Consider the following 576,716-nt stretch of genomic DNA (forward strand, 5'->3'; position numbering starts at 1 on the left):
TGATGGTGAGACTAATTTCATTTTTTATGTTTTTAAAACAGGTACATTATACATTATTGTCTGTGTCATGAGTACCAGACACCGGCGGATGGCTTTTACAGCCGCCAGTTGCTTCTCCGCGTGAACAACGTTACCACCCTGACCATTTTATGGGACGATCGCCAAGTACAAGTATGCCCTTACGTGGTACTAACGGCTAGATGCAACATACAGACCGTTGTGGTGGCCTAGTGCCTCGTTGTTGGAACAGCCATGCGATTATCAGTGCGACCGAAGAGCTTATTTTATCGTAAACCAACACCCTGTGTACTGCACACGAACATCGCTTGCCTGGATCGAGAGCAAATAAAAATGCAAATCGCTGATTATTCTCTAAACATTTGATGTCAAATAAATGTACTTCACCAAATTTACAATCTTGCGGTTTGATTTGAAAGTACAGTTTCATATTCCGAATTGTGGCGCGCTGTGTTGTGAGCTGATCTGTGTTGGTTTCCGGGTTCTGTGTGGAGTCGCGTAGAAGACGCCTGGGCGCGTTTGCCTACGCAGCACAGTCACGTCACGGAGAGAGGCGGGGAATATGAATGTTTTAATAAAGTCTGTTTCAGGGGCGGGGGATTTGATTTAGTGCCGCAAAAGCAGGTCAGCCAGGGCGATGCGGAAAGTGATAGGATTATCACAAAATGGCAGCTGATTTCGAGTGCGTTAATGGACGAAAAGTCGGGTAAGGTCCATAGGAAAGTTTTATACGATCTACCGATTTATGCTTAAAAACACATGGCCGAACCGTAGGGACAATAAAAAAAAAGTCCCGGAACTATCCTTTAAGCTTCATTTTTGACTATTGTTTGCTGGGCAACTTTTTCACTGCAGAGGCATTTTCACCACGACTTTTTCACGGACTACATTTTTGTTGGCAACATTTATACCAGATACCAAAAATGTGCATGCATTTAAATAAGCAGAAACGTCTTTCCTCGGTCACAACATAGCAGTTGCGTGCATCAACCAAAAAGTAAATACTGACAAATGTCTCATTACCTAGGACCATTTGCCAGGTAATGCTTCTGTTGGTGTCATCACTTCTGCCGTTTCAACAGAAAATATACATGTGTAATATACCCATAAAGGAAGTAGATGTGGGCTAATATCGGATATGGTTATATCTATCTACTTCCCCTTCTTGTTTTAACTTACAATTATTTCTATTTCATTCAGAATCGAACACTGATTATGTTTAATATCAATATCTGCATTGACTTTAATTCCTGTCCTTTTAAATTGTCTATCATTTCAGTGGTCAACATTGGTTTACAGACTGAAACAGTACATTCCATTGTGCTTCCAGTAATAGTTCAAAGGAGCCGCAGATACACTAAGCTCCAGTGACACTCCAGCATAAGCATGCTAAGACTGGTTGCAGTTTCAGCATTACACTTCCGATAAGTCTCATAGGACAGCCATCTTGGGCATAAAACTGTTTAAATCTTGTTTTTTACAGCTGCGATAGCCTAGATGAAGTATGTTGGTCAATGCTCTTCAACTTTCAAATAGGACCAAGATTATCTCAATTTCTGGTGTCATCGTGCTGGTGCTTTCTAATGTCTGTGTGGTATAGGGCAGCGAGGGCTGTCGATGTCGCCTGCTGCTCCCTTTTGACAGAACAGAAGCTTGGAGCTTGAATTAAGCAATAAGCCCTGAGCGGGGGTGGGGGGCATTACCACTTCAGGTAATCAACCGGGGCCCATAGTTACAGGCCGAGCAAAACGATAATTGAAAAAAATAGCAAAAAGTAAACAAATAAAATGGCCGCCATGGAAATGGGAGAAGGGTCTAGACGTAGTCCCTTCTTCTTTCCATGACAGCCTGTCGCAGATCTGGAGCAGACCCTCTGAGCACAGAAGTTTTCCCAGTGCAACCACTCCCGAAATGGACTGAAAAGAAGGTAAGTGGGGAGGGAGTGCGGGGGGAATTCTGTGAATGGGGGAGAAGAGAGGGTAGAGGGGGACCACACTTACTTCGTTCCCCGGCAGTGGAAGGTGGCAGCCTCCAGACATGAGGGGCTAGGAGGGGGAGGAGTACCCCTTGTAATTCCCCCGTTCCGAGCCTCCTCATTGGCTGGGAGGCTCGGAAAAGTTTAGAAGACTCAAGCCCGACAATGAATGCAAAGTAGCCATTAGATGGAGGTTAAATTCTGAGCCAAAAGGAGTTTACTAGCTCTTTGTAAAATATTTGAAATTCCATTTCTAGAGTTATATTTTGAGACTCTTACAAGAATGAAACTGACCCTTTCGCTCGCTTGTTCATAAATGTGTGGCTGAAATTGAGGGATTGCTGGTAGCAATTCTAGATATTGTGTAGCAAAATTGCAAAATCTTTATTTAGATACGCATGTTGTAGACTAACAGGATATTCTCTTTTGTTCATTAAGAAGAAACATGCAACTGATCTAACATAACTTTTTTTGGCAAGGCATTCTAAGCAGATATTGAGAGAAACGGCCAACCATACAATTATTTCTTGAATCCAATTACAGGTATTCTGTGAAATAAGCTCAGAGGAAACCGAAAACTATACTTCCCCTCAAAACGCAGAAAATGTTTTAAAGTAGGAGAAGAGAAATGAATGTATATAGGAAGATTGTGAACGGAATCCCTGATTGCATGCCAGTAGTTATTCTAATCTACGCATGCTCTACCCCTGCTGAACCCTTTCTAATCGCCACCATTGGAAATTTTATACTGACGCCCAGGTTAAAATTCTGCTTTTGTTACTAGAGTTGGGAAAGGGACTGGGAAAAAGCACAATTTTGTGGCCACAAGCTACTTCCATGGAGATGCTACCGGACTTTTCCTCCCGGTACAAATGTGTGGGCACAACTTTGTCGCACCAGTGCAAATGGTCTGTTATATAGACCAAAATATGAAGTAACATGTCACTATTTTTCAAAGTGTATATACTGCTACACAATTTGAATCAATATTTGCATTGTCATTTGCATCTTAATTGGGCTTTAAATATTTGTCTCCAAGTGGTTTAGTCTCTTTACATTTTGCACGGGTTCATGTTTTGGCAGTTCAATGCCAAGTTGTTCTTTCCACTCTTGATATGATATGATATGATATGGCATTTATAACGCGCCTATACACAAGTGTTTCAAGGCGCGACGAGGCAAGGGAGGGGGAATAAAAGCAGGACAGACAACGATCTTACTAGGCCAGGTGTCATTCAAATCGCGCAAGTGCAGGGAAGGAGGGAGAGGGAAAGTGCGTGGGGGAGGGAAGAGGGGAAAGTGCAGTACAAGGATAATAAAATAAATAAGATAATAAAACGGCCAGCTGGTGGCAAGTGCGGGGTAAGTGCAGACATAAGTGCTGGGAGGGGGACTGTAGGGATGCAGAAAACATTCCAGGGGGTTGCCAGGGAGGCAGTGCAGGTGTGCAGCTGGCAGGGTCTGGGCCCAAGATCAGAAAGTGTGGCCAGGTGACCAGTGCAGTTTCAGCCAGGAATTCAGCAGGGGATAGAGGGAGATAAGGCGGAGGCAAACAGGAAGGTTTTGAGGTGCTTCCGGAACCAGAGATGGTTCTCCTCAAGTTTCAGAGAGGCAGGAAGGCTGTTCCAGAGAGAGGCCCCTGCTGAAGAGAGAGATCTACCACCAACTCGTTGCTTGGAGGAAGCAACTGACCATGAGGGAGTTGGAGGCGGATGAGCGAAGAGTGCGAGAAGGAAGATATTTACAAAGAGAGAGTTGAGGTAATGCGGCCCCAGACCCCAGAAGGCCTTGTGGACAATGCAAAGGGTTTTAAACTTAATCCTCGCATCCTTCGTTCTCCAGCACTTCTCTTTCATTCTTTGCCTTCCCATTGCCCTTTCTCTAATCTGCACCAATTACAGCACAGCCAACCTCTTTGCTATACCTGGCTCTATTGCATCCATCTGGCAAAAAAAACCAATATATGCCTACTTACCACTCCACGTCCTCCCCTTACGCCTTTCCTTCCTCATTTCAATTTTGTCGGCTACCTCCTTCTTTTACCTCTTCATCTGCCTCTCATCTTCTGTGCGTGGTTCAGCCATCCTCAACACTCCATATCCCTTCATTGAGCTCTTTTTATCACCCCTGAGCCCTTCTTCAATGTCTCATTATTCTCCTTTTGGCACATATCCTTCCTTCTACTCTTTACAGTCCTCATTGTTTTCACTATTTAGCCCTTATCCTTCATCTCATTCTCCACCACTAAGACCTCCATCTTCCCATCTTAACACCCCTTAGCCCTTCCCCATACCTCAGCCCTTCTCCAGCCTCCATCACCCTTTTTAACCAAACTTTGCTTCTAATGCTTCTATCTGTCTCCCATCATTCTTTTGTCTTCTAAGCCTTTTCTGTTCTCTCATCTTTCTCAACTCCATCCCATTTCCCGTTCTGCACTACCTCTCCCCTCATTCCCCTCCCTTATTACCTTCCTCTCCTCTTCCCAATAGTGCATTTCAAATCCTTCCTTTATTTTCTCCTGTCTGAGATTATTTTCTCCTTTGTGCTTCTACCTTGACATGACATGATGGGTTATTTATAACGCGCTTAATACCTAGAGGTTTGTAAGCCTGGTGCTCTGTGTTGTCTTGCTTCCAAGGCGAGCATGTTGTCCCTGAGCTACCCTCCAGAGCAACCTACCCTACACTCCCTTTATTCACTTTCTCTTCTTTTCCACTAGCCCAGCTTTTCTCCCTCACCGTCTTCCTCTCTGACCCTCTCCTCCTTTTCCTTCCTTCTACCCTTTCTACTCATACTTTGTCCATGTAATAGATTCCCCCATTTCTATCTGGTTAGTTCAAGCCCCTCCCCTCTCATGAGTCTTTCTTTAGTCTGTCCCCTCCTATCCTCGCCCAAGGCCTTCATCTTCAAGAGGAGTTGGCTTGGCTGTCTCAGCATCTTTTCTGGCAGGTCACCACTAGACTGTGTTCTCCTGTGCCCCACCCGCCCCCCATTCCCTCCTTGTTGGACAACTATTACTGTGCTGCTTCCTACACAAGAGGCTCCAAGTTGGAGGACTGACCAGCTCTAGTACTATTCTCAGTGCAAACTTCAGCTAGACTGTGGACTTGATGTGCATCCCATTATTCCACTGCATAGGCGTAGCAGCAAAATGGGAGTGACAAAAAAGCCAATCATGCAAAGACATTGGGAGACATCTTACATTAAATAGAAAACCAATGAAACTCTGCAGAAACCACAGGCGGATGAAGGTAGATTGCATTCCGTTTTTTCGTCAGTGTCCTCCCAATTGGGCAGGCTTGGGGGAACTGAAGCCAAGAGCGGCCATCTTGTGGTTGTTCAAATTCACATAGTCTTCTTTATAACTGTTTTTTCCATCTGTCCACTGTGCATCAAATGCAGCACTGGTTTCACAGCAACTCCCTTCTTGTGTGTAACTACGAAAAACCTGTTATGCTAGCACTTTCATCCCTTTGACTAATTGTGGCCAGGCCAACAATTTTCTATAGTTTCATAAATAGCTTTGTTCAAAACGAGTACAGCAAATCAATCTTCCACTATGACTTGGTGGGCACAGGTATGCTTTTCAACGCTCAGCTTGGAAGCACATTTTTTGTCTCTTAATAATTATGTCTCATGTTTTCTGCAATCTCTTTATGGATCGTAGAGCCCAAAATATTTTTTTACTCTTTTTTTAAATGATAGAGTGCAATAATGAACACTACTAAAAGGCTTATTGATGTGATTTCAAATGTACCAAGTGTTTTAGAAGAGCCATTGTTTTACTTGGTATGTTGAGGTCCTAAAACTTACATTAAAAAAAATCACATTTCAAAAACTCATTTACTTTTCTTTTGTTTATTTCAAAATATAACTAAATTCACAGAATTTTTTTGAAGTTTGGCATCAAATCGAATGTCCATCTGAAAAAATAAAGTTTCGTGGGCGAACATCGATTTTGTCCTGGATTTTGATCCTTGTGATGATAGAAGTTAGAAATCAGCCTGGATGCTATAAAACACGCATTACGAGTGGATGTGCTTTTGTTTGCCAATCCTTGTGCCGCATCATTTCTTGATGAGTTATGCTTCCAGGTTATCAGGAAGTAGTCCACAGAAGTTGTAAACAGGAGGATGTGTCACTGCTATAAAATGGTTTCCGCAATTGCATCATGTTGTTAAGGCCTGTGAGATAACAAAATACAATCTCAATTACTGTATTAAAGCTTGTGTGTCAAGTTTGCTATTTATGCATATCCACTGTCAGGCAATACCTATTATTGTGCTAGTTCAGTGTACAACTAACGAAGCAAATGATTAGGGTTATTATAAGCATTTTCAAACATAACTCTAATGAATTAATTCCACATGATACTTACTCAGTCCGCATCTTGCGGTGACCTTGGATGCACAACTAACATTCACCTGCAATTTCATTTGGCCACAAAAATCTTAGTACAAAGTTCAGGAATTCTATGTGCAATTCGCAATGATTAGCAAATGCAATTACCCATCGAAAGATATTCTACCCACCCTTTATAGCAAAGATATTTATTGGCACAATAGCAGATGGCTAGCGACTAACATTCCCTAAACAAGTCCTTTATACCCGGAGACAGACAGTTATTTCATAGCACGGCATTGGTGGGTCTGGTCAGGATCTGCAGTTTTCCCAGTCAAAAACCACTGGCAAAATGTAACCCCATGTGGTGAGAAGCGCCTGTACCACTGTAAGAGTTGCTTAATGATGTGACCTAGAAGGACGATCACACATGTTATCAATAAGAATACCCTTATCCATGTCACAATCGCGTCTAATGATTCCAGCCAAAAGATAGCCAGTGCTAAAATTGAGCTTCCGAATGGTCCAGCTATTCTGAAGGGAAATATGCAACCCACCTTTGGGTCTACCTAGGGCCCCCTTCTGGGCAGATGAGTGTATAGCAAGCCACCCTAGGTTCTAACTAGGGCCCCCTTCTGGGCAGTGAAGTATATAGCAATACTTCCACCAAATTCAATAAGCTCCACACATCAGGTCTCCTGGAGAAGCATCAGGGAGAACAAATGAGCAAACTCAATATGAAAGGCCCAAAACAGGTATAACACCTGCATTCGTAGCATCAGTATACTTCAAGTAGTCCTAGCACTTCCATCCTGTCTGGTGCTTGAGTTAGCAGTGCTTGAACCCGCAGAAGAGTCCTCGTTAACTTTGCCATATTTCAGCCTAGGAATGTTAGCAATAAACAATTCTTACCCAACCCACGCTTAAACAAATAATGTTCATGTACCATTACAAAATCTAACAATTCTCTGGTCTGGAAAAACCACATAAAAAGTTGGTGCGATACTGGAAATGCAATGGAGGGACAGGGACTCCATGTCCTTGTCCCGTACTCCCTTATTATGTGTGTTCTGTGTTATTTTCTGCACAGGAGTCCATGTGGGACTCCTGGAAGTGCAGCTCTTCCTCTTTTTGGTTGTAATAAACAGTCTCGTGGGATACCCTTATGGCACCCATGGGTGGGGGTACAACGCTGTACCCCTAGTGTATGATTTTGGGCACCTATGTGTGGTCCACAGAGCAGGGTATGGGCTGGTGGCAGCTCCATGCTGGATTTCACAGGTGCTCTGAGTATCCTCCATTTTGGGATACCCAGGCCCTGCCATAGGAATCAGTGGATTCCTGATAGGAGACAAGATGGCCCCTGTGGCCTCTTGGTTTTTATTACCTCTTACCTTTTTTCCCAAAGTCCTGGGAAGCCCTGACATTGTCCCTTCTCCTGACTGGCTGTTGGGTGGAAGAAGCATATATGGTATTGTGGGGAAGTCCTGGCCAGACTGGCTGGAGCCTTCCCAGTGACTGTATGTTGTGGGGACACCCTTGGGGTGGGACCTGGGTGAATGGAGTGTGTGACCAATATGAACTTCATGTTATGGGTGTCTGGTATCCGTGTGTGTGACACAAAGAAGAAGACAGCCCTGCCCGAAACTGATATGAATGCAGTGTGGTGTGCTGAAAGGCTGGGTGCTTGCCCCAATCCACATTCCTTGTTATGGGTGTCTGGATGGAAGTGAATGAATGAATGCACTGTGAGCCTGATTGGCTGCCTGCCTGCATGAATTCCCTTTGGAATGATTGGCTGCCTGAGCTTGGCTCAGCACCGTGAATGAGAGACAGAACAGTATATCTGGGGACCTCTCACTTACCAGAATTGTTCAGAAGCGGAGGTTGAAACTTGATGCTTAACCTTGGAGCCCAGCCGGAAGAAGAAGGTTTTGCTGCTGCTTGCCGTCAACGAAATCCGAAAGCTGTCCATTCTTCAAGGACTGATCTGATCCAAGAGAAGACCTGGGTAAGAGACCTTTTTCCTGAGCTACGAGGGAACATCGTGCAAAAAGCTAATCTTCACCAAGGCTCTCTGGAAGTCACTCCCGAAAAACTGTTGACTGGAGAAGGGGACCTCCAAGGAATCTGAAGTGAAGCACCCAGACATCGAAGTCCATCGTCGTCGACCAGGGTTCGGAGGACTGCCGTAACTGCTGGAACTCCATTGAGTCGTGTTGCCCAGAAGCGGGGACAGCTTGACGCTGTGCTGCTCAGCGACTGGAGCCGCAACGCTCCACCCTTTGCCTAAGACATTGAAACCAAGGGCTTCCTTGCCATCACCGTTGACCGCTTAGTCCTGCCAGAGAAAGTCGAGGTCGTCGACGAACCAAGGAGAATCCGCCAGTGGGTTTCCCGCCACCCAAAGTCCACAAAGACACAGACCAACGAAGATCTGAAAGCCAGCCATGGTCGAGTCCCGACCGTCAACGCCAACGCCGACACCCGCTGCCGGGCCCATGTACTTCATCAATCTGCTTTGCAGCAACAAACTCCTGTCATCGAGATGCACTGCATGCCTCAACAGGACGTCCACGTCTGATCGTCGATGAGCACTACGAAGGTCGAAGCTGCTCTCTGGATGACAGTGTTCACATTTTATTTGCGGAATCTCAATGCCCTGTGTCTCCTGCTTTAAAGGGGGTTCACCCAGGAGGGATCCGTCGACGAACCGTCGAAGAAACTCTGCTAAACTCAGGTACATTGGGGTAGTAGTAGGCTTTAGCAGGAAACAAGACTATTTTAAACATATATGGACTGTGGACTAGGCTTGTTGAAACACTTTATTTACAGGTTGCCCAGGCAGGGGGATCCTCACACAGAAATGTTTATGGAAGTGGGACAAACTATTCTGCCATTGTTTAACCTAACTTGTCTTCCTTCCTAGGTCTGATGTTGATTCACATTGCTATTTGACTTGTATGTTATTTAAACTGTCAGCAGTTGGTGCATTTTAAAGAAGTCAAGAGTTAACTGTGGTACCACATAGACATTGGGCCTCATTAGGAGTTTGGAGGTAGCCATGCTGTTCTTAGCGGCATGGCTACCGCCATACCGGGTACCGGGTCTGGGTCCCGAGAACAGGGAATTAACGGACCATGACAACTTTAGCGGGCCCGGTAATTCCCATTCTCGGGACCCGGTCCCGGTACATCCCCATTCCCATTTGAGTACCCATACGGCTCAATGGGAATGGGGAGGATGCTAACAACGGACCCGTTAATGACGGGCCCGTGGTTAGCATCCGGGTCTGCTAACGGGTCCCGCTCTGCAGTCTGGTCTGGCCAGGCATCCAGAATGGGACCCGCTGCAGACCTCGTAATGTGGCGGCCCGGAATGAACAGTGCCGGTCCCTTACCGGCACCGTTCATTCCGCGGCCGCCTATCTCCTAATGAGGCCCATTGTACATATTTACCATAGAAGATTTGCCAAAGATCAAAGTTTATTATTGATTGTGTATATACATTGAACCTTATTTATATAAAGAACTGTGTTATCACATAACATAGTTTGTGGACATTCCTTTGTGGGGGCTTGGGGATTACACTGTACTTAAGAACCAGCCCGGATCAGCCCCTGAGAGCTTAAGCCTGGGTGCTCGTCCATTGCTACCAACAATAGGGAACCTTGGCTGGGGTGCTCTGTGCTTCAACTCTGCCATATAGAGGGAAGGACTACAGATGCCCCCTCCAGTCTTTACAGTTGGTAAGGAGGATTCTTCAACCTGATCAACGAGCACAATGTCTTAACTAGTGACAACTCTTAACGGAATGATACTTTGGAGTGTTTGTGGAAAGTTAGCCCGATTAATAAGAGGGCAGCTACCATGAACGCACATACTTGACAATTGTAGCACAGTATGCCATTCAGTGTCCGAGTCTATATTACAATTAGTCAGGGTGCCAACAGACACCAGGGGCCAGGTTACAGAAACTTTGAACTGGTGCAAGTGCAAAGTTTGCACGATATTATCACTAGGGAAAAGTTTGCCCTATTTTTAAAAACACGAATACAAAATGGTATTAGCACTAGGGCAAACTTTGCCAAGGTGCAAACATGCATCAAAAGTTATCATTTTTGCCCTAGGGACATTTTTGCCCTTGTGGTTATAGGATGCCAAACTGCACTTGTCATAGTACAATGGTTTTCTTTTTATTTCCCAGTGTTATTAAAATAGGACAAACTTTGCCCTAGTGTTAATACCGTGCAAACTTGCACTTGCACCAGTGCAACGTTTCTGTAACCTAGCCCCAGGCTGGGACAACACCTGCAAACATTAGGTGCAATATCTATCAGCCGGAGCGGGAACGGAAAAGCGCATCAAAAAAGAGGAAAGCTGAAGGTATGAGGGATAAATAAACATGAACTCTTTGTGAGGGTAATCAAAGGGATAGAAGGTAGAGATGGAGTTTGTGTTAGTTTGCATACCGCTGATGAGTGAAAGGGCTAGCAAATAATGCTCCTGAGAATGAACATATAACCCATGAGGCAGTTTCTAGTATTCTAACGAAGTAATGGAATCAGTCCGTGAGTGGTTGCATGATGGGATTAAATGGTGCTCCAATGTACCTTTGAAATATGAAGGCTTGTTTATGGGTCAGGTGTTATCGTAACCTGCCAGATGGATAATCTGTGACTGACCTGCAGGTTGTCAGAAGTGACAGAGCCAGGAGTGGACTGAGTGCAAGGTGAATGTGGTGGAGCGCGGAGAGGAATGCGGAGTGTGGACCACCACTCAGAGTGCCATACTTGCTCGGCAACATCCTGGGGTCTAGGCAAAATTGAGATGGAATAATGTAGTTTACTATGAAATAAAAGGTTGGGTTCAAAGTGGCCAAAACCTCCAATGTTCCACAAAACTCCACGCTAGTCCCCAGTACAGACCCATAGAATTAGTTGCTTACTGAGGGTGTCTAGTCCGAAGGCATACAAAGAGATAATTCATTTCCACCGTGAGCGAATTAATTAATTAATTAATGCATGGCAGTCTATCTGAGCCATAGATAATAGTCAGGAAAGGACAACACTTGAGCAGGGCACCTGTCCAGTATAAAGCCTTAACAACATTTTGTCAAAATAAACTATTTCAGAATAGGAATACCTGATTCTCTTTGGGATTCTACAAGCATTACTTGTGTAATGATTCTGGAACAAAATAAAGTCAATATATTTATCTTTGGCAATTGTAAAACAAGTCAGATAGGATACTGAGGCTTGGATAGCCACCAAATATTCTTCTCAATGATGGCCATCATCTCTATTAAGTATTTTAAATGTACTGTTGCCATTTACAGTGCCCCACACCATATTTGTAAATTCTCCCAGTTTAGGGCAGTATCTGTGTCAAATCCAACCTGCAACCCCTTCCAAGACCCCATAGTTTGAAATGAAGTTCACGTCTCTGAGAAATGTGCTGCCTTCTTCCTGACAAATGGGTATAACGAGTATGCCCTGAGTCAGCCTTATAGTGGGGAACATTTGATGTCCTAACACAAACCTGCAAATGTGACCACCACACATTTCTGAACCCTCAAACCCTCAAACCCTCAGATCCCAGGATGATCCCAGGGCAGGACTATCCCCCGACCCTTTTCCCACAGGGTTCAAAGAAGCCATGGACAGGTGCTGCAAACTATAATCACTGGGTCTGTTTAGCAAACAGCAAGCAAGTACAATTTTATCGAGCAAAGAATTCTTGCTCAGAGTGCTGCTTGTCTGCTAACAAGTGAGAATGCAAGCCCTACCCACACTATACAGGAGAAGCTCATGATCAAGACTGCAGCAGAAGGGAGAATCCGGACAGCAGATCCCACACCGGCAGATATGAACAGTGTCATGATGGAGTCCGGAAGCTGACAGTAGAAGGCCTCCTGATTCCAACATGGTGAAACACCATTTTGTAAGCTTGCTGTGTGGAGCCGTCACCCCAAACAGATTGCAAATAGTTACATGCAGCGGTTGTGATAGGTCTGAGTCCAACGTATGGGCACACTCAAACACGACCCAGATATAGGTGCTCATAATTCACAAAAAAATGTCCCAATTATGAATCGGGCAGAGCATGGAAACAGGTTAGGGAAAAGAAAGGATGGGGGTGTTCACAGTTGTTGGAGAAAGCAGACGTGAGTGAGAGAGTGACAAGCGGAATAAAGTAGAGGTGGTGTAGAAGGGTTGTGAGTGTAAGAGAGATATAAAGGAGAACGAAGAACAGTTGGAGGAGGACAGAGAATGTGAGGGAGGAGATGAGGATGGAGACCACTGCGAGGATGTAGAGACAGAGAAGGGAGAGAAAAGAGAGTATTTGGAGTAGTAAGATCGAAAATATAGAGGAGCAGAGGAAAGAAAACATGTATAGAGAAGAGAAGTGAAGAAGGTGGAACAGGAAAATAACTGCCTGCAGGAGAACAGAGACTTAAGAAGCTGAGTCGTCAAGAGTAGCTGGGGGGCCAGACCAGAGCAGCTTTGAGAAACTTGTGGACCAACCACACCGCTAACACTGTCCAGAGAGAGACATATGCCAGTCTGGAGAGGAACAACATAGTACAATACCCTGGGGTTCATCTGTGTGTAGGAACCGATGCCTTACCCTGTTAAGGCAACCTACAGATCTGGGATACTTGTGCATGCAGCTGCAAGTCCAGGAGGATCAACAAGGCTTCCAGATGGACTCAAGCAGACCAAGAAAGACACGCTGGCCAAGAAATTATTGTCTGTGAGCACTTGAAATATCCCAGAACCTGTGAGTGACTGTTTGACGTACACAGTCCCAAGACCAGAAGGGGAAACCCCCTGGAACTTTATCACTTGTTATTTTTATTCCGAGATCCATGCCAAGATTTGCACTTAGATTCCCCCTTTAAGTTGACCTCTTGCAGATAACCTGCACATGCGTTTCTTCTTCACCACTGGAACCAAAATGAAGAGACAAGATTTACAGGAAATTGGTTTTGAGGCTTCTGTTGATCCTGCTGCCGTTATACAGTACACATATAATCTTCTGACGCCTCAGTGCATGATGGTGGATTCCATCTTCCTTCAATCTTGGAATAAAGAATCGCTTTTTATTCAAGGCTAAGTCTTGAAGTTTGTGCTTTTTGTGTTTGAATTTGTTTTTTTCCCATCTTAGTTCATTGCTGAATTAGCATTCATATAGTTTGCATAAAGCTGGACAATGAGGTACAATGGTAGCTGAAGTTTGAATTTCATGTTGCTCTTAAATTCTAGCTGCCATTGCGCAATAAAAGGGGAACCTTTAGTACAGCCAAGGACTCAGGAACTAAATATTACTTACAAAAGTTCTGGTTGGATATAATGAAAATAAACTCCTCATGTTTCACTATTAAACACATTTTCTATAAAAAAAAATGAATGGCACTAATTCAGCAATCAAAAATATATTACATTTCTTATTATTTTTGTATAAATCATCAACCAAAGATTATTCATAGTTTATGTTATCATTTTTCAATTACATTAAACATAGGTATTTACCAGTGATTGTTTATTGCAAAATGTATAAAACCTAAAATACAAAAACTTATTTTGGACTTAAATTAGGGAAAAATGTTGCTGGTACCATTCAGGAGAAGGTGTGCAGGATTTATTGAACTCAGGAGCCATTACCTATGTAATGAACAAATTGAAAGCATAAGAGTTAGCACATCAATGGACAATGAAAGAATTACTGAGATGTGTACATTAAATTAAATATTTGCAGGTCTTTAATCCTGCACTGTTAGAACAACAATCATAGATTAAAGAGAAGATCAATGACTAAGAGGCTAGATGAAATAGAAGAGACACACACAGACTATTACCAAGAAGAACTCAATGTTTGTTTGAATAACAATTTGGTGATTGTTATAAGATTTATATGAAAAGAGCATTTTTTTGTATATTTCTCACTATACAAAGATGCCCTGAAGAAGAGCTAAGTGCTTGAAAAACGTGTTGAGTAGGCAAATAGAAAAAGACTATTGGGAATAGAAAACAGATTGTGAAGATAAAGTTAATAAAACAACATTAATTTGGAATAGAAAAAGGAGTTTTTCTTTTTTCTCAGGGATAGAGCGCAGACATTGTGCCAAATGATTTAATGTATTTTGTGTTTTGTGATTTATAGACATATGGAGAAGTGTCTAAAGTTTGGGTGGTTTGTGACACCATCAGAAATGTAAAGGCCCCAGGCAGTATTCTCTTCTCCAAACTGTTCGATTAGTACAAGATGTATATATTTAAGCTATTTGTTCACATATAGAAAAATAGCAGGACAATAAAATACAAATATACATAGGTAATTTACAAACAATCAACATCCAATATATTAATTAATTTAAAAAAAAAAACACAGCAAGCTTGCTCATGTCAATGATCTACATATCTAGACACCTTAACTCTAGATACATACAAAATACCTAGAGAGTAGTGCAGGACATCTATATCAAACTTAATAGTTGCGAAAATCAAGGACTGTCATGGATGGGCAGGATCGTTTCTCAGAAGATGACAGTACTACCCCATAAGCACTGTTTTTTCAGAATCTTCCAATTTAGATATTGAGAGCTACAATAAACAAAGTCCAGTTCAGTTGTATGACTTTTAGTCAAATAGTAAGATGTCTTGGGTACCCAAAAGGGTTCTGCTTGCAACACAGTTTATGGCGGGATTGGCATTACCCAACATAAAAAAATACCTACCAGCTTCTCAGCTCAAGGCAATCCTGGAATGGATGACCAAAGCCTGATGGGAACAAATGGGACACTAGAATATACAAACAAGTACTGGTCTGGACCATCATAAAGTGCCATGGGTTCAAGAATACCTCAGTAAGCAACACTTTCTAGTATTGGGTGTTGGTGAGGGGGCCATAGAAGTGTTCAGTTGTCTTCTTAAAATGGTCTGCTCAGATTGACGGCTAACAAATGAATACTTTGGACATACTCAGGTTGGGGCAACTGTTTAAAGACTGTTTTCTTCTAATATTTGCAGTGCAGCATTTTACCTTAGGGACAGGGAGAGGTTTAACAACATCAAATTGAGACATAGGATAACTGACAGGAGAGTTGCTAAGTTGGGCAGAAGGGAATAATGTATTTCAACAAACTGAAATCCTTCTCTAAGAATTTAATCTCACAACTGTAAAGGGTGATTGGTAGGGATGACATGAAAGAACAGCCTGCTCACATGCATGTTTGGGGGAGAGATCTGTGGACATCTACACATTCTGAACAGTTGGCAGACATTTGGGAGAGGGGTGCCTTGCTGTGTGTGTGTGGTTTAATTAAAATGCACATACCTTGTGTTATAGGTGGTGCATCACTCCTTAGAGGTTGCATAAAATGTTCCCACAAATTAAGTAAGAATGCTAAAAGGGATGTAGACATGACAGGGACACATGCCATATCTGGTGAAACAGCTGCAATATTTAAATATATTGGAAGCATCGCATTTAATGAATTGCCATCTGGAAAGGGAGTGAAATCCCATGTATTTTGATTATTTGTTAAGTAATAACATTATGTAAGTAATTCAATCTCTGAAACAGTAATCTACTGATCAGATTCCCCTTTCATAAGCTGCATGCCAAAAGCATAGTGTGTATCTGTGTCCTGCTGCATCAGTACCCTGATTAGCAGTGCCTGCTCTACCAGTGACACAGAGCAGGTTCAGAGGTCACAGCTGCCCATTTGACAGCTACAGTGACAGCAAAGTTCCTGCATTGCAGGGGCTGGATTAAAAATATGCAAACTTGTACCAAACTAGGATCATCATAAATAGCCCATGATGGTGGTAGGGTAAACTCGAAGAATAAAGATGTGCCTGGGTTAAGGCATGGTGCATGGCAATACTTATGACCATTAAAGCCACATGTGTCAGCTCCTGTGAGCCACGCTCAGCTGTGGAACATGATGTGTATTTGTTCCAGACAAGGCTTACCCTGCCGACCGGCAGGACTTTAGCCTTTGGGGATTGCTTCACTTTGTTCCTTTGTAAGGGCAGGTAACGCCCTTTCACCAAGGATAGCCACTCCACAGGAGGCTGTCCTGGTAACAGGAATCAAAGAGCACACCCATTCACAAAGGGCTGGGCCTCACAATAGGGTCTGCATTTCTAAAGGCCTTTGATTCTGTTGAGAAGGAATGTGGGCGGGGTTAGTGTAGCCAGGGAGACAGCTTTACAGTTTGGGTAAGATTCTGCCATCTTGTTTTTCTCTGCCTCTTTCTTTCCTAACCCCTCCACTTCCTGTAGCACAAGCACTTTGGGTGTGATGTCAAAAGGGCAAAGCCAACTCATTTCAAGAGCAGGGATTGGATCCCTAAGGCAGGCTAGCTTTAGTTTAATTATCTGTGGGCTTTCACCTTTTAACGAAGGGGTCTCATAACACTTCTTTGAATCTTTGAATCATCTTGGACTCATCCTTTGGATTCCAATCCTGAAAGAAGATTTTCTTGGATCCTGCTGGGAGAGCTGTACTTTCCAAAGTCCTTGAGTTGGGAGGTGAAGGTAGGTGTTCCAAGGCAGATGCCAGCTCTGCCAACCAAACCATCCCCAGGGACCATTGGAGGTTAACTCTGCTGATGGACCAAGACCACATCTATGCCAGCCACCCTCTCCCTGGGTCCTCACCATGTTGAAGGACCCCTGAAGGTGTTTGCCACCCTCCCTCATGTTTGGGAGCCTAAGTAAGTATTAATCTTGTCACTTGAGGCCCTGGAGGGGGACTCACAGCACCTGGAAGCCAGAACAGCTGAGATCATTGTTTTCAACATCGACCCACTGCAAGCCGTGATTCGAGCGTGTTCAACACTGAGAAAACTATGAGGACCCTTCCACACTGCCTTCAGTGGTCATTGTCTTTCGAACCACCATGTGCCTGTTTGACTCCGGTGGCCACCATACTGTGCCAGCTAAAGCATATTGTTGCCTCGGCTCGACCCAGTATCTCTTCCTTGCATTGCTTGACTCCCCGTCCGCGGCACCAGCCTCTTCACCGATGCTCCTTTAAGCTGATTGACTCAGCCCTGGTGTCCCCCAAAGTGCAACCACTGAACCCCGCATAGAATCGACTTGCATGCAAATCCCGGTACCAGCTTAACCGCCATCGATTCGCATTCAACGAACTGAACCTGGTCACCACCTGATCCGCAAAGCATAGGTATACGATTTGAAACCACAGCTATCTTCTGTTAGACTCTGACTCGATGCCAGCTTGCTATTGGACCACCATGACTGCCGCATCTTCAATGAAAGAGAACTCACAGTCCACGCTGAGAAGCCTGGTATGATGCTGTCAAACCACCAACACCGTTTCAAATGTATTATTGACTAATATCTGCCCCCTGTTGGATTTATGGGGTCTAGAGAATGGATAGGCCATTTAAATCCCTTTTGCAACCTCACAAACATATCCTTTGAACATTGTGGTCTTTTATTGCCTTTTCTCCCCCTGTCTTATTACTCAGAGTGCACTTATTCTATCTCTGCATATTATGTGATCCTTCTTTGAGGGTGGATTGTAACAGGGGTTTCTAGTGTACATGGTGTGTTTGATTAAAGTGCATACTTTTATGGAACCTTCATTACACATTCCTTTATTTTGGACTGTTATATTCGCTGTTTGGGTTACTACTGAACCACATTTACACCGCTCTTGAGAGTATAGTTTTCCCTCAGCCCACATTGCGATAAAAGGTGAAGGGATATATCGCTTAACTGTGCCTGTTTTATTATTGTGTTGGCTCTTGGTTTGTAGAAGTGTGAGGGTTGAGTGTGCACATTAGACTTTACTCATCCTTGTACTCCTGCAGGAAGAAGTCAATTTGTCACACCCACAATGCGCAAGTAATTAACATATTCATGCCCACTGATCCCATCCTTTTGTGTGCAAGAGATGATCAAGGTTTGTACCAGATGAAGACCTGTATGTGTACATTGATTAAATAAATGCTTGTAGTGGCTATAATTTGAAATACTCCAAAACTGTAAACAGGAAGACACATCTGCAATCAATATTTAGGTGGGCAAAACCTTGGGATATTTATGGAATAGTAAAAATGACAGTGTCTAACAGGGAAAATTACATTTTTAGCACACTGCGGGCACATTCCAGACTTTGTGGATGAGGAGGAGAATGATGTGTGGTGTCTGCTGGGAGGCTTATGGTATTTCTATTTTATGACCCACAGTGGTTTGATGTATATTTCATGTTGGTGCACACTGTTTACCAATGAATCTGGTTTCTCCCTTGCTGCCACTTGTGGTTATCCTCCTTCCTTCTCTTCTATTTCTTTGCTCTTTGGTTATTTTCTGCTTTCTTGACAGGTATATGTGATACATACTTTTATTGCATCTGATTTGGGTATTTTTATCGAACAATGCTTTGGTGGATCACTTGGAGATTGCTGCATTGTACTGTATGTATGATGATGACCTATGAAATTCAATGAAAAGACAGTTCCAACAAGAAATTCGGCCTCAGTACACATGTGGTGATAGTAAATCTGTGGAATTACTGACAAACTCAATTGCTGTTACTGCCACTTGGTCCCCTGGGGTACCCACAGGACTTCATGGGGATGTTTGGTGGATTTACCACTTGCGAAATTACTGTGCAGTAGGTAAATCCTGCACTTTGACTTTCAAATGTATAATTTGTCGAAGCGAGAAAAACTGCAGTAATTCCGTTACTGCCAAAAAAGATGGCTGTAATTGAATGACCTCCACTTTCTTCCTCCACCACCCAGCCTGCAAAGAGGCTCATAGCATTATGTATGCTTAATGAAGCCAATTTATGTACATTTTGGTAATCTCTAAAGCAACCAAAATTCATCCCGATATAGAAGATCATATCGCTATTGACACGACTTTTTCATATGATTCTGTAGTCATTCACTGTATTTGTTTTACTATGAATGATGGGGTGGCAACAGAAGAAACAAATGCAAACATCTGAAGACCTTGAACTCAACACCTTTAGCACCACCATTTCACTGTGGATCAGCAGTTCGTCTAAAAAATCTGCAGCACTGAAAAAGACAACGCGACTTGAAAGATTTGTGAGCAACACCAAAGTGTGAAGATGCTGGCCATGTGGCACAACACGCTACTGAATACAAATCTGCAAGAGTGTGAGACTCAAGAATCAACAAATAAATACAAATAATGAGCAACATTGGTTATGTTTAATACAGTCATTAGGGAGTGATGGGGCCCTCTGTTTAACTGACCATCATAGCCTTCGTTCCCTATAGCAGGGCTATTAACCTTGGTTCTTCAGAGGTTTTGGACAACAAAAGCCATGATCGCTCAACTCTGGCTATGCTTCCCATGGCCAATGAGGGCTGCAATGCTGTCGAGCCATGGGTTGCATGCCCCCTTATACTCATTAGTTCTATTTTGTATACATTTTGAAGTAGATTTCAACTTTGTTGATAGAGCATTACTCTGGAGGACACTGGGAAGTGAGCGTATGGCTGTTGCACTGGTACAAATAAGAAAACATCAATGCATGAGTTCGTTTTGGAATGAATGGGTAAGAATTACTAACTTCATCACTAGCAAAAGAGTGTGCCATGGATGCAACATGGCCACTGGTTATTTTTAAAACTGAAAACCTGGAGCTGATTTCCAAACATCTATGGTTGCAGCGATGCAACAGTGTTTTGCCCTTGAAACTCTGCACATGAAGATGTTGACTTGCAAGCCCTTGATTCGTGAAAGGGACTTGTGATGTATATAAAGGGCTTTGCTCTCAGCTTGTTGTTGAAGATCCCTGATTGTTACTGGCGATCTTAGGGAGTGTTTTCATGCAGGTTTATTTTCTCCCTATGTTGCAATTCTATGTTCCTGGGTATATCTATCCCTGGTAGCTGATTAAATCCACATGAATACATTTCGTTTTGTGTTACCTCATTTCCATTATCTACTCTTCTGTACTTTTCCTTCCATCCTTATAATCAACTATAGAGAAAAAGGGATCTTAGGATAAGTGTTGGATCAGTGAGACTTGCTGATTGGATGTCCCTTTTGGATCAAAACTGCTGAAAGATTACACAAGCTCTGGGCATTAGATCCTTATCACTTTAGCAGTTATATTTTCGATTTTTTGATTAACCTGTGTGGTGTTCAGATCTCATTGGGGGGTACGGATCCATTACCTTTTCTTTCAGCTTTGGGAAGTCCTGAGTTGGTTTAGTGGATGTGAGGTATAACGAGGGCCACCCCTTTCTCCCGAAGTGAAGTGAAGGGGAGGGGCAAACTATGCACTTTTGGTTCCTGACCACTGTATTTGTATTTGTTTGAAGAACAGGGACGTCAGTTTCAATCAGAAATTAGTTACAATAAAACATTTACGGATGGTGGAGGCATTGCTTGTAGAGCAACAACAGAACAAAGATCTGAAAAAGTGTTGGGCCAATTTATGAGGGTGTGAACAAAGTGGGACATAGAAGAGGGATAAAACAAAACAAAACAAAACAAAATCACAAAAAATCAGAAACAGATAGCTTATAAAAATAACATTAACCTAGCGGGGTAAATACTTCAAGCTAAAAAGAACTGTTGTACAAATATGCAAAATTACTTATTATGTGACACTGGAGGGAGCTGTGGATGTTAGGTAGAAAGGATGGGGGAGAAGGTAGGGGGAGCAACCTGTGTAGCAAATAAGTGATGTTTAAGCTGAGCTTTGAAGAAATCCACAATGGGGCTAGCTTAGATTGTGATAGGCAGCGGTGTCCAATGAAGGGGAGGGAACAGGGAGAAAGAGCTTAACAGGGAGCAGGGGGCATGGGCCAGTGAGGCTGAGTGCAAAGGAGGAGGGGAGGGAACAAGATGGTGATAAGACAGGGATGCAGTCAGACACACTGAGGCACAGGACCATTGATAGCTTTGTAGACTGGAGAAGGAACCTGCAAAGGGATCAGTTGTGTGGAGAGCCAACCAGCATTGTGCTACTAGTTAAAAGTAGGGGAGGTTCTGGGTTGGGTGTAGAGACTGAGGGTAGTGAAGTTGAGGACTTTCTCTAGAGAGAGGAAGAAATAGAGAGGCAGTTCAAGGAGTAGGCATGAGCAGTACATGATGTTTCTGGGCATGAGGGTGCGATAAGAGTTCTCAGGAGTAGTAAGTAGGGAATAGATGAATTTTCTGAATATTGAGGTGGTTAACTGGAATAGCAGAGATGGGGATCTGTGAACTGTATTGCAACAAGAGGACACATTTAATCTAACATTGCCTTAGTGGAATTTGACCCAGTAAGTTGGTAGCTGCCTCTCAGTAACTCTCCTCAAAAGAACCTTACTGGAACATGTTATCTTAACACGCTAAAGTTGCAAGCCACTGACAGCATATGAGACAGCAAAATATCAAAGGAATGGAGGAAGGTAATTTCCTAATGAATACACTCTCAGCTCATAAGCATGCTTTGAATATAGCAATGGCTACATCTCCTCAGCCCTGCATTCTAGAAAGGGGCACACCAGGAAACATCTTCTTGAGCCAGTGTGGCATTTTGGAGCAGGTGCATGCAGCCACTCTATGTTACGCTCATACCTCAAGCTCCAGCAATATCCAAGCCAACCTGTTTACTTTCAAATAAACACACAGTTTCTATCTTGTTTTTAGCCTTTTAACATTGAACATCTGCCTGCGGCCAGGGCGCGCACATCATCTTTCCAAAACCCAGCGCTTCTCTTGAATGAAGACACGTGGCCTTTGGAAGTGTGCACATCCCCATGCACCACTCTCTTTGTGACACTGCAATGCCTTTGCCATGGCATTGTAGTATCTTGGCTCCAACCAGACAGCCATGACCACTAAAGTCCACTGACACTCTCCACACATGCTGCTATGTTAGTGCACCTCCAAGCATACAGCAGATGGCAAAATGTTTCTTCGCTGCAAGGCCTTATATTGATCTGTGCCACAGCCCCTTTGTTTGATACACACTCACCTAACTAACTAGGCTGTTGGCCAAATAAATACACACACACACATCTTGCATTTTGGCCAAGATAATGGGCCTCATTACAAGTTCGGAGGTAGCCTGCCAGTAATACAGGCAGGCTACCTCCAAACTTGCGAAAAAATCTGGCACCCGCGAATGGGCAATTACCGGGTCAAGCCGTGTTTGGCGGACCCGGTAATTGCCCATTCACGGGTGCCAGTAATAAGGGACTCCCCATCCCCATTCGGCCCCATAGTGCTGAATGGGAATGGGGAGGGTGCTAGCACCGGTACTGTTAGTAATGGTACCGGTGCTACCATCATGTTCTCCTCGCGGGTGCCGGTACGGCCACCAGGTCAGACCTCGTAGTATGGCGGTACGGTAGCAATGTCATTTAAAGCATGATAAAGCTGACATGAAACTTTCATGCCTATGTGGTACAGACTCCCGCTATCCATTCTTGTTCTCCAGCCAGAATAATTAATAATCACAGGAGGCATTTGGTCACCATAAAATGCCTGCTTTTTACTCTGGCATATACTTGTGTTAATGTATACAGGCCCTCTCTCACCAGAGTCATCCCCCGCCATTATTTTGGCCCCCTGGGACACAGCGTGTCTACTTTAGGTGAGGCAGGGTTTAGGTGTTTGCTGTTGGCGGTAGTGCTCCGTGAAAGAAATAGAGGCAGGCAATTGATGCCTAAAGGGTGTAGGGGAGACCCTTTGCCTTGCTTGGTGCCTCGGCGACAAAGGTTTTTGGGGATAGCCCACACTCTGCTCTGGTTTTCTTTTTCAGTGATACATTATTGATTTATCATTGACAGTCCAATCATCCTGCACTGTGAGGAGTGGGGGGGGGTCTTAAATGGGCACCTAGAACATACCAAATCTCCCTGAGGCCCTATAGTAGTCAATACAGAACATTAAAGCATGTTCTGGAGTTCAAAATTCTTCATGCTTGTATCTTTTTAATCCTGGCTTCAGACTACTTTTAGGGGTTATTCTGAGAAATGCAGTATTCTTCAGTAGAATCCTGTACGCAATGTGGCAAAGTACCCTGCTTTATTCTGGGGACTCCTAGGACAGCATTGGTGCACGCTGGCTTTTGTCCTACCGATAGCCTAGCAGTGAACCGTCAGTAGAGACACTTCAACACATTCTTTGTGAATCTTCATACACAGACAAGTAAGACTTGGAGCATTACCTCCACATCCCTCTTCCTAATCAGTACTTACTTTTGAGATATTAACTTCTATGACAGGAACCTTTTCTTTTAATTCATTTGGGCATCGCATCTTCTCCCTTGGGAGACATAGTTCTTCCACTAGCCCAAAATCCTTTCATTATTTTGTCCTGTGATGTGGAAGGGGCCAGACAAGGCGGCTAGACGGCCATCTCCTCACTGCTGGGTTTTTGAAGAGCGACATTTTTCAGCTCCTGTCTACATATGTCCTGCTAGGTGAGGACATATTCAGGGAAGTAGAAAGAAGGGCCTACCTGAGGGGCTGCAGAGCTAGGCCCTCATGTTGAGGCCATTGAGCATACTCTGTACAGTTCATGGGGAAAAAAGTCTGGTAGCAAGTGCATGCGGCGCCCACCAATGTTAGCACTTACCTGCTGTTGGGTCCCCTACATGCAATTTTAAGGGCCCAAGAGCTGTAGTGGACAAGGAAAGTGTGAAGGCAAGGCAAACTCTACTCCTTCTCATGGAAAAGCAAAGGCTTCCATCTTTACTAATGGCTTCCTATGAAATCCGCCTGGTCTTGATCAGGTGCAAAACCGAGGTGGGGGTTGCACAAGGAATCTATTTGTGTCAGGCCTGCATGAAAATCTCATGCAGGCATAAACATAGTGCTCACACAAGATGCAGAAGGTGAGCATGGCGGAGATCCTATCTCCACTCGGCCCCCTCCCTCACAGCAAAATGGTGCAGCATAGGAAATGGAGGTGTAAATACATTATCCCTTGCATCTACTTCTTCTTTTTTCCCCTCTACGCCCCATTTCAAATGAGGGTGGGAGGAAGCAAAAGAAACTCATGAGGTCCTCCGACCACATATCAAAGAAGAGAGTGGAAAGCATTATTTAGGAGGCAAGAAGAGGAGGAGTGTGGAAGACAAAGAGAAAAGAACGGAAGAGAACTTGTTCCATATCCTCTTCCTTATCATGAAAGGGCACAGATGGCTCATGGAATGAGCTTGATCCTGAGGGAAGATACTGTTAGGGAATTACTGGTTGAAGTACTGTCTCATGCCCCCGAAAGCCTGGGACAACCAAGATGCCCCAGCTCTTCTGGAGAAATCAGAACAAGGCATTTCAAACATACCATCAGATTTGACATTCATGTTTAATTTCAGATGCATGCGAGAGGATGCTGAGATAACTGCAAAGTCATGTTTCTTGTCAAAATTGTACTCAGCTGAATGGAGAAGAGATCACCATTACTTATATCATTCAAATTGATTCTGTTCATTCCTGCCCCACAGGTGGCTCACCCACGGCTTCAGAAGAAGTAACAATGAGCGTTTCTATAGCTAAGAGAGTAGACTCAGTCTTTATGAAACCCTATGTAGGAGCTTACCTCTCCCTTAGAGCCAGTACATATGCCTCCTACACATCACATGGAGTTTCGGGAGATTTCCCCAAAACTACGGAGAGCCTTTTAAAACGGGTCTGACAGTGCGCTCGTCATGTGCATGAAAGACCTGGCCTTTGATGTGTAAGACCATTCTCCGTAGTCATGGGGATGACGCTATCTGGATGCAGGCATATCCATGTCAGAGATTGCAATATTGAAGGAACTAAGAAAGTGGCAGCTATCAAGAGTTCTTTCAAAGGTGCCAAGTTATTTTAGAACCTGCTTGAAGAGAAAGGACACACAGTGCTTAAGAATGATAAGCACACAGACAAATACAGGAAGAAGGTGGAATAACTCTACAGGTATTGCCTGTTGGAACCGAAAGATCCAGCAGTCATATAAAATGAGGTACAGACAAAAGGGCAAGGAAACCTTTGCTGGGATGCATGTTCAAATCACTGCCCCTTCCAAATGATTTAGATTGCGGGTGCTGTAGGGGCGAGGGGGGAACTTTATGGGGGTGGGGGGAGCAACTAACGTTTTGCTTTCTGATAGTGGTATGTAGAATACATTGCTTGCACTCAATATTTATAACGTGGGCTAACACTGCATTTAAGTAGGCCTGGATCCTCACAGGCCATGTTGGAAACACAGAACAACGAGGCCCCATCTCTTGCCTGATTATTGCATTCCGATACCTAGGCATGGTAGGGAACATGCACTTACACCAACATACACATTTATCTAGCTAGATCTTTGAACAATTAGATAGGAATTTGAGCAGCTAGGTGGGAGAAAGGGTGCAGCCCAGCACGAAGGCCATACTCATGGGAGCTGCGGCAGAGGTCTTGAGCTGCCAAAACATGAACTGAGATTTAGGACACTAGCGCCCCACAGAATAATGGTCATTCTCTTTGAACTACCATATGTGCAGGAATAAGACTTTTAAATCCTTCATGAATTGTATTGATTAGTGGGACACCAGGCCACCTCATGGCCGGGGTAACTGATGCAGGGGAGAGCAGAAAGCAACATGGTCCATGATTTGTAGCAGGGAGAGCAAAGGAGGATGCCAAAGCATATAAGACTGCAACAGGGAGGCGTGATTGGGCCACCTGCGTGTCTGGGATGAGAAAAGAGTTGCTTTGTTTGTAAGGTCCAGATTGACCTCGAAGTAATCTGCCGAGTTTATATTGATGACCAGGTGCACATCAAGTGGTTAGGAGTTAAGACAAGATGGTGTCTTTTACAGTTTAACCAATTACCTTGCTGCACTTCGAGGTGAAGAAGCCATTGCCCACGTGTGCAGAGGCTGGTGGAGAAAATGATACAACCAATTGGAGAGGGGCCATATGTGAGTATAAGCATGTAAACAGACGGTAGCCAATGAGAGTGTGGGATGAATACTGTATATTGAATGAGTCATGACGATTTTCATGTTTATAAGCTGCAGTTCACTTTGATGGAGAGAGAGGGCACTGCGGCAGTGGACCTATAATACCCGTCGCCATTTTCCTTTTTGTATACAAAGTAAACCTCTTGTTCTTCTTGAAAAAGGGTGCACCTAGCCTTTTCCCCTAGCAGATTGTTTTTCCTATGTCTGGGAGTTACCCTACGTTCTTGTTGACCCCAACGTGATCCCAGTCTCCCCCGCAAAGGCAGGAAATTCCTGGCCTGCACATCCGACCAGTCCCCCTTTGTGCGCACCTTCGACAGGTTTACAGTAGCCGTGTTATCAGAATTCCTGTATTTTCTTTGGAGCGGGGCGCTGTCCCCGGATTGTGCAGGCTGTTAATGGGACCCTGTGATGGAGGACTTCAGGTGAACACGTAGACATAAGTATCCCTTCTTTAGAGAAAAACAAGTGCAGAGGGGAATATGAGTGTGTGAGTGTGTGAGGTGTGGTGTGGGATGATTGGATAGATAGGTTGCTGTATTTTTCTTAAAAACCTTTTGGGTTTTCCGTTTTATCTCAACAACATACAGGTGTAAGCATTTTTAGGAACATACTTAATCAATGCCTGATACAGCTATTAACTATCATGCAATACTCCTTGCTAACATTCCCTGCGGCCCCTCCCCCTTGCCTTCCCATAAATAGCTACGATACAGCATCCATCTTCTTCCGCCCTACTCTTGGCCATGCCCACCTCTTCATTGCTTTATTTGCACTCTTCTTCTCAGAACTCTAATACTCGTCTTTGCCCGTTCTTGGATTAAACAAAGTTATCGTAAATTCTATCCATTGTAACACATCTTCCCCAGGGTCTTGTTTTTGCCCTTCAATCGCCTGTTTCCATACTGCCATCTCTGCTATTGTCCATTTCTTCAAATCTCTCCACCACCTCTCCACTGGCGAACCCGTCTTTGACTTCCAGTTCCTGGCTATGCAACATTTGCCCAATATATATACTAAATCTTTCAGTTTCCTCAGTGCTTTTCCGTTCTTACCCCTTGGGAAGAGTCCCAGTATGCATGCCTCTGAGGTGTAGATGTCTAATTCTATATCCCCTTCAGACATTTTGTGTGCAATTTACCCTCAGAACTTCCTTATTTATTTGATTTTATTCATTTATTTCTATAGCGCCGAAGCCAGCAGGTATCAGGGCGCATTACATGAAGACAAGGACAACAGAAAAGTGACGGGACATTAGAGTAAGATTACTGGTTCTGAGTAGGTTACATTACATGGACATTAGTATTTATGACGCATTCCCAAAACATGTGCAACATTCCAACATTTGTGGCCTTACATTTGGGACAGCTCTGTCTATCTGCACCTTTGAATCCTGCTATCATTTTCGGTGTTAAATAAGCTCTCTGTGTTACATGCCTTTGTATCAACTGCAATCTCACATTCCTGCATAGCTTCTTATGTTAATTTGTTACCCTCAGCCATTCCTTGTCTTTAAAGGTCTTCCCTAGTTCTGATTCCCATTTCGCCCTCGTTCGCAGTTCCCCTCTTAAGTGGTTGTCAATTAACACATCATATAGCCTCAATACAGTATGCCCACACTCTGAGATATTGATTATTGTTTCCACTTCTTCACAGCCTATCGTGTCCCCTGCTATTGATGGTCATCTTCCTTTAATCATATTCACAATAGAACGGTATAGAAGGTATTGTCCTCCCTGTATCCCTGATAATTCCTGTAGTTCTGGAAAACGTAATAGTGTCCCTTCCCCTCTCAAATCCCCAATAGTGATAATCCTGCATGTCTTCCAGTAAAGTCGCACACTAGCCCTCAGCCCTCTGTTGTCCGTCATTACCGCTGCTAAGAGTATCTGTGGCAATATCGGATCTTTGATTTGAGTTTTTTTCAGGTTCTATGCTACATTTGCATGCCCAGTTTCACTGGGTATGGGTATTCCTGTGGTTCTGGGGGGGTAACCCATAATAGGTCTTTTAGGTGTAGGTGATTTTTCGTTGGCTGTAGGAGTGCAGTGTCTAATGTGGGTTCATCCGCCAGCCAGCCTACCACATACTGCAGCTGGCTTGCAAGGTAATACAGCTCAAAAATTCAGAATGCTCAGCCCTGCCCTTTCATAAGGTCTCTGCAGGGTATTCAGCACCACTCTATGCCTTCCACCTTGCCACAGGAAATTCCTACACTCTTTTTCTAGCCTTGTGAAGAATTGTTTAGTGTACATCAGTTTTATCCATTGCATATACTTTGGCCCGAAGCCTAGCTTCACCATTGTCGCATAGAGCCAATCCCAGTGGACTGAATCAAACGCATTCATTGCGTCTAGCGAGGCCACTGCACAGTGCTCATCTCTATCTTTTGTACTGCTAATGATGTAATGCAACCTCCTGAGGTTCCAGGAAATGTTTCTTCCTGGGACATATCCCGTTTGGTCCGGGGGTATCAACTCTGTTATTATTCTCCTGAGCCTATTCGCCAATAGTGCCGTAAGAATGTTCTTGTCCTGGTTCAATAGGGACAGGGTCCTGCAGGAGCCACAGTCCGTCATCTCTTTGTTAGGCTTACGAAGAGGTATTATCACTGCTTCTCTCATGATTTCTGGGAGCGTCCCCATTTCAAATGCTTCATTATATTCTCTCAGCAGAACTGGCATTAGGCTGTCAGAGTATTCCTTATAGAATTCCCTGGGTAGTCTGTCCATGCCTGGTGCTTTACCTGAGGTTAGTGCTCTAATTACAGCCTTAACCTCCTCTGCCACCAGTGGTTCTTCTAACATCTGCACTTGCTCTATCTCTAGTCGAAGTATGGTTATGAGGTCCAGTGCCTTCTGTAGTTCACTGTTTCGCGCTTCACAGGTACCTACATATAGCACTCTGTAATATTCATAGAATGACCTGTTTACCCCCGTCTGTGTATTGCACGTTACCCTCCTTATTCTGGACTTAGTGTCTTGTCATTTTCCTGCTGTCGCTCTTGCATAGCCATGCTAGCAGTTTGCATGGTTTATCCCCTTCTGCGTGTGTCTTCTCTAAGTGTTTTGCATAGCAAAATATGCCCAGTCTCTCTCATTGTATCAGACAGTCCTGTCTTAATTTGATTTCTTCGCCCAGGTTGTCTTGTCCTGCACTGTTCCCTCTCTCTAACTCCATAAATTTGTGTTTGATTCAGCTTAATTCTGAGGTATTAGCTTTACGTACCTCTCCTGCTTTGGCTATCATTTCTCCTCTGCTCACCACTTTGTATGTCTCCCATAGCGTGCCTACTTCACTGACGCTACCTCATTAATCTTAAACAATTCCTCTGTGTGTTTCTGCAAATGTTCTTTGAACACTGTCTCTAATAGGGCCTCGCTACTAAGTCTCCAAGTTGCTATTGCCGGTATAGGTGCCATTATGACCCCCCTCAGTTCTAACCGGACATGATCTGACAACACTCTTGCTTTGTATTCTGCCTCTTCAAATTCCCTCATGTGTTCCTTCCTAGTAAACATGTAATCTGTACTTGTATAAACTTTGTGCGGAGTGGAGTAGTGTGAGTAATCCGTCACTAACAGGTGGAGTGTCCTCCATATGTCTACAAGGTTGAAGGATTGTAGGAGGGTATTCAAAACCTTTGTAGTTGGTGGATGTCTTCTGTACCTATTATCTGATCTGTCTACTTTGGTATTTAGTGTGCAATTGAAGTCTCCTCCCCACACTAGAACTCCATTTCTGTACGTGCCTAATCTTGCGTATAAGGAACAGAATAAATTTGTAGCATCATGGTTTGGTGCGTAAGTGTTTACTATACATATTTCTCTATTTTCCAGGGTGCCATGGATCAATACCATCCTGCCTTCATCGTCAGTCTTGGTATGTAGAATTTTCAGTGGGACTGTTGGGCTACCCAAATGAGAACCCCCTCGCATAAGCCGAATATGTGGATCCCGCTACCAAAACTCCCCATTTCTGAGCCTGCTTGTCTTGTCTGGTTTTGTTGAGGTGTATCTCCTGTGGGAAGGTGACTCCTATCTTATTCCTGTGTAGGTATGTGATTATTCTGTGTCTCTTCACATACCTATTTAGACCTCGAACGTTCCAGGTCATTACTTTAATACTACCTGCCATTGTATACATACCTAATTGCTCTCTTTTGTTGCCCCCATACTAGCATATCTGTTCTCAGCTTTATGACTCCATGCGTGACAGAACTTATGGATACTGTAGCTGGCTTTTCCTCCAAACTGATTAACAACTCCCCCACCACCCCCTGTGCCCAACTGTCCCTTTCTCAACATTAACCACCCAGCTATGCAGTGCATGCTCAGACCAGCCTGCTTCTGCTCCCTCCCCTCCTAGTCAACTGGCCAGGCGTTTGGTGCCCAACGGGTGGGTACTTATAGTGTACCCTAACTGAATGAGTGGGGAAGTTGGAAGGTCCCTCTGTCTAGCAACCCTCCTCCTCTGAAGACGGTGTCTCTGCTACATACATTGCTGCTCTAAAGCTGCTTTTCAAGGATGGCAACGTTTATGTTTTAGTCTCAGGCTTGGTCTCCTCATCTATTACAATTTAGTTCTTAATGTCAGGCTCTTGAGAATTTGCCCATTCTAATTCATCCGGGCCATCGCCCTCTTCTAATGGTCTTGTCTCGCTGTGCTTGTTCTTTCCCTAAGCACGTGTTGCATGTAATCCCTTTCTGGTGATGGCACTTCATACTGTACATCCAGCCTTGCGCTTATTTGGGTTGTCGAAGAACAGTGCCCGACCATTATGTACTATCTTCAGTCTGGCTGGATATATTAACATGTATTTGAGTCCAGCCTTCCTCAATCTCTCGTTTACTGTAATAAATTGGGGTCTTTGTTTCTACACTTGGAAAGTGTTGTCTGGGTATATTGCTAGTTTGGCCCGAGGCCCTTTGAATAGTTCCCCCTGTTCTCGAGAACACCAGAATATTCTCTCTGTCTTTGTAATTTAATATTTTGGCAATGATGGGTCTGGGAGGTGCACCTGGAGGTGGTTTCCTAACTAGAGATTGGTGTGCATGCTCCACCGTGAATCCTTGTGTGAGATTCCCTGACTCAATTCTTGCAACAGTAGATTTCCAACATAATTTGTGGGGTTGGAACCCTCCATGCCTTCGGGAAGTTCCAGAATCCTAATGTTGATCCTGCGAGCACCCTCCTCTGCGTCATCTGCTCTGTCTTCAAGCAATTTTACTTTTTGCTACAGTATTTTGACATCCGCAGTTGCTTGTGTCACTTCCTTAGTCTTTCATCTTCCCTTCCAGTTGTGTCGGTGCGTTCTGCTAGTGAACACACGTCTTCTCTCAGCAGTCCCAGATCTGCCATTACTGCATCAATCTTTGCTTCCAAGACTGTCTTCAACACTGCAATGGCTGCCAGTATTTGCTGGTCTCCCTTGTCCAGCAGGTCTCCTGTGCCTTCAGACGATTCTACCAGCATTCTACCTTTCAGGCTGTCTTGTCCTTTGATGAAGGATTCATGGTGGTCTGTTTAGCTTTTGTTTTGTTGTCTTTGGTCGCCATTTGGTGTGTGGGTTCTTCTTGTGCCTCTACTTACCTTATTTGTTATCTACTTGCTTGGTTCTGAGTGCGTTTTGATTTTTAGCAGTGAAACCTTCCCATTCCTCAGCAACCTGTGCCCTTGTGCCTCACACCCAATTGTGCCGTATACACCAGGAGTTGCTCAATTTATCTCTCCCCGTGGCTTTTCTACAGTGTGGGCCAGTGCTGTAGTCCAGTCTGCTCTCTGCATTCTTGTTTGTTGGTGTGGGACTTGTTCTGCTCTGCTCATTTGTCAGCTTTCCTCTTATCTGTCTTTTGCAGCGTCCTCCCTCCTTTCGCTTATTCCGTTGTAAGTGGCTTCCTATATAATCATGTGCCTTCTCTCACTGTCTCTCTCCAGTGTTGCCTCCTTTTTTAACTCTGTGCCCCTCCACCATGCCTTGCTATATGGTCTTCCTGGGTCCGTTGCGTATTATGGCCTCTTACAAGGGTTCTCATTTATTCTCGCCAGTTCGGGTGCCTCTTAGTCCCGTGCTCACCTTTTGCCTTGTTCCTTCCCTCTTTGCGTTCCCCTCACGCTCCTTACTGCTTCTTGCTGCCATTTCTTCTGTTCCGGCGTGTCTGCCCTCTTGGATCTCTCTCGATGGGGTCTACTTCGCTGTTACTCTCTGCTGGCCGCCATCTTGACTTTCCTTCCGGGCGATCGCGGCTTGGAGTTATTGTCTTTCCGCACTGTCTGGGTCTTGGAGTGCACCGCTGATTGTTCCCAACTGTTATCTCCACTGTTTCACTCGTTCTCAGCCCTTTTTGAGGGCTACTCCTCTCGCTCTCATAGGCAATCCATTGCAGCTCACGCGCCGTGAGAGGCTTGTGCACTGTGTTGCAGACCGCTTCCTGCAAACCCGTTCTATAGCACCAGTGCAGTTCTCTTAGCCGCAGTTGCTTCCCGCTTCACTTTCCACCGACTGAGCTCTCCTTGCGAACTTCCGTCCGCCGCTGGGCCTACCCCAGCCTCCTTTGTTCTAGCGCGCCGGCCATTTTGTCTGGGGTGTCGCACCGTGGCCACAAACTTTCAGTTGATCTTGCCAATCTTCCTGCAGTCATCGAGGACTCAGCTCTCCATCAAACTTGCCCCTCGCCTTTACACATCCAATAGTATCATTTTGAGCACAAACATGCCTTGTTTAGCTCATTTTCATGCAGGATCATATCGGATCGTCGGGAGCTGCTCGGAAGACACGTCCTACTCCATGGCCCTCTAGCCACGCCCCCCACTACACTAAAGAGTTGTATCTTTTTTTGCACTCTAATGGCCAGATGATGACAGCAGTTTTGATACAAGACAGGACTATGGGTCACAAACCCGTAGCATATTACAGTGGCATGTTGGACTCAGTTATGCAAGGACAGTTTCCTTGCGAACAAGAATTGGCTGCTGCTTTTGCACTGATGATGACGAGGTGCATGACTGTGTTATGCACGAGGGTCCTGATGGAGATAGAGGGCTCTGCGGCAGTGGACCTATAATACCCGTTGCCATTTTCCTTTTTGTATACAAAGTAAAACTCTTGTTCGTCTTGAAAAAGGGTGCACCTAGCCTTTTCCCCTAGCAGATTGTTTTTCCTATGTCTGGGAGTTACCCTACGTTCTTGTTGACCCCAACGTGATCCCAGTCTCCCCCGCAAAGGCAGGAAATTCCTGGCCTGCACATCCGACCAGTCCCCCTTTGTGCGCACCTTCGACAGGTTTACAGTAGCCGTGTTATCAGAATTCCTGTATTTTCTTTGGAGCGGGGCGCTGTCCCCGGATTGTGCAGGCTGTTAATGGGACCCTGTGATGGAGGACTTCAGGTGAACACGTAGACATAAGTATCCCTTCTTTAGAGAAAAACAAGTGCAGAGGGGAATATGAGTGTGTGAGTGTGTGAGGTGTGGTGTGGGATGATTGGATAGATAGGTTGCTGTATTTTTCTTAAAAACCTTTTGGGTTTTCCGTTTTATCTCAACAACATACAGGTGTAAGCATTTTTAGGAACATACTTAATCAATGCCTGATACAGCTATTAACTATCATGCAATACTCCTTGCTAACATTCCCTGCAGCCCCTCCCCCTTGCCTTCCCATAAATAGCTACGATACAGCATCCATCTTCTTCCGCCCTACTCTTGGCCATGCCCACCTCTTCATTGCTTTATTTGCACTCTTCTTCTCAGAACTCTAATACTCGTCTTTGCCCGTTCTTGGATTAAACAAAGTTATCGTAAATTCTATCCATTGTAACACATCTTCCCCAGGGTCTTGTTTTTGCCCTTCAATCGCCTGTTTCCATACTGCCGTCTCTGCTATTGTCCATTTCTTCAAATCTCTCCACCACCTCTCCACTGGTGAACCCGTCTTTGACTTCCAGTTCCTGGCTATGCAACATTTGCCCAATACGTATACTAAGTCTTTCAGTTTCCCCAGTGCTTTTCCGTTCTTACCCCTTGGGAAGAGTCCCAGTATGCATGCCTCCGAGGTGTAGATGTCTAATTCTATATCCCCTTCAGACATTTTGTGTGCAATTTACCCTCAGAACTTCCTTATTTATTTGATTTTATTCATTTATTTCTATAGCGCCAAAGCCCGCAGGCATCAGGGCGCATTACATGAAGACAAGTACAACAGAAAAGTGACGGGACATTAGAGTAAGATTACTGGTTCTGAGTAGGTTACATTACATGGACATTAGTATTTATGACGCATTCCCAAAACATATGCAACATTGCAACATTTGTGGCCTTACATTTGGGACAGCTCTGTCTATCTGCACCTTTGAATCCTGCTATCATTTTCGGTGTTAAATAAGCTCTCTGTGTTACATGCCTTTGTATCAACTGCAATCTCACATTCCAGCATAGCTTCTCATGTTAATTTGTTACCCTCAGCCATTCCTTGTCTTTAAAGGTCTTCCCTAGTTCTGATTCCCATTTCGCCTTCGTTCGCAGTTCCCCGCTTAAGTGGTTGTCAACACATCATATAGCCTCAATACAGTATGCCCACCCTCTGAGATATTGATTATTGTTTCCACTTCTTCACAGCCTATCGTGTCCCCTGCTATTGATGGTCATCTTCCTTTAATCATATTCACAATAGAACGGTATAGAAGGTATTGTCCTCCCTGTATCCCTGATAATTCCTGTAGTTCTGGAAAACGTAATAGTCTCCCTTCCCCTCTCAAATCCCCAATAGTGATAATCCTGCATGTCTTCCAGTAAAGTCGCACACTAGCCCTCAGCCCTCTGTTGTCCGTCATTACCGCTGCTAAGAGTATCTGTGGCAATATCGGATCTTTGATTTGAGTTTTTTTCAGGTTCTATGCTACATTTGCATGCCCAGTTTCACTGGGTATGGGTATTCCTGTGGTTCTGGCGGGGTTACCCATAATAGGTCTTTTAGGTGTAGGTGATTTATCGTTGGCTGTAGGAGTGCAGTGTCTAATGTGGGTTCATCCGCCAGCCAGCCTACCACATACTGCAGCTGGCTTGCAAGGTAATACAGCTCAAAAATTCAGAATGCTCAGCCCTGCCCTTTCATAAGGTCTCTGCAGGGTATTCAGCACCACTCTATGCCTTCCACCTTGCCACAGGAAATTCCTACACTCTTTTTCTAGCCTTGTGAAGAATTGTTTAGTGTACATCAGTTTTATCCATTGCATATACTTTGGCCCGAAGCCTAGCTTCACCATTGTCGCATAGAGCCAATCCCAGTGGACTGAATCAAACGCATTCATTGCGTCTAGCGAGGCCACTGCACAGTGCTCATCTCTATCTTTTGTACTGCTAATGATGTAATGCAACCTCCTGAGGTTCCAGGAAATGTTTCTTCCTGGGACATATCCCGTTTGGTCCGGGGGTATCAACTCTGTTATTATTCTCCTGAGCCTATTCGCCAATAGTGCCGTAAGAATGTTCTTGTCCTGGTTCAATAGGGACAGGGTCCTGCAGGAGCCACAGTCCGTCATCTCTTTGTTAGGCTTACGAAGAGGTATTATCACTGCTTCTCTCATGATTTCTGGGAGCGTCCCCATTTCAAATGCTTCATTATATTCTCTCAGCAGAACTGGCATTAGGCTGTCAGAGTATTCCTTATAGAATTCCCTGGGTAGTCTGTCCATGCCTGGTGCTTTACCTGAGGTTAGTGCTCTAATTACAGCCTTAACCTCCTCTGCCGTCAGTGGTTCTTCTAACATCTGCACTTGCTCTATCTCTAGTCGAAGTATGGTTATGAGGTCCAGTGCCTTCTGTAGTTCACTGTTTCGCGCTTCACAGGTACCTACATATAGCACTCTGTAATATTCATAGAATGACCTGTTTACCCCCGTCTGTGTATTGCACGTTACCCTCCTTATTCTGGACTTAGTGTCTTGTCATTTTCCTGCTGTCGCTCTTGCATAGCCATGCTAGCAGTTTGCATGGTTTATCCCCTTCTGCGTGTGTCTTCTCTAAGTGTTTTGCATAGAAAAATATGCCCAGTCTCTCTCATTGTATCAGACAGTCCTGTCTTAATTTGATTTCTTCGCCCAGGTTGTCTTGTCCTGCACTGTTCCCTCTCTCTAACTCCATAAATTTGTGTTTGATTCAGCTTAATTCTGAGGTATTAGCTTTACGTACCTCTCCTGCTTTGGCTATCATTTCTCCTCTGCTCACCACTTTGTATGTCTCCCATAGCGTGCCTACTTCACTGACGCTACCTCATTAATCTTAAACAATTCCTCTGTGTGTTTCTGCAAATGTTCTTTGAACACTGTCTCTAATAGGGCCTCGCTACTAAGTCTCCAAGTTGCTATTGCCGGTATAGGTGCCATTATGACCCCCCTCATTTCTAACCGGACATGATCTGACAATACTCTTGCTTTGTATTCTGCCTCTTCAAATTCCCTCATGTGTTCCTTCCTAGTAAACATGTAATCTGTACTTGTATAAACTTTGTGCGGAGTGGAGTAGTGTGAGTAATCTGTCACTAACGGGTGGAGTGTCCTCCATATGTCTACAAGGTTGAAGGATTGTAGGAGGGTATTCAAAACCTTTGTAGTTGGTGGATGTCTTCTGTACCTATTATCTGATCCGTCTACTTTGGTATTTAGTGTGCAATTGAAGTCTCCTCCCCACACTAGAACTCCATTTCTGTACGGGCCTAATCTTGCGTATAAGGAACAGAATAAATTTGTAGCATCATGGTTTGGTGCGTAAGTGTTTACTATACATATTGCTCTATTTTCCAGGGTGCCATGGATCAATACCATCCTGCCTTCATCGTCAGTCTTGGTATGTAGAATTTTCAGTGGGACTGTTGGGCTACCCAAATGAGAACCCCCCTCGCATAAGCCGAATATGTGGATCCCGCTACCAAAACTCCCCATTTCTGAGCCTGCTTGTCTTGTCTGGTTTTGTTGAGGTGTATCTCCTGTGGGAAGGTGACTCCTATCTTATTCCTGTGTAGGTATGTGATTATTCTGTGTCTCTTCACATACCTATTTAGACCTCGAACGTTCCAGGTCATTACTTTAATACTACCTGCCATTGTATACATACCTAATGGCTCTCTTTTGTTGCCCCCATACTAGCATATCTGTTCTCAGCTTTATGACTCCATGCGTGACAGAACTTATGGATACTGTAGCTGGCTTTTCCTCCAAACTGATTAACAACTCCCCCACCACCCCCTGTGCCCAACTGTCCCTTCCTCAACATTAACCACCCAGCTATGCAGTGCATGCTCAGACCAGCCTGCTTCTGCTCCCTCCCCTCCTAGTCAACTGGCCAGGCGTTTGGTGCCCAACGGGTGGGTACTTATAGTGTACCCTAACTGAATGAGTGGGGAAGTTGGAAGGTCCCTCTGTCTAGCAACCCTCCTCCTCTGAAGGCAGTGTCTCTGCTACATACATTGCTGCTCTAAAGCTGCTTTTCAAGGATGGCAACGTTTATGTTTTAGTCTCAGGCTTGGTCTCCTCATCTATTACAATTTAGTTCTTAATGTCAGGCTCTTGAGAATTTGCCCATTCTAATTCATCCGGGCCATCGCCCTCTTCTAATGGTCTTGTCTCGCTGTGCTTGTTCTTTCCCTAAGCACGTGTTGCATGTAATCCCTTTCTGGTGATGGCGCTTCATACTGTACATCCAGCCTTGCGCTTATTCTGGGTTGTCGAAGAACAGTGCCCGACCATTATGTACTATCTTCAGTCTGGCTGGATATATTAACATGTATTTGAGTCCAGCCTTCCTCAATCTCTCGTTTACTGTAATAAATTGGGGTCTTTGTTTCTACACTTGGAAAGTGTTGTCTGGGTATATTGCTAGTTTGGCCCGAGGCCCTTTGAATAGTTCCCCCTGTTCTCGAGAACACCAGAATATTCTCTCTGTCTTTGTAATTTAATATTTTGGCTATGATGGGTCTGGGAGGTGCACCTGGAGGTGGTTTCCTAACTAGAGATTGGTGTGCATGCTCCACCGTGAATCCTTGTGTGAGATTCCCTGACTCAATTCTTGCAACAGTAGATTTTCAACATAATTTGTGGGGTTGGAACCCTCCATGCCTTCGGGCAGTTCCAGAATCCTAATGTTGATCCTGCGAGCACCCTCCTCCGCGTCATCTGCTCTGTCTTCAAGCAATTTTACTTTTTGCTACAGTATTTTGACATCCGCAGTTGCTTGTGTCACATCCTTAGTTTTGTCTTTCATCTTCCCTTCCAGTTGTGTCAGTGCGTTCTGCTAGTGAACACAAGTCTTGTCTCAGCAGTCCCAGATCTGCCATTACTGCATCAATCTTTGCTTCCAAGACTGTCTTCAACACTGCAATGGCTGCCAGTATTTGCTGGTCTCCCTTGTCCAGCAGGTCTCCTGTGCCTTCAGACGATTCTACCAGCATTCTACCTTTCGGGCTGTCTTGTCCTTTGGTGAAGGATTCATGGTGGTCTGTTTAGCTTTTGTTTTGTTGTCTTTGGTCGCCATTTGGTGTGTGGGTTCTTCTTGTGCCTCTACTTACCTTATTTGTTATCTACTTGCTTGGTTCTGAGTGCGTTTAGATTTTTAGCAGTGAAACCTTCCCATTCCTCAGCACCCTGTGCCCTTGTGCCTCACACCCAATTGTGCCGTATACACCAGGAGTTGCTCAATTTACCTCTCCCCGTGGCTTTTCTACAGTGTGGGCCAGTGCTGTAGTCCAGTCTGCTCTCTGCATTCTTGTTTGTTGGTGTGGGACTTGTTCTGCTCTGCTCATTTGTCAGCTTTCCTCTTATCTGTCTTTTGCAGCGTCCTCCCTCCTTTCGCTTATTCCGTTGTAAGTGGCTTCCTATATAATCATGTGCCTTCTCTCACTGTCTCTCTCCAGTGTTGCCTCCTTTTTTAACTCTGTGCCCCTCCACCATGCCTTGCTATATGGTCTTCCTGGGTCCGTTGCGTATTATGGCCTCTTACAAGGGTTCTCATTTATTCTCGCCAGTTCGGGTGCCTCTTAGTCCCCTGCTCACCTTTTGCCTTGTTCCTTCCCTCTTTGCGTTCCCCTCACGCTCCTTACTGCTTCTTGCTGCCATTTCTTCTGTTCCGGCGTGTCTGCCCTCTTGGATCTCTCTCGATGGGGTCTACTTCGCTGTTACTCTCTGCTGGCCGCCATCTTAACTTTCTTTCCGGGCGATCGCGGCTTGGAGTTATTGTCTTTCCGCACTGTCTGGGTCTTGGAGTGCACCGCTGATTGTTCCCAACTGTTATCTCCACTGTTTCACTCGTTCTCAGCCCTTTTTGAGGGCTACTCCTCTAGCTCTCATAGGCAATCCATTGCAGCTCACGCGCCGTGAGAGGCTTGTGCACTGTGTTGCAGACCGCTTCCTGCAAACCCGTTCTATAGCACCAGTGCAGTTCTCTTAGCCGCAGTTGCTTCCCGCTTCACTTTCCACCGACTGAGCTCTCCTTGCGAACTTCCGTCCGCCGCTGGGCCTACCTCAGCCTCCTTTGTTCTAGCGCGCCGGCCATTTTGTCTGGGGTGTCGCACCGTGGCCACAAACTTTCAGTTGATCTTGCCAATCTTCCTGCAGTCATCGAGGACTCAGCTCTCCATCAAACTTGCCCCTCGCCTTTACACATCCAATAGTATCATTTTGAGCACAAACATGCCTTGTTTAGCTCATTTTCATGCAGGATCATATCGGATCGTCGGGAGCTGCTCGGAAGACACGTCCTACTCCATGGCCCTCTAGCCACGCCCCCCACTACACTAAAGAGTTGTATCTTTTTTTACACTCTAATGGCCAGATGATGACAGCAGTTTTGATACAAGACAGGACTATGGGTCACAAACCCGTAGCATATTACAGTGGCATGTTGGACTCAGTTATGCAAGGACAGTTTCCTTGCGAACAAGAATTGGCTGCTGCTTTTGCACTGATGATGACGAGGTGCATGACTGTGTTATGCACGAGGGTCCTGATGGAGAGAGAGGGCTCTGCGGCAGTGGACCTATAATACCCGTTGCCATTTTCCTTTTTGTATACAAAGTAAAACTCTTGTTCGTCTTGAAAAAGGGTGCACCTAGCCTTTTCCCCTAGCAGATTGTTTTTCCTATGTCTGGGAGTTACCCTACGTTCTTGTTGACCCCAACGTGATCCCAGTCTCCCCCGCAAAGGCAGGAAATTCCTGGCCTGCACATCCGACCAGTCCCCCTTTGTGCACACCTTCGACAGGTTTACAGTAGCCGTGTTATCAGAATTCCTGTATTTTCTTTGGAGCGGGGCACTGTCCCCGGCTTCTGCAGGCTGTTAATGGGACCCTGTGATGGAGGACTTCAGGTGAACACGTAGACATAAGTATCCCTTCTTTAGAGAAAAACAAGTGCAGAGGGGAATATAAGTGTGTGAGTGTGTGAGGTGTGGTGTGGGATGATTGGATAGATAGGTTGCTGTATTTTTCTTAAAAACCTTTTGGGTTTTCCGTTTTATCTCAACAACATACAGGTGTAAGCATTTTTAGGAACATACTTAATCAATGCCTGATACAGCTATTAACTATCATGCAATACTCCTTGCTAACATTCCCTGCAGCCCCTCCCCCTTGCCTTCCCATAAATAGCTACGATACAGCATCCATCTTCTTCCGCCCTACTCTTGGCCATGCCCACCTCTTCATTGCTTTATTTGCACTCTTCTTCTCAGAACTCTAATACTCGTCTTTGCCCGTTCTTGGATTAAACAAAGTTATCGTAAATTCTATCCATTGTAACACATCTTCCCCAGGGTCTTGTTTTTGCCCTTCAATCGCCTGTTTCCATACTGCCGTCTCTGCTATTGTCCATTTCTTCAAATCTCTCCACCACCTCTCCACTGGCGAACCCGTCTTTGACTTCCAGTTCCTGGCTATGCAACATTTGCCCAATACATATACTAAGTCTTTCAGTTTCCCCAGTGCTTTTCCGTTCTTACCCCTTGGGAAGAGTCCCAGTATGCATGCCTCCGAGGTGTAGATGTATAATTCTATATCCCCTTCAGACATTTTGTGTGCAATTTACCCTCAGAACTTCCTTATTTATTTGATTTTATTCATTTATTTCTATAGCGCCAAAGCCCGCAGGCATCAGGGCGCATTACATGAAGACAAGTACAACAGAAAAGTGACGGGACATTAGAGTAAGATTACTGGTTCTGAGTAGGTTACATTACATGGACATTAGTATTTATGACGCATTCCCAAAACATATGCAACATTGCAACATTTGTGGCCTTACATTTGGGACAGCTCTGTCTATCTGCACCTTTGAATCCTGCTATCATTTTCGGTGTTAAATAAGCTCTCTGTGTTACATGCCTTTGTATCAACTGCAATCTCACATTCCTGCATAGCTTCTTATGTTAATTTGTTACCCTCAGCCATTCCTTGTCTTTAAAGGTCTTCCCTAGTTCTGATTCCCATTTCGCCTTCGTTCGCAGTTCCCCTCTTAAGTGGTTGTCAACACATCATATAGCCTCAATACAGTATGCCCACCCTCTGAGATATTTATTATAGTTTCCACTTCTTCACAGCCTATCGTGTCCCCTGCTATTGATGGTCATCTTCCTTTAATCATATTCACAATAGAACGGTATAGAAGGTATTGTCCTCCCTGTATCCCTGATAATTCCTGTAGTTCTGGAAGACGTAACAGTGTCCCTTCCCCTCTCAAATCCCCAATAGTGATAATCCTGCATGTCTTCCAGTAAAGTCGCACACTACCCCTCAGCCCTCTGTTGTCCGTCATTACCGCTGCTAAGAGTATCTGTGGCAATATCGGATCTTTGATCTTGAGTTTTTTTCAGGTTCTATGCCACATTTGCATGCCCAGTTTCACTGGGTATGGGTATTCCTGTGGTTCTGGCGGGGTTACCCATAATAGGTCTTTTAGGTGTAGGTGATTTATCGTTGGCTGTAGGAGTGCAGTGTCTAATGTGGGTTCATCCGCCAGTCAGCCTACCACATACTGCAGCTGGCTTGCAAGGTAATACAGCTCAAAAATCAGAATGCTCAGCCCTGCCCTTTCATAAGGTCTCTGCAGGGTATTCAGCACCACTCTATGCCTTCTACCTTGCCACAGGAAATTCCTACACTCTTTTTCTAGCCTTGTGAAGAATTGTTTAGTGTACATCAGTTTTATCCATTGCATATACTTTGGCCCGAAACCTAGCTTCACCATTGTCGCATAGAGCCAATCCCAGTGGACTGAATCAAACGCATTCATTGCGTCTAGCGAGGCCACTGCACAGTGCTCATCTCTATCTTTTGTACTGCTAATGATGTAATGCAACCTCCTGAGGTTCCAGGAAATGTTTCTTCCTGGGACATATCCTGTTTGGTCCGGGTGTATCAACTCTGTTATTATTCTCCTGAGCCTATTCGTCAATAGTTCCGTAAGAATGTTCTTGTCCTGGTTCAATAGGGACAGGGTCCTGCAGGAGCCACAGTCCATCATCTCTTTGTTAGGCTTACGAAGAGGTATTATCACTGCTTCTCTCATGATTTCTGGGAGCGTCCCCATTTCAAATGCTTCATTATATTCTCTCAGCAGAACTGGCGTTAGGCTGTAAGAGTATTCCTTATAGAATTCCCTGGGTAGTCTGTCCATGCCTGGTGCTTTACCTGAGGTTAGTGCTCTAATTACAGCCTTAACCTCCTCTGCCGTCAGTGGTTCTTCTAACATCTGCACTTGCTCTATCTCTAGTCGAAGTAGGGTTATGAGGTCCAGTGCCTACTGTAGTTCACTGTTTCGCGCTTCACAGGTACCTACATATAGCACTCTGTAATATTCATAGAATGACCTGTTTACCCCCGTCTGTGTATTGCACGTTACCCTCCTTATTCTGGACTCAGTGTCTTGTCATTTTCCTGCTGTCGCTCTTGCATAGCCATGCTAGCAGTTTGCATGGTTTATCCTCTTCTGCGTGTGTCTTCTCTCAGTGTTTTGCATAGCAAAATATGCCTAGTCTCTCTCATTGTATCAGACAGTCCTGTCTTAATTTGATTTCTTCGCCCAGGTTGTCTTGTCCTGCACTGTTCCCTCTCTCTAACTCCATTAATTTTTGTTTGATTCAGCTTAATTCTGAGGTATTAGCTTTACGTACCTCTCCTGCTTTGGCTATCATTTCTCCTCTGCTCACCACTTTGTATATCTCCCATAGCGTGCCTACTTCACTGACACTACCTCATTAATCTTAAACAATTCCTCTGTGTGTTTCTGCACATGTTCTTTGAACACTGTCTCTAATAGGGCCTCGCTACTAAGTCTCAAAGTTGCTATTGCCGGTATAGGTGCCATTATGACCCCCCTCAGTTCTAACCGGACATGATATGACAATACTCTTGCTTTGTATTCTGCCTCTTCAAATTCCCTCATGTGTTCCTTCCTAGTAAACATGTAATCTGTACTTGTGTAAACTTTGTGCGGAGTGAGTAGTGTGAGTAATCCGTCACTAACGGGTGGAGTGTCCTCCATATGTCTACAAGGTTGAAGGATTGTAGGAGAGTATTCAAAACCTTTGTAGTTGGTGGATGTCTTCTGTACCTATTATCTGATCTGTCTACTTTTGGTATTTAGTGTGCAATTGAAGTCTCCTCCCCACACTAGAACTCCATTTCTGTGCGGGCCTAATCTTGCGTATAAGGAACAGAAGAAATGTGTAGCATCATGGTTTGGTGCGTAAGTGTTTACTATACATATTTCTCTATTTTCCAGGGTGCCATGGATCAATACCATCCTGCCTTCATCGTCAGTCTTGGTATGTAGAATTTTCAGTGGGACTGTTGGGCTACCCAAATGAGAACCCACCTCGCATAAGCCGAATATGTGGATCCTGCTACCAAAACTCCCCATTTCTGGGCCTGCTTGTCTTGTCTGGTTTTGTTGAGGTGTATCTCCTGTGGGAAGGTGACTCCTATCTTATTCCTGTGTAGGTATGTGATTATTCTGTGTCTCTTCACATACCTATTTAGACCTCGAACGTTCCAGGTCATTACTTTAATACTACCTGCCATTGTACACATACCTAATTGCTCTCTTTTGTTGCCCCCATACTAGCATATCTGTTCTCAGCTTTATGACTCCATGCGTGACAGAACTTATGGATACTGTAGCTGGCTTTTCCTCCAGACTGATTAACAACTCCCCCACCACTCCCTGTGCCCAACTGTCCCTTCCTCAACATTAACCACCCAGCTATGCAGTGCATGCTCAGACCAGCCTGCTTCTGCTCCCTCCCCTCCTAGTCAACTGGCCAGGCGTTTGGTGCCCAACGGGTGGGTACTTATAGTGTACCCTAACTGAATGAGTGGGGAAGTTGGAAGGTCCCTCTGTCTAGCAACCCTCCTCCTCTGAAGACGGTGTCTCGGCTACATACATTGCTGCTCTAAAGCTGCTTTTCAAGGATGGCAACGTTTATGTTTTAGTCTCAGGCTTGGTCTCCTCATCTATTACAATTTAGTTCTTAATGTCAGGCTCTTGACAATCTGCCCATTCTAATTCATCCGGGCCATCGCCCTCTTCTAATGGTCTTGTCTCGCTGTGCTTGTTCTTTCCCTAAGCACATGTTGCATGTAATCCCTTTATGGTGATGGCACTTCATACTGTACATCCAGCCTTGCGCTTATTCTGGGTTGTCGAAGAACAGTGCCCGACCATTATGTACTATCTTCAGTCTTGCTGGATATATTAACATGTATTTGAGTCCAGCCTTCCTCAATCTCTCGTTTACTGTAATAAATTGGGCTCTTTGTTTCTACACTTGGAAAGTGTTGTCTGGGTATATTGCTAGTTTGGCCCGAGGCCCTTTGAATAGTTCCCCCTGTTCTCGAGAACACCTGAATATTCTCTCTGTCTTTGTAATTTAATATTTTGGCAATGATGGGTCTGGGAGGTGCACCTGGAGGTGGTTTCCTAACTAGAGATTGGTGTGCATGCTCCACCGTGAATCCTTGTGTGAGATTCCCTGACTCAATTCTTGGAACAGTAGATTTCCAACATAATTTGTGGGGTCGGAACCCTCCAAGCCTTCGGGAAGTTCCAGAATCCTAATGTTGATCCTGCGAGCACCCTCCCCTGCGTCATCTGCTCTGTCTTCAAGCAATTTTACTTTTTGCTACAGTATTTTGACATCCGCAGTTGCTTGTGTCACTTCCTTAGTTTTGTCTTTCATCTTCCCTTCCAGTTGTGTCGGTGCGTTCTGCTAGTGAACACACGTCTTGTCTCAGCAGTCCCAGATCTGCCATTACTGCATCAATCTTTGCTTCCGAGACTGTCTTCAACACTGCAATGGCTGCCAGTATTTGCTGGTCTCCCTTGTCCAGCAGGTCTCCTGTGCCTTCAGACGATTCTACCAGCATTCTACCTTTCGGGCTGTCTTGTCCTTTGGTGAAGGATTCATGGTGGTCTGTTTAGCTTTTGTTTTGTTGTCTTTGGTCGCCATTTGGTGTGTGGGTTCTTCTTGTGCCTCTACTTACCTTATTTGTTATCTACTTGCTTGGTTCTGAGTGCGTTTAGATTTTTTGCAGTGAAACCTTCCCATTCCTCAGCACCCTGTGCCCTTGTGCCTCACACCCAATTGTGCCGTATACACCAGGAGTTGCTCAATTTATCTCTCCCCGTGGCTTTTCTACAGTGTGGGCCAGTGCTGTAGTCCAGTCTGCTCTCTGTATTCTTGTTTGTTGGTGTGGGACTTGTTCTGCTCTGCTCCTTTGTCAGCTTTCCTCTTATCTGTCTTTTGCAGCGTTCTCCCTCCTTCCGCTTATTCCGTTGTAAGTGGCTTCCTATATAATCATGTGCCTTCTCTTACTGTCTCTCTCCAGTGTTGCCTCCTTTTTTAACTCTGTGCCCCTCCACCATGCCTTGCTATATGGTCTTCCTGGGTCCGTTGCGTATTATGGTCTCTTACAAGGGTTCTCATTTATTCTCGCCAGTTCGGGTGCCTCTTAGTCCCCTGCTCACCGTTTGCCTTGTTCCTTCCCTCTGTGTGTTCCCCTCACGCTCCTTACTGTTTCGTGCTGCCATTTCTTCCGGTCCGGCGTGTCTGCCCTCTTGGATCTCTCTCGATGGGGTCTACTTCGCTGTTATTCTCTGCTGGCCGCCATCTTGACTTTCCTTCCGGGCGATCGCGGCTTGGAGTTATTGTCTTTCTGCACTGTCTGGGTCTTGGAGTGCACCGCTGATTGTTCCTAACTGTTATCTCCACTGTTTCACTCGTTCTCAGCCCTTTTTGAGGGGTACTCCTCTCACTCTCATAGGCAATCCATTGCAGCTCACGCGCCGTGAGAGGCTCGTGCACTGTGTTGCAGACCGCTTCCTGCAAACCCGTTCTATAGCACCAGTGCAGTTCTCTTAGCACAGTTGCTTCCCGCTTCACTTTCCACCCATGAGCTCTCCTTGCGAACTTCCGTCCGCCGCTGGGCCTACCTCAGCCTCCTTTGTTCGAGCGCGCCGGCCATTTTGTCTGGGGTGTCGCACCACGGCCACAAACTTTCAGTTGATCTTGCCAATCTTCCTGCAGTCATCGAGGACTCAGCTCTCCATCAAACTTGCCCCTCGCCTTTACACATCCAATAGTATCATTTTGAGCACGAACATGCCTTTTTTAGCTCATTTTCATGCAGGATCATATCGGATCGTCGGGAGCTGCTCGGAAGACACGTCCTACTCCATGGCCCTCTAGCCACGCCCCCCACTACACTAAAGAGTTGTATCTTTTTTTACACTCTAATGGCCAGATGATAACAGCAGTTTTGATACAAGACAGGACTATGGGTCACAAACCCGTAGCATATTACAGTGGCATGTTGGACTCAGTTATGCAAGGACAGTTTCCTTGCGAACAAGCATTGGCTGCTGCTTTTGCACTGATGATGACGAGGTGCATGACTGTGTTATGCACGAGGGTCCTGAGGCCAAAATTCCTAAAGCACGTGACTATGCCATAGATGATGGAGAGGTATTCTATGTTGATGAGTCCTCCACTATTGACCAGGAGACAGGTCAGCAACATACTGGTGCACCAGTGGTTCAATTGGCTGACGGGAGTATGAGGTTTTTGTGCAGCAAAGATTACCAGGCCATTACTCAGCACAGGCAGGAGAATTGATTGATCTTATTGAAGCACTTGAGGCAGCATAAGGGTGCTGATGTATGATTTATTTGGACTAGGCTTATGTTACAACCACCGTTCATTCAGAGTTGTCGAGATGGATGAGGAGAGGATTTCGTAGAGCAGATGGGTCCCCAGTGCAGCATGCAGCCCTTTTGGATTGTTTGATTCAGGCTCTCTCACAGCCCACACTTGCCACCGTTTGTTTGTTTGTTATCAAGTCATAAAGTGTGCCACCCACACAAGTGGCAGAGATTTTGTCTCCCTTGGGAACGAAGCAGCAGACACAGCAGCAAAACTGTCCTTGTACTTGCCAGTACAGACATTCCTGAGCACTCGGCACTTGTAAACATGCAGTTGCAGTTGCAGGTCCCATATACTGCACTTCCCATCACTGAAATAATTGAAATACAAGGTCGAGCGCTGAGAAGCTGTTGTGGCAGAGGAGGTGTGTGCAGTCCCCAACTGATTTGGTGTGGAGACAAAATAGTACTGGAAAGGTAGTAATGCCCCAAGATTTGGCTTTACTGGCATTTGTGATCAACTGCATTACGCTGCCCACGTATCCAAACGGCATATTGCTGGAGACATACAGGAAGATTGGTATGTGCCCAATATGCAGGAATTGTTGTCTATGTTTACATCCATTTGTGTAGTCTGTCAGACATATAGCACTGGCCAGACATTAAAAACTCTGATAGGCACATTGCCCCACCCAATAGATTCCTTCTGAGATCTTCATGTAGATTTTGGAGATATGGGTGAAACATGCAATACTTTCTATTACCTCATAGTTGTGGTGTGTCCTTTCTCCCATTGGATTAAGGCTGGTCCATGTGCACATCCTGATGCCAAGTAGGCCGCCAGGTTTTTGGTGAGAGAAGTGTTCCCCAGATGGGGGTGCGTGAGAGGCTCAACATTTATAACGGCACCCACTTCTTTAATGAGCTGTTTAAGGGAATTGCGGCTCTTTTGGGAATTAAACACAAGATGCGTTTTATCTATTATCCCCATGCCAATGGCATTGTGGAAAGGATTATTGGTTTACTGAAGGCAAAGCTTTCGAAACTATGTGTTACCTTAAAGAAGAACTGGGTGCACTGCCTTCCTCTTGCCCTGTTCAGTTTAAAGACTCAGCCCCGTATGGACCATCACCTCTCTCTGTATGAAATAGTGACGGGGAGACATAAGCACCCGCTGTTGTGTCTGGCCCGTAGTGCATCTGATGCTCACAGTGCTGCGTCAGTTTTGGGGGATGGGTTTCACTTGTATTTGACTCAGTCAACTAAGTGTGTTAAATACCTCTCTCAACAGATTGCTCCATGCCGAATGGAAGAGGGTGAAAACAGCACTGCACCAGAATCTGGGAGCTCACCACCATTACAGCTGTTTCCTGGTGATAGGGTTTGTGTAAAGAATTATATACGGTTGCAGGCTCTAGGTTTTTGTGTGGTAGAATATTTTCTCCTCTTCTATGTGGATTTTTCTCTCATTTATTTTTATTTTTGTCCAGTGAGTTTATATGGTTAGGTCATATAAGGGGATGGTGGGGTATCATATAAGGGGATTTGAAAACAAACTATTTATCGATGCTACAACACCAAGGGATGACTACATGACCACACTAGTGAAGTTTAAACAAATGAAAATACAAGACATAATAATCTGGAACTTGCGGGTTAAACAAGGTCTAGATGAGGAAAACGAATATAACAAATACGAAGTTGTGGTCTTTGATACAATGGGCCTCATTAGGACCCTGGCGGAGAGGGTTTTACGCCAGCGTAGTGCATGGCGTACCTCTCCGCCATACTACGAGTTCCCGTAGCGCCATAGCGGCCTTTTCCGGCTGGTTTTACCAGGCGGAGAAAACCATGGCGCTACGGGACCTCGTTGTTAATTACGCCACCGTATTTTACGGTGGCGTAATTAACTCCTTCCCCACTCCCATTATACCCTATGGGGCAAAAATGGGAATGGGGAAGGGTAAAATGGGGAATGGGGATTCACCGCTCCGCCAAGGTCGGAATGGGGCGGTGAATCCGCCAACCCCCATGGCGCTATCGGCGGCTTTCCGCCATGCTTCGCGGTGCATTTAGCACCGCGAAATCCGCCTGGGTCCTAATGAGGCCCAATGTCTGATATCCACCACCCAGAATGTAGTAATATGTGTTACAGCCATATGAACTCGGTGGAGAAACAGAGGTATACAGGACTTGTTATGTCTGCTCCCTCATTCACCACGTGCCTGGAACACCTGAAATGTTAGTACCCCAGGAAATGCTGCCCTTGGAAGTCTAGTGTTTGGTGCATTTAGCACTGTGTCAGGCCCACAGGCTGTTCCAGGGGTACACGGTACAAGTTATACAAATGGCCAAAGATGGAGATAAGTGTGCCAAAGATGACAGTGCACCTCAATGCATGGGAAGGCCCATGTTAAAATTGGATGTAGTGTTGTTTGTGTTGAACGGAGGGGAGCAGGCGTGGTTTGCTGTGTGGCAGGGGGTTGGCAGGGTTCAAAGAAGAGGTAATATGGAACATCAATAAGAACCGTTTTACAATATGCGCTGCATTTATATGAAAGTTAACATGGATTGAAGCATGTAAAACTCCAGTAGAAGTTTAACCAGCGGAAGAATATCAGTTCTGTTTTAGAGGATATGGAACTGTCCCTGTGGGCACTAATGTTAACTGCAACAAGACAATGTTCATTCCTGATCTTGCAAAAGGAACAGCAACTGCGTTCAACAGGCATATCTGCATCTTCCTTCTTCTTGGCATGGCACATGTGCACTAACAACATTGCACTCAACTATCCTTGTGGTTCCTGAAGCTCATCTGACAGTGGCATCCAAGAATGAGGTATTGCAATCTATCCCAGCTTCCATCCAACCCCCGGGACGAGGAAGAAGAAGCGATTGTTGAAGTTGTGGAGGAAGAGATCAAATTATCGGTCAGATGATTTATCCAAGTTGCTCAAAGAAATCCCATATAAATACCGGCCGTACACCAAGTGTTATTTCCATCTCTTCTGGTGCCAGGTGTCCTGGCTGCAGCCAAAGCAAAATGGCTGCAAATTGTTTGATGGGAAGTGTTCCAGTTGCCAAATCATACCAAACAAGGCCTAAATGCTATCAAGAGCGAGTTAAGGGCGATTCGGTTGATGACACTTCAAAACCGGTATGTTCTAGAACTTATGAGTGCGATGGAAGGGGGCGTGTGCAAAAAGATAGGGTTATCTTGCTGCACGTACCCCCCACCAAATGATGCAGATAACGGTTCCCTGACGCACATTATAGGGGCCTTGCACAAGTTAAAGACTGATATGGAAAGTGAAGATGATGTGGAAGCCAAAGATTGGTTCGACACATTGTTATCATGGGCACCATCCTGGCTTGGGGCAGTGGTGAAGATCTTGGTTCTGATTTGGTGCTCCTACTGGTGTTGCTCTGCATGTGCCAGATGATGCTTTCATACTGTGCAAAGACTATCCCAAACAGTGCAATGATGATGGCTACTATTGGGACAGGAATTGCTCCCCCAGGCACAAAGGATGGGTAGGCTCAAACTGAGCATCCAAATAAGCCACGTATGGTCAGATTTAAATGCTTTTCTACCCCCCAGTGACATTAATGTCACCCTCACCAGATCCAGAAAACTACACAGTACACTGGATTGATTTAGCAAGTGATGGGGATTGTATATATATATCTCACGTGTACCCCAGAGAAATATGCGTGGGAAGGGGGCAGTCTGCATTATGTGTATAGGGCATGGGTTCCCAAGGATGGAGTGGATAGAGAGAGAGAAAGGGAGAAGTTAGTTAATGATGGATTCACTAAATGGCACAATGTTCGGATGCATGTGCAAATCACCACCCCTCCCAAAAGATTTAGTTCTTGGAAAATATATTAATATATGGAGAACGTGTAGAGGGTGGTGTGGGGGGGAGTGGGAACTTTATGGGGGAAGCAATTGGCAGGAGACACACATAGTTTTGAAGCTTATATATTGGAAACTAATTATTTGCTTTGCAATAGTGGTAGATAGAATACATTGCATGCACGCGACATTTATAACATGAACTTACACTGTATTTAAGAAGTAGGCCTGGATCATTGCAGGCCGTGTTGGAAACACAGAACAACGAGGCCCAATCTCTTGCCTGATTATTGCATTCCAATTCCCAGGCATGTTAGGGAACATGCACATAGACCGACATACAAATGTATCTAGCTAGACCTTTGAGGTAGGAATGTGAGTAGCTAAATGGGAAAAGGGCTGCGGCCCAGTACAAAGGCCATACTCATGGGAGCTGGGGCTGGAGCTGCCAAAACATGAACTGAGATTTAGGGCACTAGCACCCCGCGGAATAATGGTAATTCTATTTGACCTACCAGATGTGCAGGAATAAGACTCTTAAACTTTTCATAAATTGGATGGATTAGTGGGACACCAGGCCACCACTTGGGAGGGGTAACTGATACAGGGGGGTACAGATCACAACAAGGTCCATTATTTGTACCTGGGAGAACAAAGGGTGATGCTAATGCTTATAAGATTGCAGTGGGGAGGCGTGATGGGGCACCTGCGTGTCTGGGATGAGAAAAGAGTTGCTTTCTCCGCAAGGACCAGGCTGACCTTGACATTATCTGCTGAGTTCATGTGGACGACCAGGTGCACATCACGTGGTTAGGAGTTAAGACAAGATGGTGTCTTTTAAATTTTAAGCAATTACCTTGAGCACTTTGATGTGAAGAGGCTGTTGCCCACGTGTGGCGAGGGTGGAGGAGAAAATGATACGACCAATTGGAGAGGGGCCCATAGGTGACTATTAGCATGTAAATAGGCGGTAGCCAATGAGGGTGGGAGATAAATACTGTATATTGAATGCATTAAGAATGACAATTTTCGTGTTTATAAGGTGAAGTTCACTTTGATGTAGAGAGAGAGGCAGTGGACCTCTAATACCCTATCACCATTTTCTTTTTTGAATGCAAAATGAAGCTCTTGTTCTTCTCGAAAAAGGGTGTATCTCGCCTTTTTCCCTAGTGAGTTGTTTTTCCTATGTCTGATTGTTGTGGATTTACCCTACACGTTCTTCAAACCCCAGAGAAGTGTCCCTTACCCCAGCAACAAAAATGAGTAGTCCTGACTAACAAGAAAAAGTTACTGAAAACAGGCAGGCTCCATTATTGCACTTTGCAGAGGAATGGAACCAAATGACTTCAGATCAATAAGTCAGACGAATTGTCAAGATCGGATTCAAAATGTACCTCACATGTTGCTCAACTCATTCTCATGAGATCTATACCCCATTGCCACGAGATGCATCAAAAAGACCAACACTCCTTCAAGGTTTTCAGGAACTGCTAAACACCTGGGTCAATAAATACAATGCACAGGATATCGGAAGGCGAAGAATTCCAGCCAATCATATTTCTAGCTCCCAAATATTTGAAACACTTCCCATTGGTACTAAACTTTAAGGAACTCAGCCATTTCATCTCTGCACTCCATCTTAAAATGGAAACGCTCCAGTAAATAATCCAGCTGATCTAAGGAGGGAATCTTTTGGCGTCTGTCGACCTGCCAGCTGCATGCTTTTATGTGCCCACCGGGCACTCACACCAGAATTTCCTTCAGTTTGGAGTGGCAAACAAGAACTAACAATTCAAAGAACTACAATTTGGCAAGCAGATAGCTCAGAGAGGTTTATGATGGTCCTGCCTTCAGTAGAAGAATCATTACAAGGGCAGAGGATTCACATTTTTCCATACAAGGGCAATTTTCTGTTCAGGGCAATATCAGACTCCAGAATACTTAGATTTTTTTTTTATTTTGATTATTTATATCATGTTCGTGACGGACTTAACCGTATAGCGCCACAGCTGGAAATAAAAAAAACGTTGACCAAGCAGACTGCAGTTAAAATCAGACTCGAAACATAGGATCATGTTGTGACATGGTGGTATTCAGTTATCTAAACAGAAAGGTTTTAAATGCCCTGCAGGATTGGTGAAGAGTGTCCAAGGCCCTAATCTCTCTGGGAATACTAATCACAATTTTGGGCCAAAGACAGCAAATCCTCTGTCACCACTTGAGACTGAGGCTGAAGAGGGGATACACATTAGAATCTAGTCTTTCTAGCGTAAGCACCTAGAGGGTTGGTAACGGCTAATCTTTTTCCTCAGGCATTTAAAGATGAAGCATGCTACAGTGCTCCGCGGGAAGGAGATACGTGGCTGATTTGCTCATCTGCAGACTAGTCTAACAGCCGTGTTCTGGGCCTTTTGGAGTATACGCAGCTGTTTTGCCGGAATGCCCATCAGAAGGCTGTTGCAATAATCCAGATGGGCATTAGTTAAGGCCCCCACCACTAGTGCATGGTGCTACATGCTAAATTTCTTTTCTTGAACTGGAAAACAAATTCCACCTTGAAGCATTGCAAGGCCTGACCTTCATTGGGGCATGCATCATCAAATGCCAGAAAATGGTATTGCTTCCAGAGGACAGCCCAGTGACGCTCACACATGTTCTACAAGACCTGTTCCTGAAAGAACGGATAACAAGAAACATGCTACATGTTCAAGGCCATATGCTGCCATTCAACATTGTTGTTCCTTTGGAAAGATCAAACCTACGCCCATTATTTCCTGACCGGCACAAGTAGTGGAAACAACTACTTTTCTCACGTCTTCAAAGTCCGAGTACATCTAGACCCAATTCTGAGGGATAGCCTAAAATGTTGGTTAAGCATGTACAATCTATTGAAAAGCTTTCTGTTGGCTACTCCCATTGTGATCATTCTTGCCACAGATTCCAGCAGCACTGGATGGAGAGAGATGCTGCAGGATGTTTCGTACAGAAAACAGGGGCACTGCAAGTTAGCACATGCTCCTCAAACTGGAGGGCACTGGTGGCTGTCTTCAGAGTTTTACAAACCTTCTCAGACTGGGTCCAGGGCTAAGAATTGGTGTTCGGATTGGACAACACAACAACAAATATATACTTCAACCAGCAGGGAGGCACCAGAACTAGATACCTGGAACCCTTGCCGTACAAGATGGAATGCTAGGAGGAGAGACACCTAGCATTCATAAAACCTGTACTCATCAGCAGAGTGACCAACACCAGGGCAGATTGGCTAAGTAATGGATTTAGCCTCTCAGGAAATGTCATTACAACTTTGGACATTTAAGTAGGTTCTGTGAGGTACAGTCTGGCATAACTGGAATTGTTTGCTTCCCTGGCATGGAGCATGCTTCACAGGTTCTGCTCCAAATTTCTGAATCCAAGAGTTTGTGATTTGATCCCATGCCTCTCATATGGCTGAAGTTTCTACTCTCCGGAGAATGTGGGTCCCTCTACTGATGGAACTATTCACATGCTCTCAAGTCTCCTCTACTCTCTGCCAGTGCCGTTGGGGATCAGTTAATCAACCACTGGTAATGGTTGGTCTGGAAACTGAGGGGCAAGGTCTACAGAGCAGAGGCCTGACTAGGCAGGTTGCATTGTCCATTCAACAATCCAGGAGGCTGCCAAACTTTAAGGTTTACATCCGACACCTTCATGGCATGGCATCCGAAGAATGGGGGCATGGCCCTACAGTGTGGGTTGCCATCTGTCCTTTAGTATTTATGAGTCAGGTGTTCCATAGGGTTTGAGGTATCCACTATCTGAGCACAGTGGGAACTTGTTAAAGCCAGGAAGGACCCTGAGTCAGTAGGGCAGAAAGGGACATCTTGGTAGGCAGGCTGCTGATGAGATTCATTTGAACAAGACCCGTTGATCACTCAGGGGTTCCACCCACAACCTTACGCTGGTACTTGAAGCGTTTCCCTTTTGAGCCAGTGGAATCCATTGATATAAAGTTCATAACTCTGCAAATGCTTTTTCTAGAGCCTATTACATCTGCCCACATACTGGGTAAAATTGGAGTCCTACTCTGCAAGGCGCAGTTTCTATTAGACCACCAGGGCCTTAGTCCCTCGATGTAATCCGATATTTCAACACAAATTTGACCTCACAAAAGGGGGAGAGATGGCACTACCTGGATGTAATTGTAAAGTGGTGGTATTATCATGCTTGTATAGGACTCCTTCGAACAGGAGATATGTCAGCTTGTTTGTAACTTTTGGCTTCCAAAGAAAGGGGGGGAAAGCTTCAGCGGTGTCTATTGAATTGAATAGACATGTATTTATACAGCACATCACTGACCCTGATGCTTAACAGCGCCGACATACAAACAATTACAAAAAGAATAAATTACTTAAAAATAAACAGGAGGTACATAAACAATTAACAAAATGGCCACATAAAAAAAATAACAACACAGTATGTTATAAAACAATATCCTTAACGGATAGACAGGTCAGTTCAGAACAATTCTTAACTTGGATGGAGAATTGATGTCCAGATTTTTCATTCTATTCAAAAACAAAGGAAGAGTACTATGGCCACATCCAATAACAATGCAATTAGTGTTATCAGTGGAACACCAGTTATTTAACTGTATCCTTCGAAGGACTTTCAGATCCTGCGTTCTGATACAGTTGGAACCCACTCTGCTATAAGCAGATGCCTCAGATTCACCATTGACTTTATGCCTCTGCATTGGTTCTTCTGCCAGCGAGGGTTCCGAAAATGTCAAGGAAACAGATGACAAAATCATGGGTTGACACCCAGGATGTTCGCCCGGAAGAAATGTGAAGATCTGCTACTTGGTCAGACTCGAAGGCGCTATTCACTGAACCTGGACAGTCAGTCAGTGAGCACCTTTAGTGCTGTGTTTTTTCGCTCTGTCTCACTCTAAAGAAAGTGGGGTTGGCAGCTTCTGAGGATGCTAACACAGTTGTTGATGGGGTCTGTGGCAGATATTAGGTTGCATGTGTGCATTGTACCATGCTCCCCATCCATCGGTAGTTTTGGTGTGCCTCAAAAGTGACTACTGGCATGAATAAGAGGATCGTGGAGGAAATACTACAATGACTTTCTGGTTATCTTTGTTGCCTCTAGTCCAACTCTTCCTCGTCACAGTATATACGACCCACCTAAAATGCCCGTCATCGGATGGAAATGGTATTGGCCCTCTTGGATATATAACTAAAATATTGTGGGATAGGGAGGACTTGTGCCTCTAAAGGGGAAAGCGGCAGTAGTTACCTAATTAAAAGAAAAGGTTGTCTTCATAGGGGTTGGTATCACAAAAGGTAATACTGTGACAAAAGGGAGGAAGGATAGCTCATGGGCAACATGTTTGTCTTGGAAGTAAGACAACGCAGCACAACACAGATTTTAATCCTGATCCCGTGCTTAGAACCCACTCCTGATATTAAGCGTGTTATAAATGAACAATTATAAAGAGTTGGACTAGATGTAATCAAGATTCCCAGTAAGCAATCAGAGAACCACAAATGCTCACAATCTCATACCTTTGTGGCTTCCCTACAACTTTTGTGCCCAAGAGTAAAGGAGATACCTTTCTGTTATGGGACAAAATGTTTTGTTATTCAAGGGATCAGGGGAAACAAAATAATTCCTAAACTTTTTGGGTATCGGCATGCAAGAAAATTAGTGCCAGGGCCGAAATATTTTCTAGCACGCTTGTGACTCTACAGGCGGGCAGCGCCCCACCACTGCTGCCACCACCCACAAATTCTGCCCACAGTGTTGACGCATTTGGGGATAAACTACAGCTTGCACCTGCTCATTGGGGTTGATGAATGCTCTGGCTATCATTACTTCATAATCAATCTGAGTCTGAGACAATAAGTGCCTGGTTGGAGAAATAGGTGCCGGGGCTGAGCCCTGGCAAACACCATCACAATTGAAGCACTGGGTAGCAGTAACATTTTCTGAAAATACCTTTGATTTCCTTGTGGTATTTCAACCAATGTATTCATTTAGATCCTCACTATGAGCATGGCGGTGCGGTAAGAAAGTCCTGGTAATTTTGTTACCACTACTTTTTTGGACAGTAGTGGAATTACCGCCATTTTTACTGCACTATCAAATTTCGAGTTTGGATAAAAAGTGGATGATTTACCTACAGAATCATGCTGGAGGTAAATCCTCCACTATTATTTAAAAAATCCACAAAATTACTGTTGCGTAATTACCACATGTGGTAATTCCGCCAAAATCCCCATGGAGTCCTACAGACTCCAAAAATGGGGGTGTGCACTGCCTTACCACCATTTACAATCCCAAATGGAAGTAACGTCAACTGATTTTGGCAGTATTTCTGCAGATTTACCCTCAAAATACCACCAAACTCGTAATGAGGCCACTATACTCATGATGAATATTGTTGCTTAAAACACGCGTTTTCTAAAACGTGACCCATTAGTAACAATATCTCCATATTCACAAAGAGACCTGTGGTCAGCTTAGAAAAGCCCCTCGTGGTTTCCTCACAGCTGGGGCTCTAAACTGGCAAAAGTCGCGCTGTGCAAGAACATTACTTACTGCCTGAGGTAGAGACCTGCGTGACTGCGTCGTGACTCTCCGGCAATCTATGCCCCCGCTTGAAGCAGGAAAGGGAAGCACAAGCAAACATTGTATGAATGTTCCCGCGCTCTTCCAAGAAAGGCGGGGCAGATCCTCTTCGGCCAGCCGCAAGCAGGTAAACAATACCTTGGCTTCTCAACACATGAGCGGGCCTTCCCTGCAAAATGCTCACAGTGCAGGCATCGCTGACATGAACAGATCCAGCGGTTATGCAAGTTCGCCTTTCAGGCTTGGCATCTTAGCCTGTTCCACGCCTTTCATTTTTTTAAAAAAAAAAGTTCATTGTGAATCATCTTCTTTAACATCAGAACCCATGCTTGTACCACAAATAAAAAATAGGTCAGAGCTATTCCAACAAGCAGATTGTTGTAATTCAGTGTTCTCAACCCACCTCTGTATTTTTGTACTTGTTACTTTATTTTCGGATTACTCAGGTTGAACTTGTGAAGACAAAACACACTGGTGCACATTGCATTTTTCCTGAAAATACTTTTGCGTGCTGCAGGGCTTGCAGTGAATATTTTCAGCCTGTTAAAATCAGTCCACAAACTTGAAATTCCCATACAGTCTGGGAGGATTTTTAGGGACAAATACCACGGGTGGTAATTACGATCATCGCTGGTGGCAAGTCCCAAAATTCACCCAATTACACCTTTACCCCTAACCCATAGGCCATAGCATGAGTATTGCTGGAATACTGCCAGTGGTATTCCAGAAATGCCACTTTCTGTTTTCTTTTGTTTTCCATCCATTTCCACTGTTATTTTGATGGTGCAAATGGATAATGAACAGCTGTGGTCTATGCCACTACTGAACATGTTTTTTTAATCCACAAATGGGTAAATCCGAACCTTTTAATACTTTACTTGGCAAAGGTGGTCAGGGGCTGGCCATCAGAGATGCACAGTTTCTCACCCCTTCCAATAGCCTCATGAACTGTTCTTCCCTGCAGTTTACAGCGTTTACCTCCACCTCTGGAATGAGGTAAACATTGCCACATTTTCATGGGTAAAATCTGGAGGTACATTTAGTTTCAGCGGTATTCCCTTCACATATACTCCAAGAGGTCTATATACATGCAACCATGAAATTGGGATGGCACAGCACCAGGAGGCATTTGGCAAATACTGCCTATTTTACCATTAATTCCAACTCTGTAATGAATGACCCCCTTTGTCTGCCTGTCTTACACGCATTCAGAGTCCTCCCACTCTTCTGCACCTGCCAGACCAACATAACCACTGCATAGAAGGGCACAAACTATTAACTTCACTAACTAACCTTACAAAACACCTTCCGACATCCTGCACATTCACCCTCAAGCAAATCACACACATCTACAGCGTCAGCAACCTGAAACCACCACAAAATGTAGACACTCAGGAACAGCCGACTAAATACAACACGCCACAGAAAACGTAACCAATTACAGACAGATCCAACCACACACACTCGTACAACAAACACAACCTGACCCTTAGCAACTTAAAACGAATCCAGCACGTTTTTTCCGACCTGAAGCTAACAATAGCACATCAAAGCTCTCTATCACATTCCGTCTCTATCCCACTAACTAAGCCCTCCCAACCCTCTTTCCTTGTCAGATCCGCCAGAGCGCCTGGAGACCATGAAATGTCAGCGCTGCGCGTTATAAATCACAATAACATAACAAGGATTTACCTTGTCACTTGTGCATGATTGTTTTTCAATCCAATGTTTTTTTTTTCAATCCAATGTTGATGCTTTCGTGATTCATTGATTGGTGGACATCTTGCATGTTTAGTATCCCTCCCCCGGCGCCAGAGCCAGCCTTCGCCCACAGCTACTGCACTGCTTTAGACAGGGCTGCTGTATCTGGCGCTCAGTACCAGCACTTCCGGGTTTTGAGAACATGGATTACAAGCACTTCTCCAAGCTCATCGTCCAATCAGTGGCGAGAAGCAAGAAGGCAACATGCCACGAAACTGTTGTGCATTGCAAAATAAAGTTTGGGCAGTTATCCCAGTGCTACAAAGTCTCAGTCTCTGGTTCTCACTCCTCAACCATGGGAACCAAAAGGGGAGCCCAGCGTCCACCTGCTATGCCACCTACGAGTTTACCTGGCCTAGCACGTGAGCATCCCAGACCTTTCAGCCGAGCACCTCATAATCCACTAGAGCTTTTACATTCCTTGAAAGGCACGATGGAAGCTAAGCAACCAATAAGTTCGAAATGTACTTATGACTTGCAAAACCGACTCTCATCAGATGTTCTTTGATGGAACAATATCAAATGGTTGGTATGCGCACGTCTCTCACCCGCACATTACCTCCAGGTCATACAAGTGACTGCAGCAAAACGAAAATTTGATGGCTGGAAGGTTTTGAATAAATCATAACCTCGGGCACAGCTCTGGGCAACTCTCCAGACCATCGTTTTTCAGCCTGCCAGGCCATTACAGAAGGGGAAAAACCATATGCAAATCAGGCTTGGTCCTATTGAAATGACTGCACCATGATTTGATAGTGTTCCGTTTTCAGGCTCAGTTAAAACAATTATGGGGTGGGGGGCGTGGCAGAGTGGTGTACCATGCGGACGTGCCTCCTTTGAGCTCATGAACGGCCATGGTCCAGAAGGACTCCTTCTCATTTTAATCTACAATATTTCGACAAAGTGTGAGTGGTGAAACCCTGTGTGGTTAGCAGCCTTCATATGCACAGTGATGAGCCCCTGAGAGCAGAGTTCTGAGTGAATTTCCTTGCATCTCCTTTATTTTGACTCGCTCCAAGATGGTCCCACCTGTGGGGCCTTATGTTTCATGAATCTGCGGTGAGCTGTGCTGCCTGATTGCTTTCACCTGAACAGAGATTTCGACAGGGGTTTGGCTGAGGTAGTTTGCGGTATCCGAATCTGAGGCTTCTTGATACTGAGAGCAGAGAGCGTTGCCACTCTGCGTTGTTTGCAGTGCTGAAGCCCAGGAGCAGAGCGACTTTTAGGCAGGAATCCCACATTTCACCGCATGTGGTAACCCGCTGTACTTTCTGCTGGCTTTTCTGGGTTTGAGACTTATTGTTCTCGCTGTCTTAGGAGGATAGCTGAGTGGCAACGTGCTCGTCTTGGAAGCAAGCCGACACAGAGCCCCACAAGTTCGATCCCCGCGTCTGCGCTTATAAACCTCTGGTTATTAAGTGCGTTATAAATAACCTATCATATCATATCACTGAGCCTGCGCTCTGGAAGGTCTCTTGCTCAGTGATGGGCTGATGCTCTACACCGGCACTCTTTGAAGTCCTGAACAATCCAACAGCAAAGCGCTACCTCTCTAACGAAGGCTAGACGGAGCCCACAGCTGTGCTCCTTTCCACTGACCCAGTGGGGACAATTGAACCACAGTGCCTGCTTGAAGACCTCATCTTCTTTAAGCTCCTATCATGCCTATATTGCCGGACCCAGAAGTGGGTTCTCCTTCCCTGCCAGGACCCTGAAGTCACTCCAAGCCAAACCAAGCATAAACTCTTCACCACAGGACCCCAGGCAAGTGCTCTGGCCCCATCTCCCCTCACATGCTGGCTCAAGTCCTTCTTCCATGCCTCAGAAGCCATATTTTGTGCCAGAGGAGTATGTGGGAACCTTGCATCACTGGCACTTGCTGACTGCAGTGGACTTGTCTTTCTGCTCCTCTAGTGCTTAACCCCATATCTGGTAATCTCCAAATCATACTTCCCAGAGGCCTGGTGATCTCCTTTGCATTGGTGGGCTGGAGTCTCAAGTGTTCGCTGAGCAACCCCTGAAGCAATCCTTCCTCTGGAAACCACCAACCGCATCCTGCAGTACTGCTTATGCGGTTCAAGGGTATTGATCGTCTGACCCTCTGGGGCTGCCCGCAATGATTCATCTTTCAACTCTGGACTTCCTCATCTTGACAAACTCTTGAGGGTCTCTCTCCAATAAAACTCTATAGGGCCTCATTACGCGTTACCGCCACTTGGTCATTTGGAATTTCCGACTGATTACGAGTGGTGGTGGTGGTGGAAGTCCCCATTTATTTTTGGTCCATTGAACCCAATGTTTTTGTGCAGAATTGTTGTGACGGAATTACCGACGCAGTAAATCCGCCAATTCTGCTGATTTTCTTCGGCAATGAGTGGGAAGATTTACCTCCAGGGTTTTGCTGCAGGTAAATCCTGCCCTCAAAACCAAAACTCATAATTTGGCATAGTGGTAAAATTGGCAGTAACTCAGTTAAGGCCAATTTTACCACTTTCCGCTTAACTCGTAATGTGGCTGTATGAACTGCTCCCTGGGGACACTTTTGTGCTGCAGTAAACCTCTTATGCCAAATAACGCCCGTATTCACAATACTGGTGCCTCTGGGTCTCTTGTAAACATGCCTGCCTCTACCAAAAAGCATTTTAAATACATGTTACTGATGTTTCTTTTTCAGGAAGGACATTGACTCTACAAACAACTCTTATTTCTAATTGGTACTTACCTGCTACGTTGTGACCTCTCTGTTTTATAAAGTTTCATTTACCTGTTAGTGTATTGTTTTTCTTTTTGCCTTATCTTAATATAAAATTCATATTTTACAAACAAATATAGTGTGTGCATTATCTTATTTGATATTCATGATAAGTGTACTGTACCTGTGAACCACTGCCATCCACCTCCTTAAATTAGGTCTGGGTTGCTTGGCCATGTATTCCACTTGGAGAGCCTGTGAGCTTGAAGGAACCACGGGTAGTACCTAAGTCAGGAAGCTATACGTGGGGACCTTGATCAGGTCCTTAAGGAAAATCTCCAAGAGTGAAGCTGGGTGGGGAAGAAAGAAAGCCTAGTGACAGCACCGCTGCAATGTGGAAGGGGGTGAACTACTACCAGGTGGCCTGGGAGCCAAACCATGCAGGAGTCCACTAAGACAAGCTTATTGTCAGTCCCTTTGAGGAGCTGTGCTCTGGAAATTCTTTACACCTCTTACCCCATTTGAATGAGTATTTGGAAGGTAGTGCTTGGAATGGTTTTCTTGATGAGCCCTCCCCAGTAGAGAGCTGACGTTGGGGATTGTCATCACTATTGCTGAGTAGCGCTGAGCTTGTAGCTTGACTGGGGAGCTTATGGAGAGCAACCACAACCTCTTGAAATATAAGAATCTCTGCACCTACCCTGCTCAGGGGAAGGTAGGTGAATCTGATTGCCCCCTTGCGATGGGGTCATCTGAGGAGAAAGGCTCAGCAGATGCAAATAATAAGGCTATGCTGAAGGCACATCATCAAATGAAAAGTTGAAACAGGATATTCAAAGTACTGCATAGAAGCCATCATATTTTATCTTAGAGCTAAATAAGCATGTTTTGGCCAAAGAGAGTCGCTCTTACGAGGGGAGACTACTTTATGCGATCAGGCCCACAAGCAAGCAATGCATTGGTGATGCAACTTAAGGTAATCTTAGAAAGACAGGAAGATGAAGAAAACTGTTCTCGCTTCAATAGCATCCGGATATAAGGGATCATGAAGCAGGTGGTGGACCATGAATTGGACGAATTTGCTCAAGGTTTGTTCTGTAATATTCTACAACTATCAAATGATTCCAAGCTTATCTGAACCACACACGCGCACAGACTCATTAATCAACAATGGAACCATTTATTTTCCTACCATCTTTGTTGTACTTAAAAAGAGTCACAGTCAATATTACATTGCAGAAATAGATCAACAAAAACTATTTCCATGAAACTGGTCAATTATCCAATATATCGTCTCATTGATGTATTTTATTTTCAATCCTAACCTTGCGGAAACATCATATATATTTTTTTTAATATAATAGAATTTAAACTTCAGTAATCCAAGGTTAAACCATCCTAACGTTCTTAACCTGTTTGTATATGTCAAGTTCAAATAGTCGTAAACTGCATAGTTAAAATATGGAGCCCAGATTAAGTTAAAAATTCCTGTAGTGTGCTGAAGAGCATGCATCATTTTCTCCATTATCAAGAAGTCTCCCCTTGCCAACAGCATCACCCTTGTTGGGGGATCGGCTCTTTTGCATAGACTTGGGATGCACCACCTTGCAGCGAGCAATCATTTGGCTATCAAACGTCCATCTCTACACTCTGTCTCTTGTCTCTCTTGTGTGCCTCGTGCAACTAGCATTATGAAGGGATCAACCTGGATGCTTCAACCTATTATGCTAGCTATGGTTGACCTGACCTCAAGCCACAATCCCCTCAGCATCTGACATTCCAATCAGATGTGGTAGAAAGTTCCTATTTCCCCACATCCTCTCAAACGCAAGAGTGCTATGTAGAATGTTGATTGAGGGTATTTGTGGTTAAATACGACCGGTATAGAAACGTTTATTGCACTAGCGCTTGTGCCAATATAGATGTTTATGTGCACCTGTCAAGATCTGGTTTCTTAAATCATTATCCAGATACCCTGCAGTAAACTGGAGATTGCCTTGGCGTTTGTTACAACGCCAATACCAGGGAAACTACACCTCCAATATCCCTGGGATGGAGGCGGTCACGTGATTTGCACGTGACGTGCTTCCCGTTTTTCCCGTTGTGCGGCTATATATACAGTTGGAAAGCGCTCCTCCGGTGCTCCTTAACTGTGTTTTGTTCTCGAGTTAAGTCGCACTTACTTTTCTATGAATTCCTGGTACCCCGATTTCGGATTGTTCAAAGGACTGTTTGCTGCTTATTCCTTTTCTACCTCCTGACGCCCGGTCCCTTCCCCAGTTGCTTGCCTGGTTGCCGGACCCTCGGACTGGTTTTCCGATGCTGTCTTTTCCCTAGCCCAGAACTAAATCCTCGTTCATTCCCATTCCCGCTGATCTGTTACGTGAGCCGACATAAGTTGTGGGTCTTGCATTCCTCCCGCGGGACACGGTCTCCTGTGTTGACTGCGAGCTGCTCTTTCATCATGTTTTGCTCTTTCCCTTCACATCGGCTACCACACGTGGACGCTCTGCTGGTTACTTTCACGTGCACCCCTGCATCTCGCACTTGGATGCTCTGCTGACTAATTTCCTGTGCACCATCACATCTTTTGCTCCCCTCTCAGTGACCCTTGGACGCTCTGCTGCATTATTCCCCTTGTCACTTACCTACAGGATCTCTTGGTGGATTACCTGGGACGCTCTGCTGATTATCCTTGGATTGTTTGGACACTGTTAGATGTAGTTTGTTGGGACTTACAGCACTTGGATCAAGACTTTTGGACCTTATTCACCATCCTGTAACATTGATTCCACGATCAAGTAGGTTCGTTGCTTTACCACTTTTCACAGCAGGTAAGAGTTGGGTTTCTAAGGGAGGTGCAGCTGGGTTTTCAACATTTGAGGTTAATACTGAACTTGTGATATTGTTTTTTTCCCTAGCTCTGTTGCTGCTCCCGACTTTTCACCCAAGCCCCTGGTCTGGCAGGTATCATATCTATCCTCCAGGCCGTGCTCTTGGGAGGAAGGTTTTTCTGTCTACGGTCTACAGTCCTATGGCGGTTTTTTCTGGGAGTGACTGTTATTGTGCAGGTGCACACTCTCACTGCCTCAGAGATTCACGACAGCACCCCTCTACATTTTTTCCCAGGGTTCTTCCATCATCTCCTCCACTGGATCTCTCTGCCAAGCTAACATACAGTTATCCTGTTGACATTTCCTTGGTTGCCCCAGCAGCTCGTAGATTCCTGATATTGTCCCCTTCATTTCCCATGTATGTTGAAGCAATTTTTTGAAGGGAGCCTGTTTTTTGGAGCTTCCCAGGTGGTCTCTCGTTGAATAGCCCAATGCCTAATCTACAAATATTGTAGTATGTCAGTCTCCACCTGCTTGAGGGATTCCCTTGCAGGTCTGGAAGTCTTGATCTCACCTTCCAGATACATATCTCCTAAACTACGACACCCGTCTTCCTCCCCTTTTATAAACCTCTTATCTTCCAACCCTGGAGAGAAGGCTGAATCTTACTTGATAGGGGTGTATGGGGAGGGGAATGTTGTGAAGCCTTATTTAGTAGCCACCTCATCCCGTGGCTTTAGCGTGGTTTTTGTGATGGGATTGATTCATAGACTTCTAGGTTTGTCCTGCTTGGTCAGCCATGGTTGACCCCAAATATGAGAGCTGCTGCTGCCATCTCCATGCATAGCATTTGTTTGGCCGATAAGGGGTGCATCTACTCCATCAAAACTCGTAACTATAATAGAATGGACTTGTAATATAATTTCTTGTCTGGACACCCTTTCCCCCCGCTCTTGCAGGATTCGAGGAGTACCTTCCTGTTAACACTGGGTTTTTGTCCCAGCCAGCTGAAACTGAAAAAGTGCCTTTGTCACATTAGCAGAATGTTGTTGGAAAGCATTAGGGGGAGAGTGTGGAAGAGATACAATAGCCAAGGGAGGAAACGCTCACCTTTACTTTTCAACATCTACATGACACCCCTACTAGACATCAATAGATCTGGTGTCCCCTGCTATAACTATATGGATGACACACAAATAATCTGCAGATTTATGAACCACCCATCACCAACCGCTGCAGACATTAAAAACTGCCTTGCACAGGTGGACACATGGACGGCAGCAAACAGACTAAAACTCAACCCTAGCAAAACAGAACTGATGCTCTGCAATCCTACAAGTTCTAATTCCACCACATTCTCTTGGCCTAACAAGATGGGCCCTTGTCCAATGCCATTGACCACAATGGACAACACCCTTACTCTGTATCCGCAGATCAGAGCCATAGTCAGAAGCTGTTTCTCCCAGCTACGCATGCTATGCTGCATCTTACCCACATGGGAATGCCCATTATTTCTCTAATACGATCCAAACTAGATTAAACAAACAGCCTCTATCTCAGACTCCCAGATTACCTAACGAGGAACCTTCAACGATTTCAAAATGCAACAGCAAGACTGCTTCTCAGAATGAAGCAATTTGATCATATCATGGCAGCATTGTTTTCTCCACTGGCTACCCTTCATAAAAAGGGTTAATTTCGAAACCGTGCGTGTTGCCCATCGCTCATACCATGGAGACGCTCTTCCTCCTTCAGGAGTAAGTTTCAACACTACACTTCCCCTTAGAACATTTAGGTCCAGCAATGCTGCACTAGTACTAGTCCTGGACTTCAACAAGAAATGTTAAGGAGAATCCTCTTTTTTACTTCTGGCCATGAATCCGTGGAACACCCTACTCAAACCTCTTCACCTGGAAATGAACCACTTGACTTTTACAAAACAGCTCAAGACTTGGATTTCCACAGACCACTTTCAAGAAATGAAAGATAATAGCATCCGACTAAAAACTGTGCACCAAAAACTTGGGCTACTTTATGACAAGCAATTGCGGATCTCTTCACACTACCGTCTGTAGGAAACTCATTTGATTGATGGATACTCTGCTGTACGACACTGGTCCACACCTGAATTTCAATGGAATCTACAACCAAGAGCCAGGAAGCAACACCCTAACCCCCTTACCCCTCTCCTCCCTCTCTCATCCCTCAACTAACTACTCACTACTAGAATCGTGTATCCTTGCACTACCCACACTCCTTCAGACAACCAAACAGTTCTAGTGCACTTATCAAACTCAGACGCTATCCATATTCTATCAACAACCCTTCGATCAATTTGTGCACTCCACAATCCGGGCGCTGGCCATGTGGCCATACCAACCACAAAGAACAGCAAGATTTTCATATCGACACACAGGTAACGGGTACTTCTAGCCTGCATCCATCAACACCACAGGTTTTTTGCATCCGCCTTCCCGCTATCTGACTAGCAAACCCTGCCCTTCTTTCTTGCGTAGCCATGCGCAGTGAGGTCAACATTATTTGTAGAAGGGAACTTTATAAGACCACTTTACATTACATTACATCAATTTTAAACATCGCTATCTGGCCCACCTATGTTGGCATGACCTTTTTCTACCTGCACGGGTCTTGGCGCAAACCCCCTATAAATTGCAGATAGTTACCCCTATTTATTCCTGTTATATGTTTGGTAAGATAGATCCCCAGATCATTCAGAGACCTAGTTGTCCATGTGAGTCGCCACGTTCTTGTACACTCAGATATCTACTGTTCAAGGTGAGACAGGTTCAGTAATTCTGACTTGGACCTATTAACTGTAAATCCTGACACCTCTGCATATCGGTCAATTTCCGCAATTACCCTGGGGATGTCCTCTCCAGGATGCGTTAGGGTTAGGAGGATGTTGTCACGAATAAACAGATTTTATGCTCATCCTTCCTTCATTTGATACCCTGGATTTTCTATTCTTTCCTGACTTGGGCTTCAAAGGGTTAAATAACTGGGGCAAATAACAGGGGTAGATTGGACTGCCCTGTTTAGTTACTCTTCTAAGTGGAAATTGTAGCGACAGCTCATTGTTTACTCCAACCCTAGCCACTGTCAATCAATAGTTCTCCTCAATCATTCCTATTAGGATTTCACCAAATGCAAATTTCTTCAGCACCCATTTTAGGAATTTCCAGTTGACGCGATCGAACACTTTGCCTTTGATTAACGCCAGGAGAACTGCTCTCTTTTTAGAACGTCTGACTTTATTATGTGTAGGACTCTTCTGGTGTATTCGCTTGCTCTCCTCCGTCGGATAAACCCCACATAATCTGGGGGCACCAGATCTGCTAATACCATTGCCACCCGATTAGCCAGCACCCGAGTGCAAATATTTGTGTCTTGGTTATTTGGTGCTATGGGGCGATATGAAGAACATCATTCTAAATCTTTGCCTGGTTTTGGAATAATAGTAATATGTGACTCTTCCATTGAGGACACTATTTTCCTTGTGTGATGGAAAAAGTTAAATAGTCAATTTTGGGGTCATACAAGCAAAGCATCTTTTTAAAACAGGGCGGTGAAGTCATCTGGGCTTGGATTTTTGTTGATTTTTAGTGAGTGTATGACTTGCCATTTCCTCTTGCGTGATCGGGCCATCTAACCTGTCCTTCTGTATTACATTAATTTTGGGAAGTTCAAGCTCGCTCGGGTATGCTGTGCTTGTGGGTCCAGATCCTCTGCAGTGTAAAATGTCTTGTACAATCTAGCAAAAATAGCCCTTTTCCTCTCCTCACTCCCTTCCAATGCCCTATTCTCTCACGGGAAAGCTTTTATGAAAGCTCTATTTTTCTGGGCTTCCAATTTCCTTGCAAGCAGTCTTTCACATTTGGCACCTGACCTTGCTCTAAAAAAAGCCTTGTTTTACTTGAAACAGGGTTGATTCCGTTTTAATATTAATGAGTGTCAGTTGCAGAGCTTTTATGGATTTGAATTTTTGTTCATATGGTCTGAAAGGTGTGGTTGTATAGTGGCTCCAGCCACTCCAAGTTCATTCTTTAGTTTTTATTCTAAGCTAGTCCGGCAGATTTTAATTTCTTTTAACTTTCAAACAAATGTCCCTGACCTCCAGAGCTCCACCTTCAGGGCATCAGTGGACCAATTTGATCTTGGACGTGTTGTCACCAAAAAGAACAGCTCATGAGTTTGGCCGAGCAGCAGCACGGCATCTTATTTAGGGCACTAGGAATACACTATTCCATGATATAGCACACACCACACTGATCAAAAGAAAATGGCTAAATATCTTGCGCTCACTCTGAGATAATACGTTTAAATACAGACAGGGCGTCCCATTCAAATGCTGTTTTTTCTTTCATTGGTCAGTATTATTGCAGTGGCCTTCAAACTGGTGGGCTTCAAAGGATGTCCCGGGAGTCCCAGACTCTTTAAAAAAGGATTAAGAAGATGACTATTTTTGATATAAAAAAGGATTAAGGTGACGGCCTTTAATAGAAAATATAAGCAGTAGAAAATCTACTTACATTTCAAGAGAGCCTGGGGCCCCCTTGACATCAATTGGGCCACCTTTGCGGACCCACCCCTATCTGAGGGGGCCCACAAACAATTTTTATACTCAAGGGGGGGGCTAGGTATGAAAACTTTTGAATACCACTGCTGTATTGCCAAGGAAGAAGAGACGTCCAATCTCATGTCTTCACAAAAAGGTTAATTGTCTCTGGCTGGGGATGTTGAACATCTGATCAACAATGAGGGGCATGAAAAGAAGAGAGGCAGAATGGGAAGAACAATTGGTGGAGAAAAGGAGCCGCATCTTGCAGTTCGTAAGAGAAACCAGGGACACTCCAGAGAGATGGATATTATATGAACCGGTCCGGCGTTTGATGGCTGTTTTCTGATTTTGCAAGTTACAGAGCCTTATTTGAAGTTTAAATGCTCGCCTTGAGTTTCTGAGTAAGAGAGTTCTATGAAATTTGGTAGAAATGATTTTGGCCTGTCTCCAACGGGTTTGGGATACCCTTTAAAATACAGAGATTATTTTTAGAGATTGTGATGATGGAAGAGTTGGAGCGAGGTGGGGAGTCTGAGGGTCTTGGCCTTGAGTGGATCTAGATGTTCCGTTCTCATGTTGACCAGGTTGGGTTTTTATGGAATTAAACTGATGGTTCTTATTAATGGACTTAGTCTCCGTTTTATAGTCTTTTCTTTTTAGATCAAAGGGTTTGTTTAAGTTTTTGTAAATTTCAGGTGTGCCGGGTGGCTGGATTACATGATCCCCTCATACGCAAAGGGCATAAGGCCACCCTCTGATGGCAGACTTATGCATTGTGACATCGGATGTCCAAGGCCTTAATTTGCCCACAAAGTGCATGCCTGTGTTGGGCAGAATGTGTGAACTGGCGTTTGCGGTTGTCTTTCTCCAAGAAAAGCACTTAACTTGCCAAGATGAGGTCCGACTAATGAATAAGTATTTCCCATTGCAGTATTTTGCCTTAACCAAATCTAAAAAACGGATTGTCCATCCCCTTTCATAGAGATGTTTGTTTTATTCTGAAGGGAACATTGAGGGATTCTGAGGGTCGGTGTTAAGTGCTCAAATGGAAAGTATTTGATTTAGCTTTGACGTTTGTTGTAGTCTTTGCCCCAAATGATAATCAGGATGCCTTTATTTCAACAGATATTACCCAGCATATGATCCTTTGCAGAGGGCGAACTGTTGATGGGGGAGATTTCTTTGGGTGATAAAAATGGATCTGCTTCCCAAATTAAAGAAACCTGCGCTCAAAGGTAGAATCCTAGAGAACTCTCGTTAATAGAAGTCTAGAGATTGTTTCACCAGGGGGAGATGGTCTGCACTCATTATTCACCTGTGCACAGAGGATTCTCCATTGAGGCAGAGCTGAAGTGTATTTCAGACCGTGCTCAGATCTCTCTGACATTGCCAGACATAAACCCTCACAACTCCTATCCTGCATGCAATGGAAATTCAATGAATTGATCTTGAGGGATAGTCTTGTTAGATTGCATATAGCAGAGGTAATTACTACTTTTTCCCTAGAGAATAAAATGATAGGTGCACCTGATTTGGGAACTGCCTGCATTGTGGTGGAAGCAGTCTTTAGGGGGGAATATAATTTAATACGAGTGGAGATTTTAAGAAAGCTAGATAAAAGCAGCTCCAAGAATTGTAGTCAGAGGTGTGGGAAAGAGAACATGATCATAAAAGAGCACCACCTGAGAGATCTCTCAGAGCCTTGAGAGCAGCCAGGAATCTAGAACCACATTTGACTGACTGTTCTGGCCAAGACTTATTGTATATTAGTACCTGGCGCGGCGAATTCACGCGATACACTTCATGTGGATTGGCTTGTTTCCGAGCCATACCACAGTGTAATCCCGTGGACGCACTTGCGTGCATCGCTCGCCAGGTACACTGTTGTTTCGAAACCAACCTTTGCATGCCGCCATTTCCCCGATTTCTGTAGTTGGGGAAATGCTGGCGTGCGAAGATAGGTTTCGACACATACAATGCATTCTGCACGTGTAAGCCAATCTGTGAAATACACATTACTGCATTTTGCATACTGCTTTACACGTGCAAAATACATTGCACGTTTAAAAACATTCCTCCCATTCATTACTATGGAGCAACTTGGCCCAAAATGGCGGCTTGTTGCTCCGCACTAATGAAGCAGTAGACACGTTCTAGTGTTCCTAGAATTAACGCGTACTGCTCCGAGGCCTTCTCAAATGGCAAAAGAAATGCTGCTTGAAAAGCTTTTGCAATGACATTAGTATGCCGGCGCTACAAGCCCAGGAATACTAATGGCAATAACCGCCTTGCCGGTGGGCCATTACGGCCTAAAGGTAATGCCGCTGGTACCCCTGTTAACTTTGGGCCCCAGGGGCATTACCTTAGGCGGTAATGGCCCGCCGGCTCGGCGGTTATTGCCATACTAAGTCATTTTATTATTCTAGGCAGGAGAATGCTAATAGGTTGTTAGTGGCTAAAGTGAGTGAAGTTAAACCGCGTGACTATATACCTTCTCTCAAGGACCTGATGGGACATTTATGTTTTGGGGAGAAGTAGATAGACAAGTTATATAAGCTTTCTACAAAGACCAACTGAAGTACAATGTGGTAGATCACTTTGCACCAAAGAAATGTTCTTATCTTGAGCGACATACTGAAATGTGCCCCTCCCGATATGTAATTGCAGTAGGCGTCTATTGAGCTCAGCTTGTTATACGATCTCAACCAAAAAATAAAGCCCCTGGTCCGGAAGGTGCTTCAAATGAATTTGATAAAACAGGTAGTAGTATATTGGTCCCCCTACTTACTAGGTTGTTTAACTCATGCCTGCACTCCAGCTGAATAAGGACCTTGCCGCTGAAATCTAGAACGACCATTGTGCTAAAGCCAGGAAAGAATCTGTCAGATTCGACTTCTTATTCCTCTATCACTTTACTTCATTGTGACACAGAAATATTTAATACAATATTAGACACGCGTTTGATGGGTCTTCTGCCAACCAGATCGAACTGAATTTAAATCTGGGCAGACTGCGCAGAACAATATTAGGAAAAACAATACATCGTATTGAGTCGGGGGTTCCCCACTGGTCAAGGGTTTGCCTTGCTGTCAATGGATGATAACAAGGATTTTGATAGAATTAATTGGATTTCTTTCAAATAAGTGTTGATTTCAGTGGCTTCGGCCAAAATTACATATCATTTGTATTCTTCAATTTCCAGGTCCCATATACTAAGATCAGAGTAAATAATGCCTCAACCGATCCCATTAAAATAAGTAGAGGTGTCCAGCAGGGTTGCCACCTATCACCTGGGATATTTGCTTTAGCTTTAAAGCCTTTTGCTCGGGCAGTCAAGGGCAACACAGCCAAACATATATATCTATAGATTGCCATGGGGTGACCCGTAAAATAGCAATATGTGCAGAGAACCTACTTATGCGACACTCATTGGCTCTTTACCAAGAGCAATCACAGTTTTGGATATTTTGGTATGGCTTCATAATTTACAATGAATGATGACAGATCAATGGGCATGTAACCAAACAAGCACAAACAATTTTAGAAATGCAAGTGCAGTTTCCATTCAAATTGAGGCTGGCTATAGAAGGCTTCCATCCGAAGAGTGTTTAAAGAGTGCGAGGAAGACCTGAGACTTTGTGACTTAAAAACAGATATCCTAGGAGGATGAGTACTGGCAGTCAAAATGATCTTACTTCTGAGACTGTTTTCCACATTCCATGCACTTCCCATTAAACCCCCTTCCTTAATGATTAAAAGGCTACAAAGGAAGGTATTCCCATGTGTAGAGGGTAAAAAGAGACAGAGGACCCCCCGCAAAATAATGATGCAATCGCTTCTATGGGGGGATGCAGGTGAGGTGGGGGGGGTGGGAGGGGCTAAACCATTCCATCTATCAAAGTATACTTTTCCCAGTGAGAATTAGCTCTATTTATGAGATGTCTGCTGATAAAGGGTTTAAGAAGAGATGTGGTAGAGAGTGTGACAACATTAGTGTTACCCATCCTTCCTTTTCTCTCTAACAATGGCAGATAGTTTGGGGGCACTTTGCTGCTTATCACTTAAGGTAACCTCTCACACTGTCGCGGATGTTGCCGGATGTTGGGCATAACCAATGGATTGCCTATAAGGGTAATCCTGACATTTCTATGGGAATGCATTAAGGCAGCTCTGGGGGCTGGGAGTTAGGCAGTCTAAGCAAGTTCTGTCCGCTATATTCAGGACAGAGCACTATTGACATTTGAGAATTGTCGGCGAAATCTTTCCCCTACTGAATTGGAAAGGTGTGTATTAGATCAACCATAGCCCTTGAGATGTCACTATTTCAGGGTGTTACTGAAGGCGAACAGCCACACGTTTTAAGCTACTGGCACCCCTACTGTTACAGTCAAAAGGGCCTGTATGATAACATGGGCATCAGAGCTAGGAGTAGAGATCTGGGAGAGCTCGAGGGATCACATGTTATCTCGGCCTACAGTCATGAATAATGCACATATAAAATATGCTCACATTCTACATGTCCCCTCAACTTCTATTTGGAGCATATGGGAATGTCCCCACGTGAGAGTTGGAGGAAGTGTGGAGAGAGAGGAAGGATAGGGCACTTTTGGTGGTCCTGCCAGATATCGTAGAGATACTGGGAAGGGGTCTTTGGTTAATATGAAAGACATTGGTGGGATTCAACTACCTATGTACCCAAGGCGGTGGTGTTAAGAGATTCTGATGAGGAGGTGGAGAGCCAATGAGGGGAGCAAAAGCATTGCTCATCACTCATCTTCTGATGGTGGCACGCTTAACTCTTGTGCAGTTCTGGAAATCATCCCAGCGTTCTATTGTAGCCCAGTGGTTTGGTGGAAATATGTGGAGTCCTCCCTGGGAAAAGATGGAAGCCATATTAACTGACTCCTTCCAGATATTATTTTCAAAGTGGTCTTGCTTGTCACATTTTTTTCAATGACCATGATTCTCAGGAACATTTTGTTGATGTGAATTATAAGATGTGCAGAGCCTTGACACAGCTTTGGGGGAATTATGTGTCAATAATATACTGTTTTGGGCGATGGATGGATGGCTTTTTAAAAGGCCATAATTTGGGGGTTGGCTGTAAACCTGTTTACTTTAATTTCCTGTCTTGTGTTTATTTTGTTATATCTATTCTGATTGTGTTTTTGTATGGTAATTTGTTGTGGTTTTCCTTTTTTCTTGCAGTGTTGTTGTACACTTGAACATTTCAATATAAAGCTTTGAACAAAGGAAAGGGAGGAAATGAAAATAGAATAGGCATAGGGAGAACTAGAGAGATAGAGACAGGCAAGAAGAACCCGGTGAAGGATTGAGAAACAGTAAGGAGCAAAAGTATTGAGAAGAAGCAAAAATAGATAGTTAGGAAAATAGAGATGGCTACCGATACAGAGGGGTCATAAAATGACAGCAAGACAAATAGTCAAGGCCACAGACGGAGAAGACAACAAAAGAGTGAGACAAAGAGAGGGACACATATGAGGAGGGGCATGCAGCGTGATGGAACACGGAGGGTAGCACACATAGAGGGGGACACAAAGAGTGAAAGAGAAAGGAGACACAAATAGGACAACACATAAAGGGGCACAAATAGACAGTGACATAAATGAAGAGTTCCATAAATAGTGTGTGAGAGGGAAGGGAGAGAGACAGCTGCAGGCAGACAGGAGGAAGAGTGAACATTTCTCACAGAAGAGTTGTAGTGAGACACCAATAAAGTGAAAAAAGAGTCTGCATGAGTGAGAGCACGAGAGTGAGATAGGACTAGTGGGCAGAGATAGACAGTGCTGGAAATGAGAAAAATGTACTGGGGGGCCTCTAATCCTTGGAAGGGCGGGGCCTCGGGGGGAGAGGGCGGGGTGTGGGGACTGGTGGGCAGGGCTAAGAGGTGTGCTCACAGGGCAGGTCACACAATACAGAATTTCTTCATAGAATCGAATCCTGGCGATATGCATGAAAGCAAAGAGCATTATGGGAACATAACTATGTCCAGAATATTACATTTGAAACATATTTTATTGTGATTCAGCAAGAAACCCTATTAAGTGTATAATGGAAGATGGGCTCTGTAGTTTTAATTGGCCACACTGCTCAGCCTACTAAAAAAATAGCTCCACATCGCAGGACATATATACCAGTCTGGACAGCTAAAGCAAGTATGTAACACTGTTCATTTTATTTATTTATTTATGTATTTGTATAGCGCTGAAGCCTGCAGGCATCAGAGCGCATTACATGAAGAAAGGGACATTTAGAAACAGGACAAACGTGCACTAGTGTGTTTAATTGTCAGGTACTAGAGCTAAGGCAGAGGTGGAGTAACCTTATTTGAAGAGAAGGGTCTTTAATTTTTTTCAAAAACAGAGGTAATTTTTTGAACTCTTAAGTTCAGGGGTATCTTGTTCCACTTGGTAATGGCCTTTGGGGCGAAGGCCCTGCCCAGTCCGTTTGTTCTTTTTGCTGGAATGATACACAGGCGTCCTTTATCTGGTATAACGTCCTTTCATTGTGGGATGTTTTTTCACTGTTTTTTTTACTGCAAATATTTTACTGAAAAAAAACTCATCACATTTTTTAGGGTTTTTAGGGGGGTTGGAATAATTTTTTTTTTTTTTTTTTTGAAACATTTACTCAGTTTAAAAACAAAGAAAAACTGAGTTTTATCAAAAGTAAAACGAATTTGTCCTCTCTCTTTCCTTCCCTTTCCGAGGTAAAGTCTTCACGCAACGCCACCATCAAATTTTTTTTTCTTCTCCGACGCTAAATTTCACAGTTCACGCTTCCTGTGCGTTGCGACTTTAAGTGGGTGACAGAGAAAGAAAGAAAGTCTATCCTTTATTGTGGTTGCGATGAGGTGTTATGCGAATTTATTTCTTTCATCGCTAGCTCGATTTGCTTTGCCATTGCCACTGCCCAATTCGTTTTCTCTCCTGAGATTAGTCTATCCCACCACTCGTCGGGCTCCAAGATCCAGGCGTTGTCTAGCAGAGGGCGAAGGTAAGCTATTCTGTTTTCTGTGGTCATTGGACAGTTAATCACAAGGTGCTTGACAGATTCAATCGTATCCAGGTTTTTGCAGAGGCGGCAGGAATTTGTGGTCTTAGGGTCACGAATGGCCATAATCTCCCGCGTAGGGAGTAAGTTCAATCTTGCTTTCAATAGAAGGTTTCTCAGTTTTCTATCTGGGAATTTTTTACAGTAGTTTAATGGAATCTTTAATTTGTTGAAGGTGGGAGGTAGGGTGGCTAAAAGTTTGTTTTTAGTTGCCTTTTCCACCGTGGTGATCCAATCCCACTCTTCCATTTTGCATTTGACACAATCCGGATTTTCCTTCAGGTCTTGTTCGGAGCAGGCTATTTGGGCTAGGTCATTTTCTCTTTTCTCTGCCCAGTTGGATAAGGCAGAGCATTTCCCTTTTTCCTTTTCTTTCCTCAGAATTTCATATATTCGCAGGGAGTCAGACATGATGATTTTTCTAAATAGCCTCATCGCGCTTTGATCCACCATGGATGTCAGTGAAACTAGACCCAGTTCACGCCTAATTGCTGGCATGGAGGTCGATTTGGGTAAACCCAGGACTGTTTTCCATACATAACCCTCCAGTTTGGGCCATAGCTTATGTGGTAATCACAGCGATGACTCGGCACCATATAGTATTGATGGAACCACCTTTGTTTTATAGAAGGTTATGGCTGGGATAAGTGAGAATTTGCCGTATTTTCTATCCACTGCTCTTACTTGGGCGGTCAACCGCTTTATTTTCTCCCATAGTTGAAGTTGCCAGGCCATGTCCACTCCAGAACAATCCATCAATACCCCTAGGTATTTGATGGTTTTTACGGTTTCGATTTCAGTGTTCTCCAGAAACCATGTCTGCTGCTTTGTTCTTTTTTTGCTTTTTTCGAAGACCAAAATCTTGGTTTTTGACTCATTGATCTCTAGGTTATTTTCTCTCATATACTTTGCCAGATTAGTAAATTTGCGCTGAAGACCAACTGGGGTTTGGTCAATCAGTATGACGTCATCAGCGTACAGCAGGCGAGGGATCTCCGTATTTCCTATTTTTGGGGGAAATGTTCTAATTTTGCTTTCTGACTGGCCATAATCTGCCAAAAATGCAATAAACAGGGCAGGGGCCAGTGGACAGCCCTGTTTGACGCCTCTATAAACTTCAATCTCTTCAGATAATGTACCCTGCTGATTCAGTTTGACCTTGATTTTTGTCTTCTCGTGGAGGGCTTTTATTGGCTCCAACACCTCTTCCGGGCATTTCCAGTGGTGTAGTTTTGACCATAACTTGTTACGATCAATCTTATCGAAGGCCTTCGATAGGTCCACGAAAGCCAAAAAAATCCTGGGCGCCCCATCCTTGACCTTAGCTTTCATGATGTTGAGGATTAGGATGTTTATTGATGTGCTCCCGTTTTTTTGGAAACCTGTTTGTAGGAAGTCACTCGACGGGCTGTTTTGTTCCCATGATTAAAAATGGGTCAATAGCAGCGTCGCAAAGATCTTGCCTATAATGTCCAAAAGAGCGATGGGTCTATAGCTTACTGGCTCATTTCGGGCTCCCTTTTTGTAAATAGGGACGATGATTGCAGTTCGCCATGTTTCAGGGATCATCTTTTTTCTGCCACACTCCTGAAAGATTTTGCTAATCAATTCTGACCATTTTTTCGGGTACCGCTTAAGGTCCATATTAGTAAGGCCATCCGGACCTGGGGCTCTTGATGTTTTTAGTTTGTTAATTGATGCTTCTATTTCACTGGAGTTAGATACATCGATCAAGGATGAATTCGACCGATTTATCTCCGTGTACACTTCGCCGTCTGGTCTCTTGAATTCTCGGGTCAGATAAGCAATCCATCTGGATTCGGCCACCGCGTTTGTCTGCGCTGAGCCTGGAGTGTTTGTCATTTCTTTTATAAGGCCCCAAAATTCACTGGAATTTTTTGTCTGTAGTTTGGACATCATAAGCTCCGCGTCTAATTGAAGTTGGGAAGCTCTCTGCTGTTTTAGCCAATTTTTGTACCCTTTTGTTTCTTGCTTCCATTTCTCCCAATCGGCGGAGGCATTTGTTTTTTTCGCTATTCTTTTTCGTTTGCGCACCTCTTTTCTTTTGTCAACCAGTGCTTTGTTAAATGCATGTCTTCCAGTCCCGAGTATCTTGGTGGACTTTTTAGCCTGGGTCTCGTAGGCCAATAACAAGGGTAAATAGTTTGGTCGTTCATCACGGTTTAATTCCTGCAATTTATCAACCTTTTCGACCCAACCTTGCTTGATTTTAGCAATGTCCGCTTCGCTTATCTTAAGCCTTGTTCTTTGGGAGTTTAAGTCGAGCGTTGTTCCATATGTTTCTTTAGACAGTTTACTGCCTTGCCAAACACAAGTAAGCAGGTTATGATCACTGTGTTCTGTTTTTATTACTTTAAAGCTTGTGATACCTGCTGTAAGGCCGTCAGAAATAAAAATGTAATCAAGGGTCGCGTTTGCAGAGTTTCGTTCCCATGTTGGGAGATTTACTTGTAAGGGGAAGAGATTGGCAACGTTTTGGATGTTTCTTGCTTTAATAACTTGGTTCAAGGCTTTCCCTCGTTCGTAAGCTGCTTCTCTTGATCTGTTCCCTTTTTCATTACCCAAACCAGTGGGCCTTAGGACACTGCATTTTGCGTTAAAGTCACAGCATATTATGATATCGATCGAGTCAAAGTTCTCATACAATTTATCGATGGTGCCCCTCATGTTGTCACAGAATGTTTTAATAGACATCCGTTGAGGGTTCCAGTAACAATTTATAATTGCTACATTTTTTGTAGAGCTGATTTCATTTTTGTCGCTTATCTGTTTCCACGAGGTCAACACCACCAATACGTCGTATGCCTCCTTCCATTTAATTGGCGCCGATAACCCTTGGCCCGTTTTAATCGCCACCAACAGGCCAGACGATGGTCTGCCTAGTAAGCCTTTCACTGCCGCTGAAATTTCAACTGTGTAGCCGTCCAATACAGGTTTATCCATCAGCCATGTCTCTTGGAGACATATCATATCGTAAAACCCCAGGTTTACCTCACCGACCTTTGTCAAGTGGGCATGCCCTCTTGTGTTTACTTGAGCACAGAGTAAAGGTCTCTATTTCAGGCCGTTCCTCATCGTAGCAGAGTGTAAAATCGCCAACGTTGAACGACCCAGGTCGTTGCTATTTTATGTTGTTTTTATTCCATTTTTGAGTGAACCATTTCCAGGGGCCTGATTCCTGGTTTACAGATTTTACACCATTTCTGAGGTCTAGAGAGCTGTTTTTATCGTCTCTCCTCCTTGCTTCATTGCCTACTTCACTCTGTTGCTCTGATATTCTTCCTTGAGCCGGACTACCTTCAGAACGACTATAAACCCTGTCCCGCTGATCACTTCTGTAACGTTGCCAGATTTCGTCACGAGTGTCGTGATATCTCTTTCGTGTGGTTTTCTTTATCTCCTTGTCCCAGTGGTGGTCAGGGTAGGGCCCTCGTAGTCCATCCTCCTCTACTGCCTCTTGTCTGCGGTTTTGGCGATACAGGTCTTCCGTCCTTGATTTATAGTGCACTGATCTAACGGCGATATCAGCCTTTTTCTTGCTCGGAAATATAAACTCCGTCGGCTTTGTAATCTCAGTCAGGGTGAAGCCCAATGACTTTAATTCTTCGTACGCCAGTTGGTCAATCCGCTCTGTTTCTCCTGCTTTAATGTGAACATAGGCTTTGGCCCTTTTCTCTCTGTGGTATGGTTCTACTAACACCACATCTGCTGGTCTGATTTTGTATAAAGATTTCGTTTTGTTCATAATCTTCATGACTGTGGGTCTGTTCAAAATCAGGTGGCCGCTCTCTGACTCTCTTTGCTCAAGCTTGAACACTCTTAGTACGTCTTTATTCGTTTTATGATCTCCTCTTTCTCCCCTTTGGGCTGTTAATTTCACTGGGCTGCTTTTTTCATTGAGTCCTATAGGCTTGGTACTTGCCTTTTCCGAAGCTGTCTTAGGTCTCTCTTTAGGGGCGACGACTCCTCGGTTTTGCTGCGGTGTCGCCGTGGCCTCTTTATTTCCATTTTCCCTTTCGACCCCTCTGTTGTCTCCGTTTTGGTCCTTTTGATGTAAATCTAGTCCGACAGTTTGCTCTATCTGCTCTATGTCTCTGCTTTTCTCTGTTTGCTCGTTTTCTTCATAGATCGACATGTTCATTAAGTCAGACTTTAGCATAAATTCTTCTGCCGTTTGTGGTGATTTGGGAGAGGTCACCTTCTTTATGCATCTTTGTTGGATGTTTAAATTTACCTTTTCTTGCAGGTTTTCCTTCGTTTTTTTGCTGTTTATTAGGACTCGGGACTGATTTTCGTCTTTAGGTGGACTTCTTAAATCGATTGTCTGGTGTTGGTTTTCGTCAAGCCTTTTGGATGTGGATTTGTTGATGAAAGCTGGCTCTTTCCACGCTAACAGCGTTTGAGTGGTATTTCCTATCAGTTTAGGCTGCGGCTGTGATAACTGGATTTGTGGTTTTTGGCTATTTAGTTGAGCCCTCTGCTCGTTGTTTATTTGTTCCATAATTTCTATCTTTTTCTCAAGTTTACTGATTTTACTTTCCCAATTGCGATGAGGAGAGGTAGCACTATTTTCTATGGCTGTGATATAGCTTTCAACGTGAGACATTTTATTCATCATGTTGGATAAAATAGCGGTGTTGTCTTTCACCTCTTCTTTGATCGCCTCATATAATTTGCAAAATGGGGCCAGCACAATAGTCATAGCCGACATGATAGCAATCATGTCTGGTTTTTTACTCGGCGAGTCCTTTTGCATTGCTGCCGCTATATCACTTAATCGTCTCTTTTTCGGAGATGCCAGGATTTGTTCTTTTCTTCATGTAGTTGCCTGGAGGTCATTATATGAGGAGTCTCGTCGAGGCCTATGGCCGTTTTCATTTAGCATGGTTTGATTACTTCGCCCCTTGTTCGCTAAAACCTGGTCCCAAAGGGTTTTGGACGAATCCCTTACCTCTGAGACTGGTTTGTTTTGGGAGACCAGCGACAGGTGTGGTCTAGTCCAAGCCACCCGCTGCTCCCCATCAACTGCTTGGTTTTTCTCTGGGTTTGAATCGCTAATGATCTGCCCTTCTACTTCCTTAACCACCTCCGATCCCTTGCTCGGGTTTTCTGTTTGGCTTTTCGTCTCTTGAATTACTTTCTTTGGGTAGGAAGTAGGTTGGCTAATTGAAGAGGCCGTCAGTTTTTCCCTCGCGCCCTGATTCGTATTCTCAGCTGTTATATTGTTTCTTAATAGCTCTTCCGTGTCTTTTAGACTTTGTACTTTTGCTTTTTCATTTTGCTGCTCCTGTCTCTGGATATCATTTGCGTCGACAACAGATTTTCTCACTTTAAGAGCTTGTGGGAGGTCCCCTACTGCTTCCAACATGTCTGCGTCTGATACTTCGTCTTCTGTTAGAATTTTTCTTTTTTGATGTTGAGTGAAAAAGGCCTTTAAGAAGTTTTGGTTTGGGGGCATGGAAGGCCCCTTTAGTTGCGCGTCTCTTCTAGTTCGTACTTTTTTGCTCATTTGTTCTGGCATCTCTGATACAAACTTTGATCTTTTGTGACCAGTTTTTTTGCTTTCTTGGAGTACCCTCTTTCTTCCTATTTTTAAGAAGGTTTGGTCGGTTGAGCTTTTAGTTCCCCCTTTTTCCAAGATTTCTGAATTTGATGCGACCTTTGATTTCTTTATCAGGTCAGCCGATTCTGTAGTTTCAGTATCTGAGTCCACTTCGATCGCTGCCTCGTCGTATCTTATCCGCTCTTCTGCATCTGTAGTTAAGTCCGTATCTAGGTCTGAGTCCGTTTCGCTGCTGCTCGTCTCCGAGCGGCGCTTTCGTTCATTTGATCGTCTTTTAGGATCTTTACTGGCTTTTTTTGTTTGTTTAAAAGTGGGTGACGCACTACTAGGATTTCCGTGGATCAATGCCGTTACCTGAGTGACCTTGTAGCTGCCATCTAGGCCTTCCTTTTGTGGTACATTGAGCGGGGGTTGTTGGGGATTTTGGGATTCCCCCTTCGCTCCTTCTCCACTCTCAGAATGTATGTCAGCGAACTGTGTACTCATATTTGCATGTGGGGCACCACCCGGTTTATGGCTTGGTTCGCGGGTGCACGCCCGCAGGTTTTCATTTTCCTTTACCATTTGCAGCTCCTTCGTGTCAGTTGTCTCCCTTTGACCCGCCACTCCATGGCTCTCGGTGGCCCGCGTGCTGGGCGTCCCCTTGTCACCCGTCGCGTTTTCCCACCTCACCTTACCAGCGGCCTCCAGACGCACCCTAGCGGTGTCCCCTGGACTCACGGAAGAGGTAGGGATGGCGGTCCTAGGATCCAGGAGGTCTACTCTCCCTGAGGGCTCAGCTAGGGACTAGGCTTCCAAAGGTGTAAATGCGTCAGCATCGACATCTCGTTTACTTTGTGTTTTCTTAGGTTCACCCGGGGTGAGGGACGGCACCCTGATAGAAGTACATACAGGTGGAGTCGTGGCACTATGCTTGCTCGACCCTTGATTTGACCTCTCCGGCCGAGCATTGGGAGCACCTTCAGAAAAAGTTTCAATCGTAGGGGGAGGTGAAGGTGAAGTAGGGGAGTTTAAGATGACAGATTCACTCACCGTTCCCTCTGAAGGCAGATGCTTTTGGATCGCTGTCAGGTTTTCCACCCGCTCCGTGCTCATTTGCACGGCGCCAATTCTTGCCGGTTTCACGGCCGATTCGGATTTAGTTCTTAATTTCTTTCCCATGGGGGGTGACCACGCGTGGGAAACTGGATGTGGTCTCACGTCAGGCTCCATCCTGCTACGACTCCGCGTAAGCAGCGAACTGCAGCAGACTGCTCCCAACTCAGCTCGCAACTCCGCTCCGCGGTGTTTTTGGTGCTGTTAACCACTTCCTGAACACAATGATGTGGTCAGAACACAAGACTGCAGCAGACTGCTCCCAACTCAGCTCGCAACTCCGCTCCGCTCCGCGGTGTTTTTGGTGCTGTTAACCACTTCCTGAACACAATGATGTGGTCAGAACACATCATTGGAATAATATATATTTGGGGTGTGGGTATTCAGGATCATATAAAAAATAAGAGTGGATGAGGGCTTGGGGGGAACCCCCCCAAAATAAAATAAAAAAATGTGATGAGTTTTTTTCATCGAAAAATCCGTAGTAAAAACCCAGCGAAAAAACCTCACGCGATGAAATGACATAGAACCCTTTGTCTGTGGATCTAAGGCTGCGACCTGGCTCATACCAGGAGAATTGCTTCTTAAGATATGCAGGGGCGTTTCCAAATAGACAGCGATGGACCAATGTCAAAGATTTAAAGACAATGCAGTCCTCTATGGCAAGCCAGTGTAGTTCTCTTCTGTCAACAGGGATGTGCTCGCTCTTGGTTTTACCCGTAATAGTTCTTATAGCATTGTTTTGAATTACTTGGCACTGTTTCAGGCAATTGCCGCTGGCTCCAATCAGCAATGTGTATCCGTAGTTGAGCCGGGAGAGGAAAGTGTCCCTAGCAATTGGTATACTATTTTGTTGTTTTAGCAGAGGTCTGATGTTTCTCAGGAGTCTTGGTGGTACTGGCAGTTTCTTTTGAGATAGGTGACTTGGGCCTCAGCTCCTAATAAGGCCTGTAAGTAGACCCCAAGTGTCTTTACTTTTTCAGAGACTTTTATTGTTTATTGATGTCTTATTTATTTTGAATGAGGAGTAAGAAATGTCAAGTTTTTTCCTGTCACAAGCTGAGCCAAAAATCATTAGCTCAGTCTTGGTGCCGTTGAGGCACATCTAATTTGCCTTCATCCATGTTTCGATGGTATTGTATATTGTTGTAAGCTTGTTGCTATCATTGGTGAAGTTTCCGCTAAGCTCAAAGACCAGCTGCGTATCATCGCCAAAATTGGAAAAGAATATGCCTAGGTGGGTCAGTAGAGTGCATAAACAGCATAGGTAAAGATTAAAAAGCAGCAGAGAAAAACTTGCTCCCTGCGGTATGCCACAGTTCACTGGCCTAGATGAGAAGCCATGCGAGAGCATGGGAGACCAGGTGATGTTGGAGCATCTGTCTTGGTATTCAGTTGCCCATCCCGAGTCTACTAACGTCCTGTTTGTTGAAACATAGGTTACTCTCAGCTTCGGAACAGGTGTGCTGGCATTATTTTGTTCTGAACCGCCTTGTCACAAGCAACCTGCAATGCTGCTAAATGACTGGTGATTGTGTTGTCAGCAAATTCCTGGGTCTGGGGAAAGGGCAACAAGACCAGTGGTACAAGTTTACTGGAAAAAGTAGAGGAACTGTGGTCTTGGCAGGGGAGAAGGTAGGCGGAAGCATTCCCCTTGCACAGGAACATGAATGGACAAATCCTCCATATAGAAGTAGATGAACATTGTTCCCGCTCACTTCGATTACTGAACAAGACATGTTTATGCTTTGCAGGAACCCTACTCTGTCGTATTCCGGCCTATTTCCTGTGCTGCATATAGACATAATTATAGGGATGATGAGAGTGCGAGTAGGCGAGTAACAGTTGTTGTGTGAGAAAGAGGGGGCAGGGAGGTGGAGGGCTAGAAGGCCAGAAGAAAATACAAGACACAGAAAAGGATAATGCAAGGAATAATGGAGGGTTATGTTATGTTATGTAAAGCAACCGTTTAACTGATCTCATCAATACGCTAGTGGCCTTACTCAGGAATGGGGGTGGGGTGAAGTGGGGAGCTGTGTAAAGCAGACTTTGGGCGGTGAAGGAAAGAAAAAGGGAGGATGGTGGAAAAAGCAGTGAGTGGGAGAATGATGAGACATATAGTGAAGAGAGATCAATTGATATAGGCAGATAAAATGACAAAACCAGAGACACTAAGAAAACAGTGTGAATGTGAGAATGTGTCTGAAAGAGGTATAGAGAAAGTATGAAAGAAACCGAGAGAAGGAAAACATTGAGAGAACTTAAGAAAGACCTTCAGTGAGAAACAACAGCTCACAAAAAGAGTTCGGGTGGAGGAGACAACAGAGAAACCAAGAGAGAGCAAAAAAGAGAGAGTTAAAAAGAAACTCACCGAAAGATAAATGGTAACAGCAAGGCACAAAAAAGTAAAGCGTAAAAGTCGAGACCCAGTAAGAGAAAGGATACACAATCTGTTTCTGCATACCTTACCTTGCTCACCAGGGGCGTGTTGTGTGTGCCCCATTTAACAGTGGGTGTACTGTCTCTTTAAGAAAATGTGTCATGAACTTATCTTGAATGCTCTTAATAAAAGGGGCTCTCCTAGCATGGAGATGCAATGCAGCAGAGCCCTAGGAAGTGGCAACTCAGTGTCTGTGTGGTTCTTTTGTTTTGGTTTGCTGTGTGATCACAGTCTAGCCCGGCCTGGGTGCCCCCAGAGCTGAGGCTGCTATCTGCTGGGTGCTCCCAGCCACGGTAACCCGTCCGGTGATCCGGATGCTGCAGGGTGTGCCCTACGGTCCATCTACTGCGAGCCTGCTGTATCTTTGGTAAGCATGGTGATCCCAGCATCTGGTGCGGGCCGCCCTGGTGACTGGTGGAGGGACGTCACAGGGCGATAGTATGTGATTTTGAAAAGAAGTGCAAAGTGTGAGCTGCACAAGTGACTGCACACAGAAATGCTATCGAGCTGATAGAACACACACTCATGTCTCCTGCAAGCTTCCACAACAGCGGCCTTAATGGGTCGACCAGGGACGTCATTTAAGGGTAACCAGGGGTCGCAGTTGCGACCCCTGAGGTCTCCCTTGGTACCCCTGTGGTCTCCCTTGCTACCCCTAAAAAAACTTTTTTTCTGCTTTTTTACATTTTTTTTTTACCAATTAAAGCTCATGGGCTCTGGCCAATGCCATGTGCCTCTTTGTTTCTAGAGTGTCTGGCTTTCTTATTCAGGCTTCTTAAAAAACAAGAGGGTTCCACAAGTATAACACGTTGAGTATTGACACTAAGAAAGAATAGGAGTGACAAATAATTCGTTTTTCTGGAATTCTAAACAATAATTGCTAGACTCATTATAGATTTATTTCAGGCACACTTCAGGGCGTGAGTCCCTGATTTAGTCTGTTCTTAAACACCTCAAATTCACAATGCAGACAAAATCCTCCAAAAAGCATTTATAGTAGAATAAGCATCCATTTCGGACTATATATTTTGCTTTTCTCAAGTTGCAGTTATAGCATGTTTTTTTCTGTCGATACATATGGTGATCCATTATTGTATGAAATGTATATCATGTTACAGTGATATTGTAACCATATTTTTCATAGTGTACTTAGAAACAATGCTATGTGTGACTACTTTCTGTTTTGTCAAGGGGTAAACGGTTGTGTTCCATCACTTCCCGTAATGTCACTTCGAGGTGGGGTCGGCCAAATTACATCACTTCCTGTGATGTCATCAGAGGTCAGGCGTCATTTAATGTCACTTCCGCTACCCCTGGAATTTGGTGAAATGACGTCCCTCGGGTCGACACGCACCAGGACACCTGCATTTCCTTTTTTCCTGTTTGAAGCACCGAGCTTCTACTGTATACTAACAGTCTACAGACGTTGCACTTTCCATCAACAGCGATAGCTAGGCGTTGATTACTCGCAACCCTTGTGACACTGCCAACCATCTCCACCCCAGCTACAAATCACAGGTGGATGTTCCAGCAGCAGCACAGTTGCGACATTCCACCACAACGCCCACGTAAAATCACACAAAACCAACCTCAGAAACACTGACAATTATACCATTTCACCGCTAGATGTCACCATCCTCTAAGTGTTAAAAAAACATTGTGGCACTCCAGGTTGGCAAAGGAGGTCTTTGGGAGCATTAATATTGCCATTCGAAATTATTCTCACTGCATACGGTATACATGTATAACCCGAAGGGTCTGCATGATTTGAAGGCATGCTGTGATTTGATTTATTTTGAGTTTTAAACTTTTATTGCGCGAATCGGATGGAGCCAAGCGGCATCTGCGTATGGGCGCAGATGGGGTTCTTACGTGAACAGGAAGCTGAACAGTCATCATGGACCATAATTCAAAGAGGAAGGTTTTTCATTTTTTTCCTAAATCCACACAGGGAGCCGATTCAATGAAGCTCATTTGGCAACATATTCCAGGCTCGCGGGCCTGCAGGTGCCCGGTTAAAGTTCATTTACATTCAGCATTTTTGTCACCGCCTGAAAACTGTTATTGATGACATGAGAGGAACAGCAACAGAGCCATTTGAAAGCACGTGAATGCATCGTGAAACAAGGATTGACGGGAAATGGAGTAATTTATAAAGATATGTCGTACCTTGCAAAAAAAAAATGTTTCTGAGCGTCCTGTGGTATATAAGATACTTGTCTATGAAACAAATGGTTCACTCTTTTTGTTTCATAGGGAAATGGAATCATACAGTAAAATAGAAAATCCTGTTTTGAGGGTGAAAATGTCGGAGGGTGAAATCGGCAAAATTAATTTCGCATGGGCACAGAGAGTTAGCTGCAGAACACACCCACTTTCAGTGTTTCTCTAGATGACACATTGCAGTTGTTCTTTTTTTCTTTTCTTATTATGCATTTGGCTTTACATTTGAAAACCTTAAGCTTGTTACAAAACCTATTTTTAAATGCAAAGAAAAAAGGGAGATAAAAAAAGAAAACAACATTTTTGACTAGGAAGCAAGGAAAATGTGAGATAAACGAAAACAGAAATAAGATAAGGTAAAATCTCAAAAGTTCTGTAAGAATGTAACCTGTCAAACAATGAAGTTCAAATGCAAGAGTGCGAGTGTAAAATTTCTTTCAGAAAACCTAGGACCGTGACAGTCATGGAGATACTTTCCCCATGCAGGATAGATGGCCACCATCCCTCCGCTTTCCTAGTTGTAAACTTTTCATTCAATTTGCCCATCCATTTTTTTCGCTGGGAATTGATACCAGTGCAAACAATGATTAAATGCTGAAGGGTTTCCATTTGGGCGCTACACCAGCGACAGGCGTAGTCTCTCTGAAGTTTTGGTTTCCTTGCTTCCAGAACCTCCTTAGTGGGCATTAGGTTCATCCTGAATCTCATAAACCCCCTCCTGCGTGTATTACAGGGAATCGTGTACATTTTTTAGGTACTCTTGAGGATTTCCTCTTTCCCTATAATCTGGATCATTCTGGCCATACAACTTTAGACATCTAAAATTTTCTCTTGCGTAAATCCAGTCCAAGTCCAGCATTTTTTTTTTTACACTGGCTGGATTTGTCATTAGAGTTTGTTCCGTGGAATTAAGTTCATCCAAGAGTGTCAAACAGGAAGTTTTCCAAGCATTTAGCCTGTAATCAGAATTTTGAAGCAGAGCCTGGTTCAGGACCCTGAAACCACCCTCTCGATTATTCAGAAGACATTTACAAAAGAATGCCAGAGTTTTCCATTGAACTACGGACCAAAGTGAATTCAAGCCCACTTCTTCTCGGATTAGGTCAATGGGAGATGCAGGCAGGAAGAGCCAACGCCTGTCTCCAATCGATTCCCTTCAGTTTTGGCCATACATCCTTTGGTAATAGTGGCATTGTTTCGGCCCCATAAGTTATAAATAGGCATAACTTTCATGGTGTAGAAATCAATAACTGGTTGTAAATTGAATTTACAAAATCTTCTCAAAATTATTTTAGCCTGACAAGTAAGTTTTCTCTTTTTTAGTCTTAGTCTATTCTCCTGAGGAGCCTCCACCGCGCTGTTACTAATACAGATTCCTAGATACAGGAGATTTGGTACTTCATCCATTTTTTCACCCTTAAGGAACCATGCTTGTTTGCCAGACGGTTTATGCGCGGTTTTCCCCGTGAATGTCAAGATTTTAGTTTTTTTGACATTGACTTTTAGGCTGTTTTCGTACAAGTAGTTCTCTAATGCATACCACTGCCTCTGTAAACCAACCATAGTTTGATCGAACAAAATCAAGTGGTCTGCATAAAGCAGGCGACTCACTGCCTTCCCCGCCAGTCTAGGGGGAAACATTCTTGTCTTTTCAAAAGCCGTTGTTGTGTCTGAAATGAATTGGTTGAAAAGCATAGGGGCTAATCTACAGCCTTGTTTGTGTCAGGAATTCAGTTCGACACGCTTGGCGGAAATGGAGAATGAGCCATTCAAGATACCAACAATGGAAATCAAGATGGCGGCTTATCAGCGCTATTGCCACAAAACGATTACCGTTCTAGTTTTTTCCAACATGGCGACCGCGTCTGCCCATTCTATATCTTCCTCTCTATGGTTGGGCATTTTGCTCTACTACCGTGGAGACTTCTCTAAGCCTCTTCTCCTCTATTCTGCGCCCTGCGCACTCTCTCTCTGAGCTCCGCCTCGACTTATTCTACCTTTTTCTTACCTTCCGTAATTCCCTGTTACTCTTCTTGCTTTTCTGCCCCGTGCACTCGTGTGCGGTTTCTTTTCTATGCTACTTCTTACCTCGTTTCCTTCCTTACCCTTTACTCCTTTTCTACAGCACTGAGCACGACTGGTCTTCCTTCCTCGTTGCTCCTCGTCTTCTCCTCTCCGAGCGGATTCCTGTACCGTTCCTTCCTCAGCCTGCTGTATTAGGGCTTCCACCCACGTTGCAGCTCGACTCCTTCTCACCGAGCGGATTCCTGGAACCGCTCCTTCCTCAGCCTGCAGTACTTACCATTCTTCCACAACTACTTGGAGACACCATCCTCTAAGAGACAGAATTGGGTTTTCTTCCCCACGAGGGTTTCCCAAGGGTACTGCCCCCAGGGTGCACTGAGTCCAGTTTTCTGGCCTCTGAACACTTTGGGGGAATTACCGCTAATCTTCAGAGCCAATTCTACACCTCTGCTGTTTCCGGACATTCGTGAGTACCTAATTGTTACAGAAAGTGACGCCCAAAAAGGAAACAAAAATGGAACAACAGATGCAACAAGTAATGGCAGCCATGCAGAGTCTCAATACTGAAGTACAGATGTTAAGAAACGAAAATGCTACGTTGAGACAAATGGTTGCAAACAGGTCAGAGATCCCTCCAGGATCATTACCCATGGGAAAATACGATGGCAACCCTAAAAGACTAAAAGAATTCTTGGACTCTTGTTTGGTGCAAATCACTTTGAAAGCCTCGTTTTTTCCAAACGATAGAGCTAAAGTAAGTTTTCTGATATCTAATCTCGCCGGCAGCGCCCTGGCTTGGGCTACACCACTAGTCACCACCAACAATCAGCTAATGAATTCCTGCGCAGGATTTACCACCAGTCTGCAAGCCATGTTTGGGAGAAAATAATCAGTGGTGTCGGCACAAGAAAATCTATTGGATCTGAAGCAAGGGAACACTGATATCCTAACTTTCATCAAACAGTTTAAACAATTAGCCAATGAGACGGCATGAGCTGATGATGCCCTCCTGACTATATTCCGCCGGAATCTATGTGAAAAACTTAAAGACGAAGTCTCTAGAGTTCCTAGACCTCATAATTTTGCGGAAATGGTTACATTAGTACTCCAGTTGGATTACCGCATACAAGAAAGAAATCTAGAAAGAAAGAAGGTGAAATCACATCCACCGCTAGGACCTTACAAGTCAGATATTCCTAGGACCAGTAAGAACCAAGAATCCGGGGAACCTATGCAATTGGGTGTAGCTCGTGGACCATTAACACCAGAAGAAAAACAAAGAAGAAGAACATTGGGATTATGCATGTATTGTGGTTCCCATAAACATGTTCTAAAAGATTGTCACCTGACTACTCCTACGTCAGGGAAACGACAACTCCCACCCATGAAGGGAACCATGAGTAGGTCTTTGGTACAAAGTTCCCAGGAAGCAACCTCAACTCACCATAAGATGGTGGTAATCAATGTGTCTCTACAATTCCTAGACAAGCACATCCAACAAATACCCGCCTTAGTAGATTGTGGTGCAGCAGGATTGTTTATGGATTCCAAATGGGCATTTAGAAACAACATACCCCGGGTGGCTAAAATCCTGAGTCTGCCAGTGGAAGGAGTAGATGGACACCCTTTATCATCTGGACCCATTAAAGAAAACACAACTATTCTCACCATGAAGATTTCTACACATGAAGAAGAGTTATCATTCGATTTGATAAGGGCCGCCCATTATCCACTTATACTGGGTCTCCCATGGCTTGTTAAACATAACCCATTCATCAATTGGACTGCAGGAACATTGTTTTTGGGCTCCGAACACTGCTTGCATTCTTGCCTACCCAAAGGTGGGCTTGTATACTACAACTGCATCCCCGGACAAAAACCTGGCATTATCTACCATATCTAACTTGAATCTACTGCCGGAATGTTACCATAAGTACAGCTCTGTTTTCTCAAATGATGAATACAAGGAATTACCACCCCACAGAAAGGACGATTGTTCTATCGATTTACTACCAGATGCGCAAGTACCCTTTGGTCGCATGTACACTCTTTCTATTCCCGAGAAAGTTGCCTTAAAAGAATACCTACAAACCAACTTGCGTCATGGTCTCATCACAGAGTCTAAAAGTTCTGCAGGTGCTTCACTTTTCTTTATCCCCAAAAAAGATTGTAAAGAGCTTCGTCCTTGCATCGATTATAGAGGCCTAAACAAAGTTACATTCAAAGATCGATACCCACTACCCCTTATCCAGGACATTCTGGAAGCTGTCCGAGGCACAACTATCTTTACAAAACACGACCTTAGAGGGGCATATCATCTGATCAGAATTAAAAGAGGATTTGAATGGAAAACAGCTTTCCGCACGCCTTTTCGGACATTACGAGTATCGGGTGATGCCTTTTGGGCTAGCAAATGCACCTTCAGCCTTTCAACGTTTTGTAGATCACATATTTGCGGATTTACTCCTTCATACCCTAATCGTATACTTGGATGACATCCTCATTTTTTCTAACAATCTACAAGAACATATTATCCATGTCTCTGAAGTTCTAGAACGGCTTTATCAAATCGATTGTTTGCCAAAATTGAAAAATGTTCATTCCATCTACCCAGTATCCCTTATTTGGGTTTCATTTTATCTGCAGAAGGAGCTGACATGGATCCAAGGAAGGTAGAAGCCATCTACAAGTGGAAACCTCCTCAGAACTTAAAGGAGGTACAGCGGTTCTTAGGGTTCACTAACTTCTACAGAAAATGTATTCCAAATTTTTCTAGAATCATCAAACCCTTCACTCTTCTTCTTCAAAAAGGAAAATCTTTTGAGTGGAATGCAACCGCTCAGAAAGCCTTTGAAGGTCTCAAAATAGCCTTCTCTACAGCACCGATTTTACGGTTACCAGATCAGACAAAACCCTTTATATTGGAAACCGATGCTTCGGATTCAGCCATAGGAGGAGTACTCAAGCAAGTTTCGAAAGAAGGGATCGAACATCCGATTGCCTACATGTCAAAATCCCTGACAGAATCAGAACGCAATTATACCAAACTTGAAAAAGAACTCTTAGCTATAAAAAGGAGTTGCCAGGAATGGAGACACCTCCTTTTAGGGGCTCAACATCCTGTCCAAATTCGTACAGATCACAGGAACTTGAGAGTGTTACAAAACATGGAATGCCAAAACAGTCGACAAGCTCGGTGGGCATATTTCTTTTCATCCTATGACTTCGTCCTTACTTACATACCGGGAACCAATAATCAAATCGCTGATGCTCTTTCCAGAAGTTCACACAATACTTTATCATTCCTCTCGGAAAAGATGTGGTCACATGCCACTTTTCTATACTTTGTATCCTCTTACTTTCAAACTATACGAAAGCAATGCCAAGAATTGAATCAGAAAGAAATCAGTGATCATGACCTGAGAATGGAAGATGGACTTTACTTTGGAGCTAACCAACTATACATACCTGAAGGTATACCAACAAAGAGAGTATTACATATGTGTCATGACCATAAGGTCGCAGGACACAGAGGAATCAAAACCACCCTGGAACTCATCAATAGACACTTTTGGTGGCCTGGAGTAACACAAGACGTCAAGGATTATGTTTACTCTTGCTCCATCTGACAACAATCTAAGGTGCCTAGACATCTGCCTACAGGGCGGTTGGTACAACTTAAACTTCCCACTCAACCATGGGAGTGCAAATCTACAGATTTTATTGTAAATTTACCACCTTCTTCAAACAATACCACCATCATGGTGACTATAGATACTTTGACCAAACTAGCACATTTCATTCCCATGAGCAGATTACCTTCAGCAGCTCAGATGGCATCCTGTTTTTTACAAACTATCTTCCGTCTCCATGGACTTCCAAAATACATCATATCTGACAGAGGTTCACAATATGTTTCCTCCTTCTGGAAAATACTATGCAAAACCTTAGGTATACAAAGAAATCTCACTCCTGTGTATCACCCACAATCCAATGGGCAAACGGAGAGATTAAATCAATCCTTAGAACAGTATCTGCGTTGCTTTGTGTCAGCTGCTCAAGACAACTGGAGCCTTCTTCTACCATATGCTGAATTCGCATATAATAATTCCTTTCGCGCAGCCATCAAAATGACACCTTTTTTATGCACATATGGATTCCATCCATCCAGTTTCCCTACCGTAACTCCTCGATCCACCAAAATCCCAGAGGTAGATGAATTAGTCTCCGACATCCAGAAAGGACATGCTACAGCCCTTGCTACCCTTTCTGAAACCAGAGACCGGGTAAAACAACAAGCAGACAAGAAACGCTCACAGGAACCAACCTACAAAACTAAGGATCTAGTATGGCTCTCCTCTAAATACCTTCCTAAACATTTGGTACCATCGAAACTATCACCCAAGTATTTTGGACCATTTCCCATTATTGAGGCCATCGAGAAGGTAGCATATAAAATCAGTCTCCCGCCATCCTGGCACCGGATTCATAATGTTTTTCATGTCTCTCAACTCAAGACACAGATACCGGATAGGTTCAATAGGGGCTTCAATCATACTCCCCCTCCAGTGGATACTCAAGATGGTCCTGAGTATGAAGTAGCAGCAATATGCGACTCCAGATACTATCACGGAAAGTTGCAATACCTAATTGATTGGAAAGGCTACAATCCATCAGACAGGACTTGGGAAAACGCTTCATCAGTTCATGCCTCAAGACTGGTAAACAAATTCCATCGCTCTCACCCCTGGAAACCTGGACCAATCACCCCACGGGGAGGGCATACTGTCAGGAATTCAGCTCGACACGCTTGGCGGAAATGGAGAATGAGCCATTCAAGATACCAACAATGGAACTCAAGATGGCGGCTTATCAGCGCTATTGCCACAAAACGATTACCGTTCTAGTTTTTTCCAACATGGCGACCGCGTCTGCCCTTTCTATATCTTCCTCTCTATGGTTGGGCAAGACGCGTCGCTTCTGTTCGCTTCACCTCGCTGTTTGCGCTGGTGCCTTTTCTAGCATTTTGCTGTACTACCGTGGAGACTTCTCTAAGCTTTTTCTCCTCTATTCTGTGCCCTGCGCACTCTCTCTCTGAGCTCCGCCTCGACTTACACTACCTTTTTCTTACCTTCCGTAATTCCCTGTTACTCTTCTTGCTTTTCTGCCCCGTGCACTCGTGTGCGGTTTCTTTTCTATGCTACTTCTTACCTCGTTTCCTTCCTTACCCTTTACTCCTTTTCTACAGCACTGAGCATGACTGGTCTTCCTTCCTCGTTGCTCCTCGTCTTCTCCTCTCCGAGCGGATTCCTGTACCGTTCCTTCCTCAGCCTGCTGTATTAGGGCTTCCACCCACGTTGCAGCTCGACTCCTTCTCACCGAGCGGATTCCTGGAACCGCTCCTTCCTCAGCCTGCAGTACTTACCATTCTTCCACAACTACTTGGAGACACCATCCTCTACGAGACAGAATTGGGTTTTCTTCCCCACGAGGGTTTCCCAAGGGTACTGCTCCCGGGGTGCACTGAGTCCAGTTTTCTGGCCTCTGAACACTTTGGGGGAATTACCGCTATACTTCAGAGCCAATTGTACACCTCTGCTGTTTCCGGACATTCGTGAGTACCTAATTGTTACAGTTTGAGGCCATTTGTAGTTATTATTGGTTCCGTGAGAATACCCTTTTTGTCCAATTGAATACGCAAGGTAGTATTAGTGGGAAGGACAATCAATGCTTCTCTCAGATCTACAGGGCAGTTCCATTTTTCCAACTTTAGCCAAAGTGTGCGCACCTCAATCACGTCGAAAGCTTTGCAAGGTCGACCGATGCCATTTATACCTTCCTCTTCGGTTTTGCTTTCACACTTTCTTTAATTAAGTTTATCAAAAAGAGGTTTAGGGCTGTGCCTATCTCAGGTTGCAGTTGTTAGTTTTAGCTGATTGGTGGAATACCCACAAATCGCCAGATACTGTCATGTGAAATGTAGATGGCTGAGGAGACCAAAGTCATCTCAAACACTCCATGATGCGTCTATGATTTTACATGCCAAGCAGCGACACACAGCTTGGAATTCTGTCAAGTGCATGCTCACCTAGGCAAGCAAGGTGTGATAAGGCTGTGGGCAAAACATTTGGTGAGGCCCTCTTATGATTTCTTGCACTGGGCCAGCGTCTAGTTTATGTGTGGAGGAACACAAATATAGTTTATTATTAATAGTGCACATCAATTACAGCAAAGATATGTTTCTCTTGTGCAGAAAGATTTATTCCAGACTAACTTTTGTATCATATGAAAAAATTATATAGGATGGCATGACGGCGTGCGGCGCGTGAAGCTAGCATTAAGGAGCGTCCTGCCCATGTGTGCGCATTAAAACACACATCATGCATAGTGACAGGTAGATGAGGTTCAGTGCTAGTTGGTGAATGTTTGAACTGGAGGGGCTTAAAAGTTTACGCTAATTATGCGGGCTCAACAGAGCACCGTGAGGGAGTTTAAACTAAACAAGGGGTGCTTGAAAGGGTTTCTCAACCCCGAGAATCTTTTTGAAACAATGGGTTAAAATGTTGCATTTTACAGCACCCTCTTTGAAAAACTGGTTACAAGGCTGTACAGTTTGCAATTCGTTTTGCATGGTAGCACATGGAAAAACCCAATAAATGGAGGTCACAAAGCTTGCACAGCAGCATTTTGCAATGCATTTTCAAGCATCCTTTTCCTAAAACATATTCCAGTATAGAAATGCCATGAAACGCTAATATATGGCCAGGCTGGAGCCTCCAATGTAAGCCAGTCTAGTTACATAATGCTAGTCTGCATATGATTTTTTAATGTGGTTTGGCATTTTTTACTTGCCAATGAGGGGCAATTCCAACATGATAAGTTTTATTACTAGCTACACTAGCCTACAGTCAGTGTAGGCCGGCCTAGCCACATTTTATGTTTGCTTTACCCTTGATGTATGGTTCTGTGCATTAAGAGTAGTGCAAAAAAGAATGTCATACCCCCAAATGCCTAGGTGTAGTGTTACGCAGGGTCACTAAATTTAGGGGTGTAGGCTGGCACACACACACTCACATACAACACATTCACCCATGCACTCCTACACCTTTCACACAACTACCTACATTCATGCATGCATAAAAACAAACACACCATTGATGCCAACATGCACGCGCACATACATACACATATACATACACATTTAATATAAAATGCGAATACATACATATTTCATTTTTAAAAAATAAACAAAAAACAATAACCTTACCTCCATGCACCCTTCGAACATGCACACAAAGCCAGGGGATGCCCGGATGTCTCTCCCTCCTCTCCGACACATAGACACGCTGCCTGACAGAGGAGGAGGCCTCTACTTTCAGCATGTTCACATTATGGTCTCCTCAAAGTCAACACGCTGACTGACAGGAGAAGAGCCCTCTCCTGTCATTCAGCGTGTGTACGCTGTCAGGCAATAATGGGAGGCGGCAGGTCCAGACTTCTGAGGCACACCGTTTCTCATTATCTTGCTGTTTTTTGAGGAGACAACTTGCATTTCAAGGGACGTGCCCATGCTGGGTGCGAGGCAGCACAATCCCCCATGTAAATAAAGAACACAAATGGATTGTGCAGCCTTCCACTCAGGTGAGGGGACGGTGCCGCAAGGCCCCTCCCAAGCGTGAGTGATGGCTCAGCACTGGGGATTGGAGCGTTGTGTGGTAAGGGAGCCTCCAGCTGTCCTCCTACCACCCGCCAGGCCTGAGACTAAAGCAGTGCCCTGGGCACTCCTGTGGGGCTTTTCAAGCAAGCAGAGAACTTAAGGGTGGGCCCCTGTGAGACATTTGGGGGGATGCCAGTCCTACAGATGTGTGGGTTCAAGAGATTAACAACCAGAAAACAACCATCATTAAAACTGACATGAGGCCTCTCACCATCCTTAGATCTGGTGACTTCATCTGCATTGTGTTTGCAAGGGATAGGTGCTTTTGCACCCAGCAATCCTGTAGCCTCACAGCAGTTGATGACCCTCTTTGGTCTGGGTTTTCCCTCCGGGTTAAGTTTTCATCAGAAAGGTTAGGTGGGAACCCAGAGGCCTGGCCTAACTTAGAATTCACAAGTACACCTTTTCAGCCAGAGTCCTGGTTTCCTGCTGTGGAACAGTTTGGATCTGGCATGGTCTCCATCGCCTTTGGGAGGGAGTCCTCCTTGATAGAAGGGGCTCAGTTGTGCCATTCTCTGAATGCTGTTGCTTGGTAACTACAATCTATGTGGGCCAGGATGTCCCTTCTCTTCCTTGGTTTTTCAGCTGGAGGACACCTGAGAAACGTTCCTTATTTGTTCATCCATACTGAGACCTATGTCTGCTCCATCACCATGAAACCTGACAAACAGAAGGTTCCCTTGTGGGTGGACATTAAGATTCCTTCACTGGCCTTAGAACAGACCAAAAGGCAATTTCAAATGACAGTAGCTCAAGTCCATTCAGCCCCTATGATACCCACTTCATAACAGGCCTTTGCCCAGAAGGAGGACTTGCATTGGATGTTGCTGGAGATCAAAACCAAGATTCAGGGCGGATCTGCTGAGCTACCTAAATCGATCTCGGTGCAAGATGTACATGTCCCGTACATGTCTGCTCATTTCTCATGTTAGCGCCTTGATGACTTGCCCCCCTACCTCGCTTCACTCCTCTCCTTCTATTCTCCCTCTCGTTCTCTCCGCTCTGCTGATCACTTCCTACTTACTGTCCCGCCTGCTCCTTGTGCTCAATCCCGTTTCCGTTCCTTCCAACTTCTCGCCCCACTTCATTGGAACCTTCTCCCTCTCCCTCTATGCTACATAACCTCTTACTCCTCATTCCACACTTCCTTAAAATCCTACCAACTCCAGTCACCTGCCTGACAAACAATGGCTGTTTTGATCACCGCTCAGCTATATGCAATTCTATATTACTGTTTATTTCACGATAAATTGTTCTGTATATTGTTCTCTGCTGCATGATTCATGAAATAATTCATTTTGCTTTGTAATGTACTCCCTGTTGTTCTATGTAAAGCGCTTTGGCTAAAAGCGTTATATAAAATCCAATAAAATATAAATACAAATGACATTGGTGATTATTTGCACTATACAAGTGTAATGATGATGAGCAAAGAGGAGGCTGGATGGCAATGCATTCTCCCAACATGAGCAGTGAGGGGTTTATCCTGGATACCTTGCGTTTTATTTGATTTCTCAAAAAAGTGGATTTACCACACTTTTTAAAAATGTTTTAAATAAAATAAGAGTCCGTTTTTCGTGCAATTATTATTTATTTATCAAATGTTTTGTTTCATGTGGACTCATAGTCCCAATTGTGTTCAGCCTATTTACTATTTAAAAAATTAAAAAAGTGTGGTAAATCCACTTTTTTGAGCAATCAAATAAAACGCAAGGTATCCAGAATAAACCTCTCAACGCAATCCAACAAAGGAGGTGTGGCTTCACCTCAACCCCGTCCTGTGACCTAGCAGAAAAATCAAATTAGAACACCACATTAATCATCGTAGCTTAGCAAGGACGGTTCCATACCTAGGGCCCAATCAGAAATACTTATCCCTACATGAGCAGACACACAACTGTGTGAAATACGCTGGAGGTGTGAACATCTGGAATTATTATACAAGGTAATATTCACCAAACAGGAGGAGGGAGAAAACATATCACGCCTCAATAATACCCATGTCAGACAATTTCTAAACGCGTCCAAGACTCAGGTCTGCAAGAATTCATTCAGGGCCTCTTCAGGAGTATTTTTTACCAAACATACAAGGTGGGAAGAATACGAATCCATCCAATCTATTCAACGTACAATCAAAACCGGAACTTCCCAATGATGTCCCAACATGTGTACACATTTTCCAGCTAAAAGAAGTCTGGGGCTAGACATTTTAAAGACCTTCTATGTCATGATGCCAAGCTCTTTCTGTTTCCGGTCTTAGCACAGGTCACCCTACCAAAAAGGAGAAGCTTGCTCTTGGTCACCACCTATGTCTAGAACAACAACATCAAGTATCGCTGGGGCCATCCCAGATCTAGAACTAAGGAAGATGAGGTGTGGGATGTAATGACTCTGGATTGCCCATGGTGACAAAGGGAGAGCAAGTGATCGCTGAAGATTCCACCAGCAAAAGGCAGAAGCAGCCAGCGAAAGTGGACTGGGGCACGGAGGTTACGCGTAGAGAGCAGTGACACACCTACAACCTTAGGGGAAGCACATCCATAGCAATGCAAACGACTTCATCACTAACATTGTGATGTTCCTTCACAAACTTTGCATTAGAGTTTTCAATTGCAATGTACTGTGGTGAAATGGAAGGTTCTGGTTTTGGTTTGGATTTGGGACTATTGAAGTTACATCGAAGTGGTCAAAAGAAATGGGTTAATTGTTATGCAGGGCTGGTGGAGGGGTGCAGGAGATGGGTTGGTTAGGTGTGGTTGAGGGGGTACTCCCTGTTGCATTTCCATGGACCGGCCCTTGTGCGTAACACCAAGAATGTGGTTTACTTCAGGATTTGTTCAAATTGTTTAAATTGTGCAAGTGCGAGGAATTTCCGTTGCATTTTGGTTGAGATTATTTAAAGCTGTAGAGTCTTACATGTTATTCTTTTCAAAAGGAGATGGCAATGGGGTGGTTCGTAGCAAACGCTATGAATTCACTACTCAGGGACACCAGCATTGTAACTGGGAGGTCTGCCAATGTGCACTGTACTAGACACCCAATCTTTCAAGTCAATTACCAAGTCCCCCCAAAGGCACTTACCCATCGACCATGAGCAGAAGCTGGATGGTAGAAATCAGTCTTGAGCAGTGACAGAACGCTGGGCTAGTGCGTCAGTAGGGGCCGGCATTGCGGCGCTGCGCTGTGAGTGAGGGACGCATCATAGGAACATCTCATGCCGCCTCATAGAGGTGTAGTCTTCCCTCTGAGCAATTCCAGGGCCATTCAAGCCTGCCTTTCTAGCCTTCCAGATCTGCATTGAGCATGCTCAGAAGCAGTGGTGCTGCCTGTCAGGATGCCACTTCACACACCATATGTATAAGCACCCACTCACATGAATGTTCATTCATGCTGCCCCTCCGCGTCATAGAATATCAGATTTTGCTGATCCCCTTCTTAGCTTATACATTTTATAGTTCCTGCCTAGGAATGACTGTCGCCATTTCTATGGAAAAGGACTATTCTTCCACTTAGTAGATCAGGGGATCCCTATGCAATTTTAAGAGGCACTGCATTCCATCTGGTCGCCGACTGTGTAATCGCTACCATTTACACTCTTGCAGATCATGTGGGGGCAGTTGGCTAACATACATATTGTAATAGGGCCCGGACTTTGCGACTGCCAGTCTGAGATAACCAGTGGCACCCCTTTTCCTCGAGGGGCGTAAAGATTCCCCTCTGAGCGTGAGAGGCCAAGCAAAGAAATGGAACTCAAAACTACCAAAGGAGGTTTTGAGATACATCAAGAATTCTTTTAAAATATGAGTTCAAATTATGCATTTTCAGTATGTTTTTGTGAACAATACTGTATAAAGCTCTACAATGTACAATCGGCTTTGTAGGGTAAAACATGGAAATAGCCAGCTCACTCCTGCGTACAGTTGGAACCAAACCAGCAATAGTAGGCAGGACCATTATGATGCTTTTCACTACAATATAGGCGAGTATTGTCACTGTAAAACACTCATGCTGGCTGTACACAATGATTCTAGTATTGCAAATGGAAGAATACAACCATGCTGCTGTGCCCAATAATGTCAGTAATGCGACTGTAAGAACACATTGTCATGATGGCTCTGTACCAGTATTGCAACTGTAAGAGCAAACCTGTGATAGCTGCATGCAATAATGCTAGCATGACATCTGTACATACAGAGTCATGTTGCTGTTCACAATAATCCAGTATGTCAACTGTAAGAACACTGCCATGTTACGGCGGCCAATAATGGCATTATTTCAGCTATAGCAAGATGTTATCATGCTGGATGTGCCAATATGTACTGGTATTGCCATTGTAAGAGAAAACTAATGTTGGCTGCCTCCAATAACGACAGTATTGTAGTTGTGACAGCACAGCAATGGTGCTGTGCCCAACCATGCCAGCAATGCCAATGTAAGAAGTTATTGCTGGGTTGTCTGTGCCCGTATTGCCGCTCAAACAACACACACATGTTAGCTGTGCCCTATAATGCCAGCATTGCCACTGTAACAACACACTCATGTTGGCTGTGACCAAGAATGCCAGTATTGGCACTGTAAAAACACACACATGTTGCAGTGCCCAGTTACCACTATTGCTACTGCTCTAAGACATTGGCATGCTGTACATGCCAGTGTTGGCCTTAACACCTTCTCTTGCAGCCATCATATATATATATATATATATATATATATATATATATATATATATATATATATATATATATATATATATATATATACACACACACACACACACACACACACACACATACACGTTTTACCTACCTTGTGGGGACTATGTGTGGAAACCAGCCTTGTGGGGACTAACCTTTCCCAATGTTTTAAAAATATGCTAACAGCAAAAATATATTCAGAAAAAATTCCTAATATAGGATCCAGCTTCAAATCTGCAAAAATGCTAATTTTTAATCGCGTGTCCGGTACCATCTCTGTGGGGACCTGAACGCGTGTTACCATCCTTGTGAGGACTTAAATATTCTTATTTGGAATGTAATGTATCCCTATGCAAATAGCAACATGTTTGTTTCATAGGCATCTTTGTAACTTGCACAATTCTATTTCTATATATGAGTACCTACCCACACCGTAGGTATACACAATAGATGGATTGTAATGGTGGTGTTTTTTCAATAAGAACCTCACTAAAAATGTACTAAATTTGGCATGAGACTATATTATAAAACACTCCAAGTATGTCGGAAAGGAGAACTGGGGAACCAAAATATTAGGTGAATGGCTCAGGATCACACAATGTGGTCAGGTATAGAAGCAGAGATTTGAATACCGGTTTCATTATTTCACAGTCACCATCTTGTCCACCAAAACACATCTCTCTATGATTGGTGTGATGACAAATATGTTACAGTCCCCATTAAAATGGTGTTTGACATTGGTGATGTTGAAGTCCCAATAGAGATTGTCTGCCATGATACTGATTTCAGGTCCTCACAGAGATGGTTTGTATGAATAATCGTATTAAAGACAGCATTCCTATGTTGTTTTATAATACTGTTGTTAAAGTCCACATAGAGTTGGTGTGTGATTAACATTATGATAAAGTACTAATACACATGGTGTTTGATGTTGGTGAAGTCCCAGCAGGGATTGTATTTTGTGATACTGATATCAAGGTCCCCACAACGATGGTATGTGCTATTTATGGTAAAGTCCCCACAGAACTGGTGTGTGTTTATAATAACTTTAAAGTCCCCACAGAGATGGTGTGTGATTATCTTGATGCTAAAGTCCCCACAGAGATGGTGTGTGATTATCTTGATGTTAAAGTCCCCACAGAGATGGTGTGTGATTATCTTGATGCCAAAGTCCCCACAGAGATGGTCACACACACACACACACACACTCTCTCTCTCTCTCTCTCTCTCTCTCTCTCTCTCTCTCTCTCTCTCTCTCTCTCTCTCTCAGATATTTGGTATTTACAGCCAGGATACTTGGATTAGTACTTGTTTCGTGTGTAGACCACTAAGTGAAATTGTTATGTATTCTTGGTGCCCTCAGTTGGAGTGGTGGCGAGAGCATGTTTTTCTTTTTAAAATCTATATGCCTTTAGTCCGCTATGCGGACACAATGATGATGATGCCGGATGGATGGTAGGAAGAATTCCCCCGCCTTTTCTGCTGTCCATTGTTAGCAGCGATGAACTTGGTAACGTGAATAGAAGGGTGCATTATAAATAGAGCCATGGGCAGAAATGGTCCGCAATATTTAATATGCACATTTAGTCCTCTTAAACAAAGCTATCACGTGTTTCACTTGATACTGGCCTGTCATCTGTTACACATTTTAGGACTGTTTTAAAGATGGAGACGCTTCCTTCCCAAGGCTACTGGAGATACTGAATAGTTGGCCTGTGCCCAGGCTCATCTCGAACCCATTTCAGGAGGGGGCTCAAGACCAGTATTTTCCAGCATCATATATGATTGCCTCACCCCAGTGCGAGGGCTCCCAGTGGTGTACTTCTTTTGTACATATGGAGGCCACTCGTGACCGGCAGCACCTTTTAAGAGGTGAGTACACTAAACATAGGCTCTTGTCCTTTGACAATGAGAGTAGATAAGGACATTTTTGATATCACAAGCAAAATCAGGTCTACCTTAAAAAGCCTGCCCAAGCACTGGTATTACGGATTAGAGGAAGACCTCTGTGCCAGAGAAGATTTCCATGGCTTCCTGTGGCACAGGCACGGAATTGCGGGATGTAACTCTTTCCTCAGAATGACTTTCCAGCAGGTCTTGTGTTCCATCCAGCCATAAGGAGTGCCCATCATTGCTGGACCACATGCAGCCCACCCTTCAGTAACTGTGCCACAGAATGCTTCTCCATCATTTACTGTGCATGATATCTTGAGCATCAGAATCCATGCCCACAAGTGACTGTACACAGAAGGAGTGCCCAGCAGACTATCTGCACCAATAGCTCTCCCTCAAGGACAAGAGTCACCTCTGTAGACCTTTGGGCATCAAGAAAGGGTTACACATAGGGGAAGAAGATATATCCGTATGGCTACAGAAAGCATAAGGGCTCCCCAAGGCTATACCACTATATCAGTTGTGTGGTAATTCAGGTGATGGTGTCGGCAGAAGGGAAACTATGCAATCCTTAACGGAGAGGACATACGTAGTCTTCCCAAGGAGGAGCCAGACTTACAGATGTAGAGGATGGCATGATTTACCTGCCATAACACAATATATCTTGTCAGAGAAGCTCCAACTGTACCAGTTCTCCAGAACCCAAGTAAACCAGACCCCAGCTCCACTGAAGTATCCCACAAACCGTGCATAGCAATATCAGGAGATGTTTACTTACGAGTACCTGCCAGACATCTTCTTCACGACGATGATGATGATGGTGCTGATAATCCCCACAGCGACTAAAATTCCGACTATTATTCCAAACAGAACAGCCGAGTTCAGGGATCCTGTGAAAGGGCAAGCACAGGCCATTACATGACGCCTGACCATGTCAGCCAATCCCATTCTGTGTCCCGCGTCATACATGTCCTGCACCCTTGTCACCCAGATTGCTTGCATCTTGAACTAAACTATACTAATGGTAATGCAGAATTGGTCATGTTGGTGTAAAAGGCAGAGGGCTGGATGCTTCTGTGAAGGAGGGGGCGAGGAGTATATGGCGCGGTAAGGTGTGGAGTAGATGGCAGGACAATCACCAAACTTGCCAGAAGAGGGGTATGGTTGTTGTCATAGAGAGAGGGATTGGAATGACAGAAATTATATAAATACCACTGGGGCTGTTGCGAAAAGAGGGGGGGAGGGTGGAAGGAGATGGACAATCTATTTGCTGGCCCTATTTTAAGACGCTTCAAGAGGAGCCTCTCCTTGTGGCTAGGGAGTGGAACCCATCATGGTGTCTGGCATTTCAGAATGGACTGCACGTCTCGGAATAGGGATGTTTTGCTGCAGGAGAAATAATCAAATTCGATTTTATCGAATTTATTTCAACGAATTTTGCTCTAAATATATGTGGGAGTGGGTTTAGGTTAATAACTAATGTGGGGGAAGCAGCTGGGGGTCTCCCCTGCATATAATTGCACCAAAATCTACCCCCCAAAAAGAATTTGATGGATTCTTTTCGAGCAAATCACATAGAACCCACGTTCCTGCTTCGCAGATGGGAAGCGTGGCGAGAGATGGACATGGTCTTTCCAAGATAATCAGTGCATTTATGCTCTTTGTGCATCCACTTGCACATGATGACTTTGACAGACTTACAGCAGAGTAGAAGATGGGAGCCCCTGTGGAAGGCCACATGCTGACTATCGAGGGAGGCTAGAATACCAAACGGTGTGTGGGCACTGCCTTATAGTAGTTGATCTTTTCGTCTTGAATTGGAGAAGATTAAAGTATTCTTACACATGTAAGTGGGGTGCAAACCCAATGCAGGTGCCTCTGTTTTAGGCACACAAAATGGTTAGACATGAAGGACAAAGGCTAATCAGCCTTCGGTGTGGGCTGCACACCCTGAGATCCACTAAGTGGTTACAAATGGTTAGTTCATTACAAATGAAAAGTCATTCAGATTTGATCCAAGTAGAGCAAGTAGATTTAATTCATAACAGCTTGTGCTAAATCTATTCCAAAATTGTATTAGAAAAATCATAGGCAGATGCATCCTTCGCCAATGCATTTCGGACTGTTTTAAGTCCTTCTTCAGGGCGTACGTGAATCATCTTGATTATCCAAGAATAACATAAAAAATGTGTCACACCATTAATTGATCAAAAATGTCATCAATAGTGCATAGTTAGTCAATGCTAAATCCACAGTTCGATAATGGTTTCATAAATATCAGGCCACAGAACATACAACATATAGGAGAGAGAGAGAAGAGAACAGGAGGATAGCTCTGTGGAAATGTGTGGGTCTTGGAAGCAAAACCACGCTAAGCAAACACAGGTTCGAATCCCGCACCCGCGCATGGAAGAAGATAAAAAAAATTAAAATTAAAAAAGTGTGTTGTAAATAACCTGCCCTTCCACAATGAAACTAGCGCCTAGATACCTACGGGTTATGTGCACTGTAATTAAATGCAATAAATAAATGTGACGTTACTAATGAAGCTGCTCTTTCCCGCATGTGTTCATTGTGTGCTCGAAAGTGTGGTAACTCTTTCCTCTTACCTGGATAAACCACTTAGGGTGTATCTCAGGGTGTGCAGTCCACACCCACACCGAAGGCTTAGCCTTTGTTCATTTACTTCTATCCAGGGAGTCTCCACATTCTATAAAAGTGTTCATTAAACGTCATGGTGGCACCACTGATGTGGTGCATGTGGGAACAGGAGTTTCAGCCCATTATTCATCCAACGGCCCATTTGCAGCCAATAGAATGCTGCTGAGGGGCTAGGGGAGGGCACAGGGTGGGGGGGAATTACTGCTGAAAGAAAACAGGGTCCAGTAAAGGCCTCTTTACTTTCGGTTTGGCACTACCTTTGCAATTCCTGAACCAGGGTCACAGGTTCAAGCAAGTGCCAGTGGTAGTAACTGTAGGCCTTGATTTCACAGGCCAAAGCTAATAGGTCATTCATTCTCAGTTCTGGTCCTCTCTCTTGGACCCTCTCTTACATTTTAACCAGAATCACTTGGTATTGCAGAAGCGCCTCGGCGCCGTCTCTTTTACCAACCAGCCCAGAATCATGCTCTCCAGCTTTTTTAGTTGTTCTTTTGGCCCATGAGATCAGCTATTGTGTCCACGCGCTCTTTAAATACGTTAATACCAGCTATACCAGGAGTAGCACGTGCTCATATAGCTCATAGGAAAGGTTTTTAATGAGACAATCATGGGTTGTTTGTATCTGTTGGCACTGGGTCAGCATAGACCTTTGCAGAGTGTGTCTGAATGTGGTCTTGTAATGGAAGCTCTAGGTGGAGTTTTACTGAATAGGTCTGAATGGGTCTTTGTGGAAGACGTTTGCATGAAACGTGGCAGAGTGGAATGGCACAGGCCTTTGTGGCTGTGTGCAAAGGGGCTAGAGTTGGGTTTTATAGGGGGAGGGGAATGTGGACTTGCAAAGTTTTTAGGTTGGACTTTGTAGAGTGAGGGTCTGGATGAGACCTTGTAAAATGTTAATGTTTGTGTGTCATGCTCAACACCTACGTTGCCTCTAATTCTTGGACTGAGGCCACAGACACCTTCATGGTCCCCCGCCCACACCGAGCCCATAATGATGCCGGGTTTGCACTGCTTCACCTGCATCAGACACGCTTGTCGTGCTCCACACGCCAATCCTACCAAGAAGCCTGAAGCTCTGACACCGAAGGCAAGGGACAGTTTTGCAGGTGACCTTGCCCCAACCCATAGTGATGCCTGGTGCACGCCATCCATGCATCTAGCTTGTGGAAGAGTTAATGCCATGGTGACATTTGTGTGGGTCTCTGCACATGATGGAACACACTGTTGAACAAATAGTGCAGGAAGGCTACTGGGGAAGTGAATGGTGTGATGCTATAGTGAAAGGATTTTATATGTGAATGAGTAACTGCACTGCCCTCTAGTGGTGAAAATGTGAAAGTGTTCCCTGTGCCACATAAATCCATAGCCTTTTATAATGATATGGATTATGCTAACACTATGGTGATCAAAGGCATACAAATGGAAAAAGATGGCTCTTTGCTTGCTCTAGTTGGGTGAACACCTATGATTGCTGCTGTATTTACTTCCATGACATGAGCAAACAAATGAGATTTCTCACAAAATGTCACCATTACGCCTACAATTGATGTTGGATTAAGCTATCATACCGTCAGGGTCTTCTATGACAACGCTGCCGTTAGTGGTGTTTTCAGCTTCCGGGCTTGTTAAGGCATCACTTTTAGTAGTCAGTTCTTCTGTCACACTCTCTTCTGTCAGTGGTAGCTTGTGCACATAAAGTAAAACAAAAATACATTAAATATCACCAGGTATTTCTTAGAATAGTACAGTTCATATTGCCATTAAAATAGAGACCTCATTGTATCCAATATAAAACATTTGTACTGTAATAACCCCATGGTACAGACCAGAGGATATTCGTTGAATGTGTCTTTGACATGTAGGATATTTTAATTGGGCGACATCTAATTCATGGGAATTTTCCCCTCACCCCAAACCAGACGTACTCAATTTTCCTTTGATTAAGTTCTTTTTCTGATTCTTGGACCCCCAATTTAACAATATTGATTCGCTACAGCCTCCCTCTCCTTTCGGGACAGAAACACACAGGGATGCACAGAAGGTCTATTAATCAATCAAAATAGAAATAACTGAATCAATTTAAATTGAAACGAATTATCGGGGTAATTCATGGAATAAATGTGCGCTGAAAAGGGGAGCACAAGTGTGAAAATCGCAGCGCACGCGTGCCAAAGCCGCGCACGCCGCCGTTGATCAATTCATGGAATGCGCTGTCTTAGTAAAAGCTGGGATGTGCACCAAATTCGTGGGTGGTGCACGCGGATGCACACGTCACTAAACAGCGTGCGCTACGCGCACAGGGAGAGCGCACAAAGTGTATCGCACACAAGAAAAGTGGGCGTAACACGGGGCGTAACACGCGGAATGGGGAACAACGCGTGAAAATGTGGGTGTTACGGGGGAAGTACAGGAGGTAAATGCTTGCAACGCCCAAACGCGCGCTAACAACAAGTATGAGTGGAATCGAACAGGGGAAAGGCATGCGCCAAAAAAGCTGCGCTAATCCGGAAACACGTACGCTAGCAGGAAGCAGGCATAAGCGGCCCCGCGCAGCATAAAAGTGCGCGCAAACAACAAACAAGCTCAGATGCTACGATGAATATACCGTTCCTTGCAGCAGTGGTCGTGGGACACCGCAGGAGGAGGAGGATAGCCAGGCCCGCATTCTTTTACCCAGGACCAGCCTTTTTGGGATGCCTGATGACCAGGTGTATGGGAGGTACAGGTTTCCACCACACATAATCCTAGACCTGGGGAGGGAGTGGGAGGATGACCTCACATCACCCACCCTGTGCTCGCAAGCACTGAGCCCCTTGAAAAAGGTGCTCAATGTACTGCACTTCTTGGCTACTGGTTCATTTCAGCCGACAAGTGCCATAGTGGGGGGTGTGTCACAGGCCACGCAGTCACGCTGCCTACACCAGGTGTTGGCCATCATGACTGCACGCCCCTCAGTCCGCAGGCACATATACATGCCCAGAACACCAGCAGAAAGGCAGGCTGTTGTCCAGCATTTTTTACGGGGTGGCACACTTCCCCAAAGTCCTAGGTGCCATTGATTGCACCCATGTGGCTCTACGTCCGCCCAGGGCCACTGAGCATACCTATCGGAACCGCAAGCACTGGCATTCCATCAATGTGCAGGTTGTATGTGATGCCACGGGAATCATCACCTCAGTATATGCCAACTATCCAGGATCCAGCCATGATAGTTTCATATTCAGAATGTCACCCCTAAACCGGGACCTGGAAGCTGGCTGGCATGGCGACACATGGCTAATTGGTGAGTATAAATGCCTCTGCACATGCATGCATGTCAGAAACTGAGAAATGGGAAAACCCCACTAAAGACAACCATTATCACCTCCCCAGGGGACAGTGCCTACCCTCTGAGCACCTACATGATGACGCCAATTCGGAACCCCACCACACCACCCGAGGTAAGATACAACACAGCCCATATTGCAACCCGGGGCATAGTGGAGCGCACATTCGGAGTGCTCAAGTCACGCTTTTGCTCCCTTGACCGCTCTGGTGGGCAGCTGCTATATGCGCCCCCAGTAGTGTGCAGGATCATAGTGGCAGCATGTGTCCTGCATAACGTTGCAACCTGGCACGGCGTGCCAGTGGGCATGGTGGGGCCCCCACAACCACATGCACGGCCGCTGAGCATGGGAGGTGAAAGGGCATGTGGTGAGGCAGCCCGGACCCAGCTTGTGGCAAATTACTTCACCTAAAATCCCACCCCTGCGGAGTGCACACAGGCCTGGCACATACCAGCTCACAATCAATGATGATGACAAAAGGGACAGTCAACTGTCACAACCATACCAGCCTGAGATTGTTCACCTTGAAGTGCTGCATTGTGTGCATCCCTATCTACTCAAAGACACACAATGCCGTGTCACAAAAAGGCACAAATTCATGCAGCATGAAGGACTACCCCCTTGCAAAATACCACATCAAAATAGTGGCATGTCACCCAACACCACACCAACACACCATGGCATGGCATGCAATGTGAAAGCAAACACATTAATGCACAACACATAACACAAGTGTCACAAAGTGCACTGTCCCAAATGGAAACAGGCCACAGACAATTTGCTCTCAATAATGAATAAAAAAAACAACACACATGAACAAATACTTACCAGCAAGAGAAAACATCAATATATGTTCAAACAGTGGCAATATATGAGAATTAAAAATCAAAGTAGTGCAAGTGTCGCAACCTCACTAAGGCAGCACATCGACCCCTTCCAACTGCAGAGTGTTGGTGGTAGGCACATGTTTCAGTGTACTGCATACAACATGAACTGCATCTGCCAAGTAGACAGGCTTGTTAAGACATGAAGAAGGTACATGTATCTAAGGAAAGAATCATGGATGTAGAACCATACATAAATCCACCATGCAGTGGAGATTACTACAACAATACCCATTAGGGATGTATACACTGTTTTGACTAAAGACTGTCCACACAATTTATGGGAGCCCAATGTCACTGTGTAAGTTACTGTCACTTGGTCACACCCTTTGCAAGCCCATGGAAAGGGGAAGCAGGAGGGGTGTTTGTCTCAGGAACCCAAGCATCTAACCAAATACAGGACAAGCTGGCATGTGCCCAGCTGGAATACACAGTGGATGCCTACAGGAGCCACACAAAGCACCACACTGTTTAAAAAAATATATATATCAAAAATGGCCATGTGTGGACCAGGGAGGGGAGGCCACCCAGGAGGGACAGAGTGCAGGGGGCACCCCAACACCCACATGCGTGGATGTTGGGAAAAAACAAAAATACCTTCATGAGCTCATGGCCTGCACGGCTACGCTACAGTGGGAGAACTGCCATCGCTGTCATCACCCTCTGGTGGTACATCAGAAGGTGGCCGTGATATGGGAGGCAGACCACTCAAAGCCCTGGCATGTTTCTCCATGGCAGCAAGCATGCAAGTCTGAAAGTTTTGGTTCTGCAGGATGATGGTACGGAGATCCCCATGCAGCACCTCACGGGTAGCACGCATATCTGCGTGCATGGCCTCGCGTGATGCCCGGATCTCCTGATGGGTTGCCTGGAGCTCAGCTGAGAGTGTGCGTGTCAGCTGCTCCAGCTGCTGTTCTGACCTTGTACTCCGGGACACCTCAAGTTCAACCAGAGTATTTCTGAGGGAGTTGTGTTCTAACCTCAGGGCTTCCCTGTGGGCCTGTGACTCTACAGATATGGCTGTGCACAGAGTCTCCAGTCCAGCCCGTCTCTCCCTGTCGGACGCCAACATGTCCTCCCTGTGTGAGTGGCAAATGGACTCTGTTGCCTGCTGCTGGAGCTCCATCTGCCTTTCAGGGAGAGAATGGAAGTGGCCACCCTATCCATTGCCTGAGCCATTATTTCATACAATGCCCCCTGTTGTGCTGCTATAGTGTACATGGAGTTCTCCCACAAAGTATTGTCTGGTGGCGCACGGCCACTGCATTGGCTGGCACCACACCTGTTTGGGGCAGGGTGATGTGCACCTTGCTGTGCTGGCACTGTCTGCGGCTGCAGAACTGCATTCCTCCTTGATCTGCTGGCCCAGGAACAGGAGCAAACATTGTGGAGTGTGACCCTGCATCTGTAACCGCCACAGGAGGACTTTCCAACACTGAATGCCCCATAGAGGGGTCTACCCCCGGTGCAGGTGGGTTGGACAGAACAGCATCCCTGCCAGAAACACTCTCCTGCGACGGCACATATGTCTCAATGTCCGATTCAGCACCTGATTCATAGAGGTCTCCGGAGGTGTACCCAGAGACACCCGTGGACAGTATGGTCTGTAGGAGTAATGGGTTTTCACCCACCACCACCCCACATCCTCCACTGGTGCCTGGTTGTGGCTGTGAGTCCTCCTGGGTCTGCCCCATCTCCTCCTCCTCAACAGCATCAAGTGCCTCATCATCTGCAAAAACATGAAAGATAACAAATGGAAACAGGCACGAGCACCATAGCACATACACATAGGCATGACGAGGCAGAGATCCAGTAAATAAATGACACATGTCCCACATGACAATAACTCTGGCATGCATGCACTGTCAATGAGTTGGAAGGGGAGGCAAAAAGCACACACTGATGACTGCAAGATGGAAAACCAACACATGTGCTGCATGCTGGATAGCACTGGCATCAAACATTAGCCTGGACAATCCACATACATGACACATGCCAGCACACAGACGGCACCTACCATAGCCATGGCAGATTTGACAAGGACACCCGGATGGTAGCAAATCAGTACTGTCACCCATCCATGTGAGATGGACATAATGAAATAAAACATGTAAAAAAGAGTGAGAAAACACACATGTGCCACACGCTGCAACAAAGCCAGTGTTCACTGATGCAATGATGGCAGGCATATGGATACATCAATGGTTGGTCACTTCGACATGAGAGGATACAATTGTCATGTTCAACATTCAAACAGGGCCCCAAAATGATAGTGTGCACGCCATGTGTAGGTGCACATTACTCAATCCGCCTGATTGTAGAAATCTTTCCCCTAATAAGTCAAGAAATGTGGGCCATTGTGTGGTGTAATCTATGACAGAAGTATGTCACATTTGGGACAGTAGGCCACAAAAATGCCTGGTAAATATGCTAATCATTTCATCAATCAGGCTGAATGAAGAGGAAAACAGTATGAACAATGTTGTGGCAAGAGGACAGCTAAAGGCCCCGTGGATTAATCATGTGCAAAAAGTGAACTATGGTCAGAAGGGATACTGTGAAACGGAAACACAAGGCCGGGGAATGGTTTTGAGGGACAACATGGGTGACCCATAGCAGTCATGACTAGACAGCCTTACCTGGCACTCAATCAGAAGACATCACCCAAGCAACATACACATGGATTGCACACACATGCATGGTTACTCACCGGACATTGCTTCAAGATCTGGTAGGTCTCCCACGCCTTGGATCTGATCCTCTGTGATGAATGCTCCAGCGACAGACTCATGTTCAGTGAGTTTTTCCTCCTCTGGTGGAGACCCACCGCCAGTCACCAGAGTAGAGGCATGATTTGAAGCCAGCTTGTTCTTTGCTCTGCGTTTCAGGTCATTCCAGTGCTTAGAGCAATCATTAGCTGTGCGCTTCACAAATCCAAGGTAACTAATGTGGTCCGCGATGGTCTGCGAGTGGGCCCTACGTTGAGCAGTCGTAGTCTTGCACCCTGCAGTCACCACCATTTCGCGGCCATGGGCCGACACATAGCCCACAAGTGCATCTAGTTCTGCATCATTGAAACTAGGCTTTCTTGATGTGCCGGCGTGGGTAGCCGTTTCTGGGGTCCCAGCCTGTACTGCAAGAGCACCCTTCTTCCTCTTGGAAGGTGGTGCGGACCCTGAGTGGCTTACACCACTCTGGTTGGTAGGGGCAGAAGCGCAGGTGGACTGGGCACTGGAAGTTGCCAAATGCACGATGACCAAAGGTCTCACTGCAGGCATTGGCTGCTGGGTGATGTTGGCAGGACCAACCTCGGTGTGATGGAATCGGACTGACACTGTCCCGGCTGGGACACTCAGAGCTGGGGTGGATTGAGCTGCAGCTGCCCCTGCAGTCTACTCACCCTGGCTACTTGGGGCAGCAGATGACATTGCTGCCCCAGATCCACGTGGCCTGGTGACAGCAACTTTCACCACCACACGTGGCTTAGACTTGGTGACACAGAAGTCAGCCTGGGAGTCATCCTGTGCCGGTTCTGTTGACAATATGGGCCGGTTTAACAAGGGCTGAGCTGGGATGGTGTCAGCTACATCTCCCCGAACCATTGTGGGGGGGGCATAGGTGTCCCTGATTGGTCCTCCACACACTGGCCTCTTGGGCCACCCTGCACATCCTGGCCATGTCCCCTACCGCACCCACCTCTTTGAGGTTGGCCACCTTTGCCTCCGTTACTGCTTGGTCACCTCCCAACCATGGCACTGATGTTGTTGTGCGTATGGGAGTTGCAGTAAACAATTGTCCTGGGCAACTGGGGTGAAAGGGGTAGGGTCCTTGATGGAATTCGTACCCTAGTGCTCTAGCAAGGCTGTCTGTGAGCCCTGGGGGAAGATGACGGGTCACACAACTCACAGGCACCCTGAAAACAATATTTAACATGCACGCAACCCCTGGTAGACCACGTGCATGGACAAATGAACCCGCACTACGCTGTGGCACCCAGAAACACAAAAATAAGCGTACGCGTGGTACACACAGCCTACAATGACCTTTGAATGGGTACGCGACACACGGGGGCAACCACAGTTGGAAAATACATGCGCGACTCACCGTCTGCCTGGAAAAAGAACGAGAAAAACAACACCCCCACCAAAATAAGAATTGAACAGGGAGAACGAACTGGAACTGTTGTGAAGTTATCGCGTGTGAACCGACAAGAAGTACAAGAATCACCTGCTCGCTCTCCACAAAAAACACGTAAAAGAAAATGGCATCCTACACATACCTTTTAAGCCAGCCCACACGTGCAACGTCACTTACGCACGTACGCGCTAAGGCCCTTTCCTCCAATTGCACGCAGTGACACCCGGACGTGCAGTTTTTGCACATGTACACTCAACATGCACCCGTGTTGAGGGAAATGCCCTTGCGCGTCACGTCACAGACGCGCTTATGCGCTAAGGGCCTTTCCTTGAATTACATGCAGACGTGCAGTTTTTTCACGTGCCAAATCACTCCGTATCAAGCTGGCCACGCAACAACACACGGAAGACAACGCTCTGCCCAGAAGGCCATTTACCTGCCCCCCAGAGCCCAGAGCACGCTCCCACCTGCCATCAGCTGCTGCCTGCCTGCCTGCTGCCCACATGTCCTGCTGTTTGGTACCTGCACATCAGCCATCTGCAGGGGTGCAGTTGCTGTGACCACCCCTGCTGGAACAGAAGACTCCCGACTGGTATACCATCGCTCCACAGTCCAGCCCCAGGACCCAGTTGCCCACCCACACCTGCCTCTGGGGTGCCATGTCGGACACAACACCATGTGGCACCACTGGCAACCCCCAGCCAGAGAGGCAGAGGGATACCAGCTTCAGTGCCAATGAAGTTGGTACCCTGGTGGAGCAAGTCCTGGGACAGTATGATGCCCTCTTTGGAAGTTCGCGCGCCGACAATGAAGGACGGAAGAGGATCTGGATGGACATCGTGACTGCCATCAACGTGGAGGGGTGGCAGTCCGTGACATTCAACACATCCGGAAGCGCTGGGAGGACTTCAGGTCCAGGACCCTCAACAAGGCCCGGTGCCTCTTGAAGGCAGCGGATGCCAAGGGGTGCCGGGTCCGCCTAACCAACAACCAGATGAGGGTCCTGGAACGTATACGCCCAGCGCTCCACCTCCAGGTCCTTGAGAGGCAGACCCGTCTGGAGTCGAGCGGTAAGTGTACATGCGTACTGATTGGACGCTGTGCATGTTGAGGTGTGGCAGGAGTGTGCAGGTTGTACATATGTCTGTGTAGGGCCATGTATGCATGTATATGTACAGGGAAATGAGCCTGCCGCATGTGAGTCCTCTCATGTGTGAGACACATCGATGGTGTATGTGTTGGTGAGCATGCTGGCCAAATGCAGGCGTGGGTGCACACATTCCTACATTTCTGTGTATGTACAGTGGCATGGTTGTGATGTCACACATGGATGGTGGTTCCACCTGCATGTATCTGCACTATGTACATGTGCATGTTTGTTTATTTGACAAGTGTGCAACTGTGATACACCATGGATGCATGTGACAGTGACATGTAGGAGGCTGATTGCCAGATGTGACATGGATGGCGATCTTATCACTGCAACAGGTGGTGGAGATGTACAGATGCATGTATGTCTGGTGGCGTGTGTGCATGTGTTCTGCACTCCCCGTGTTGCATGTGAGGTGAGGCTCACCTTCGGATGCTCATGCTGTTGTTTGTGTATGGATGGTGCAACCTGGTGCAACATTCCTGTTGATGTGCTCATGTGTGTGAGTTCAAATGACATGTGTGTTGGGGAGTGTGATGCCATGTCTGAAGTTTGACACTGCCACTCATGTACAACTGTCATGTGTTTATCAGACCATTGTACAGTGCCCTGATGCCTGTGTTCTATCTCTCCCTGTCTGCAGCGTCAACTGATGAAGAGGGCGGAGACGGTGCTGTGGAGCAAAGCGGCAGGGATCGCACCACCAGCCGGAGATGCAAGGCCCGGCCCTCCTCCCATGTTGTCATCTCGTCGGGGAGTGAGGAGTCTGGTGCCGCGTGCATGGCCGCAGCTGCTGAGGGTATGTCCAAGAGGCGGAGGTTGGAGGTGGACTCCTCAGCAGCAGAAGGGGCAGCTGAGACCCCACAGTGTCTGATGGAGGAAGATGGCACAGAGTCATCCAGGTTGGTGGGGGGTTTGGTTGAGGAGGAGGCCATGCAAGGGACACATACAGGGTCTGCAGGGGGGGATTCCACTGGTGCTGGTGGTGCAGTCCAGGGGCAGGGACAGGAGGAAGCACAGGCCGCCACGGAGGTGCCTGTGTGTAATCCTGTCCCCGATCCTGTGACTGCATCATCCCGCACCAGCACGGATGCCTACGTCCAGACCCGTTCTCACGGAGGGGATGAGCGCACAACAACTGGCCTTCCTCTCCCTGCGGACGTGGCAATCCGGGACTGGGTTGAGCCTGTCCTGGCTGGAGTGGCGTTGCGTCAACGGGGCATGCGGGATGACCTGCAGTGTTTTCGTGAAGACACTGCACGTTATCTCGGTTGCCTCTTTGACCGCGTCGACCTACTAGGACGGGTCACCAGTGCCGGATTCCTCTGTGTGCTGAACCTTGTACCAACCCCCCTCCTCACCTGAACCCCGTATGTGCCAGTCGTCCTCTGTGCCATCTTCCCGCCCATGTATCACCTGGGTACCCTGTGGAGCTGCCTCTGACCCAGCAGCCAGGCTGGTGGAGGACACATCCCTGCCACAGTCAGCAGTCGGAGGTCCAGCAGGGGTGGCCACACCAACAACTGCACCCTAGCAGGAGGAGGACATGCAGGCATCAAGAGGCAGGGCACAGGCACAGCAGCAGCAGGCTCAAGGTGGGAGCGATGATGGCTCGGGGCCATCAACATCAGAGGGGCAGGCATTGGCCGTAGGGCAGGAGGACCCTGGATTGGGAGTGTCTTCCGTGTGGCAGCGGCTGGGCCAGCACATAGATGCAGAGCAGCGGCGGGCGGAAGAGGCATGGCTCACTATGGTCAGGGCGGAGAACTCCATGCGCAGGGCGCTGAGGCGGGCCGAGTGCCTCGAGACAATTCACAGGGAGTTGGACATGGCGTTATCCCTGCGAAACCTCTGGGCCATGGAACAGGCCCGCCTCCAGGACATAGAACAGGAGTTCGATGATGCCCTGGCCTGGGAAATCAGCAAGGGAGCCTTAGGACTTGCCCGCCACCATTGTATATAGTTAGTTAGTGTTAGGTTTCATTTATGTTTTTCTTTAATTTGGGGCGCTTGGATTATGCCCCACCTTTTTGAGAATAGTTCTTTATTAGGTAGTTTTTTTTGTAGGTTTGATTTCAATGGTTGGGCTCATAGACCCTGGATTTGTTATTTGTATATAGTTGAACAGTGGATTTATCATCATTTTTTTTTTCACCACGGAGCAATGGATTTTACTTATTTCTTTCCCTTTGGATTTGCTTTGTTGGATGGAGACTTTGGACACATTTTCATTAGGATTTATTTGGATTCAGATTTCATATTTTTTTTTCATTTTGGGACATGCTGAATTTTATTTCATGTTTCCATTATTGTGTGTTTTCATTTGATTGCCTTCATTTTGTGTTGAATACATTTTTGTTTCATACTTCAATGTGTGGTATTCTCTCATTGGTTTCATGCATGTCACGATGTGGGTTTTCACATTCACTGGCGCCCATTGTGTGTGTGTGACAGACATGTGTTGATGTACATACATGCCATTTGGGTTGTATCATGTAATGGGCATTTCAATGTGGGGTGGATGTATTACTTGGTTGGTTCTTTGGGCAGGAGTGGCATGCGGTGGGATGTGGGTGGCCATGAGGGCCATGATTGTGGATCATGATGACGTGTTGGGGGGAACATGAGTCGGGCCTGCTGGCAGGTGCCCCTCACTGCCGGGTGGGTGGGGGTGCAGGGGCACATGAGTTGGGGCCTGCTGCCAGGTGCCCCTCACTGCCGGGTGGGTGGGGGTGCAGGGGCACATGAGTCGGGGCCTGCTGGCAGGTGCCCCTGACTGCCGGGTGGGTGTAGGTGTAGGGGGGTATGAGTCGGGGCCTGCTGGCAGGTGCCCCTCACTGCTGGGTGGGGGGGGGTGCAGGGGCGCATGAGTCGGGGCCTGCTGGCAGGTGCCCCTCACTGCCGGGTGGGTGGGGGTGCAGGGGCACATGAGTCGGGGCCTACTGGCAGGTGCCCCTCACTGCCGGGTCGGTGGGAGTGCAGGGGCACATGAGTCGGGGCCTGCTGGCAGGTGCCCCTCACTGCCAGGGGTGTGGGGGTGCAGGGGCACATGAGTCGGGGCCTGCTGGCAGGTGCCCCTCACTGCCGGGGGGGTGGGGTGCAGGGGCACATGAGTCGGGGCCTGCTGGCAGGTGCCCCTCACTGCCGGGTGGGTGGGTGTGCAGGGGGACATGAGTGGGTGCTCACTGGTGCATGGTGACATGTGGGCTGGCTGGGGGGCATGCCCAGGGTGGATGGGCTATCTGCGGGGCATGGCCTAGGAGGATGGGCTGCCTGCGGGGCCTGGGGAGGGGGGAGAGGACACACCTGAGAGGACCCACACTGCCAATTCGCGTGTGAAACTCCCCGCGCACCCCCAGAAATACACGTACACCGCTCGCCCAGCAAAATCGCATGTGCAACTCCATGCGCACCCCCAGAAATACACGTACCCCACTCGCACAAGGCCTATCGCGTGTGAAACTTCCCGCGCACCCCTCAGTATACATGTACCCCCTAACACAAGGCCTATCGCATGCTGAACTTCCCGCGCACCCCCGTTATACACGTACCCCGCTCGCCCAAGGCCTTTTGCGTGTATTACTTCCCACGCACCCCCAAAATACACGTACCCCGCTCGCCCAAGCCCTATCATGTGTGAAAATTCCTGCGCACCCCTCAGAAGGCCTATCACGTGTTGAACTTCCTGCGCACCCCCGTTATACACGTACCCCGCTCGCCCAAGGCCTATCGCGTGTATTACTTGCACGCACCCCCGTTATACACGTACCCCACTCGCCCCAGGCCTATCGCGTGTGAAACTTCCCACGCACCCCCCAAATGCACTGTACCGGCCCTGTGAACTGGTGCAGGGTTAGCGCGGCCCTTTGCGCTGCATTGGGGATTTCAATACCTTATCCTTGCGCAAGGGGCGTTTTTGGGGGCGTAACTGGCGCTGCGGGATGTTCTCTGCACCAGCGCTCAAAATGGCTTCGATATTCCATGAATACGCGGTGCACCAGAATGCTGTTCAGCGCACACGGCTGGTGCACGCTGGCGTACGCTACTTCTCTGCGCTGCTGGCGTGCGCTGCCTCTACGCTGAAATCTATGAATTACCCTGTATATATCTATGAAATTCCAATATCAATGGTGAAGAAGGATCAATACACTTGTTGCCCCAGTTTGTATAACACACACACACACACACACACACACACACACACACACTCTCTCTCTCTCTCTCTCTCTCTCTCCCCCCACCCCCAGCATACATGCAGTTTGTTTACCCTGAAGGCACTTGCACCATAGATTGAACACATGCATGGGAGCCCTAGATAAAGCTGCTTTTATTTGCTAAAAACTAAATTCAATCAGAACACCCTTGCCTTTCTAATTCTCTCTATTTCCCCTTCATTGAAAATAGATACTCTGCCCCCCTACTTGAAGGACATGTCAGAATTTCTAACAGCGTTCTAGAAAGCTCAATTGAAACAGGTTACTTAACATTCCCGCACTTGAATCAGGATCTGCGTGATATTTCTGTCGTGGAAAAATCTACGGAAATGTTTGCATGGGAAATGTACGCACTACAAATGTTCGTACATTTCCCATGTGAACATCCAATCGAAAACCATACATACATACCCCCACAACACACCCCCACCCACGCCCCAAACATACCCACACCCACACCCCAACATACACCCACCACCCTACTTACCTTTCCTTCCTTCGCGCTGTGTCCCTGCAGCGCCCGTTCCCTTTCAGATCCATGATCGGGAACCGGTGCCGCAGGGTCCTTTTTTTTTTTGGGCAGCTGCAGGGATTTCCCCCGCAAACCCTGCTCACTATACTGTATAGTACTATACTGTATAGTATAGTGAGCGGGGTGTTGCAGAGGACACCCCCAAAGCCCACAGCTTTTTTTTAGTTTTTTGTTTTATTTTTGCTTGGGTGAGCTGCAGGGGTGTCCCCCGCAACCCACCGGTAACTATACTCTACAGTATAGTGAGCCGGGTGTTGCGGGGGAAATTGCTGCAGCCCCCCCTTTTTTCCCTTTTTTTTCTTCTGGTTTGGGGCTGGTGGGGTGTCCCACCACTCCCCCTGTAGTGAGCAGGGTGTTGCGGGGCACACCCCCCAGCCCCATACCAACCCCACCAAAACACCTAAACACATACCACGAAAAGTTCAAACTTTTGGTAGTTAGAACTTTTTGTGGTGTGTGTTTTAGGTCTTTTGGTGGGGTCAGTAATTTTTATTCTGACATTTCGTCCGAAACCCTTGAATCACTTACACATTGAATGTGTTTGTTTGCTAAGTTGCGTTCAGTGGTGTTTCTATTTCATTAATGTGAAAAAATTGACCTTTCTCATTTTCAATGGGCAACTCAAAGACGGGAAAATGGGTAATGAATACTCACCCTTTCCCCTTTTTCATGAATGATTTAACATTGGTAACAGGAGTCTGCTGGATGATATGACCAGGGAATACATTTACTTACACGCTTTTTGTAGGTTTGCACAAAGTGACATGTCCTTTTGACTCCCAAAATACTTATTATGCACTAGACATCTTCACACAGAAAAGGCGTGATAGGATATCCTTGTATACACACACCATAGAACCTATTCTATCAAATATATAATTCCAGACGCAGATACACTTCTGAAATATTCTATAGCTTCTCATGATGTACAATCAATTCATATACTCCCACCCCTCACTACTTACAAATGAGAGGCGCTGGACTTTAATTTGTTCCCCTTTCGAATATAAATCCCCTCTGAATTATTTCCCCTTGGTTTTATGCTTACATACAAGTTTCATTTGGCTGTCTCACAGACAAGTGAACTCCCTCTTAAGGACTGATTTAACTCTACCACCCCCCTCACCCCCCGGGAGCAGTCAGCAAGATGATGTGAGCTTCACGCCACAGCCTGTCTGCTATCTCTTCCACTGAAGAAGTTCTGATACTTTTGACTCTGGGCAGGCCTCTTTTACAGTATACTGGTAGTAATGTAACAATGGACCGATAAGGAAAGCAATCTATTCCATCTCCTTTCTGTTGTTATAAATTCTCCTTTCTCTCCCTCTTCCTTTCTTTCAGTAAGTAAGTGAGCGAGTGTGTCCCCAGAATCTATGCGTTCAAACTCTTATAGAGCAGAAACCAAACCCCTAAAGGTGTGTAACATTTCGCTAATCAAATTGACCAATGTATGTGAGTGGACAGTGTTCCAGAAGTGATATCACATCACACTTACCCAACCCCTCCATGGTCATTGGTCATAACTTCCAAACAAAGTTTCCCTCCCATTTGATGTGATGTCAGCTTGGAAATGTCTGCATTAAACATTGTAACATTTTATAACACCATATTTTAAACATGTCATGATCGTGTTACTAATCGGTTCATCAAATTGCTCTCACTCAGACGAATTAAAGGATGCTAGTCTCATCTCAGCACGACATGGGATGTGTGTGCCACACACATTTTCTTTATATAAAAATTATTTCCCCATCTCGCCATAACATGCTCGCCAGTACAGACGCTAGGATATATGAATCACTAAAGTGTGCTATTTCTTTTCCAAACTACCCACATTCAACGCATTTGCACAATGAAGCTAAGTTGAAAAAAATGTTTATGACTATCTAGTAGGGCCTCTCAAGCTGAACATTGTTTTAAAAAGAATGGCTCTCTACAACATTTTGATTAAAAGTAATTAACAGAAATATGAATCCATTGCACTTTCAATGTTGCATCCTTTTCCTATTTATCAATATTATATGTCAACTCCAGGTAATTTGCTCAGCAGCAGAACTTCTGGAGTTCCATCCTGATAGTCCAGGGCGGGGCCATTTCTGGCCTCTATGAATGCTCGGTCACCATGGCAAAAAATAGTCTTTGTAGTTAAGCTGGCAAGTTTCTTATTGCCTTCAGTCATGCCTCCTTGGGTGATTGCCAGACCTGGTTGCCCCTTTGAGGCAGACCTCCAGTGCAGAAAGATGTCAAATTCCTTTCTTTAGGCAAGGACTGGCTGGTTGTGTGCCCTCAGCGATCGTGGGCGAAGCTCCTTTCCTCCCAGCTTCTCTCAGTATGGTTGTGCAACAGCAAATAAGCTACCTTCCATTGTGGCTTTTCCTGTTTCGGATCCAGCGCCATCCACGCTCCTTCTCCCTACATTCATCCCCCTGCCCACCTCCCTGACGACCTCTGCCCTGATTGGCCCAGAACACATGGAAGCAGCAGAAAGCGGCATTATCCCTACAAAGCTGCTCTGAAGCGCTCTCTGTGCCCTCAGTGCGTGTAGGAGAAATTCCTCTCCTCCCAGCTTCGCTGGGTACGTTTGTGCAACAGCAAAGAAGGCCCATTCCTTTTCAGCTTTCCCCATTTTGGCTCCAGTGCAATCCGCACTCCCTCTCACTCCATTCATCCCCTGCCCACCTCCCTGCCCATTCCCTCCCTGTTTGGCCCAGAACAGAAGGAAGCACTTTTAGCAGTGAGTCCCAGGGCAGCCTTGCCTGGGCAGCCTGCAAATGGCCACAGCAAAGGGCACCTCCTTTGGCACCTCCACCGCTTGTTTGCCTGTTCGCCCTGGTTGCCCTGCAAAGCCATCACCTGTCTACTGCAACCATAAGGTAAGGTGGGACGAGTTGGGAGCACAGCCAGTGGTGTGCTTCTGTCATCTTGCCACTTTTTTAATACTGCACCTAGAATATTGTAAATGTTTAAATGCATCTGCCCTTTGAATTTTGAATCTAGCTGCACTCTGAAGTTTGCCACTGTTTTAAATCCTACTGCCCTTTTATTCTTGCCACTGTGTTGAATCTCGCTGTTCTTGGAGGTTTGCCACTGTTTTGAAATCCATCTGCCTTTTGAATTTTGCATCTAGCTGCGTTTTGAAGTTTTGCCACTGTTTTAATCTTTAATGTTGCCATTGTTGAATCTAGCTGTGCTCTGAAGTTTGCCACTGTTTTAAATCCTACTGCACTTTTAATCTTGCCTCTGTGTGGAATGTAGCTGTTCTCTGAGGTTTGCCACTGTTTTAAATGTAACTGCCCTTTGAATTTTGCATCTAGCTGCACTATGAAGGTTTGCCACTGTTTAAATCATACTGCCCTTTGAATTTTGCCACTGTTGAATCTAGCTGTGCTCTGAAGTTTGCCACTGTTTTAATTCTAGCTGCCCTTTGCATTTTGCATCTAACTGCGCTCTGAAGTCTGCCACTGTTTTAAATCATGCCCTTTGAGGTTTGTTACTGTGCTGAATCTAGCTATGCTCTGCAGTTTTCCCTATTTAAATCCTACTACCCTTTGAATCTTGCCACTGTGTTGAATGTAGCTGCACTCTGAAGTTTACCAATGTTTTAAATCTAGCTGCCCTTTGAATTTTGAATCTAACTGTACCATCATGTTTTGCCACTGTTTTCAATCCCGCTGCCCTTTGAATTTTCCCACTGTTGATTCTAGCTGTGCTCTGAGGTTTGCCACTGTTTTAAATCCTACTGCCTTTTTAATCTTGCCACTGTTTTGAATCTAGCTGTTCTATTAGGTTTGCCACTGTTTTGAAATCCAGCTGCCTTTTGAATTTTGCATCTATCTGTGCTCTGAGGTTTTGACACAGTTTTAAATCATACTGCCCTTTGAATTTTGCCACTGTTGAATCTAGCTGTGTTCTGAAGTTTGCCTCTGTTTTAAAACTAGCTACTCTTTGAATTTTGTATCTAGCTGCGCTCGGAAGTTTGCCACTGTTTTAAATCCTACTGCCCTTTGAATTGTGCTACTGTGTTGAATCTTGCTATGCTCTGCAATTTTCTCCTTTTTAAATCCTACTATCCTTTGAATCTTGCCGCTGTGTTGAATGTAGCTGCACTCAGAAGTGTGCCACTGTTTTAAATCTAGCTGCCCTTTGAATTTTGAATCTAGCTGTACCCTGAGTTTTTGCCACTGTTTTAAATCCCACTGCCCTTTGAATATTGCCACTTTTGAATATAGATGTGCTCTGAAATTTGCAACTATTTTAAATCCAGTTACTCTTTGAATTGTGAATATAGCTGCACTCTGACGTCTGCCTACTGTTTTAAATCCTACTGCTCTTTGGATTTTCCCACTGTGTTTATTCTAGTGGCACTCTGAAGTTTGCCACTGTGTTGTATCTAGCTGCCCTGTAAAGTTTTCCACTGTTTTGAATCCTGCTGCCTTTGAATTTATTTTGCCACTATTTTAAATCCTGCTGCCTTTCAAACTTTGTCACTGTGTTGAATCTATCTGCCCTGTGAAGTTTACCACTGCTTTAAATCCTGCTGCGCTCAACCCACTAACCGCCCTCTACTCCTGCCCCTCTCCAGCATACCTCCCACCTACCACGCACATGTCCAAAAGGACCAGTCATACTACACACAAAACACAAAAGCCACACATCTGCGCCCTGATGCCTGCAGGCTCCGGCGCATTATAAATGTATAAATAAATCCGCCACAAGAACAAACAATCCAGCCACTGGATGTTACCACTCCGGATACAAGCCCAGTGCACACTATCAAAGCACACTCAGAAAGCCGACACACACAGATGCCAGTTTCTCCCGGGTCTGGCATCAACAGAAAAGCACAACCTCTATCCTATCCCTCTTCCCTCACTAACCTAGCCCACCCACTTTCTTACAGAGCCACGTGAATGCCTTTAGACCATGCAAATGGCAGTGCTGCGCGGTATATCAACATAACATAACATATCAGATTAGATGAGAGAGGACCACTACTGACCACTGTACAGAGTACATTCAATGTATATGTATATTTAAGGATTTAAGCCCAATTGCAAAGACAGATGTAAGTTGCAAATGGGTGGAAAATTAGAAAGCATGTGCCATGAAACTTTTACCAGAATGCATTATTCATACATTTTAGCAATTAGTCTCACAAACCTATGCAAGCAGCAAGTGTTTAGAAATAGAGACGCTAATGCGTTCCCACTGAATTATACACATTTTAAAACTAGTAAAGTGCATAGTGCATTTCCATGAAGATTTATACCTTAGTATCCTCTATGTTTCAAACGCTGCTGCATATACGGTGTGTAGCAGATGGAATGCATAGTGCATTCATGTAGAATATTTGCACAATCAATTCAAGAGTGCTAGCAGTGTCACTGGCTCAGGGTAATACGAACCAATCTTACTTCCAGGATTCTCCTTGGTGTAGGTTTCTTCACAGGTACTGCACGTGTCTCACACTCTGGTTCCCAACATATAGTTAACATGGGGGAGGAGCTTTAGGTGGGGGTACTTGGCTCCACCTCTACATATTGTTTAGACTTGTTGTTCATAGTGATTGTAATTAATGTTGCATTGTATGTGAATGTATACATATACATTTTTGATTGTCTATATGATATTCAGAATATATATGTTTCATATATATATATATATATATATATATATATATATATATATATATATTCACATTAACCTGGTCATGACTTCCACTACATTTCAAGGGTTTTGTTAAATTAACTCTGTGCAACTTAATTGCACCTTAACTAAGGACTTTTAAGTGAATTTCAAGGGTTTTGTTATACGATAGTTTTTTAACGGGCCGCTCCAAATTTCCTCCACGCAAAAGCAGGTGGATTACAATAGGTCCATTTGTGAAACTCATCATTTTGTAGCGTTATCAAACATGTTGCATTTGGAAGTACTGCATGTTTTACCATAACTAGCAAACGCTAAATGATGCCTTTGGTAATTTAAATCTTTGGGATAAACTTTCCATGCTACCCCTTTACAACATTATAGATACTCTGGGTCTCCATCAACTTGTTTCTGGTCCAGCAGATTCGTCAGCACACACTCTAGATGCCAATTTTGCTAACTCAGAGTTAGTTTCTGAGCTCCCACCACTCTCCATCCACTGACACTCCCTTGGATTGACCCTTTCGATATGTTATGATGAGGAATTTATAACGCCCCTGTACACAAGTGTTTCTAGGTGCGACAAGACAAGGTACACTGACGACAAGGAGAAGCACAAGATCCGGAACGGAGGAAAAGAACCTGAGCGAGCACAGAGCCCAAAAGCGTTCCCCTGGGGATACAGAGGTACTAGTAAAACGGGAGTACCAGGGGTAAGGGGGGCCTGGGGCATCGTTATGGAGAAGAAGAAGGAGGCGGGCACTTGAAGGTCTTTTTGTGTGAAACCGAGAAGTTGTTTAACCTAGGGAAAAGCCATTCCGTACAGTTTCACTATCTTGACCAAGAAATTCATCAAACTGAAAGGGTCATTTTATATCATACCTTATGTATTGTGTGCTACCATACCTTGTGAGATAACAGCAATATCGAGGAACAGACATGCCTATCATGCACATTTCATATACAGAAAACCAGTTCAAAAGAGAAGAAGCACCCTTGTCAAGGATAATTTAACAAAAAACATCAGAACCAGCTTGGAAAAAAAAGATCAACAACAGGCAAGTACCCAGATTCCTGAAGAATCCATTACTACTCGAATCACCACAGATCACACAATTAATCAGCAAACACCAGCCTCCTTGCAAATTCCTGGGGAGCAAATAAGAGAATCCAAACCCTAAGAAAAAACCTTCTCAGCCTATTTGAAGACAAATCCAATGCACACCAGAAAGCCAAACACCCTAACCTAAGACAACATACTTTTAGAAATAACCCTGTGAACCAAAATGCAGCTTGAGAACTATTTGCCTCAGTTTGATAAAGCTATGTATACAACAACACTGCCCTGAGAGACAAAGACAATTTTCTGTAGCAAAAGGCTTGTATTTGAGCTCTCTTGCATACCCACAATGCTTTGCTCATGTTGCTCTGAACTGAAAGTTGACTTCCACTGATGGCTTCTAGGAGGTGCTGTGACTTATGTGGCTTGGGTCAAATGATTCATTCTCCTTTTACATTTCAGGTCGAATGTTTTTTTCAAGCCTTTTTAAGTCTGCTCTAACGTTGATGGTGCTTATATATATATGCTATAAAAAGAATTGCCTTCTGGAATTTAATTGCCGGTGAATTGTATTGATTTGATTAACACCCATAGAAATATTAAAGGGTGAGTTGGTCCAGCTAATATTCTGACTTGTAACCACACAGATTTAAACATTATGTGCTAAACCCAATGAGCTATTCTACCAGCTCAGTTATTGACACGTGTAATTTCCGTATCGTATTGGATGTTGCAATAAAAACAAGTTGGCTATGTGAACAAAAAGTAATAAAAAATGGTCGGTGCCACACAATGCCTTAAAGACATGTGTCTGTGCCATCATAAGAACATCCCATTGAAAAGGGGTTCATCAAGGAGACTGTGTTGTTACAGCTGGTGGTTTCTGGAGTATGCAGGGAGGAATGCATTGTATCAACACAGGACTGGACTGACCTCAGCTGTTCCCCTTAGGAAGTACAGAAGATCTGCTGCTTTCAATATGAGCAGAGCACGGCCCCAACACACAGTGCTGCATCACAAAGCAAATTTATAATGAAAAACAGAGGTTGCAACCTTTGTTGTGGCACTTCATTATCCGGGGTCTGAAGATGGAATACGTAAGGCAAGATAATGGGGCTCATCACGATTTGGGTGAAGTGGTAAAATGCAGTGGTAACGCTATTACCGCCACATTTGCCGCTGTGCCCAATCCCGTGTTCCAGGGGCATTCACCTCCAGCTCAGAGCTGGAGGTGAATGCGTCGGCTTCACTGCCATTTTTGGCGCTATTACCACCGGCGCTATTACTGGTGGCGGAAACAGCACCCCCCAACCACTTTGGACCCAATGTGCATGGGGACTTACTGCCCCCCTGCAACTCGGGATCCGACGCAAATTGTGCCGGACCGAGGTGCAGTAACGCTAATTGCGTTTGGCGGTATCCCAGCGCAATTAGCGCCGGGATACTGCGCAACTTGCCTTTTAAGCACCTTTAGAGCCTCTGTTAACGAAGCGCTACAACAAAGTTTGCAAGAATCCCATATCCTCTGCAGGATTTAATGCCATATTGTAACACATTTTTACATGTGAAATTAGGCACCATGGAACACCCTTCATCTTCACCTACGCACTGCGTCCTCAATCACGACTTTCAGAAAGAGCCGCAAAACATGCATGTTTCACCACACATAGCCATACCCTCCTCCACTGCTATCACCTGTCTATCCTAATACTGAAAACGTCAAACTTTGAACCATCTAAGGCGCTCCGAGACCCACTGGGTAGGGCCAGCGCTAAACAAAAATTCAAACTAAATAAAATAAAATGAAATAACGAGAACAATTTACTAATGGGCTCTCCTGAGTCTCTACGCTGCACTCTGAAGGAGGTTCTTTCGTTAGGCTGACTGAGCGTCTTCGGCCCACCCTCGCTTTCATTAGTAAACCATTACTGCAATCTGTGTGAATGACCTGGTAACCTGCCTCACGGGAGGGGCGGAGGGGGGGTTATGGAGATATTGCTATATTTAATGTTTGTCCCACGCCAGAGACATGCTGCTTGAGCAGAATGAATTTCCCTCCCCCGTTGTCGGGCACAGGTCACGCGGGCACAAGCTTTTCTAATCAGCGACATCCAGGACCTGTTCAGCAAGCGTAGGACAGATCTCTTCTTAATCACAGGGACTTGGCTAATAAATGACCACTCTGCAATACACTCTGCAATACACACGGCCATTCCCTTGACTTTCAAAATGAAACTGATCAAGCGCATTGGCAAGGACACTGGTGGGATCTCACTTTAATACAAATGCTCAATTGATGCAAAGGTTTTACCCTGGGGTGCCTTCCCAGACTGTAAATGCTTACCGCTCTCCTAAAATACACAGCCCCTTCATACAATCCCACATTCTCAGACAACATCATGGAACAATAGCTAACCTGACACATGGCCACCAGCACCCTACCTCACCAGGAGATTTCAGGTTCTGGCTGGAGGGAAAGGAGAACATGGCTACCAAATCGAGGTCAACAAATGTGCATTTATTTCCCCCGAAGTAAATAGTAAGAAGACTCACATACTCGGCTGAATACACCCTGGATGGATTCTTCTTCAGCGGAAATGTTACCACTGTGGCACCCTGATTGCCCATACCGTGGGGTGAACATCTTCCTATTCCATTCTCAATAATCCTCCCCTGTTCCATCACTACCAAAAAGTATCAAGGACCGTTCGAAATTGATCAGACCATGGAAGGACATAAAAGTGCCTTACAGAACTGGAAACACCCAACCCCCTCCCATAACCCCCGACCACCTAAACCAGGCAGCAACACCAGATGAACAGCTCTTAGGGCCTAAGAACTCACAAATTATTGATGTCCCCAATGCAGCCCCTCAAATGCTTGTAGCAAAATCAAGTCACTAAACGTATTCTCTAGCTAACTCAAAAACCTCAAGAAAGAGAACAGAAGTCTAAAGTAATGTGTAAGAATACTATTCGTTAACAGACAAAGAGCTTCATTAAAAGTTGGGTGGTGTGGGTCAAATGCGGCGGTATTACTGTATACTGCCGCATTACTGCACCGCCCAACTATGAGTTTGGTGGAAAGTTGGAGGATTCACCTACAGCTATGAGCTAGAGGTAAATCCGCTAGCTTTCTGCCACATTTCGGTGGTAATTCCGCCAAAATCCCTGATGAAGTCCTATAGACTCCAGTGAAATGGGAACTAACACCACCACTGCCACTTGTATTCTGGCGTTAATACTGCCAGGCCAAGTGGCGGTAACAGTAATTCCATTTGGTGGTATCTTGTTGGATACCACCAAACTTTGAATAAGGCCCAAAGTATCAAACTACCAAATGCTTCAGATCTACAGAACAAAAATTAAAAAGGCAAAAAAGTCCATTACACACACTGCATGGAACCCACACAACACACCTAGAAAGAAATGTTCAAAATTACCTAAGAATTAAAAAACAGTTAAACTGACAACACCACAATAATCCATCCCAACAATTCTTCTGCGACAAAGTTCAACAAAAAAAGTGTACCAGGGCTCAAACTAGCAATGGAACAAGCCCCAGCAAAACCACAGTCCTTTCACTGGGAGCCTTCTTCCTCTCGCTAATGCAAGAATGAATGAGCACAGTCAGCATCTGCAGCCCACCAGGAACCCTTTAAGACTCCTTCCTGACAAACACCTACATGGCCATAACCTAACAAACCATGTTTCGCCTCGTCAATGAAACAAGGTGTCATCCAACAAACCAATGAAGCCCCCTACATTAAGCCTCCACTTAAGAAAAACACAACTAGCCTGACGCACTATGGCCCCATCTTCTTCACAACCTTCACTGCAAAAACTCTTGAGAAAGTCACCTACCAACAACTCCAAAACAATATGGAAACCAACATCATAAACTAAACTAAATCTGACCTAGGACGGGATCGGAATACATCCTCTCATCCACATCAAACACAACACGAAACAATGTTGATACACGCATACTTAGTGCCTTTATCCTTCTTTATAGTTCTCTGGTTTTCGACACTATCAGCTACAAAACTTTCTAAAAAAATGTAAGGATATCAGGTTAAAGGGACACACGCTATACACCGTATTACATCTATCCTCTCGGACGGGACAAAGTCTGACTACATGGCCCCTTCAGTTCACACCTGTGCCACATTACCTATGCTTTACCCCAAGGAACCAGCCTACAGCCACTACTTTTCAGCATTCATATTTTACCCTTCTTTGAAATCTTCAGCGACTCAGACCTCACAGGCTACAACTACATATATGATACATAGGTTATGTACAAAAGCGACCACACTTCAACCCCAAATCACCCAGACCATGGCACCTGCTGCCTCCCACATGTTGACTCATGGATGACAACAGATCGACTAAAAGTAAAACCAATTAAAATGGAACTTATGATATGCTGTGCCAAATTGACCAAACTCACATTGAATTATTTAGCTTAAAGAAATGGGAACTATTCCTAGCTCACTGTGACAATGGAAAACCTGGATTCCTCATGGACAGCTTTGCCGCACTGGAACCCCGACTTAAAGCCGTAGTAAGAAGATGCTTCTGTGACTCTGAACCATTTGGCACATTATGACATGAGTAGAGCTATGACCTACCGATGGCCAATACCACACCCCGGTAGGAATCCAACAACTTCCCTAGCCAATGAGCTTCATAGCCCTTTATTTCTTCTCCCATCGGTGCCTGACGGTGGCCATTACAAGACCAGGCCTGACAGCCACTAATTGTCCCCCAGCAGCACCTGACTAATTCAGAAGTCAAGTGATGCTCCACTCCTCACGAATTCTGGAACAACACACACAAATGAGAAAGAGCACAAGAGGTAAAAACCTGATTGGGATCTTAACCTCAACAACCTCGCTGTCCCTCACTCCTCATGCTGTCTCACGCATCTGCTCCTTCACCCTGATAGCCCCATAACAATGTAATACTCCTCCACATGACATCAAGTCAATTTAATAGGTGCAAGCATTTAAGAGCAACCTGAACATCCACATGCTATCCAGAGCAAGTTTGCTCTCTGCTTCCCCACCCTGCCACCCCTCTTTACCACCTTTCTCGTCTAAACCTGATGTAAAGAGGTGCCAATGAAACTATGTAATCATACAATTGCTCGCCTAATGCTACATGTACATCTGCTATATTTATGTATTTTATCATTTGCCCCATCTCCATTCCCCCAAACCCTTCCTGCCCCATCAACCGGCCTAATATTATACACCTACTCACTGTGACTCTATAAAGGCAAGCACACATGGCACTGCATCTGCTGCCTGTTTATGCTCTGTATGGCAATTCTGGTTCGAGTACCAACTATATCAACTAAATAAAACAAAGACATAGCCAACCATCCTATCCTGCATTTTCTGCATGGCTGTGCTATGCCAAGGCATGGTAGGTGCTTGGGGTTGAAGGTCTCTACATTTTGAAGCGGTGGGTGATTAGATCTGTGATATCCAATTGCATTGGACATTTCACCACATTTTATTTTGTGTCATTTTTACGGTGGGTAAGCCTCCCATATCTCTCTGCTACTGAACCCACACCCCCCAAAATCCCATTTTCACTCTGCCCTGCACCTTCGCACAAATGGCAGAAATAAATGCAGTGAAATGTCCCAATCACCAAATGCAGTGGGGTGGGAGATCCTGGGTGGTTGAGGGTTTTGAGGGGCCAGCAGTGAGGTGGCATTCTAGGGATTCCTGGGCTTCAGTTGGAAGAAGCCTTCAATGCATGGCGCTGTAGCCAGCCTGGCACTGACAAAATGTAGCCCACAAAGTACCATGGCACTCTTCGCCCCAAATACTCTTGCGTCTCAATAACGCCAACCCTTTCTACCTGGGACCACAAAGAATATTTGCTAAACTGCTAGAACGAGTGGGAAATGCTGCAGCTAGAGTCCTCCTAAAACTGCCGAGATGGGTACACATCACCCCTCACGACACACATCACAACACTCCACTGACTCCCTGGTAAATGTGGGATCCAATTCAAAACCCTCTGTATTGCACACCAAATGACTTCAATAGAAGGGGACTGAGATCGAGCAAGAAGGAAGGAATGCACTGCACACGTTAGTGTGCTTTGCTCCAGCAATGCTGCCTTAGTGGCAGTCTCACTTGTCAAATGGAAATACCAAAAAAAGATTATTTTTCTTATTCCTTTTAACAAAGCTATGGAATTCAATGCCCGGGTGACTCCACACAGAGGAAGATCAGCTATTCCGCAGATAATGTATCTGGCTGTGCACAAGAACACAACAGACAAATCAGCACGGCACCTTCCGAAGCCCAGACCAATAGGATCCTATACTAGTCACCTTGCCCACCGGACACAGACAGATAAGTTAATATGATCATACATTTCCCAAGGATCAGACCATTCAGAATTTGACACCATAAATAGCCATCACAAACGTGACTCCAATGACTGACCAGAGCAGCAATCTCACAAACAAGAACACATGGCAAAGCGGGCCCTCCTGGTCAGCCTCACAAACATGTGCACATACGGGTGTGCACAACATTCAAATCAGAAACAGCCTAGAGAATGGACTCAGATGGGTCAGTGTCTAGACATTTCTCCCATCAGACATAGGACATCTACATCACCAATGTGATCACCGTAAAACAGAGTTTAGAACAGCATGAACACCTCATCCTGATGGATAACAACCCAACAAGACCTCTGTGTGTATCCTGACAGCAGACTGGATCTCAGTGTAGGCTTGAACTCTAATAATTGGTCGCTCAAACTACCTCTTGCTTATGCAAATAATCAATTCACTTTTCAGCTTCCTAGCACCGTCACACTCCCTAAACAGGCCCCATAGACACAGGATTTGTAGGCCTGCGAGTACCACCTCCATCATAATAACCCCTGCAGAGTCACTCAGAACTCATTGCTTGGCCTGCAGCATCTTTACCCCTGTAACATACACGCTGCCCTCTTCCCAGACTAGCAGCTCTCACAGTGGGCCTCATTCCGAGATTGGAGGTAGCCATGGCGCTATTTGCGCCATGGCTGCCTCCAATACTGGGTCTGGCACCGGTCTTGTTCAATGGGGACTTACTGTGCACTCCGACCCTGGAGGGACCGGTAAGTCCCCATTGAAGAAACCATTCCCCATTCCCATTGAGGCCCAATAGGGCTCAATGGGAATGGGGAAGTAGCTAATAACGGTACCGCAATTTGCGGTACCGTTATTATCGCCCTGGTCCCTTAGCGGGACCCGTAAAGGACGTGTGGTCAGATCACACGTTCTTTGAGGCTCCCGCTAAGGGACCTCGGAATTGTGCGGTAAGGGATTACCGGCACCGGTCTCCTTACCGGTGCCCGGTATCCCTTACCGCCTAACTTGTAATGACCCCCAGAGTCTCTGTGCTGGCAGCTGATAGATCTTTGGTTTTCCCTTCTGGGTGAGCCGTTCACCGTAGTGTCTGCCACAAACCACATTGACTCCTAGCGGCACAGGGCTAATGTACTTCTGGCCTGTAGTCATCAACACCATCGTTTTTGCATGTACCTCTCTCTACGCACCACTAACCACATTCCCGTTTGTTTTGTCAAACTGTGTCCTGCGAGGCCCCCAAAAACAAAAAAGGGAACTATACAAGACCGCTTAACATAGTATTACATTACTTAGATTATCTGCCCAAACAAAATGTACACATCCTATAGTGGAATAGCGAGGAGAATCAGCCATGGCACAACTCACCTGGGATATATCTTCCTTCAACTCTGTAAAGCTCTTCGGCTTTGGATCAGCTGTTGGAGTTTCATCTTCTAGGGAAACTGTAGCTGTTAAAAAAAAAAGAGTACCAGTTAGACCGTTGCAGCAGAAGGTAAAGACAAATACAAACAGCCGAAAAGGTTATTATATCCAAAGTGAAACTGTCACTCAATGACCAAAAACTGATGTAATTCACACCGATTTATAAAAATAAACAAATGTGTTTGCACAGATCAGAATTCTATTGAGGCTATAACTCAAATGAAAGTATTTCACACTGTAACTCCCTTTGTCTCAGAAGGTGAGCAATTGGGCGGGGGAATTAGTAGAGCACACTCCTATAAGGGCTCAAGGCAATGTAAGTCAACTTCAAGGTGCTTGGATACAGAAAAGGTTTATTTTAATTCATTGTAAAGTTATTTCTGTAAAAAAAATATGCTTTTTCCATAAAACCTATATATATTTTAATTGTGCATGTAGTTTATTCAAACTTTTACACATTTTATATCATTCAAAGAATTACAAAAAAAAATCTTCTAAATTAGATTACTTCTAAGACAAAATATAAAACTTTCAATATACTAAATGACATATACACATTCTTAACATGTTAATCTACATACAATATACAAAATATGCCCCAGAGTAACCCTTAATACTTTCTCTTAAAATTAGTATAACAAACATTTTCCCCTAAAACCTGGTGAATCATTATTAACGTTTTTACTAATGTGATCGCAACAGCTGTACATTCACCCACCCCCATCAACTTTACCCACAATCTTTCACTCATGAGTTGGAAGGACCATGAGTTGGAAGGACCTGGGGATGGGCGACGTATTGCACTAAGATAAACACTGAGGGCAAATATTTTATTGCACTTAGATGGACATTGAGAGTGAGTATTGTTTTTGCCCCTATTTGGAATCCATTGGGTGGGCAATATTTAATGTATAGGTAACGCATTTATTCCGTTGGCGCTCCATATCTTTGGAACGTTGCCGAAGGCACGGCCTCACTCCCACACACATCTGCTTTCACATATAACTCGAAAAACACTTTGCACAACACCCCTGCCATAAGAATAAAGCTACTTTTAACGACAACACTTTGAACTGTAGCTACACACATCATTGTCTATCCTCTTACACACCCCTTCCAGTTTAGCTCCTAATATATCTTTTTCCACCCATCCACATAACATTTAGACATGGGTGTCTAGCAGGGACTTGGTCACCCACTCATAACTTGAATGGCCTTAATGTACACACGCATAATAGCTCCTCCTATTTTCCTACACGTTGGTCCCTCCAAGGGCGTTCAACCAACAGCGCGTTGCGTTGGGACCATACTTACGGTGGCAGGCGCTATACAAATGACGAAAAATTCATGAGTATGGCAGGGTCATCTGAATAACATTTTTTGAGAACCGCTATTTTCTGGGGGCAACATGCCCATCCAGTTTGCGAACCAATGATACAAAGATTCTCTCTGCCAAACCTCTAATCGGCCCCCACCTCTCTAATGACTGTGAACAATAGAGAGGAAAATGGCAAAAAATATTGCGAAAGGTTTGGTGTGGAATAAAAAAGGACTCAAAGGGTGCAGTTGCGCAAAATTATGTTTTAATTTGTATTTAGCAATCTTCTCTGGATCTTTAGCTCATTCCATTATTTAGATTGTTTTATAGGATTTATCAGGGTTAATCATTAGACAGTTCTTGTCCATACCTGAGTCACAATGACCGGTCGATTTAGATGCCATAATCTCCGTAAACTCCCCAAACAAGGAATTAGTTGGCGGTACCAACAGTTTATTGTATGTTCTAAGCTTGGCTATGTCCACATAGGTCTTCCATGAGGTAATGCCTAGCTTATGACGTAGGACCACAATTGGAAGAGATGCAGGAAGACCCAACAGCCTTTTACAAAACATAACCTCCATTTGTTGGTCCTAACCAAGTCAATTGCCTGGAGTTCAGCACGATAAAGCAGTGATGGAATGACCTTGCCGACATAAAACCTATGCAACAGGTATAACAATAATACTGATGTTAATACCAGTTGAACATCCAGTAAGCTTTGTGCATTTACCTCAAATTTCTAGAGCGAATGAGGAGTGCTGTGTTTCAGATCCTTTAGCACAACAAAACATAGTCTAGTGTATGATAACAGCATTAAGAAATAGTAAGTGGGACTACACTGCTTAAAGTAATTGGGCCTCATTACTACTTTGGCAGTATTTTGGTGGTAAATCTGCTGAAATACAACCAAAAGGAATTTGCGTTAACGCCACTTGGTCCTTCCTGTGGGTTCACCACAGGATTACAAATGGTGGTAGATGGTATAAGTCCCTATTTTTTGGAGTCCGTGGGACTCCATTGGAGACTTCTGGCGTATTTACTACCAGCAGAATCAATGAGTGGTTAATCAGCTGCTTTTTAGAGAAAAAGTGAAGGACATTTACCTCAGCAACAAGCTGGAGGTACATCCTTCGCTTTTCCTCCAAGAATCGACGGATTTGCAACTCTGTAATTCCACCCATTAGTAAATGCACCAAATATAGTTTGGTGGTGCAGAAAATGTGGCGGTAAAGGAATTACCACCACTTTTTTCCTGCACCGCCAACCTCGTAATGAGAGATTTATAAAAAGGAAAAAAGAAGAGAAAGTGCACTACAGTTTCCGTTGGTGGAATAGTCACAAAGGTGTATTTCTTTGCTTTTGTGATTTCCATAGTGCTATCATGTTCCCTTCTGGCAGCATCCGAGCACTTTGGGATAGTGCAGTATGCTGCTTTAACAGTTAAAGTAAGTACATTCTCTATTGTGAGAGAAAGGACAACTACAACAAGCCAAGCTTCAAATGGGCAGTACAGTGTTTCTTCGTGTTTAGAATTTTTTTAACTCACACTTGTGGTTGGAAGGGTCAGTCACCACCCACAACTCTGAATCCTTGATTGCTTTTTCAACGCAAACTAAACAGACTTTCTGACTAGCATCCTATTCTGAATGATCTCTGATAATTCACAGGGAATCCTGCTCTGCAGGATTTACTCGGAGATTATAAACTATCGTCAGATGTGTGTAAGTTTTCCCAATGATCAATGTCTTAGTGACTGCTTGAACACTGCTCACTGTGCTTAAGAGCCTCAGCCTCAAGAGTATTCTTGAGCCCTGCAGTGAATAGGGTCATCAGGATGTAGTGGCCTTTGTATTCTGTGTCCAAAACTATCATTCTCTATGGTGTGAAATCACTGCCCCGCTCCTCACTTCTTTTCCCAACGTACACCGGTCTGTGTTGACCCATTCCCTCAGTGTCCATCATTGATCCTCCATGCACACTGCTCACGCTACTATGTAGATCTCAGCCCTTAGCCATCACTGTCACACTGTTGGTTCCTCTGTGCCAGGTGATGTACCCAGGCCCTGTGAATCATGGCATTCTGTTTCGATCATTGCTGAAATTTGTGTTTGTGAAGAAATGACTATCGCCCTGCAGGAGCCCAAGGATGAGTAGTGGCTAAGCCATCTACTCATCCATCACACTTCTACAAAACAAGAATGATCCCAATCATAAAGGTGAAACAGGAAAAGCCAGGCGATATACCTCCTTTGCATTTTGTGGTAACATGGGCCAAGGGCAGGCTAAACTCTTAAGGAGGGTGTGCATGTCAGACAGTAGCAACCCAAACTGCAACAGTACAAAAGCCCAAAATAAAGGAATGTCCAATCACAGTTCTATAAACACATATATGCTTTAATTAAATAAAGCATATGCAATACATGCCTGTGAAGAACATAGAGAAATGCAGAATGTAATAACGCAATCACCCTGGATACATAGCAGGCAGGAAAAAGCAATATATCACTTCAATGTTGTCAAAAAGGGTATGTCTTTGAAGACAAGGTGCACATCAGGGTCTTAACCACTTTCTAGGGTGTCCACAAATGGACCAGGGGGCTGGGGTCTTCCAAAAGTACCTTCAAGGAATCCTGGTAGTGCAACAGTATCAAACCAAGCTTCTCAACTCTGTCCGAGTGAGTCAAACCAGGTTCGGATGCGGCGAGTCACAGTGATCCATACGGGGAGCAGGAATCAAGTGAAGTTATAGAAGAAGCTCGCTGTAGTTCGACGCAGCTTTAGAAGGAAGAAGGCCGCCGAGGCCAACATGGTCGGTTCAGTGTTCGATCAGGTGTCGGTCAATGAAAATTCTGGTAGTTTAAGGCTTCCGCAGCGCTAGATTCTTGTTCGAGCTGGGGAAATGGATGTGCTCAGCTGACATGGTGTTGCAGAAAAATGGTCCGAGGTGCAGAAACAGCAGTTCAAAGAAGTGTGAAAGGCAGTAAGGTGGGTCATGTTGGTTCAAATGCTTTCAAACACAGTTGACAATGGTTCGATGTCGTTGAGGTGGTAGAAAGGCAGGAGACCAGCTGCTTTGCTTCTTCAGTTGCTGTGCATCCCCAATCTTGGGACTCTGTTACAAGATGAACCCCTGTTGTCATTCCCCAACCTGCGGGAGGCTGGTTAACACCTGCGGCAGTTCTTCACCACCAGTGAGGTCCTGGGTGCCACAGTAGCTGGCCAACAGGCAGGTATTGGCCCAGCAGCAATTCACCCCCAATGTGCCCTGGGAGTGGGTACAGAGTAGAGCTTGCCTCTGCCTTGGAGTACACCTTCTTCTCATCAATGGCTGAAAACCTTGGAAAGGTCAACTATCCCAGAAGAGGTCCAAATGAATTCTTCTTGCAGTCAATGAATGAATTAAAGAAAGAGGGGGAAACCCTTTCCTTAGAAAGGCAACAAGTCACAGGGGATTGGTTAAACACAATTCTGCTTTACGGGGTACAATCCTTGTTAAGATAACAAGTGATTTGTCCCTTCTCGCAACATATCCAAAGTGCTTTGCTGTATAGGAAGTATGGGAGACAGGAAGGAATGAAAGGCCCACAGAACACCAGGACGGAGGACTTCTTAGTTCGGCTCTGCCTGCTTGTCAGAACACACCCACTTTTCTAGCCCTGGACTTCAAAGGCCTGTTGGTATGCAGTACCATCATGTGGGGCTGTCCTTTTTTTTGGGTTGCCCCTTTGAAGACCACTTCCCAGGACAGCTCCTGCTGAGGGCAGTCCTGCTAGGTTGAGGTGTTACTCAACCTCAGAAAGGATTAAAGAGAGGCTCAGTCTTTCCTGCTCTATGTCCTGCTGGTGTGCAGAGACAGCAGCATGACTAGGATATACACAGACTGTCAATGGATGGCAAGGCTGACAGGCTTGTCATGAGTATGATGCAAATCAGGTGACATCTGTGACCTCTTAACCCACTCTGTGCCACTGAAGAGCAGGAGATGCAGATCAGGAGACGGATGCAGCTGAGACTCAGGTGTACACCATACTTTTGACATGGAACTCATGAAAGCGGGGTCTAATCTGTAGACCACTCTTTCTGAGGTGGCATTGTCCACATCATTTTATTATTTAAAAAAAATGTCAAATGCTAGGGCTTCCCTACCCTTGCTTGTCAAATTGTAATCTTTTCCAGTTTTCATCACTGACACTGTGATTTGTATTGCTCTGCCTCTGATACTGAGGCTCCCTAGCTCAACTGCAGCCACTGTTCTTCTCTGCATTATCCTGTTTGAGAGGATCATTGTGTTTACTTAGAGGTGGTGGCTGTAGGCAAGTGAGCTGAGTCTGAGAAAAGACACTTGTCTTCAATAAAAACCTTGTTGTACATGGATTGCTAAGCTCCAGAAGGAACCTCTCTCTCTCTCCCATTTACCCAGTAATCCCACTGCAACTCCATCTTCCCCTCACCTCTCGATCAACTCTATTCATCTTACCCCCTCTCATTAACAGTGCTCTGATACTTGCCAGCTGGGTTCCCGCAATAGGAATTAATTCACTAAGGTCTATGTTGTCTGCTATCAACAATTTCTTCAGCATCCCATCCCTTCCCCCTTAAAAGGTTACTTTGCTTCTCACCTTTTCTGACCTGAAAACATATATTGCCAGACTGATAGATAGATGCTGTACCAGACACTTTTACCCCCTAAAGCAAGCAATTACTCCTGATAAACCCAACAAAAGAAAATCAGGGAAAACATTTTCACACCAAAAATAATAAACAGTTGACACATGTGTCTGCTACCTACTTACACCCACACAGCTCCATGGATATGTTCCGAGGATTATTACTGTGTGATATGAAGAGGAACTTTAAGAAAACATTTTTTTTTATTTGCTTGAATTACGATGTAAAAAGAATTATGAATTACAAAAAAGGGTCTCTTTAGAGCTAAAATTACCAACATTAATAATGGTAATTATTATTTTCTTATTATTACTATTATCATCAGGATATATAGAGTGCATAGCTAGCCTCAGGAAGCAACAATTTCCAAGTCATAAGGGAAAGGGCACAGTGAGTGTAGTATAGATATAAGGCATCAGGGAGCTAACTGAAGAGGGAGGGGATGACTGTCAATAAGGCAGCACGGGATCTACAATCAACCATGGGAGGAAATAGGGGGGAGCAGACCACCCAATCTCTTGTTAGGTGGGAATGAATGGTGTGTGGACCTAGGTGTTAGGGAGGAGCCTTTCATTGAAAAGGAGGGCCTTGTGTACTTTCTTGAAATGTAGAAGCGAGGTGGCGCGGTGGGTGCTGACTGGCAGGAGGTGCCATAGTCTGGGGTCATAGACATAGACGACCTGTCTTCTGTTTTGTTCCTTCCTGCACCAGCGGAGTTCAAGTCTGCACACGTACTTACGTCTGGTGGATCATAGGCCTTCAGAGATGCTGAGTTTCTCAGTGAGGTAGCTTGGGGGCTAGAGAGAGGCAGCAGGATTTGAAGATATGTGCTTGCAGTTCAATAAAGATGCAGAGTTCTTTCACGAATTGTGCTGCAGCATGAAGGACATATCTCTGGGATGCCAGGGTACTCTCCGGAAGGCCTTCCAGAAGGGCACTGCCACCATCCGGTGGGAGAGGACCAAGGCTTGGAAATCAGATCTCTAAAAATTGTTTTTATTCCCATTGTCAAAATGTAGAGAGTAAAATACGCCTTCTCTCTTCAGAATCTCACACACACACACACACACACACACGCACACACACACACATGCACACACACATGCACACATACACACATGCACACACACACACACATGCACACACATGCAAACACACACATGCACACACACATGCATACATGCACACGCACATGCGCAGGTGGCCACACACCCACATGATCTTATGGAAGCACAGGCAATCAATGGATTACAGGCAATGCACATAAAAACACTCACAGGTGGTCAAAAGAAGGAATTCAGTGCTGCAATGAGAACACACACACACACACACACAGACACACATAGGATGCTTTTGCTTTACATTAAGAATACCAGATCAAAACATAATGGGGGTAATTCATAGAATTTAGGGCACAAGAATCTCTTCGCCAGCCGCGTGCGCTAAAATCCATTTCCGCACACAGCGTATTCATGGATTTTAGCTACCAAAACCAGCCGTGGCGCACAGTGGCGCAGTGACCCTGCAGCAGCGCCAGTTACGCCCCCAAGAACGCCCCTCGCGCAGGGAAAAGCCATCAAAATCCCCAATCCAGCGCAAAGGGCTGCGCTAACCCTGTACGAGTATACATGGCCGCCACACAGCACACGGCAAGCGGGAACGTGTATTACTGGGGTTCGCGGGAAGTTTCACACGCGATTGGCCCTGTGCGAGTGGGGTATGTGTATTACTGGGGTTTGTGGGAAGTTTCACATGCGATTGGCCCTGTGCGAGCGGGGTACATGTATAACTGGGGTTCGCGGGAAGTTTCACACGCGAAAGGGCCTGTGCGAGTGCGGTACGTGTATTACTGGGGTTCACGGGAAGTTTCACACGCGATTGGCCCTGTGCGAGTGGGGTAAGTGTATTACTGGGGTTCGCAGGAAGTTTAACACGCGATTGGCCCTGTGCGAGAGGGGTACGTGTATAACTGGGGTTCGCGTGAAGTCTCACACGCGATTTGAGCAGGGTACGTGTATTTCAGGGGGTGCGCGGGAAGTTTCACATGCGATTGGCCCTGTGTGAGTGGGGTACGTGTATTACTGGGGTTTGCAGGAAGTTTCACACGCAATTGGCCCTGTGCGAGCGGGGTACGTGTATAACTGGGGTTTGCATGAAGTCTCACACGTGATTTGAGCAGGGTACGTGTATTTCGGGGGGTGCGCTTGAAGTTTCACACGCGATTGGCCCTGTGCGAGCGGGGACGTGCATAACTGGGGTTCGCGTGAAGTCTCACACGCGATTTGAGCAGGGTACGTGTATTTCGGGGGTGCGCAGGGAGTCCTCCACGTGAATTGGCAGTGTGGGTCCTCCCAGGTGTTCCCTCTACACCCTCCACGGCCCCTGCAGGCAGCCCACACCACAGGGGACTACCCTGCACCCCTGGTCATGTCCCGCAGGCAGCCCATCCACCATGGGCATGCCCCCCAGCCAAGCCACATGTCAGCTTGCACTACTGATCACCAACTCATGTCCCCCAGCACCCCCACCCCCCAGCAGTGCGGGGCACCTGCCAGCAGGCCCCCACTCATGCCCCCCTGCACCCCCACCCCCCAGCAGTGCAGGGCACCTGCCAGCAGGCCCCCACTCATGTCCCCCTGCACCCCCACCCCCCAGCAGTGCAGGGCACCTGCCAGCAGGCCCCCACTCATGTCCCCCTGCACCCCCACCCCCCAGCAGTGCGGGGCACCTGCCAGCAGGCCCCCACTCATGTCCCACTCATGTCCCCCTGCACCCCCACCCCCCAGCAGTGCAGGGCACCTGCCAGCAGGCCCCCACTCATGTCCCCCTGCACCACCACCCCCCAGCAGTGCAGGGCACCTGCCAGCAGGCCCCCACTCATGTCCCCCTGCACCCCCACCCCCCAGCAGTGCAGGGCACCTGCCAGCAGGCCTCACTCATGTCCCCATGCACCCCCACCCCCCAGCAGTGCAGGGCACCTGCCAGCAGGCCCTCACTCATGTCCCCCTGCACCCCCACCCCCCAGCAGTGCAGGGCACCTGCCAGCAGGCCCCACTCATGTCCCACTCATGTCCCCCTGCCCCCACGTCATGACGATCCTCAATCATGGCCCTTATGGCCAGCCTCCCCAGCCCAAAGACCCAACCAAGTATTGCATCCACCCACATAGAAAAGGCAATTACATGATACATGATACAACCCCAAAGGCAAGTATGTAAATGAACACATGTCTGTCACACACACACAATGGGTGCAAGTGAATGTGAAAACCCATATCATGACATGCATGAAACCAATGAGATAATACCACACATCTAAGTATGAAGAAAAAAATGTATTAAACACAACATGAATGTAATTAAAAGAAAACACACAACAATGGGAATAATTAAAGAAATGCTGCATGTCCGTAAAAGAATAAAAAACAAGAAATCATAATCCAAAGAAATCCAAAAGAAATGGTGTCCAAAGTCACAGTCCAACAAAGCAAATCCAAGGGAAAAAAGAAAGTGAAACCATTGCTCCATGGTGAAAATAAAAAAAATGAGAATAATCCAATCGTGAACTATGTACAAATGAACAATCCAGGGTCCATGAGCCCAACTGATGAAATGAAACCTACTAAAAATACTACCCAATAAAAAACTATATACAAAAACGTGGTGCATTGTCCAAGCGCAACCAAAATAAAAAAAAAAAGGAATGGAAACCTAACACTATCTAACTATATACAATGGCGGCGGGCAAGTCCTGCGGCTCACTCTGTGGTGTCCCGGGCCAGGGCATCATCGAACACCATGTCGATGTCCCGGAGGCGGGCCTCTGCCCTGGCCCCGAGGTCTCGCAGGGAGGCACTCATGGCCTGTTCGAACTCCCTGCGAGTCGCCTCGAGGCACTCTGCCCACCTCAACGCCCGACGCATGGAGAACTCCGCCCTGACCATGGTGAGCCGCGCCTCTTCTGCCCGCCGCCGCTCCACACCTATACGCTGGCCCAACCGCAGCCACACGGAAGACACATCCATTCCAGGGTCCTCCTGCCGATGCCTGCCCCCCTGATGTCGATGGCCCGAGCCATCATTGCTCCCACCTAGAGCCTGCTCCTGCTGCTGCTGCTGCTGTCCATGTGCCCTGTCCAATGATGCCTGCACATCCTCCATCAGCTGTGGTGTCCACCCCTGCGGGACCGCCGACTCCCGACTGTGGCAGGGATGGGATCTCCACCAAGCTGGCTGTGTTGGCCAGGCCAGGTCCACAGGGGGCCCTGGTGGAATCTGGGCCGGAAGACGGCAGGGAGAGTGAATGGCACATAGTCTCCACAGAGGAGGAGAGGTCCGCCAGAGTGCGCGTCACATGTAGGAACCCACAAACCCGGGCCCCTCCCAACAGTGCCACGTCGCGACGCTGCTCTTCGTGATGGCGTGCGTTCTCTGCCCAGGAAGAACGCACGTCATCACGAATGTTACGCGTGCGCAACGCGACACCAATCAGGATGGAGCCCATACGTTCATGGGACCCCTCGTCCGCAGGTAATGGAGAGGCAGATGACATGGCACTCTCCCCTACCTGCGGATGGGCCTGGGATGGGGCATCCCTGCTGGTGCATGGTGGTGCAGTCACGGGGTCAAGGACAGGGACATGCACAGGCCCCTCAGCGGTGACCTGTGCTGCCTCCTGACCCTGGCCCTGGACTGCACCACTTGCACCAGTGGTACTACCCCCACCAGGCCCCATGTGCGGCTCAGTAGCGGGCTCCTCCTCCTCTGTGGAGACCACCAACCTGGATGTCTCCGTACCGTCTTCTGCCATTGCAAGCCCCTGTGGGGGCTCACCCGGCCCTTCCGCCACAGCCGTAGTGGCAGACGCGGCACCAGCCCCCTCTCTCCCGGATGATGGCAAGTCCTGGGAGGGTGGCTGGGCCTTGCGTCGCCGCCCAGTGGAGGCATCCCTGCCGATTGGCCCCACAGCGCCGTTTCCACCCTCTTGTTCACTTAACGCTGCGTAGAGGGAGACATAGAACACAAGCATCAGGGTACAGTACAATATTCCCCTAGACAGGAAGCAATAACACATGAGTGGCAGTGTCTAACGTCACTTCCATCCTGTCCCTCCACAACACATGGGTGAATGCACGCAACACACATGCATAAACAGGCATGCGCCTGCGATCAACATCAGCATCCATGTACAAGGGCCTCTATTAATCAAAATGTTGCCTTCAAACTCAAATGCATCCTGGCTCACACTGATCCCATGCACACTCATCACCGGAGGGTCATGCATCATGCCTTGTACACCACAGACACAGTGGGTAGACACAGTGCATACAACGGTGACCGCACTGCATGAGTGAATCTACACATCATCACGGACGTGTGTCATGAATCCATGGCGTATCGAAGTCACAGACACACTTCTCAGACACACACACATGTGCACCATACATGTACATGACAGCAGCACCCATCCCTCACGCCCCCACCATGTGCAAGAACAGACACTGGCATGCTTTCATGTGTGCATTTGCCATACAGCTCCCCATGTAGCATTGGAACTCATGCACCAACCATGTGGTTCGTACATTACTGGTCTCACATGCATGACCATGATGTCCCTGCACACACACATCCATACATGGTCCATGTCACACATACAGGCAAGTATCAGACTACCAGCACACTGCAACATGCCCTGTCTCGCACACCAATGCTTGGCCACTTACCGCTCAACTCCAGACGGGTCTTCCTCTGAAGGATTTGGGTGTGGAGAGCTGGGCATACGTGTTCCAGGACCCTCATCTGGATGTCACTCATGCTGACCCGGCCCCCTCCGTGAGGCGCCGGGCCTTGTGGAGGGTCCTGGACCAGAAGTCCTCCCAGCGCTTCTTGACGTGCTTGATGTCACGGTTTGCCACCCCCTCCGTGTTGATGGCAACCACTACGTCGTCCCAGATCCTCTCCCGTCCTTCCTTGTTGGCGCGTGATGTTCCGAAGAGGGTATCATAATGCCCCAGGACATGCTCCACCAGGAAACCAACTTCCTTCACACTGAAGCTGGTGGCGCTCTGCCTCTCTGGCTGGGGGTCGCCAGTGGTGTCAGATGGTGTTTGCCCCGACATGACGACCCCAGAGGCACGTGTGGCTGGGCAACTGGGTCCTGGGGCTGGGCTGTGGAGCGATGGTATCCCAGTCGGGAGTCTTCTGTTCCAGCAGGGGTGGACACAGCAACTGGAATCCTGGCTGACGTGCAGGTACCAAATAGCAGGGCACGTGGGCAGCAGGCATTCAGGCAGCAGCAGATGGCAGGTGGGAGCGTGCTCGGGGCTCTACGGGGCAGGAAAATGGCCTTCAGGGCATGAGCGTGGTCTTCAATGTGTGTACGCGTGGCCAGCTTGATACTGAGTGAATTGGCACGTGAAAAAAGTGCACGTCAGTGTTAAATCCGAGGAAAGGCCCTTAGCGCGTAAGTGCGTCATCACACGTACGCAATTTCATTGGACCAAAGGCCCTTTGCGCGTAAGCGCGTCTGTGACGTATCACGCACGGGCGTTGCCCTGGCACGGGTTGAAGATCCCACGTGGCTTTCCATTGCTCTCTACGTGCTTTTCGTGGGGTGCGGATGTGTGTTTTCCAGCCATTGGGGTTCACATGCTATTACTTCACAGTGGGTGGGTTTTGGCTACGCGTTCTTCTACACACAAGGCAGACGGTGAGTGGTATCCCGCTCGCCCAGGGCCAATCGCGTGTGATGCTACCCGGGAAGCCCAGTAATACACATACCCCACTCGCACAGGGCCAATCGCGTGTAAAACTTCCCGCGCACCCAAGTAATACACGTACCACACTCGCACAGGGCCAATCGCGTGTGAAACTTCCCGCGCACCCCAGTAATACACGTACCCCACTCGCACAGGGCCCTTTCGCATCTAAAACTTCCTGCGAACCCCAGTAATACACGTACCCCACTCGCACAGGGCCAATCGCATGTGAAACTTCCCGCGAACCCCAGGAATACACATAACCCACTCGCACAGGGCCAATCGCGTGTGAAACTTCCCGCGCACCCCAGTAATACACATAACCCACTCGCACAGGGCCCTTTCGCGTGTAAAACTTCCCGCAAACCCCAGTAATACACGCACCCCACTCGCACAGGGCCAATCGCGTGTGAAACTTCCTGCGAACCCCAGGAATACACGTACCCCACTCGCACAGGGCCAATCGCGTGTAAAACCTCCCGTGCACCCCAGTAATACACGTACCCCACTCGCACAGGGCCCTTTCACGTGTAAAACTTCCTGCGAACCCCAGTAATACACGTACCCCACTCGCACAGGGCCAATCGCGTGTAAAACTTCCCGCGCCCCCCTGTAATACACGTACCCCACTCGCACAGGGCCCTTTCGCGTGTAAAACTTCCCGCGCACCCTAGTAATACACGTACCCCACTCTCACAGGGCCAATCGCGTGTGAAACTTCCCGCGCACCCCAGTAATACACGTACCCCACTCGCACAGGGCCCTTTCACGTGTAAAACTTCCAGCAAACCCCAGTAACACACGTACCCCATTCACACAGGGCCTATCGCATGTGAAACTTCCCGCGCACCCCCGAAATACACACACACGCTATTTTTCACACAGCGGGTGTCCGTGTTTGTCGCTTACCCCTTTTTTTTTACGGCCATACTGGCCTGCCTGTTGATCGCGTATGTTTTTTTTTGGCTCCTGGCTGCCACACCGTACTATGTGTGTCATTTTTGCACGCACGTGGGCTACTGGGGGGGCGCTTGTCTCTTTTTCTTCTTTTTATGGGGTGCCTGTGCGTTGCATGCACGTCATTTATCCTAGGGGGCCACAGTATGGGACATTCATCATAGCTGTATATACGTGCTTTTTATTTGCGCACACTTTTGTAATGCGCAGGGACGCTACCGCCTGCCTTCGTGTGGCGGACGTGTTTAGGCCTGTGCGTGTCTTCGCCCGTGCGCGGGTTTGCCCTATTCGATTCCATGAATACATGTTGTGCGCGTGCGTGTGGGCGTTCCGTGTACTTCCCACCAGTACTTCCCCAGTTACGCCTTCTTTTTCACACGTTGTTCCCCATTCCGCGTGTTATGCCCCGTGTCCCGCCCCCTTTTTGGTGTGTGCGCGGACGTTGTGCGCTTTCCCTGTGCGCGTCGCACACAGCGTTTGAGCTGTTGCAATGACGTGTGCGCCCGTGTGCGCCACGCTCGGGTTTGGTGCACATCCCAAGGAAAACACGCGCAGGGACTTCCATGAATCGCACGCGTGCGCTTGCACCTGTTTTTTCATGCTTGAGCCTGCTTGCGCCAAGATTTTCGGCGCACGTTTGTTCCATGAATCGGCCCCTATGTCTTACTGAAGCAAAATATAAGAGTAGTTGGATTTTTGGAGACTATAAATAGAAGAGATGATAGGGATACCTTGACTTTACTGACTTAAGAAGAGATAAGAGAAGTGTTTGCCCAAGATCTGACATTGTATCAGACGCAAGCGCTGACAGTACAATAGGTACAGCAGTTAGAGCAAGTGCAAATTAATTCACTACAGGGGCAATTGTAACAAGCCCCCATACAGACTTAGCAATATGCAAACACAGGACAGGTATTGACACCCAGAATAGGAGGTGCCACTTTGGTAGCAGGAAATCCTTTCACAGGAACAGGGGTATGCATGCACCGACAATATGACAGCTCACAGGATGACTTGATGTGTTCAGAATTATCAGTGACACCAGACCCCCAAGAGGAGCCAAAGGTTAATGTGACACAAGGAGGCAAAACCTTTGCTTTATTAGTAGACAGTGAAACTGCACATCAATGTATACAGGAAAGTAAAGTATACAACGGTGATGAATTACCAGTCTCTATAGGAGAGTGTGACATGACTGATCCTTTGTTATATTTGCGACAGACACCCGTTAATATTTTAGGAAGGGATTGGATGACAAAACTTAACATAATGATTTTATTTACTGACCAAGGGATAGTGTGTTTCACCCTTGCAATACACTATTTAAACGTGAGCGAGTTTATACTGGCACTCACAGGGCAAGTGGCTCTGTGAGGTGTTCCAGTTGAGTCAAGAGGTTTTCATATTATGGGGTGAGCATTTCTATTAACATGGCTAACTGGCTTAGTGGGGAGGACTGTGAGGATATCTGATGAGTTTTTCTCAGACCATAGATACCTATGGACAAAGAGGGTGGGGACAGATAATCCCTCTAGAGTTGGAAGCAGCCATAGTACAAAGGGAAATGGCAATGCTCGAAGGAATGAACAATGAGATTAGACCATGGAGGACAGTGATAGCTCTCTAGGAAGGATACAGGTTGACTGACATTTTTGACGGTGACATGATTAGAGAAGAATAAACAAATGATGAAGTTGTGTTTTTTAGGAGCATCACACACTGAAGGAGAAAAGAGGAAATCTCACAGCGTATGGCAATGATGCAGCAGCGCTCAGCATAATTTCAGGAAAACTTGTAGCGAGTGTCAAGTGTCCTGTGACCCACAGGCCCTTCTGACGTAGGTCCATTGAAAGAAATAGGGGAACAAAATAGAAGTACACACATGTAAGGGATTATAATATGAAAATGAAATGAGGATTTGTGTTATGACTAGACTAAATAATGTAAGATAATAATAAACAGTTAACTTTAAAAAGCACCGAAGTAACGAAGAATCTCAAAACTAAAGGATTGACGATGATTTAGGGGGTGAAATAAATAAATAAATAAAGAATGAATGAATGAACGGATATTAAAGCAGCAAAAAAACACAAGTTGATAGAAGGTGCAAATAAAGGAACAAAGAATAACAAAATGAGACAAGAGTAATGGAGGAAGATGTGGATAAGATATCCAGAGTTGCAAACAATGAGCACAATGGATGGTGCAGTTAGAATTGATTAGTGTAGTGTATTTTGATGAAAATAAAATATGATTAATGAAAGGCCAAAAAGGTATGGATGGCCACGATTGATCTAATAATATGAGAGAACCTTTAGTAGAACTGCACAAAAGAACATACAAGAGTAAATAACAAGAACATTGTTTTTGTTTGTATGAAGACGTTGATTTATGTTTTATAGATGAAAAATATTGTAATTTTTGGAGAACAGGAAGAATGTCTACATGGCCATAGTAGAGTATAGCAATATAATGGGAAGGAACATTATATTATGACAAAAGTAATTATTAGTGGACAAAGTAAAGAATGAAATGGTGAGGATCAGTTGACACAGTAAGTGTGTGAACAAACTTTATTGGTCATTATTAGGAGTAAGTGGACCCAGGTGAGTAAAAAAAAAAGGAAGTAAGGGATACAGTCCTTTTAAATAGATAGAATTTTCCCAAGAAAGGTGCAAACAGGTTTGAGCATAGAATAGCATATATATGCAAGTATGACCATATCTATTGACGGGAATAAGGAAGACTTTTGGATAGAAGGTGGAGTAACCTTTTTCTAATTCTGGTGATAGCGAAATGCCAAATAGGTGCATTTGGCAAATGCATGAAATATTAAAGCTAGGCAAAACAATGTATGCCTATATGCCACACTCGCATGCACTTAATAGAATCAGTGCTGGGGTCCAAATAACATGGGTAGGCAAGATTAGTGTAGGAAGAGCAATGAAAAATGTTAATTATGTCTCAACAGAACAAACACTGCAAAGAAAGAAGAGACCCACACCATCAGGAGGAGCACTTCAAAAGTACAGAGAACATTTTCAGCATAGCAGAAAACACCAAACACAGGCCTGTCACTAAACGTATGGAAAATTCGAAAGAAATTAAATGTGCACCAAAGGGTTTTCTTTTACAGAAAAGCAAGCCTACATTTTAATGGGCTGAGAATGTCAAGAGATGACCTCAGCAAACATCCTGATTGAAAAGAAAGAACCAAGGCCCACGCTAGGGAAGTAACTGATCGCTTTTGCCAGCTTAAACATGACTTTGCCTCTATTTCAGTTTCTACAGGGAGCAAGAGCCCATACCAGCGTCTCCTTCTTCTTCAGCTACGGATGCCCCAAGAAGAAAGAAAGGGAGTGATTGAAGAAAACACATTCTTTTTTGATAAAAGGTTTTGAATTTATGTTGTCTGTTTTGTCTTTTATTATTTTTTATCCTAAAGAAGTAGACTGTAAAAAAACTCTATTGGTGTGAAGAACGACACAACCACAGAGAAAATGTTTCCTTTGTCATTAATAAATATGTTATAACATTGTTGGAAAAGAAGCACATGATAATTAGGGCAATGCCAGAAAAAGCAAATATATATATGCTTTGTGGTCTCAGATCGTAGCCAAGCCCTGGTATCAGCCAAAATGTATAATATATAGTTGACACGAAGAGATGCAAAAAGGGAGAAAGAAGCAGTCATTTTATTAATACTAGGAAATGAGAAAACTCAGTAGTACATGTTTTTAGGAGGTAGGAGTGTTTTAAAGAAGGACATGGCTGTTCTAGGATTTTGGGTTCAAGGAGGCAGTCCTGATGATGAAAATGCACTTCTTTTTCAAGAAACTCATTCAGTTTTTATATTACAGATGGACGAGAGATACCTACACACCAGGTGAGTGACAGCAACCGATCCTGCGAGCAGGGAGAAAAGCCCAGCGTGAAAAGTGTTTTGAGTGACACAGCCAAATGCCCAGTTGAAACAACCTGTGAAAAATATTTTTCCATAAAGACTCCCCCATTCTTGTGTTCCCCAGAAACAATCGAATGCCCCCTTGACTATTCTATGTGAATAAAGAAGATTGAGAGTTCGAGTACTCTGTGATGCAAAGAACAATGAAATAAAAAAGACTTGCCTATGAATTAAGGGGCCCTTTGACCTGGCTGCAAAGAAGCCCAAAGGACAAATAAAACAAATGGACTAATCATAAAGAAGGTCCTTGGACGCAGAATAAGGAAAATAAGATGAATCGGGTGGAAGATGTGCTGATCGAAGACGAATGAAATGAAGGCAAAATTAAATGTATATGAAGAAAGGGCAGGAAACAAGGCAATGTGGTAGGGTGGGAGGAAGGAAAAAGTGCACAGTAAAATGTTGCACGTGGACAAAAAGGAGAAAATGGGCTGGTGGGCTCCCTCAAGGAATGATCTCTCCCAATTCTCGTAGTGGCTGAAATCACTTGTTGTGCATGTTATTTTACATTTTATTGGGTAATCGATGCGTTCCAGACAGGGACAAAGTTATTCTTTGAGAATACGCGCATAAAGATTCAAAAAAGATGAAACGTATGCAATGGTCGTTCGATGTGTCAGTCAGCAAGTGTTTGCCAAGTATGAGCTAATGTGGGCTTGGTAAGTAACAGACAAGCCACCCAATCAAAAGATAGGGAGGGCTTTTCTCTGCCTGAAAGGACCTATCAGAGAAATGCTGAGACAGGGGAGTAGTTTGCATGAGGGTATTGCGTCATTCAAAAAAGCTTATATAAGAAGGGGGAGGCAGAATGCTGTTGTGTGCTTTCTAGAGTGTCTTGTGAACCTGTAATAAAGATGGCTGGGAAACTCATCTGGGCATCCGTTCCTTTGTTCCTGTCTCTGAGTCAGAATTCACAGGTGCCAGAAATCTTGATGGGATGCAGAAGAACCCTCTGTTCACCTCTAAAAAACATGTTGTTTCAGAAACATTAGCCAAACAGTTTCTCATTGGTCTTCAAACTATAAGGTTCTTCGTTATATGGACTAATACAATTGGTTGGCATGCTTGTGCCACGTCTGGAACATTTGGTTAATCTAGCAGCATGTAAGACAAGACCCAGGAGCAGGGAGATAGGACATGAAGCTACCTCAACACCCAATTAGCCCAACATCTCTCATCTCCCATGCCATCTGCCATGAAATTGTCTTTATACTTGGCCTTGCAGAATATCCTTGTCTTTGAGAATGCATGGAAGTAAGGGCACTCGCTATCATGTCTGGGACTACAAGTTCAAGCTCTATTTTTATCCTTGGCTCAAGTGACGGGAGACCACGATTTGGTCCATTTTGCAGCTTTTAAATGCTCTAAATGAATTAAAGTTTGGCATCCTTTGTGTTCTATCTTGCACCTTAATGCGAGAAGGTTCATCTTCCACATACTCGTTCTTCTTCAGAACAGATAGCTGACCTTGCTTTTTAAATCTTGACTCCAGGCCAGGCAGCCTCGCCCTACAGCTTAACAAGCCTATTATTCTTGCTGTGACACAGTTTTCTATTCCAGCTTCATGGGTTCTGGCCTTCTAAATTCACGATAACAATGTCCAGTTTCTATACAATGGCGGCTTCGCCTGCATTCTTTTCACTACTCATAGCCAGCTTCTATGATGACTTAATCTACCTTGCGTTTCAGCAACTATACCTTTATTGAATGGTTGTTTTTCTGCAGCACTTCGTGCATGTGTAATCTTCCTTTTTCATATTGAGAAACTCACTCGATTCTTTACATCACCATTAGTTTCTTCAGGATCTATAAATCATCTTTAGCCAGTATCTGGAGACGTCGTGCACACTTCTTTCTGATGTCATAAATTCATTGGTTAGCTTCTTTTCACACTCCTTGAGGTTTTTCCTCCTGCAGGTTATCATCACATCGAGGATACATTCGGTAGGGTTGTCTAAATGGGTATCTTCTTTCAAACACACACTGCGGTATTGGTATTATGGCTGGTATTAGGCATGCCACGATTTTGTGTCTCCAATACACGGGAGGTAAGGGGGCGGGATCTCACACAGCTGCTCCTCTACATTAAAGTACCACATGAAGTAATCTGATGGTACTGTTACTTACATGCATGAAGGTTATGCATACAGAGTAGTAGTGGTAGCATCAGTGGATTATAGTTCTTGCTGTCATGAACCATATAACTTGTCCCTTCTGGACCTCCTGGTCCTTATCGCGCCAGGGCTTGTATTCCTTGTTACTCCCAACATGGCCGCAACAAGCGACTTGCCTCACAGCAGCTTTCACGTCGCACACGGCACATCCTATAAATTGGCCACGCCCCCGCGGCCCCGCGCGTCTCAACGCTATCATTAGGTAGTGACTTGACGTGTGTGTGCTGTTCGGTGAATCTTCTATCCAAGATCCTGGTTCCCTTCCTCCTTCCTTCTCCCTTTCCCTCTTTTCGACTCCTGGAATCCCCATTCTTAGCGACCGCTACCTACTTTCCTGGACATCCTGGAACAGCGGCCTTTCCGGAACTCTGAATGCGCTCTGCAGCCAGACGAATCTCGAGCGAGTCTATACAAGACCCGATCCGTCCACAAGAGGAATCCTCCCGCGGAACAGAGCAAGAAGCGATCCCAGGTGAGACGGGGGGGAGATTTACGACAGTTTGAAATGCCAAACGACCGACGCAGATACAGCTATGGAGAAAGCAGTCCAGGACCTTATGCGTGGCATGCAAGAGCTCACAACTGAAGTACAGAACTTAAAGGCTGAGAATGCTGCTCTAAACCAGTTAGTTTTATCTCGCGACCCCGCTAACAAGGACAGTGTGTTACTTGGTGGAGTGGTGGACAAATATGATGGATCGGCAAAATCCTTACGTGGATTCCTGGATTCCTGCTTGGTGCATTTTACCTTTAAGCCCTATTATTTTTCAACTTCTAGGGCGAAGGTGGGCTTCATTATCTCGCACCTCACAGGGAACACGTTAACCTGGGCTACGCCCTTAGTCAACTCAGCGGATGCCCTCCTGGATGATTATGAAGGATTTATTCAGGCACTCAAGACTATGTTTGACCGCCCAGAACAGGTTTTTAGTGCTCAAGAACGCTTACTTGATTTCCGATGGGGTACCCAGGATATGCTAACATACGTTACTAGATCCAAACAACTGGTCAAGGAAGCAGATTGGTCCTCTGAAGCAAGTTTCACTCTATTTAGCAGGGGTCTAAACGAGGACATTAAGGATGAATTAGCCCGGGTGGCTCGTCCTAGTTCCTTCCAGGCTCTTATGGATCTAGCCCTGCAGATAGACTTTCGAATCCAGGAAAGAAAGGCTGAAAGGAGAAAGACCAAGACACCTTTTCAAAAGAATTCCCTTGAGACCTCTGTTAAAACCGATTCTGACCCAACCCCTGGCACAAATCCGGAACCCATGCAAATCGGAGCCTTCCGTGGGCCTATTTCCCCTCAAGAAAGGATGAGAAGGATCCACACAGGCCTATGCATGTATTGTGCCTCGGATAAACATCTTGTTAGAGAATGCCCTCTAGCCCCCTAGCCCCTCCACGGCGTTCGGGAAACGCCAGCTCTCGATCCTAGATAGAGCGAGGTGTCGGGAGAAAGATGTTTGCTCCACATCAATTCCATCCTTGAACTCTCCTGGACAAAATAGTTTGGTGATACTACAGGCCTTCCTCTCGCCCTCCAAAGACAAGACCTATCCCATTCTGGCCTTGGTGGACTGCGGAGCTATGGGAATTTTCATTGATCAAGACTGGGTTGTTAGTCATCATATTCCGTATGAGGCACGAAACACCATGCAGCCGGTGGAAGCAATTGACGGAAGACCCCTCTCTTCAGGACCCATAAGCCTGCAGACTAAAAAGATCCAACTTTCCATAAATCATCATCAAGAGCGGATTACATTCGACATCATTAAGTCAGCCCATTACCCCATGGTTTTGGGTATGCCCTGGTTACAAAAGCACAATCCGTGTATCAATTGGACAGCAGGATCATTATTCCTGGGCTCAGAGTTCTGTATGTCCCACTGTCTCTCCCTGGACCCTTCCTCGGTAACTCCTTAAGAACCTCCAAGAGACCAAGACACACCACTCATGGTTTCCAATATCATACAAGTTCCAGAGTCCTATCAGGAGTTTACTGATGTATTTTCTACTGCCATAGTCCAAGCATTACCCCCTCACAGGCCTGAAGACTGTGCCATAGATACAGATCCCTCAGCTGTAATTCCCTTCGGCCGAATGTTTATCCTTTCCGAACCTGAGAAAAAGGCCCTTCGGGAATACCTCGACACCAATTTTGAAAACGGCACCATAAGACCGTCGAACTCTCCAGCGGGTGCTTCGTTGTTCTTCGTTCCCAAGAAAGACACCAAGGAACTCAGACCTTGTCTCGACTATCGAGGCTTGAACCAATGCACCCTCAAAGATCGATACCCACTGCCCTGATTTCGGATATCCTGGAAGCTGTGAGAGGAGCCGTAGTTTTCACAAAGCTGGATCTCCGGGGAGCCTACCATTTAATTCGAATCCGGGAAGGGGACGAATGGAAGACAGCCTTTAGAACACCCTTTGGTCACTTTGAATACCTAGTCATGCCTTTTGGACTAGCCAATGCTCCCACAGTCTGCATTTTATGGACAGGGTGTTCTCTGATATGTTGTTCCTCTTCGTCATTGTCTATCTGGATGACATATTGATCTTTTCCAAAGATCCTCTAAAACATGAAGAACACGTAAAGGCAGTACTACAACGACTTCATGAAAACAAACTGTTAGCCAAACCCGAAAAATACTTGTTCCACGTTACTTCTGTTCACTACTTAGGATTTGTCCTTAGCCCAGAAGGAATTGGCATGGACCCTTCAAAGGTAAAGGCCACACTGGCTTGGCCCGCTCCCACTTCTGTGAAACAGGCGCAATCCTTCCTGGGGCTCGCCAACTTCTACCAGAACTTTATTTCTACCTTTTCCAAGATTGTTCAGCCGATCGTAGCTCTATTGAAGAAGGACACCCCCTTTATCTGGTCTACATCGCAAGATAAAGCATTCCAACGATTGAAGACAGAGTTCACGCAAGCCCCCATCCCGACACCAATCGCCCATTTCTAGTGGAAACGGATGCCTCTAACTACGCCATAGGGGCGGTCTTGAAACAGGAACTTGAGGATGGATTGGAACACCCCATTGCTTACCTTTCACGAACCCTGACCCCCAGTGAGATTCACTATTCCGTCCTGGAAAAGGAACTCTTGGCCATCCGCCAAGCCTTCACTGAATGGCGACACCTACTTCTGGGTGCTAGATATCCAGTCCAAGTCCGCACAGATCATCGGAATCTCCAAATCCTACAGTCTTTGGGGTGCAGGAACAGTTGTCAGGCCCATTGGGCCTACTTCTTTGCCCAATACCAGGTTCCAAATCACTCACGTTCCCGGATCACAAAACATGATTGCTGACACCTTGTCTCGACGTCCAGACTACGCAGCCACTGAGGACAAGGTCTATCCTAAGATGTTTCCCCAAACTATCTTTGTAGCTCAAGCACAGCAATCAACCTCCTGGAAGAAATCTGAGTGCAAACCCAGTCCTCTGACCTCTGGAAGGAAATTTCAAGGAAGAATCCATGGAATTTAAGAGTCAAGGAAGAATATCTATTCAAGGACAATGCACTGGTCAGTCCTACGCAGAAATTACAACACAAGGTAATAAACCTTTGCCATGATATCCCTCACTCCGGTCATCGTGGTATAACTAACACCTTCCGTCTTATACAAAGACAGTTTTGGTGGCCTCAAATGATGACCGACGTACAACAGTACGTCAAGGCTTGTACTGTCTGCAGTCAAAACAAACATGATAACAAGAGACCGGCGGGTCTTCTACTGAAACCATCGCTGCCAACAAGACATGGGAGTATATTGCTACAGACTTCATTGTGGAGTTACCACCTTCCCGAGGGTACACGACCATCATGGTAACCATAGACTTGTTTACCCATATGGCTCATTTCACACCTTTGTATAAATTACCATCCTCATCAGAACTTGCTGTAATCTTCCTGGAACATATTTTACGTCTCCATGGACTTCCTTCCAAGATCATATCGGACCGAGGACCTCAATATGTCTCACAATTCTGGAAACATCTCGGTCGTATTTTAAGGATCCAACGCGCTCTCTCATCAGGTTATCACCCACAAACCAACGGAGCAACGGAACGTGTAAATCAAACTCTGGAGCAATATCTTCGATGTTTTGCCACCAAGGTTCAGGATGACTGGTCTCTCCTCATATCCCTGGCCGAGTTTGCCTACAACAATTCTGACCACTCAGCACTCAAGGTCAGCCCTTTCTATTGCAGTCAAGGTTTTCACCCGTCTGTTTTACCTTCTGTTCTTCCACATCCCACTCCAGTACCTACTCTCGACTCTTGGATACAGACTCTCATCAACATTCACAAGGAAGCCAAGGAACAATTGAAAGAGGCCCAAACACGCACTAAGCTCTTTGCGGATTCCAAGAGAAGACCAGCACCCTCTTATTCTGTTGGTGATCAAGTCTGGTTGTCCTTGAAACTATTACCCCGACATCTACGGCCAAACAAATTGGCTCCTCGGTACTATGGACCATTTTCCATAAAGGAAGTCGTCAATCCTGTCTCATTCCGACTCAGGCTACCCGATTCCTGGAAGAAAATACACCCAGTCTTTCACACCTCCCTATTGAAACCTTACTTCCAGTCCTCCCGAAAATCCTGCAGACCCAGTCCTGTTGTTGTGAATGATCAGCTAGAATATGAAGTGTCCCGAATATGCGATTCCAGGTATAAACGGGGTCGACTTCAATACCTGGTTGAAGGGAAAGGATACCCTCCTAGCGAGAGAACCTGGGAACCAGTTTCTAACTTAAATACCCCTCGACTACTTAGAAGATTCCATCTCATACACCTGGGCAAACCTGGTGGAACAGGTCTTCGGAGGGGGCATGCTGTCATGAACCATAGAACTTGTCCCTTCTGGACCTCCTGGTCCTTATCGCGCCGGGGCTTGTATTCCTTGTTACTCCCAACATGGCCGCAACAAGCGACTTGCCTCACACCAGCTTTCACGTCGCACACGGCACGTCCTATAAATTGGCCACGCCCCCGCAGCCCCGCGCGTCTCAACGCTATCATTAGGTAGTGACTTGACGTGTGTGTGCTGTTTGGCGAATCTTCTATCCAAGATCCTGGTTCCCTTCCTCCTTCCTTCTCCCTTTCCCTCTTTTCGACTCCTGGAATCCCCATTCTTAGCGACCGCTACCTACTTTCCTGGACATCCTGGAACAGTGGCCTTTCCGGAACTCTGAACGCGCTCTGCAGCCGGACGAATCTCGAGCGAGTCTATACAAGACCCGATCCGTCCACAAAAGGAATCCTCCCGCGGAACAGAGCAAGAAGCGATCCCAGGTGAGACAGGGGAGATTTACGACACTTGCATGAATAGCCATGTTTTGAGGATTTTGCGGAAAGACTAGAAGGATGATTCTGATCTAAGTGATAGAGGAAGTGTGTTTCAGTGTTTTGCCGCCACCACTGAGAAGCTGCGGCCTCCTGCCTTGTGAACCTTGAATCTGGGGATGTTGAGGAGGTGCGAGTAGGCGGTCTTGGTGGGTCTGTTGGATTGAGATTTAGCAATTTTTGGGATAAATATTTAGGGGCAGAGTTAGATAAACATTTTTGCATTAGAGACAGAGTTTTTAACACAGTTCGTTTGTGAACCGGTAGCCATTGGGCTTTTTGTCTGGCAGTGGAAATGTGCTCTGTTTTTGAAATGTTCAAAGCTGCTCTTAGATCTGATGTTTTTTGATGTTGCGTGAAGTCGAGCCTGTGAGTAGGGCATTTCAGTAGTCAATCCGGGAGAGGATGAGTGCTCTGGCCATTATGATGCAGCTATCAGAGGTCAGGAATGGTCTACAGGTGTTTATAAACTTCAGCGTGTACGCGGCCGCCGAGGCGATGGTGTTTATGTGTCTCGTTAGAGAGAGCGAGGAGTCCAAGTGGACCCCCAAAGTTTTTACTTTTTTGGAGACTGCGATAGAGTTTCCGCTAATGATGAATGACTTGTAACATTGTTCAGTTTGTTTAGACGTCCTTGTGTTCCCACTAGGAGCTGCCTGGGTTTCTCATCATTTAGACATAGCATATGTTGAGCCATCCAGGACTGGATAATTTGATATATTTTGCTCAAAGTGTTGGAGTCGTTGTAGTGGCCTGAGATGGGAAAGGAAGATCTGGGTATCATCTACATAGTTAGTGTAGGAGATACCAAGGTTGTCGAGGAGGTTGTAGAGGGACTTCATAAAAATGTTGTACAGTGTCAGGGAGATTCAGGAGCCTTGGGGAACACTGCAAGTGACTAAGGCTGGCGGGGCAGCTGCTGAATTGGATATGTGGGTCATCCATGCACATTTGTAACAGCATTGAAATCAAGCCAAACAGCCCTTTCATCACTCGGTTTTCACTTTTTCGATTCTGTTTTTTGGCATTTTGCAATTCTGGCCCAGTGAGCAACAGCCCAGCCAGCCTCGGGCTCAAATGCCTTCTTGTCCTCTTCCCAGTCTGCCCCTACTTGGGTGTCTCTCCAGAACTGGTGGACATATACTTCACAACGGTTGGATTACAATGCATACTCTGTGGGCCTGTTCTCCAAAAAGCAGATGGGGGGCTCAGATAATCCACAAATAGGAAACTCTTAGCTGATCGCTGTGAATTATGTCTGCCTGCCTTGTCTCCCCCATTTAAATATTGGCCCTCATCAGCCTGGGCATTCCCAGGTGTTGTTCACCACACACCGATTCACGAATGGTACTGTCCTGCACACTCTCATCTGTATCCTCTGGCTGCTGCATAAAAGGAAGCCCTATGAAACAGTGGACAACTGGTAAGTGCAAACAGACCCTCCTTTCCATGTCGTCTTACACAACACACAGAAAGCAGTTTTGCATGCCGCAAAAATCATGGTGCACTTTTAGAAACGCCCCAGGGATCCATTCCATAACAGCCTCGGGTTCCAGGTTGGGGTAAAGCAATATCAGTCTTTCTTCTCTGTTTGTTGCAGCTTCAATGATCCTAGTAGGACTTTAATCTGGAAAAGCAATGTGACTCTCTCGCTAAGGTCCTATGCTGGCTTTTTCCTGCTTGTTTCAATTTTGTAGCACTGATCCACGTAAATGGATCCTCTTCGAGCTCCTGCAATTCCCTGACCAAGTGACTTTGAAAAAATGTGTTCCGTTATCTTCTATGCCAGCAGAAAGACACAAGAACCTTATTAGGCACATTTTGTTTGTGTTTTCCTAATATTCTGTTCTGAGGATAAGTGACTTATTTTGGTGGATAACTATGTACAACCTTTTCGCAATATTCTTTTAGTGCAGGATTTTTCTGCTTTACCGTCCCCTGAAATTCCACCTCATTGGTTAGTTTTCTTCTCCAACCTGTGGCTAAAATTATCAAATTTGTTTTCCAAGTGTGTGGTCAACTTCATAATTCAGCTCAATGCTTACATGACTGGCTATATGCTGGGAGACCTAGATCACACAGGCGACTGTTCTCTGGTTCTTTGTTTTGAATGAGTGTGTTGGGTTGCATCTGCAGCCTTGGTCTACTTTATTATTTTGGTTTGAGTCGATTGCTCTTCTCGCGGAGGTGTTCTGTCACTTCCTTCTAACCCCATTAGACATCGCGCTTCTTTGTAGTTCTCCTGTTAAATTCCCACTCGGATTCACACTCTGAATTTGAACACTAGTTCAAATGGTTCTTCCTATTTCTGTCAGCGCTGATGTACTGTCCCTCACCAAATGTGGCTACCTGCAGCTGGGACGGTTTGGCTAGCTCTGTTAATTAGGAGTCTCATTGATCTGGGCCCCCGACTGGTTGTCCCCTGTATGTTTTTATTCTCAGAATTCAGTCAACATGGATGCCTACTCTGCTTCCTGTATGGCAGGTTCAGCCTCCTTAGACGAATCCTCTGTCTCTACATTGAGCCCCGGGACCATCTTAAGAATTTTGGAGCCCGCGACGCAGACATATTTGGGGCCTCACTTGTGCCATAAAATTGAAGGGACCTAAGAATCTCTGTCATGCTCTCCCCTCGCCTTTATTGCAGTTTCAACCTGGGCCGGTGCAAGGAATATTGCCACCCCAGACAAACTGTCAGATTGGCACCCCCCCACCACAATCTTTCCGGGTCCTAACAGTTCTCAATCAACAGTCACCATTTTGTTACTGATTGCTGCAACCCATTACATTACCTCCACCTAAAACATTGCTCACACCTTCTGCTGTGTATGGATTGCAATGCACTTTTTTCACATGAAACTGCAAGAGCACTAGCATATCACTGGTGCACTGTATCCAGGCAGGCTGGCTGCCTTGTGAAGGCTCTCAGATGTGGTTGTGTGTCAGCTGCACACATGCTTGCAGCGGGTGATGGCAGGTTGAGAGATGGCCAGGAACAGCAACCGAGAGATAATCGCTTGTGTATGGTTATTATTTAAAGGGACTCTTTTACAGTGCATGGAGCATTCATGTCAGTGTGACACTTATTGTACACAGGCATGTGTACAATAAGCATGCTGTGCTTGTATTGATGACTGATGCTGGCTGATAAAGTAAAGTAAACACAGTCTGGCTTTCTTTTGTTTTGCTATCACTCAACTTACCCTCCCAACTGAATCTGTTCTTTGTCTCCGTGACCATCAGTCTGGCTTTAGAGCATCCAAAGGCATGGAAACTGCTCTTCTGAACACCCGTGAAAACCTGCTCTCAAATCTTGACTCTAACTCTCCCTCTGTCCTCATTCTTCTCGACCTCTCTTCTGCTTTCGATATGGTAAACCACAACATCCTGATCACTTGTCTCCGTGATACCCTGGGCATCACAGATCAGGCCCTGACTTTCCCTCTACAGACCTCCACTCGTCCTCCTCCAACTCCACTTTCACAAACAGAGATTTGGGGGTAGATCTCTATCCTCTGTAGGTGCTTCCCTCTTGAACAGCCTCCCTGCCTCTCTCCGTCTTGAGCCGGAGCACCTTAAGTTCCGTAAACTCCTCAAGACCTTCCTCTTTTCTTCCTCCTTCTCTCTCCCTCTCCCCTGCTAACCTCTGTTCTTTTTCTCTCCACCCTCCTTCTCCTCCCTAACTCTGTTCAGTTTTGCTGACTGGTTGCCTGGTTCACCTCCAGAGCCTTACAGGTCCCAGGCCCCCCCACTAGTCTTTTGCACTTGCCTCTGGGCCACTGCACTATGTTCAGCATTGCTGCACTTTCATATCACGCTTCCTGAGTTGGCCAACCTCTCTGCACTTAACCCAGGGCCCTTCTGGACTGGACCCCTTTGTTCCCCCCAGTCCCTCCTTCCTTGCACCTCTGTCTGTACACATGCATGACCTAAATGTACCAGGACTAGCTAGTTTGTCCTGTCGGTTACATGTAATTATAACTAATCCAAAATAACTAATACCACAATAACGAATTCCCAAATAACAAATTCCTTTATTGCTATTTTTGGGAGGTTCCGCCCAAAACCCCCCCCCATTTTTTTGTTCTTAATGCTTTTCCCCCACCCCCAAAACCACTAACCCCCCTCCCAACCCCTTTTTTGTTTTTTTCTGAATTCATTATTTTGAAATTTGTTATTTTAGGTTTGTTATAATGGTATTAGTTATTTTGGTATTCATGATAATCACTGCATACTGTCCTGCCCTCTCCCGCCCCCTTTTGTATCCCTTCTCCCTAGCTTGGTCGCCACTTTAACACTTCATGCACTTGCACTAGGTGAAATGCCGTCAGGCCGAGTATGCTAGTTTTTCTGTCAATCACTCGGAAACTTCAAGGCCTAAGTGTGATTACTGTATTTCCTTATTCCCTTGCTGCCTTGAAGTGCTTTGAAGCACTCCACCTGTGTATAAGCGCTGTGTAAATGAACAATAAAATAAGTAAAAATAAAGAAGTTAGTGTCATGATGTTCCCTTAAATTGGTTACCTTGCACTCCAGTACTAGAGGAAGTGTGATGAGCCGGCACTCCTCACAGCCCCCAACTCCCCTTGTTGCTTTTTTAAGCAACAACTGTATTTCAAAGTGACCTACTTGAGCAGAGCTGTGACTGAGCAGTAATGAACTGCACTAACTCAAAACATCTTTTGCCGTTGGTGCAGCCTGACTGGTGGGGCCGAGGGCTGACTCTGAGATGACCTCGGGCGATATAGCGCTATTGGTAAAGCAAGCTCAAAGATATCCCAGGAGTGAATGCGTTTTGGGCAGGAAGTGGGTGGGAATGGCTGGCCATAGGGATTAGCATGGCCTTAGGTAGTCAATGGATTGCAAGCTCAAATGGGCGGAAATGTCCCACAAAGGCAGATGGGGCAACTCGACCCGCCCTTGTTCCTCGCATTTGATGTAATCACTAAAACTATGTCTGAGAATCAGGAATACTCCGCGACCTGCACGGACACTGGGATTGCTTGCATTCCAGGGTCTCAGTAAACATCCTGTATTTATTCCACGTGGGGCCTTCTGTGAATTTCTGTCCTCCAGCTCCCCTGGATGCGTTGAAAAGCTATATTCCGAATCCCTAAACGGGTAGCGTGGAGGACTGGCTACATTATCCGAGGTCCTTGCTCTGTCAAGAACAAGTGTTGTCCCAAGGAAGGAAATGGCAGCCATGTTATTGATTGACCTTGGAAGGTTGAAAGGTGGAGTCGGTCCTCCTTGAATTAGTGCCATTGACCGGAAGGGTTTGCACTGCATACAGGCAGAGTGTCTACAGCAGGCGTGTTAAGAAAGTGAGCTAAGTTAATGCATAATATATTTCACGCACGCACGCACCTCTGCCTACACTCTGTGCTATTTTCCACTGTTATGGTCAGTGCGTTTAGATTAAGGGTACAAATGGGCGTGCAACCCAAACTATGTTTTAAAGGTGTTTGCAGGGGATGCACTGACTTTCTTGTAGTGTGAAGAAGACACAGAGCACACACAAGCATGCAATCTGTACAGTGTCTCAGTCTCCTAGTGTTGCACAGCAGTACAGCAGAGCACACATGTTAACGCAGGTACCAGTTTCTGCTAGGGCGATTGAAGAGGAGGATGGAGTGTGCGAAGGAAGCAGGGTCGATCCTATCAAGGCAAGGCAGTATAAAATTAGTGTGGAGTCCTGCATGACGTTGGATGGACTGTTCTCAGCACAGGCTCAAGTACAGGCAGAGCCCAGTCCCAGGGCCGCTCTCACAGCACAGCAGGGGCCTCCGCGTCCAGGATGGGTGGCCTACGCGACAGTTACTCACTGGCCTGGCGCACCGCACAGCAAAAGGCTGCCGCCAGCCTCCAGCCAGGGTGAGCAGGCCACCACGTCTGATGGATGGTCCGGATGGTGGACAAATAAGTTTACAGGCTCAGGGCAGGGGGCTCAGCCAGGCTGCACAGTGCACGGCAGCATTCCCTGATAGACTCACACCATGAACATCACGAGGATCGGTCGAGACTTGAGGAGGCACATATTGTATGGTGCTTCGTTCATGGCCTGCCACGTGGAGTGTAAATGCGCAGGTGCCAGACCTTGCCAGCACTGCCAGGCCCATGCCACTTGTGACCCTGACCCCACCCCAACCTTCTCTGTGTGGCAGCGCCTCCTGGTCTGCTGCAGCCAGCCTCAGCCTTCAGACTGTCAGGGCCGAGTGGAGGTGTTAAAGCAGCATTTTGCCGCATTAACATTTCCACATATAGGCAAGCCCCTAACCTTGCCTAGTGATCGCACCGGCCCTGGTTTCAACCAATGCTTTGATTTGTTGCCCTGGAAGTGATTCAAATAAGCACAGAAACTCTCTCAAAGTCCCCTTAACCTCTACAGTTCTGCCGGAATAAGAATAATAAGCGTGGTATTTCAAGAGCAACATTACACAATGAGGGTACTTGTGTTCTGTGTTCTGTGTTCTAGCGTAGGTACAGAACACATTTTAACAATAAATCCATTGGGAAGGTAGTATGAAAAAGGCACACATATCCCAGCACAGGCACAGTACTCCCATTATATCTCCAAAGGAAGGTATATGTGCCAGAGGTTGTGTTTTGAGTTATGAGTTTAGAAGCCAAAGGAATGTGTATGTCCCCTAGCATGGATACAAGGGACCGATTGGAAGTCTTGATATGTGGTCTAGCACAAATGGAGGACAGGGATTAGAAGCTAGGAAGAAAGTACACATAGAGATGCAGGACACAGATTAGCAGTCTCACAGAATGCACAGGATGATGTTTCCCTGCAGGCCAATTTCGCTAAAACCCGGTTTGCAGAGTCTAGTCCTGGTGCTGCAGGGAAACATCCTTTCCCCTAAGTGCTCAAAGTCCAAGTCACAGTGAGCGCGGCAGCAAAGAACGTCTGTAAAGTAAGACAGATATACAATAAATAATAAATTTATTAAATTTAAATCCTAAATCATAATAAATTTATTGTATATCCGTCTTACTTTACAGACGTTCTTTGCTGCCGCGCTCGCTGTGACTTGGACTTTCCACCTTCACAGCAAGTCTGTTGAGCTGTTATCTCCTACATGTGTCTACTGGGTCAGACGCTCATTTGAGGTACTAATTAGTAGAGACCTCTTATACATTATTCTGAATTACCGATGCCAGTTACTGATATTTACTTTTCGATCTACTTTTCAACCAATATGCATAGGTTGGACCCCCTAATGATGCTGTCATTTGCTGGCTTGGAATTGAGCAACTCCGTGACATTGTCACCGCTCTTCTTCTATTTCACCATGCTAAGATTTCGTCAGCTTTTGGTACGTTTATTTATTATTTTTTCTTGGACCTCGTCAGAACTACTCTATAGCTATCTATTTGCTATCTTTTCACTCGAACCATTTTTACATATCTCTTTAAGATATAAGGCGCTATGCGCTTTTTTTGAATACTTATCGTATTAAGTACGTGGACTCTGGAACCATCACTCTACACTGGTAATTCTTCATTTGACTTTGGCCTCTAACCTTTCACTATCCTCCTCAAAGCACACTTGTTTTCTCTATTATGCACGACCCCTCTTTTCCCGTGTCCCTCTAATCTGTATTGAATGACCCCGCTGCTAGCCCCACAGAGTGATTAATACTCAGCCGATACTTTTATATTGTTCAGGAAAAGTATTTTGTTTACCTAATTACCATATTTGAGTAAGCTATATAATGTCTATTTCGACAATGAAGGAAATTCTGCAGTATTTAAAGCAACTGAGAACAACACATTTAAATTGTACATCTACTTAACTCGTTGCAATTGATTAATAGTTTCCAGATTTATAAGTAACTAAATGAATATTCTTCTGTTTTTTGTTAAGGAATCCAATTTGGGCCATTTGAAGAAGAGGAAATCATCCTCGAAACGTGTCGCCAAGTGAATTGGAGTTCACACATATATAAACCCCTTTTATTTACACACTTTCTCTCTCTAAACTTGATGTGCTCTTTTGATACCATTGATGCGTTTTCATGTTGTTAATTTCATTTTGAAAGAATTGAATCACATTGTTTGTGTTACATAAAAAATATTTTGTACATTCTTGTCTATTGACATCTCTTTGTTAATTACTGTGAAATACTTTTTGTATACATAAAAATAACAGTATTGGACTTGTTCCAAACACTTAAAAGTGTGCAGGGCACGGGAGGATTCCCAAGTTAAATCCTTTTCCTTTTTTTGTTTTCATGTGTCGGGGTTTTGTGCCATCACTCCAGTTCCTCCCCCGCACCTTAAATTACCTGAATATAACTTTAAATTACTTAAAAACCTTCTTTGAACTAGTGGTGTGCACCTATACTCAACCTTTTTCCCACATGTTGGAAAAAGCCTGCTTGAAATCAGAACACTTTTACTCAGGACCCTGCCAGTTGGCGGTAGCTGGCATTCAACTGCTCTCTGGAATCTTCCTGGTAGGGACATGCAGCACAATGACTACCCTTATACTTTGGAACCCTGGACAGGGTCCCTCAGAAAACAAAGAACTAAGGAAGTGACCGTTGGTCTTCCCTGAATCTCCAAACCACGTTGTTCCTGGTTTGGGCTCCTTCACTGCTGTCTAAGCCACTAAAAGGGAACTGCTCGTGTCATTTTCAACTAGAATGCCACACACATCTCCTGCTTAGCGATGATGCCAAAAATCTGCTGTCCTCACATCTGAGACCCACTGAGAATTTGATTGAGAGTCCCCAACTCAGCACTGTCTGCCTGGTTAGCAGCCTTTTCGAGCCCCAAGCCGTCACCGGTGCAGAGCCACAATGCTGTGTTGAGCCAGTTATGCCTGCTCACCATTGAAGAAAGCTTTTTACTTCCCCACACCGTTGGCTGCCGAGTTTTCCAGTGCAGCCAGCCTTACACCATCTGCCATTTCCCAGCATCTTCTAACCACGTGTTGATTTATATTTTATTTCTATCGTGCTCACAAACAAGTATTTCAGTGCGCGACAAGGCAAGGGAGGGGAGAACAGGGGAGAACAAAAACAACAATCTTACTAGGCCTAGTGACATTGAGAATGCGCAAGTGCATGGGGGAGGGAAAGAGTAAAGTGCATGGAAGGGGGGAGAAGTGGAAAGTGCGGAGCTCAATAATAATAAATAAATAAATAATAAAGGCAACAAACAGTGATAGTGCAGCCAGCAGGTGGCAAGTGTTGGGCTAAAGGCAGCAGACAAGGTATGTCTGGTAAGTGCACGCAGGAAAAAAACAAAACAAAGGGTGGGGACACTGTATGGGTAGAGCTACAGACCCCAGTGCAAGGGGTGGCCTGGAAGGCAGTGCGGGAGGGTGGCAGGGTGACCATGTACCTGGGCCCGGATGACAGATGGTAGGCCAGGTGCACGGTGCCGAGAGAGAACAGATCAGCAGGGACTAGGAGGGGTGAAAGCAGAAGCAAAGACGAAGGTGTTGAGGTGCTTCCGGAATCGGAGATGGTTCTCCTCAAGTTTCAGAGTGGCAGGGAGGCTGTTCCAGAGGGAGGCCCCAGCCGAGGACAGAGATCTACCCCCAGCTTATTTCTTTGAAAAACGGCTAACCCTAAGGGAGTTAGAGGTAGAGGAGCCAAGAGCTCGCGAGGGGAGGTATTTGGAGAGGGATAGCTGAATGCATTTTGGACTCAGGGCCCAGAAAGCCTTGTGGACAATGCAGAGGGTTTTGAATTTAATCCTTGCGTCCACTGGGAGCCAATGGAGAAATTTCAGGGCTGGAGAAATACGATCCCATGGCTTGAGGCCAAGGACAAGTCTTGCAGTCCTGTTATGGATTAGTTGAAAAGTTCGGAGAGTAGAGGCAGGTAGATTTAGCAAGAGGCTGTTGCAATAGTCCAACCTAGAGAGAACCCGAGTTTGGGAGACAGTGAGCTTCTGGGGTTGTGGGAGGGAGAGGAAAGGCAGAGTACCTCTGAGGAGGTGCAGTAGGATGTTTGATTTTTTAGAGACATCGGAGATATGGGCTGGGAAGGAAAAGATGACCCCAAGGTTCTTAGCCTCGCAGGTGGGGGTAGGTTGGAGGGCCAAGGGAGGCCGGCCAAAAAGTGAGAGGAAAAGAAGGTGAGGGTGTGCCGATGAGGAGAATCTCGGCCTTGCTGCCATTCAGGCAAGGATTGTTAGCGGCACACCAGTCTTGAATGGCAGTTAGGGAATCCGAGATGAGAGAAGAAGGTGAGGTGGCGAAGGAAGCCTGAAAATGAGTTGAGTGTCGTCAGCAAGCACAGAGGTGCGTGCGTGTGTGAAATATATTATGCATTGCTTCCAAGACAAACTCGTTGCCACTGAGCTATCCTTCCTCCCACTTGGTTTATGTTAAAAAAACACATATAAAACACACTGTATCCGTTCATTGTATAGAGGGTGATTTTTAAAGCAATTTAAAAATAGTGATCCTTTACTGACCAACAGAGCCCAAAACCCAAACAGAAGGCAATCATACGCACTAAATGGGTGCAGGAAATCTGACGAACAAGGACAAGTCCTGGTGCAACCAGAACACTGTTACCCAGGATCCTGCTCAATGGAGGTAGCAGCCTACAGTCGGAGTGGAATGGCTGGCAGACTGAGCCGTACACAGCATTAAATACTGCCCAAATGTCATTATATTGTTCAAGGGATTCTCTTTGCTGGTACACAATCTTCTCCCTTGCAGACAACAAACACAAACTCCCATTCCAGTTTTCACATGATGACTCTCTCCGTTTTCAAACCCAGAAATATTTCTTGCTTGGCTACGATGGGAGCACAGGGAGCACTGTAAACCCACAGCATAGACCCACAGGCAAGATCCAACAGGGAAGTAAACAAACCCCAACACGAGCAACAACGGGTATGTAGGAAGGATGCAGTCCGCAATAATCTCCATCCGGTCCAAGACGTTGAACCTAAGGTTTGTCCCTCATTCACAGTTTAAAAGTGTACCAAAAATGTAGTGGAACTCTGACCCTGACGGGGGATAGAGTAGACATGAAAGGAGTAAAGTGCAACACATTTTTCAAGGGTTGCAGCTATGCTGGTTGACAGCCAATTGAGTTGAAACAGATTTCCGTTTTTAGCTGTAACTGCTCTCGGGTGGAGAAATGTGCTTTAAGTTCCTAAAGAACAGTTCCGGAATGATGGAAATGGTTGCAAAAAGTAGTGGAACTGTTAACAGTAAAAAATAAAAGTAGTGGAACGCGGCTCCCGACCGTTTCTGCTCACTTCGACCACTGCTCGTTTACATGTCCAGAACATGTTCATATCCGTACCTGTGGCTTTCTTACAAGCCCAACACACGTCCGAGATGCTCCGTTTGCAACTAGCTTTCTCATGGAGTCCAGTGAAGGTGGTGTATGATTTTCTATTGGGCAATTCAATTGCTCAAGCCCACCTTCAGGCCATTCACTTTAGAGCTTCATACAAAGAAAATATGGTAGGGAGAGTCCCTTAAAGCAATATGTGGATTGGGACATTCAGAAAAATATATATATATACAAACAGTATCCACTATGCTGCAGCAAGATGTCAAAAGAGTTTGGTCGGTTTTAACTTGTGTGTATCCAAATGTTGCCAAAATGATAGGCAGTAATGCATCTGACTTTGATCATAATAAGTCAAAGCACAAAAGAGAAAGAAAGAAAGAGGATACTGCAGCCTTTATTAGTGTCCCAAGTTCCGCAGTCCCAAAAATTCAGGTCTGCCGACGTGTTCGTGTTATGAAGAGATCAAAAATGGACTCAAACAGGACTGGGTTCAAATAGGACCTCCCTATCCAAAACGGAATTTCAATTACAAGGGGTCCAAGTGAACCTTCAAAATATTTTGGTTGCAGTTGAAATTAACATCCATGTCACATTACGGCGAAAATGCGCCCTGCTGGGCAAAATATTTAGATCGAAGCCTTCCTCAGGGCGAAAACAAGGAAAGAAAGAACTTTACCCTGTATGGAGGCAGACAGAGAAGGGTGTTAAGGAGTGTTTTCAGAAACTAATCGGTTGGAATGAATCACATATTCAGATTGCAGTAGTTAAAGAAGGGGTGAAGCTGGTGAGAACGTCGTCCTTGCCCTGGTCACTGGCAAGTGCTAATCAAGCGCTCACTCGGCTAGGGCTGTAGTCCCCTACTGGTTCAGTAGGAACACCCGGATATGCAGGAAGACGGGTTCAAATCCCACAGCAAATGTATGAATTCTGAAAATATTAATGATTCAGGTCTCAGAATTAGTCTAGAGGAATGTGTGAATAGAACATACTGGTAAAGAGTTCCCTAACAGGGAATAGTCCCACAAAAGTTGCAAATCTACAAATGTATAGCTTTTGGGCAAATTCTTTTGTTAACCATCAATGTTTGACCATTGTAAACACATTTTGAAAAAATTTTTTTTGTAAGAACTTCTAGGAAAGGCCTACACAAATGCTGTTATTGCAGGTCCTCTGAGGAATAATAATAACTTCACTTTAGAGCTAGCACTTGAACGGCACTTGCTATCAATGTCCTAACAAAGCTCCTTTCCCAGTAGTGTTAATCCTTATCCTCTTGTATCACATCTTCATAATTCAGACTCAATAAATTATAAAGAGTAGAGGCCAACCGGGCATCAGATAAAGAGATTGTTAGCAAGCAAGGAGGGTTGCCAAGAGTCACGTTTAACCGGCCATCGCCATCCCCTCTGTCCAACGGGAAAACATATTATACCCTCTAGATTGTGTGTATATATATTGGCCTAGGCCAAGTCGCTCTGTGAGGAAATCCGCGTTGGAAGGCCCTGACCTTAGACCTGTGTAAGCCGCCATTTTAGGTTCATCCGCCATTTTAGATTATCTCTCTAAAGTCACCCTGTGTTCTAAGATGGTGGACAGTGTTGTTTTGAATGTAACATGGCCGTCTTGACCTCTGTGTGCAAGTTAATGTCTAAAATGCCTGCAGGCATAATGTTAGGGTCATGTACTGAGACCTTGTCCTTCGTTGACCTGTGTATAAAGGGTTACCTGTACCAACGAGACTAATCCATGAACGTATATCGTGCACAATACTGTTGAGCATCTTATGTGAACACTTGTTTTACTATATTGTATAAAGTTAATGTGCAGAGGCTCAACGCGAAATCCAAAGACACACGGTTGCTATTGTAACTTGTTTGCGAATATGTTAAGAATAACCCCTAAATGTATTGCTGCATAAATTATGGAAGAAACTCGGCACAAACCCTAGATCCTAGACTTATTAACCTGCAAGTGGGTTGGACATCATGCTTTGGAGTGTATAAAAGGTGCGGCTATTCTGATGTACAGCTCCACTCACTTCCCACACCGAACGGGCTGGTATTTGCTGTGGTGAACTGAGGGCCTGATAGCTATCCGATACTCTGTTTCTTTGAAAACTGTTCAGTTACTTTGAATAAAGATCTGTGTATCTTTATAACCTGCGTTTGGTGTATTTCCTTTTGAAGGTACTTAGCCTTGATATCTTCTTTTGCTTTCACACCTCGACACTCAGCCACTTCAATTCAAACTTGTGACAGCAGGTACATACATGACGGGCTCTACACACTTACATGTTTATGGGAAACCATATTTCTAGGATGCAGACTTATTACGGAATGACAGAAGGGCAACTAGTATTAGCATCTACAAAGTCCCTTTAGACATTGGCCCTCATTACGACCCTGGCGTTAAGGGATTACCGGTACCGGTAAGGGTACCGGTACCGGTAATCCCTTAGCGCCTGATTACGAGGTCCCTTTGCGGGTCCCGACCTTAACGGCTAGTCTGTACCAGCCATTAAGGTAAGGACCTGCAAAGGGACCTTGAAGGTGATTACGGTACTGCAGTTTGCGGTACCGTAATTATCGCCTTCCCCATTCCCATTGAGCCCTATGGGGCAAAAATGGGAATGGGGAAGGGCCAATGGTAAATGGGGAATTACCGCCCCGCCAACCTTGGAATGGGGCGGTAATTCCCCATTTCACCATGGCGGATCCGGTAAATTACCGGCGTTAACCATGGCCCTTATAGCGCCATTGGTTAACGCCAGGGTCGTAATGAGGGCCATTGACTGATAAAAAAGCAGATCCCCAATTTCTTCATCCACAAGACTGCCTTTGAAAAACAATGCTAGTGCTTCAGCACTGCCGTCTCTCAAGGTACCCCAATGTCAGTACTGCCCCTGAACATTAGGGAGCGTCATTTGATTCTTCAACAGGCGAGCAGGGCAGGGTGCAATGCCACCCTAGTTTCACTTATTTATTCTTCTCACTGCTGACCTGGCATTGTGGCTGCACTTAACTACCATTGCCTGTCCTTTACTGATGATCGTGGGTGCTCGTGAACACCCGCACCAGTTAAGCCCAGTTTTATTGATAATTCAATCTGGTGCTTTTTCTCACCACAAAAAAATGGCCGCCACCATTTTCGGCAGTGGTCTGCCTGGTTTGTTTTCCCTAGAGCCCACTCTTCATCCCATGGACTGGCTGCATTCTACTCCTTAAGTCAATGGAATCAGCAGGCAGGTGAGGCCGGCCCCCTCCTCAGGACCCACACATAAGACCTGTGTTCTCCCGTGCTGGCGTGTCCGGCCATGGCTGCAGGGCCGAGCCACACTCTGAAGCCCCCTAACTGCTCCATTTAATCTCTGACTGACTTCCGACGCCTCCTGAGGTGCTACGTCCTTGGATGCTCGCCGCTCTGGTCCTGGCTAGAAGGTAAGCACTGTTGCTGGGCGCTCCACAATCTTCCCGTGCCTGCTGAGTAGTCCATCAATCCTTCACCGAGGCCGTGGTGTACTGCTCACCCCACCTGCGTCTGAGTCCTCATTGCAATTGTTTTCACTGCTTAGCAACCCCCCCATGCTGCAGTGTGCATGGCTCCAACTTCATCCAATTTTAGTATGTTGGCATCTGTTCCTGACTTCTCCCTGCACCATCTTCAATGTGTGATCACTGCAATTGCCACCTACCTACTCGGAACCACTAACTTTACAGATGCTTTTCTGCTGATCTTTCTACCCAAATGTTTCTCTGGTTAGACTTTCCTTAACTCTGCTCTACACTGGCCTACACTGAACCCTTTCACCTCTACCAGGCACTATGCTACATGGCTTTTCATCCCATTTATTTCTACGGCTGTGATGCCATACTCTGCATTAGTCTACAACCTGCCAACCTGAGCCTTTTTACTTAACCTCAGCCTGTAACCTATTACTGAGGCTACAAAATCCATTCTGTGTGTAGCTCAAAATATTGCTTGCTCTGTGTAATCTGTGAGGTTTTTCACTTCAGTCTATAAAGTCATATTGAATCTATTTGTTGTGCTCAATTGTTGTGCTTTCTACCTTTGTTTTTAAAGTTGAATCTAGTACTTTTGTAAATACTGCAGATTTTTATTGCTAGGCCTTTTTACTGTTACTTTGAATGTCTATTCCCCTGATGCTTGACTTACTGTTCATTTGATTGGTCTTTTCCTGATTTGCTGGTAGGCCACCTGGTGAGTTCCTCAGGCATTGTGCATTCCCTCTGCCTCCCGCCCCCAGCAAACATGGCGCTCTCCATCACTCCTATCTACTCTAATTGCTACTCTATCACCTATCCCACTTCTCTCTTGAAGCCTGGAAGGAAAAAGGTTAAGAAAGCACTCCTGGTCTCCAACCCAGGCCTGCCCATCGCTGACACCTATGTCAATACTTCCTCCTGGCAGAATATCACTGCCATCCTCTTTGTCGCCCATTGTCCGGACATATAGACTTCTCATATGGTCTCTATCTTCTCCCCTTTCCCTTCCCCACCTATTAATGGTGGAACCAGATGAGAAGTTCTCTTGGCACCCTTCACATCCTCTAGGTGCATCATTAATGTCTATCAGAAGGGCACTATCATGGCACAGGGCTCTCAGCACAACCTCCTCCTTCTTGTTAGGCATCTTCCATCTCTCATAAATGTCCTTCCTTCTCCTGCCATTCCTCCCTCTGCCACTCCCCTGATACCTTCTCCACAACCAATGGGTGTACCACATCTCTGTACCCCTCCTCATAAAAACTTCAAAGGGGGAAATCATGTTCACATAGCTACTCTCAATGCTTGCTCTGCCAGTAAACACTCCTCTGACATCTGTCACCTCCTTGAAGAATTTGACCTTGATGTTCTCGTCCTCACTGAGACATGGTTCAATACCAGCTCTGTCACTGCTCTTGACACTCTTCTGCCTGAGGGATATAAGATTCTCAAGACCCACTCAGCGGGACGCACCTTGGATAAACCCATCTCAACAGACATCCCTATCTCTAACCCTCTCACTACACCTCTCTCCTGGTCTGACCATTCCCTCCTCTTCTCTCATCTGGAGCTCTTGGGCTCCCTGGCCAAGCCTCTGCCCGCAGTGCCAGTCTCCTCCGTCATTCTACCGATGAAGCAAGTGCCAGCTGCTGCTTTTGCTGCCACCTTCATCCCCTCCCCTACCTATCTTATTGACTCTCGCACTGACACAGCCCTCGCTAACCATCACCTCTCCATCTCCAACACCCTTGATACACTTGCCCCTGTCACGAGGATTCGTATGAAGCCTGCCTCCAAACGCAACAGCTGGTATGACTCTGGCCTAGCCTCTCTGAAATTAAAGAGCAGAGCTGCTGAACGGAAGTGGCAGGCTTCAAACACATCCACTGACAAACTGGCCTGTCGTTTGCTCCAAAGGCAATACTGTCTCTCCAGCCACTCCAAGAAGAGGGCCCATGTCTAAGCTGCATCTCTGGGGCCACCAACAATACAGCTGGACTCTTCAAAATCTGTAAGGAACTCATCAATCCTACTGCAGTCTCCACCTCTCCTCTTCCATCCCAGGCCCTCTGTACTGCACTGGCCACCTATTTCACAACCAAAACCCAGGATATTCTGTCCTCCCTCTCCTCTACCGCTCTACCCCTCTCCCTACTCCCCCACCTGCTATCAGGCCTCAATTGGCCCCCGTCTTTCTCTCCCCTATACTCTCCTCCTTCCCACCCATAGCACCGGATGAGGTCTCTAAAGCTTTCCGCTCTATGAAAGTATCCTCCAACCAGGTGCTCCCCTGCTCATCCAGAACTATCAAGGACAACATTTCCAATCTCGTCTTGCCTGATTTCTTTAACCATTAATTTGCCACTGGCTCTTTCCTCCCATCTATGCAGCCATCTCGCTTTGTATACTTAGCAGTGCCTTCTGCATAATTCGCATTTAGGTGTACCTCCCATCTGTGCAGCCATCTCCCTTTGTATACTTAACAGTGCCTTCTGGATAATTTGCATTTAGGTGTACCTCCCATCTGTGCAGCCATCTCGTTTTGTATGCCCAACAGTGCCTTCTGCATAAATTCAAATTTAGGTACATCTACAATCCTTCATTGATCTGTAAATCCTTCCATTCCCGGAGTGCCCTCTGATTTATTGTCTGCTTGGCCACCTGGGGTGATACTACTGTTGCATAGTGCCTCTGACCACCTCCCCTAGTTCTCACTATTGTTCTCACTGCCTGCTCATGTTCTGTTTTTGTTCTCTGTTTAAGCCTGTTGTTTTTCCCCTTGTCTCCACCCACCCTTCCCTCCTATCCCCTCCCTGTGCACCCTCTGTGGCATAGTCCATTGCAGTGTTCCTCTCGCTTCTCCTTCTCACAACTCCCTCTCCTCCCTCTATCGCACGCACTATGGTGCTCTCTACCTCCCCCATCTTCTCTAACTGTTTTTCTATCTTCTTTCCTTCCCCTCTTACTAGGACTGGTAGGAAGATGCTTAAGAAGGACACCCTGGTCTCCAGGCCTTGTATTCCCATTGCTGACCCCTACATCAGTGCTTCCACCAGAGAGACTCTTACCGCCATCCTCTTTGTCGTTCCCTCATCTGACCTATTGACCCTTCATATTGTCGCTCTTCTCTCCCCTTATTTCTCCTCACCCATTATTGGCACACAATGGGAGGTCCTCAGAGCCTCTTTCCAGTCCTCCAGAGTCACCATTAATGTCTATCTCAATGGTACCATTCTGGTACAGGGGCCTCAGCCCAACCTCCTACTTTTTGATATGCACCTCCCTCGCCTCATCAACTTTCTTCCTTCTGCTATTCCTGCTACCACTTCTCTGGCCCTTCCCCCACCTCCTTCTGCCACCTTCGCTCCTCTGCCTTCTTCCTCCTTGAGTGCCTTGCCAGCTTGCTCTCTCCTGGCTACCTTGACACCCCTGGCCACTACCTCTCTGGCTCCCTTGCCGGCTTCCTCTCTCCTGGCTTGCTTGCAACCCCTGGCCTCCACCTCTCTGTTCCCCTCACCATCCACAACCTCTTTGGCTTCTACGCCACCTCCTCCTTTAACATCTCAGGCTCCTCTGCCACTTCCATTGGGTACCTCTCTCCCCTGTATCTGTCCCCGGAAGGCTTTCAAAAGTGGCAACCTTCCTCCACATTGCTACTATCAACTCTCGCTCTGCTGTCAAACTCTCCTCTGACATCTGACACCTCCTTGAACTCCTGGATCTTGATGTACTTGCTCTTACCAAAACATGGTTCAAGGCCAGCTCTTTCACAATGTTTGACACACTCCTCCCTGAGGGTGACAAGATCCTCTCTAAGCCCAGGCCCAACAGGCCTGAAGGCGGAGTGGCACTGATCTTTCCTGAATGAATTCCTGCCTCCATCATCCCCACTCAAACCTACTTCTCCTTTGAATGCCTGGTCTGAAGACTCTCCATCTCTCCTGGCGTTTCTCTGACCTTGGTCACCTTTTACAGGCCTCCTGGCTAGGCCACCCTCCTCCTTTCTGAATGTGCTGACCTCCCTTATTCTCTCTTTTCCTCGACCTCCCAGCTTCTCTTCCTGGGGGATCTCAACATACACATGGACTGTCAAGACTCCTCAGGGCGTTTACGCAACCTCTGCAACTCTCTCTCCTTCTACATTCTACCCTGTCATCCCATTCACTCTGCCAGGCATACCTTGGATGCTCTCATCTCTTCTGCTATCCCCTTCTCTAATCCTCCCACCACTTCACAATCCTGGACTGACCAATTTCTTCTTCTCACTTGAAGCTTCCTGTCCCCTTGGCAAAGGCCAACAGAGCGCTGCCACCTTCCTTCGCGGTCGTCCGACCTATGAAGCAAGTTTCAGTGGCTTTCTTTGCTTCCACTTCCTCTCCACCACCTACTCCTGCGACTGACTCCCATCCTGACACAGCCCTTTCCAACCTTCACCTTTCTATCTTTAACATGCTGGGCATCCTTGCCCATGTCATGAGGATCTGTACGAAGCCTGCCAAAAAGTGCAACTCTTGGTATGACTCTGATCTGGCTGCTCTGAAACGCAAGTGCAGAGCAGCTGAACGGAAATGGGGAGCTTCAGATACACCCTATGACAAACTGGCCTTCCGCCTACTCCAACGGCAATACGGACTCTCCATCCTCTCTAGAAAGAGGGTCTATATTCAAGCCTGCATCTACGCAGCCTCTAACAACACGGCAAACTATTCAAAATCTGCAAGCAGCTTGCCAATCCAATTGCAGTATCTTCCTTTTCTACACCTACCAAGGCCCTCTGCTCAACCCTAGCCTCTCATTTCACCACCAAAACCTGGGACATCCTGTCCCCACTCTCCTCTTCTCCCCTTCCACCGTCTAGCTCTCTCTGGCTTTCCTTGGATTCCCCCTCCCACTCTCCTCTCCTTCTCTCCTCCCTCTCTCCTTTCAAACCTGATGAGGTTTCCAGACAAGTTCAGTCTATGAAGATTTCATCCAGACAGGTGACCTCCTGCCCCACCAGAACCATTATGGACAACATTGGTTCTCTTGCTCCATTCTTGGCCGATCTCTGCAACATCTCTTTCGCCACTGGAGCTTTCTCTTCTTCTCTCAAGCCCTCCCTTGTGCACCCCCTTCTAAAAAAGCCTTCTGTTGACCCCGCCATTCTGGCAAACTATCACCCAATCTCTGTCACTCCTTTCCTGGGCAAACTACTGGAGAGGTTGGCTATCTCCAAGCTAAACCTCCACACCAAAGCTGTTGTTTATCTCCATGACCATCAGTTGGGCTTCAGAGCAGCCAGAAGCATGGAAACTGCTTGTTTGTTTGGTTTCTTTATTTGATAATTCGCACCAAACCCTCAGGTAGCTGGGCGCAACAGTTACAAGAATATTTGAAGCTTAGTTACAACATAAATGGAAGGTACATAGCATAGACAAATTATAATGCATACAGTAGGCATACTAATGCCGGTGGATTGATCCAGCTAAAAAGCAGAAAACGGTGTCAATAGTGCAGTACACAGGGATCACATGGAGTATCCTCCAGTCAGGAATACGAGTGAATGGAGAAGGTGATCGGTGCCCTACTTTGATTTTTGATTAGATTTTTTACATTCATAGCGCGCAGCAAACAAAATGAACCATATATCGGCGCAGATGACACAACTGAGGGTAGATGAAAAAAAAGACAAGGATCCCAGATGTAATGGGACCATCTGCCTAAAAAGGAAAGTCTTCAGTGCCTGGCGAAACGAACACCTGTGAAGATCTGGTCTCGAACCTGGACTCTAACTCTCCCTCTGTCCTCACTGTCCTTGACCTTTTCTCTGTTTTTGACATGGTGAACCACAACATCCTGATCACTTGTCTCTGAGATACCCTTGGCATCACGGATCAGCCTCTGGTGTGGCTGTCCTCTTTCCTCTTAGACCAACTTCTCAATTTCAACTTGGGTACTTCCTCTCCACCACCACGCTCTCCACATGTGGTGTTCCCCAGGGCTCTATCCTCTCCCCTTAGTTATTCAATGTGTATCTGGCCCCTCTGGCCCTCCTGATCTCTACCTTTTCCTCTAACTTTCAGTGTTATGTAGATTATATTCAGCTCTCCTTCAGGATACCCTCAACCTCCTCCTCCTCCTCTTTGCTCATCCCTGACTGTCTATCTGCTATTCAGGCATGGTGCACTTCTAATGATCTCTGCCTTAATGCCAGTAAGACGAAGATCCTTCTCATTGCGACCCCTGCTCCCTCTTTTCCCCTCTCACTCTGGTCGGCCTCTCAGTGCCCTCTGCCCTCACCCTCTTGTGAGGCAAAAAACCTTGGGATCATCTTCGTCTCCACTCTCTCTTTCTCTACACACATCATGGACATTGCCAGAAAGTCCCACTTCCAGCTGCATCTCTTAGAGGTATTCTTCCTTTTCTCACCTTCCCCAGAAGCTCACTGTCTCTAGAGCACTGGTTCTCTCTAGGCTGGATTACTGCAACAGCCTCTTTCTAAATCTAAAACTTCGCCCTCTTCAACTCATCCAGAACAGGACTGCAAAACGTATCCTTGGCCTCTAGCCCAGGGACCACATCTCTCTAGCTCTGAAATCCCTCCACTGGCTCCAGTTGGCTGCAAGGATCAAGTTCAAGACCCTATGCATCGCCCACAAGGCTTTCTGGGACTGGGGGCCTAGCTATCTCCAAGGCACTCTTCCCAAGGACCTTCCTTCTAGAGCCCTCCGCTCATCTACTTCCAATTCTCTGTGGGTGAGTCACTTCTCCAAGCAGAGACTGGGCGGTAGATCTCTCTCCTCTGCAGGTGCCTCCCTCTGGAATAGCCTCCCCAGCTCTCTCTGCCTTGAGCTGGATCTCCTTACGTTACAGAAGCTCCTCAAGAGCTTCCTTTTATCATCTTCCTTCTCTCTGCCTCTCCTGTGCTAACCTTCCCTTCCTCCTGCACCGTTATGCTGACTGGCTGCTTGGTGTTCCTCTGAGTCATACAGGACACCAGGCCTGTTCAGTCCCCCTGCACTTACTTGTTGGCCTTCCTGCACTACTGCTTGGTCTACCATGCACTAACTGGGTGTGATTCCCCTTGGAGTCCCAGCCTTCCTTGCACTGAACTCAGGGGCCAGCTGCTCTGGGTGCACTTCTCCCCGTACCCTTCCCCTGCACTTCTTGTCTGCACACTTGCACATTCTAAATGATACTAGGCCTAGTAGGATTGTTTGTCTTGTTCTCCCTTGCTCACCCCCTTGCCTTGTTGCGCTTTGAAACACTTCTGTATATGCGCATTATACATAACATATCAATCAATCCTTGGCCTCAGGCCTAGGGAGCGCATCTCTCCAGCCCTTAAATCTCTCCATTGGCTCCCAGTGGCTGCAAGGATCAAATTTAAGACCCTCTGCATCACCCACAGGGCCTTCTGGGGCCCGAGGCCCCTCTATATCAAACTCTCTCTACCTAAAAACCTCCCTGCTAGAGCCCTTCCGTTCTCTAGCTCCAACTCTCTGCAGATCAGACGTTTTTCCAAGCAGGGCATGGGGGGTAGATCTCTCTCTTCGGCAGGTGCCTCCCTTTGGAATGGCCTACCTGCCCCTCTCAGATTTGAGCCTGATCCCCTTAGGTTCCTGAAGCTTCTCAAGACTCTTCTCTACCTCCTTCACCCTCCATTGCTAATTGCCCTCTCCAGCCGCTGTGACTAGCAGCCTGGTTTACTTATGAGTCACACAGAGCACCATGCCCTCCCTGACCAGTCTTCACCAGCACCCCTCAACCAGCACTGTCCTCCTGGTTGGTCCCTTCTCTGAGCAGCCTGGCAGGCAGGCACCCCCCCTCTGAGTCTGGTCCCCCTCCCTTGCATCCAGATGTTGCTCTTCCCCTGCCATCCCCTGGTACTTGCCCCCACCCCCTCTGGGCACTTGCCTGGCTCCTGGCCCGTGGACACTCTCCAAGCCCCTGGATCTTATTCCCTTGCTTTATGTCTCCCCCTCCACCACTCCTCTACCTCCCTGCACTTCTTGTTTCTGCACTTGCACAAACCAAATGTGACAAGGCCTAGTAGGAGCAGTATTGTTGTTTATATCCCCTGTCCCGCCCCTCCTCCCCTTTGTTGCCTTGTGGCGCCTAGAAACACTTTTTGATGTGCAGTGCGCCCTATAAATGCTCAATACATAAAAACACAAAACATAAATTATGCCTTGATGGGACTATAACATGTTTGACGGAAAAAATTACCTGAGTGACCACCACCTGTGATTAGATGTTTTTCCAACATCAAATAAGTCATACTTCGATGGAGTGGAGATAAGGAGAAGCAATATTGCGAGCCGGAAGAAACCTGCTCCTCCACACGGATAGACCACACCTGTGAATGCGACTAGCTGTGGACCATCCCATGGCTATCCGCGCAGTTGACCTCTACCCCTTGTTTATTTCGTTTATTTTTAAATCTCTGTCTGTGTCATGATTCCAGCCATTCCCGAGGGAAGTCTGCTAGATCCTGCTGCTTGTCCACGCCCCCTCCTGTCAGAGATTCCAAGAGGGGTACAGGCATCTCTGCCCTCACCATGCCAATCTGGCTTCCTAAATGAATTATCATTGAAACAGGATATTTAATGACCTCCTCTTCCGTGAGTTTACAGAACTTCATACATCCGCATGAATCCTGGCTGGCTGCAGTTTTAATATTCTGGTCTCCTGTGGTCTTGAAAAATAGGAACGCCATGGTTTCTTTTTTGCCTTCCTCGTTCTGAATGATTCTTGGCTTCACTTAAGATAGTCCTGCTGAGAAAGTCAATATAAGAAGTGGGACCTTGCATGCAGAGTGACGCCCACAGGGTCTCAAGATAGTTCCAAGCAAAATACATTGTTTCTTGGAGACAAAGCCCTAAAACTATAATTTCCGAGCACTGGCAGTTGCCTTATGAATAGCGTTTGGGCAGTGTTACTTCCTAAAATAAGAGCCTGGTTCTTCAATAAAACGCATTATTAATTCCCAAAACAGGGAAAAGAATGTGTCCTGACTTATGATTGTTTTTTGTGCAATGCAACTCTCTCCTTGACAGCCACAAAGTTTGTGCCGCGGCTGCGTTCAGTGAACCAACAAAGTACCTTATTCCAAGGAAACTATATTACTGGCTCTGCATGAACACCCAGCAGAGTTTTCACGATTTGTTTCCTTTCAACATTTGTTCAGCACATTTATATAGTGCCGATCGCTCTGGAACTCCACATGGCAAGGAAATTAGCAGTGCACCCACGGTGGGCACGAGAAGCCAATCAGGTTGCTTGGAGCGCAGGCTTTTATTTTACCAGACGGTTTATACACGTGTTATGAGCAAGCAGTTGGGTGTTCGTGTACGTTCCGCTCATACCCTTTGCACTCCCTTCTCAATTTATTTTAATGGAATACTTACCTTCATCCAGATAAACTGCTGTCCCCATCCACCTCCACCATCCCGCTACTCACTGCCTCCTGCAATAGCTGTGTATTTTGGATGACCAGATTCGCACAAAGCCCTGGCCTCCATTCCTATAGTGGCCATTTTATATGTAGATTAGCTATTGCTCACGGATTCGTTTGCGTGGATTTTGGGATTTGGTACAATTGTTTTCAAAAGACACATGAGTTTTTTGTTCAAACTGTACGAAATATAATTTACAGGTGGATGTCTTTAACGTAATAAGCAATGTTTATTGCAGACGTTAGCCGGGGCATATTGGCTACAAAATAAAGATAGTCGTTCCATTGATGTGCATCCAGAAATGTGTTTGTGTTGTCATGACAAACAGACAATGAGACAGACAAAAAAATAAAAATTACTTATTTGGCATCTGCAACCTACAAAAAAACGATTTGAGTACTTCTTTAAACTACATTAGTGGTTCTCCTTCAGATGCTAGCATTACCATAGAGTTAGGTGAGCTCACTCTGGAACAGGACACCTAAAACTGCCCATGCAAGAAGCAGTCTTCCCTTAGGTCAATCCCTGCTACCTTTAAAGTCTGCCCCTGAGATGTGTTGATGGTCATGGCGAAACAAACTTTTAAGGGGAACTGACGTCTTGAAGGGATGACAATTTTGCTCTCAAATACAGCATACTCGCCATTAACAGTTTTAGAAGCAGTTTGGAAACTTAGTTTATAATGAAGATTTCAAATGCGAATGTTTACTTTCCTAACATCTTCGGTTTGTGAGATATGGGTATCCTTCAAAAAATATTCACCCACCCTTTTCCACCTCCCTTAACTGGATTTCCACAAAAAGGTAAACACATGCTTCTCTCTTTCTGAAGAAGAATGTAAATACCAATTTTCACATCTGTAACATCTTCAGCTTTTGAGATATAAGTATCCTCATAAAAACATTCACCCTCCCACTTTTGCCCCCCTTAGGGATGGAATTTCCAAATACCCATCCTTAGTGGGTGCCTACGTCATGAAAACAATGTACCTTCCAAATTTCATGTCCGTAGGGTAAACGGTTTGAGCTGGGCTTTGAGTCAGTCAGTCAGGATTTCTTCTTTTAAGATTTTTTTTTAGATTGCTTAGGGGAAAAAACGGGCAGCACATTCCCTGCAGCCTGTTCTTTACCTCCAAATTACTTTGACTTTGCACGCTAGGGTGCTAGTGCCCCTAACTCAGGGTGGCCGTCACCTTGGATGTGTGGGCTGATACCGGCTAGTACAGTTCGCCACATCTGGGTTTATGGCAATAATGTGCATGTGAATCTTCAGACTGAACATTCCTATTTTCACTATTGCCATCATTTTGGCCACCGGGTATAATTGAGTGACGCAGACCTTGTATCTGTATGGCTGTGGTCGGTGCCACATCCATAGAAGTAGTCCAGTTTTACTGCGTTAAGTTGTGAGGAGAAACCCCCACAATTGGGAACTCTGCCTCCTAGAGGAGTTTAGCTTCAGCCTTAGGTGATATGATATGGCATTTATAACGTGCTTATACACAAGTGTTTCAAGGCGCGACGAGGCAAGGGAGGGGGAACAGAGGGAAGACAGACAGCGATCCTACTAGGTCAGGTGCCATTCAGATCGCGCAAGTGCATGGGAAGGGGAAAGAGGAGAAGTGCGGGGGAAAGGGGGAGAGGACAGTGCAGTACATGGGATAAGAAAATAAATAAACAATAAGTAAAAGTACGGCTAGCAGGTGACAAGTGCAAGGGTTAGTGCAGATGTCAGGTGTCAAGTGCTGGTAGTGGGACTGTAGGGATACAGAAAACAGTCCCCAAGTGTGGGGGTTGCCAGGAAGGTAGTGTAGGAGTGTGACTGGCGGCGGAGGGGACCTGAGCCCGAGATCAGAGGGTGGCCAGGTAACCAGTGCAGGTTCAGTGTCAGCCAGGAAGTCAGCAAGGGAGTGGAAGAGAAAAAGCAGATGCAAAGAGAAAGGTTCTGAGGTGCTTCCGGAACCAAAGATGATTCTCCTCAAGTTTCAGGGAGGCAGGGAGGCTGTTCCAGAGGGAGGCCCCAGCCGAAGAAAGAGATCTACCACCAACTCGTAGCATGGAGAAACGACTGACAATGAGGGTGTTTGAGCAGATGAGCGAAGAGCTCGAGAAGAAGGTATTTGGAAGGAGAGAGTTGAAGGTATTGAGGCCCTAGGCTCCTGAAGTCCCTGTGGACGATGCAGAGGGTTTTGAACTTAATCCTCGCAATCACTGGGAGCCAGTGCAAAGATTTCAGTCCTGGAGAGATACGATCCCTGGGCTTGAGGCCAAGGACAAGTCTCGCAGTCCTGTTCTGGATAAGTTGCAAAGGGTGGAGAGTAGAAGCAGGCAGATTTAGAAAGAGGCTGTTGCAATAGTCCAGCCTAGAGAGAACCACAGCTCTAGAGACTGAGCTTCTGGGGGATGGAGAGGAAAGGAAGACTACCTCTCAGGAGGTGCAGCTGGTAGTGTGACTTCTTAGAGACGTCAGAGATGTGAGAAGAGAAGGAGAGTGTAGAGTCGAAGATGACCCCGATGTGTGGGTGGGCTACTGTTTCTAAGTTCCCAGCTGAGTTCTAATCTGTGTGAAGCATGTCTGGCAATTCATGGGTCATGGTAGCTTCTTGTTGGCACATCTATTGATTAATGTCTTTCTGCCATCTGAAATGTTTCTTATGTTGACAGGTGTCTAAAACAGGCAGAGTCTGGGTGAAAATATCAACACGTCCGTTCCCGCTCTGGGCGAAAACGAGGTAGTGGCCCCAGACTGGTACCACACTGTGTGAGCAAAGAACAAACGATCATCAGACAAACTATATGAAAACAAAAGTGTGGGAATGACGGAAAACCATTGGAGGTCACCACTAATTGTAAGATGAGAACCTTTTGTGAAACTAACAAAGCAAATCGCTAAACAAGTGTGGGAGTGACGGAAAACAATTGGAGGTACACAGATGAATGTGGAATAATACCTTGAGATAGAACATTATGTTATAAAAGCCCTGATGATGGATGGAATATCCAAAACGCATTGACTACTTAATTAATGGTTGAATCATGTTTGTAAACTGACTTTAACCAAGACTTAGTGAAAGTAATTTTCGGAGTTTAAGTCATTTTTTTAGTTGAAGTTGTATGGAAACAAATCTGTATATGTACACAGTCAGTTTGATTGTGTGAAATTTCTTTTGAATCAAAACATTTTCTGCAATGTAACTTTGATGGTGAAGTTGAACCGTACTATTTAGTACTGAATTGAGAATTGTATTAAACATATATTGTTTTATGAAAAGGCTTTTGTGAATATGTGTCGGACTGACAGTTCTGTTAAAATGTTTGACTTACGTTATTTACAAATATTACACACAAATATTGGCAGGGGCCACTGAAAGTAGAAGGTCAGTTGACACCAATAGAGTGCATAGGGGTTACCTGTTGGAGACAACAGGGTAGGTGGTTATATGAAACTATCAAGATGGTCAGAGTCTGCATTCCTCTGGGGTTTGCATTTCTAAAGGGTCAGGCAGCAGAGGTATTAGAATCACTGGTCTTTCTGGAGACGATGCTCTGAATCCAGGCCCTGCGGTGCCCACCATTCTGTTGCAATCTGTGACTCAGAATGACTGTGCACCCCCACAGAGATCTCAAGTGCTGCTGTGATGGCAAGGGTGTAGAAGACCTGGCCTTTTTGATTTTTATTAATTTTAAAATGATACGGTAATCCTTCGCAGAAAGTGTGGACTGCTAATCAGATCCATCTTTTCAGAAAGCACCATGTAAATAGCATAGCGTATGCCAGTGCCCTACAGCTTTAGTGTCCTGATATGCTGGTGTGCACAAGATTGGAAGCACCTCCATTTATACTAATAGCAGACTTGAGCCAGAAATCTTGTAGTTGAGGGCGTGGCCACCAAATATGAAGAACGGTTCTCCTCTTTCCCCATCATTTATAGCACCTATTGATTCATCGGGATACACATGTACTTTATCTAGAGTGTAGTATCATCAAAGTAATAGTTGATATGGGGCCTCATTACGGGTCCAGCGGTAACCCTTCCGGTGCCTCCAACGGGTTGCCGCCAAACTCATAATAACTTCCCGGCGATTTCCTTCCCGGTGCCACCGGGCTATTACAAGTCCTGCTACCGGGAAGTCAGGGCCGGTACATTTGTCAATCCCCATTCCCATAGAGTCCTGTAGGACTCTCTGGGAGTGGGGACACGGGAGCACCGGCACCGTTAGCAGCAGTGCCAGTGCTCCTGTGACAAGGCTGCCTACGGTGGCCGCTGCGCCCGCAGGGTCAGCCCTGTTGGACACAGCGGCTCCAGCAGGCAGACTTGTAATTTGCTAGTCCAGAAACAAGGGTGCTGGTGAGTTTACAGGCACTCTTGTTTCCGGACAGGCAACATTATAATGAGGCCCCTGGAGTCTCCAGGACTTGGGTGCAGATTAAAAGAGTTATTGCATTCTAAAGGCATATTTGGCATGGGAACCATTTGGGAAGAAGTGGGACCCAGAATAAAAGAAATCCCATTGCTGATGGAGACTGCGGAATGCGGCAGTAAGAAGTTGTGATCTGGTTCGGGTTGGTAAATTGAAAAAAAAAAAAGAATTTATCGTTATTCAAGGCCAAAAGAGAGGAGCAAGTTTGTACTTGCCTAGAATCACACAGTGCTACGTGCGGAAAACCCCAGGACAAGCTGATCGGGATTAGAGGAAGAGGAGGTGGAACAGTAGTTTACAAAACCAAGATGATGATGAAATGTGCAAAGAAGGACAAGACGCCACGCGCAATTGCTATGCCATCAAACCTACCACCCCTATTTTTCAACAATGCCTTGCAAGCTCATTGGGCCAGCAGGCAGGAAGAAGGCTCTTATGTAAGGATCATCATTTGAGCAGGTTCATTGTGTTGATTAATTTCGTTGTGTGCATTATACTGTTAAAAAGACTGAAAAAGATAATGAAGTTCACAAAAGCATTTGCTGCGTACATTTGTTTTTACAGGGAATTTTCAGAAATATATGTTGGTCAGGGAATTTTCATGCTGGAATAATGTCAACAAAGGTACAACATTTTTATTTTCTGTTTGGAGGGTGGGCCTGCAAATTAATCTCCTACTATAGGTCTCTTGTTTTTTTTTTTATAGATTTGCAAGACCAATTAAACAAAGTCGATAATATGCGCGGGTAAGCAAGTTATTGACGTTGTTTGGTTTTTAGTAGATTTGTAAGACCCATAGTAGGAGATTCATTTGGAGGATGTGAATGCCTGGTTTGTTGGGAAGTGCAGGAATTGGCTGACTAGTTGCAAAGAAGCAAGGCCACTGTCCGTGTTCAGTGGGTATTTGCAGTAATAAAGCAAAGGTACCCCCTGGAATTCAGATGCCCGAGCTCCTGTGATCCGGGATTCATCCATGGGCCATAACAAAGTTTGGGTTAAAGAAAATGGATTCTACTCAAAGGGACTCAAGCCATCCACATCAACACTGCCACAGCATGTCAACCTAAAGGAGTTAAACTCCCTGTGGGTGCTCATTGTCTCTTTAACAGAGCCCTGGCAAGCAGTGTGTGCATTTAGATGGCATCCGTAGCGTTGCTACGTGGGCACCATTGCACCCTTTCATGTTACTTTATTGAGTAATTGTTGTGTGAAACACTGATCCTTTGGCGGCTTTATACACAAAGATGGACAGATGTGAGAATCGGGGTAAGCAAAATGGCCGCTGATTGTTACAGTAATCTTCATTTCACAGTTTTCAAGTTACAGATTTTCCTCTTTCTCCATCCCTCCCGCGAGACGCACTATAAAGGGCGCAATTGTCTTGGTTATATCATACCAAAGTTGACGTTAGGGCGTTACCGTCCCACACCTTACATGACTTAATGGGAGGCTGCTTCACTGGGTGCTCTAAAAACGTGTGTTAGAGAGCCAATGGAGTTTCCCCAGAAAGCAGCTCACCTGCTTTACGGTAATTAAGAGTAGGGATAGGATCTCATTTAAGCAGACAAATGAAGGCATTTCTGGATGATCTGCTAATTTGGACAATAGTTCTTAGTTACCCTTTCACTACTCATCATTAGACTTCCACTAGCCTTTCACTTCTTCCTTCTTTCCTTCTTCTCACCACAATGTGTGCTTATGGTGATGGTGGCTGGCTGGATATTTCAGTACATTGAGACGACTTGGGTCCTAATTATATAATAATAATTTGATATTTATATAGCGCTTTTATCCATAGCTCTTTACACAGCACATAGTCACATAGATTATTATCATTACCCAATCGAAATTGGTACTATCTTTACCGACCTGGGAAGGATGAAAGTCTGAGTAGATCTTGCCACAATTTGAACCCGCGACCCGCAGATTGAGCACAGATCACAGCAACAAGCACTTAAACCGCTGATCTAATTTACCGGCCAGACAGTTTCGTTACAGATAGGATGCCTGTCCAGGACATTCTCACAAAAATATTAAAGGTTCACAGAAAAAAAGACGCATGCCTCATACTTTCCACTACATGTTTACCTCCTTGCAAGCATACAGGCACAGCTTTTGCAACATCACTTCTTTTTCAATGCAAGCTATTTATTTATTTGCATTTGTATAGCGCATTTACAGCCCAGAGGCATCGAGGCGCTAACAAATCATTCTGTACTGCACTCGGGATTATGATTGGCCACCTTGAACCGAAATGCATGAGAATACACCAACTTTCAAGCCAGGCATTTGACAGGGCTATTTCATTTTGTGGTCTGGGCTCATGTGTCCTTCCTGCCAACAGAGCTGGTTCATCTATACAGAAGCCTGATAGCTATCTTGTAGAACGAGCAATGTGCATTTTCTCCATGCAGGTGTAATTGGGAGCTGCTGCTCTTCTGATAGTGCTCTGCTGACAGATACAATGTTTAAACATTCTCAAGGATGGTTTGTGGCACCTCAAAAATGTCAGTGCTTAGCTCAGAGAAAGTTCAGCCAGGGTAGCCGCTTCTTGCATGTACTGTGGCGTGGGCTTCACTTCTGGGCTCCTGTTGTGAGCTAGTAACAGGTGTTTATCTTAAAGAAGCTTTAAAGGGGGGAGGAGAGTAGCGGGTTACAAGCTTTTATTCATAGGACACTAACTTCCAAACTAGGAGTAAGGGCCTACAGCTTCCCAGCGAGAGGCAGAACAGGTCAAGATGGCACTAGCGCTGTTGTCAATGGACTTACAGACCTGGCTCCCATCTACACATGGTGACTGAGTGCTCAAGCAGCAAGCGTTAATTCAAGGGGGAAAAAGAAAAGCAAGCCCCGGGTCCTGGTGGCAGTACACCAGTGCAGGGTCACAAATTGTCCACACATTGAAATAAGGAATTTCATCAAACTAGCAATTAAGAAAGTCAGAGGGGCTGCTCAGGTAAATAACTTTTCGGAAACCCACGAAGGAAATAGGAGATCTTTGGTGGAATGGGGCAATTGAGGACAGTGGCGGACGGGTCTACTGGACATTTCCCAGTAGGCCGCAACAGCATTGACCTCTTTTGTGTGGCTGCCCTGGTGTTCTGCTCCTCTTCCTCTCTCTCCAAGTCCCCCCACCCCCTTCCATTCTCATCTCTTCATCAGCCACATCTCTTTGAAGCAAAGAATGTGTTATTTTTTATACAACTTCAAGAACGTTATTCCTCACTCTTACCAAATATTTTAAGTTCCGTTTTGTGTCACCATTTACTGATGATGATGATTGATGCCTTATCTCGGTTATAAAAAAAAAAAAAAAACATAAAAGCAGTTTTACAAAAAACACACAGAAACATGAACATCTTACAAATTCATCTTACACAAGTAAAAGCAAATGATTAAAAACAAATCACAATGGTAAAGACATACCTATCACATTCTAAATATAAGATTTAGGCAATGGAACAATACAGAATAAATATGTATATTAACTGCAAAAAACACAAAACATTTTCGATACAGCAGCACCATAAGCAATTCATAGGTTAGTTCATCGACACTTCTTCCTCTGACACTTCCGGGCTCTAGTTGGGTAGCTAGCAACCGCAGACATTCTTGAGCCCTGATTAGAGAGTCAATATTGTTCACTTTTAAAATTGGGAGAAGCCCTCTTCTAATTACGGGGCAGAAAAAAGGAAATGATAATCATCCTCGCTTTCTGTACTGCACATCGGACAACAAGAGCAAGTTTGTGTAGGCCATTTTCTAGTGTGAAACTGTACAGGTAGGATTCTACCTGTACAGACTTAAACTTAATATAAAGATTTCTGGATCCTGTCAGACTAATCCAAGAACGGTACTGTTCCAATGCTAAAGTCGGCTTAATTATTAGATCGTTTTGGAATGTACTCTTTCTCTCATTAATACACATAATGTCCATTAGAACACAATCCCAGTAATACATTTTTAGTTTCTTGGAATCTGCATATGCTAGAGGTTCTGGGTTATGCCAGAAAGAATCTAAACCAATTTTAAGCAGTACATTCTTAACATGTAGAAACCATACCCATGGTTTCATATGATTGTTTATCAAAGCATCCAACATTACCTCCTTAAATTCCTTTACTTCATTCTTGGTCCATAACTTAACCAGGATAGGAGACGTTTCAACTGAGCCAAGTTCCATTTTGACTGCTGAATTTAGAGTGCCTATAGGTATTCCCAGTAGCTTCTTAAAAAAAATGGTTTTCCGCAATTTTCATTTTGGAAATATCTGTTTAATTATTTTGTAAACCCCCATATAAATAAAAAGATGCTTTAAGTTTTCTTGGGCAGAGAACCCCCAAACTGTCGGTTGAGCTTGCTTGCTAAATTCACTGGCACAGTTTAATAAAAGGCCACTTATATTTACAGGACCACTTTTGGTTCCCAGTCCACGTCGATTGACGGCTATTTTAAACCCAAATGTTCCATTTTTGATCTGCATAACATGCAGGAAAAAAGTTTTTTCCTTCTCATCAGCTTCGATTGCCTTATGGTAAATGGATCCAAGATGAGAAGACACAAATCGGCTTTGCTAGGCTGCAATCACTTTGACTCAAACAAATAATCTCTTACACACTTCCTACTCCTGTGAGTAATAGAGTGGGATACCTTACAAAAGCATTTCAAGTGACAGTTGGCCATGCCTCTTTACCACACCCCGGAACCCAATACATTTGATAACCCCCAAAATTGTATATACATTTTATAAGAATTTTATATACATTTGATTAGAATTCCAATGACATAAAAATGTGATATAGATTAACTGAATGCCAATACATTTGATGACCCCAAAAAATGTTCTATACATTTTACATGAATTTGATAAGAAACCCAATAAATCTGAGGACACCCCAATACATCTTATACAAATTTGATATCAATTGGATACAAACCCTAACAAATGTGATGACCCCCACATTTATTCATATAAATTCGATATAAATTTGATAAAAGCTCAATACATTTGATGACCCCCAATCATTTTTTATATAAATTCAGTATACATTTGATAGGAACCACAATAGATTTGGTGACCAATGGATACATTTGACATAAATTCGATATACATTTGATAAGAACCACAAAGAGTTTGATATAAAATGCAAATTTGAGAGCAACCCTTTCAGTCTGATATTGAACTATAAAATAAAAAGCGCACATTTAATACATACTATTGCTAACATCTGACACATTTCATAGTAATATTTCGCTGTTTGGTCGCCGGCCACCACATTTAGGATGTTATACATATTTACTCAGACTTGATAGAACAGCGCACAACTATATGTATTTCATAACAGATCAATACTCTTTATAGTGATACCTAACTTTTATAAATGTTGTTTTATATATATATAATATATATACATATGTATGATATGTATTGAGAAAGTTCCTGCATGACACCAGATGGAGCGTCCAACTTCATCTTGTCCCTCATCGTGATTTATGTGAGCGGGCATCAGGAAGGCCATGGGTGCCAGGATGCAAGAGCAGCAGGAATCTGCATGCTCATGGGTGGCTGAGATTAAGATGGACATTTTCTTTTGGGATACCGTGAAAGTTCCAGAAAGACACCACATGGAGACGGGGGAGCGGAAAATTACATTTACTTTAAAAATAATTTTCATCTATTGAACAGCTTTTTCAGATATATATGCAGTGCCCATCTCCTGTGTGCCAAGACTTGTGCTTTTACCTCGATCCGCCTCTGGCTAGACCCTGCTCGCATATGTAACACTGCTCTTATGTCTCCTGTACCCTGTAATTGTCATGTTTAGCATTACACCCCACGGCCTAGCGCACCTCTGATTTCATGTCCATGTTTTATTGGATTTACTCATGATACCACTACATCTGGCAACATTTGACTCTGGTTTCCAGCACTCTCCCACCCTTCATTTACTTGTTTTGGATGGATTTTACGATATGCTTGTTTGCTCGCCTGAAGTAGCCCCCCGCACCATGAGGTGAGGTTTTGCCAGTTTGTGTAATCTCACCTATCTTGTATATTATGCTTGTATGCAAGCTTGAAGAAGCCCCCCACACCATGAGGTGAGGCTCGACAAAGTGTGCCGGTACCACCTACCTTTGCTGTATTCCACATGCGTATTCTTGCACTCTATGAACTGTATTATGCACTTTCTGTTACTAGCACCCTGATGCCTGAGGATTTGGTGCGCTGAAATAAAAGCTAAATAAATCAAAATGATAGCTGTTAATGAATGCTTGTGTCTAACGGTATTTAGAGTATAACGACATTGGTTGTAGGCTTGTGTAATAAGTGTATTTTAGATGCTACTGTAAACAGCAGAACATGAAGTCTTTAGGTTTTACTGGGTGAGAGTCCAATTAAAAAAAATCAGATCAAACTCCGGCAGAAGGTCATCGAAGGGTTGCATGAGACTGCACAATTGCTACCCCTTGTATGGTATGTGGGCACAATCTGATCATCCTTAACAGGGCATAGCCTTTAAACAGCGACTTTGGATCATGGTATGGCACACAGAGACAGTAGTTGAGCTGCCCCATGGTGATAACGATGAGGTGGACCCTTTGAAGAGCAACGTCTTATCTGCACTCAGGTCTCAATCCTGTGCTGGAGCACATGTACAGATTTCAGCCCCTCTACAGGACAGCCCTGCAAGACTTGACCGGCGCCTGACCCAGGGCCAAACCCTTCTGTGAGAATAGGTAAGGCAATAATCCTTAAAATAGCCAGAGTTGATCTATAGACATGTTGAGATCATAATTTTAAAATCAAAGCTTTCTTTTTTTCTCTTTAGGCATTGCTATTGCCGTGGACTCTCCTCTTGTTGCCTCCTAACAACGTTTTCACTTCCTGGATCGTCTGCATCGACCGCATTGGTCACCCCTGGGATCCAATTCTCGACATAGCACGCAGCAACAGTCTAACTCTGGTTCTTTTCATCTGTGGCTTGCGCCCCTCTGCTACCTTACTGCTTATAACTACACCTAGCCGCACCTCAGTGGACTCTCCTCCTGTGGCCTCCTGACAACGCTTCACTTTCTGGTTCACCTGCACGGTCTGCTTTGATACCCCTGCGCGTCAACTTACGACGCAACAGGCAGCAACCATGGCCCCATCTCTCTATCCAAAACCTCTTCATCTCCAACTGTCTGGCCAACTCCCCTGCTCCCCTCTTGCTACAATATCCTGCCAACAGCTTCCCTGCCCCTCCTGTCTGGACCCACTAGGTCCCTGTTGCCCACTTTCCCTCACTCTCCATGTCCCCCTCCGTGCTCTATCCCTCAATTTTCCCCCTTACTCACCTCAGTGTCCTTCGGCTAGTGACACCCATCTTTCTCCTCAGTCCAGTCCTTTCTACCATCCCCCCAGGCATGCGTGACCCCACCTACCACTTCCCTCTACTTTCTTACCCTTCGTTCTCCTCCCTCCCTCCCCCCACCCCAACCTCCTGGCCCTTCCTCAAATCCCTCTGCCTCATCATCATGACCAATTCCACGCTCAACCTCCCCTCCCCTACATATCCCGATCATCCCAACACCCTGCTATCCTTTTTTGCTGTCCCAACCTTATTTATCCCCCCATCGTTGAGCCCTCCAGCATCATCAATATTGCCCTCTGGAATGCAAGATCCCTTTGTAACAAGGCTGCCACTGTTCTGGACCTCTTTCTGCGATTCAACCTTCAATTCCTTTGTATTACTGAAACCTGGATCCCCCTCTTCAACTCTACTGTACCCGCTTCTCTTACCACCTCCCCTCCTCCTTTTCTCACGTTTCCCGCCCTTCTGGCCCCAGAGGAAGCATTGGTCTTCTCTTTCACCCTAAATGCCAATCTTCCACTTGTCCAACATCTCTCCCTGTCTTCCCTTCTTTTGAATACTTGTACAAATACTTCACCTCCCCCCAACCAACCAATCTTTCCAACCACGCTTTTCTCTTATTCTCCCTCAATCCACCTCCCTCTCCACCCCCTCCCCTATGTTCCCCCATCTCTTTCTCTCAACGGGACCTGCGTAACTTTAACCCTTTTCTCTTCTATGATACCTGTTCTTTCACCTCCCCCCACGCTATATCCTTTCTAATTATTTACAGACCACCTGGTCCCCTCGCCTCCTTCTATGATGACCTTGACCACCTCCTTTCCCTCATCTCACCTACACCCTCACCCCTTACTGTACTTAGTGAATTCAATCTTCATCTCCCCACCTCCCACCAATCCTCCCCTCTTCTTTCTATTCTTGACTCCTACCTTCTCACTCCCATTCCTACTTCTCCTACTCACTCTTCTGGCTCCACTCTTGATCTTATCTTTGTCTCTTCCTTCTCCTCCTCCTCCGTCCCCACCCTTCCCAACGATCTTTCCAACCACGCTTTTCTCTTATTCTCCCTCACTCCACCTCCCTCTCCACCCCCTCCCCTATGTTCCCCCATCTCTTTCTCTCAACGGGACCTGCGTAACTTTAACCCTTTTCTCTTCTATGATGCCTGTTCTTTCACCCTCCCCCTCTTCCTCACTTTTCCTCTCTCTTGGCTAATGAAGCATTATCCACTCTGTCCTCCTCCCTCTCCTCTAGTCTTGATCAACTTCACCCTCTCTCCTCCTTCCACCCCTCCTGCAAACCCACTCAACCCTGGCTTTCTCCTCACCTTCTGTCAATGGCCGCTTTCTCCGTCGCCTTGCGAGATGTTGGCTTAAACACTGCTCACCTGCAAACCAAGCCTCCTACTTCTTTTACCACTCTTACCACTCTCTTTATGACTCCTGTCTTAGCTCTGCCAAGCATTCCTACTTCTCTAACTTTCTCCACTCTCAACCCTCAACCCTCGTCGAATATTCGAAACCTTAACTCGTCTTCTCTCCCCTCCCACTCCTGACCACTCAGCAACTTCTTCTCTCTTTCCCTCCAACTTTGCCGACTTTTTCTCTCTCTAAGGTACTCACCCTACGTCAAAACATTCTATGCTCCCCTCTTACTCTCCTCCTTCCCCATCTCATACCTCCCCATCATCCTACATGTCTAATTTCTCCCCTATCACTCACTCCAATGTTTCCCTCCTCCTGTCCAAAACTCACCCTACTGCTGCCCCCTCTGACCCTCTCCCCACCCCCCTGATTCCCAAAATCTACCCTCTCCTCATTCCTTACCTCACCTCTTTCTTCAACATCTGTCTCACCTCCGCTACCTTTCCATCAGCCTTCAAACATGCTACTATCATCCCTATCCTGAAAAAACCCTCTGCTAACCCCCTCCTTGCTTCCAACTTTCATCCCATCTCTCTTCTATCATTCCTCTCTAAGCTCCTAGAACGCCTAGTCTACTCTCAACTCTCAGCTTTTGCCTCCCTCTCTCTCCTCCCCCCTACTCAATCTGGATTCCTTCTTAAACTTTCAACTGTAACTGCTCTCACCTCAGTTCCCAACTACCTCCTCACTGCTCGCTACTCTAAGCAATCCTCTGTTCTCTTCCACCTTTGACACCCTTGATCACCCCCTTACTTCTCAATACTCTTTCTTCCTTTGGTCTCACAGGCTCTGTTCTCAACTGGTTCTCCTCCTACCTTTCCAACTGTTCTTTTGCCGTCTCTTGGGGCGACCGTTCCTCCCCTACTCACTCCCTTGACTTTGGTGTTCCCCAAGGCTTTGTGCTTGGCCCTTTCCTCTTCTCACTTTACACCTCCCTTCTCACCCCTATCATCTCTTCTTTTGGTATCTTTTACCATTTCTATGCCGACGACACCCAGCTTTTCCTCTCCGTCTTTTCCTTCACTCTTGACATCCACCTCAAACTCTCTTCCTGTCTCACAGCTATCAAAAACTGGATGTCTTCCCACTTTCTCTCCCTAAACACTGACAAGACTGAAGTCTTATTCCTTCCTGCCAACACACTTCCACCTCCCTCTCCCCCTCCTTTTATCCTCTTTCCCCCTACTAATCTCCCCATTTCTGCCTCTGCCCGCAATCTAGGCCTCCACTTCGACTCCAACCTCTCCTTTACTCACCACATCTCTCTTACCTCCCAGGCCTGTTGCTACCACCTCTACAATGTTCGCAAAATCCGATCCTCCCTCACCTTCCACCCTACCAAACTCTTAATTTCTTCCCTTATTTTCTCTCATCTATTCTACTGTTCTGCTCTCCTCTTTGGCCTCCCTGCCTCTCATCTTGCCCCCCTCAAATCCCCTCCATCACTCTGCTATCCGCACTCTTTGCTTCCTCTCTCCTCATGACTCCATCTCCTCTTCGCTTTCCTCTCTTGGTTGGCTTCCCTTTCACTAACAACTTAAATTCAACTTCCCCTGTCTCGTTATTAAATCTCTTCATGATCTTGGCCCTTCCTACCTTTCCCCCCCTGCTCTCTTTCTATGCCCCCACTCTCGCCCCCTCTGTTCTGCTGACCTCTTCTTTCTCACTGTTCCACCCTCACCTTGTGCCCCTTCCCGCTTCCGATCCTTTCAGCTCCTTGCCCCTCTACATTGGAACTCCCTACCTCTCCCTATCCGCTCCATCTCCTCTTACTCTTCCTTCTGCTCCTCCTTAAAATCTCTAGCTTCTTCATTCCCCTCCTGATAGCTCCTTATTACTTCCCTCTTTCTTTTCCTCTATCTGGCTTTATTCTATAGTTCTCGGTAAATTGTTCTGCGTACTGTTCTCAGTTATTTGACTCAAGTTTGGTACTTATGCTTCTAATGCATTCTTGTTGTTGTAATGTAAAGCGCTTTGGTGTAAAGCGCTATATATAATTTAATAAATACAAATACAAAATACGTAAAGCGCTTTGGTGTAAAGCGCTATATTAAATTTAATAAATGCAAATACAAAATATGGAGATAGCAGCCGGGTTGGGTCTGTGAAGATAACAAGCCTTCAGAGTCTTTGAGCACTATGCATGACGGAGCGTTGGCACACGTGTATAGACAAAGCTTGCAAGCTCATGTTTTGCAATTATGTTACTACACATAATTGCAAAACATGAGCACTTCATCTCTAATGAACAGCCCTATTATAAGCACAGGTAAGAGAATGTGCCTTAAAATAGCCAGAGGCCATGCTTTATGTTATTAGTCTATAGTTATTTCAAACTTTTAAAGATAGGTGTTATATATACATGATGACAATCTGTTTTAAATCCAAACTCTCTTGCACTCTCTTTAAAGTTACAATGTATTCCATATGTGGGCTCCACGGTCATCAGTGGGCCATGCCTGATGTTGTTAGTCTATAGTTATTTGAAACAGTTTTATAGACATGTTGAATGTGTATTTTAAATCAAAATTCTCTGGTACTCTCTTTAAAGTTACAATGGATTCCATACGTGGTGAGGCACAGACTGGGGGTAAGACCTTGATACACAGCCTACCTACCCCCCCAACAGCAATTCCAGACCCATTAAAAGAAGTTAAAGAGTACCTCTGGTGCCTCTTGCTACATCGGATCAGAATTGCTTTTTTATTTCACCAAGGGTCCCTGGAGCTTCGGGTCCCCAGGTCGCAGTCTTATTTCACCAAGCGTCCCTGGAGCCAGGCCCCTACAACAGATCAGATCACCTTTTGTATGGGGGATGATCTGAATCATCGGGGCACTGCAGGTCACAGCTTTATTTCATCAAGGGGCCAGGAACTGGGACCCCTACAATGCCACAGGACGTCTTTATGTCAAGCTCTCATCAGTGTCCTAAAATCAAAATAGGAATGGGTTTGGGGCCACTAGCAAGTCCTGTGCCATCATACAGGACAGTGGATTATTTGGGCTTAAAACGATCCTTTAGTCAACAGCCTCAGGTAAGAACTGAACTTAAGAAAGAGCTGCGGTTTGCAGATACAAAAGCGGTTTTAAGGGCCCACTCACAAAAGACAAAAGCCTCAACCCCAGCACAGAACAATGTTACAAATTAAAGTGTTGTTGAAGTAGGGGCAAGGTCTAAAGGGACACTCTTCAGCCCAAAAAGAAGTAAATATGCGCCTAGCAGTGGAACAGGGGCTTTGTCAAACCGCATTGCTATTGACTGTGCAGATGCTCTTGGTCTTCATGCTATAGCAACAACAGACGACTGCTTTAGCAGTGTGGTACACATGAGTGTTCAACAGAGCAATGACACAGGCCGAGCTGTGGTAATCATTGGTGATGACTATGCTGTGATAGCATGTAGCATCTTGATTGATAAAACACAGTCTATACTGTTAACTAATGGGCAAAGTGTAACAGTTATTAGGTATGAATTAGAAAATAATATAAGTAACTGTAAAGATCAAATTATTGCAAATAGTGTTATCAGTGCCCCGATTAACCCATCCAGTAACACCAACAGCACCCAGGGTGGTCATTCACCATTTTATATTGGATCTATCTACCAGTATGAGCCTGAACTCGCTACGTATGAAAACATCCGCCTGTGGTAGGATGAGGATTTATTTGTGGGGGCTTGTGGTAGGACTGTTAATGAGGGTGTGCAGTTTGATTGTATAGATGCACGCTGGGTGCTCTGAAGGCTGATGAGTTACAACCCTGTATTAATATGTCCACTCAGGAGGTTTGTGAAATGGCTTACAATCTCTTCCAAATTACCCATTTCTCGATGACCCGAGTTCAAGCACTAAACACACACGCACACACAATGATCACGATGTTGAAACTCAAAATAACTGTGTCAATGATTCAGATCAGCAGAGCAATGTTAATGCCTCGGAGGGTGTGTGTGATAATCACCAGGTGGGACTCACAAACATTCAAAATGGCATTAACGCTAGTATCATTACTATCGATGAAACAGCCAATGTATGCAGGTATACAACTGTCATACGCGTGGGCCCCAGTATGGTGCAAAATTCCCCAATTCCAGCAACAACAAAAAACCAGAAAGGACCTGTAGTAAAACAGAGCTATGAAAGAATGCTGGCTGTTGTGAAAACGTTGAAGCCCTATTGTATAGGTAAATTGGGGGAATCAGATTTTAGGGGTTCTTTTCAATATGTGGAAGCAGGTCCTTTCTACATTAATAGAATAGCTGGATGAAGCACTATAGCCTTCACGGCAGGGTCTGTGGCACATCCCTGGTAAGCCAGCTTGATTATCTTAATAGCGAAACATGCAATGCTCAAGATGTGCAAAATAGCGTACCTGGGGTTATGGGGTCAGGTCATCTTGAAAACCATAACACATCTTTTAGGCCACTGATACTCACCTAGTACAGTTGCTAGTCCTTCAATACCGGCTCAAGGGGTATCACAATCATCAGATGTAACATGGTTTCACAACAGAAAATGACTGTGACTGGTAAATAGCTCACACTTGAAAACGAAATAGCCCATTACAAAACAGGTGCATCTTTTAAACAGCCAGCAAACCGCTAGTGCATGCTCACATTTAACCAGCGACCGATGTCTGACAGGATTGATCCAATGTGTGAAGTTGAAAAGTGTGTTTCTGCAGAGTGGGGGTGTATACCAAGTTTAGAGGCACTGTAAAGACCCTGAACAATCCTTAAAACGGTGTAGATCCAGAGCGCAGCAACGTTGGTTATGTAAAATCTTCAAAAAGGCCAGGTTAGTAATATCCAGATGTGATTGTCCTGACACGCCACAACCCCAAACACCACAGCCTGATGCTCGTGCTTAGAAAGGGTGCAGACATATCAAGGGGTGTATAAAACATTTGCAGCCATCAAATATCACGAGGAATTCCGATTTGTAAACTTGGATCAGTTACGGTCTTTGGGACACGGACTAGCTGTTGTAATAGAAGCCGTAGAAACACTGGTTAGGCGTACATTAGAAACTGTTGGTCCCTACGATTTCATACAGATATGCATGGACGATGATGATTTAACCAGGTCCTTATTTACAAGGTGATCCACGCGCAATGTCTTCTGTGTTTTACAATGTCTGGAAAATCTGAGGCAGCTCATGGAGAGTAAGACCGAAATTATGTGTTTTGCACCAATAAGAACCATTGCAGTAGTTGCCAGGCCCCACTACGGAGGTATTTACAAACTTTTGAACAAACTTATTCACAGTCCTTTTATAAGCTCTAACATCAGATGGCTATTAAATTTCAATCACGGGCCATTAAATCTGTGTCTGGCATCTGGTCTCATAGGTTTAATCAAACCGCAGAGTTGTACAGATGCAGATATATGTGACAAAGCATTGAAAGCCCAGAGAGCGCTCAGTATCCCATTGGACACACCTGTAGGTTTTGGAGAGTTGCCTCTCTTTGAGCAGTATTTTGCTACAGTCATCAAAATACTGTACTTCAAAAGAGGTGTAGGGTAATACTTCCCTCGTATTGCTAAAAAGCAAAAAACACATTGGACCTCATTATAAGTTTGCCGGCCCGGGAAATACGGTACCAGTAATCTTGCCGGTACCGTAGTTCTCGGACTGGCAAACTATGAGTTGTGCTTGCAGGGATCTTTCTGACTAGGCGGGCAGAATGGCACCCGTAAGCACAGAATGTCGAATGCACTGGCACCATTTCTAACGGTTTCGGTGCATCCGACCTCCCCATTCCCATTGAGTCCTATAAGAGAATGGGGAGCATTCCGTTCCCGCGCTCGCGAAAGGGCAATTGCCAGCAAACTTCAAATGATGCCCATTGCATGCGTTACTTTCCGACAGCCATTTCTATGGTATAACACATCTACAAAACTTCCTAAGGGCTAAAAACCTCTTTTAAGCATTGTCACCATATTTTCAACAACAAAAATAAACACAAATGTCAGTATCATTGTGGCCTGTGTTTAAGAGACAAGTACAAAGCACTTATTGAGAGACCTTAAAAATGTCTCCAATGTCACACCTTTGCTAGGTCACATGGTTGTCTAAACATTCACATTGAGAAAGCGGCCACAGGGGCTGCCATGTCTGAGCCACGTTTTGACTCTCTCACATCCGGGCCAAATAACCCATTACATTTATGACTCTTGGCAGTAAATATTGTTCAGGAGGGGAAGAAGTTACTGACGGGCCCATAGGTCAGCGCTCACCCTCCAGAACCTCTAAGACAAGATAGCTGCACCATGTGAGGACAGGGGGTGCAGGATTCACTTACTCCAACACGACTCAATAATGAGGACTCAGTAAGTTGGCAAAGGGAAGTCCGTTTAATGACAATGGGCCTCATTATGACCCAGGCGTTAACCATGGCGCTGTTAGCGCCATTGGTTGACGCCGGATTCCACCATGGTGAATGGCGGAATTACCGCCCCATTCCAAGGTTGGCAGGGCGGTAATTCCCCATTCACCATTGGCCCTTCCCCATTCCCATTCTTGCCCCCATAGGGCTCAATGGGAATGGGGAAGGCAGTAATTACGGGACCGCAAATTGCGGTACCGTAATTACCTCCAAGGTCCCTTTGCGGGTCCCTTCCTTAACGGCTGGTAAAACCAGCCGTTATGGTAGGAACCTGCAAAGGGACCTCGTAATTGGGCGGTAAGGGATTACCGGCACCAGTGTCCTTACCGGTACCGTTAATCCCTTACCACCTGGGTCGTAATGAGGCCCAATTACATCAAACAGAGAACCAAATGGAAATCAGCAGCATTGCGATCACCTGTCTCGTTCCGACTTCCTCGAACTTCAGTCGGACAGCACTTCTTATAGGCAAAAATCATCATCACTGATGTCTAATTTCTATAAAAAATCATCATGCAATATAATTGGTTAGGAAAGGTAACTTAAGTATAGGTGTTATATCTGTATATGATAATAGGGCAGGCGGATTGGATAACTCTACGCCCATCCCTCTACATCACGCGTGATAGACGTCACTACAACTACGACGTCCTATTGGTTACAATATCTATACGACTCCAGATACCTTTGTTCCTTGTGATTGGGCAGGTTACACCCCTAGACATACATTTCCACTTTTAATTAGCAGCATGCAGAATGGACACCCCTGTGCCTGGTGTCCCAAGTTTCACCCTGGCTCCCTTCCATCAATCAGTGTTTTAGGGAGACCTGTCAATTAGTTGGCTAAGGATGGCCTCGAAACTGTAGTCTCTTATCGGGAAAAGTTATGGCATCCTCGGGTCCTGGATGACATCAGGCGATGGTACTTCTCCGCGCCTGGCTGGTCACGTGTTAGTTCATCATGAATCTGCTTCAGTTTCCCGCTTTTAGTGCATTTAATTCTGTGTCAGCCTAGCCACCTGCATGGGCCCCCCTTATCTTGACCTTCATGAGGCAGGCTGGTATGCTCTGAAGTTGGAGTCTTGTGAGCTGACGCTCTCCTCCCCTTCTCTGGTTGACCTCGATTTCCTAGGCATGAGCCGCTCTTTGTTGAGTTTTGATTCCGCTCCTTCTCTTGCCTTTGGCTGGGTTTTGAAACTTGGCCTGTCAGGCCTCTGGCCGCCTGGGTACATTTCTGCTTTTACAAAATGGAGTCGCACTTGTATAATGTGCCTTATTGAGGTAGATATATGGTTCGCGCTTGCCGCTCTATCTTCTATTAAGCATTGCAAGAGTATCGATTTCTTAGCATCTTGCGTTTCAAGCCTATTTACACACGTTTAACAGGACGGTTGCTTCCATCTTGTCTCGTAGCACTGTTTCCTCACGTTGTAACATTGTCCCCTCTCTGTGCCTATTCCATTCAAATTCGTAGTTACTCGCACTGGCATGTTATCTTCGATAGCTGCTTTTGTTCATTCACGGGTCTGTTCAGGCCCTTGTGTCATTTCCACTGGCCTTCCATTAAGGCTTTTGGGGTCTCTTCGTGGACCGTGTGTAGGTACTCCTCATTTCGTATCAGTGGCTGGTATGGCTGTCTGATAGGGTACCGTGCTGCCCAGGGTTGTCTGGTTATGGGTGCTTCAACCAGTATGGATCTTCTGATGTATACTGGGCAGAGTCCCAGTGCAGCTCTTTGTAGGCTCATTTGCTCTTCATACGTCACATACCTTGGCGGGTACGCTCCTGGTACCTCGACATGAGGGGAAGGGGTGCAGGCCATGTCTGGGACCTCCTCTACAATATCCCACGCATGGGACAGCCAAAACTTTCTATAGATACCAGGATTGTGCTGCTTTGCTGATAGGCACACTACAATCCACAGTTGTGAAACTGGAGAGCAGGTCTAAAGCAGCTGATATTAAGGTGCTCAGAATCACTAGCGAGGAGGGAGAGACATATTCCAAAGTTCAATTGAAGCAGTCATTTCTGTTTCAGCTGCATTTGTCAAGCCAATCTTAATGGTCCCAATAAAGGGGACAAAGAGGGAAGAAAGAACGAGGGATCATCAGAATTACTCTTCCTGCCGACGAAGAAGCAGAACCAGTTCTGAGAATGGCTGCGAGAAAGAAGGAGATCAAAGTAGGATGGAACATACTCCTATTCTTTCCTGGATCTGAGTTACGAGACAGGAGAGAGTAAGAGCGGTATGCTAGGCATAAAGCAGGCTGATGTGGGTAATCAGGGCCACTTTTTGTACCTAGCTGGACTTCCTTAAAGGTTAAAAGAGGCCATACCTGAAATCTGTATCCAGGACCTCTAGCACACATGGGGCAGGATTATCTGAACTTTACAAAGAAAATGGAGCACATTCATTTGTAACCAATTCCCTGCTTGTACAATAGAGCATGGAACAAACATGTTTTGCCCCAATCCATATTAGTTAAAAAGGTTTTCATGAGAACCAAAATGAAGCACAGTGTTTGCTATGTAATATAAAAATAAATGTAGTAAACAAACAACTCTATCTCATGTGTTAGGTGGGATTTTCAAAAGCATAAATGTGGGCAGGGTTCTGAGAGGTGAACCTTGTCGATAAGAATAGGCGTTTCACACTGGTCTAAACAAATGCTCACAAGGTATGCTGAGCAGTAGGGCAGACTTAGGATATCTGGGCTGCTGTGTAAGTACAGCAAACACCACTTAGAGACAGCCAAGTAATAGTTAATATATACACACACACACACACACACAACACACACACACACTTTACAATAAGCACCGTAAAATGAAATTCAATTAAGCAATGCAACAAAACTGTAACCAATAACATATGGAAAACGCAGCAATTCAAAATATATGTCCTACAATCTACCTTAAATTATAAGGCAGGTACCCAACTTCCCTATAAAGTAAGTGTTCCAAAGAAGGAGGAGGGTGGGGGGGCAGAGGGTAGGAAGTTGCAATGTTCTCCTGAACAAGGTGTTCTTACAGCCAACAGGAAAGTACGAAATGTATTTTAAAAGCACACTTTGTTGAAAAATATAGATGAACAAAATTAGGAATACACTCAAAATGTCCACAATACTAATGGTTACCCAGAGGGGAATTGGATAGTGTTAGGGAGTGAGGGGGCACTGGAAGTGGTAAGTACATTTGTATCCCTATCTTCAATTTTTCAAGAGACCAACCCCCGGGGTATTTAGAATGGCTGGTCACACTTGCTTCTGCCATTGGCCCAGTCGGTAGGGCTCCAGGAGTTGCGGGTACAGTGGCTGAAGAAGGTCTTGGGATTGGCTAAGCCAAGCTAAGTGGCAGATGTGGTTTCTGTTTTTAGGATGCTTCCAGCATACTTGAACAGGACAGACCAGGAGAGCAGCTGAGGCGTGTGAAAGAGTTCTTGGGCCACAAGTCGAGTATCTGCAGAGCTCCGAGCTCCAGCTCAGGATGGCAACTATGGCAGCAAGAAAGCCTGATCAGTGGATGGTAGCCTACAGGATGGGGCCAGGACGATTCTGATGTTCATCGTTGGCAGGATACTGGGGCAGGACAAGGACTAGCTCATGCCATCCATCCAAGGGAGGAAGTCACCAGCTTCCTGGATCATAGGATAATCAGCAGATTTTCAACGGTAGATGGACAATGCTGGTTGTTGTAAGCAGCAGTCCTCTGGGTCTTCAGCGCAGGTATGACTTCTTTGGATTCTTACCCCAGCCCTCCAAAAGAAAGGATCTGCACCATTGAAACAGGTAAGGCTTGTCCAATCGTGAACAGCCACTTACTCCACATCTTCTCGAGAACAGACATGTATTCCCTTGCTGAAATGTCGATTGGGCTCAGATAGTCCCAATCTCATTTTCAGACAGTTGAGTCACAAACAGCAAATTGCCCAGGAGTCCAGATTGGACCCAGCGAATCTGCATGCCTTAATGTGGGTGTTTCTGACCAGAAGGTCTAGAAGATGACCAAACAACAAGATGGCAAAGGACAGGATTTAAACCGCATATAGCAGCCAGTTTGAGTACACAGTACAAAAATATGCTTAATGCAGTACAAGAAAAGGTGGTGGAGAGGAGTGCACCGGAAAAATGAGGAAACATGGTTCACTGTAATGAGCCTATCCTAGGCACAGCTAAAAATGCATATAAAATGTCAGAAAAAAGGGAAAAAGGGAATAGAGTACCCCAATTAAGCCAGTGGCCTTCATTATGAGGGTGTTGGTAAGCTCACTGGCACCCTTGTTTCTGGATTGGCAATCTTTGAGTCTGCCTGCCGTGGCTGCTGTACCCGACAGGTCTGACCCTGCCGGGTGCACGGCCACGGTAGGCAGACTGGTCACGGAATCTGGTTCTTCTGTGTCCCTGCTCCCACTCCCTATGGGACTCTATGGGAATGGGTACTTACATTTTACCAGCACCTGATTTTCCAGGCCGCTGGACTTGTAATCTCGCGGTGGTACCGGAAAATCAGGCACTGGTAAAATGTTACGTGTTGTGCGGCAGGGTTAACACCGGACTCGTAATGAGGCCCAGTGTGTGTTAAAAAACAAAAACATAGGAAAATATGAAAGGGAAAACAGCCTCTCTGCACTGGTAGCCTTAGGGGCTCACGAGTGCCCCTGAAATAAATGAGCTGAGCAGGTAAGCGATGGTAAAAAGACCATACCTCAAAAGTCAGCCACAGAACAGGACATAGACAAAATGTGGCCGTGCTACTAGAACTAGGGGAAGTAAAGTTGCAAAAAGAAAAAGTTTCCTAACATAATGCAACAAATATAGCACATAAAAATGTGGATTTCATTCTTGCCCTATCACATATGTTTTTAGATAATACAGGTTGGGAAACACCTATTTGCTCAATGCAGAATTGCCTAAGCAGCTAAACTGGTGCTAAGTGCACCTGCTCATATTTTAGCACCAGTGCAAATCTAACAATATAATAAAAGGCCAAATGTATGTTGTCCCAGTATGTGTGTCCGATGCAGTAACTTCGCCTGTTGTCACTGCTAGAGGGAGTGGTTGCCTTAGGATATACAAAGACAGTGCCACCTCACATAGCTTTGCCCGTTGTCACCGCTAGAGGGAGTGGTTGCCTTAGAATATATAGTGGTCCTACTATGTTGATGTAAACCTGCCCCTTTGGCCGGTGTACACAGGCTTCTACACTAGTGTTAAATAATCTAACCCTAAATGGTCATGATAAGATGACACTATTGTCAGCTGCCACCAGGACGTAGGACTGTGAGCTGCTCCATGGTTTGGAAATTCTGATGCAGGTAATGTGAGGCCACATAGAGGATGCAGGAACAAGGGTGTGTCCCTTGTAATGTGCTCGTTCCCATCACTTGGGTCCGCCATCCTGTTGTGCTATTCTGTGTTGTCTCCGATTCTGGCATACATGGCCGCAATCCTCAGTTCTCCAGCCTCCTGGACTCAGTACTTCCTTGACTGCTGCTCTCCCTTGCTGTCTCCCTTCCTTCATACAGTCAGCTGCTGCTGGCATATGCGGCTGCCCCCACTTACTTCCCCTTTCCCCACTTCCCTCACTGTTGCAGGCCCCCGTTCTTGGCATACATGTACGACAATTACAGTTGTGTCCTTTTGTGCTTTCTGCCCTACCGGCAGCTGCTCCTGGCGTATGCAGCCCCTGCCTCATTTATACTTCCTCTCCTGCTCTATCTAGGCTCCTAGTGGACTACTCTGACTGCTGCAGCTGCTTTAGGGTTATTCCCCTTAATGCATATCTGTGTACCAGTGTGCATGTGTATTGACCAGATACATCTAGAAAGCTTGTTATGCTTTTCTTTGTCTCTTCTCTACTCCTTTCCCCTGGTCATTCTTTCCCCCATCCTCACCCCATGAAGGTACTTCACTCAAGGCCTTGTGAAAAACCAGAGGATTTTTCACTGTCTAGACCCTGGGGATCCCTTACTCAGGTGGCCTGGGCACGGCCATCGCCTTTGGATCTAGGGGGGATCACCTGGGAGAGGGGTCCTTGGGGAGTGGGGTTGAACGCCCGATGGCGAGACATGGTAATGGTATCCCCCCTTTCCAAATACCCCTGTCCCATCCTATTTTATAGAATATTCCAACTTCCCATATCCCGCCAACCCCTTTCCTCCACAAACACTGAGCCGAGGAAGAGGAGGTCTGAGGCTAAAAGGAGTACCATCCATGTCATACATTGGACATGTCCCACTAATAAGAATGGGCAGGGTCAGGCACTTGATCCTAATGACATACACCTGGTACCTATTAGCTCTCCCCACATGGTTAAAAGCTGGAACTCCGAGCAAGGTGAGCAAGGTGATGTGCGAGAAGGAGCAGTTCTCCAAGGGCCATGGCGAACCAGGTGGAGCAGAAGGACAGGCCGAGGGACGGAACCGAGGTACGGAGAAACCTTGCATACCACAGCAAGAGATCATTACCTCCAAAGGGCCCTGAAGGTTGTGCAAGGAAGCCCAGCCAGAGAGAAGAGACAAACCTCTTTTGTGTTTCAAGGATACCAGCCACCCGCCCAGGTGAACAGCAGAGTTGGGGAGGTGCAGCAGCAGTTGTGGTTTCAGCCTTGACTTCAGGATCAAAGCCGCGAAAGACGAGAATGAATTAACACAGCCGGTGAGTTGATGAAAGTAATGAAAGTCCAGTCTGTGTTAAACTAAACTTGTTGGAAACAGTATCCGGTGAATGAAGGTTGCACGTGTGCCAATAAGACGTGAAAAAAAGCAAAGCATTGTAAAGAACTGTAAATTAAAGATACAAAGTAACAGAGTGGTCCGACGAAAGAAGATTGCCCAATCAAAAGTCTCTGTGAAATGTTTCAAGCTGTAGAAGCGGCGGGAAGAGAAAGAAACTGAGATGCAAGATTTGAACTATAGGATTGATCCCGGATGAGGAAACCTGGATGTGAGTGATATCTTTGAACTTTGAAATAAGTACTGTGCTTGAAACTACATTTACCAAGAGGCCTTGGTGTAGGAGAGAAAAAGTGACGTTTAAGGAATTAAGTTTGAAGTGGTCATACCAAGGTAAGAGCAAAAGCTTTTCAGTTTTGAAAGTCTTTGACAGTGGCAGGAGAGTGAAAGGAGGCTTGAGGATGATGGAGGAAAGCCTATGAAGGTGTGATTGAAGCTTTGGCGAAGGGATCCCCACAAATTGTGATTGAAAGGTTTGAGCCCAACGGAGGGAAACCTGTACTGAATTGTGGAAACCAGAAAGAAACAAACTTTTGTTGAACTGTATTACAAGTTAAAAGGTGACCTAGGAAACTAGTGACTTTTCGTGGAAGGCCAAGTGGGCCCTGGTCCACGAAACAAACTGCATCCTTGTGTCCAGAGTCAGAGTGTTGAGCCCAACGGAGGGAAACCTGTACTGAATTGTGGAAACCAGAAGGAAACAAACTTTTGTTGAACTGTATTACAAGTTAAAAGGTGACCTAGGAAACTAGTGACTTTTCGTGGAAGGCCAAGTGGGCCCTGGTCCACGAAATAAACTGCATCCTTGTGTCCAGAGCCAGAGTGTTGAGCCCAACGGAGGGAAACCTGTACTGAATTGTGGATACCAGAAGGAAACAAACTTTTGTTGAACTGTATTACAAGTTAAAAGGTGACCTAGGAAACTAGTGACTTTTCGTGGAAGGCCAAGCGGGCCCTGGTCCACGAAACAAACTGCATCCTTGTGTTCAGAGGCAGAGTGTGTTGCAAGGTCCAAGTGTGCCAACTCACCCCATGCTACAAAATGTGGGGGAAGGGAGTTTACTCAGCCATACTGACATTTCTTTTGAACACTGATTTTCCTTTTTGCATTACCCATTCCATTTACACATTTATTGTATTAGAAAGAAGGCGGTCTTAGGTGTATTAGTATAGGCCACTTTATTTTGACTAAGAACTGAATAGGACTGTATTTTCTTTTTGTTTGATGGTCGAGAATACTCGCATCTTAGTTATAGGCAAGACAGTAGTTTTCCAACCACTTTTAAACAGTGAATAAAGGTTTTGAAACTTGCAACGCTTTTATCATTGCCTACTTGTGCTGCCATGCCTCCCTCACAGCCTGAAGAGCTCGTCTGACGAGCTCATCAAACTGGACACCGGCAATGGTGGTGTTACCTGCCGGAGCCACCAACCTCAATAGGTGTTGTGGTGTGATGTAGGGGTATCCATGAGTCCTTTGAGGAAACATAATCTGTGGCAATCTATAGGACCCAACCATAATAGTGTTTCATTGCCTTCACAGCTGCAGTATCTTGCTGGCATTGCAGCAGTCGTCCCTCCAGCTGCTACAGACTCTGCATCGCCTTCCGAGGATATTTTTGTTGGCAGTTCCAGCCCTCGAACAGGCTTCATTGCTTGATTTTGCAGGGTGTGGGTCTACTTAGTTCTGGACCACCCTAGCATTGACTCCTGTGCACCTTCTGGTGAATCCAGTTTGAACACCGCTAGCAGCTACTGGAGCGCCTGAACTTGTGTTAGCTGTGCTTTGTAGGCTTGGATTTGGGAGGTTTAGTCATTGAAAATGTGCTAGTGGTTATGTTGGCACATTCTCATGGGTTTGTATTTACAGGTTATTGTTTCATCTTCCCACCCTTCATTGCATGCTGACGACACAAGGTAGGGTATGCTTTATATCTCAAAGAGAATCATAATTTGGCGTCTACAATACAACACTGCAGCCTGTTTGGTCTAGCACCGGAGTGAAGGGAAGAAATATCAATAGATCTTTAATCCAATAGAATTGTCACTGAACGTCTTTCAATTTACAAACAGAGGTGTGAATATAAAAACGTTGCTCCTGGCATCCTTTTCTAGCTATCATTCTGACCTTCGGACGTTTCTGGTTTTCTGATGCCAAGAGTTGTACTTCATGGCTCACTCATTGGGCCTCATTATAAGTTTTCCGGTCTGGAAACAAGGGTGCCAGTAAGCTCACCGGTACCCTTGTTTCTGGATCGGCAAACTCTGATTCTGCCTGCTGTGGCCACTGTGCCCAGCAGGTCTGACCCTGCCGGGAACAGTGGCCATGGTAGGCAGCCCAGTCACAGAAGCACCGGCGCCGTTAGCAACGGTGCCGGTGCTTCCGTGTCCCCACTCCCATAGAGTCCTATGCGACTCTATGGGAATGGGGACTTACATTTTACCGACGCCTGACTTCCCAGGCTGCCGGACTTGGAATCTCCCTATGGCACCGCAAAGTCAGGTGCCAGTAAAATATTACGAGTCCGGCGATAGCACCAGCAGGGTTACCACTGGACCCGTAAATGAGGCCCAACGCAAGCCTGCTTTGAAGGACTTGTCTCTCCAGGAATCTCTGAACCATCATTGTTTCTTAAACTTGGACTCATGACTTGTTATTAAGGACTTGCATATTTCAATACCTCATGGAATCAATGCTGATTTGTGGAGAGATTGCATGTAAGCTATCTCTGGGAACCACTACTGCTCGTGGTGCTAGGCAGCATGGCTGCCTGCGTACAGAATACATATTATATGTCTCTCTGGCCGCTCGTACTGTTTGACTTTCTTACCTGTGACCTGCATTCAGAACCTGCAGTTTTACGACTTCCTATACCCACAAACATCCTGACCTCTGCTGTTTCATAGATTTACCTCGAGTTTATCACAGGGTAACAGCACTTCTCCCTTACACAGTCCAACATGTGTATAAATGTTCTTTTTGGAAAACATATTCCATCAAACAGATTAAAACATAGATTAAATACAGTTATGTCAAATGTGGACCTTCATTTTTCTAAAAGAAATGCAAATTGCATGCAGCTAGGGGCCATGCACGTTGGCACGTATGTGCTGTTGCGTTCCCTGCATGCAATTTTCAACTTTTGCAAAGTGTAATGCAAAAGTACAGAGTAATGCCTGGGAATTCAGTTGTACTCTCCATCTTGCAAAAAAGTAAATGCCACCTGCTAACTATGCTTAGCAGACAACGTTTACAAATGGATTACGATAGAATCCACCCCCTGGTACTATTTGCAGGCAGATTTCATTGGAATAATCTAGTTTTAAACCATCATAAAAATCTCATGCTGGCATAAAACAGAGAGAGGTTTTGATCTAAAATCTAACTGAACTATAAATCAAGGCGTACGGGCCTCATTACCAGTTTGGCGGTATTACAGCGACAAATCTGCCGAAATGCTACCAAACTCAATTATCGGTACCACCACTTGGTCCCATGAGTTACAGCGGGATTAAAAGTGAGGGCAATTCCCCATTTCTGGAGTCCATAGGAATCCATAGGGGTTTTGGGCAGATTTACCGCTTGCTGAATTACTGCATAGTAAATCCGCCGGTTTTGGAGGTAAAGCAGCGATTTACCTCCAGCAACAAGCTGGAGGTGAATCTGACACTTTTCCTCTGATAATTGGCAGATTTACAGCGTGGTAATTCCGACAGTGATAAATACGCCAAACTTGTAATGAGGCTCGAATGGATGCCTTGTTTTTATGCCTTTTTATTCCGCCCAACCAGATTGAATATGACACCTATGATGTTATTCAATTTCTCCAGAAGTTAGCGATAACAAAAGTTATCACTAAGAGAACAAATTGCAATATTTATAAACATATTCGTCAACTAACACGAGTTTCTCAAAAGTTATTGCATTTTCTCAGGCGATTAAATTACTCTTGAAACCCACAGCACTGACCTTTATAGACAGACAGTGTCATGTTTGACATGTTAATGTCTGTTTTATATGATCCAATGAAATCATTAACTATTGAAAAAAACAGATATAACAAGCTAGTTTTAGAGGCTTGTAGCTTCATGGGAATTCTAAAAAAGTATTTCTCTAGCATGCTCTAGTTCAGGGGTGCTCAACATTTTCTAGGTTGCCAATACCTTCGGCTTGGTCTTTTCCCGGGGGCCGAAATGATCACTGACCACTGACATGAATGTGAAGTTTCCACAAAATAATTATGACTCATTTTAAATGTTGGTAGGATTCCAAGTCCTGCAACTTAACTTACTATTGTTAAACGCACAATTAGCAAGTGATACTGATAAAATATGAAATTATTTAAATACTAAATCATGAGTTTTTTTTATTTATAACCAATGAATTTTGGCTGGCATTTTTGCAACATGGTGGAATTGAAAGCCCACAGGCAGGTATCATTAATGATACATGAAAGGACGTCTCTTAGAGATTAATGTTGTATCACATTATTTTGTTTTCTGCACAATTGGTCTTTGTAATTGTATCTCAAGTTTAATAAATCATTTAGTTATATTTTTATGTTTTGATATGCGCATGAAGTAAATTCATTGTTCACGCAATTACTGTTACATATGTATTTGCGACAATTGAAGCAGCAGACTTTAATGTATTACTAAGTAGGGAGTATATTATACCTGGAGAAGATAACTGTGTGTAGTGTATTGATCTAAGTCCTGTGTTGCCATCTTCTCCTGCATTCCATGATGCAAGATACGAGTATTAGGACCATTTAATGATATTCCTGGAATGGTAGAGTGGGGCAAATAACCAAACAACGCCTAAAAGTGTTGTGTTCCTCCTCATATGCCATGTATCCTTAGCTGTACTGTAATCCATTAGTTATGGCTTATAGGTGGCACATTTACACCACCTAACAGCCATAACTAAAAACACTTCCAAGGTTCAGTAGAGAACCTTCAAACACATCAAGCAGTCCCCTCATCTGCTTAATTTCTGCAGCGCCTGGCTTTGCATTAGAGGCAGACTAAAGATGAGGCAAGGAGAAGCAAGAGCAAATAGCCTAAAGGGCAGAAAATGGCCTGCAGGGCATATAAAGAGAATCCCTGTTCTGGATATTAGAGTTGCCCTGGCCCTTTCCCGATTTCTTATGCCCCTATTTCCGAACCATTCTTACATGTATGATTACCTGCCTCAAACAAACCTCTTTTCCCATGCATGCCTCTATCTGATTTGAGACTTAAATGAAAATACCAAGGAGGCCCCCCAGCCACTAATACATACATTCTTCACATAATTATTGGCGTCATGACGTTAAGCAGGACTGCACTTTTTGTTTCCAAAGAAGTGATGAGAAACTTTACATAATGTCCCTGAGCATCCATATAGACATGTGGTGAACATAGTTTCTTTGTTTAAGATATTGGCCCTCATTACGACCCTGGCGGAATTCGAAAAACGATGGCGGAAATGCAATACCGCCATCGAATACCGCTCGTTGCGATCATGACCCGTCACCGTAAAGTACGATGCCATTAGCGACACCGTAGTGAACGCCAACGCTAACTGCACCAAGTACGCGCACGCGCGCCTTGCGAAACCGTAATTTCCGCCATGGCGCAACGGTACGCGAATTCTGACCCTAGCGGACATGTACTCAACGCCATCAAGCATGGCGGAAAGTACCATTCCGCCATGGCGAGAATTACGGCATCGCGAACCAACCGTAAATGGCCCTACTGAGTGCCTGTACTCCACTCCCTGCCCACATTGCACAACTCCCCGTAGGCGCAATGTAGTCACACTATGCAACCAGTGAAATGTACAAGTCACCCATGCATGCCAACGATCAAATGCATGCAGGGGCTCCAAGTGGCTTGTGAGTGGCCATCCATATTTGGCATGTCACCATTGCCGTACTGATGCAGCACAGGCATGTGAAGGTACAAGTACACCAAAATGAACTGAAATATTCCATGAGACAAAACAACAATAGTCCCCCATCGCTTGCCACCAGTTAAAATCAACATCCAAAGCAGTATCCTGAGGGAGACTGCACCAGCCCTGTACTCTTGCCAGTAGACAAACCAACCATCAGCATAAGCATGTACCACACAAGTTGGCAGAGTGACTGAGCAGCCAGGCTCATCTCAAGAGGGGCCAATGGGAGCTGTAGGGCACAGATGGCACGAATACAGCAGCAATTCCAATGGACCTGACCTCAGTCTCCCTCCAAGAAACGCACGCAAACACAGGCACCTGTGACCAGCCATTTTCTGATAATCCCATCATTCCACCAATTCACCTGGCTGACCGGCATCTGTTGCTAATCCCCCGCCCCTGAGCATGACATCATAAAAACAGTCATAATGGCAGCCCCTATCCCTGACCTAACTGGGCTTCATAGGCAAACGCGGCCAGTACAGTACCACACAACTCTACTCAGAAGCCGGAACCCAATGCATATCATCTCACAATACATCGCGGCACCAATGGGAATATGCTACATTACTAGCAAAGAATAACGCTACACGGTAAATAACTGAATATAAATTTAATGCACATCAAAATCACCAAGCCCATACAGCTATTTACTCATAAACTCCCAAATAATTTTCATATTTTCATTACTGTGGGCTGCATCCGCAATAAATGACCAGCTACTTCTTGTGTGACGCCCTGTTCCTTCATGGTACACAGGGGCTACATTTACGTTCAAAAAGGCAACATGGAAGCGCCTAGAACCGCAGGGCCGTCCCATGAAGTAGGCACTAGTCCAGCTGAAAGTTTGAGATGTTGCTCCTAGCCACTAGTACTGCGTAAGGGCATGTGGCCCATTGGCGATCGTCCCATAAGATCGTAATGGTGCTCCACTGATTAACTCGAAGCTGCAGGTGTCGACTGTAGAAGCCATCTGCAGGAGTGGCGTACAGATGGCAGCGGCAAAAGGGGAGGAGATACCTGTCACCCAAATGAATAAAAATAAAAATAGTATGGGAATCCGAACTTCATAAGTATTACTCACTTCATTCAACACACTAAATCTACAACCATATGCATGCTAGCCCACTCAAAAGGATTAATTTCACCCAAAAATAACTTGGGAATCATAACGATATAAATCGAGGTGAATACACTATCACAAACGAGTGTTTGTGTGCATGCGTCTGTTAAAACATAATCCATTTGATGGGATTGGTAACGTGCATAGACACAAGTGTTTGAAGGCGCGTCGAGACAGGGAGGGTTCAACAAGGGCAGATAGACGATGGTCCCACTATGGCAGCATTGCATCACATAGCGCAGGGGAAGGGGATAGATTCCAAAAAGCCATGTACATGGCAAACCCTCAATTAAATCATCTGTCCATGCATCCATTCATCATTCCCTCATCCCGGTATAAAAACGCCTGATTATTTACTCACATAACATTTGAAATTTCCATTGAGTCTGTGCGTAATGCAGTCTGCAAAATCCACTGTGCTCCTGGCCGGATTTCTAGTGTAGTGAAATAACATGTAATTGGGAACGTCCTGCCTTATCGTCCACTACGCTATTGCGCATCCCATTCAATTCATATCAATCATTGCATTCTCGTCATGGGCCCTGTCCCAAGGACATTCAACAATAGAACGTTATATTCCCTGTCAGACCTGTGGGCGTCTCCTCGCCGCTAGTTGAAAACCAAAAGCGCTGTCCTTCGAATTCCTTATTTGCAACATCACGTCGAAAAGGCATCTGTGAACGCTTGAATTCACAAATACATCTATGTAGTGCGGCTGTGTGTGAAAATGGTAACTGGCTCCAATCACTAATGGGACTCCCCGCCCGTCGGTGAACGTCGGTACAGTGCTGCATGAGGGTCCACCGTTCATCGAGTACTACATTCCACTGACCCTTCACAAGTTTGTTCGCGACTGCAAATATAGTATGTTAAAAAATGGAACAATAGCAAAATTAACATATAAACCAATATTTCACTGCCATCGGGATTAAATATATGATTGTAATTGCAAGATGCCATGCGTCAAATTGCAGCGTTGTGTGCGGGACGTGCTCGCCCAATAGTTACTGCAGCTGGCACAGGTGGAATGAATCACCACAGGTGGAGGCTATACAGCCTGAAAACACATAAATTGCACACCCAAACCCCTCCCACAACCACACCCACTCCAAAATGCTACCAACAGGACTAGCGATGTTGGGCCTGGGGGACCTGATAGCACTGCAAGTACTCCAACTTCAGGAAGAAGACGAACACCAACTACTACAACAACCGGCCGCACAGAGGAGACGAAGGAGGAGGAGGAGGAGGGCAAGGCACGGGCAGCAAGGCCCACCAGCACAGCCACTACCACCACGCAGGCAGCCCGCAATCCCACGCCTCCGAGCTAATCCGTTCAACCTCACTGCTGAGCAGATCCACACCCTCTACCGTTTGGACCGGGAAACCATAACCGCCATTGTCAACATGACACACGCTGACCTTGTCAGCATGATAGATAGCCCCACCGCCATCCCACCCCTACTGAAGGTGGTGTCTGTACTCCACTTCCTGGCCACAGGCACCTACCAGCACACAGTCGGACAGTTGCATGGCATTTCAAAGCCACTATTGTCACGGACACTATTCCAAGTGCTTGATGCCCTCCTGAAGCACACAGACGACTACATCTCTTTACCACGCTCAGAGCAGGAGCTTACAAACACAAAAGTGGGATTCCATGCACTTGGCGGCATACCGGGTTGCATTGGTGCCATCGACTGCACCCATGTGGAATTGGTTGTCCCACATGCCATGGAGGCCCAGTACCGCAACAGGAAACAATATCATTCTATCAATGTACAAATGGTGTGTGACTCCAACAGGATCTTTACACATTGTTGTGCCCGATTTCCAGGATCAACCCATGATTCTATGGTCTTGAGGAACTCTACAATACCACGCTACATGGAGCGACACGCAGGGCACCGATCCTGGCTACTCGGTGAGTCTCATTTAATGCATGTGAATGTGGGGTAGGTGATGCATCAATGACGTGGCAGGAAGGGGGGGGGATGCGTACGTAGCAATGTTATTCCACAAACATCCTTCTTTGTCCACATACAGGTGATGCCGGGTATCCACTGAAGAGATGGCTCCTTACACCAATCCGGAACCCACAGAACCAGCATGAGGAGGACTACAACCATGCCCACTCACGTACCCGTGTAGTCATAGAACAGGCATTCGGCCTACTGAAGGCTCGTTTCCGCTGCCTCAGCAGGTCTGGCGGGGCACTCCTGTACCGCCATGAGAAGGTGGCAAAGATGGTCATGGCATGTGTCATGCTACACAACATGTGCGTACGTAGAAATGTGGCCATGCCCCCTGACGCAGAACTGCAAGCACCTGAAGATGGTGATGATGAGGGTGGGGATGTGGTAGCACCTCAAGGAGTCCGCGAGGCACAGGAGGCCCGTGAGATTCGTCAGAATCTCATAGATGCATGCTTCTAGCACTCACGCCTGGTGGCTGTTACATGGACACGGGACTTGTGGCACTGTGTGTGTCTGGAACATGCACAATGTGGACTGTACGCCAAGAAAGGCCTCGTACACAAAGATCAATGTCCACACATCTCATTGGATGAATATGAAGAAATGTATAGCAAATGTGAAATGATGTTACACACCCAATCGACCCGCCACCCAAAGAAGCCCAACACACCCCCTCCACCCTCCTACCTCCCCCCCGAACACCAGTGTCCAAAGATGCTCAGTGTCAGTGGGCAGTCGCTATTGCAAGCCCCCTCTCCGGGTATCAGGGGCACCCCTGCCTGTGGAGCACAGGTTCCTCCCAGATCTACGTTGGGGGCTGCCCTGGACGGAACTTGCAACGGATGATGTCTCTGCCTGCTCACGTCCGCACAGCGGCAAGTTCACCACATACGTCTTTGGACGTCGCATGCAGTTCCCCCCTCAGGCTCTCGGTGCTTCTCTCCATTTGTGCCCTTAGTGTCTCTGTACTTCGCTCCATTTCTGCCCTAAGTGTCTCAGTAGATGTTTCAATGGCTGCCTTAGAACCCCCACATTCAGCAGCATGCTCCTTGAGGAGCGTGGCCAGTTGCTGCTGTTGCACAATCATCTGCTCGAGGGACTGTTGCCTCTGCTGGGCCATGCCCATTTGCGGTGGTGTCACAGAGGGGCTGATCACCTCATGTTGCCTTGCCACAGGCCTTGTGGGGGTTGGCCAGTCGTCGTCTTGTGGGTGCCCCTGCGTGGTTTCCTCATGGTGTACGGGATGAAACAAACAGGGGGATTGAGACAGGTCATGGATGGATCCTACATCTACAGCACCGTTTTCTGTGTCGGAGCATGCTGGCATGAAAGCAGTGTCACCTATGGTGCTGCTGCCACCAGAAGCAGTGCCTTCTGTGGCATCCATTGGGGGGACCTGTGGTGCTGCTGTTGTGGACATGCTGGCTGCTGGCGTGCCTGTTGAAGTCCCCTCCAGTGTGCTGCCACTTGATTTGTGCTGCTGCCGTGTCTTGTTCCGTGCAGCTGAGGTGGAGGGTCTTTGGCCGTTGGTCTTGGCCCTCTTTGCAGGTGTGCTGGTAGGGGTGTCCTGTAGCTCGTCGTTTGATTCGGACCCTGTGGTGGAGTAAAGGAGGGCGAGCGTTATTTATGGGTCTGTGGAAATTGGAATGGCAATGTATCACATGCATTGGGGTGGTACCTGAGGGTGATTTGGGTCAGGGCCTTGGAGGTGGTCTCATTTTTGTGTGGATTGAGGATGCAGTTATTTTGCAGCCTGCAGTTAGGGTGTGCATGCTGCACATGTAGAGGGTGTTTTTAGGATTTTTACTTATTTATGTATTTGATCTGACTTTTAAAGGGCGCTATCATGGCAATGTATGTGGACGTTCTCCTGGACATGTGTTTCTATTGCACTATGGGGACACATGGTACTTCACATGATTGGACATTGTGGATTTAGCATTGTTTTATTTGGGCCACCTACCTGATTCTTCGGATGTCTGCACTCCTTTCTCCATCCCTCCGACTCCCTCTATGCTCTCCATTCCAATGGTGAAGGCACAGATTTCTTCCCAGGGGGTCAACTTGATGGGTGATTCCGATCCTCCCCCGGTGGCTGTGGCAATGTTTCGGTTGGCCGAAAGTATGCTCCGGACGCGTATCCGCAAGTCGTCCCATCGCTTTCTGCATTGCTGTGGGTTGCGGGGTGCGGTCCCCACCGCACTTCCCCGCTGTGCCACCAGGGCCCATATGGCCTTCTTGTTCGCAAGTGCCGTCCTGGTCATTTGCGTCGAGAAGACGACGGCAGCATTCTCCCGGAGGGTCTCTGTGAGCACGGTGAGTTCCTCATGGGAGAAGTGGACCTGCCGCTTGCGATCGCACGCTTTTTTAGCAACTTTTCCCATATTTATTTTTTTAACTGGGGTGGCTAACGGGTTGGGATGTGTCTCAGGGTCGGATTTTTGATGGTTGTGTTGGGATTCTGATTTTATAGGTGTACGGCGTGCTGTTTCCCGTTCCGGCCCCATGTTTTTACTTCCGTTTCCGTATATTTACGGTGACCGTAATTTGCGCTGCCCGCTCATTACGGTGACCGCTAAGATGGGTGGCGGAGTTGCACCTAGGGCGGCGTACGACGGCGGTAAGGGGCGTTTTGGGGCCATTTCCGCCATCGCGGACTTTGCACTTCCGCCATGGCGTTATGCTCGTGCCCGATGGGTCGGAATTAGCCGCACTTTGCTCCATCGTGCTATGGCGGAAACGCTATTTACGCTGTGGCGGTCATGTCAGTTACTTTCCGCCAGGGTCGTAATGAGGGCCATTGTCATGTCCCAAAATAAATACTTATTTTTTCTCATGTTTACAAAATTAGGCAACTTAAAAATATAATTTGGGAGCTGGGAAGATAGCTACCTGATGGCTAGCTCCTGCTCTTTCCGACCCCTAAGAGAAGAGAGAGTGCACGCCCAGGCGGCCCTGATGGTTGAAAGAGGGACGGATAGGTGGCAGAGAGGGTGTAGAGTATATCTGCTGACCCGGAGACACTGCGGCAAAAGAGAAGTTGAGCGGTGCTCACTCAGCTGCCTGCGCCCCTGTGGGCTAATCTGTGACGTAGGAACTGTGCAGGACACCAGTGTGGGGGTGGCGGAACATAGGGATACGGACTTGCCTGTACACGCTTACAGGTTCGCCCGCCGGGAGTCTACCCTGGGTGCCCCACAGCCCCGAGAAGATCTACGATGACAGGGGGGTGGCGCACATCCCCCAACTGACACTGCAGCATTGCAGTGACTTGCCGGCAACCGTGCGTGCTGAACCGCAGAGCAGAGAGGAGGTGGACACAGCCTGTGCCTGGTGGTGAGGGATCTACGGCGCCGGGGGGAGTGTACAGCCCGGAGGTGGGGAGGCAGCAGAGCAGGGCAGCAATCCCAGGTGCCCCAGGACCCGATGAGGGGCAGAGTCACATGAGAGAGGTGGCCGTCATCTTGGGGGAGACTGCACCGGCGGGCTGAACGCAGCCTCACCCTGCCGTAGTCTGAAGTTGGGAGACGCCTAGCCACCATCCCCAGCGTGGGGGACTGTCCTGGCACCGGTCCACCTCACCACATCAAGGAACGGTAGAAAAGGGCTGCAGGCTCGCCAAAGGCCCAGGCTGGTTCCCTAGCACACCACCCAGAAAGGGGACGACCAAAGGAAAGTGCAGCAGGGTGGCAGAAGCCCAGTACCTGCAATGACCACCCAGAAATGGGGGAGCAACAGAAGAAGCCAAAAGAGGGAACAGGAAAGTCGGCGGGGGGCTCAGGGGAGTCACCTGCTGGGAGGAATAGACGCCTCAAGGTTTGCTATGAAGGAAGACATTGGGAGTATCCTTGCCGAAATAAAGGCGCTAAGAGGAGACCTGCAGATGTCCCTTGCTGATCTGACTAGGCGGATGGGCACAGTCGAGAACAAAGTGGAAAACCTAGAAAACAATCAGCTAAATGCAGACCTAGTCTAGATGCTCCTGGATGCCCGGATGACTAAACTAGAACTGAGAGAAGAGGAAGTGGCACTAAAGATGGACAACCTAGAGAATAGGGTAGGAATAATAACATCTGCATCCTGGGCCTTAGGGAGATTATGGGCGGGTGGCGGGGTTTAAGGTTAACCTTAATAAGTCCGTCCTGTTCTCACTGGACTGCGGGGGCGAGAGCCAGGTGAAGATTGGGACGCACTTGGGTTCCTGTTAGAAAGGACTAGCTTGAAATACCAGGAGTGGGTATCTCAAAAGACCTGAACGACCTTTATGAGATCAATTACACTCCCTTGCTGGGCTGGATATTTGAGGGCTTGGAGAGGTGGTCTAGCTTTACGCTGTCCTGTTTGGGAAGGCTGAATGTTGTAAAGATGATTTTCCGACCCAAACTATTGTACTTTTACCAGGCGCTGCCCATCGCAATGCCTGATGCCCACTTTGCAGAAACCAAACGGAGGCTCAACAAATTCATCTGGCAGGGCCCAAAGCAGAGAGTGCCCCATAAACTGCTGATTCAGCTGAAGGAAAATGGAGGAGTGGGGCTTCCGGACCTCCACCTATACTTTAGGGCAGCACAGTTTTGTGCTCTGGTCCTGTACCTGTGGCAGGATAAGCAAACACAATGGGCGCAAATATAAAACTACAGGCTCCGGTCGATAACCATTGGTGAGTGGCTCTGGGTCCCCCTGAGCAGCGATTCCAAAAATGATGCAACGACACCGGGTACGGGGCCTGCTACAGGCCTTATGGTGGGAAAATAGAGAAATGAAAGGGGTAACCACATGACCCTCCCCGATGAGCCATATATGGGCACCCCCAATTAGGGAAAATATCCCAGACCACCCCAGATTTCCCAATGGGGATGCAAAAACGTGTAGGACTACTGGGAAGAGGTCCTAGGGTCGATAAAAAGCCTCTATGGGATAGAAAGAAGCTCCAACCCCAGGCTAATATTGTTTGAATTCGAAATGCACGAGGGGAAGAGATCCAAGTTGCCATACATGATCCACTTCCTCCTGCACGCAGTGCGGGCATGCCTGGTGGGAGGTTGGAAAAGGACCAACCTCCCCACGGAGAAGCAATGGGCTCTAAAGGCTAAAGACATTCTTGAAATGGTACTGCTAACAGAACAGTTACATGACCGCACATCAACAGCAGCAATGGAATGGGCCCCCTTCAACGATAAATACAATGCCATCCATACCACTCTGGGGGCAGACACTGATGTGACAATGCCCAGCAAGAGGTTAATTGTTTAAGGAGTCTAGGGGAACCTAGGTCAGCAACTGACCCACATCATAACAGTCGCAGGCGCTCCACAATTGCCTTCCACGAGGAGAAATGACACACAGTTGCAGACCGGGAAGGACTAAAGTGCAGACACTTCCAATCACCCAAGGGTGGGAGGGTGGTATTCTTCACATTAGGGGGGAGACTCAGTTTGGGGGGAGGACAAGGGTTTTGTCTGATTTCTTCTCCTTCTGTTTTCTCTTAGTTTGTTTAAGGATTCAAAAAAAGAAAATGACAAAGTTGCTGTAATATGTTCAGACATGACAATGTCTACAAATCTGAATTTATCTCTCCGTGCACTGCAATTTTTTCTGTTCTTGCCAATAAAAAGCATATTTAAAAAATATATATAATTGGCAGCGTCCAAGGATAGAAAAAACTGTACTTCATTGTGGTGTGTAGACAAAAACCCTATTTTTAGATTTATTATAATATATACATAACATATATATTATGTTTATTTTTTTTTTTTTGCGTATAGTTTATAACAAACCTTTGCAACAACAGTTAGAAATGATTAGTTACAATTCCAACAAGTTAATCTAAAGCAACATCATTAGAATATAAAATTCAGAGCTAAAAACCTTCCCACATACAATCAATAGTCTATTTTAAGTCGTTTCCCAAAAATTCAAAATTGCAATAGTCAACGACATTACTATTTAAAATTCTCGACCAGAACTGTTCTGTCTTTAAAAAGCATTAGTTATAAATAAACCTACCAAAACATTCATAACGTAGTTCAGACAGGACTTCACAATCAAAAGATGGAAAAGTGTCTCTACTTCATTATTGCAAAACCTACAAGTACGATAATTCCTTAAAAATGTTTCCCTAGCACCCATTACCTCCCTGGTAGAGAGTAAGTATACTTTAAAAAGCAACATATCTTGTCTATATTTTCTAGATGGGTGCTTTTGTAAATAAAAAAGGTAGAACATTGTAGGCTTTAATTTCAAGTTTAAAATGGTAAAAAAAGATGGCAATCCATAGCTAAGGCACGATTTTTTATCCAATCAAATTCAATGATTGCTTTTTTAACTCTCTTTGGAGAGATAAGATCCTCCAGCGTGATGTCATAAGAACCTAATGATTCAGTTGTTAAAAGATACCACTTAGTCAAAACCTCACAGGACTTTTGAACCAATTGAAATCTCAAAGCAAAGTGCAGATTTTTCTGGAGGCAATAAAAGTGATCTCAACAATTGGTATCTTTTCCAATCTACATGGACATCGAGTGAGATTAAACCCACCTTGTGTCTTAACACTGCTATTGGGATCCCTTGTGGCAAAGTTAGACCCCGTTACCATAAAATTGCTTCAAACCTTTCCCAAAAATGAATTAACAGGCCTGTATCAGCACCGTAAAGCAAACTAGGCAGTGTCCTTTGGTGATAAAATTTGACCAAAGGGATCGCAGAAAAACTTCCACATATCAAACACTCTGAAGTAGTCATCCTTATTTTCTTTTTCATGATGTCCAAATCATTTTGCTTTGTTCTGTTTGCGATAATCACAACTCCCAAATATTAAACATTTTGGACCACTTCCAAACCTACTTTATTGAAAAACCAATTAAAATGTCCAAAGGTAGATTTTAGGGAGTTGCCTATCACCATTTTTAAACAAACATCGTAAATTGATGATTTTGACAACATATCCTCTTCTGTTCCAGCCATTTGCAATATACCTTCATTAAAACGCACCGCTAGCCCAGGTTTCCACACCAATGAATGATCTCTTGGATTAACATCTACAACAATGTTGGCAGTTAGCTTCTGAATTTCAACAATGCTCACCTCCAAAAACAGTGCTAACAAACAATGGTCACCTAAGTTCATATTTGTTACCTCCAGCTTAGACCATATCTGGTTTATATCGTCAGAGACAAAAATATAATCTAGGGTAGACTTTGCCAAACAATTTGTCCATGTTAAATGAGGGGGCTTATCACCCACTATATTACCAGTTAAGTCCCAACTTTTCAGCTCTGTTCTAACAAGAGACCCTCTTTCCTTTGCCACTTGAGATTCATTACATCTTACTTTAAACCTATAATAACAATGGTCTAAACACTTGCTATTAAGGTCCACAACAATAACCATGGCACTATCTACTTCCGCCAATAAATCTGACATAATATCAGACAAAGCATCTAAAATGGATGCTGTATACATTAAAGATAGACCATAATACTGCCCCGGAGACTTGACTATGGGTATGGATAAGCCTTACCAGTTGGATGTCTTTTCTATTTGTTTCAACTTTATTCATTGCTAGACCCATACCATTCTTAAGTGCACATATAAGGCTCCCCGATGGGCGCCCCAGGGACCATGTGTGACATTCACAGACAGAACGGTGAAACCGTCCACCAAAGGCACTATCGTTAGCCATGTCTCCTGTAGACACAAAGGGGAGTATAGCTTTAGAGACTCATATTATTTTTACAACAAGGTGTGACCCTACAATTCCATGACGCCAAGGAGAGCAGGCTCTTTCAATCAAATCTGAAACTACCATATCTGCCCCCATGTAGGGCAGTTAATATATAGTTCCAATCATACGAGGAATGCACTTCCACTAGTTTCTGATCCACTTACACCAGGTTCTGATCAGATAGGCGCTGAGTCAGCATTTGAGCCTATACTTATATGCAATGGATAACGCTGCCCCACTTTCAATGGTTGCAATTGATTAGACACATTTGGGCTACAAAAAGACTCACTGGTATGCTAATTTACAGTTAGATTTTGCATCAGATCATAACTGTAAGGATTGTGTATGCGGCTGTTGGACTGATGTGCTGTGTTCATCCGAAAAGGTACCGGAACCCCCCAGATCTTTCTCACCCTTCTTGATATTTAGCTGATTTCCCTGAGTTAAATCACAAACTTGGGACTTGGTATTTCCCTTCAAATTGTGCATCCTAGTTGTATTGAGCAAAGTGTAAGAGCCCTGGCCCCTATTCTTTGGCAATTTAAGAGTTTGTCCATTCAATAGAGACCTCTTTTCCTTCCAAGTCATAAAGGGTGCAATCATAGAAGTTTGTATATTTGGCATTTGAAACTCTGAATCAAGTACTGGATATAGTTCAGATAACATCTTTCGTTTCGCCTCTGGTGTGGTAAAAGCAGGAGTAAAGTTTGCATATTTTTCAAAAGTACAGTTCCCTGATCCAGGCAATCCCAACCAAGCTGTCGTCTCCAAGTCAGGGTCACAAGGGCTCAATGTCCTTTGTACGGACCGTGGTACTTCTTCCAAAATCCGACTTTCCTTTTGTGGAGCAGTAGTCACCTTTAGATTGTTCCTTTTCAAGACACCAGTGCCCTATGGGAAAAACATTATGGCTAATGGTTTCAGTTTCACCATTGATGAAACATGAACAAATGAGCTAGATTGAACATGATGCACTTTATTAGAATCAATTTCTATTTCATTTATCAAGGAAGCAAATGGAAACAGTTCCCCGCAACTACCCAACGTTTTTTCAGCCGGTTCTCCAATAATCTCTATCTCTGAGAACACTGATAGCGTACTCTGATTTCAGGGTACAGTGTGGTCTGACACCGGTTCCAGATATTTTTTAATCAAACCTTCATCCCCTATTGAGGAAGATTTTACAAGGTGTTTACACTCATCTTTTACTTTCCTAAGTGATAACACCAGTTTAGCAACAGCCACCTGTATCTGATATGTGCCATTTTCCTATGAGGATCCAGAATACTCAAGTAATAAGATGCTAGGCTCTTCCTGAGTAGGACTTAAGGTTACACCCCGCCTCAAGTTCCTTAAGATTTGGCCAGATCTCTTATTTCTCTATTTCAGAGGATTTCCCTTGTTTTCAGAATTTCTTTCAGCGAAATGACTCGAGAGTAATGGTGGGAACCTGCACTTCTATAAGATTTCGCACATTTTCCTGCGGTTTTGGGTCTAAAGACTGACTTATTTGTGTTACCAAGTTCACAATTTCAGTACAAATCTTCTCAGGTGACATTTGCCACACTGAATTATATGACAGGACCGAAACTGGGGACAGCAAGGGTCTTACTCCATTAGAGCGCTCATTTTTCTCACATGGTCTCTCATGGTCTCTCAGCGTCATTTGAAAGAGGGGTATTTTGAACCAGAGACACTTGAGATGGCACAGGGGGATGTAAATCTGATGACTTACCTTTTGGCATGCTATCTGACTTAAAGTTAGGATTATATTGCAAAGATCCACATATAAACCCCTCCAAAAATGCTAATTTGGCTGCCATTTGATTAACTGTACTTCGCATGTTCACGAAATTCATCTGCAATGTCCTCACAAGATGGGCAACTGGGCTAAAGTAAGGTTTAGGGCATGAAGGTTCCTGGGGTATTTGGTAATTCATGCAGAGATGTGCCTTTCATCCCTTGCCCACCTAAATTTAGGGGTGGGGGCTGAAAAGATAAATCCAGTGCAAGACAACTACCACCTCAGGTTTAATAGATTCAGACATTAAAAAATATTGTGATCGAGATAAATTTGTATCGGGGATAATGCACACCCCCGAAGAAAAAGAGATCCGATTATTTTCTGGAGACCCCTCAACATTTGTCATTAATGTATGAGCATCTAAAGCATCAAAATCCAAAGATCCCCCTTTTGATGATGCCATATTTAACATAGAGGTGCCAATCAGGGAGGGCATCACAAGTAAGACATATGGCAACAGTTAGAGCTCTGGTACAGACACACATGGTAAAAGCCCAACATCAACAGAAACTTTTATGATAAAAAGCTGTCCCTTAGAACATTTTCCATCGGACAGAAAGTGTTGGTGCTTTTGCCCACTTTGAATAGCAAGCTAGTTTCAAAATGGGATGCACCTTACGCAGTAGTAGAGCAGATGGGCCCCTGTAATTGTAAAATATCCCAGCCGGACAGCTGTCAAATGACACATATTTATCACATAAATATATTGAAAAAGTGGGGGTAAAATCCCTCAGAAATCAATGCCACTATTCTATCTTGTTTAGTACCAGAAGAAGCAGACAGCCAAATATTCATTTCCCCTGAACTCATGAATAATCAGACCAAGATCTTGGTGACCTTATAGATCAGTTCCCCGATGATTTCTGTGATAAACCTGTAAGAGTGAAGGGCACATACCATCATATTCGTACAACAGCAGGCAAAGTAGTACACCTTAGAACATATCGCCTGCCTGAAGCCTGTAATGCAATTGTCATCAAAGAGGTGGAGAAGATGCTCGAAGCTAACATCATTGAGCCCTCTTCTAGTCCCTGGTCTTCTCCCATCGTATTAGTGGCCAAACCTGACCAAAGCTGGAGATTTTGTATAGATTTTAGAAAAGTGAATTCCATCCAGCTTTTGACGCCTACCCAATTCCTCGTATTGATGATCTAATTGACAAATTGGATAGTGCTGTCTATTTGTCAACTCTAGATCTTACAAAAGCCTATTGGCAGGTCCCATTACATGGACCTGATAAGGAGAAAACTGCTTTTTTGAACCCTATAGGATTGTTCCACTTTAGGGTCTTGCCATTCAGTTAACATGGTGCTCCTGCAACTTTCCAAAGATTAATGCATCGAATTTTACAGCCCTATTCAGAATTTTGCAGATCATACATCAACGCTATAGTAATACACAGCAAGACCTGGGAGGATCACCTTTACCATTTATATACCATCATGAGGGCCTTGCGACAAGCTGGACTAACTGCCAATCCATTAAGGGCAGGTTAGCACAATCCGCTGTAAAATATTGGGGATTTTTCATAAGAAATGGCAGCGCAAACCTCAATGGTAAAAAGTATAAGCAGTCCTTGAAACACCTACACCCAAGACAAGAAAATATTTGAGGGCTTTTCTAGGGTTGATAGGCTACTATTGTCACTTATTCCCAACTTTTCTGATAAGACCTCCACACTAACCGATAAGTTGAGAAATGCAGAACCCAGAAAATCAAATGGACCGATGAGGATGAAGTTTGTTATAACATTCTAGAACAATCCCTATGTCAAAGCCTGATTGTAAAAGTGGCTGATTTTTCTAAAAAATGTATTCTTCGAACCGATTTCTCAGTGACAGGACTAGGTGCTGTCATGTCTCAGAACCAGTACGGGTTGGAACATCCCATATTATACGCCAGTCGTAAATTGTTCCCTAGGGAGAAGAATTACTCTGTCTTAGAACTGGAGGCATTAGCCATCAAATAGGCCATCCTCCACTTGAAGTACTATCTATTAGGCAGGCGATTTAGATTAATCACAAATCATCACCCCCTTTTCTGGATCAGCCAAAGAAAGGAGTCCAACACCAGAGTCATGCAATGGTTTCTGGACATACAATCTTACTGTTTCTCAGTTGAACATTGAAAGGGCCGGGAACAAGGTAACATAGATTTCCTTTCGCTGTTCCAGTGTGAAGTAGTCCCACCCAAATCACATATGGGAAGGGTTTGTTAAAAACCTGACGGGGGATCCTCTAAACAGGTGGCCTGGGGAGGGCCATCGCTTTTAGATCCCGACCCTGGGAGCGGACTAGAGAGGGAGGATCACCTGGGTGGAGGGTGCTCTGGGTTTGGGGAGGGATTACCCAAAGGAAAGACATCATCCCCCCTTTTTGAACACCCTCTACCTGGCATTCCCTTAGCCTATATGACTTACTGTTCCCCAGTCACCCTCTTTCCCCATTCCTTTGACGAAAGGACTGAGACGAGGAAGGGGAGCATTTCACCAGTATACTCTTCCTTTCCGAAACATCACAGTGGCATTAAAACAACAAAACCACATTCAGAGACACTCTACTATTTTCATGAATATCCCACTAACAAGGTCCGGTGAAGTCAGGCATTGGGCGAAGATTGTGTCCACTGAAAGCCTGTTAATACTCCACAGGTGTACAAAGGGAGTAGCTGCAATAAACAGACAGAAGGAGTTGCAGCCCGAGAAGGAACCCGAGGCAGAGAACGAGCTGACAGGCAACTGGGAAAGCCTGAGCACCCTGAGATCTGCTGTCGGAGAACGGAGCACTGGGTCGCTGAAAGCCTGTTTTTTGAGAAGGCAAGAGAAAGTGTGGTGAGGGAGCTGTGTCTGAAAGGAGCCAGAAGGGGGGATTGCATGGTATGCTGATCTCTGAAGGAAACTCCTTGAGGAGGTGCTTGTTCCCCTGGGCCAGCGAGGCAGCCCAGGAGTGTCTGAGGGGCAGGCGATGAGCCCCTGACCTCAACACGACATAACCACAAAAGCTATGCTGAAGTAATCACAACCAGTGAGTTCAAAGTGAGATGGGAACCTAGTTGGTGAAAGAAGTGAAGCGCGAGAGATAATTCTTTTGCAAGTGAAGGACTCGCTGAAGAAAAAGCTTCAACTGTTCATTGTGAACTGTGATGTGAAAGCGATATTTGTGAAAGCGAAGGAAATAAAGTAACGGAGTGGCAGCGTGTAGGTTTACACGTTGTCTAAAGACTCTGTTGAAATTGAATCACTCTCCGAAAGTGCAGGGTAGCTGTGTGAAGCTTGAACTAGGTGCAAAATAGAAAGGATGAGAGTGGAGCTGTGCCAGATACGAAGAGCGAACTGAAACCCTGAAAGAAGCTAAAGAGTGCCTAGGGCATGACCCTGTTTGTGAAAAATAAAGAAGCTCTAAGAGTATCTGGGGCACAACCCTGTTTGTGAACTGTGATAAAAGCAATAGATTGCCGGGGGCCTCGATCTTATGAAGCCAAGGTATCAGAGTGGTCCCACATAGGGCTGAGCAAAACTGTGCACTCTCGAAAGTCTCTGATATGGATAGCTGTTGAACCGTTGGGGAAGGGATCCCTGGTTTCGAACAAGAGAATCTGATGTGAAGAGAAACCATTGAACTGTCAAGTTGTTGGAATTGTAGGGGAAGGAAACCCCGATGAAACCAGAGTGGGAGAGTCTTGACTTGTGAAAGCAAAATATTGTGAACTGTGAAATTCCTGAGAGAAGGTGATGAGAAGGGCTTCTAAGTCTGTGGAGAAATAAAGCACTTAGAAACCTGAAGGAACTTTGTGTGAACTATTTAAACCAAAGGAACTTTGTTGAAGCCCAATTGACACAAGGTTGGGGCAAGGATCTGTGGGACAGCTCCAGTGCCATCCTGATATTATTTTGACTCACTATTTTATTTTGATCCAATCCCGTACACATTATTGTTCTGGAAGAAAGTGAGGGAAAGCATAAGTTTGACACAGACATCTTTATTATTTTAACTGACAGACATTTGACTACCTTTTGACTTAGTTTAATGGTTGAGACTACTCCCATTTAGAAATAGGGCCAGTTAGGAAGTCTCCAAACCCTTTTCAAGTTAATAAAGGTTTTACAAACTTTCTTCTTTGTATCGGTGTCTACCTTTTGATACCATGCCTCCCTCATATCCCCTACAGAACAAGTAGGTAATCTCTTATCCGTGGTAACGGTGTCAACAATAGAAGGAAGTTCTGTCAGTGATTTATTCGGCATAGCCATTAGTTTATGTCCATAGTCTAATCTTTTTGCAGCCTTCGCGTTACTTCATAATGAGTAAACGTTCATTTAAAGTAAGTCTTCAGCAGAATTCACAGTTATTAATATAATAAAAGCTCACCAAGGTCCAACAAAAATGTGAGTTTATCTGGATGAAGGAAAAGAAAAGCATGGAAGCAGAGTCACATACACACTCGTGGCCTCGCGACTCCAGAGGACCACAGCAGACCACTTCTGCAACCACTTCTGCTCCGCGCGGGCAATGAGCTTATAACAAAGTTTGCAGAGAGTCTGCCTTCCTGTGGCCCGCCTCCAAAAACAGTTTAAATGTTAAAAAGACTGGGTCCGCACAACGCAGCAGATACAGCAGACAACTTCTGCAACCCCTTTGTTGCCACTTATGCTATTGCAATACATTTAAGATAAAGATTAATTATCTATGGAGTTTTAGAAAATAACTTTTGTTAATATCTCTTGAACACTTGCATGAAAGAGTCTGAAGAAATTCTACAGTAAAGTTTTGGGGCAGCCGCCACTACATCAAAAATGTAAGGATTTTTCCTACATGGCTTCATATTTATTTTTACATGTTTTTTGATCGCATTTTGTACAGCTTTTAAATAAAGGTCTTAAAATTGGCAACTGGGATTATCAAGATTATTGGCCTGCAATTAGATAGGTTCATGAATTGGTGCACTGTAAAAATCTTTTGAAAATGGGGCTGTCCAATTGTGAGATATTATTTAGAATGTATCTATATATGATGCATGTGCAGAATGAATGTGCATCTTTTATACAAACTGTTCATGTATGTGTAGAAGATGTAAAATTAGTAATGTACGCTATTATAAGTATGAACACTCTTGGCTCATTTTGCAGTTTTCATATGCATATAACATGTATTGATTTAAATGATGTACATCTATGCAATGTAAAACTCCTTCAAGCCTCTCAGACATAATGGAAATTCTCATGAATGTTATAGCTCACTTTAAATTGAGCTTTTAAACATATAGAAAGCTTTTAATAGAAGAACAGAGTGAACATACATTGTATATGGGAGCTGTAAATGTACATGTGTGAGATCTACTTTTTTGACATGACATTTTTTTATATCTGGAAACTTACATCAAAGTCAAGAATGGTTTTTATGTCAGTTTTCAGGTGCTGTAATTTGCATACATGTATGAACTGTAAAGCTGATATACTCCTCTTGTACATATTGAAAACTCACATCAAAGTTAGTGCTCACATTATGTGTGACACACATACAACACACACACTCTTACCACACACATGTACGACACATACACCTATGCCTTGTGCTGTTAGGTTATTACGAAACACACTCAGAATTAATGTACAGCTTCTATATTAAATGTACATGCACATGTTGGCTATGTATGTTGCACATACCCCAGATACCCTTGGGTTAGGAGCGCCATATAAATAAATAAATAAAAATACAAAGAATAAATGTACAGCTTCTATAAAAAAAGGTACATGCATACTTTGTACATTATGCATACTCAGAATCAAAGAACAGCTTCCATAGAAAATGTAATGTACATGCTCATAAGCCTTAAAACACAGGGGCCGATTCATGGAACAAACGTGCGCCGAAAATCTACGCGCAAGCAGGCGCAAGGAGGCGCAAGCAGGCGCAAGCGGAAAAAAAGAGGCGCACGCGCACGCGTGCGATACATGGAAGTCCCTGCGCGTGTCTTCCTCGGGATGTGCGCCAAACCCGTGCATGGCGCACACGTCACTGCAACATCCCGAAAGACGTGCGCGACGCGCACAGTGAAAGCGCACAACCTCTGCGCATACACTAGAAAGTGGGCGGAACACGGGGCGTAACGCGCGGAATGGGGAACAACTTGCGAAAACAAGGGCGTAACTGGGGATGTACTGCAGGGAAGCAGAGGGAACGCCCACACGCACCCGAACCACACGTATTCATGGAACCGAATAGGGCAAAGCCACGCACAGCGAAAGACACGCACAAGCCGATACACGTCCGCCACACGAAGGCAGGCGGTAGCGTCCCTGCGCATTACAAAAGTGGCAACATACAGCAATTGTGCAAGCGGGGCACGTGTATTTCGGGGTTGCGCGGGAAGTTACACACGCGATTGAGCGGGATACGTGTATTTCAGGGGTTCGCGTGAAGTTTCTCACGCGATCGGGCCTGGGGGAGCGGGCTACGTGTATTTCAGGGGTTCGCGTGAAGTTTCTCACGCGATCGGGCCTGGGGGAGCGGGCTACGGGTATTTCAGGGGTGCGCGTGAAGTTTCTCACGCGATCGGGCCTGGGGGAGCGGGCTACGCTTATTTCTGGGGCGCGCGGGAAGTGACACACGCGATTGAGCGGGGTACGTGTATTTCGGGGATGCGCGGGAAGTTACACACGCAATTCCATCAGGGTACGTGTATTACAGGTGTGCGCATATCAACAGGGTACGTGTATTACAGGGGTGCGCGGGGAGCAGCACACTTGAATTGCACGTGTGGGTCCTCCCAGGTGTACCCTCTACACCCTCCACGGCCCCTGCAGGTGGCTCACACCACAGGGGCCTACCCAGCACATGTCATGCAGGCACCCCACCCACCATGCCCATGCCCACCAGCCAACCCACATGTCAACTTGCACTACTCCCCCCCACTGCATGTGACCCTGCACCCCCAGCCACCAGGGGCAGCCTCCACCAGGTCCTCACAATCCCCAACACACATGCACGTCAGCGTGTAATACGAGGAAAGGGCCATGCGCGTAAGCGCGCATACGAGGAAAGCCCATGCGCGTAAGCGCGCATGGAAACTGCACGTCCGCGTGTAATACGAGGAAAGAGCCTATGCGCGTAAGTGACGTGACGCGCGCGTGCGTTTCCCTCAGCACGGGTTAAAGGTGAGCGGGCCCAGCAGTTCGCTGTACGTGCCTTTCGTGGAGACCGACGTGTGTTGCTGCTTCCTGTTGTTTCGCGCGCCATCACAACTTCACAGCTCTCAAGGACGTATCTCTTCTTTTGGCGGGGGTATTGGCTACGCGTGTTTTTCTGCATCGCGCTAGTCAGACGGTGAGTCACACACGCTCTTTTTCCCACTGCGGGTGCCCCTGTGTATCGCACCCATTTTTGATGTCATAGTAGCCTGCGTGTCCCACGCGTACGCGTTATTCGTGTTACTGGGTGCCACCGCGTACTGCGGGAGGTCCAATCCACGCACGTAGGCTGCAGGGTTGCGTGCACGGTTTTACTGCAGTTTTGGGGTGCCTGAGCGTTGCGTGACCCGTCACCACATCACCGGGGTCACATACAGCCTTGCAGGTGCAGGGGGGCTGTTAACATCTTGCTTCCCACCCCCTTCACCCCAATTGCCCAGGTCAATTGTGGTGTACACCTCCCATTGGCACCACTCCATCTGTGCCAGCACTACTACATCTGTGCCATGGTTGGGAGGCCACCAAAGGTGAGGGGCGCCTCAGCTGGGCGTACTCCTCGTGGCGGGCGTGGTCGGGGACGTGGCCGTGGTGACCAGGGAGTAGGGGGACTCCAGGGTGTCCAGGGCAGCCACAGAGGGGGAAGAGGCAGGGGTGCGCCACTTGAGCACAATGTTGTGCCATGTGTCGGTGCAGCCATGCCACCACCTCCTGTGGTTCCGGGGGATGCAGCTCCTGCATCTGGCACTGGCACCCATATGACCCGGCAGTCCGTTCCATCGACTGCCACGGGCCCAAGGGTGGTGGTAGCTGCAGGTGCAGCTGTGGACACCGCCACCCAGGCTCAGGGTCTGCCAGCGCAGGCTGCGTTGGCACTTGAAGAGCCCTTGGTAGATCTCCAACAGGCCAGGGGGGAAACCATAGGGGCACGCTGGGCTGCTCAGACCAAGACACGTGTCCCTGGGGCAGTCATGTCATCTGCTGCCCCGAACAGCCGGGTGTTGGCAAGTGCAGGGGCAGATGCACCCAACAGCACCCCGGTTGTGAGCCTGCCAACCAGGACCGTTGCGGCCAAGCACCCTGCCACAGCTGATGTTGCTGCGCAGGGTCCATTAGTGGGCACCCAGCTGCCACTGACACAAGTCAGGCCTCTGGTCATCCCTCCACCTGCCACTCCCTTGGCTCAATCCACCGAACCCACTGGCCATGCTGGTCAGGGCGGCATTAGCCAGCCAGGGTCTGCGCCACAGTCCAAGAGGAGGAAGGTTGCACCTGCAGCACAGGCTGCGACCCCACACACAGCCACGACCTCCTGCACGTCGAGGAAGAAGCCTTTCTGTAAGCAGGAACTGGACTTCCTCGTGGACTACGTGCGGGGCCACAGCCGTGACATGCTAGTGGGTGCCAATAGTCAGACCACGGCTGCCCAACGTGACACCCACTGGAAGCATGTTGCGGAACATGTCAGTTCATTCGGCCATGAGGTGCGCACGGCGCAGGAGTGCAAAAAGCGTTGGAATGACATCAAGCGCAGCACTAAGGCCAAGCGTGCCTCAAATTACAACTTGACTCTGGTGACTGGCGGTGGGCCTGCACCAGAGGAGGAAGAACTCACTCCGCATGAGGCTCTCGTTGCGGAGTTCATACCACCTGAATTGGTCGAAGGAGTGGGAGAGAAGCTGGACTTCGATGCCCAGTCCAGTGAGTGTTGATGCGTGTTTGTTGAGGACGTGTGTGGTTCACCTGTGGGATGTGTTGTGCATGATTGCTGCTACATGTGACGTGTACATGGTTCTGATGTGTAAGTAATGCAATGCTAACGTGATGCATGTCTCCTCTGCCTGCATGCGGGACTCCATGTAGGCATGCTCCCTTGCCCCTCCTCCGCCACTCTGCACCCCAGTTCCACCTTTGCACTGGTCTGCTCCAATCTTGCCAATGTGTAGTTTCTTGTCCATGTGTCCTGTGTAGATGCTAACTTCCAGCGTAGAATCTGCCAGACATATGCCATGTCGTACAGCCTTAGTACTCGATGCAGGGTATCTCACTTGTACTGTGCATGGGTCAGATGTCCCGCAGGGACATGAGTGCCCATTCATGCTCCATGTGCATTGCACGCATGCCCCTATGTGTCCTTGACTGGATGATCACTGTAATATCAGTCCTTGGTTACATACATTGCCTGCCATCTCATCAGCCTTCCCATGTCAACTGTGCCTCAGTCCTGCGTTGCACACATGTTTAGGCTCTGACAATCTGTGTGGCTCACAGGCCTCAGCCTGTTCAATGGCCAATGACTCTGTCCAACTCTTGTTGTGTCTTCTTCACACGTGGGCGGCCTCCGGAGTTTCCATTATGTGTCCTGCCCACTGTCCCAGCATCATTTGCAGTGTTGTCATTTGAATCACATGAAGCTGTTGATGCCAGTCAACACTGCCTGTCAATACACAGGTGTATGGTCAGCCTTTTGATACCATGATAGGCATCCCTGCTTTGGTACTGGGGTGGAGGGGTGCTTGGCTTCTGGACATGGTACACATTGAATGCACAATGCACGTGATGTCTGATTTTGACATTGCACTGCCTTCACATTTCCTGGCACACACCATGTAGTGCTTGTACATGTAGGTAGTGAGTGGCGTACACATTTTCTGCACTGCATAGACCCACTTCCATGGAAACTGCCACCTTTCAACAGGTCTGATCACAGAAGCTATTCAAAGTAGACCCAGCATGCATGCCAGGTCATATGTTGTGTGTCACATGTCTGCCTGATGCCTTTGCTGTCGGTGTGTGTGTGTGTCGTGTGCTTCTGACATGTGTATTGACCTTTTCCCCTCTATTTTTCAGGTGATGACGCAATGGAGGCAAAGGATGGTGTTGTCATGCCAGACACAGGGTTGGTAACGCCACATCAACCCGGCACTAGTGTGGGTCGTGGGGTGGTAGGCCACGAAAACCCCCAAGTGCTGCAGTCCATCTTGTCTCTGGCTGCCTATGAGTCCAGCCTTGATGACGACTCTGACGTCCATGTTGAGTTGGATGACCATCAAGTCCATGTGTCAGGGGTGAGTGATTCTGATGTGGACACTCCTCTGTCTGCGACACCTGCACTGAGGGATCAGACAGTCTTGGTTCCTCCGCCCGTGGTGGATCGGGACGCAGGGTCACCCTCCACACCAGTCACTGATGTGCCTGGGACATCACGTCGACGGGGGCATGTAGTCGTGCAGCCGCAGGCGGTGCCAACACAGCGAGGACCCCCGGTCCTTGGGTCCCGCAGGGGTCAAGCCCGGCAACGCGGTCGCCGCGCGCAACCGCTGTATACTGAGTGGGAGCAAGACATGACTGCCAATTCCGAACGGCAGGGGGCAGCAATGGAGAACATCGCTGAGAGCATGGAGCGTGTGGCCCGATCTGTGCTCCCCCCTGCTAGGCAGGTGCTTCTCCAGCAGCAGGCGGCACGGTCCACGGCCCGCTCGCTCAGGCTGGGCATGGCGGCCTCAGACAGGGCACGCCAGGCTGAAATGTCGTCTCTGCGTCAAGCAATTGCTGCTCACGCAGAGGCGCACATGGATGCCTTGAGGGAGGAGTATGCTTCCCTCAGATCCACTCTGGGTGTCCTTATGATGTCCCAGAGGCAGCGGGCAGAGGAGCGGTTTGCACAGCTTGAGTGTACCATCTCGGCTGAGCTACAGGCTTGCCGGGAGGTGCAGCGGTTGTCAAGCCAGGCCTTGCAGGAGGAACTCCGTGTTACACGTGCTACCTTGCAAGAGGAAGCACGTGTATCACGGGAGGTTCTGCATGCAGACCTACGTCACATCGCCACACAGAACCAGGCTCACCCGTCCGGCAGACTTGCTGCCGACGAGGGGCAAGCTGCGGCTAGGCGTAGCCAGGCTACTGTGCCACGTCCTCCTTTCCAGGATGAGCCAGACTCGGACGACCATCTATCTCCCACATAGGTCGTGCTGTGCAGGCGTTGAGCCCATGGAGGTATTTTTTTTTGGCTCAGCATCATCGCATATGGATGTTGAGCAGCACCCTGTACCTCCCCCCTCCTGGGTGCCTCCCCTCCCCCCCGGGTCGTATGTGGCCATTTTTGATTTTTCTTCTAGTTTAGTTAGTTAAGTTTCTGTTTGATAGTTAGTTTAAATAGGTAATGTAGGTTTTCCATAGTTAGTGTAATTAGTTAATAGTTGAGTTAGTTTAAAATTGCTAGTCTATTGTGCTTTCATGTGACGGTGCGGTGCTTTGTGGCTTTTGAAGGCATCCACTGTTTGTTCCAGCTGGGCCCTTCATGGTTGTCTTGTGTATGTGTTTGCTGCTTGGGTTCCTTGACTCACATATGCCACTCCTGCCTCCCTTATCCATGGGCTCGCAAGGATGGTTCGGTGTTACAGCATTTTACACAAGGGCATTGGACTGTCATATCTGTGGCATGTCTGGTGCTGTGTGACTTGTGTTGACACCCCTAGTGGGGATGATTTAGGCGTCATTGTCCACTGTTCAGCTTTTGCTAGATGGGGTGTATCATGATTAATGTGGACATTGATTGCTATGCATTGTGTAGTATGTTTCATTTCTTTCCTGTACATGTGCGTGTTGCTATTCATGCTGTAGATAGTGTTCCACACTTTGTAGGTGAAAGACGGACTGATGGTGTGATTTGTGATGTGACTCTCTGACATGGTCAAGTAATGAGATGCCTGATGAGACACACACAGATTACTTTGAAGCATTAATCATGTGTTACATGCCCTTTCTGCAGGGGGATGAGCCTCCAGAGCACCTTTGCCAGCAGACATGTCCCATTGGACGACGGAATTCTGGACCCGTTTGTTGGTGCCCACATGCACATGTGTGCAGGAGCAGAGGCACAGTGATTGCAGACCCACATCCTAGTACTGCTGACATGTTCCAAGGAACTCCAGGCAAGGTGAGCATCACAGGGGGGCCACGACACAGCAAAGCTTGCACCAGGCGAGTTGCACATGCAGGCTTAGTCACAGCACTGAGGGTGAGCTTAGACGAATATTGGTGTTGAAGCACACAATGCAGCTCAGATGTGTTTGTGGACTGATGGCTGCTGATAGTAGGGTTGTCTGGGACACATGCAGGGGCAGTGGCACATACCCTCCGGTACACCAAGGTCCATTGAGCCACTTGTTCCGAGACATGGAAAGGGGCAGCTCACAGGGACATGCAGCAAGGGACATACTCGGGTGCAGTGCATGTCTTTTCCACGTACTTCATGATAAATGCACTGCCAACTTTGTTTCGGTCATGGTGGTACACAACTTGCTCTGTAGTCATGGCTTGCAATATGGGTCTGTCTGCTTACCCAGGGAACATTGCATGTTGTGTGAATTGTGACACATTGGTGTTCCATTTGCCACGCACCCAGCAGCGGCTGCCTTACTGCATTGACTGTGTATGACCCGTCACAGGGGTGATGTTATATATGGGTACGAAGCATCAACCACAGATTGTCTGTTTGTAGAGTAGTCTGTTGCTATGGGGCATGTTTGGTGTTGTGTTTTTGTGCAATTGGCAAGTACAGGTTGTTGACTGTGTCTCTCTTTGCAGCATTGCAGTGCTCCTGTAACCGGACCTGAGAGTGCGCAGGCAGGAGGCCAGCACTCAAAACCAGAGCTAAGTGTCTTGTTGTTTTTCTTACAAACTGCTCTGCATAGGCTTGCTGGGGAGTGTACTGATGCATGGATGTATGTGTGGTTCAATTTGGTATGTTATTTTCTCCCTAATCACCCGTGATCCTATGCAATTTTGAAACCTGTACCCTCTACCCGGTGTTCCTGCTTCCCGTGCCTATCCAAGCAACGTTCCCTGACCCTCTTTCCCCACTGGGGTTGCGGATGCCTGTGTAAGCCCCGAACTTGCAGGCGCCAAAACCCTAGAGGGGGTGGTGGGTTCGTACCACTCCTGAGCCTGGACTACAGAAGACCATGACAATGATGTCCAAGTCTGTTTGGATTGTGTATGTGTTCATGCAGGTTGTACATTTTCGTGCATTCCCTAGTTTCATGTGTCATTCCACCTCCCCTCTCCTGCCGCTCATTCCAGTCATCCAGTGTGTCAACACCTGTCCCGACTGCATATCCCTGAACCTCCTTCCCCACCAGGGTCTCAGGGGCCTGTGTGAGTTTGACCTTGCAGGCACCCGGGACATGGTGGGGGTGGTTGTTTCGTGGCACTCCCGCGCCTGTACAGGGGACCTGTGACAGTACACATCCATTCATGGTGCATCATCCGATGTCATGTACCACACATGTCTCACATCCTGTCGTGACATTGTTTTGCTGTGCTACCTTGGTTGTTGCATCATTGTGGTAGTACTTGGCCTTTGTGAGGTATTGCTACGTCAAGTCATCTACTGGAGGGTGTTTGGGTTCGTTTTTATGCCTTGGATTTTGTGTTTCGGAAATGAGTGTGTATTCAGGGGGTTCAGGCATCTTTTTACACACAAGGTGGGAGATGATGACGAAGGGTAAAGGTGATCCTGTGGCCAGGTGGAATTGAGGTTTGGGGGCTCCATGACCCAGGTGCAGTTGTTCAGTGGGTCATGGTCATTTGTGAGGGAGGGGGGGGTTGTTGTTGATTGTTGCCTTGCCCTGCAGTGTGATGGGAACTCTGACATAGTAATGGTGGTATCCCATGTACATGTTGTGTTCTGCTGATCAATGCCTGTTCATGTGTTGTGTTTTCCTTTCAGGTGCGAGGGGATAGTTGAGGTTTGACATGCTGGGGTGTACACATGGTGGATGTTCACATGTGATGTGTAGGGAACACTGATGGTCACTTGAGTGCACATGCATATGTGGAGTGCATGTCCTTGCAGAACCACACACTTGCACTCTGATGCACTACATGTACTCCCACCCTTGCATATACACATGTACACTGTTTGCCTTCTGGTGCCCACTGTGTCCCGGCAGCACATGTTCTGTGACCGATCATGGATCCAGTACATGCCTGATTTGATGTTTGACGTGGTCTGTCACTTAGATTTGATGCTCAGGGTGTGCATCACACACAATGGCTGTTCACTGTGCTGTGCGCTGAGCAGTGTGATGCAGGAGTAGGACACTGCACACATGAGCTGCAGTGTTGATTTTGCAATGCATGATGTGCATGTAGACAGGCATTCATTGTGATATTACGTCTACGACTGTTGTAATGCATTTTGAAATGACTTATTTTGGGTGGGAGGTTGTTGGTCTGTCATTTCATCTGATTCCGGGTCAGCCAGCAGTGTCCGATGCCACTGTGCATTTAGGACATGGCAATGTGTACCTTATCGTTACTGCATTGGTGTATGGGTATTGCGTGCCATGACATGTTGATGTTTGGGAGGGTTTGTGTGACATGACAGTGATGGCCATGGCCTGGTTTGCAGGTGTGTGTGATGCACACCTTGCATGTCCGTGTCATCCGCTTCTCAGAGCAACTAGCTGGGGGTAGATTTCTCTCCGCAGCAGGGCCCTCCCCCTGGAACAGACTTCCGGCCTGACTTGAACTTGAGGGGAATCATCTCCAGTTCTGGAAGCACCTCATGTCCTTCCTCTTTGCTTCTGCTTACTCTCTGCCTCTCCCTTGCAGAATTCTCCACTGGAACTGCACAGGAGCTGCAACTGGGCCACTCTCACCGACCTTGGTCCCTGGCCCAGCCACTCTCCACTTGCACTGCCTCCCTGGCAACCCCTGCACTGCAGTACTGTCTCTCTATCCCTACAGCCCTCCCTTCCCAGCACTTGACTGCACTCACCTTTGTAGTTGCCACCAGGTGACCTATGTATTATTTTTTCGGGCTACTTCCCCTGTACTGGACTCCCCCCCACCCTTCCCCTTGCACTTTTCCCATTCCCCCTACCCCTGCACTTGCACGATCCCAATGACACCTGGCCTAGTAGTACCGTTCTCTGTGTTCCCTTGTTCCCCCCTCCCTGCCTCATTGCTCCTTGGAATACTTGTGTATGGCCCATATCATGTCATATGTCATATGTGTGCCTTTTGGTCACACAGGATAGCTTGTGTTTAAGTAGCTAGGGATGCAGACGATGGGGCACTTCCATGGCAACTATCTCAGGGTGGTAAGGTTGTGACAGTTGACTGTCTCTTTGTCATCATCGATTGTCACCTGGTATGTGCCAGGCCTGTGTGCACTCCGCAGGGGTGGGAGTTTAGGTGAAAAATGTGGCCACAAGCTGGGTCCGGGCTTCCTCGCCACGTGCCCTGTCCCCTCCCATGGGCAGCGCCTGTGGTTGGGGATGTGGGGGCACCACCATGTCCACCGGGACGCCCTGCCGTGTTGCAACATTGTGCAGGACACATGCTGCCACAATGATCCTGCACACTACTGGTGGTGCATAGAGTAGTTGCCCGCCAGAGCGGTCAAGGGAGCGGAAACGTGACTTGAGCACTCCGAATGTGCGCTCCACTATGCCCCTGGTTGCAATATGGGCGGCGTTGTATCTTACCTGGGGTGGTGTGGTGGGGTTCCGGATTGGCGTCATCATGTGGTTGCTCAGAGGGTAGGCACTGTCCCCTGGGGAGATGATAATAGTTGAGATAATTAGGGTTTGGATATTTGTCTGTGTGTGACTTGCATGCATGTGCAAGGGCATTTGTACTGACCTAGGAGCCATGTGTCGCCATGCTGCCCAGCTTCCAGGGCCCGGCTCAGGGCGGACATTCTGTATATGAAACTGTCATGGGTGGAGCCAGGGTAGTTTGCATAGACAGAGGTGATGATTCCCTTTGCATCACATACCACCTGTACATTGATGGAATGCCAGTGCTTGCAGTTTCGGTAGATGTGCTCGATGGCCCTAGGTGGACGTAGGGCCACATGGGTGCAATCTATGGCACCGAGCACTTTGGGGAAGTGTGCCACCCTGAAAAAATCCAGGACAACGGCCTGCCTTTCTGCGGGTGTTCTGGGCATGTATATGTGCCTGCGGACTGAGGGGCGCGCTGTCATGATTGCCAGTACCTGGTGTAGGCAGCGTGACTGCGTGGCCTGTGAGACCCCCCCCACTATGGCAGTGGTCCGCTGAAATGACCCAGTGGCCAGAAAATGCAGGACATTGAGCACCTTCTCCAAGGGGCTCAATGCTTGGGAGCAAAGGGTGGGGGATGTGAGGTCATCTTCCCACTCCCTGACCAGGTCTAGGATGATATGGGGTGGAAACCTATACCTGCCATAGACCTGGTCGTCAGGCATCCCAAAAAGGCTTGTCCGTGTTGCGAAAATGCGTGCCCTGGGTATTCTCCTCCTCCTGCGGTGTCCCACGATCAGTGCAGCGACAAATGGGGCATTCATCGTAGCTGTATATACGCGTTTGTTGTTTGCGCGCACTTTTATGCTGTGCGCGGGGACGCTTCCGCCTGCCTTCGTGTGGCAGACGCGTTGACGCCTGTGCACGTCTTTTGCCGTGCGCGTGTTTCCCGTGTTCGGATACGGTCCGAGTGTCATCACGTGTGATTGGAGGGGAGTGTGCGTACACGCAAGTGGCCTGGGTACGTGTGTTCCGGGGTGCCAGGAACTTTCACACGCGATTGGTGGAAATCCACGTGTGTTCTGTCATCACGTGCAATGAGGGTAACACCTGCGTGCGTCACGTCACTTACGCGCATAGGCCCTTTCCTCGTATTACACGCGGACGTGCAGTTTCCACTACGCGCATGGCCCTTTCCTCGTATTACACGCTGACGTGCATGTGTGTTGGGGATTGTGAGGACCTGGTGGAGGCTGGCCATGGTGACTGAGGGGGGTGGGGGTGGTGGGAGACATGGGTGGGGGCCTGGTGGAGGCTGCCCCTGGTGACTGGGGGGGTGGGGGTGGTGGGAGACATGGGTGGGGGCCTGGTGGTGGGTGCCCCTGCACTGCTGGGGGGTGGGGGTGGTGGGGGACATGAGTTGGACATGGGTGGGGGCCTGGTGGCAGGTGCCCCACAGTGCTGGGGGGTGGGGGTGGTGGGGGACATGAGTTGGACATGGGTGGGGGCCTGCTGGCAGGTGCCCCACAGTGCTGGGGGGTGGGGGTGGTGGGGGACATGAGTTGGACATGGGTGGGGGCCTGCTGGCAGGTGCCCCACAGTGCTGGGGGGTGGGGGTGGTGGGGGACATGAGTTGGACATGGGTGGGGGCCTGCTGGCAGGTGCCCCACAGTGCTGGGGGGTGGGGGTGGTGGGGGACATGAGTTGGTGTTCATTAGTTCAAGGAGACATGTGCCTTTGCTGGGGGGCATGCCCATGTTGGGTGGGCTGCCTGCGGGACATGACCAGGGATGCAGGGTAGTCCCCTGTGGTGTGGGCTGCCTGCAGGGGCCGTGGAGGGTGTACAGGGAACACCTGGGAGGACCCACACTGTCAAATCACATGTAGGACTCCCCGGCACCCCTGAAATACACGTACCCTGCTGAAATCGCGTGTAAAACTTCCCGCGCACCCCTGAAATACACGCGCCCAGGCTATTCGCGTGTGGAACTTCCCGCGCACCCCTGAAATACACGCGCCCAGGCTATTCGCGTGTGGAACTTCCCGCGCACCCCTGAAATACACGCGCCCAGGCTATTCGCGTGTGGAACTTCCCGCGCACCCCTGAAATACACGCGCCCAGGCTATTCGCGTGTGGAACTTCCCGCGCACCCCTGAAATACACGTACCCTGCTGAAATCGCGTGTGAAACTTCCCGCGAACCCCTGAAATACACGCGCCCAGGCTATTCGCGTGTGGAACTTCCCGCGCAACCCTGAAATACACGCGCCCAGGCTATTCGCGTGTGGAACTTCTCACGCACCCCTGGAATACACGTAGCCCGCTCCCCCAGGCCCGATCGCGTGAGGAAGTTCACGCGGACCCCTGGAATACACGTAGCCCGCTCCCCCAGGCCCGTTCGCGTGAGAAAGTTCACGCGAACCCCTGAAATACACGTAGCCCGCTCCCCCAGGACCGATCGCGTGTGAAACTTCACGTGAACCCCTGTAATACACGTAGCCCGCTTGCCGTGCTGGTACAGGGTTAGCGCAGCCCTTTGCGCTGGATTGGGGATTTTGATGGCTTTTCCCTGCGCGGAAGGCGTTCTTGGGGGCGTAACTGGCGCTGCTGCAAGGTCGCTGCGCCACTGTGCGCCACGGCTGGTTTTGGTGGCTGGAATCCATGAATACGCTGTGCGCGGAAATGTGTTTCGGCGCACGCGGCTGGCGCAGACTACCGCACGCGCACACTGTGCGCCAGCCGCGTGCGCCACTTGTGCGCCGAATTCTATGAATCGGCCCCACAGTCTTATGACACACCCTCTTATGATACACGTTTTTACAACACACTTATGCCGCTCACAGTTACGACACACACTGTTACAACACATGCTCTTATGACACACAATTGTATGACACATGGTTTTATGACATACGCTCCTACAACACATCATTCTGTCACACACGCACACAGAGACACAGATACACACACACACACACACACACACACACACACACACACACACAAAACACACACTGCTAATGCACACGCTCTCACAATACACACTTAGGACACATACACTTACGGCAAGTGATGTTATGCTATTACGGCAAACGCTCAAAATCAATGTGCAGCTTCTATACAAAAGTGTGCATGTACATGTAGAATATGTAAATTACGCATGCTCAGAATCAATGTACAGCTGCTATAAAAAATGTGCATGCACATGCTCACACGCCTTATAATACAGTCTTATGACACACGCTCTTAAGAAAAATACTCTGACGACACAATTATGCCACTCACACTTACGACACACGCTCCTATGACACACTCTCCAATGACACAAAGAGCTGGACAAACAATGATAAGGTACAAACACTCACTATATACCACTAGGAATTCATCCATGAAACTTGCCGTATGAACACTAACACTACAAATAGAACCTTAACACTCACTTGAACTATTAGGAAGGTTACATCATGACCATTGTTGAAATTAGGGTCCTGGTATTTGAAGACATACATTGACATTGTGTGTTGCGCGCAGGAGTGTCAACATCGCACTGAGGATGCATTGCCCATACATCGGAAATTGAAGGGTACAAGGATATGCTGTGTGTGGGGTGCTGGGATTGTGAACGACCTAGCAAGAGACCAGAGGACCAGGCTGCAGGGCTTAAACTGGTGTTTGTTATTTTCTTAACTATTATTGTTTGTACATACTGTAACTATACAATGGTTTAGCAGCACTAACAACTAATCAGCGGACAGTGCACAAAATTAACCATTGCCTTCACGGTCACAGAAGAAAAAGATGTTTGCTTTTAATCTGAGTTTGACAATTTCCAAAGAGGAAGGACATTTTGAGAGATACAGTGGTGTGCATTCTCTGCAAAAGGTGATACTAAAACAAAATTAAATTATTTAATCATAGTAACATTATAAACTGGCTCATTTTAAAATGTTCAAGGAAGAAAAGTTCCCAATGATGTGGGAACTGGCATCCCCTGCATACTATCATAAGGCAAAAAAAGCCAAACATTTATCTGTAGGGTATAAATATAAAGATTCATGGAAATACAAGTATAATACATGGTTAGTGATCAATTAATCATGAAATAAATCTTCTTGGAATATATTTTATTTGTCACAATCAGACAAAACTGAATATAAAACCCAACGTGTTTCGAGGAATAACTCTCTTCATCAGGGGTATGTTTCTCGATAAATGCTGAAAGTAATAAGAAAGAAACAAATATACGTAACCATTCAGGTATCACCGTGGCTATATACAATACACTTAATATGTGATGGAACACCATAAGCTTAATAAGTCACCCCATATATATATATCAAGTTCCAAAGGGAGCCTGGATGTGGGTATGGGAACAAAAGTCTCCAGTTCAGAGCCACATCATCAAGGCATTGTGGTAATGCAAATTTGTCAAAATGCAAGCCTTTTGCTCCAGAATAGGAAATGGTCTTTGTCTTACAGGGCAGTGCTCCTTTATACATAGCTTCATCAACCCACGACAGGCATTTCCCAAGGCTGCCAGACAACTACATATCAGTTTCACCCTTATTATGGATATCATCAATGCAGTATAGTTTTGAAACCCTTGTAGTTGGAGCATTGGGCCATGTTTACAAAACACTAATACGGTTATGGTGGGTTTAAAAAACGTTGTGAAAAGAACAGTGGTAAAGACCCATTTGCCAAAGTTACAACATGGCTTCATCAGCCCACTACTAAAGAAGCCCTCTGGAGAACAAGAGATTACGGCAATCCCCTGATGCAGGACTCCAGACAGTGGCCACCTAACATCTCTCCGTCCACTTATTTCACAATGGTGTCCTAAATGATTATGAGTCTTCCGCCTCCACGGCATGGAAACCATCCTCTTAGATATCATGGAACAGCCTCTCAACAACAGAAGCAAAGTCAACACCTGCCCACTCACCTTGCTTGACCTTTGAACCTGTACACCACAACATCCTCGCATTTCTCTTGAAATCACCAATACACGTTTTGAGCACTACAATGACCTTGTTTGCTTCCTTCTCCATCAACCTACACAAAGTAAGACTAACCCCTTTATTAGCCTTCATCATGGATTGGTGATTATTGTTAACATCAGCCCTTCCCAAATAGCACACTTCCTTAGTAGCTATGCAGTTGATTATCACATGCGTGCCAACCACACTTAATTCCATCTCAAACTTCAGGAGAATGATGGTGGGCATCAAGGGGGTCGCTGAAGGTCTCCTACGAATTCAGGTTTCAGTGAATGCAACCTGCATCTGTTTGAACTGTTCCATAACTCAGGGCACCCAGATCCATTCCCATGGCTGCTTGAACTGAGTAGAAGCCTGCACCTAATATGCATAATCACACAAAAAATGCGATTTATATTCATACTTTTCCTTTGTTTCACAAATTGCCACTGACACCAAGGCAGCGTTTTCCCCTTAAGACTCCTCAACGGTATCAATCTCCTCCTGCTGATGCCCTACAAGAACAACCTACTCCTTGCAGTAGTCCTCTCTGGCGACAATTGCTATAACAGTATCTATTATACACGGTTAATAACATAGAGATGTTCTTCATCAAAACCACACAAATAACATTATGTATATGTGCAAGTTATTGGCCTCATTGCGAGTCCGGCAGTAACCCTGACGGTGCTACCGGCGGGTTGCCGCTGGATTTGGAAGAATTTACTAGCGCCTGACTTCCCGGTATCACCGGGGCATTACAACCCCAGCGGTCCGGGAAGTCAGGTGCCGGCAAATTGTAAGTCCCCATTCCTGGGTACCACGGAAGCACCGGTACCGTTGCTAATGGTGCCAGTGCTTCCGTGACGGTCTGCCTAATGTGGCCCTGTGCCCGGCAGGGTCAGACCTGTTGGGCACAGTGGCTCCGGCTGGCAGACTTGTACTTAAGCTTACCAGCACTGTTGTTTCCAGACTGGCAAAGTTATAACGAGGCCCGTTGTCTTTGCCTTTTGTTGTTCTGTATCAATCGCTGTACTTTCTGATTTCATGATGATATGTGCATTGGTAAACATGTTTTAATCACTCCCCACGTTTAATAAGGAGAATGTTTGTATTTACACATACCAAGTGAACCCAAGCACTATATGCTACATTACTCTCTCAACTGATACGGACCACGTTCCCCGAGGGCGTTCGACCCACAGGGCTTTGAGATCATACCAATGGTACATAAGGCGCTATTCAAATGCACTATAACATAACATTTACGGCATTGTCCAATTCCTTTTTTGAATAGGATGTATATGTCTTGCACTGTTTACTGGACGTCTCTGCTGTTTGTGTAGTAAATCACTTTTTATTTTTGCCAGAGTGCCCTATTTAGGTTAATTAATTGTGATATATATTGATTCATTTCGAAGTAATGTGTATATTCCCTTTTTCATATGGGGTACAGGGTTGCCCATTTTGTATTCCCAAATGCAGTGATTGCACGACTGGTAAAAAAAATGAATGCCAAGACGTGTTCTGGGATGGAGTCTATTTAGGCCTCGTGTAGCTGCTCAGATATGTGACCGACACGTTGGCTCCTTTCCAGCATGAAAGCAATCCAGATGGAATGCCGGAAAGGATCTCTTCGGCTCCAGAGAGCAGCCTAGGTCTCGATATTGCACCACACGTCTGGGTTACCGGACACAATTTATTAGTACTACAGGGTTCACAAAAGGGCAGATTTTACATTGGAAGCTGCACTCCAGAGAAATGACTACATCAACTTATTAAAAGAAAGGTGAACCCACCTGGAAGACATGTGTACAATTTGGCACCTAATTAAACACTAGTGGGGCGCGCCACAAAGAAGTTACCAGCAGTAACTCTTGATTTACACATGGAAAGAGACAAGTAATTTAGGAGCAAGTCACAGTTTTTACCAGTAACTTCTTTGCCACTCATAGAAGTGATAGTTACTGCTGGTAACGTCTTTGGCAATCAGCTCTTTTCATATTGAAATCATAACCCAAAACAAGCGGTTTGTGTTCAGCCATTGAGGTAGTCACTGTATAACAGGGCACTGGTCTGGACTGTTTAGGGGCTTAGTGAGCCCACTTACGGAAGGAGCTGCCTGGGACTCCTGTTCCCACAGAGCAGATATCTTCATAGGCAGGGCCATTTTAAGAAAGGATGCTGTCTTGGGCACATGCCCCTTTGGGCTGCCCCCAAACAAAAGAAATGATGGGATCCAGAATCTCTGGTTGCGCCAACCTCATTGCGATCGTACCCCTAAGCTGGGTATCCTGTCACAAAGCAATCAAAATATGCACGGGTACTCCCTTCCAGTCCCCTTACCCTTTTCAGACTTGCCACGCATCAAAATATTAAACACGCGTCATTTCATTACAGTCCACCATAAAGGTGCATGTGTTTCAGCATAGGTGCAGGACACATTTTAATGATAGCAGTCATGAGCAAGGTGTACTATAGATGTATAGGAGTGGTATAGATGCAGGACAATGAGCAATAAGCCAAATGAAGAAAGGTACACATAAGCTAGCATGGGTGATTAGCAGTTTTAGAGAATGTAAAAGTGCTTAAGCGTGGAGACAGATTGGAAGCAACGAGAGGTACGCTCACCATTTCATAGATAGTGGATATAGATTAGAAGCTACCGTAAAGATGCACATTTCCTGACATAGACTGAAATTAGAAGCGAACCATGTTTTTCAGCAGTATTGCTATTAGTCAGCAAAGAAACAAATGACATTGTGGTGTGCAATATATCCATGGTCACTTTTATTAGGTTTTGGCTAAGAGGTGGTGCTAAAAGCGCCTCCTATAAGGCAAAACTATTGTCATATGTGTTCTACTGGGGAGATGGAAATGGCATGTGAGGTATGACACAGCCTGCAGGTGTCCTTCGGTTATGAACCCATCCCTTACACACCCCTGGTCATGTTAACAGCTATGGCCTTACCACCTCTTCCTTTCCCATCTCTGCCCTAACCACATCCAGCAAGGGTTTCATTAGCTTACCTTCTTTGTTTCCGCAAGGAAAAGTGGCGGCCATCTTGCTATAGTAAACAAAGCAGTGTTTTGTACAGCACTCCTTCATTATATTGAACAATAAGGGCATAATTATCAGTGCACGCCCGAAACTGAAAAAAAATTCTCAAAGTTAAAATGACTGACTCCTCTTCTGACGGCAGCAATGATGCAAGTCTTCAGTGAGCACTTGAAATGATGGTGTTCTTAAAAAACGAATTTGGAATTCTGTATTAGCTTGTTCATCTGTGCTACGTTTTCGAAGCAAGTATACAGCGTAGAATGATATGTGTATGTCACATGATCTATATTAAATTCTAGATCCATTCCCTAAAGGGTATAGTAGTTTCCTATGTGGCTAAAGTTAGTGTTGTCATTTGAGAGGGCTGTGACCAAAGAGGCATGAGGGGGCAGTTCGAGAAAGATAAATAAAGAAGAAGGTTGTCCGTATCTGTGTGTCCCGTGCTATCTTTAATGCGCCACAACCCATTACCCGTGGGAGGGACCACATCTTGGCAACGAAGGCAGCAATGAACTAACCCGTACTCCTCAGCACGTCCAGGCACCCCTCCAGAGTGCCAGTGTCTCAGTGTATACTGCGGTCCGGCAGGCGCATACCACCAGCCCATGCCGTTGTCCTGGCAAACAGCCATACAGCCAGCTTTCCCGCCCAATGCCATTCGTGGTGAAAGGGCCGTAGTGCCATCGAGGAGTCGGTGCGAAAGGGGCCGGTTTCCAGCATAACGTGATATGACCTGCGACCGTAGCACACTGACGCACGGGTGTGCGTCCTGCCCATCATCTGGGCATCCAGGAGAGCGTGCCATCCACATTCATCTCCAGCCTGAGACACACATCGCTGCCTCCCGCCACAAGGTCGTCCTTTCCATCCACACAACGCTGCATAGTGCTAGGCAGGTAGCTTCCTCGTCAAGCAGACGGTCCATGAGCTATCCTAGTACTCAGAAGCACTCCGCTTCATCCCATTACATTTTTTTAAAAAAATTTACAAAATATATACTAAAATATTTCTGCAGGCTAAACAAGGAATGCAGCTACCTCCACTGAAAACAAACAAAGCTTCTTTTCTGAGGAAACCATTGCCTTTTGAACTGGTACCACAAGCTGACCGATGCTCAAGATAGTCTGAATGGGTAGAAGATTTTGAGGACTTTATGAAGGCAGTGGGAAACAAAGACGCTGCTGATATCATGGATATCTTTACCAACCTGGTGGGGTGATAAGTGAAAACAGTCAACGAAACACTTCAAGATGCAGATAAACGACACTATACCACCTTAATCATCTCAACCAAAGGTTTGAAGCTTAGCAAAACAGAGACTATGAGCGATTTACATTTAACCAGTGGAGCCAGAGATCCCACGAAACAATGGACGAGTATGTCCTCCACCAACAGAAACAAGTGGTGTACTGCCAATTCGACAATGTCTTGATAGAGGAAGCAATCCGACAACACATGATCGATGGGTACACATCATCTGCGTTCAGGAAACAACTCCCGAAGAAGCCACGTCCATTTGATGAAATCCTGCATATAGCAAGGGTGTACAAACAAGTAGACACTCAAGTAGCAGTCATGAAGGCTTGAAAGACACCTGCAGCATTAGCTGCAATTCCACAGAAACCATACGCCACACGACACAACGCAGGGGAACAACCACACCAGTAAAGCCTCCCGATGCCACATACATGCGTCCTACCTCTAGCACAAGATCTGTGGCAGAACACATGCCACGACTCTGCTATGGATGTAGGTTCTCATTCCCACACAAGAATCTGTATTTAACCCTGACCCAACAATGCAGCAATGAAGACGACTAGGATACTTCCAAACGGTTTGCAGGGAAGGGTGGCCAGTTCGAAATCAATGAACCGGTGACACAGATCAGTGCAGACACATGATATGCCACCTTACAACAGAAGAGCTCCAAGAAGGAAAATATGAGATGGTTTTTGAACAAATGGGCATGCAGGACCAATGTGACAAATATTTTCACCTCATGACTGAGGAGGTGAATGAAGTAACATGCCCAAAAATAATGCTTAACATGCTGGATCAAGATGACCAGTTTGTGATGGACACAGGAGCAACTGTGAATATCATAGATGAATGTCAATTTCGTCTCTAAAGTGGAACAAGGATTATCCCCATCCACTGCCCAAATATTTCAGTGGGGCTTCCAAGAACCTCTCCCATGTGTCTGCCAATTCTCCTGTGATCTGCATCATGGGGATGTTGAAATGCCTGTGCTATTTCATGTCCCTTGAACACTAGCATTGATCTGCTGCCTACTGTTTTAAAACAGCAAAACGACTAGGCCTCATTGAAATAATGTGTCGCATGGACATGCAACGCTCTGTGCAACCACCTAGGGAATCAATATCCAAAGACACCATACAAGTGCTTTTCCCGGAACTAGTGACAGGACAAGGTGCGTTTAAGGGTCCACCGATCATCCTGCACTTTAATGAGAACATCTGCCCAGTATCCCAGCATCCTAAGTGGGTCGGGTTTCACCTACAACACCTGTTCCCTGAAGAACTAGCCTGGTTGCTGAAGGCTCCCATCATCAAGAAAGCGAGAGGACCCACACCCTGGGTCTCGTCGGTGGTAATAGTTCCCAAAGAAGGGGGCACATCAGGATCTGCTTCTATATGGGAATTCCTAGCAGCACCATTGAAAGGGAACAACATCCAGGCCCTAACATCGATGACATGATCACCCGTTTAAACAGTGCAATGAAGTTCACCAAGCTGGACCTGAATCAGGGGTATTATCAGCTCCTTCTCTACCCGTCAAGCAGGTCAACCACTAGCTATGCGACCCACAACGGTCTACACAGATACAAAAGGCTCAATTTCAGGATCTGATCTGCAGCTGAGATCTTTCACGACAGCATCCGGCACATATTGGCCCTCATTCCAACCCAGGTGGTAAGTTCCCTACTTTACCACCATGGTGTAAACTCTGTTTACACCATGGTGTTTACGGTGCCGTAATTAGCGCCAAGGACGCTTAGCGCCTTGGTACTTAACGCCTGCTAAAAGCAGGCGTTAAGGTGGAAATCAGGCGGTAAGGGTTAACGGCGCCGACGGCGCCGTTAAACCCTTAACGCCTGGGTTGAAATGAGGGCCATTGTTTCTGTTTTAAAAATCCTTTATCTACAGTGACGACATCCCTGTGTTTGGTCGCATACAAACAGAACATGATCAAACACTGATACACATGTGTCAGCCACTCGCGAAGGCAGGACTTACTCTCCCTCAACCTAGGAAAGTGTGAAGTTAACAAGCCCGACCTCAGATTCTTCAGACACATTTTTCCAAAAGGGGATGATGCCAGACACGGTAAAAGTACATACCATCAACCAACTACTGCTGCTGATGTCCACGGCTGACCTCTGTTCCTTCTTGGGCGTGGTTGGGTATTGTCTGTGATACATTGAAGATTATGCCATGACCACAGCAACCCTGAGACAACTATTGACAGGAGAAAAAAACTTTTCAGTAGACACATTCATGGCAGCAAGCGTTTGAGGCCATCAAATTAGCCCTTGTTAATCCACATCACCTGGCCTACTTTGACCCAAACAAACACATAGAGGTTGCTGTGGATGCCAGCTCAGTGGGGTTCGGTGCCATCCTGGCACAATTCACTCCCGAAGCTGCGCAAGACAAATGCATAGTGGAATAAGCTAGTAGGGCACTCTTCAGAACAGAAGTAGCCTGCTCACAGCCAGAAAAAGTAAGCCTTGCGGCAGTGTGGGCACGCAAACACTTATTTATTTAATTCAGTTTTTATAAGGCGCCACACGACCGTAGGCCTCAGAGCGCAACATAAAACAAAGACAAGGACAAACAAGGAGCCAGAAGTCAGGAGGGGTTAAGATAAAGACAGCATAGATCAGTCAAGATTCTGGTTAAAAAGAAGGGTTTTATTTATTTTTTAAAAAGAGCAAGGCTATCAATCATACGTATATGACCGGGTTGGTTGGAAAGACAGAGAAGGTTGGAAAGACAGAGGAATGAAGGTCCCTACCTCGAACCTTAGATTTTATTCTGTCAGTAAGGTACCTGGGGCTCAGATTTTAAAAGACAGTGTTAGGATCTTGTGGGTGATCCTATGTCTGACAGATAGCCAGTGAAGTGACCTCCTGGCCTCTGACGCATGGGCACATTTAGGCAGTCCCTGGATGGCACGGACTGCGTTGTTTTGTGCAACCTGAAGGGCTTGAATATCGGCTTGCACCGTGCCAGCTAGGAGACTATTACAGTAGTCAAGCCTGGAGTTGACAAGTGCGGTGGTAAGCAGTGCACAGTTGTTGGTCAAAAGAAAGGGATGAATGTAATTAATTTGTTTGGTGATCAAGCTGCAGGAAGAACGGATGAAGGCAACGTGAGGACGCATGGAGAGTTTGTCGACTAAAATGACTCCCAATGTCGTCACCTTCTTCGGAACCGGTTTAATATTAGAAGCAATTGAGAAGTTAGCGTAGGCGGGATCTAGTCTGCCCAAATGGATTTTAGTTGCCGTCAACTTTTTTCTCATCGGAAAGAGATTCACATTAGTAACAGACCACCAGGTGCTTCTCTCTTTGTTTGGAAACCCCCACATACTTGTGCATCCTCGCATAGAACGGTGGGGAATGAGGAAGCAGGAGTATGACTAGGGAGGCCATACTACATCAACCAGTAAAAGATCATAACCCGGCAGATTACATTTGGAGGAAGCCATTGACCCAACTGACTTTGGAAGACAGCGCAGTGGGGAGGCATAGATCAGTTACCTGGCGGGACACGCTCTACCACCAGCAGTTTCAGTGAAAGATGTGTCAACGGCATCCAGGAACGACCCCACCATACAGGCAGCAGTTGCACTAACGAAGGATGATCATTGGAGTGGATATTAACAACAACTTAAGGGGCTGCAGGGGGTCCACAGGAGAGACCTAAAAAGGTTGACAACTTTTCACACCAAACCGTCTATGCTGGCTCATTACTTATTAAAGGGATGCAATTGGTCATCCCAGCAGCACTGTGAAAGACTGTAATAGAAGTGGCACATGGTGGTCACTGAGGTATGGTAAATACCAAACGGCTACTGCACCATCATTTCTGGTTCTATGGCATCGACAAAATGCTTCAATCATTAGTGGAACACTGCAAGGCATGCCAGATGACAGCGAAAATGAACACACTGTTGCAAATGATACTCAGCGATCTACCGAACACAGTGTTGGCACACAGTAGTAGTTGACTTTTATGGACCGACACCAGAAGGGTCATACGTGCTAGTATTTATAGATGAATATTCCAGATTTCCCATTCCCAGAATAATATTATCAATGAGATTCAAATCTACAGCTCAAGCAATTCACAAAGTATTTGGTGAGTTGGGTGTCCCTCAAATCATTAAATCAGATAATGGCCCCCCATTTCAAAACCACGACTTTATGCGATTGGGAGCACATCTGGGTTTTCAACACCATAAGATAATGCTGGTGTGGCCCCAGGCCACTGGTATGGCTGAAAGGTTCATGTCGACGATCAAGAGGACATTGCAATGAGCGGAAATTGACAACATGCCATTGCAGCAGGCACTATGCAAAGTACTGAGACAATACAGGACGATGCCACAAGAATCATCAGGGGCCATGCCTGCTGAACTCATGAGAGTCAGACCTCTAAAGACATGGATGCCAAGTCGTGTCATAACTACAATTGTGAGCGATGCTGAAATTCAGGAAATAGATTACGAAGGAAGGTCACTGCAAAAGAATGTACAGATCTACAGAGGGGAGCTTCTTCCAAGGACTTTGATGTGGGAGATGAAGTGCTCGTTCAGTAAAGACAGATGAGGGGCAGAACCCTGATACATGAAGGACACTCCTACGAATGTGGCGGAGAAAGATTCCATGGTCATGGTAGCACTAGATGACAAAGAGGTTACAGGGAATGTGTTGCACTTCCGACAATTCAGAAGACCAAATGAAGAAGGGCCAGTATGCAAGGGAGAACTGGAGAGGTTAGAGGAAGCAGAGGGACAGCACATGTCTGAAGAAGAGATGCTTAGCGAGCCTTCCGATCTGGAAATTCCCCAGGTACGGTTAGGAGGAGTGATTAGAAGACCCCTCTGATGGGTGGAAGAGATCTAGAGCTGGACAGATAAGAGGGGGGAAGATGTGTCCTGGCAAGGCCACCATATTGGAGAAGGGCGGTCCTGAGAGGGTGGAGTAGGAGGAGACAAAGAAAGTGACGAGAGGGGATGAAGGGGCAGTATGAGAAAGAGAAATAAAGAAGAAGGTTACCCGCATCTGTGTGTCCCGTGGTTTCTTTCATGCGTCACGGCCTCTCAGCCCTTTTTGTTTCCCTCTTCCATCAGACCATTCTATGACCTAGGTGCCCTGTATGGAATGGCAGCACCTGTGAGGATGTGCCTTATATATTTTGACTTATCAGGAATATTATGGATTTATGAGAGCATTTGAGGCTGTGCCTGGCATGTGGAATCAACACTCAGAAATGTGAGGTCATAGCTTATAATGACATTATTGGGACAGTTGAGGCTGCACTTGGCATGTGTTCCCATCACCTGAACATGTAAGGATGTACCTTACATATGATGACTATACCGGGCATAGTTGGGTACTGAAGGCTGCAATGGACATGTGATGGCAAAAGCACATTGGCTTTGCCAATGCTTGTTCTATATGACGCATATCTCCCCATTAGGCTGCCATCTCCCCCACCAGGGAACAAGGTAAGTGCCCCCTCAGCCCCCTTTGCATCAGATTCCTCTTCCTCCCCCTCCCCGCCCTACTTACCTTCTTCATTCTGGCCCTGATCGGGAACAGACGCGCCGGGTACACTTCTGTCCGCGGTGCGTCCGCTCACGATATGTGACACGATGCCATGGAAATGGAAAATTGACTATGTGTACTCCCTTCTCCTGTTCCATGCCTGACATTTTTTTGTTTACTTTTCTCAATCTTATTAATGGCTGTCATGGAAAGGAAGAAGGGACTATGTGTACCCTTTTTTGTACCCTTATGAAGACGTGCGCAAATTCTGCATTTTGCATTGAAACCGGTCGGTCCTGTTTGCTACTTTTGAATGCATGAAATAATATCACCAATATTTCGGTCCTGTTGGCTACTTTTGGGTGCATGAAATAATATCTCCAACATTTCTATTCAAGAGATAGTGCTGAAGAAAAGGTCATGTTGGTTATTTTTTGGAGACGTGAAGTAAGGTTTCCAATATAACGGGACATGGCTTAATTAAATTCTATGCACATTAATGACTGTTTGCACTTTACTTTTGTTAAATTGAACTGTAAGCTGCTTGTCATTTTTCTATGCACTTTAATGACAGTTTGCACTTGATTATTGTGAAATTGAATTTCAAATTGTTTGAAACCACTGCTTGTGCTTTCATCTTAGGATGTATTATTCATGCTGGCTTTTTAAATGTAATTACCTGCACTTTAGTTCTGTTGTAATGTGATTTTTGTATTGTATACTGTCCATGTTTTTCTACAGTTTACATATGTCCTTAATCGATGCCATGGATTGGCCAGACCCCAGCCTACCTTCCGGGCCTCCCCACAGCCGGCAGGCAAAGCTGGCGTATCCTGTCAGGGAAGGCCGGCTGGTATGGCTGAGGCCTGTCTGTGCCTGTCTGGGCATGACACGCGGCCTGCAACACAACCTTATCCTCACGTATGAGCCTGTGTTCACTTTGGTTTTCTTTTTCGTCTGCTTCCACGGTACCTGAGCCCTCTGTACACTTTTCCTTAACCGCCTTGCACCCACCTTCCAAATGCCTCACCACGGCTGTCCGACTATCATCTTGCTGATCTTACTCTGCATGACTGACATAGCCCCCCACCATGTGCGATGAGGCTTCACCGACATGCTCACTACCTACTATCCGGCCTACAATTCCGATATCATTGCAAACCCACCTTCAGTCTACATGCTGTTGGACACTTCCCATATGCATTATACTGACACTCAATACACTTCCCGCGCTTTTATCTTGCTCGACCTACATCTTGCTTTATCTTATCATCGTGCTTACCTTTTGACTTTCTGTGTTTATTTACCGATCTCGCCACGATGATCCCCTGATCTACTGATCTTTTATGCCATGATGCGTAGCGTTGCTTGACTGTCTATGCCTACCTGATTTTGCCTGTTAGTATACCTGATGTAGCCCACATACCATGAGGCGTGGTTACGCCAGTCTGTACCTACCTGATTTTGCCTGTTAGTATACCTGATGGAGCCCACATACCATGAGGCGTGGTTACGCCAGACTGTACCTACCTGATTTTGCCTGTTAGTATACCTGATGTAGCCCTCATACCACGAGGCGTGGTTACACCAGACTGTACCTACCTGATTTTGCCTGTTAGTATACCTGATGTAGCCCTCATACCACGAGGCGTGGTTACGCCAGACTGTACCTACCTGATTTTGCCTGTTAGTATACCTGATGTAGCCCTCATACCACGAGGCGTGGTTACACCAGACTGTACCTACCTGATTTTGCCTGTTAGTATACCTGATGTGGCCCCCTACAATGAGGTGTGGCGCGCCAGAATATGCATCTCAATAACCACTTGCACTTTATAACCTATGGAATGGTATTACACTTTCTCTAAACTTAATTGCTCATTCCCTGTAACTAACGCCCTGGTGCCTGAGGGTTTGGTGTGCTGCTATAAATGTAAAATAAATAAAATAAATACATCAAAAATTATGTCCCTGCTGTGCTGTATATGCCATGAATTTATTTTAATATGAAATATTGTATGATCAAATAATGTTCCAAAATTAGATGATCTTTATTTTTTCCACAGACTCTATTTGTCTGCATTTACTTTATTTCTAAGTAACCTGCTGGGATATATCAAAGTTCTTCTTCGGTGTAGTTAGTGCAGGATAAACTGCAGGTGTCTCCTAAATATGTAAATATGCAGCAAACAAAATGGCGGCTGTACCATACACCATGTCTCGATTTCAGTCCCTCCACAGTACTCATCCCCTCACATTCGGCTTCATGTAATCCGGTTTTTTAATGGACCCCTCAACCCTCCCCTTCACACACAGCTTCCTTCTTGAGATGCCTCTAATCAAATGTTTCTCCTTGGAGCTCTGTCTGTCCTACCTCAAGTATGTTAAAAATGTTTCTCTGAGAAAATATTTCAAATACCAAAATGAAGCCGTATGGCTTATCTTAAGCTCCGACTTATTTGTTATCCCTCCAGCTCGCTATGAGCAAAGTCTCTACAACTTTATATAACGGGCTACCCTTTCAGCAGTCTTGTCATTTTTTTAAATAGATGTTGTCCCAACGCACGCCTTTCTTGGACATGTAATTGCACCCGGTAACAAAATAAAGCTACGTGATTTAAATATTAGTCAACAAATCACTTTACTTTAACATTAACATGCATTCTTCACTTAGTGCAGGTTTTGATTAAATGGAATAAAAATGAACAATGATAACACAGTCAGGTCTGTGTGTCACTGGTCACATGATGTACCCATGGAGTCCATCTGTGTCGCACCACAGCTCTGAATGGTGATTTTCAGAAACACCCCGAGTCTGATAATGCGTTGGGACATAGTTGTGCAGTATGTATAGTGCTGAATACAAATGCTATCGTGCTGGTAATGTACGTGTGGCAGGCAGAGTGTGTAAATGCACCACTGAGTGCTCAGTTATTGTAACAGCACCCCCCTCTCCCCTGGCCCACCAAAACCGATCCTTTAAGCAATGAATAATGGTCTGCATTTATTTCTCAAACTTTAATGAAAATGTGAAACTGGGGAGGATAGCTGTGGATTCAACGCATTATAACCGCGAGGAGCGCTGCCTGGACACGGAATGACTCAAAGGCCGGAATGACTCAAAGGCCACAGGAGGCCTGCAATCTCGAGGCCTTGGTAAGTCACCAGATAGGAATTTTGCAGCTGTGTTTTTCCCAGATGGGTGTGGGTAGGCTGAGAGAGCCGCACAAGAGCACATGCTAGCAAAGCACATTAGCACAAAAAAGCAACACCCATACTAAAATGATGACGGCCAAGATAAACAATAAGCACAACCGTATTGCTGTTTTCTGTGGCGGGGCAGCTTCATAGATAAACTCAAATTAAAATGTCACAACCGCATAGTAGCCAAGTAGGCATAGTTGTATGAGTTTCCATATTTGTCGTCTTTCTAGATCCGCATTCTGCCTGATCCACTGACTTTTATCACACACACGCCCCTACTTATATAATCAAATTCCTTCTACCACAGTCTCATCTTTTCATAATTGATTAGCTCTGTGCACCCTTTCCTATTGCTGCTTCTCCCTCTCCCACCTATTGCCTTGTTCTCCTTTCTTCTTCTTCCACCGACTACAGGCTGGATACCTCACCCCATGGCATTTTCTTGGACAAGGGACCAATGCCATAAGACAATTACATTGGTGATTGCAGTGCTGGTCCTACTATATGGAGTCCACAGCGGTTGCTCCTTCGGTGTTGCCGGCAACACCGAAGAAGCAACCGCTCCAGACTCTGTATACTAGGACCAGCACTGTCAACATACAGGACCCGCCTGAATCATCACCAAGACCGCACCCGGGGCAAGATCGAACCATACTGATAGCCTTGATAAAGACCCACATGGTCGAAACAAGTGTCAGCTGACCACCCCTAGGACCACAAGTCCATACCGAACAAATAAATAAATCTGCACTTGTTATAAACCGCAAAAAACGTGGAAAATCAAATTTTTCCCAAAAAATCAAAATTGCAAATTAGCCAGTCATTTATAACGCGCTTAATCCCTGGATCGTGGACCCAGGGATCGAACCTGTGTTGCTTTGTGTTGCTTTGCATGCGCGTTGCCCCTGAGGTACCCTCCCAAGATTTTTGGTCTGCAAACATATATTGGCAAAGCTAGAATCATGTTTGTAATTATTTTCTTGATGATTTTAACCTGTTTTACTCCTGTATGATCTTATTTGACATTTGGTATTGTTTTATTTTGTGTACATTATCGTGTAAACGTTTAAATGTAACCATAAACGCTTAAATAACATATAAAAAAAAAAAATATCAAAATGCTGTAAAGTTGACCTTAAAATGTTAACAAGCTGTTGATATAGAATGCGTTCATGTATTTATTGTACTGAAAGTCTTGAAGCCACTCTCGCAGGACAGGGGGAGACGTGAGAGGGAAGGGGCTGTTTTTGTGAGGTTGAACATCCTGGGAATGAGGTAATCAGAATGACGTTCGCCCTTCGGGTTGGCTTAGGGCAGGGTTGCTAAAACTTCCCAAAATGCATGCTGTGAGAAAGTTGAGCTTTCCTGGGTGGGAGTCAACTCCTATGGAATTCCCATGAGATTTTCCAGGGACTGATCCTCGCTGCGGATCTCAAGGGTCTTTAAAAGGTTTAGGTTGCTCTTTCCTTTCTATCCAGGTTTTGTTCGTCGAGATAGGAGTCGACAGGACAGGCTCACAAACCGGTGGTTTTGGAGGGGTTTAGGAGTGCTTATTGCAAATTAGGGAAGCTTGGGAGTGTTTTGGATAATTTTGTGAGCTACAAGTGGTGTTTTTACTGTTCCTTGATCCCTGTTTTGACTCCTTTTGTCTGTTTTTGTTTGTTCTTCCTCTTTAATCTCATTTTATCCTGGCTCCTTTGTTACTCTTTTATTTTCCCATGTCCCAAACATTTCAAATCAAAACGGTTTCCTAACACCTTTTCTTTCCTGTGTTTGTATAGAAATCTTCAAGCGCTAACCTGAGAAGTCTTCCTGCTACTGCTCAGTCTCCTTCCCTGCTGTTTGTGTGTTTGGGGAACCTTTCCCATTGTGTGAGTCTTACGAGATTCCCTTTGTTTGTCTTTGTCACTTATTTTATGTGATTTTATGTTTTGCACTTTGGGACCATTAGGCAATATGTCTTTTTGTTTGTAGGGTGTGCCGGGCGGTGGGGGAGAAAGGGGAGAAGGTGAGGAGCTTGACTACTCCGCCATGTCATAGGTTGGGGGAGTCAGACAAAAGGGGGAAACAGATTCTAATATGCAAATTAATATTTCTCCTCTGTAAAGGGTGCAGTGTGCAAGAACATGGTTTTAAACCCTCCTGAGTTGAAGAAATTCCACAGAACAGGGTATTTGACCCATGTTAATTCTCAGTAGAGGGGCTTCCTCACTCCTTTTTGATTCTGAGAAGCAACAGACAGAGTTTGAGATAAAGCGTGAGATTGGTTGAGGAGGGGGAAATGATGGTTGAGGGTAGGGATCTGGAGCATGAGGAGGATGATGTGGTTACCAATTTAGAGGAGGTTTTGGTCAATTTGTGGAGTGACAGTTTCACTCCACAATTATGCGCTGCAGGTGGGTATATACTTTGGCTTTGGAGCTGACGAGGAAGAGATAGTCTAGTAGCAGCAGAGAGAGGTTGGCTCAGAGGTGCATAGAGGAGAGTAGGAGAAGGTTGTGGTATTACAGGTAAATGAAGAGCATCAGGTGGTGAGGCTATAGATGGACCCCCAGCAGATGTTTTAGGAGGAGGAGGCCGGGCCACTGCAGTACTGCCTGGTCATTTCGAAGTGGAAAGGCAGGCTCAGACTTTCTTCAAGGTTGTAGGCAAGTCAGAAGACATCCCAATCTATGAAATCACCATCCATCTGGTTTTGGGTGTGGGACCACTTCAGCTTGCCGATAGGTGTGATTATCAAGGGGAGGGAGGTAGTGTAGTATACAACCTCTGCCAGGAAACAGTTCATCACAGTAACCCAAGTAAGAGTGGCTTGGCCACCTCCTCAATGAGCAAGCACTTTAGTCTATGACACAATGATTTGTTCAAGGTGCTCATCCCTTACAAATGGTGCAACTATAGCTCCAGCAATTTTAGGAACTGAGGTTGATTATGGCGGTAGCTTCCTTGTGGGGTCCACGCAGAAATGCATATCAAAGTTTCAAGTCCTACCGAACAATGCTGTTCATATTGTCTCCAATATTGAATGCAGGGCACATGTTACAGCAGCTTGGTGGGTTCTTCATTGGCTGCCAGTGCAAGAACGGCTCATATTTTGTATGCTTACCATCACACATAAATGCCCATTTGGTAAAAGTCCTACCTACGTGGCCAAAAGAATAAGAAGGGGTATATCTCCATTAGCTCCTTCCTGGGCAAACTCTTGGAGAAGTTGGCCATCTCCCAGTTTATGCACCACACCGAATCTGTTGGTTGCCTCCACAACCACCGGTCTGGCTTCAGCGCAGCCATAGGCATGGAAACGACACTCCTGAACACCCATGAAGTCTTGCTCTCTAATTTCGATTCCAACTCTCCCTCCGTTCTCATCCTTCTTGGTCTTTCTTCTGCCTTTGAGATGGACAATCGTGCCAACCTTATACATTGGCTCTATGATACCCTTGGTATCACGGACCTGGCTCTGGACTGGTTGACCTCCTTCCTATCTGACCGACCTTCCCAGGTTCAACTGGGCCCATTTCTCTCCTCCATCTCACCCTCCACCTGTGGTATCTCTCGGGGCTCTATGCTCTCTCCACGGCTTTTCAACAACTACCCTGCCCCTCTAGCTCATTTGATCTCTGCCTTTTCTCCTAACTTGCAGTGTTATCTGGATGACACGCAACTCTCCTTCAAGCTTCCCTCTGCTGCCTTCTCTTCTTCCTCTCTCATTCCTGACTGTCAGTCTGCTATTCAGGCATGGTGCACTGCTGACGATCTATGCCTTAATGCCAGTAAGACTGAGATCTTTCTCATTGGGACCCCAGCTCCCTCCTTACCTTCTACACTGTGATCGCCCTCCTTGGGCCCCCTCCCCTCACCCTCCTGTGGGGCTAAAAACCTTAGTGTCACCTTCAACTCGTCTCTCTCCTTCTCTCCTCACATCCCAGACTTTGCCAAGAAGGCCCAATTTCGGCTGCACCTCCTCAGAGGCGTTCTCCCTTTCCTCCCCCTCCCGCGGAAACTCAATGGGCCTCATTACGACCAAGGCGGAAAACCTAACAGCACCATGGTCCATGCCGGTAACTTACCGACTCCGCCATGGAGAAAGGGGGAATTACCACCCCATTACAAGGTTGGCGGGGCGGTAATTCCCCCTTCCTCCATGGCCCTTCCCCATTCCCATTTTTGCCCCATAGGGCTCAATGGGAATGGGGAAGGCGCTAAGTACGGTACCGCAAATTGCAGTACCGTACTTAGCACCAAGGTCCCTTTGCGGGTCCCTACTTTAACGGCTGGTGTAGACCAGCCGTTAAGGTCGGGTCCCGCAAAGGGACCTCGTAATCAGGCGCTAATGGGTTAACGGCGCTGCAGCCTTTTACGACGCCATTAACCCATTAGCGCCAGGGTCATAATGAGGCCCAATGTCTCTGGAGCTCTGGTCCTCTCCAGGCTGCACTACTGCAACAGCCTTTTCCATAATCGGCCTAATTCCTCCCTTCGCCCCCTTGAACTAATCCAGAATAGGACTGCAATACTTAGCCTTGGCCTCAAGCCCTGGGACCGCATCTCCCCAGCCCTAAAATCTCTCCGCTGGCTCCCAGTTGCGGCAAGGATCAAGCTAAAGACCGTCTGCATTATCCACATGGCTTTCTGGGGCCTGGACCATGCAACATCCAACTCTCTCTCCCCAAATGCCTCCCTGGTCGAGCCCTTTGGTCTTCTAGCTACAACTCTCTGCAGATCAGATGCTTTTCCAAGCAGAGAGTAGGGGTAGATCTCTTTTCTCCGAAGGTGTCTCCCTCTGGAATGGCCTCCCTGCCCCTCTCAGACTTGAGCCGGATCTCCTTAAGTTCTGGAAGCTTCTCAAGACCTTCTTTTTTGCTTCCTCCTTCCCTCTCCCCTGCTAATGCTCCCTCTGCTTTCTTTTGACTGGCTGCCTGGTTCTTTCAGATTCTTACAGGACACCAGACCCTCCTTGATTGATCTACCCATACACTTGGCCTCCCCTGTGCCCCCCTCATCTCCACTTGCCCTTCCAGGCTCCCTCCCCTTGCACTAGCCTTGCTGGGCCTGGACTCGATTGAGCCCTTCCAGCCCCGTCCCTCACACTTAGCACATGGTCCTTCTTTCTCCTGCCCACTCTGCATTCACCTGGCCCTTGTCGACTTGGCCTACTCTTGGCACTTGCATAACCCATGGGCCCTTAGTTCTGCCCTGACCGGCACTTCCCCTCACCTCTCCCCTGCACTTCTGTTACTGCACTTGCATGATCTGAATGACACAAGGCGTAGTAGGATAGTTTTTTGTTTTACTTCATCCCTGTCCCTCCCCCCCCCAAGTCCCCCTTTTTTCTTGTTGCACCGTGGAACACCTTTTGCTGTATAGGCGTATTACAAATACCCAATAAATAAATAAATATAAAACAATATCCACATCTGTTGAGATCATCCAATGGTAATCTTCTTGAGATTCAATCAACCAAACTGGCGGGTGTGCCCCTTCTCTATGGATCAAATTGCCATTTACTCTGAGACTTGAGAAATCCTTGCAAGTTTTTAAGAAAGTGTTAAAACATTCTATTCACTTCATTGTAATCTGTTTACTCTGGACTGTGCTCTTGGTTTTAACTTGCTTATTCTTTTATCTTTTCTTTTATTGCTTTTAGTCTGGAACTTGATTATGTTTTTTTCAATGTGGCTTTTTTTTTATTATGTCTTTTATTTTTAAGCTTTTTGATTTCTTTTGATATTTGTTTGATGTTGTTTATTTTGTACCCGTTTGTGTCATTTGTCTTATCTGTGCACCCATTTGCCTAATGGCCTAAGGTGCTATAGAAATACAATAAACATAAACATATAGTGGGAGATGTGTGCAAGGGTCAATATATTTAGCAAATAAGGGGGATTGTTTATTTGGATAGAGACACCAAGGGAGACTAGGGATGGAATTGAATCCTGGAAAGAAAGAACAGGTAAGAGCCCTAAAGCCCTAAAAGTGATAATTTGGAATGGTTTGAACAGATCTTGGTGTGAAGTTCAAGGCAGTGTTCGAGAAAGGGAGAGGAAAGCTGAGAGGATATTGACATAAAATAAAGTTGAAGGCACAGGTTGTACCATGTGTTCACAAGGTCAGAATGTGTCCTTTGAGAGTAAGTGAGAAAGGGAAGGTGGAATTGCAAGGACTTTGTCAGGCAGGAATGATTGAATCGATTGAGAACATTGAGTGGTTATTTCCAATTGTCGTCACTCAGCATCCGGATGGACAGATACGATTATGCATAGATTTAAGAGATGTTAATAGGAATATATGAGTGGATAGATATCCACTTCCAAAGGTGAACGAGATGTTAATGAATATGGCGAGGCTGGGTGGTATAGAACTTTGGATCTGTCATTGGCATATCACCAGGTAGACTTGCACCCCACATCATGTGCATTAACAGCATTTATCACTCCCAGGGGGTGTACCAGTACAAAAGAATGCTGTTAGGGTTAGCATTTGCATGTGCAGTGTTCCAGAGGGTGAATGAGAATTTGTTATGAGATATAACCAGTGTCAAATATTTCTAGGATGACATTCTTGTGGGGGCAAAAAGTGAGGTAGAACATAATAAGAGAGTTTATGAAGTACTAGGCAGATAAGAGGGTGCAGGACTAATGGTGTAAAGGGAAAACTGTCAATTCAAGGTTGAACAAGTATCTTATTTAGGTCATGTGTTGACAAAAGAAGGGCTGAAGACCCAACCCAAGATGGTAGAAGCGATAAGGAAAGTACATTCTCTGTAGAAGAAAGAAGAGCTAAGGTCATCATCCTTGAGGTTAATCATGTATTATGCTACATTTGTGGGTAATTTTGCAGCCAAGTGTTCGGTTTTGCAAGAACTAATAAAAACGAAGAGAGACTTCATGTGGGATGTGAAAGAAGAGAATGCGTTCAAATATATCAAGGAAGAGCTGGCAAACACAGCCATGTTGTACAGGTTTGATATAGACTATTGTAACTTTGGATGGATGGATGCCAGGTTTAGGTGTGGTGTTAAGTCAAATCAGGTTAAGGTACAGAAGACACCTTGCCTTTGCTTCAAGGGCTTTATCAGAAGCAGAAGGGAAATATTCAACTATAGAAAAATAGGCTTTGGCATGATAATGGACCTCCAAATATTTCAGGACATTCTCATGGGCAGTACTGGACATTATCAGAATTGACCACAAACCACTGATGCACTTATTTACTACAAGAGGGTCCGGGCTGGCAACTCAGAGGATAGCAAGGTGTTTGGCAGCAATGCAACGATACAATTTTGAAGTGGAACAAATACCTGGGACATGTAATGCTGTGTCTGATTGTTTGTACAGGTCCCTGGTCAAAAGAGTGGTATTAGAATATGATATAAGCGAAGTATGGATTGCATAAGTGAAGGCGGTGGTTTCTAACATAATTAACCTGTCCATGTGGATAGAAGGGGTAGAGATAGACGGAGGGATCAAAAGTCCCATGATGTAAATGAGGCAAGGGTAGAAATTGGAGGAGGTGAGGACATCAACATACTATAAAGTAAGAGAAGAGTTGAGCAGTTCTAAGTTGGGAATGACAAGAGGAGAAAGATTGATACTCCCGACTGTCTTGAGAAGGAATTTAACAAGGTTTGCTCATAATGGCCACATGGGAAAGAGTTGAACCAAACGCAGATTCAGAGTGACATTTTGTTGATCGGGAATGGACAAAGTGGTGGAAGAGGAAGTGGGAGCATACGTCCATGTAGGATAAGTCACAAGTTGTTGAAAACACTGATCAGGAAGCATGTACGGTTGAAATGCCTAAGTGTGTTTGGGAGAAAGTGGTGCTAGACTTCATGGGTCCTATGAGGATGTTGGAACAAGAGAAAAGATTTGCCATCGTATTGATGGACTATGCATCCAGGTGGTTTGAGGTAGAGTTTGTGGAAAAAATAACGACAAGCCGACTGATAGAGTTTATGTGAGGGTTGTTTGCAAGAATGTGATATCCCACAGTTATAGTGTCAGACAATGGTGTGCAGCTGGTATCACACGAAATGCAAACGTGTAGGGGGAAATGTGGTATTGTAAACCACAGAACTGCACTTTACAACTCAAAGGTGAATGGACAGATGGAATGTATAAATGGAATAATCAAGGAGATCATACAATTGGCATTTACAAGCCACTTGGACTGGAAGGTGAAATTTCACTAAATTATTGTGGCATACAGAGATACACCCCATGTTACTACAGGTGTGACACTGTTTGAAACGATGAAGGGAAGAATAATGCAATCAAGGATGTACCCACTTTGAATGTCTGATAGTGAGAGGAAGGGAGAAAGAGGGAGAATTGACTGTGAGGACAAGAAGTCATGTGCCTAAGAGGAATTGGAGTATACAGGAGAACCAGTGAGAGTAGGACACATTGTAAGAGTGAAGAAGCCATTTGGTGTACCAAAAGGCTGCTCACATTATTATGACCCCGTTGGAGTGAGTAAAATGGGAAAAGACACATTGGGCATCATTAGGACCCTGCCGGTCCAGAAGCAAGGGTGTCGGTAAGCTAACCGGCAACGTTGTTTCCGGACCGGCATATTACAGGTCTGCCTGTTGCAGACGCTGTGCCCGACAGGTCTGACCCTGCCGGGCACAGCGGCCACGGTAGGCAGACTGGTCATAGAAGCACCGGCACTGTTAGCAACGGGGCCGGTGCTTCTATGTCCCCACTCCCATAGTGTCCTATGGGACTCTATTGGAATGGGAACTTATATTTTACTGTGACTGACTTTCCGTGCCACCGGAGTTGTAATCTCCCGGTGGCACCGGGAAGTCAGGCGCTGATACATTTTTACGGGACCAGAGACAACCTGCCGGTAGCACCGCAGGATTACCGCTGGGCCCGTAATGAGGCCCATTGTGACTAGCGGTGGGAAGAAATGGAGTAAGGTCTGTGTAGCAGTTTTGAGGAATGCAAAGGCTACCAATTGTGCTACTGAGGGAATGAGTGATAGAATGGATGGGTATATGGATGACGAATGGTGGAAGAATGGAAGAGTAGTAATGAGCCAACAAGAACAAAAATGGCGAGCAAGTGGAAGTGAGTGCAGAATGAAACTGTAACTGCACTGGTCACCTGGCTTCCCCCTGTTCTTGGGCCCTGGTCTCTTTCCCACCAGTTGCTCACCTGCACTACCCTCCTGGCAGCCCCTGCACTCTGGGGCTGTTTCTGTATCCCTACAGCCCCCTACCAACACTCGTCACCTGATGTCTGCACTTGCCTTGCACCTGCCACATGCTGGCCACGCCTCTTATTTATTGTTCTTATTTATTGCTTATTTATTACTGTCTATCCTATGTACTGCACTTTTCCTCCCCCTCTCCTCTGCACTTGCGCAATCTCAATGTCACCTGGCCTAGTAAGATCGTAGTCTGTCTTCCCTCTGTTCCCCTCCCTTGCCTCGTCGTGCCTTGACACACTTGTGTACAGGCACATTATAAATGCCATATCATATTATATCCCTCAGGCAATGCCCCCACAGCACTGCCAAATACCTTCTCGGTCATTCAGCCCATGAAGTGTCTGTCAGTGGATGTCTTTGCCTCTACCTTCTCTGCTCCTCCTACTCCTTCGGCGGACTTACACTCTGATACAGCCCTTTCTAATCTGCATCTTTCTATTTCCAACACCCTGGACATCCTTGCCCTTGTCATGAGAATCCGGCTGAAGCCTACCTCGAAGTCCCACTCTTGGTATGATTCTGACCTCGCTGTCCTAAAACGCAAGCGCAGTGTGGCTGATAGGACGTGGAGGGCTTTGGGGGCATCCTCTGACAAACTGGCCTGCTGCCTGGTCCAAAGGCAATACAGACTCTCTGTCCTGTCCAAGAAGAGAGCACACATTCAAGCCTGTGTCTCTACGGCCAATAACAACACAGCCAAACTCTTTAAAATCTGCAAGGAACTGGCCGATCCTGTTGCAGTCTCTACCTCTCCTGTTCACTCCCAGGTCATCTGTACGGCTCTGGCCTCTCACTTCTCTGCTAAACCTCTGGACATCCTTTTCTCTGTCTCCTCTTCCTCTCCCTCTCTCGGCTCCCCCTTTGGCCATCTCTCCCTCTCATCCTCCTCCTCCTTTCTCCTCTTTCTCTCTGACAACACCTGACAAGGTTTCTAGACAAATCCAATCTATTAAAGTGTCGTCCAAACAGGTGATCCGCCAGAACCATCAAGGACCATATTGACACCCTCGAACCAAGCATGGGCAATTTCTGTAAACAGTGTTTCGCCACTGGAAATTTCCCCTCTCCCCCTAAGCACCCCCTTGGCCACCCCCTCCAACTTTCACCCAATCTCAATCACCCTTTTCCTGGGCAAAAGTTTGGAAAAGCTGGCCATCGCCCATCTTACTCTCCATACTGAATCTGTTGGTTGTCTCCATGACCCATCAGTATAGCTTCAGAGCTGTCAGAGGCACGGAAACTGCTCTCCTGAACATCCATGAAGACCTGGTCTCTAACCTTGATTCCAGGATACCATGTGTCCTCATCCTCCTTGATCTTTCCTCTGCTTTCGACATGGTCAACCAAGCCATCCTGATCAATCGACTCTGTGAGAACCTAGGCATCACGAATCCGGCCCCCGAGTGGCTGAACTCCGTCCCCTTGGAACGCCCCTCCCAGGTCCAACTTGGTCCCTTTGTCTGAACCACCTGTCTCTCTACCTGTGGCATTCTCCAGGGCTCTGTACTCTCCTCTATCTTTCAGTGTTTTGCGGATGACAATAAGCTTTCCATTGGGCTCGCCTCAGCCACCTCTCCTCTCTTGCTCATTCCTGACTGTCTATCCATGATTCAGGATTGGAGCACCTCCAACGACCTCTGCCTTATTGCCAAGTAAGACGGAGATCCTCCTCATTGGGACCCCTGCCCTTGCTTTCCCTCTCTCACTCTGGCCGCCCAACTTGGGCCCTGTTCCTTTGCCTTCCTGCGAGGCAAAAAACCTGTGTGTCATCTTCGACTCCACTCTCTCTTTCTCTCCTCACATCTCGGACCTCGCCAAGAGGCCCCACTACCAACTGTACCTCCTCAAAGGGACTCATCTCTTTCTCACTTTCCCCAGGAAGCTCACAGCCTCTTTCTCAATCCGCCTTCCTCTATTCCCCGCCCTCTGCAACTAATCCAGAACAGGACTGCAAGAGTTATCCTTGGCCTCAAGCCCAGTGACTGGATCTCTCCAGCTCTGAAATCTCTCCACTGGCTCCCGGTGGCTGCAAGGATCAAGTTCAAGACCCTTTTCATTGTCCACAAGACTTTCTGGGGCCACGCCCTGCACTACATCCAACGCTCTCTTCCAAAATACCTTCCTTATCGAGCTCTTCGCTCAGCTACCTTCAATTTTCTAAAGGGTTAGACGCTTCTCCAGGCAGCGAGTGGGTGGTGGATCTCGATCCTCTGCAGGTGCTTCCCTCTGGAATGACCTCCCTGCCCCTCTCAAACTTGAGCCGGATCACCTGACGTTCCGGGAGCAGCTCAAAACGTTCCTCTTCTCCTCTGCTTTCCCTCTCTCCCTCCCCTGCTGACCTACCTGACCTACCTGTCTGCTGTACCGACTGCTTGACCACCCTCAGAGTCGCACTGAGTACCAGGGTAATTCTTGATAAGTCCCCCTTGCTCTGCCTCTGGGCCTACCACGCACTTTGGGGCTGTAACCCTACAGTCCCGTGTTCTCTTTGCACTACCCAGATCCGCGCTGCACTGGCTGCACTTACAGCAATGCTGCCCTGTGTTTCCCTCCCCTCTCCCTTGCACTTCCCCCTTGCACTTACTCATTCTCGCACTCGCATGATCTGAATGACACAAGGCCTAGTAACATTGTTTGTCTTGTCCTCGCTCTGTCTTCCCTCCCTTGTCTTGTGCTTAGAAACACCTGTGTACAGGCGCGTTATAAATGACTTATCATATCATATCATACCTGAGCAGAGAACAGCAGGGAGAAGGGAGTTCATTGGCTGACTGAGGCAAAGACCAGCCAAGTATGATAAATATGTTATCGAGTGAGATGGAGTCCTTCCGATGTACAGATGTGTTGGGATGTTACAGCAGAGAAAACATATATATTATCGTTTACATTAGTCATTTAAAAAAAATGATGTTTAATGTTGTTTTTTAAAGTTTGCAGATGAACTCTTCTAGATATTGACTTTAAACTGTGTAGCTTGTTACTATTTAAACTTGTTGCTATTTCAACTTATGTTGAGCAAGTGGATGCATGTATAAGGAGAAGCGTATAATGCCGTATTTTGCCTGTGTGCAGGGTAGTGTACCTGTGCGTGTAGTGACATTCTGACCTATTGGAATGTCTTCACGCACACAGTAGTCCGTTGGAAAAGAGAACTTTGGCGGACAGACTCACTGTGGAGCTGGGGTCACAGCACTTGAATAAACTTACCTTGTATATGAATGGAATGCCTTCTTTAATTACCACACAAACGTATGCAGTGAATAAAAAAAATATATTGAGAAAACAAGAGCAAGCACAAGAAATGCCGCATGAGAGAAGGTAAAAGGGGAAAGAAAAAGAAATTAAGCTGAAAAGGAAACAAGAGGTAGAAAGACTAAATACATAAATGGGAAGGAAATGTTGAAATATAAATGCTGAAATGAAAAGGTACAAGAGACAATCAAAGAAATAAATTGCAGTGGATGGCCAAAAATAACAACAAAGAACTTGCCTTCACTACAGCAGGCCATTTACTTTTTTTATTTTTTTATTATTTTTTTATTTTTTATTTTTTTACCAGAAAACCTTTACAAAGCGAAAATCAGGATACAAATTTCATATAAAAAACTGAACTTTACATTTCATAATTAAAAATAAAGTAGAATCAAGGCACAGAAACCAGGGATTTGACTGAATAGTCTGGTCCAAAATAACTGAGGAAGCTCACTGTCTTAGCCTGTCTATTATTGGTTCATTAGTATAGAAAAAGTCTCCAGAACTTTTACTGTTGCAACAGTGAGCATTACTTCTTGGCCAGAGATCAGTCTATCCCAGAATGCATCTTGGGCTAAGCTCTCCTCTCTAGTTACGAATCTCCCCAGTGATGACACTCTAGAGGGCCATGTACCTTCGCACTCTATCAGCAGATGCTTGAGAGATTGTAAGTTCGGAGAGTGGCAGATCTTACAGAGTCTCATTGCCTTCTCTCCCTGGTTTCTTTGGGCCAATATTTCGCCCGTGTGGGCTATGTTCAATCTGAGTCTGAGGAAGTTGTTTCTTATTCTTTGGTCAGGAAACTTTACCAAATAGCGTGGGGTGGTGCCGAGTTTTCTGTCATCTTTCAGGAAATGGTTTGGGAGGTTGAGACTTCTGACTGCAGCAATTGTTTGGATCCAGTCAGCCATCTCTAGTTTTTTTTTCACTTTCATGGGATTTTGCATGAGTGTTTCTGTTGTTAGTTCCAGCCTGTACAAAATATGTCCAATTTTTTTTTCTAAACCTAGAAGTTGTTTTGATTTTGCTTCTTTTAGATGTTGGTTTACATCAAAAAAGAGAGTGGACATACTGGCTGTGATTATGTTATGGTAGAGGGACAGAAGTTTCCCCTCCGCACGGCAACTCAAAGAGGTCAGTCCCAATTCAAATCTCAGACTTGCAAGAGGAGTACACATTGGGAGATGAATAGAAGATTTCCACAGGAGGCCCTCAATTTTACTCCAGTCGTAATTCCACATCAAGGGCTTTGCCTCAAGGCCATAGAGGAGGACCGAGACTGCTTTGCCTATATAAAACTTCTTGAGTGGAAGTATTGAGAAATTGCAAAATCTTCTATTAAGGTTTTTCATTTGTGCTATAATTTTTTAGGTCTTTCCATGGATGGAAGGTATCACCTTGTTAAGAGTTGGATGAGCAAGGATTTCATATCCCAGGTATATCAGTTCATCCACGCGTGGAGTTACTTTACAGTCCAAGACCCAGTTCCTTGAAGTCACCTTTTTTTTCGGATGTTTAAAGATTAGGATCTTAGATTTTGATGGATTAATTATCAGACCGTTTAGTTTGGCATATTCATTGAGTTTGAACAGGAGTTGCTGCAACCCTATCGCTGAACCATCCAGGATCACTAGGTCATCAGCGTAAGCCAACCAATGGAGTTTTCTACCATTAATCCTAGGACAGATTAGCGATGCGAGGCTAAAAAGTCTCCAATGTCTGATAGAAATAGGTTGAAGAATAGCAGTGCACCCAGACATCCTTGTCGTACTCCCTTGAGGATCTGGATTGTCTCTGATAGGTTGCCGAGGTCATCCAACCTCACCCTGGTGGTAGTGTTCTTATGAAGCTCTATGAGCATGGCCAGAAGAGGGGCCGGAATCCCCCAGTTGTAAAGTTTCTGCCAGAGGAGGGATCTGTCCACGAGATCAAATGCTTTGGACAGATCTACCCATACCCCATACAACGGAGAGCCTTCTTTCTCATTTGATCTTTTGCTCAGCAGGTTCAGGATGAGTCCATTAAGGCTGATGGAAAGACCTTTCCTGAAGCCTGTTTGATGCGGGGGAAGAATCTGTCTAGAGTCCACCCATAAGGTAAATTCTTTCAGTAATATTCTCATGAACATTTTGCTATCTATATCCAGAAGGGCGATCGGTCGCTAACATGCTGGGCTTAGCCTATCGCCCCCCCCTTAAAAAATGGGATAATGAGTGCAGTCTTCCATGATGGTGGAAGCATTTCTTTCTTTAGAATTTCCTGATACAGATGAAAGAGTAACTTTGCCCATAGTTTTGGCTGTTTTTTTAGCACCTGGTAAGTGAGGCCATTGGGACCTGCCGCTTTAGAGGCAGAAGAAGATGTAATAAGATCCTCAATTTCTTCTTCGGTAAATGCCAGGGACCAGGAGATGTTTGGAAGAATAAGGTCTCTTGAGCCAGTTGCTTCAAAGTTTTTGGAGAGGTAGTCTACCCACTTACGCTCCGAGACTAGGTTGCAAAGGGAACTGTTTTGGCCGGTTTCAAGTTGATTTAATGCTGCCCAGAAGTTTTTGCAATTATTTGCATTGAGGAGAAAAAGCATTCTTTCCCAGTCTTCTTGGAGTTTTTGGTGTTTGTGATTCTTGGTCCAGTTCCGGTAGGCTTGTTTGACGTCTTAAATTTTTTGCATATAGCCGAGGGGGTCTTCTGCTGCATTCTGTTTTATATGGCATAGTGTTTGTCGCAGAATTCTTTTCTTATTGTATGTTTCCTCATCAAAATAATGGCGATGCGTCTGTTTCCCTACGCTCTTTACTTCACTTGGTTGGCAAATAGACCACACAAATTTTCCACATTTTTCTGGATGGGTTTCCTCGGCCCATACTGACGGAGGGACTTCCTCCAAAAGGTTATTCAGCTTTTTCCCCCCATGTTTGTATTTGACCACTTTCAGTTTACCCTTTAAACCCTCCAGTTCCTGTACGATATAAGGTTAGGAGGATCTCTCGATTTCAGGGAAGAAAAGTTCCAACCTGGCGTGATCACTTCCCCCTTCCCAGTCCCAGTAAGACTAGGGCAAAACAGGGTGAGGGACGATGAGACGAAAAAGTAAAAGTTGATTGCTGCGCCCCTTGGCGCCAGGTTGGCCCAGCCATTCCCCCGGACCTGTTTTTTTCGTTTATCATATCTAGATCCCATGACTGAAGAAAGTCCCACCATTGTTTGCTTTTTCGTATGGTGCTATGTTTGGTTTGGCCGTTTCTCCCGTGTTCTGGGTGAATATGGTCTGTATTCAGGTCCCCTGCGACAATGATCTGTGCTCCCTCGTAGTTGATCTTTGCCGTTGAAAATAAGGTGTGAAGTATTTCTAGGAAGTCTTGAAGTTTCGAACTGGCTGGATTCCAATAGATGTTGACCACAATTAGAGTAAGTCGGGAGGCGTTCTGTCCCATCTCTACTTTACAGGCTTGAATGCCCATCGTGTTGTTACATAGTGGAACAATGTCTTTGATGCTGGAGTTTTTAATTATTATTAATAAACCTCCTGCTGTCTCCCTTTTAATTTTTGTGAGGCCTTGAGATTTAGTACTCTAAATCTCAATAGGGTTGGCCAACCAAGTCTCCTGGAGCAACACGATATCATTATGTTCAAAAAGATCATTTTTAAGTTGCTTTTTCCTCAGGAAGCTCGGGCCTCTTGTGTTCCAGGAGACTAGTCTAAGGCCCCTTTGTCTAAAGACTGGTCTGTTCCTCGCCAAGTTTCAAAAAGATTTGAGTAATGATTTCTGGAAGTTTTGTTATCAAGTTTTCATTTAATTTAAGCCCAGAAGAAGCTTTACTTTGGGGCTCTCTAGACGTTCCGGCGGTGGCCATAATAGTTGGTGCATCCTCCCCCCATGTGTGTTTTGAGCCCGGACGATTTCTGCACCTGCCTTCCTCCTCTGATTCATAAACCCAGAGGCCTTCTTTAGCCAGGTCATCTTTGTTGTGAATGAGTGCCTGCTGTGCCTTTCTTGAGGTAAGAGCTATCTCCACGAAGAACTTGTCTTCGCTAATCGGAAAAGAGAGATACTCGATATCTTCTGAGGCAAAGAGAAACAGGTTGTAGTTCTTTTTAATTTCCGACAGTAAAGCAGATCTACAGAGTGATTTTATTTTGTTTTGTTTTTCTTATCTAAGCCATACTTTTTGAATTGTAAAGTTTGGCGTCGCAGTTTTTTCTTTTTTGTGGCGGAATAATACTGATTTCTTTCGAGAGATGGCGTCTCAGCTTGAGGAGCTGATGGGGGAGGTTCATTGGATGGAGGTAGTGCAGAAACTGTTATCCCTAATGGTTTTAAGAAAATTGGTGCCAGTTTTGTGGCAACTTGCCTTTTCTCCGCATTATCCTCAATTGTTTTCCCCCTGTGCGATTTATGTTTTAGAAATATTGGGGCAATCTTGATGTTTGTGTGGGCCAGTTTTTGGTGTGAGTTATTGGAAGTAGCAGGTAGCAGGATTATGGGTTCCGTTTGCATGCCAAGGTTTGAGGTTTGAACTCTGTTGTCACTGAGACCCTCCTTGTGTGTTTTGAGTGCCTTCTTTTTCCCGTTTTTCCCGGGTACTCGCTTGCTGGCCTGGGGATCGGTCGGGTTTGAAGTCTGCGAGGAATTGGTGAGTGGGGATACAGTTACAGAAGAGTCAGCCATCTAGTCGCTCTCAGAAGTTGTCAGGTTTTTCAGAAAAATATTTTTTCCTGGTTTTTTTGGGACCTGATTTTTCTGTTTTTTTGATTTCTTCAAAGTTTTGTCCCGTTGTGTGTAAAGGACAGTCTCTTTTGTTCTGCCCTCTTTATTCCTTTTTTGCTATTTTTCACTCTTGGGTTTTCGGAGTGCTTCTGAACTCTGACTCAAACTACCATTCGGATGCTCTTGTGGATTTTCACCATGATTTTTTTGAGTACTGTCTTCAGTTTCTTCAATTACGTCGATGTCAACATTTGCCAATCTTCGAAATTCTTCCAGAATGGAGTCCGAGAGCGGGGTGTCATCAAAACAGTCTTTGGCACCCTCTCCTTCCAGAGTGTCAGTCTGACTTTGAGGATTTTGGATTTCCAGAGGGAGCTTCTTTAAAAGCTCATGGGTTGTAGCATTGCCTTTTGCCCCCTCTTTCAAAAGATTGTAAATTTGGGCAATGTCCAAGCCTTGTTTGACTCCCTCTATTTGTGTTTCTTTTAAAGTTGGAATCAGAGTAGTGTTCATGATGTTATTTGTGGCAACCAATGCTGATTCATTCTTAGAAATCTCATGTGATATTTCCAAAAGCAGGCCTGCTTGATTTTGTACTTCTGTTTTTAGAAGCTCAAATACGGAGACCAGCAAATTTAGAACAAAGCTCAGGGCTGCCAATGTGCTTTCGCTAGCTGAGGGTGATCCGTCCGGAGAGGAGGCTATTGGCCCTTCGTGTTGCTCTTGGTGAATAGGCGAGCTAGCCCTATTTTCTTGAATAGTGTCTGTGGTCATTGACATAGCTTGGACACTCTCTATGGTGGGGGTATTTCCCAGATTTGTGTGATTATAGTCAGGTAGCTGCCAAGTGGTATCCATAATATCGACCAAGTCATTGACACTCTTATTTCTTTTCCTAAGGAAATGATCATTGATTCTGCTCTGAATTTTTAATGTCTGGCCGAGGGAACCCCAGGACCCCCCTTGTTAATTTGCATATGCAAGTTACTTTGGGTCTCACCCTAAGTTACTGGGGGAATCCAGACGTGGACCCCTTGCTCACTATTCTTAGAGAGGCACAGCTCCTCCCTACTGATGAGGGAAACACGTGTCTGGGGATGCTGTTGGTACTCTTGTTCAGAGGAGAATTGCCTAGCATTTCGGTGCTGGACTGCCCCAGGGCAGGATAAAGACTGATATGTTTAGGATATTTCTTCTCTGTGAAAGATAGTGAGCTAAAGACTCTGGGTAAGTCTCTGGCAACCAGGACGAATGTCTGGCAGAGGGACTCCCAGGACCCCCCTTGTTAATTTGCATATGCAAGTAACTTTGGGTCTCACCCTAAGTTACTAGGGGAATCCAGACGTGGACCCCTTGCTCACTATTCTTAGAGGGGCACAGCTCCTCCCTACTGATGAGGTCCAACCAGACCGAAACACGTGTCTGGGGATGCTGTTGGTACTCTTGTTCAGAGGAGAATTGCCTAGCATTTCGGTGCTGGACTGCCCCAGGGCAGGACAAAGACTGATATGTTTAGGATATTTCTTCTCTGTGAAAGATAGTGAGCTAAAGACTCTGGGTAAGTCTCTCACAACCAGGACTAATGTCTGGCAGAGGGACTCCCAGGACCCCCCTTGTTAATTTGCATATGCAAGTAACTTTGGGTCTCACCCTAAGTTACTAGGGGAATCCAGACGTGGACCCCTTGCTCACTATTCTTAGAGAGGCACAGCTCCTCCCTACTGATGAGGTCCAACCAGACCAAAACACGTGTCTGGGGATGCTGTTGGTACTCTTGTTCAGAGGAGAATTGCCTAGCATTTCGGTGCTGGACTGCCCCAGGGCAGGACAAAGACTGATATGTTTAGGATATTTCTTCTCTGTGAAAGATAGTGAGCTAAAGACTCTGGGTAAGTCTCTCGCAACCAGGACTAATGTCTGGCAGAGGGACTCCCAGGACTCCCCTTGTTAATTTGCATATGCAAGTAACTTTGGGTCTCACCCTAAGTTACTAGGGGAATCCAGACGTGGACCCCTTGCTCACTATTCTTAGAGAGGCACAGCTCCTCCCTACTGATGAGGTCCAACCAGACCGAAACATGTGTCTGGGGATGCTGTTGGTACTCTTGTTCATAGGAGAATTGCCTGGCATTACAGTGCTGGACTGCCCCAGGGCAGGACAAAGACTGATATGTTTAGGATATTTCTTCCCTGTGAAAGATAGTGAGCTAAAGACTCTGAGTAAGTCTCTCGCAACCAGGACTAATGTCTGGCAGAAGGACTCCCAGGACCCCCCTTGTTAATTTGCATATGCAAGTAACTTTGGGTCTCACCCTAAGTTACTAGGGGAATCCAGACGTGGACCCCTTGCTCACTATTCTTAGAGAGGCACAGCTCCTCCCTACTGATGAGGTCCAACCAGACCGAAACATGTGTCTGGGGATGCTGTTGGTACTCTTGTTCAGAGGAGAATTGCCTAGCATTTCGGTGCTGGACTGCCCCAGGGCAGGACAAAGACTGATATGTTTAGGATATTTCTTCTCTGTGAAAGATAGTGAGCTAAAGACTCTGGGTAAGTCTCTCGCAACCAGGACTAATGTCTGGCAGAGGGACTCCCAGGACCCCCCTTGTTAATTTGCATATGCAAGTAACTTTGGGTCTCACCCTAAGTTACTAGGGGAATCCAGACGTGGACCCCTTGCTCACTATTCTTAGAGAGGCACAGCTCCTCCCTACTGATGAGGTCCAACCAGACCGAAACACGTGTCTGGGGATGCTGTTGGTACTCTTGTTCAGAGGAGAATTGCCTAGCATTTCGGTGCTGGACTGCCCCAGGGCAGGACAAAGACTGATATGTTTAGGATATTTCTTCCCTGTGAAAGATAGTGAGCTAAAGACTCTGAGTAAGTCTCTCGCAACCAGGACTAATGTCTCGCAGAGGGACTCCCAGGACCCCCCTTGTTAATTTGCATATGCAAGTAACTTTGGGTCTCACCCTAAGTTACTAGGGGAATCCAGACGTGGACCCCTTGCTCACTATTCTTAGAGAGGCACAGCTCCTCCCTACTGATGAGGTCCAACCAGGCCGAAACATGTGTCTGGGGATGCTGTTGGTACTCTTGTTCAGATGAGAATTGCCTAGCATTTCGGTGCTGGACTGCCCCAGGGCAGGACAAAGACTGATATGCTTAGGAAATTTCTTCTCTGTGAAAGATAGTGAGCTAAAGACTCTGGGTAAGTCTCTCGCAACCAGGACTAATGTCTGGCAGAGGTACTCCCAGGACCCCCCTTGTTAATTTGCATATGCAAGTAACTTTGGGTCTCACCCTAAGTTACTAGGGGAATCCAGACGTGGACCCCTTGCTCACTATTCTTAGAGAGGCACAGCTCCTCCCTACTGATGAGGTCCAACCAGACTGAAACACGTGTCTGGGGATGCTGTTGGTACTCTTGTTCAGAGGAGAATTGCCTAGCATTACGGTGCTGGACTGCCCCAGGGCAGGACAAAGACTGATATGTTTAGGATATTTCTTCCCTGTGAAAGATAGTGAGCTAAAGACTCTGAGTAAGTCTCTCGCAACCAGGACTAATGTCTCGCAGAGGGACTCCCAGGACCCCCCTTGTTAATTTGCATATGCAAGTAACTTTGGGTCTCACCCTAAGTTACTAGGGGAATCCAGACATGGACCCCTTGCTCACTATTCTTAGAGAGGCACAGCTCCTCCCTACTGATGAGGTCCAACCAGGCCGAAACACGTGTCTGGGGATGCTGTTGGTACTCTTGTTCAGATGAGAATTGCCTAGCATTTCGGTGCTGGACTGCCCCAGGGCAGGACAAAGACTGATATGTTTAGGAAATTTCTTCTCTGTGAAAGATAGTGAGCTAAAGACTCTGGGTAAGTCTCTCGCAACCAGGACTAATGTCTGGCAGAGGGACTCCCAGGACCCCCCTTGTTAATTTGTCGTCAGGGTGTTCTCTAACCCTCGTTTCCAGCCCTTCTGAATATGGAGATTTGGAAATGCCACCTCAGGGGTTTGCTGGCTGTCTATGTGGCGGAGGGGTTGGCTGACAGTTGGATGCAGCTGTACTGGGGCAGGGTCAGAGACATTGGAAACCTCCTGCCCAGTCTCGCTCCCTATCTCCAGGTATGAACCATCCTGGGTACCCATCTCTTCCTCGGAAGGAGAACTCCGTAATCTCCTTATAAGCGTAGGTTGTAAAATATTGTTAAGATGGTGAATAAAAATACCTTGGATTTATTTACCTTTTTGCTGCCTCCCCAGTGCGCCAAACAGTCGCTCAACATTCACTGGGCTTTACTCCTGTCGGGCTTAACGCCGCAAGGGTGGTTGGGTCTGCGTTTTGTAGACCATGAAGTCACGTGATTGGTCACGTGGGCGCAAGTGGGCTCCGCCTCCTCCAGGAAGCGGCCGGTGCACAGCAAGAGCCCCCTACAGCTCGCAATGCTGTGATGACAGTGATGATAGCAGCAAATGAACGTTCAATGCCACAAAAATGCAGTTTCCACAGGACAGCAGCACTCGCCGCTCGGGCGGTTGGGTCTGCGTTTTGTAGACCAGGAAGTCACGTGATTGGTCACGTGGGCGCAAGTGGGCTCCGCCTCCTCCAGGAAGCGGCCAGTGCACAGCAAGAGCCCCCTACGGCTCGCAATGCTGTGATGACAGTGATGATAGCAGCAAACGAACGTTCAATGCCACAAAAATGCAGATTCCACAGGACAGCAGCACTCGCCGCTCGGGCAGTTGGGTCTGCGTTTTGTAGACCAGGAAGTCACGTGATTGGTCACGTGGGCGCAAGTGGGCTCTGCCTCCTCCAGGAAGCGGCCGGTGCACAGCAAGAGCCCCCTACGGCTCACAATGCTGTGATGACAGTGATGATAGCAGCAAACGAACTTTCAATGCCACAAAAATGCAGTTTCCACAGGACAGCAGCACTCCTGTGGAAAGGCCATTTACTATCACTGGGGGATTAAAAAAGGAAAAATGAAAAACGAATAGGTGGTAGAGATAGAAGGCGGGCGACCAATAAAACTCAATACACTTATCGTTTCACTACTTTTCATTAGCTTTTTCAGGATGGCTTGTAATAAGCTATCTATGGGACATTGGGGTGTCCTGCAGGTCAACATATACATTTCCTGTTTCAATGTTTTGATCCTACCAGAAAGATATCTAGGTAAAAGAGCAAAACCCAGGTAATAGCCTCTCGACCAATGCATAGTATCATGAAATTGTCCCAGCCAATCTCGGGCATAGAGTGACTTATTGTGGTTCTTGGATCATAAAATGCAGTGACCTAGGGAAATTACGAGTGTTGGTAAATACCCCTCCATCCAGGGATCTCAAATCACATTTTCCCCTGCCTTTTCAGTCACAAGGATATTGCACCCATTATGGATCTTGACTTAGCATCCATAGGTATAGCGCCTGTGGTATGTGGAGGAAAGGCCCCAGAGGCGTCCTAATGTTGCAACGTCAGGACGCAAAGATAAGTAATAAAAGGCCCGACTGCCTGTGAAAACGGGACAGTTGGAAGTAAGAAAGCAATCAGTGTGTCTGTGTCATTTGTGCTCCCCAGCCATCCATGCTGGGCCCAGCTGGAACTGGGGCCCAACCGTATAACATCACATTGGCAACGAGGCAGATTGTGCCCACAGAAGGTGTGTGCGCGAGTGTGCACAGAGAAGCAGCAGACTCACCCAGTGCCTGCGGCGGTGAGAAAGAACAGCAGCTGAAGCACGTGAACCGCACCCAAAGGAGAATAAATATACATACAGCAGCCTGATAAAGCACACGTGCAGAACAGGAGCAAGGGGCTGACTGCCTGGCCTAGAAGGAAAAAGCATATGGAAGCCACTCCCTAGCCAGGTGAACAGTATCAGTGTGCACCACAACACAGGAACTTTGACGCCCACTAGAGTAACAAGAAGGGAGGAGCCCACCAGACACTATCCCAAACAGGGACAACTGCACTAGTGAACTGCCACCAAAAGGGCCACAACCACAACTGCGCCAGGGGATAAACTAAAGCAGTGAGCCTGCAAGGAGACATCATGTCGGAAGGGCAACAAGCTGCCAGTTCCCACATCCCCGAAGCCTCGGGAGAACCCTCCAACCAGCAGCTCGTGCGACATGGAGAGAAACACATGGGATGACTCTGCCCAAGGAGCGTTCATGACGCCATTCGACCCGTATGCAGAGGGTGCAGCCATTCGGTGGGAACGCTGGCTCCAGCAATTTGAGCTACAGATCAAATCCAAGAGAATCATCGCAGAGGAAGAGAAGCGCACACTCATCATGCTAAATGTAGGCATGCTCGCACTGCGGCTCTTCAACACATTACCAACCAGGGGCCAGGAAGATGACTACCAGGCCGCGAAAAGTGCACTGAATGGAGAATTCTGTACACAACTGAATCCCGACAATGAGCGGTTTCAGCTGAGCCTAGCAAGGCAACCGCCTGCAGAAACAATCTATGACTTCCACTCGAGAATTCGTGAAATGACTATGGGCTGCGAGTTCCCCAATGAGGAGTTCTCTGTGAGACAGGAGATCATCCACAGAGTACTTTATGAGAAGCTCTGGAGAGACATTCTATCCGAAAGAAACATTCCACTAGACTGCATTCTCGATATGGGGTGCCAGAGAGAGAGAACGGAAACCCAGAGAGGCACGAAGAAGCAGCTATCAGTCGTTGGCTGATGGATGCAGAGCCAGGAACAGCAACCGTTGCAGCAGTCGACACCAAGAGGCACCCACCAGGGGTAAAGCCCTCTCTCCCAATGCAGTCAGAGCACAATCAAAGATCATGCAAGTGGTGCAGAGGAGCATGGAACCGTGAAGAACACTGCCTGGCAATCAGAGCCATGTGCTGGAAGTGTGGAAAACTCAACCACTTTGCCTCAGTCTGCCTTTGCGCCGGCCCTTGAAGAGAAGGCCCAGAAACCCCCTTGCAAGAGCGACACGGTCCAAGAGCCAGTCGGCAAGAAAACTGCAAAGGCAAAGCAAGAACAGTCGAGCGCAGAACACGCACAAGCAGCAGCGAAAGCGAAGCAAAAGCGAAGCAAGCGAGGGATCAGAAGATGAATTGCCGCAGGGATGACACACAGGGCACTGCAAACAGCACTCCCAAAGGGTACACCTAATTTCATCAGTAGTGCTACATAAATAGTCAAAGAGAACAACACGGAAATCCCAGCCAACCTGCACGGTGCTCATGAACGGCATGCCGACCAGAGTGATCATTGACACTGGAGCAACAGTCAGCGTCATACCGCTCACCAGACTCTCGACCATGTACATGAAACCCATGTTGCAGCGCAAGACAGTTCGTTTATACACTTATGGGAGCAAAATACCCCTCCCTGTAAAAGGATATTTCAAGGGCGACATGTACAATGGCAAAACCTGTAGAACCAGATTCTACGTAGTGGATGCCGGCGTCAAGACTCTACTAAGTTGTAGAACGACAGAGAAACTGCAGATCTTCCATTTTGCTCTCCAACTCTGACAACCAGAGCTAGACAACATCATCGTGAAACACCTAAAACTCTTCAAAGGCATTGGCCGCCTAGAAAACAGGACAGTGATGCTCCATATTGACCTGACCATCAAGCCAAGAGCAGTCCTGCATCAGTGGGTGCCGTTCCATCTACGGGCGGCAATCAATGAGGAACTAAAGAAACTTGAAGATATCCATATCATAGAGAACACCTCCGGACCTACTCCCCGGTTCTTCCCTACGGCAGTTGCAAAAAAACCTGCACAGCTGAATGCAGTCAGGATTTTCATTGATATGAGACTCCCGAAAATGGCCATCAGATGTGAACGTCACATTATGTCAACAATTGATGAACTGATTGTCGACCTTACCTAGGTGACGATGTTCAGTAAACTGGATCTCCGCTCCGGCTATCACCAGATTCGACTGGCGAAGGAATCCAGGTACAGAACAACTTTCGCATCGCACCTCGGATGGTACCGCCGGCTGAACTTCGTCATCTCATCAGCGGCAGAAGTCTTCCAACATGAGATTCAAAAAGTCCTGCAAGATCTGCCAGGGACAACAAACATAAGCAATGATATCCTGGTCTACGGGGCCTCTGAAAAAGAGCACAACTCAGGGCTAGATGGCCTGGCACGCCAAGAGAAATCTGGCCTCACCCGACATGCCAAAAAATTTGAATTTGGCAAAACAGAACACTCATTCTTCGGCTATGTCTTTAACGCGAGAGGAGTGTCCCCTGATCCAGCCAAAGTCGCGGATGTCCGAAATGCCCAGCCACTGTGTCGGAAGTGCGGAGCTTCATGGGAATGACCTCCCATTGTAGCCGCTTCATCCCAGACCTGGCAACCATTGCAGCCCCACTTCGATAAGTGACAAGAAAGGACGTTCCCTGGACCTGGGGGCCAGAACAAGAAGAGGCATTCCGGAAAATCAAAGCATCCCTGCTGTCTAACACCCCAATGGCGTTCTTCAACACTGCAGGCAAAACAGAATTGCTGGTCGACACCAGCCCAGTTGGACTAGGGGCTGTACTCACCCAAATGGACCAAGAGGGGAATGCATACCCCATAGCATTTGGCAGCCGGGCACTGACCAGCACAGAACAGAGGTATGCCCATATAGAGCGGGAAGCCCCAGCCATCATATGGGGTGCTGCCCTTTCCAAGTGTTTCTGCTGGGGAACCGTGCAACAGTGTACATGGACCACAAACCCATTGTCCCCATATTCAAGGGCTCTGCCCGCATCCACCAGCCATGCTCGAGCGCTGCATGCTACAACTTCAGCCTTTCTACATCGACGTAGCATACTGCTCAGGAAGTGACAACCCAGCGGATTACCTGTCGCGGCACCTCTGGCAAGCAATGCTGGTGGAACAAGATGACACCCATGAGACAGATGAGCATGTGTGCCATGTAATCACATGCGCCAGGCTAAAATGAATGAAACTGGAAGAGATCATCAAAGAAACAGAGCAAGACTCATGCCTCCAGCTAGTCAAGGAGTCCATCCTATCAGGAAACATGAAGGACCTGCCAGCAGCAGCAACAAACAGGACAGCGGCAGCCCAAGGCATGCTGCAACACCTACTGGGAGTGCGACGCGAGCTGTCAGTGTCCACTGAAGGTTTCATACTGAAAGGACACTGAATAGTATTACCATCAGCACTGGAGGACCGAGCCCTGTGGGTAGCTCATGAAGGGCATCAAGGAATCAACAAGACTGAAACTTTTCTCAAATCAAGAGTGTGGCTGCCAAACATACAGGCAAAAGTAATAGCACTCGTAAGCGCGTGTGCAGCCTGCCAAGCAACACAGCGACCAAGCCCGCAGGATTCCATTGCCAGCCCCCCTCAGAGCGAACAGAGGTGGGACGTGAACAGTCTGGACTTCTGCTCGCTAGCCAATGAGGGGTATCTGCTGGTCGCCATCGCTGAGTTCAGAAGGCACCCCGAAGTCGAACAAGTCCAATCAACAGACGCAGCTTCAGTCATTACAGTATTGGAAAGAATATTCCTCGTGCATGGCATACCCAACAGAGTCAAAAGCGACAACGGCCCCCGTTCAAAGTGCATGAACTGCAGAACTTTCTAGACAACCTAAATGTCCAATACCATCATATCATCCCCTACTCGCCTGAGGCAAATGGGGATGCAGAACGCTTCATGGCATCTCTGAACAAAGTGATCCGCATTGCAAAGGAGCAACGGAACCCGTGGTTGCCAGAAGTTTATCAGTTCCTGCGGATGTACCCGCAGACACCTCACTCATCCACCCGGGTCAACCCAGATGCCCTAATGTTTGGATTCCCAGCACAAGTAGGACTGCCAATACACAACAGCTGGACTGCCCCTGAGCCACACTGGCAGCGCATAGAAGAAAGCAGGAGAGCCAAGAACAAAAGGTAAAGCCGCACCCAGGGAGCCATCACCAGTGACATCGCCCCAGGAGACAGGGTACTGGGGAAGGACAGAGAGCCCCATACTAAGCTAGCACTCCCATATAAATCAAACCAGTCGGTAGTCACGAAAAACGACCACAGAATGGTAACAGCCCAAGGAGAACAAGAGTCAGTAACGAGGGACGTGTTCCAATACCGGCGAGTGCCGGCCATCATGTGGGAAGAAGGTTCCTCTCCAGCAGCGCCACTAGCCGCAGGCCAGGCTGAAGCCCAGATGACACCGCGGCGGTCTAACAGCCAGGAAAGGGATGAAAAGACCGGCAGCACAGCAAGGGAGTCCCCAACCATGGCCAGCCTTGAACCAGAGTACGCAACGCCGTCCCACCCAGACCACGGGGCACAGCATCAATAGCACTAAGTTCACAGGAGCACCCCAGCCTCTATGTACAGCTCTCTGTTGCTTCGATGCTAGGTTTGCACTTTATAAATCCCATAAATACATACCTACTATTCAACTCTCACGGTGCCAGCAGGAATATAATGCCTGGCTTGCTCTGCAGCTGGGTCTCACAGATATGGGTCTCACAGTGCCAACAGGTGTATAGAGGCTGCACTGCATCTGGCATTGTGGCTTTGCAGGTGTATACTGCCCAGCTTTCTATGCCATGGTGGGTCTTCATGAGCGTCTCTCCAGCTCACTGTGGCTTCCCGACCCGCTCTTTGCTCTCATAGCTTTGCAGTGACCTCATCACAACACCCAGTCCCATTCGCTAGTCCTACTCCATCCTCTTCCATTTCGTCTGTGCCCACTTTTACACAATTCTCCCTCAGTCAGTCTCCATGGAAGGGCATTGTGTACATTCTTCTTATGCCATTTACCTGTAGGTGTTCACTTCACGCTGGGCCTGAGATTTCAAAATCCCCACTTGCCATTTTGGAGTCAGGCGAATGTCTCGCATTTTGGTCACCCACCGTGCAACTGCATTGTACAATATGCGGATGCGTCCAGGCTCTATGATGGGTGCTTGTTCTGTTGGCTGATTTGCAGAGCTCTCCACCAGTAGCTATCTCTGTCATAATCACTTATGGCCATCCCCTTTTACTTAATTGGTGCCATGGCTTTTCAGCAGTGCATCCAATGTCAGTTGTCTTTTTTCCCAAGCATGTTCAATCATGTTTCTTTCTTTTTGTTGTTGGTTTTAGAAAAAGGGTGTCACCCCTGTACTCCCACATTTTCTCCTTAAATCTTCACTTAACACCTTTTCATGTCTATTCTTTTGATGTGTTTTCATTCTACACACATTGAACAAGTACAATATGAAATATCCACCTGAAAATGCACTGATGAGCACACACGCCATGGAGGGTGGTGTTGCAATTAATGGGTGTGTGTGTTTACCTCTGAGGTGTATGTTTGTCATTGTCTGAGGTGAGGTGGGTAACCTAAATTGCAAGATCTTTTAGAGCTTCGTTCTGGGCGCGCGCGTGTTTGTGTGTGTGTGTGTGTGTATTCTAGCACAGGAGTGGGCGATACCCATTAGTAAATAATATGTCAATGTGATTTTTTTTATATTGTTTGATCGCTTGTTTTATGACTGCATGATTTAGAGTGCAGATCCTTTCTTTGGAATAAGCTGATGCTGTATTAGATGATGTATTAGTTATGGATTTTGAATGTCTGATGTTTGCAAGTGTTGGGCAGAGGGCCTGGGTTTGCACTGTGCCTGGGCAGGGAATCAATGGTGTTGCGGTATTCTGAAGTTTGTATTTCGACTATGGCTTGTTGGTTGTGGGATCCATCTGGTAGGTTGCAGAGTTGGCTCGTCTATAATGGGCAATGGGGCGCCGACCTGCCACCTATTATGGGTGAGCCAAGCCAGCGTAGTGAAAACAATGAGCTCTTCTTCAGCTTTAGTAAGTGACAGAGTAAGTGCTCCTCTGGTGACTTTAGAATGTACAAGAACACGTAGTTTCCCTTTAATAGTTCTAGTAACCCAGCGTTCTTGCCCAATGGGCCATCAAGACCAGGGGAGTTTTGCCTCTCAAGCCTTGCATGGCTGGATGGGGATTCAGGCTGGGGTACTGTGAGCCTGAATGTGTGCAGGGAGCACTCTTGTGCCTCCATGGATATTCAGATAGCCTGGCCAGGCATAATGGAGACATTACGGATCCACTGCACATGTACAGGAACTAGGAAGCTCTCCTTTCCTTGCTTGTAAGTGTGTGTGCGAATGAGAGAGTCTATGGTGTATGGGGAGCAAGAGAAGGAAGTAGTGTATTCATATGGATGTGTGGGTAAATGAGTGAGTGTATGTATGCTGTTTCGGTGTACATTTGTATGAGCAAGTCTATTCTGTATGGTTGTGCAGGTGAAAGGGAGAGTGTATGAACAAGCATATGCTAAATTAATGTGTGTTTTCTTGTATTTGTGCCAAATATGTGGCCTGGGGAAGGGTTTTGAGGGAGGGTCATATGTGCAGCAGCCAGTCTGGCTATATATGCTTACTATGGCATGGTATTTTTTACCTAGCATTAACGGTAGAGCAAACATAAGCATTATTACATGGCTAGATTGGCCTACATTGGTGCAGCCAGTCTACATGTTTTCTTACTGGGCCATGGCATTCGGTACTGGGCATTACAGGTAAAGCAAACATGATAAGGGCTATTATTTTGCAAGGCTGGTCTTTACTGGTGCAGCCAGTCCGGATATATTTTATTCCTGTAGCATGGCATTTTTGAATGACATCACAGTGAAAGGGGAGTTCCGAGACCACCCCTCCGTGCCCCCAAGTTCATGTCACGACAAAGAGGTAGAAACGCTTGCCGCCATTCATCTTATGTTGGGCGAATTCTGAGTGCACCAAGTACACTGAAAGATACCCTCTCAGCCAGCCAGCCATACAGACTGAATACAATTAAAGTCTTCCTATGTGTGGGAGAAGAGCCAGTGATAGTGGACAGTGACACCTATATGGACAGCCTCGACTAAACACCAAGAAGCCATGGTATTTACGTCATTAGTGACACCACGACATAGCAGCGTTAGACATGAAGCACATGTGCAGTCCGCACTGCGCCACGTAAACATACAGTCGCACACATGAAGAAGATGAGCGCACAGTTCTATAGTTAGAGGACAGATACACATACATACTGTCAATGCTGTTATCATTTAATAATTAGCCAAATGCAGTAACGCAGAACCGCAAGGCACAAGTGATCCTGAACAAGCTTGCTGATGCTTGAAGCTAAGTTTTGTGTGGACATACAGGAGTATATATGGAGTATATATGGCACATGACCAAACCACATATAGCTATCCCATAGGGAACAAAGCACAACATATACAATGTAGAAACTGCATTATAAGGTTTAGGAAAATTACAGCAGGCCTCAAGCCACTGAGCAGGAGATGAGCAGAGCTTTCTGAGGCTGCACAGAGCGCAAGATGCGTGAGACAGGCCCACAGCCAAGGTCCGAGATAAGAAGACACATTCCAATCCTCAGATGACAAAGGGACCAGCTGCAGAGAAGCTGAATAAATTGTGAGTTGCAGAGCTCAAATTCATGGTCTCGAAACACGTGGTGCAGCAAATCAATGAACAGTCATCTACGGTGAGGAAGGGGTGCCGGTCTCAAGAAACCAGACGAAGTTCGCAACAAGTGTTGCTACTGTAAGGAGAATATTTTCATAAGGCAAGGTGGTGTACACAAGTTACAATACAGACAATAATCGTTCACATCACCTTGAAAAGGTGCACAGCGAGCTGAGAACTCAATCGAGTCCCAGGCCTGGGGGCATCAGCTCTAACCAATCACAGTTTAGAATCCCAGGGGTGGATGACAAGGGGCACGAACCAATGGTGAGCCCACTACTCTGCAACACTGTAACAGAATTAGTTTTTTGTCGACAGGACAGGCCACTCACCTAACATACAAGGACCAGTAGAACAACACCTATAGGGTCCACTGTAGGTGGTAGGAACTCTTAGTAGCTTATGCCTTGTGGCAATAGGTTTTTATGGGAAGGGCCAGAGTGATGATGCAATAGTGCTAGAAAACGAGTCTGCGCACCGTGGAACCTCGAGCTGTGCCTGAATCTTGCTGTATTTGTGTACTGATCCATGTTGGTTTTATTTGCAATAAACCAAGGCTTGTACTTGCGTCTGAGTCCTCCGTTTATTCTGTGGAGGGAGTTAGGCCCTCCAAGTCTGCGGACCCCCAACATCACCCAGGCATACCTGGGAGTCCCACCTAACAACGGGTAAAGCCATCATGATGTGTGCCCTATGGTGGCTAGTCTGGCCCTCATTGGTGCAGCTAGTCTGGGCATATTCTCTTACAGTGGCATGAAATTTTTTGCGTTCATCAAAGTTAACGCCAACATGATGAATGTTCTTATGCAGACATATTGGCCTACTTTGGTGCAGCCTGTCTGGGCATATTTTGTTACTCTGGTGTTGGATTTTTGAATTAGCATCAAGGGTAAATCCAACATGATGTCTGTTGTTTCTTGTCTAGACCGCCTACATTGGTGCAGCCAATCTGAATATATTTTCTTATTGTCGCATGGAATTCATCTGTGGGCATCAAGTGTAAAGCCAACCTGATAACTGCTGCTATGTGTCCATATTGGCCTTCATGGGTGCAGTCCATCTGGACATGTTTTTTTTTATTGTGGTGTGGCATTTTTACTGGCAAAATCAACAGCAGTATGTTCTTATGGGGATACGGTTAAATATTGGCTGAGCCATCATGTTTCCTTATAGTATCATTACTGGCATTATGCGCTAACCAAACATGAGTATGTTTTTATATGGCAATGCTGCCATATATTGGTGCAGCCAGCATAGACATGCATGGGCACAGCCATAATGAACATTCTTTCATACTGTCATATATAGTGGGAAAAGCCATCATGAAAACTTGTTGGAAAATGCTCTTGCGTGCTGTTGGTCACTTGCATCTATTTAATGTTTTCATGAATTACCCTACAGAACTGATTGAAAACTGATTTGCTTTTCAAACAATTTTTCACAGAAAGTGTGTGGTAAGATGTGCCATGTTGGCCTATTATTTTTTCTTTATTTCTTGGATGAGAACACCCGCCACCAAACCCTGCTTGGTTGATTCAGAATACCTTGCTAGGCTCAATTGCTCACTCATATCCATGGAAAGCATGTACACCCTTCCAATTAAAATAATCACCGGCTACCATTGCTAATTCACCAAGAGGCATCAGGTTTCCTGACCGTCTCCACAACCACACAGGTGAGGTCAGCCAGGGAGTGCACAGTGTTCTTAATGTTAATGTTATGTTAATGTTAAAGGATATTTATACCGTGCACTATCACCACCGGAGTGGCCCCCTGGGTCTGGCAGATCTGAAAAGGAAAGAGGGTGGGATGCGTTAGTAAGGTAAGGGAGCGGGAAAAAGTGCAAGAGAGCTGTGATGTGCTGTTGGCAGCCTCAGTTCGGTTAACACTGTTCGCTGAGCTTAGGTGTGCTTTTCGGTTGGTAGCCGTCATATGTTGTTGCACGAGGCTATGTGTGTTATGTTTTGTTGTTGCGATGTAATGAAGTGCGTGTGGTTTGTAGTGCTTTGGAGGTGTGGTTGTGTTTGTGTAGAGTGTGAGAAGTGTATGCAGAGGGGTGAGATTGTTTAGTGGGGTTGGTTGGTGGCATCGCTATTTAGAAGCGACGCATTGTACCCTTCACAATCCTGTCTGGATGTGGCGCAATGCTAATGTTTACAATTCTATTTAGATGTGATGCAAGCTGACCTTCAACAATACTGTCAAGATGTGACGCACGATAATCCTTACAATTCTATCTGGATGTGATGCAAGCTAGTATTACAGTTCTGTCTGGATGTAACGCAATGCTAATTTTCACAATACTGTCTAGATATAACGCAAGCTAGTATTACAATTCTGTCTAGATGAGACACAATGCTAATCTTCACAATTCTGTCTAGATATGACTCAAGCTAAGCTTTAATTATATCTAGATGTGACGCAATGCTAGTCTTCACGATTCTGTCTAGATGTGACGGAATGCTAACCTTTACCATTCTGTCTAGATGTGACGGAATGCTAACCTTTACCATTCTGTCTATATGTGACGCAATGCTAATCATCACCATTCTGTCTATATGTGACGCAATGCTAATCTTCACAATTCTGTCTAGATATGACGCAAGCTAGTAATACAATTCTGTCTAGATGGGACGCAATGCTTGTCTTCACAATTCTTTCTAGATGCAATGCAATGCCAACCGTCACCATTCTGTCTATATATGATGCAATGCTGATCTTCACACCTCTATCTCAATGTGGTGCAGGCTAATATTCACAGTTCTTTCTCAATGTGGCACTCTAGATGTGATTCAAGGCAACATTAACAATTCTCTCTGAGTGTGACGCAAGCTAATATTCACAGTTCTATCTCAAAGTGATGCAGGCAAATATTCACAGTTCTATCAGAAGTGACGCAGGCCAATATTCACAGTTCTATCTCAAAGGGACGCAGGCTAATAGTCACACCTCTATCTCAATGTGGCGCAGGCTAATATTCATAGTTCTATCTCAAAGTGACGCAGACTAATATTCACAGTTCTGTCTCAAAGTGATGCAGGCTAATATTCACAGTTCTTTCTCAATGAGACGCAGGCTAATATTCACAGTTCTATCTCAAAGGAACACAGGCTAATAGTCACACCTCTATCTCAATGTGGCGCAGGCTAATATTCACAGTTCTGTCTCAAAGTGACGCAGGCTAATATTCACAGTTCTTTCTCAAAGTGACGCAGGCTAATATTCACAGTTCGATCTCAAAGTGACGCAGGCCAATATTCACAGTTCTATCTCAAAATGAAACAGGCCATTATTGACAGTACTATCTCAAAGTGACGCAGGCCAATATCCACTGTTCGATCTCAAAGTGACACAGGCCAATATTCACAGTTCTATCTCAAAGTGACGCAGGCTAATATTCAGAGAACGTGTGTGACTGTTAAGTTGCCTCATTCATTGTACATGGATACAGTGTAGAATATGGTTTGGTGGTTGTGGCATACTCTCAGGTAGCATTGTGCATGGGCAGGGTGGACACACACACTCTACTTTTCCTACTTGCTAAAACATCTCACTATTTCCGGGAGCCAATGCAGCCCTAGGAACTATTCCATCTACAGATTAGAACGCAAGAACTGCAAAAAGGAGAAACCAAGAAAATAAGCAGTCTCCGCCTGTGTCCCTGGACTATAAATATCCACATCTGACTCGGTCCATCGCTTCTGCACTTCAGAAAAGAAAAGAAGGCCCTACTCTTTGGGGAACACCTACTCTAAAATAAACTTGGACGACGATGGACATCTAGCACCCCCCCCTCTATCGCCTCTGATACAGCTCTGTATCTTTCGCTTCATTGCTATGCATCTCTCAGCTGTTTCCAAGCTCGGTTTGCACTATATAAATCTACATCATAACATTTGTGTGTGGAGTCGGTGCAGCTGCCAGTTAGCATGTGTTTTGGGTGTAGGACACATGGTAGGGAGTTAGCCTGAGGACTGAGTGTCTGACCACTGATTGTGAATGTGTTTGTGGTTTGACAAAGCCTGCTTTGTGTACTCTAAATAAAGACTGCCCAATGAATGTGATGCTTGTTGAGTATGTCATTTAGAGTTATAAATCAGTGGCTATCCAGTACGGGGATAATTCCTCTGAAGAGTTCAGAGCAGTGGTCGAAGTGTACGAAAAGAAGTAGTGGAACTATGTTCCCTGCCGGCCTGCCCCTACTCCTCACAAACCCCATCACCACGCCCACTACCATGCACAATACAAATCACTAAACAAATGCACCTTCTGTTTAATGGAACATTCAGTGCATTGCACTGAAATTGCAAGTTTTAACTTCTTCCTACACACTTATATGAAAATGAAACATTTCCGGAACTGTTTCTTTTTAAAATAAAAGTATAGGAACAGTAAAACTTAATTTTAAAAATTAGAGGAGCACCGCTCCCAACCTCTCTCGCCCACTTCGACCACTGGTTCAGAGTGACATCTTATAAGCAACGACACCAAACCTCTAGTTCTCTATGCTTTCAATTGGAACTCAGATGTGGCATGCAATGACCGCTACTTCTCTATACTTTGATATTGTGTCCAGCCCAGCACGTCCCTTTTGCACCGCCTCTGCTGTGCCTATCTATGGCCCAGCAGTGGTGAGGGGTAGCATGATGGAGCTGTATAAAACATAAAAAAATACCAGCTTTTCTCTACCCAAAAACCACATCAACCCAAATGTGAAAAGTACACATGTCTGGCAGAGAAAATGCTCTATGAAAGCCATGTGCAGCATTATCCTACTGTGTGGAAATGGGCTAGCAAGGGCCAGACACTGTACATAATACTCTGACATTGCAGTAGATGTTCCTCCTGGCAGCCCATCACCCATAGCTCTTTGTAGCCATTGTGACATAAGAAGCTGTCCTTCAGATAAATGGAGCACTTTCTGGCACAAACGACTATACACTGAGACTTTGTGACACTGCATATAATGTGGCGTTAAGCACCTGTTCCAAGGGCTGGAACGGGGGTAACAGCAGGCAGCCCAAGGTAACAGCCCAAGCAAAGTCAAAGCAGTAACCCAGGGTGCTAAAAAAAAGTATTTTCAGACATTGAATGGGACGCCTCACGCAACTGAAAAAACTGTGGAAAGGTGGCCACCATAGAAAAGGAAGGCGGGGCTCCGTACAGCGCCCCTCTTCTCTTTCCATAACAGCCGTGGGAAGAAGAGCTGAAGGGCAGTGCCGCTGCAGCCGAAATAAGGTAAGTGGGAGGAGATGAATAAAAAAATTAATAATAATAAGGGGACGGAAAGTGGGGGGGAAGATGACGGTGTGGGAGCCGGCTGTCACGTGGGATGGAACGCAAGCTTTCCCCGGCGGTTCAAGTCTGCGTTCCTAGCCACCTGATTGGTTGGCTCCCTCCGCCAGTGTGCTAATGGGTGTGAAGGAATGGCAGGGCCCTTCGGTGATTCCAAGCCATGACCTCAGATGGCAGACAGCTCCTTGCACGGGACGTACTTACTCCTCCACTGAGCTGTATCCGACAGGTTCCGCCTGAGGAGTTCATAGTCATTTGGAACCGAGTGTAATTCATCTCCTGTTTTCAGAATGATTTGAAATTTCAAAAAGCAGCGTTCCGCTTCTCTTTTGCGCTAACTCGCCTTTTCAGCCACATGTGTGCCTCCTTTCATTAGGAAAGGAAAGTCCAGCCCACGCCTCTCACAAAGATGGCTGTGTGGATGTACCCAGGAAGTAAAACCACTCTGATGACTCATTATCAAACAGCATAACGCTGCTCATTCACTCCCAGCAAACAGCCTTGCCCAGTGGTGACTGGGCCACCTAGACAAACCCTCTTTCAGGAGCCTTTGCCCAACATCAATGAGTGGCTTCATTTGATGAGAGGGTGTTTGCAAGCTCAGAATTGGGCGGAAGCTTTAGGAAAAACGATCTATTCGAATAAAAAAGAAGTCCCTGATAAAAACGACGACTCACCATGACTTTTAAGTAGTTAGCCAAGGATCATATTCAATACTTTTGTCATAATTCGTGTTTGAGTACTGCAACCCAGGGGAGGAATCACAGATGATGGAGCGTCTCTTGTTGTAGTGCAGCGGTCTGCAGTCTTTCACTCTCCAGGTGTTCTGGACTGCAGAACCCATTTGCCACATCTAGATCAGTCAATGCTGGGGGATTGTGGAAGTTGTAGTCCAAAACATCCAGAGAGACAAAGCTTGCAGACCCCCTGGAGCAGTGCTTGGGAGGTGGCTGAAATCAATGATCTGAGCTCAGGAATGTTGGAGTTGGGGCCTGGCATCATGCCAGGACACCATAGTATTTGCCCCTACAGATAGTACTCATGTTTCTTACCCAGTCTAATAGTTCAGCCCTTGAATACACCAGCTGCAGATAAGTGTGTGCAATCTGTACGAGAGCCATTAGGATTGCGTGGTGGCTGACTCCGAATTTCGTCCATCTGAGGTCAATAAAATGAGTATCACTGGGGTTTGTAAAAGCGATATCGGTTATCAGTGATTTCAGACTTTAGTTAGAAATCCATTCAAGATCACGTGTTATGCTATCGTTGTTATTTATTTATCACTCATCTAAGTAACAGCGTTGTATTTGCCGATATCCTGGCACTGGGTAAGTCTCACCTGATCTATCAAGGAACCTCTCTCTCCCTCTCCCCTGGTAAATTCTTCACTGAAACTGCACTGAATCTGCAACTGGGCCACTCTCACCGACCTCGGTACTGGGCCCAGCCACTCTCCACTTGCACTGCCTCCCTGGCAACCCCTGCACTGCGGGACTGTCTCTGTATCCCTACAGCCCCCCCCTCCCAGCACTTGTCTGCACTTACCTTGCACTTGCCACCAGCTGGCCCTATTTTATTTATTTTATTCTACTTACCTTGCACTGCACTTCCCCCCTCCCCTTCCCCATGCACTTTTCCCTTCCCCCTACCCCTGCACTTGCGCGATCTAAATGACACCTGGCCTAGTAGGATCGTTGTCTGTCTTCCCCTTGTTCCCCCCTCCCTGCCTCGTCGCGCCTTGAAACACTTGTGTATAGGCGCGTTACAAATGCCATATCATATCATATCATACCTTCAGATGGTAAAAGTATGAGCGCTGGCCACTGGGAATGCAGGGTCCTAACCGAGGGAACTCTGTACCCATGCCTAAGGAAATTGAAGTCTACAACACACCTGCCCCAATGGCAGCAATACGAGTATACCAGATGTGGGACCTGTCCTTGCACCCGGATGTACCCCAACTGCCCATCTTACCCTCTTGCTGCGAATTCTTCTAGACTTTAGAGTGCTCCGCGACCTGAAAAATTAACAGCATGAAGGCCGAGCTAGCATACGGCCACTGTCTCTCCCAGGCAAAGTGACATTTTGATATGCCGTCTCCTTCCACACCCAGCAAGGGAGCAGCAGTGGGCTATTGTAGGGGGAAATTTGATCCCATGCGGGCCCCAGGTGTACCAGCTCCTTGTGCGAGATTTTTTAGGCCGCTCTCTCCCCCCCACCCAACTAAGACGTGGCAGCCGCATAGACTCGGGTATGCAACGTAAGAAAGCTGTTCTTCAGACAGAATGGCACGTCAGTGTGATGGTCTTCCAGCAGGGTTATTGGGGGCTGCATCCATACATGCCAGCCCTCCCGATTTAGGCGGAAGACTCCCGATTTTTCAGTGAAAAATATTGTTCTTTTTTGTAAGTTCTCCCGCCGCAAATACATCTTTGCCCAATGCATTCCTATGGCAAAAATGTTGTCTCCTGATTTTTCGGAGGAAATCTCCCTCCCAGGTGAGTCGGAATGTTGGCATTTATGCTACATCAGGAAAAAAAGTTGCAAGGCCTGGGATCCACACAGCAGAATTCGTGCTGCGGGAGCCCCCTACTGTTCTCCCGGTGCATCGCACCTTTGTCACTCACTAATAGAAAGTCATTGACTGGCACTTTACATGACAGCGTCATGTAAAGGGCGCCACCAGCTCACACACACTGGAATGATGACGAGCTGGCGGGGCTCTATATTTGCGGCCTCCCTGTATGACCTCACCACTTGATCACCCCTCGAGCCGGCTCTGATTTGAGCCTCCCGTGCTGGGGGGCACCTTCACCCTGAGTCATGTATTACCATCACCTAAGATTTTCTATGAAATTCTCGGTTTCATGTCCTATGATCTGCTCTTTTTGTGTCCGCTGATTTTTTTCACAAGCATCTTGATGTGTTTTACTTTCTTTTCTGTGGATTGTTTTGAAAATGGCGGTGACGCCTCTGTACATTTTTCCCCTTTCTACTTCACGTATTGTGGCTTCCTTACACTGCTTAAAGATAGCGCTGTCCCTCGGCCACACGTCAATACCGATGCCCAAGGCAGAACCACGCGTCCTGGGTCGCTGGTGGTACTCCAGTTCAGTCGTGAACTCCCTGGCATTTAATTGGTGTACACTTCCCTTGTAGATGGGGCCAGACTAACTGGCGAAGACAACGACCATTGGGCACATTGGGCTTTTCCCCAACCCTCTTTCACCCCGAATTTGGGGTTCTGTTGACTTGACCTGGCTGACCTACAGAGCCTTGGCAAGGCGGGACAGGACACAGATAGCACACGCTGCCGCTGGCTGCACAGTTAACAAAGGTCCGGCTATGACCAATGTAGAGCACAACTGCATTCGTATGCCCTCATTTTTAGGCACTTGAAATCGTGAATGGGTGTTAGCACTTGCATGTCAGTGAAGTGAATGGAAGAGTGGGGGTCGGGGCAGGGGGCAGTATTCCTTCAGTGTGTGCTTTCAGACGTGAAGGAGAGTCAACTGCTTGTAGTACTGAGGTTGCACCAGAATAGTCTCATTAGAATGTGTAAAGAATTTAGATGCCTCCACACAAGTACATTTGCCCTTCCCCAGAGTCCCTGAAGTTAGACACTCTCCCTACATTTGAAGGGTTGCCCACCCCCCAATAAAATGTTAGTCTAGTGGCAGCCCTGGTGGACTCTCATTAGTGGGTGCCATTTCATTCCACAGGTGGTTTGTCTTTCTTCAGCCTTTGGAGTGGAACTCTCATATTTTGACAGCCTGCACTACTCATTCCTGGTTTACCGCCTCTTGAGTGAGCGCTAGGATGACCAGATTTAAAAAAGTAAAAAAAACTGGCACAGGGAAACTAACATAAAAGTAGGACTAACTCTTGAAAGCGTCTGTCAAGGCCCTACACGTTAGTAGCAGTTGGAGGAGAAGGATGTTTAAATGTTAGCGGTGGAATAAACACATATTATAATTAATTTATCACCAACTACCACTATCTTAATTCGTAAAATGCAGCATTTGTTCTGTGTGAGAGTGTGCATTCCTGCCTGCCAGCTACGAAGACCTACGAAGACCTACGACCAAAAACCGGGACCGCTGCAATCTTCAATGGAAAGGGGGACAGAGCACCCAATTCCGCGACAGTCTCGGGAAACCCGGACGTCTGGTCACCCTAGTGAGTGCTCTTGCAAGTGATAGCGTGCCAGCGGCGTTGGTGAGAGAGGCAGCTCCCTGTTCCTTGCCCATGGGCATTAACATGGACATCATGCCTGTGCACTCGGTGCCAAGAACCTTGGTAAACAGGCAGTAGTAATGTGTCTTTCGAGGTGACCAAGTTCACGCTTCGGTCATATCGCTGGCAGGTATCTGATGGCCATGACAGGATCCTCTTTAAATCCTCAGCAGATGTTTTGCTATTTAAAAATATTGATACAACGCCAGGTGGTGTGTTTATTTCACTGGAGCTGGATACAGTATGTTTACTCGCTTTATGAACACTGGTAGTGCACAGTGACCATTATCACAGTAAATGCCATATCATATCGTATCATATCACATGCCCCTGGGCTGCTGTGCGCTATACAAATACGAATAAATAAATAAATAAAAAACATAAAAGCAGTTTGAGAAGCAAAATACGTTTTACGCCGGACGGAATTTACACAGCAACACACGTCTGGCTCCAATGTGAATTAAAACGAAGAAAAAACGCTAAACACGGTACCCACAGAGCAGTTTTTCCATTTCAAACTATTTTCACCCATGCTCTTTACATACGAGATGCCAGAGAAAACGAGCCCGTATTTTCAGAGAAAATAATGAAAGCCGAGCCTTGTTCTGCAATCCCAAAGTGTGTTCTTTCATTGAGTCGTGAAGCGACTTTAGTCTGAAAAGTTACTGAGCAGAAATCGCAATTACCGAACACACGGTGTCCCTTCGCACAGCTGCGTGGCACGTTCACACGTTGACAAATGTTCCCCGTAGCTTACAGTAAAGAATGGACCCATGTGCCGCCTTTTGGTGGCAAGACCCCTTACCTGCACCGGCTGAAGCGCAGAAGACCCCAGCGAGGAGCACGGCGGCGAGCACACGCAGCGTCCACATATTTCCCTCCACAGAGCCCCGCTATTCCAGAGGTAAACCCAAGACAACTTCGTTCGCCTCCAAAAGTAACAGCCTCCCCACCAGAATTGCGTGTCGCAATCTCCTCAGAGTGGCAACGTAAAAAATGAAATCAATTTTTTTTTTTGGCTTGAGGGGAACGTGGGTGGGAGTTTGTGAGGGAGGGCTAAGGTGGTCACAGGAGGGAAGCTCGGCCCCCTCTCCTCTCGCTTTGGTCAGCACTAAAAATATGATCTCATCGCAGGTTTAAAGTTACAGCGCCACAGCTGCCAGAGATGTTTGGGATTATGTAGTGCCGGTTAAATATACACACAAACACACATTTGTCACGGAATTCTCTACCGCGATGGCTTGGTGCCGTGTAGCACCACAGACCATGACGCCACGAAACTGCATCGTCACTGCATGTTCATTAACTCACGAGAAATATGGACAAGTCTCCACGGTAGCCTTGGGTGCTGTTAGCCCACTGTCACTGGAAGTGTCCGGCCCACACCTGACCCTAGTTTTCAAAAATGTTATCCCCTTTTATATCGTGAGTCTTCAAAACGATGGCTTCTCTCCATCACTACCACGATGGTGTATTTATATTGCGGTTTGGCCAAAGCACTGTACAGAGAACATATTTACACACAATGATCACCCACCCGAAGTTGGTACTCATTTGTCGTACTCAGTAGAATGTAGGGCTGAGCTGGCCTTGTCAGGTTTCAAACCTGCGACCTGCAGATCACCCTCAAACTTCAGCAGTAAGCACTGAACCCGCTGAGCTATCTTACATGTATAATGCATTAAAAAAAGTTTAAAAAAGAAGAATGCATTTATCTTCTTCATGTACTCATCCAGCAGCAATGAAAAATCATCCTTTGTTCAATGCTTTAAGTGGAACAAAGAAGTGCCCGTACTCACCAACCTAGGTTTTAAGTGGGCCACGGTTCATCTCCAGAAATATTGTTTTAAAATGGCTCTCGTGCTGGGGCCCTGCCGGGTCTCCTTGACCCGTTTCTAATCATCTAACTATGTGCCCCCCCCCATTGGCATACTCCTGTATCTGTCTCACTTTCTATGTGTGTCTCACTCTTCAAGTCCCACTCCCCATTTGTGTCACCTTATAACCGTTTAAAGCACTTGTTTTGTTAAATAATAAAAAAAAGGGTAAAACAATGTTAAAAGCTTAAAAGGCTGTGTAATGACTCCTTCTTCCAAGTCACTGGCATTCAGAATCTACGGTGGCACCGCTAAAGACCGCAGGATCAGGAAGGCGGTGTATCCCCCACAACCAGGACTAAGAGGGGTATCCCGAAAATAAAGTAATCCGAGAACAAACAAAACAGAGAGGGTGTGGTGTAATACCCGCCTCCATGTTTCTTAATAGAATCTAAACTCCCACTCACAATAATGAGCTATTCCATGTTGACACCAGAGGCTTCCTATGATGGAAGCTGAAAGCATCAATAGAACATACATAGACCAAAGTGTGCACCATTATATGTAACCTGATGGGTTGGCGTATGATGGAGCACTACAAAGATCATGCCTTTTAATGTTCCCTTCCAGACCTGCCATGAAGGCTTTGGGTTCCCGACCTCCAGGATAAAAGTTAAAAAAGGAGAGGGACGAACTCTCCTGTCCCCATTTTTCATCCCAGAAATTCTACATGACACTTTGGATGGCATTACAAGTTGGCTGCTTGGATTCTGACGTGCTTACTCTGAGCCACCGACATCATTCTTGACATCCATTTAGCATTATTACAACATGGACAAGTTTGATTGACCCGCCAGAGATCCCTTCACCTGAGGTCACCTGAGGTGGAAACGTATGCATGTAATGGAGAGCTGAATGTGGCAAGCAGGTCCTTATTGCCCTCTAATAGTTGAGTCTTATTTCATCTTTGGGCGGAACATCTTCTCAGGAATGCAGTACAGTCTCAGAACGATTTTCAGCTGCACCAATCGCAGCCTCTGATCTAGGCTCACGTGTTTATGGAAGAATGGAATTGAGATGACTAGGCCTGAGATCCTGAGAAGCATCTCGATATGATCGGTTATTTATAAACCACGGACCCGGGGATCGAACCGTGTTGCTCCTGTCGTCTTGCTTCCAAGGCGAGCGCGTTGCCGCTGAGCTATCCTCCCGAGACAACGGAATATACTTTAATCATTGACATATTATGGCTCTAGATACAATCACAAGATTATGGGTTAACACACATGTAATATTTCTGGTAACTGTGAGAAATACATGTGAGCATTTTACATAAGCTTTTGGGTGCATTTTTCTGAACTGTTTCCATTTATTTGTCAACCAAAATGCAAGTTTTGATAGCGTTATCTTTTATTGGCCTAACAACAAATATCATGCAGAGATGGTGCAGTGCGATAGCTTTCAAAGTCCCATGCACTTCTTCATCAGGTGGTGCAGAGTGAAATGAGAAGCAAAGAAACACACGTGGGGCAGTTCTCTCTTAGAGAGAAAAGAGTTTTCATTTTAAACTTCATCTGCTGGAGGAATATTATGCATGGAATGTGGGCCTGCGAGGGCCAGTTTATCTTAAGAACTGGCAGCCAGGAAAACAGATAATAGTATTCACTGCAAACGATTCACATTTCTAGCATTGCTGCTAAATTCATTTTAAGAAAGCCCATCTTGTGCATACATAACTATTGCACATTATGTGTTCCCGAAATTAGGCAGAATCATTCTGCAAATCCACCCCAGTAAGTTCAAAACAGTATCTATGTACTTGCCGAAACCTACTGAAATGAAATATTTAAAGGCATTCAACTGAAAAGAATGGTATGTTTGCATGTACCTCACACAGAGTGTAAAGATGTGTTCTGCGGCCTCTGTGTACTGTCTGGACTGTGTACTGATTTCAGTACAGCTCCTCAGGTTTACTGGCCAGTATCCAATGTGACCACCACAAAATATCTTCTTATCTTCTCAAGTTTAAAATAGTGCAATGTCCAATGTTACTTCGGTAGGCTCCCAATAGGATAATAACTTCCTGACTGGCATACAACGTGGCAAATACAAAATGCATTCTTGATTGGTGCAATGTCTTCTGTTATCACAGTTTGCCTCATGGTCTAAGATGGGTGCCAATCATTGGGGTTTCGACACCAAATGTTGCCATTGACCGTGTCCTCTGTCCTCACTCATTAGAGTTCTGAACAGTAGTGTACAAAAGACGATGCCAGGGGTTAGTTCTGTTTATTTGGTGTGATATTTTTGATTTGGAAAGAGCAGGCATTCTTGGAGTGTACACTTTTTTTTCTATCTTATGTATTTATAGTGGGAAAGATAGCGCCCTCGCTGGTGTAATAGAGGTTGTCTCTGTCCAAGTCAATTTCCCATGCAAAGAATGTCGTATTGTGCTGGGAAGTTGGGTTGGGGAGTGTGAGTGAAAGCGAAAGATTGATGAACTACCTTTCATTCAAGAAACTTATCTCAAGTGTTTGCGAGTAAGCAAGTATTTGCAAAGAATCAGACTGAAGACCTGGGCTAATTATGCAGTTTGAAGAGTTAGAACTGTCCCTCTCACCATGAGAACAAAGAGAGGTAGAGGGTGAACTAGCAAGGTGGAATGCTGAAGACATTGTAGAGCATCTGCAGAACTCTGAGTGGATTAGTCTTTTGGTGGTGGCAAGGAAGGACAGTGGGGAGATATGCCTTTGTGTCAGTTTAAGGAGTGTCAACAAGAATGTGATTGATGATAGACTCCCTTGCCTGTGGTGTTAAGTGGTTCATCAGTGTTATTTTATACATATATTGTCTACAATGGTGGATTTGGAAGTTGTGAGGGATGTCATTACAGTTAGTCATCAATTTTCGACTGAACATTTTTAATCAAGAAGGTTTCCTAGATCTATTCTCGGTCAACGGATGGCAATTTTGTTGTGGTGAGATACACACAATTCTTAAGAATTGTGGAGTTAGGCATAAGAATAGAGCTATCCATCATCACCAGTGTAATGGAGGATTTAAATGCGTCAACAGGGTGATTATGGATGCTGTGTGGTTAGTGAAGGCTAGTGGGGATGAATGGAAACAGTTGGACAGGAACAGGATTATGGCAGAGCGATTTGCTAGACTCTGCACCACAGGTTTAGATACATTTGAGGTTAGCTAAGAGACCATGTTGTGGGGGTGACTTACTTGAAGCCAGGTAGCATGTAAACCGATCTCAATGTAAAACCAACGAAAAATTTGAAGGCAGAAGGACAGGCTCCATTTTGAGGTTTGGGGAAATGTCTGGGCTAAGCTTTGTATGTTGAAGTTTCCTCCAACTCTGCAAGTGCAACCCAGACTTCCTTGATTCTTGTTTGTTACCTGGAAGCTCCTCTGCAGGGTTAAAGTCCTCCGGAAGTTTCTGGGCATACCCACTGCCCTCTCGGTTCCACATCCCTTCCCAGTGCAGATCTCACTCTTCAACCACATTACACAATCTTTTACTCCTAATCATGACTTCCCCAGTCTCGGCGGGTGGACAGGGAAGGGGCACATGTATAAGTAAACAGATCCAATGTCTTGGGCAATGTCTTACCAGCTCAGAAACAACTCTCCCTCAAGAGCTATATTGCACAAAGGCTTTATTGTGCCCATATTTTGTACACTCAGAATGTAGTTCACATTCCACCTTCTTATGATAATTTGGTTGCTCCTTTCTCTTACAGGTCCCTCTGTACTTCGGAAGTCTGAGCAAGAACATTTTCATTTTCAACACAATTATAAGGTAGTGGGCATGGTTCCAGCATCCATCCTAGATCTTGTTGCGATGTAACATTAGGTCAGGCAAAGACACCAGCCTCAGTCGGTGTTCAGTGGGAGGCTAACTCAATTTGGCAGGAACAAGACAGGGAAAGGGTTGGCTGCATGTAGACTGAAGTGAACTATAATGGACTGACCCTAGGAACACACATAAGGGACCCGTATTCTTTCCTTCCTTCCATCACTCTTCTTCCTTTCTGTTATATTTAGGTGGGATAATGTACTGAGCTAGGAGGCTTGCAGGTTTAATGACTAGATTAGAATGCTCTGTAGCCCAGTCACTAGTCATTGTCTACCTTGGAAGCTAATGTGCTTCGAGGGGCTCTGCCAGGCCTAACCCATGAGACTTTCTCCCTCTTGAGGACTTAGTCAAACTGGTATGATTTGTGCTCTTCATGTATGAGTTGGAACCATATGGGTGAGACACCATCCTGCACAGCAGAGCGTGTTCCAAAGCATTCCTTAAAGAGAACACCCTGTGTCTCCGGATATGCATTATTCCTCACAAGGAGACCACATTGACTAGTCTCGGAACTGCCCTCTCTCTTTCTGCCAACTCCCGGAGCCACTCGCCTCACTCCCGCTGCTCTCGCTTAAATAAAACTCTTATTTCCACGGTCCTCCCCTCGGCGGAGCCACTGTGCCCACCTTACCAGCTTCTGGAACACTCAGATCTGTACTGTCTTATTCCTTTCTAATTGGGTGACTGCACTCTCCAAGCGGTTACCAAGGGAATACTGTTGTCAATGTTGTCAATCCTACTTATGGCCAAACACATTTGAGGACCACAGTTTGGGCTGAGATCACAGACTTCTAGTAGATTACATGCTTTGTAGATGGTTCATAGCACACCTTGTGACCTACCAAAGCGTGGCTACACAAGTCATAAGGAAATGCAGCCTTGGTAAGGATTGGCATGTTCTTATACACACTAGGAGCTGGTGTACGCTTTATTTTGTGTACTAGTTACCATCTGCTTTTTCACCTGCTGTCATCTGCCTGTGCATGTGGTTTGCTGTGATGCATGGTGTTTAGCTACATATCATGGGATGTGTGTGTGCATGTGTGCGTGCGTGTGCACCCATGTGTGTTTGTGTGGAGCATGAGGGCGCATGCTTGTGTGCATCCGTCTGGGTTGTCTCCCTGTTGGTGCACTGCATGGAAGGAAGATGTGTAGAATACAACAATAGCCATGCTCAGGGGGCGATGACTGCACTCTACAGCCTTAGCATGATGTCACTTTGGCATCACATGTGTTTCACCAAAATAAGGAGGCTGGGACCATTCCAAGTGAGTCAGTTGGAGGGGGAGGGCTTTGGCAATACGTTATTAGCTGGGGTGCTGTATGCTGTTATACTCAATTAATCTTCATTGAAGAAACAATTGCCTCTACTGCTTTTATCTTGCCATATAGCACAACTTTTATTAACAAGCCTTGTTTTCCCTTCCTCGTTGCTGCTGGCCTCAGAGGTAGTGGTACCATGCTTCAGAAGGCAAGGAAGGATTGCAGCGACTCTAAGTGATATAAAGGTTCCAATGTTAAGGGCTTAACCTTAGCTATATAAAAAAAACCTAGCTAGATACACAGCAGAGTATTTTCTAGATCTAGTTAAATGTTATGCACCTGGCAAATGGCTCAGATATAGTGACTGAAAATGTCTCTATATCCCCATATCAAAACACCCCAACAGAGGATCTATTCATTGGGGGGAAGCATGAACAATACTCCCGCCAGAAATCAAGAATGCCTCTTTAATGAACTTGATATATGAATTCTTAAATGTGATCTGCTGCCAAAACGGTGATGCAAGGCTGATGAGGAAATGCTGATGCAAGGCTGATGATGAAATGAGGATGCAAGGCTGATGATGCAGCAAGGTTGGTCCAGGAACGGGAGTCAGAGACACATTTTGGAAGCCTATCATTAGCGCCCGCCAAACCAGGGGAAACCAAAAGAGGAGGCAGGCAGGAAACAAGTGAGAGCAACCCGGAGATACTGGCAGCAAGAGTGATCAAAGTCAGGTCACAGGATGCTAAGCCAAGATGCCCGGAAACCAGGTAGAAAACTCAGGAAACCACGCTAGACAGGAAGCTCCAGCTATGGATCCTTCCCTGCGGTATTCCAGGAAAGCGAAAGCAACGTGACCACTGCCGATGCGCAATGGGAAACAGTGCTGATGGAAATATAGCTCACATCATCATACGGAATTGTAAGCAGCCCAAGAAAAACAGCCCCAAGGCTACTGGTCCCATATCCTGCTGCTACGGGATACCTAAGGGAAGAACAGCCACTGGGAACGTCGGCGGAGGCAGCCTTTGGTAAAGGGCTAGCAGGGGGATCATTGCCTCTGAAGGGCCACCAGAATTATAAGCGATTCTCCATCAGTTACAGCTAGTGAATCTTTTCTGAGGGGAGGCCTACATATTTATTGCTTATGAAATGTATCCCTACAGCCCCCCTTTTCCCAGCACTTGTCTGCACTTACCTTGCACTTGCCACCAGCTGGCCCTATTTATTTACTTATTCTACTTACTTGTACTGCACTTCCCCCTTCCCCTTGCACTTTTCCCCTTCCCCCTACCCCTGCACTTGCGCGGTCTGAATGTCACCTGGCCTAGTAGGATCGTTGTCTGTCTTCCCCTTGTTCCCCCCCCCCTGCCTCGTCGCGCCTTGAAACACTTGTGTTTTGGCGCGTTACAAATGCCATATCATATCATATCATATCATATGATGATTTTCAATATGTAAGGTGCACTGCATGCTCCTGTTTCCAGCTGTGATCGCAGGTTCCAAGGATGTCAGCCTTTCCGACCCACTCTGGTGGTCACACTCTGGATGCCCTCATTTCTGGTGACATCCGTATTTATTTATTTCTATTTTTAAAGAGCGCCACATGCATGTCGGCCTCAGGCCCTGTCACCATCCCCTCTCATTGTCTGACCACTCTCTCCTTTGATCCCATCTGGGGCCCCTTGGCCCTCTACCTGTGCAAACCCCAGCACTGCCAGCCTCCCTCACCACCATCCGACCAATGAAGTGAGTGTCTGTCACTGCTTTTTGCCTCCATCTTCATCCTCGCTCCCACTCCCACTCCCACTTCTGACTCTCCCTCTGACACTGTCCTTGCTAACCTACACCTCTCCATCTCTAACATCCTTGTCATCCTTGCTCCTGTCATGAGGATCCGCCTAAAACCTGCCTCCAAAAACAACAATTGGTACGACTCTGATCTCGCATCTCTGAAACAGAAGTAGAGAGTTGCTGAACGAAAGTGGCAGACCTTGGGTTTACCCTCTGACAAACTGGCCTGTCCCCTGCTCCAAAGGCAATATCGCTTCTCTATCCACTCCAAGAAGCAGGCCCACATCCAAGGCTGCATCTCTGGAGCCACCAACAATACAGCCAAACTTTTCAAAATCTGCAAGGAACTCACCAATCCAGTTACAGTTTCCACCTCTCTCTCCTTCCTTCCCAGGCTCCCTGCACCACCTTGGCCTTCCATTTCACATCAAAAACCCGGGACATCTTGTCCTCACTCTCTTCTACCCCCATCCCACTCCTGTGCCTGCTCACCTGCCTCCCTTGGCTCCCCACCTTCCAACCCCTCCCTCTGCTCCCTCCTGCCCATAACACCAGATAAGGTCTTTAAAGTTGCCCGCTCTATGAAGGTCTCCTCCAAACGGGTGCTCCCCTGCTATTCCAGAACCATTAAGGACAGCATCTACTCTCTCACCCTGGCACTTGTTGACATCTGTAACCACTCCTTTTCCACCGGCTCTTTCCCTCTACCCCTCAAGCAATCCCCTGTGACCTTCTCTTTAAAAAGCTGTCTGCTGACCCCTCCTGCCCGGCTAACTATCGCCATATCTCCACTACCCCCTTCCTGGGTAAACTCAGGGAGAAGCTGGTCCTTCCCCAACTTACCCTCCACACTGATCTTGGTGATTGCCTTCATGACCATCAATCTGAATTCCGGGCATCCAGAGGCACGGAAACTGCTCTCCTGAACACCCGTGAAACCATGCTTGCAAATCTTGATTCCAACTATCCAGCTGTTCTCATTCTCTTTGATGTCTCCTCTGTCTTTGACACGGTTAACCATTCTATCCTCATAAAACGACTCAGTGACACCCTCTGCATCACTCAGCGGACACTTGATTGGTTGACCTCTTTCCTCACTAACCACCCTTCCCATCTTCAGCTGGGTCCTTTCTCGTCCACCAACACACCCTCTACCTGTGGCGTCCTCCAGGGCTCTATCCTATCGCCATGGCTATTCAATATCTATCTGCATCATCCAGAAGGCCTTCTGGGGCCTGAGACCATGCTATATTCAACTTTTCCTCTCTAAATACGCGCTTGCTAGAGCCCTATGCTTCTCTAACTCCAACTCTTTGACGGTCAAACGCTTCTCCAAGCAGAGAGTGGGGGACAGGTCTCTCTCCTCGGCTGGTGCCTCCCTTTTTTAACAGTCTCCTTGCCCCTCTCAGATTTAAGCCGGACCTCATTATGTTCCAGAAACTCTGCTCTTCTGTACCTCCTTCCCTCCCCTGGTAATCACCCCGCTGCCGCCGTGACTGGGTGCCTGATCATCCTGATTCAAACAGGATTCTAGACGCTTCTTCGCAGTCGATACCAGAACCTTCCCTTCAGTGTACTGCCCTTGCGGGCCTCTGGTTGGCGGCTCTGCAATAGCCTGAGGTTCTCCTCCTTGGCTCCCCTGAGCACTTCCCTCCTGGGCCCACCACCAGCACTTGCCACCCCGCCCCTTTCTCCTGCACTTTTCCTCAAAGAACTTGCATGCCCGAATGCCAAAATGCCTTTTAGGACCATACGTATATTTTACTGTTTTGCCATTGTTATTTTCCCTTGGTACCCTCCCATTTAGCCTTGTGGCGCGTTGAAATACATGTATAGGCGCCTAACAAATGCTCAATAAAATAAAAAATAAATAAAAATAAATAAATTGCTCCTGAACGGGTACCAGAATTATTAATTATTCAGTGCCAGTCCCAGATAGTGAATATTTTAAGAGGAGAGGCCAATATATTTCTCCGAATTGTGATTGGAAGTTGGACAGACCAGGCAACCAGCCTCCGTTGCAGGATTTCCTTATAGTGTTTTTGAATTAGAGTCTATACACCTCTTAGTCAGTGAAAACGAGCTTTTATACAGTCTTCAAATGAAAGTGATTTACTGCGATCATTGTTACTGGTATAGATGGATTGTGGTTGCAGCCTCATGCAACTGGTTTACATTATCCATGAATTATTGGCACAGATCAATATTGGATGCAGTTTTTTACAAATCATTTGCACTGAGTAGTACTGGCATAAATAGGTTGCTGCGGAAACTATGGAGTACATTGTACAGCTTTTACCACCTTTTTCTCAAAAATGGTTCTATTAATTGCAAAAAATGTTGTCAGAGGTAGAACACGCTTGAAGCCAATTACACGAACTCCCTGGTTATGCTTGCTCTCATGTTGGTAAATATAAATGCCCCTCCATCCAAAATATTCATCAGAAGTGACTGACTGTGAATCATGGCATTTACTGGATTTTGTCATATGTTACCTTAGAGAACCAATTGGAATTTGGGCATATTTCTACCCCCTTTTTCCTCAGAAATTGTGCCGAAAGATGCACCATTTCAACATATTTTTTAAAACAATTTGTCGGGGGAGAACCCACTGCACTCCATTGAATTATTTTGGCTGCCTCGCTATTCATTCATGCTAAGTAGTGGAACTATATATGGGTCTCGCCTTATTCCCAGCTGCGACGGACCGTGAATCATCTATAATTCTGCAGCCCCCCTTCAGTAGTAATGAGACCCCCGGCTGGCACCAAAGGCTGACCTCCGTGGAACGTGCAGTTGCAGCAGAAAAAATAGGTATGTAGCTCACCTTATGGATTTAAAATAATGGTACTGATTGATTAGAGATTAAGTTATTTTGAAGGAAAAATAATCCTCACCTGTAGATTCTGAATTAAAAACATATCGCTAGTTTGGACAAGATGGCCAAATATAGACACGTTTAAAATGAAAGCAATCATGAACCTGCTACAAAAGCAATACTTTACTTCAGTTAGCAACACACAATAATTTGTTTGCACTTCATTCCAAAGCCAGATGTTTTCAAGCCAACGTTGCTAAACGATTTGTCACAAACAAACTGTCTACCAACGACATCTCTGAAGATATGTGTTCAAGTGCCTGAGTTGCAGGGCCTCATATCCTGGTTTAACCACTTAACCAAAGTGTCTGCTGCTGGGAAAATCCTATTCAGCTCACTAAGGCCTAGCTCCCCAAATTGAAAGTCCCTACCATGGATTCAGTTCACAGTCTTCACCACTCCAAAAAAGCCTCACTCATTATATTGCTACAAATAACCTCTAGACAAGACATGAGCTTTGATATCAGTATAGTGGGGACTATGCACAGCATATATGCCTCTTAACATTGCATAACATAAGTAATAATAAAAGCGACCATTAATATGCTGGTCTGGTCATCACAAAGTTTGTCTCTTGGCTTACTCCTGGCAACTTCTTTACATGCAACTTCCCATGTTCCCCAGAGTACTAGAGACGCATTATGTGACAAACTTGCTGGTGCATCACTGCAAAGGCTAATTAGGGGGCCACACATCTTTTGCCACCCAAGGCCCTGCAAATCCTTTGGCCGGCCCTGTTGCTACTGCACAAGCCCCCATCCTGCAAGACCATCATACACTCATGCATGCATTGCATTCATGTTCACAACTATACCTAGACACCCACACACATACTCAGTCACACTGCCCCCCACTTTCCCGCTTCCATTTCTCGAATGGGGGGTCTCTGCCCCATAAACTCCTGTTTCTCCCGTCACATTAGCCATTGCCCCTCTCCTCCTATGCCTGAAAGCCCCTGCTCACCCCCTACCTCCCTTCTTCCTTATCTGCTCCTCCTCCATTGCCTGGGTCCATCTCTGACTCTGCCCTCTGACCCGGAACTGCAGGCCTAGTGGCCTGAAAACAATCCTTGCTCTAGAGCTACTCACAGTTTGAATAGCACTCGCGTCACAGAGTTCTGCCATCATCCAGAGTACATTCAGCCACCAATGATTCCGTGATCCGGGGTTGGGGGAGGGTGGGAATCTCCGTTCCTAGGCCCTGAATGGCATGGTTTTACAGACAGGAAAGCTAGGAGGAACTACAAAAATGAGCATGACATTGTGGCTCCTCTGAGAGCACCGACGTTCTTGATGACCTGTTAGGTGCTTTATGGGGATGATTGTAGGCGGTGTGGGGGCAGGATTCCTCTTGGGCTGAAGCGGGGCTCTTCTGGGAATTCATCTGCATAAATAAGACTTTTCTATACTTCTCTAAATGGGCCGCAGCTACCTTGACCTTTTTGATGAAAAATAATTTGTGGCTTTTATGTTAAAACAGGATAACCATATTTCAGAGATAGCTACATGAGTCCAGAATTCTTCAAGGGTACGGTAGGTAACAAACCTATGAAGTACAACAGAGACTTCACAATGACACCTGGACCTGTTGTATAATTTGCCTGGTGGTTGGTACCAATGAAGAAATTGTGCAATCTATATTTAGAAGTACTATGTGAATCCCTCGATGGCCGAAGACACTCTCTAATCGTTTCTAGGTTTGACTACAGAGAACATAGCCACCTGATCTTGTTGAGCTCTGTGATAGATACAACAAAGTGTGATTAATATACAAGATGGCCTTGTATAAATTCAGCACACCTTTTTATGCATCACAGAGCTCAATGAGATAAGGTGGCTATTGTATCATACAACTTTGTTTAACACAAAATCCTCTTCTCATGGGGTGTTACCCTGAACTTTAGATCCCCCATCTATGTCCTACCTCTATGGGACCCTGTCCTACCCCATTCGCAGCCTTTAAATAAGCTTGGGTCTAGATGGCCCTCGTATTTTACATGAATTCCGCCTATCTTGTTCAAGGATGCCAATTCACCAAAATGCTAGGGGTTATAGAATTAATATCATGTGCTCTTTTACCCTCCTCCCTGACAACATTCCATTACCTTTGGGCCTCATAACAGATATTCTCTAAAAATACACGTCTCTCTCTCTCTTTTTCTCTCTCTCTCCCTCTCTCTCTCCCTCTCTCTCACTCTCCTATATATAAATATATATGTAAACAACGTTATTAGCCAGTCTATGCTCAGCCAATATTATTGTCCCTATGGTTCGGCCATGTGTTTTTAACCATAAGTCGATCGATCGTACAAAAATTTCCTATGCACCTTACCAGAGTTTTCGTCTCTTGAACACAAGTGAAATCAGTCAGCAGGGCGCGACCATTTTGTGATAATCTTATCACTTGCCGCATCACCATTCATGGGTTGTAACATTGCAAAAAAAAACCTGAATGAGTACAAAAAATGTCCCAAGCACACAAGACCTCACTGCTTATGGATAAAAACAAACAGTCTTTATTTTAGCATTTTAGTGCAACACACATCTTTGTAGGTAAGCACAAGTATTGCGCTCACCTGAATGACAGACAAGTTAAAAAGTCACTCCCCCCTCCAGGGTGAACTTTGCGCCACGCATTCCGCTCGCGTTCCGAGCTTCGTCAGGCTATTCCAATCCACATTGTCTTCCAAACACATTTAATTTGAACAGAAGGAGCACCAAATGTCCCTTTAACAACGTTTTTTCATTGAATTTCATAGGTTTTTATTAGTCCAACTTAACCATAACGTCCCTTTAACAAAGTTTTTTTTAATTGAATTTCATAGGTTTTTATTAGTGCAACTTAACAATAATGTTCCTTTAACAAAGTTTTTTCATTGAATTTCATAGGTTTTTGTAAGTGCAACTTAACCATAACTTCCCTTTAACAAAGTTTATTCAGTGAATTTCATGGGTCTTTATGAGTGCATGCTATTTTCCTACAACTTACTAATATCATACTTACGCAAAATAGCAATATTTGTGTCCAATTTACAAAATGTTACCTTAAAACTCTGCCATTTCCCACCTTCTAGAATCATTTTTAACACTTCTATAGACTTTTTGCAACTATTTCAACTAGTTTTGCATCCATAGACGTCTATGAACATCTGATTTCATTGCAGACCTTCCGGACAGTGTCACATGACCATACACTGGCACATGGCATGATGCTGTGTCCAAGAACCTGTCTGCCCTTCACGATAAGATCTGTGCTTCGCGGACAGTTCGGAACTGCATTTCTACTGATCTAGGAATTCTCAACTTCAAAATTTCCACCTAGTCCTACTCATTATCCATTAACAATCCAGTACACAGTACATACCTTTAGCAAAACTGCTATTTATCTTAAAATGGCATCAGCTAATGCCATCCCTCCTCCCCAAGTGCCACCACCACTGCTGTAATCAAGGAGCATGAGAAACACTGCCCCCTGCCTTAGATATAACACATGCGCAACATTTCCCCCTGTCCACCTACTCCTCCATATTAGTGTTTTGTGCCTCTTCCCTCATTTCCCTCCCCACCTTTCTTTCTTAGCTCCCCTGCCAAAAAAAAAAATACATCCAAAAATAACAAAAGAAATGTTCCTCTAGGAACCACCTTTCACAGTTAAAAAATAGAACTAAAGAAAAAATGTATAGACTCCATCTACTTTCTATAACTCAGTAAAGTACTTAGACTCAATAAGATTTTCCAACATTACCATTTGCATTTTGTGTTATGCTAATGGGAATATGATGGCGTTCATCCTCTGTTCCAGGGACTGGAACGGTGGATACCAGCCCGGCAGCCCACGTTATCAGCCCAAGTGAAGCAAGGGTGGATAACGAGGTCTCTGGACCATTATCCCTCATTCCAGCCTCTGTAGTGGGGGATGAAGGCCATTAGCACCCTAGGTTCCCAAAGCGGGAACCCGGGGTGCTAAAAAAAAGGAATTTTCTTGCTACACCGGGACACCAGGCGTCCCGGTGTAGGAAGGAAAATCTTTTTTCAAGATGGCCACCATGGAAAGGAAAGGTGCGGTTCCATACAGGGCCCCTCTTCGCTTTCCATGTTATCCTGCAGAAGGCAAAAAGAGAACGCTATGATCATATTACCACAAGCCCATTTTTCTTCCTTTTCAAATCCATCCCAATTTTGAATAACTTTACCACAAAGCCAGTCCCAGGTGGACATGGCCACTTTAACCCCATGTTTTGTCCCTCGTGGTCATGGCCAGTAGCCAGATTGTCCGGATCATGACCTTATTCCATGACCCGGACAATTTGGCCACTGCACATAGCCACAGGCTACACCTCAGTCACCAAAGGTATATCACTATTTTTTGTACCTACATTATGACACTTGTCAAAAAATAAAACACGGGCACATTTGCAAAACCATGCTTTCAGGTCCTTCTCAATACTTCTTACACAAGTTTGCTGGAAATCCACCCATGTTTTATTTTTTCAAAAATGTCAAATGTATGCACATACAATCGTTATATAACCTAGCCCTCACTTGACAAAATCCATTCAGACTTTACGAAAGCATTTATATCTAGATCTATAATCTTTTTGCAAACCATTGTGTAGATTTGTCAAATGGCACCACATTTATAAGCCTTTGCAATATTTTGGGACCCCCCTCTAATTCTGCCCTCTCTTGACAAAATCCCATCAAATTTCGCAAAAACATTTATATCTAGATCTATTATCAGTTTGCCAAATTAAGTGTAGATTCATCAAATGGCACCTCATTATAAGCATTTACATTATTTTGGGACCCCACTCTAATTGTGCTTCCTCTTGATAGAATCCCACCAAACTTTGCAAACTCATTTGGGATCAGGTCAGAAATATAATTGCAAATCTCATGTAGTTTTATTAAGTGGCGCCAAAGTTATAAGCCATCCAAGAACTGCTTTTCACCAACCCTGTAATGCAGAGGTGTGTGCAAATTTCACAAGACTGTTCACGGACTTTCAAGGCGAAAAACACCTGTTTTTTTTCTTCTTCTTGCAGCCATATTCCCTCCCATCCTCATCATCCCTCACATCCCCAGAGATTATTTGATAAATTTGACAAGTGCAATATTGTGTTTTTTAATATGTTTTTACCGCGATGTCCGTGGACACCGGCCGCTGTCTGCGAATCCAAGATGGCAGGTGTTTCCAAAAATCTGACGGACCTCACGCTTCACTCCAACCAATCAACGAACACGTTGTTTGTCCGCGGACATGACGCAACTCTATTAGCCAATTGGTGTCCTGTCCATAGAGCGAACAGGGAAGTGTGTCTGCGGAACGGACATAGATATCACTCATTTTTTTGCCTTATGTTTTGGTTGTTTTAAAAAAAACTACTGGACGGAGTTACACCAAATTAACAAAAGCACGCTTTTGGGACCAAGCCGCCGCTCCTGCCGCAAATTTAGTGAAAATCCGTCCAGCGGTTTGGGCTGTAGACGTGACCAGAATCTTTCCCATTATGTCTAAGGGAAAAACATAAATGTTGGCACCCCCCTATAACTTTGCCCCCCCTTGACCAAACCTCACCAAACTTTGCAAAAAAAATCATAGATATGGTCATTAGGCTCTTGTTTTGACAGTCGTTCGAGGAGCACTCCCCAGTCTGGAAAATAGTCAGGAAGCCAGATTCATCATATCTTCTTTATTCAATAATATTGTGCATTTCATAGCCAGTAAAAATAATAACCACACACATTGTGGTTCTCCCAAAGTGTATGGCGCATATTTAGGCAAAGTTTACGCATTTCGCGGTATCCTAACCGCCTGTTCACAATCAATCACCCCCACCTTGTTGTGGTTTAAAATACCCCATGTAACATGCGAACAACCATAGAAAGAGGACTTATCCATATATGTGTGTGTAATAGTATCTGCCATCTTTGAAAGTGTCAGCCTGGTGTAATACATTGTTAGATCCATGTTCCAGTGTTACGCCCCTTATCATACCTCTAATTTTTACACCCATATCAAGTCGCTATTCTGACATATATTGTGTCTTATTCAGGAATCTGTTCAGCATATATGTTCTTTCAATTTGTTAGAAAGATGGACTTCAGTAGTCCTATGTTAATCATGTTAAGCACTTATTGTTTGCAACCCTCATCTACTAATGTAAAATGCATAGTGCAAGCATTAAGAGAGGGAGGAATTATTCATTTTATATAACATGAAGTGCAATAATTGCCATTCTAGCCCTCTATATAGTATCTCCATATGTAGATATTACTGTCATTCATAGCAACCCAGATGCAAGTAAGATGTTTATCTACTACACCTTTATCTCCATATGAATCCATGGCATAAAATACTCCAAAGTAACCACATAATTAAAGTGCATAGTGCTAGCAGCGGGTCTTAAAATGCATAGTGCTTAGCAGCAAAACTTCAGGTGCATAGTGCTCAGTAATGAGTCTAAAGTGCTAGAAGCAGATATGTATCTATCTTATTAAGTGCGAGTGCTCATTCTTTAGGTAAAAACTGTAATGTTAGCGGCAAGTTATCAAAACATGATGTATAAATATATCAATTGTGTGATAGCACTATCCAATACATAGTGCTAATGTCTATCATGCAGTACATAAAGCATGATAAGAGCAGGTCCCCTGCCGTTATTGCTCACTCGCCATGTATATAGCTCAAATCACATTGAGGTATTTCTAGGGCTGTAATGTTGAAACTATTCAGCTCATGCTGGTGACTCAGTCATATGTAGAGGTCCCAATGGTTTAAAATTCTCCCGCTAAAAACAGTCACATATCTCACCAATTAAAAACAAATTACTTAGTATATGTGTACCAAGTCAAAATCCAACAAACAATTCCGAAACGGAAAAACTGAAAAACTGAAAAGCTCTTGTCGAAGACAAACAAATATGGAGGTATGAATCCATCACGGTGGTCTACATCCCTGGGCACCCGGATACCAACTTGATATTATAATCCTATGTAAAACAGCATAGATTGCACAGTATCAATCTGTAAGGATGAAAGATGGTTTATTTGAGTGACAGAACAATGGTTAAAAGATTATGAGTCGTGAAACATTATCCCAGAAAGGTATATAGTTCCTCATCAATATTGTGACCGATTGGAAATTTGCTCTCAAAATCTAAAATGCAACAGGTCTGTTTTTGGCAGAGTTTCTTCTCTCTATCACCTCCTCTCAGATCTTTGTCTATCTTGTAAATACCAAAAAAGTAGAAGCTGTCCATGTTGCCTTTCTGATGGTCACTGAAATGTTTGGCCATTGGGTAATTTGGATTTTGGTGTTGAATGGCCCTCACATGTTGTTGAATGTGTATTTTGAGTTTGCATTTGGTGTTACCAATATACCATTTCTGGCATACACATGCCAATACGTATACTACGAATTCAGTTTCACATGTGATTTTGTCTTGGATGGTAATCGAGTTTCCCAGAATCGGGTGTTTATAGGTCGCACCGTTTTTGGCAAACTTGCAGATGTTACATCTTGTGCACTTACAAAAACCTGGCTTATTTGTTGTAAGCCACATCTCTTTATCCGGTGACTCGTCTTGTGCCATAAAACCTTGTACCAAATTATCTTTCAGAGAGCGATTACGTCTGAAACTGATCTCAGGGTTCATTTTCCAATTTGTAGCAAGGTCTTTATCCGCTACTAGGATCCTCCAGTGTCTACGAAGTATGCATTTTATTTCTGGTACTTCGTTATCAAACGTCAAAATCAATCTTGCCGTCTCTTTTTCGTTTATTGATTTGGCTGATGAGCGAGATCCTGTGAGGAGCACAGATCTTTCTTGTTGTCTGTCTTTGACATAGGCCTTCTCAATGACTTTTTTAGGATAACACTGTTCAAGGAAACCAGTTGCTGCCGTCTTGCTATCCCGATCATAGGCCATCAAAGTGGAGCTATTGCGTCTAATTCTTATGAATTCCCCATAGGGAATGCTCCAGATTAGGTTTTTAGAGTGCCCACTAGTTGCGTGTAGAGGAGTGTTTGTTCCAGTAGGTTTCCTATGAAGTTCACTTGTCAGTGTTTGATCCACAATTCTCAGATTAACTTCTAAGAAAGTTAGAAAGGTGTAACTGTGTGTTTCCGTAAACCTTAAATTATTCTTATTGTCATTAAGAAGTTTCATGAAGTCTATATATGTTTGTGCTGGTCTCTTCTAAATTATAAACATTTCATCAATATACCTTAGCCAAAGTACAACATTTTCAGTAATTTTATGGTTTTGATCAGACCAGACATCTGTGGCTTCCTATGCTCCCATCGCCAGGTTAGCATAAGGGGTGCGAATGTTGTACCCATCGCGGTACCTTGCACTTGTCTAAAAAACTCATTGTTGAATACGAAGACATTGGGCCTCATTACAAGTCAGCCGGTCCAGAAACAACGGTGGCAGTAAATCCGCCGCCACCGTTGTTTCTGGACCGGCTGATCCCGAGTCCTGCAGGCAGGAGGTGTCACTCCCGCCAGGTCTGACCTGGCGGAATTTACACCACTCGCTTGCAGGCGGACATGAAAACAACGGCTCTGTCATAGATGGAACCGGTGTTTCCATGGTCGCCATCCCCATGGTGTATGGGACTCCATGGGAATGGGGCTTAACAGAACTCCGCCTCCAGAATTACCGGGTCACTGGGGTTGTAATGCCCCGGTGATTCCGGCAATCATGGAGGTGGAATGGAATTACCGGTCCGGTGGCAACCTGCCGGTTTTTCCGGCATGGCTACAGCCGGACTCGTAATGAGGCCCATTGTTTGTTAGGCATAGGATAATCATCCCGAGGATCATCTGTGTATGTTCCAAATAGTTTAAGAATCTAGTATTCAGGAATCTCTCACATGCATTCTTGCCATACTCATGCCCTATGGACGTATACAATGAAACAACACCCATTGTTGCCATCATGTAATTTGATTCCCAGGGTATGTTTTCAATGTGTGCTAAAAAGTCTGTTGTATCTTTTAGATAGGATGGAAAGGATGACAAAAAGGGAAAAGAGTACCTCTTCTATATACTTCGACATGTTCTCTAGTGCTGAGCCAATTGATGAAACTATGGGTCTCCCCAGAGGTTTCCTGATATCCTTGTGGACCTTGGGGAGGAAATAGATAGTGGGATGACAGAGTTTGAAATCAGAAGAAACTTGCTCTTGTTTTCCGTTAGGATGCCTTTATTTTGCCATCTTATAAGGAAGTCTTTCACTGTACTCTCCAATTCTTTACTTGGGTTGCTTTTCATTTGTTCATAGCATTTTTTATCATTTAACTGCTTATAAGCCCCTTTGATATAGTCATCTTTGTTCATAAGGACAATATTATATCCTTTATCAGAAGGCTTAATAATGCAGTTGTTTAGGGTCTGTAGTGCTTTCAGAGCCATCCTGTCTGTGATCGATAAATTGTCTTTAAATCTGGATCTTTTCCTTCTTCTGAACTGTTTTGGATCTTTAATCACAAGTGTCTGGAATGCTTCAATGTTGTTGCCCAAGTTGTTAATTGGATTGAACTTCGATTTCTGATTCAGCTTTCTCTTTGTTGTCCAATCTGTCCTTATATTCAATTCCCCAAGGTTTATTGTATTAGGTTCATGATTTTTATCGAATTCCGTCTCTATTTCCAGATCGACCAAGTCTACTAATGCATCGAAGTCGTTGATGGTTATTTCTGTTTTACCACCTTCTTTGGGCATCCTCTTCATGGTATTTTCATTAATTGCAAAAAAACCATTTTTAAACGTAGTTTCCGCACGAAATGATCAAAATCAATGCGGGTTTGAACGTAATTAAAATGGGCAGTTGGGCAGAAATTTAAATAAAGGCTTAGAATCTTTTCTTGGTTCTCAGTTAGAATATGACTAGATAGATTGTTAATTTTAAAACTTTCGTCCTTAGTCATACTGTCTATTTCCCAGAGCGTAGCAATCTGTCCGGGATACTGTTCGTAGCTTTGGCTGCCGTTCTGCCCCCTCCTCGTTTTGCTCGGCCGCCTCTGCTTGTTCCCCGACTTTGGTATCCTCCTATTGTCTGTTTCTGTTTTTTCCCATCTTGGAGTAAAAGTCTCATCTCGTCTAAAAAATTTAAATGTATAGATGGTTCATCATTTTCATTTGTTGTGGCATCCGACTCGGATGCAGAGGAATCTGTGTTGATCTCTTTTCCATTGCTCTCAGTAGGTATCAATGGTTTGTTAGCAGAAATCTGTCTCAGTTGGTCGAATCTACGAGCGAACGTGTAGACACTGCCTCTGTCATAGTCCTCTTTGTCACGCAAGAATTTGCGCTGTTTACGTTGTTTAATTTCATCCTCATAACTCAAAAGACTTTTTTCCATGTTTTTCTTTAACTTCTTTCCGTCCTCTATTTCGGGTATTGTGGGATGTATTGACCCACTCCGCTGTGCTATGCGGCAACACCCTGCCAGTTATGGTGAAAGAAACAGCAACAATGGTGGCAAAACCCTTGTGCGTCTCAAAAACCTACAAAATCTTACAGAAACCGCGTCCTGCAACACACAAAAGAATGGATGCACAACCTGCCACCCATGGTGCATGTGTGATGGGATAGAGCACACACTGCAGAAAATGTGCCAGTGGGCTCCATGACCAGCAAACAGAGTGCAGAGAGAGAAGCAGCACTTTGCAAGTGAAACCCCAAAATGTGCCTACAAATGACATTTGCTTTGTTGCTAAAAACTCCAATTGCCTATAACACAACACTTCACAACATTCAAAATCTTGCCTGGTGCTAACATTCATGTATCTAATGAAGCATTGTGAACATACAAAGTCCTAATGTGAAGAATAAAACATTCATCAGACAAACTGGATTGTATGTAAATTGACAGCCTCTGTCAAAATCTGGGTGCAGTACCCTGGACTACCTGAATGACAGCTGTCAGATGAGATACTGATGAAACTTTAAAGTGAGCTAAAACTAAAAAGTCTGCTGGATTAGCAAACATTAAAAGGATTTTTGCTAAAAGGAGAACAGATCTTAGTTGTGTTTTGATCCCCCAAATGTAAAGCCAAGAAAGTAATGTACTTATGTTTGATGCAACACGTTTGGGTTCTGCTGGATTTAAGAAGTTAATTAGCCTGGCTGAGCTGCAAGAACTGGAAAAGCAGGTTTCTCCCAGGGGGAGGGATATCCTCTCAGCAGAAACTCACTGGGAGGTGTTAATTTCAGGTTAGCCCAGACTTTTGTCTATAGAAAGAGAAGGAACAATGACAGGCCCTTCAGCCCAGGAAACGGAGGTGTGAAGGTGGTCATAAATGGCTCCTGGAAGTAACTTCCCCAAGGAGGGGGATGCACTGAACTCCCAGGAGAGACAAAGGGGTGGAGCCAAGCGACCATCTGCTGTTACAAATGAACAATGAACTATTTTTAAAAGATTCATAACTTGTGATTCAAAGTGGGGAAACATATAAAAAGAGCAGAATTGTTAATCTAATTTTTGGCTGCACGTGTGAAGAGGCGTTAGAACTGTGCGACATGTTCTGGACAGGAATGGCAATATATGTGGTTTCATTTGAAATGCATTAATGTTAGAATTGTGAAAATGTACACACACATCCCTATGTTAAACACACATATTTGTGGAAATTTGCATACAATTTGGAAATTGTGTTCATAGTGAAAAGGACAAAATTCTGTAAAAAGTTGAAACAAGATTCCACGGCTGCAGGTTTTGGAGGAACAGATGCTGCATAAGGGGAGGTCTATCAGAACGGTAAACCCCCCCCCCCATAAAATGTGACATACTCTGGCCTTGATCCAATCGCTCAAATGCAAGGCGGAGATGAAGTTTTGGTCCAATCCCAACTCACAGGGGCAAGTTTAGCTAATCTGGCCCATACACCCACTTTGTGATGTCATTTTAAAGCATAAATAGAGACAGCTGACAACACATGGGGGCTCACAGATCCACTCACTTTCCTGATTCCAGCGAAGCACTCTGATCCAGCATTCTACATCCAGATTTAATATTTTTCCAGATCCAGATGCCAAGACTCTTGCCATCAATAGAGAACTATTGATTTCCAGCAAGGCTCAAATACTCAAACTTATTTTCCCCACCCAGTGGAGCACTGTGGGGGGGAGAAGGCCTTGTGAACTAAGATCCTGAAATTCTCTGGCTTGCTACCACAAGGCTTGCCTGAGGAACTCGCTATCCAACCGATTGAAAGACCCACAACAAGAAGGGCAGATCCTGTGCAAATCCGGCGACTGGCCTAGCTGATCCAGTTGTGAAGGATGGCACTCTGTCAAGAGTGGCACAGGGCCACCAGGTAGGGTTTGGGTGGCTGTGTTGATGTAAGGTGGCAGATAAGTACACACACAGCAGGAAACTCATCAAGAAAGAAAAGTAGGCAACTGAAGTTGTGAACAGAAAGGAGCAGGAAATACAAAGATACAAACAAACTGGATTCCCTCTTGGGGTGTATGCAGATATGGAAAAGGGTGTTCCACAGACCTTTGGAAACTCCAGCCTTCTGCACGGATTACTATTACAGAGGCCCACTCTGTCTGCTCATGGCTGGGAACAACAGCTGTGGGTGTCTGTTAAACAGAACACGCGACAAGGGAAGGGGCAGAGGTTGCCTGCCGGAAACCAACAGTCAAGCTCTGTACAAAGGATCAACATAAGACACAAGAGAGACAAGAACAGAAATAACCAGGGACAAGGAAGTCTAAGAGAAATCTAGCAGAAGGGAATGAAGGAAGAAACAATACAATAGAAATGGGTAAACTAAAGGGGAGGACAGAGGAGTCAAGGAAGAGAAGGACAGGGATCAAGAACAAGGGGTTGCAAACAAGGAAGAGAGCAAGGGAGCAGCAGCCAGGAAAGAGGGGGGGCTGCAAACAAGGAAGCAGGGCTGCATTACCAAATGGTACTAGGTACAGAAAAACTGTAGTGGATTGCAGAGGACTGTAGTAGGCTGCTAGGCAGAGAGTCCAGAGGAGCAGGACTGAGAGCTGTAGTAGGCGGCAGACAGAGAACCCAGAGGAGTAGGGCAGCAAGGAGCGAACCCAAAGGAACAGGGCATAGAGGCAGAGAGACCCGAGGGTCAGGGCTGAAAGCAGAAGAGAGTAGCAGGCTGCAAGGCAGGGAGCCCAGCGGAGCAGAGCAGCAAGGAGCGAGCTCAGAGGAGCAGAGCAGCGAGGCAGGGAGCCCGGAAGGCTATGGCTGTAGGCAGCGGAGTGTAACAGGCTGCAAGGCAGGAAGCCCAGAGGAGCAGGGCTGTGATGCAGGGAGCCCGAAAGGCTAGGGCTGTAGGCAGCAGGGTGTAGCAGGCTGCGAGGCAGGAAGCCCAGCAGAGCAGGGCTGTGAGGCAGGGAGCCCAAAGGCTAGGGCTGTAGGCAGCAGGGTGCAGCAGGCTGCAAGGCAGGAAGCCCAGAGGAGCAGGGCTGTGAGGCAGGGAGCCCAAAAGGCTAAGGCTGTAGGCAGCAGGGTGTATCAGGCTGCAAGGCAGGAAGCCCAGAAAGAGCACTGGAACAAAAGCAGGAAAATGCAGCAGCAGGAACAGCATACAAAATCGAGACAAAAGGCAAAAAGGGGCTGGGAGGACTCTTGATGCAAGAGACTGAGCTCCTGCAGGCAGCTGCTTAAATACTGCCCTGCACTGAGGCAGGCTAATTGGCAGCACCTAGAGCAGCACACCTGAATACAATCTGCCTCCTCCCTCTCTGGTCCTGAGATGGTGGAAGCAGCACTGATCCCTAGGGCTTCTGGGGATTGTGGTTCCAATGCTGACGAATGGGAATGGCCAGGAATTGATAGCTGTAGCAAAGTGCATTGTGGTACATGTAGTTAGTTGAGTTATATAAGAAGGCACCAAAGTCACGCAAATGGGAATTAAGTACCAAAGTGTGAATAGGGGTTGTTCCAAGAGGTTTCTGAAGACAAATGAATAACAAATAGTCCATGATGGTTGCCAATGTGTGCGCCCATGGCGCAGGCATGACAGTATGCCCCTCTGCAGGCCCCTCTACAGGCTCCCTGAAGACTGACCAACAAGAAGAGCAAGACCAAGACCTGCCACATCGTGAAAAAGTCTTATACCAAAAAGGCACATCATGAAGCTCCAAAAACTGTTTAAAGCTGCAAGGTGAGAGTCTTGAAGGGAGGAGACAAAACCAATGTTCCGAACCTTTGAGGTAGAAGTCAGAAAGGACAAAGTCTTAAGGGCCCAAAACCCAACAGAGCGTTCATGAACTGAGAGAGTGTGAAGATCTGCTGCAGGCTCCATGGCATATATTTCTTTGAAAGTAATGGTTTTCCTTAGGGCTGGCAACAGTACAGTGCTGAAAGGTGGAACCAGAGATACAGCTGAATAGGTTGCTCTAGGAGGGTCTTCCAAATATTCAGAAGCAGCAATACCAACATTAAGATTTGCAGCAGGGACTTCAGGAGTCACAAATGTTGCAGGGACACCCTGAGTAGCAGGGAGTTCAGAAGCCACAGCAGCCGAGAGATCATGAATGGCAGTCGAAAGTTCAGGTGCTGTAGCAGTTGGGAGTATAGGTGCCACAGGAGTACAAGCGGGCAGGGACGCAACTGAGACTGAAGGAGTACAGTCTGGTAGTTTAGGTGCTGCAGAGGCACCAGCAGGAACAACCGGAGCTGTAGCCTTAATAGGAGAGCTGTTAACTGGCATTGCAACAGGTATTGTTCTTGCAGGCAGAGAGGAAGGGGGTGCTTCATCTGCAGTAAGAGTGATTTGAGATGCTGCTTCAGTAGCAGATTTAGGAGTACTAGCAGGAGGAGTAGCAGTGATTGGGCTTGCAGATTCTGTAACAGGTAGCATGGCTGACGGAGAATCAGGGAAGGGTAGGCTTTCTGATGGCTGGCCTTCAAAGTCTTGTGTGCTCCGGTGGATTGATGGGTCTGGGGTATTGACTGTTGGCAAAGCTGGATTCCAGACAGGTACTGGGTATAGTTCAGGATCTGACACATGGTCTGGTGCACAAAAGTCCATAGAAGCAGAGTACCTCTCTGGCTTGGTCACCTCTTTAGAGGCTGTAAGTGTGAGTAAAGGACCGCCATCAAGGGTAAGAACGGGACAATCCTTTGACTCAGCAGTATCTCCAGCCAGATGATTACACTTGATTTGTGGTGTAAAGGCAGTGTGAGTGATTTGGCCCACCGAAGGAGTTAATTCTTCACTATCTGAGCAACAGCCTGAGTTACTGTGGCTAGTAAGTGAATGAGCTAAGTCAAACTTTAGAAGGTATGTATATGCCAAGTTCAGGTCTTCCATCTGCTCTGTATAAGTCTGTATCCTTTTCTGTATTACCCTTCCAGGCCTTATCATGCCGATCTCTAAAGACAGAATGTCGGGTGTTGGGGATAGTGCCAGATGGTCTGGTAAATTGTGTCCCTTTGCTAGATTCTTACTATGCAAATAGACAAATTCATCATAGAGGTCTTCGGTTTGTCTTTCAAGGTGTAAGAGTTGTTCTTGTAACAGGTATGTTCCATTAGCCTGTTCTACAGCTTCAAAATCTGGTGTAGCAGAAAATGTGGGTGTTGCAATAGGAAGACTGACCTTAGAGTTATCATGGTTATTAGTTACTGGGGAAGCATTAAGACAACCGATGGTCAGTATTGGTCTTTTGTACCCAGGACCAGCTGCACTAACCTCAGGATACTGAATGCCTTGTCCTGTTAAATGAGTGTTTCCAGCAGTCTGGGGAGATTTTGTAGCTTGCCAAGCTGATCTTGAGCATATCACTTTGGCAACAGCGTACTCTGGTTGAGAGTCTGCCACAATGAGTGCAATATCCTTGGCTGTAGCAGTGTTACGACATTGGTCCTGAGACAGGGTAGCCTGGGATAAAGGAATACAAGGTTCGTGTACCAACTGAATGTCGAATGCAGTGTCAGAAGAAATGCCAGAAAACGCATGAGTGTTTTCCACTGGTTGGGCTAACAAAATCTGCAGGAATTCATTTTCTTGCTGTAGTTCTTCTACAGATAGAGACTGCGGATCATAGTTGCAAATGTCATAGTAGTTACTCATAGAAGGGTCAGCGAGCCAGTGAGTGTAGTACTGTGCTTGTAAACCTTTGTTTACTAGGGCGAGTCTGTCTTTTAAACTAGGGTTTTTGTTTGCAGTCCTTAAGAAAGCTTGAGATTTTTGCAGAGGTTTCTTGAATCGAAAGGAAAGCATCCTTGGTCTGTGTGTGCCTTTCCTGCCTATGGAACAAGAATTTGTTAGCTCTTGCATTCTGTCAAGGATGGCACTCTGTCAAGAGTGGCACAGGGCCCCCAAGTAGGGTTTGGGTGGCTGTGTTGATGTAAGGTGACAGATAAGTACACACACAGCAGGAAACTCATCAAGAAAGAAAAGTAGGCAACTGAAGTTGTGAACAGAAAGGGGCAGGAAATACAAAGATACAAACAAACTGGATTCCCTCTTGGGGTGTATGCAGATATGGAAAAGGGTGTTCCACGGACCTTTGGAAACTCCAGCCTTCTGCACGGATTACTATTACAGAGGCCCACTCTGTCTGCTCATGGCTGGGAACAACAGCTGTGGGTGTCTGTTAAACAGAACACGCGACAAGCGAAGGGGCAGAGGTTGCCTGCCGGAAACCAACAGTCAAGCTCTGTACAAAGGATCAACATAAGACACAAGAGAGACAAGAACAGAACTAACCAGGGACAAGGAAGTCTAAGAGAAATCTAGCAGAAGGTAATGAAGGAAGAAACAATACAATAGAAATGGGTAAACTAAAGGGGAGGACAGAGGAGTCAAGGAAGAGAAGGACAGGGATCAAGAACAAGGGGTTGCAAACAAGGAAGAGAGCAAGGGAGCAGCAGCCAGGAAAGAGGGGGGGCTGCAAACAAGGAAGCAGGGCTGCAGTACCAAATGGTACTAGGTACAGAAAAACTGTAGTGGATTGCAGAGGACTGTAGTAGGCTGCTAGGCAGAGAGTCCAGAGGAGCAGGACTGAGAGCTGTAGTAGGCGGCAGACAGAGAGCCCAGAGGAGTAGGGCAGCAAGGAGCGAACCCAAAGGAACAGGGCGTAGAGGCAGAGAGACCCGAGGGCCAGGGCTGAAAGCAGAAGAGAGTATCAGGCTGCAAGGCAGGGAGCCCAGCGGAGCAGGGCAGCAAGGAGCGAGCTCAGAGGAGCAGAGCAGCGAGGCAGGGAGCCCAGAAGGCTATGGCTGTAGGCAGCGGAGTGTAACAGGCTGCAAGGCAGGAAGCCCAGAGGAACAGGGCTGTGATGCAGGGAGCCCGAAATGCTAGGGCTGTAGGCAGCAGGGTGCAGCAGGCTGCAAGCCCAGAGGAGCAGGGCTGTGAGGCAGGGAGCCCAAAAGGCTAAGGCAGTAGGCAGCAGGGTGTAGCAGGCTGCAAGGCAGGAAGCCCAGAAAGAGCACTGGAACAAAAGCAGAAAAATGCAGCAGCAGGAACAGCATACAAAATCGAGACAAAAGGGGAAAAAGGGGCTGGGAGGACTCTTGATTCAAGAGACTGAGCTCCTGCAGGCAGCTGCTTAAATACCACCCTGCCCTGTACTGAGGCAGGCTAATTGGCAGCACCTAGAGCAGCACACCTGAATACAATCTGCCTCCTCCTTCTCTGGTCCTGAGATGGTGGAAGCAGCACTGATCCCTAGGGCTTCTGGGGATTGTGGTTCCAATGCTGACGAATGGGAATGGCCAGGAATTGATAGCTGTAGCAAGGTGCATTGTGGTACATGTAGTTAGTTGAGTTATATAAGAAGGCACCAAAGTCACGCAAATGGGAATTAAGTACCAAAGTGTGAATAGGGGTTGTTCCAAGAGTATTCTGAAGATAAATGAATAACAAATAGTCCATGATGGTTGCCAATGTGTGCCCCCATGGCGCAGGCATGACACCAGTCTCGCGCTGAAGTGCTGCCCATCCTAGACCAGACCCAATCCAATGACCAGAAATGATGGTCCCATTTAATAACTTATCCTGTGAGTAATTGTAAGAATTTCAATAACTAATCTGATTGTGCAGCAATCAACGAGGTACTTGGGGAGTCCCCTGAGGACCCTGACACCTCCCCTCTCCTAGAAAGGGAAGAAGGGGTTGTGTGAGGGATCCCAGGGAAACCCTCCTGGGGGAGAAAACCCTGCCGGAACGAAGATGTAGCAGGATGGATCCAGTCGTCTTCGGTATGTCGCTTTTCAACGCGGGAAGGATCCACAGATTCTTATTCGCGGGACCCTGACTGCTTCTGTACTCTAAATAAACAAACGGGATATGAGCTGAAGGATAGACATTCGGAAAAATCAGACAGAAGTGGAAAGGAGCAGTACCCAGCGTATTGGGAGGAAGTGACTAACGAAGAGTCTTGAAGAGTCTCGGATGTCGGGAGTGGGGGGGCTGGATAAGGACTCAAGTCTGTAGGAAGGTAGAGAGAGAAGGTAAGCAAAGGCGAGGATGTAGGTAACATGCACCCTAGCTGCGAACTTACAGAGCGTCTGGGGAGAGAAGCGACGCGCTGAGCTGTGGTTCCGCTGCGCCATATCCGGGATACCTGGAACAGCGTGGTGACGTCAGAGAACACTGCACTGCTACCCATAGTAACAGGAGCCATGCTGGGAGAGGGAAATAAAGACATAGTCCGCAACCTCCAGCGCCGCCAAAGGGAGCCGCGGCGCCAGCGAGTCATGACAGTAATATTAGGAAGAACTGTCTTATCCCTGTTCCAAACCCATCCTATCTTTCATTCAGAACCAGTATTGTTAGAACTATCTTTGCGCTGACTCTTTTCTCATCTGAAGAAGTAGAGTATCCACAGCAGGCGGGTTACGCTGATCACGTGACTGTAAGATCCTTCTGTGGTATTCGCTTTTTCATAGTCATCATCTAGTGTAATCAAACCCATTTGTCATTTTAAAAGTGCATTTCCGTTTTCCATTCTTGTGCCTATTTTACAAAAACAACCTTTACTAAAACCTCTATAACTCCCTCAGTTTTATTGCACAAGGAAAAGTTTGGCGCGAATTACAATTCTGAAAGATTTCTACAAGTGTGAAATAGCTTTAAATTGTTTCTTATTTGGACTTTGAGATTTCAAATACTTTCTCTGGACCAAAATCATTGTTTATGACTGTGTGCAACTGTTTAAAGCGACTCCCATAGGAATTTATAACAATGTAACTACTTTTGTCCACATTTGGTGTTTTTGCTCAGTCAATTCTAAAGACAATTTAAAAGCCATCTGACAGCTGAAATGTCAATTCTGTCTTTCTCTTGTGTTTGAAGAGGGAAGGTGTAACTGATATTCTGTCTGATTTATGCCATTCCTGAATACCTGCTCTCTCCTTACATCCATTTAATTGCCTATTGGGGGGTTGAGGGGTGTTGCAGGGGGAACCTCTAACCATAGTGTCATCTGTCCAAACCAATACAAAAGTACTCTTTTCTGTGCTGCATATGTTTTTGGCGCTCATTACCTGATTCCTAGTGTAATAAATATATTATTCAGTGTTCTGTCACCCCATTGGTGATTGTTGTTTACCTATTAAAATATATTGTGATTACATTTTAAATATATAAATAAATATTTACCTTTGCAAACTAGCCTGATTCCTGGCTCAGTGTGACCGGGGTGGTCTCAGGAGAAGGGTATGATATGAGTGCTATAGCGTTCAGAATATTGAACTTATAGATAAAAATAATAAGGGTTTCAGTTGTGCACTACATGCTGGGCGAGACTTGGGTGTGTGCCGGATTGAAATCACTTACATTATCACAGTCAGCCTGTTCTCCACTTCATAAATCCTCTCCATTATCTTTACCCGAACGGCTCCTGCATGTTTAACTAGTAGTTGGAGGAAAATATTAGAACATGTGTTTGTTGCTTAGCTCATTCATTAAACATTGCGGGGTCCTGTTCTTTAAAGGAAGGAATGGTTTAAATCCTCAAACATCGTGGAATCCTTCCTACTTCGATATAGTTTTTCAGGGAGTGCTCCCACCATTTGCTCACTTCTTTCCTTTGTAGTTTTTCCAACCCCTTCAGTAGTCCAATCTCAAAGTTGTCTTCTATTACTTTAGTACTGCTAGGAGCCGTTTTGCTTGATCCCAAAAGCACGCTTTTGTAAATTTGGTGTAAATTCGTCAAGTAATTTTCTTTAAAATGGGCCAAAAGTAGGTCAAGAAAAATTAATGACATCTGGGTTCAGTCCACTGACTCACTTCCCTGTCCGCTCAACGGACGGGCCTCCGATTCATCCAGGGAGCGACCTGATGTCTGCGGACATCAGTGCGCCTGCTGATTGGATGGTGAAAAGCATGAGGAGCGTCATATTTTCCGGACAGTGTGGTGGGGAAAAAGTCTGGAAAACACATTGGGCCTCATTACGACCCTGGCGGAGTGGGTTTACGCCAGCGGTATTCGCGGCGGACCCGTCCGCCCCACTACGAGTTCCCGTAGCGCCATGGAGCGTTTTCCGCCTGGTTTTTCCGGGCGGAGAAATCCATGGCGCTACGGGACCTTGTTGTTAATTACGCCACCGTATTTTACGGTGGCGTAATTAACGCCTTCCCCACTCCCATTATACCCTATGGGGCAAAAATGGGAATGGGGAAGGGTAAAATGGGGAATGGGGATTTACCGCCCCGCCAAGGTCGGAATGGGGCGGTAAATCCGCCAACCCCCATGGCGCTATCGGCAGCTTTCCGCCGTGCTCCATGGTGCATTTGGCGCCACGAGTTCCGCCAGGGTCGTAATGAGGCCCCTTGGGTCATTTGGTGTTGGAAAGAGGGGCTGGGAATGGTGGGGGAGTGAAAAGAAATGACATAGGGCTCTTTGTTTAGGTTGAAGAAGAGCGTACGGGTGACGTGTCAATCCACAGACAAAGCAATAGTCCGCGGACAGAGTCTTGGGCAGGCAGCTTGAGAAACACATTTGGCGTCATTTGTTGACTAAAAGAGGGTTTGGACGGAAACCTTGGGTTATTTGGTTAGTGAAAGAGAGCTTGGGTGGACAGCTTGAGACACATATTTGGGGTTATTGTATGACTGCTAGTGGGCTTGGTCAGGGTAGGGGAGTGGAATCTAGATGATATAGGGATATTTGCATAGGTGAAAAATAGAGTTGGCAGTCCATTTTGGTGTCTGCAGATGTCATTTGAATTGGGAGGTTCAAGGCAAGTTGTGGTGTGGTGGTTGTGGCCAGATACTTCGGTGAATGGCCATATTATGCTGTGGTGGTTGTGGTCAGTGGTTAGATTATTGGGCGCATGGCCTTACATCCGGGTCTTTTGAGGATGCCAGGCATGGAAAGGAGACTGTGAAGCCCAGGGCATTAGTCAATAAGTTTTCCTGGGTGTGATATGCAAGGAGAGAGTCTGGAAGAAGGTCTGTTTGCTGAGAGGAGTGCAGATGGCTATGGCTATGGCTATGTCTTTAAGGAGGCAGAGAGTGCGGATTTCGGGGACTCGTGAATCCATTTGTTGAAGGTGTTTGCAGAGCAGTGTGGAGTGGCTGAAAATCTTGGATTTCATGATGTGGATGTTTAATGTTATGAAGTGCATGACATGAAGTGGGTGGACGTACTCCCATTTTGTGTCAATTTGGTCACACTGCAACATCCGGACATTATCATTGTTCATTGTGGAGGGAACAGTTTAGGGTATGTCACTGGAATTTCACTGCAGTTTGCAACGAAGGAGACATTTGGCAAGTTGAAGTAAATGTTCCTGAATTCTAGACTGATTATTTTTTCGCATTGCACAGAGACAGATGTGGATACGCTCGTGTTCATTTGGTCCGCAAATGTAGAAGGCAAGGCACAATGTCAACAAGGCTGTGTGTGCATTTTTGGGAGATGTCTTTCCATAATGAAAATATTAAATTTGACATTGCCAATATTTTCCTCAGAGATGGAGTACATCTTACTGGTGCTGGTAATCGGGTTTTTCTGCAAAACATTCAAAATGCTTTGAAGCACTGTTCGGAAATATAGAAAGGATTTTGCAGTAGGTGAAAATTAAATTCATGGAAGCACAGCAAAAACAAAATGCCTACTGTTTTGCAAGTTGCCAGTAAAAGTTTAGTTTAGTAGAATTTTGCTTAGTTTAATTTAAAACTTGAAAAAATGTTTAAAAACAAAAAATACAAAAAAAGGTTCTTTTCAGAGCCCCCACTTTCCCACACTAAAGAGTCAAATGTTTTTGATGGCACCACCACCTACATTTTTTAGATATCCGCAGGCTACAGCGCTGTTCACGCACTCTGCAGGCTAGGTAGAGGTGCCGATGCCGGTAATCCCTTACCTCCGTATTCCGAGGTCCCTTTGCGGGTCCTTCCTTACCTCCTGCTTTTAGCAGGAGTTAAGTACGGGACCCGCAAAGGTACTTCGGAGGTAATTACGGTACAGTAATTTATGGTACCATAATTACCTCCTTCCCCATTCCCATTGAGCCCTATGGGGCAGAAATGGGAATGGGGAAGGGCAAAAGGTGAATGGGGAATTACCGGTCCCTCCAACCCTGGAATGGACTGGTAATTACTCCATTCACCATGCCGGATTTGGGATGGTTTCGGAGGCAACCATGGAGCTAATTACTCCATGGTTACCTCCAAACCCGGAATGAGGCCCTTTGTCTCCAAGAAGCAGAAAGCAGAGATAGCTAATAGCAAAACCAGCAGTAGGTGTTCTCCCATGGACAGTGTCACGCTCACCTGATTCCCACGGAGGCGCGAGTCTGGCTTCGAGTGCTGATGCTTCTTCAATGGTGAAGCGCAGGACTCTGATGATGGACAGGAAGGGCCCCTCTACTCTGGCTTTTCTGGCTCGCAGGAATATTCCCCTGTGCGTGACAAGGGAGTATTACCTACTGACGGAATAATGCTCAAGCCTCCCACTCCCTTCCAACCCTCCTAGATACCCTTCCACGATTCCCCGTGAAGTCTCACCTTAGGGTCTGGAAGGATGAGTTCTCCATCCTGCTTCTGATGCAGGGGCGCGTTGAAACCCAGTTACTTCACTGGATTGAGGTTTGATGGGAGTTCAAAATAAGCTTGACTATTCAGGTGAGGCGCTGTAAGAGTTCTGTTGCAAGTTCAAAAGTTCAAGCTTAATAATAATGTTCATTGTCTTATTGCAGCAAGCGCTAATGCTTATGTCTTTTTCCCCTTAGGGGCCGGGGTTCGGAATGCCGGAGATATGGCGCCGACCCGAAGTGTAAGTTCCGGATGAGCGTTCAGGTAATGTCTTTGCATTCGCTCATTCAATGTCTTTGTCTTTTTTCCCCATTGGGGCCGGGGTCCGGAATGCCAGGAAGCGGGAACACCCGAAATGAAATGGGAATGACCCAACAGGTAAGTCTTAGAAGGAAACTGAGCTTTTCCTATTTCCCTTCCTTCTCTCACCTTGTTTTCTTGTCTTTTCTCTCTAGGCTCTGGGAAGTGGGTGCGGATCCGGATGATCGCTGCTGAAGATGGAGGCGCCCAGGAAAGGTGAGTGAAATGCAGCGCTGCAGCGATCGAAGCGAAATGCTTTTAAAATGATGTCTTCCCTTTCAGGATCGTCGGTGTGATGTCTCCGTGATGCAGCTTTAGCAGGTAAGGTCTTCTTTCTCTCCCCAATTCTCTCTTATCTCCCTTTGCAGGCGACCCAGGATGCTGACAGGCATGGCTGAAGTCCAGATGCAGGAGCTGACACGGTGAGCGTCCAGCTGCGAGGAGCAGAACAACGCGAAGCGTGAGTTGCTGATCGGGCGTGGTTTAAATAGCTTTGGAAGAAGTTCCAGGCATGTATCCTTCCACCGATCAGTTATGTATCCTTCCCCGACCACACCCAGGTGGAAAGTAGTCCCACAGGTAAAGTAGTTCCATTCAGGCCTCAAGAGGGCCTGGATGTAGCAGCATGGTCTGCATCAGGTAAGTGCACATTAAAACACTTGAACACATGTCTAGCTTTATGAGCCTGGCGCCTAAGGCGCCAGGACAGGGGTCCAACATGAGCCTGGCGCCTAAGGCGCCAGGACTGTGTCCAAAGGGCCCCAGCTTGGGCCCGCTGGCACTTCCCTGGGGGGAGTGATGCCTGCCTCTGGGGTTGCTGGGTCGGACCTGGCTCCTTGGAGGCAGGCATCATGACAGTACCCCCCCTCAAGGCCCCTCCCAAGGTTGTTCCCTCCGGGGGTTTTGGCTTGTTCGGAAATCTCCGGTGGAACCTTTGTATTAATCGAGGTGCGTGAACATGGTTACTAGGCTCCCACGATCTCCCCTGAGGTCCATATCCCTTCCAGTCAACAAGATAGAAGAGTTTTGACTTTAACACCTTGGAGTCTAAAATGTCTTTAACTTCGAATTCTAATTCCCCTTCAATTTGAACTGGGTCTGGAGGCTTAGACAGTCGGGTCCCTGGTTGTACTGGCTTCAAAAGTGATGCATGAAAAACTGGATGAATACGCATGTTAGACGGTAAATCCAGTTTAAAGGCCACGGGATTGATTAGAGCCTTGATGGGATAAGGTCCTATGAATCTGGGATTGAAGGTTCGCGGGCCCTTGAGGGGTAAATGTTTCGTTGCTAGCCATACCTGGTCTCCTACTTGGTAAGGAGGAGTTTTACTTCGGTGCAAATCAGCATTTTCTTTATACTTTTTCTTGGCTTGCTGTAAATGAGTTGCAGCTTCTTTGAAGGCTCGGGTTATTGTGGAATGCAGATGATTTACTGCGGGCATTTCCAGGGTCAGAGGTGGATCTAGGTCAGAGGTCCGAGGATGGTGACCATACAAAGTATAAAAAGGAGTTTGTCCGGTTCCAGAATACACTGAATTGTTGTAAGCATATTCTGCGATCCAAAGGATGTCTTTCCAATTTAACTCGGATTGGTGTAACATGCACCGAAGATATTGCTCGAGAGTCTGATTGGTTCTCTCGGTTTGTCCGTCGGTCTGGGGGTGGTGGCTGGTGGATAACCGCACATCTATTTGTGCTAGTTGGCAACATTTCTTCCAAAAATGGGAGATAAATTGACTTCCACGATCCGAGACTAATATGGAAGGAAAACCATGTATGCGAACTATATTCTCCAGAAATTCCTTGGCCAAGGTGGAAGCTGAAGGCAAACCTTTTAAAGGGATAAAGTGGGCCATTTTAGAGAATAGATCCACAATTACAAGGATAGTGTTGTAACCAGCACAAGGAGGCAGGTCAGTTATAAAGTCCATTGACAAGGTGTGCCATGGTGCCGGTGGAATATCCAAGGGTTGAAGTAGGCCGGCTGGCCTTTTCTTTTGACCCTTGTTTTGGGCGCAAATTCCGCAAGACAATACGAAAGACTTTATGTCTTTTCTCCAAGAAGGCCAACAGAAGTGGCGTTTGATTTTTTCCTCCGTTTTAGCGATACCAGGGTGTCCTTTCATTAATGATTCATGATGATGGGCAATAACAAGTTCTTGCAATTCTTTACTTGGCAGAAACAACCGCTCCTGGAAGTAGGGTAAATCATCCTTAACGGTGTAATGAGGACCCCTTTGACTCCATTCCATTAAGGCTGAAGAGTCTAGAAGTTGTTTTACTTGCGTTTGGATGTCCTCAATAGTTTGCAATGAAGTTAGGCCTAAGATTCTTTGTTCAGGTATGATTGGCACAGGTTCTAAACTCGAATTGGGTTCTTCCATGCCAATCCGGGATAAGGCGTCCGCTTTACCATTCTTGCAGCCAGGAAGATAGGTAATTACGAAATCAAATTCCGCAAAGAATAGAGCCCATCGGAGTTGTTGTGAAGATTGAGCTTTGGCCGTCTTTAAATATTGTAAATTTCTGTGGTCCGTAATTACGGTGATGGTGTGTCTTGCCCCGAGAAGGTAGTGACGCCAAGCCTTGAAAGCAGATTTAATAGCCAGTAACTCCTTGTCGGTAATTGCGTAGTTGATTTCAGGAGTAGAAAATTTCCTGGACCAAAAGGCCAAAGGGTGTAGTTGGTTAGTTTCTGGGTCTCTTTGCGACAGGACAGCTCCCATGGCCGAACTGGATGCGTCGGTTTCCACAATGTAAGGGAGATCTGGGTGCGGGTGCTTCAATAAAGGTGCAGAGGTGAATTTGGTTTTCAGGTCCTGAAAGGCTTGTTCGGCCTCAAGAGTCCATTCAAAGCGTTTGTTTTTCTTTAGGAGTGCTGGGATGGGTTGGACTGTTCGGGAAAATTCCGGAATGAATCTTCGATAGAAATTGGCGAAGCCGAGCATGCTCTGAACTCCCTTCACCGAGCTAGGAGATGGCCATTTGAGGATGGCGTCCACCTTTCGCGAGTCCATTCGGACTCCTTGAGGTGTCAGGATGAATCTGAGAAACTCAACTTCTGTGATATGAAAAACGCATTTTTCGAGCTTTGCAAATAGTCTGTGCTGGCGCAATTTCTCAAGAACTGCCCTAACATGTTTTCTGTGATCGGATTCTGAAGAAGAGTACACCAGGATGTCGTCAATATAAACAATGACACAGACATCGATAAGTTCCCGAAGAACATAATTCATAAAGTACTGAAAGGCGGCAGGTGCATTGCACAAACCGAAGGGCATCACCTGATATTCAAAGAGCCCAAATTTGGTGCGGAATGCAGTCTTCCATTCGTCGCCTTCTTTTATACGCACCAGGTGATAAGCTCCTCGGAGATCTAACTTGGTGTACACACAAGCGTCTTTCACCTGGTCGATAAGCTCAGGGATCAGGGGCAGAGGATAACGATTCTTAATCGTTATTTGATTAAGGGCGCGATAGTCTATACATGTTCTAAGGTCGCCCTCTTTTTTCGGCACGAAGAACAGAGCTGAGGAGACAGGAGACTTGGACGGGCGAATAAAACCATTGGCTAGGTACTGATCTAAATACTGACGCAAATGCAGGTTCTCAGGTTCCGTAAGAGCATAAATCCTACTACAAGGTAGTTGAGCATTGGGTACCAGATCGATTTGGCAATCATAAGACCGATGGGGAGGTAACGTGTTAGCCTGTTCCTTCTGAAAAACGTCTTGGAATTCTTGGTATTCTGACGGTAGCTGTACAGGGGTGGAAGTTGCTGAGGCTAGACCCATAACTGGATTTCTTGGATAACAAGTTGGTTCACAATCAGGAAAACTTATCTTCTTTGCTCGCCAGTCGATTCTGGGATTATGTGTTTCTAACCAAGGAATTCCAAGAATTACTTGAAATTGTGGGGCCTTGATCACATCAAACACGATTGCTTCCCGATGTCCATCCTGACCCACCAGTGTCATTTCAACAGTGGAATGCGTTACAGGCCCTGAGGCTATTTCGGTTCCATCCACTGTAGTAATGACATCTTGGGTTACTTTCGGGCGGAGAGGGAGCTTAAACCTGGAAGCCAATTCACGGTCTATGTAGTTTCCAATAGCTCCACTGTCGATGTATGCTTTTACAGCATGCAACTGCTGAGGCTGTTTTGGGTCCACGAGCACCATTGGCATGACAAAATGCGAGGTCAAAGAGTTTGTTTTCAAGCTCGGCAAGCAGACCCCTACGCTTGTCGGGCTAGGTCGTTTCCCGAATCAGGTGTCAATAAATCGTTATCAGTGGCTCCAACCACCTTCTTAGGTGGTTTAACCGGACAATTTCGAAGAAAGTGACCGGAAGTCCCGCAATACAGACAAAGTTGCATTTGCCGCCTTCTCTCTCGTTCCTTCTGCGTTAATGGTCCTTTAACACCGCCGATTTGCATAGGTTCGGATACGTCGGTACTCTTGGAGTTAGCGTGGGTTTTGATCGGTACTCGGGTTTCGTACTTGAACCGATCTGCTTTTCTATTTTGAAGTCTGTGATCAAGTTGAACCACCAAGTCTATGTAGTCTGCGCAGACCTGGGGTGGATCCACTATCTGAGCTAGAACATCCTTAAGCTCTCCGCGAAGGCCTCGATGAAACAATGTGATCCTTTTGTTTTCTGGCCATCCAGTTTCCACAACCAGTCTATTAAAGGTGGCAACGTAGGACAGGAGATCCTGATTACCTTGTCATAAGGATAGCAGTTCGTTATCAAGGGCCTGTCCTTGAGAGTGTCGAGCAAACAATCTTTCCATGCTGGCCTGGAAGTCCTGAAAATCCTGGAGAATGGGATCATCCTGATTTACCAATGGAATAGACCAATCGGCAGCACTGCCACTGAGGTAAGATAGTATAAAGGCTACCTTGGTCTGGTCGTTAGGGAAGGCCCCGGGTCTGCATAGAAAGTGTAAACGACATTGGTTCATAAAGACGGCATATTTCTTGGGATCCCCCGCAAAACGTTCAGGCGGGGCCAAAGGCATGTGTCCAGGTAGATTGATTTGTACCGGGTTATTCAAACGCATTGATGTGGAAGTACCTCCGGAATTAGGTAAAGGAGTGTGCCCTGCCTGGGCCTGCAATAACCTTTTGGCCAGGTCATCAGTTCTTTCCTTGGATAGGATCAGTTCTCTTTTGAGAGCGTTAGTCTCCTGGTGGGCTGAGTGCACTTCTGCCCGTAATTCCCCCAAAAGCTGGGCCAGCTGATCTGTCTCGGAAGTCTCCATAGCGCCTGGGTGGGAAATTGTGGGTAGTCTTTGCGTTCTGTCACGCTCACCTGATTCCCACAGAGGCGCGGGTCTGGCTTCGAGTGCTGATGCTTCTTCAATGGTGAAGCGCAGGACTCTGATGATGGACAGGAAGGGCCCCTCTACTCTGGCTTTTCTGGCTCGCAGGAATATTCCCCTGTGCGTGAAAAGGGAGTATTACCTACTGACGGAATAATGCTCAAGCCTCCCACTCCCTTCCAACCCTCCTCGATACCCTTCCACGATTCCCCGTGAAGTCTCACCTTAGGGTCTGGAAGGATGAGTTCTCCATCCTGCTTCTGATGCAGGGGCGCGTTGAAACCCAGTTACTTCACTGGATTGAGGTTTGATGGGAGTTCAAAATAAGCTTGACTATTCAGGTGAGGCGCTGTAAGAGTTCTGTTGCAAGTTCAAAAGTTCAAGCTTAATAATAATGTTCATTGTCTTATTGCAGCAAGCGCTAATGCTTATGTCTTTTTCCCCTTAGGGGCCGGGGTTCGGAATGCCGGAGATATGGCGCCGACCCGAAGTGTAAGTTCCGGATGAGCGTTCAGGTAATGTCTTTGCATTCGCTCATTCAATGTCTTTGTCTTTTTTCCCCATTGGGGCCGGGGTCCGGAATGCCAGGAAGCGGCAGGACCCGAAATGAAATGGGAATGACCCAACAGGTAAGTCTTAGAAGGAAACTGAGCTTTTCCTATTTCCCTTCCTTCTCTCACCTTGTTTTCTTGTCTTTTCTCTCTAGGCTCTGGGAAGTGGGTGCGGATCCAGATGATCGCTGCTGAAGATGGAGGCGCCCAGGAAAGGTGAGTGAAATGCAGCGCTGCAGCGATCGAAGCGAAATGCTTTTAAAATGATGTCTTCCCTTTCAGGATCGTCGGTGTGATGTCTCCGTGATGCAGCTTTAGCAGGTAAGGTCTTCTTTCTCCAATTCTCTCTTATCTCCCTTTGCAGGTGACCCAGGATGCTGACAGGCATGGCTGAAGTCCAGATGCAGGAGCTGACACGGTGAGCGTCCAGCTGCGAGGAGCAGAACAACGCGAAGCGTGAGTTGCTGATCGGGCGTGGTTTAAATAGCTTTGGAAGAAGTTCCAGGCATGTATCCTTCCACCGATCAGTTATGTATCCTTCCCCGACCACACCCAGGTGGAAAGTAGTCCCACAGGTAAAGTAGTTCCATTCAGGCCTCAAGAGGGCCTGGATGTAGCAGCATGGTCTGCATCAGGTAAGTGCACATTAAAACACTTGAACACATGTCTAGCTTTATGAGCCTGGCGCCTAAGGCGCCAGGACAGGGGTCCAACATGAGCCTGGCGCCTAAGGCGCCAGGACTGTGACCAAAGGGCCCCAGCTTGGGCCTGCTGGCACTTCCCTGGGGGGAGTGATGCCTGCCTCTGGGGTTGCTGGGTCGGACCTGGCTCCTTGGAGGCAGGCATCATGACAGACAGCCAAAAACACAATGAGGAGCAGTAGTGGGTGGATCCCTTTAGAGGGGCTGTCTGTGGACGGTGCAACAGTCCGCGGACAGTCAATCCACAGATAGGGCTTAAAAAGTTATAAAAAGTTGCCACATCAACTAAAACATGGCCTAGGATTGCTGCAAGGATAGACTTTCAGCTTAAAACACCCTGTATTGGCCAGAAATACAGTTTTAAACTGTCCGCGGGGTACGAATACTGTCTGCGGATACTCCCAATGTGCAGCGTGGGTGTGGTCACATGATGATGTCCCCGGGCGGCCGCGGACATGACGGCTGTCCTGCGAACACCTATTGCGTGGGAGATAGTGTGCGCCTGCGTGCTAGTGTCCGTAGGGCAGGGGTGGAGTCCCTGAATTAATAAAAAGTGTGACACGTGCAAGCAGACATGACCGGACAGGCGAGGTGTCTGGGGGCACAATGAGATCATGTCCGCATGTGCGCTAATTTCCGTAGGACAGGGGTGGAGTCCCTGAACTAATTAAAAGTGCGACATGTGTGAACGGACATGTCCGGACAGGTCCGGTGTCCGGGGGCACACTGAGTTCAGGTTCGCATACGGGCTAGTGTCGGTAGGACATGGGCGGAGTCCCTGTACTAATTAAAAGTGCAACACATGCGAGCGGACATGTCAAGACAGGTGCAGTGTCCGGGGGCATAGCGACATCAGGTGCGCATGTGTGCTAGTGTCCGTAGGAAATTAAGTAAAAATGCGCCACAACCTGGCAGACATGTGCGGATAGGCACAATGTCTGGGGGCACCTCCATTTTGGTTGCAGACAGCCTGGCCAGTCTCGTAGTCCGCTGACTCCAAATTAGGCTTTAAAAAAAAAAACACGCACCAACAGTACAAACACACATACACACACACATATATATTAAAATAAAAACATACAATCAATTAGGAAAGAGATGGGGAATCAGAATGGGACGCATATATGGGAAAATTGGGGTTTTCTACGCACTGCTCATGAGGGAAGGAAGTGTTTGAGGCTTCATCATAGCGTCTTTCATTTAGGGAATTTGATGGGGGGTGATTGGTTGGGACAGGGTGAATGGGCACAGGTACAAGTCGGGCAGTAATATCACATATTTTCTTTGACATGATTTTTAACAAACGTCATCAACTGTATAAAATTATTATTTAGTTCATCCATTTTTGCAGATAGGTTTATTAGTTCATTTTATGCATTTGCAGTTAGGATCTGTCTGTGGACATCTTGAGGTTCATTAAAATGTAATTTGGGCCCACTTTCTTCATTCCCACTATGTACTTTTAAAAAGAAAACCATGTTTTAGTGACATCTCAACAAATTACATCACTGTTTCTGCTTTAATAAATGTATTCTGAACCATTAGAGTTGTTTCCTTCACTCATTTTGTCATTGGGGGAAATGTTCCTTCAACCACTCCAGTGCGCTTGCCATTTCTGTTGAAAGAAAACAATTCTGCTATTTCTTACAAGTTATGTATGCATAATAATTGTAATGTAATGGTACAGAAAAACATATAGTGTACTTACTATTTTTCTAAGGGTTTCTTCTGGAATAACTGCCACCTGCTTCTCAGTGTATAAGGACAGTTCCACTGAGGTGATACTGTTAGGTGTATTTGTGCATTCCATTATGTAGTCCAACCTATGAAAATATACTTCTGGTTTCTCAAGTACATAATCTCTATACATATTTATTTTTGGATGTGCTAAATATATCTATTATTGTTTCATTTTATATCTATTATTGTTTCATGAACATTTATTTGCCGGTTGCAGGATACAACAATGTAAGGTAACCCCTGTGCTTTGGGCAGTGTGAATGCTGTCCGAAGTCCACGGACATGCACGCAGTCCGCAGACTTTGAATCTATCACGATTGGCCCAGAGGGGTGCGAGGGGTCAGTATGACGTAAGGAATATGTAGAAACATTAAGGCTATCCTGGTAAAAACCTATGAAATTCAGTGAAAAAACTTTGTTAAAGGGAGGTTATGGTTAAGTTGCACTAGTAAAAATGTAACAAATTCATTGGAAAAACTTTGTTAAAGGGATGTTATTATAAAACCGAAAAACCTCCGAAATGTGCCAGTTATGGTAAGGTAAGCAACCATAACTCACGCCACCAACGTGCACTAAGACTAACACCCAGGATATCAAAGATGACATCCCAATTTTCAAGTCCTTACAAGGGGTTCTGTTTATAATTGTATAGGAGCAGCCAAGTGCCCCTGCAGATAGTCCTGCCCCCTTCACACCTATCTGCTGGAAGCCAGAAATCGTGCCATGCTTTACACCAGCGATTGTGCCTATTCCGCAGAGAATCTTCGAGAAAAGGTATCCACTAAGAAAATCCTATCTGATGTATCCCGAAGAGGTGACAATCTCATGAAGGAGGTCCCTGAAGGAATATCAAGAATGAAAAAGAAGTTGGTGATGTCGCAAGAGAAGAGTGTGGTGCACTGAGAAGACTGGTTGAAAAAGAGAATGTATGGACCTTATAGAATCTGATGACGAAGTAAAGAGTCAAGTACACTTTCATATGCGAAATGAAGATTGCACGTGTGAAGAGCACTTCAGAAAATGCAAGCCATTCAATAACTGTACAGATGCAGTAACGGAAGTGGATTAAGTGATCATAGAAGCTAGCTATAGGTAGTGAATAGACTGCATGCGAAGTCACCATTATATAGAAGCTGAACATCAGTGTCACAACTTTAGTAAACTCAAACCCATGGAGAAGGGCTGAAGGCTGTGTCGCACCAAAGAAGCAGCTGGAATTGTGGAAGAACTGAGAACGGCTGTCTGGCCTCGTGGCAAGGACTGGAGCAGCCAAGAACTGGTTATCTATTCTTGAAGGCAGCAAACATGGGACACTGAATCATCCTTTGTTAAGGTGCTAAGAAAGAACGCCATGAGTGCCAAGTTTTATTAATTTAAGACAATTAAATGCTGCAAAATCGGACAAATTGCGTTCTCCTGTCACGTGAGCTATGGATGGAAATAGAAGTTGGGCATGCGGCTCCAGAACTAAGATAGTGCATGCTCACACTCCCATATATTCCCAGAGATTACAATACACTGCAAGGCCAAGTTCAAAGACAGAAAGTTCATGGCAGAAAACAAGGGTGATGAGAGATATTGGGCTCATTGGGTGGGGAGGTAATGTCATGTCCACCTCCTGGCACCTGTGGTAAAGCTCATGTCCTACTAGTGAGCGGAATGTTCCAGAAGGCCACAAGCGTGCCAACCAATTGTAGAGGGTCATATAACAAAGGGCCTTATAGTTTGAGAGTCAATCATTTACTGTGTATCTAATAAGTGTTGAAGATGACTTGCACTAGGGGTGGGCATGAGCTGTCCATCTGACCGTAGAGACCTAATCACAACCTGACCCCTTATAGGAAGTATACTTAGATGATCCTTTTTAGCCTACCACAACCCCCCTCCCGTAGGTTTCGCTTATTTGCCACCTAGTATGACATCATGTATCATGAATTTTTACTATATAATTGTGATTTTTTATGAAATGCTTTGAGAGAATGCTGTGCAACGTCTGTTGTAACTCCCTGTTTTAGTCAATTCATATTAAAACAGTAAAAATTGATTTTGCCATCTTCCTGAGTTGGTTTGATTATTTGGTGTAAGAGCTTCTCTGCATCCCATCCACTGCATGACATGCTACCCGCCAAGACCATAAGGTCACGTGGTAACAGTGTAGGATGGTACGAGACCCATCAATCTGTTAGCTCCAGAATTTCGGACGATCTGATATCCGCCGCCATCTAGCCGGAAGATTGCAAGGTTTCCTGTGGAGAGCGGCCAAATAGAAATCTTGCAAGAAAAACTGAGACGGTGGGCAGGGTTCCTCTTTGATGAGATCCCTACCTGGTTTCCATGGGCACACTGCAGACGGAAGGCAAAAGTGGTCGGTTGGAGGAGGAGACGATACCGAGGGCCTTGAGTAAATAAATGAACAAATGGTGAGTAGACTAAGGGGAATGGCAAATTAAGGGGACCGGGTTGTGGTAATTTTAAAGTAACAGGAAATATTGTGTGAAGATAGAGATAGCGCCTAGAAACCTAACTCAAGGGAGTTCAGAAGAAAACGTCTCACACTCCAGCGGGAGTCCCTAGGCTACGTGTGAAAAGGTTCACATAAGGAGACAAGTTAAACTCTGTGACAGAGTATTGAATGGAGGCAAGGAGAAAATGGTGATCACGGGGTACTTTTTAGTATATTTGTAAAGTCGACTAGTATGTCTTCGTTATATGTTGAGTTAAGGTGCCGAAGAGCGATACGAAAAGTTGTGAAAGAATTGAGATAAAGTTAAGGCATCATACTATCTATCTAGTGAAGTAGTTGGTACCAATCCAGAGACAGGCAGAGATAATTGAGCAGGTTTGAGCAGCTCATATTTGTGGTTTTACAAGTATTGAAAAATTGGCAAAAATATTTTATAAAATATGGTAAGTATTGACAGTCAATTGAGACTCGTCACAATGGGAGACACTCCCCTGATGCATTTATGTAAGACACTGCCAAACACATGCCCAAGCTCAAACAGTATAGTTCAGAATGGGTGAAAGGCACGGCCAATAAGGTGTTCATACCATGGCCACAAGGGGATCACTGTTAAAAGCCGTACTGCAACACATTACCACATACTTGCACGCTGCGTACACGGGGAAGAAATTGGTGAAAAGGCTAGCTATTTTAGAGCTTTTGAAGATGTACCAAGTAGAAAGAGAAAATCCGCCACCCAAGGAGTGGATGCTTAATCAGTGTAAGGAGGAAGTTGTTGAGCCTTCAGCTCCCCTTACCTTGCCTCAAGTAAAAGGCGCTAGCGCAGAAGAAATAGTACTGTATCATTTAAAGGAACTGAAAGCGGCAATGGGGTTTAGTAATCCGATATACGAACAGCCCGCATATAGCAGTGACGATAGTCCAAGGGAGAGTCAGAGAAACGAAGAGATCTTTAAGATCATAAAGCACAAGGACGAGAAGAATGAGCGATCGAAAGGATCGACAGAATTAGAAAGAGAGATTAAGAGATGGAAAGGGGAAAAGGATAAAGCTGACGAGGTAATGCTCATGCAGAATGAATGGATGGGAGGACAAATATTACTCAAGCTAGATGGGAAAAACATCGAGGAAGAAAAGCAAAGAGAAGATCAGGACAAACCGGGTAGAAAAGACAGGGTATGAGAAAAATGATTGAAGGAAGACAAGCATAAGAGAAAGAGCAGGGAGTGACGAGAACAGATGTATCAGGAGGAGCAAGAAAAAAAGAGGAAGGGGCAGATGAGCAAAGAAAGTATGACAACAGGCAGAGAGCAATAGAAGATAGGGACAAATGAGAAAGGAAGAGAGAAGAGGAGGAAGCACAGAAATTAAGGGACAAAAGAATACAGAGACAAAGAGAATAGGAATAAAGGAGAGTGGGATCAAGGAGAGAAGAACAAAGGCAAGAGAAGGAGAGAATTAGCAGGGAGGCAAGAAAGCAAAGAGAATTAAATAAAGAGTTAGAACACAGGAGGAGACAGCTGGATGTTGACTGTAGCCTCATTCGTGGGAAGCCAGTAGGGCTAAATCCAGCAATACGATGGGACAGAATAGAAGAGTTCCTTCCATTAAAGGGAGCAATGTCAGGGCCATCTAGTGTAGCACTAGATGAAGAGAACGTTGATATAGGAAGTATCGGAGACAGGATCGATGAGGCCTAGCAAGAATAAAGGGAAGGTAGCAAATCTGGAAGCTTAGGGAAGGGGGATCATTACCTGGTATTTCTATCACAAGCCGAAGGAGAAAATCTGTTTAGCCTCGCGCACAGAGCCTTATCCTTAAGAAGACTGAACTTAGATAGGGTTGAAGGGGACGAGAGTCACACTAGTTGGGGACTAGACATTTTAGACGAGGAAAGAGAAACCTTCCTTGGGGAGGAAGCGCATGTGCCCCCGAGGGAAGCCTGCAGATGGACATGGAAGTGAGATGGTCAGATCTAGAGCAACCAGATCCCATAGCATACCCAGAGTGTCCCAGAGGATGATTGTATAGTGAGAAGGGAGAATCACTGCCATATGTAAGCAGGTTAAGGTCCTTACCGACAAGAAGACAGTCAGGGACAATTGTCCCTGCCATGGACAGGAAGAAAATGGGAGCTGACTGCGGATTAGGGTTTACGCAGTTTCCCTTATTGCAAAAATGGGGAGCAAGACTACAGTATATTCCATGGCCAGGGATTGATTGAGGATAATTGAATGTGCAAACTCCTGAGTTTGACGTCGGGTGTGGGAAAATGGATTTATGAATTAGAGAAAATGATAGGATGAAATACATTAGCCATAGTGGACATTAAGGGTCTCTTGGCAGCCATTCCTGGGGAAAGAGCTAATGACATATAGAGGAGAGCAGGCTATTCAAGTGTGACAGCACAGAACACAGCGCACAATGCAGCGCCGTTTAATAATTGTAGAGCAGATGTGTGGAGGGCTCTCTGGCTGCAGTTTTCTGACACGTCAGATATGGGTGCAATTATGACATGTAAGATGAAGGAAGATGAAGACCCTATTGCTTACATTCAGGACATTCAAGAGTTTTGGCAACTTGAAACGAGAGAGCTGTGGGAAATAAAAGTGGCATTATTTTACCACATTTTATGTCAGGGGTTGTCCGAGCAAGTACAGAGGCAAATGAAGAAACAAGTGGGAATGGAGGCGAAACCATGGGCTGAAGTACAGCTGACAATAGTGCATCACTGTCGGCTGTTGCAGGAGAAAAACAAGAAGAAAGACGAGGAAAGTAAAATTGAGGAAGCTAAATTAGTTCAGAAGAAATTGTCAAAATTTGCCATAGAAGGGGCAGTATTGACAAGAGAAGGGTTGTAGATGCACCAAGCAGTGGGTACATCAGAGGCGAATAATCAGCACCCGATGGCCCAAGGAGGGAATGGGTTCATGCCACGAGGCAGAGGCATGTGCTAAAGAGGAAGAGTTGGATTCCAAAACAATCAAGGTGGGTTTCAAAATGCACAGAATGAGAATCAGAATGTTCAAGGAGGATTTAACCAAGAGGGACTAGTCAGGAAGGCTCCTCCTGTATTTTGGACTTGTGGGATGATAGGACACATTGCACACGTATGTGGGAGCCAAGGGAATGTACAGAATGGCCAATTCTCAAGAGGTTGGACAGCTTATCCTCCACCATATAACACACAAACTAGGGAAGTGTTTGCCCAAGATCAGACAGTCTATCAGACACAAGCACCGCAAATGTAACAGACATAGCAACCAGAGCCAGTGCAAATGAAACAACCGCAGGGGCAGTTGCAACACGCCCCCATGCGGACACAACAGTATGCAAACGCAGGACAACTATTGACACCTAGGATAGGGGGTGTCACTGTGGTGGGAGGAAATCCCTTCACAGGTATGGGGGTATGCATGTGCCCACAATAGGACAGCTCACAGGGCGACTTGATGTGTGCAGTACTATCAGTGACACCAGACCCCCAAGAGGAACTAAGGGTTGATGTGACGATAGGAGGCATATCTTTTTTCTTTTTAAGTAGATACTGGGGCTACTCATTTGTGTATACGAGAGGGAAAATATCCAATGTCGGGAATTGCCATGAATGCTCAAGGGTTCTCTGGAACTACGAGTCAAGGTCCTTTTACTTAGGAATTACCAGTCTCTATAGGAGAGTGTGACATGTCAGTTCCATTGTTGTATTCACGACAGACACTAGTAAATATTTTGGGAAGAGATTTGATGACAAAGCTTAACATGACTATTTCATTTACTGACAAAGGTATAGTGTGTTCCACTCCCGGAATTCACTATTTAAATGTGGGCGAATTTATACTAGCGTTCTCAGGGCAAGTGGCTCTGCGAGGCATTCCAGTAGAGAAAGAGGTTTTCCTTTATGGGGTGAGCATTCTACTGACATGGCTACCTGGTGCAGTGGGAAAAACTGTGAGTATACCTGTTGACTTCTTGTTCAGACCACGGATATCTATGGAGGAAGAGACCATCCCTCTAGAATTAGAAGCAGCCATTGTATGAAGGGAAATGTCGATGCTTGAAGGAACAGATGATGACGGTAGACCATGGAGGACAGTGATAGCTCCCGAAGAAGGGTACAAGTTGACTGATATAACTGATGATGATATGTTTAGAGAAGGCCCAGCAGATGATGTAGTGTTCTTTATGAGCATTACATACTGGATAAGAATAAAGAAGAGGGAAATCCCACCGCGAATGCCAATAATGCGGCAGCGTCCAACATTTTTTGAAGAGGACTTGGAGAAGGTGCCAAGCGTCCTATGGACTACAGGGCCTTATGACGTAGGATTATTAAAGGGAATACGGGATGTCAAAATAAAGCTGAAACCAGGGGCAATTTTAACTCGAGCAAGACAGTATCCCATGTCTCGAGAGGCCGATGAAGGTATAATTAAGACCATTTCAGCAATGATGAAACAAGGTATTCTGGTACCATCAGAATAAACGTGCAATACCGCGTAGTATCCTATCAAAAAATCAAACGGATGGTCATGGAGATTTATGCAAGACATGAGACCGATTAACTAGATTGTAGATGCAGAGTTTCCTTTAGTTCCTAACCCAGCAACAATACCATGCAGAATCCTAGTAGAAGCACAATATTTCACAGTGATTGATTTGGAAAATTGGTTTATCTCAATCCCGTTGCACAAGGACTCACAAGACTTGTGTTCATTTAAGTTCCACCAGTCTCGTCCAAAACATATTAGGATGACTCAAGGGCACTTTGAGTGTCCATCCATCTTTAATAGAGTCCTACAGATGGACTTAGGCAATATTGAGTTGAAGAGTGTGGTGATAAAGTATGTAGATGACATTTTAATTTGTAGCACCACAGAAGATGAGTGCAGACAAGACTCAATTCAGTTTTTGACTATTCTGGCAGACAAGGGATACATGGTAACCAAAGACAAGCTACAGTACTGTCAAGAGGAGGTGTTATACATAGGACAGTTGATCTCACATGAGGGAAAGAAGGTGACACCTGAAAGAGCTGAGGCAATTATGAAAACTGCAAAACCGCACATGAGGAAACAGATACAACAGTTTTTGGGGCTATGTAATTATATTAGAGTCTGGGTGTTTGACAATAGTACGTACACAAGACCTCTCTTGCAGGCTTTAAAGAAAGCACAGCTGAACAAGGAATTAATAGAGTGAACTGAGGAAATGGAGGAAGGGTTTGAGGAGTTGAAGAAAGCAATTTGCACAGCTCCCGTTTTGGGAATCCCCAATTATGCTGAGGAGTTTTCTTATTCTCGCACACAAATGGGACAGTCATGACAGCAGTGCTTACACAGAGGTATACATTGGGGTAAAAGCATCTAGCATATTACAGTGGTATTTTAGACCCAGTAATCAAAGGACACTTTCCTTGACACCAGTCATTGGCAGCCGCTGCATTCGCAATTGAGAAATCTACAAGCATTGTAGTGGGCTACACTATGATGCTTTTTGTGGAAGATGCTTTGTTTGCTATTTTAGAGGAACTCAAAGGTATATTGACATCCCAGAGAGCTTCTGCTTATGAAGTAATGATTTTGAATCCAACATTCAAATTTGTTAGATATATAATAGTGAATCCTGCCACATTTGTAGCTGAGCCACTAGCGGAGGGCGATCATGTGCATGACTGTGCAAATTATGTTGAGTTTTGTTATGATAATCTGTTAAGGATTTCAATCAGGCAATACACCCAGCTCTGGCCTAGCATGCAATGCACAGATGAAATACTTATTTATTGTGTCTATAGGTTCAATGTTCTGCGTAATATACCACTCATATCACACCAGTCTCAAAATACCCCCCAGGTCACACTGGACCAGGAATCAGACTGGTTGGTAAAAGTAAATATTTATTTATTTATTTAAAATTCAAATCAATCACAAATTAATGTATGGGGCAGCAATCACCAATGTGGTGATAAAACAATTCAGTAATTAGGTAAGGCAATTGAATTCACATATAACAATACAGAAGATAAAACACAGGGAAAAGAACAGTTGTGGCTTGTGAAAAGATAGCGTTTAGGTTAAGATTTCCCCTTGCAAAGTCCTTAGTTCACAAATGAGCAATTCTACCTAGATGTAAGTAAGCAGCAGGTAGTCAGGAATAAAAGAACAGTATATAGAGTTTGAATGCAATCTTCCCTCCCCAAACAAGAGAGAAAAGCATTTTGGAACATTTACACTTTTTAAATGACAGTTGAAAATGCCTTTGTGAAACAATGAAAAGTGTGCAAAAATCATCAAATGGATATAAATTCCTATTGGAGTGATACTAAACAGGTTCTAACAAACATAAGCTACAATATGAGCAACAGTACACCCTTAGAATCAGAATGGGCGTATGGAAATACTTTGAATGGGAAAAGACACATGTAAAACCTTTGCAAAAATGTGAATTCCTGCCTAATTTTCACGATACGATTTTCAATAAAAACGGGTCAAATACACTGTTTTGCAATGCGTTTTGGATGCTTGTGAATGTAGCTACAGGCCTTAGGTTTAAGTGAGAGTTGGAATTAAGTCTCTAGCTATAAAAATGAAGACGTTATGCAAGTTTGAATAAGAGGCGTTTTTGAAAAAATGAACAGAGAAAAACTGAAAATCGGTTTTAAATGACGGATTGGTTTTATTTAACGGATAATACATTTTCTTCATGGGAATTACTTTATTAAATCCAAATCACTAATGGCTTATGGTCTAGCAAAACAAATGAGAGAAATCAGCACTAACACTGGGGATACAAACAGGGTTGCAAGAATGGTTCTGACACTACTGGAAGTTCTTAAGTTAAAGAGAGGATGCGTTGAGATTGGGGTAGGACAAGGCAAAGATACTATGGGCTACTATGAATTCTGTTGATACTTACAGTCCACTGTAAATTAAGATTGGACCGTCAGGTTCTGGTCATCACGGATCGGGTCTAGAGGCAGCAGGGCACTTCTGGCAGGATGGTCAGCTGGGCAGTTTTGGTCAATTGGACTGCACCTCAGATTGGATTGGCCCTTCTGGTCACTGGACACTGTTGATTACCGGGATGGCGAGTTTCAGCAGGCAAGCATGAATGGTAGCAAGCCAGACTGGATCAGAATTATTTCCCTTAAGTTTGGGATGGTTCAGGTTTTGGGCCTAGCTGAAAAGAGTTCAGCAATTGCTGAAGCCTTGGCTTGGTAAAGAAATCTGGAACAGGACAAGATGAAGAATTCTGGAACAGGATGAAGAAGTCAGGAGCAGGGTGTCATGCGGAAATCAGGATGTAGTCAGGAATCAGTGTCTTTGTGTTGTGAGGTTCCCATATTTATTATGCCAAGTGACATCACTCAGTTTATGGTAGGGGCAGAATTACAATCCACACCCCCAAGGCTGTGAGTGGTCAAATGCACCTGCCTTTTTCTGGTTTGAAGCCAGAAAGAGCTGTCATATTTTGTGATGTGACTTGGGAACTCCCACAGTTATTTGGACTGGACCAAAACTTAGCTTTCCTACAAATACACATTTCTATAATTATGCCCTCTAATAAAAGCGGACACATGCATTACATAGTCTATGGGTTACATTTAGATCCAACTCCTACGTCCGTGAGAGCTGGCTTTGCCTTTCTGTGGAATTTTTTAATTTTAATCATAAAGGTTTGGCCTAACAATTCCTTATTCAGTACATATCTGTGCAATCACCCCTAGAACACGGGTATACAATATTATATTTGCAGCATCAATATTTTTGGCCCAATTATTCTTTCTGTGTAACTTTTGTCCCTTATGTAGTACAGGGTTCAATCACGTCTTCACAGAAAGAGCGTAAATTTAGATTTACAACTACACATTTTTTGATTTGTCCTCCTTCATATGGCAAAGTTAAAGGTTTTTAAAGATTAATTACAAATAAGCATTTAAACACCAAAAGTCCTTTAGCAGTTTGTTTTACTTATCTTTCACTGGCAACAGCTGTCAAATTCCTTTGATCAGGGTGGGGTGTCCTCTTCCTTAAGAGGGAAGCTCCCGGCCCCTCCCCTGTAGGGATGATTGTTCAGCCTGCCATTGTCTTTGGCTGGGCCATAGACAAATGTCTAATGAGTTCTTTGTTCTGGCTATGCGAGAACCTTCCATCAGCAATTAGTCTTTTCCTGTCAGTGACAAGGTGTCAACCATTCTCAGACTGAGACTGTCAGCCTAGAATTAAATATTTTAATTAACTCAAGACTGGGTTTTGACTTTAAGTTACCTACATCTTTCATTAACACATATAAATGAACACACTTATCAGTGTATTTTGATATTAGCAATCCTTTGACTTTTCTTCAAGAATTAAACCTTTAAACCAAAACATGCTTTTAAACAGGTGATTTTGCACTTTCATCAGGGAAAAACACATTTAAACGGAGTCTTTTACATCAGATTTTCCTCTGCAGCACACGCATTTTATGCAGCATTATTTCTGTCCTTGAGTGCTGGGATTTGTCTGCAGTCTGGATGTATGTATCCAGCCTTTGCCTGGAGTTCTCTCTGCATAGCTGAAATTGTTACATGTTGCCATTTTAGCCGCATTTTTCCTGTGGAACTGAAAACAATGTTGCTGGGCTGCCTTTTTCATGAAATACATTTCCTAGCTGCTGTCAGTCAGTGAGGCCCGGCTCCTCTGAGCCCCTCAATCCAACACTGGAGGATCTGTAACCTTTTTACTCTCAAGGATTGACTGGAAATTAATGGATCTAGTGCCAAAACAGCACTTTCAAGGTTGCAAAGCTGTATTTTAAAAAGGCATTTTCGGTTTTTAGCCCCATTCTGTGGCCTTGCTTCATGTTGAATGAAACAGCACCCACTTGCATGCTCCTGCAGTGAGAATTCTGTTTTCACCCCCACTTTGAATGTGTGTGGCAGGGGTGTGCAGCCTTTTGTGATTGTGACCCACACGCAGCTTTGCAGATTTCTGCATGCACAGTGCTTAGCGCATCCATTTTTGGCTGTTTCTTTCCCCATTTGTGTAGTGATGCAGTGGGGCATATCAGAATGGGTCAAAATATCCCACATCAGCCCCCCCCCTCATCTTCGGCTTGACTTCCAGTCATGGGGAAGTCGGGCATGTTGGAGTTTTCTTTCTGTCCATGTGAAGAACATCGGTTCTTCAGGTGTAGGTTCTTTTCCTGTCAGAGATTGATGCTCTGGTTGGAGTAGGAACGATACCCCTGTCTTCTCTCATGCTTTCTTTTCCTGTGTGGAGCGACACTCCGGATCGCTTTGGTTTTTCCTCCCAGGTCCCCGAGCAGGTCCTCCTTGGTGATTAGGTATACTTACTCTCAATACTAGAAACCAGAACATAAACCAGTTAGGAAAATGTTCCCAGTACTGCTCCAATGGGGATTTCAGCAGTGGGATAGACGCATACATTCAGTGACAATTTACAATATTCCCTGCATGTATTTAATGATGATTTAAAATATTCCTTGTATGTATTCAATAATAATTTAACAATTTCCTAGGGTTCATCATTCTCTCCCTCTGGGTTTTCTGTAGGCTCTTCTATTCGCCGCAAAGCATGCCTGGGATGGCAACTCTTTAGCTGGTTTATGTGGACCCACTTGTCTTCCCCTTCTGTCAAATTTCCCTTGGGGATGTGGATTCTGTAGGCGACTGGTGAGATTTTGTCCACAATTTCAAAATGTCCCCGCCAGCTGGGCAAAAATGTGCACTCCTTGGCTTGGTTCCTTTGGAAATTGTACAAGTAGACCCTGTCATAGTGGGGCTTCATACTATCTGTAGATCTTTCTAGATTCCGCTGAGCATACGCAAAAGCATGTTGAAGGTGTTTTCCCAGATTCTCAACATACTCATGAGTTGTGGAGGCATTTATCAATGTCTGTTCTTGGGTTCTATAGAGCAGATGCTGGGATAGCACCATCCTTCGTCCAGTCATCAGCTCAAATGGAGAAATTTTAGTTGCAGAAGAAGGGGTAGATATGATGGCCACCAGGACAAGGGGTAATCGAATATCCCAACTTGGCTCAGAGTCTGCCACAAACTTTTTTTAATATGCTCACAATGGTTTTATTGTACCTCTCAACTCCACCACTAGAGGACCGGTGGTATGCAATGTGTAATTTCCTTTTTACCCCAAGTATCTCCCACATTTTTGTCATCACCTCGCTGGTGAAGTGACTATCTCGGTCTGACTCAATCCTTTGGGGCAGTCCTAAACACGAGAAGATGTGATTGATCATCAGGGCAGCTGCTGTTCTGCCTTGCAATTTGGGGCTGGGAGAAATTCCACCCATTTAGTAACCAATCATGTTACGGTTAACATGTACTTGTTCCCCCTAGAGGAGCGATTCACGGGCCCGATGAAATCTACTTGTAAATCTGACCAAGGCAGTGTCATCCCCCTCTTTTGGAGGGGAGCATGGTATGTGAGTGATGTTGGCTAAAATTGTGCACACACAAGACACCCCTTCAAGTATTGGTCGAGTTCCTGGCCCAGTGTGGTCAGTATGCAACCTCTTGCAAGATTTCTAATGTAGTATGAAACCCCCATGACCGGCTGTGGCCGCTTCATGGGCGTGACTTAACATCAGGCTTCGGAATGAGGTAGGGACCACCCACTCGTCACAACCAGATATGGATCTCCTCACCAACAAACCGTCTTGCATTCGGAACATTTTTGGACATTTCATCAACACTCTGAGGTCCTTTTTCTCAATGCAATCGGTATCCATCAGGGGAAAGTTCTCAGGGTCCTCAATGTGTTGATAAAACTTACCAATGATTGGATCCCCTTTTTGAGCCATGATTAAATCAGCATCTGGGGTCTCCTTACTCCACTGGGCAGTTGAGAGTTCATTGTGAGCATTTGTCTGGGACCTAGTGATAGCAGTGACCTGGATTTCCCCCAAAAGGGACTCAATCTTAAGGAGATCCCCTTGGATGGATCCGGTGTTGGCCAGCTGATCAGCTAAGTCATTTCCAGTTTTGTCTGGTCCCTCTACTTTGGAATGACCCTTGATCTTTTTCCAGTAGATGGTCATCCCACTAGAAGTGACCAGATCATCAATATTTTGTATTAATTTTCCATGTTTTAGTGGTTTGTTGTTACCACATAGCATGCCTTTGGTTTTCCAATTAACCAGGTGCTCCACAAACCCGTTCTGGACATAATCTGAATCAGTGATTATGACCAGTTTGTGGAGTTGGTGTTGGACGGTAGTGAGGATGGCTTGATGAACTACCATCAGCTCTGCCACCTGACTACTACGGGGACCGATTTTGTACACAGCTGAGGGTTCCGGGGCATCATTCACCCAGGCATTCCCTACGCCGGCCACTAGTTCCTTTTCCTCGGTGTTGTCAACATGGTAGGAACACCCATGCACGTAGACAGTGGGCATTCCCTCACACTTGTCTTCTTCATAGACTTTGTGTGGGGAATTGAGGTACGCCTCCATGTTGTCATTGATTTTGAGACTTTCGTCCTCTAGACAGTTTTCTTTGGCACAATCCCTCCAAGAAATATTTGCATCCACCTGCGCAGGAGAATACGCAAGAACCATCATAAATGAATCCCTCTCCTCAGGAATCTTTCCCGATGCGTTCAAAACTGCTCACGTCAAACCCCTCCTATAGAAACCGTGTCTCGACCCTCTCGACCCCAAAAAGTACCGCCCTATCTCAAACACCAGACTCCTTGCTAAACTCATCGATCGAACCGCTTACTCCCAACTAAATGCCTTTGTCGAAGCCAACAATCTCCTAGACCCTGCTCAATCAGGGTTCAGACCCCGACATGGAACTGAAACCACTCTGACCTCAATCTGTGTCAGTATCCGAGTTGCCCACGTAGTGTAGTGGACAAATTCTTCCACCTGATGTGCCCCTCTGGTGTTGCAATCAGACAACTAGAGCAGCTAATCAGAGGAAAGAAGGATACCAGATGAGATCCATGTGTTGCACTAGGAGACTGCTTCCAAAGGATCAGTGTCATAGAAGCCGATGTCGAGAAGGCAAGACGGGATGCGTAGGACAGGAACACACAGTGAACCTACAAGCGAAGTGCGAGGTTTAATCACAATGTGCATATGCAGGACAACCACTCTTTTGGAACCCAGAACGTAGTTTGCAATGGTATACAGTTAGACGAGATGCATAAATTATAGTATTGATGCTGTACTAGTCAATACAAATCTAGCCTAACCCGACGGCACGAGGACGCCTAAGTACACTGAGGCAGTCTCTAGTCCGTGTACAAAAGTCAGTGTTCCAAATTATCCCAAAAACTCAGGTATCCAAAGTTCATAAATCCTAAATTCAGCAGATGAAGACACTGTTCAGAAATGGACGAGATCGAAGAGCGGCACAACAAGAGGGGCAGAAACAAGGCAGTTCCGTTAGCTTTCCATGGTCATAACACAGATGCAGCAGGCACGTAGCAAGGGGCAATCCAAGGCGAATATCCAATAAACGGTCCGGGTCAAGGCACAAGAGTTCCAGAAGCAAGGAGGGGAAAAACCAGGGCAAGGAAACAAGGAAAAACACAAGCAACTTTTGTAACGCTACTAATACAAATCAGAAGCACTGGGCAACAAGTTGGAGGTGCTTAAATACAGGTCATGTGATGACGCTACATGCTACTCGACGTTGACGATACCAGGAACAGGAAAGGACGGAACGCCAACATTGCCATGCCAACTTCTAGGCACCTGGCTGCAGCGTTCTTAAAGGGCTATACGCGTATGGTCGTGGACCGATCGTACGCGTGGATATGACAGTATCCTCCCTCAAAGGAACCCTCACCCGCCGGGCGGACCAAAAACGTGCCAGAAGAACAGGGGCATGGATGTTTTCTGTAGGTTCCCAGGTAGTACCCTTTCCAATCGACCAGATAGAGGCGTCTGCCCCGTCGAACTTTAGTATCCAAGATCGCTGCCACTTCGTATTCATCTGACCCCTGTATCTTGATAGGCAGAGGGCGCGAAGGCAGTCTGGCCGCTGGGTGACATGGTTTTACCAAGGATACATGAAACACCGGGTGTATTTTCCATGTAGCGGGAAGATCCAAGCGGATAGCGGCTGGATTGATAACTTGTAAAACCTTGTAGGGGCCCACAAACCGAGGCAGCAGGGTTTTCCGGCCTGGAATACAAAGGTTTTTTGCAGATAACCACACCTTCATGCCCGGAAGATACTCCGGGGCCGGGGTACGGCATGCATCAGCATGCTTTTTGGTCTGGAGCTGGGCCTGCAGTAGCTGTTTTCTAAAAAAGACATGATTGTCTGATAGTTTCCACAGGCATCCAAAGGCCGCAGGATTGTGTGGAGGCAGATCAGTAATACTAGGCAAGGAGCGAGGATGTTGTCCATAGAGGGCAAAGAAGGGGGACAAGCGTGTCGTGGCATGTAGTGAATTGTTATAGGCGAATTCTGCCATGGGGAGAACAGACACCCACATATCCTGACGTTGAAAAGTAAGGCAATGTAGATACTGTTCCATGGTGGCGTTTAACCGCTCGGTTTGACCATCAGTCTGGGGATGGTAAGCGCTGGAATATCTGCCATCAATATCCAAGGTCATGGTCAAGGCTTTCCAGAAACGGGAGGTGAATTGGGACCCGCGGTCTGTAATTATTACCGAAGACAGACCAAATAATCGAAACACGTTCCTTAAGAACAGTTTGGCCAGTGTTGGAGCGGTTGGTACACCACGACAGGGTACAAAAAGTGCCATTTTGGAGAAATTGTCGATAACGACCCAGATAGTGTCATACCCCTCGACCAATGGAAGCTCCACAACAAAATCCATAGAAATATTTTTCCAAGGAGTGTCGGGTAAAGGTATATGTTGCAACAAACCCACAGGTTTACCGCATTGATGCTTGCACTGAGCACACACAGCACAGGAGGCTACATAGTTCTTAATGTCCCAAGCCATAGAAGGCCACCAGCACCATCTTCTCAAAAGGTCTAGGGTTTTCTGCATTCCCGGATGCGCAGCCAAAGCAGAGTCGTGGCACCATTGCAAGGCTGTATTCCGTGTGTCTGAATCAGGTAGATAGAGCTTTCCCTGTTTGTATGGCAAAGAACAAATGATTTCCAATCCATGGGTAGAGACTTCTGGAGGACGGGTGGAGACCGATTTCTGGGTCGAAGCCTTTAGGGAGGGACGTAACGTACACCCACACACTACTTGATTCGGTAACAACAGCGCACCCTGAAGATTGGATGGTTCGGAATCTCCATGGAGACGAGAGAGGGCATCGGCCTTGGAATTCAAAGATCCTGGACGATAAGTAATGGTAAAATTGAACATGGCAAAGAACTCATGCCATCTAGCATGGCGTGCCGTGGTACATTTCACTGATTGAAGGGCTGAGAGGTTCCTGTGGTCAGTGAACACTTGAACTGGTTCAGGGGTGCCCAGGAGATGATGTCTCCATACCATGATGTCTCCATACCATAAAGGCATCCCTAACGGCCAAAAGTTCCCTCTCAGTGATAGTATAGTTTCTCTCATAGGGTGTGAGTTGTCTGGAATGGTAGGCAACCGGGTGCAAACCGGCGGTCTCCGGGCAATGTTGTGATAAGATTGCTCCTAAGGCAATGTTGGAAGCATCGGCTTCCACGATGAATGGCAGGGATGGGTTTGGATGCTGGAGCACTGGTGCTGAGGTGAAAGCAGATTTCAAGGTCTCGAAGGCCTGTTGAGCCTCCTGATTCCACTTAAACTCGCGCTTGCTGCTGGTTAATTCTGTAAGCGGAGACAAAATAGCAGAGAACCCATGGACAAAACGCTGATAAAAATTTGCAAAACCTAGAAATGATTGCAGGGCTTTTCGTGTGTTAGGGCAGGGCCAATCCAATATGGCCGCTACTCTGGACCGACTCATCTGTATCCCTTGGCTAGTGATATTATGGCCTAGGAATTCCACTTCGGACACATGGAACATGCACTTATCCAATTTGGCGTATAGGTTATTTTCTCTTAATCTTTGGAGCACACTAGAAACATGAGTGACATGAGTGGAGATAGATGGCGAGTAAATCAATATGTCGTCTAAATAAACGACTAGGTACTGGTCCAACATGTCGTGAAAAACCTCATTGATGAAATATTGGAAGGTTGCCGGAGCGTTACAGAGGCCAAATGGCATGACACAGTACTCAAAAAGACCATACTTGGCCTTGAAGGTGGTCTTCCACTCGTCACCCTGACGTATACGCACCAAATTATATGCCCCCCTCAAATCCAGTTTAGTGAAGAGCTTAGCTGAACCCAATTGGTCTAATAAGACCGAAATCAAAGGAATGGGGTATTGATTCTGGACAGTGACTGCATTTAGTTCCCTGTAGTCGATACATGGGCGGAGATCCCCTTCTCTTTTGGGGACGAAGAACATAGGGGAGGCAGCAGGTGAACGTGAAGGTTGAATGAAGCCAGACTTCAAGGACTTCTCAATGTACTCCTTCAAGATTAAATCCTCCTTTGGGGTCAGGGAATAAATACGCCCGGACGGAATCTTGGCTCCGGGGACAAGCTCAATTGGGCAGTCATAAGGTCGGTGCGGTGGAAGCACGTCCGCCCAGCGGGCGTCATAGACGTCCCAATATTCCTTATACATAGGAGGAAGTACAGTGTTAGTAACCGACCCTACGGTATGAACATTTTCTGAGAGTATCTGACTCGGACTAACCGTGTTTAAGTGGGTTGTTAAACAATTGTTTCCGCAATAGTCTGAGAAAAAACTAATCTCTCCAGAATGCCAATCCACAGAGGGGTTGTGCAACCTCAACCAAGGTAAACCTAGAATAATCTTGAACTGTGGTGCAGCTATCAAATCGAACGCTATAACCTCCTGATGACCACACTCCGTAGTCATGACGTGATCGGTCGTACGTTCTGTTACCAGACCTGATATTAACGAGGAACCGTCAACTGCGTTCACCTCTTCAGGACATGATTTGGGAACCACTGGTAAACCCAGTTCCTTAGCATAAGAAGCATCCACATAGTTTCCTGTAGCTCCTGAATCCAAAATCACCACCACATCAAGTTTCTCAGCCGAAAGAGAAACCGACAAGCAGTAGGGGCTATATAACGTGGGACCAACAGAGTAACCACCCGGCGTCTGTATCCCTTCAGTCACCGGGTTTTGGCGTTTCCCTGTTTCTTGGTGGGTTTTCTAAGACATTCTCGCAGCAAATGGTCTGATGATCCACAATAGTAACATAAACCATTCTTTCTCCGATGTTCCCTGACTTCGGCGGATAAGGGGGCCCTAACTGCCCCTATCTGCATAGGCTCTGTGGATCCAGGAGTAGGTAGAGGGGTTGCAGGGACAACTGGAGGTATCCCTCTCTTTTCTCCCTTCCTAGCTGCCTGTCGAGAATCGATCTGGAGAACCAAATCCAACAGTTCGTTGAAAGCCGTGGGTACTACGGTAACGGTAGCTAGAGTGTCCTTAAGGGAGTCTGATAGGCCTTTATAAAACAAAGAGGCCTTCTTCTCTTGGGGCCACCCTGTCTCTGCCACAAGCTGATTGAACTTGGCTAAATAAGATAATAGGGACATGTTCCCCTGCTGAAGACCAAGTAGTTCCAGATCAGTAGTCTGTGTGGCATAACGTGTGTCAAATACTCGACTCATAGCGTCGATCAAAGCATCACAGTTATAGAGAAGATGACTCCCTTCCTCCAGTAACGGATTTGCCCAAGCAGCTGCCGTTCCTCCCAAGTGAGACAACAGAAATGCTGCCTTAGTCGTAGAATCCGGGAAGGAGGCAGGGCGGCACAGAAAGTGCAGCCTACACTGATTCAAAAAGGTTCGGAAAGCCTTGGGGTCACCATTGAAGCGTTCCGGTGGGCTAAGGGAAACTGGGCGGTCATATAAACAGGTCCAGTACCCTATTGTGGAGGCACCACACCCGAGCTGGAAGCGATGGCGGGGGCGGGAGCTTCGGCCCCAAGGGGTTGAAAACCTGCTTGCAACTCGTCTATGCGATGTTGCGTAGCTGTATGAGCCACCGTCATATCGTTACGCAAATCTGCCACTAGTTGCATAATAGTGACCAATGCTTCATTGGTATCCATAGTAAGGCTTCTGATTATGTCAGGATCCGAGTTGCCCACGTAGTGTAGTGGACAAATTCTTCCACCTGATGTGCCCCTCTGGTGTTGCAATCAGACAACCAGAGCAGCTAATCAGAGGAAAGAAGGATACCAGATGAGATCCATGTGTTGCACTAGGAGACTGCTTCCAGAGGATCAGTGTCGTAGAAGCCGATGTCGAGAAGGCAAGACGGGATGCGTAGGACAGGAACACACAGTGAACCTACAAGCGAAGTGCAAGGTTTAATCACAATGTGCATATGCAGGACAACCACTCTTTTGGAACCCAGAACGTAGTTTGCAATGGTATACAGTTAGACGAGATGCATAAATTATAGTACTGATGCTGTACTAGTCAATACAAATCTAGGCCCCCTCCCCTTATCCAAGGCTAAATCAAATAAACAAGAAACCCCTTACGGGCTTACCAGAGTAAAGTCTGTGCAGTCTTTGGAAGTTCCAAGCAGAGAGGCAAGATGGAGCACGTCCGGTTTCCAGAGGAAAAAGCACAGCCTAACCCGACGGCACGGGGACGCCTAAGTACACTGAGGCAGTCTCTAGTCCATGTACAAAAGTCAGTGTTCTAAATTATCCCAAAAACTCAGGTATCCAAAGTTCATAAATCCCAAATTCAGCAGATGAAGACACTGTTCAGAAATGGACGAGATCGAGGAGCGGCACAACAAGAGGGGCAGAAACAAAGCAGTTCCGTTAGCTTTCCATGGTCATAACACAGATGCAGCAGGTGCGTAGCAAGGGGCAATCCAAGGCGAATATCCAATAAACGGTCCGGGTCAAGGCACAAGAGTTCCAGAAGGAAGGAGGGGAAAAACCAGGGCAAGGAAACAAGGAAAAACACAAGCAACTTTCGTAACGCTACTAATACAAATCAGAAGCACTGGGCAACAAGTGGGAGGTGCTTTAATACAGGTCATGTGATGACGCTACGTGCTACTCGTCGTTGACGATACCAGGAACAGGAAAGGACAGGACGCCAACGTTGCCATGCCAACTTCCAGGCACCTGGCTGCAGCGTTCTTAAAGGGCTATACGCGTATGGTCGTGGACCGATCATACGCGTGGATATGACAATCTGGGACGACCTTAAAAACACTGCAGACTCTGCCGGATGTGCTGCACTTATCCTTCTTAACCTATCCGCCACCTTTGACATAATCAACCACTCGATCCTCCTCGATCGCCTCCACTCCCTCGGAATCTGTAGAAATGCTCTCAAGTGGATAGCATCCTTCCTTAACAATAGGAAACAAATAACCCTCCTCTCCTCCTTTGTCTCCACTGCCCGACCAGTCAATACCGGAGTTCCACAAGGAGCGTGCCTATCAGCCCTCCTGTTCAACCTCCACATGTCCACCCTCCCCCGAATAATCCACTCGCACAATATCCTGTGCTACAGCTACTCAGACGACACCCAACTAATCCTAAAACTCATTAACTCAAAACCCAACTGCCAACCCGACCTCGCTGCCTGCCTACTTGACATTGATCACTGGATGACTACAAACCACCTCCTTTTAAACCCCACCAAAACTGAAATCATGATGTGTGGCAACATTGAAATTCTTCCTCACCCTCTACCCTGGCCATCATCCATGGGCAATGCCCTGACAACCTCAACTTAAGTAAAAAACCTTGGATGCAAACTTGACTCTGGCCTAACTCTCTCGCACCAAGTCAACAACGTCTCTAAATCCTACCACTACCACCTCAAAATTCTTAGGTGCATTTTTTCCATACCTCTCCTTTCCCAACAGACTTGCCGCGGTCCAATCAATTGTAATGTCAAGACTGGACTATGCTAATTCACTCTACCTTGGAATCCAAGCATACCACATGACTAAACTACAGAGAGCTCAAAATGCTGCAGAAAACTACTACTAGCACTGTGCCCAAGAGACCACACCTCCCCAGCTCTCAAAACACTCCACTGGCTCCCGGTTGGATGAAGGGTGACCTTCAAAACTTTATGCATCTCGCACCGAGCAATGCACAAAACCGGACCTCAATACCTTCAGGACAAACTAAAACCCTACCATCCATCGCACACTCTAAGATCAAGCTCTGCCGGCCTCCTAGTGATACCAAACACCAACTCAGTCAAGTTAGGTGGATCATCATTCTCAGGCTTAGCCCCCACTCTGTGGAATTCACTTCCACCCCACATCCGACTCACCGAAGACCTCATGTCTTTACGGATATTACTGAAAACGTGGCTCTTCCCTTAAAATCGACTCTTAGCACAAACAGAACTAACAGTCACAATAAACAGAAACCAAGATTGTTGAATCAAAAATAACAATCCAGCATAGAGACAGATCGAACAAACAGAAAACTAAATTGGCCAATGTAATTAAAATGAAGAAACCCAGTGGAACAGATGAAGCAGATAAAACGGATGAAGTAGATGAAACAAATGAAGTAGATGAAATGGATGAAGTAGATTAAACGAATGAACTGGATGAAACGGATGAAGTAGATGAAACGGATGAAGTGGATAAAAAGGATGAAGTGGATGAAAAGGATGAAGTGGATGAAACTGTCATGATCCCTACACCCAACCCTCATAGGCAAGTCAGTCTTCCCCTTGGAACAAAGTTAGGGTCTCCTATTATGGCCTCAAAGGCCTTGCCGCCTTGCCAAAGACTTTCCTGGAGTGAGTCCTGGCGCCTCTGGCACCAGGCTCATGGTTAATGTGAAGGTAATATGTGGGCCTGGACATTGTAATGGGCTGTGTCCAACATGGAGGCTCCCACATAGCTCAGTTCCAAGAACTGAGCCATGCGGTCTAGTGTTCTGGGTGTGGTCGGACCTTGGAATACCTGGGGCTATATAAGCCACACCCAAACAGAGGAACACACTTCGCGTTACTCTGCGGTTAGCAGCGTGACACTCACCGTGATCGGCTCTGTCTCCTGAATTCCTTACCTGCTGATTCCAGACATCGCGCACCCTGAAAGAACAAGAACATGATTACTACAGCACTTACCTGTGAGTAGCATCCTGTCTTCGGGCCATCTATTACCCGTCCAGAGAGTACCAGCATCTAGGCGCCGCATCCATCTCCGGAACACCAGCATCCAGGCGCAGCATCCTTCTCTGGAGCACCACAACCTGGAAAGGAGAGAGAGAAAAAACAGAGTTAGTGAGCACCTAACCATTCTTGTTAAGGAAGTACAAGACTCTTACCTGATTCAAACGTTTCGTGGTCTGCATCCATTCTGGAACATCACAGCGACCTGCAAGCAAGACAAGAGACACAGGTTAGCACAAGAAAGGCAAATTAACGCCGTGCACCACACATTACTTTAGGAATAACGCCGCACAACACGCATTCGCTCACCAATTCATGCTCCACGCCGATACACATGGCAATGCCAACATCACTTTCCACACCTAGAGGAATGAAAACAGAGACATTAGCAAATTAATAAGGAGGAAGAAAGAAAGAAGAGAGACTGAAATATCAAAACTGTGAAGAAGCAACCTACCTTACATAGTTGAGTCACAGCCAGACTGGACTCCCACAGGGCTTGTACCAGTGAAGTAACTTGGTTGCAACGCGCCCGCTCCATCTATGCGCCTTTGCATTGAGAAGCAGGACAGAGAGTGCATCGTACAAAAAATTAAGGCCCAACTCTCTGAAGCATTACCAAGGGAAGAGGTCAGAGAGGGTGCAAAGGTTCAGCCAGGCTGAGTGCCGTCCCCGTGGATCTCAGGTGAGCGTTACAGAAACGGATGAAACGGATGAAGTAGACGAAATGGATGAAACGGATGAAATGGATGAAGTGGATGAAACAGATGAAATGGATGGAACGGATGAAGTGGATGAAACGGATGAAGTGGATGAAACGGATGAAATAGATGGAACGGATGAAGTGGATGAAACGGATGAAGTGGATGAAGTGGATGAAATGGATGAAGTAGATGGAACGGATGAAGTGGATGTAACGGATGAAGTGGATGGAAGAGATAAAGTGGATGTTCAGATGAAGTGGATGTTTGGATGAAATGGATGGAAAAGATGAAGTGGATGGAATGGATGAAGTGGATGGAACGGATGAGGTGGATGGAAGCGACGAGGTGGATGGAAGGGACGAGGTGGATGGAAGGGAAGAGGTGGATGGAATGGAAGAGGTGGATGGAATGGAAGGAGTGGATGGGAACGGAAGGAGTGGATGGGAATGGAAGGAGTGGAGGGGACTGGAAGGAGTGGAGGGGAACGCATGGAATGAATGGAGTGGATGGAACGCATGGAACGAATGGAGCGGATGGAGTAGATGGAACGGATGGAGTGGATAGAACACATGGAACGCATGGAACAGATGGAATGGATGGAGCGGATGGAGTTGGTGGAATGGATGGAGTAGGTGGAACGGATGGAGTCGGTGGAACAGATGGAGTGGATGGAACGGATGGAGTGGATGAAATGGATGGAACGGATGGAACGGATGGAGTGGATGGAATGGATGGAGTGGATGGAACGGATGGAATGGATGGAGTGGATGGAACGCATGTAGGGATGGAGTGGATGGAAGAAATGTAGGGATGGAGTGGATGGAATGGATGGAGCGAATGGAGTGGATGGAACGGATGGAATGGATGGAGTGGATGGAACGGATGGAGTGGATGGAACTGATAACCACCACATTACACTACCACGCTTACTCTCTCCTATACACCAACACGCAACTAGAACACAGCGATACTATGACACATTTGGTATAGCTGTTCTCATACTAACACCCACCACATACTCCTCATCATCCTAATTAAACATCAGCTAAGCACACCGCTAGCTTAAGTGTCTCCTCAGGCCTAACGCAGCCACAAATCAGTCTGGGCGTCATCCCTCCAGAATGAAAACATATACCAACCGCTACACCTACCCTAAGAAGCAGCTATCATGCAACTACCACACCCGCTGCACACATATCCGGTGCACGCACGCTCGTTATGACTCTTTCTCTCTCTGCTGACTTGAACTACGGTTCCCGAGGGTGTTCAACCTACCAGCGCTTTGAGATCATACCAATGATACATAAGGTGCTATATAAATGCCAAGTAACATAACATAACATAACAATCATGCAAGTCAGCCAGACCTTGCGCGAGGGGACTCTTCTTGTTTTGGCCATATCTGACCGCCACAGGAAAGCCTTGCATTGACAGAATCCAGGAAGTAATTCTGGAATTACTCACATTTCCGGGCAGGATTCTGTCACTTTGAAGATATTGCAGAGGCTGGTGTGGAGTCTCAACTATGATGTGCTCCCCCTGGATGAACGGACGGCAATTTTTCAATGCCCACGCCGGTGCCAGGAGTGCCTTCTCACAATCATTGAATTTTTCCGCCACAGAGGATAAAGTCTTGCTTGCATAGGCGATGACTTTATTGACCTTGTCATGCTTTTGGTATAATACTGCGGTCAAGCATGTATTTGAGAACCCTGTCTCCAAGAAGAACACCTTGTTTTTGACGGGGTAAGCTAGACAAGGTGCTTGTGAGAGGCTTCTTTTGAGTTGTCTTACTGCCTCGGCTTGTACTGGACCCCACTCCCACTTGCCCCCCCCTTCAAGAGATGGATCAGGGGTCTTGTGATATCTGTGTAATCCTCAATGAACTTTCTACTGTAATTAGTTAGTCCAAGGAGGCTCCTTAGCTCACGCAGAGTTGTGGGGTCTTTTAGTTTTAGGAGTGCTTCCACTTTCTTTTCCTGGGGACAGAGACCCTCAGGAGTTATCTCATGCTCCAAGAAATTGACACGGGTCCTGCACCACTGTGCCTTTTGGAAAGATAGTTTTGCTCCGGCAGCCCTCAACTGTGCCAGGACATAACGGATCTCCGCTATGTGTTTCTCCACAGTTGAGCTTTTGATCAGAACATCATCTACATAGGCCAGGTTACCCCTTTCACCCAAGCGGGCATGGCCTTATGCAAGAAGATATTAAATTAATTGCCGGAGTTGATGTATCCGTAGGGAGTCGCAGTCCAAGTGTACTGCTGCCCCCCGAAGGTAAAGGCCAGCTTGTATTGGTCCTCCCTATTGACAGGTACGGTCCAGTACCCATTGGTCAGGTCAATGGCAGTGTATACCTTTGACCCCTGGATCTGGGCCAGCCCTTGGTCAATGTAGGGAAGAGGCCATCAGGACATGTGGATCGGTTTGTTTAGCTCTCTTAGGTCAGCACAAAGTCTCCACTGGCCATTTGGTTTTAAAATCCCCAGCACCGGATTATTAAAGTTGCTGTGGACTGGACGAATTTTCCCACGGGACTCAAGGTTTTAAATTATTTCTGTGAGGGACTGCATGGATGCGAGAGGCAAGCGGTATTGCTTCACAAACACTTGAGTCATAGCAGGGTCCGTGGGAATTGTTGTTGTATGGATTTCGGTGCAAACACAGTCATATGAGTCCACCGCAAAGAGATCCTGAAAATCTAACAAAACTTGTTTCAACTTTTGCTTTTGCTCCAGAGTCTCACAGGCTTCAGCTAGGTTGACTCTCTCTTCAATCATTTGCCTGAAGCCCGGAAAGACTTCAGGTTTGGCTATCTCAGCGGCCTCCTCAAGCTGGGTGGAAAAGTCCCTGGTTAAAGTATTGACCTGGACTGAGGGTTCCAGGCAGGGAAGACATTGCTTGTGGACTTGGAAGATCACCTCATCCCTCCTAAAGTCACAGGTCACTTCTTCCTTACCATAAGGGCAGGAAGAGTACACCAGGAAATTCCCCCCATGCCGGGTGAAGATCCTGTCTGGTGTTGGGTATTTGTCGCTATCGCTGTCAAAACAGTAAATGGGCATTGGAACTATCAGTTAATTACCTAAATCTAAGGAAAAATGTTGGTCATCAACCGCCATTCCAATAATGGTGCCTGCGCCCAGAGTGATACTCCTAAGGTCGCTGTTATCCACCATTATTGGAGTGGTGTCATGTTCTGTATTGACTAGTGGTGTTGGGTTTAACCCCAAACCTTGCTGTTGGAGATGGGCGTTGAGGTGAACATATGCATCAGGATTTTGCAGTTTCTGTCCTCTTTTAATTTTTACTTTAAGTGGGGCTAGTCGTGTCCGTCCTGGGGTGCTGACTTCCTCTCCAATTTGAACTTAAACTGCATATGGCAGCAACTGAGCTGACCGAAATGCTTTTTCTGAATCATCAAAATCCATGGGATTACCCCCTAATCTGGACCAGGCTTTGAAGTTTATCAGGCCCAAACTAATGGCAAAGTGATTGAGAATGTTACTGCCTGAGTTCTTCCCCTCATTTAAATGAATAGGGATAAACAACAGTTCACTAATTATCTGAATGTCAGCTAAACTTTGAGCTGGTTTCTCATCATTTTGGACTATGGAAGTAGGATTTTCTGATTGTAAATTGGTATACAATATAGTGAGTATTTCCTTCCAGTGTGGAATGCCATTTGAAACTGGAAGGAAGGTTGATTTTCAGAAATAGAGATGAATTCCCATCACCAGTTTTTTGTCCTACTGCAATTACTGTCACGTCAGGGATTTGGTTGTATTGAAAATGGAACTTAATGTGATCCTGTTTTTGTTCAACCATGTGGCATGTGCCATTTAAACTAACATGGTTGGCACTATGTTTTAATTTTATTGGTCGGTTAGTCTGGGTCCAGAGGACCTTGTTTACACAGTACATTAGGGGAGACGGGGAGAAAATCTACGCAGGATGTCATTCCCCAGTAAACATGGTATGCCCTCCAGAGTCACAACTATGACCGGGTGTTTCACCTTGTGTCGCCCAATTTTAATTTCCAAATCCACAGTCCCCTAGACAGGAATTTAATTCCCATCGAAGTTCTGAGGTTTTCCCGGAAGAGGGGTGAGAGGGATGTGGTATCTTTCCCACCTTCCTGAATTCACAGAAGAGTGGCTTGGGATTGAGTGTCCACCAGTGGCAAAAATGTACATTGCCCCTGGTCTTGGACCGGAGCATAAAATCTTCCCTCCTTCTCCTCAAGGGGGCAAAGATAATGTGCATTTAGGGCCAGTTGGTGGGTTAGTTTCTTGATTCTTGCTTCTGACACCGGGGTAGTTTGGGCAGAATTCTGTGTGGGAGCTTTGGGATCTGTAAGAAAAATATGGCAGTTGGATATTGCGGGAGTTTTGGGTTCCCTTGGTTCTGATTCTGGGCCGCCCCCCCCTTAGGTTGCAGACTTTCGGGGGGAAGGAGATTTTGGTTCCGGTTCCTGGGTTTCCAGTAGCATCCTTTGCTCCAGAGTCTCACAGGCTTAAGCTAGGTTGACTCTCTCTTCATCCATTTGCCTGAAGCCTGGAAAGACTTCTGGTTTGGCTATCTCAGCGGCCTCCTCAAGCTGGGTGGAGAAGTCCCTGGTTAAAGTATTGACCTGGACTGAGGGTTCCAGGCAGGGAAGACAGTCCTTGTGGAGTTGGAATATCACCTCATCCCTCCTAAAGTCACAGGTCACCTCTTCCTTACCATAAGGGCAGGAAGAGTACAGCAGGAAATTCCCCCCATGCCAGGTGAAGATCCTGTCTGGTGTTGGGTCATTGTCGCTATCGCTGTCAAAACAGTCATTGGGGATTGGTCCTATCAGTTCATTACCTAACTCTATGGAAAATTGTCGGTCATCAACCGCCATTCCAATAATGATGCCTGTGTCCAGAGTGATACTCCTAAGGTCGCTGTTATCCACCACTATTGGAGTGGTGTCATGTTCTATATTGACTAGTGGTGTTGGGTTTAACCCCAACCCTTGCTGTTGGAGATGGGCGTTGAGGTGAACATATGCATCAGGATTTTGCAGTTTCTGTCCTCTTTTAATTTTTACTTTAAGTGGGGATAGTTGTGTCCGTCCTGGGATGGTGACTTCCTCTCCAATTTGAACTTCAACTGCATACGGCAGCAATTAAACTGACCAAAATGCTTTTTCTGAATCATCAAAGTCCATGGGATTATCCCCTAATCGGGACCAGGCTTTGAAGTTTATCAGGTCCAAACTAATGGCAAAGCGATTGAGAATGTCACTGCCTAAATAAAATGCAGCAGGGACATCTCGCCCGGCCCAACAGTTATGTACTATGCTTTTGTTGCCTATAGAAATTGTAAGCATACACCTGCTAGGCAGGAGATGTTTGGAATTGGGTTTCCAGATCCATTTCCCATTTGTCGATTAATTTAAATGTTGGAATGGCTGGATCTTTTGGGAATTTTCGGAACATGGCTTCGCTGATGAAGCTCTTGCCGTTGTTCACGCACACTCACGGGAGAACAGAGTTCTTCCCCTCCTTTAACTGAATAGGGATAAACAACAGTTCCCTAATCTTCTGAATGTCAGCAAAACCTTGAGCTGGTTTCTCATCATTTTGGACTATGGAAGTGGGATTTTCTGATTGTGAATTGGTACAAAATGTTAAAGTATTTAGGCTGATTTTCAGAAATAGGGAGGAATTCCCATCACCAGTTTTTTGTCCTACTGCAATTACTGTCACGTCAGGGGTTTGGTTGTTTTGAAAATAGAACTTAATGTGATCCTGTTTTTGTTCAACCATGTGGCATGTGCCATTTAAACTAACATGGTTGACCCTATGTTTTCATTTTATTGGTCGGTTAGTCTGGGTCCAGAGGACATTGTTTACACAGTCTATTAGGGGAAACAGGGAGACACTCTACGCAGAATGTCATTCCCCAGTAAACATGGTATGCCCTCCAGAGTCACAACTATGACCAGTGTTTCACCTTGTGTCGCCCAATTTTAATTTCCAAATCTGCAGTCCCCTCGACAGGAATTTAATTCCCATCGAAGTTCTGAAGTTTTCCCGGAAGAGGGGTGAGAGGGATGTGGTATCTCTCCCCCCTTCCTGAATTCAGATGATCAAAGGCTCTCTTTGACAGGAGAGTGGCTTGGGATCAGGTGTCCACCAGTACCAAAAATGCACATTTCCCCTGTACTTGGACCGGGGTATAAAATCTTCCCTCCTTCTCCTCAAGGAGGCAAAGATAATGTACATTTTGGGCCAATTGGTGGGTTAGTTTCTTGATTCTTGCTTCTGACACTGGGGTAGTTTGGCCATAATTCTGTGTGGGAGCTTGAAGATCTGTAAGAAAAATATGGCAGTTGGATATTGGGGAGTTTTGGGCTCCCATGGTTCTGATTCTGGGCATCCCCCCACCCCTTTTTGGAGGAAGTCCCCAGAAAATGTTTGGGCAATGTAGATTTTTGGCTTATCATTCTGGGGTTCAATGATGGGCGATCCTAACTTAGTCCCCACATTCACCCAGTCTTGATTAGGATCTCTCGGGACCCTTTTTTCTTTGGGTGGAGTTCCCCAATCCCTGAAGGAGAAGATCCTTTTCCCAGAGTCCTCTGAGGACCCCTCTCCTTCAAATTGTAGGACACTAACCTCCTCCACAAAATGGGTCTTTTTAGGTCGTTTATTTTTCCTACCCACCCTCTGTTCCTTAGGTTGCAGACTTTCAGGGGCAGGAAATTTGGTTCCGGTTCCTGGGTTTACAGGGGCGTTTCACAGTTGGGGAAGGAAGTCTCCTCTAAGGCTTTACACCCCCTTCCCCCTGTGCCTCCTACTTTGGAACCAGTGAGTTGTCGGGGTTCATTCCACGTCATTGTTCTGGAATACCAGACCCTTGGTTTGTGGAGTTCTGAGCCGCCATGTTCATCTGAGGGTTCTGCTGAGCCCTCAACATGTGACCCAGATCCTGTCACAAGTTGTGGACCTGGCACTCCAGTTGGGACAACCGCTCTGGCTGGTACGGGGTCTCTGGTCCACCCTGGGTGGATCACGGGAAGGCTAACTGCCCCTTCTCCCATAATACCCTGGGTTGGGATAGTTTGGGTACCCCTCCAGCCTTGGCCTCCTCTCTTCCAGATTGGGCTGTCTGGGCTCAGGAAAGTGGGGAAAGAAAGGAGGGTTGTTTTGTGGGTTCAAATTTTGCAGGTACCGGGGAAAGAAGCTCAACCCGTCATTAGCAGAATTACTGCCCTCCTGGGGAAAGTTTGGAGGGAGGTTTCCTGGGTTGGTGACTACCTTGTTGGATCCCCCCTCTTGGGCTGGGGGAGTCCATACATACCCCAGGATGGGTTTGTTGCCCTTGTAACAGGGTCTTAAGTAGTCCGGGGAGTTAGGAGTCCCATTTGTGGGATTACCTCCTTGACTACCTGCCTGGGATTGGCCCAAGGGCATTCTGGTACTTTGGTTGGGTAAGTTCTGTGCAGGTATATTTTTAGGCCCCCCCATCTCCAGATCTAAAACGGGGGCAACCTTCACCTCCGCCACCTTAGCAGCAGCAGGTTTGTTGGCTGGTTTGGGGTTTTTATTGGTGTTTTTGTTCTCTACAGGTTTCTGCACTTTATAAATAAGGGTAGCCTGTTCAATGACCCAGTCCAGTGATCTCTTCTCGTGAAAGTCCCTCACCAGCTGTTATGCTCACCTGGTTCCCACAGGGGCGTCGATCTAACCCGGACAGCAGCGGCCTCCACCAACGTGAAGCATAGGGCAAAGATGGCTGTCTGGACGGACCCGCCTAGTCTTGTGTGCTTGACTCGTAGGAATATTCTCCTGTAGATGGAGAAAGGGATTAAGTCCCGTGGATTTGAGTGCAGACCACTCCCCACTGCTCCCGCTCTCCCCACTGGCCACCTCCGATATTCCCACTTAGTGTCCTCACCTTATGTTTTTAATGGATGAGCTCTCCAGCCTGCGTGGCTTGCAGGGGCGCGTAGATACCAGTTACTTCACTGGTTTGGGGTACTGGAGTTCTGGAAGATTATTGACTCCGGAGTTTACCAAGTTTAAAGAGTTCAATATGTCCAAGGCTCACTCTTGCACCCCTTGGTGATTTTGAGGCAACAAATACTCTCTGGAGGTTGCTGGTGGCTTTCAGGTAAGAGTCTGTATTACCCAACACTATCCGGTAAAGTTGCGTGAGTTTAACTTGTTGTTTTTTCCTCCCTTTATAGTTGCGGCGTAAGAAGATGCGGCGTATTGAAGGATAATGCCTCCGGTGGTAAATCAGGTAAGCCTTGTGGTAAAATGATTGTCTTTGTAGTCTCTCTAGCTCACCTCGCTATTCCTTTGTCTTTTTTTTCCCAGGTGTTGAAAATCGCCGAAGAAAATGATGCAGGCAGCGACGAGTCGAAGATGCCGTGGACTGGTGAGAATGGAGCGGCGCTGCAACTGCGAAGCGACGCGTGTCGAAGTAATGTCCCTTCAGGCTCGTAATGGTGCAAGAATCTGAATCAGGTAAGGAATTAGATTAATGTATGTAACCTAACCTCTTCTCCTATTTTCCCCTTTCTTCTAGGAGCTCCGGATGCGAGGCGGGCGTGGCAGAAGACTGGATGCAGGTTCGCAGGCACGGTGAGCGTTACGCTGCAGAATGCAGAATAATGCGAAGCATGTGTTGTAGATCGGGCGTGGTTTAAATAGCCTCGAAAGTAGTCCCAGGTAAGAAGTCCCTATAACCACACCCGAGTAAAAAATAGTCCTTGCAGAAAAATAGTCCCTTCCAGGTCTCACGTTGGCCTGGATGCATGTGCAGCATGGTCTGCCTGAGGTAAGTGATGACTATGAGCCTGGATTCCTACTATGAGCCTGGCGCCTAAGGCGCCAGGACTGAACCCAGATATCCCCTAGCCGGGGCTTCTGAGGTTTTACTAAATGTCTGGATGCCTGCTTTCGGGGCGGATGGGCTTGGTCCAGATGCCCGTGGGTTGGCATCATGACAGCAGCTGGGTCATGATGTATTTGGGGAGTGCATGGAAGAAGGTGTTAATGAACTCCCTACTGTCTGTGTGCACCCACCTGGTGGTTTGCGCAAAGGCACGTTTAAGTTCTTGCACAAATTCGTGTGGGGCCTGGTCTTCCCCATGGTGCAGATTGTAGGCCCCCTTGTTGGCCTCTTGGGGATTTCTATGGACAGAAAAGTGTTTTAAGATGGCCGCCCTGTAGATGAACCATCTTGAGTGGTTCTGATCCTCCAGCCCCGCAAAGAAGCTGGAGTACTCAGGGGAGAATGTCCATTTTACATATTGGATGTATCCATCATCTGTTCATATAACTCAAGGTGTTCGCAGACTGAATGCTTGGCATTTTTGTGATAGGGAGTTATAACACTCCTAATGGCCTTGATCTGCTTCAGGGGATCTTTTTGTATAGGCTTCTTGATTTTGTTGGCCTTTTTGGTCTTAGTCACCCAAGTCCACTCATCCTCTGACTCAGAGGCACGACTATTGGAGGTGGCTATCTGATCCTTTAGGCACTCCCTGATTCTGCGAGTTTGAGAAGGGCTTGCAGAATGTGGGGGCCTAGTTTCCTGATGCCTGTGGTGCTCAGAAGAGTCGACTGACCCTCCCCTGCTTCAAGGATTGGCAGAGTACCCGCCCCGCCACCACTGCCCTATCTGGGAAGAGGTCTTTAGGATACTCTTTTTGGGTTTTACTTCCTGTAGTTCCCCACCACATTTTACAAACTGATCCTTTGGTAGGTGGTATTTTTGAGGATCCAATTCCCTGACTTTCCCCTCACAGGAGTCTTCCTGATCAGAGAGGTTAGCCCTAACGTTTGGGGATTTGTACAGAGATGCCCATCCATCAATTTCTGGGAGGCTCTGATCTGTCAGTTCCATGTCACCAATTCTGCTGAAGTCTACCATCCCCATGGCCCTTGGTTCATATGAGCCAGGGGACCAGAAGCTGGCAGAGTCCATGGTACTGAAGGGGTTAGAGTCCCTGATTACAGGGGTCGGTCCTGATGTTATGCTCAGGGGTTTCTCTGTCCCTCCCTACCTCTTCTCTTTCAGCCCCTATTCCCTGGTGATATGCCAAAATCTGAATCTTTTGCTCCTCTGTCAGGGCCTTACTGGTCTCAATAATTCGCTCTTGCATGGCTATCTGTTCATGGAGCACATCATTCTTTTCACAGAGAGCCTCATTGTCTCTCTGCGCTTCCTGCCTGGTTTGGAAATACTGGGCCAATTTCTGCTGCAGGAGACTCACCTCCTGTGTTTTAGCATCATTGGTCTGGTTATTCTTTTCCAGAGCATCCTCCACCCACCCGGTGTGCTCTCGTAGCTTCTCATATTCTGTTTTAACTTCCTTGAGCTCCTGGAGAGCCAGCTTTCTTTGCTCTAGCTTGGTTTTTTATTGGCTTACTTCCTGGCCCAAGGCGTACCTCTCTGAATGAGAGTGCCCCTTTGAGCAGCCAGGTCATCCCTTTGTTTTTTAAATGCGTTGGACTTCTGGTGCTCCTCATCAAATTTTGTTTGAGATTCTAGATCTTTAACAATTCATTTATTGTTTTCGTCTTTTCATTGGTCTATCTGGTCTTGTAGGATAATCATCTATTCTGCGCAGACTCTATTAAAAGTTAATTGTTGTGCCAGCTTCTGTTGCCCCTGTTGTAAAGAGTCAACCTTTTCCTGACACTTATCTTTCAGTGCCTGAACTTGGGTATCTTGCTCTGTCCTCTCTTGCTGTAGAAGAGCCAGATCTTATTTTAGTTTTGTCAGATACTGCCTAGGTTCTGCCTCTGAGTCTTGGCTGCTCAGTAGCCTTGGCTCTGCAGAGTCCAGATCAGCCTGGATTATTTCTAGTGTTTCCACTTGATTCTTTGCCAGAACTATGTTTCCTGCATGCTTTTCCTGCCTTAGTCCTATGTGGAGGTACAGGTAGGCCGCTATTTTGGCAATTTTACTCTGCTCCTCTTTAGCTTTTGGGGCCATGTACAGTTCACTAAGAGCTTGGTGTAATGGGCCCTTGTCCTGCCATTTATCTAGGTTCATCCCAGAGACCTGTTCTTTAATTTCCTGCAGCCAGATCTGTTCATTCTGTTCTGACCACTCACCCCTGACAAACAGTTTGTGCATGAAGTGTTCCCTAGCCATATTCATTTCTACTGGGATCGCCATTTTGGAAATATAAATTTCCTTATGACTTATTTTAGGGTTAATTTACTTTTACTTTTACAAACAGGCCTGATTTTTGAATATTTATTTTGAGAGGTGCTTGTACAGTGTAGCACAGTACCCTAACACAGCAAGTGTCTGTATCCTGCAGGCTAGTATGCTGTGTTAGGCTGTCAAGGGTGGTAACTCGAGTGGTAACTCGAGCTCAAAATCACGTCACAAGCCCCCAAATCTGTTAAGGATTTCAAACAGGCAATACACCCGGGTCTCGCCTAGCATGCAATGCACAGATGAAATACTTATTTATTGTGTCTATAAATTCAATATTCTGAGTGATATACCACTCATATCACACCCTTCTCAAAATACCCCCGATGTCACACTTGACCAGGAATCAGGCTGGTTGGTAAAGGTAAATATTTATTTATTTATTCATTTAACATTCAAATCAAACACAAATTAATATATGGGGAAGCAATCACCAATGTGGTGACAAAACAATTCAGAAAGTAGGTAAGGCAATTGAATTCACTTATAGCAATACAGAAGATAAAACACAGGGAAAAGAAAAGTTTTGGCTTGTGAAAAGATAGCGCTTAGGTTAAGATTTCCCCCTGCAAAGTCCTTAATTCACAAATGAGCAATTCTACACAGATGTAAGTAATGTAAGTAAGCAGCAGGTATTCAGGAATAAAAGAACAGTATATAGAGTTTGAATGCAATCTTACCTCCCCAAACAAGAGAGAAAAGCATTTTGGAACTTTTACACTTTTCAAATGACAGTTGAAAATGGCTTTGTGAAACAATGAAAAGTGTGCAAAAATCCTCAAATGGATATAAATTCCTATGGGAGCGATACTAAACAGGTTCTAACAAACATAAGCTACAATATGAGCAACAATACAGCCTTAGAATCAGAAGGGGAGTATGGAAATACTTTGAATGGGAAAAGACACATGTAAAACTTTTGCAAAAATGCAAATTCTCGCGATTTTTAATAAAAACGTGTCAAATACACTGTTTCACAAGCTGAAACCAAGGGCAATTTTACCTTGAGCAAGACAGTATCCCATGTCTCGAGAGGCCGATGAAGGTATATTCAAGACGATTTCAGCACTGATGAAACAAGGTATTCTGGTGCCATCAGAATCAACGTGCAATACTGCGGTGTATCCTATCTAAAAATCAAATGGTTGGTGGTGGAATTTTATACAAGACATGAGACTGATTAACTAGATTGTAGATGCAGTGTTTTCTTTAGTTCCTAGCCCGGTAACAATACCATGCAGTATCCTAGTAGAAGCACAATATTTCACAGTGATTGACAAGGGATACATGGTACTCAAAGGGAAGCTACAGTACTGTCAGGAGGAGTTGTTTTACATAGGACAGTTGCTCTCACATGAGGGAAAGAAGGTGACACCTGTGACACCTGAAAAAGCTGAAGCAATTATGAAAACTGCAAAACCGCACATGGTGAAACAGATGCAACAATTTTTGGGGCTATGTAATTATGTTAGAGTCTGGGTGTTTGACTATAGTACGTACACAAGACCTCTCTTGCAGGCTTTAAAGAAAGCACAGGTGAACAAGGAATACATAGAATGAATGAACTGAGGAATTGGAGGAAGGGCTTGAGGAGTTGAAGAAAGCAATTTGCACAGCTCCCGTTTTGGAAATCCCCAAGTATGCTGAGGAGTTTTTTTATTCTCACACACAAATGGGACAGTCATGACAGCAGTACTTACACAGAGGAGTACATTGGGGTACAAGCCTCTTGCATATTACAGTGGTATTTTAGACCCAGTAATGAAAGGACACTTTCCTTACAAACAGTCATTGGCAGCAGCTAGATTTGCAATTGAGAAATCTACAAGCATTGGAGTGGGCTACTCTATGATGCTTTTTGTGGAAGGTGCTTTGTTTGCTATTTTAGAGAAACTCAAAGGTATATTGACATCCCAGAGAGCTTCTGCTTAAGTAAGTAATGATTTCGAATCCAACTATCAAATTTGTCAGATATATAATAGTGAATCCTGCTACATTTGTAGCTGAACCAGTAGCCGAGGGTGATCATGTGCATGACTGTGCAAATTATGTTTAGTTTTGTTATGTTAAGGATTTCAATCAGGCAATACACCCGGGTCTGGCCTAGCATGCAATGCACAGATGAAATACTTATTTATTGTGTCTATAGGTTCAATATTCTGAGTGATATACCATTCATATCACACCCTTCTCAAAATACCCCCAAGGTCACACTGGACCAGGAATCCGGCTGGTTGGTAAAGGTAAATATTTATTTATTTATTTATTTATTTATTTAAAATTCAAATCAAACACAAATTAATATTTGGGGCAGCAATCACCAATGTGGTGACAAAACAATTCAGAAAGTAGGTGAGGTAATTGAATTCACCTATTGCAATACAGAAGATAAAACACAGGGAAAAGAACAGTTTTGGCTTGTGAAAAGAAAGCGCTTAGGTTAAGATTTCCCCTTGAAAAGTCCTACATTCACAATTGAGCAATTCTACACAGATGTAAGTAAGCAGCAGGTTTTCAGGAACAAAAGAAGAGTATATAGAGTTTGAATGCCATCTTCCCTCCCCGAACAAGAGAGAAAAGCGTTTTAGAAGTTTTACGCTTTTATAATGACAGTTGAAAATGGCTTTGTGAAACAATGAAAAGTGTGCAAAAATCCTCAAATTGATATAAATTCCTATGGAGCGATACTAAACAGTTTCTAACAAACATAAGCTACAATATGAGCAACAATCCACCCTTAGAATCAGAATGGGCATATGGAAATACTTTGAATGGGATAAGACACGTGTAAAACTTTTGCAAAAAGGCGAATTCCTGCCTAATTTTCTCTATGCGATTTTTAATAAAAACAAATACGATGTTTTGCAATGTGGTTTCTGGTTGTGTATGTAGCTGCAGGTCTTAGGTTTAAGTGAGAGCTGAAATTAAGTCTCTAGCTATAAAATTGAAGAAGTTATGCAAGTTTGAATAAGAGGCGTTTTTGAAAAAAATTAACAGAGAAATACAGAAATTCGGTTTTAAATGGCGGATTGGTTTTATTTAAACTATATTAATGAGTAAGAAATAGAAGAATGCCGCCTGGGAATCTCCACAGTTACGCATGGCCACTTGTAACTCTTCACGTGGCGGATACTACGTTTTCTTTATGGGAATTACTTTATTAAACCCAAATCACTAATCGCTTATGATCTGGCAAAACAAATGAGAGAAATCTGTGCTAACACTAGGGATACAAACAGGGTTGCAAGAATGGTTCTGACAGTACTGGAAGTTCTTAAGTTAAAGAGAGGATGGGTTGAGATTGGGGTAGGACAAGGCAAATATACTATGGATTACTATGATTCCTGTTGATACTTACAGTCCACTGTAAATTAAGATTGGACCGTCAGGTTCTGGTCATCACGGATTAGGTCTACAGGCAGCAGGGCACTTCTGGCGGATGGTCAGCTGGGTGGTTTTGGTCAATTGGACTGCACCTGAGATTGGATTGGATTGGCCCTTCTGGTCACTGGACACTGTCGATTAGCGGGCTGGCGGGTTTCAGCAGGCAAGCATGAATGGTAGCAAGCCAGACTGGATCAGAATTATTTCCCTTAAGTTTGGGATGGTTCAGGATTTGGGCCTAGCTAAAAAGAGTTCAGCAATTGCTGAGACCTTGGCTTGGTAAAGAAATCTGGAATAGGAACAAGATGAAGAATTCTGGAACAGGATGAAGAAGTCAGGAGCAGGGCATCACATGGAAATCATGATGTAGTCAGGAATCAGTGTCTATGTGTTGTGAGGTTCCCATATTTATCATGGCAAGTGACATCACTCAGTTTATGGTAGGGGCAGAATTACAATCCACGCCCCCACGGCTGTGAGTGGTCAAATGCACCTGCCTTTTTCTGGTTGGAAGCCAGAAAGAGCTGTCATATTTTATGATGTGACTTGGGAACTCCCACAGTTATCTGGATCAAAACTTAAGTTTCCTACAAATACACATTTCTATAACTATGCCCTCTAATAAAATCGGACACATGATTACATATTCTATGGTTTACATTTAGATCCAACTCCTACGTCCGTGAGAGCTGGCTTTGCCTTTCTGTGGAATTATGTTAATTTTATTCATAAAGGTTTGGCCTAACAATTCCTAATTCAGTACACATCTGTTCAATCACCCCTACAACACGGGTACACAATATTATATTTGTAGCCTCAATAGTTTTGGCACAAATATTCTTTCTGTGTCACTTTTGTTCCTTATGCAGTACAGGGTTCAATCATGTCTTCACAGAAAGAGCGCACAATTTGATTTACAACTACCAATTTTTAGATTTGTCCTCCTTCATATGGCAAAGTTAAAGGTTTTTAAAGCTTAATTACAAATATGCATTTAAACACCAAAAGTTCTTTAGCAGTTTTTTTTTACTTGTCTTTCACTGGCAACAGCTGTCAAATTCCTTTGATCAGGGTGGGGTGTCCTCTTCATTGAGATGGAAGCCCCCGGCCCCTCCCCTGTAGGGATGAGTGTTCAGCCTGCCATTGTCTTTGGCTCGGCCACAGACGAATGTCTATTGAGTTCTTTGTTCTGAGTATGCCAGAGCCTTCCATCAGCAATTGGTCTTTTCCTGTCAGTGACACGATGTCAACCATTCCCAGGCTGAGGCTGTCAGCCCAGAATTCAATATTTGAATGAACTCAGGACTGGGTTTTGACTTTAAGTAACCTACATCTTTCATTAACACATATAAATGAACACAGTTATCAGTGTATTTTGACATTAGCAATCTTTTGACTTTTCTTCAAGAATTAAACCTTTAAAACAAAACATGCTTTTAAAGAGGTGATTTTGCACTTTGTTCAGGGAAAAAAACACATTTAAAGAGTCTTTTATATGAAATTTTCTTCTGCAGCACACACATTTTATTCAGCATTATTTCTGTCCTTGAGTGCTGGGATTTGTCTACAGTCTGGATGCATGTATCCAGCCTTTGCTTGGAGTACTCTCTGCATAGCTGAAATTGTTACATGTTGCCCTTTTAGCCACATTTTTCCTGTGGAACTGAAAACAATGTTGCTGGGCTGTCTTTTTCATGAAATACATTTCTTAGCTGCTGTCAGTCAGTGAGGCCCGGCTCCTCTGAGCCCCTCAATCCAACACTGGATGATCTGTAACCCTTTTACTCTCAAGGATTCACTGGAAATGAATGGATCTAGCGCCTAAACAGCACTTTGAAGGTTGCAAAGCTGCATTTTAAAAAGCATTTCAGTTTTTCGCCCCATTCTGTGTCCTTGCTTCATGTTTATTTGAACAGCACCCACTGGCATGCTCATGCAGTGAGGTTTCACCCCCACTTTGACTGTGTGTGGCAGCGGTGTGCAGCCTTTGTGATTGTGACCCACGCACAGTTTTGCAGATTTCTGCATGCAAAGGTGTTAGAGCATCCATTTTTGGCTGTTTCTTTCCCCATTTGTAAAGTGATGAAGTGGGGCATATTGGAATGTGTCAAAATCCCACAATACTACGTGTGAAAGAAAATGCTTTGTCAGGAGGAGAAATCCTCTTTTTTGATGATTCTCAAAAAATGTATCAAACAAGTGGAGAAAGGCATTCTGGCACAGCTGTAGTGAGGCATAGATTGATCAAGGTAAGGGCTCCTGGTCAAGACCCTATTCTACCCAGGAGGGCTAAATTGTCATTGTACACAATTGAATGGGTCGGTACAGAAGAAACACTAAACCACCAAACACTTTTATGCACGTGGGACAGACACATCTCCCTAATCAAACATTGACAAACCCCTTCATTGTTTCCAAAACTTTTCATTGTACTTTTGAAACAATTACATGCAAATGTCTACTGGGAGACACAACACAGAACAGCAACGTTATATTTGATAAGGCAGAATTAATTGCAATAAGTATTTAGAGGCATAGCTTGGAGTTGAATACACAATGTCTACAACGTACATATCCTACTGTCAGGGTTCTTCAAAACAGGGGTCATAACAGGTGAACAGGTATAACATAAAATACAAGTGAGCACAGCTACAGGAGAAAGACAGCAGGCCTCATTCCAAGTCAGCCGGTCCGGAAACAACGGTAGTGGTAAATCCGCCTCTACCGTTGTTTCTGGACCGGCTGATCCTGAGTCTTGCAGGCGGGAGGTGTCACTCCCGCCAGGTCTGACCTGCTGGAAGTTACACCACCCACCTGCAGGCGGACATTGAAACACTGCCTCTGTCCTAGATAGAACCAGTGTTTCCATGGTACCCATCCCCATGGAGTCCTAATGGACTCCATGGGAATGGGGCTTAACAGAATTCCGCCTCCAGAATTACCGGGTCACTAGAGTTGTAATGCACAGTGATTCCAGCAATCACGGAGGCGGAATGGAATTACCGGTCCAGCAGCCTGTGGCATAGAGTTAAGGTCTACGCCACAGTGTTTTGGCCCTTCCTGTAACTGTGCTCACTTGTATTTTATGTTATACCTGTTCACTTGTTGTAACCCCTGTCTTGATGAACCTTGACAGTAGGATATGTACGTTGTAGACATTGTGTAATCAACTCCAAGCTGTGCATCTTGGGAATATACTTATTGCAATTCATTCTGCCTTATCAAATATAACATTGCTGTTCTCTGTTGTGTCTCCCAGTAGACATTTGCATGTAATTGTTTCAAAAGTACAATAAAAAGTTTTGGAAACAATGAAGGGGTTTGACAATTTTTGATTAGGGAGATTTGTCTGTCCCGCATGCATACAAATATTTGGTGGTTTAATGTTTCTTCTTTACCGATCCGTTCAATTGTATCTAATGACAAGTGAGGCATAGATTGAATGGTGAATTTGAGGTTGTAGCAAGTATACGGCTACCGTCTCACTTTTTAGCACAAGCAGTAGAATTAATAGCACTTATTGTAGTGCTTAAAAAACACAAAGGACAGGAAGTGACGGTGTACAGTGACTCCGCCCATGTGACGTCAACTGTACACGTAGGACTAGCATGTTGGAAAATGATAGGCTACCTCCGTGCCGATGGAACTCCAATGCAACACACCTCTCTATTGGACAGGCTTATTAAGGCACTACAGCTCCCAGTGGCCATAGCGATAGTCAAATGCACAGCACATACTAAGCAAACAGATCTTATTTCTTGTAGGAACGAAGCCGCAGGCGTAGAAGCCAAAAGGGTTGCATGTTCTTCAGATATATCGATTGTTGATACTCCAAGTATAAGAGAGGGAGTAGCCACAACCATAATAATGTGAGAAGGGTTCAATCATTTGCCAACAACCGAATTAATGGACATTCAAGGAAGTGCACTGCAGGAAGAGCAGGAAGTATGGAAGCGAAGGGGAAGTTCTTTATCCCCCACAGAAGCATTATGGCAACAGGATAGCACTGGAAAGCCAGTGATGCCAGTAGCATTATTAAAGATTGTGCTAGAACAGCTACATTACCCCGCGCATGTAACTAGGGAGAGTCTTGATGCAACAATTGCGAAAGACTGGTTCATTCAAAATTTGTTAGAACATGTTGCATTCTTTATAGTGAATTTCATTATGTGTCAGAACTGTACTGCTGGGCTTGATTAGGGGAGTGATTCCTCAACCAAGTGGTTCTTTTCAGCATTTACATATTGAGTATATTGATATGCTGCAAGTATGTAACGTATACAGGTATCTGATAGTGGTGTTGTGTCCCTTCTCTAGGTGGATTGAAGCAGGTCTGTGTACACACCCTGTTGCCACCTGCACAGCAAAGTTTTTGGTATGTGAAGTCTTTCCTAGATGGGGTGTGTGTGAAGTGCTGAGATCCGATAATGGGCTGCATTTTGTCAATGAGGTATTCAAACAGATAGGACTATTATTGAATATTAAATACAGGGTTTCTTCTGCTTATCACCCGCAAGCAAATGGAATATGTGAGAGACCCAACGACCTCCTTAAAGAAAGGATTGCCAAACTCAAATTGACTTTGAAGAAGGGATGGCTATATTGCCTGACCTTAGCTTTATATGCCCTAAGGAATCAGCCTGGGTCGAACTATCACCTCACCCCCCATGAACTAGTAACAGGAAGGCAAATGAAAATGCCTCTTACACCTCCCTCGAGTAGTAGAAGTGATGCCCAGAGTACTGCTAAACTGTTAGGTGATGAGCTGCATAATTATTTGACATATATGACCTCTAGCATCTCTCTCATTTCAGATCAAGTCAAACAAGTCAAACATCATGGGGGCGGTCTCAGAGCACAGATTAAGACCATTCAACAACCGGATCTCCTTAACTATTATCGGCATCTAAACTATTTGTTGGTGACACCATTCTGATGAAAAGCTTCACCCAGAAGTGGCACAAGCCATGTTTCCATGGCTCTTTTGCGTTGAAAATATAACGCCCCCAGCAGTAAGGCTCCATTTAAGTGACGTAAAATTGTATAACAGCGAGACCATACCTCCACAGCTGCTGATCCAGAAGCAAGACAAGAAGAAGAATTTCAGCGTGTGCAGACTCGATCGATGACAAAGAAGAAGGAAGATAAAGCGGCCAGTTAATAAATGCAAATTTTGCATATGGACTAGGGCTCGGTCGGACACTCCTTGTAGATGTTATAGCGTATGTGCAAACCCTTGCTGAGAGCCTTAGGAATCTTTTAAAAAATGAACTTTAGAAAAATATTCATGCATCACAAATATGCCTGATCTTGATTTCGAGTTCGAAGACGGGAAACAAGATCAATATCCAGATTTGTTTCTCACTGAGTATCTGTTTGGTTGAATCTAATGATGCTCACAGATGGAGATGTGCACATGCTTGTATTTGCTGTTTTTGTATTTATCCTTCTAGCTTATCCTGCTCTTGTCAGAAGAGATGTTGATGTTCACACTTTTTTACAGGATCCTAAGAATGGCCCTGTAATCAGGAGACTGCTCATAGTGATAATAGAAGAGATATTGCAGTTACAGGAATAAAAGTGTTTTTTCCTTAAACAATTGTAGCAAACATGAAGAATATTGAAGCTATTACAATTTTAGGGAATGAACAAGCCCGGCCAATCCCAGGATTGAGAGAGAGGTGGAAGTCCATGGTATTGCGCATAGTATTCACCTGTACAATTACACTGTTTATCTTTCTGTTTCTCCTGTTTAACACTCTGTCACATTGGTCCAAATAAGGCAGATGTCCCTTTGGTTCCCCCCACTGTGACTCCCCCTACAACGAAAACTGCTTTTGATGTGCTCACTTCCACTGAGGTAGAAGCTCCTGAGGTTCTCCCCAAGCAGATAACTCTTTTTTTTTTACTTTTCGATTACTATCCAAGCACTGACTTAGTGGTTTTGAGACATAGGAGAAATGCAGAGGATGATAATGAAGGGACAAACACTTATCTAGATAATGCAGCACACTTGGATAATAACATATGGTATCAGCACATGAGAAAGGTGGGAAAGAGTGCATCTAAAGAGAGTTACTACGTCTGTGCTCTCATACCCTATGCCATGAATGCCACACAAACTTTTATTTCTAGAGAGGTTCCAGAACACGATGCCAGATGCCTCATTTACCTTACAGAATGCATGACAAGATGCCAATTTCAAGGAAGTTGGGACACTTTGCGATGGAGCTCAAATTGGTCATTTCCATTCCAGGATGATTATGTCAAGACTACACAGATGGAAAAAGAACCTGCATGGAAAAAACAAGATGCTTACGTATCCTGCAACAGGACAGGAATAGCTAGTTGTTGCAGAGATGAAGAGACTGAACTGCCCTGATGAAACAGAAGTACATGGATGGCCTGGATGTTGGGAACGAACACAAGTCATAGTTTATGGGCGAGTGAAATCTAAGAAAGGATGGGAAGAAGGACTGATGTCCTGCACAGCACATCTATTGAAGTCAGAATATTTATCAGTTTAAAGTCATGGGCCAAACATGCCAAACTGTTGACATTGGTAGAAGATGAATCAAGCCCCATGGTTGTGTTCCCATTTGCAAATGCAACACTATGCTTTCAAAGAAAAGGAAAGAATCAAGTGGGAAATAATAAAAGGCTGCAAGACAACAGTTGACGTTAATAGAATGAGAGCAGGAACAGCAGCACTGATTGATCATTATTGGGCTTGTGGGTCGGGAGAGTACAAGAAGTTGCCCAAGGACTGGGGAGGGACGTTTTCCTGGTGCTCATTCATGTTCCAGCATTAGTAATTCCTCGGAGTGACCTGAACATTGGAGAATTTCTGAAAGCAGATGCCCATTTAAGAAGGAGAAGATCACTTAAACTTCTCAATCGAACAAAGTGAGAGAATTATTTCTAGGCGAAATCAATAGAAGCCTTTGATGCTATTCCATATGAGCACAGGTTGTTTAGCCAGACTGCTGCAATATTCACAACTATCTTTATGCCTGGGATCCAGATGATGGTGAATGCTAAATGGTTGCAGATAACCAGATGGGAGCTTCTGCAGACCATCAGCACCACCATATAGGGATTTGATGTTATCAAAGAAGACTTAAGGGCCATAAGACTGATGGCCCTGCATAACAGATATGTTCTTGACATGATCACTGTGATTGAAGGAGTAATTTGTGCCAAAATCGGGGCCATCATGTTGCACTTTCATACCTTCTCACGATGACAAGAATGGGACCTTGACAGAGACCATAACGTTACTGACAGACTTGTACAACAGGATGCAAGACGAGACAGAGGACATTTCAGATGACAGTTGGTTTGCATCTATTTTTTCATTGGTTCCACAATGGATGGTGGGTATCTTCAATGTTCTTGGAGCAGTATTAGTGATGGTGATGTTTGGATTCTGTGTGATCAGGATAATAATTACACAATGCAAGAAGACAACAAAACAGGCAGTAGGAATGAAGATCATGATTGATGTCGAATCAGGGTTGGGATCCAAGGAGTTGACAGATGAAGATATCAGACAATATATAGAGGCCAGCATGGTAGAACCTGAGGGAACGAAGTTCCTGCATCTGAGAAATCATAAGAAGTATGTAGGACGATGGGTCTATTGGAATCCAAATGGACAGTGCAGCTATATGACCTGGAGTGTGGATGAACATGTAAAGTCAGCAGGATCCCTGAAGGGAGTAGTAAAGATCTGGATCCCGAAGAAGGATTTCTTTAACAGAATAAATCAAAATGTGGAGATTAATGAAGGTGTGGTCGTTTAATCAATCATAGGGGGAGTGTAAAGGAGCAGCCAAGTACCCCTGCAGGAAGTCCCGTCCCCTTCACACCTCTGTGCTGGAAGCCAGAAATCATGCCATGCTTGACACCAGCAATTGTGCCTATTCCGCAGAGAATCTTCAAGAAAAGGTATCCACTAAGAAAACCCTATCTGATGTATCCTGAAGAGATGACAATCAAATGGAGGAGGTCCCCGAAAGGAATATGCAGAATGAAAGAAAGAGAAGTTGGTGACGTCACAAAAGATGAGCATAGCCACTGAGAAGACTGGCCGAAGAAGAGTATGTATGGACCTTATAGAATCTGATGGTGAAGTAAAGAGTTGAGTAAACTTTCATATGCAAAATGAAGAATGCATGTGAGAAGAGCACTCCAGAAGATGCAAGCCGTTCAATAACTGTACAGATGCAGTAACGCAAGTAGATTAAGTGATCATAGAAGCTAGCTATACGTAGTGAATAGACTACAGGTGAAGCCACCATTATATAGAAGCTGGATATCAGTGTCACAACTTTAGTAAGCTCAAACCCGTGGAGACGGGCTGATGGCTGTGCCGTAGCAAAGAAGCAGATGGGATCATGGAAGAACTGAGAAGGGCTGTCTGGCCTGGTGTCAAGGACTGGAGCAGCCAAGAACTGGTTATCTATTCTTGAAGGCAGTAAAAGTGGGATTTTGAATCATCCCTTGTTAATGTGCTAAGAAAGAACACCATGAGTGGCAAGCTTTATACATTTAAGACAATTAAATGCTGCACAATGGGCCAAAATTGTGGTCTCCTGTCACGTGAGCTATGGATGTAAATAGAAATTGGGCATGCGGCTCCAGAACTAAGATAGCACATGCTCACACTCCCTTATATTCCCAGAGATGAGAATACACTGCAAGGCCAAGTTAAAAAACAATCTTCATGGTAGAAGGCATGGGTGATGAGAGATGATGGGCTAATTGGGTGGGGAGGTAATGTCATGTCCACCTCTTGGCACCTGGGGTAAAGCTTACGTGCTGCTAGTGAGCCGAATGTTCCAGAAGGACACACAGGTGCCAAGCAATTGTAGAGGGCCATATAACAAAGGGGCTTATAGTTTGAGAGCCAATGATGTACCATTTGGTTTATAGTAAAAAAAACGAATTAAAAAATCTCAATAAAAAAATATCGAATTTAAAATCTCGAAAAAAAAAATCTCGAATTTTTTTTTAATACGTTTTTATTTCGATTTTTTTTTTACCCTTTTTTATACTTACCTGAACCCACAAATACATATAAATAAATAAATAAATAAATAATTCGAGATTTTTTTTTCGAGATTTTAAATTTGAGATTTTGGTAATTCGATATTTTTATTCGTTTTTTTGACCGACCACCGTACCATTTATCTAATAAGTGTTGAAGATAACTTGCACTTGGGGTGAGCATGAGTTGTCCACCTGACTGTAGAGACCCAATCACAACCCGACCCCTTATAGGAAGTATACTTAGATGATCCTTTTTAGCCAACCACGACCCCCTGTAGGTTTTGCTTATTTGCCACATAGTATGACGTCACTTATGACACATTTTTACTATATAAATGTGATGTTTTAAGAAATGCCTTGAGAGAATGCTGTGCGAAGTCCGTTGATGTCCGTTGCAACTCCCTGTTTTAGACAATTGATATTAAAACAGTAAAAATGTACTTTTCCATCTTCCTCAGTTGGTTTGATTATTTGGTGTAGGAGTTACTCTACATCCCATCCCCTGCATTACACGCTACCCGCCAACGCCATACAGTTATAATGTTGGTCACAAGGTGTTAGGTGTGATTGGGAGATCTATTCAAAACTACTTAACATATGAACAAATTTACTTATGTTAAGACAACATTATATTACAGTGTTTTTCTCAATACAGGAAGTTAATCATACATACATATAAGAAATGGGTGCAGCATACACTGTAGAAGTAGAATATTTTTATTCTGGTAATTTTGCTTTGTAAAATAATGAAAGATATCCTTGCAAAGTTTTAGTAATGTTAAGCATGGAATACATAGGTAATAAGTTAAGACTTACTACATACGTGTGTTACTACAAACATATAAAAACACACAAAGCATACAAATTAGAGGCACATACCGTCAAACTACAGTATAGAAGACAGAAACAACTTCAAGACAAAGGGGGTAATTCATGGATTATTTGCACCGAAAAAAACGGGATTTGTGCGCCATTCTGCCCGCAAATCCCTGTTTAACAAATGTGGATTTGCGGGCAGAATGGCGCACAAATCCCGTTTTTTTCGGCGCAAATAATCCATGAATTACCCCCAAAATGTCAATAATATTATAGTTCATCATCAAGTACTCAAATGAATTGTGTTTATTCGGCCTGCTTATTGGCCCATATCTGTGCACCATTAGGTGGCTGACACCAAATCCTAAGGAAAATACTTCTTGAATATACAATAAGGTTAACGTCTTCTACATATATAGCAACTTTTCCATTTAACCATTCTTACAGTCAGTGAAGAAAACCAGTCGGCTTTCATAAGTCAGTGAACAACCAAGTGGCCCAGATTTATGATGTCATCAGTGATGTCATCAATGAAAATTGTGATGTCATCTTTGATGTCCTGGGTGTTAGTCTTAGCAGTGCACAGTGGTAGCATGAGTTATGGTTGCTTACCTTATCATAACTGGTGAATATATATATATATATATATATATATATATATATATATATATATATATATATATATATATATATATATATATATATATATATATATATATATATATATATATATATATTTCAGTGAAGAAAGCTTGGTTAAAAGAGATTAGAGGTAAACAGATTTAAAGCAATGAAACCGCTGAAATTCAGCATTCATATTTCAAGAAAGTCCACTGTAACTATCCGCCCCCTGTTGTGCAGCATATGACCACAATGATGACATCCTTGTATGATGCCGTTAGTGATGCCATCAGTGATGTCATGTATGATGTCAGTGATGTCCTCAGTTAAGGTGGATTTGCTTGAAATGTGAGTGCAGATTTTCAGGGGTTTTGTTGCATTAAATCTTATCACCTTAACCCTCTCTTAACTAAGGTGTTTCCACTGAATTTCAGGGGTTTTTGTTATAGTGTAGTTTCTTTGGGGCCCACTAGACACAGCCTTCGGCCTTGGCCAGTAGCCACGGCCTTTGGCCGAGGTCACTGTACTTGTTGCACTAATAGTTTTCTTTGGGGCCCAGTAGCCATGGCCTTTGGCCATGAAGGTTGTGGCCACTGTACATGTTGTACCAATAGGTTTCTTTGGGGCCCACTAGCCTTGGCCTTCAGCCAAGGCCACTGTAGATGTTCCACCAATCAGTTCAGTTGGGGCCCACTAGCCATCGCTAGTGGCACAAAGACCCATTGTCCCCTGCCTAGTAGATGTGTTCACTACAGGTGCAAAAACATTTTTGTTCGCTCTTTATTCTTGCGAGATTCCCGCGATTACGGCAACTGAGTTCCAATTCTCACGAGATTCTTCTGGTATTCCCCTCATAATGTACGAAAATCAATAACTCTTCCCTGTCCTCACAAGAACTCACCATATGTCACCCTACTCTTTCCTTGGTCCCCCTCCCCTCAATTGCTTTTTCCCTTCTTGGCCCTCTCCCATTACCCTCTATGATTTGTCAGCTGATGTGATGCTGTTTATTTTCTCATCATGTCTTACATTATTGTTGTGGGTATCTCACGAGATTCCCCTGATATTCTCCCGATAAGCCAAACATTTTCTAACTGTAACTGGCTCCCTATACCACCCAAACTCTCCAACTTCATACAGTGTCCTCTTTCCCTTCCTCACCTCTTGCCTGATGGCTTGCATTATTTTGACTCCTCCAACTAGCTTTATGAGCACTTTTCATTTTCAGCTTCCCCATGCATTATCGCGGTTATCGCTAGAATTGAGCAAAAAAAGCAGGTTTTCATTTCTAAAATCCCTCTCTGCTGCAAAGCACCATGGGAGATATATAAAGGTTATTGGGAGTAGGATGAATCCCCTTCTCGATCGAATATTTTCAAAACTACTGGACGGATTTACCCCATTCCAGTCAAGGTAATTAGGTCAACGCTTTGTTCCTAACTAGGTTCTTATTTGGTCAAAATCCGTCCAGAGGTTTTTGCTCTATAGGTTCCCACAAATTGCACTTTTTCTCTCTGGGAAAATGACTGTGAGTAGGCCGAAAACAGCATTTTTTAATATTCTTAATAGCTTTTAATTTTTTGACGAATCTTTCCCAAAATGTCCAGTTTGGGGGGGCTTGTGATAAACCATTTTTTTTAAAATGTCATCCAAATTCATCCAGCGAATCAAAAGTTATTAGCAATAGAATTCTGCGAAAAGTTTATGTACAATGGTCTCACCTTAACTATACGAGGGCAACCACCACCCTATTATATATATAAATAAGTATATCTATATATACATATGTAAGTATTTGATTTCTTTTGTAAAATGAATTCCAGCCTTAAGAGTTCATCCAAAAATTTCAAATTACACTAAGCAGTCCAGCAACTACAAAGTGAACATAACGAATATGGGAGTAATAATAACATACAAATTGAAAATTATCCAAATTACTCCAAGTTACTTCAATATTCCTTTGATGCTTACAGTTATTACATTTCATGAGTTATTTACAGTGAAAATTAGATAAGGAGAGTCAGTTAATGAAACAATGAAAATGCATTTAGCAGGTGTGGCTTATGAGGCATTCCATGCAGAGAAAGAGTTTGGTGCCATCTCAGTCCAGTTTTAAAATCAAACAAGAGAGGGTAGTTTCATTAGCTTTGGAAGTCCCAGAGACATCTTCATCAGATGGTGGTCACACGATTAATGAGGAACAATTTAAACTACACATAGAACTGGACATCCCGTTTACATTGAAAGAAAAACACAAGGGATTGACCCACTGGCTGCAGGAAAATGTATGCAAGGAATTACGTCCTGCATGCTTCCTGCATTTAAGGGCCCATACCATTAGAAGAAAACAGATACATACTCAGGCACAGAAAAGCAATTCTCTTCGCTCTGAAATTACATTTCAAGAAGAGACACTTTTTTCACCCAATGTTTTTCATGTAATGAATAGTGTGTCCAAAGACTTAAGAACGATGAGTCTAATAAGTGGAGCCCAGTATGTAAATAACATTGATGCTTTTGTAGAGAAATTCCAAAAGGCTATATTCAAGGGGGCACACAGTTGGAGAAAGAAAGGATATGCTTTTTGACACCTTGTCTCGCCAGTCTAAGGGTTTTCCCATGTACAGGTAGTTCAGTCAGATATTTTATTGGCCCAATCGATCGGGTATGTATTTTAGAGCATACATCGATCATTCCTTTAAAAAATTTCAATGCAACTTACCCGAGTTTTTCTCATTTTAACACATGCGAAAACAACGGGTCGGGTAGCGCCATCTTTTGCCAATCTTATCCGTTGATCCATCGCCCTAAATTCAAGTGCCGTTGCGGCACTAATTCAGATCGCCCGCCCCTGACGCTGACATCACTAGATGCTCACGATGACTTCCACCTATTTTAATGATGTTTCGTGGACAGTGTAGCCAAACGTACCCTGTCATCACCAACGTCATAGAGTTATCTAACGCAGAACCAGAAACATAAACACACACATCCACAACAGATGCAATACTTTTGTTTCTTTTCACACAAATGATAAAAAACAGTTTCTTTTGAATAAAACAGCAATAGTCGGAAGCGTAACAAGTACTTCTACTTTTGAAATAATGCTGAAAAGAGGTTATTAAATCCACAAAAACATGGATACGTATTTCCAATAGACGTTATAGCTAGCAAACATTGCATGGTTCTCATTTTCTGTTTAACTGTGAACGGTGATCTTATAATACTGATTCCGTTCATCGATCAATTAATCCCAGTCTTTGAATTTGTCACAGAAGGTTATTGTCTTTCATCACTGATTTTTGATCAATGCACATGGCGTTCCATTACAGAGAAGAAATTAGTGGCTTAAATTTCAAATGCAACACTTTCACATCTGCAAGTGTTCAGAACCTATGGGCTGCCATGTTGCTCCTTATTACAGCAACCGCAAAAGGACAGATTGGTGTCTGGCGATCGTCCCAGATTATGCTTATCACAGAGGCGTTGTTGATGATTATTGTCCAATTACGGTTGAAGAAGCTGTCGACTGGTACTGTACCCATGACATGTGCAAATCGATATAGTATAACTATGGAAAATCGAGAATGCAAAAATATATTTCAGTATCCAATTTATGATTGCATGTACACAGTACATATTTATGGTAACTATCAATTTACGTTCCAATTAACACGTACAATGTCTATTAGTTGCGTCAAATTGAACATTCAATCGTCACAATGGTAATCATGTAGCATACAGCACACTGGTCATCCTCACTTGCATAAATATTATTTAAATCCTTGCTTACAGTGTGTCTTGTGTTTCCATTCTCCCCATGTGCCGGATGACCAACCTCTTTGAAAGACAGATCTCAGTAATAAAAACCTAACTTTCCTATTCAGGTTTTCAATAAAGTGAATCTTATCACTTTTTTGTGGATATTTGAAACATTTTGGCCTTCAAATTGTTAGTGTGGTGGATTCAAGGACAAATAACAATGCAACCCTTCATCCAGCATTCACAGCATGTCAGAGAGAGTTTCATTTCGGGAACACATGCCACTAAAATGAACAATATTAATGGCAAGCTGTGAAGCTGTGCAGTGAAAAACAACACAATAGTTCAAGTATCCCACATATGAAAATATTTACTTCCATTTGAACTGTTTCAATGCGCCTAGTCCCACAACATTTACGTATTCTTTCAAAGATGACCCTAGGCGAGGTGCAGACAGGCTCAGATTTGCCTATACTTCAATAGTGCAATGCCTGAAAAAAAGCCAAAATAATAGTGTGGGGCAGTTTTTTAGGCCAGCCTGGGCCACTTCTTTTCTGAAATAAACAGAATTCTAATAGGAAAGTGGTGGGGAAATATATGGAGACGGCATGGATGGACCAGGAGGGGAGGGAGGTGTGAATTTGCACCAGTCTTGGTGGACTGTTGCACCCAGGGCAACACGTGCAATGAGCAACAGAAAAAAAAGTTGACATCACTAAAATTCTAGTATGCCTTGAATGAGTGCAGTTATGAAAGGCTTACTGGCTTCTGAGTATATATATTCCAGCAATCATATTGATTTCTGCATTGATGCATGAGCGCCTGGTTGTCCTCCACATGTGGGCCTCCACAGTAAGATGTAAATGTGCAGAGGCCATAGGTGCATGTTCATAGTGCACATTGGCAAGACATATTCCGTTGCTCATTATTTCAATATTGGCTAACACTGTGGCACATAAACCTTTAGTCTATTGCTATCTGCAGCCACTTATCATCATCATCATCATCAAAGTTTATTCGGATAAAAACAATCCATAAACAGACATACAAAACAGCGTTACAACAGTACATGGATAATAATCAGCAGACCAAATAAATTAAAATATAGACAACATTTAAAAAATGATAACATTGAATTAAAATGCAATTTCAAACCTTGCCCTCAAGCAGCTTTTTCCTTCAGTATCAGGATTTTTGGAGGAATTGTAAGCAGCCCCATGCGACTGGCATGGTTTCTGCCCGCAGCAAGAATATCAAAGCTGGTTGGGCTTGAGTGAAACAAGCATTTCTGAGGAGTGGGAGAATAGTCCTCTTTCTGATTTCGTGCTAAAGAGGGCAAAATAAAACAAAATGCAAAAGATCTTCTTCTGGCCCATTACACCCCAGACAAACTGTAGACTGCTGATCACTCTGCCAGTTTTAGTAATTGCCCTAAGGCATAAAAGATTAAAACAAGCCACAGTCAATGCCCAACGATCTATTGTCTTATTGCTGTGCAGAAGGTAGGGTTGGATACCATCTACAGCTTAAACAAACAGGTGTTTTCTATTTGATTCCACTGTGAGCCCAGATGTTTCCCTATTGGCCACAACAATGTAAAGAAACATTTGCTTGTATTTATTCGATATGGCGGGAGTTAAAAGGACAGACAGGCACTGCAAGCTTTGGGCAATCATTAGTAACAAACACTTCGAGCCACGGTATTTTATGCCAGGACAAACTCTGGATCAAGGTTTTAATAATCAAATGCATTAGGTTAACTCTTGGTATAGACCAAAGTGCCAACCATTGTGAAAGTGGGGCCATGTGCCAGTCATCACTTATATGCAGGATTCCGAGTTCTGTGTGTACGTCAAAATTTGGAGCCGAACTGGGGAGACCGCGTAACTTTTTACAAAAAGTATTTTCTATTCTTTTGATAGGTGTGATTTCCTCAATGCCCCAAAGGGCCACACCATAGTTAGTTGCGGGCTTGGTCTGTGCTCTGTAAACTTCCAGGATCAATTTAATGGGCTGGCCTTGGCACATGTTCATGAAACGAGACAGACACCCCCGGCCCCCTGGGCCTGTTTCATTTTGGAGCACTGCTTCTGTATATGTGAGGCCCCCCGCAGTTATCACTGAAAGTGATGCCCAAATAGTCAAATTTGTCCACCCATGGGATGATTTCATTGTTGTTCAACATTCTCCGCTATTGACCCTTCTACCTCCTCCACCAGAGCACACCATCACTGCCGATTTTTCGAATTTACTGATTGCTTGAGGTTAAGCATAATGGCAGTATACGTGTCTATTAAACATTGCAGAGCGTTTGGGGTATGAGCAATCAGGACCGCACCGTCTGCATATGCTAATACAGGGAGGGGCAGTGCACTCATCCTTAAAAAATCAGCCGATGTCTCAACCAGTGCCTCATATAGGCCATTAATATATAAAGCAAACAACACAGGGGCTACCACACAGCCATGGCGCACTCTCGAGGCTACCTCGAAGTAACCCGTACATTGACCCTGTTCTCCAAATCTCACACATGCTCTGGTATCCTCGTGAATAATCTGTAATACCTTTATGAGCTCAGCCGGGCACCCCATGGACCTGAGCACCCACCACAGTGTAGCTCTATCCACTCTATCAAGTGCTCTGCTCAGGTCCATGAATGGCAAGTATACTGGTTCACCCCTCAAAAAAATAGAGGATGCCCCCGCCAAATATAGATTGAGGGCCTGGTCTTGTGTCCCCAGACCTGGCCGAAAACCATACTGAATTTTTGAAAGGACCTCCCTATCAGAGATCCATTCTTCCAGGTGATCCAAAATCGCACGTCCACACATTTTAAAAGATGTATCCAGTAGAGGAATGGGCCTATATGATAGTGGACTTCCTGGAGCTCCCTTTTAAAAGATTGGGTAAATTATTGCATTTTTCCAGGACTGGGGGTATTCCCCCAGTTACAGGTAGGAGTTAAAGGTATTAGTCAGTAATGGGGCCAACAGCTCTGATTCCCCCTTAAATTAGTCTGCGGGTATTGCATCAGGGCTTGTGCAGTTGTCGACTAATTGCGGTTTGCACTTCCTTGACGGTTAACCAGGGTGTAGAGCTCTGCTCTCCCTCCTGATATCTAACTGCCTCACATCTAAACAATGACTCAAAATGGTCTGACCAGGCGTTAGGGCTCACATGATTCTTTCTAATGGTCCTACCCCTTTTGAAAGCCTGGCCGCCCGCTACGAATTCCCAAAACCTTTTTGAATCCCTAGTCGAAACTGCCAAAAGCAGTTCTTCCCACACCTGCTCTTCTAGGCAATTTATTTCTAAAAGCCGGGGCATTTTTATACTGTGCCCTAGCATTGGTTACCTCTCTCCCAGTGCTAGTCCTGTTGTGCAGGATCCCCTTCAGATTTTTCTGTGCCCGCCTACATGTTTCATCAAACCAGCTATACCAATTGTTTTTACCGGTTTTGAAATCATGTTGCAATAGATCTGTCAGGGATTTCCATATTTCTTCTGAGGCAAATATAACTTCCCTTGGTTCTGTATCGTGAGCTAAAATATGTTCAATAAGATTCAGGTTTGGATGGACCGCCTTAAACTGTGTGGACACCGGGTCAATCTTAGCCCATTTTACCCTTTGCTTACATAGTGGGTTATTCTCGCAAAGGTCCAAGTGTGGGTGATTAGCTGTAAAGATCCCAGGATGTCCCACCCTCAGCACCAACCTCAAAGGGAAGTGGTCACTATAGATCTCATCTACAACTTCAAAATCCACGATAAGGGGCTATTGTTGCACAGGCATACAGAAATAATCAATTGTAGATGTACCTTGGGTACTTGCGAATGTGATCTTCTCTGGTATATCTAATCCTGTGCGTCAGTTCAAATATCGGATTGCACAGTCCACAAACCAGGTATTAAGCTGGAGGCCCCTAGCACACGCTTTCTCATTTTTAGTATCCCATAGGCAAAATCTTGACCTGGATCCATCAAGTCAGTAGGAGTTCCACTACCCAATTTAGCATTAAAATCCCCTCCCAAAACCACAATTATGTCTTCATTCACCAAGGACAGATGTTCTGACTCAAAAAGTAATTTCAGTGCCCCTAAGCCACCCTTATTTGAAATGTGCAGGCTGTTATACAAATTAACCAAACACAGCTCATGACCCTGCTCAGGTGATAGTCTCACATACTGTAAAGTGGGGGTTTTCAATTCCCTCTCCATTATGTTGTAGTTTAGGGAAGACTTGAACAAGATTTCCGTGCCCCCATGGTAATGACCTCTTACACCCTTCGTCGCTGGGGTACAGAACATAACCATCGAAACACACAGCGTCTGTCGCCCATGTTTCCCGTAGGAAAATGAGGTCATAAGACATTAAATATGTCGACACTTCCGTCTTCAATAGTTTAGTCCCCGCATCAGCTATATTCCAGCAGAGGAATGTCATAGCAACATCCAGAGGGGGGGGGGGGGCACGTGCTCCATTGTAAGGCAAGGCCTTGCCTTTTGGGGTTCTGCAAGGTCCGCAGAGAGCAACGTCGCCTCCCCTGGGTGAACAAGTCAATACAGCTCCACATATCTGATAAGGCCTCAAAGCAGTTTTCAGTAACAGTCACCATGCCCCTTCCCCTTCTCCCTGACCCCTGCCAAACATCCCTCTCATCTCCCTTCTTAATTTGGGAACCTCCCACTCCTGTTGTTGGGATAGAGGGGTGACAAGGGCAAATAAAAGGCAGCTAAGGGGAGGAATGCACTTTTTTGGACACTGGCCAACTTGGTGTACCAAGCAGGATTAAGTGCGGAGACAAGGTAGTCCATCATGGTTGAAGCAATCAGTGAGACTACCACACAATCCCCCTCTGTCCATTTAGTAATTTTTCCTACCCAGGACACCCTTCTTACCATCAGAATGCCCATCGGGTTGATCTTCATCCCTGGTCATCTGGAATTAATCCATTGGGAGGTTTTATTTATAAGGGAGGTTGTTGTTTCTTCCACACCTTTTTCCAAACATGGCAGTCCTGTTATGACTCCTACCTGAGGAGCTGCCTCTGGAGGGAGGTCAATAACCACTTGTTTTGTGCACCAAGTAATAGGTTTCCATATTTGATGTGGTTCAGGGGCAGTAGGTAACCTTGGTCCATTATTAAATGCCCTAACATCAGAGCTTTCCTTCCATAAATAGGGGGAACACTCGTACCGCATCTTATGTATGCAGATGACGTAACATTGTAAGACCAAACTGCGATCAGCCTTCAAAGGCAATTGAGCCACCTGTCAGACTACATCAGCAAAACAAACCTAGAGATAAATAAGACCAAAACAAAGATCCTGATCCTGGAGAAGAAATCAAAGAGCACAAGCTCTTTCAAATGGAACCTCGAAAATGTACAGATCGAAACAGTGCCCAAGTTCAGATATCTAGGCGTTATCGTGGACAGCTCATCAACAGAAGTAGGCATGCAAAACCATCTCTGGGCAAAAACTCGATCCTTAGCAACTGTAACGCTCACCTGGTATCCACAGGGATGTCACTCAGCCTGTTTTGACCTCTTACGACCTCAAACCCTTCCCTGGAGTCTACTCGACTGGAGACTGGGCCTGAAACACAGGATTGGTAGAGTTTAACGCCCTATTGTCTGTGTGCTTGAACCCCTTCTTCCCCGGGGTCCAACCCTTCCCTTTGATTCACAGCTCACCTTGTTTTCTTGGAAAGTGTGCTCTCCATCCTGCTTTCAGCACAGGGGCGCGTTGATTGATGCAGGCTCGTTGCTGCCTAGTTACTTCACTGGCAAGAGTCCGACAGGTAAGTATAATGAGTCTTTTGTACAGTTCTCTAACTTCGTTCCTTTCCTTCCTTAGATGATGGCCGGTGTCCGGGGATGGCGACGTGCTGCTGAGATGAGTAGCGCTGAAGGTGAGTGAGAGCGCGATGTGCTATGCGACCCTTTCGTATTTGTATTGAACTAAGTTCTTTTTCTGTGTCTTTTAGCTTTTAGGTGCTGCAATGTTTTCAGCGTGGATGCCGGTTATGAAGAAGAAATGCGGTGAGTAAGCGCGGTATGCGGCGCCTCTAGATGTTTCCACGCTAACCTGGAGTGTCTTTTTCCTCTTGCAGATGGATGAAAAGCTCCGGAGACAGAGTTCCCCCAGAGCGGCTGGGATTCAGGTAAGCGTTTGAAGCTCGTACAGTCTTTAAAAATAAGCGAAGATTTGCAGAATGCTTACTAATGCCTTTTTTCTGTTCTTTTCCCTTTTCCTTAGGAAGTGGCGTGCCGGGATGGGAATGACACAGCCGAAGATGCCCGCAGAACAGAAGAAGCGATGAATGATGGGCCGGAGCGCCGCAAGGTAAGGCTGTTCCTAACGGTGTTCTTGCAGGAGCTGAGCGCAGAAGAAAGATGCAGGCCTACTGGGGACCGATCCAAACACAGTGAGTGTCAGGCTGCAGGTGCAGAAAACACAAAGCATGTTTCTCAGCCTGGGCGTGGCTTAAATAGTCTCTGGATATCCCAGGTGTCTCTGGGCTGAACCACACCCAAAAGACTAGACTGCACATGCAGTTCTGGGAACCGAAATATGTGGGGGCATCCATCTTGTCCCCATCAAAGCACTACAAGTCCAATCCCCAATGTTATCCTATGGGAGTGACTAAGTTTGGTGCCACAAGCGCCAAGTCTGACTCCAAGTGGGTCTTTGGAGGGATGGAGAGGCCCTTGAGGGCCATGTAGGTGATTGTGGCCTGGCTCCAGCCTGACATCTTGGAGGGCTGGGGACATGAGGGGCAGGAATCATGACAGCAACACAGGCTTGCATACTAGAAAAGAAATTTGGACCCTTTTCCCTAATTCCAACTCTAAAATTCTACAAGGCAAAAGTCGTCCGAGCTTTAACATACGGTGGCGAAGCCATGCCCACAATTACGGTAGCACTTTGGCAAAAAATGGAGGGCTTCTTTTGGAGATCTGCGCTAAACCTGCCCAAGTCAACTTCGATGCAGTAATCAGGAGAGAACTTCGTCTGGCTTCCCTCAAAGGGTATCAGGTAATAAAATCGCGGCAAAAATGTCGCAGGTAAAAAGAATTGCGGCAAAAATGCAGTGGTTTGACCCGGCAAAGGTGTACCTCATTATACAATTTAAGGGGAGCGGGGGTTGCGGGGATGTCCCCCCGCTCCCTTTAAATGGTATAATGGGTCCAGGAGTTGAGGGGGCTTCCCCCGCATCCTTTACATGTTTGTGCCGCAAAAAACCAGGGCATTTTTGATGCGATATTTTGTATTCACAGGCATTTCTGCCGCAATTTTAAGACATGGAACCCCTCAAAGCCACAGTGTACTTCAACAGGATCTCCCTATGCAGGAAAACGAGACTGTCACAAGGCCCACCACTATACAAACTGATTGACTAAGAAAGGAAAGCAGACAGATGTAAAATGCTAACAAAATGGGCAACACAGATCAGCCTACAGCTTGACCAAATCACTTTCTCTGAGGATGACCTAATCACAAATCCATGCAAAATCAAAAGAAAACTAGCGGAGCTAGACTGAATCTCCACATTAGACATAGCAAACGACAATAAACTCCTGGCACATGTGTCAGCCCAGTCAACGAAACTGAACGATGTTCCGCAATACCTCAAAAGATTCCCAAACAGACCGCTTTGTCAACTCTTCCTAAGAGCTCGATTAAATCTCCTTCACACAAATGAAATTCTCTACATCAAAGGCCAATCCGACGCAAACAAATGCAGACTGTGCAAAAAAAGCAATCAAATCGAATCAGTTCGCCACCTTCTAATGAACTGCACGAAAATCACTGAAACTAGAAGAGCATTTCTACGACCAGTACTAGCAGAGTTCACCACCTTAGAAGAGGAGGTTTGGTGGCCCCGACTGATGAGTGGTTCCCGAACTTCTTGGACAATAGCTGCGGCCAAGATTCTCCAATCAGCTCTGGAAGAATTCAAAAAAAATTCTCAAACTGACGAATCGACCAGGACTGATCACAAAGACTGAACAAGATTGTCAAAAATGTCATAAGAGGGTCTGCTTGGTCTTCCCAATGCTGATGATTATGGACAGGAACTACTGAGGATTTAGGACTTTTAATTCTACACTTCTCTTTCTCTTTCAAGTTATGTTTAGGGGTTCCATTCCTTATGATTGAGCCAGGGGCAACAAAGACGGAAGTGTTTCTTAGCTCCATCATTCTCTTATGTTCCTGGACATCACTCTTTAACCCCCTAATTAAGCCATTAATAATACAAAAATGTGCTCAAGGAGTTTTTAAGTAAGGTAATTCCCGAAAGGGCAGGGGCAAGCTTTTTGTCCAGGACCTCTTCCGGTCTTTTAAAGTCACTGGAGACAGAATCCATTGAAATATCAATGGTATTTGACACTGGGGAGTGCAACCTGTCCTGTGCCCCCAAATTCTGTTCAACAAGCGGAGATTCCTGGTCCAAAGTGCCTGGCCCAAGCTGGGCTACCATCACCACTTGTTCATTAGCATTAGGACTATGATTGAGGCATTGGGATAAGCTAGGGTGGCTGGATGTGAATTTATGCATCTCAAACTCACTCCAACTCCATGTAGCTGTATAAACTTCATCTTAATTTATTGCTCTAGCTGTATAAACTTCATCTTAAAGTATCACCCTCCTACCACCATGGACTCCTTTAATGAAGAAATAACACATCTCCTAGCAAATCCTAAAGGGGCAAACAGTGCAACCTTGTTTCTAGGAGATTTAAATTACTGGAGAGGGGACCCATTGGACAAAGAAGTTACCTTGCTCGAGTCCAGCCTCAATAACATTGACCACCAGGTCCTGAACTCAGACCCTACTAATACCAAGCATCACATTCTAGATTGGGTCCTGCACGAAATCTGAAGGTTCGAATTAACAATACTACCCCTTGCATCATTTGGTCAGACCATTTTCCGGTTAATATTGATCTTTGTACTTCACTCTTTAAATTACCCAATCCCCCCAAGACTATTATGAACCGAAACCTTAAGAAAATTTCAACTAATCACCTTAGTGACTGTATTACTGACATTATGGTGTGTACTTCTGAGACAGAGTCCCCTAATACTCTAATTAAGGTGTTTAACAAAAAATGAACTATGCTCCTAGACAAAGTTGTCCCTATCAAGTCTAGAACAGTTTGGGTTAAACCTAACCATCAAAACGTGTTCTCACCAGCACTTGGATGTCTAAAGATAAAAAAGAGAAAGACAGAGAGGTCTGGCTTAAAGGCCCCTCAACTGTGAATAAAAACATCTGGAAATCCTACAAAAAAAACCTATAAGGACGGAATCAAAGAGGCAAAAAAAGAACTATTTTAACCAACAATTCTAAGAAGCCAAGAACAAACCTAAAAAATTGTTTGATATACTAAGGCTTCTTGAAAAACCCAAGGCCCAGATAACTCCTTTTACCCCTTCTAACGAGGAGTGCACCAGAATACAGGCTGCGTTCCAAGATAAAATACTTAGAGCCAGGGAAAAATTCAAAGTCAGATTTCAGCTAGATCTGGCGTGGTTCCCCAGGGATTGTTGACTTCTCCCCTTGAACATTCAATGCTCCCTCGGGACTGCACCTCGGTTAGCTTCATGCATGTATCCAACCTTGACCTGCTAGCCACTCTAGGTACCATGCGTCCAATGGCAGCACCGGATAATGTAGTTCCTCCTAAAATCAGCATGATTTGTTAATGCCTCCTTCTGTGCCCATAGAGTTCCTGCTGACATTAAAAATGTCATAGTCACTCCTCTTGTGAAAGAATCTGTACTGGACCCTAAAGACCCTGCCAATTTAAGACCTATTACCACCTGCAACTTTTTCTTGAAAGTGCTGGACATAGAAGCAACTCGGCAGATTCCATTTTTCATAGAGACCACGAACATTCTTCACCCCAGGCAATCAGGCTTTCGCCCTGCTCATAGTACTGAAACCGCCTTTGTGGATCTGCAGAGCCATATGCTCTGTATTATGGACCATGGTAAACCCCATCTGCTGGTGCTATTGGACTTATCGGCTGCGTTCGATTTATTAGACCACAAACGTCTCATACAGACCCTCAGAGCCACTTGTCATTTTTCTGCTTTAACCTGTAAGTGGATGCTACCTTTCCTGACCGGCAGAAAATCTGGAGTTTGCTGTGAGAAGGCTACATCAGATCCAGTTTTGTCTACATGTGGGGTGTCCCAGGGTGCTTGTATGTCCCCCATACTGTTCAATCTGTACATTATCTCTCTTTGTAGCCTCCTAGAAAACTCAGGAGTATTTTGGACTGACTATGCTGATAATATCGAGCTCGGGGACTATACCAAGGACAACCTACTCCTCCAAAACATCTACTCCCAAACAGATTCTTGGATGGTGAACAGCTCGATGTGCCTCCATGAGGGCAAGACGGAGCTCCTTATCTATGGCTCATCACAAGCCAGGGCTAAACTCCCTGACTACTACCAGTCCTTTTCCATCCAGAACTGCTGTATATCTGTTAGTGAAAAAGTGAAAACACTCTGGGTACAAACTGATTGTACACTGAGTGCTGACGCCCATGTGGATCTAGTAACCAAGAACTGCTCATAACACCTCAAACTTCTTAGAAACAATCATCCATATCTTAGTGAGGAAAACTCAGCCTCCATTGCTAGTGCTACTATTCTATCAACTTTTCTATCTAGATCAGATTACTGCAATGCACTCTTAGTTGGTGCAGATAAAAAAGCATTCAACACCTACAAGTCATCCAAAATGACGCAGTCCGGACCGAAACTCCCACGAGGATGTAATATCGCATATCAGCGACGGGAATTGCACTGGCTACTGGTTTTGGCTAGGTGTCAATTCAAGGCAGCAACTTTGCTCCATAAGTGTCTCAATGGGAAGGCACCTAGTTACCTGACGTTAACAACCTCCTGGTATGCCCCACTACCCTCAATGAAATCCACTAACACCAATCTTGTCTCCCACCCCTCCTTTAAGAAATCAAAAGGGCTGGGCAGATCATTTGCTAACTGTTCCTCCAGAATCTGGAACTATCTCACGCCAACTCTCTGATTGGTCTTCAACCTATTTTAGTTTAAGAAGTTACAGAAAACTGCCCTCTTTGCTTAGATTCTGTCAGTGATCTTTTTTCTGTCTCACCATTGCCTTGTCTTCCTTTTTGTTCTGTGTGTCTGTGTGTGCCCTGATGCCTGCGGGCTCCGGCACGTGATAAACAAATAAAATAATAAATAAATAAATAAAGGAGGGGATCTGGCCTTCTATACGCCCTGAGTCTCGCACCCGTGGTATTTCTTCTTTTCATTTCTCGCCGGCACGCATCTTTGAAAGTCTTTCTTCCCTGCTTAATACACAGGATTATCAGGATTGGTTCCTGCAATACAGTATGGCCTTTTTTTGATCCATCTGGGACCCGGAAGCGTAGCGGACGAGCACAGTGGGTGCAAATACAGTACGCTGAAGTTTTTGCTGATCCATGAGGAGAGACGGTCTAGAAGAGCCTGCACAGGTAGGTGTTAGGTGTACTTTTATACGTTAGAGGCTTGTTGATCTTGCCTCCCCTCTTACACAGTTCCCAGCAGGCTTTTCTGTTGGCACTTTATCTCAATGAGTTATTCCTTCATTGCAACATTCGTTACAGTGCCTTTTGTTAAACGCCCACTCCCTTGTTGCCTACTCTGCTCATTGTAATGATGTACTGAGCAATAGCCCTCCAGACTTCGCTTTCATCATGGAACCATGGCTTTGTGAATCATTTGGCCTGGCTTTGGTTCAGCTGCTGCATCCGGCATGTAGATTGTGTCTCTGACCATCCTGGTGGTGGAGTGGCTGTTATCTACAGGAATCAGTTTTAATCTTACCACTTGAACATGGCATCAGAATGGAAGCAATGCTCTACCGTTTCATGCTCTCACCCTCGTCAACTGTGCATATCTTGGTGTTCTATCTGCCTCCTGGTAATGATTCTTCTTTTATTGAAGCTTTTGTTGAATTAATAGCTGAGCTTGAAACCCCACTATTCCAATTTTTGGATAGTGGGTGATTTTAATTTTAAAATAAATGATCCTTTCGATGTAGCGGCCATGAGGTTCATTGAGGCTATGGATGAGCTTGCTCTCCACCATCTAGTGCTGGGCCTGACTCAGCAGCGGGGGTTCCATGTAATAATGTCCCCACACAAATACCGCCATGCAAAAATATCGCCAAAAAATGGCCGTTTTTTGTGGGGACATTATTGCATGGAACATGCGGGGGACAACCCCCCAACCCTCAAAACCCTTTTTTCCCTTTTTTTTTGGCTGCCCCTATCCCCATATATATGGTCACCCATATAATATAGCCACAACCTTTTCCCGGCGATATTATGTATGGCGACCATATATATGAGGATAATATTACCGGATACCGCAGCGGGGGGATACCCTTGACCTCATTTTTGCCTGCCTCTCTGAAATTTTAGTCAATTCTCCTCTTCCAATCTTCTGGTCTGATCACTTTCTAATTTCACCACTGCACACAACTGCACATAGATCCTGCAGCCGTCTTTGACGTAATTGGTGGTTGGCTTCACGCAAACTGATTTCAAGTCAGTTGCAGTCTTTTTGCGTAAACTGTTCCGCCTCTGAATTGTATACGATTGACCAGGCTTTGATCACTATTGCTGATGGTGTCACCCCACTTAAAGTATTGAAAACTTGGTTTAGTGATCATCTTCGCACCCCCTGCCTTCAGTGGTGACAGGCAGAGCACACATGGCGTATTAAGTGCTGTCCCACAGCTAGGCAAGCTTTTCAATACATTACTAGACAATATCATAAAGCTATACTTGAGGCAAAGCATGCCTTTGTCTCTCAGCAGGTGAAGACATCTCTGACTCAACCTCAAAAGCTGTTTAAACCGGTTTGCTCTCTGTCATCTGTCTCCCTGGTTCCTGCGTCTCAAGCCTTATGTGACATTCTCTCATTGTATTTTGTGAATTAAATCCAGGAAATTCGAGAGATCATTCAGGCTTCCAATCTGTGGTCTCCTCCTCCCCAGTTAGAGGTGGCTGCCACCCTGGCGGGTCCTGTTTGGGATGTCTTACCAATGTTTACCCCTGATGGAATTGTAGTGGCCACCTGTAGGCTGGAGCCAACCTCCCCTACAGATGCCATCCCTTTGTACTAAAGGAGGTGATAACCTTATCCTGCTGCTCCTCCTTCTGACAACCCTCTGGCCCCTTCACTACTACCGACGGGTGTACCACATTCCTGTATCCCTCCTCAGAAGACTTTCAAAGGTAGCAACCAGATCCACTTAGCTACCCTCAACACACTCTCTGACATCTGCCACCTCCATGAAGACTTGGACCTTGACGTACTTGTTCTCACGAGACGTCGTTCACTGCCAGCAGTGTCACTATTTTTGATACACTCCTCCCAGAAGCCTACAAGATCTTCTCCAAGTCCAGGCCTAACCGGTCTGGGGGCAGAGTGGCCCGATCCTCCCTGAATGGGTCCCTGCTAATATCATACCCACTGTGAGACAGATATGATATCAAGAGAGATAACACAGACAACAACAACACATGTAACCACATTGTATTAAATGATTAGGATGGTTTAACGCCTAACTAACCCTATCCTATGGACGGATTTCCCTGCCTAAAAGAACCTAAAGAAAGTCTATGTCACAAAGTCCAAAAGCAAAAGTCTGTCTGTGTCAAAACCTATGCTGTCCTCACAACTATAACACAATTAGTGGGGAATGTTCTCAACCAAAATCAGTGTTTCAAAGCAAATGTTCAAAAGGTATTAAAGCAAGTTCCAATAAAAATTCTGTTGTCCAGTTTCAACACAGTTCCATTATAAACCCTTTTCAGTAGGAACTTTACAAATTCTGAAAGTACCTTTTGGGGTTCGCAGGTATCACAGTTCACATCAACACGAAGTTCTAGGGGTCTCCCTTCCCCGAAGTTCAAATGCAATAAAAAGCTTATGCAACACTGAGGTCTTGGTACTCCCTTCCCCAAGACAAAGATTCTCCAACTTTACCTCTCAGGGTTCCCTTCCCCAAGAAGTTCTTTCCTTCCAAGAGTTAAACTTCACAACTTCACAGGTTCATTGATTCACAAGTTCATAAGAAAATGTAGGGTCCGCCTGACCCCTCCTTTGATTAGTTTCACCAATGTTTTACACCTCCTTGCAGGTGGTCAAACTTTCAGTGGTTTCTAGTCTAGTAGCAGTTGTCAGACTGTACCGTCCATCCATGACAAGTCACGCAACCAGAAACCATAAGTCTTACTTGTGATTTGTATCTTGATGTTAGCAAAGTTGACACAACAAAACCCACTGGTCTAGGCGCAGTTGTCAGATGACACAGTCCACCCATTACAGGTCGTGCAACCATGTGTTTCTCATAGCTGATATTCAATAGTTCACAAAGTTAAGTTCTTCATTTTATTCCTGAGGTGTCTTTTTGGCAATAAATAGCTTTATGCAATTTCTGTTATACAAGCTCCAAGAGCCCCTCTTGCCAAAGTCTGTGGAAGATATTTAAATGTTCACTGTGTAGGCTCAACATCCACGTTTACTGCCACGCCGGTAATTCTACGGGTTCACTAGCCCCCTTTGTTGTACCCAATCTTCACAATTGGTGAGCCACAGGCGCATCATTACATTTAGCATTCAAAATTACAAGTGTGAGACTGTTTGTGACTTTCAGCATTCATAATTGTCAAGCATTGAGCTTCATTCAGCTTTTCGTTACGTTCAGTATTCAAGATGATGTGCCTTGGGCTTAGCAGCCCCTCTCGGAGTGCCCTGGAGCCTCAAGTGTCATTCAACACTTACCATAAACTGCAACTCTGCCGCGCTGGGTGCTCCCTCACAGAACACCGGCTTTTGTGCTGGGCTCTGCATCTGCTCTCCATAGTGGTCGCGCTCCGCCTCCCTTCCCCGTCCAGCACTGTACTTCTCTGTGGACTCCTGGGAACCTTTTCAGCATCTTGGTGCTTCGACCTCTCACCCCTTCAGCACAGCTCCTTCCTGCTTCTCTCCTCATGCACTTACTGCAGCTCTCGTGTTCCTCATGCACCTGCTTCCCCTGCTGATTCGGCTTCCCTGTTCTCCTTGATTTCTCTGGGTTATATGTTCCCTGAGTGTTAATGGGCTGCAGGTGAAACAAATCATTCTAATCGCCTGGCCCTGTGTACACCTATCAGAGGGACATGCCTGATCTCTCTGGCACCAGGCCTCTAACCCTCTCTTCTTCGTCACAATACCAAAGTGGTTTTTACATGAGGAAATCTCCATTGCTCCTAGTTGCTTCTTCTTCTTCCCAGTACTCCAGGGTAATTTAAAAGGGATTGATGGAATAAGACTGGCAATAGCCCCTACAGGCTAAGGGAGGGGAGGGGAGGTCAATATCAGGTAAGGGGAATACCATGTCTTGCCATCAGGCATCCTCTCTCCAATCCCCAAGGTCCCTCCACTCAGGTGATCCTCACTCACTTGTCCACACCCAGGGTTGGGGTCCAAGAGCGATAGGACTTCCCTGGCCACCTGAACAGAGGAACCCATACCTTCAGGTTTCTCACACCACTCAGACCTACTCTTCCTTCGAATGCCTCGTCTGCAGTCTTGGTGTCTCTCCAATCCTCTCGTTGACTCTTGCCACAATCTACAGGGCCCCTGGACTTCCCTCTTCCTTTTGGAGTGGTCTGACCTCACCTGTTCACTCCTGGCCCCCACCTCAAAGCTTCTCTTTCTCTGAGACTTCAATATTCACCTTGACTCCCCTGATGTGGCCTCTGTGGTCTTGCGGAGCCTCTGTCACTCTCTTTCCCTCGCCATTCTTCCCTCTGGTCTGACACACTCAGCCAGACACACCTTGGATGCTCTCATCCCAGCAGACTTCCCCATCTCTAACCCTCTCACTAGACATCTCTCCTGGTCTGATCATGCTTTCCTTTCCTCTCACCTGGATCTCTTGGGTCCCTCGGCTAAGCCTCTGCCCGCACTGCCAGTCACCTTCTTTGCCATTCGACCGATGAAGTGAGTGTCCGTTGCTGTTTTTGCTGCCACTTTCATTCCCCCTACCACTCCAGCCACTGACTCTCACACTGACACAGCCCTTGCCAACCTTCACCTCTCCATCCCCAATACTCCTTGCCCCTGTCGTGAGGATCCGCATGAAACCTGCCTCCAAGGGCAACACCTGGTATGATTCCAACCTAGCCTCTCTGAAACGCAACTGCAGAGTGGCTGAGCGGAGGTGGCAGGCTTTGAGTACATCCTCTGACAGACTGGCCTGCCACCTGCTCCAGAGGCAATACAGACTCTCCATCCGCTCGAAGATGAAGGCCTATATCCAAACCTGCATCTCTGGGGCCACTAACAACACAGCTGACTGTTCAAAATCTGCAAGGAACTCGCCATTCCTACTGCAGTCTCCACTTGTGCTCTGCCATCCCTGACCCTCTGCACTGCACTGGCCTCTCACTTAATAATCCAAATTCAGGACATCCTGTCCTCATTCTCCTCTACACCCCTCCATTCTCCCTCCCCCGCTCTCAGCCCTCCCTTGACTTCCCTCCTACTCTCCTCTTTCTCACCCTTATCAGCAGATGAGTTCTTTAGACAAATCCTCTCTATGAAAGTCTCCTCCAAACAGGTGCTCCCCTGCTCCTCCAGAATTATCAAGGACAACATTGCTTCCCTTGCTCCAGCCTTGGCTGATTACTGCAATCACTCCTTTGCCACTTTCTCCTTCCGGCTACTACTGCCCTATCTCCAGTACCCCCTTCCTGGGCAAACTCTTGGAGAAGCTGGTCATCTCCCAGCTGATCCACCACAATGAATCTGTTGATTGTCTCCACAACGACCAGCCTGGCTTTAGAGTAGCCAGAGGCATGGAAACTGCACTCCTGAACACTTGTGAAGACTTTCTTACAAATCTCGATTCCAACTCTCCTTCCATTCTCATCCTTCTTGACCTTTTCTCTACCTTTGATACGGTCAATCATGCCACCCTTATAAATTGGCTCCATGATACCATGGCATCATGGACCTGGCACTGGACTGGTTGACCTCCTCCCTCTTTGACCGACCATCCCAGGTCCAACTGGGCCCTTTTCTCTCCTCCATCACACTTTTCACCTGGGGTGTCCCTCAGGTCGCTATCCTCTTGCTCTGGCTCTTCAACATCTACCTTGCCCCTCTAGTCCATTTGATCTACACCTTCTCTCCTCACTTGGAGTGTTATGCAAACAACACACAGCTCTTTCACAAGCTTCCCTCTACTGCCTTCACTTCCTTTCTCTATTCCTGACTGTCTGACTTCTGTTAAGGCATGGTGATCTGCTAACAATCTCTGCCTTAATACCAGTATGACTGAGGTTCTTCCCATTGGGACCCAAGCTCCCTCCCTCCTACTCTATGGCCTCCCTCCATGGGCCCCCTCCTCTCAACCTCTTGTGAGGCAAAAAAACTTGATGTTATCTTCAACTCCTCTCTCTCCTTCTAGCCTCACATTGCGTACCTTGCCAAGAAGGCCCACTTTCATCTACACCTACTCAGAGGCATTCTCCCTTTCCTCACCTTCCCCCAGAAACTCAATGTCTCCAGAGCTCTGGTCCTCTCTATGCATGACTACTGTAGCAGACTCTTCCTCAATCTGCCTAAATCCTCCCTTTGCCCCCTTCAGCTAATCCAGAATAGAACTGCAAGACGCATCCTTGCCCTCAACCCCAGGGACTGCATCTCTCCAGCCCTAAAACATCTCCATTGGCTCCAGTTGTTGTGAGGATCAAGTTCAAAACTCATCCAGCAGACTTTTTGGAGCCCGGGACCCTGCTACATCCAACTTTCTCTCCCTAAATACCTCCCTGTTAGAGCCCTTCTGTCTTCTAGCTCTAACTCTCTGCAGATCCGACGCTTTTCCAAGCAGAGAGCGGGGGGTAGATCTCTCTCTGCCGCACCAGCCTCCCTCTGGAATGTCCTCCCTGTCCCTTTCAGGCTTGAGCCGGATCTCCCTAAATTCCAGAAGCTTCTCAAGACCATCCTTTTCTCTCCTTCCTTCGCTCTCACCCTCTCCTGCTAATGTCCCCCTCTGCTGCTTTTTGACTGGCTGCCTGGTTCCTACTGATTCATACAGGGCACCAGTTCCTCCTCGCCCAGTCTATCCCAGCACCCTGGTCTCCCCTGACCACCCCCTAACCTGCACTTGCCCTACTGGACTCCCTCCCCTGTACTAGCCTGGCATGCCTGCACCCCTATCGAGCCCATCCAGCCCCATCCTCGCACTTAGCATGTGGACCTTCATTCCCTGCACTTTCTGCATTCCCCTGGCACTTGTTCACCTGGCCTCGCCTAAGCACTCGCCAGCCCAGGTGCCCTCCGTTCTCTCCCTCCAGCATTTGCACGTGCATTCCACTCTGACTGGCACTTCCCCCCACCTCCCCACTCCTCTGCACTTCTTGTAACTGCACTTGCACGATCGGAATGACACAAATACTAGTAGGATCGTTTTTGTTAGTCTTCATCCCTGCCCCCCTCTTTTGTCTTGTTGCACCTTGAAACACTATTTGCTGTATAGGCGCATGATAAATATCCAATAAATAAATAAAAATTAATAACCCAGATTGACCGACTAGTTGCCCAAGCAGTGCATGTCTCACTGAAAACTAGTCTCATTCCAGCTTCCCCTAAGCACGCTTTGGTGATCCCTTTATTGAAAAAGCGTACACTTGATGCTTTTGTTCCTGCTAACTTTCGTCCTATTTCTTTGCTCCATTTCGCAATGTAATTACTAGAGTCTTTGGTCTGTCTACTGCTTACCTCTTTCTTGGAACAATCTTCTTTCTTTCATGCAGGTTTTCAGCCAAGTGACATGTCTGCAGGTTTTCAGCCAAGACATGTCACAGAGGGGGTACTGGCCTCAGTTGTGGACTACCTCACCCGACTGCATGATCAGGGCTGCACACAGGCACCTATAATGCTTGAGCCGTCTGCCGCCTTTGATACTATCGATCATGCCATCCTGCTAGGTTGCCTCACTGGGGCCGGCCTCTCAGGTACAGTGCTGTCCCAGTTCACTAGCTTTCTATCTGACCACTCCCAGTCTCTCTCGTCCACCTTTCTGCTCTACCCCAAAGCTCTTTCTTGTGGTGTTCCTCAAGGCTACGCCATTTCGCTGGTGCTGTTCAATGCTTATGTTCAGCCACTCACCATGCTCATCACATCCCACAGCTTCTCTTGCTATGCCTATGCTGATATGCTGATAGCATGCAGATTCTGGTTCGACTGAATCTGGTACTGCCAGAAACTGCTGTCAAGCTTAGGATATGACTTGAGGCCGTGGGAGAGTACATGTGTAGCAACTGGTTGAAAATGAATGCAGGAAAGACAGAGGTACTAGTGGTGGGTTCATCAGAGGCTGCTGTTCTTTGGTCACCTCTTTTCTGGCCTCCTTCGTTGGGCCTTTGCCCTACTCCAGCGCGGATGGTGAAAGACCTTGGGGTAAAGATTATGTCATTCTTATCGATGGCTGCTCAGATCATTGTGGTCTGCCAGGTGGGGCATCTCAAGTTAAAGATGCTACGCAAGGATCTTCTGCTTTTGCCCTTTCATCTTCGGGTACCAGTGGTCTCTTCTCTGGTGCTATCCTCCCTAGGCTATTGTAATTCACTGTTTTTGTCACAGCCGGCCTACCTAATTCAGTGTTTTCAGATTCTGCAGACGACCTCTACCGCTCGCGGTGCCCATGTTTCCCCAGTCCTGCAAAGCCTACATTTGTTGCTGGTAGTTAAACGTGTTCAATTAAGGCACTTTGCCTAGTTTTTCGTGCCCTTCATGGGGACCGGGGCTGCCTATCTTCAGGCAAAGTTCAGGTTTGATGTGCCTCGCTTGTCTTTGCAATTTGCTGAGTCTTGTTTGGTCAAGGTTCCACAGTTTAGGCTTACCTTGGTTGGTGGCCGATCTTTCTCAGTTGCTGCCGCCTCCTTATAACTGCAGATAAGATGATATAACACCACGGAATGGTATACACTTTCAAGTCCACACCTTTGAGTCACACGAACAGGTGTTCGTTATGCCTCTCTAACAATATGTAGTCAATACTGGATCAAGAATTATGTGGGGCTGAAAGAAAGGACTCACTGCCAGCCACTAGGTGGCTTTTTCTTCGGACATCACAACAGGAATCATTCTCTAAGTAATTCTTAAACTGTAGCCTGTTCGTTCTCATACCTTCTGGAGACTTGTACCCGATTTACAATCCATAGCTAGGCCTAGTGTCATAATGACATCCCCTCCAAAAATTCTAAACCCTTCTCACCATTGTTCCACCAGCTGAAAAGCTGAGTGTACAAAGGGATTACGGCCTGTGTTGGGGGCATTTGCTACTGTTAGTTTAATAAGTGTCTCGTCCAAGTGACCCTTTACCATCAATAGTATCCCCTCTAGTGCGTTTTAGCTTGAGTTCCCATAAGCTTAAGGAACATAACGAGGAGACTATCCACTCTTCCTCTTTTCCTCTTTCTCTGATGCCCAAAATGTTTGACCTATACCACTTCCCACCTGACTGCATTCCACTCCTAGCTTGTAGTGAGTTTCTTGAACAAGCAAGATTGATAACTGTTGTTTTACAAATTATCTTATACAATCATAGAGGAGTCTGAGTACATAACTCCATGGCACAATAACTTAAAAAACAATTTCTAAACAATTATGCAAAACAACATGCAATAGGGAATCACTGCATGTCTCTTGAAATTAAACAGTTGCCATCTTTATATGCTTTAGCTTCAACATTCATTATCCATAACACAATTATTTAAAAAAAATATATGTTTACTTATTGATATCACATATCACATTCTTAATAAATATCCCATGTGTTACTACTAATATCCTTGAAATCATTTAATGGACACCAACACGTAGTTCTGAATTCATTTACTAATTAAGACGCTGAGTCCCAGTGTGGGGTCTCAAATAAAGTAATGTTCTTCTACTAATGCACATCATTTGTACTTTATGTACATACTTCACATCTCTCAACATGTTTATGTTCTTCGACATAATCAATATTTGACATTCATCTAGAGAAAAGACCACTATATAACAAATTGTTATCAAGATCCAAGGAGTCATAAAGTGTACAATTTACAAATATTTCACAGTTCCCTTTTTGTCCTGTTTTGATGAACGCTCAATGCGCCTTAAAGAGACCTGCAGATAACATATTTACAATAAGTTAGTCTAGGCTCATAATAGCGAGTCCTTACTATTATTATAAGCTCTCAAATACATGTTGATCGATATCTTGTTATGAGCGATTTGTCTCATTCTGATCTCTTCTTATTTTGGAAACTACTTACTGCCTCCCTTCTCATAAACACAATGTTCATTCAAAAAAATATATTTTGAAAAATTACCCAGTAAACTCACCCGTTTTCTTTTCGCGCATTGTTTAACTTTTCATTTGCGTACTGTTCTGTCAACATGGCTGCATGCCCTTGCTTATTATCACTTTGCACATTGTTCTAGGGTGGAACCTGTGGGGGACAGGACATAATTGGTATGTCAATATTCTACTGAAATCCCATTGGGACTGACCCCCTTATCAAGTGCCATTCTGTCTTACTGATCACTATGCTCCAGCGACTCCATTCATTTTCTTTGCAGCTATTCAATCTGCTTGAGTCAAACAGTTGTTTTCCCGGGAGTGTTAATGTATATGGTTTACTTCAAACTACACCCACTAGACCATGAGACGCTAATCCTAGGCGCCGTGGTCATCTTGTGTAGGGTGCATCAAACATAAAATATTCTGCACCTACTCCCTACGGTCTGAAATCCCAATTTGCTTATGGGTCATCAAAACTTGAATTCAAGTTTGTGAATTCTTTTTTTCTACAACTGCAAGGTGTATCTAGTGATAAATCACACTATATAACTATCAGTGAGATTCACCTTTATCCTCATCTATACCGATAGTGAAAGTGTTAATGGGGTGGCCATCTTGGAGTGGCGTAGAACTCATAATGTCTGTGCACTTGACTTTGACTTCTTTTTAAGAAAGATTTATAGATTACACAAGGGAAGCATATAGAATGTCAAACAACCATAATTTCCTTATTGAGCTCCAATCTCTATCTTTTTAAATTCAATCTGAATATATCACTCATGTGTATAGGGATTAGGACAAACCATAGAATGCCAGCCAAGGCTAATCTTAGGCTATCTTGTGCCATTCTACCCCATCAGTTAAGTCAGTCATCCAACTTCTTGTAAGGAAAATAAGTTCCTGTTCCTACCTGTTGCGAATCACCAGATCAGAACTCAACCAACTCACCAGACTTGATTGACTGTTCCTCTTCATGGTGGGTCACTGGAGCTCAGACAAGGAGGTCCGATTCTTCTCACCGGGGAGGTGTTCTCCCTATCAATGCATCCCTCTATCAGATATGGAAGTACTAACAGAGGAGTAAAAAAAAAAAAGCACCACCAACAACGCCAGCTGTAGGTTAGAAAGAACAGCAATTAGCGAGATGGACAGGCAACTTGAACTCAATGGATCAAGAAAGAAAGTGGCTGACCTCTTTAGTAAGATTGAACCCTCAGGGTTAAGGCAGTGGGAATGATGACCAGTGGTTCCTCCAAGGGCTGAGATCACTAAAATATCAGAAAAGGAGTTAGGTATCAGGTGAGAGACAGAGGGAATAAAGATATAAGTAAGAGTAGTGCAAGGCTTATCAAAGAGTTGGGGTACCAGGAGGCCGAAGATGGATAAGTTCCAACAATCCAGTAAGGTAACTACGTTCTCAGGAGGAGAAGAAAGGTTAGTAGCGACCTGATTCCAAAAGATACGAGGATGCCTGATCGGCCAAGAAGGTGCACCAAGAACTGGATAGCGTCTCTAGTCCATGCACAGGCTTCGGAAAAGAACAGTAGAGTGATCCGGTAAGTGATAAGGTGGTCAGTAGGTTGGGCCAGACAGTGAGGTTTCCAAACAATAAGCAAAAGCAGTCCTGGGACGTGTTGCAGAGGTCGGCGTTGTGTAGGCAGCAAGGTTTCCAAACAGTAAGCAAAAGCAGTCCCGGGACACGTTGCAGAGGTGGGCGTTGTACAGGGAGTGAGGTTTCCAAACAGTAAGCAAAAGCAGTCCTGGGACGTGTGGCAGGGGTCGGCGTTGTGCAAGCAGCGACATTTCCAAACAGTAAGCAAAGATAGTCTAGGGACGTGATGCAGTGTTCGGCGTAGAGCGGGCAGCGAGGTAACAAAAATCAGTACACAGGGGCAGTGCAGAAACGTAATGCAGAGCCGGGTCAGAAAACAAGGAGTCAATGGAAGCAAGGACAGCAAAAAGCAGGAACGCAGCTTCAATCAGAAGCGTACGTTTCAGGTTGAATGCAGTGTTAAATCTGAAAGAGGGGCAACGCACGCTACGTTCTGCTGTGTCACGTGAGAACGTGTGCATCCATTCCCCTTGGCAACCATGTACACAGATGCGTGACGTCGGAGATGTAGCGGCCTCCAACACTGCCATGGCAACTTCCAACGCTGGAGGAAAGGTGGAATGTTAGTGCGTGTATGAAGACTTGTCATAGAAGAGCGATGAGATGCCCTAGACCATCCAAGCCAGACAACTGGTGGAATCCTAACACCACCTCAGTAGATTTTTGTTATCAATTGTCGAGCTCAGATTCTTGCTGGATGACTGTCCAAGTGTACTCATCATGCCTGTTCTTCATGTCCATGAAGTGTTTGACCAATGAAGCCTCTTCCATATTGTTTTCCAAGCAACTTCGATGCTCCATAATACGCGTTTTTACTTTGCAAATTGTTTTACCTATATAGTTTTTCCCACAAGGGCATGTTACCATGTGCACAACGTTCCGAGAATCGCAATTGGTGAAACCATTCTGAATCCATCTAGTGGGTAGGCTAATGTCGATCTCCAAACTTTTTCTAGTCAAGAAACAAGCCCCACATTTCCCACATGGAAAGTGACCTCTCACTGGAGGAAAACCGCAGGTCTCTGTAATAATTCTCATGCCAGCAGGAATTTTTGTGGTAGGGAATTCAGACCTTTAACATTAAAGGTTTCAATCTTCATCTCACCAATGATCCCCATCGTTGTTCAATTCTGGATAATTCCGGGACTGTTATTCTCACTTTGCCCCTGTCAAGTAACTCTGCATCTTTCTCAGTACAAGGTGCTCAAGATCAATATTCTCCCTCAAACATCAGCCTATTTAAATCTGTTGTATAGATCTATATTTAACCAACTGTGTAGCGTTATGCTTTAACATTAAAGAACGGTGCCCTGCCCAGACCTTCCTAGACCACCACACATGTGGACTGTCACTTTCCCTCAAATAATTTTATTCCCATTATCTTTCCCTCTTCCATTGACTCTCCCATTTCGTCTCACTCTTTCTCATTAGACCTCCTTCCACACTTAACTTCACCTATATATTCACTCACTTATCAATGTTCCCTGATTAAAGCATGCTCCCATGGGGATACCCTTGTTTAGGAAGTGTTCTTCAAAAATAGTGAGTCAATGTTCCTGAATTTCCTGGCTCGGAATTCCTTTTACAGTGAGCCTGGTATTAGAAACTTGTCTTGTATTGTTTGTTTGCCATCCTTGTATGGAGGGGGCCTCTTCCCTTGAAGATCTTCAAGTATTTGGGTTATTGTATTAGTCTCTTTAACATTGTTCACCCTTCACCACAAAAGACAAAGTGAATGCGCATCCCCACCTTTAACAGATTCCTTCCAATGTTACCCAATTCATGACGGGTTTACACTGCCTGCGTTGTAAGGGTTAAAGCCGAGAGGTCCTGGAAAAATTGTATTTTGTCCCCCTCCCATTCAAATGTGTTTTTTTTCCTTGGATTTTTCAAGAATTTCACCTTATCATTAAAGTAGTGGCATCTGGCCACCACAGTTCTGAGGAAATTTGGTGGGCCCCTTCATATGTGAATTGTTTGTTTATTGTTTGTTTATTTTGCTTCTATTGTGCCTTACACCAATGCGCTTTACATAATTAGTGAATTGGTACATTTAGAAGTAATGATAACAATCAAAAAACAGGAGAGAGCAAGAAATAGAGAGAAAGAAGAACAGACGTTGAACAAGAAAGAAATTGGATTGTTAGTCCGTAAAACAATCAAGGTGAAGTCAAGCAATGTAATGAAAAAAGATGCAAGACAAAAACAAGCCACCCGCCCAGAAAAACATTGGAAGGACGCACAACCTAAGAACAGTAAAAAACCACCAGCTGCAAAACCAGGATTCAGATGTAAAAAAACAGAAATGGGTTAAAAATAAAGTAATCACATAAGTGATCAAGTAAGCCCAAACCTGGGCTTGTCAATCCATAGCATAGGGCACAGAGAGCTGATGATTCAGAAGTCTGAGCAGCAGGTTGCAAGATTCCACTGCAGTCAGCCCACGGAGAACCCCACACTGGAGCAGCCACAACCCCTCAAGAGAGGCAATCAACTTTCCATGCAATGTCCAAGCAGAGCCCTCACACCTGCCAGACTGAGGCCCGCCCCAACACACTGCACTCAGGCCGTCACCTTGAGAGTACACAAGGCAAGCACAGCAGTCTGCTGCCTTCCAGATCATCTTCCTCCTTCTCATTGTCCCAGGCAGCCAAGCAGCACTGGTTATGGCTCCTGTAGAGGAGCAGCCAAATGCCTCTGCAGGAAGTCCCGTCCCCATCCTGCCTATATGTTGAAAGCCAGAAATCATGACACGCACAACACCAGCGATGGTGCCTATTCCACAGAGAGCCTTTGAGAAAAGGTACCCACTGAGAAAACCCTATCTGATGAATCACCTGAAGAGATGACAATCTCATGGAGGAGGTCCCTGAAGGAATATGAAGATGAGAGAAAGAGAATCTGGTGACATCACAAGAAAAAGCATGACGCACTGAGAAGAGAGGCTGAAGAAGAGGATGTATGGACCATATAGAATCTTATGACGAAATAAAGAATCAAGGGAACTTTCATAAGCAGGATAGAGATTCCACGTGTGAAGAGCACTGCAGAAAATGCAAGCCGTTTTAGAACTGTACAGATGCAGTAACGCAAGTTGACTAAGTGATCTTAAAGGCTAGCTTTACGTTGTTAGGCAGAATTCTGTGCAGTTCCCTCAGGGAGCACTACCCAGGATTAGGACTACAGGTGAGAGCAATAAATCCCCTTTGGTATCAGTCTGTATCTCAAAGATTTAGTTGGTAGCTGTGGCTAAGCAGTCAGACTTATCTCAAGAGGGAGATGAGCAGTATTCAGGGTTTACACAATAGGTATCACAGTACTATGGAACAAGGAAACACTGACCAAAGCTTTTGTATCAAAAAGAGAATATATATTTTATACACATCTAGTTCAACACATGAATCACAGTTGATAAAGCAAGTTAAGTTTAGTCAAGGAAAAGAATATACAACTCCCTATTCAATTATAGACACGTTTGTGGTAGAGTGAAAACTGAGCAAAATGGCACAGTGAAAACCAACTACAAATGGCACTCTAGCAATTTAACGAAAGGGTGGGAAAGCACAAGTTAAACCGAAATATCTTCAGACACCCCCTAGCAACACTTCCCTGAAGTTTTGTGAACAAGTAATGCACAGTAACACTTTAGCAGAAAGATAAGTGAATGAAAACTGAGCAAAATGGCACTCCACAAGTTAAAACAGTAGGAAGGAAGAGGGGTTTAGAAGATTCAGGTGCATCAACACATTTCTCATTGAAAATCAGTCTAGTGGGAGCAGATCTAACAAATCAGCTAGAGTCAATAGGCCTGAGCCAGAGTCAGTGGTACAGGACCAAGAGCTTAGGAGCAAAAATGTTCTTGTAGCTACAGTCAAGTCTTTGGTAGACGAATATTAAAAAGGTAGATGCAAGGCGAAAGACAATGTTAAGAGAGAGGGCAACCAACCCAACAAGTAGATAAAGGATTTAAAACACCTTTAGGCCTACCACGGGGAAAGGGAGGCATGGCGGAACAATGTACCTTAAACGTGAAGAAGTGGCTCCTGCAGTGGCGGTTGTTCCTGGTAGTTCCTGCAGGTCGAGGGGTCCAGCAGAGGAAGAGAGGCTCTCGTTGTGGAGGAAGGTTCGAGTCACTGCACTACCCAGGGATGAAACCAGCCGCGGTGCTGCCAAACGAAGTTTAAAAGGTACGCTCCTTTTAATAGCAGTCCCGGTCGATGATAGCTGCCTGGCTATCCGGTCTCCAAGTGCTGGGTACTGTCGATTCGACCAAGGCAGGTCTGGGGAAGCGATAGGTGAACTGGTTGGTCCCACCAGCTCAAGGGAAGAAGGTTCTTTCGATGAAGATCTCCTCTCGTCGTGTGGAAGAAAAGTGGTGAGACATTCTGGCCGGGCTTCACCGGTGGTGTAGATGCTGAAGATGTCTGTGGCTTCTCTCCCCTTTGGTTCTGTAGTTCCAGTGGCAACGTCTTGCTCTTCCAGTCCTCAGGACCCTGCTTTTATGCAGAAAGAGACCCATTCAAACAGCCTAGCTGGTACTCACACAATGGAGTAGTCTTCTTGGTGGGAGACCCTCCAGCCTATCAGGTTAGAGTGCAACCTGAGTTGCTGCGGCAACTCTGTCCAGGGGTTCTACTCCCCCTCCCAAACAACAGACCCACCCCAGACTCAGAGGAGCCAAAAGGAGGGCTTCTTAGCAGAAGCCCACCAAAAGAGCGAACAAAGGATCCCGACCTGGGTTAGGAGTTTAGAGTAAGACACAAGAAAGAATTTGTATTAAAGTTCTGGCAATTAAAACCTACCGGAGTAAAGTTAATAATAAAATTAATTGGTGGTATGTTAGAGGCTGTCAGTAAAAGTGTTCGCCTCGAACAATGGGAAAATCCCGTAGGAAAATATTCCCGGTTGAATATTTATGGTAGTAACCACTGCCACCAGCAAGAAACTTTAGAGAGCGGGACTTTAAGGTACCCCATCGAAAATGAACCCAAGCGAAAAATTATTAACCCTTTCCAGTACCTCCATAGTAAGATGGGCTGGACTGGTTAAGTTCATAAGATTTGAGTAGTAAAGTCAATGGGGACTTTACATGCCCTGGGAAACAGTAGTCAGTCTCAGGGTATGGAGTCTATGTTTGGGGGTCGCTACGACACCCCTGTGTCACTGCACTGAGGGTGCTGTGTAACACATGTGAATAAAGATGGTTCCTATGGGTGAGAGAAAATCCCATAGGCATTAAACACAAAAATAGCCTCAAGCACACATAGCAGAAATGACTAAGAGTGGGAAAAAGAGTCTCACTCTTAGCAGGTAAAAAGAAACAACCCTTCAAATCCAGCAAAGCTGCTGGGGGACTCCATAGGTAAGGGAAATTAGCCATAGAATGAGAATTCTCCCTAACATATGTAGTGAATAGACTGCAGGCAGGGCCACCATTATATATAAGCTGGACATCATTGTCACATATTTAGTAAGCTCAGACCCACGGAGAAGAAGGATCGGAAAGCTGTGTCACAGCAAACATGAAGCTAAGAGCACGGAAAGGCCTGGAAGAGCTGTCTGGGATGTTGTCAATGTATGGAGCAGACAACTGGTTATCTGTCCTTAAAGAACTGTGAACATGAAAAGCTGAATATTCCTTGTTAAGGTGCAAAGAAAGAACATTACAAATGCCAAGTTTATTAATTCAAGACAATTAAATGCTGCAGAAAAGGCATAAATACGGTCTCTTGTCACATGGGGTATGGATGGAAATAGAAATTGGGCATGCAACTCCAAACTTGAGATAAGTGTGTGCTCACACTCCTGTATATTCTCAAGAGCAAGGATACTTTGCAAGGCCAAGTTCAAAGACAATTTGAATGGCAGAAGGCATGCGCGATGAGAGATGTTATCTAATTGGGTGGGAAGACACGGTCAAGTCCACCCACTGACCCCTGGGGTACTAGCTCACGTGCTGCTGGTGAGCAGAATGTTCCAGAAGGGCACTAGCGTGCCAACGAATTGCAGAGGGCTATATAACAAAGGGCCTTATAGTTTGAGAGCCAATGATATACCATGTTTGTTTGTTTTTTGGTATAGCGCAAAACCACACCCAAAGGGTAGCTGGGCGCAGACAATACAAGGATACTTGTACAAGGATACTTGAGAACTTGGTTGCAGGAAATACAGTTATACAGTACAAATTAGAGACAAGGTGCATGTACGAGCAAGTGCGAAGAAACAGTTAAAGCAAGTTGACCAGAAAACCAGTTAATCTCGTTACAATCATCAGGAGTCTCTAGAGCAAGTGGCAGTGGGGAGGTCGAGCTAAGTGGCATTGGAACGTATCCAGGTGAGGACTTTCCGCCTGAAGCTAGGGTAGGGTTGGTCAATCCTGAGATCAAGAGGGAGTCTGTTCCAAGTTTGAGCAGCTATAACCGGAAAACTGGAGCCGCCAGCTGTACTCTTTTTGTATCTGGGCACCACTAAGGTGTAGGCATTGGTCATTCTAGTGGGACGATTTGAGATTCTCTTGACTCCGTTTGCCAGGTAGGGGGGAGCTATGTTGTTAAGACATTTAGAGGTGAGGGAGAGGGTTTTGAGGGCAATCCTGTCTCTGATTTTTAGCCAATGGATATTTTTTCTGGAGGTAGAGATATGAACTCTATTAGGAATATTTAAAGCTACTCTAATCGCGTTATTTTGGAGAGTTTGGAGTTTATCAAGGATATACTTGTTAGATCCTGCATATAGAGCATTACAGTAATCCAGCTTGGTTATGATGAGTGCATTAGCTAGTGTAATGCACTGGTCTCAGTTAGAAATGGTCTACATGCTCGGATCAATTTACAAGTATATGCAGTGGAAGATGCTAATGAGTTAGTTTGTTTCTTGAAGGTGAGCGCTGAGTCGAGATAGACCCCGAGGGTTTTGACTGCAGGCATCACTTTGATGACATGATTGTCGATGTTGAATGAGGCATAGTTCGGGTCAAGTTTTTTGATGGCCAACTCTGAGCCGAGGATCAGCAACTCAGTTTTGTCGTCATTCCGGCAGAGGCCGTGAGATGCCATCCATGCCTGAATGAGGTGATATATCTTATTTACTAAGGCCGTGTCTTCCAAGAAGTTGCCCGAAAGGGGTTAAGGATCTGAGTGTCATCTGCGTAATTAGTGTAGATGACACCCAGTCTGTCCAACCTGTCCATCAAAGGTTTAGTAAAGATGTTATACATCGTCGGAGATACACATGATCCTTGAGGGACACCGCATGAAACTTGTGTGGGATCAGCAGCTGCTAGGGGGGAGAAGACTCTCATTGTCCGGTTTGCAAGGAAGGATTGTACCCATGTTATGGCATCACTTGAAAAATGAGCGGCGGAACTGAGGTGATTGCATAAGACTGCGTGATCTACCAAGTCGAAGGCCGCAGATAGGTCAAGGAGGAGCAGCATAGCTGATCTGCCATTGTCCTTCAACTCGTCAATTTGGGTCTTAAGGTCAATCAGGGCTGTTTCATTACCATGAAGGGGACGGAAGCCAGATTGACGTGAGCCTAGTAAATTGTTGGTTTCTAAGTAGTCCTGAATTTGCATGACCATGTACTTAATAACTTTTGAAGATGACTTGCACTAGTGGTGGGTATAAGTTGTCCAACTGACTGTAGAGACCCAATCACAACCCGTTCCTATATGGAAAGTATACTTAGATGTTCCCCCTAAGCCAATCACAGCCCCCTGTAGGTTTTTCTTGTTTGCCACGCAGTTTGACATCATGTATGACTTGTTTTACTATAAAAGTATTGTTTTTTATGAAATGCTTCCAGATAATGCTGTGTGACATCCGTTGATGTCTGTTGTAACTGCTTGTTTTAGACAATTGATAATAAAACGGTTGGAAGAGACTTTTGCCAACTCCCTGAGTCGGTCTTATTATTTGGTGTAAGAGTTATTCTGCATCCCATCCATGCATCACGTGTTACTGATTTAGGGACCTGTGGGTTCACTCCTGAGGGATATCCTTAATACGTGCGTTGCTCTCACGTATGTCCGCTTTTTTCAATGTCATCAACTTTGATATGTAGCACCTATTCTTGTTTCTACAGTTCTTTAATCTTTGTTTCAATCTTTATCTCCAAAATGTCAGTCAAGAGTTGATTGTTCTCCAGCATCGCATCCTTGTCTTTGATTTTGTCTATCCACCCTTTGATCTCCACCATTGATGCCTCAACCTCTGACCTGAAGACCTTTACTTCAGCTACAATGCTCTGCACATCTGTTTTAATGGTGCCCATCTTTCTGCATGAAGTTTGGGTTGCCATAATTCAAAATCTGAGGGTGGATTTGGAGTCCTTCTCCAATTTCGAGCTCAAGTGGCAGTTCGGGAGTCTTTTTCCCTCTCTGGTAAAATCTTTAGTAGTATGATTCTCACTGTGCGATCACTCTCTCTCTCATTTGACATCTTTACTTAACCAGTGTTCTTGATCTCCCAGCAAGCAATCCATTTCTTGCAATCGGAGCAGCCATAATCTTGGATAATGCTGATGCACCTTAGCAACCTCCTATTACATTTTCAAGTTTTCCCTACTGCCTCCAGGCATTTACACAGCTTAAACAACTGAATGAAAAAGGCACCCTTCAGCGTCATAACGTTGGGTGATTGCACCTGGCAGTAGCTGGGGTGCCCGTTTTGGCTTCTCTCTTCTAATGTATGGGACCTGGAGCATCGCGTAAGCCGCTCTTTGGCCACTCTCCCAAGCCACGCCGCTTGCCGACTCAGCTTCCTCTGTTCTGGAAGGTCAGACCGGCTCCCAGACTCTCTGTAGCCATCAGTGCCATATGCGTGGCCTGACCTGCCAGGACCCTGGCCCTGGGCGATGCAGTCCTTCCCCCCAGGACTCACTGCTTCAACTGATGCCCCAACTTGGTGCGGGTGGCCTGTCCCTCTCCCCCAGGTCTCTTTTTCACTCCTGGCACTGGCCTGATGAACACGCACAGCCTTCACTGTAAAAGTGGGAGTTCTGCTGCTGCACCTCAGTTAGGTCGGGGAGGGCCTATTGCTCCTCCTTTCGATACTCTCGGCATTCTGTCCATAGGTGAGAGGAATCAGGGGCGACAATTTCTCAAACATCAATGCATGTTTTGATAGGAAAAAGTATGTTTTATCCTGGGACTCAAAGAGGGACTACTTCAGGCACCCAGATTTGCCTGCAGCCTCTGGTGGTCTCTCCAGATGCTATTTTTAAATACTTTTACTTTTAATCACTGGTGCATTGATTGAGTATCAGCAGCTCTTCCGTCTTCACTGTTGTGTCCTTCATTCTCCAACCATGAATACTGGAGTTCAGTAGTAGTGTAGGATTTTTTATAACTCTGGGTTGCTATTGCCACCTGCAAGCACATTCAACAATGTGCCTATCCTTTGTTTGCTAAAGCATGCATCTAAAACATGGAGAAATGGCCTGCTGTAATATTCCTTTTATTTGTGTCCTCTATGGATGCAATTACCCGACTTTGTGCAGGGCCGTGCACACTAAATTTACCACAGACAGTATCAAATGCCCACAAGCTTTACACTCTATGCATCGCCAGAATAAACAGACCACACAAAAACCAACCATGTGCAGTTTTTGTGATTCTGTAATTCACTTTATGCATTTTCTGCAGACCATAATAAAAACACACTGAGAGCAATATCACAATGCACATTCATTGGATGCATGTAAAACCTTGGAAATATAACATATTCCAGCTTAGCAGATAATACTATTTTCACAACCTGTCAATGCAATACGTTTAAATTCACAAATATTTCAGTATGAATTGCCTGGCTTCTTTCACACCAGGCAAAACGCTCTCCTCCACTCCCAGCATAGCAGGCCTCCACTTTTTACAAGCTTGGCAGAGCACACACTTTTTATAAACAACATTGAGCTATAACTATTGCTTTGGAGATGCAGTCAACTCCCCTATTTCTACAAGTAGTTATCTCTGTACAGGAAAATAAATGTGTTCTCCAGTGAATGAAGAATAACAGGCTTTTCCTCTTTCGTGCCTAATCTGACTTTTTGCTCAATAGTGTAGTATTATCTAAAACATGTAAGAATATCTCTTTGTTTGGCACTTAATGCTCACCAAGTGATCGATGTCACTTCCTCTGCATGGCAGAGCGCAGGCCATTTCTCCCCTCAGCTGTAGTGAGGACACAGCCAAGAATCACCTGACACCTTCCTTCTGGTGCTGCCCAGTTCAGCTCGACACTGCAGCTTTTCAGCACAAACGCAGCCACCCAGCAAGGCCTCAGACCCCAGAACATTTTCTGTCTCGAACCTCCTACCTCCACACTCTCTCTTTCTCTCTCTCTCTCTCAGCCCCCAAGTCCACCAGCCATCTCTCTTTTAAGTCCACTTTTTTCCGTCCCCTTTACTTCTACATCCAATATGGATTCTTTACCTCTTTTGCCCTCATTCTTGCATAAATGGTGATGTCATGAATAATGTGTCTACAAAGTGCCACCCATCTTTAGCACACACCATAATAATTTTCAAAGCCTTCCTGATTCACCACAGTGAAATTTATAAAGCGTTCAGTGGCCACGGATGGCTATTTGAAACATTTGCATTCTAACTTCCTGCGCTGAAGGCTCACACAATGGACCGTTTCAGGTGGAATGATTCTGCAAATTAATTGTACAGCGTTCCATCCACATGCTGTGGATGGATTTGAAATTTGTGCATTTTATTTTCCAAACCAGCATTGCAGAGTCTGTGCCTGCATTCAGTACCTAAACACTCACAGGCCGATTCATGGAATTAATGTGCGCCGAAAATTCCGGCGCAGAGGTGCCAAAACATGCGAATCGCAGTACAAGTGCGAAAATCGCAGGGAAACCAGCGCACATCGATTCATGGAAGTCCGTGCGCGAGAAAAATATTGGATGTGCGCTGAAAAAGTGCGCTGCGCACGCCGGCGCAAGGGTCATCCAACGGCGTGCACCACGGCCACAGCGAAATCACACATAGCGCGGTGCACATAACAAAAGTAGGCGGAACACGGGGCGTAACACTAGGAATGGGGAACAAAGCGTGAAAATATGGGCGTCACGGGGGAAGTACAGGAGGCAAGTGCGCGGAACGCCCACACGCTCGCCTACAACTCGTATTCATGGAATCGAATAGGGCAAACCAGCGCACGGGCAAAGACGAGCACAGGGCCAAACAAGTCCGCCACAAGAAAGCAGGCGGTAGCGTCCCTGCGCCTGAAAGAAATGTGCGCCAAAATGTGCACTAACAAAAAGCACCTATATACAGCTATGATGAATGATCCATACTGTGGCCCTCTAGGACAAATGAGGTGCAAAGGGGTACCGACAAACACGGACACCCACTGTGTGAAAAATAGCGTGTGCGTGTATTTCGGGGTGCGCGGGAATTCCACACGCGATTGGCCTGGGTACGTGTATTTCGGGGTGCGCGGGAAGTTCCACACGCGATTGTCCTTGGTACGTGTATTTCGGGGTGCGTGTGAAGTTTCACATGCAATTTCAGCAGGGTACGTGTATTCCAAGGTGTGCGGGAAGTTTCACACGCAAATTTGCAGGGTACGTGTATTTCGGGGTACGCGTGAAGTACCACACACAATTTCAGCAGTTCCACATGCGAATCCAGCAGCCTACGGGTATTTCGGGGGTGCTGGGGAGTACTACACGTGAATTGGCCATGTGGGTCCTCCCAGGTGTTCCCTCTACACCCTCCACGGCCCCTGCAGGTGGCCCACACCACAGGGGACTACCCTGCACCCCTGCACATGTCCCGCAGGCAGCCGATCCACCATGGCCATGCCCCCCAGCCAACCCACATGTCACCTTGCACTACTGCCCACCAACGCATGTCTCCCAGCACCCCCACCCCCCAGCATCCAGGGGCACCCTCCACCAGGCCCCCACTCATGTCTCCCATCACCCCCACCCCCCAGCAGTCAGGGGCACCCTCCACCAGGCCCCCACTCATGTCTCCCTGCACCCCCACCCCCCAGCATCCAGGGGCACCCTCCACCAGGCCCCCACTCATGTCTCCCAACACCCCCACCCCCCAGCATCCAGGGGCACCCTCCACCAGGCCCCCACTCATGTCCAACTCATGTCTCCCTGCACCCCCACCCCCACCCCCCAGCACTGTGAGGCACCCTCCACCAGGCCCCCACTCATGTCCAACTCATGTCTCCCTGCACCCCCATCCCCCAGCAGTCAGGGGCACCCTCCACCAGGCCCCCACTCATGTCTCCCAGCACCCCCACCCCCCAGAATCCAGGAGCACCCTCCACCAGGCCCCCACTCATGTCCAACTCATGTCTCCCTGCACCCCCACCCCCTAGCAGTCAGGGTCACCTCCACCAGGCCCCCACTCATGTCTCCCAGCACCCCCACCCCCCAGCAGTGCGATTGGCCTGGGTACGTGTATTTCAGGGGTGCGCGGGTAGTTTTACACACGATTTCAGCAGGGTATGTGTATTACGGGTCCGCGTGAACTTCCACACGCGATATCAGCAGGGTACGTGTATTACGGGTCCGCGTGAACTTCCACACGCGATATCAGCAGGGTACATGTATTACGGGCTTCGCGTGAACTTCCACACGCGACTGGGCCTGGGAGAGTGGAGTACGTGTATTCCTGGGGTGGGCGGGAATATTTACACGCGACTGGGCCTGGGAGAGCGTGTTACGCGTATTCCTGGGGTGGGCGGGAAGATTTACATGGTCGCCTACAATGCGCCAAAAAAAAAGGTCCAATCCGGAAACACGTACGCCAGCATGAAGCAGGCGCACGTCCCGCGCAGCATAAAAGTGTGTGCAAACAACAAACAAGCTCAGACACCAGGATGAATATACCATTCCTAGCAGCAGTGGCCGTGGGATACCGCAGGAGGAGGAGGAGGATAGTTAGGGCCAGAATCTTTACACCCAGAACCAGCCTTTTTGGTATGCCTGATGACCAGGTGTATGGGAGGTACAGGTTTCCACCTCACATAACCATCACCCCCCCAGGGGACAGTGTCTATTCTCTGAGCACCCACATGATGACGCCAATTCGGAACCCCATAACGCCTCCCGAGGTAAGATACAACACAGCCCATATTGCAACTCGGGGCATAGTGGAGCGCACCTTCAGAGTGCTCAAGTCACGCTTTCGCTCCCTTGATCGTTCTGGCGGGCAGCTGTTATACGCTCCGCCAGTAATGTGCAGGATCATAGTGGCAGCGTGTGTCCGGCACAATGTTGCAACACGCCGGGGCCTGGCTGTGGACATGGTGGTGCCCCCACATCCCCAACCACATGCACGCCCGCTGCGCATGGGAGGGGAAAGGGCACGGGGTGAGGTAGCCCGTACACAGCTGGTGGCTAATTACTTCACATAGAAATCACACCCCTGTGGAGTGCACGCAGCCCTGGCACATACCATCTGACAATCAATGATGACTCAATCTGACAATTATTATGAATGAAGGGACAGTCAGCTGTCAGAACCATAGCAGCCTGCGATTGTTCACCTGGAAGTGTCACAATGTGTGCATCCCTACCTACACAAACACCACCAATGCAGTGTCATCAAAAGTCACACTTCTATGCAGCAAAAATGAATACCCACTTGCAAAATACAACATGAGAACAGTGCCATGTCACCCAACCACCCCCCCCGGCACCGCAACACAACACACCATGGCATGTCATGCTATGTGAGAGCAAACAAATTAATCCACACAACATGACACAAGTGTCACAAAGTACAGTGTCCCTAATGGAAACTGGCCACACATGAAATGCTCACAGTAATGCTGGACCAACAACACACATTACCAAATATTTAGCAATAATACTAATCACCTACACAACCTCCAACCTACCATAAACATGACAGTACGGATTTAAAAAATTGGTAGTCTCACTACCTGATAATGCCAGCACTTTGACCACTTCCAACTGTACAGTGTTAGCGCCACGCAAAAGTGTAGGTGCACTGCTTACAACATGGACTCCATTTCCAAAGTAGACCGCCTTGTGAAGACATGAGGAATGGACCTGCAAATAAGAGGATGAGATGGATGCAGAGGCACATATCAATACACCATGCAGTGTACAATACAACAACAATATGCACTATGAATGTATACACAGTATTGACTACAGACTGCCCACACATCAAATGGGAGTCCAATGTCACCATGTACGTCAATGTCACTTGGGCACACCCTTTGCAAGCCCATGGAAACGGGAAGCAGGAGGGGTGTGTGTCACACAAACCCAAGCATCTGACCCAAATTCAGGACAAGCCTGCATGTGCCGAGCCACAATACAGCGTATGCCCACGGGAGCCACACAAGGCAACACACTGTCCAAAAATAAAAAAAATAAAAATAAAAAAAAATAAAATAAAAAATAAAAAAAATAAAAAAATGGCCAGTAATGGGCCCGCGGGGGTGGGGGAGGCCACCCAGGAGGTCCGAGGACAGGGTGCACACCAAAACCCACCTGTGTGGATCTTGCAAAAAAAAACACCTCCATGGGCTCATGGCCTGCACGGCTACCCTATTGTGGGAGAATCGCTCCTGTCGCTCTCCTCACCCTCTGCAGCTGCATCAGGAGGTGGTGGCACTATGGGAGGAAGCCCACGCAAAGCCCTAGTCTGGTCCTCCATTGCAGCAAGCATGCGGGTGTGGAAGGTCTGGTTCTGGAGGATAATTGTGTGGAGGTCCCCATGCAACAACTCACAGGATGCCCGGACCTCCGCCCTAGTTGCCTGCATCTCAGCTGAGAGCGTACGTGTGAGCTGCTCCAGCTTCTGTTCTGTCCTCGTGTTAGCTGAAGCCTCAAGCTCAACCAGAGTCGCCCTGAGCTAACAGAGTTCCACCCTCAGGGCTTCCCTGTGGCCCTGGGACTCAATGGAAATGGCTTCCCGCAGAGTCTCCAGTGCCGCCCGCCTGTCCCTGTTGGACGCCAACATGTCCTCCCTGCGTGACTGGTTAATGGAGTCTGTTGCCTGCTGTAGTTGTTCAATTAGCCTTTCTTGGGGGACAATGGAAGTGGCCACCCTATCCATGGCCTGAGCCATCATCTCAGTTGATGCTGCCTGCTGGTTTGCCATACCGTATATGTATTGCTCTCATGCGGTATTGCCAGGTGGCGTACGGCCACCGCGTCGGCGGGCACCACACCTGTCTGGGGCAAGGCGAACTGCGCCTTGCTGTGCCGGCACTGCCTGAGGCTGCAGGACTGCATTCCCCCTCTGATCTGCTGGCCCAGGAACAGGATCAGATGTAGCAGAGTGTGACCCTGTATCCGTAACCACCAAAGGCTGACCTACCAACACTGACATCCCCATTGAGGGTTCTACTCCTGGTGCAGGTGGGTTGGACAGTACAGAATCCCTCCCAGAGACACTTACCTGCGACAGCACATCATCTCATCATCCGAATCGACACCTGAATAGAGCTCGGGGGAGGTGCACCCAGAGACACCCCTTGAGATGACAGCCTGCAGCAAGTGTGGGTTCTCACCCACCACCACACCACGTCCCTCACTGGTGCCCGGTCAGGCCTGAGACCCCTCCTGGGTCTGCACCATCTCCACAACCCCAGCAGTATCAAGTGCGTCATCCCCTGCAAAGACATGAAAGAAAAGAAATGGGAACAGGCATTAGCAACATGGAACACAATTAGGGCTGAGAAGCAACAGAAACAGTACTTCATTGACACATGTCCCACATGACTATAACCCTCCCATGCATGCACTGTCACTGCGTATGAAGGGGAGGCAAATGGCACACATTGATGGCGCCAAGATGGAAGACCAACAAATTTGCTGCATGCTGCCTAGCAGTGCCATCACACATTGATCCTGTGATTGGCATGTCCAATACACATACATGACACATGCCATCACACAGATGGCATGTACCCTAGCCATGTCACACATGTGACAATAGGACTGAGAAATGCCTAGTGAAAGTGGTGGAATGCAGACAATCAGCCTGAATGAACACAGAATAACATGCAACTATGGTGTGGCAAGATGACAATTCAAGGGCAACTGGCGTGAGGTTGGGCTGAATGTCTACTGTTGCCAGAAGGGATACTGCAAAACCCAAATCCTGGTGCACAGAATGTTTTGGATGAAGCACGTGGGTGACCCAAACCACTAAGGCACACACCCCCTCACCTGGCACTCAATCAGAAGCACTCACACACACGCCATGCACATGGATGACACCCACATGCATGTGCACTCACCGGACAATGCCTCGTAATCTGTCAGGTCTCCCACGCCTTGGATTTGTTCCTCCGTGACGTAGGTCCCAGCAACATACTCATGTGGAGTGAGTTCTATGTATGAAAATACATTTAACGTTTAACATGGTAGACCTAGGGCCTCATTACACGGACGGCGGTAAGGGTTAACGGTCACCGTTAATGGTAACGGTGACCGTTAACCCTTACCGCCGTACTACGAGGTCCCTTTGCGGGTTGGGGAATTTAACACCTGCTTTTTGCAGGCGTTAAAACCCAACCCGCAAAGGGACCTTGGTGCTAATTACGGCACCGCAAATTTGCGGTACCGTAATTAGCACCTTCCCCTTTCCCATTATGCCCTATGGGGCAAAAATAGGAATGGGGAAGGGCAATGGTGGAAGGGGGAATTACCGCCCCACCAACCTTGGAGTAGGGCGGTAATTCCCCTTTCCGCCAAGGCGGTGCCGGTAATTTACCGGCCTGGACCAAGGTGCTAATAGCTAATAGCACCTTGGTCCACCGCCTACCGTGTAATGAGGCCCCTAGACAGCCAGTGTTTGTTTGTTTGTTTGTTTGTTTATTTGGTAATGCGCTCCAAGCCGTGGGCAACTGGGCGCAGCAATACAAGAGGACTCGAAGCTTAGTTACAATGCCTGACACAGGCTATTACAGAAAACAATGGTTACTTACAATGGGTGATACAGTACATATAGAATAACAAAGGTTAAGCGCGTAAGAATAACATCTTAACAGGTTGTAGCATTACCGCTAGGATGAGGATCGTTGCATGTCGTTGTTGTGCAGCCATTTGAGGGCGTGGGATCTGAATCTTGTGTAGGGTAGAGGGCGTCTAAGGTCGGATGGGAGTGTGTTCCATGATTGTGCAGCTCTAACTGGGAAGCTCGCACTGCCCGCTGTGGTAAGTTTGAATCTAGGGACTTCCAGTAGGAAGGTGTTGGCAGATCTCGTCAGTCGGTTGGAGGGTCTCCAGTTAATTCTTTCCGCTAGGTAGGGGGGTGCTTGATTGTTGAGGCATTTAGAGGTTAGGGAAATAGTTTTAAGGAGGATTCTGTCTTTTATCTTTAGCCAGTGGGCTTCTGTCCGGTGTTTGGAGATATGCTCTCTGCGTGGGATGTTCAGGGCTGCTCTAAGAGCGTTATTTTGTAATCTCTGGAGTTTGTCAGTGACTGACTTGTTTGCGCCTGAGTATAAGGCGTTGCAATAGTCCAGTCTGGACATGACAAGGACATTGGCCAAGGTGAGGCAGCTGGCACTGGACAGGAAGGGTCTGGCGGCACGGATAAGTTTACATGTGTGGGTGGTTGAGGAGGCGAGGGAGTTCACTTGCTTTTTGAGGGTAAGAGCTGAGTCAAGGTAAAAACCTAAAGTTTTGACCTCGCGCATAACCTTAATAGTATTGTTATCTATGTTAAATGAGGCATAGTCCGGGGTGAGTTTGGATAAGTTGTGGTCTGAACCGACTAGCAGGATTTCAGTTTTATCGTCGTTCAGGCAGAGGCCATGAGTGGCCATCCATGCTTGAATGAGGATGTCAATTTTATTCACCAGAGCCAATTCTGATTCATAGTTGCCCGAAAGGGGTATGAGGATCTGGGTGTCATCTGCGTAATTAGTGTAGGTGACACCCAGTCTGTCCAACTTGTCGAACAATGGCTTGGTGAAGATGTTGTACATAGTGGGTGAGACACAGGAGCCCTGTGGGACTCCACATGTGATTTGGATGGGATCGGCACAAGTGGAAGGGGAGAACACTCTCATGGTCCGGTTGGCTAGAAAGGATTGGACCCAAGCTATAGCATCTCTTGTGAAGTTGGCAGCCAGCTTGAGGTGGTTGCATAAGACTGCATGATCCACCAGATCAAAAGCTGCTGACAAGTCCAGTAAAAGTAGCAGCGCTGTTTTCCCATTATCCTTAAATTCCTCCATTTTAGTTTTAAGATCTATCAGGGCTGTTTCAGTGCCATGGAGTGGGCGGAAGCCCGATTGGCGCGAGCCTAGCAGATGATTAGCTTCTAGGTATTCTTGAATTTGGAGATAGGCTACTCTGTCGATAATTTTTAGTAGGAAGGGTACTGTGGTGATTGGCCTATAGTTGGTCGGGATAGATGGATCGAGGGTTTGTTTTTTGAGAAGGGGGAGGACCCAGGATTCTTTTAAGTTGGCTGGCACTGTGTTGGATTTGAAGGATGAGTTGATAAGCTTCGAGATGAAGGGGGCTAAGTCTCTGGCAGCGTCCTTTATTATTTGCGCTGGGCAGCTGTCGCCCTTACAGTTGGAGGGCTTAAGTGAGAGGATAGCCTTTTCAGTGTCGATGATGGAGATGGGTTTAAAGCTAAAAGGGGGGATGGTGATAGGTTCAGTTGCTAGAGGCACTTGTTGATCAGTAGGGGAGAGGGTGTCTTTTTTATTCATTATTTTAAGTTGGAGGGTGGAGATTTTGTTTGATAGGGCATTCTGTATATTAGTACACCGTATCAGTTGGTTGGATAGGGGATTCCATTTCCCGGAGGATGGCAAAAAGTTCCTTGGTATTCGATTTGGCATTGGTAATTCTGTCATTGAATACGTTTTTTTTGGTGTTGATAATTTCTGACTTGTAGTGTTTTGTAACTTGGGTTAGCTTAGTTTTGTTATCATTGGTGGGCGAATTACGCCAGATAGTTTGGAGTTTTCGTTTCTGCTTTCTAAGGTCCTTAAGCTGGGGGGTGAACCAGGCATTGAGGTGGGCTTCTTGCTTGGCTTTGCGTAGTTTTGCAGGTGCAATGGTGTCTAGTGCGTGAGACATAGCTTTATTGAAGGTGTCTACTAGTATGTCTGGGTCAGTGTTGTCCTTCAGACTGTTAATAGTGGGCAGGAGGAGGGGGATGAGTTTTTCTGTAGTAATGTCTTTTTTACTTCTGGTAGGGAGTGGTGGTATCATTTTGATAGTTTTAGGGCTGGGGAGGTCAAGTGTGGCAGTGAAATTTATTAGAGAGTGGTCAGTCCATAGTTGAGGGGTAATGGCAGTGATGACTATGTTTCAGTTGAGTTCTGATACCCAGTCAAGGGTTCTGCCTTTAGCATGTGTGGGGGAGAGAACTTTTTGGGTGAGGCCTTGGTCATTTAGGAAAGCTGTTATAGAGAGGGCGTTTTTGTTGTCTGGCTCATTGAAGCCGATGTTAAAGTCGCCCAGCAGCAGCGTTTGCGAGTGACTTTGGGTATTGTTCGCTATGAGGGTGGTAAGGACATCTTCAAAGTTTCCCAGGGGACCTGGGGGCCTGTAGATCAAGTGAATGGTTAGCGTGCGGTTATTGGAGAGTTGCGTTTTTGCTGAGAGTACTTCGCAGGAAGCACAGGGGGGTGAGGTGGTGAGTCTGATAGGCAAAGTGGTTTTCGCGATGATTGCTAGGCCACCGCCTTTAGCATTGGGCCTGTCTACTCTATGGATCTGGTAGTTGTCAGGTATGGCTAGCATCAGTGAAGGTCGCCAGGTTTCTGTTACGGCAAGGAAGTCAATGCTACTGTTGTTTAGTATGTCAGCAATTTCAATTGCATGGGCTACCATGGATCTGGCATTGATAAGGGCTCCAGTAAGTGATAGGGTGTTCTTGGGAATAGGGTGACTTACAAGTATATCTGTATGATTATTTTGACTCCGGCGTTTCTTTGGGTGGAGGTGAGTAGGGGTTAGGGTTAGAGTTAAAGGTGGCGTAGTTAGTGCTTGCTTATCCATGTGTGTCTGTATAGATGGGAATCTAGCAGTATTGTTAGTACTGTTTCTTTTAGGTTCGTATATGCAAGGTAACCTTGCCCTGAGTCTCAGGTTTCTGTCTGTGGGGGGACGAGTACTAAAGGTAGCAAAGGTCATGATTGTAACTGGGAGGGTCAGGGAGGTCAAGTTTCTGCACATGGTAGTTGGTGTGGTTCCCTTGTTTCGCTAAAATGTCTGGCTAGGGTGACGCAATGTGTAGTGCAGGTGGCTAGTTGAAGCCAAGGCTGCGCCTAGTGTTAAAGGGCATGATATTCACAAAATACAGTATAAACTAGAGTGCATGGTCTGTTAATGATGAAGGGCCACAGCACAATCAAGGTGGTCCGTTAGCGACTATGAGGCACAGCACAGATAAAGTGGTCCGTTAGCGACCATAAGTCACAACACAGTTAAAGTGGTCTGTTAACGACCATGAGGCACAACACAGTTAAAGTGGTCCGTTAGCGACCATAAGGCACAACACAGTTAAAGTGGTCCGTTAGCGACCATAAGGCACAACACAGTTAAAGTGGTCCGTTAGCGACCATAAGGCACAACACAGTTAAAGTGGTCCGTTAGTGAGCATAAGGCACAACACAATAAGGTGAACCATGAACATCTGGGTATAAGTAGCACCAAGAGAACTAGGGTCTAAGTATGTGGACACAGCTATGGCAGTTATCGTGGGTACGGGTCTAGATCAAATCATGCAAACATGAATCGGTGCATTAACAATGCAATGGGACACAATTTGAATGCATAAATCAGGGGTACCTAGATTCGAATTTAGCAGGATGAGCTTAAAAGTTCAGTGGGCCACAAGATCAAAATGTATGAGCAAAGGAAGAAAGAGAAAAAAAAAAGAGCACAACAATGTAAAATGCCAGAGGGTGAATGGGCATAATAAGCATAGTAATGATACCCATCAGGGTATGGTGAACGTGGGTCAAGCTATGGTGGCGCAATGTTATGGCAGTTTAGGCAACCTGAGCGGATGACATATGTTATCTACAAAGTTGTGGTGGGTGGTCTTTTAGATTTGGATAGCATAACTATGAATCCCAAATGACACCAAGCATGACCACCACATTCAATGGGATTTTGGGTGCCCCAACCCAGCAGATTTAGAGGACCCAGGGCCACATTGTATATTTAACTGTCCAATGGGACTCATTAGGAGTGTTGCGGTAAGGCAACAATGGCGCCGGTAGTGCTACCAGCGCCGTTGTTACCTCACCACAACATTCCGAGTATGCTCGCGGGTGCCGCTCTGGAACGCCTGTCAGACCAGGCGTGCAGAGCGGCACCCGTGAGCAGTACCGGATGGCAGCAACAGCCCCGTTATTAACGGGACCGTTGTTACCATCCTCCCCATTCCTATTGAGCCCCATGGGGGCACAAATGGGAATGGGGACGTACCGGGTCCCGCGAAAGGGAATTACTGGGCCCTCCATGGTCAGAATGGCCTGGTAAATCCCCTTTTGCGGGACCTGGACCCAAGTTTGGGGGTAGCCATGCCCTTATTTAGGGCATGGCTACCCCGAAACTCGTAATGAGGCTCAATGTGTCAAAAACAATGTCCAAGCATCCTTGATTTAAAAAATAAATAAAAGGGTCATGCTTTCATGCTTTACCAAGGCCCATTGAACGCGCCTGACCCAGACCAGTGGTCTGGATGTTTTCATGCCAAGTGAAAGTAAATAGGACCAAAGACTGTATTGCATGGCACAATTTATCCACGGAAATTGGCTAAAAGGCCATACATTTTATAAGTAAATTCCTCCAGACCTCACACTCGCTTCTATTTTCATATCCTCCCGCTCCTATGTGTAGTATAAGTCACATATTATGACGGAGAAGGGATAGGACAGAATATTGAAAATTGAAAAGTTGTCTGTGATTGTCAGCCCTGCAACCCTTGGGTTAGACATATTTTACAGTCCATGACAACAGAGCTTCCCCTTGAGCTACACACATCCTGCAGGCTCATACATCAGGATTTATCTCCCAGGTTACACTAATCTTACATGCTCAGATCACAGATCAGAGTTTTACAGAGTTACACACATTCACAAATTTCTGAAAAGGATCTCATTAAATGATTCCATTTGAGTAAAGAAATAGCTGCTAGTGCAGAAGAAAGTGTCATGTCTCTTCTTCTCCAAAGCAATGACACCCTGCCATCAGCAATCTGTCCCCAAATAAGCATGCATTATAGTAACATCACCATGGAAAAATGTGAACACATTTGGTCCCAAAAAATGCATTTTCAAAAAATATTTTAAAAAGCAGTTCTTTATTTTAGTAAACAGATTTATTTTGTACTATAACATATTCATACTATTTTCTGAAAGTTCTCATTTTTACCACAAACTATAGACATTTATGTTTGTAAACAAACTCATATTTTGACCTCAAACATTTTACAAAAATACTAATTCTATCCCTGAACGTTCTCTTGTCATTTTTGTTAGTTACCCTGATATACCTCTGCCCAGATGTGCAAATGCTGCCTCGTATTCGCTTTACAATGCTATATGCCTATGTGCCAACATCATATGCTAGCAATTGTCTCTTATAGCCCTGTTAAGCCTCACCTGAACATACAGACCCTCAAAAGACAAGGTGCAATCACCCTGTCCAAGGGCACAGCCTTGAGTATCTGTCCACATGCCGTCTCATATGCCTGGATCAAACCACGTTTGCTCTAGGACTGCCTCAATGCTGAGATTCCCTTCCTATAGTCAGGGATTGGTTGGCAATTCCAGATTCCTTTCAATGTGCCCAGGGACTGTCTCAGTGATATCTAGACTGTGCTTTCACTAACCAGGGACTTATCCATATGGGCAGGCATGCAGGATGCTTTAATCAGGTGGCATCCAATTCAGGGAAACTTTCCACCAACCCCAAACCATGTGCGCACAATTTTCCTTTATTTGATCAAGTTCATTTTATGAATCTGGGACTCCTTATTTAATGGTGTTGATTCCTTACAGCCTCCTCCTCTTTCAGGGCAAAAACACACAGGTATGCAGAGAAGGTATATTTATTAAACAAATAGAAAATAATGGAATCAGTTTTAAGATGATGCATCCGTTTAATTCCAAAGCCAATGATAAAAAATAATCAACACACTATTTGCTTCAGTTTTCTATGCTACTGTTATACAAATAGGGACTTTTGTAACACACATATCACTATAGGTAGCTATACATTTAATTCACCCTGAGCAAGCATGCACCATGGATTGAAAACAAATGAAAGTCCAGGATGAATATTTCAGTTGTTAAAAAGCAAATTAGTTCCAAGCATCCCTGCCTATCCAATTCTCTCTACCCCTTTGCTCAAAATAGATACCACCCAATTACATATAGGCATGTCAGAATTGTAGCAGAATTCTATAAAACCACTACACCATCCTGTATGTAAATGGCTTGTAGAAAGGAAAATGTATGTTCAACATGTATGTAGGCTATATTCCCTTCAGTGATGTTTCTGAACGTGTCCACTATTGCAAGATACATATTTTCTTTATTATATTTTAATAAACCTGATAGCAATGCCAAGTCTGTGTCTGACCCCTTCTTACGACTCACCCCAATACTCACATATGAATTGCTTTTGGCTGAATCACAGACAGCTGGGCACTGTCTTAAGGACTGATTTAGCTCTCCCCCTGTAGGAACAGGTGGGTATCAGTCAGCAAGATGGGATCAGCTTTCCTCCACAGCCTATCTGCTGTCTCTGTCACAGAAGAAGGCATGGGACTTTAACTCCTGGTAGGCCTCACTTACAGTCTCTGCTCTAATGTATCAATGGGTTTAAAAGGAGAACAAGCTATTTCTTCTTGTTTGTGTTGTTATCAAGTCTCCTTTCTCTCCTTCTTCCCAATCAATCAGTGAGTGAGCAAGTGAGTCTGTCCATGAGTGAGTGTGTGTTTGACCTTTTATAGAACTGAAACCACTCTCCTTTGAGGTGTGTATAATTTCTCCAATCTAATGGGAGTTGATGGGAGTAACTTCTGAACCCAGTTTCCCTCCCAATTGATGTGATGTCATCTTAGAGATGTCTTGCATTAAACATTGTAACATTCAGAAACAGTACATTCCATACATGTACTCATTTTACTAATAGATTCACCAGATTTAACTCTCTGGTACGAATTAAATGACACAATTTGTATCTTGGTAGGACATATGGTTACTGACTTACATATTTGTCCATTTAACTCACTTCTACCTTTATATACAAATTATTTTCCCATCTCTAAGTAACAGGCTCTCCAATCCGGACGCTAAAACATATGACTCACTGGTGCCTAATTTGCATAACTAATCACATTTGAAAATATAGTTTTAATAGATAGCTAGTAGATATCTTCAAGCAGAACCTTTTTAAGAGAAATTAACTCTCTACGGCGTTCCTTGCAAGCGTTATGATCAAATTTGTGAATCCCAATGTAACATTTAAAAGGCAGCTTTTTAATACAAAATATTACATGGCATCTGCAGTTGGGTCTGTCAATAACAGAGCATCTGGTGTTTTCGCTGTTAGTTCAGAGCTAAAGGTATTTAAGACTTCGGAGGCCTGGCAGTGGTAAAGTCTCTTGTAGTTTTGAGTTCCTGGGATTTATGACTTCAGTCCCGTCACCCTTTGAGTAGTTTCCAGGACCTGGCAGATCTTAAATAAAACATTCTGTTTTCCTCAGAGGTCAGCTCCTTCCTTCAGGAGAGGCTTGGGAGATTGATGTATCAGATTGGATGAAACAGAATCACTGGTCGAGCAGAATTCCTTTGTATTCTCATGATCTTAAGCCCACAATACACACAGATGCAGGCCATAAAAGAGAAGAGACTTAGAATTTCTAACAAGTTTGGCCTTCCTGTATCCTAGTTATAGAGACAATTACCTTTGTGTATGGGCTCCATACAAATGTTCCATCAATAAAATAAATAAATATGGCTTCAAACTGTTCATTTCCATGAGAAGGGACATTATCTGTGTTCCTATCTTGTTTGCTGGGGTTTGGGGAGTTGAACAGAATACCACATGTCAGAGTTCAGTCCTGGCTTCATTTAATTAATTTGGTCTAATTCACAATTGCAGTTTTTAAAGTAAATTGTTTCTGTTCCCCTAAATTTTACCTTTTCACCAAACACAGCAGCTTATCCATTGTATTGGCTTATCAACTCCTATCAAAGGTCACCTTTTTAACATATTTAGGTATACTAATCCTAACTCTTAATTTCTATAAAGGAAAGTAGAGCAAACAGAAACAGAAACTGCTAATTTGTTTTGTTCTTTTCTGTCACTTTAAAATGCAGTGATGTTCCCCTTGGATTGAACAGTTCTACATTTTCATGATTGTTTCAGGATATTTGGATTGAACAGTTCTACATTTTCATGATAGTTTCAGGATATTTTCTGGTACTTGGAGATATTTATCTCTGGCCTTTTCAATTACAGTTTGATTTTAGGGGACTGCAAACATCACACGTTTTGCTTGCACGTCTCTTTTCCAAATGCTGTGCACAGGCCGCAGCTCACATATTTGTTTTTAAAATGGCACCTTGCTCTGCATCTTTTCTTTGAATTAGATTTCCCTACAGGCACTACCTCAGTATCCAAGTACTCATTTGAATGCCCATGAATTTCCTTAATGCCCAGGTCTAGGCTCATCAAACTCCATTCCTTCCTTTCAGCCTCCTCTCGATGTCACAGCTCTCTCATGTCTGTCTCAATTATTATGCCCCTTAACTGCTCCTTTCCCCATTCCCTTTTCCAATTCTCTGCAGACTATTCTGGGGGCCTTTGCCAGGGGGCACACTTCACTGCCACTCGGTCAAATCTCAGTTCTTTAAGATCATTGTGGCTGTGACTGGCACAGTATAAAAGAAGAGAAATATACATTATTACTGCCTCAGATGCCCAACCTCATTCTCCTATGCTCACCAAATGCATATTTGCTCGGATTCATCTTGTGTGCCATGAGCCTGCCTCAATGTCCATGTTCATCCTAATATTCCTAGCAACCGGTTTAATACTCAGATTAAGTGTCATATTCCTAACCACTGCTTAGTGATGGGGCTGTGCCAATGTCCAGATATAGCCTCACCTGTCCAGCAACTGGCGTGCATTACCAGATTCCACCTTAAATGCTGAATGCTATTCCAGATTTAACTGGGTTTCCCAAGAGACTGCTTCAATGCCCAGCATCTTTTTTCGGCATCAGAGCAGCTACAAGCACCATCAGAGTCTGGATGCATAATTGGCGATCGTATGTCTACGACTGCGTTTGGAGAGGTTTCTGCCTCCTGATTTCGCTAATGATCAACACTCAAGCTTTTGCAGCCTAACATGGGCTGACCCAATGACCTTTCTGGAAGGCCGAGTTTGTCTGCCCTGAATTTTACCCACGTCGCTGTTCTGAAGTCTTTTTGAGAATTACGGCGTCAGTTTATACACACAGTATATTAAGACAATCAGTTGATTGTGCAAATTTACCCAATCTCGTGGGAACTTGCTGTGCTGTAGCTCCCGATTCAAAGCACAAGGTGTCCAGTCAGCTTCCAAATAAGCTGGCGTCTTTTCCTGCGCATAACCTAGAAATACTACATTCAAAATTTACCACGTTGAATACCAAGTGGGGTATAGAGTCATTGACTGACCTGTGTGGAAGAAATTATGTCCTGAAGATGGCCCAAAGATTGAATTCAAGGCACTAGTGATAGTGTCTAAAGTATTATAAGGCCGAAACATGTCGACATCTATTTATAATACCGATACTAACTGTATGTGGGATCACTAATGCAAACAAAGTAGTCACGCATGTACAACTTGTTTTGCGCATACCATTTTGATTATGTCTGTTATATACTAACTGGTCGATTCATGGAATTAATGTGCGCCGAAAATTCCCGCGCAGAGGTACCAAAACGTGCGATTCGCAGTAAAAGTGCAACTGCGAAAATCACAGGGAAACCAGCGCACATCGATTCATGCAAGTCTGTGCACGAGAAAAACATTGGATGTGCGCTGAAAAAGTGCACGGCGCATGCCGGCGCACAGGTCATCCAACGGCGTGCGCCACGGCCACTGCGAAATCGCACATAGCGCAGCGCACATCACAGAAGTAGGCGGAACACGGGGCGTAACACTTGGAATGGGGAACAACGTGTGAAAATATGGGCGTCACGGGGGAAGTACAGGAGGCAAGTGCGCAGAACGCCCACACGCTCGCCTACAACCCGTATTCATGGAATCGAATAGCGCAAACCAGCGCACGGTGAAAGACGCGCACAGGGCCAAACAAGTACGCCACAAGAAAGCAGGCGGTAGCGTCCCTGCGCCTAACATAAATGTGCGCCAAAATGTGCGCTAACAAAAAGCACCCATATACAGCTATGATGAATGGTCCATACAGTGCCCCTCTAGGACAAATGAGGTGCAAAGGGGTACCGACAAACATGGACACCAGCTGTGTGAAAAATAGCGTGTGCGTGTATTACGGGGTTCGTGGGAAGTTCCACACGCGATTGGCCTGGGCACGTGTATTCTGGGGTGCGCGGGAAGTTTCACATGCAAATTTGCAGGGTACGTGTATTACGGGGTTCGCGGGAAGTTCCACACGTGATTGCCCTGGGTCCGTGTATTTCAGGGTTCGCGGGAAGTTCCACACGTGAATTAGCAGGGTACGTGTATTTCGGTGTGCGGGGGAAGTTTCACACGCGAATTAGCAGGGTACGTGTATTTCGGTGTGCGCGTGAAGTACCACACGCAATTTCAGCAGGGTACGTGTACTCCGGGTGCGCGGCAAATTCCACACGCAAATCCAGCAGCCTACGTGTATTTCTATGGTGCTGGGAGTCCCACACGTGAATTGGCCATGTGGGTCCTCCGAGCTGTTCCCTCTACACCCTCCACGGCCCCTGCAGGTGGCCCACACCATAGGAGACTACCCTGCACCCCTGCACATGTCCCGCAGGCAGCCCATCCACCATGGCCATGCCCCCCAGCCAACCCACATGTCACCTTGCACTACTGCCCACCAACGCATGTCTCCCAGCACCCCCACCTCCCACCAGTCAGGGGCACCCTCCACCAGGCCCCCACTCATGTCCAACTCATGCCTCACAGCACCCCCACCCCCCACCAGTCGGGGGCACCCTCCACCAGGCCCCCACTCATGTCTCCCTGCAGCCCCACCCCCCTGCATCCAGGGGCACCCTCCACCAGGCCCCCACTCATGTCTCCCAGCACCCCCACCCCCCACCAGTCAGGGGCACCCTCGACCAGGTCCCCACTCATGTCTCCCAGCACCCACACCCCCTGCATCCAGGGGCACCCTCCACCAGGCCCCCACTCATGTCTCCCCGCACCCCCACCCCCCAGCACTGTGGGGCACCCTCCACCAGGCCCCACTTATGTCTCCCAGCACTCCCACCCCCCTGCATCCAGGGGCACCCTCCACCAGGCCCCCACTCATGTCCAACTCATGTATCCCTGAACCCCCACCCCCCTGCATCCAGAGGCACCCTCCACCAGGCCCCCACTCATGTCCAACTCATGCCTCCCTGCACCCCCAACCCCTTGCATCCAGAGGCACCCTCCACCAGGCCCCCACTCATGTCTCCCATCACCCCCACCCCCCACCAGTCAGGGGCACCCTCTATCAGGCCCCCACTCATGTCCAACGCATGTCTCCTTGCACCCCCAACCCCCTGCATCCAGGGGCACCCTCCACCAGGCCCCCACTCATGTCTCCCAGAACCCCCACCCCCCACCAGTCAGGGGCACCCTCCACCAGGCCCCCACTCATGTCCAACACATGTCTCCTTGCACCCCCACCCTCCACCAGTCAGGGGCACCCTCCACCAGGCCCCCACTCATGTCCAACTCATGTCTCCTTGCACCCCCACCCCCCTGCATCCAGGGGCACCCTCCACCAGGCCCCCACTCATGTCTCCCTGCACCCCCACCCCCCTGTATCCAGGGGCACCCTCCACCAGGCCCCCACTCATGTCTCCCAGCACCACCACCCCCCACCAGTCAGGGGCACCGTCCACCAGGCCCCCACGCATGTCCAACTCATGTCTCCTTGCACCCCCAGCATCCAGGGGCACCCTCCACCAGGCCCCCACTCCTTCCTACCACCCACCCACCCCCCAGCAGTGCGATTTGCCTGTGTACGTGTATATCAGGGTTGCGCGTGTAGTCTGACATGCAATATCAGCAGGGTACGTGTATTACGGGGTTCGCGGGAAGTTCTACACGCAATTTCAGCAGGGTACGTTTATTTCGGGGTGCGTGGGAAGTTTCACATGCAAATTTGCAGGGTACGTGTATTTCGGTGTGTGCGCGTGAAGTTACACACGCGACTGTGCCTGTGAGAGTGGGGTACGTGTATTCCAGGGGTGGGCGGGATTATTTACTCGCGACTGGGCCTGGGAGAGCGTGTGGGGTGGGCGGGAAGATTTACACGCTCGCCTACAATGCGCCAAAAAATAAAAGGACCAATCCTGAAACACGTACGCCAGCATGAAGCAGGCGCACGTCCTGCGCAGCATAAAAGAGTGCGCAAACAACAAACAAGCTCAGACACCAGGATGAATATACCGTTCCTAGCAGCAGTGGCCGTGGTTACCGCAGGAGGAGGAGAAGGATAGTCAGGGCCAGAATCTTCACACCCAGAACCAACCTATTTGGTATGCCAGATGACCAGGTGTATGGGAGGTACAGGTTTCTACCACACATAATACTCGACCTGGTCAGTGAGTGGGAGGATGACGTCACATCACCCACCCTGTGCTCCCAAGCACTCAGCCCCCTGGAGAAGGTCCTCAATGTACTGCACTTCTTGGCTAATGGATAATTTCAGCGGACAAGTGCCATAGTGGGGGGGGGTGTCACAGGACACGCAGTCACGGTGCCTACACCAGGTGTTGTCCAGGCTGTCAGCCAGGATTTCTACAGGGTTGCCCAATTCCCCAAAGTGCTAGGTGCCATTGATTGCACCCATGTGGCTCTACGTCCCCCCAGGGCATCTGAGCACATCTATAGAAACCGCAAGCACTGGCATTCCATCAACGTCCAGGTAGTATGTGATGCCAAGGGAATCATCACCTCAGTATATGCCAACTATCCAGGGTCCACCCACAACAGCTTCATTTACAGGATGTCAACCCTAAACCGGGACATGGAAGCTGGGCGGCATTGGCGATGCATGGCTGCTTGGTGAGTAGAAATGCCACAGCACACGCATGCATGACCCTCTGAGCACACACATGATGGCGCCAATTCGGAACCCCATCACGCCTCCCGAGGTAAGATACAACACAGCCCATATTGCAACACGGGGCATAGTGGAGCGCACATTCGGAGTGCTCAAGTCACGCTTTCGCTCCCTTGACCGTTCTGGCGGGCAGCTGTTATACGCTCCCCCAGTAGTGTGCAGGATCATAGTGGCAGCATGTGTCCTGCACAATGTTGCAACACGCCGGGGCCTGGCTGTGGAAATGGTGGTGCCCCCACGTCCCCAACCACATGCATGCCCGCTGCGCATGGGAGGGGAAAGGGCATGGGTTGAGGCAGCCCGTACGCAGCTGGTGGCTAATTACTTCACATAGAAAGCACACCCCTGTGGAGTGCACACAGCCCTGGCACATACCATCTGACAATCAATGATGACTCAATCTGACAATTATGATGAACAAAGGGACAGTCACCTGTCAGAACCATAGCAGCCTGAGATTGTTCATCTGGAAGTGTCACAACGTGTGCATCCCTACCTACACAAACACCACCAATGCAGTGTCATCAAAAGACACACTTCCATGCAGCAAAAATGAATACCCACTTGCAAAATACAACATGAGAATAGTGCCATGTCACCCAACCCCTCCCCGGCACGGTCACACAACACACCATGGCATGTCATGCAATGTGAGAGCAAACAAATGAATCCCCACAACATGCCCCAAATGTCACCAACTACAGTGTCCCTAATGGAAACTGGCCACACATGAAATGCTCACAGTAATGCAGGACCAACAACACACATTACCAAATACTTACCAAGAATACCAATCACCTACACAACCTCCAACCTACCATAAACATGGCAGTACGGACTTAAAAAATTGGTAGCCTCACTACCTGATAATGGCAGCACTTCAAACTCTTCCAAGTATACAGTGTTAGCGCCACGCAAGAGTGTAGGTGCACTGCTTACAACATGGACTCCAGTCCCAAAGTAGACCGCCTTTTGAAGACATGAGAAATGGACCTGCAAATTAGGAGGATGAGATGGATGCAAAGGCACATATCAATACACCATGCAGTGTACAATACAACAACAATATGCACTAGGAATGTATACACAGTATTGACTATAGACAGCCCACACATTAAATGGGAGTCCAACGTCACTGTGTAAGTCAATGTCACTTGGGCACACCCTTTGCAAGCCCATGGAAACGGGAAGCAGGAGGGGTGTGTGTCACACAAACTCAAGCATCTAACCCAAATTCAGGACAAGCCTGCATGTGCCCAGCCACAATACAGCGTATGCCCACGGGAGCCACACAAGGCAACACACTGTTAAAAAAATCAAAAATCAAAAATCAAAAATCATAAATGGCCATGTATGGGCCAAGGGGTGTGGGGGAGGCCACCCAGGAGGTCCGAGGACAGGGTGCACACCAAAACCCACCTGTGTGGATTTTGGGAAAAAAAACACCTCCATGGGCTCATGGCCTGCACGGGTACCCTATTGTGAGAGAATCGCTGCTGTCGCTCTCCTCACCCTCTGCAGCTGCATCAGGAGGTGGTGGTACTATGGGAGGCAGCCCACGCAAAGCCCTAGTCTGGTCCTCCATGGCAGAAAGCATGCGGGTGTGGAAGGTCTGGTTCTGGAGGATAATCGTGCGGAGGTCCCCATGCAACAACTCACGGGATGCCCGGACCTCCTCCCTAGTTGCCTGCATCTCAGCTGAGAGCGTATGTGTGAGCCGCTCCAACTGCTGTTCTGTCCTCGTGTCAGTTGAAGCCTCAAGCTCAACAAGAGTCACCCTGAGCTGACGGAGTTCCACCCTCAGGGCTTCCCTGTGGCCCTGGGACTCAATAGAAATGGCTTCCCGCAGAGTCTCCAGTGCCGCCCGTCTGTCCCTGTTGGACGGCAACATGTCCTCCCTGTGTAACTGGCAAATGGAGTCTGTTGCCTGCTGTAGTTGTTCCAGCAGCCTTTCTTGGGGGACAATGGAAGTGGCCACCCTATCCATGGCCTGAGCCATCATCTCAGATGATGCTGCCTGTTGGTTTGCCATACCGTATATGTATTGCTCTCATGCGGTATTGCCAGGTGGCGTACGGCCACCGCGCCGGCGGGCACCACACCTGTCTGGGGCAAGGCGAACTGCGCCTTGCTGTGCCGGCACTGCCTGAGGCTGCAAGACTGCATTCCCCCTCTGATCTGCTGGCCGGGAACAGGATCAGATGTTGCGGAGTGTGACCCTGCATCCGTAACCACCAAAGGCGGACCTACCAACACTGACATCCCCATTGAGGGTTCTACCCCTGGTGCAGGTGGGTTGGACAGTACAGAATCCCTCCCAGAAACACTTACCTGTGACCGCACATAGGTCTCATCATCCGACTCGACACCTGAATAGAGCTTGGCGGAGGTGCACCCAGATACACCCCTTGAGATAATGGTCTGCAGCAAGTGTGGGTTCTCACCCACCACCACACCACGTCCCCCACTGGTGCCCGGTCGGGCCTGAGACCCCTCCTGGGTCTGCACCATCTCCACAACCCCAACAGTATCAAGTGCGTCATCCCCTGCAAAGACATGAAAGAAACCACCATGGCACACAATTAGGGCTGAGAAGCAACAGAACCAGTACTTCATTGACACATGTCCCACATGACTATAACCCTCCGATGCATGCACCGTCACTGTGTATGAAGGGGAGGCAAATGGCACACATTGATGACACCAAGATGGAAGACCAACACATTTGCTTCATGCTGGCTAGCAGCGCCATCACACATTGGCCTGTGATTGGCATGTCCAATACACATACATGACACATGCCATCACACAGATGGCATGTACCATAGCCATGTCACACATGTGACAATAGGACTGAGAAATGCCTAGTGAAAGTGGTGGAATGCAAACAATCAGCCTGAATGAACACAGAATAATACGCAACAATGTTATGGCAAGATGACACTTCAAGGGCAGCTGGCGTGAGGTTGGGCTAAATGTCTACTGTTGCCAGAAGGGATACTGCAATACCCAAATCCTGGTGCGCAGAATGTATTGGATGAAGCACATGGGTGACCCAAACCACTCAGGCACACACACCCTCACCTGGCACTCAATCAGAAGCCCTCACACACACACCATGCACATGGATGACACACACATGTATGTGCACTCACCGGACAATGCCTCATAATCTGGCAGGTCTCCCATGCCTTGGATCTGTCCCTCCGTGACGTAGTTCCCAGCAACATACTCATGTGGAGTGAGTTCAATGTCCTCTGCTGGAGACCCACCTCCAGTCACTAGAGTAGCGGCATGACTTGAGGCCAGCTTTTTCTTTGCCCTGCGCTTCAGGTAATTCCAGCGCTTGTAGCAATCATTAGCTGTGCGCCTCACGAATCCAAGGGCACTTATGATGTCCGCGATGGTCTGCCAGTGTGCCAGACATTGTGCAGGTGTGGTCTTGCATCCTGCAGTAATCACCATTTCGCTGTCATGTGCGGACACATACTCCACAAGTGCATCAAGTTCGGCCTGATTGAAGCTGGGCTTCCTTGGCAGGCCGGACTGTGTAGCCGTGTCTGGGGCATCAGCCTGTACCGGACGAGCACTCTTCCTCTTCCGCTTGGAAGGTGGTGGGGATCCTGAGTGTCCTACGCCATATTGGACACTAGGGGCAGGAGCCCCGGTGGACTGTGGACTAGGAGTGTGGGAATGAACACTCACCATGGGACTTGGTGCAGGCATTAGCTGAAGTGTGATGTACTCAGGGGGAACGTCAGCAGGATGGACTGGGACCAACACTGTCCAGGCTGGGAGACTCAGAGCTGGGGTGGATGGAGCCGCAGCTGCCCCTGCTGCCTCCCCACCCTGCCTACTCGGGGCAGCAGATGACACAGCTGCCCCTGATCCACGTGGCCTGGTGACACCAACGTGCACCGCCACACGTGGCCTAGACCTGCTGACCTGGAAGTCAGCCATGGAGTCACCCTGTGCCAGGTCTCGTGCCACAATGGGCTGGTCCAACAAGGGCTGAGCAGGGATGGTGTCAGCCATGTTACCCTCAACCAGGGGGGGGGCATGGGTGTCCCTGACTGCTCACCCACACATGAGGGGCTAGGGGCACCCTGCAAGTCCCAGCCACGTCCCCTACCGTATCTACCACGGCCACCTCTTGAGGCTCGGCCACCTTTGCCACCCTTACCGCATGCTCGCTTCCCAACCATGGCACTGATGTTGTTGTGCGTATGGGAGTTGCAGTAAACTATTGTCTTGGGCAATTGGAGGTGAAAGGGGTAGGGTACTAGATGGAATTCGTACCTTAGTGCGCTAGCAAGGCTTTATGTGACCCCTGGGGGAAGATGCAGGATCACGCAACGCACAGGCACCCCAAAAAAGGGAGACAATGTGCACGCAACCCCTCCTAGACCACGTGCGTGGAAAAATAAACCTGCACTACGCTGTGGCACCCAGAAACACAAAAATGAACGTATGCATGTCACACGCAGCCTAGAATGACCTCCGAAGGGGTACACGACACACGGGGCAAGCACAGATGTTAAATATGTGCGCGACTCACCATCTGCCTGGAAAAATAGCGTGAAAAAGACGCGCGTGTGCGCGTTGGCAACACCCCCGCCAAAAGAAGAATTGTACGCTGTCTGAGGAGACAGGACAACAGAAGAAGTGAACGCTGTTTGAGGAAACAGGCCCAGGAAAAAGACAAAAAGAGAAAAAGCTGTCAGAGGTAACAGGGAGTACGAACTTGGAACGCCGTGAAATAAATCACGTGTGAACCGACAAGAAGTACAGATTTCACCCACTCGCTCTCCACGAAAAGCACGAACAAGGAAATGACATTCTACACGTACCTTTTAAACATGCCCACACGTCCAGCGTCACTTCCGCGTGTGCGCGCTAAGGCCCTATCCTCCAATTACCCGAGCTGACACTCTGACGTGCAGTCATTGGATGTGTAAAATGCACCCGTGTACAGGGAAACGCCCGCGCACGCACGTCACAGACGCGCATACGCGCTGAGGCCCTTTCCACCAATTACACGCTATGACACTCTGACGTGCTTATTTTTTCTACGCGCCATGGAAAACGCACGTGCGCGTAACATCATAGACGCGCCTACACGCTGGGGGCCTTTGGGCCAATGAATTCGCGTACGTGTGCTGATGTGCTTACGCGCTAAGGTCCTTTCCTCAAATTACATGCAGACATGCTGGATTTTCACGTGCCAAATCACTCCGTATCAAGCTGGCCACGCGTAAGCACACGGAAGTCCACGCTCCTATCCAGAAGGCTGAATTACTGCCCCCCAGAGCCCCGAGCATGCTCCCACCTGCCATCTGATGCTGCCTGATTGCCTACTGCCCACATGCCCTGCCATTTGCTGCCTGCACATCAGCCAGGGGTGCTGTTGCTGTGACCACCCCTGCTGGAACCGAAGACTCCCGACTGGGAATCCATCGCTCCACAGACCAGCTCCAGGACCCAGTTGCCCACCCACTCCTGCCTCTGGGGTTGTCATGTCGGGCACTGCAACATCTGGCACCCCCGGCAACCCCCGGCCAGAGAGGCAGAGGGGCACCAGCTTCACTGCCACAGAAGTTGGTGTCCTGGTGGAGCATGTCCTGGGGCAGTATGATGCCCTCTTTGGAAGTTTGCGCGCCAACAAGGATGGACAGACTCGGATCTGGACAGACATCGTGACTGCCATCAACGCGGAGGGGGTGGCAGTCCGACTATTCCATCATGTCAAGAAGCGCTGGGAGGACTTCAGGTCCAGGACCTTCAACAAGGCCCGGCGCCTCTTGAAGGCAGCGGATGCTAAGGGGCACCGGGGCCACTTGTCGGAAGATCAGATGAGGGTCCTGGAACGCATATCCCCAGCGCTCCACGTCCAGGTCCGTGAGAGGCAGACCTGTCTGGAGTCGAGCAGTAAGTGTTCATGCATCCTGATTGTAAGCTGTGCATGTGGTGGTGTGCCAGTAGTGTGCAGGTTGCACATGTGTTTTAATGGGGCCAAGTAGGGGGGGTGTACAGGGCCGTGAGGCTAACACATGCGAGGGCTCTCATGTGTGAGACATGGATGGTGCTTGTGTGTGTAGGCTTGCATGCCAAATGCAGATGTGTGGGCACACATGTTTGAATGAATGTGTATGTAAGTAGGCATATTCGTGATGTCACACATGGATGTTGGTTTTAGCTACATGTATCTGCACTGTGTACATGTGTATGTGTGTGTATTTGACAAGGGGGCAACAGTGATTCAACATGGATGCATGTGACACCGGGATGTGGAAGACTGATTGGCAGATGTGACATGGATGCCGATCTCAACACTGCAACAGTTGGCAGAGGTGTACACATGCATGCAAGTGTGGTGGTGTGTGTGCATGTGTAGTGCACTCCCTGTGTTGCATGTGATGTCTGGCTCACCTTTGCCTGCTCACGTTGTATGTGTATGGATGGTGCTGCCTGTTGCGATATGGCTGTGGTATGGCTCATGTGTGCGAGTTGAAATGACATGTGTGTTGGCGATTGTGATGCCATGTCTGAGTTTTGCCAATGCCACTCATGTACAACTGTCATGTGTGTATGTGTCCATTGTACAGTGCCCTGATGCCTGTGTTTTATTTCTCCCTGTCTGCAGCGTCAACTGATGAAGAGGGCGGAGAAGCTTCTGTGGAGCACAGCGGCCGGGATTGCACCTCCAGCCGGAGATGCAAGGCCCGGCTCCCCTCCCAGGTTGTCATCTCGTCGGGGAGTGAGGAGTCCGGTGCCGCGTCCCAGGCCGTAGCTGCCGGGGGGAGGTCCAAGAGGCGGAGGTCTGAGTTGGACTCCTCGGCAGCAGAAGGGGCAGCTGGGACCCCACAGGGCCCAACGGGGGAAGATGGCACGGAGTCATCCAGGTTGGTGGGGGGTTTGGTGGAGGAGGAGGCCGTGCAGGCGACAGAGACAGGGTCTGGAGGTGGGGATTCCACTGGTGCTAGTGGTGCAGTGCAGGACCAGGGACAGGAGGCAGCACAGGCTGCCGCGGAGGTGCCTGTGTGCAATCCTGTCCCTGATACTGTCACTGCATCATCTTGCACCAGCAGGGATGCCTACGTCCAGATGCATTTTCAGGCAGGGGATGAGTTTACAACAACTGGCCTTCCTCTGCCTGCGGACGTGGCTATCCAGGTACGGGTTGAGACTGTCCTGACTGGTGTGGCTTTGCGTCAACGGGCCATGCGAGGTGACCTGCAGTCTTTTCATGAGGAGACTTCAAGTCATCTCGAATGGCTCATTGACCGTGTCGGCCTACTGGGACAGGTCACCCAGGCCGGATTCCTCCGTTTGCTGGAGCTTGTTCCAACCCCCTCCTCAACTGAACACCCTATGCGCCAGTCATCCTCCGTGCCATCTTTCCACCCATTTGTCACCTGGGTGCCCTGTGGAGCTGCCTCTGACGGTGCGGCCAGGCTGGTGGAGGACACATCCCTGCCACAGTCGGGAGTCGGACGTCCAGCAGGGGTGGCCACATCAACGACTGCACCCCGGCCGGTGGAGGATGTGCAGGCAGCAGGAGCCAGGATACGGGCACAGGCACAGCAGCAGCAGCAACGAGGTGGGCGCCATGATGGCTTAGGGCCTTCGACATCGGAGGGGCAGGCATCGGCCGGAGGGCAGAAGGACCCAGGACGGGAAGTGTCTTCCGTGTGGCAGCGGTTGGGCCATGCCATAGATGCGGAGCGTCAGCGGGCGGAAGAGGCACTGCTCACGATGCTCAGGGCGGAGAACTCCATGCGGAGGGCCCTGAGGCGGCCCGAGTGCCTCGAGGCAATACGCAGGGAGTTGGAGGAGAACATGTCGTCATCCCTGCAGACCCTCGGGGCCATGGAAGAGGACCGCCTCCGGGACATTGAGCAGGAGTTCGATGATGCCCTGGGCCGGAACATCCAGAAGTGAGCCGTCAGACTAGCCCGCTGCCCTTGTGAATAGTTCTTTAGTGTTAAGTTTCCTTTCGGTTTTGTTTTGTTTTGGGGCGCTTGGACAATGCCCCAACTTCTTGTAAATAGTTCTTCATTAGGTAGGATTTTATTTTATACGTTTCATTTAAAGGATTGGGCACATGGACCCTGGATGTTCACTTTGTACATAGTTTGACAATGGATTTGGATTGTTGATTTTTTTTCCCATGGATCAATGGTTTTTTATTATTTTTGCACCTTGGATTTATTTTCTCAGACTGACACTTTGGAGACTTGCTTTTGGATTGCTTTTCATTTGGATTTCATCCGTCTTTTTCATTTATTGGACATGCTGGATTTCATTTATTATTTCCATTTTCTTCTGGTCCATTTCATTGCCTTGCTTTTCTGTTTAATACATTATCATTTGGTACTTCAATGTGTGGTATTTTCTCTTTGGTTTCATGCATGTCGCAATGTGTGTTTTTTCATTCACATGCTGTCATTGTGTGGGTTTAACGGATATATGTTGATGTGCAGACTAGCCATTTGGGATGCATCATGTGCTGGTGATTTCTTTGTGGGGTGGATGTCATACCTGGTGGTGTGTTCGGACTGGGGTGGCGTGGGCAGTGTATTGAGGGGGCATGGGGGCCATGATTATGGATTGTCATGAGGTGTTGGGGGGACATGTATGGGGGCCTGCTGGCAGCTGCCCTGCACTGCTGGGGGGTGATGGTGCAGGGGGACATGTGTGGGGGCCTGGTGGAGGGTGCCCTGCACTGCTGGGGTGTGGGGGTGCAGGGGGACATGAGTGGGGGCCTGGTGGAGGGTGCCCCTGGATGCTGGGGGGTGGGGGTGCTGGGAGACATGTGTGGGGGCCTGGTGGAGGGTGCCCCTGGATGCTGGGGGGTGGGGGTGCTGGGAGACATGTGTGGGGGCCTGGTGGAGGGTACCCTGCACTGCTTGGGGGTGGGGGTGCTGGGAGACATGAGTGGGGGCGTGGTGGAGGGTGCCCTGCACTGCTGGGGGTTAGGGGTGCAGGGGGACATGAGTTGGACATGAGTGGGGGCCTGGTGGAGGGTGCCCCTGGATGATGGGGGGTGGGGGTGCTGGGAAACATGAGTGGGGGCCTGGTGGAGGGTGCCCCTGACTGCTGGGGGGTGGGGGTGCAGGGGGACATGAGTTGGACATGAGTGGGAGCCTGGTGGAGGGTGCCCCTGGATGCTGGGGGTTGGGGGTGCAGGGAGACATGTGTGGGGGTCTGGTGGAGGGTGCCCTGCACTGCTGGGGGTGGGGGTGCTGGGAGACATGTGTGGGGGCCTGGTGGAGGGTGCCCCTGGACGCTGGGGGGTGGGGGTGCAGGGGGACATGAGTGGGGGCCTGGAGGAGGGTGCCCCTGCACTGCTGGGGGGTGGGGGTGCTGGGAGACATGTGTGGGGGCCTGGTGGAGGGTGCCCCTGACTACTGGGGAGTGGGGGTGCAGGGGGACATGAGTTGGACATGAGTGGGGGCCTGGTGGAGGGTGCCCCTGGATGCTGGGGGGTGGGGGTGCTGGGAGACATGTGTGGGAGCCTGGTGGAGGGTGCCCTGCACTACTGGCGGGTGGGGGTGCTGGGAGACATGTGTGGGGGCCTGGTGGAGGGTGCCCCTGGATGCTGGGGGGTGGGGGTGCTGGAAGACATGTGTGGGGGCCTCGTGGAGGGTGCCCCTGGCTGCTGGGGGTGGGGGTGCAGGGGGACATGAGTTGGACATGAGTGGGGCCTGTTGGAGGGTGCCCCTGGTTGCTGGGGGGTGGGGGTGCTGGGAGACATGTGTGGGGGCCTGGTGGAGGGTGCCCCTGGATGCTGGGGGGTGGGGGTGCTGGGAGACATGTGTGGTGGCCTGGTGGAGGGTGCCCTGCACTGCTGGGGGTTGGGGGTGCTGGGAGACATGTGTGGGGGCCTGGTGGAGGGTGCCCCTGGATGCTGGGGGGTGGGGGTGCTGGGAGACATGTGTGGGGGCCTGGTGGAGGGTGCCCCTGACTGCTGGGGGGTGGGGGTGCAGGGGGACATGAGTTGGACATGAGTGGGGGCCTGGTGGAGGGTGCCCCTGGTTGCTGGGGGGTGGGGGTGCTGGGAGACATGTGTGGGGGCCTGGTGGAGGGTGCCCCTGGATGCTGGGGGGTGGGGGTGCTGGGAGACATGTGTGGTGGCCTGGTGGAGGGTGCCCCTGACTACTGGGTGGTGGGGGTGCAGGGGGACATGAGTTGGACATGAGTGGGGGCCTGGTGGAGGGTGCCCCTGGATGCTGGGGGGTGGGGGTGCTGGGAGACATGTGTGGGGGCCTGGTGGAGGGTGCCCTGCACTGCTGGGGGGTGGGGGTGCTGGGAGACATGTGTGGGGGCCTGGTGGAGGGTGCCCCTGGATGCCGGGGGGTGGGGGTGCTGGGAGACATGTGTGGGGGCCTGGTGGAGGGTGCCCCTGACTGCTGGGGGGTGGGAGTGCAGGGGGACATGAGTTGGACATGAGTGGGGGCCTGGTGGAGGGTGCCCCTGGTTGCTGGGGGGTAGGGGTGCTGGGAGACATGTGTGGGGGCCTGGTCGAGGGTGCCCCTGGATGCTGGGGGGTGGGGGTGCTGGGAGACATGTGTGGGGGCCTGGTGGAGGGTGCCCCTGGATGCTGGGGGGTGGGGGTGCTGGGAGACATGTGTGGTGGCCTGGTGGAGGGTGCCCTGCACTGCTGGGGGTTGGGGGTGCTGGGAGACATGTGTGGGGGCCTGGTGGAGGGTGCCCCTGGATGCTGGGGGGTGGGGGTGCTGGGAGACATGTGTGGGGGCCTGGTGGAGGGTGCCCCTGACTGCTGGGGGGTGGGGGTGCAGGGGGACATGAGTTGGACATGAGTGGGGGCCTGGTGGAGGGTGCCCCTGGTTGCTGGGGGGTGGGGGTGCTGGGAGACATGTGTGGGGGCCTGGTGGAGGGTGCCCCTGGATGCTGGGGGGTGGGGGTGCTGGGAGACATGTGTGGTGGCCTGGTGGAGGGTGCCCCTGACTACTGGGTGGTGGGGGTGCAGGGGGACATGAGTTGGACATGAGTGGGGGCCTGGTGGAGGGTGCCCCTGGATGCTGGGGGGTGGGGGTGCTGGGAGACATGTGTGGGGGCCTGGTGGAGGGTGCCCTGCACTGCTGGGGGGTGGGGGTGCTGGGAGACATGTGTGGGGGCCTGGTGGAGGGTGCCCCTGGATGCCGGGGGGTGGGGGTGCTGGGAGACATGTGTGGGGGCCTGGTGGAGGGTGCCCCTGACTGCTGGGGGGTGGGAGTGCAGGGGGACATGAGTTGGACATGAGTGGGGGCCTGGTGGAGGGTGCCCCTGGTTGCTGGGGGGTAGGGGTGCTGGGAGACATGTGTGGGGGCCTGGTCGAGGGTGCCCCTGGATGCTGGGGGGTGGGGGTGCTGGGAGACATGTGTGGTGGCCTGGTGGAAGGTGCCCTGCACTGCTGGGGGTTGGGGGTGCTGGGAGACATGAGTGGGGGCCTGGTGGAGGGTGCCCTGCTGGGAGACATGAGTGGGGGCCTGCTGGCAGGTGCCCTGCACTGCTGGGGGGTGGGGGTGCAGGGGGACATGAGTGGGGGCCTGGAGGAGGGTGCCCCTGACTGCTGGGGGGTGGGGGTGCTGGGAGACATGAGTGGGGGCCTGCTGGCAGGTGCCCCACAATGCTTGGGGGTGGGGGTGCAGGAGGACATGAATTGGACATGAGTGGGGGCCTGCTGGCAGGTGCCCCACAGTGCTGGGGGGTGGGGCTGCTGGGAGACATGCTTTGTTGATTAGTAGTGCAAGTTGACATGTGGCTTGGCTGGGGGGCATGCCCATGGTGGATGGGCTGCCTGCGGGACATGAGCAGGGGTGCAGGGTAGTCCCCTGTGGTGTGGGCTGCCTTCAGGGGCCGTGGAGGGTGTAGAGGGAACACCTGAGAGGACCCACACGGCCAATTCACGTGTAGTACTCCCCGGAACCCCTGAAATACACGTACCCTGCTGAAATCGCATGTGGGACTTCCCGCGCACCCCGGAAAACACGTACCCAGGACATTTGCGCGTGGAACTTCCCACGTACCCCTGAAATACACGTACCCGGCTGAATTTGCATGTGAAACTTCCCACGCACCCCAAAATACAAGTACCCTGCAGGATTTGCGTGTGAAACTTCCCGCACACCCCGAAATACACGTACCCTGCAGGATTCACGTGTGAAACTTCACCAGCACCCAGAAATACGCGTACCCAGGAGAATCACGTGTGGAACTTCCCGCGCACCCCTGAAATACACTGCCCTGAGGGAATCGCGTGTGAAACTTCACACGCACCCCTGAAATACACGTACCCAGGACAATCGCGTGTGGAACTTCCCACGCACCCCTGAAATACACATACCCTGCTGAATTCGCGTGTGAAACTTCCCGCGCACCCTGAAATACACGTACCCTGCAGGATTCGTGTGTGAAACTTCACGCGCACCCAGAAATACACTTACCCAGGAGAATCGCGTGTGGAACTTCCCGTGCACCCCTGAAATACATGTGCCCTGATGGAATTGCGTGTGAAACTTCACGCGCACCCCTGGAATACACGTACCCAGGACAATCGCGTGTGGAACTTCCCACGCACCCCTGAAATACACGTACCCTGCTGAATTTGCGTGTGAAACTTCCTGCGCACCCCGAAATACACATAACCTGCAGGATTCGCGTGTGAAACCTCACGCGCACCCCTGGAATGCACGTACCCAGGACAATCGCGTGTGAAACTTCCCGCGCACCCCGAAATACACGTACCCTGATGGAATCGCGTGTGAAACTTCACGCGCACCCCTGGAATACACGTACCCAGGACATTCGCGTGTGGAACGTCCCGCGCACCCCTGAAATACACGTACCCTGCTGAATTCGCTTGTAAACCTTCCCGCGCACCCCGAAATACACGTACCCTGCAGGATTTGCGTGTGAAACTTCACGCGCACCCAGAAATACATGTACCCAGGAGAATCGCGTGTGGAACTTCCCGCGCACCCCTGGAATACATGTACCCAGGACAATTGCGTGTGTAACTTCCCACGCACACCTGAAATACACGTACCCTGCTGATTTCACGTGTGAAACTTCCCGCATACCCCGAAATACACGTACCCTGCAGGATTCGGATGTGAAACTTCACATGTACCCAGAAATACAGGTACCCAGGACAATCGCGTGTGAAACTTCCCGCGCACCCCTGAAATACACGTGCCCTGATGGAATCGCGTGTGAAACTTCACGTGCACCCCTGAAATATACATACCCAGGACAATCGCGTGTGAAACTTCCCGCGAACCCCTGAAATACACGTTCCCCGCTTGGCGTTTGCTGTTTGGCAGCCCTGTGAACTGGTCCAGGGTTAGCGCAGACATTTGCGATGAATTGGGGATTTTGATGGATTTTCCTTGCGTGAGGGCATTCTTGGGGGCGTAACTGGCACTGCTGCAGGCTCGCTGCGCCACTCTGCGCCACGGCTGGTTTTGGAGGCTAAAATCCATGAATACGCTGTGCGATGAAATGGATTTTATCGCACGCGGCTGGCACAGTGTATCGCACAGGGACACTGTGCGCCAGCCGCGTGCGCCACTTTTTTGCGAAATTCTATGAATTACCCTGTCAGTTTGAACCCATCGTTTGCACCATTCCAATCACTAATTATTTTAGCATGTTATGGTTAGTTGTTAATAGGTTCGAAATTAGTAAAGATTATATTTGCTAATCCTTATGCTACATGAATTGTACACTACACCACACTACACTTATGTTCCTTTTGTTCAATCAATTCAAACTATACTATGCTAACACCTTTCTTTGATTTGTATGATTCTCACCCAGGTCTCACATCAGTGCTAAGCCACACACACCGGATGCAGTGTACAACACCATCATACACTTGTATACTGGCATACCCCTTCTATAGGAGCCTGACGTGCTGATAAAATGCTCGGCCCGGTTAAAATTAATAACACTTGTTCCTACACATGGTCATTATTATAGGGGGGACAGGGGGTTTTGTTCCCCCCCAACTTTTGTGGCATGCCATTTTGTCCCCCCATCTTTTGGCAGGAGGGCTGGGGGGCCGCATTGTAAATGCTGTGTTTCCCCACTGGTCACGTATCTTCTGCCTTGTCTAAGTTGTGGCTGTGCAGGCCCCCGAAGGAATGAAGATTCGAATCACACAGTCAGCCACCCGGATTCAATCACACTGCAGGTAAGAGAAGATTGTGATGAACCTCCGGCTGCAGCCTTCACCCACTTAATTCCTTATACGACCATGGCAGCGAGCAATAATGACACTTCCCTCTGCTCTGAAAGACAAGCTTACTTTACATCTCAATGAGATGTCTGATATACAGCTATTGTGAAGTGAAGCATGTTAACATTAGTGCATGTTTTTAATATGTGACTTGCATTTCAGTGGCTCATAAATCAGGGATTTCTGTCTTAATGATGATTAGTGCTTTATGAGTTTTATTTGTGATGGGTAAAGAACATTCCACACTTGTGCAAGGCAACAGCAATCGACAGAGGATGCATCCGGGATGTGTGCCTCGCCACCTTTTCAATACACAATGTCCTGCTACCATTCTTCATCTTGTGTCCCTCGCTGCTGCCCCGTACCTCTCCCCACATGCATCCTGCCTCGCTGTCCTCCCTTGCTGCATACCCCTACAGCTGGCCTTGGTGCCCCCCACTATGTCCTCTGCCTTGTTTAATGTCACCCTCCTTGCTGCCCTAGGAGCGGCTGCTCCTTGGGCTGTTTCTGCTAAATTAAATATCCTGAATGCTTACACCCTTTTACTGTACTCTACACAAGCCGTTCAGTGCCTCGTACTCTCAGGGCCACCTGTCCCATGTTTCTTGAGGTTAACTGCCCTCAACCCATTAGCCCTATGAGACTAATGTTGTCTTCCTCAAGAGGTTCGTCTGCTGGTGAATCATCATGCTGCAGAATCTGCATGCCCCATGTACTTAACTGTGTGTCAACTCAACCCAAACGCTGAAAGGTGTGATGTACAACTGTAGTTTTAGCACATAATAAACCAGATCTGCCTTCAGCCACTCGATTTATAAGCACTATGTATCACCTTCATTGAAGTTAAAGTCGTGTAAAACTATGCATTGGCAAAGCCAACAGGTTCAGCTTGTAAATAAGTATTATCCATTTGACAGGGACTACTATTATATGCCCAAATGCTCCCACGATTTTGCAGCGGCTACCATTGATGGCCTGTTATTACCATTACGGCAGTGACTGACAAATGCCTGCCCTTTTCCCATGCCTACACAAAAGCAAAAACTGCTGGCATTACCAGTGCTTGCTTTTATTTGGGGGTTGTACAGCACAGTACAGCATGGGTGAGATTTGTTTGGCTAAACAGAGCCCAGAGAATTGGGATGTCAGGCTTTCATTAAAAAGTGTAAATTCCATATGTGCAAACTGCTTTTTTTTAACAAACTGCTTTACTTACTGCAAACATGCAGTAAAGTGCACGGCTCCAGTCCAAACAAGCATTGCTGCACACATTAATTTCTTTTCGTCCTTCCCTGCAAAGAAGAGGTAGCTTGTTCTACTAAGTTGAGGGGTGGGCACACTCCCCAGGGATCTACAGGATAGGCTTCTTGCAGGTGTCTAGTTGTAGGACCATATTGCAGCAAATGAACCGGTTGTGCGACTTGCTGATATGACCAACCTTATGAGAGGTAGGCATAGGGGACCATAAGCCCCCTGAAGGCATTGGATCCAGGCTTTCAATATGCCAGAATGGCTTTCTCAGGGATGGCTTTTGTGTGTATCTGTGCAGCATTGTTTCTCCTCTCTTCATGGGGTCAGCATCACAGATAAAAGAGTGGATTTAGAAGTGTCCCCCTTGCTGCTGGCATTGCAAGGAGGTAAGGTTTGTAAATAGCCTCCTGCATCCCATAAAGACTGTATCAATTGCACTAGGACTGCCTAAAGCAAGGACTTAGCAAATTGACTTAGCATATTATAAGGGTATACTCTGCAATATTGCATGTTGTCTTTCTTTTCTTTTCTGAACCAAAAAATGTAACTAAAACAAGGACAGTCTGAGTATTAAAGCCTGACACTGGCCCCTCTCTTTTACAAAGTGCCCCTTTACACAATGCTCGCCCTACCAGTCTCTATATTTTTGTCACACAGTGTCTACTTTACTCAAAAAATACTCCATTCTCTCACAATACCCTCCACCCTGCTGGCAGACCCTCTTTAGGTAGAGGGTGGCTCAGGCTTTTTTACTGTTGTCAATGCACTGAACTCTAAAGACCAACGTTTCAGAAGACTGGCTTGTCTTTAGAATTTAATTTTTTAAAGATATCCACCAGTCTTATGAAAGTTATAACAGAGCACGTCAGCAATTGACTCTTGTTGTGTAATAGTTTAGTCTTATTCCTCGGTGCTAAACGTCCGCCCTCTCCACCCCGCCCCTTTCTTTCAGTTGTCATGATGTCCCCCCCAACATTTTCAGCAAAGTTACTCCACTGTTCCTACACTTATCCCTCCTTGTTTGTTTAGAGACCTGAATGGGCTCCTACAGAAACACGAACCCTGGCTACACCAAACCACTCATGTGAACTTGGGCACATTTGTGAGAACATACACTTTTCCACTCACTGGCTTAGTAATAATCAGTTATGGTTTTCAATTTCAATTATTCACAAGCGTTCATACCGTTAACCAGGTAATAATGTGTTTTTCATATGTTTTGAAATAATGCGTCTATATATATATATATATATATATTCAGTGAAAACACTTTCTTAAAGGGACGTTACGGTTCCAAGTAAAACCGAAAAACCCTTGATATTCGCGAGTTATGGTAAGCTAAGCAACCATAACTCGCTCCACCACTGTGCACGGCTAAGGCTAACACCCACGACATCAAAGATGACATCACAAATATCATTGATGACATCACTGATGACATCACATGTCTGGCTCACTCTTTTTTCTTTTGCTGACATATCTAGGCCACATGGTTTTCTTCAGTACCAGTCAGAAACTAAAATGTTTACTTTATTTGCAGACGTATCCTTCAAGTAGGTTCTTACAGTAATTCCCTTAGAGTCCAGTCACATCATATGAAACATATACATACGGGAACACACAAGCTTGAAAGACAGCAATCCTTTTTGTGCATAAAGATAATCAATAGACTTATCAGCACTTTCTGATAGTTCTGTTTTTTTATGGCTGTACTTTCCTTGTATATGGTCATATTTGTATACATTGTACTCACACTACTTTCCTTAGGGTCCAATCACATCAAGTGATACATATACATAGGGTAAATAGAAGCTTTGAAACAGAACAATCATTTATTTGCATGAAAATAAACAATTAGGTTATGAATTGTTTCTGCTACTACTTGTGCTTTTTTGCTAACTTCACTTTCCCTGTATATACCCATATTGGTATGTGTTCTTGTCTCTTTGTGTTTTGTCTATAGTAATGCAATTATATAATACATAGTTTTTATTACCTACTTATTACATATTTCACAGTACACAAAAATCTATTAAGAAAATAATTATCATTTCATTATTCAACATATTAACATTACGAATATTATACCTTCATCTTGTACACTGCACACAACGCTATGTTTCTGCATGAGTAGCACAGTATACTAGATAGAACCCCATAATAGAATGCTATTTATATCAATGCATCGTTCAATGCACTAATTAGGGTATGATATTTATTGCAATGATCCTTGACACTTTTTTTGCAACATTATAATAAAAATCCCTTGTACACATATTTAATGAAAAGTACATACACATGTGATGTCATCAGTGATGTCATCAATGACATTTGTGATGTCATCTTTGATCTCGTGGGTGTTAGTCTTAGCAGTGCACGGTGGTGGAGCAAGTTATGGTTGCTTAGCTTACCATAACTGGCGAATTTCAAGGGTTTTTCGGTTTTACTTGGAATCATAACGTCCCTTTAACAACGTTTTTTCAATGAATTTCATAGGTTTTTAGTAGCGCAACTTAACCATAACGTCCCTTTAACAATGTTTTTTTACTGAATTTCTTAGGTTTTTAGTAGCGCAACTTAACAATAATAACTTTGACTTTATGTACATGTAATATGGAACATACTGAACCTCTTCTACTGAACTTGATGTCCGCAAACTCTTTTAATGTCCGCTGACATGTTCGGTAAAAAGTACCACTACCTAAAAACTATGGGGGGGAATGTTTGATTGTTATATCATGTCATAGAAACATTTAACAAATTCAAAAAGCAGCACACATACACATTATGAGGCCGATTCATGGAATAATTAGCGCGGCGCAAGTGGGCAAAAACGTGCGAATCGCAGTGGAATTGCGAAAATCGCAGTGCAAGTGCGAAAATCGCACGAAAAGCAGCGCACATCGATTCATGGAAGGGCGTGCGCGAAAAAACCATCTGATGTGCGATAAAAAAGTGCGCGGCGCACGTTGGCGCACAGGCCATCTAACGGCGTACACCAGGTCACAGCGAAAATCGCACAGGCCACAGCGAAAATCGCACATAGCGCGGCGCACGCAACAAAAGTAGGCGGAACACGGGGCGTAACACTCGGAATGGGGAACAACTTGCCAAAATGTGGGCGTCACGGGGGAAGTACAGGGTGCAAGTCCGTGGAACGCCCACACGCTCGCCTACAACACGTATTCATGGAATCGAATAGGGCAAAACAGCGCACGGTCAAACCAGTGCACAGGCACAAACACGACCGCCACAAGAAAGCAGGCGGTAGCGTCCCTGCGCCTGTAAAAAATGTGCGCCAAAAGGTGCGCCAACAAATAGCACCTATATACAGCTATGATGAATGTCCTATACTGTGGCCCTCCAGGACAAATGACGTGCAAAGGGGTACCCACAAACACGGACACCCGCTGACTGAAAAATAACGTGTGCGTGTATTTTGGGGTGCGCGGGAAGTTTCACACGCAAATTGGCTGGGTACGTGGATTCCAGGGGTGCGCGGGAAGTTCCACATGCGATTTGGCTGGGTACGTGGATTTCAGGGGTGCGCGGGAAGTTCCACACGCGATTTGGCCAGGTACGTGTATTTTGGGGTGCGCGGGAAGTTTCACACACGAATTGGCTGGGTACGTGGATTCCAGGGGTGCGCGGGAAGTTCCACACGCGATTTGGCTGGGTACGTGGATTTCAGGGGTGCGCGGGAAGTTCCATACGCAATTTGGCCGGGTACGTGGATTTCAGGGGTGCGCGGGAAGTTCAACACGCGATTTGGCTGGGTACGTGGATTTCAGGGGTGCGCGGGAAGTTCCACACGCGATTTGGCCGGGTACGTGGATTTCAGGGGTGCGCGGGAAGTTCAACACACGATTTGGCCGGGTACGTGGATTTCAGGGGTGCGCGGGAAGTTCAACACGCGATTTGGCTGGGTACGTGGATTTCAGGTGTGCGCGGGAAGTTCCACATGCGATTTGGCTGGGTACGTGGATTTCAGGGATGCGCGCGAAGTTTCACACGCGATTTGGCTGGTTACGAGGATTCCAGGGGTGCGCGGGAAGTTTCACACGCGATTTGGCTGGGTACGTGTATTTCGGTGTTGCGGGGGAATGCTACACGTGATATGGCGATGTGGGTCCCCCCAGGTGTTCCCTCTACACCCTCCACGGCCCCTGCAGGCAGCCCACACCACAGGGTACTACCCTGCACCCCTGCTCATGTCCCACAGGCAACCCATCCACCATGGCCATGCCCACCAGCCAACCCACATGTCACCTTGAACCACTGATCACCAACACATGTCTCCCACCACCTCCACCCCTCAGCCACCAGGGGCAGCCTCCACCAAGCCCCCACTCATGTCTCCCACCACCACCCCCCCAACCACCAGGGGCAGCCTCCACCAGGCCCCCATTCATGTCCCCTATTACCCCCACCCCCCAGCCACCAGGGGCAGCCTCCACCAGGCCCCCACCCATGTCCCCTATTACCCCCACCCCCCGCAGTGCAGGGGCACCCTCCACCAGGCCCCCACTCATGTCTCCCACCACCCCCACCCCCCAGCAGTCAGGGGCAGCCTCCACCAGGCCCCCACACATGTCTCCCACCACCCCCCACCCCCCAGCCACCAGGGGCACCCTCCACCAGGCCCCCACTCATGTCTCCCACCACCCCCACCCCCAGCCACCAGGGGCACAGGGGCAACCTCCACCAGGCCCCCACCCATGTCTCCCACCACCCCCTACCCCTAGCAGTCAGGGGCAGCCTCCACCAGGCCCCCACTCATGTCTCCCACCACCCCCACCCCCCAGCCACCAGGGGCAGCCTCCACCAGGCCCCCACTCATGTCCCCTATTACCCCCACCCCCCCGCAGTGCAGGGGCAGCCTCCACCAGGCCCCCACCCATGTCTCCCACCACCCCCTACCCCCCAGCAGTCAGGGGCAGCCTCCACCAGGCCCCCACCCATGTCTCCCACCACCCCCTACCCCCAGCAGTCAGGGGCACCCTCCACCAGGCCCCCACCCATGTCTCCCACCACCCCCACTGCCCAGCCACCAGGGGCAGCCTCCACCAGGCCCCCACTCATGTCTCCCACCACCCCCACCCCCCAGCAGTGCAGGGGCAGCCTCCAACAGGCCCCCACTCATGTCCCCTATTACCCCCACCCCCCACAGTGCGGGGGCACCCTCCACCAGGCCCCCACTCATGTCTCCCACCACCCCCACCCCCCAGCAGTCAGGGGCAGCCTCCACCAGGCCCCCACTCATGTCCCCTATTACCCCCACCCCCCGCAGTGCAGGGGCACCCTCCAACCGGCCCCCACTCATGTCTCCCACCACCCCCACCCCCCAGCAGTCAGGGGCAGCCTCCACCAGGCCCCCACTCATGTCTCCCACCACCCCCAACCCCCAGCCACCAGGGGCAGCCTCCACCAGGCCCCCACTCATGTCCCCTATTACCCCCACCCCCCCGCAGTGCAGGGGCAGCCTCCACCAGGCCCCCACCCATGTCTCCCACCACCCCCTACCCCCCAGCAGTCAGGGGCAGCCTCCACCAGGCCCCCACCCATGTCTCCCACCACCCCCCACCCCCCAGCCACCAGGGGCAGCCTCCACCAGGCCCCCACTCATGTCTCCCACCACCCCCACCCCCCAGCCACCAGGGGCAGCCTCCACCAGGCCCCCACCCATGTCTACCACCACCCCCACCCCCCAGCCACCAGGGGCAGCCTCCACCAGGCCCCCACCCATGTCTCCCACCACCCCCTACCCCGCAGCAGTCAGGGGCAGCCTCCACCAGGCCCCCACTCATGTCTCCCACCACCCCCTTCCCCCCCAGCAGTCAGGGACAGCCTCCACGAGGCCCCCACTCATGTCTCCCACCACCCCCTCCCCCCAGCCACCAGGGGCAGCCTCCACCAGGCCCCCACTCATGTCCCCTATTACCCCCCCCGCAGTGCAGGGGCAGCCTCCACCAGGCCCCCACCCATGTCTCCCACCACCCCCTAACCCCCAGCAGTCAGGGGCAGCCTCCACCAGGCCCCCACCCATGTCTCCCACCACCCCTACCCCCCAGCAGTCAGGGGCACCCTCCACCAGACCCCCACCCATGTCTCCCACCACCCCCTACCCCGCAGCAGTCAGGGGCAGCCTCCACCAGGCCCCCACTCATGTCTCCCACCACCCCCACCCCCCAGCCACCAGGGGCAGCCTCCACCAGGCCCCCACTCATGTCCCCTATTACCCCCACCCCCCGCAGTGCAGGGGCAGCCTCCACCAGGCCCCCACCCATGTCTCCCACCACCTCCCTACCCCCCAGCAGTCAGGGGCAGCCTCCACCAGGCCCCCACTCATGTCTCCCACCACCCCCACCCCCAGCCACCAGGGGCAGCCTCCACCAGGCCCCACTCATGTCCCCTATTACCCCCACCCCCCCCGCAGTGCAGGGGCAGCCTCCACCAGGCCCCCACCCATGTCTCCCACCACCCCCTACCCCCCAGCAGTCAGGGGCAGCCTCCACCAGGCCCCACCCATGTCTCCCACCACCCCCTACCCCCCAGCAGTCAGGGGCACCCTCCACCAGGCCCCCACCCATGTCTCCCACCTCCCCCACCCCCCAGCCACCAGGGGCAGCCTCCACCAGGCCCCCACTCATGTCCCCTATTACCACCACCCCCCGCAGTGCAGAGGCATCCTCCACCAGGCCCCCACTCATGTCTCCCACCACCCCCACCCCCCAGCAGTCAGGGGCAGCCTCCACCAGGCCCCCACTCATGTCTCCCACCACCCCCACCCCCCAGCCACCAGGGGCACCCTCCACCAGGCCCCCACTCATGTCTCCTACCACCCCCACCCCCCAGACACCAGGGGCAGCCTCCACCAGGCCCCCACCCATGTCTACCACCACCCCCACCCCCCAGCCACCGGGGCAGCCTCCGCCAGGCCCCCACCCATGTCTCCCACCACCCCCTACCCCCCAGCAGTCAGGGGCAGCCTCCACCAGGCCCCCACTCATGTCTCCCACCACCCCCCACCCTCCAGCAGTCAGGGGCAGCCTCCACCAGGCCCCCACTCATGTCTCCCACCACCCCCACCCCCCAGCCACCAGGGGCAGCCTCCACAGGCCCCCATCCATGTCTCCCACCACCCCCTACCCCCCAGCAGTCAGGGGCAGCCTCCACCAGGCCCCCACTCATGTCCCCTATTACCCCCACCCCCCGCAGTGCAGGGGCAGCCTCCACCAGGCCCCCACCCATGTCTCCCACCACCCCCTACCCCCCAGCAGTCAAGGGCAGCCTCCACCAGGCCCCCACCCATGTCTCCCACCACCCCCCACCCCCCAGCCACCAGGGGCAGCCTCCACCAGGCCCCCACTCATGTCTCCCACCACCCCTGAAGTGCAGGGGCAGCCTCCACCAGGCCCCCACCCATGTCTCCCACCACCCCCTACCCCCCAGCAGTCAGGGGCAGCCTCCACCAGGCCCCCACCCATGTCTCCCACCACCCCCTAACCCCCAGCAGTCAGGGGCACCCTCCACCAGGCCCCCACCCATGTCTCCCACCATCCCCACCCCCCAGCCGTGCAATTTGCCTGGGTACGTGTACTTCGTGGTGCGCGTGAACTTCCACACGCGATTTGCCTGGGTACGTGTATTACTGGGGGTGCGCGTGAACTTCCACACACGATTTGCCTGGGTACGTGTACTTCGGGGTGCGCGTGAACTTCCACACGCGATTGGGCCTGTGAGAGTGGGTCACATGTATTACAGGGGTGGGCGGGAATATTTACCCGCGACTGTGCCTGTGAGAGCGTGCTACGTGTATTCCTGGTGTGGGTGGGAAGATTCACACGTTCGCCTACGACGTGCCGAAAAAGGGTCCAATCCTGACACACGTACGCCAGCATGAAGCAGGCGTACGTCGACCCGCGCAGCATTAAAGTGCGTGAAAACCACAAACAAGCTCATACGCCAGGATGAATATACCATTCCTAGCAGCAGTGGCCGTGGGTTACCAAAGGAGGAGGAGGAGGATAGTGAGGGCCCGAATTTTCACTCCCAGAACAAGCCTTTTTGGGATGCCTGATGACCAGGTGTATGGGAGGTACAGGTTTCCCCCACACATAATACTGGACCTGGTCAATGAGTGGGAGGATGACCTCACATCACCCACCCTGTGCTCCCAAGCACTCAGCCCCCTGGAGAAGGTCCTCAATGTACTGCACTTCTTGGCCACAGGATCATTTCAGCGGACAAGTGCCATAGTGGGTGTGGTGTCACAGGCCACGCAGTCACGCTGCCTACACCAGGTCTTGAACATCATCACTGCACGCCCATCAGTCCGTAGGCACATATACCTGCCCAGGACACCTGCAGAAAGGCAGGCTGCCACCCTCGATTTCTACGGTGTGGCACAATTTCCAAAAGTGCTAGGTGCCATTGACTGCACCCATGTGGCACTACGTCCCCCCAGGGCATCTGAGCACATCTATAGGAACCGCACGCACTGGCATTCCATCAACGTGCAGGTAGTATGTAATGCTAAGGGAATCATCACCTCAGTATATGCAAACTATCCAGGGTCCACCCACGACAGCTTCATTTACCGAATGTCTACCCTAAGCCGGGTCCTCGAAGCTGGGCGGCATGGTGATACATGGCTGCTTGGTGAGTATGAATGCCACTGCACATGCATGCATGTCAGATGCAGAGTAATGTCACTACCCCACTAATGATACCCATCACCTCCTCACCAGGGGACAGTGCCTACCCTCTGAGCACCCACATGATGACGCCAATTCGGAACCCCATCACGCCTCCAGAGGTAAGATACAACACAGCCCATATTGCAACCCGGGGCATAGTGGAGCGCACATTCGGAGTGCTCAAGTCACGCTTTCGCTCCCTTGACCGGTCTGGCAGGCAGCTGTTATATGCGCCCCCAGCAGTGTGCAGGATCATAGTGGCAGCATGTGTCCTGCACAATGTTGCAACACGCCGGGGCCTGGCCGTGGACATGGTGGTGCCCCCACATCCCCAACCACATCCACGCCTGCTGCGCATGGGTGAGGAGAGGGCACGGGGTGAGGCAGCCCGTACGCAGCTGGTGGCTAATTACTTCACATAGAAATCACACCCCAGTGGAGTGCACACAGGCCTGGCACATACCATCTGATAAGCAATGATGACTCGACCTGACAATTAAGACGAACAAAGGGACTGTCAACTGTCAGAACCATAGCAGCCTAAGATTTTTCATGTGGAAGTGTCACAATGTGTGCATCCCTACCTACACAAACACCACCAATGCAGTGTCATGAAAAGACACTTCCATGCTGCAGAAATGAATACCCACTTGCAAAATACTACATGAAAACAGTGCCATGTCACCCACCCCCTCCCCGGCACGGCCACACAACACACCATGGCATGTCATGCAATGTGAGAGGAAAGAAATGATTCCCCACAACATGCCCCAAGTGTCAGCAGCTACAGTGTCCGTAATGGAAACATGTCCACACATGAAATGCTCACAGTAATGCAGGACCTACAACCCACATTACCAAATACTTACCAAGAATACCAATCACCTACACAACCTCCAACCTACCTTAAACATGACATTACAGACTTAAAAATTAGCTAGCCTCACCACCTGATGATGACAGCCCTCCGAACACTTGCAAGTATACAGTGTTAGCGCCACGCAAGAGTGTAGGTGCACTGCTTACAACATGGACTCCAGTTCCAAGGTGGACCACATTGTGAAGACATGAGGAATGGACCTGCAAATATGGAGGATGAGATGGATGCAGAGGCACATATCAATACACCACGCAGTGTACAATACAACAACAATATGCACTATGAATGTTTACACAGTATTGACTACAGACTGCCCACACAGCTCATGGGAGTCCAATGTCACCATGTACGTCAATGTCACTTGGGCACACCCTTTGCAAGCCCATGGAAATGGGAAGCAGGAGGGGTGTGTGTGACAAAAACCCAAGCATCTGAACCAAATCCATGACAAGCCTGCATGTGCCCAGCCACAATGCAGCGTATGCCCACGGGAGCCACACAAGGCAACACACTGTCCCAAAAACAATAAAAAAAAATAAAATAAAAAAAAAATTAAAAAAAATGAAAAATGGCCATTAATGGGCCTGGGGGGGTTGGGGAGGCCACCCAGGAGGTCCGAGGACAGGGTGCACACCAAAACCCACCTGTGTGGATCTTGTGAAAAAAAAAACACCTCCATGGGCTCATGGCCCACACGGCTACCTTATTGTGGGAGTATCACTGCTGTCGCTATTCTCACCCTGTGCAGCTGCATCCGGAGGTGGTGGAACTATGGGAGGCAGCCCACGCAAGGCCCTAGTCTGTTCCTCCATGGCTGCAAGCATGCGGGTGTGGTAGGTCTCGTTCTGGAGGATGAGTGTGCGGAGGTCCCCATGCAACAACTCACGGGATGCCCGGACCTCCGCCCTAGTTGCCTGCATCTCAGCTGAGAGCGTACGGGTGTGACGCTCCAGCTGCTGTTCTGTCCTTCAGTCTGTTGAAGCCTCAAGCTCAACAAGACTCGTCCTGAGGTGAAGGAGTTCCAGCCTCAGGGCTTCCCTGTGGCCCTGGGACTCTATGGAGATGGCTTCCTGCAGAGTCACCAGTGCCGCCCGCCTGTCCCTGTTGGACGCCAACATGTCCTCCCTGTGTGACTGGCAGATGGAGTCGTTTGCCTGCTGTAGTCGCTCCATCAGCCTTTCGGGGGGGACAATGGAAGTGGCCACCCTATCCATGGCCTGAGCCATCATCTCTGATGATGCTGCCTGTTTGGTTGCCATACCGTAAATGGATTGCTCCCATGCGGTATTGCCAGGTGGCGTACGGCCACCACGTCGGCGGGCACCACACCTGTCTGTGGCAAGGCGAACTGTACCTTGCTGTGCCGGCACTGCCTGAGGCTGCAGGACTGCATTCCCCCTCTGATCTGCTGGCCCAGGAACAGGATCAGATGTCGTGGAGTGTGACCCTGCATCCGTAACCACCAAAGGCGTACCTGCCAACACTGACATCCCCATTGAGGGTCCTAACCCTGGTGCAGATGGGTCGGACAGAACAGAATACCTCCCAGGAACACTCACCTGCGACGGCACGTAGGTCTCATCATCCGAATCAACACCTGAGTACAGCTCGGGGGAGGTGCAGCCAGAGACACCCCTTGAGAGCACAACCTGCAGCAGTTGCGGGTTCTCACCCCCCACCACACCACGTCCCTCACTGGTGGTCGGTCGGCCCTCAGACCCCCCCTGGGTCTGCACCATCTCCACAACCCCAGCAGTATCAGGTGCGTCTTCCCCTGCAAAGACATAAAAGAAAACAAATGGAAACAGACATTAGCACCATGGCACACAATGAGGGCTGAGAGGCTACAGAAACAATACTTGATTGACACATGTCCCACATGACTAAAACACTCCCATGCATGCACTGTCACTGCATGTGATGGGGAGGCAGATGCCACACATTGATGACACCAAGATGGAAGATGAACACATTTGCTGCATGCTGCCTAGCAGTGCCATCACACATTGGCCAGTGATTGGCAGGTCAAATACACATGCCATCACACAGATGGCATGTACCCTAACCATGAAGTGAAGAGGGAGAGGAGGTCACCAATTGTTCATTCAGTCCAGTTTGTTCATATGATTGATTATTTTCATTGTAATGGTTCTAATGTATAACATGAAGCTGCCAGTCAAAAATGGTCCTATAGCACTTGGACATGTCCAAACTAATCATGTCCACGAAACTGAGCCAGTCCACTGTGCCATAGCCATGTCAGACATGTGACAATAGGACTGAGAAATCCCGAGTAAAAGTGGTGGTATGCAAACAATCTGCCTGAATAAGCAGAGGTAAATAAGCAACAGTGTAGTGGCAAGATGACACTCCAAGGGCAACTGGCGTGGTGTTGGGCTGGATGTCTAATGTTGGCCGAAGGGATGCTGCTATACCCAAATGCTGGTGCCAAGAATGTTTAGGAAGAGGCACATGAGTGAGCCGAACCACTCAGGCACACACACCCTCCCCTGGCACACAAACAGAAGCCCTCCCACACACAACATGCACATGGATGACACACATATGCATGTGCACTCACCGGACAATGCCTCCTAATCTGCCACTACTACCACACCTTGGATCTGTTCCTCAGTGACGTAGGTCCCAGCAACCTGCTCATGTGGAGTGAGTTCTATGTCGTCTGCTGGAGACCCACCTCCAGTCACTAGAGTTGCGGCATGACTTGAGGCCAGCTTATTCTTTGCCCTGCGCTTCAGGTCATTCCAGCGCTTGTAGCAATCATTAGCTGTGCGCCTCACGATTCCAAGGGCACTTATGATGTCCGCAATGGTCTGCCAGTGTGCCTGACGTTGTGCAGGTATGGTCTTGGATCCTGCAACAATCACCATTTCGCGGTCATGTGCGGACACATACTCTACAAGTGCATTCAGTTCAGCCTCATTGAAGCTGGGCTTCCTTGACGGGCCGGACTGTGTAGCCGTGTCTGGGGCATCAGCCTCTACTGGACGAGCACTCTTCCTCTTCCGCTTGGAAGGTGGTGGGGATCCGGAGTGTCCTGCGCCGCTCTGGACACTAGGGGCAGGAGCGTGGGATTGCACACTCAGCATGGGAGTTGGTGCAGGCATTATCTCAAGTGTGATGGTGTCAGGGGGAATGTCAGCATGATGGACTTGGACCGACACTGTCCTGGTTGGGTGTGTGAGAGGTGGGGTGGATGGAGCCGCAGCTGCCCCTGCAGCCTCCCCAGCCTGCCTACGCGGGGCAGCAGATGACCTAGCTGCCCCTGATCCACGTGGCCTGATGACACCAACGTTCATCGGCGCACGTGGCCTAGACCTGCTGACCTGGAAGTCAGCCATGGAGTCACCCTGTGCCAGGTCTGGTTCCACAGTGGGCTGGTCCAACAAGGGCTGAGCATGGATGGTGTCAGCCACGGTAACCTCAACCAGGGGGCGGGGGCATGGGCGTCCCTGACTGCTCCTCCACACATGGGGGGCTAGGGGCACCCTGCAAGTCACGGCCACGTCCCCTACCGGATCCACCACGGCCACCACTTGGGGCTCGGCCACCTTTGCCACCCTTACGGCTTGTTCGCCTCCCAGCCATGGCACTGATGTTATTGTGCGTATGGGAGTTGATGTGAAGTATTGTCCTGGGCAATTGGGGGTCAAAGGGCTTGGGTACCAGATGGTAATCGTACCCTAGTGCTCTAGCAAGGCTGTATATCACCCCTGGGGAAAGATGACGGGTCACGCAACGCACAGGCAGCCCAAAAAAGTAAGGTGCACGCAACCCCTCCTAGACCACATGCGTGGAAAAAAAAACCTGCACTACGCTGTGGCACCCAGGAACACAAGAATGAACGTATGCGTGTCACACGCAGCCTAGAATGACCTCTGAAGGGATACGCGACACACGGGGCAAGCACAGATGTTAGATACGTGCGCGACTCACCGTCTGCCAGGAACAAAAGCGTGAAAAATATGCGCGTGTGCGCGTTGGCAACACCCCCGCCAAACGAAGAATTGTACGCTGTCTGAGGAGACAGGACAACAGTAGTAGGGAAGCTGTTTGAGGAAACAGGCCCAGGAAAAAGAGGAAAAGAGAAAAAACACTGTCAGAGGTAACAGGGAGTACGAACTGGAAATGCCGTGAAGTAAATCGCGTGTGAACCGACAAGAAGTACAGATTTCACCCACTCGCTCTCCACGAAAAGCACGTACAAGGAAATGGCGTCCTGCACGTACCTTTTATACACACGTCACAGACGCGCATACGCAATGAGGCCATTTCCACCAATTAGGCGCTTTGACACTCGGACGTGCATCTCTTCATTTTTACACGCGCCATTCTCTACGGCCATGCGCGTGACATCACAGCTGCGCATGGTGGCCTTTGGGCCAATGAAATGAAACTGCACGTCCGAGTGTCATCGCGTGTAATCGGAGGGAAGGTGGAGGCTGCCCCTGCACTGCTGGAGGGTGGGGGTGCAGGGGAACATGAGTTGGACATGAGTGGGGGCCTGCTGGCAGGTGCCCCACGGTGCTGGGGGGTGGGGGTGGTGGGAGACATGAGTGGGGGCCTGGTGGAGGCTGCCCCTGCACTGCTGGGGGGTGGGGTTGCAGGGGGACATGAGTGGGGGCCTGGTGGAATCTGCCCCTGGTGGCTGGGGGGTGGGGGTGGTGGTAGACATGGGTGGGGGCCTGGTGGAGGCTGCTCCTGCACTGCTGGGGGTTGGGGGTGGTGGGAGACATGAGTGGGGGCCTAGTGGAGGATGCACCTGGTGGCTGGGGGTGGTGGTAGACATGAGTGGGAGCCTGGTGGAATCTGCCCCTGGTGGCTGGGGGGTGGGGGTGGTGGTAGACATGGGTGTGGGCCTGGTGGAGGCTGCCCCTGGTGGCGGGGGGTGGGGGTGGTGGTAGACATGGGTGGGGGCCTGGTGGGGGCTGCCCCTGCACTGCTGGTGGGTGGGGGGGGTGGGGGTGGTGGGAGACATGAGTGGGGGCCTGGTGGAGGCTGCCCCTGCACTGCTGGGGGGTGGGGGTGGTGGGACACATGAGTGGGGGCTTGGTGGTATCTGCCCCTGGTGGCTGGGGGGTGGGGGTGGTGGGAGACATGAGTGGGGGCCTGGTGGAGGCTGCCCCTGCACTGCTGGGGGTGGGGTTGCAGGGGGACATGAGTGGGGGCCTGGTGGAATCTGCCCCTGGTGGCTGGGGGGTGGGGGTGATGGTAGACATGAGTGGGGGCCTGTTGGAGGCTGCCCCCGCACTGCTGGGGGGTGGGGGTAATAGGGGACATGAGTGGGGACCTGCTGGAGGCTGCCCCTGGTGGCTGGGGTTGGGGGTGGTGGTAGACATGGGTGGGGGCCTGGTGGAGGCTGCCCCTGCACTGCTCGGGGGTGGGGGTGGTGGGAGACATGAGTGGGGGCCTGGTGGTATCTGCCCCTGGTGGCTGGGGGTTCAGGGTGGTGGGAGACATGAGTGGGGGCCTGGTGGAGGCTGCCCCTGGTGTCTGGGGGGTGGGGGTGGTGGTGGACATGGGTGGGGGCCTGGTGGTGGCTGCCTCTGGTGGCTGGGGGGTGGGGGTGGTGGGAGACATGAGTGGGGGCCTGGTGGAGGCTGCCCCTGGTGGCTGGGGGGTGGGGGTGGTGGTAGACATGAGTGGGGGCCTGGTGGAATCTGCCCCTGGTGGCTGGGGGGGTGGGAGTGGTGGTAGACATGGGTGTGGGCCTGGTGGAGGCTGCCCCTGGTGGCTGGGGGTGGGGGTGGTGGTAGACATGGGTGGGGGCCTGGTGGAGGCTGCCCCTGCACTGCTGGGGGGTGGGGGTGGTGGGAGACATGAGTGGGGGCCTGGTGGAGGCTGCCCCTGCACTGCTAGGGGGTGGGGGTGGTGGGAGACATGAGTGGGGGCCTGGTGGTATCTGCCCCTGGTGGCTGGGGGGTGGGGGTGGTGGGAGACATGAGTGGGGGCCTGGTGGAGGCTGCCCCTGCACTGCTGGGGGGTGGGGTTGCAGGGGGACATGAGTGGGGGCCTGGTGGAATCTGCCCCTGGTGGCTGGGGGGTGGGGGTGGTGGGAGACATGAGTGGGTGGAGGCCTGGTGGAATCTGCCCCTGGTGGCAGGGGGGTGGGGGTGGTAGGAGACATGAGTGGGGGCCTGGTGGAGGCTGCCCCTGGTGGCTGGGGGGTGGGGGTGGTGGTAGACATGGGTGGGGGCCTGGTGGAGGCTGCCCCTGCACTGCTGGGGGGTGGGGGTGGTGGGAGACATGAGTGGGGGCCTGTTGGAGGCTGCCCCTGGTGGCTGGGGGGTGGGGGTGGTGGTAGACATGGGTGGGTGCCTGGTGGAGGCTGCCCCTGCACTGCTGGGGGGTGGGGGTAATAGGGGACATGAGTGGGGGCCTGGTGGAGGCTGCCCCTGCACTGCTGGAGGGTGGGGGTGGTGGCAGACATGAGTGGGGGCCTGGTGGTATCTGTCCCTGGTGGCTGGGGGTTGGGGGTGGTGGGAGACATGAGTGGGGGCCTGGTGGAGGCTGCCCCTGCACTGCTGGGGGGTGGGGGTAATAGGGGACATGAGTGGGGGCCTGGTGGAGGCTGCCCCTGCACTGCTGGGGGGTGGGGGTGGTGGGAGACATGAGTGGGGGCCTGGTGGTATCTGTCCCTGGTGGCTGGGGGGTGGGGTGGTGGGAGACATGAGTGGGGGCCTGGTGGAGGCTGCCCCTGGTGGCTGGGGGGTGGGGTGGTGGTGGACATGGGTGGGGGCCTGGTGGTGGCTGCCCCTGGTGGCTGGGGGGTGGGGGTGGTGGGAGACATGAGTGGGGGCCTGGTGGAGGCTGCCCCTGGTGGCTGGGGGGTGGGGGTGGTGGTAGACATGAGTGGGGGCCTGTTGGAATCTGCCCCTGGTGGCTGGGGGTGGGGGTGGTGGTAGACATGGGTGTGGGCCTGGTGGAGGCTGCCCCTGGTGGATTGGGGTGGGGGTGGTGGTAGACATGGGTGGGGGCCTGGTGGAGGCTGCCCCTGCACAGCTGGGGGGTGGGGGTGGTGGGAGACATGAGTGGGGGCCTGGTGGAGGCTGCCCCTGCACTGCTGGGGGTGGGGGTGGTGGGAGACATGAGTGGGGGCCTGGTGGTATCTGCCCCTGGTGGCTGGGGGTGGGGGTGGTGGGAGACATGAGTGGGGGCCTGGTGGAGGCTGCCCCTGCACTGCTGGGGGGTGGGGTTGCAGGGGGACATGAGTGGGGGCCTGGTGGAATCTGCCCCTGGTGGCTGGGGGGTGGGGGTGGTGGGAGACATGAGTGGGGGCCTGGTGGAATCTGCCCCTGGTGGCTGGGGGGGTGGGGGTGGTGGGAGACATGAGTGGGGGCCTGGTGGAGGCTGCCCCTGGTGGCTCGGGGGTGGGGGTGGTGGTAGACATGGGTGGGGGCCTGGTGGAGGCTGCCCCTGTACTGCTGGGGGGTGGGGGTGGTGGGAGACATGAGTGGGGGCCTGTTGGAGGCTGCCCCTGCACTGCTGGGGGGTGGGGGTGATAGGGGACATGAGTGGGGGCCTGGTGGAGGCTGCCCTTGGTGGCTGGGGGCTGGGGGTGGTGATAGACATGGGTGGGGGCCTGGTGGAGGCTGCCCCTGCACTGCTGGGGGGTGGAGGGTGGTGGGAGACATGAGTGGGGGCCTGGTGGTATCTGCCCCTGGTGGCTGGGGTGGGGGTGGTGGGAGACATGAGTGGGGGTGGTGGAGGCTGCCCCTGCACTGCTGGGGGTGGGGGTAATAGGGGACATGAGTGGGGGCCTGGTGGAGGGTGCCCCTGCACTGCTGGGGGGTGGGGGTGGTGGGAGACATGAGTGGGGGCCTGGTGGAAGCTGCCCCTGGTGGCTGGGGGGTGGGGGTGGTGGTGGACATGGGTGGGGGCCTGGTGGAGGCTGCCCCTGCACTGCTGGTGGGTGGGGGTGGTGGGAGACATGAGTGGGGGCCTGGTGGAATCTGCCCCTGGTGGCTGGGGGTTGGGGGTGGTGGGAGACATGAGTGGGGGCCTGGTGGAGGCTGCCCCTGGTGGCTGGGGGGTGGGGGTGGTGGTAGACATGGGTGGGGGCCTGGTGGAGGCTGCCCCTGCACTGCTGGGGGGTGGGGGTGGTGGGAGACATGAGTGGGGGCCTGTTGGAGGCTGCCCCTGCACTGCTGGGGGTGGGGGTAATAGGGGACATGAGTGGGGGCCTGTTGGAGGCTGCCCCTGGTGGCTGGGGGGTGGGGGTGGTGGGAGACATGAGTGGGGGCCTGGTGGAGGGTGCCCCTGCTGGCTGGGGGGTGGGGGTGGTGGTAGACATGAGTGGGGGCCTGGTGGAATCTGCCCCTGGTGGCTGGGGGGTGGGGGTGGTGGTAGACATGGGTGGGGGCCTGGTGGAGGCTGCCCCTGGTGGCTGGGGGGTGGGGGTGGTGGTGGACATGGGTGGGGGCCTGGTGGTGGCTGCCCCTGGTGGCTGGGGGTGGGGGTGGTGGGAGACATGAGTGGGGGCCTGGTGGAGGCTGCCACTGGTGGCTGAGGGGTGGGGGTGGTGGTAGACATGGGTGTGGGCCTGGTGGAGGCTGCCCCTGGTGGATGGGGGTGGGGGTGGTGGTAGACATGGGTGGGGGCCTGGTGGAGGCTGCCCCTGCACTGCTGGGGGTTGGGGGTGGTGGGAGACATGAGTGGGGGCCTGGTGGAGGCTGCCCCTGCACTGCTGGGGGGTGGGGGTGGTGGGAGACATGAGTGGGGGCCTGGTGGTATCTGCCCCCGGTGGCTGGGGGGTGGGGGTGGTGGGAGACATGAGTGGGGGCCTGGTGGAGGCTGCCCCTGCACTGCTGGGGGGTGGGGTTGCAGGGGGACATGAGTGGGGGCCTGGTGGAATTTGCCCCTGGTGGCTGGGGGGTGGGGGTGGTGGGAGACATGAGCGGGGGCCTGGTGGAGGCTGCCCCTGCACTGCTGGGGGGTGGGGTTGCAGGGGGACATGAGTGGGGGCCTGGTGGAATCTGCCCCTGGTGGCTGGGGGGTGGGGGTGGTGGGAGACATGAGTGGGGGCCTGGTGGAGGCTGCCCCTGGTGGCTGGGGGGTGGGGGTGGTGGTAGACATGGGTAGGGGCCTGGTGGAGGCTGCCCCTGCACTGCTGGGGGGTGGGGGTGGTGGGAGACATGAGTGGGTGCCTGTTGGAGGCTGCCCCTGCACTGCTGGGGGGTGGGGGTAATAGGGGACATGAGTGGGGGCCTGGTGGAGGCTGCCCCTGGGGGCTGGGGGGTGGGGTGGTGGTAGACATTGGTGGGGGCCTGGTGGAGGCTGCCCCTGCACTGCTGGGGGGTGGGGGTGGTGGGAGACATGAGTGGGGGCCTGGTGGTGTCTGCCCCTGGTGGCTGGGGGGTGGGGGTGGTGGGAGACATGAGTGGGGGCCTGGTGGAGGCTGGCCCTGCACTGCTGGGGGGTGGGGGTAATAGGGGACATGAGTGGGGGCCTGGTGGAGGCTGCCCCTGCACTGCTGGGGGGTGGGGGTGGTGGGAGACATGAGTGGGGGCCTGGTGGAGGTTGCCCCTGGTGGCTGGGGGGTGGGGGTGGTGGTGGACATGGGTGGGGGCCTGGTGGTGGCTGCTCCTGCACTGCTGGGGGGTGGGGGTGGTGGGAAACATGCATTGTTGATCAGTAGTGCAAGGTGACATGTGGGTTGGCTGGGGGGCATGCCCATGGTGGATGGGCTGCGTGCGGGACATGAGCAGGGGTGCAGGGTAGTCCCCCGTGGTGTGGGCTGCCTGCAGGGGCCGTGGAGGTTGTAGAGCGAACACCTGGGAGGACCCACATGGCCAATTCACGTGTAGTACTTCCCAGTACCCCTGAAATACACGTATGATATGATATGATAGGTTATTTATAACGCGCCTAATACCCAGAGGTTTCTAAGCGCGGACCCGGGGATGGAACCTGTGTGGTTCCATATCGTCTTGCTGCCAAGGCGCGCACGTTCCCGCTGAGCTATCCTCCCGAGAGACGTACCCTGCTGAAATCGCGTGTGGAACTTCCCGCGCACCCCTGAAATACGCGTACCCTGCTCGCACGGGGCCAATCGCGTGTGGAACTTCCCGCGCACCCCTGAAATACACGTACCCTGCTCGCACGGGGCCAATCGTGTGTGGAACTTCCCTCGCACCCCTGAAATACACGTACCCTGCTGAAATCGCGTGTGGAACTTCCCGTGCACCCCTGAAATACGCGTACCCTGCTCGCACGGGGCCAATAGCGTGTGGAACTTCCCGCGCACCCCTGAAATACACGTACCCTGCTCGCACAGGGCCAATCGCGTGTGGCACTTCCCTCGCACCCCTGAAATACATGTACCCTGCTGAAATCACGTGTGGAACTTCCCGCGCACCCCTGAAATACACGTACCCTGCTGGAATCGCATGTGTTACTTCCCACGAACCCCTGTAATACACGTTCCCCGCTTAGCGTTTGCTGTTTGCCAGCCCTGTGAACTGGTCCAGGGTTAGCGCAGCCCTTTGCGATTATTTGTGGATTTTGAAGGCTTTTCCTTGCGCGAGGGCGTTCTTGGGGGCGTAACTGGCGCTGCTGCAGGGTCGCTGCGCCACGCTGCGCCACGGCTGGTTTTGGATGCGAAAATCCATGAATACGCTGTGCGCGGAAATCGATTTTAGCGCACGCGGCTGGCGCAGACATTCGCACGGGCATGCTGTGCGCCAGTCGCGTGCGCCACTTGTGCTATTTTCTATGAATTACCCTGTATACGTAGTGATACATAAGAAATGTAACCCATATATGTAACACACTAACCATTCATTTAAATACAATATGTTCTAAAATGGAATATACCAAAAGAAGATAAATTGGCTTCCAACATAATTACCTCACAGACACTACAGAACTAAGAACAAGACCAGACCTACACAGTACTTAGAACATATCTTACCTGAAATAGTAAATGTACTTCATTTTACTCATATATTTATAAACTTTCTGTATTAGATTAAAAAAAAATATATTATCTTTTTTTCTTACAGAAATGTCTAGTACTGTGGAATTGCTAGAGGAACATTTCCCACATGAGGAAATGTCACAAGATAGTGAAACTAATGGTAAAAACTTTACAATATAAACCATTTAATTATTATTATTTTATATACAGCAAAACGTATATATATTTTTTTGTACAGAGCATACCAAAATAGAAAATACATCTGAAGAAACTTATGGATAACAAGCTTGACAGCATAAAAGAGAAAATGGATTTATTGTTGACCAATTTTAATAATTTGAAAACTTTTGTTGAAGATCATTTTAAAACAAAAACCTCATACCATTGTCCCACATGTACTTGTCCCCCTCACCATATCCCAGTCAATTATCCCCAAATCCTCTCCATAACCCAAAACGTTTTGATGAGACTTCCATCCCTTCTTCACCTGATACCAATCATGTTGAAACCCCTAATTCTCCTGCTTTTGTTTCCGTTTCTGCCTCACCTTCTTTTTCATAAATTATTAATATATGTTACATAAAGTTATATTTTTATATTGTGTTGTAATTAGTTTCCGTTTAAAAAAAAAAACAATGTAGGTGTCCGCGGACAGTGCGGGTGTTCTGAAATGTTCCTAAATAAACGAAAATGGAGCTGTCCTAAAGAACACTATACCTGTCCGTACTGTTCGCTAGCAAGTTGAAACTGTTCTGAGAACACAATTGGTGTCCTGAAATGTTCGTAATTAAACGAAAATGGAGGTGTCCTGAAGAACACTATACCTGTCTGTAGTGTTCGCTAGCAAGTTGAAACTGTTCTAAAAACACAATTGGTGTCCTGAAATGTTTGTAATTAAACGAAAATGGAGGTGTCCTGAAGAACACTATACCTGTCCATACTGTTTGCTAGCAAGTTGAAACTGTTCTAAGAACACAATTGGTGTCCTGAAATGTTTGTAAATAAACGAAAATGGAGCTGTCCTGAAGAATACTCTACCTGTCCGTACTGTTCGCTAGCAAGTTGAAACTGTTCTAAGAACACTCTCGGTGTCCTGAAATGTTAGTAAATAAACAAAAATGGAGGTGTCCTGAAGAACACTAAACCTGTCCGTACTGTTCGTTAGCAAGTTGAAACGGTTCTAAGAACACAATTGGTGTTCTGACATGTTCGTAAATAAACGAAAATGGAGGTGTCCTGAAGAACACTATACCTGTCCGTACTGTTCGTTAGCAAGTTGAAACTGTTCTAAGAACACACGCGGTGTCCTGAAATGTTCGTAAAGAAACGAAAATGGAGGTGTTCTGAGGACGCTATGTCTGTCCGTATTGTTCGCAAGCAAGTTGACACTGTTCTAAGAACAAACGCCTGTCCGTACCTGTTCGTTTGATGTCTGACGCACTTTTAATTACTTCAGGACCCGAACAGTGTCCATAGAACATCAACGCGCATGCGCAAACCAATGCCTGTGCATTTGGTGTCCTGCGGACAGCCGCTTCCTTCGCGAACATCTTCACGAAGCGACCATGTGACCACGCTCACGCTGATCGCGTGTTCTGAATGCGGACACTGTTCGTGTCCCCGAACAATTTAAAAGTATATTTTCAAGTAATCCACAATATTTTTCAATAAAAACTCACCATAGCACAAGTCCCACATACTAATCATAAGTTTATACATACTTTTTGAAACCTTTTGAACCTTTTTTGTGTTCGATCTGTCTGCGGACAGCGTGCATGTCCGCGGACCGCACACAAGCACCCCTATGAAAGACCACGCCCTAGAGCTTATTCTCATTGTGTTTCTGGCTATTCTACAGAGCACAGAGATTTTTGCTGCAACCTGCAGATTTCCATCTTCAGCCTGATGGCTTCTGTGGCTCCACTGCTGCTACCTGGTGCTGTGTCTGCCTCAGCACCACTCCCACCCCCTCCACCACCACCACCTTCCCAAGGGCCTGAAGAGGGGAACAGGAGTGAGGATGCAGAGGAGGAAGAAGAGGATGACGAGAATGAGGTAGAGGAAATCCCTACTACCCGCACTAGGCGTGAGTCGTGGGTGTGGCGGTTGTTTACCATTCATGGGAATGGTCCAAGGCTCGTGCGAACCGTGTCACCTGCAATGAGTGTAAAATGATACTCAGTCATGGGAGGCACGGTTCGTACAGCTTTGGGACCACTACCATGAAGCGACACCTGAGGTCATTTCACTCTGGGGCTATTTGCAAGGTTGTACCTTGCGAAGAACGTAGTAGGGTGATTTCCTCTACTTCATCCTCCGTTTCTGATCCTGTCACCACAAGGACCACGTCTGTGGGACAGCGTCTTCCTCAAGCTGCCTCACAGGCCATACAGAATTCTGATGACCATTACCTTTCGAGAGTCACAGTTGTATGTATGTACTGTGACACAGTACTCTACAAGGGGGAGCGACTTCGCAGTGCTTTTGAGACTTTCGTCTCAGAGCATGAGAAGACCTGCTCACTACCCAAATAAAACCCACTCTACATCTTCCTCTCTCAGCTCGCCCTTTCTTATCCGTGGTTGGTGTCCCCCCCTTTACCCTTCTTTCCCCTCCTCTCCCAGTGTGTCGTGTATAAAAAACCAAAAAAAATACAAAATTACAAAAATAAAAAAAAATAAGGCTCTTGCCGCCTTTCACAGTTAAAAAATAGAAGTGAAACTAAATGAAGCAGGGCCCTTTGTATTTTTTAGAAGTCCGCGGACAGTCCGCGGACATCTAAAAAATTGGGTTGCTACCCTATCATAACCATTGCAATTTTCTCTTGCAGGAAGTGGTGGCTTTGAAAAGAACCTTTGGGAGGTGTTTGTATGTAAAAAATTATAAATACTTAACACCTACTTCAAAATGGATGCTGTAATTCTAAAAAAGGTCGTAATGCATTTTGTATATTTCTCAAAAAAATCAGATTGCCAGCATAAGTAAGATGGACTCCATCTCTGAGAAAAATGTATGTACTACGGAACATAATATTTTCATTGTGAAAAGAGGACATGCCAAAATCTCTTAGAAAGGCACAAACAGCCTTATTAACATTGCGCCTTGCTTTTTCCATTTGTGGACCAAATGAAGAAGAACGAAGCCACATCTGTCTCTGTGCAATCCGTGAAAATATTACTTGAAAATTAGGGAACATGTCCATGACCCTCCCAAGTCCTTCTTTCATAGAAAATTGCAAAGAAATTCCAGACACATGTCCTAAACTGTTCCCTCCACAATGAATTACAATTATATCTGGATGTTGCTTTGTCTCCATACTAGCACAAAGAGGTAGCAAGTCCAACCACTTAATTCCACGTACTCCATGCCAGTGTACTTCCACATGTGGAAATCCAAGATCTACAGCTACTCCACAGCTTTCTGCATGTACCTTCAACCAATGTATCCATGAATCTCACAAAATCCAAACAATCTGTTTTCTGAAACACACAGCCATAGCTATCTGTTGTTCTCTCAGCAAAAAGAGTATCTGAGAAACTCTCTCCTGGCACAACACACCCACTAAACTTTCCTGACCAATCCCTTTCAGTGCTCATTCTCATTTGCATGACTTCTGAAACCAAAAATCCCTGGATGTGACACCCGATGTCCGCGAACTACCGCCATGTCCGTGGACATATCGTAACATGCACAGCCCTTCTACTATTTTCACTTCACTTTCTGTGCCATTCCCTAATTGGATATAGCTAAGAGTCACATGACCATCCACCAATCACATTCAAAACCTCTACATCTAACTGCATCATCATAGATCAGCACTGCAAATGTACTATGAATCTCTCTGAGTACAAGTGTCATATCATTGGCAAGCACCAATTACATGAAATACTGTACAAGTCTCCAAGATTTCTACTTGCAGCTCCTTGCATATCCATATGCATGAACACAAACTACAGGTATGCATATTTTCTGTATAGTACAGGAACACATTTTCAAACTGACTTAATATTTTTGTTTTATTTCTTTATTTATTCGATTACTTTAATTTAAGCATGACATTGAGGCACTATTACCTGGAAGAGCTTAGTTACAGAAATAGTGGTATTCAGTGGTACATTATGAATTTCACAAACATAGTAAAGATATTTTGTTTGCTACAGTTAGTCATTACAATAGAATTTGTTCATTAAGAACATATCATATGAATTGAACTTGTGCGACGTATCTTATGTAAATAAGATAGTTTTAATGGTTTTGAGGAAGGCACTGAGGATTTCAATTAAAAACATCAATGTCTAAATTAAAAACAGTGCTATATACAAATATAATTACTAATTTGTTTCTTTTACAATTGCAGTGAAGACCATTCTCCCGAAAAGAAGCAACCAATTTGAAGAACAAAGAAGAACTAAGAAGTAACCTGTTCATTTCAGAAAAAAGTAAGTAGAATATCACCATAATATTTGTATTAATACTGAAACACACTGTAAAGTTAATTCATGCTATTTCTGTGCCTAAAAATAGAGATTGTGCACCATTCTGTCCAAAAATCCCCATGTGTTAAACAGCGATTTACAGCCAGAATGGCCCACAAATTCCTATTTTTGGACACACAAATTACCCAATTCAACCGCTACAATTTTGATATTCTAGAACAAACAACTGTTTTAATTGTATACATTAGATTTACTATTTGTACTTCTCCACACCACTAGCTTACTTTTTTTCTGTCATCTGAACCCCAGTTTAGTATCACATAAATTCAAGAATACCCATCCCTACTAGTTGTAGTTCCCAATGCACAATCACACACCATTACATACATCTTTATCATCTTACTCAAACACTCATGCACACAGCACACATACATTGCAGAACATGCCAACCCATACCTTTTTTTTTTCAACAGACCCTAAAGAATGCCTACCAAAAGTCAAGTCTGTATAAAGCAACGCAGAAGTAGAGCAAATGAAAATAAGTGTCCAACATAAGCATCCATCTCTAGCAGAATTTGTAAAAAAAAAAAGTTGAAACAAAACAGCTAATACAGTCATTTAGTGAAACAAAAGAAGTTTCAAGTGCAAAAACTTTGCCTCCTCTATCAAAATGTAAAACAAACCAGAAAACAATTAACAAAAAATCAGCTATCACTACAGATAAAACTGCTTCTATAAATCTTGATAAAGTTCAAAGTAAGCATACCAAAAAAAGTATTTTAGCCACAATGTTCCATCACAGAGTCCTTCAAAATCTTATAAAAACAGGAGAGAAACCAGGTTCAACCCTTAAAACCTATCGTAGGAAATTAATCTTAGAAGCGTTGATAGATAGTGCAATTCTTCTCAAAAGAAAGTTATTTATTTTAGTGTTAAACAAAATGAAACCACTAAGAAAACTAATAACTAAATTACAAAAAAGACTTCTCAATAAACGAAATGTCAACAGAAAGAACTTCTTAAGTATCTGCGGAGGTGAATGGAATCACACTACGAGCACAGAACCATACTTTAATGAAGAAGCTGTTACACCTAATATGGTTGTCGGTTCTATATCCCGGCTCTCGTACGCTGCGCGAGCTGTTCCGGGTGTTTGTAGAACAAGCTGTAATGCTCTAGCGTTTTTACTGGATCTCAACCGAAGGTTAGCCACACCCCCAGACTTCCACACAGTATATCCGGACACTCAACCTGTGGCAAGGCACGTTGCTTCTCTCTTTCTGAGCCGCCGTACGCTCCGTAAATTCGTGTAGATTTCAATCTGCTCCTGCTACTTACTTTCCTCACTTCTTAACGCTGTTATCTCTAATAGCTGTGACATTCTTTATTTTCTTCTTAGTGAAATCCACCGGGCTTCCAGCCAATGGTCTTTCCACCCTTACGGGTTCTGCTAGTCTCTTCAGCGACTCTATCAGGTGCGTTACTACTTACTTATTCTTACGGCCCTTTATTTTTGTCAATCATTCTATGGAGATCCTTTATTATTGTTCTAATCCTATTTTCCCCGTAGCTCTTCTAATTCTAGCCACTGCACCAGAAGAAGTAGGAGATCCTACCCGGAAGTACAGGAAAGGGATTTTCCTTCGGTTTATTGGCCCAGGCGGTAAGGGAAGCATTTTGTGTTTCAAGATAAGCCACTTGCACAAAACTTGAAGATTAGTAACCTTATCCTTCTTTAGCTCATTTAGATTAGGAGTGAGCCTCTTCCCGCCTTTTTTCTTACATTTAGGATTGACCGAATAACACCCAGGTAATCCTTGTTTTCACTCTAGTCTAATTTCCTTATCCTTTCTACTCTCAAGTATTTACTAGGCTGTTACCTTTTTTATTATTACACCCAGTTTCCTGTTCCACTCACGATCACCAACTACCTTGTGGCTGAGGAACATCATCCTAGCTGTCCTCAGGATTCTACGGACCCTAGCAGACCAACACAGGGTTTTTTCCCCCCCGTTGGGGGTTTTCCCTGGGGGCTCCTTTGCATCCTGGCTCTTGGAGCGGGAGGTGAAGAGATCCCTAGGAGGAACCTCATAGCCTTCAATAGAACAATTTCAAGCACCAGGGAACAATCAAGTCTCGAGGTGGGTAATATCTTGTATGTTGACGCTTGAGTTTGATGAATAGTACAAGATTTGAAATTAGACATTACAGAAGCGTACAAACAAAAGCAAACAAATACAATTGCCATACATAGCAGTGGTCGAGGTTATGAAAAAGTGAATAATACCATAATGGAACAAGAAGTACTCCTTACAAAAATATGCCCTGAAAACTTAGAATTACCCGTCCATTCAACTGAATCAGAACATCTAGTGTACAAATGGCCATGCATGTCAATGTGTAACATTCCCAAACAATTTTTCAAGTCTTTACACCAATTCCTCAATCAATATGTAAAAAGCAAAGACAAAATCAAAATTAAACTACTGCAAAATATGGATACCTGTCCAGTGCGCAAGTACACAGGACTACAAGGACATTCATTGGCCTGCATTACAGGACCTACTTGTAAAATCACCTTCCATGATATCAAAAGGATATCAACACATCATTCAACTATAAGAAATCTAGTTTATAAACTGAACTATGCTAAAAGTCCTGCTTTAGCACTAGCAAATTTAAATAACATTCTTCTACATGGTACAGCAAAAGACCTACTTGAAGAAATTGACTATATCCAGAAAAAAATATTTTGGAAGTGAAATCCACTTACAGAATGAAATAGCTTTAAACCAAATTAGCAACAATTCTACACATGGCAACCTTTTACTAAACACATACAAAAAAGAAATACTAAAATGTGAAAGCACATCAGCCGAAGTACCAAACCATGTGTGTGTATGTTGTCGCAGAACTTTTTATAAAAGTAACACAAAAACTGTAGACCTATCATACAAAATAGAAGACAATGAAGATTCTAAATGGTTTGAATTAGCTCTCTACCTTGTAGCAGAAAACAAATACGAAATAACTGACCCCTTAATAATTTGCAGTTACTGCACTACAAAACTTGACAACAACCAAACTCCTTCACGTACTATCACACATAATTTGGAATTATACCCACTACCAAAACCCCTACAACAACTTAATTTATATGAGAGCATCATAATTCAAACAGTGCACCCATTTCAAGCAATAATACGCCTTCAACCAAAAACAGCAAAATTATCTCCCTCTGAATTGGTAAAAGGCATTCGTGGAAAAGTAGTTTATTTACCATTGGATTTAAAAGAAAATGTGCATACTCTAGGAGTGCAACGTCCAATGCAGCAATCTTTAATTATCTTAGTAAATGGAGTACCTACAAAAGACAAATAAAATGGCAACAGCTGGTAGATTTACATAAAGTTAGACATGCCTTGCAATATCTGAAAGAGAATAATGAATATTACAAAGAAATTAATATTGAAGAAAACTTGAAGGATACAACTGAAATAATTCAAGAAACACAAGAAGCTGGTCAATTTGAGCTCCCAGATCCTGCTACAATATGAAATATTTTAGACCATTATACAATTCATCCTTTGCACTCTAATGACACCATAGAAGATGCGCTGGAAATGTACCAAATGCGTCAAACAAAAGGATCACCAATCAGCATATGGGAAAAAAGTATAGAAGCACATGCTTTTCCTTTACTCTTTCCTACTGGCAAAGGAGGAAGGTACGATGATAGACCTATTCAAATATCAGCTTCAGAATACCGCTCATTACGGATGTATTCTGAAGATCCCAGATTTCGACAAAATGTGGAATACATATTCCACCTACTCTTTGAAAGTGAACTAGCAACTTTTTGTCACGGAGTTGCACACATATTAAAATCAGGATCACACTTTCAAAATATGACAGCTACACAATTATTACAGAAAGTGCAACAAAAGGATGAGGTTTTACAATCAAATATTACAAATCTATTAGCAAATATACATGGTACTAAAGAGTACTGGTTTCGACGTCATGGAGATGCACGTTGTATGATCAGAAACCTTGGGCCACCCACTTGGTTTGTTACATTAAGTTGTGCAGAATATGCATGGGAAGATTTACATGATTTCCTACGCATATCAAACAAAAACAAAACAAACATAGATATACTAACACCTGGAGAACTTTGTTCTTTGGATCCTGTTAATGTTTCAAGATATTTTCACCATCGCTTCATTGCTATGCTACATTTTATATGTAATAAAGCTGTTCCTCCACTTGGAGAAGTGCAACACTTCTTTTGGAGAAAAAAATACCAAGCCAGAGGAGCACCACATATCCACATGCATTTATGGATTAAAGATGCTCCTAAATGTGGTCAAGACAGTGATGCCACTGTTTTACAGTTTATTAAAACATATGTCACTTGTGAAATTTCATCAGGATCCACAAATAGAGATCTTCATGCACAAATTTTACTATTTCAAAGACACAAATGTGGAAAATATTGTCGCAAATACAAAAACAAAGGGAAATACTACACCAAATGCCGATTTGGTTTCCCTAGACCAGTTACAAATACAGGTCAAGTGAACAATCTCATGTCTTCAGTTAGACATAGTGTTAAAGGTAAGTCACCTAAAAATACATATTACATAAAAAGAAAAGAAGAAGAAAAATATATCAATGATTACAATGCAATCATTGCCCACTTATGGAATACAAACATAGATGTGCAGTACATTGCAGATAATTCTACTGCAGTTGCATGATATGTCACAGCATACTTAACCAAAGCAGAAAGGACAGAGCTCCAAAACCTCTGGAATGACCTGCCATCAGATAAAACAGTGTCTCAGAAATTATACAGCTTGGGCATAAAAATGCTCTCCCATAGAGAATGTAGATCACATGAAGCAGCTGATCATTTAACTGGTACTGCATTGTATGGTAAATCTGAAAATATAGTATGGCTAAGTCTTGGTCCAGCCAAATCTAGAAAAAGAGTTCTAAAATCCTACGAAGATATAGAAACAATAGCCAAATGTGATCCCAACAGCCAAGACATTTTAAAAAACAATTTATTGGACACATACTACCCAATCAGAAGTAATACTTTGGAAACCATGTGTCTATACCACATAGCCCAAAACTACACATACAAAAATAATATAAAACCCGATGAAAATAAAGGTAAATACAGAGTGACAAACTGTGAAGGCAGCTTAGTTAAACTCACTAAACCAAATTTAATTAATCATATCAAATTGTCATTAAAGACTCCTCAACATAAAGAAGCATATTGCATGTCCCTGCTACAACTATTTAAACCATGGAGAAAAGAAGAAGAAATACTAGATAACTATGACGCATTTGAAGCTGCTTCCAAAGCAAATGAAAGCACTATAACTGATGTAACCTTTACACAGTACAAAACAATGTTGCACAATGAACAGCAACACAAAGAAGAACTCCAGGCCCAACTAGATAAGGACACTCCTGACAGTAGTCAACCTTCTGTAACAGGAAGCCAAGAACCACTGGGAGAGCCACTAAAAGCAAATGAGGCAGAATTAGCTATGATAGAAGTAGAAAACACCATGTGTCAGTATGAAGATAAAGAAGACTTAACCATACTACAATCAAAATTAAACAATGAGCAACGTAGCATTTTTCAAGAAGTAACAAAACAAATTGCACATGGTGTACAACACGAAAATAAAGAATGTTCCTGCCATAATTATAAACCTATACTACTGTATGTCAGTGGTGAAGCTGGTTCTGGCAAAACATTCCTAATCAAAATCATCAGTAAGTTCCTTCAACAATTAACAAAAAACAAACTGTCAGCTGTTGTCACTGCCCCCACAGGTTTAGCTGCCTACAACATAGGTGGTGCCATGTTACACCGATTACTACTATTGCCAGTAGAACACCAGAACAAATTAGACTATTACAAACGTTCTGCAGAAGCTGCAATGGAACTACGAAGAGTATTGAAACAAATGAAAATGCTACTAATAGATGAAGTGAGCATGGTCTCCAACCTATTTGATTCACCTCAGATTACAAGACGTACTCAAAACAAACTACGAAGAGCTCTTTGCAGGAAAACACATTATTGTTTTCGGAGATCTTCTTCAATTGAAACCAGTAAAATGTGAGCCTATTTTTAAAACATTAGGACACAAACTCTGCCGTAAAACTGTTGGCAGCATTGGAAATGTCAACCTTTGGCAACATTTCCAATACAGAGAATTAACAGAAAACATAAGGCAATCTGCAGATCTCACTTATGCCAACATCTTAAAAAGTATCAGAGTTGGTATACTTTCTAAAGAAGCAGAAGCAATGTTGAAAACCCGGCACATTAATGCACTTTATGGCGATAATGCATGTGCTACAGATGTTATGGAACAATTAGCCCACAAAAATGTCAATTGTATGGCCTTAATGCCAACTCTTGCAAGCTGTTTCAAATTCAATGAGATAATGTTAAGTAAAGAAATGCAACCAATAATGGAAATTAGCACCACCGACAAACTAGATGTACATGGTATGACACTACCTATGTGTGACCAAGCCACAACAAGACTAAATAGTTTAGAAAAATCAATCTCAAACACAGCAGGCTTAGAAAAGATATTAAAATTATCCTTAAATTGCAGAGTAATGCTTAAACGTAACCTTGACGTGGACCAAGGACTAATTAATGGAGCACTGGGTGCAGTTGTTGGCTTTCAAACATACCCACGTGACAACAAAATTTAGTTTGTCAATATTCTCTTTGACAAACTTTCAGAAGTAAAAAGGATAGGACGCTCAACAGCTCGATTCCTTCTGTTCAAAGACATGTATGTACGCAGAGAACAATTTTCTCTAACTCTTGCATACACAGTCACAATTCATAAATCACAACGTCCTACCCTAGACAAAGCAATGATAGATATTGGTAACACAGTCTTTAAAGAAGGCATGAGCTACGTAGCACTATCACGCTTACGTACACTTGACGGTCTATTTCTAATCAACTTTGATGCAATAAAGTAAATGCTGATATTCCTTGCATTTTAGAATACAATATACTTTGCTCACTATGCACCCCCCCATCTAAACACATATTCTGTTCCACAAAAAGTAAAATGTTATAAAAGAAAAATAAATCAAACAGAAATGCAACAGGATGTCACTGCAAATCCTCCAAAGAGAGTAAAAGAAACTAATACTTCATCAAGTACCACAAGCAAAAAAAAATAAATTAGGGAAAGTAAACCAGGTACTTCTTCAAATAAGGAAGGCAAACTCCAAAAAAAGCAGTCAGATACAGAACTACCTGGTTCATTTAAACTCTCAAATATAGTTGGCGTAAGTTGCTACGCAAATGTAGCAATTAATATTCTATTTCAATTACCACCAATTGTTAACAACATTTACTTACACAGTACAGACCCATTGTGTTTGCAAATGTTAGTACTTCACAGAAATGCAGCAAACAATCCTGATAACATATATAGTGTTTATGGAATAAGACAACAATTGGACTACTGTGCTGGAATGGTGAAATTCACTATAAACTCACAGGAAGATCCACAAGAATTTCTAATGTACTTACTACAAGTACTGGAAAATAAAAACATACCTATAAATGAAATCTTCCAGATTTCATACATGTGGAAACATGCATGCACTCTCTGCAACAATGTGACACAAGAACAAATCCCCAGTGAACCCTTTGTATATATATCAATACCTAATTGTGAATCCATTCCATTTCAGCAACTTGTACAAAATACAAACCATGGTAGATTATGTTCTACCTGCAATTCAGATAATCGCTCCACGTTACTAACACAAACACATAGTAAATACTTAATACTAATGCTTCTACGTTACAATGCAGATGGTACCAAAAACAACTGCAAGCTGACTGGATTCACACACGGTCAAGTATCACTTGGTAAGAAAACCTTCACAACAAGAGGTATAATCTACCACGCAGGAGCCACAACCAATTCAGGGCACTACACTGCATATATAAAAAAGAAATGTGGATGGTTTGAATGTAATGATAGTACCATTACTCTAAAGCAGAGATTACCAGCAAATCTTACAAACGCTTAATGTTCTTAAAACCAAAATTTGATAACTAAACTGTACTTAAACCCTAAGTAAACTTGTTGTAAAAAAATGTAAACTGTTAGAATATTCCAAAAGCTATCTAACTGCCTAAAGATTCTACAACAACTAATCAGATAAATGAATACCAGTAAATTAGAGCAAAAAATAGACAGTTAGAATACGCCAATTGGTATCTAACTGTCCCAAAATGTAACAATATCCAAACAGATAAATCAATACCACTAAAATATATCAAAAAATAGACAGGTAGAATACACCTACTGGTATCTAACTGCTCCACAATTTTTATAATATCCAAACATATAAATAATATGTTACTGCTCCAAAAATATGCAACAAGCCAATGTATAAAGTATTACCCAGAAACAAGTGAACACTGAAAACAAACAAACAAATAGACTGTAGAATAACAGAAAAAGTTTTTTTTTTTATCCAACATGGATTTTTTTTCTCCCACAGACCCAATGATTTTAGCAACGAACACAGAAACTGAGCAAATTGCACAGTACTCTAGTTTGTAATCTACTAAATATGAGGGTCCAAAAAAAAATGTTGATTATACATTGTAATAAGTCATTACAAAATACTAATACTAACATGCTATTTTCTTTTATCACAGAAATTAACAAGAAATACATGTACTCCAGTTACTAAACCAAACAGTAAGTATATTATACACTCTATGCCCTGGCCACAACCATCGCAGCATATCATACCCATAGTATCTTACAACTTTGGTTCTTATAAATTTGTTTTTGTCCCAAAGTTATAAGCAACTATAAGTGTGATATGCTGCAGTGGTTGTGGCCAGGGCATAGAGTGTTGGGTGCATGGCCAAGTGGCCATGCACCCAACACTCTAATGCCCTGGCCACACCCACCGCAACATATCACACCCATAGAGTCAAACATTCAACTATGACCTATAGAAACTTTTAATGTCCGCGGACATTATGAATGTTCTTAGAATACTTTCAACTTGCCAGCGAACAATATGGACAGCATCTTCAGGACACCCCCTACGAACATTTCAGGACAACATGAGAGTTCTTAGAACACTTCCAACTTGACAACGAACAATACGGACAGCGTCCTCAGAACACCTCCATTTTGTTTATTTACAAACATTTCAGGACTCCGTGAGAGTTCTTAGAACACTTTCAACTTGACAACAAATTCAGGACACCGCGAGAGTTCTTAGAAAACTTTCAACTTGACAACGAACAATACGGACAGCGTCCTCAGAACACCCCCATTTTGTTTATTTACAAACATTTCAGGACACCGCGAGAGTTCTTAGAACATTTTCAACTTGACAATGAACAATACGGACAGCGTCTTCAGGACACCCCCTACGAACATTTCAGGACTCCACGAGTGTTCTCAGAACACATTCAACTTACTATCAAACAATACGGACAGAGTCCTCAGAACACCCCCATTGTGTTTATTTGCGAACATTTCAGGACACCACGAGTGTTCTTAGAACACAATCAACTTGATAAAGAACACTACGGACAGCGTCCTCAGAACACTCACATTTTGTTTATTTGCGAACATTTCAGGACACCGCGAGAGTTCTTAGAACACATTCAACTTGCCAGAGAACAATACGGACAGCGTCCTCAGAACACCCCCATTTTGTTTATTTATGAACATTTCAGGACACCGCAAGTGTTCTTAGAACACATTCAACTTGCCAGAGAACAATACGGACAGCGTCCTCAGGACGGACAGCGTTATCAGAACACCCCCTACGAACATTTCAGGACACCGCAAGTGTTCTTAGAACACATTCCACTTGCCATCGAACAATATGGACAGCATCTTCAGGACACCCCCTACGAACATTTCAGGACAACGCAAGAGTTCTTAGAACACTTTCAACTTCACAACGAACAATACGCACAGGGGCCTCAGGACACCCCCATTTTGTTTATTTGCGAACATTTCAGGACACCGCGAGTGTTCTTGGAACACATTCAGCTTGCCAGAGAACAATACGGACAGTGTCCTCAGAACGAACAGCGTCATCAGAACACCCCCTACGAACATTTCAGGACACCACGAGTGTTCTTAGAACACATTCAACTTGCTATCGAACAATAGGGACAGCATCTTCAGTACACCCCCTACGAACATTTCAGGACACCGCGAGTGTTCTTAGGACACATTCAACTTGCCATCTAACAATACGGACAGCGTCTTCAGGACACCCCCTACGAACATTTCAGGACAACGCAAGAGTTCTACGAACACTTTCAACTTCACAACGAACAATACGGACAGCCTCCTCAGGACACCCCCATTTTGTTTATTTGCGAACATTTCAGGACACCGCAAGTGTTCTTAGAACACATTCAACTTGCCAGAGAACAATACGGACAGCGTCCTCAGGACACCCCCTATGAACATTTCAGGACAATGCGAGAGTTCTTAGAACATTTTCAACTTGACAACGAACAATACGGACAGCGTCCTCAGAACACCCCCATTTTGTTTATTTACAAACATTTAAGGACACCGCAAGAGTTCTTAGAACATTTTCAACTTGACAATGAACAATACGGACAGTGTCCTCAGGACACGCCCAATTTGTTTATTTGGGAACATTTCAGGACACCGCGAGTGTTCTTAGAACACATTCAACTTACAAGAGAACAATACGGACAGCGTCCCCAGGACACCCCCATTTTGTTTATTTATGAACATTTCCGGACACCTCGAGTGTTCTTAGAACAGTTTCTGCTTGCTTCCGAACAAAACGGACACATATTGAGTCCTCAGAACACCCCCCATTCAGTTTATTTAGAACATTTCAGAGCACCCGTGATGTCCGCAGACAAATCGAACACAACAAGAATGTCTACCACATGAAAAAACACAACTTTCAACCTATCTCATACTCTCCCACCCTCCCCAAACACTCCTACACACCAACACACTGTACTAAATACAAATTTTGAACCAAGTTTCACTGCGCTGTCCACGGACGTCCGCGAATCCAAAATGGCGGGCGCCACTGAAAATCTGACACGCTTCACGCTCCACACCGTCGAATCAGCGAACACGTCGCATGTACGCGGACATGACGTAAGCCGATCAGTTAATCAGGACACTGTCCGTGGAGCGAACAGGGAAGTGTGTCCGCGGACCGAACACAGATATCACTAATTTTTATGACCTACTTTTTCATCATTTTTTTAAAAACTACTGGATGGATTTTCACCAAATCTGCAAAAGCATGCTTTCGGGACCAAGCGCTGCTCCTGGTCCAAATTTGGTGAAAATCCGTCCAGCGGTTTGGGCTGTAGGCGCGAGCAAAGTTTTTTTCCCATTCAGTCTCCGGGAGAAAAAAGAAATTTTGGGGCCCCCCCTATAACTTTTCCCCCCCTGGACGAATCCTCACCAAACTCTGCAAAAAAATTCAGAGTGGGCCATATACTTTCTTTGCAAAGTTTGGTGAGGATTTGTCTAGGGGGAGCGAAGTTATAAGCCGCCCAAAAAGTGTTCTTCCTATGGAAACACCAATTTACCCATAACTACATGGCCACTACCGTATTGATATACCGCCACTATAAATATTGATTTTTAGTAGCTTACCAATAAATTACCAATACACAATTAACACCAAGACCTTCTTTGAGTCCTTTTGCTAAAAATACATTAATATTTGTCCATGTAGTTAAGAAATATTTATAAGAACAAATGGCTCTAATGGTCCATACCTAGAAATAAATTAAAAGCAATGTCTCTAGATTGAAAGATGTGGCTCACACCTAGAAATACATTGAGATCAATTGTTCAGGAGTCAAGAATGTATAAAAATTGGGATAATGGTTCATCATGCAATCATTGTATTGTATATAAGGAAAATGAAGTCTCCTTTAAACCGACCGTGGTAAATCCATCAGAGGCGTAGAGTTGGCCCAGAATTTTTTCCACTTATATTAATAATTACATTTACTTACCTGTTACGGTGAATCCCTTTGAAGTAAAATGCCACATATTTTTGGGGATCTTAGTGTACAAATATACCGTTCATTCCTTGCTAGTTTCTCCAGCTTGTTTAAGCCTTTCAATCTCATGCTTTGGGTAAAATGGCTTGAATTGGTTCACATGGACAAACTGTTCCACAACCAGATCTCCTTCCTTTACCATATCCTGTAAACCACAGGTGAAACCTTGTCCACACTTTTGTATGGGCCGTGCCAGGATGCTAGACATTTGGTATTCCTGTGTTTATCTTTTGCAAAGTTGATTTTAAAGACTTGATTACTTACTTCATTCTCTTTCACAGATGTTTTTCTTACCATAGTATGATTTTACACTGTCAGCTGCTCTTTCTTAATTCCGCTGTGCAAATGCAAATGCATGCTGCAAGTACTTTGTCAAGTTTTCCTCATATTCATGAATTGTAGATGCATTTAGTAGGACTTGTTCATTAGTCCTATATAATAAATGTTGTGGCAAAACCATTTTTCTACCTGTCATACCTTTATGTGAGCTGAGAACTGTGGATTTGATTTGGATGGTGTTGACCTGCTAGCCATTAGCATCAGAGGGAGTCACAAATCCCATCTGGATCCTGCTACAGCTACAAAATTTTTTAAAAAATCAATGATTAATCTATTGCAACATTCCATACCTCCAGAACAAGAAGGCCAATAGGAAATGTGTAGTTTCCTTTTCACTCCCAAAATTTGACACATCTTTGTCTACACTTCCCTGTTAAAATTACTTCCCCAGTCTGATTCTATTCTTTGAGGTAACCAAACCTAGAAAAAATATAATTCATCAGCAATGTGGCTGCTGTTTGAACACTGCAGTCAGGAGCTGTAATACACTTCAACCATTTGTATATTAAACAGGTGACTGTCAGCATATATCTGTTTCCCTGTGGTGATCTTTGGACAGGGGAAATAAAATCTCCTTGTTATTCTGACCAGGGAAGTATCAGACATTGTCATGATCTCTGCTTCCAAAAGGTCAGGGTTTTCCCAACTCCCTTGGAAGCAGATCCATAACTCAGGTTCCGAGTGCCAACCAGTCCCAATTGGGACCTTTTGGACCCAGTCCTGGCGCCAGTGGCACCAGGCTCATAAATATGCCCAGTCCCAGCGCTGGAAGCGCCGGGCTCATAATGCTTGGGTGGACTTACCTGCAGCAGACCATGCTGCTTACTTGCCTGCCAGTTGAGCCTCTGATCCTCTTCTGTTTGGAACTACTTTTCCTGTTGGGTGGGGCAGGAGCCACTCCCTAGATTCAGAACACTCGAACTCTTCTGGAAAGCAGGAACTCTTTTCTTACCTAGGCGTGGCTGTGGAAGGAGACAACTAAGCACTACAGGAGGCTATTTAAACCACACCCGATGGATGAATCTTGCTTTGCGTTATTCTGCATCCTCAGCAGCAGAACGCTCATCGTGTCTTCTGCATCTGATCCTGGGCCTAAGGAAAAAGGCTTACCATTCTGAATCCAGTCTTCAGCAACACCTATAAAGACAAGAAAGAACAGGTTAGCATTACGGTCTTCAGTGACAGCTCTTCACTTACCTGGTCCATCGGCTGTCACCAACGCCTCGCGCTACATTCCGGCATCTGAAAGACAAAGGCTTACCTACTCTTCGTGCGCTCCGGAAGTCTTCACACTGCATTCCGGCCTCTGAAAGACAAAAGCTTACCAACTCTTCGCACGCTCCGGAGGCCTTCGGCGCTGCATCCCGCATCTGAAAGACAAAACAAGGTGCGTTTAAAGACATTGGGGAACTTTAATACTCACATGCCATTACTCCTTTCCACATCTAACCCAGTGGGTATTCCGGCACCCTGCAGCCGCCCCGAACTTGTACCTGCAAAATAAAAAGACAGTTAGAGCGCATCGTGAAGCAGGCAACAAGCGCTTACTTATGTGCTTCCAGGCGCTTCTATTCTTCACACGGGCTCCATCTTCAACTCACTTCAGCCCGCCATCCGCCATCGCCGGAACCCTGCAAACAAGAGACATCATTACTAAAGACTTTAAAGACATTAGAATTACTCGAAACTTACCGTTCGTGCAGTAAACGACGGACAGCAGTCCTCTGAAGTCAAGAGGCCTGCTCCCCTTATCCAGTGAAGAAACTGGTTACAGCACCCTGCCTCGAGGCAGATGGAGAGCACGGCGTTCACTTACCTAAGACATCTTACCCTTCGAGCCAGACATACAGTGCACTGAGGTCCAGCCCAAAGAGCCAGCCGTGTGTTACACATCACCTTTGAAGATACGGTATACGCCCAGTCAAGACCGGCGCCTCTACGGGAATCAGGTGAGCGTTACAGAACGCAAAGCCTACCACAAAACTCCCGTCCAGGCGCTATGGAAACCTCGGATACCGACCAGCTAGCCCAGTTACTTGGGGAACTAAGGGCAGAAGTGCATGCAGCCCGTCAGGAAACGAACGCTCTAAGAAGGGAACTGATTATTTCCAAGGAGCGAACAGATGATCTCGCTAGACAATTGCTACAGTCACAAGCCGGACAGACCCCGTTACCCGCATCTGGGGGAAATCTTCCTTCTACATCCTCTATGAATCCAGTGCAGATCAACCTACCTGGGAATGTACCTCTGTCTCCGCCCGAACGATTTTCTGGTGACCCAAAGAGGTTTGCAGTATTTATCAATCAGTGCCGGTTGCATTTCTTATGCCGGCCAGCAGCCTTTCCAACTGATCAAGCTAAAGTAGCTTTCGTGCTTTCGTACCTTAGTGGCAATGCGGCAGACTGGTCGATCCCTCTAGTAAATCAAGATGATCCGGTCCTCCATGATTTTCAAGCTTTTCAGCTCAGTATGGAAAAACTGTTCGCAAGACATTCACAGGGGCAGGCCTTGGACAATGAGCTTCTTTCGTTGCGACAAGGTAATCAAGACCTTTTGGCTTATATTGCGTCTTTCAACAGACTGATAGTGGAAACTCACTGGCCTGAGGACAAAAGGATTACGCTGTTTTATAGAGGTCTACGCGGAGAGCTCAAAGATGTGTTAGCCCAAGTAGTGAATCCCCCACAAGATTGTTCGGACTATATAGACTTAGTCGTTCAAATAGATCACAGACTGCAGAACAGGAAGGCCGATCGTTCCAAGTTTGATGCTCGAGTATTTTCCAAACCGCCAACTCCTTCCAAAGGAGTAGACTCCGGGGAACCCATGCAAATAGGGGGTCTGAAAGGTCCTCTAACACAAAAGGAGCGGGAAAGGAGAAAACAGTTGCAATTATGCCTCTATTGCGGAAACTCAGGGCACTTTCTTCGAGACTGTCCGGTGAAACCTGCCAAGAAGGCAGTAGGAGCTGCAGTTACCAAAGTTACAAACTCTGAGCAGGGAAACGACCTCGCCCGACAAGAATAGAGGTCCTCTTGCCGAGCGTGAAAACCAGTTCCGTGACCTCGCATTTCGTGATACCTATGGTCCTCATTAGCCCTGATAATCCGGATCGATTTAATGCAATTGAAGCTTACGTCGACAGCGGTGCCATCGGCAATTATGTGGATCATGAAATGGTTTTGAGGATGAATCTAACTCTTTGTCCCAAGGCTGTAAAGGACGTCATTACTACGGTGGATGGTACGGAGATAGCCTCCGGGCCAGTAACGCATACCACTCAAGAAGTGACGCTAGTAAGTCAAGATGGACACCATGAGAAGATCGTGTTCGATGTGATCAAGGCCCCTCAGTTTCAGATTATTCTAGGAATACCTTGGTTAGAGAAACACAATCCTCTGATCGATTGGCGAGCAAGAACGGTCCAGTTTCCAGAATGTGTCTCTACTTGTCACCCTCCACCTGGTGTTGCACTGGCAGCAATTTCTTCAGTGACTCCCCAGTTACCTCCCGAATACCTAGAATACCAAGATGTTTTCCGGAAGGATCAGGCTAACTCTCTACCTCCTCATAGGTCTTATGACTGCCAGATCGACCTGATACCTGGATCTACTCCTCCTTGTAGTAGAATTTATGCCCTCACCGAGCCTGAGAACCTTCACCTTCGACAATACCTGGATCAATACCTGGCTAATGGGTTTATTCGTCCTTCCAAGTCCCCTGCTTCTTCAGCTTTGTTCTTCGTTCCAAAAAAGGAAGGAGACCTTAGAACTTGTATATATTATCGCTCCCTGAACCAGATCACCGTTAAGAATAGATATCCGTTACCTTTGATCCCTGAACTCCTGGACCAATTCAGAAAAGCATGCATATATACAAAGCTGGATCTTAGAGGAGCTTACCACTTGGTACGAGTAAAAGAGGGCGATGAATGGAAGACGGCCTTCTGCACCAAGTATGGGCTATTTGAATATCAGGTCATGCCCTTCGGACTTTGTAATGCCCCGGCCGCCTTTCAATATTTTATGAACGATGTCCTCAGAGAGCTCATAGATGTGTGTGTTGTTGTTTACATTGACGACATCCTCGTTTATTCTTCATCGGAATCTGAACATCGGAATCACGTGAAAATGGTCCTCGAAAGATTGCGTCAACACAAACTTTTCGCTAAGTTGGAAAAATGTGTTTTCAACGTGACTGAAGTTGAATTCTTGGGATTCATATTATCACCTGGCGGAGTGCGTATGGATTCAAAGAAGGTCGATGCAGTTCTCAAATGGCCATCACCATCCTCCGTAAAAGGTGTGCAAAGCATGTTAGGCTTCGCTAACTTTTACCGCAGGTTTATCCCCGAATTCTCTCGAATAGTCCAGCCCATCACTGCCTTGTTAAAGAAAAACAAACGTTTTGAATGGTCTACTGAGGCGGAACAAGCTTTCCAGGATTTGAAGACTAAATTTATCTCTGCACCAATCTTAAAACACCCTCGCCCCGAACTCCCCTACATCGTGGAAACTGATGCTTCAAGCCTTGCCATGGGGGCAGTTCTATCACAAAAGGACCCGGTAACCAATCAGTTGCATCCCGTGGCATTTTGGTCCCGCAAATTCTCGCCTCCTGAAATCAATTACACGATTACTGACAAGGAACTTCTGGCTATCAAGTCTGCCTTTAAGGCTTGGCGGCATTATCTGCTGGGGGCCCGACACACCGTTACTGTGATTACGGATCACCGAAACCTGCAATATTTGAAAACCGCAAAAGCCCAATCCTCTAGACAACTCCGTTGGGCATTATTCTTTGCCGAGTTTGACTTCATAATTACCTATCGACCTGGTACAAAAAACGGTAAAGCTGATGCCCTTTCTCGGATGGGAGTGGAAGAACACTTGATCAACCCTAAACCTGTACCAATCATTCCCGAACAAAGAATTCTGGGTGTAATCGCCACAGAATCCATAGAGGAAGTTAAGGATAAAGCCAGGCAACTTGTAACTCTAGCAGACATACAGAATTGGCATCTGCAGGGAAAGGACTTTGCAGTAAAGGACAACTTATTGTATTTCCAAGAACGATTATACTTACCCAGCACAGATTTACAGAAAAAAGTAATCTCTTGTTATCACGATTCTTTAATGGAAGGACATCCCGGTATGGCCAAGACCTCAGAAAAGATCAAGCGCTACTTCTGGTGGCCGTCTTGGAAAAAAGATATCAGAGACTTTATAATGTCCTGTGGAGTATGCGCCCAAAACAAGAGTCAAAAGGAAAGACCAGCAGGCCTCTTACACCCTATTGACATCCCACCTCGCCCTTGGCATACGCTTTCTATGGACTTCATCACCGATCTACCTCCATGCTCCGGATACAATACGATTCTAGTAATCGTGGACTTATTCTCCAAGATGGCGCATTTCATTCCGCTCAAAGGCTTGTCAACAGCAGCAACTCTGGCCCGAGAATTTCTTGAAAACATCGTCCGACTGCACGGTTTTCCTTCGGTTCTAATTTCGGATCGAGGTAGTCAATTTATTTCTCATTTTTGGCGAAGTTGCTGTCGGTCGGCTCAAATTGATGTGAGACTATCGACCAGTCACCACCCTCAGACCGACGGACAAACCGAGAGGACCAATCAAACTCTGGAACAGTATTTACGCTGCATGCTGCAACAAACTGAAAAAACTTGGAAAGACATCCTTTGGATAGCCGAATATGCCTACAATAACTCTGTCCATTCGGGAACTGGGAAAACCCCGTTTTTTCTTTTGTACGGCAGTCACCCTCGAACCTCGGAGTTGGATCCCCTCCAAGATCTTGAAACACCAGCAGTAGACTACCTGCATTCTACAATCACCCAAGCCTTTAAGGAAGCTGTTTCTCACCTTCAAAGGGCTAAAGAACAATACAAGAAAGGAGCAGATCAACATCGGAAGGAAGCCCCTCAATATCAAGTAGGGGATCAAGTCTGGTTATCCACCAAATATCTACCTCTAAAAGGGCCACGCACATTCAACCCAAGATACCTTGGTCCCTATTCCATGACTACCATAGTAAACCCAGTAGCGGTCAATTTGGACTTGCCCCCGCACATGAAGATACATCCGGTCTTCCACGTCTCCCTATTAAAACCCGTGCAACCTCAAACCCGACTAACCAAATCTCCAAAACCTATCCTAGTTGATGGAGAACTCGAGTTTGAAGTCAAAAGCATTCTGGACTCCAGGATCTCCAAATCTAAACTATTCTACCTAATTGACTGGAAAGGCTACGGCCCCCAAGAGAGATCCTGGGAACCTGCTGAATATGTCCACGCTCCTCACCTAATCAAAAGATTTCACCGAACATTTCCTGACAAGCCAAAACCCCCGGAGAAGCCCAGTTTGGGAGGGGCCTTGAGGGGGGGTACTGTCATGATCTCTGCTTCCAAAAGGTCAGGGTTTTCCCAACTCCCTTGGAAGCAGATCCATAACTCAGGTTCCGAGTGCCAACCAGTCCCAATTGGGACCTTTTGGACCCAGTCCTGGCGCCAGTGGCACCAGGCTCATAAATATGCCCAGTCCCAGCGCTGGAAGTGCCGGGCTCATAATGCTTGGGTGGACTTACCTGCAGCAGACCATGCTGCTTACTTGCCTGCCAGTTGAGCCTCTGATCCTCTTCTGTTTGGAACTACTTTTCCTGTTGGGTGGGGCAGGAGCCACTCCCTAGATTTAGAACACTGGAACTCTTCTGGAAAGCAGGAACTCTTTTCTTACCTAGGCGTGGCTGTGGAAGGAGACACCTAAGCACTACAGGAGGCTATTTAAACCACACCCGATGGATGAATCTTGCTTTGCGTTATTCTGCATCCTCAGCAGCAGAACGCTCATCGTGTCTTCTGCATCTGATCCTGGGCCTAAGGAAAAAGGCTTACCATTCTGAATCCAGTCTTCAGCAACACCTATAAAGACAAGAAAGAACAGGTTAGCATTACGGTCTTCAGTGACAGCTCTTCACTTACCTGGTCCATCGGCTGTCACCAACGCCTCGCGCTGCATTCCGGCATCTGAAAGACAAAGGCTTACCTACTCTTCGTGCGCTCCGGAAGTCTTCACACTGCATTCCGGCCTCTGAAAGACAAAAGCTTACCAACTCTTCGCACGCTCCGGAGGCCTTCGGCGCTGCATCCCGCATCTGAAAGACAAAACAAGGTGCGTTTAAAGACATTGGGGAACTTTAATACTCACGTGCCATTACTCCTTTCCACATCTAACCCAGTGGGTATTCCGGCACCCTGCAGCCGCCCCGAACTTGTACCTGCAAAATAAAAAGACAGTTAGAGCGCATCGTGAAGCAGGCAACAAGCGCTTACTTATGTGCTTCCAGGCGCTTCTATTCTTCACACGGGCTCCATCTTCAACTCACTTCAGCCCGCCATCCGCCATCGCCGGAACCCTGCAAACAAGAGACATCATTACTAAAGACTTTAAAGACATTAGAATTACTCGAAACTTACCGTTCGTGCAGTAAACGACGGACAGCAGTCCTCTGAAGTCAAGAGGCCTGCTCCCCTTATCCAGTGAAGAAACTGGTTACAGCACCCTGCCTCGAGGCAGATGGAGAGCACGGCGTTCACTTACCTAAGACATCTTACCCTTCGAGCCAGACATACAGTGCACTGAGGTCCAGCCCAAAGAGCCAGCCGTGTGTTACACATCACCTTTGAAGATACGGTATACGCCCAGTCAAGACCGGCGCCTCTACGGGAATCAGGTGAGCGTTACAGACATCTTTTCATTAATGGTGCCCTATGATATGATATGATATGATATGACATTTATAAAGCGCCTATACACAAGTCTTTCAAGGTGCGACGAGGCAAAGGAAGGGCAACAAAGGGAAGACAGACAATGATCCTACTTGGCCAGGTGTCATTCAGATCGTGCAAGTGCATGCGAAGGGGGAAAGGGAAAAGTGCGGGGGGGAAGGGAGAGGGGAAAGTGCAGTATATGGGATAGTAGAATAAATAAGATGAGTTAAATAAAACGGCCAGCTGGTGGCAAGCAGGAGAGGTGCTGTTGTAAAAGTCCACGCACACCCCCAGAATACACGTACCCCGCTCGCATTAGGTAAAATGCGTGGAAAAAGTCCCCCCTGTGGTGTGACCTGCCTGTGGGGAATGGGGAGGGTGGATGGGCTGCCCGTGGGGCATGGGGAGGCTTGATGGGCTGCCTGCGCGTATTCCGGGGGTGCACATGGACTTTTACATGCGTTTTCGCTAGCGCGGGCGGGGTACGTGTATTCCGGGGGTGCGCATGGACTTTAACACGTGTTTTCGCTAGCGCGGTTGGGGTACGTGTGTTCTGGGGGTGAGCGTGGACTTTTACACGCGTTTTCGCTAGCGCGGGAGGGGTACGTGTATTCCGGGGGTGCGTGTGGACTTTTACACGCGTTTTCGCTAGCACGGGCGGGGTACGTGTTTTCCGTGGGGTGCACATGGATTTTTACACGCGATTTGGCAGTGTGGGCCCTCCCGGGTGTGCCCTTTCCCCCCTCCCCATGCCCTGCAGGCAGCCCACACCACAGGGGACTAGCCTACACCCCTGGGCATGCCCTGCAGGCATCCCACACCACAGGGGACTAGCCTACACCCCTGGGCATGCCCTGCAGGCAGCCCACACCACAGGGGACTACCCTACACCCCTGGGCATGCCCCGCAGGCAGCCCATACCACAGGGGACTACCCTACACCCCTGGGCATGCCCCGCCGGCAGCCCACATGGCACCATGCACTTGGGAGCACCGACACATGTCCCCCACCCACCCCCATTGATGGGCACCTGCCAGCAGGCCCGACTCATGTCCCCCTGCACCCCACCCACCCCCATTGACGGGCACCTGCCAGCAGGCCCCGACTCATGTCCCCCTGCACCTCCACCCACCCCCATTGACGGGCACCTGCCAGGAGGCCCCGACTCATGTCCCCCTGCACACCCACCCACTCCTATTGACGGGCACCTGCCAGCAGGCCCCGACACATGGCCCACCAAACAGCATGTCCTAACAAAACAGACCCATGTCCCTAATGCTGACCCAAATCCCCCTTGCCCCCAGTACAAGCATGCAACCATCCACAGCACCCAATCCCAAATTACCCATGCCATGACAGTCTTAAAAGAACCACCATAACCACCATGCCCATGCATGAATGCACAGCAGAGCCACAAAGTGGCAACACATGACTGAGGCAATGTTCATTGAGACATGCACAAAACCAATGATAAAACACAACACCAATCATGAAGTTAGAAAATGAACGACATGTTGAATAAAAAAGTGGTCCATTGCCAATATCAATAAGAAATGAATAATCCAAATGAAAGAAAACCATTGATCTATGGGAAAATAGAAAAAGAAAGTATGTACAAGTCTGCAACTATATACAATGGAAGTCCAAATGGTCCATGATCCACAAACAAAAGGAAACCTGCAAAAAAAGTCCTATGAATAAAAAACTAGATACATAAATTGGAGAAATGTCCATGAACTCCAAAATGAAAGAAAAAACAAAGGAAACCTAACACTAATGAACTATGTACAATGGCGACGGGCAAGTCCAACGGCTCACTTGTTGGTGTTTGGGGCCAGGGCATCATCAAACTCCATGTCGATGTCCCAGAGGTGGGCCTCTTGCCTGGCCTCGAGGTCTCGCAGGGATGCAGTCATGGCCTGTTCCAACTCCCTACGAGTTGCCTCGAGGCACTCAGCCCGCCTCAATGCCCAGCACATTGAGTTCTCTGCCCTGACCATAGTGAGCCATGCCTCCTCCGCCTGCCGCCGCTCCGCATCTATCCGCTGGCCCAGCCGCTGCCAAATGGAAGACACTCCCAATCCAGGGTCCTCCTGCCCTCCGGCCGATGCCTGCCACTGTGATGTTGAAGGCCCTGAGCCATGATGCCTCCCACGCTGAGCCTGCTGCTGCCTCCGACGCAACTGCCTCTGCCACCACGACGGCATCTGGGATGATGGAATCCACCGTCGCCGTCATGCATGTGCCCTGCCCGATAATGCTGGCACATCCTCCATCTGCTGGGGTCCAGTTGGTGGGGTGGCCACCCCTGCTGGACCTCCGACTACCGACTCTGGCAGGGATGGGATCTCCACCAGGCTGGCTGCGTTAGTTGGGGCAGATCCACAGGGGGCCCTGGTGGCATCTAGGCCGGAAGACGGCACGGAGAACGACTGGCGTATAATGTGCACAGAGGAGGAGAGGGCTGCGATACTGGCCGACACATGGATGAAACCCCCGACCATGGTCCCTCCCAACTGGGCCACATTGGCACACAGCTCTTCGTGATGACGTGCGTGGTCCCCCCAGGAAGCATGCACGTCATCACGAATGTCACGTGTGCACAACGCGACACCAATCAGGACGGACTCAATCTGGTCACGGGTCCCCTTGTCTGCAGGTAGAGGAGTGTCAGATGATGTGGACCTCCCCCCTACCTGCGGACGGGGCTGGGACATGGCAGTCTGCTGGTGTATGGTGATGCAGTCACAGTGTCAGGGACAGAGGCATGCACAGGCACCTCCGCAGCGACCTGTGCTGTCTCCTGCCCCTGGACTGCACCACTTGCACCAGTGGTACCACCCCCACCAGGCCGCATGTGCGGCTCTGTAGCGGCCTCCTCCTCCTCTATACACACCACCAACATGGATGGCTCTGCACTGTCTTCCGCCGTTGCAAGCCCCTATGGGGGCTCACCCGCCCCTTCCGCTGCAGCCGTAGTGGCCAATGCAGCACCACTCCCCTTGCTCCCGGATGATGGTATTTCCCGGGAGGGTGACTGTGCCTTGCGTCGCCGGCCGGTGGAGGCATCCCTGCCTCTTTGCTCCACAGCGCCGTCTCCGCCCTCTTCTTCACTCGCCGCTGTGTAAAGGGAGACTTTGAACACAAGCATGAGGGTACTGAACTATAGTCCCCTAGATACAAAGCAATAGCACATGAGTGGCACTGTCAAACGTCACATCCATCATATCCTTCCACAACACATGGGTCTGTGCAGGCAACACACATGCAGGAACAGGCATGGCACATGCAACATACATTGGCATCCATTTCCAAGGCACCGTAGTTGCATCCAATGGTGGGCTGATTCTCACATGCACCATGGGACATGCTGGTCACATGCACACACATCACCAGAGGGTCATGCATCTGGCCTGGTATACCCCCAGAAACAGTGGATATAAGGATGACTAGGCTGTATCAGTGAATGAACACATTGTCACGGACATGTGTCATGCATCCATGGGGCACACACTACTCAGACACACGGATATGTACATCATGCATGTCCATGACAGCAGCACACATCTCTCACATCCCAAACATGTCAAAGTACAGACACAGGCATGCAATGTAACACATACACCATCCATGTGTTTCATCCCTGAGTGGACTCACATGCAGCACCATCATGTCCCTGCACACACACACATCCAAACAAGACCCATGTCACACATGCAGCCAAGTAGCTAACTACCAGCACACTGCAACATGCCCTTTTTTGAATGTGAATGAATGGCCACTTACCGCTCGACTCCAGACGGGTTTACATCCTGAGGATCTGGTGGTGAAGCACTGGGCGAATGCACTCCAGGACCCTCATCTGCTCCGTGGTAAGCTGGCCCCGGCACCCCACTGCATCCGGTGCTTCCAAGAGGCGCCGGGCCTTCTTCAGGGTCCTGGACTTGTAGTCCTCCCAGAGCTTCTGGACGTGTTTGATGTCGCGGGGGGCCACCCCCTCCGCGTTGATGGCACCCACTATGTCCTTCCATATCCTCTTCCGTCCTTCCTTGTTGGTGCGCGATGGTGTGAAGAGGGCATCATAATGACCCAGAACTTGCTCCACCAGGATACCAACTTCCTTTTCACTGAAGCTGGTAGCCCTCTGCCTCTCTGCTGGGGGGGGGGGGGGGCAACTGGAGCCAGAAGGTGTTGTGCCGGACATGGCAACCCCCGAGGCAGGTGTGGGTGGGCAACTGGGTCCTGGGGCTGGGCTGTGGAGTGATGGAACTTCAGTCAGGAGTCTTCTGTTCCAGCAGGGGTGGTCACTGCAACTGGACCCCTGCAGATGGCAGATGTGCAGGCACCAAATGGCAGGGCACGGTGGCAGAAGGCAGGCAGGCAGCAGCAGATGGCTCGTGGGAGGCTGCTCGGGGCTCTAGGAGGCAGTAATTCGGCCTTCTGGGCAGGAGCATGATCTTCCGTGTGTTGTCGCGTGGCCAGCTTGAAATGGAGTGATTTTGGCACGTGAAAAAACAGCACGTCAGCGTGTAAATTGAGGAAAGGCCTTAGCGCATAAGTGCGTCTGTGACGTAACACGCGCGGGCGTTTCCCTCGCCACGGGTTGAAGGTCCCACGTGGGTTTCCATCACTCTGTACGTGCTCTTCGTGGGATGCGGTACGTGTATTCCGGGGGTGCGCGTGGACTTTTACACGTGTTTTTGCTAGTGCGAGCGGGGTACATGTATTCCGAGGAGTGCGCTTGGACTTTTACACGCGTTTTCGCTAGCCCGAGCGGGGTACATGTATTCGGATGGGTGCGCCTAGATTTTTACATGCATTTTCGATAGCGCGGGCGGGGTACACGTATTCCGAGGGGTGCGCATGGACTTTTCATACGTTTTCGCTAGCACTTAACCGGGTACTTGTATTCCGAGGGGTGCAAATGGACTTTTACACGCGTTTTCGCTGGCGCGAGTGGGGTACGCATATCCCGAGGGGTGCGCGGGGAGTTTTCCACACGTTTTCGTGGTTTGGGGGCTGTATGCTGGTCCACTGGCCTTTGCGCCATGTAGGGGATTTGTGCAATGTTTTTGGCGCACGGGTCAGGGTTGGGGGCCTTACTAGAGCTGCTGCAGGGTCGCTGCGCCGCTCTGCGCCACGGCTGGTTATGGATGTTGAAATCCATGAATATGCTGTGCGCTGAAATGGGTTTTGGCGGACGCGGCTGGCGCAGACTGCTGCACGCGCACTCTGTGCGCCAGCTTTGTGCACCACTTGTGCGCCGAATTCCATGAATTACCCGCCAAATGTGTTGCTTTGAGATGGACGATGTACAGCAGGCTGCCTTCCAAGGGGTAATGCCCTCCAACTGTATTATAGTTAAAGCTCCCGGTTTTATAGTATTTATATTTTGACATTTCTTTCTGTATTATTTCCAAATCAGCCATATTTATTTTGTTGTCATGTTATCTGTATATTGCCACATTTTATCTGTAATTAAATTAAGTTAGTTCTGTATTTAGACACATGTATTTCTGAAATAAAATTAAGTTGCAACTAGAATATTTCCACATTTTCACAAAGGAAATGATTACACCACCGTTAATTTTGTATATGCATAGGAGCATTTAATTGTATATTATTCAATGTTTTTGCATAGCAATGTAATTCAGATCCCACCTACTTCTAATTAAGCTTGCTGATAGGTGTTATCATTACCACATGTAATTGCAAACTGCAAGTAGTCTTCATTTAAAGGCACAGGGATGATATTATGTGGAAGAAAAAAACAATACACATGGGACACACAATGGCTTCATTTCTTTTTAAAATCAAGTAGATGATGTGGTTAAACAAAGGTACAAAGGGGTTATTCCAACTGGTACTCGTTAATACTTGAGATTTCACATCTTGCCTCTCCCTCTCATCTCACCAACATTTTTTTAGTTTACTAATTTATATTGAACATTTTAGAACTACACATTCTAAAGTTCATACAACAAGATTTATAAATCATTAATCTCATAATATGCAAATAACATCCAGTAAACTATTTCAGACCGACAATACCTACAAGTAATATCATTGAATTAACTACTTCTGATTTCTAAAAGATTACGTTAACTTTGATAAACTAACATAAATATGTGATTCATAAACCATAAAGTAGAATAAAAATAACCAGAATCAGTAGATTAGTCAGAATGGTTCAAATGGTTAAGGTCATCCAACCAAGGCAGGCATATTTATAACAGGTCTATAAAACTAGACAAGAAATTCACAGAAATACAGGGATAGTAAAGAACAAATGGGAAAGGCGGGACTATTTATGTGCAACATACATCAATATCTTTATGGAATCATGTCTCAAAATAGAATTTGTTGAAGAACATATTGCTACACTATGATAATTAATAAATAAATTCCATTTAATGTAATATTTGGCCAAAGCTGCTGGTATGTTAGCTATACATCTCTCTAATCTTGTAAACTCACAAATAATATTCTGCCAACCCATAATGTTGATTTTATTGAATTGTTTACAATTAGATATAATCATTCTAACAGCAATAGCTATAATGATATGATAAGATATGATATATCATTTATAACGGGCCTGTAAACAAGTGTTTCCAGGCACGACAAGACAAGGGAGGGAAGACAGAGTGATGACAAGACAAACAATCTTACAAGGCATTGTGTCATTCAGATTGTGCAAGTTCTTTATAAAAGAATCATACATAATATAAGATTCATAAATGGCCATTGCAATGAATGAGAGACTACCCAATAGAAGTATATCAGTCTAAAAAATACCATAAAGATATTTCCATACCTGTTCCCAAAAAGATTTAATATAGGTGCACTCAGAAAACATGTTTTTTAAATGACCCCACATTAGTATTACATGACCAACAATTTCCATAATTAACAAACTTGGTGTTAAAAAATATTCATAGGAGTAATAAATGCTCCATATGTCAAAAAAGAATATATTTTGAGATGTGTTTTCTGAAGTCAAAATCATCTTAATCTTCCTCCAGATAGTAGACCAAACATGTTCATCAAATACAAACCGATAGTGAATTTCCGATTGCTGTTCGGAAGACAGTTTGATGCCCACTGCTTTATTGTTAATAATTATCCCATAAAAACGTGCAGCTTTAAATAAGAAATTGGTTACAGTACATCTAATGTAGACTGCTCAGGAACATGTTGAACTGGGGTCTTCCCGCCCTTTAAGATGAAGTAGCAATACCCTTGAGATGGATGGGGATGCAGAAATTACTCAAACACCAATAATCAAAATTACTTCGGTAGTTGGCAAAAGGATAACTGTTTTAATATCAATTATCTAAAACAGGGAGTACAACAGATATCAACGGACGTCTCTGCGTGAGAACTATTAATGCATCTTGAAAAAAAGCATTCTTTTATAGCAACTAATCGTCATATTTGATGTCGACCTACGTATTACTAACATCATCCTACGTGGCAAACTACAAAAACCTAATGGCAAGTGTGATAGGGTATAAGGGAATATCTAAGTATAAGATCCATACTCGTCTAAGGCAGTGAAGAAATGTGATAGGTTTCTTAATATCAGGTGGGGCAACTAAGCCTTCCCCTGAAACAAGTCAATGTGAACGTCACTAAATACACAATGTCTCATTGGCTACACAAACTATAGGACCCTTAATCATGCGGTCCTCTACCATTGGTTGGCACTCTAACCTCTGTCAGTACTTTCCCACCTACATCTAGCGGCACGAAGACTGGGCTTCCAGGTGCTAGTGAGCTAGTCTCCAACCATAGTTTCCCACCAATTAGCATATTCATCCATCATCGCCTCAGTGGTCTGCTGTCAATTAGGGCTTTGAACTTGTCCTTGGGAGTGTTCTCTGCTCTGGAGAATTCAGGGGAGTGAAGGCACGCTCTGCCCTCATGTTCATCCAACTTCATCCCTCCCCGTGACTGAAGACCACAAAATCGAGCCTCTTGTGTATTAAAAAATACTATTTTCTAATAGACCTCTGACGTCTTCCTTGTTTTGTTCATGCCTTCTGAACAGGAGCTCTGTTCTTTCACAGGATTTGTATCCAATATCTGCTCACTCCAGCCTGATAAGACCTTGGCTTCGTGGCACATCCAGTCTCATCTTTCTGACATTTACTTTGTAATTCACTTGTTTTTCTCACTGCGCCATACTGGAAACAAGGCCTTCCTTCATTATCCCAGCTCTGCTATAACACGTAGTGGAAACATCCATTCTTTATTTGCTTCGATACACATATATGTATATATATATTTATGTTGGTGTATGCCGCAATCTATTCACTACTTGGCTAGCCTCAAGAATACTTTGTTTGCCTGCGTTTCTTTGCATCTGTACACGAATAAACTAACTTGACATCTACATCAGTTCTGTAGCATAAGTTTCTTCATCTTGATCCCAAGATGCCACTTACCTTCGATACTTTCTTGATGCCTTATAGAATATCTGCATTCTTTAGTCTCTACATCTCTTTCATGTGCATCAGCTCGACTCTGTATGACATCACCACTCATCTTCGTCATTCATTGGTCCTGTTTCTTCCGGAATTTCATTCAAATGGCCATCGTACTGTCTCATATGCAGGCATGGTTTTCTCAGTGGGAACCTAGCCTCCAGGATTCTCCATGGTATCAGTATTTACACTGGTACCGCATGTGTCTCACACTCTGGTTCCCAACATATAGGCAAGATGGGCGAAGTGATTGAGGTGGGGGTATTTAGCTCCTTCTCTACATCATTTTTCTACAAAGGAATTAAGATTGTCCAAGCACGCATTCAGCAATTTACTACAATGATTGAAATCTGAATTCATTAGAGAAAATATAGTTTTTAATTCATAAAAAGTCTGAGTATTTGTACCAGAAAACAGTTGATAAAGAAAATGTAATACCTTTCTTTAGCCACTGTTTCCAAAATATATCTCTCTCATTAATTACTATCTTTTTACTGCATCATTAGTACTGAGAAAACAATCTTGATGAATTGTCATCTGTTATAAATAAAAACTTCTTCACAACAGAAGTAGTCAAATAGATTGGCTTAGAATATCTAGACGTGGAATGACCAAAAATATATATTAGATCATTAATCGAAAATGGTACACCGGCTCTCTTTGAACAGACAACCAAGCAGGGGGATTCTCATAGTCATCCGGAAGGAACCAATTTTGTGCTTGTTTTAAAATGAAGGCCTATGGTAGGAAACCTAATACCCCCATTATCATATGAATTTTTTTACCTTACTAGGCACCATTCTTTTATTCTTTTTATTGCCCTAAAACACATTCTAGAGAATCGAGTTAATTGTTACAAATCTCCAGGTGGGTTCTGCTATTTCACTTTCCCGTGTGCTAATACCCTCAGTTTTGCCCGGATTCGATAGTCGCAACATGGAGGAGCCGGGAACTGTGAGCAGCACGCCAGTGTCTCTCGCTTCTCATGCCGAGCGAGTAGCCACGCCCCCGACTTCTGGAATCGAATATCCGGCTACCCCGACTTCGGAACTATGCGTTGCTTCTCTAAGCAGAGTCGCGCTGTGCATCGTAAGTTCGCTCACTTCTACAATTTTGAATCTTTATCTGCACTGTGTTCGCTAGACTTTCTTCACTTTGCATCCTTTAAATCATTTCTTTTTCCTATCTTTCTGGAATATTAGATACCTCGATCCTCCTTCATGCTCTGTGAAACTAAAGGAAGCTATTCTCAATCGTCAGCAACTTCCCCAGCCTCCATTGGTGTGTAGATCCACTTAGATAGAGCTGTTTCCTCACGCAGTCTTTTCCCGCATGCGTTTAACCCTATTGTTGTTTCCTATTTCAAGCATTAGGACTCAGCCTTAGAAATCCTCTGCAGTCTTCGATTCTAAGACTCATAATCTGTTATCTGCTATCCTTCCTTTGGTCAACTGCATGTTGGGAAGGTTCCATTCTTCTACCTCATTAACGTTCTTACCTCATTTCGACAGTGTCAAAATACGTTAGGGCATATCCTTATTCTCCCTATGCTCCATTAGGTTCTTTACCAGCTGCTACCATCGGATTGAATAACATAGATCTAGAAGTGTTTAGTCTTGCCAGGGTAAGCCCCTTTCTTTTACCCTCTGACTTTCAACAAACCTTGAGATACTTTCCACTCATACTTACCTTACACTTATTCTGTCTTTATTAGAATTCTTCACAAAAGGATTCCGGTCTGCACTAAAACAAGCGTGTATACCATTACCAGCTGCCTGCAGGAGTCCACGCACCCCAGCAGCCCATCGCAGGGTTTTTCCCCTTTTGGGGTTTTCCCCGGAGACTCCACTTCTGCCTAGCCTTTTGGCTGGGTGGTGGAGGGGTTTCTAGGTGAGACTCTCCTTCTTCTCTTACAAGACTACTGATCTGCATAGAGGTAGGTGTTATTTACAATTGCCGAAAGACGTATGTTATTGGAAATGCTTTATTAATATAAAGTTATAATATTAATAGATTTAAACAAAGATGAAGGTAAATGTACAGGAAGCATTTGAAGATAACACAATATTACTGGAGATAACATAATTTGAATGCATTCAAGGCCACCCCACAAAGTTAAATTCAGTGGCGATCACGAAGCTAGAAAGTCTCTAAGTCTATTAAATAAGGTATTCATATTAAGTTTAATTGTTTCATTAACTGATGAAGAAATTTATATTCCTAAATATCTAATAGACCTTTGTTACCATTTACGTCCAAATACATCATGTTGATGTTTAAGACAGTATGAATTAAGAGGTACAATTTTGGATATATCTTTATTTAATTTATAACATGAAATTGTGGAAAATAAATCAAACTTATTAAAAAATATCAGGAGATTGGTATTCAGGTTTTCATGTAGATTAGCACATCATCAGTGTAAGGTGCTAATTTAATGTTATGTTTGCCCCCCAGGATTCCTGAAATGCCCATCTCTCTTCTAATATGTTCCAATAAAGGTTCAAGCGATAATAAAAATAAAATAGGCGATAAAGGGCATTCTTGCCTTGGTCCACGCTTCAATGAAAAGAACAGGGAGAATTGACCATTAATAAGAATAGATGTTCTTGGATCAAAATATAAAAGCTTAACAAAATGAGATTAAACCATCACTATAACCATGTCAGCATAAAGCCTCAAATAAATATCACCTTATCAAAAGCTTTTTCTGCGTTAAGCAAACTGCATTGTAGCTATCAATACACTTTTTTCTATTATTTATTATCTACATTGAATCGCATAGAAGTTTGTGCTGGAGGACATCATTCTCCCTTTAAAAAACCCAACTTGATCTGAATTTAACATTTTAGGAACAAACTTCTCAATTCTATTAAATGTTTTGCAAAAATGTTACAATCCCATTGATAAGGGATATAGGTATATAGTTCTTAGGATCTTCACAGTCTTTACCTGCTCTAGGAAAGAGAATTAATATTACTTCTGCAAATCATCCTGATGCATTGCCTACCATGGAGAAGATGTAATATAATTACTCTAATGTAGAAGCAAGCTTATAGGCAAAATGTTTTTTTAAAAATCCATAGAGAGACCATCTGGATATGAAGACTTATCATTATTTATATCCTTATAGATTTAAAGATTTTATTAATGTGCATGCGATTTTCTAAAGAGTTTAAGTCAATGTGAGTCAAGGTTAGTACTACAAGCTTGACCTTGCCTCCCCAACTATGCCATTCACACGGGAGGGTCATTGGAATCCTTGAAACACAATGCAATCTTCACTTATGGGATCTGGCCTTCGCCATGCGTCTTTCACAGTCTTTCAGAGGCAACGACCTCCGGTAAGGAAGCCTCGGGCTTTTCGGCCCTCTGCTCTCGTCCCTTGGTCTGTTGCTATGCTCCAATAGACGTGCCTTTGTCTCGGAAGTTCTGCCCATTCTCCTGTTTTTCCACCTTGCTCATAGTGTGTCTTTAGGTGTTGCCTTTTATTCGTGTGAGGAGAGCTAATTGTTATCAGGTGTACGCTCTTATGGTAAAGTGCCTGACTTTGCCTGACCCGATTAATGGGACATTTCCAATACAATGAGTTAGTCTGGTTACTCTCAGTCACCCTCTTTCTTGGCTCAGTGTTTCTGTAAAAAGGAGGGGGGACTTTGGAAAACCCTAAAAAATAGGATGGGATAGATGAACAAAAAGGAGGTAATACTGTGTCTCATCATCGGCTATCTCACCTCCACACACCAAAAACCCCTCACCCAAGTGATCCTCCCGCACTGGTCCACCTCCATGGTCTGGATCCAAAGGTGATGGCCGTGCCCTGGCTACCTGAGAGAGAGATCCCCGGGGACTAGCAGGTGAGATACCCTCTGGTTTCTCACATACCCTTCCCCTATGCAATGTAGCAGCACCTGTTTCACAGGGGAACCAGGAAAGGAAATCAACATTGTTATGTTATGTTATGTTATTCAGATTTATAAGGCACCAAAGACCGTAGGCATCCAGGTGCCGAAAGACAGAAGTGGTGGAGGAAACTAAGATAGATCCTAAGTGAACAGAATAGTCTTTAGCTGTTTGCGGAAGAGAAGATGATCCTTAGTTGTACGTATCCTGGTTGGTAGTACATTCCAGGCTTGTGCACCCCGAACATAAAAGGCCCGTCCCAGTCCACAAGATCTTTTTGTTCGTGGCAGTACCAACAAAGAGCCCTCCTTTGATCTTAAGCATCTATTTGGATGATAAATATTAATCCTTTCCATCAAATATGAAGGGGCATTTCCGAAGATGCATTTATGGCATGTAGTAAGCAATTTAAATTGAATACGAGCTGCCACCGGGAGCCAGTGAAGCTTTCTTCTAGCAGCACTAGTAGGTTTGAAACTTTTCATCTGGAACGTTCCCCTGTTCTTTACCCTTTTGGTGTTCCACAGTGAAACAGTAGGGTTGCAGGTCTAAGAACCATCACATCACCCTTCCGTTGACTTATTCATACTAAAGGTGAGTGGCGGTGACTCAGAGTGTGTCTTTAGGTGTTGCCTTTTATTCATTTGAGGATAGCTAATTGGTATCAGTTGTACGCTCTTAGGCTAAAGTGCTTGACCTTTCCTGATCCAATTAATGGGACATGTCCAATATGATGTGAGCGAATTAGTCTAGTTACTCTCAGTCACTCTCTTCCTCGGCCCACTGTTTGTGTAGAAAGAGGGTGGGGGGGCAGATGGAACTTCGGAAAACCCTAAAAAATAGGATAGGGTAAACGAACAAAAAAGGGTGTAATAGCACATCTCACCATCGGTTATGTCACCCCACTTCTCGAAGACTCCTCACCCAGTTGATCTTCCCGAACTGGTCCACCTCTAGGGTCTGGATCAAAAGGAGATGGCTGTGCCCTAACCACCTGAGAGATCCCCAGGGACTAGTGGGTGAGATACCCTCTGGTTTCTCACAATAGGGAACCATGAACATGCAATACTTGAACAAAAAAGAATACAAAATAATATGACAGAACAAAAAACATTAGAAACACAAGACATTGTTGATACAAAAATACCCCAAAAGTAATCTTTGCTATTAGAAAAACTTACAAGTTTACAGAAAACATTTCACAGGGTGAAGTGACACCTGGAAACCCCTCCCTCCCAAAAAGAGCACAGACACCAGTCTCTCTCATCATCCCCTTTGCTCAGTTAAATAAATCAGTACCCACCAGTACTCATATATGATACCAAAAGACATAGGGCTTCAATCACGAGTTGGGCGGTGCAGTAAAAATGCAGAGGTAATACTGTTACTGCCACATTACATCTCAGCCCCAACTATGAGTTGGGCAGAATGTTGGAGGATTCACCTCCAGCTCTGAGCCGGAGTTAAATCCACAGACTATCTGCCCATTTGTGGCACAATTACCATGGCAGAATTACCACCACAGTTATTGCATCGAAAATGCCCCATTGAGTCCAGTGGACTCCAAAAAATGGGTACTTACACCACGACTTGTAATCCTGCGGTAATACCGCCAGACCAAGTGGCGGTAACAGTAATTGCATTGGGCAGTATCCAGGTGGATTTACCACTAGGATACCACCAAACTCGTAATGACCCCCATAGAAACGTATGTAGCCACTTTAGAGGTTGAGGGCTGTTGACTGGTTGAGGGTAAGAATGTGTCCATATCCTCAATTTTTTATGTTCTAATGATCAATTTGAGATCATCTGTGTCATTAAATATAGGGGTTTTCCCATTAACAGTCACTTTGAAAGTAGAAGGATGAACAAGAATGTTCCTTGCATTGAGCTGGAAGTGTCAGGCGATATGACAAAAATTATTTTCTACGTTTAGCAGTTTTCTTAGCTACATCTTGAGAAGTAAAACTTCTGTGTCGTCCACTCCATATAAGTTTATTTAGCGTTTATTTAGCTTTTTCACCTTTTTAATAATCAATTGCAATTGGATCTATTCCAGCAGGAGGAAAATCATGGTATGTGGAGTGGATCTTTTTGGATTACCATATTCTTTTGTGCCAATTCTGTGAGCGCTTTGTAAATTTAATGTTGTAAAATGCATGCTAAAGTTAGAGAGGAGTTGGTAAAAAAATGTTCAAGAATAGATCAGATCATCTCCTTCACACCCTCCAAAAGACCAAATGTATACAGATTGTTTCTACAACCTGCATTCTCCAATTCCTAATTATGTTTCTGAAAACTCATGACTGATTTTTCCAAAGAGAAACTTGCAGGGAAAAATCTTCTGCTCCACTAATCAGTTTCTCCACCTCCCCTATTCTAGGTTCATGGAGTATCTATCATCCAGATGCTGAAGTTTATCATTTGTGGCTTCCGTAAATGGCTTAAGGGTCCTTAGCTCCAGCAAAATTGCTTCAGTACTAGGACCATAGCTGCTTGAGAGGGAGGTGGGGAAACATTCTCTGGCCTCTTTAGAGTAGATGTGGGAGGAACAACAGAGATAGAATGTTTCTTTTTTCCCAGAGCTTTTTTGTGTGCGATACTTTTAGAAGCCATACCAAACATTCAATTACCAAAATGAACCATCCACCTCCCGGCTGACGTTTCATATATTATTACTTTGCAATATCAGTTTGTATGTATATTGAAATATATTACTGCTGTTTGTTATGTAAGTACTTACATGGAATAAAATTACTCCCAGCTGGAAATACTGCCACAAACGTTAGGTTTTCCCACATAAATCAACCATGGGAAAAGATGCATTTAATGTAGATATTTTGCACACATGTAAATATTGTTGCAGTTTGAAATGTATTAACTGGCCATTAGATGATGCTCCACGAAGTAAACAATTCGGGAGACGGAGGTCTCCAAGCTCAAAACGTCAGCCTGCTCCTTTCCCTCATGTGACACAGCCTCATTTGTGAACTCAGCATCACTCTACATGACCAGCCTCTAAGCAGCGGTTTCAATAAAGAGGACGCTTATGAAATCAAGACTCCACCTTTCCAAAAGGTCCCCGGTAGCGTCTGTTCACATTTGCACCGTTTGTCTGGATATCTTCGAGCACACATAGGTTTTAATCCAAACCTCAGGGGAAGAGGAGAGATGGTTAGGCAGCCATTACTCCTGGCGCCAGGTCCTGCCCCTCTCATCTCACCAACTTGTCTTCCCATCTCAGCTAGAGTACCCAGCAACAATAGGCTGTCAAAATGGCAAAGGTTGCCCTATTCAAAACTCTTCTACTTCACATTACAAACTGTTTGCACCAAAAGTAAATCTCCATCATTTTGATATTTCTTTTTAAAAACAGATCCACTTCAGGAAGAAAGGCAGTGTCAGCCATGTTGGATGTCAGATATGCATGTGCAGATTGTACACAGATCTCCACACATCTCCAGATCTGTATATCGTCTTTGGCGCTTTGGGATAAGTCCAATTGATTGCTTGCAGCATTTGCAACTATTCTTCTGCATAATAGTAATCTAGGCTCAAAGTAACTGCAGTGGAAGAAAATGCTGAATTCCACCTGAGCTAGTAACACCGACAGACAACTGTCCACTACTTTCACCTATCATCAATCCCTCATTTGTGAAAATATTCAGATGCAATTACCTCAAGCAATGTTCTGGTTCTACAAGCTCTATCTTCTTAGCTCGAGTAATTTTGCATTCCTCCACAATACATTTTTTTCCCATCCTAAATTGAAGAGTGCAGGTATCAGAATGCAAAGCGATATGATCCTAAAATCCTCTAATGAACACCTCACATCAATTCAATTAAAATATTGGGTAAGACCTCAACTGTTATATATATATATATATATATATATATATATATATATATATATATATATATATATATATAAGTATATATATATATATATATATACTTATATATATATATATATATATATAAGTATATATATATATATATATATATATATATATATATATATATTCAGTAAAAAAACTTTGTTAAAGGGACGTTATGGTTAAGTTGCGCTACTAAAAACCTATGAAATTCAGTAAAAAAACTTTGTAAAAGGGACGTTATGGTTAAGTTGCGCTACTAAAAACCTATCAGATTCAGTAAAAAAACTTTGTTAAAGGGACATTTTGGTTCCAAGTAAACCGAAAAACCCCTGAAATTCGCCAGTTATGGTAAGCTAAGCAACCATAACTCGCGCCACCACCGTGCACTGCTAAGACTAACACCCAGGACATCAACGATGACATCACAAATGTCCGTAGAACATCAACACGCATGCGCAAAACAATGTCCGTACATTGGGTGTTCTGCGGACGGCTGCTACCTTAGCGGACATGCTCATGAAACAATCATGTGACCGCGCCCACGCTGATCGTGTGTTATGAATGCGGACACTGTTTGTGTCCCCGAACACTTTAAAAGTACATTTCCAAGTAATCCACAATATTTCTCATTAAAAACTCAACATACCACAAATCCCACATACTAATCCTAAGTTTCCAAAAAAGTTGTGACTTTTTGAAACTTTTTTGGTGTTCGATCTGTCTTGCGGACGGCGCGCATGTCTGCGAACCACGCACAAGCACCCCTATAAAAGACCACGTCCTAGAGCTCATTCTCATTGTGTTTCTGGCTATTCCACAGAGCACACTGCATTTTGCTGCATACTTTGTAGATTTTGAGATTTCCATCTCCAAGCCGATGACATCCATGGCTGCACTATTGCCACCTGGTGCTACATCTGCCTCAGCACCACCCCCACCCTCTCCACCACCACCATTTCCCCAAGGGCCTGAAGAGGAGAACAGGAGTGAGGATACAGAGGAGGAAGAAGAGGATGACGAGAATGAGGTAGAGGAAAATCCTACTACCCGCCCTTGGTGTGATTCTTGGGTGTGGCGGTTGTTTACCGTTCATGGGAATGGTCATAAGGCTCGTGCGAACCGGGTCTCCTGCAATGAGTGCAAAATGGTACTCAGTCGCGGGAGGCATGGTTCGTATAGCTTTGGGACTACGACCATGAAGCGACACCTGAACTCATTCCACACTGGGGCCATTCGCAAGGTAGTACTTAATCCTCCGTTTCTGATCCTGTCACCACAAGGAACACCTCTGTGGGACAGCGTCTTCCTCAAGCTGTCTCACAGGCCATACAGAATTCTGATGACCCTTACCTTTCGAGGGTCACAGTTATATGTATGTACTGTGACACAGTACTCTGCAGGGGGGAGCGACTTCGCAGTGCTTTTGAGACTATCTTCTCAGAGCACGAGAAGACCTGCTCACTACCCAAACAAAACCCACTCTACATCTTCCTCTCTCAGCTCGCCCTTTCTTATCCCTGTGGTTGGTGTCCCCCCTTTCCCTGCCTTTCCCCTCCTCTCCTAGTGTGTCGTGTGTAAAAAACCAAAAAAAAATACAAAATAACAAAAATCAAAAAAAAAAATAAGGCTCTTTTCAGAGCCGCCTTTCACAGTTAAAAAAACAGAAGTAAAGATAAATAACGCAGGGCCCTTTGTATTTCTTGAAAGTCCGCGGACAGTTCGCGAACATAACAAAATTGGGATGCTACCCTATTGTAACCATTGCATTTTTCTCTGGGAGGAAGTGGTGGCTCTGAAAAGAGCCTTTGGGAGGTGTTTGTATGTCAAAAATTATAAATACTTAACACCTACTTCAAAATGGATGCTGTATTTCTCAAAAAGGTCGCAATGCATTTTGTACATTTCTCAGAAAAATCTGATTCCCAGCATGGGTAAGATGGACTCCATCTCTGCGAAAAATGTATGTACTACGAAACATAATATTTTCATTGTGAAAAGAGGACATGCCAAAATCTCTTAGGAAGGCACAAACAGCCTTATTGACATTACGCCTTGCTTTCTCCATTTGTGGACCACATGAGAAAGAACGAAGCCACATTTGTCTCTGCGCAATCCGTAAAAAAATTACTTTGTAGTTTGGAAACATGTCCATGATCTTCTGAAGTCCTTCATTCATTGCAAATTGCAAAGAAATTCCAGACACATGTCCTAAACTGTTCCCTCCACAATGAATTACAATCATGTCTGGATGTTCCTCTATCTTCAAAGTAGAACAGAGAGGTAGCAAGTCCAGCCACTTCATTCCACAGACTCCATGCCAATGCACTTCCAAATGTGGGAATCCAGGATCTATAGATACTCCACAGCTTTTTGCATGCACCTTCAACCAATGTATCCATGAGTCTCCCAAAATCCACACAATCTGTTTTTTAAAACACTCAGCCATAACTATCTGTTCTTCTCTCAGCAAAAAGAATATCTGAGAAAACCTCTCCTAGCACAACACACTCACTAAACTTTACTGACCAATCCCTTGCTACACTCAATCTCATTTGCATGCCTCCCCACCCCAAATTCCCCGAATGTTATACGGGGTGTCCTAGAACTACTGCCATGTCTGCGAACATATCGTAACATGGACAGCCCTTCTACCATTTCCACTTCACTCTCTGTGCCATTCCCTCATTGGATGTAGCTAAGAAATCACATGACCATCCACCCATCAAATCCAAGACCTCTACATGTAACTGCATCATCATAGATCAGCACTGCAAATGTACGGTGAATCTCTCGGCAAGCATGATCTACGAGAAATACTAGACAAGTCTCCAAGATTTCTACTTGCAGCTTCGTCCATATCCATATGCATGAACACAAACTAGAGGTATGCATATTTTCTATACAGTACATGAACACATTTTCTAACCGACTTTTACCTTGTATAATATGTTAAATGAATCTACGATCATTTTTTCATTCTCCTAAAATGAACTGTGACCTACAAACCTTTATACCGTTTAATTTCTTTGTACACACACGCAAATAATGTTAAACTAACATTTTTGAAATACAATATATAGACTACATATGATCAAACAAAATTACATGCACACTCTATCATCAAATCTCAAAGAATAATATTTGTACAAACACATACTTGGTTTTAATTTTTTTAGTTTATATAATTACTTACATTTATATAGGACAAGCAGTCTATGACATTGACTCCCTCTTACGTGGAAAAGCAGGCTATCACATGGACTCACTATTACGTGGGAAAGCTTAGTTACAGGAATAGTGGTATACAGTGGTACATTATGATTTTGACAAGTCATAGTAAAGATATTTTCTTTCCTACAGTTAGTCATAAAATAGTTTTAATGGTTTTGAGGAAGGCGCTGAGCATTTCAAGTTAAAAAATCTATGTCTAAATTAAAAACAGTGCTATATACAAACTGAATGACTAATTTCTTTCTTTTACAATTGCAGTGAAGACCATTCTCCTGAAAATAAGCAGCCGAATTTGAATTACAAAGAACAACTAAGAAGCAAACTGCTCATTTTAGAAAAAAAGTAAGTAGATTGTTACCATAATATTTGAATTATTACTCAAACACACTGTAAGGCTAATTCATGCTACTTCTGTGCCTAAAAATAGAGATTCTGCAACATTCTGACCAAAAATCCTCCCGTCTTAAACAGTGATTTACTGGCAGAATGGCCCACAAATTCCTATTTTTCGTCACACAAATTACCCAACTCAGCCGCTAGAATTTAGATGTAGTAGAAGAAACAACTGTTTTAATTGTACAGCTTTAGATATACTATTTATACTTCTCCACACCACTGGCTTACTTTTTTCTGTCATCTGAACCCCAGTTTAGTAACACATTAATTCAAGAATACCCATCCCTAGTAGTTGTACTTCCCAATGCACAATCACACACCATTACATACATCTTTATCATCTCACTCAAACACTCATGCACACAACACACATGCATTGCAGAACACCCCAACCCATACCTTCTGTATCTTTTTCAACAGACCCTAAAGCATGCCTACCAAAATACAACTCTGTAGAAAGGAACACAGAAGTAGAGCAAATGAAAAGAAAAGTCTCCAACATAAACATCCATCTATAGCAGAATTTGTAAACAAAGTTGAAACACAACAGCTAATACAGTCATGTAGTGAAACAGAAGAAGTTTCTAGTACAAAAACTTTGCCTCCTCTATCAAAAAGTAAAACAACTCAAAAAATAATTAACAGAAAATCAACTATCACTACAAATAAAACTTCTTCTATAAATCTTGATATAGTACAAAGTAAGCATACCAAGAAAAGTATTTTAGCCAAAATGTTCCGTCACAAAGTCCTTCAAAATCTTATAAAAACAGGAGAGATACCAGGTTCAACACTTCAAACCTATCGTAGGAAAGTAATCTTAGAAGCGTTGATAGACAGTGCACTTCTTCTCAAAAGAAAGTTATTTATTTTATTGTTAAACAGAATGAAACCACTAACAAAACTAATAACTAAATTACAAAAAAGACTTCTCAATAAATGAAATGTCAACAGAAATAACTTCTTAAATATCTGTGGAGGTGAATGGAGTCACACTACAAGCACAGAACCATACTTTAATGAAGAAGCCTACAAACAAAAGCAAACAAATACAATTGCCATACATAACAGTGGTCGAGGTTATGAAAAAGTTAATAATACCATAATGGAACAAGAAGTACTCCTTACAAAAATATGCCCTGAAAACGTAGATTTACCCCTCCATTCAACTGAATCAGAACATCTGGTGTACAAATGGCCATGCATGTCAATGTGTAACATTCCCAAAAAAATGTTCAAGTCTTTATGCCAATTCCTCAATCAATATGTGAAAAGCAAAGACAAAATCAAAATTAAACTACTGCAAAATATGGATGCTTGTCCAGTATGCAAGTACACAGGACTACAAGGACATTCATTGGCCTGCATTACAGGACCTACTTGCAAAACACCCTTCCACGATATCAAAAGGATATCAACACATCATGCAAGTATAAGAAATCTAGTTCATAAACTGTACTATGCTAAAAATCCTGCTTTAGCACTAGCCAATTTAAATAACATTCTTCTACATGGTACAGCAAAAGACCTACTAGAAGAAATCGACTATATCCAGACAAAATATTTTGGAAGTGAAACCCACTTACAAGATGAATTAGCTGTAAACCAACTTCAAAACAAATCTGCACCTGGCAACCTTTCACTACACACATACAAAAAAGAAATACTAAAATTTGAAAGTACTTCAGCTGAAGTACCAAACCACGTGTGTGTATATTGCCGCAGAACTTTTTATAAAAGTAGCACAAAAACTGTAGACCTATCATACAAAATAGAAGACAATGAAGATTCTAAATGGTTTGAATTAGCTCTCTACCTTATAGCAGAAAACAAATACGAAATAACTGACCCCATAATACTTTGCAGTAAAACTTGACAACAACCAAACTCCTTCACGTGCTATCACAAATAACTTGGAATTATATCCACTACCAAAACCCCTTCAACAACTTAATTTATATGAGAGCATCATAATTCAAACAGTGCACCCATTTCAAGCAATAATATGCCTTCAACCAAAAACTGCAAAATTACCTCCCTCTGAATTAGTAAAAGGTATTCGTGGAAAAGTAGTGTATTTACCATTAGATCTAAAAGAAAATGTGCACACTCTAGGAGTGCAACATCCAATGCAGCAATCTTTAATTATCTTAGTAAATGGAGTACCTACAAAAGACAAAAAAATTTGGCAACAACTGGTAGATTTACATAAAGTTAGAGAAGCCCTGCAATATCTTAAAGAGAATAATGAATATTACAAAGAAATTAATATTGAAGAAAACTTGAAAGATACAACTGAAATAATTCAAGAGACACAAGAAGCTGGTCAATTTGAGCTCCTAGATCCTGCAACAATATCAAACACTTTATACCATTATACAATTCATCCATTGCACACTAATGACACCATAGAAGATGCACTGGAAACGTACCAAATGCGTCAAACAAAAGGATCACCAATCAGCATATGGGAAAAAAGTATAGAAGCACGTGCTTTTCCTCTACTCTTTCCTACTGGCAAAGGAGGAAGATATGATGATAGACCTATTCAAATATCAGCATCAGAATATCGCTCATTACGGATGTATTCTGAAGATCCCAGATTTCGACAAAATGTGGAATACATATTCCACCTACTCTTTGAAAGTGAACTAGCAATTTTATGTTACGGAGTTGCACACATATTAAAATCAGGATCACACTTTCAAAATATGACAGCTACACAATTATTACAAAAAGTTCAACAAAAAGATGAGGTTTTACAAGCAAATCTTACAAAATCTATTAGCAAATATGCGGGGTACTAAAGAGTACTGGTTTCAACGTCATGGAGATGTACGTTGTATGATCAGAAACCTTGGCCCACCCACTTGGTTTGTTACATTAAGTTGTGCAGAATATGCATGTGAAGATTTACATGCTTTCCTACGCATATCAAACGAAAACAAAACAAACATAGATATACTAACACCTGGAGAACTTTGTTCACAGGATCCTGTTAATGTTTCAAGATATTTTATGAGCTTCATTGCTATGCTACATTTTATTTGTAACAAAACTGTTCCTCCCCTTGGAGAAGTGCAACACTTCTTTTGGAGAAAAGAATACCAAGCCAGAGGAGCACCACATATCCACATGCTTTTATAGATTAAAGATGCTCCTAAATTTGGTCAAGACAGTGATGCCACTGTTTTACAGTTTATTGAAAAATATGTCACTTGTGAAATTCCATCAGAATCCGCAAATAGTGATCTTCATGCAAAAAGTTTACAATTCCAAAGACACAAATGTGGCAAATATTGTCATCGCAAATAAAAAAACAAAGGGAAATACTACACCAAATGCCGATTTGGTTTCCCTAGACCAGTTACAAATGCAGGTCAAATGAACAACCTCATGTCTTCAGTTAGACATAGTGTTAAAGGTAAGTCACCTAAAAATACATATTGCACAAAAAGAAAAGAAGAAGAAAAATATATCAATGATTACAATGCAATCATTGCCCACTTATGGAATGCAAACATAGTCGTGCAGTACATTGCAGACAATTCTACTGCAGCTGCACAATATGTCACAGCATACTTAACCAAATCAGAAAAGACAGAGCTCCAAGACCTCTGGATTGACCTGTCATCAGATAAAACAGTGTCTCAGAAATTATACAGCTTGGGCATAAAAATGCTGTCCCATGGAGAATGTGGAATGTGGCTTCTATGAAGCAGCTGATCGATTAAATGGTACTGCATTGTATGGTAAATCTGCAAATATAGTATGGCTAAGTCTTGGTCCAGCTAAATCTAGAAAAAGAGTTCAAAAATCCTACAAAGATATAGAAACAATAGCCAAACATGATCCCAACATCCAAGACATTTTAAAAAACAATTTATTGGACACATACTACCCGAACAGGAGTACCACTTTGGAAACCATGAGTCTATACCACATAGCCCAAAACTACACATACAAAGATTATATAAAACCTGATGAACAAAACCGTAAATACAAAGTGACAAACTGTGAAGGCAGCTTAGTAAAACTCACCAAACCAAATTTAATTAATCATATCAAATTGTCATTAAAGACTCCTCAACATAAAGAAGTATATTACATGTCCCTGCTACAACTCTTTAAACCATGGAGAAAAGAAGAAGAAATACTAGATAACTATGACTCATATGAAGACGCTTTCAAAGCAAATGAAAGCAGTATAACTGATGTAAACTTTGCACAGTACAAAACAATGTTGCACAATGAACAGCAACACGAAGAAGAACTCCAGGCCCAACTAGATAAGGACACTCCTGACAGTAGTCAACCTTCTGTCACAGGAAGCCAAGAACCACTGGGAGACCCACTAATAACAAATGAGACAGAATTAGCTATGATAGAAGTAGAAAACACCATGTGTCAGTATGAAGAAAAAGAAGACTTAACTATATTACAATCAAAGCTAGACAATGAGCAACGACGCATTTTTCAAGAAGTAACAAAAGAAATTGCACATGGTTTACAACATGAAAACAAACAATGCACCTGTCAAAATTACAAACCTATACTATTGTATGTCAGTGGTGTAGCTGGTTCTGGCAAAACATTCCTAATCAAAATCATCAGTAAGTTCCTTCAACAATTGACAAACAACAAACTGTCAGCTGTTGTCACTGCCCCCACAGGTTTAGCTGCCTACAAAATAGGTGTTATCACTTTACACCGATTACTACTCCTGCCAGTAGAACACCAAAACAAATTAGATTATTACAAACTTTCTGCAGAAGCTGCAATGGAACTACGCAGAGTATTGAAACAAATGTAAATGCTACTAATAGATGAAGTGAGCATGGTGTCCAACCTAATGTTGGCTTTGATTCACCTCAGATTACAAGAAGTACTCAAAACAAACTATGAAGAGCTCTTTGCAGGAAAACACATTATTGTTTTGAGAGATCTTCTTCAATTGACACCAGTAAAAGGTGAGCCTATTTTTAAAACATTAGGAAACAAACTCTGCCGTAAAACTGTTGGCAGCATTGGAAATGTCAACCTTTGGCAACATTTCCAATACAGAGAATTAACAGAAAACATGCGCCAATCTGCAGATCTCACTTATGCCAACATCAGAGTTGGTATACTTTCTAAAGAAGCAGAAGCAATATTGAAAACCTGGCACATTCATGCACTTTATGGTGATAATGCATGTGCTACAGATGTTATGGAACAATTAGCCCACAAAAATGTCAATTGTATGGCCTTAATGCCAACTCTTGCAAGCTGTTTCAAATTCAATGAAATAATGTTAAGTAAAGAAATGCAACCAATAATGGAAATTAGCGCCACAGACAAACTAGATGTACATGGAATGACACTACCCATGTGTGACCAAGCCACAACAAGACTAAATAGTTTAGAAAAATCAATCACAAACACAGCAGGCTTGGAAAAGATATTAAAATTATCCTTAGATTGCACAGTAATGCTGAAACGTAACCTTGACGTGGACCAAGGAGTAGTTAATGGAGCACTGGGTACAGTTGTTGGCTTTCAAACATACCTACGTGACAACAAAATTCAGTTTGTCAATATTCTCTTTGACAAACTTTCAGAAGTAAAAAGAATTGGACGCTCAACAGCTCGATTCCTTCTCTTCAAAGACATGTATGTACGCAGAGAACAATTTTCTCTAACTCTTGCATATGCAGTCAGCATTCATAAATCACAAGGCCTTACCCTATAAAAAGCAATGATAGACATTGGTAACACAGTCTTTAAAGAAGGCATGAGCTACGTAGCACTATCACGCTTACGTACACTTGACGGTCTATTTCTAATCAACTTTGATGCAAGTAAAATAAACGCTGCTATTTCTTGCATTTTAGAATACAATAGACTTCGTTCACTATGCACTCCCCATCTTAACACATATTCTGTTCCACAAAAAGTAAAACATTATAAAAGAAAAATAAATCAAACAGAAAAGCAACAGGATGTCACTGCAAATCCTCCAAAGAGAGTAAAAGAAAGTAATACTTCATCAAGTGCCACAAGCAAAAAAGAATCAATTAGGGAAAGTAAACCAGGTACTTCTTCAAAGAAGGAAGACAAACTCCAAAAAAAGCAGTCAGATACAGAACTACCTGATCCATTTAAACTCTCAAATATAGTTGGTGTAAGTTGCTACGCAAATCTATCAATGAATATTCTATTTCAATTACCACCAATTGTTGAGAACATTTACTTACACACTACAGACCCATTGTGTTTGCAAATGTTAGTACTTCACAGAAATGCAGCAAACAATCCTGACAACACGAATAGTGTTAATGGAATAAGACAACAATTGGACTACTGTGCTGGAATGGTGAAATTCACTATAAAGTCACAGGAAGATCCACAAGAATTTCTAACGTACTTACTATTAGTACTGGAAAACAAAAACATACCTATAAATGAAATCTTCCAGATTTCATACATGTGGAAACATACATGCACTCTCTGGAACAATGTGACACAAGAACAAATCCCCAATGAGCGTTTTGTGTATATATCAATACCTAATTGTGAATCCGAGCAACTTGTACAAAATGCAAACCACGGTAGATTATGTTCGACCTGTAATTCAGATAATCGCTCCACGTTAGTAATACAAACACATAGTAAATACGTAATACTAATGCTTCTACGTTACAACTCGATGGTACCAAAAAGAACTGCAAGCTGACTGGATTCACATATGGTCAAATATCACTTGGGTGGAAAACCTTCACAACAATAGGTATAATCTACCACGCAGGAGCCACAACCAACTCAGGGCACTACACTGCATATATAAAAAAGAAATGTGGATGGTTTGAATGTAATGATAGTACCGTTACTCTAAAGCAGAGATTACCAGCAAATCTTACAAACGCTTATTTAATGTTCTTAAAACCAAAATTTGATAACTAAACTGTACTTAAACCTTAAGTACACTTGTAGTAAAACAATATAAAATGTCACAATATTCCAAAAGCTATCTAACTGCCCAAAGATGCTACAACAACTAATCAGATAAATTAATACCACTCAAATAGAGCAAAAAATAGACAGTTAGAATACGCCAATTGGTATCCCAAAATTTAGAAATATCCAAATAGATGAAGCAATACCACGAAATGATATAAAAAAATAAACAGTTAGAATACGCCTACTGGTATCTAATTGCTCCAAAATTTTACAATATCCAAAAAAATACCTAATATCTTACTGCTCCCAAAAACTGGAACAATCCAATGTATAAAGCATTAGCCAGAAACAACAAGTAAACACTGAAAACAAACAAACAAATAAACTGTAGCATAACAGAAAAAGTTTTGTTTTAATCAAACATGGATTGTTTTTCTCCCACAGACCCAATGATTTTAGCAACAAACACAGAAACTGAGCAAATTGCACAGTACTCTGGTTTGTCATCTACTAAATATGAGGGTCAAAAAAAAGAAAAAAATTGTGATTGTACAATGTAATAACTCCTTATAAAATACTAATACTAACATACTATTTTCTTTTATCACAGAAATGAACAAGAAAAACATGGACTCCCGTTACTAAACCAAATAGTAAGTATAACATGATAAATACAACCATCGCAGCATATCACACCCATACTGGCTTATGACATTGTTCCTTATAAATTTGTTTTTGACCCAAAGTTATAAGCCACTATGAGTGTGATATGCTGCGGTGCTTGTGGCCAGGGCATAGACTCTTGGGTGCATGGCAAATGGCCATGCACCCAACATTCTATACCTTGGCCACAACCACCGCCGCATATCACACCCATAGATTCAAGCATTTCAACAATTTTAATGTCCGCGGACACAAGGAAGTTCCTAGAACACATTCAACTTGCCAGAGGACGATACGGACAGCGTCATCAGGACACCCCCATTTTCTTTATGTACGAACATTTCAGGACACCGCGAGTGTTCTTAGAACACTTTCAGCTTGACAACGAACAATACAGACAACGTCTTCATGACACCCCCTGCGAACATTCCAGGACCCCACGCGTCTTCTTAGAACACTTTCAACTTGACAGCGAATCCATTCTGTTTATTTACGAACATTTCAGAAGAGCCGTGTTTTGTCCGCAGACAAATCGAACACAACAAAAGTGTCTAGCACATAAAAAAATACAACATTGCACCTATCTCATACTCCCCCACCCTCCCCAAACACTCTTACACACCAACACACTCCACTAAATACAATTTTTAAACCAAGTTTCACCTCGCTGTCCGCGGTCGTCAGCGAATGCAAGATGTCGGGCGCCACCAAAAACCTGACGCGCTCCACGCCCCACGCAGTCCAATCAGCGAACATGTCGGATGTCTGCAGACATCGCGCAAGCCTCTCAGCCAATCAGGGCACTGTCCACGGAGCGAACCGGGAAGTCAGTCCGTGAAGTGAACGGAGATATCACTAATTTTCTTGCCTTACATTTTGGTCATTTAAAAAAAAACTACTGGACGGATTTACACCAAATTTGCAAAAGCACGCTTCCGGGACCAAGCCCCCACTCCTGCCGCGAATTTGGTGTAAATCCATCCAGCGGTTTGGGCTGTGGGCGTGCGCAAAAATGGGAAAAAACACAAGTTTTGGCACCCCCCCTATAACTTTGCCCCCCCTGGACCAAACCTCTCCAAACTTTGCAAAGACATTCAGAGTGGGCCATATAATTGTTTTGATAAGTTTGGTGAGGATTCGTCCGGTTGGAGCGAAGTTGTAAGCCACCCAAAAAATGCTCTTCCTATGGAAACACCAACTTAACCATAACTACATGGACGCTAACGCGTCCATGTAATATATATTTATACACAACACAATAAGCGGTGCAATAAGCGTACCTGCACTTTTTTTTACTGTTTGGCAGGGCATGCAGTTTTTTGTTATGCATTTCCTAAATAAATTATAACGTGTGTGTGTCTTAAGCAGACACTCCAGCCGATAAAGTGTTAAAAAGCTTTACTCTGCGACTCACTTTTTTCTTGTCTGAGACCAAGGCACTGGTTAGGGAGTTAAAATGTGTGAAACCTTGGCTTTTTAAAATGCTGATGCAGACTGCCAATTCTAAAAAGCCAAACAATGGGCACTCATTAGGAGGGCAATGCCCAATCACTGCTCTGCCTGCTGAGAAAAGGCACACATATTACAAATGTAGTGCGGGAAATGGAGATGAGCAAAGTGACATTATTTTCAGGGCCATCAGTAGGCCCCGCTGCAGGTGGTGGCTCAGCATGCAAAGGACAATTGCCTCTTGCCTGTCTGGCCGGCCGGGGTCAGCAAGACATAACTGACAGCATGGAAACACATGCTTTTCCGTTTGTTATGGCTTTTACACATAAATTCACACAGGAAACACATTCATTTCCGCCTGTATTTATGTGTAAGAACCCATGAAAGTGGCAGACCCACGGCCCTAATTATAGTTGACAGTGTCGCAGTGATGACACACAGATTGCATTCAGTCTGGGAGGGGATCCCTTTATCTCTGCCAGCTGGATCGCGTGTTTCCTCTCCTATGTCCACTGTGCTTTATTGCTAGAACTGTGTGCATTCTTCCTCTGTCAAGACTGACATGTATGCAATGGTGCTCAACCATGAAAGCAATGGGGTGTGTGGGGGCACTTTCGGATTTGCTCTTCTTCTTACAGCAGTCACTGTAGAGATGGAGGTGTCTTTACTTCAGGAGGAGAAAGATGTGAGTATGATGTCCTAATGTGCTTGAGCATCAGAAACTGACAAGTGTTTCACATAATTATTTTGTACAAATGTGTTTATTGAAATGTTCAAGTGAATACAATCATCAACAATGTAAGAACAGACAAGTAAACTAAGGTATGTCAGTATCAAAACATAGTAACAATGAACCATTATCCATATGCAAAGGAGGGAAGGGGGCGACTCAGGAAAGTGGGAATAAACGAGAGAAGGAAGAAAGATGAAACGAAGAAAAGAAGTAGAAAGATGAAGACAATAGAGATAAAAGAGATAGAGAAAGGAAAGAAAAGACTCTTGAACACCAAATGGAGAGTCTTTGATAACAGGTTATGCCTTACCGTGGCCAAAGTTAAAATCATTTGCCTGGGCTACATCATCGTCCTTCCTTCCTGGCCCTCTTCTTCGGGCACACCAGTTCTATGGTCCATTTAGACAGGAACCTCGTGGATGTCTTTGACAGCGTTCTCTCCTCCACCCTGCAATTCCAAGAGCTATCCAAGAAATCCCACTTTCGGCTGCACCTGCTACAGCGCCTGCTCCCTTTTCTTCACATTTGCCATAAGGTGGAGGTGACAAGGGCCTTTCTTCTCCCTAAAATAAATTCTTGCAACAGTTTTTCCCCTGGCCTTTCCAAGATTACCCACCACCAGGTCATATAAAATAAAGTGTTCGGACTGATGCTTTGCCTGTGACCAGGAGGCCACATCGCACAGCCTTGAGATTGCACATCACACGACCTTGAGATTGCTTCATTGGCTTCCAGTGGTCACTTGGATCCCTTTCAAAGCACTTTAATTGTCCACGGGGCAGGTTGGTGCAAGGAGTCAAAGTACTGCTCTCCAAGCCCTTCAGATCCACCTTTTCCAGGTCCCTGGGTCTCTAGTGGCAGAAGTGAAACAAGCTTGAAGACAGGACTCTTGGCACCACTGGGCCTAGTCTATGGAGAAATCTTCTTGCTTCTGTCATAGCCCAAGAAAAACACCTATATTTCAGGAAAGGCCTCAAGGCACTTATCTTCAGAGAGGTTCTTCCTCTTTTACTTTGCCTACTGACCGGACCGGTTTGTGCCTATTTGGTGCACGGTGTCCCTCTATGTCAGTCACTGGATTGGACCATGGTACTTAGTACTTGTACTTATTCCACCTTTGAGGCAGTCCCCGGATTTGTCCACGGTTATAAGCGCTTTTTACCTGCATTGCATGGACATGCATGCTTCACACCCCAACCGTCCCCTTTTTCCTTTGCACGTCCTGCTCGCACATCCCTCATTGCACATTCTTGATCTGAACGTTTCAAGGCTGTGAATATCAGTGCTGACCTTCCCCGTTTCCTCTTGGGGTACTATAAAGTGGCTGTGTTCGCAGTTGCATTGCTGGGGGTGGGCTAAGTGGGCTATAGCCCCGGGTCTTTTGGTTGTAGTAATGGATAGAAGTTCAGGGGCTACAACCAAAAGGCTAGCTAGCCCCGAGTCTGAGAGTCTCGACATTAGCACAGCCCGGCATCTTTTCCAGTCCTAGCAACAACCCTGGTTGCTACCTTGTTAATCACCAACAAATATTTACCTGTTCCTTATAAAATTATGAACACTGAAATGTTGAAACGTTTGGAGCCCCTGAACAGTAAATTGTGTGTAAGAGCCGAATACATGTCGCACATGTGACAGGTTTATTGTTATGGTAAGGAATGGGCTTTTCAGGATGCTTACAAGGTTCTCCACAGAGCAGGGTGAGGGGTTCAGGAACACTTATTTTATGTGACTGCAGAGCAGCCTACACTTCACTAAGTGGAGGGACAAGGCTAGTAAATAGGTATATTTATGCCCAATATGTTAAGTAATAGAGGGTGCTGCACAGGTCTTTTCTATTGAATTGCACATAACTCACCTGAAGTTTAAATTAGTGCTTTAGATGGATACACAGCATGTATACAAAGGGCCTGATTCACAAAAATGTTTTCCCATGTAAAACATTTTTGTACATTAGGCCCAAAAACTGCCAAGGTCGCTAGAAAAGACCCTTCCCATTCCTATAGCTAATGTCTCAATAGGATAACTCAGGGGCAACACGCTCATTTTAGGAAACAAAACTGGTGCAGAGCAACACCGGTTCGATCCCGGGTCTGCCCTTAGAAATCTATGGGTATTAAGCGCTTTATAAATATGAATAATAATGAAAGGTTTGTACAGAATGGAAATCCTAGGCAAATAAAGTATGTGGGAAGAAAAGGGAATCCTGGACAAGTAAACACACACACTCAAGGATCAAAATGCCACTATGTAGGTTTGAACACTGTTCTGCGCACGCAAGCTTAACAGGCAGATACCCCACACCTAGGGGGTGCTTTTGTAATGGATGCAGCAGGATAAATTGAGGTGTTATAGCAATACATAATACTTTTAGGCCTCAATTACCCGTTCCATTCCATTTTTATGAGCACACAAGCTAGAGGAGAATCACAGAGAAGAGTTTTGCCGTGCTTTCCTCCACCATTTTATGTGAGCATTTTGTTTTACACCTATATATAAAAGAATGGATTCCTATGGAATCCACCTCAATTTTGCATCTGCTAAAGAGCTGGCGGATTCCATAAGAATCCTTTGCAAACACCTCTTGCTAAGCGCAATTTGCAGGCGCCATTTACTTTCCACATGACAGAGTAAAACTAAGAAGTAAAGATGTTTGCACCCGTTTTTTCTCTTCAGCTTTGCACTTCTCCCAATAACTGTTTAAAATTGCATGCAAAAAAATGACCACAACAGTGTATTACGCAGAGGCTGTGAAAGGGTCAAATAAGTGGAAACCTTGCCCAGAGGGCGACCCATATCATATGTCCCTGGATATACTCTACTAAGTCTGAATATTTATCAATGCACTCCTTGATCCGAAAAAACCCCAGTACCAACATTAATTACAATTAGTCCAATGTTCTTCTATGGAAAAGAAGTGTGCTGCAATGATTTATATGCTAACAAAGCACTATAGAGCACAGAGAATTCCACGAAGACTCTGTACGCCGCTACATCCCACTCTATGTAAGGAAAATAAAGAGTTTGTTAGGAAATGGGAAAATATCCTTCTCACCATTCAAGAGTTATCAAATGAATTAAACCTGGTCAACAAAGAGATAGAAGAGATCACAACTGGACTATTATAATATTTAAGCGCTGATGAAATAACCAAGACCCAAAGGACATAAACACCAATTGGAGGCATACTAATTGGAATAGGAAAATATGCAAATTTAAACGCGATACGTATGACTATCTTCACAACGAAGTTTATTCATGGATGGATAAATATAGGAACCAAGGAACACATTTTCAATGCAAAAATTCAAAGGACCAATCAAGTTCTGATTCAGACACCCAAACTAGACCTTCCACATCGGAGGTACCAACGGGCAATACAGAAGAAGAACAACCAACGACCATTGGAACTGCTCTCACAAGGAGACCAAATACATGCTCAACTACACCACCATGACAATCTTTTTTAGGAACTGACGCAAGAAGAAAAGAACCAGGAGGGGCAGCAGGAAAAGAAGTAACACAGAAACCAGAGGGAAGGTACCCGAGCAGAAAAACCTAGTCATTAACATATCCAGAAAGGTCCGCAATCAATCAGAAACTGAAATTTTACAGAAGGGACTCAGCTTTGTACCAACACATGGTACTAGTTTCTTCAACACCAAAATTGAGATATTTAAACAAATCCAGAAAATGAAACTCAAAGCTTTCTTTTTGCAAAACGTCATGGAAACAGATGAATCACCGACGGAATACCTTGCGCTCAGGCCCAAAAGCAATTTCTTTCCTTCACTACCGTATGGTACCATTGATGTGTTCCATGCAACACTCTTGCGAGATCTGAAGAAAATATTGTATAAACCACCTAAGTATAAGAACTTAAATGCAAGAGAAATAGGAATCATTAGCAATCTCTATGATGATGATTACATAGTTATCCGACCAGCAGACAAGGGAGGTGCACTTGTGATCCTTAATGTGGAAGACTACGATGAAGAATGTTCGAGACAACTTGAAGATGACAACATATAGCAACTCTTGCCCATTAACCCAACATGAGAATTCACCGAGAATTTGAAGGCCATTCTAGACATGGCCCTAGAGAACGATTGGATCAATAAAAAACCTGCATGTTTCTTTTACAAGATCATCCCAAAATTCCTCATTTTTATTTACTTCTGAAAGTACATAAATCATTGGATATGTCAACAGGACGTCCCATTGTGGCTGCCACCAACAGCATACTGCAACCTCTAGGAATGTATATAGACACAATCCTACAGCCGATCATAAAGAAGTACCAGAGATATATAAAGGATACCACTGACTTCCTTAACAGGCTTAAGAATATCATCATTCAAGAGAGCAACATTTTAGTTACCATTGATGTTTGCAGCCTGTATACGTCGATTCTACACAATTTTGGACAGCAAGCGGTTGAATGGCTTCTTTTGCATGAAGAGGACGTTATAGCATCTAAAGACAGGATAATATTTCTCCTAGAGTTTTTCTCTCTGAATGCATACTTTGAACATAACTGCAAATACTATCTGCAAACCACTGGAACCGCCATGGAGGCCACCATCGCCTCACTATATGCAAATGCTTACATGCTAAAATTTGATGACGAGCACATCATTAAACATCCTGGGTGGCACAAATATATTAGCCATTGGGTTGCTACAAAGACAATATTTTCATGGTATGGAATTATTCTTCAGATACACTGGAAGCCTTTTTGAGATATCTTAATTTCATAGATCAAAGGATACAATTCACAAATGAGATTGGAAGCTCTGGCATCCATTTCTTAGATTTTCAGATTACACCGAACGCTCCTGGATTTGATACCATGCTATATCACAAACCCACTGACCGCAATAACTTGCTTCACAGGTTGAGTTTCCACACTCCATCTGCAATCAAGATTCTGCCATATTGTCAACTCTTACGAGTCAAACGCATAGTACATTTGGACACATAGGGCCTCATTACAAATCAGGCGGTCCGGAAATAATGGTGGCGGTAAACTCGCCGCCACCGTTGTTTCCGGACCGCCTGATCCCGACTCCTGCAGGCGGGAGGTGATGTTCCCGCCAGGTTTGACCTGGCGGGTTTAACACCGCCCGCCTGCAGGCGGACGAGGAAACACTGGCAGCATCACGAGTCCTCTGGGACTCAATGGGAATGGGGATTAACACCATTCCGCCTCCGTGATTCCCGGGAAACCGGGGTTGTAATGCCCCGGTAATTCCGGGAATCACGTAGGCGGAATGGTAATACGAGTCCGGCGGTAACCAGGTGGTTTTACCACCTCGGTTACTGCCGGACTCGTAATGAGGCCCCTAGTATTATTGAGAACAAGAAGAGATTCTTCAGAAATTCAAGAAGAGAGCATACACGAAAGAAGAACTCACCACGGCCAAAAACGAAGTGGCTTCGAGGACATGCATCTCCCTACTGACTCCAAAAACCAAAACAATTGTAGATGGTGAACAATTTGTTTTTGTGAGCAAATATAATACACAGACTCCACAAATCAAAAGAACCATGCTTAAGCATTGGAATATCTTAGAGAGCGACAATAAGCTACAGGACCTATTAAAACAAAAGCCAATTTTCACTTTCCAAAGAAGCAACTATTTCCAAGATTTGTTGGTGAGAACTCATCCGAAGGAAACCAAGATTCAACTAACTAAGGAGAAGGGTACATTCCCCTGTACGTCTTGCAACTGTAATAACATCACCAAAGGAGACACAGTCACGCACCCTAGAACAGGAGCTAAAATCAAGCTTCAGAATTATGCAACATGCAAAACTGAATGTGTCATCAACTCAATCAAATGTCCTGTAGTCTATTGTACATAGGTCAAACTAGCCTTAAAGCTAGAATCAGTTGGAATGAGCATAAATCCAATATTAGGACTAAAAACCTACAGTCTCCGGTGGCTCGACATTTCCAACAAGAAAGACATCAATTATCACAAATTAAATTCCAGATCTTGGAAGACATTAACGCAAAAAGTCGTAATATGAAAATCGTTAAAAAATTGCAACAAAAAGAGGCTTTTTGGATAGATAAACTTGACACAGTTTCTCCATAAGGTTTGAATGAGAAATTGGATTTTTTCTGTTTTCTTTAATGAACTATCCAAACACATCTGTGCGACTATGCCTAATACATCACACAGATACACTTGACACAATTTCTCCCAAGGTTTGAATGAGGAGTTGGATCTTTTCTGTTTTCTTTAATGGACTATACAAGCACATGTGTGCGACTAGGACTAATACAGCATACACATATGTCCTATTTAGCTGGATTCTTCTAACATGTATGCATGCAACATTAAGATGCACTGTTTATTTAAAGATACATTAATTTGTTATCAACAGCAACCTTCTATGTGGATTATTTGGGAAAGTGTACATTTAGCAAATATTTGACTTGCAAACTTAAGAAAACTCACCTACTTGTCACTTTTTGTTACTTCTGTGACACTCTTGTAATGTACTTCTGTTATGCACTATCCTGATAATGTTTGTACTTGTTTGGGATATGTTGGTTCCCTTCACAGGAACTCTCTCCCACAATTGCATTACCACAGTCATACGTTTTGTATTATTAGGTCAAGCTACCAATGGCACCCCATCGCCACCATTGCACGGGTTGTCAAATTATGCCACCTAGTTTTATTTTTATAACATTGTCCATAACAGGGCCAGCCATACAGCACGCTCACCGAAACGGCTGTCATGACAATCACCAGTCCCAGCCTCACATGTCAACGTCATTGCATTGCTTATGTAGTGAAACATATCCCTACTGGGATTTGTTCTTTGTTACCACAGTTACGAAGAAAACCTAATTTATTTTTCGATGCATCCCGCTGCGAAACTGGTCAACTTTTCTGCCTTCTCACGTCAGACATGGTCATTCATCATTGCGGAGACAGTCAACTGACTTTTCTCCATTAAACTTTGCCACTCATAGGATCCACTCGACAACGGAACACTAGAAGTCCAAAGTTCACCAACTTCAATTACTGGCTGCTCAAAGCATTCGGATTCCTACACAGCCACAGAAGGTAAGAGCCATCCAACCCTACAGTCACGTCTCATCTGTTCTTCACCATACAGCTGTTTAAACAGACTCCAGAGCTCTAGTTACAATTCAATTCAGTATGTTTTTCAGAGTTGAGAACCAGAATGTGAGGCAAGGAACGTTGAGAACTAGCACCATCGTGCACAGAGATATTTGCCACTAGCTGTTTTATCGTGGTAAGCTTCCCCTATTTTTTTTATCTACCTTTTTTACCGCCATTTTTTGAGCGTGCACTCCAACATTAGACTGGTTTGAAATGTAATATTTTTTGATGAACCACCTTCGCCTAAACGTTAGCAGATCTGCTTTCCATTGCAAAACACAGTATTATAGGCTTTCATACATACTCGTTCCTTGTAGGTTACACACTATGTGCCCTTCACATAAAGAAGCTTAAGGATCACAGGTTTCTCAGAATCTTCCGATACAAATCAGGTACTATGGCGCTACTCTGATTATTACGAGTTAGAATTTATATTCTGTGTGAGCACGAGTAATATGTAGTCAAATACGTGCTAAAATGAATGTATGAAATTGATCTTGTAGAGATCACCCTGATGAAGGACTGAGGTCCGAAATGAATCAGCAACGTTGGCCTCTCGATTATATTTAAAGCAAATGAAGAATAAACGGAAGATTTCCACACAGCATTTGTTTTTTAGAAGATCATTGTTCTATTCTTGAAATGTACCAAATGAATAATGATATAAATTACTGATAGTAGTGTTTTCTACCCCCCTTGGCGTCAACAGGTCTGGTGAATGATTCACCACACAACTTTTTTGCTGCAATGATTTTTGCATTCCCTGATATATCCTCAAAAGTTACTGTTTTTTGTTGAAAACTCCAGCGATCCAGGGGTGGTGCTAAGGGCATAAAAAATCTACACGTCCAGTTAAGTAAATGTTTTGAGTTACTTTAGAAGTTTTTAAAAATTTTCAAACATGTTTCCATGGGCATCAACAGAACCAAGTCCACAGGTAAATTTAGGGTAAAGGAAGGTAAGAACCAGCACTATACCACAGGTGCAGACCAAGGAGCAAGCAACCCACAGAAGACCTATAACAGACCCCCTTTGAAGAGATCCAGCTCGATGTGTGAGTCTGAGCCCACCAGAGAATGATTGATATAGAGTAGGGGTTCAACCAATGCAAGTGAATTGTATTACACAGTGAAAGGGGCCTGCAAAACACCACTACTCCTTTACATCAGGCACCACTTTTTAAAACTTTTACAAAATGTATCAGAACCCAGGGTCAAGTTTACTAAGTGGCAGTCATTGTTAATTCAGCCCAGGAAAGGCAGGAGTATCTGGTACGTACAGTGGTTGCCATACAGACCTGGAGAAGAGCCTTGTTTGCAAGGGACATGAACCTAGACCAGCGACGATCCAGAAGATAGATTAACCCAGGGATCCAGGAAGACAAGCCATCAGGTAGAAGCAGCATCAGAGGTGGATAAGATCCCAGGAGACCAAAGGAACCTGAATAATGGTTTTGGTCAGGTGAAGGTAAAATGAGGGAGCAGCCAGACAGCATGGAATGGTCCCACGACAGAGGCAACAATTGGAGGTGACCTAAGGCAGCCATACACAAAGCTAAAGTGGAGTAGTGGTGAACCACAAATCATCTAGGCCACAGAAAACACCCACCTTGAGGCACTTACTCCAGGAGGATTTTGCAGGGAGGCAGCACTACAACAGGCAGGGAAACATCTCACTGAAGAACAGCCCATACAGTCAACTAAATGGATGGCAAAGAAGCAAATGTTATAGCACACAAGAACGGGTATGGAGTACATATAAGTACATAAGCAATTTATCTTGAATCCATTTTATTATTCCACTACCGCTATCCCTTGAAAGACGCACACCGTGTCCCTGTCAGGGGATGCTGTACTTAGGTATTCGGTGGTGTGCCACCACTCTAACAGGAAAGAGGGAGAAGACTATCCCTAGCTACACAACCCAATTTAACATACATGGTACAGAATTTTAACTCTAAAAACCTCTACAGTTGCCCACCCTAACATGAGAGATATAGATATGGGCTCATCTCATAACACTCTGGACATTCCAAAGGGGAGTATTTATTTTGGATACCAAACCCTATTTTATTCACCCACAGTGAATTATGAACAAGCCTTGCATGGTGAGGTCTAACTGTTAACTAAAATACTGTGCACAATCACAGCTTCGACATTCTTTTTGAGAAACTCACTACTCCAGCACTTCGGCTGGTATTATGATCTTAATCAAAACGAGTTGTTTCCATATTTGTTTGTGGATATCGGCACTGGGAAAGGTCGACTGGTTTCGATGACTCAATTTGTTGGGGTCATCTTCTTCAGGAGCATCTAGCGCAGTCAATCGCTGTAATTCATCATATAGGATCTCGCAGCCATTCCATGACCTAGAAAAAAGTTGAACATTTGTTCACCTAGGTGTCATGGAGTGGACATTTATTGTATTCAAGGCTGCAAATTCCACCTAACAAGGTTTTGTAAAACCAACTGTCATAATTTCTGACATTCACCATTTCCACATTGGGGTTCTCACCCACCTCACAGGAGAGCACCTCATCATTACCTCATCATAAATTCATGGATTCATGCAAGTAATATTTAAAAACATGTCAGAGCTTTTGAGAATTACCTTTAGGCCTAAGTATGGTCTCTATGAGCTCAACAGGACCTGGCTTGCCAGAAGCGTGAGCTTCCTTTTGCTTAAATGCACGTCTCGCTATTGCCTGGGAAAAGTAAAGGTTACAGTGATTTAGGTCTATGGTTCATAAGAACGGAGCCACATACCATTTATGACCCGTGCTTGTGATGAGCGTACTGACGGAGCATCTGAATTGCAATGCTCAGGACGGGATGCACAAGTATAGTTTAGCCACCTGTGTGCTCCCACAAATGGCATACGTTATCAAGTATTATTGCATATCACAGAGGCAGACCAGGACGGCCAACATGCTGTCTTCTCCCTCAGATACATTAAGGTGCCCATGGGCTGTCTGAGTGTTCCCACCGCGTGTCCTGCTTACCTTAATGGAGCGGTTCAACTTGCTCTCAATGGATTCCTTCTGTGTGCCACAGGCGCGGATTGACAATAAAGTTGCTAAGCAATGCTGTTCTCGCGCTGACCATATTCCGGTGTGTGTGTGTGTGTGTGTGTGTGGTCGAAAGCTTATGAGGACAAAAGTGTGAAAGCCCCTCTAATGGGCTCAACAAGGCCAAATTAACCTTTGCATTGGATGTGACCCCTTAATAAGGTCTACACTCACGTTTCAGATCTGTGTACAATCACAAAGGAGAAACATTCAGGGTAATTCATAGAATTTCGCAGAAAAGTGTCGCAAGCGGCTGGCGCAGAGTGTCCGCGTGCGATTGTCTGCGCCAGGCGCGTGCGCCAAAACCGATTTCCGCGCACAGCGTATTCATGGATTTTAGGCTCCCAAACCAGCCGTGGCGCAGAGTATCGCAGTGACCCTGCAGCAGCGCCAGTAACGCCCCCAAGAACGCCCTCGTGCAAGGAAAAGCCATCAAAATCGCTAAATCATCGCAAAGGGCTGCGCTAACCCTGGACCAGTTTACAGGGCTGCCAAACAAGGAACGCAAAGCGGGTAACGTTCATATCAGGGGTACGCGGGAAGTTTTACATGCGATTAGCCAGGGTACGTGTATGACAGGGGTACGCGTTAAGTTTTACACGCGATTAGCCAGGGTACGTGTATTACAGGGGTACGCGGGAATTATCACACGCGATTTGGCTGGGTACGTGTATGACAGGGGTACGCGTGAAGTTTTACACGCGATTAGCCAGGGTACGTGTATTACAGGGGTACGCAGGAATTGTCACACGCGATTTGGCTGGGTACGTGTATTACAGGGGTGCGCGGGAATAATCACACGCGATTTGGCTGGGTACGTGTATTACAGAGGTGCGCGAGAAGTTACACAGGCGATTAGGCTGGGTGGGTCCTCACAGGTGTTCCCTGTACACCCTCCACGGCCCCTGCAGGCAGCCAACAAAACAGGGGACTACCCTGCACACCTGCTCATGTCTCCCACCCCCCACCCCCCCAGCAGTGTGGGGCACCCTCCACCAGGCCCCCACTCATGTTCCCTATCACCCCCAGCCACCATGGGCAGCCCCCACCAGGCTCCCATCCATGTCTACCACCACCCCCACCCCCCAGCAATGCAGGGGCAGCCTCCACCAGGCCCCCACTCATGTCCCCTATCACCCCCACCCCCCAGCACTGTGGGGCAGCCTCCACCAGGCCCCCACTCATGTCTCCCACCACCCCCACCCCCCAGCCACCATGGGCAGCCCCCGCCAGGCTCCCACCCATGTCTACCACCACCCCCACCCCCCAGCCACCATGGGCAGCCCCCACCAGGCCCCCACTCATGTCTCCCACCACCCCCACCCCCCAGCCACCATGGGCAGCCCCCACCAGGTCCGCACTCATGTCTCCCACCCACCCCCACCCCCCAGCCACCATGGGCAGCCCCCACCAGGCTCCCACCCATGTCTACCACCACCCCCACCCCCCAGCAGTGCAGGGGCAGCCTCCACCAGGCCCCCACTCATGTCTCCCACCACCCCCACCCCCCCAGCAGTGTGGGGCACCCTCCACCAGGCCCCCACCCATGTCTCCCACCACCCCCACCCCCCAGCCACCATGGGCAGCCTCCACCAGGCCCCCACTCATGTCTCCCACCCTCCCCCACCCCCCAGCCACCATGGGCAGCCCCCACCAGGTCCGCACTCATGTCTCCCACCCACCCCCACCCCCCAGCCACCATGGGCAGCCCCCACCAGGCTCCCACCCATGTCTACCACCACCCCCACCCCCCAGCAGTGCAGGGGCAGCCTCCACCAGGCCCCCACCCATGTCTCCCACCACCCCCACCCCCCCAGCAGTGTGGGGCACCCTCCACTAGGCCCCCACCCATGTCTCCCACCACCCCCACCCCCCAGCCACCATGGGCAGCCTCCACCAGGCCCCCACTCATGTCTCCCACCCACCCCCACCCCCCAGCAGTGCAGGGGCAGCCTCCACCAGGCCCCCAATCATGTCCCCCTGCACCCCCACCCCCCAGCATCCAGGGGCACCCTCCACCAGGCCCCCACTCATGTCTCCCACCCACCCCCACCCCCCAGCCACCATGGGCAGCCCCCACCAGGCTCCCACCCATGTCTACCACCACCCCCACTCCCCAGCAGTGCAGGGGCAGCCTCCACCAGGCCCCCACTCATGCCTCCCACCCCCCCCACCCCCCAGCAGTGTGGGGCACCCTCCACCAGGCCCCCACCCATGTCTCCCACCACCCCCACCCCCCAGCCACCATGGGCAGCCTCCACCAGGCCCCCACTCATGTCTCCCACCTACCCCCACCCCCCAGCAGTGCAGGGGCAGCCTCCACCAGGCCCCCACTCATGTCCCCCTGCACCCCCACCCCCCAGCCACCATGGGCAGCCCCCACCAGGCCCCCACTCATGTCTCCCACCCACCCCCACCCCCCAGCAGTGCAGGGGCAGCCTCCACCAGGCCCCCACTCATGTCTCCCACCCACCCCCACCCCCCAGCCACCATGGGCAGCCCCCACCAGGCTCCCACCCATGTCTACCACCACCCCCACCCCCCAGCCACCATGGGCAGCCCCCACCAGGCCCCCACTCATGTCTCACACCCACCCCCACCCCCCAGCCACCAGGGGCAGCCCCCACCAGGCTCCCACCCATGTCTACCACCACCCCCACCCCCCAGCAGTGCATGGGGAGCCTCCACCAGGCCCCCACTCATGTCTCCCACCACCCACGCCCCCAGCAGTGTGGGGCACCCTCCATCAGGCCCCCACCCATGTCTCCCACCACCCCCACCCCCCAGCCACCATGGGCAGCCTCCACCAGGCTCCCACTCATGTCTCACACCCACCCCTACCCCCCAGCAGTGCAGGGGCAGCCTCCACCAGGCCCCCACTCATGTCCCCCTGCACCCCCACCCCCCAGCCACCATGGGCAGCCCCCACCAGGCCCCCACTCATGTCTCCCACCCACCCCCACCCCCCAGCAGTGCAGGGGCAGCCTCCACCAGGCCCCCACTCATGTCTCCCACCCACCCCACCCCCCAGCCACCATGGGCAGCCCCCACCAGGCTCCCACCCATGTCTACCACCACCCCCACCCCCCAGCCACCATGGGCAGCCCCCACCAGGCCCCACTCATGTCTCACACCCACCCCCACCCCCCAGCCACCAGGGGCAGCCCCCACCAGGCTCCCACCCATGTCTACCACCACCCCCACCCCCCAGCAGTGCATGGGCAGCCTCCACCAGGCCCCCACTCATGTCTCCCACCACCCACGCCCCCAGCAGTGTGGGGCACCCTCCATCAGGCCCCCACCCATGTCTCCCACCACCCCCACCCCCCAGCCACCATGGGCAGCCTCCACCAGGCTCCCACTCATGTCTCACACCCACCCCTACCCCCCAGCAGTGCAGGGGCAGCCTCCACCAGGCCCCCACTCATGTCTCCCTGCACCCCCACCCCCCAGCATCCAGGGGCACCCTCCACCAGGCCCCCACCCATGTCTCCCACCACCCCCATCCCCCAGCCACCATGGGCAGCCTCCACCAGGCCCCAACTCATGTCTCCCACCCACCCCCCCAGCACTGTGGGGCACCCTCCACCAGGCTCCCACCCATGTCTACCACCACCCCCACCCCCCAGCCACCATGGGCAGCCCCCACCAGGCCCCCACTCATGTCTCCCAACACCCCCACCCCCCCAGCAGTGTGGGGCACCCTCCACCAGGCCCCCACCCATGTCTCCCACCACCCCCACCCCCCAGCCACCATGGGCAGCCCCCACCAGGCCCCCACTCATGTCTCCCACCCACCCCCACCCCCCAGCAGTGCAGGGGCAGCCTCCACCAGGCCCCCACTCATGTCTCCCACCCACCCCCACCCCCCAGCCACCATGGGCAGCCCCCACCAGGCTCCCACCCATGTCTACCACCACCCCCACCCCCCAGCCACCATGGGCAGCCCCCACCAGGCCCCCACTCATGTCTCCCACCCACCCCCCAGCCACCATGGGCAGCCCCCACCAGGCTCCCACCCATGTCTACCACCACCCTGTTAGGCGGAAACCTGTGCAGTTCCCTCTGGGACCACTGCAAAAGATTTAGGACTACAGGCGTTGGCGGTGAACCCACTTGGTAGCAGTCTGCACCACACAGATTCACGTGGTAGCTGTGGCTGAACAGTCAGACTTCTCTCAAGAAAAGTAGAGCAGTATGTGGAGTATACAAAATAGGGCAATTCTTCACAGCAAGACAAGCAAACACGCAACGAGGCTTAGTGTAAAGATATTAAGGTATTTATTTATAACAAAATGTCTATGAAAAACACTAAGGCAAATCACGGCAAACAAATCAAACACAATTACTCTACGGAGTAGACGATCAATCCCCCTAGCAATATCGACAACTCTAGTTTCTACTGGTAACACTTATTTTCAGACAGAGGTGTATACCTCAACCCAGATGACACTCGAATATTAGTTAGGACGGGAGAGAAAAAGATAGGCAGGTTACGAAATCAACACAGTTCGATCCTATCGGATAAAATGCAAGGCAGGAAGGCAAGAATCACAATAGATCGTAAAGTTCAGAGGCCAGGCCCACTCGGAGAGAGGCAAGGCGCGATGTCCCAAAAAGTCTCTAGTGGAGATGCATTCAAGTCTGTATTGCAAATTGTTATCGGTGGATAGAACCAGTTCAGAACAACGAATGAGAAAAGCTTGGAGGCGACCCAACGGAACGGAGAGGATTAAGACACCTCACTCGAACCGATCGAAAGGGAAGCCAGGTGGACACGGTACCTTGTTGTGGAGGGCAGCTCTGGCGGGGGCAGTTGTTCCTGGTGGTGGATGCACATTGGTTCTTTGCCAAGAGTAGAGATGATCTCGTCGTCGAAGAAAATGAAGTCCGGTGCACCACCAGGGAAGAGACCAGCCGCGGAGTGCTCCTTCACAAGGCACCACCTTTTGGTCGCGGTTCAGGGGTAGTGGCTATCTGGTTGCCGAGGTGCTTCTGCACGGGCAATTTGACCACCGCGTCCTGAGGCGAATAAAAAGCAAAGGGGACTGGTTGTTCCCACCAGTCAGGGGAAGAGACTCTCCGGCAGGGAGATCTCCTCTGTCGTCGGGAAGTGGTGAGTCAGTTCCGCAGGGCTCCACCGGAGGTGTCGTCGTGCAGGTCGGCTCAGCGTTACCCTCGTTGGATTCTTAGGTCCTGTGGCGACTTCTGAAGATCCAGTCCCAAAAGCCCTGCTTTTATGCAGAAAACCCCCATTCATTCAGTCTAGCTGTCAATCAACACATGCTAAGTGGTGAGCGGGAAGGCTCACCACCTGGGCCAATCACTCCAGAGTGCGACCGGAGTTGGCAAGGCAACTCGGTCCAGGGTGCCTAAACCCCCTCCAACACCCCTGTGGTAGCCCAGACAGAATGGCACCACTTTGGAGGGTCTCTGTACAGAGCCCGCCAAAAGTGGAAGAAAGGGCTCGACCTCTGGTTTAGGAGTCACAGAGACGAACACAGACGCCATTTTACAAACCGAGTTCTGGCAGAAAATACCACTCGATAAACTTATTTAAGATAAGTAGATCGGTGGTACGTCAGAGATTAATGAGAAAAAGTATCAATCTCCAACAATGGGACGAATCCCATAGGGTTATGTTCGGGGACGAACATAACAAGTAGTTTCCACTGCCACCAGCCAAAACTCGATGAGGGGGGACGGGACAGTGCCCCCTCGAGTAACAGATCCAGGAGTAATCGAATTACCCCTACTAGTACGTCCACAATAAGATGGTTTGTACTAGTTCTGTTAGTAAATTTAGGTCTAGTAAAGCCAATGGTGACTTTACATGCCCGGGGCAACAGTAGTCAGTCCCCGGGTATGGAGTCTATGGTGGGGGACCCGCTAGGGCGCCCCCGTGTTACGGCACATAGGGTGCGGTGCAACACATATAGAAAAACATATGAGACCCTGTGGAGTAAAAGACCCCATAGCCCATCGAACACATTGACATTTCAAAAGGAATTACACACATACATGTCCAAGAGTGGGAGAAAAGAGTCTCACTCTTGGCAGGATGGAAAAAACAAACTGTAGAAATCCAGCAAAGCTGCTGGGGGACTCAGTAGGTTAGGAAATTCAGCCTAAACAGAGAATTCTCCCTAACACACCCCCACCCCCAGCAGTGCAGGGGCAGCCTCCACCAGGCCCCCACTCATGTCTCCCACAACCCCCACCCCCACAGCAGTGTGGGGCACCCTCCACCAGGCCCCCACCCATGTCTCCCACCACCCCCACCCCCCAGCCACCATGGGCAGCCTCCACCAGGCCCCCACTCATGTCTCCCACCCACCCCCACCCCCCAGCAGTGCAGGGGCAGCCTCCACCAGGCCCCCACTCATGTCCCCCTGCACCCCCACTCCCCAGCATCCAGGGGCACCCTCCACCAGGCCCCACCCATGTCTCCCACCACCCCCACCCCCCAGCCACCATGGGCAGCCTCCACCAGGCCCCCACTCATGTCTCCCACCCACCCCCCCAGCACTGTGGGGCACCCTCCACCAGGCTCCCACCCATGTCTACCACCACCCCCACCCCCCAGCCACCATGGGCAGCCCCCACCAGGTCCCCACTCATGTCTCCCACCCACCCCCCCAGCCACCATGGGCAGCCCCCACCAGGCTCCCACCCATGTCTACCACCACCCCCACCCCCCAGCCACCATGGGCAGCCCCCACCAGGCCCCCACTCATGTCTCCCACGACCCCCACCGCCCCAGCAGTGTGGGGCACCCTCCACCAGGCCCCCACCCATGTCTCCCACCACCCCCACCCCCAGCCACCATGGGCAGCCCCCACCAGGCCCCCACTCATGTCTCCCACCCACGCCACCCCCCAGCAGTGCAGGGGCTGCCTCCACCAGGCCCCCACTCATGTCTCCCAACCACCCCGACCCCCCAGCCACCATGGGCAGCCCCCAGCAGGCTCCCACCCATGTCTACCACCACCCCCACCCCCCAGCCACCATGGGCAGCCCCCACCAGGCCCCCACACATGTCTCCCACCCACCCCCACCCCCCAGCAACCATGGGCAGCCCCCACCAGGCTCCCACCCATGTCTACCACCACCCCCACCCCCCAGCAGTGCAGGGGCAGCCTCCACCAGGCCCCCACTCATGTCTCCCACCACCCCCACCCCCCCAGCAGTGTGGGGCACCCTCCACCAGGCCCCCACCCATGTCTCCCACCACCCCCACCCCCCAGCCACCATGGGCAGCCTCCACCAGGCCCCCACTCATGTCTCCCACCCACCCCCACCCCCCAGCAGTGCAGGGGCAGCCTCCACCAGGCCCCCACTCATGTCCCCCTGCACCCCTACCCCCCAGCATCCAGGGGCACCCTCCATCAGGCCCCCACCCATGTCTCCCACCACCCCCACACCCCAGCCACCATGGGCAGCCTCCACCAGGCCCCCACTCATGTCTCCCACCCACCCCCCCAGCACTGTGGGGCACCCTCCACCAGGCTCCCACCCATGTCTACAACCACCCCCACCCCCCATCCACCATGGGCAGCCCCCACCAGGCCCACACTCATGTCTCCCACCCACCCCCACCCCCCAGCAGTGCAGGGGCAGCCTCCACCAGGCCCCCACTCATGTCTCCCACCCACCCCCACCCCCCAGCCACCATGGACAGCCCCCACCAGGCTCCCACCCATTTCTACCACCACCCCCATCCCCCAGCCACCATGGGCAGCCCCCACCAGGTCCCCACTCATGTCTCCCACCCACCCCCACCCCCCAGCCACCATGGGCAGCCCCCACCAGGCTCCCACCCATGTCTACCACCACCCCACCCCCCAGCAGTGCAGGGGCAGCCTCCACCAGGCCCCCACTCATGTCCCCCTGCCCACAGGCCCTGACAATCCTGAAGCATGGGCCTCATGGCCAGCCACCACAGCCCAAAGACACAACCAAGTATTACATGCGCCCATGATGCTACTCCAATGGAAACAATGTAAATCAACACATGTGTCTCACACACACACACAATGGTTGCAAGTGAACCTGAAAACCCATATCATGACATGCATGAAAACAATGAGATGAAACCACACATTGAAGAATGAAAAAATCCAAATAATGTATTAAAAACAACAGTAATGGCAATCAAAATTAAACAAAATACACAAGTAAAAAAATAACAAAATTAAGCAGGCTGTCTCTTTTCAAATTAAAATCAATAAATGATAATCCCAAAAACTTTCTTCCAAAGTTCAAGTCCATAAAAAGGAAATGAAGGGAAAAAAGAAATAGAAAACCATTGCTCCATGGGAAAAAATATTCATAGTAAAAAAAATATCCAAATCCAAAGTCCAACTATGTACAAAGTATTCAGGGTCCATCATCCCAACAGACGAAATGAAATCTACCAAAAAACCTATCTAAAATGGAACTATATACAAAAGGTGGAGCAGTGTCCGTTGACTCCGAATAAAAATAAACTATAAAGGAAACCTATCACTAAATAACTATATACAATGGCGGCGGGCCAGTCCAGCGGCTCACTTAGTGGTGTTCCGGGCCAGGGCATCATCGAACTCCTCGTCTATGTCCCGGAGGCGGTCCTGTTCCATGGCCCCGAGGGTCCGCAGGGACGCCGACATGTTCACCTCCAACTCCCTGCGAATTGCCTCGAGGCACTCGGCCCGCCTCAGGGCCTTCCGCATGGAGTTCTCCGCCCTGACCATCGTGAGCCGCGCCTCTTCCGCCCGCCGCCGCTCCGCATCTATGGCGTGGCCCAACCGCTGCCACACGGAAAACACTTCCCGTCCAGGGTCCTCCTGCCCTCCGGCCGATGCCTACCCCTCCGATGTTGAAGGACCCGAGCTATCGTGGCTCCCACCTACAGCCTCCTGCTGCTGCAGCTACTGCTGTCCATGTGCCCTGTCCGATGGTGCCTGCACATCCTCCTCCAGCTGGGGTGCAGTCGTTGATGTGGCCACCCCTGCTGGACGTCCGACTCCCGACTGTGGCAGGGATCTGTTGTCCACCAGCCTGGCTGCACGGTCGGAGGCAGCTCCACAGGGCACCCAGGTGACACATGGGTGGGAAGATGGCATGGAGGACGACTGGGGCATAGGGGGTTCCGTGGAGGAGGGGGTCGGAACAAGGTCCAGGAAACGGAGGAATCCAGCCCTGGTGAGCTGTCCCAGTGGGTCAACGCGGTCAATGAGCCATGCAAGAAGACGTGCAGACTCATCATGAAAGACTGCAGGTCAGCTCGCATGGCCCGTTGACGCAACGCCACCCCACCCTGGACAGGCTCAACCTGGTGCAGGATAGCCACATCCGCAGGGAGAGGAAGGCCAGGTGTTGTAAGCCAATCCCCTCCCTGAGAACAGGTCTGGAGGTAGGCATCCCCGCTGGTGCAAGATGATGCAGTGACAGGAGCAGGGACAGGATTGCACACAGGCACCTCCGCGGCGGCATGTGCTGCCTCCTGTACCTGATCCTGCACTGCACCACTAGCACCAGTGGAATCCCCACCTCCAGACCCCGCCTCTGTCGCTTGCACGGCCTCCTCCTCCTCCAAACCCCCCACCAACCTGGATGACTCCATGCCATCTTCCTCCGTTGGGCCTGTGGGGTCCCAGCTGCCCCTTCTGCTGCCGTGGAGTCCAACTTCAACCTCCGCCTCTTGGACCTCCCCTCGGCAGCTGCGGCCTGGGACACGGCACTGGACTCCTCACTCCCCAACGAGATCAGAACCTGGGAGGGGATCCGGGCCTTGCGTCTCCGGCTGGTGGTGCGACCCCTGCCGCTGTGCTCCACAGCACCTTCTCCGCCCTCTTCATCAGTTGATGCTGCAGACAGGGAGAAAGAAAACACAGGCATCAGGGCACTGTACAATGGACTCATACACACATGACAGTCATACATGAGTGGCATTGGTAAACCTCAGACATGGCATCACAATCCCCAACACACATGTAATTTCAACTTGCACACATGAGCCATACCACAGCCATATTGCAACAGCCAGCACCATCCATTCACATACATTTAGAGGCTGCGCCCGATAGCCTCTGTGAAAGTTGAATTTAGATCTGTTACCACCCACATCAGAACTGCTCCCACCTCCATTTAGAAGTGTACCCAATTGCAGTTGGAAGTTGCGCCGGATATCCTCTCTGAGAAAGTTGAATTAGAATTGTTCCCTCTTGCATGTAGAAGTGTACCCAACGGCATTTAGAAGTCTACCCAATTGCATTTAGAATCTGCACCCAATAGCCTTTCTGCGAAAGTTGAATTTAAATCCGTTACCCGCATTAGAACCGCTCCCACCTGCTCCTGGAAGTGTATCCAATTAGAGTTGGAAGTTGCGCCGGTTAGCCTCTGTGAGAAAGTTGATTTAGAACTGTTCTCTCTTACATGTAGAAATGTACCCAACGGCATTTAGAAGTGTACCCAATTGCATTCAGAAGCTGCACCCAATAGCCTCTCTGTGAAAGCTAAAATTTAGAACTGTTCCCACTTGCATTTAGAAGTGTACCCAGTTGCACCTGAAAGTTTGCACCCAATAGCCTCTCTGTGAAAGTTGAATTAAGAACTGTTCCCCCTCGCAACTAGAACTGTACCCCGCACCTCCTCAGAGAAAGTTGAATTAGAATTGTACCCTCTTGCAATTAGAAGTGTATCCAACAGCATTTTAGAAATACACCCAATTGCATTTAGAAGCTGCACCCAATAGCCTATCTGAAAGCTGATTGTAAACGGTTCCCACCTGCATTTAGAAGTGTACCCAATAGCATTTTAGAAGTATACCCAGTTACACTTGAAAGTTGCACCCAATAGCCTCTCTGTGAAAGTTGAATTCAGAACTGTTCCCAGCAGCATTTAGAAGTGTACGAGGGTGTGAACTAGACGATGATAATGACTGAACGAATGTGTGGAGCGGACGAATATGAGGAACGGACGAATATGTACAACAGACGATGCTTAATATGCTTTGGAATGAAGGAAACACTTGAAAACATACATCATTACCACACCCCACGCTTACTCTCCCTCTTACACCACCACTCATCTAGAACACAGAGATACTATGACACCATTCGGTATAACTGTTCTCATATCCACATCTCCCTCTTACTCCACATCCCTCTAAGTAATCATTGCTGGGTTCACACCCCCCAGCCAGGCGTTCTCCTCAGGCCTAACGCAGCCACACTCGTTCTGGGTAAAACCGACCAGAGCAAACACATACTCCTGACCTCTCAACCACCACACCTACAACTAAGAAGCAGCTACCACTCGATTCCCGCACCAGCTGCACACATACCTAGTGCGCACACGCACTTTTGGACTCCCTCTACTCTCTATACTGACCTGAACTTCGGTTCCCGAGGGCGTTCAACCTACCAGCGCCTTCAGACCATACCAATGGTATATAAGGCGCTATATAAATGCAAAATAACAATAACAATAACAACACAACAGCATGAGCAGCCAAAGGTCATCCACACATCACATGCAACATAGGGAGTACACTACACATGCACACACACCTCCATACTTGCATGCATGTGTACACCTCCGCCAACTGTCGCAGTGTTCCGATCGACATCCATGTCACACCTGACAATCATTCCTCCACATCCTGTGCCATGCAAGCCCACACACACAAGCACCATCCATGTGTCACACATGAGACCCCTCGCATGTGTCACCCTCACGGCCCTGTACACCCCCCCCTACTTGCCCACATAAAAATACATGTTCAACCTGCACACTCCTGGCACACCACACGCACAGCTTACAATCAGTATGCATGTACACTTACCGCTCGACTCCAGACGGGTCTGCCTCTCAAGGACCTGGACGTGGAACGCTGGGGATATGCGTTCCAGGACCCTCATCTGATCTTCCAACAAGTGGCCCCGGCGCCCCTTAGCATCCGCTGCCTTCAGGAGGCGCCGGGCCTTGTTGAGGGTCCTGGACCTGAAGTCCTCCCAGCGCTTCCTGACACGTTCGTAGTCGCGGACTGCCACCTCCTCCGCGTTGATGGCAGTCACGATGTCCACCCAGATCCGAGTCTGTCCTTCCTTGTCGGCGCGCAACCTTCCGAAGATGGCATCATACTGCCCCAGGACATGCTCCACCAGGACACCAACTTCGGTGGCAGTGAAGCTGGTGCCCCTCTGCCTCCTTGGCCGGGGGTTGCCACTGGTGCCAGATGTTGCAGTGCCTGACATGGCAACCCCAGAGGCAGGAGTGGGTGAGCAACTGGGTCCTGGGGCAGGGCTGTGGGGCGATGGAAAAGCAGTCGGGAGTCTTCGGTTCCAGCAGGGGTGGTCACAGCAACAGCACCCCTGGCTGATGTGCAGGCAGCAAATGTCAGGGCACGTGGGCAGCAGGCAGTCAGGCAGCAGCAGATGGCAGGTGGGAGCGTGCTCAGGGCTCTGGGGGGCAGTAATTCGGCCTTCTGGGCAGGAGCGTGGTCTTCCGTGTGTGAACATGTGGCCAGCTTGATACGGAGTGATTTTGCACGTGAAAATCCAGCACGTCTGCGTGTAATTCGAGGAAAGGCCTTTAGCGCGTAAGCGCGTCAGCACACGTCTGTACATTCATTGGCCCAAAGGCCACCAGCGTATGCGCGTCTATGAAGTCACGTGCACGTTGAATATGGCACACGTTTGAAATGTTGCGTGTTAAAAAAATGAAAGACACGTCCGAGTGTCAAAGCGTGTAATTGGTGGAAATGGCCTTAGCGCGTACACGCGGAAGTGACAAAGCGTGTAATTGGTGGAAATGGCCCTAGCGCGTACACGCGGAATTGACAAAGCGTGTAATTGGTGGAAATGGCTCTAGCGCGTACACGCGGAAGTGACGCTGGACGTGTGGGCCTGCATAAAAGGTACGTGTAGAACACCATTTCCTTGTACGTGCTTTTCGTGGAGAGCGAGTGGGTGAAATCTGTACTTCTTGTCGTTTCACACGCGATTTACTTCACGGCGTTTCAAGTTCGTACTCCCTGTTACCTCTGACAGCTTTTTCTCTTTTTTCTCTTTTTCTGGTTTTCCTGGGCCTGTTCCCTCAAACAGCGTTCCCTTCTACTGTTGTCCTGTCTCCTCAGACAGCGTACAATTCTTCTTTTGGCGGTGGTGTTGCCAACGCGCACACGCGCTTCTTTTTCACGCTCTTTTTCCTGGCAGACGGTGAGTCACGCACGTATCTAACATCTGTGCTTGCCCCGTGTGTAGCCTACCCCTTCAGAGGTCATTCTAGGCTGCGTGTGACATGCATAGGTTCATTCTTGTGTTACTGGTGCCACAGTGTAGTGCAGGTTTTTTTTTCCGCACACGTGGTCTAGGAGGGGTTGCGTGCACCTTACTTCCCTTTTTTGGGCTTCCTGTGCGTTGCATGACCCGTCATCTTTCCCCAGGGGTCACATTCAGCCTTGATAGAGCACTAGGGTACAATTACCATCTGGTACCCAACCCCTTTGACCCCCAATTGCCCAGGACAATAGTTTACAGCCACTCCCATACGCACATTAACATCAGTGCCATGGTTGGGAGGCGAGGAATCCGTAAGGGTGGCAAAGGTGGACGAGCCACAAGTGGTGGCCGTGGTGGATCCGGTAGGGGACGTGGTCGTTACTTGCAGGGTGACCCTGTCCCCCCATGTGTGGAGGACCAGTCAAGGGCACCCATAATCCCTCCCCGCCCCCCCTGGTTGAGGCTGATGTGGCTGACACCATCCATGCTCAGCCCTTGTTGGACCAGCCCATTGTGGCACCAGACCTGGCTGACTCCATGGCTGACTTCCAGGTCAGCAGGCCTATGACACGTGCGCTGGTGCAGGTTGATGTCATCAGGCCACGTGGAAGGTCATCTGCTGCCCCAAGTAGGCAGGGTGGAGAGGCTGCAGGGGCAGCTGCGGCTCCATCCACCCCAGCTCTCACACACCCAGCCAGGACAGTGTCGGTCCTAGTCCATCCTGCTGACATTCCCCCTGACACCATTACACTTGAGCCAATGCCTGCACCAACTCCATTGCTGAGTGTGCAATCCCACACTCCTGATACAGAGTCCACCAGGGCTCCTGCCCCTAGTGTCCAGAGCGGGGTAGGACACTCAGGATCACCACCACCTTCCAAGTGGAAGAGGAAGAGTGCTCGTCCGGCACAGGCTGATGCCCCAGACACGGCTACACAGTGCGGCCCATCGATTAAGCCCAGATTCACGGATGCCGAACTGAATGCACTTGTCGAGTATGTGTCCGCACATGATAATGAAATGGTCATTGTTGCAGGATCCAAGACCACACCTGCACAACGCCAGGCACACTGGCAGACCGTTGCGGACATCGTAAGTGCCCTTGGAATCGTGAGGCGCACAGCCAATGATTGCTATAAGCGCTGGAATGACCTAAAGCGCAGGGCAAAGAATAAGATGGCCTCAAGTCATGCCGCAACTCTAGTGACTGGAGGTGGGTCTCCAGTAGAAGACATGGAACTCACTCCACATGAGTCAGTCGCTGGGACCTACGTCACGGAGGAACAGATCCAAGGCGTGGGAGATCTGCCTGATTATGAGGCATTGTCCGGTGAGTACACATGCATGTGTGTGTCATCCATGTGCATGGTTTGTGTGCCAGGTGAGGGTGTGTGCGCCTGAGTCGTTTGGGTCACCCATGTGCTTCATGCAATACATTCTGCGCAGCAGAATTTGGCCATAGCAGTATCCCTTCTGCCAACAGTAGACATCTAGCCCAACAGCACGACAGTTGCCCTTGAAGTGTCACCTTGCCACAACATTGTTGCTTATTTTTCTCTGTTCATTCAGGCAGATTGTTTGCATTCCACCACTTTTACTAGGCATTTCTCAGTCCTCTAGTCACATGTCTGACATGGCTATGGTAAAGTGGAGTGACTTTGTTACCTGGATATCATTTGTTTAGACATGTCCCTGTGCAATCGGACCATTTTGAACTGGCAGCTCCAGTGAAAAATCAGACCTGTTTGAATTAGAAAAGCTATTACATGAGGGAACTGGACTGAATGAATAAGTGCTGCCCTCCTCTCCATCTTCACTCAATAGCAATGGTACATGCCATCTGTGTGATGGCATGTGTATTTCACCTGGCAATCACAGGCCAATGTGTGATGCCACTGCTAGGCAGCATGCAGAAAATGTGTTCATCTTCCATCTTGGTGTCATCAGTGTGTGCCATTTGCCTACCCTTCATACGCAGTGAGGGTGCATGCATGGGAGGGTTTTAGTCATGTGGGACATGTGTCAATCAAGTGCTGGTTCTGTTGCTTCTCAGCCCTCATTGTGTGCCATGGTGCTAATGCCTGTTTCCATTTGTTTGCTTTTATGTCTTTGCAGGGGAAGACGCACCTGATACTGCTGGGGTTGTGGAGATGGTGCAGACCCAGGAGGGGTCTGAGGGCCGACCGACCACCAGTGAGGGACGTAGTGTGGTGGTGGGTGAGAACCCACAACTGCTGCAGGTCGTGCTCTCAAGGGGTGTCTCTGGCTGCACCTCCCCCGAGCTGTACTCAGGTGTTGATTCGGATGACGAGACCTACGTGCCGTCGCAGGTGAGTGTTCCTGGGAGGGATTCTGTTCTGTCCGACCCACCTGCACCAGGGTCAGAACCCTCAATGGGGATGTCAGTGTTGGCAGCTACGCCTTTGGTGGTTATGGATGCAGGGTCACACTCCGCGACATCTGATCCTGTTCCTGGGCCAGCAGATCAGAGGGGGAATGCAGTCCTGCAGCCTCAGGCAGTGCCGGCACAGCAAGGCGCAGTTCGCCTTGTCCCAGACAGGTGTGGTGCCCGCCGACGTGGTGGCCGTACGCCACCTGGCAATACCGCATGGGAGCAATCCATTTACGGTATGGCAACCCAACAGGCAGCATCATCGGAGATGATGGCTCAGGCCATGGATAGGGTGGCCACTTCCATTGTCCCCCCCGAAAGGCTGATGGAGCGACTACAGCAGGCAACCGACTCCATCTGCCAGTCACACAGGGAGGACATGTTGGCGTCCAACAGGGACAGGCGGGCGACACTGGCGACTCTGCAGGAAGCCATCTCCATAGAGTCCCAGGGCCACAGGGAAGCTCTGAGGCTGGAACTCCTTCACCTCAGGACGACTCTTGTTGAGCTTGAGGCTTCAACAAACCGAAGGACAGAACAGCAGCTGGAGCGTCTCACCCGTACGCTCTCAGCTGAGATGCAGGCAACTAGGGTGGAGGTCCGGGCATCCCGTGAGTTGTTGCATGGGGACCTCCGCACACTCATCCTCCAGAACGAGACCTACCACACCCGCATGCTTGCAGCCATGGAGGAACAGACTAGGGCCTTGCGTGGGCTGCCTCCCATAGTGCCACCACCTCCGGATGCAGCTGCACAGGGTGAGAATAGCAACAGCAGTGATACTCCCACAATAGGGTAGCCGTGTGGGCCATGAGCCCATGGAGGTGTTTTTTTTCCGCAAGATCCACACAGGTGGGTTTTGGTGTGCACCCTGTCCTCGGACCTCCTGGGTGGCCTCCCCAACCCCCCCGGGCCCATTAATGGCCATTTTTGATTTTTCTTTTTTTTTTCTTCTTTTTTTTTCTTTTCTTTTTTTGGGACAGTGTGTTGCCTTGTGTGGCTCCCGTGGGCATACGCTGCATTGTGGCTGGGCACATGCAGGCTTGTCATGTATTTGGTTCAGATGCTTGGGTTTTTGTCACACACACCCCTCCTGCTTCCCGTTTCCATGGGCTTGCAAAGGGTGTGCCCAAGTGACATTGACGTACATGGTGACATTGGACTCCCACTACATGTGTGGGTAGTCTAGTCAATACTGTGTATACATTCCTAGTGCATATTGCTGTTGTGTTGTACACTGCATGTTGCATTGATGTGTGACTCATCATCCATGTCTACCTCCTAATTTGCAGGTCCTTTCCTCATGTCTACATAAGGCCCTCTACTTTGGAGATGGAGTCCATGTTGGCAGCAGTGCACCTACAACTCTACATGGCGGCAACACTGTACAGTTGGAAGTGGTGGGAGTGCAGGCATTTCCAGGTGGTGAGACTACTAATTCCTTACATTCGTAATGTCATGTTAATGGTAGTTTTGAGGGTCAGTAGCTGATAAGTGTTATTGCTAAATACCTGCTCAAGTGTGTTGTTGGTCCTGCATTACTGTGAGCATTTCAGGTGTCGCGAGTTTCAATTAGGGACACTGTACTTTGTGACACTTGTGTCATGTTGTGGGGATTACTTTGTTTACCCGCACATAGCATGACATGGCATGGTGTGTCGTGTGGCGGTGCTGGGGATGGGTTGGGTGACATGGCACTGTCCTCATGTTGCATTTTGCAAGTGGGTATTCATTTTAGCTGCATGAATGTGTTTTTTCACGAAACTGCATTGGTGGTGTCTGTGTAGGTAGGGATGCACACATTGTAACACTTCCAGGTGAACAATCTCAGGCTGATATGGTTTTGACGGTTGATTCTCCAGACATTCAGGATCAGTGTCAGGTTGAGTCATCATTGATTGTCATATGGTATGTGCCAGGGCAGTGTGCACTCCACAAGGGTGTGGTTTCTATGGGAAGTAATTAGCCACTAGCTGTGTACGGGCTGCCTCCCCCCGTGCCCTTTCCCCTCCCATGCGCAGCGGGCGTGCATGTGGTTGGGGATGTGGGGGCACCACCATGTCCACGGCCAGGCCCCGGCGTGTTGCAACGTTGTGCAGGACACATGCTGCCACTATGATCCTGCACACTACTGGGGGAGCGTATAACAGCTGCCCGCCAGAACGGTCAAGGGAGCGAAAGCGTGACTTAAGCACTCCGAATGTGCGCTCCACTATGCCCCGGGTTGCAATGTGGGCTGTGTTATATCTTACCTCGGGTGGCGTGGTGGGGTTCCGAATTGGCGTCATCATGTGGGGGCTGAGAGGGTAGGCACTGTCCCCTGTGGAGTTGGTGATGGGTATCATTGGTGGGGTTGTGACCTTGCTCAGTATCTGACATGCATGCATGTGCAGTGGCATTCATACTCACCAAGCAGCCATGTATCGCCATGCCGCCCAGCTTTTAGGTCCCGGCTTAGGGTGGACATTCAGTAAATGAAGCTGTTGTGGGTGGAGCCGGGATAGTTGGCATATACTGAGGTGATGATTCCCTTGGCATTACATACTACCTGCATGTTGATGGAATGCCAGTGCTTGCGGTTCCTATAGATGTGCTCAGATGCCCTGGGGGGACGTAGAGCCACATGGGTGCAGTCGATGGCACCTAGCACTTTGGGGAATCGTGCCACACCGTAAAAATCCAGGCCGGCATCATGCCTTTCTGCAGGTGTTCTGGGCAGGTATATGTGCCTGCGGACTGATGGGCGTGCAGTGATGATGTTCAAGACCTGGTGTAGGCAGCGTGACTGCGTGGCCTGTGACACCCCACCCACTATGGCACTTGTCCGCTGAAATGATCCAGTGGCTAAGAAGTGCAGTACATTGAGGACCTTCCCCACGGGGCTGAGTGCTTGGGAGCACAGGGTGGGTGATGTGAGGTCATCCTCCCACTCACTCACCAGGTCCAGTATTATGTGTGGTGGAAACCTGTACCTCCCATACACCTGGTCATCAGGCATCCCGAAAAGGCTGGTTCTGGGTGTGAAAATTCTGGCCCTGACTATCCTCCTCCTCCTCCTTTGGTAGCCCACGGCCACTGCTGCTAGGAACGGTATATTCATCCTGGCGTCTGAGCTTGTTAGTTTTTTGCGTGCAAATTTATGCGTCGCGGGTCGACGTATGCCTGCTTCCTACTGGCGTACGTGTTTCTTAGCGCGTGTTGTAGGCGAGCGTGTGAAACTTCCCGCGCACCCCTGAAATCCAGTACCCAGGCCAATAGCGTGTGGAAATTCCCGCACACCCTGGAATACACGTCCGCTGATGTACTCGCGTGTGTAAGTGCCCGCGCACCCCTGAAATACACGTACATAGGCCAATCGCGTGTACGCGCACTTTTGTCCAATTACACGCGATGACACTCTGACGTGCACTCTTTCCACGTGTGCTCCGTCATCACGTGCTATGAGGGAAACACCCGTGCGGGTCACGTCACAGACGCGCTTACGCGCTGAGGGCCTTTGGTCCAATAGAATCGCGTATGCGTGCTGACGCGCTTACGCGCTAAGGGCCTTTCCTCGAATTTCACGCTGACGTGCAGGATTTTCACATGCCAAATCACTCCGTATCAAGCTGGCCACGTAAAAACACACGGAAGACCACGCTCCTGCCCAGAAGGCCGAATTACTGCCCCCCAGTGCCCCGAGCAGCCTCCCACGTGCCATCTGCTGCTGCCTGCCTGCCTGCCTGCTGCCACCGTGCCCTGCCATTTGGTGCCTGCACATCAGCCATCTGCAGGCGTCCAGTTGCTGTGTCCACCCCTGCTGGAACAGAAGACTCCCGACTGGGATAACATCACTCCACAGCCCAGCCCCAGGACCCAGTTGCCCACCCACTCCTGCCTCTGGGGTTGCCATGTCGGCACTTTGACATCTGGCACCAGTGGCAACCCCAGGCCAGAGGGGCAGAGGGGCACCAGCTTCACTGCCACCGAAGTTGGTGTCCTGGTGGAGCATGTCCTGGGGCAGTATGATGCCCTCTTTGGATCGTCCCGCGCCAGCAAGGAAGGACAGGAGAGGATCTGGGCCGACTGTGTGGTTGCCATCAACGCGGAGGGGGTGGCAACCCGCGACGTCCAGAAGATCAAGAAGCGCTGGGAGGACTTGAGGTCCAGGACCCTCGTGAAGGCCCGGCGCCTCGTGGAAGGGGGCTGGGGCCGCATGAGTTCCATCCAGATGAGGGTCCTGGAACGCGTACGCCCAGCGCTCCACGCCCAGATCCTTGAGAGGGAGACCCGTCTGGAGTTGAGCGGTAAGTGGCCAAGCATTGCTGTGTGAGACAGGGCATGTTGCGGTGTGCTGGTTGTCTGATACTTGCCTGTATGTGTGACATAGGCCATGTACGCATGTATGTGTGCAGGGACATCATGGTAATGCATGTGCGACCAGTGATGTGTGAACCACATGGTTGTTGCATGTGTTTAAATGCGACATGGGGAGCCCTATGCAGATTTTACACATGAGAGCATGCCAGTCTCTGTTCCTGGACATGGGTGGGGGTGAGGGATGGGTGCTGATGCCAGGTACATATATGGTAGCCATGTCTGTGTGCCTGACCTGCGTGTCTGTGACTTGTGAATGCCATGGATGCATGACACATGTGTGTGACAATGCACAGATTCACTGATGCAGCCTAGTTATCCTTGTATCCGCTGTGTTTGGGGTGTATGAGGCCAGATGGATGTGACTGAGGTGAAGTGTGTGCATGTGATAGGCATGACCCATGATGCATGTGAGTTCCATATCATTGTATGTTTCAAGAGTCCATTGGACATGTATGGAAATGTCCATGGCATGCACCATGCCTGTTACTGTGTGTGTTTTGCCTGGACTGACCCATGTGTTGTGGAGGGACATGATGGAAGTGTACTTTGACAGTGGTACTCATCTGCTATTGCTTCCTGTCTAGGGGACCATTGTACAGTACCCTGATGCTTGTGTTCTATGTCTCCCTCTACGCAGCAGCTAGTGAAGAAGAGGGCGGAGAGGGCGCTGTGGAGCAAGGCGGCGGGGATGCCCCCAAGGCTGCAGCGGAAGGGGTGGGTGAGCCCCCACAGGGGCCTGCTACGGCGAAAGACAGTGAGGAGCCATCCAGGTTGGTGGTTTCCACAGAGGAGGAGGAGGCCGCCACTGAGGCACACATGGGGCCTGGTGGGGGCATCCCTGCTGGTGCAAGTGGTGCAGTCCAGGGGCAGGGGCAGGAGGCAGCACAGGTCACCGTGGAGGGGCCTGTGCATGTCGCTGTCCCTGACCCTGTGAGTGCACCACCATGCACCAGCAGGGATGCCCCGTCCAAGGCCCGTCCGCAGGTAGAGGGGATGTCCATGTCACCTGACTCCCCTCCACCTGTGGACGAGGGGACACGTGGCCGTATGGAGAAGGTCCTGATTGGGGTCGCGATGCGCGCGGTTGCAATTCGTGATGACGTGCGTGCTTCCCGGGAGGAGCACGCACGTCATCACGAAGAGCACCGTGTCACGTGGCCCAATTGGGATCTTCCATGTTCGGGGGTTTCCTGCATGTGTCGGCCAATCTGGCGGCACTCTCCTCCTCTGTGGAGGCTATACGCCGGTCGTGCTCCTTGCCGTCTTCCGGCCCAGATGCCACCAGGGCCCCCTGTGGACCTGCCCTGACCAATGCAGCCAGCTCGGTGGAGATCCCATCCCTGCCACAGTCGGGAGTCGGAGGTCCAGCAGGGGTGGACACCACAGCAACTGTACCCCAGCAGATGGAGGATGTGCCGGCATCATTGGGCAGGGCACAGGCACAACGGCATCGGTGGATTCCATCAGCCTGGATGCCGTCGTGCTGGCTGAGGCAGTTGCGTCGGAGGCAGCAGCAGAGTCAACGTGGGAGGCATCATGGCTCAGGGCCATCAACATCGGAGGGACAGGCATCGGCCGGAGGGCAGGAGGACCCAGGACGGGAAGTGTCTTCCGTGTGGCTGCGGTTGGGCCAGCAGATAGGTGCGGAGCGGCGGCGGGCGGAAGAGGCACGGCTCACGATGGTCAGGGCGGAGAACTCCATGCGGAGGGCCCTGAGGCGGGCCGAGTGCCTCGAGGCAATCCGCAGGGGGTTGGAGGAGCAGATGGCGTCGTCCCTGCGGACCCTCGGGGCCATGGAACAGGACCGCCTCCGGGACATCGAAGAGGAGTTTGATGATGCCCTGGCCCGGAACACCACGGAGTGAGCCGCTGGACTTGCCCGCCGCCTTTGTATATAGTTCTTTAGTTTTAGGTTTCCTTTGTTTCTTCTTATGATTTGGAGTCGACGGACACTGCTCCACTTTTTGTATATAGTTGCATTTTAGTTAGGGTTTTTTGTAGGTTTCCTTTGTTCAGTTGGGCTCATGGACCCTTGGATGTTTTGTACATAGTTCTTCATTGGATTGTTTTATTTTTTTTGTTTTTATTTATTCACCATGGAGCAATGGTCTTTGCATTTATTTTTCTCTCTCGGATTGATTTTATTTTTAATGTGACTTTGGACAACATTTTTTTGAATTTGGATTTGTAGTTTTAATTTTTTTTGACGGACATGCAGCTTATCTTTTTTTCATTGCCATTGTAGTTTGTTTCATTTCATTTGCATTCAATTTATTTTAATACAATTTTGTTTTCATACTTCACTGTGTGGTATCATCTCATTGGTTTCATGCATGTCATGTTGGGTGTTTTCCCATTCAATTGCAACCATTGTGTGTGACGGACATGGGTTCATTTGCTTTATGAACATTGGGGGTGTAACATGTAATTTCGATTTCCATGTGGGTGAATGGGTTACTTGGTAGGGCCTTTTGGCTGTGGAGGCAGACCATAACGCACATGATTGGGGATTGTGAGGACCTGGGTGCAGGGGGACATGAGTGGGGGCCTGGTGGAGGCTGCCCATGGTGGCTGGGGGGTTGGGGTGGTGGGAGACATGAGTGGGGGCCTGGTGGAGGCTGCCCATGGTGGCTGGGGGGTGGGGGTGGTGGGAGACATGAGTGGGGGCCTGGTGGAGGCTGCCCCTGCACTGCTGGGGGGTGGGGGTGGTGGGAGACATGAGTAGGGGCCTGGTGGAGGGTGCCCCTTGATGCTGGGGGGTGGGGGTGATGGGAGACATGAGTTGGACATAAGTGGGGGCCTGGTGGAGGGTGCCCTGCACTGCTGGGGGGTTGGGGTGATGGGAGACATGAGTGGGTGCCTGGTGGAGGGTGCCCCTGGATGCTGGGGGGTGGGGGTGCAGGGGGCCATGAGTGGGGGCCTGGTGGAGGGTGCCCCTGGATGCTGGGGGGTGGGGGTGCAGGGGGACATGAGTGGGGGCCTGGTGGAGGGTGCCCCTGGATGCTGGGGGGTGGGGGTGGGGGTGCAGGGAGACATGAGTAGGGGCCTGGTGGAGGGTGCCCCTAGATGCTAGGGTGTGGGGGTGATGGGA

The 576,716-nt window shown here is 46.4% G+C and overlaps 1 protein-coding gene across 2 annotated transcripts; it reads right to left on the reverse strand.

Moving 5' to 3' along the window:
* Positions 1–5,835: 5,835 nt before the first annotated feature.
* Positions 5,836–305,363, reverse strand: PDPN (podoplanin). Of its 2 annotated transcripts, none has more exons than XM_069610900.1 (5): positions 305,051–305,363; positions 135,925–136,007; positions 108,789–108,903; positions 105,338–105,449; positions 5,836–6,177 (listed from the first exon to the last, which is right to left on the reverse strand). In XM_069610900.1, the coding sequence occupies exons 1-5, from the start codon at positions 305,115–305,117 to the stop codon at positions 6,171–6,173; spliced, it is 384 nt and encodes a 127-aa protein (XP_069467001.1). In that variant the 5' UTR covers positions 305,118–305,363; the 3' UTR covers positions 5,836–6,170. The 2 variants fall into 2 exon arrangements, with proteins under 2 accessions (XP_069467001.1, XP_069467002.1); XM_069610901.1 differs by having other exon boundaries at positions 6,042–6,177; positions 105,344–105,449; positions 305,051–305,251.
* Positions 305,364–576,716: the final 271,353 nt, after the last annotated feature.

This window comes from Ambystoma mexicanum, chromosome 8 (genome assembly GCF_040938575.1).
Source record: "Ambystoma mexicanum isolate Mex_15411 chromosome 8, UKY_AmexF1_1, whole genome shotgun sequence".
Taxonomy (NCBI): Eukaryota; Metazoa; Chordata; class Amphibia; order Caudata; family Ambystomatidae; genus Ambystoma; species Ambystoma mexicanum.

Coding starts and splice junctions, on each gene's coding strand:
- PDPN (XM_069610900.1), bottom strand. CDS start 305,117: ATGTGGACGCTGCGTGTGCTCGCCGCCGTGCTCCTCGCTGGGGTCTTC. Junction 136,008..305,050: donor CTGCGCTTCAGCCGGTGCAG/GTAAGGGGTCTT, acceptor TTTTTTTAACAG/CTACAGTTTCCCTAGAAGAT. Junction 108,904..135,924: donor TGAAGGAAGATATATCCCAG/GTGAGTTGTGCC, acceptor TATGTGCACAAG/CTACCACTGACAGAAGAGAG.